Source organism: Rhinopithecus roxellana, chromosome 10, assembly GCF_007565055.1.
Source record: "Rhinopithecus roxellana isolate Shanxi Qingling chromosome 10, ASM756505v1, whole genome shotgun sequence".
Classification (NCBI taxonomy): Eukaryota; Metazoa; Chordata; class Mammalia; order Primates; family Cercopithecidae; genus Rhinopithecus; species Rhinopithecus roxellana.
In genome coordinates, this window is record NC_044558.1 from 60,350,486 (window position 1) to 60,827,685 (window position 477,200).

The 477,200-nt window shown below is 42.6% G+C and overlaps 3 protein-coding genes, 2 non-coding genes and 3 pseudogenes across 22 annotated transcripts; 3 read left to right on the forward strand and 5 right to left on the reverse strand.

Annotated features, from left to right (window-relative positions):
• Positions 1-7,619: 7,619 nt before the first annotated feature.
• On the reverse strand, positions 7,620-269,446 carry DIP2B (disco interacting protein 2 homolog B). Of its 5 annotated transcripts, none has more exons than XM_010385341.2 (38): positions 269,191-269,446; positions 139,096-139,167; positions 123,425-123,553; positions 103,185-103,310; positions 88,542-88,754; positions 84,701-84,856; positions 83,866-83,985; positions 80,248-80,445; positions 78,343-78,434; positions 75,551-75,661; positions 72,517-72,640; positions 71,792-71,901; positions 67,593-67,695; positions 65,714-65,778; positions 63,531-63,624; positions 62,915-63,034; positions 61,699-61,813; positions 60,386-60,525; positions 59,651-59,787; positions 54,978-55,058; positions 51,946-52,073; positions 50,059-50,173; positions 43,693-43,894; positions 39,315-39,424; positions 39,093-39,173; positions 36,767-36,890; positions 34,878-34,999; positions 32,996-33,107; positions 30,050-30,159; positions 29,180-29,310; positions 25,999-26,167; positions 25,006-25,176; positions 23,030-23,091; positions 22,093-22,150; positions 20,141-20,215; positions 17,361-17,538; positions 15,411-15,534; positions 7,620-11,710 (listed from the first exon to the last, which is right to left on the reverse strand). In XM_010385341.2, the coding sequence occupies exons 1-38, from the start codon at positions 269,288-269,290 to the stop codon at positions 11,458-11,460; spliced, it is 4,731 nt and encodes a 1,576-aa protein (XP_010383643.1). In that variant the 5' UTR covers positions 269,291-269,446; the 3' UTR covers positions 7,620-11,457. The 5 variants fall into 5 exon arrangements, with proteins under 5 accessions (XP_010383643.1, XP_030795720.1, XP_030795724.1 ...); XM_030939860.1 differs by having other exon boundaries at positions 83,863-83,985; XM_030939864.1 differs by lacking the exon at positions 88,542-88,754.
• LOC115900128 lies at positions 106,439-106,545 on the reverse strand. Its single transcript, XR_004059808.1, has one exon. It is a non-coding gene; the product is annotated as a U6 spliceosomal RNA (small nuclear RNA).
• Positions 132,514-132,620, reverse strand: LOC115900109. The gene has a single exon (XR_004059789.1). It is a non-coding gene; the product is annotated as a U6 spliceosomal RNA (small nuclear RNA).
• Positions 269,447-269,517: 71 nt separating the features above from the next.
• LOC104679737 lies at positions 269,518-277,981 on the forward strand (annotated as a pseudogene). The gene is made up of 2 exons (XR_004059728.1): positions 269,518-269,703; positions 276,315-277,981. The product of XR_004059728.1 is annotated as a heterogeneous nuclear ribonucleoprotein A1-like (transcript).
• A 2,856-nt stretch (positions 277,982-280,837) lies between these two features.
• On the forward strand, positions 280,838-280,913 carry LOC115900242 (annotated as a pseudogene).
• A 3,566-nt stretch (positions 280,914-284,479) lies between these two features.
• Positions 284,480-369,068, reverse strand: LARP4 (La ribonucleoprotein 4). 13 transcript variants are annotated; one of them, XM_010385345.2, is made up of 17 exons: positions 368,851-369,068; positions 355,989-356,037; positions 339,675-339,822; positions 338,365-338,520; positions 336,563-336,638; positions 331,173-331,309; positions 328,756-328,859; positions 325,414-325,524; positions 324,630-324,683; positions 312,344-312,556; positions 311,596-311,699; positions 304,679-304,891; positions 303,376-303,424; positions 298,874-299,035; positions 291,199-291,320; positions 290,607-290,775; positions 284,480-288,949 (listed from the first exon to the last, which is right to left on the reverse strand). In XM_010385345.2, exons 4-17 carry the CDS (start codon positions 338,474-338,476, stop codon positions 288,611-288,613), a joined length of 1,965 nt encoding a protein of 654 aa, XP_010383647.1. In that variant the 5' UTR covers positions 338,477-338,520; positions 339,675-339,822; positions 355,989-356,037; positions 368,851-369,068; the 3' UTR covers positions 284,480-288,610. The 13 variants fall into 13 exon arrangements, with proteins under 13 accessions (XP_010383647.1, XP_030795731.1, XP_030795729.1 ...); XM_030939871.1 differs by lacking the exon at positions 312,344-312,556 and having other exon boundaries at positions 290,667-290,775; XM_030939869.1 differs by lacking the exon at positions 312,344-312,556.
• A 4,071-nt stretch (positions 369,069-373,139) lies between these two features.
• Positions 373,140-448,386, forward strand: FAM186A (family with sequence similarity 186 member A). Its single transcript, XM_030939436.1, has 12 exons — positions 373,140-373,469; positions 410,763-410,982; positions 413,163-413,333; positions 417,825-421,231; positions 421,412-421,663; positions 422,384-422,923; positions 423,464-424,169; positions 424,275-425,262; positions 440,740-440,932; positions 443,269-443,420; positions 444,670-444,861; positions 448,365-448,386. The coding sequence occupies exons 1-12, from the start codon at positions 373,278-373,280 to the stop codon at positions 448,384-448,386; spliced, it is 7,035 nt and encodes a 2,344-aa protein (XP_030795296.1). The 5' UTR covers positions 373,140-373,277.
• Positions 407,843-408,280, reverse strand: LOC115900004 (annotated as a pseudogene).
• Positions 448,387-477,200: the final 28,814 nt, after the last annotated feature.

Sequence of the window (477,200 nt, forward strand, 5' to 3'; positions counted from 1 at the left end):
AAGCTGCTGCTCATCCACGCCAAAAGTCATGCACATCATTTCGGCCACATTCTATTGATCAGACCATATTTGAGGGGAAAGGACTGTACTTCTTGATGAGGGAATGTCAGGATAACATTGCAAAGAGCACATGGGATGGAGTATAATGTGTGAAGATATATTGGAAAATGCAGTCTCCACATTAGCAAAGCAAACCCAATGGTGTATAAGAAATAAAGATGATCAAAAGGGGTCAAATCAAGGATGGTTCAATATTAGAAAAATCTCTGGCTGCTACAGATGTGTAAAGAAATTAGTAAAATCTATTTATATAATACATCTTAACCAGCTTAAAGGAAAAAACTATGTGATCATCTCATAGATCCAGGGGGAGGAAAAAGATAAACTTCAACACTCATGCAAAAAATCCAGCAAGCACGGAATAAACTTTTTTTTGAGATGTAATCTGCCTCCGTCACCCAGGCTGGAGCGCAGTGGTGCAATCTCAGCTGACTGCAACCTCTGCCTCCGGGTTCAAGCAATTCTCCTGCCTCAGCCTCCTGAGTAGCTGGGATTACAGGCGCCCGCTACCACACCTGGCTAATTTTTGTAATTTTTAGTAGAGACTTCACCATGTTGGCCAGGCTGGTCTCCAACTCCTGGCTGCAAGTGATCCACCTGCCTCAGCTTCCCAAAGTGCTGGGATTACAGGTGTGAGCCGCCGTGCCTAGCCAGAATAGTTTTTTTTTTTAATTTTTTTAAGATGGGTTCTCGCTCTCGTCACCCAGGCTGGAGTGCAGTGGCGCAATCTCAGTTCATTGCAACCTCCGCCTCCTGGGTTCAAGTGATTCTCCTGCCTTAGCCTCCCAAGTAGCTGGGATCACAGGTGCCTGCTACCATGCTCAGCTGGTTTTTTTTTTTTTTTTTTTTTTTTTGTATTTTTAGTAGAGATGGGGTTTTATTGTGTTGGCCAGGCTGGTCTCAAACTCCTGACCTCAGGTGATCCGCCCCACCCCCGCCTCCCAAAGTGTTGGGATTACAGGCATGAGCCACTGCATGTGGCCTAGACTTCTTTAACTGATAAAGCATATCTATCAACAATATACAGTAAAAAGAATACACAATGGTGATACTTCAGAAGCACTACTAGAACAGTCAAGACTATGAGGAGGATATTCACTTTATATCACTTTCTACTCAGTTGTGGTTTATGCCACTAAGTTGGGGTGGTTTGTTACACAGCAATAAATAACTGAAACACTGAGATTTTTATTTTTATGAGACAGGATCTCACTTGCTGCCCAAGCTGAGTACAGTTGCACAATCATGGCTCACTGCAGCCTCAAACTCCTGGGCTCAAGTGATCGTCCACCTTAGTCTCCTGAGTAGCTGGGACCACAAACGCGTGCTATCATGTCCAGCTATTTATTTATTTTTCTTAGACATAGGGTCCCATTAAGTTGCCCAGCCTTGTCTCCAACTCCTGGCATCAAGCCATCCTCCTACCTTGGCCTCCTGAAGATTACAGGTGTAAGCCACGATGCCTGGCCTAGATTTTATCATTTTGTATCTTTTCTCAAGGGAGATTGATTTAGAATTTTTAAAAACTGCCTTAGTGTGACTTTGGTATCTGACTTATACTAACTTGGTAAGATTAGTTGGATGGCTTTTTCTTTTATATATGAAAAGAGGATTATTTTTTGCTTTGTGAGCTGAGTGTGGTAAAATTCAGATTTTCTATTTCTTGAGTGAATTTTCAAAGTTACATAATTTTTAGAAAATTATCGATTTCATTTAAAACAGAAATTTACTGAAAAAATAATCCCTTGAAATAGAAGCACAAGTGCTGTATCTGTAGTTAGTTATGTTCCCTTTTGTGTTTCCTACTTTTTGTGTACATGTGTGCATGCCTTTTGTTAAATGGGTTTTACTGTGATTAGAATTATTTGTAAGAAACCAGTTTCTGGTTCTGTTGAAACTTTTTTCTGTTTTCTTCCTTTTTAATTAATGTCTGCTTTTGTCTTTGTTATTTTCTTCTTTCATCTTTCTTAGTGGGTCTTTTTATTCTTTTCCTAGATTCTGAAACTGAATACAACTAATTCATTTTGTTTGTTCTTCAGTGCTTGCCCTGTGAGCTCCCACTTACCTGCTTCTTTAGGAACCACCATCATTTCCAAAGTCTATGTTCTGCTTTGTCAGGTCTGTCTGACCATGGGAGTTATTTATAGAAATGATCTCAGAAATGAGTGTTCATCTTTGGAGACTGAGAATGGAGATTTCAGAGAAGTGAATGAGGTCATCAGGTAGACTTTTATTAATAGCAACTTCTATTAGGATCTTGCTTGTACTCAGTTTTATTTGAAAAAGTGTGCTTCCTCCCTTGCTGCCAATCCTTCCACCTGTTCACTGGAGTCCGTCCGCTCCAGCTTCCTCAGTGACAGTGACCTCGCTTTGTCAGTTGTCCCTTATTGCTCTATTTAGAAACTTTCCCTCTATTCCAGCTTTTTCTCCTGACACGTTTATTTCTTCCATCTTTAAAACAGTCCCCCGGCCGGGCGCGGTGGCCCAAGCCTGTAATCCCAGCACTTTGGGAGGCCGAGACGGGTGGATCACGAGGTCAGGAGATCGAGACTATCCTGGCTAACACGGTGAAACCCCGTCTCTACTAAAAAATACAAAAAACTAGCCGGGCGAGGTGGCGGCGCCTGTAGTCCCAGCTGCTCGGGAGGCTGAGGCAGGAGAATGGCGTGAACCTGGGAGGCGGAGCTTGCAGTGAGCCGAGATCCGGCCACTGCACTCCAGCCTGGGCAACAGAGCGAGACTCCGTCTCAAAAAAAAAAAAAACCAGCCCCCCCTTGATTTTACATCCCCCTTCTAACTACTGTCCTCTCTTTCTCCTTCCTACTTGCAGTTACAGATAAAGCCTCTGGAGAGAGGCCTCTGTTCAGTCTCACCTCCCAGCACTTCTCTCCTGAACCAGTTTTTAGGTTTCTGCCCATACAGTTGCACTAAAACTCTCTCATCAAGGCCACCAGGGACTCCCTTGTTGCCAGGTCCAGCAGATGCCATCCAATCTCTGTTCTACTCAGCTTTGTTGTGGCCGTTGGGTTGTTGAGCACTCCCTCCTCTTTGATTTTGTTTTGGAGATGGAGTCTCGCTCTGTCGTCCAGGCTGGAGTGCAGTGGTGCGATCTCGGCTCACTGCAACCTCCGCCTCCTGGGTTGAAGCGATTCTCGTGCCTCAGCCTCCCGAGTAGCTGAGACTACAGGTGCCTACCACCATGCCCAGCTGAATTAGTATTTTCAGTAGAGACCAGGTTTCACTATGTTGGCCAGGCTGGTCTTGAACGCCTGACCTCAGGTGATCTGACCGCCTCAGCCTCTCAAAGTGCTGGGATTACAGGCATGAGCCACTGTGCCCGGCCCTCACGAACCTTTAAATGCTCTTGTTCGCCATGACTCTGATCCTTTTCTCACTCTACATGTTCTTCCTTGGCAATATCATCCACTTTGAAATGTTGTCTCCTAAATCTACAGTTTTAGGCCAGAGCTCTCCTGAGGCAAAGACCTCAGTATTCAGCTGTCTGTTGAACCTCTTCACCTGCATGTTCCACAGCACCTCAAAGGAACAGGACCAATATGGAACACAGTGTCTTCTTTCCCAAATCTATTCCTCCTGTTTTCTCCCCTGCCTTGGTAAATGGCCCCACATCCACCTAACCCCCAAGCCAGAAATCTAGGCGTTATTTTGAATTCCTTCTTCCTTACCCTGAATATTCAGCAGTTGTAATCTTTTTTTTTTTTTTTTGAGACAGAGTCTCACTCTTATTGCTCAGGCTGGAGTGCAGTGGCACAATCTCGGCTCACTGCAATCTCTGCCTCCTGGGTTCAAGCGATTGTCCTGCCTCAGCCGCCCCAGTAGCCGGGATTACAGGTATGTGCCACCACCACACCTGACTAATTTTTGGATTTTTTTTTTTTTTTTTTTTGAGACGGAGTCTCACTCTGTCGCCCAGGCTGGAGTGCAGTGGCACAATCTCGGCTCACTGCAAGCTCCGCCTCCCGGGTTCACGCCATTCTTCTGCCTCAGCCTCCCATGTAGCTGGGACTACAGGTGCCCACCTCCACACCCAGCTAATTTTTTGTATTTTTAGTAGAGACGGGGTTTTACCATGTTAGCCAGGATGGTCTTGATCTCCTGACCTCGTGATCCGCCCGTCTCGGCCTCCCAACTAATTTTTGTATTTTTAGTACAGATGGGGTTTCATCACGTTGATCAGGCTGGTCTTGAACACCTGACCTCAGGTGATCCACCCGCCTCAGCCTCCCAAGGTGCTGGGATTACAGGTGTGAGCCACTGTGCCCAGCCAGCAATTGGAATCTTAATGCCACCAAAGTTTTTATGCATGGCCTCTCTTCTCCATTCTTACTGCCTTGGTTGAAGTACCTTGCTCTATGTCTTAGTCTGTTTTGTGCTGCTAAAACAAGATACCTGAACCTGGGTAGTTTATAAAGAACAGACATGTATTTCTCACACTCCTGGAGGCCAGGAAGTTCAACATCAAGACACTGGCAGGTTGGCTTGTATGGTGAGGGCTGCTCTCTTTCCAAGACAGTGCTGTGTTGGTGAAGGGCAGAAGGCAAGCGAGTCAAGTGCTGCTGCATGAAGCCTTTCATAAAGCTCTAACTCCATTTGTGAGGGAGAAGCCATCATGACCTAATGACCTCTTAAAACCATCACCTTGGCCATTAAGTTTCAACAGAAGAATCTGGAGGGAACACATTCAAATCATAGCACTCTATCACTGTGGTCAATGCAAAGGTCTCCCAACTAGTCTTTCCAGTTTTATCTCCTTTTCGCTATCCATTACAATCTCTGGTTTTATTTCCCTTTCCCTATCCATTCCTATCTTATTGTTTTTTCTTAGAGACAGGGTCTTGCTCTGTCACCCAGGCTGGAGTGCAGTGGTGCAATTATAACTCATTGTAGCCCTGAACTCCTGGGCTCAAGAGATCTTCTGCCTTGGCTTCCCAAAGTACTGGGATCACAGGCGCGAGCCACCATGCCCAGCCCCAGTCTATTTTCTATGTGACTGCCAGAATAATATTCTACGTTGCAAATCTGAGCATGTTATCCCCCTGCTTAAAATCCCTCATTAACTCCCCTTAACAAAGTCCAAAATTCTTTTTTTTTTTTTTTTTGAGACGGAGTCTGGAGTCCAGGCTGGAGTGCAGAGTGCAGTGGCTGGATCTCAGCTCACTGCAAGCTCCGCCTCCTGGGTTCATGCCATTCTCCTGCCTCAGCCTCCTGAGTAGCTGGGACTACAGGCGCCCGCCACCTCGCCCGGCTAGTTTTTTTTATTTTTAGTAGAGACGGGGTTTCACTGTGTTAGCCAGGATGGTCTCGATCTCCTGACCTCGTGATCCACCTGTCTCGGCCTCCCAAAGTGCTGGGATTACAGGCTTGAGCCACTGCGCCTGGCTCTAGTACTTTTAAAAGGGCAGTAATCCCTTCACCAGGGCACAGCTTTCGTAACTTAATCACTTCCCAAAAGGCTCCACCTCTTAATACTATCACATTGGCTCTTAAGTTCTTTTTTTTTTTTTTTTGACACCGAGTCTCGCTCTGTTGCCCAGGCTGGAGCACAGTGATCACGGCTCACTGCAAGCTCCACCTGCTGGGTTCATGCCATTCTCCCGCCTCAGCCTCCCGACTAGCTGGGACTACAGGTGCCCGCCACCATGACCGGCTAATTTTTTTGTATTTTCAGTAGAGATGGGGTTTCACTGTGTTAGCCAGGATGGTCTCTATCTCCTGACCTTGTGATCCACCTGCCTCGCCTCCCAAAGTGCTGGGATTACAGGCGTGAATCACCACGCCCGGCCTTAAGTTCTAACGTATGAATTTTGGGCAGACACATACATTCAAACCACAGCAATCCCAATAATGAATTCTAGTTCCCAGAATATGTGACTCTGCCTTCCTGCTATTTTTTTTTTTTTTTTTTTTTTTTGAGACGGAGTCTTGCTCTGTCGCCTAGGCTGGAGCGCAGTGGCCGGATCTCAGTTCACTGCAAGCTCCGCCTCCCGGGTTTATGCCATTCTCCTGCCTCAGCCTCCCGAGCAGCTGGGACCACAGACGCCTGCCACCTCGCCTGGCTAGTTTTTTTGTATTTTGTTTTTTTTAGTAGAGATGGTGAATTGTTAGCCAGGATGGTCTCGATCTCCTGACCTCGTGATCCGCCCATCTCGGCCTCCCAAAGTGCTGGGATTACAGGCTTGAGCCACCACGCCCAGCCCCTGCTCACTATCTTATCTGGCTGTCTCATCCTCTGAAACCCGGGTCAGAGGTTTCCTACTCCTCACTATCCTCCCTTACCATCAGACTATGTGCCTCACCTGTCTGCTCTCACAATGCATGTCTGTTCTTAACCCTTGTATTGTATTGTGATTGTTATCCTATATCTCCTTGAGGGCAGTGACTTGGTATTTTTTTTCTCTCTGGCTTCAGCTCTTATCACAGTGCTTAGTGGGTAGGCATAAATGTCTATGACATGAAAAAATGTTCTCAGCTGCCAGAGTAGTCTGGAGCAATGAAATAATTCAAGGACCATTTTCGGTGTTTGAATACATGCACAATTTGATGGGCTCCCACCAAGTTTCTTGAAACCAGGAATTAGAAAAGCAAATGAAATATCATTTTAGGAAAGCTAAAATCCAGCCTAATTATAGATTAGAAACAATTCAAGTTTAGGCCAGGCGTGGTGGGTCACGCCTGTAATTCCAGCACTTTGGGAGGCTGAGAAGGGCAGATCACTTGAGTTCAGGAGTTTAAGACCAGTCTGGCCAACATGATGAAACCCGGTCTCTACTAAAAATACAAAAATTAACTAGGCATGTTGGCACATGCCTGTAATCTCAGCTACTAGGGATTACTTTGGGAGAATCACTTGAACCCAGGAGGCGGAGGCTGCAGTGAGCTGAGATCAAGCCACTGCACTTCAGCCTAGGTGACAGAGCGAGACTCTGTCTCAAAAAATTAAAAAATAAAACACAACTACCAAATACTACATGGGTGGGAGGAAGACTAAACTATAATTATTACCTTGAAAAGTCCTGACAACAGGCTCCTTAGTTTTCAAAGCGACACCCTGATTCCCTGACCTAGTATCCTTTAATAATTAAGCGCTGACTCTGGATCTCTGTGCTCACTTTCCTTAGACCACCCCAGCTATCAATGGGTCTCACCATCTAAAGTTAAATTTATTTTTTTTTTATTTTTTTATTTTTTTTGAGACGGAGTCTGGCTCTGTCGCCCAGGCTGGAGTGCGGTGGCCAGATCTCAGCTCACTGCAAGCTCCGCCTCCCAGGTTCATGCCATTCTCCTGCCTCAGCCTCCCGAGTAGCTGGGACTACAGGCGCCCGCCTCGTCGCCCGGCTAGTTTTTTTGTATTCTTTAGTAGAGACGGGGTTTCACCGTATTAGCCAGGGTGGTCTCGATCTCCTGACCTTGTGATCCGCCCGTCTCGGCCTCCCAAAGTGCTAGGATTACAGGCTTGAGCCACCACGCCCGGCCTAAAGTTAAATTTAAAATCTATCAATTCCTTAGCCTCCACCCAATGTGTGAAGGATTAAACAGAATCAGGCATCAATATTTATTAACACAAGACAAAGGAAACACATTCAATGAGTTAATAGAACACTGTCCAGCCAGATGTTAAATTTAAAAATGTATATCTAGTCTAACTTCAAATAAATAAAAAAAACTTTATACATAATTACACAGTACTGTAGTTTGAATTTGACACGGGTAAATATCTTGACAGAAAGTAAACAAAACAGCATTTAGGACTAAAAAATTATTCTTGTATCTTTACAGTCTCTTTCTCTGGACAAGTAACATAGCCCATCTACATACACCTAAACCAGAAATGTTGTATGAATGATAAAGAAAAGGCCTATTGTGTATTTGGAGTACTGCAGCTTCTTGCTCCAAATACTGTTGCTTTTAAATCAAAGCAGACAACAAAAACAACACTAAGGCATAGATCTTGTTGGAGTTTGAGGATGAGGTGATAACTCCTCATTGCTTTAGTCTAAAAGATTCCTGGATATTCAAGGAAAGTAATTTATTTGGCCAAGATATAGAGCACCATGCCTGGGGCAGAGGCCTTAATAGAAAACCTAAGGCCTCCGGCCCTTGTTGAGTCAACAAAAGCATTAAGCAAGCATTGCCCAGGGACTCAAGTAAGGAGACAGACGCCAAGTGACCAAGACAGGCAATGGTCCCTAAACAGCCTGAGGCAACACAACTTCATAAGGAAAGGACCTGGCACTGGGGAGACCTGGCCCTTTGTGAGGCAGGAAGTAAAGACTGTGGATTCACTGATGCTGATTAGCATGCTGGTCCTTCCCAGGGTGTCAGTGAACTCCTAGGGCCTAGGAATTTTCCTGAGGCAGCCCCTTCCTGATCTGCTTCAGTTACTTCCGCTGAGAACTAGAAAGAGGTTCAGAAACCTTCAGACCAAGAGATTTCTCTTAACTGAGACAGGGGCTTGTTTAGTTTTTTTCCACAGACATTAAAAACCCAGACAGAATATGTTCCAGAGGACTGGAAAGGCCGTGTTTCTATTAGTAATGGTCTTTCAGGCCTGCCTTAAGAATCAGCTCCACCACAAAGGTGCTACTTAATGTGGATAGAGTAGGAGGAGCACTGTGTCATCAAGAGAATATTTTCTTACTCGAGTCTGTGGCACAGCAGATTTTAAATCTGCAGGTGATCCCACAAACATCATCTAAGCAAATGACTGGGCTCTCCTCTCCCTCCACAGGATGCTTTCCCAGAGTTACTGATGAAGTTCCTCAAGGACAGTTCTTAGCCTTCCTTCCTCCATGAGCAGATTCTGGCTTTGGGGGACATGCAAAAGATCAATAAAGCAGAAAGCAAAAAAAATAATAATAATAAATTAGAGGCCTGAGGAACTACAAAACTAGATAATCAGCCTCTAAGTAACTGGGAGTTGGCCACACTTTGAGATTAACGGAGTAATGTATTTGAAGGAATGAGTATACATCTGCACTGTCTAACATGGTAGCCACTAGTCACATTTGGCTACAAAGACTTGAAATATGGCGATGGTTTGGACTGAGATGTGTTTAATGCACACTGAATTTCAAAGGCCTAATATGAAAAAAAGTAAAATACCTCATTAATAATTTTTATATTGATCCTATGTTGAAATGATAGTGTTTTCAAGCTATTGGGTTAAATAAAATATATTTAAATCAATACCATGGGTTTCTTTTTACTTTTAAAAAATGTGGTTACTAGAAAAATTTAATTACAGATGTGGCTCTCATTATAGTATTTACAGTGGACCATGCATCTCTAGATGCCTATACCCTAATCTGTGTTAGTAAGAATTATCAAAGCAACCCACAGAATAGCATCTAACCATAACTTTTAGAACTTGGGGATTATAGAGCTAGACTTATTTATATTAGCTTCAGGATCCCCTGCTTTGTTTAGTGAATCATTAAAAATGGTTTTAAGAAAATTACTTTCCAAGTATCAGGCTGTGTTCTCTGCAAACCAAACCATCTCTAGACACTGGGATTTCCTGTGTGCCCCAATGTAAGTGCTTTTTTTCCTGTCCATCCTAGGACTTCCCTCATCATGTGTAAATTAATTCCATCGAAATGCTGAAAAAGAGATCTGGAACTGGCAAATGTCCTGAGCTCTGCCCTCTGTGGAGAAGTGGGGAGGAAAAGAGGATTACGTGAAGGGAGTCACAAAGTGGCTTTTAGTCAGAAGGCCGTGTAATGGCAGCCCCAGAGCACTGCCACCGCAAAGGAGCTGGTCTTTGCATTATAAACCTTATTTTCAGGGTAATTACAAGTCTTAAAAATTGTTTAAAAACATACTTAGTTTACATGATGTTACAGTGGGGTAAATAATATGTATTATTAAAATAGTCTAAATATTTACACAATAGACCAGAGTGGGTCAAAGAGAACCATTCTGCTTTAACAAGTTAACTCTTTTCACTTTTGAGTACTTTTTCATTTTTAAAAATATTTCTGTTAAGAAAAAAATAATAAGATTTAACTATATTCAAATACATGAAGTATCAGACCAAAGAAAGGAAACCGAGTCAGAGGCCAAACTCAGTCCTGTCTCATTCTGCTTGGCCTGGGCACCACAGTTATTTCAAAAGAATTTCCTGCATACGTCAGACCTCCCCGGTTTCAGCATAAGCCTGGCTGCTTTGGCAACCCAGATTGGTCAGTTTTGTGTAGTTATATGGCCTTACAGTTCCATGTGACGGTGGATCCCCACTGCCTTCCTGGCCTATCATTCTTGTTTTAAACCCCCTGCCCTCATGAACTGGAAGAACAGAGGACACTCCTCAGTTTTCAGAAAAGAGAAGTTCTGTGGATAAACTGTAGACACAGTTTACAATGGGCCTGGAAAAGAGGAAATCCTAAATTCTTACATAGTCACTCTAAATCTGAAAGATCGTTTTAAAACTGGGGCCAGAGTAAGTTATCGTGGTTCCTTAGAATAGGGTGGGCTCTGATGAATCTTAGCTTTGTGTTAACATTTTGATTTTTAAACTGAGATTTTCAGCTTTTAGAAACAAGCTGAATTCATAGAAGCCTAAGCTGATTCCGGGAATGCGAGCTTTAAAAACAAACATAGGCAGCTCTAGTTTATAAAATATACCAGCCAACAAAGACAAAGAACAATGTGCAGCAAAACCTGCCAACAATTTGCACTTTTTAGTTACCTAATCAATTACACAACATTAAGAGAATATTGAAATTCTCTCAAAGTAGAAATGTTTCTACTGTGGTTGTTATAACTATACAAGCCAATTCTTCAAATCTCTAGCTGAATTATGTGTATTCTTATGTACATGTTGTAAGACACTGGTCAAAATGTTTTATAGTCAATAATTATCTATATAAAGTAATTCTCATAGTCAGTGGGTTATCTGATTTGCTTACGGGTTGACTGAAAGAAAGCTGAGTAGTTCCATGTTAACAAACCCCACAGAACATCTAGCTACGGCAGAATGGCAAAATACAGTACGGAGTGGGGAACTGTGTCACTCAGACTACCCCTTTCATGTGAATTCATTAAATTCTCTTAGAAAATTCTAAAACGGCATTAGATAAAAATACAAGTATATACAACAGATGAAAAAAATGCAACATGCATGTAATTGCTTTAGTAACGTGCTGCTCACGCTGTATCAAAGCACATGTCTACCAAATGTTAACATTTTTTTCATTTGCCCGCACAGAATTCCCCTTTCCTGTGTGTTTTATGATTGCAGAATCCCACAGGATGAGATGAAGAATATCATGTAGCCATCGCAGCTTATTTCACATCGTTTGAAAGCCTGCTCCTAGCCAGAGGTCTTCTGTCTTTGTGATTCTTCCGAATGGCCCCCTGCAGTCCCCACAAAGCTGGTTACATGTTATAAGCCACGTAGATGGGGTCTAACTGGTCAGCTAGGAAGCTATCACGGAGGTGCATCCTCTGCTTCTCTCCTCTGGAGTTGATCGGGATGACACCTGGGTCCACCACAACCACGACGCCAACGATGAGGTAATGCTCTTCCAGGACCACGTTGGTCACTAACGGGACCAGATCTAGGGCTTCCTGTTCAGAGCCGCACAGTTCCACAACCACCACAAGCAAGTTGGTCCACGTGAACACGGCACTGAAATTTCAATGACAGTTCGTTAACTTCTCACTACATTTTTCAGTTATGTTTTATAGCATCTGTCCCAGACTTAGCCCATTTCCCCGCCTTCTCCCCTCAATCCCAACCAGAAGGTCAGCAGTCATGTCTACAATATATGACACCTTTTAACTTCACCTGATAAGACCGAGGGAAAAATTATATAATGAATATATATATAGATATATGCGAGACATCCTGCCCCTGTGAACACAGCTGAGTCGTCCAGAATCTCCTGGGAGTTTGAAAGTGTAATTTAAAGTCGTCAGGCCAGGCATGGTGGCTCACGTCTATAATCCCAGCACTTTGGGAGGCCGAGATGGGCAGATCACCTGAGGTCAGGAGTTTGAGACCAGCCTGGCCAACATGGCGAAATCCCATCTCTACTAAAATACAAACATTAGCCAGGTGTGGTGGCGGGCACCTCTAGTCCCAGCTACTCAGGAGGCTGCGGGAGGAGAATAATTTGAACCCAGGAGGTGGAGGTTGCAGTGAGCCAAGTGTGAGCCACTGTACTCCAGCCTGGGCAACAGAATGAGACTCCGTCTCAAAAAAAGAAAAAAAAAAGTTGTTAGCTGGTCATTTGAACCAATGACATGGATTTGAATATTCTGGGGTAGCCAGGAGCATGGAGCAGAGAGAATCCCTCTTCAGGGAGGCAAAAAAGAAAGAAGGGAATGCCCATATGGCTCTAGAAAGTAAGGGGACAGTGGTTCCTGACAGCCTTACCATTTCCTTGTTTCTACCTTTCCTGAGACCCAGAGTTAGTTTTTTTTGGCACTTCTGAGATAGCCAGGTATTCTTTCACTTAAGCTTTTTTGAAGGGAGCCTGTTATTTGCCCCATAAGAGCTTTGACTAATATAATATTCTTCTGTTCTTTTTAGACTAGTGTGCAGTAGTGAGAAAGAGGAAAAGAGTAGAACGAAAGAGTTTGATTGGTTTGTAATTGACTATGAACAATCAATTGAATTAACTCACTACCTTCAGAACACCCTAAGCAGTATTCTTTTTTTTTTTTTTTTTTTTTGAGACGGAGTCTCGCTCTGTCGCCCGGGCTGGAGTGCAGTGGCCAGATCTCAGCTCACTGCAAGCTCCGCCTCCCGGGTTCCCGCCATTCTCCTGCCTCAGCCTCCGGAGTAGCTGGGACTACAGGTGCCCGCCACCGCGCCCGGCTAGTTTTTTGTATTTTTTTAGTAGAGACGGGGTTTCACCGTGTTAGCCAGGATGGTCTCGATCTCCTGACCTCGTGATCCGCCCGTCTCGGCCTCCCAAAGTGCTGGGATTACAGGCTTGAGCCACCGCGCCCGGCCCCTAAGCAGTATTCTTAAACCCAACAGGAATACAGTCTGTCTGACTCACATGAGTTATTAGTGCCCCATGTGCAAGTGTCTTCTATTGTGTAAAAGGACCATAAGCCACTTTCCACCGGGTGGAGTTACTGGGTTAGAAGGTAGGGCCTGACTTGATATGCAGGCCTAAACTGCTTTAAAAACAGATTCCAGCTGGGCGCGGTGGCTCACGCCTGTAATCACAGCACTTTGGGAGGCCGAGGTGGGTGGATCATGAGGTCAGGAGTTTGAGACCAGCCTGGCCAATATGGTGAAACCCCATCTCTACTAAAAATACAAAAATTAGCCGGGCATGATGGTGTGCGCCTGTAGTCCCAGCTACCTGGGAGGCTGAGGCAGAAGAATCGCTTGAACCCGGGAGGCAGAGGTTGTAGTGAGCCGGGATCGCACCACTGCACTCCAGCCTGGGTGACAGAGTGAGACTCTGTCTCACAAAAAAACAAACAAACAAAACAAATTCCAATAATTAAAAAAGTACACAATATCGGCCAGGCGCGGTGACTCACGCCTGTAATCCCAGCACTTTGGGAGGCCGAGGTGGGCGGATCACTGGAGGTCAGGAGTTCAAGACCAGCCTGACCAACATGGAGAAACTCCCTCTCTACTAAAAATACAAAATTAGCTGGGCGTGGTGGCACACACCCGTAATCCCAGCTACTAGGGAAGCTGAGGCAGGAGAATCCCTTGAACCTGGGAGGCGGAGGATGCAGTGAGCCAAGATCGCGCCATTGTACTCCAGCCTAGGCAACAAGAGCAAAATTCTGTCTCAAAAAACAAAACAAAACAAACAAACAAAAACCCCACAAAAGTACACAATTACACAATATCTGGTTCTATTAAGAGTCAAATGTCTAAAATGACAAAGTAACCACGGCACCCAGCTTCTCTGGATGCTTTCCAGATGTCTAAAGATGTTCTTGTCTTGGTCAGAATCTTGTTCAGGTCTAGGGAGAGACTCCGATGAAGACAAGAGCATCTTTTTTTTTTTTGAGACAGAGTTTCGCTCTGTTGCCCAGGCTGGAGTGTAGTGGTACAATCTTGGCCCACTGCAACCTCCACCTCCTAGGTTCAAGCAATTCTCCTGCCTCAACCTCCCGAGCAGCTAGGATTACAGGCGCCTGCCACTGCACCCAGCTAATTTTTGTATTTTTAGTAGAGATGGGGTTTTGCCATGTTGGTCAGGCTGGTCTTGAACTCCTGACCTCAGGTGATCCACCCACCTCAGCCTCCCAAAGTGCTGGGATTATAGGCGTGAGCCACCACTTCCGGCCAACAAGAGCATCTTTAGACAAAGAAGTATCTGGAAAGCATGAGCAACCATCGAAAGAACTGTGGCTGTTTAGCATGGGGAAAAGTGGGGACACATTCACTAAAATACGCAGAAAACAAACCAAACAGATTCTGTATTGGTTAAGAACCCAGAATGAAAGCCAGTAGGTAAACACTACAGAGATGTTTTTTTTGTTGTTATTTTTTTGAGACAGTCTCAGTCTGTCACCAGGGCTGGAACGCAGTGGCACAATCTTGGCTCACTGTAGCTTCAACCTCCCAGGCTAAAGTGATCCTCCCACCTCAGCCTCCTGGGTAGCTGGGACTACAGGCATGCCACCACACCTGGCTAATTAAAAAATTTTTTTTGTAGAGATGGGGTTTTACCATGTTGCCCACGATGGTCTTGAATTCCTGGGCTTAAGTGATCCACCCGCCTTGGTCTCCCAAAGTTCTGGGATTACAGATGTGAGCCACTGTGCCCGGCCAAACCACAGTTTTAATTTTACAGATTTTAAGTCAATACATTGTTGGATGATCCTTTATCAGGTAAAATGTAAAATTCCTACAAAGAGCAGGAAACTGGATGAGATAATATCAACTACCCTTTTCATCTGCTTACCACTTAATAGTTTACAAAGCACATTCTCATTTGATGCTTCTGATAATTAGGAAGTAGCAGAGGGAGTGTTTTACAGATGAGAAGAGTCTTTAAGCTGGTTCTTTCCACCATATTACGCTGACTTCCAAGAGATCAACGATCTTTTAGTCCCTTCCCATTATGAGAGTCTATCACTAAAAAAGGGCTCAGTTCCAGCATTCCACAGAAGGTATCACAGTATTCCCTAGGGGCCTCATGGCCTCATCTGGCTCCTGTGGATAGGCCTTGTTGGCCACAGCAGATTGCACACCCAAGACAAGAATCAGTCTATCTCCTTACTCCTCCTGTGGAGCTCTATGTTTCAAGGTAGGTATGTGGTCCCAATGACCAATTAATTAGATGAGTTGAGATTATGACTAAAGCTGAAGTGGGAAGCACAGTGTATGCTGGGGGAGTTACCATTCAGCAATGCTTCTGTGGATCCGGGACACCGAGGTCTCAATATCAATCGGGTGGTATCGTAATCCTCTCAGCTCCAGTGTTTCATCCAGTGCTCCCACCACATACAATGCATCATGACGCTCTGACAGAAAGAAAAAGAGAGAAATGTGGCTCGGACATATACTGAGTGTAACATAACACTGGAGTCCAGAGCACAGGGGTCAGACTGCCTGTCACCTGGCTCTGCCTCTACCAGCTGTGCAACTCTGGGCAAATTCCTTAAGGCTCTGAATCCTACTGCCCCTCTGTGAGATGGGAATAATAATCAATGGCTGCTGTGAGGATTTGTGAGTCAATTCATGCACAGTAGTTAATATGATATGTGGTATATTGTAAATGATACCAGAAATTAGCTATTATTATTATTACTACATGTTAGGAACTGTGTTATGTGCTGGGGAGACAAAGCTGACAACACCCAATTCCTGCGCTGAAGATCCTTACAGTTGAGGCAGGGGAAAAGATACACAAAGAGGCATTCCATTGTAATGTAGCAAGCCCAGCGACAGGAGTGTGCATGAGTTTCGGAGGGGCAGAGGACATCACTGAGTCCAGCTCAAAGGGTCAAGGAAGGCTCCTGGAAAAGCTGAGGGCAGAGCTGAGCTTTTAAGGACAAACAGGACTCAGCCAGAGGGGAGGGGAGGAGGAAAGAGAGGAGTTGAGAGGGAGAGGAGATGAACGAGTGTCATTCTTTCTAGGTAGCTTCATGGAATACAGATATAAAGATGAGGGTTGTAGAACATAGGGGAAACTAGTCCTCGTTTCTAACAGGCTTGTAATCCAGCTAGGATACAGAAGGAAGATGACTTTGCAGTAATTTCTGGAAAAAGGCAGATTTCTGAAAAATTCAGCAAAACAAAGTGATTTAAGCTGTTGGAGTGAAAAGGATCAGGAGGTCCAGCAGAGGCTCCCATCACCTGGTGAGCTCATGAAGACTGATGACAAAAACAGAAACACAGCAGTGAATGACTAATGGGTGCTTCCTGTGTGCCAGGCACCGTTTTTGGCATCTAAATGCATCACGTCCTTTAATCTCACATCATTTCCATGAGGCAAGAAACATAGTCATCCCCATTTTCTAAGTAGGAAACAGAGGCTAAGTGATTGCTCAAGGTCACCCAGCAAACGCAGAGGTGGGCTCAAAACCAGGGCACCAGGCAGGGATGCCACCCTCTGCTCCACTGGGTTGCCCCTGCCTCTCCATGAAATCTGGGGAACTATGGACGCTGGTCAGTATGGAACTATGGAGAATTTAGGCCTTTAAAATCCAGCAGGTTATATATATATCACTTCAAGTGCAGGATATAGTCAGTGTTGGGTATTTTTAAATGGCTGTGAGTGCCAGTCTGGAAGAAAGGGTGATGGCAGGCAGCAGTGAAGCCGTGACAATCAACTGGGCAGAGGGTGACGGGAGGGAATCCTTATACCGGAGGCTTGGCCAGGAAGCAGGCTGTGTCCAATGCAAGACACCGAGGCACTGCGATACCTCAGCAAGATGGCTCCTTGGAACTGACGCCCTTCTCAGGGAATAGGGCCGTTCCTCCTGCTTCCCAAGTGGTGTGCAGGGTAGAAGAGATACAAGATGTAATGCTTGTCCTGGGTGGGGAATCAGCCCCGCAGGGACTGAAAGTCTGTGTTTAGCTAGGGACGCTCACTCGCCATCAGGCACATCTCTCTGACTCACAGCTCGGGATGCTCCTGGGCTCGCCCCAAGCGCTCACCTCTTAGACACTCTTCGTGGGGCAAAGCATGACTCCAAATGAAGAGAGAGTCACTTATGGGTTTAAGAGTCACAGAAGGGAGTAACTAGATACACACACTCCACAATCCAAGGGAGGCTGAAGGAGGTCAGCTAGTGCTACAGAAACACAAAGCAGGGTCAGTGGGGAGGAGTTGTTGCACAAGTACCTCCAGTGGCCGCTGTGAGCTCGGTCCGGCGGACAAAACCAAGGTATCCTGTCCGAGCCCAGAGTGTTTGAGCCGCATCTCCAAAGCTGAGGCGAGTGTTGAAATGATCAGCTTGAAGAGTCTCACTATCGTAGATGGTGTAGTAGCCGCTGGCTGTATGGGGACTGTTCACCCAAATCTACAAGAAAAGTGCTTTGGTCACAACTCACTGGGGACACACAACCGTATTAATTCTCTTGGATCAGGTTATTTGATTTTTTAAATCTCATTTTTATATTAACAACAACACAACTGCATCAATAAAGGCAGCTGACATTTACCAGGTGCTCATCATGTACCTAACCTCCATCCATCCAGATATATACGACATGACAACACAGTTCACACAAGGTTGTTCCCATTTTACGGATGAAAAAACAAGGAGTTAACAAATTCACCTAACATGCAGAAATGAGGAGACTGGCACCCATGCTCTTGTGGCTCCTGAGGCTGTGCTCTCACCCGCAAGGCTACCCTGCCTCCCTGGCTCACCCTCCTCCAGAGTCCCACGAACACATCAGGGATCATTTCTGTGCTTCTGGGGTAACTGTGGAAGCCCACAGGGAAACACCAGGGGGTGTCTGAGTTTATAATATAAACAGCAATAGCTAACAATAATGTTACTGAGAATCATTATGTGACAAACACTGTTCCATGTACATTACAGATACAGGCGTTAATACATTTAATTGTATAATGATTCTACTCAGGAGGTGAGGTAGGTGCTACTATTAACATTTAAAACTTTTTAAAATAGGCTGGGCGTGGTGGCTCACGCTTGTAAACCCAGCACTTTGGGAGGCCAAGGTGGGTGGATCACTTGAGGTCAGGAGTTCAAGACCAGCCTGGCCAACATGGTGAAACCCCATCTCTACTAAAAATACAAAATTAGCCAGGCATGGTGGTGTACGCCTGTAATCCCAGCTACACAGGAGGCTGAGGCAGGAGAATTACTTGAACCAGGGAGACGGAGGTTGCAGGGAGCCAAGATGGCACCACTGCATTACAGCCTGGGTGACAGAGCAATACCCTGTCTCAGAAAAAAAAAAATTTTTTTTTTTTTTTTTGAGACGGAGTCTCGCTCTGTCGCCCAGGCTGGAGTGCAGTGGCATGATCTCGGCTCACTGCAAGCTCCGCCTCCCGGGTTTACGCCATTCTCCTGCCTCAGCCTCCCGAGTAGCTGGGACTACAGGTGCCCGCCACCTCGCCTGGCTAGTTTTTTTTTTTTGTATTTTTTAGTAGAGATGGGGTTTCACCGTGTTAGCCAGGATGGTCTCGATCTTCTGACCTCATGATCCGCCCGTCTCAGCCCCACAAAGTGCTGGGATTACAGGCTTGAGCCACCAGGCCCGGCCAAAAAAATTTTTTTGAAGTAGAGACAGGGTCTTTGCTATGCTGCCCAGCTGGCCTCAAACTCCTGGCCTCAAAGTAGAGTGGCCTCAAACTTCTGCTTTAGCCTCCCAAAGTGTTGGGATTACAGGCATGAGCCACTGCACGCTGGACGGTGCTATTATTATTACTATTATTATTATTTTTGAGAGTCTTGCTCTGTTGCCAGGCTGGAGTGCAGTGGTGCAGTCTCGACTCACTGCAACCTCCGCTTCCCAGGTTCAAGCCTCAGCCTCCTGAGTAGCTGGGACTATGGGCACACGCCACCACACCCAGCTAATTTTTGTATTTTTAGTAGAGACTGGGTTTCCTCATGTTGGCCAGGATGGTCTTGATTTCTTGACCTCGTGGTCTGCCCGCCTCGGCTTCCCAAAGTGCTGGGATCACAGGCGTGAGCCACTGTGCCTGGCCACCAGTGCTATTATTATTTATGGATGAGGAAACTGAGGCCCCGAGAGATTAACCTGTCCAATACTGAGAAGCTTGTAAGTGGCAGAGCCCAGGTCATCTGGCTCCTGCACTTACAGTACTCCTCTCATTCAGCTACGTAATGAAATATCAGCATCCTTCAAAGATTTGGGGAGGCTGGGCATGGGGGCTCATGCCTGTAATCCTAGTATTTTGGGAGACTGAGGTGGGCGGATCACCTGAGCTCATGAGTTCAAAACCAGCCTGGACAACATAGTAAAACCCTATCTACTAAAAATACAAAAAGTTAGCCAGACATGGTGGCACGTGCCTGCAGTCCCAGCTACTTGGAAGGATGAGGCACAAGAATCACTCCTCCCAGGAGGCGGAGGTTGCAGTGAGCCCAGCCTGGGCGACAGAGTGAGACTCTGTCTCAAAAAAACAAAAACAAAGATTTGGGGGAAGAAAAATTAACTATTTTATATAGTTAATTTTTATATACTTATATATAAGTAATATCTATTTATATGTAAATATTTTTTGTTAAAGGGCTGGGCCTATATTTTTTTTTAATGCAAACATGGATACATTTTAGAATACAATATAACATCTGACTGACCTTAAAAATTTGTAAATATGTGACTCCTTTCAGTTTCATACCTTAATAGATGGGAACATGTAGGATTTGCTCACTTTCCTTTCTAGCTAAGGGCATGTCAGTGGACAAATCTGGCACTATTTCCAGTTTGGGTGCCTAAATCTTCCCTGGATCCCAGTTTCAATCTCCCTCTTCTGTCAGTTTCAGTCTCATGCCTTACAGAAAAAAATTAACTCCATTCACAACAGGGGAAAGCTAAAGCCACAGTTTTACTGATTTCTAAAATGTGAACCCTAGAGATTTTTACTGCTGACTTTTCAGAGTAAAAATGAAAATTATTACAAACCTCTCCAAGGTGAGAGTCTCCAACCGGCCCTTTGGTCTCAGGATTAACAATAACCACTTTCACTCCAGGTAAAATCTAAGAATCAAAGGGAAAATACAAAGATTGGGTTCAGTGAAATCTAATGACCTCCAGGAAACACACAGTTAGTTACCTGCCGGAGAGGTGGGCGAGGCACACAGGGTGGGAGCCAGCTGCAACGGTATCACAGCAGCTACCCTGAGGGGACCATGGCAGAGACCTTGTGTTTTGCTCTCACTGAACCTTCCTAGTTCACTGAAGACCAAAGGTCTAATAAAACTCAGCCTCAAAAATAAAATGGGAGCCAGTTTGCCATCTCTTCAAAGGGATGAGAAACTGCAGATCGGGACCTTCACAGTGGAATTTGTAGAATAACCTTTCCTTTCTCATGCTCTTTCTCATTCACTGGAATGATGGCAGTGAAACCCTTTAAAACAGAAAAGGCAGCAGGCAGGGACAGCCTGAGTGACTCTACTCCAGACTCCAGCTGGTGCTAGAGTTGGAGGAACGTGAAGAGTGAGAGAGGGCAGCAGCAGCTTTGCAGGACAGAAGGCTATCCATGACCCCAGGATCTTCCTCAGGAAGGAAAAGGAAGACACATATACTGGCTGAGGGAATGGCTCAGCCATTCTAACAAAAGAAGGGCCTCTCTGGTTACCCATATTCTGCTCCCTTCGAACTCCCTTTTTATCTTGGGTTTCTAAAGTATGAGGTTACTCAAGAAGCCCTCAATCATTATCTGGGTGCAAACATCTAAAACCTCAAGGAAGAGACGAGACAGTTCCCTTAGTCCAGGGCGGGCACAGGCTAATGCTCATGAGGCGTGCTTGGCTGCTGAGGCGAGTGAAGACGTGACAAGGCAGTGACAAAATCAGCCAAAACCCCACCCCGGCAGATGCAAACGGAGGGTGAGACTGGAGTAAGCGCCCCATGGGGAGATACACCACCAAGTAGGTTTGGCAGGGATTCTTTTTTCCCCGTCACGATTTTTTCTCTGCCCTTCAGAATTACTAGACAGGATTCTGAGGTATCATCATTATCTCGTCAAAGGGCAGAGAAATTCCCACTTGTCTTGACAATGCATGTGGGTTTCCTATCATTCTTAGTAAACTGCTTCTCACTAAATCTCTTTTGACGTTTTATAGCCTCATTCTAATCTAAGAAATCTTACTCCCACAGATGTTAACTCTCTCAAATATCTTTAATCTCATCCTCATTTTTATTTTCAACTTTAAATGCATGTGTGTCTTCCCTGACTTTAAACCACACTCCCATGTCGGCCTCTCCTAGCTTTCTCCTTGTGACATTTGTAAGACAGAACCAGGACGGGCACAGTGGCTCATGCCTGTAATCCCAGCACTTCGGGAGGCTGAGGCAGGTGATCACCTGAGGTCAGGAGTTCAAGACCAGCCTGGCCAACATGGTGAAACCCCTTCTTTACTAAAAACACAAAAATTAGCTGGACCTGGGGGCAGGTGCCTGTAATCCCAGCTACTTGGAGGCTGAGGCAAGTTCTCCTTGAACCTGGGAGGCAGAGGTTGCAGTGAGCTGAGATCACGCCCACTGCACTCTAGCCGAGTGAGACTGGTGGCAGAGTGAGACTCCATCTCCAAAAAAAAAAAAAAAACATAGAACCAGCTCTTCTATCCACCTTTCATACAATATAATGAGCACTGCATTTTGCTGGTCTGTCAACACGAATAACATATCAGTTGGACTTTTAAAAATCGATGGAAATTAAGAGAGTTCAAATTTACTATCCTTCTTATCTATGTACCCATATGAATTTGAAAGTATTAGCTAAGCTGAAATTATCTCCAGATTTCAATTAAAGCTTGCCCTGGACACTAATATATCATATGGCTTCTGGTTTCTTTAAACTGAACCACTTCTCCACACAGCCCACCTTCCCCATGGTCAACAGAACAAATTACCTTTCCAGACTCCGAGAGAAGCAAACTCTGAGGGGCGCCACGTTCCACAAGACGAACTCTGCAGAAGAACGGTATTTACTGTATATAGGGCTTTTAAGAAGAGAGGTCGCCATGTTCCTGCAGCTCAGTGCTGCCTTCCCACGACCTTTAACTTGTCTGTCTTCCTCACACTACAGCAGGGTTTCTCAAACTCAGCACTACTAACATTTTGGTCAGATAATTTTTTGTTGAAAGGGGCTATTCTGTGCATTGTAGAGTGTTTAGCAACACCTCTGGCCTCTGCCCACTAGATGTCAGTAGCAAGTCCCCCTTTTATGACAACCCAAAATGTTTCCAGACATTGTCAAATCTCCAGTGGGGTGGCAAAATCTTCCCAGGTTTCAAACTGCTGCATGAGAGAGATGCTTTACCTCTGCGGGCTAGGTCAGTGCAGTGGGGCACTCCAGATAACACACCCAGGGGAGTGGGGCTTGGGAAGAGAGGTCTTGGGGCCCTGGGCCAGTGCTCACCTTGGGACACAGCTATAATTCCCTTCTGGGCTAAGGAGGCAGGCTTTTACCCATGAGGCTCAGATAAGGTATTGTTTCAAAAACCCTACTCTGACTCATTTATCTTATCTGTCCTATTATTTTTAAACTCTTAGAGGAAAGAGACTATCCATTTTAGTTTAATTTATATCAAATGTCACAAAATACTTTTATATGGGCAATAACTATTATACGTTAATATTAAAGAACAGTGGAGCAACTGAGAGAATTAAAGCCTTCTTATAAATGTAAATCTTATGTATTAATGATAAAAACAAATCCCTTCCCTCTTCCCATTCCCCTCCTGGAAGATATGAACAAAAGGAATGAGGGAAAATGCTGGCTCTGAGGTTCCGAATTTGTTACGGTTAGGAACCAGCAGGAAAGGAGCATTCATCGATCTGTTGTACCTGTCATGTCTTAGTGATTTCAGATCCACATACACAGTAGTCGGATCAGGCCCTGAGGTTCCCTAAAGAAAGACAAATCAATGCATTGTTTAGAATTTCAATAAACTGTATGTCACATTTTCAAACGAAAACAATTTAGCCATATACATGAAAAATCCACACTCTTTTTGCCTCTCTTCCCTTGGAGAGTGGCCTCCTAGGCCCACTGCTCTCACTCTTATCATGGGGACTGTGGCAGCACTGAAATGTTTCCATGCTGAGGAGGGCTTTCATCCCTGGATTCAAAGCAGAGGTGAGACAGGTCGGCAATCCAGGGACTTGCAAAACCAATACTGGCCACAGTGACAGCAAGAGGGCTATTATGATGGGGCTCAAGGTGAAACCACCAAGACCCTTCTGAAAGAAGAAGGTCACAGAAGACCTGAAATAATCCACGCATGTGTGCTATCTTCTTTCACTCACTTTTGTCCGTGCCTATATTTGCCTTATCAAAGAGACAGGGTCTCAATCTGCCACCCAGGCTGCTGGAGTGCAGCAGTACAATCACAGCTCACTGCAGCCTCAACTTCCCGGGCTCAAGCAATCCCCCTGCCTCAGACTTCCAGGTAGCTGGGACTAGAGGCATGCACCACCAAGCCCAGCTATTTTTTTTTGCGGGTGGGTGGTGGGGGTAGGGGAGAGATGAGGTCTCAACTATGTTGCCCAGGCTGGTCTCAAACCTAAGGGCTCAAGCAATCCTCCTGCCTTGGCCTCACAAAGTACTGGGATTACAGGCATGAACACACTTGGCCCTATATTTGCTTTATTAGCTATTAATACATAAAATTAAGTCTCAGTTCTAGTCCCTTTTCTGTTATTTACCTGTCAAGAATAACATGACAAAGTTGCCATCTGGATGGAGAAGAGAATACAAGGTTATTGTTTGAAAAAAATAAAAATAAAGAGGCCGGGTGCGGTGGCTCAAGCCTGTAATCCCAGCACTTTGGGAGGCCGAGACGGGCGGATCACGAGGTCAGGAGATCGAGACCATCCTGGCTAACACGGTGAAACCCCGTCTCTACTAAAAAATACAAAAAACTAGCCGGGCGAGGTGGCGGGCGCCTGTAGTCCCAGCTACTTGGGAGGCTGAGGCAGGAGAATGGCGTAAACCCGGAGGCGGAATTTGCAGTGAGCTGAGATCCGGCCACTGCACTCCAGCCTGGGCGACAGAGCGAGACTCTGTCTCAAAAAAAAAAAAAAAAAAAAAAAAGAAAAGAAGGAAACAGAAAGAAAAAAATGGTATAGAATATAGAAACAGAAAAACAGAAGGTCAGACCGGGCACGGTGGCTCACGTCCGTAATCCCAGCACTTTGGGAGGCTGAGGTGGCTGGATCACTTGAGGTCAGGAGTTTGAGACCAGCCTGGCCAACAGGGTGAAACCCTGTCTCTACTAAAAATACAAAAAATAGCCAGGCGTGGTGGTGCACGCCTGTAACCCCAGCTACTCGGGAGGCTGAGGTGAGAGAACCGCTTGAACCCAGGAGGCGAAGGTTGCAGTGAACTGAGATTGCGCCACTGCACTCCAGCTGGGTGACAGAGCAAGGCTCCATCTCAAATAAAAAAAAAAAAGAAAAAGGAAAAACAGGTCAGATACAAGTGAAATCCAAATAGGACTCAAATCTTTGTAACTCATCATCATGACCACACGACAGTGACTCAAATAAACACGAACACTGCACTGGCTGCTAGCACTGTTCCAAGAGCTCTGAGCTGGTAGCTCAGTGATTGTGCAGAGCTGCCTGGGGAAGCACAGTACTGCTACCTTCACTTTACAGGTGAGCAAAATGAGACACAAAGAAATCGAGATTAAAAAGCCCAAAGTTCTAAAACAAGTAAGCGTGGCGAGGCTCAAGCCCAGGCAGCCTGGCTCCAAAGCCCATGCTCTGGGATACTCCACATTCCTCTCCTGTTTTTGAGCAGATTTCATGAGGGTCACCTGTAAACATATTGCTACATTGACTCTTGATCCAAAAGTGGTGCTGACAGCCCGCGGGGACAGCCCGATGTCTTTGAAGAGCTTGGAGAAGGACTGCTGGAGTGCAACGCGGGGCCGCTCCTCCGCCACCACCACACAGGTCCGGACACAGGAGAGGTTGATCCCTCTGGTCTGCAAGACACCATTATATGGGAGTCAAGTCAGTAGGATCATAAAATAACTGAACAGGTAAGGCCACTGTTCTAGCTCCTTGGTCAGGAAAAGCCAAGCAATTGTGTATTCTCACCTCAGGCATACACAGGAAAGCAGCTTTCAGAAAAGAAGAAACGGCCAAGGCATCGCATTAAAATCACTGTCTGCTGGTAAATTCACTCATTCTCTAGTTCTTCCCTCTTTCTTCTAAAAATCTAAGGCTCTTCAGCAGTACGTTTTTATCCCTCCTCATTTCTGTACCTTAGATGTCCCCATATTTGATGGGACTGAGAGAAAAATTAATCTAGAACTCTGGCGATCTAATCTCTTGTCTCTATGCATTCCAAAGATCATATTTTTCTATCAAAGAAAATTCAGTATTTTCTGACTTTCTCATATGCCAGTCAGACAGATCATCATTCGACACACACATGAATGAATCAGTTACCCTTATCTTTGGGGATATTCTGAATTAATATTTTGAGGTTTCAAATTCTATTAGGAAAAGTATTGGAAGCCACAGTTCCCTTTTATGTTTACATAGTCTTTCCAGTTAGCCTCCCAACCAGTTCCCCCTTCTTGTCCACAAAGTAAGAATCATATTAAACTGTGAAAGAGTGCACTAAATTAGGAAGGTGGAAGAGATAAACTTGCCAAGGTTTACAATACACCCTTTTTAAACTGAGTGACTTGAAAAAGGCAAGCAAACATGTCTATTAGGCCCTGCTCTGGCCCTGTTACGTCTTGGCTCGTTTCTTCAAAACCTTTTGGGACTGGCCACCTGCTGGAGCTGCTTCTTACCTTTAGCACTTCCACTTGGTTGCCAAGTCCTTTGGTGCAGAGCTCCATCACTGAATAGGAGCAGAAAGTGTCCCTTATTTTGTACTGGTTGACCGTGGCGAGCCAGAGGAAAAGGTTGTTCTCTAACTCCATAGGAGGAATTAAGACAGACTGGTGGCCTGAATAGACGCTGCAGTGAAATAGACAACAGCTGGAATCATCAGTTCATCCTTGACACCTGATACTTCAGAACCCCACCAATTCCACAGATATTTACCGAGTGTAAAGGACAGTATAGGGACATATGAGATGTAAAGCTCTAAGAATCAGTCTTGTTCCTATACAACTCGCAAGCGGAGCAACTATGAAATAAAGCAGACTGTGGTAGGTTGCTTCAGTCTACATAACATTCTTACAACTGCCCTCAAGCTAATTAATATGGTCAAGATGATACTAAATATTCTGGAAAGGTAATTCCTAATAACTAATCTTTAAAACCCCGATGGAGTAGCATTTTTTCCTCTTTTTCTTCAGAAACCTTACGTGTGGACTGGATTTTATTCCTATGGTTTCTTTTAAAGATGTTAATAACCATTTTATTGATGCTCTGAATATGAGATGTGAATCAAGAACATTGAGATCACAGAATAAACAGCAATTCATTCAAGCTCGATAAACCAGAGTGGGGGAGTGGTAGTGCTTCACTGAGCTGGTGACACTTGAGCTGGAGCTTGAAGAATGAATGTGAATTTGACAGTGGCCAGAAGAAGTGGGGACAGTAGTGAGGGTGTTCTAGGCAGAGGAACAACATATACAAAGGCTGATAAGTACAGCATATTTGAAGCCATCAAAAATATTATTAGTATTCAAGTGGCCAGGCACAGTGGCTTATGCCTGTAATCCCAGTACTCTGGGAGGCCATGATGGGAGGATCGCTGGAGCCCAGAAGTTGAAGACCAGCCTGGGTAATAAAGCAAAACTCATGCCTCTACAAAACAGTTTTTTTAACAATTAGCCAGGCGTGGTGGCACACAACTATAGTCCCAGCTACTTGGGAGGCTGAGGTGGGAGGATCACTTGAGCCCGAGAGGCTGCAGTGAGCTGTGACTGTGCCACTGCACTTCAGACTGGGCGACAGATTGAGACCCTGTCTCCTAAAAAAAAAAAAAAGAGAGAGTATTCAACTGAAATCCTAGCACACAGGGTGCACGGAGGAGTAAGGCCAGAAGGGCTAAGGCCAAACTGTGACAGGGCTTAACCATTATATGAAGGAGTTTAGACTTCACCTAGCAGGCAGTCATTGCAACTTTAAGTTGGGGCAACACTGACAATATGGACATATGGAGTAGGGATTGGTGATACGAGCCACTGAAAGTTGAGAGACAGGAGAGGCTGCAATAGTTCAGGTGAGAGGTGATACAGGCTTGAACCCAACAGTGTAGCCCAGGATGAAAAAGAAGGAATGAGGCTGGGCGTGGTGGCTCACTTTGGGAGGTCAAGGTAGGTGGACTGCCTGAGTCCAGGAGTTCGAGACCAGCCTGGGCAACATGGCAAAATGCTGTCTCTACTAAAAAATGGTGTGCACCTGTACTCCCAGCTACTCAGGAGGCTGAGGTGGAAGGATCGCTTGAGCTTGGGAGGTGGAGGTTGCAGTGAGCTGAGACTGCACCACTGCACTCCAGCCTGGGCAACAGAGCAAGACACTGACTCAAAAAAAAAAAAAAAAACAAAACAGTGGCTGTTTTGACCACACGACAGTGTGGTCAAACAAAATAAAACAAAACAAAAATAAAACAAAACAAAAAACAGAAAAAAAAAAAAGAAAGAAAAAGAAAGAAAGAGAAAAAAGGACAGAAAGGAAATATGGATCCTCATATCCATATTCAGTCCATCAATAGGAAGAACTATCAACACAATAGTTTTTTTTTTTTTTTAGAAAAAAAAAAAAAAGGAAGGAACAGGGTTCCTATCATGTCTCTTCTATAGCCACAAAGCTTAAACTCTTGGCTCATACAAAATGGCAGTGATTTTATGCCTAAACCTGTTTACAGATCAGAATCACTAGAAGCTCAGGAATCCTATATTTCAAAATACTGGTGGTGTGGTCACCACCTCTGGAGATGAAGATTAATAAGTCTTGGGGAGTCCCATTAATTTTTGTTAAAAGACCCCCAGGTGATTCTTTTTTTTTTTTTTTTTTTTTTTTTTGAGGCGGAGTCTCGCTCTGTCGCCCGGACTGGAGTGCAGTGGCCAGATCTCAGCTCACTGCAAGCTCTGCCTCCCGGGTTTATGCCATTCTTCTGCCTCAGCCTCCCGAGTAGCTGGGACTACAGGCGCCCGCCACCTCGCCCAGCTAGTTTTTGTATTTTTAGTAGAGACGGGGTTTCACCGTGTTAGCCAGGATGGTCTCGATCTCCTGACCTCGTGATCCACCCGTCTCGGCCTCCCAAAGTGCTGGGATTACAGGCTTGAGCCACCGCGCCCGGCCACCCCCAGGTGATTCTTATATACATATAGGTGTAGAACAACCAAGCCAAAGGACATACATTTGATTAGACACAAGACATGAAGATAAATAATCTGAAGATAAGACCCATGTTTCTAGTGTGGGCCCCTACATGGATGACCCTACCCTAACAAAGAAAGAACAGGAGGAGAACGTTGAGCTGCAGGCATCTATGAAGCATTCATGATGTACACCAAGGAGATGAAAATGCAGGTCTGAGATGAGGTTCTCTGGGGGAGTGGTGAGAGGAGCTGGGATCTGTATTCTGCAAGGAGCAACTTGGCCAGGGCAAATGTGCTACTTTCCATCCACATGCTGTCATCCCATCCCACTGTGCTCCTTCCTGCCAAGCCTAGGGGGTACATGCTGGCTGTCAAAGCATGACATATTTCACCTGAGAATCATCGTTCTACTTGGCTTTGCTTCTAAAGCAAAGCTTACATGGTGGAGAAGAGAGCAAGTAACAGGATCACTGCCATTTTGTACGAAGAATAAAATTAACAGAAAATAACAAAGGGAATACAGACAAAACTGTTTGTAAACAAACTTCACAGACACAGTAGATCCATAAATTCTGAAAACACTAGCATTTTACTGAAACTTTACCAAATTAAGGGAGCAAAGGAAAGGATGAGATGGTCATGGCCATAAAGTATACCCCCACACATTCTGTCTCCTTGGCTTTTCCATCCCTACCTGCAGAGACACCAGAGCGCGAAGCCAAGTCCACAGTAAGGGTCAAGGCAGATGGCGATCTGCCGAGAAGAGTACAACTCGCACTGGAGCTTGATGGCTCGACACAGAGCGTTCACTGCAGAGTGGGACATCTGCAAAGTATGGAAAATGGAACAGGCTGGAACTGTCTTCCCACAGGCAGCAGAACAGCTCTGACGACAGCTTTGAGGAGTTTCAATTCCCTAAACTCCTCAAAACAATGTATAATTTTTAGTGCTTCAAAGCCTAACCTAAGTCTCCATTAAGGGAACATATTTCTGTTCATTAGTTAATAATAATTTCTTTTTTTTTTTAAAGATGGAGTTTCGCTCCTGTTGTCCAGGTTGTGGTGCAATGGCACGATCTCAGCTCACCGCAACCTCAGCCTCCCAAGTAGCTGGGATTACAGACATGCACCACCATGCCCAGCTAATTTTCTATTTTTAGTAGAGAAGAGGTTTTCCATGTTGTTCAGGCTGGTCTCGAACTCCAGACTTCATGTGATCTGCCCGCCTTGGCCTCCGAAGGAGCTGGGATAACAGGCGTGAGCCACTGTGCCCAATCTAATACTGAATTTTATGATATCTAAATATCAGATTTCATACATATTTTAACAAACTCTTTTTATCTCTCAGCTTCAATGCTAGGTACAGACACTTAATAATACAAATTCCTTGTGATAACTCATTCCAGAGGAGCCAATGCCTTTATTTAAATAGAGCAGCGACCCTTGATCCTCACTCTGCCTACCGGTCTCTGGTACAACCACTTAGCCTCTGTGTCTAAAGTTTCTGGGGCAGTGGTCATCTCTGTTTTTTGGCAGACGTGGCATTTTTCTAGCATGCAGCTTACCTTCACTCCTGTAAGCATGCCAGTTGTGGAGACACTAAAATCAAGATATGCCAACATCTCAGGAGTGGGTGGTTTGTACAGCTGAGGTAACCTTTTCCTGGGTAAATCATCTGCCATGAAAAGAAAAAAACCTGATGTCAATCCAACATGGGGGAACATGAAAATTATTGCTCTTCAACTGGTTTTCTGTGGGTTTGCTGTGGCCAAATTTAGCTTCGGGGATTTGCTAAAGCTTAGGCTTCTCATATTTAACCAAGTAGCTCACATATGTCATTCTTAGAGGTGGGCTGGGGTTGAGGACAACACTAGACAACACAGGCAAGCAAATCTACATCAGGTAAATGTATCTGCTAGCAGCTTAGTAAGGGGAAATAGAACACAGTAGGAAGCAGACTGCTGTTCAAATGCCAGCTCTACTATCAGCTATGTGACCCTGGAGTTATTTCACCTCTTTGTGGCTGTTTTCTTCTTCTCTAAAACGAATCTCTAAAATAATACCTACCCTCATAGAACTGTTGGGAATTTAATTCACATAAAGCACTTTTAAAGCAACTGACTGAAGAAATGCTTAAAAAGCATTAGCTGTTATACTGGTTTCAAGTTAAAGTTCATTATTTATACTTTAGTATGTGTTATATTAATCATGTATGGATTTAAAAGTTGGAAAGTATTTCTCTAAGTTAACTTAGCAGATTTTTTTTTTTCTAAAGACAAGAGTCTTGCTCTATTGCCCAGGTGGGAATACAGTGGCTTGATCTTGGGTCACTACAACCTCCATCTGCTGGGCTCAAATGATCCTCCCACCTCAGCCTCCTGAGTAGCTGGGACTACAGGTCTATGCCACCATGCCTAGCTAAATTAAAAAAAATTTTTGTTTTTCATAGCGGTGAGGTCTCACTATATTGCCCAGGCTAGTCTCCAACTCCTGAGCTCATATGATCCTCCTGCCTCAGCCTCCCAAAGTGCTGGCATTACAAGCATGAGCCATGGCGCCTGGTTAAGTTGGCAGAATTTTAAGAATAGTAATCTATCTGGGTGCAGTGACTCAGGCCTATAGTCCCAGCTATTTGGGAGGCTGAGGCAGGAGGATTGTGTGAACCCAGGAGTTTGAGACTAACCTGGGCAACATATCAAGATCATGTCTCTTTAAAAAATAAAAATAAAAATAAAAATGGTGGCTAGGCACAGTGGCTCACACTTGTAATCCTAGCACTTTGGGAGGCTGAGGCAGGTGGATCACTTTGAGGACGGGGGTTCGAGACCAGCCTGGCCAACATGGCGACCCCTGTCTCTACTAAAAATACAAAAATTAGCCAGGCATGGTGGTTCATACCTGTAATCCCAGCTACTCGGGAGGCTGAGGCAGGAGAATCCCTTGAACTTGGGAGGTGGAGGTTGCAGTGAGCCGAGATCGCGTCCCTACACTGCAGCCTGGGTGACAGAGTGAGGGCTCTGTCTCCAAAAGAGAATGGTAGCCAAGAACTGGTAATTCGCTGCTTTCACTCATTTATGATACCTCCTCTACTTCCCCCCATGTGCTTTATAAGTATGCTAAAACCAGGGATGTCAAAGATGTCCTCCAGCCATACCTCTTCAATGGCTCCAGCCATACCTCTTCAATGGCTCCTTTGGCTTTCTGGATCAAGAAGGACGTCTCTGTGAGTTTTAAATCACCAAATCACAGGGCACCCATTTCTGGTCAAATGAAAGACTATCACCTTTGACCTCCCTTTGTGCAGGGAAGGGTCACTCATATGACCACTCAAGTGCCTAAGGAAACCTTCCTGTTGTGATTCAGCCCATTAACCATAGATCTACCAGCATCATTAACACCAACACAATCCATTTGTGATACATATATGTATACAACGTGCTTCTATCCTTCAGTAATAAATATTTTAAAAACCCAGTTCGGCATCTGGTACACAATAACCACAAATACATGTCATTCCTGCATTTGAATCCAGAGGTTTTTTTTTTAAAAAAAAGGGTAGGGAGGACATTAATGGTTAAGAGGCTGGGAATGGAGCCAAACTGGCTGGATTTGAATTTCAGTTCTGCTGCTTATTTAACTTCCCTCAGTTTTCTAATCTGCAAAATGAGGATAAAAATAACAACTTATAGGGTAAGGATAAAAGTATATAACACATTAAATGACTGACATAAGGGCTCAATGAAAGTTAGATGTTATCATTATGATTACATGCTAGGAACTTTGCATTACATCATTTAATCTTTACAACTCCCACTTTATAGACAGGTTAGTAAGGATACTCAGAGAGTAGCAGATATAGCAGGACTTAAACCCTACCTGCCTGACTCCAAAACCCACATTCTTTCTATACCACAGCTTTTTCAGCTATTCCCGTATCTTACCCCCTTCTTTAATATGAATACTATCTAAAAATTTTGCACTTTATGGCTTTCAAAGTTTAGTATTTTCATATTACACTGCATTTTATCTTCTCAATAAATATACAAGTCAGGCAGGGGTAGGCAGTAGCTTAGGAAAGGGTAATTTCAGTCAGGATTACACAGGCAGTAGGTAATGAAGCTTGAGCCAGAACCCAAATCACCTGACTCCCAGTCCAGTATTATTTCAACAATATCACATCTCCAACAAAAGGATCAGATTGTCTCAATATTTTACTTGGCCCTACATATACATAGTTACATGTAGCATAAAAACCTAACCACCTTTTGATGATGCCAAGAGTAACAGCAAAACACTTTTGTTTGGAGAACTCTTAGCAGATTGTGATCTTGCCCTTTGCATCTGCTGTCAGTGTCTAGTCCTGCACAAGCTTACTGATGCTAGGTTTTGCCTCTGTCTTAGCAGGCAGAAGACATAAAGGAAGGGTAAACAAGTCTGGCATGAGAATAGAAAAGATCTCAGGTATTGTGAGCTCTCACTGCCTCCACCCTCAGGAGAAGTCTCCCTTTCACCTGTGTCAATGATGGTTGGCCAGGTTTTCACATCCACTGCTGCTGCCGCCTCTCGGGACCTCAGTAGCCGCATTAGGGTCTGACCGGTGAGAATACAGGCTGCTTTGCTGACCTAGAAAACAAATGGACAACAATAAGCATCAGGAGGCTCAGCCCCAACATGGCACCACAGGTCCTGGCTGCTGCTAAAAGCCACTCATGTACCACACTGGACAGGACGGTTTCAAAGAACACATGTGGGACAGATGAGGTCAGTTTACTCCCTTGCATGTTTCCTTCTGGAAATGTGTGACATTTAACTCTCTCAGGATGATGGACCTATTCACAATACACTGTATTGTTTATAACAGTGATTCTCAAAATATTTTGTAATTATAATCTCAGTATGGATCCCACAATCCCATGATTTCATTAAGACCACAATTAAACAAAGATGTGGATTTTGTAGTGCTCAGGAAATGAGAAGAATCAGACAACCATGTTTGAAGGACACTGCCCCAGTCCCTAGTGAATAATGAGACTTACTACACCTAGACCATATGCTGAACCTAAGGAACCCCGATGCTGATATAAGCTCTCATAGAAACTAGGTTCTCTTGCCCAGCTATACACAGAAATGCAAAGTGACCTACTTTGCCCACAAACTGCATCAACAGCAACTCCCCTCCCTGCTTTTCTGGCCCACTTTGTAGAATATAACAAGGGCATTTCGCTGAATTACACTTTGTAATAAAATCATCCATGGTGATCATGGCTTTTATACCGTGGGCTCCTTTTTTGCTGACAGAGCAGCAGTTCTCAGAGAAGCAAATGCTACATGAACTGGAATTTTGTAATCTATCGGCACTGGCCAAGGCTTCCCCTTGCTGTAAACACTAGGATCTGATGCAATACACATTTACCTTATTTTCTTTAACTCTCATATCCTATAAAGACTTCTTTTTTTTTTTTTTTTTTTTTTTTTTTTTTTGAGACGGAGTCTCGCTCTGTCGCCCAGGCTGGAGTGCAGTGGCCGGATCTCAGCTCACTGCAAGCTCCGCCTCCCGGGTTCACGCCATTCTCCTGCCTCAGCCTCCCAAGTAGCTGGGACTACAGGCGCCCGCCAGGTCGCCCGGCTAGTTTTTTGTATTTTTAGTAGAGACGGGGTTTCACCATGTTAGCCAGGATGGTCTCGATCTCCTGACCTCGTGATCCGCCCGTCTCGGCCTCCCAAAGTGCTGGGATTACAGGCTTGAGCCACCGCGCCCGGCCTCCTATAAAGACTTCTATCATCTCCAGAGTAAGGTCTGGACACCTTTTAATGCTACACCAAGTAAATTCACAAAAGTAACTAAAATAGAAGTGACCTGACACTGCGGTTAATTCAGTTTGGCACTTAAAATCACCCAGATAATTTAGCAGGAAAAATATCAGACATCACATTTTAGACAGAAGGGGAGGGGGAAACTTTTTTTTTTTTTTTTGAGACAGGGTCTGCTCAGGCTGGAGTGCGGTGGTGTAATCTCAGCTCACGTCTAACCTCCACCTCCCAGACTCAAGGGATCCTCCTGCCTCAGCCTCCTGAGTAGCTGGGACTACAAGCATGTGCCACAATGCCTGGCTACTTTTTGTGTTTTTCTTGGAGAAATACTAATGGCTGTTTCACCTCCTTAATGTTCATGATAACTGCATACAATTCTGTATCTCACCAATAACCACTTTCCCCCAGTTCCTTCGCTGAATAATGATGGTTGTTTTGGCTTGATTAACAAAAAGGAGGTAGTTTCCAGGAGACAAATTTGATTTCCTGACTTAACAAAATTGGAAAATTAGTAAGGATCCTTAGCTGTCTGAATCTGGATTTTAGGAGATGAGGACAAGGCAAGATACAGCTGGTACTTACATCAACAATCATTCGGACAGTGGGCAGCGTGGCCGTGAGGTTCTGAGCATGTGGAGGTCTGACGGTCACAGGTATACAGCCCGCATACAGGCAGCCATAGAAGGCAGCGATTAACTCAATGCCTGCAAGACAAAAGACCCTGTCAGGAGAGGCACTGAACTGCCTAAGAGCACTGAGAAACTAAAAGGCAAATTTTCCAAAACGATTAAATCATGTGCAAGACAGGTTCTGTAGACCATAATTTAACAGAGACTCTAGCAGAAGATATTGAAAGTGAAAGAAGGAAGCATATAAAACTTTAGAAAATATAGAGAAAACAATTAACAAAAAAGGAAGGAAATCAGAAGTAAACTCCTGAAATATTTGTGAAGAAGGTATATTGATATTATTACTTTATATTTCTCAGGAGAAGTAACTGGAGAAACCAGGAATGGTTAACTAGGAAAATAAAGGAATGGAGAAAGGAGAGGTGAGGAAGCCCTGAGCTTTTTAAAAATATTTAGAAGGCTGCTCTAAAAAGAGCAATCAGGCTTCTTAGATGTTGTTGAAGGGGTGTGAGTTTTAGGGAGCAAAGTATGACTCAGTCTGAGGAAGACTCTGGGCAGAGGCCTCCTTAGGAAGAGCTCAGGTCCTTCCCCGTGGCCTCTGGCCAACTGACAGGTGCAAGACCATCTCCTGGGCATACAATGGCGGGGACTGCTCTATCACGTGATCTTCTATGAAATCTCAGTATCTAGGTAAATAAGGCAGTGCATAAGAATCACAGAATGAGCCAGGCCTTGTGGCGCACACCTATAACCCCAGCACTTTGGAAGGTTGGGGCAGGTGGATCACCTGAGGTCAGGAGTTTGAGACGAGCCTGGCCAACATGGTGAAACCCCATCTCTACTAAAAATACAAAAATTAGCTGGGCATGGTGGCGGGTGCCTGTAATCCCAGCTACCCAGGAGGTTGAGGCAGGATAATCACTGGAACCAGGGAGGCAGAGGTTGCAGTGGGCTGGGATCACGCCACTGCACTCCAGCCTGAGTGGCAGAGCGAGACTCCGTCTCAAAAATAAAATAAAATAAACAAAAAAATCACAGAACAATATGAAGTATGGGGGGGATAACAGGCCAAAAAAAGCTGGATGTATGAGTGGATTAGGTGACAGAAATAACGAAGGGAAGACTCAAATATTTCACCCAGAATTTTGAATCTTTACATCAAATAATTCTGAAACCCTCTTACTATGAAGACAAGGTTGTTGAATTAAATCAGAACGTGAAAGTAGCAATAACAGAAGAAGACTAAATCATAATATGAAAACTCACACCCCTTCAACAACATCTAAGAAGTCTGACTGCTCTTCACAGAGCAGCCTTCTAAATATTTTTAAAAGCTCAGGGCTTGCTCACCTCTCCTTTCTCCATTCTTTTATTTTCCTAGTTAACCATTCCTGGTTTCTCCAGTTATTCCTCCTGAGTAACATCAATCATCATAATATGAAAAATGTTCACAGAATTCACGTACAACATTTCTTTGGGGACTGGGTGAAATTGCCCCATTCCTGAACATTCACAGAAACAAAGCATCTGTTTTGAGAGTTTCCAAAAGCCAAGCAGCTGAAGACTTCATTCATTCATTATTTATTGAGTGACTTTTATGTGCCAGGCACTAATAGAAATATAAGGGTGCAAAAACAGACATGGTCCCAGGAGAGCCACTGTACTGCACAACTTGGGGGGTGAGGCTTGGTTCCCACTTCGGCCTGTATGCATGGTCTTCTAAGTGTTGGGAAGTACACTGTCTGCAAGTCATAGAGAGCGGCCCTGAGTGCCTATCCTCTTACAATTTGTAGTCAGTCTAGTACTGGAGCTTAAGGTCTAGTCTACCAATCCAATGCTTACCAGGTGGATAGAGCAACACCACATTATCTCCTGCATTTAGATGTCCCTTATCACCAAGAACGGCCGCAATCCTCTCTGCTCGTTTATGAAGCTGAAGGCAGCTGGCTGTGCATACAGTGGTTCCCTTTAAACAACAGAAAGGATAAGCAGGTCAAAGCTCAGAAAGCAAATAAACTGTAATAAGCACAGCCAATTCAACACCATACCTGAAAGGCTTGTGTCTTTGTAGATTATCCTTAGCAAATTATCAATTCTAGTGAAAATTCCCCTAAAATCAAAGACGTGTGGAGCTGGAGAGCGTGGCTCACACCTGTAACCCTAGCACTTTGGGAGGATGAGGTGGGGGTACTGCTTGAGCTCAGGAGTTCAAGACAAGCCTTGGCAACATAGCAAAATCTCCTCTCCACTAAAAATACAAAAAAAAATCAGTCAGGTATGGTGGTGGCACGTGCCTGTAGTCCCAGCTACTCAAGAGGCAGAAGTGGGAGGATCACTTGAGCCAATGCCTGGGCGACAAAGTGAGATTCTGTCTCCAAAAACAAACAAACAGACAGACAGATATGTATGGGATCCTTTTTTGTTCTTTTTTTTGTTCTGACATGGTCTTGCTGTTGCCCAAGCTGCAGTGCAGTGATGTAACCACAGCTTACTGCAGCTTGCAGCCTCCAACTCCAGGTTCAAGACATCCTCCTGCCTCATCCTTCGAAGAAGCTGGGATTATAGGCATGAGCCACCATGCCTGGCTGACATTTTTAAAAGAAATATGAGAACCTTAATGAATCTGTGGGCTTGAAAAGAAGCTCACTTCATGTACAGGTAGAGCAAGAAAGTTCCCAAATTTTCTGTCATAAAAGTAATGGTTCTTAAGATTTTTAATGATTTTTCAATAAGAAGCACAATATATTCTCCTCATTAAGTTCTATTATTGCATACATTCCTCAAAAAAAAAAAAAAATTCAGATTCCAGGAGAATGGGGGAGATGGGTATACTTTGGATAAGTCCCCTAAGAGCTCCAATAGGCACTTCTAGTCTTCCCCCTGCTGAGGAGAAATACTGCTATCCACATGGTCACAGACTTTGAGCCTGTGACTCAGCCATCAACACAAAAACTCAGCTGACTCCTACAGAATGCATAATTTTAAAATACAATATATAGGCCGGGCGTGGTGGCTCACGCCTATAATCCTAGCACTTTGGGAGGCCGAGGAAGGTGGATCCTGAGGTCAGGAGTTCGAGACCAGCCTGACCAACATGTGAAACCCCGTCTCTATCAAAAATATAAAAATCAGCTGGGCCTGGTGGTGGGCGCCTGTAATCCCAGCTACTCGGGAGGCTGAGGCAGAAGAATTGCTTGAACCTGGGAGGCAGAGGCTGCAGTGAGCCGAGATCATGCCACTGCACTCCAGTCCAGGCGACAGAGCAAGACTCCATCTCAAAAAATATATGTGTATTTTTTCTTTCTTTTTATATATATTTATATATCATATAATATATATATATATATTTTTTCTCTTTTTATTTTTGGGACAGGGTCTTGCTCCGTCACACGGGCTGGAATGCAGTGGCACAATCTCGGCTCACTGCAACCTCCGCCTCCCGGGTTCAAGCGATTCTTCTGCTTCAGCCTCCCGAGTAGCTGGGATTACAGGCGCCCACCACCAGGCCCAGCTGATTTTTATATTTTTGGTAGAGACGGGGTTTCACATATTGGTCAGGCTGGTCTCGAACTCCTGACCTCATGTGATCCACCCGCCTCGGCCTCCCAAAGCTTTGGGATTACAGGTGTGAGCCACCGTGCCCAGTCCTAAAATACAATATTATAATGAACCATCCATCAGAAACCAGTAGTTAAATGTGCTCTGAGTAAATTTCAATTTGCTTTTTATCTGTTAGCAATAAATCATTTAATTATGTACCAGAAATAACTTAGGTTTTTAAAATGCTGGTCTGAGGTCATTTTCTTCCTGGCAGAAATCAAATAATTAAAAGTCCAACTGGGTAAAAAAACTGTATGACATAACACATTTTGAACATCTGTGTATCTATGTAATTGCATTGTTGGCTCCATTTCTCCTATCATAATTGAATAAAGAAGACGTGCTTGTACCATAAGAAAAGAAAGTATTACATAGCACTCCAGGAGGTCTCATTCCAATCCTAAAGTGATTGTACAGTTTACCCTCATATGTCAAAGCAAGGAGAAAGCCATTAACTCCTTCTTCAGAGATGGCAACACAAATTTTCTGATGAAAGAAAGAGAGCAAGAGTGCTTAAGATAGTCCTATAGTAGTCAGCTGATTAGATATACCATTGAATTTTTAATACCTTGGCATTTAACAGCATGAAGAGTACATGGTCAGGAGTTGCCTGGGCTCGCCACTGTAGGATCTCTGCCAGAAACTGGTGCTGAAGTCATAAACCAGAAAAAGGACTCAGGGTCAGCAACTTATAACAAGTCATATAATGCATCCCTCAGCTGCTACCTGCAGTACACGTTCTGTCCTTGACTTGATTTCAGTAAGAAGGCAACATTTCAGGAACACTTACCTTCCTCACCAAATCATTCTCTTCTATTTGTCCCAGATCCCTTCCAGCAGCTTGTGCTATACGTTTTCCAGCAACCAGATTCCCAACCATCATGGAAGCAGGGCCTACACCTGTAAATAAATGCAAAACCCAACTCACTGGAGATGGCAATTCCAACTAAGTATCCAGAGCATTTCCAGACTGACCAAAACTGGTTCAAATATTCATCCAACAATACTGACTGAACACTCTTCTAGGCACTGGGAACCCAGGAGAAATAGGGCAAGGAGCTTGCACTCTGGAGAAGGATAACCAAGAAATACATACACAAATAAATAAACACAAATAGTGCAAAGTACTGGAAAAACAACAAACAAACAGGAACACAGGAGGGATAGGGACTGGGGTGGAGGGAAGCAGGCAGCTATTATAGTTTGGGGTATACAGAAAGTTTTCACACTGAGGAGGTGACAGCTGGTTGCACAAGCTCCTACTAATACTTTAATCTTCTCCAATCATAATAGAACCCTAAAAGAGGGCTTAACAATAAAGAATATCTGGCTTGGAAAGAAATTTGTCATCTATGAGGCCTGAGGGAGTTTATCTAGAATATTAAATTTGTTCAATTAAAAGTGAGTAATGGCCGGGAATGGTGGCTTACGCCTGTAATCACAGCACTTTGGGAGGCTCAGGCGGACAGATCACTTGAGCCCAGGAGTTCGAGACCAGCCTGGGCAACATGGCAAAACCCTGTCTCTACAAATACAAAAATATTAGCCTGGTATGGTGGCAGACATCTTTAGTCCAGGCTACTCGGGAGGCTGAGGTGGGAGGATCGTTTGTGCCAGAGTTCAAAGCCGCAGTGAGCTGAGATCGTGCCACTGCACTCCAGCCTGGGCAACAGTGTTAAGACCCTGTCTCAAAAAAAAACAAAAACAAGAACAAAAAAACTCAGGGAAAAAAATGTCAGCAATGCCAGGCATGGTGGCTTGCTCCTGTAATCCTACCAATTTGGGAGGCAGAGACGGCAGACCATGTGAGGCCAGGAGTTTGAGACTATCCTGGCCAACACGGCAAAACCCCATCTCTACTAAAAATACAAAAATTAGCTGGGCGTGGTAGTTCACGCCTGTAATCCCAGGTACTCAGGTGGATGGATCCTGGATGGCAGAGGTTGCAGTGAGCCAGATCACGCCACTGCACTCCAGCCTGGGCAACGGAGCGAACTCTATCTCCAAAAAAAAAAAAAAAAAAAAAAAAAGGCAGCAATTGGTAAATCTAGGGTAGGTTACATGGGTGCTCCTCACTGTACTAGTCTTCTAACTTTTCCATAGGTTCGACACTTCAAAATAAACAGGGGAGCCCACTCCCTCTCTAGAAAAAAGTGCTAGGGCACTGTGTCCCTCTCTTCATGGTCACGGCCTTATGGAACTAAGAAGATGGCAAAAAGATGATTAAAAAAAGCTTATTGCCAGCTAGGTTTCAAATAAGGCTGATGCTATATGGGATTAATATTAAAAATCTTTTATTTGACCGGGCGCGGTGGCTCATGCCTATAATCCCAGCACTTTGGGAGGCCAAGGCGGGCAGATCACGAGGTCAGGAGATCGAGACCATCCTGGCTAACACAGTGAAACCCTGTCTCTACTAAAAATACAAAAAAAAAAAAATTAGCCACGCGTGGTGGCGGGCGCCTGTAGTCCCAGCTATTCGGGAGGCTGAGGCAGGAGAATGGCGTGAACCCAGGAGGCAGAGGTTGCAGTGAGTCTAGATGGCGCCACTGCACTCCAGCCTGGGCCACAGAGCAAGAGTCCATCTCAAAAAAAAATCTTTTATTCTATCAAAATCTGCTGATCCTCAATATACTGAAACAAATGAAAGAAAAATCACTTAAATCATATAATCAATTTTCAAAGGGTAAATATTTGGGGAAGCTGGGTAAAGGATGTAAGGGAAAATCTTTGCACCATGTGGCAACTTTTGTGTGTGAAATTATTTAAAATGGAAAGTTTAAAAAACTTAAAAATAAAACAAAAAACTCAAAAAAGATAAAGTATTCCAATTGGTGGACAGTTTTAGTCTACAAAGTCTCTACTACAATTTTAAGTAAATATGCAATATTACTCCCTAAGAAACTTCATGACAAATTATAGATACATCATGTTGGAGACAGCCTTTTTTTTTTTTTTTTTTTTTTGAGACGGAGTCTTGCTGTGCCGCCCGGGCTGGAGTGCAGTGGCCGGATCTCAGCTCACTGCAAGCTCCGCCTCCCGGGTTCCCGCCATTCTCCTGTCTCAGCCTCCCGAGTAGTTGGGACTACAGGCACCCGCCTCGTCGCCCGGCTAGTTTTTTGTATTTTTTAGTAGAGACGGGGTTTCACCGTATTAGCCAGGATGGTCTCGATCTCCTGACCTCATGATCCGCCCGTCTCGGCCTCCCAAAGTGCTGGGATTACAGGCTTGAGCCACCGCGCCCGGCCTGGAGACAGCCTTTTAATACAGGCAGGGACTCAGTGTATTTCTGTAAACTGTGCAATCCAGGATTCACATTATAAAATTAATAAAGGCATGACATTTTAAAAGTGAATTTTGCAGTAGTTTAAAACAATAAAACGAATTCAGCAGCAGTTCCTTGATGTTATTCTGTGTGCATTTCGTGAGTCTATGGGTCTATGGGTCACAGAGAATGAAAGATACTGAAAGCAGTAACTCCAGGAAGCTAATTGCAGACACTGCTGTGCCTATAAATATGCCTTCTGATTTTCCCATAAAATTCTGTAAACATCTTATGCCAAAAACTGCTAGTTATCAATTCCGTATCTATTCTATTCTTCTTCCTTAATAACAGAACCCCCAGTTTTTAGCTGGACACACACCTGGAATAAAGACTATATTCTTTAGTGTGGGAGGATAATACGTAAGAGGAAGTAATATGTGCAATTTCTAGAAAATATGTTAAAGGGAAGAGTATCTTTTCTTTATCTTTTCCTCCTACCTGCTGGCTGGGATATAGAGGTTGAGGAGCCTAATGAGCCCTGGGGCAGTTGCTAATGATGGCTGTGGCAGATTATTTTATTTTCTCACAAGCTTCCTTTCTTTCCTGTCCTAGTTATGTCTGGATGGGAGAAGTATACTTCATGGTCTGACTTGTTTAGGACAATGAAATGTTAGGACATTTGACACAAACAGAAGCTTTAAATATGCTCGTGTGGCTTGGCTTGATTTCTTGCTTCTGCCATCTGCCTTAAAAAACATACAGCCCAGGTAGCTGCTGGTCCCATGATGAGGAGACACATGGAACAGCTCTGAACCTTACCTAAGCCTGGAGCCAAGTCAAGTCCAGTGGATTCCAGCCAAGCCAACCAGATCTACATTTCATGAGTAAAAAGTAAATGCTTGCTACTTCAAGGCACTGAGTTTTAGGGTTATTTGTTCTGTAGCGTATCTATGACAAGAGTTGACTGACAAAACACCAGAGCAAAAAGATGGGAAGCTAGAAGAACATGATCGAGGAGTGACTATCCTAGCCTTTGGACTACCTAGCTCTGAACTTTTTTTTTTTGAGATGGAGTCTCGCTCTGCCGCCTGGGCTGGAGTGCAGTGGCCGGATCTCAGCTCACTTCAGCTCACTGCAAGCTCCGCCTCCCGGGTTCACGCCATTCTCCTGCCTCAGCCTCCCCAGTAGCTGAGACTACAGGCGCCCACCACCACGCCCGGCTAGTTTTTTGTATTTTTTAGTAGAGACGGGGTTTCACCGTGTTAGCCAGGATAGTCTCGATCTCCTGACCTCGTGATCCACCCATCTCGGCCTCCCAAAGTGCTGGGATTACAGGCTTGAGCCACCATGCCTGGTCTCTGAACTTTTTTTACCTGACAAAAATATAAGCTTGTTTCTTGCCTGAGCTGCTATGTTTTTCCATAACTTACAGCCAAGACTAGTCCTAACAAACACATTCTTTCTTTCTACAATAACTCCAAAGGCATCTCAAGGATATCTTTGCCTCCGGGCTGCCTTAACACCTTTTCCATCTTCACTTTCCTCTCCTTTCTTTTTTGTTGAGACAGGGTCTGGTTCTGTCGCCCAGACTGGAGTGCAATGGCGCAATCTCGGTTTACTGCAACTTCCTAGGCTCAAGCCATCCTCTGTCAGACTCTGAAGTAGCTGAGACTACAGGTGTGCACCACCAGGCCTGGCTAATTTTTTGCTTTTTTTTTTTTTTGTAGAGACCGGATTTTACCATGTTGCCCAGGTTGTTTTCGAACTCCTGGACTCACGCGATCCTCCCACCTTGGCCTCCCAAAGTCTTTGTAAACTAATTCTAGAGAAAGAATCACACTGAGAGAACCCAGCTTCTTGAAGTTGGAATTTTAGTGCCAGGTCTTGGAAGCCAGCATATTACCTGGTTGTTTTTGCCGGGGCTTTGGCAAGTTTGTCACACATGTATGTGGGCACATGAGGATATTGCAAGGATGCAGCGATCCCTCCAGAAAGAGTTGTTTCGTCTGAGATATATGAATTCCTCCTAGTGGAGTTTTTGGCAATGTATTGGCCGGCACCAGAGCAAGACAATAAACCCCCACTTGATGAATGCTATCGATCGCCTAGAAAAATACAAACAATAATACTCAATGAGATCACTTCTATTACATTTGACATATTCCTGGTATAATCCATTATTTTACTCTACAATTTTTCTTGCTCTACCCATTCTACATCTAGAATCTGGTAGATCATTAAGATTCCATATATCTAGAGATTTAAATATAATCATTAAGATAATACACATCTTTCAGCTGTGGCAGAGATTACAAGAAGAGAGGTAAGATACAATCTAAATGGACAAAGGTGGATACTGACTTGTAACTCTCAGTATGTTCTCTTTTTAAGTTTTTATTCTTTTTAGAGACAGGGTCTCACTCATCAGCTAGGATGGAATGCAATGCCATAAGCCATGACAGCCCCAAACTCCTAAGCTCAAGTGATCCTCCTGCCTCAGCCTCCCAAGCAGCTGGGACTACAGAGATGCACCACTGCACCTGGCTAATTTAAAATACATTTTTTTCTTTTCTTCTTCTTCTTTTTTTTTTTAATTTTAAGGTTTTTGGAGAGATGGGGTCTCACTGTGCTGCCTAGGCTAGTCTTGAACTCCTGGTGTCAAGTGATGCTCCCACCTTGGCCTCCCAAAGTGCTGAGATTACTGTCATAAGCCACCATGCCCAGCCAATATGTTCTCTCTTAAGTGATAATGTCAAAAACTTAGAAATTTGTTTTGGTTCTTTTAATCTTTTAGCTATCAGCCAACAAAGCCTAATAAAACAGAGGTAAGGTATTTTTATTATGAACACAACAGCACTCTCTAAAGGAGCCCCCACTTAAGTGATTCACCATGTCACCATGCATCTCCTCTGAAAACCATCTGGGGTGAGGCCCACAGCACACTGAGCATTGGAGGCCACAAGCTACCCTGAGCGTACCTGTGCTCGCAGCCATGTAACTGCATGTTTGCTTAAAGTCAGCTGTGTTTCTACACTGTTTAACAGCTGTTCTTGTTTTCACATAATGTAATTAAATATTATGTCAACTGACAAAATACAAATGCAAAAACACAGAAGGAGCTATGCTTTGGAAAGATACACTAAAAGGGAGCTCCTGAAAAACCACTGATCATAGGTCAGGCGAGTTAATCCTAAAGTGAAGACATCCACTCAATCATTTTTCAAATACCCACATTCTGGTGCTAACTTTACAGAAAATAAAACCAGGCTGGGTATAGTGGCTCACACCTGTCATCTCGGCACTTTGAGAGGCCAAGGTGAGAAGACAGTTTGAGTTCAGGAGTTTGAGATCAGCCTGGGCAACATGGCAAAACCCCATCTCTATATTTTAATTAAAAAAAAAAAATTAAAAAGAAAAACGAGAAACTGAAGACAATGCATTTTGATATAGTTTATGGACATAAGTGGACCTGGACCTCAAGTTGGTATATTCGTAATCACACTTCTCTACATCCAAGGAATACACACGTAGATATTTTCTATTAAAATTTAATACTTGAAGAATTTCTCATTATTATGAAACCCATCAACTTTTTTTTTTTTTTTTTTTTGAGACAGAGTCTTGCATTGTTGCCCAGGCTGGAGTGCAATGGCACGATCTTGGCTCACTGCAACCTCCGCCTTCCGGGTTAAGCAATTCTCCTGCCTCAGCCTCCAGAGTAACTGGGATTACAGGCGCCTGCCACCCTGCCCAGCTAATTTTTTGTATTTTTATTAGAGACAGGGTTTCACTATGTTGGCCAGGCTGGTCTCGAACTCCTGACTTTGTGATCCACCTGCCTCCGTCTCCCAAAGTGCTGGGATTACAGGCATGAGCCACTGTGCCCAGCCTTTTTTTTTTTTGAGATGGAATCTCATTTTTTCTCCCAGGCTGAAGTGCAGTGGCACAATCTCGGGTCACCACAAGCTCCACCTCCTGGGTTCAAACAATTTTCCTGCCTCAGCCTCTCCAGTATCTGGGATTACAGACATTTGCCACCACATCGGGCTAATTTTTGTATTTTTAGTAGAGACAAGGTTTTAACACGTTGGCCAGGCTGGTCTTGAACTCCTGACCTCAAGTGATCCGCCCGCCTCGGCCTCCCAAAGTGCTGGGATTACAGACGTGAGCCATCCTGCCTGGCTAAAACTGACCAACTGTTAATACTAGTTAGGAGGTTTCTACCATATTACCCATAGGTCTTACTGAACAAGAGATACAATCTTAGAAGTAGAGTGGACTCACAGTTATGCATGTATGTATGTATGTATGAATGACAGGGTCTTGCTCTGTCATCCAGGCTGGAGTGCAATGGTATGACCATAGCTCACTGCAACCTCAAATTGCTGGGCTCAAGTGATCCTCCCGCCCCAACCTCTCAAGTAACTGGGACCACAAGCAGTGCATCCAGCTAATTTATTTATTCATTTGTTTATTCTTTGCAGAGACAGGGTCTCACTCTATTGTCCCAGGTTGGTCTCAAACTCAAGTGACCCTCTACTTCAGCTTCCCAAATTGTTAGGACTAGAAGCGTGAGCCACCATGTGTGGCCAAGGCCTTTTATTAAAACAATTTAAGGGGCCAAGCACAGTGACTCACACCTGTAATACCAGCACTTTGGGAGGCCGAGGTGGGTGGATCTCCTGAGATCAGGAGTTTGAGACCAGCCCGGCCAGCGTGCCGAAACCCCGTCTCTACTAAAAATACAAAAACTAGCTAGGTGTGGCAGCGGGTGCCTGTAATCCCAGCTACTTGGGAGGCTGAGGCAGGAGAATTGCTTGAAACTGGGAGGCAGAGGTTGCAGTGAGCCGAGATCGTGCCACTGTACTCCAGCCTGGGAGACAAGAGTGAAACTCCATCTCAAAAACAAAACACACCAAAAGAAACAAACAAACAAAAAACAATTTAAAAGGGCAAAAGAATAAACCTGAAAATCACAATCCTCAGACTATCTTACCAACCAACACAGATGACTGGGAAATGGATAGTCTGGCAGAGTTCCTAAGTTTCTGTTTTTTTTAGAATACATGGAAAGTTAGCAAGTGTGCTACATGTAGCCTGAATTCCTCATTAAAAACACATCTGATAAGTCATCTACTAACTGCCTTTCCTTTTTTTTTGTTTTTTCAGACAGAGTCTCGCTCTGTCGCCTAGGCTGGAGTGCAGTGGCCGGATCTCAGCTCACTGCAAGCTCCGCCTCCCGGGTTTATGCCATTCTCCTGCCTCAGCCTCCCGAGTAGCTGGGACTACAGGCGCCCGCCACCTCGCCCAGCTAGTTTTTTGTATTTTTTAAGTAGAGACGGGGTTTCACCGTGTTAGCCAGGATGGTCTCGATCTCCTGACCTCATGATCCACCCGTCTCGGCCTCCCAAAGTGCTGGGATTACAGGCTTGAGCCACTGCGCCCGGCACTGCCTTTCCTTAGAAGGTGCTGAGTTAGGTATTTAGTTTATATTATACACAGACCTGGAATTCAACCACCTCTGGCCTTTAATCTATTGGAATACATGGTGCCATTTACTGTTCTACCATGGACTCAAATGCTCCAAGCTGGTAAGTTACAAAGACTGTGAAAAGAACGGCCTGTTATCTCATGCCCAAATCGGAACCCAAATGACTTTCACAAGAGTTTGGATTAGTAAATTGGCACTGTAGTTAATTCCTATAGTTGCTTTCCAGGGAAAAGTAACAAATATCTTGGGAAATGTCAGGTATACTCACTTTTCTATAATAGAAGAAAACGTGTAATTCACCAAAGGTTCTACCATTATATGCCCCAAAGTTCATTCTGAACAAAATAAGGTTTCTGTCTGAAAATACAATTGGTATGAAAAATATTCTCTTTGCACATCTGCCCCTTAGCCATCTTTCAGAGATCTGCCCCATTCTACCTTCTTCATAGTCTTTCCTGACTAGTCTATCTTCAGTATATTTTCTTTTCTGATTTTCTACTACAAATAGCCTACGCCGTATCAGCTGATAATTCAGAATCACAGACACTGAGATAGAAAGAAATACTAAAAGTCATCTAGCAGCCAGGTGAGGTGGCTCATGCCTGTAATCCCAGCCCCTTGGGAGGGTGAGGTGGGTGGATCACCTGAGGTCAGGAGTTCGAGACCAGCCTGGCCAACATGGTGAAAACCCATCTCTACTAAAAATACAAAAAAATTAGCTGGGCATGGTGGTGGGTGCCTGTAATTCCAGCTACTCAGGAAGCTGAGACAGGAGAATCGCTTGAACCCAGGAGGCGGAGGTTGCAGTGAGTCAAGACTGTGCCATTGCACTCTACCCTGGGCAACAAGAGAGAAACTCTGGCTCAAAAAAAAAAAAAACAAAATAAAAGTAATCTAGCAATACCACCATCTCATGCTTGCATTATTTCTACAACATTGCTATTAACTAGCAGTTAATAAATTCAAGTTCCCCAAGTAGAGAAGTTACAGACCTCGGGAACACTTCCACTGATACCTAAGTATAGCAAGGACAGGCCACACTTTCTTTGGACCGTCCACTTAGCCAACAAATATTTACTGAGCCTACTACAACGTCTGCTAGCATAGCTATCGGGCTCTGGGGATTGAGCCCTGAACAAGAGAGACAAAAAAGTCTTAACCTTACCTTATATTATACTGGATGTAGAAAACAATACATATAAACATACAAGATGTTAAGTGCTAAGTAGAAAAATAAAGAAGAGTGAAGGGACAGAGAATGAAAGGGAATATTAATTGAGAGGAAGTGGCCCTCTCTAATTGGAGACTATTCTTATAATTTTTTATTTTTCGAGAGATGGGTTTTTGCTGTGTTGCACAGGTTGAAGTACAGTAGCTATTCACAGGTGCAACCATAGTGCACTACAGCCTCCACCTCCTGGCTCAAGCGATCCTCCCACCTCAGCTTTCTGAGTAGCTGGGGCTACTGGTGCCTGTCACAGCACCTGGCTCATTATTACTATCATTATTATTATTATTACTATATTATTTTGAGCCAGGGTCTTCCTCTGTCACCCAGGCTGAACTGTAGTGGCATGATCATAGCTCACTGCAGTGCTGACCTACTGGGTTCAAGTGATCCTCCTACCTCAGCCTTCCAAGTAGCTGGGATCACAGGTGTACACAACTACGCCTGGATAATTTTTCTTTTTCTTTTTTTTTTTGAGACAGAGTCTTGCTCTGTTGCCCAGGCTGGAGTGCAGTGGTGCGATCTTGGCTCACTGCAAGCTCCGCTTCCCGGGTTCATGCCATTCTCCTGCCTCAGCCTCTCCAGTAGCTGGGACTACAGGCGCCTGCCACCATGCCCAGCTAATTATTATTATTTTTTTTTTTTTGTATTTTTAGTAGAGAGGGGGTTTCACTGTGTTAGCCAGGATGGTCTCGATCTCCTGAACTCATGATCCACCCAACTAGGCCTCCCAAAGTGCTGGGATTACAGGCATGAGCCACCACCTGGATAATTTTTTTAAAAATTTTGGTAGAGATGGATAACAACAATCACCATCATTATTTACTGACTGCAGGTACTATATACTTCAATTAATTACCTCATTTAATCCTTCCAAATAGCTCTATAAAACAGATAATTTTATCCCACTTTGCAGGTTAGGAAACAAACTCAGTGAGGTTAAATGACTTGCCCAAGGGCCCATACCTGGTAAGAAATGGAGCTGGGATTCCAAGTCTATGATTCTAAGCGAAGACTAAGCTCTTGTCATCACTCTAGCCTGCTCCCCACCACAGACATATTGCTTAGACTGAGCCCAAAGCATTCTCCTTCCCTCATGGTTTATCTCACCTAGCATCTCTAGCCCCACAGGAAAGCTCCTTCAGAGTAAGGCTAATAGCTGTATTTTCTTGGATCCCTTACACCGTCGGCACCACTTATGACAAACAGTAAAACTGTGGCTGACTGTTGACAAGTGAATTGATTACTGCCAGAGATGTGTTCCACATACAACAGTTAAAACTTTCACAAGTAGTAAACACTCAGGCACGAAAGAATTTGCTGAGGCAAGTCAATTCCACTGTTGTTGGCAACCTGAGCAGAAAAATACTATGTGGTCCACAAGGAGAAATGGTATTAATTATCTGATTTTGCTAACAGTACCCAGAATATGTGAGCAATGATTGGCAAGAAAAAATAAGGTGGCATTACTGGCTGATTGAAGAAAATGAAATGCTTAGGCAGTGGTTGCTGCCACTGCTGACCTGACACAGACCCCAAGGTGTGCTCACCTGCAGCACGCGGCTCATCCACTGGAAACTATCTTCCTCGGAAGCATCAGGTCTTTGTTCCGCAACCACCACAATGCGCTCATCATAAAATACAGACACAGAAAACACAGCAATTCTAAGAGAGACAGATCAAACACATCAGGACTCCCTTCACAACCAGTCCTATTTGCTTTGTTTAACTGGAATTACAGAGAGGAGACAACCCCACCATGCTACCCGAAATGAGTAGCTTAGAAAAGAAAATGTCATAATCATTACTCTGAAAATGAGCATTCATTCATTTAAATAGTATGTATTAAGCACAACTGTCATGAATGTTGGGACATAGTGGTAAATAAGACAACGTTCTTGTCTTTGTGGCACTTATTTGTTAGAGACAGAACAAACACATAAATACAGAATAATGCCATGTTGCAATATACAAGGGGTGGAGTGGTGTGTAGGGTGGCGTATTACTGAGGGCAGGGTGGCTGGGGGGTGCCTCCCTGAGGAGCGGACATTGGAGCAGAGACCTGAATGAGGTGAGGACGCGAGCCACGCGAAGATCTGGAGGAAGAGGTTTCCGGGCAGAAGGAACGGAAAGCGAAAAGGTTCTGAGGTAGGGACGAGCTTGGCAGGTTTGAGGAACAGCAAGAAGGCCAGTGTGCCTGGAGCAAAGTGGTGAAGCAGAGACCGGGAGGGAGAGAGGTCAGACCCAGGCCAGGGCAGATCACAGTGGACCTGAGAGGCCATGGGAGAGAGGATGAAGTTGGTTCTGAGGGAGGTCTCCGCTCAAATGTCCCCTTACTAGTGAGGCACTCTCAGGCCACCTCATAGAAACTGGCAGGCCACCCCCACCCCCATGTGTTTTTCTCCACAGCACTTGTCACTGTCTCACACGTTATCTATTGCCCTGTTTATGTGGTTCCTGTCTGTTTCCCACAGCAAGCATGTGAGCTTCACAAGGACAGAGACTTGGCCTGTTTTGTTCACTGCCACAGCCGGAGCCTCCAGGACAGCGGCACAGTGTTGGCACCTAGTGAATGTTTGTTGAATGAATGCATAAAAGAATGGGAAGGCACCGGAGAGCAGAGTCTGCCGGCATGCCTGCCTGACACCCTCCTTCGTTCCTTCCACACACATTCACCCAACACCTACCAGGTGTCCGGCACTACCGACTGCTGGGATATGACTGTGACCAAAGGCAGGTATAGCGCCCCATGGACTTTACATCTCATAGGAAGCCACACCACTACAAAAAAACTATACATTTCAGAAACTGTTTCATTAATTTTTCTTTTTAAAGGGACACCAAGTTTGCCTTAAAGAGAGACATCCATGATTGCTGAATAGGACATCAACTATTCAAATATGTAGTAAATATCTTTCCTTACATTAATAAGCAAAGAAAAAAGATATCTAATTGACTTTGTCCATGGAATCTGAAATTATGTACTATCTCAATCCCCACATTAAAATTGTATAATTTAATTAGAAACAAGAGAAACAATTCTTAGATGTAAATGCCTAAAGAGTAGCATCTATCTCAATTAGTCTGAATGGCACTACTTTTGCATTGAAGAAATGTAGGAAGTTAATGTTTTAGAATTCTCCTCAGTCCTCAGGATTCAACAAATGGTAATACTTTAAATCTGAAGTAGAGGATATAGTTGCATCTTAATCCTCTTAGTTACAGCTCAAGAACCAGATGTTGTGAAATATATATCAAAAGCCAGGCTAAGAAGAAGAAGAAAAAGAAGAAAAAAAAAAGCCAGGCTTATGCAATGCTTAACAAAAACAATGTGATCACTTGGAAAGAGAACCGACAAAATACAACTGAAATCACCATGTGAAGATCTATTTAGATTCCATTAAAAGGTGCTAACATCTGAATTTTGTACTACTCACCTTCCTCTATAAACAGTCTTTATTGCCTCTACAGCCAATCCAGTAGCAACAATGTCATCAGCATTATGTCTCCGACCACTAACCATCAGTAAGCCATCCATTTTCCCAACCACGAACACCAAACTACCCTGAAAGGTAATGATGATTTGCCTTGATTTCCATGATTTAAACAGTGAAACAGACATCTTTAACTTCCCGCCTTTAAATAAATCTCATTTAAAAAGTATTAAAAAGACAACTGCCATATTTTACGGATTCTAGAGAAACTGTTTCACACCCTGAGATCTCTGAAATCAGCTGGGAAAAGAGTGGCATCTTAGAGCCAATGAGTTCTCACAGGATACCTAAGAAGGGAATTTACTCATATTTATTTTAGGGAGGAACTTTATAAGAAAGCAACTAGGATTTCACCCAAGCATAGTTGATTTTCCCAGCCATGATTTATGTGTTAGTTTGCTTATGTTTCTATTCAGAGGATACAGAGGAAGAAAAATGTATTCATTTACTATTGGAATTTGGAGGAGATTAGAACAGTTTAAATAGGAGAATGACTGCTTCAGGTTGGTAAGGGTAATGCTGTTTCCATCTGGCAAGATTAGAACTAGGCTAATAGGCCGGGCGCGGTGGCTCAAGCCTGTAATCCCAGCACTTTGGGAGGCCGAGACGGGCGGATCACGAGGTCAGGAGATTGAGACCATCCTGGCTAATACGGTGAAACCCTGTCTCTACTAAAAAATACAAAAAACTAGCTGGGCGATGAGGCGGGCACCTGTAGTCCCAGCTACTTGGGAGGCCGAGGCAGGAGAATGGCGTAAACCCGGGAGGCGGAGCTTGCAGTGAGCTGAGATCCGGCCACTGCACTCCAGCCTGGGTGGCAGAGCAAGACTCCGTCTCAAAAAAAAAAAAAAAAAAAAAAAAAAAAAAAAAAAAAAAAAGAACTAGGCTAATAAAGAAAGGTCTAAGGAACACTGTAGGTGCCTTTCTTTTCCAATAAGAAAACAGAGCAGCAGGGAACTACTATCAAATCCCCAAAAGCATCACTGTATAATCTTCCCAGATTCATTTGCAGCAAATTAACTTTTCTCATTCATTACAGAATTCCTAAATTTCTTAGTCCATTTACATTATTCACCTACCTAGTAGTTATCTCCATGTGAATGTCACTCACTGATTTACTGAGCACAATGTAGTGCCCTACACAGTGACTGGGCCATGTAAGACATAACCCATATCCTCAACAAGCTACTGGTTCAACCTGTGTTGGTAAGAGAATGAGACAGTCGCTGCCATTCCTTCAATGTCCATTTCTCCATTTTGTTCACAGTAGGATAATTTTCACCTGGGCATGGCTGACCAAAATAAAGACTACATTCCAGTCTCCCTTGCAGCTAGGTGTGGCTGCAGGACTAGTTCAGACCAATAAGTGAAAGTGTTGCACAGCAGCTTCAGGGAATCTTCCTTTAAAGAAGAGGACTGCACCTTTCCCTGTTTCTTGGAATGCAGATGAGAGGCTTGGAGCTCCATCTTGGACCTCAATCATGGAGCTGTAAGCTAAAAAGAGGCGGGTCTCTGAGAATTTCCTGGTGCTAAGTGAAAAAGTCAAGAGAAGGCTGGGCGGGGTGGCTCAAGCCTATAATCCCAGCACTTTGGGAGGCCGAGACGGGCGGATCACGAGGTCAGGAGATCGAGACCATCCTGGCTAACACGGTGAAACCCCGTCTCTACTAAAAAATACAAAACACTAGCCAGGCGAGGTGGTGGGCGCCTGTAGTCCCAGCTATTCGGGAGGCTGAGGCAGGAGAATGGCGTAAAACCCGGGAGGCGGAGCTTGCAGTGAGCTGAGATCCGGCCACTGCACTCCAGCCTCGGTGGCAGAGCGAGACTCCGTCTCAAAAAAAAAAAAAAAAAAAAGAAAAAGTCAAGAGTGATTCTCCTAGATCTATGTCCTCACCCACCCTGCCCCTCCATAAATGGCAAGGAAGAAATAAAATAAAATTAGATCTCTTATATGACTGAAGATGTTAAGTGGAAAAGAAAAGAGGGTAGGAGGTAATTAGAGATGAATGGAGGGATATGGGCTTAGTTAGGAATAATGACTATTACTTACAAAATAAAATCCTACTTCCCATGATGTCATGCAAAGCCCCTCCATGACCTAGATCTCTGCCATCCTTGGGCTCATCAAGTTCACTGTGAGCTCTTTGAGAACAGGCTTTTCATGTCCTGATTGTCTCTCATCTTGTACCTATAAATACTGTGTTCTGAATAACAAACTGGTTTTTTTTGTTTTGTTTTGTTTTTGTTTTTTGAAATGAAGTCTTGCTCTGTTGCCCAGGTTGGAGCATAGTGGTGTGATCTCCACGTCCCAGGGTTCAAGCGATTTTCTTACCTCAGCCTCCCAAGTAACTGGAATTACAGTCACACGCCACCACACACAGCTAATTTTTGTATTTTTAGTAGAGACAGGGTTTTGCCATGTTGGCCAGGCTGGTCTCGATCTCCTGACCTCAGGTGATCCACCCACCTCGGCCTCCCAAACTGCTGGGATTACAGGCATGAGCCACCACGCCCAGCCCAAACTGTTTTCACTCAAAGGATGTACTATTACATATCACATAGTGCCAATCGTTTACATGAAAATGCTCTGTACACTATGTATTACAGTTTGTCTTTGCTACTGAAGATAACTTTTTCCAGCACTCTCTAACTTATTGCAACATGTTAATCAAATCAGATAGTGAGAATAAGTGAAAAGAGTTCTGAAAATAAAAAGATGTCTCATCATGTCTTCTGACCTCAGTGGGGAAAAAAAGAAAATAAAAAATGTCTTAGTTTGAAGGAGTCAAATGAATCTGGGTAGTGGAAATGATAAACACTAACTCATTTTATGACATCCTTACAAGAACTGCTCTAAATATAAGTGAAGTGGTTCTGTAACACTCTTGGACTAATCAGAATTTGTTCTGTTCTGTGAATTAAAGTCCAAATATTTGGATCAAATGTAACAAAATCAACATGAGAGCATCACTTACCGGCCCTACAAACCCCAGCAATCCTGATCGGATGAATGGCACATCCCCAACAGGAGAGCCTGCAGAATTCACTGGAATTACCTAACAGACAAAATGAAGTGAAAAACTTTGCTTTTTCTTAGAAAATATATGTAATTTTTAAAAAGTGTTATTAAAATACATGCTCAGTGAAAAAATAATATAATAGTGAATCCAGTAATTCTATCCCTTTTAAAGAGATAACAAATAATTACAATTTATTGTTTATCTCTCTGGACCTTTAAGAAGATATAAACATGTATACATAAATATATAAATATATGTATATATAAATAAATGTACTGAGTTATTTTTTTTCAAACAGATATTATACTTTTTGCAACTTGTTTTTCTACAAAGTATATCTCAGATACCCTTCCAAGTTAGTAAGAGTTGACTTAGCCCACTTTGTAAAATAGCTCTGTAATATGCCATTTCATGGGGGACAGGACAGCATAGTCATTGGCGTCAATTCAATTTCTGGCTCTGCCACTTACTAGTAACATAGACTTTGGGAAAGTGCCTGGATTTTTCTGAACCTCTGTTTTGCAGCCATTTAATGGAGTACTCTGTGCCTCTCACAGGCTTGGAGTAAAGATTAAGGAATGCAAACAGATTTGCAGAAACAAGTATGGTATCTGACCCAGAGTCAGTATTCAGGAAATGGTAGCTATTAGAATGTAACCAGTCTTTTATTACAGCTGGATAGACCATTCTAATGTTTCACTATTATAAAGGTGCTTTAATGAATAGTGCTGTATTCATTTACGCATCTGCACAAAAGACATGAGTCTTTTCAATTTTAATTTGCTGGCCTCTAAAACTGTTGTATCCATTTACACTCATTAATACCATATTAGAATGTCTGGTTTTTCCCATGTCCTGCCTAATACTGTGTGTGATCCATTTTTCCAAACTTTGCCAATCAAGTACCAAAAAATATATCCCATTGTTAATTCATTTAAAAAAAATCTTTTTTTTAAAAATGAGATTAGTCTCACTTTGTTGCCCAGGCTGGAGTGCAATGGTGCAATCATAACTCACCGCAGCCTCAAACTCCTAGGCTCAAACAATCCTCCCACCTCAGCCTCCCAAGTAGCTGGGACTACAGGTGTGCGTTACCACGCCTGGCTAAGTTTTAATTTGTTTGTAGAGATGGGTCTCGCTATGTTGTCCAGACTAGTATTGAACTCCTAGTCTCAAGCAATCCTCCTGCCTTGGCTTCCCAAAGGGTTGGGATTACAGGAGTGAGCCACCATACTCAGACTTAAAAAAAAGTCTTTAAATTCAAGACAGGAGACATTAATCTCATTATTGCTTTAATTGCATTTTATAAGTAATATGTCTGAATTTCTTCTCCTTTGTTTTCTGGGCATTTGTATTTCTTTTGTGAGTAGCCTATTCATGTCTCTTACCTATTTTTTCTACCTGATAGCTGCCCCCTACCCCTTCTTTTTTTTTTCCTTTCCTTTTTTTTTTTTTTTTTAAGAGATGAGGTCTCACTATGTTGCCCAGGCTGGAATGCAGTGGCTAGTCACAGGCGCAATAATGGTGCAGTACAGCCTTAACCTCCTGGGCCCATGTGATCCCATCTCACACTCCGGAATAGCTGGGACTACAGGTGTGAAGCACAGCACCCAGATAATTTTTTTTTTAAGACAGAGTTTTTTGCTCTGTTACCCAGGCTGTAGTGCAGAGGCACAGTCTCGACTCACTGCAAACTCTGCCTCCTGGGTTCCAGCGATTCTCCTGCCTCAGCCTCCTGAGTAGCTGGGATTACAGGCGTCCACCAGCAACACCCAGCTAAGTTTTGTATTTTTAGTAGACGAGGTTTCACCATGTTGGCCAGGCTGATCTTGAACTCTTTTTTTTTTTTTTTTTTTGAGACGGAGTCTTGCTCTGTCGCCCAGACTGGAGTGCGGTGGCACAGTCTTGGCTCACTGCAAGTTCCGCCTCCTGGGTTCAAGCCATTCTCCTGCCTCAGCCTCCCAAGTAGCCGGGGATACAGGCACCCGCCACCACACCCGGCTAATTTTTTGAATTTTTAGTAGAGATGGGGTTTCACCACGTTAGCCAGGATGGTCTTGATCTCCTGACCTCGTGACCCGCCCGCCCCGGCTTCCCAAAGTGCTGGGATTACAGGCATGAGCCACCACACCCGGCCGGTCTTGAACTCTTCACCTCAGGTGATCCACCCACCTCAGACTCTCAAAGTGCTAGGATCACAGGTATGAGCAACTGCTCCCAGCCTCATCTGGATAATTTTTAAGATTTATTTTTTATAGAAAATAATAATTATAACAACACGAAATACTTATCAGTACCAGGCACGGTTTACTTGCTTTACAGTTAATCCTCAAATTAATCCTATAGAAACAGCATTAGTATTTCCATTTTACAGATGAAGAAGTGAGTTTCACTTGCCTCAAATAGCTAGCACGTGGGAGTGATGGAAAATCAACTCTCTGTTATCATACACGTCACAAAAGTTTTTCTCCCTGGTAGCATTATTTATAAAATATTTTTATTTTCTGACTAGTCGATACTAGATCTTGGCCCGGTGTGGTGGCTCATGCCTGTAACCCCAGCACTTTGGGAGGCCGAGGAGGGTGGAACACCTGAGGTCAGGAGTTCAAGACCAGCCTGGCCAAGACAGTGAAACCCCCATCTCTACTTAAGATACAAAAAAACTAGCCAGGGGTGGTGGCAGGCACCTGTAATTCCAGCTACTCGGGAGGCTGAGGCAGAAGAATTGCTTGAACCCAGGAGGCAGAGGTGGCAGTGAGCCGAGATCACGCCATTGCACTCCGCCTGGGTGATAGAGTGAGACTCCACCTAAAAAAAACCCCCCAAAACCACAACACAAATTCAAAACCAAGATCTTTTCTCCAGCAAAATGTTAACTACATTGGTAAACTCTCTCAGGATTTAAATGTAAGAAACCAGGAAGAAAAATACTGGGAACTTTAATTTGGAAAACCCAGATACTAGCTTTGTCCTTTTCTGGTAGGATTTTTATTCTACTTCACTATCACTAAATTTACACTGCAGATTTCAAATTTTCTTCATCACTATAGGCCTAGCAGTTTGGTATTAAGTCTGAGAATTCTGGCTAGGGAACTGCCTCATAGGAAAGGTAATGAAATAAAATATTATCAGTATCTTCAAACACTGCTTGAGGCTCTTGTTTATAGTAAGGAAAAGTCCATGAAGAAAAATTACAGACACAATGGCTCATGCCTGTAATTCTTGCACTTTGGGAGGTCAAGATGAGAGGATCATCTGAGGCCAGGAGTTGAAGGCTGCAGTGAGCTATGATTGAGCCACTGTATTCCAGCCTGGGTGACAGAGATAAATAGGGTGAGATTTAAATTAGTTAAATGTATATACATGTTCAAGGGAGGTAAATCAATCACCTAGGAAAGTAAAGCAAGAGACCGGCAGTAAACACATGCTTGAAGAGCTTATGAATGCCCACGCCTGGCATGGTGAATTTCTCTGGTCCCTAAAGTGTATCCTGAGACAGGTTACTTCCAATTATTAAATGTAGACAATTAACCGCCCCTGTTCTGACTTCCAGGTTCACTAGGCAAAGTTTCCATTACACCCTGGCTTCGCATGCAGAAATGCCTGCAGGAAAACCATGTGCTAGTTTAGCTAGAATGTGCTGGTCCCACAAGAACATGAGCTCCACAAGGAGCTTTGTTTTGTTTTCTGATGAACCCCAAGCATCTGGAACATTACCAGACACATAAAAGGTGCTCAAAAAATATTTGTCTGACTGAAAGACTGAATAATATGAGTAACCTGACTCCTGTGAAAGGACAGTCTTCATTTTTAATTAGTAACTGAGCATAATTGGAGTTTACTCTTGAAATTAAATTTGAATTTACAAAGCTCAAACCATGGTAAATTCACCAGACTGAATTTTTGTGAGGCCTCTCATCGTTTTGTTTTTTTTTTTTTTTTTTTTTTTTTTCTTTGTGTGTGTGTGTGTGTGCATGCGCGTGTTTTTGAGACAGGGTCTTGCTCTGTCCCCTAAGCTGGAATGCAGTGGCATGATCATAGCTCACTGCAGCCTTGAATTCCTGGGCTCAAGGGATCCTCCTGTATCAGCCTTTTGAGTAGCTGGGACCACAGCCATGCACCACCATGCCTGGCTAATTTTTTAAATTTTTTGGTAGAGATGGGATCTTGCTACATTGCCTAGGCTGGTTTCAAACTCCTGGCCTCAGCAATCCTTCTGCTTCAGCCTCCAAAGGTGTTGGGATTACAGGCATGAGTTACCATGCCCAGCTCATCTTACCCTTTTAAAAAATCTAACAGATACACAACAGCACTTCCTATATGCCAGATGCTCTTTCTAAGCACTTTATAAAACATTAACTCAACTAGTGCTCACAACAATCCTATGACATAGATACAATTATTACTCATATTTTAAAGATAAGGAAATTGGGGCACAGAGAGGTTAACCAACTCACCCAAAGTCACCTAGTGACTGGCAGAGTCAGAATTTGAACTTAGGCAAGTCTAGCTCTAGAGTACACACTCTCAACCACATGTTATGCTATGTCCCATCAACCAGGGGATCTGCCCTCATAACATTCTGACCTCACCAAACATTTTCCCTGTGAAATGTTAATATCATGTACCTCAAATGTATTTTTTGTCACACCGGCAAGCCCAAAGTACATCATGCCTCCAGTTCTGGAGCTAACACAGATTTCTCCAATTTCATCTGTTTTGCAGAGCTGGGGAGGTCCGTCTGGTTTCACAATGCACATCATCCCTAACGTACAGAAAATACAGGTTAAGGGACAAAGATTCTAGAAAACCTTTGTAAAATAACAACTCCATCCTGTGAACCCAAGAAAGTCTTGCCTTTACTGAGTGGCATTAAGTAAAAATACCAAACAGGAATGCTAAACATAAACCTGAAACTACATAAGTATATTTGAAATGTAAAGCTTGTATAGACAGTGACATATTAAAGATAAATGCAAAGCCCAAATAAACAGGTTAGATGAATGAGGTGTTAACCTTAGGCACGTCAAACTCAAAACACTCATGGAAGCAGTATGCTCTTATTTTCTGTCAGTCCCAATGGCTTGGCAATCACAGTGAAAACCAGGTAACTTTACCATTTCTAGTATTTGGCCTTCCAGGTAAAGAAGTGGACCTGAAGCATTCACAATTGGTAAGTCATACAATACTGCAGGAAGGTCGGCATAATTATGATGACTTAACTATTAGAGAGGCTCTGAGAAATTAAATGAGTTAAGTACTGAATTAAGGAATCCTGGTTTGAGATTCTGTATTTTATCAGGCTCTATTATCTCTGATGACAAATCTTTATGAAAAACCAAATGGTGCTCCTCACAACTCACCACCAGGCATTACATGCCCCACATCCTGGACTGTCAGTGCTGAATTTTTATCTTCAGTATTGACCCGTATTACCCCATAGCTCAATCCATTCATTGAGAGAATGGCTCTTCCTGGCAAAGGGGCTCCTGGAACTCCAGGCCTGAAAAGAAAAACCCATCAAGTTTGGTGAATGAAATAACATCAAGAGAAAAATACAAATACGTAGGAAGACAAATTTCCTCTGGCTGCAATACCAAAAAAATTCTCCATTTTCTCCCCCGAAAATATGCCAAATTAGAGCTGGGTGTGGTGTCTCACACCTACGATCCCAGCAACCACTGAGGCAGGAGGATTGCTTGAGGCCAGGAGTTCAAGACCAGCTTGGGCAACATAGTGGGACCCCATTTCTACAAAAAGTACAAAACTTAGCTGGGTATGATGGCACATGCCTGTAGTCCCAGCTACTTGGGAGGCTAAGGTGGGAGAACCATCTGAGTCTGGGAGGTTGAGGCTACAATGAATCATTCTATGATCATGTCACTGTGCTCCAGCCTGGATAACAGAGGAAGACCCCATTTCTAAAAAATTAAATTTAAAAAAAGTGCAGTGTAGTAAACACATAAACCAGCAACACGGTCATTTATTATCATCATCATCAAGTATTGCGTACTGGGCCAGGCTCGGTGGCTCATGCTTGCAACCCCAGCACTTTGGAAGGCCAAGGAAGGAGGACTGCTCAAAGCCAGTAATTTGAGACCAGCCTGGGCAACATAACAAGAACCTATCTCTACAAAAACATTTAAAAATTAGCCAGGCTTGGTGGTACATGCCTGTAGTCCTAGCTACTCAGGAAGTTGAGGCAGGAGGACTGTTTGAGCCCAAGAGGTCGAGGCTGCAGTGAGCCATCATTATGCCACTGCACTTCCAGCCTGGGTGACAAAGAGAGACCCTATCTAAAAAAAAAAAAAAAAAAAAAAAAAAAAAAAGTCTATATACACACACACACATATTCACTGATACTTACATAATGGTCTTGAGTATACTATAGATACACTACCCACACTTAAGCTACAACAAGAACAGTCTATTTCTAATCTAAGGTGCTATGGATTCCGAAGAGCAAAATGGCACAGAAAAAGAGCTAATTCACAAATACAAAATTATACTAAAGTTTTCAGTTTACTACATACACTTTAAGCAAGAGTGGGAAAAATGAGATGCTTGAAACTACTCAGAAAATTAGTTAACACCCCTTTGTCATCTCCTGGTAAATACTGTACATTTCATCCAAGTTGTAACATACATCAAGAGCATCTGACATCCTGAACAGTACCTGCGGATTGCTACAGTCATGGCTTCAGCAGACGTGGCGCACGGACAGATGGCCTCAGGCTTCAGTCCATGGCTTTGGAACAGACTCAGGAAGGCATCACAGGATGACACGGACCCTAAGGAGTTGGAACAGATCAACCTGAAGCTGAAATTGTGATTTTCATTACTGCAGGAAAATAGTAAAGAATAGAAAGCTGAGAAAGCTGACATACTTATTTCTCATGAGAACCCATATTATATATTGTTAATTCCACACAAATATTTTACTGTCCCTGTGAGATGGTTTGATATATGTCAAGGACAAATTAATGCTCATCCAGTCCATAAAAGGTTACTGACACTATTTAAAGTTACACCTTGGAATAAGGGTGCTCCTATGAAACTGACAAATCAGTATCAGAGATAACACTGCAGGCAATATGCAGCCAGTTTATAATTTAGCAACTCTTCCTGAGGAACTGTCATAGGCAGTGCAATTTAATATTGGCTTAGCTCCACCTTCTATATGATATTAAGGTCAAGCCTATGTTTGTGTTTTAGACTATGAGGATCAATGTGACTACGGACAAAAGTCCATTATGGCAAACAGTGTAGTGCTCTACCTGATTCTACTGTGTGAAGGATCAGGATTTGCGGGCTTGTAGAGGAAAGCAGGTAACACAGGAATACCCAGTTACATGACAGAAAGAGGTTATACATGAATGAGCCAAAAAAAATGGTTTAAAAGCTTATAGATCCATCAAAAGATGAATGAGTAAATACAATGTGGTATAACTATACAATGGACGATTTCTTGGTAGTAACAAGGAATGCAGAAGTACTGACAGATTCTACAACATGGATGAACGCTGAAAAACATGCTAAAAGAAGCCCATCACAAAGACCACATACTGTATGACTGCATTTACAAGAAATGTTCAGAAGAGGCAAATCCAGGGAGACAGGCAATCGATTAGCAGTCATCTAGGGCTGGGGGCAGGGGGAAAAATGGGGAGTGACTGATAATGGGTATGTGGTTTCTTTTTGGGTGATGAAAATGTTCTAAACTTAGACTGTAATGATGGTTGCACAACTCGTGAATATACCAAAACCACTGAATTACACACCTTAAATGAGTTGAGTTTTTCAGTATGTGAATTACATCTTAGTACAGGGCAAAAAACCCTAATCTATCAAAACACAGAATATTCCCAGACCCACAATGCAGAAATACTCACAGGGGTTAGCTCCATCAGTCACAATTAACATTCGGAGGGAACTCAAGCTCACATCTCTTTGGTCCCGATGTGCCATCATAGCCCAGTGCAAGTCCCGACATTTTACTAAAGCTACCTTGGCTATAAATTCAAAAGGGATAAAGTTAACATACAAAATAAATTTGGTACATATGTAATATACCATAATAAAGACATTTTTACTTATTTGGGGAATCACGATATTTGCTTGGAGAAAATAAAAAAGGTTTCAAAGAGATTGTGCCAATAGCTCAGAGGCAGAAATTATCACATTTAGACAATTGACTGGAGCTACAATTGTTTGTTCACTGAGACCCTCTAGGCAGGGCACAGTATCCCAGCCAAGGAAATTGTGAACACCAAGACACTCAAATCTAATTCAAAGCTCGCATTTGGAAAAAATTCATCTCAATGCTTAAGACAGGAAAACAGTGAGATGAACGGGCAAGGTACCTAATTCTGTAGTAACTGAGCTCTACAGTTAAGGCACAGGGGCATAGAAATGTTTCTAACAAGGGCAATTTGAAATTCTCTGAAATCCCTGAAATCTTAATTCAAACAGTCACATAATTAAAGCTCAGATGCTGTGGGTGACTACCTTTGTGAGCATGTACTCTTTGGACCCAAGAGAGAGGACAGGTTTTCATAACAGAGTAGGGTACGCTAATTGTGTGCATCTTATTCATTACATTCTGAAAAACAAAGAAAGAAGAAAAGTAATCAATACAAAATACATACTTAGTATTTTAAAATTGAGCTGATATTTTGTTAGCAATTTTAATTATACAAGTAATACTCAAATACATGCTCTTTGAAAACAATCTTAAATATTAAATATAAGATTGAAGTTCCTTTAACACCTACCCTCCAACCTGGTTCCCTCCTCTCCTCGTCAGAGATAATCAGTTACAAATTTGACAGATACCCTTCCAATCTTTTTTCAATGCATTTTCATAGACATTTGTTCCCATAGAAACACACAAGTATTTTTAAGCATAAAAGGCATCATATTATATATATATATAAAACTTGCTTTTTTCATTTAAATTGTTTTAGAGCTAAATCTATGCATATCAGTACAAGAGATCTATATAATTCTTTCTCTGGGCTTATGCAAGTATTTCCCTATACGGATATGTAGGGGAGAGAGAGAGAGAGAGAGAGAGAGAGAGAGAGAGGGCTTTCACTATGTCGCCCAGGTTGGCCTCCAATTCCTGAACTCAAGTGATTCTCTTGCCTCAGCCTCCAGGGTAGCTGGGACTGGTGTGTGCATGTACGTATGTATGTATGTATGTATGTATGTATGTATTTATTTATTTGAGACAGAGTCTTGCTCTGTTGCCCAGGCTGGAGTATAGTGGTGCGATCTCGGCTCACTGCAACCTTCACCTCCTGGGTTCAAACAATTCTCCTGCACAGCCTCCCGAGTAGCAGGGATTACAGTCATGCACCACCACATCCAGTTACTTTTTGTATTGTTAGTATAGTCGGGATTTCACCATGTTGGCCAGGCTGGTCTTGAACTGCTGACCTCAGGTAATTCGCCTGCCTAAGACTCCCAAAGTGCTGGGATTACAGGCCTGAGTCACAGTGCCCAGCTGTAGTATATGCTTTTAAAATGTTAACAGACTCTGCCAAACTGCCCTCCAACCCACTTAATGCTTTTATCATGTTCGTACTTGCCACATGCCACAAAGGGGTAGGTGGGCATCACAAAGCAAGAAATCAAAATGTCCCTGTTTCTTACGGGATGTCCTGCCTACACCTGTTAATTTTTTTTTGCTAGCTAAAGCTGAAGGTGTTGAGGGGTCATGCCATTTAGGGGCTCTCCTGCCACTCCAATCAAGCATACCTGACACCCTGTCCCCAAAGAGACCCAGCCTGGTAGAATAACCAAGCCTTCATATTTAGATTAGCCATTTTGCTCACTCTCTAATTTGCCCAAAGAAACCAAGATACCACTGCAAGACACTATTTTCTCTCTCCAAGTTTCTAGCTCTGGTGAGAAACTTTTGGTTTCGGGAAAAGACTGGTGTTTATAACTAATTCTTCACACATGTCCCTATCTTGCACTTGGTATCACAGAGAAGAGATTCTTCTTAACTCCTCAAAAGGATTTTTAACTTCTGATAAAGAAGAAAATGGGAAAGCTTTCAGAAAACAGCTAGAAAGTAAACATAACAAAGATTCTGAGGGTTCTGGGTGAAAAGGGATCCACCTCCTCTTCCCTCACGATTCATTTCCCATGCTTTTCCAGCTCCTGCAGTATCAAGTAAGTGGGACTAGATGCTCTCTGAGGTCCTTTACAATTCAGGTAACCCCGTATTTTTTTTCTCTCTCCACCTATATGGCATGTTACATACGGTAGTTTTGCCACTTGAAGTGTCCCCTCTCTCTACCTCTATATCCCCTTACAAAAATTTCTGTATGTCCAAAGCTTACCTATTTTTCAAAGTCCAACTCAGCTGTCACTTCTTCCATAAAAACTGCCTTGAAGCCCAGACCTGGAAGGAAGTCACCTTTTTTGTCTAACACCCATAGTATGCTACCTGTTCCTCTCTGATGGGAAGAATCCCCATCTACCTTGTTACTCTTCTTCAGTTAAAGCATGCAGCTTATGCATGGCAGTCATTCAAAACATTCTATAGCCTCTGGAAAATATTATTGACCTTTAGGGGACTTAAATTTCAAACAAGCACTGAGAGATGCTCCAGTTACACAGCATGCTGGCCTTATCTCAAGCACAATTTATACTAAGGGCCTTAAATATGAGTAGCTTACCGCAAACATGCCGTGCCACAGCCCAGCATCCTTCTTAAAGTCTAAGACATTTACTATTATTTCCCCTAAAATAGAAAAAACAGGAAGACAAAGAAATCATGTTTAGTGTTAAGTAGCAAAATCATGTCACTTGCCTCTCATAAACTGATGTGATGTTTGTCTGTTTGTTTTTTCTTTTAGATGGAGTCTTGCCTCTGTCACCCAGGCTGGAGTGCAGTGACGCGATCTCAGCTCACTGCAACCTCTGTCTCCCAGGTTCGAGCAATTCTCCTGCCTTAGCCTCCTAAATAGCTGGGATTACAGGCATACACCAGCATGCATGGCTAATTTTGTATTTTTAGTAGAGAGAGAGTTTCACCATGTTGGTCAGGCTGGTCTTGAACTCCTGACCTCAAGTGATCCTCCTGCTTCGGCCTCCCAATGTGCTGGGATTACAGGCGTGAGCCACAGCGGCCAGCCTGATTTCATGTTTTTAGAGAAATGACTAAATTCTCAGGGGCTTTTGAGGGTCTCCTGAAAACGGGTAGAGGACTACTCATAGGGTAATGTGGTTACAACAGAGACAAGGAGTTAGAAACGTCTTGTGACTTAGGCATTTCTTCCAAGAGGTATTTTTTTCCTAATTATGTAGAGAATACATGCTTATTTTAGAAACTCTGGAAGTTTGACAAATATAATTTAAATTTCCTAAAAGATACTTCCTAAAAAAAAAAGTTGGTGTATATACATATATATCTCTAAACATTCTATCTATACACACACATATACTTCTAGGCATATTTACATATAGATAGATATGTTAGATATCTATCTATATGTAATCTATATGTATGCAAAACTTGGTATCTAACTTGTTCCTACTTAATGATATATTGAAACAATTTCTCCATATCTTTAATATTCAAAAATAAATGCCCCAGCCATTATATGAATGTATTATTACCTTTTTTTTTTTTTTTTTTTTTTTTTTTTTGAGACAGAGTCTTGCTCTGTCACCCAGGCTAGAGTACAGAGGCATGATTTCGGCACACTGCAACCTCTGCCTCCAGGGTGCAAGTGACTCTCCTGCCTCAGCCTCCCAAGTAGCTGGGATTACAGGCACAAGCTACCACACCTGGCTCAATTTTGTTCTTTTTAGTAGAGATGGAGTTTCACCATGTTGGCCAGGCTGGTCTTGAACTCTTGACCTCAAGTGATCCATCCGCCTCAGCCTCCTGAAGTGTTGGGATTACAGGCGTGAGCCACGATGCCTGGCCTGGATGGATTATAACCTAATCAATCCTTATTTAAGGGCTTTTTGATTGCTTCCATTATATATATACATATATAATTTCATGATAGAACAACATTGTTGTCTGGCTAAAAAATACATCATGACCATTTACTGTTTCATTTTACAAAGGGAAAACACTAAAAAAATTAATATTGCAAAGAACATTCTGAGGCAAATAGTGGTTTCTGCAATATATATTAACCTATCTAAAGTTCAAAAATATTGAATACATTTTTGTGTTTTAATTTATGCTTTTTGGTAGCTGAATTTCTTTGACTCCAAATATATAGCTGGTAGCCCACTACATAGGCAGGGGAAGACGGAGATACCTGACATTCCACAGCTACTAAAAACATGAATTTAATTAGGGTTTTCTATTGCTGTACTCTAGAAATTATGCTTTACATTTTGGTTTGCCAGAATTTTGGTTCCTTTAAACTACAGCATATTTTTGAGAAAGAAGAAAACAAAAGCAAGCCAAGACTGTGTCTTGGGACACTTCACTCTGAATTTGGTCATTAAATGAGGTCCAGTCACTGAGCATTGTGCTCACAGTCACACATCTCTGAAGGTAACAATGAAGGCAGTCATGGGATGAGGTCTGACCTTCAGAATAATTGCAGGCCTGCGACAGAGCTTGGCAGTGAGACAACATTGCAAGCCGGGACACTGTAACTCCCATTACACTCCCTTCTTTGCTTGTTTTGTACTAGAAAACAAAAACAGAAACATAAGAAACACAATAAAACGGGTTATTTCAAATGACAAAACTAGAATCCAAAAACGAAAGCCAGAAAAACCATCATAATGGGCTGAATTTAACATGTTTAATATGAATATTTAAGGCAATGTACTTGGGTCTCAAACTCAAATCACACAAAGATAGGATTGGAGGATGACAAAGCTCAACAAAAGTACGTGTGTAAAAGACTTCAAAGTTTAACAGTCATCAGTGTGAAGTGGTTGCTCAAAAGCTAAAACAAACAAATGATTGGAGCTAAATTAATAGAAACACAGTATCAAATAAATACAAGTCAAGCACAGCACTGAAGAGTGAAAGGTATGTAAGATGCGGTTTCTGTGTATTAGAAGCACCCAATTTTGTAAGGAAGAACTAGAAACGAATGGCCTACTTGCTCCTCCAAATCGTTCAACTATAATTTTGCTTTTACCCTTAATGTTCCATTCAAGTTGCTTTTTACCAGGACTATCAACTTTCCTTTCTTTCTTTCTTTTAAGAGATGGAGTCTCACCATGTTGCCCAGGCTGGATTGGAACTCCTGGGCTCAAGCAATCCTCCCAGTTCAGCCTCCTAAGTAGCTGGAACTATAGGTGTATGTCACTGTGCCCAGTTCAACTTTAAAAAAAAGTTAAGTCTTGCCAAGGGCAATAGTGAGAAGGGGAAAAAGAGTAGAACAGGAGTTTGATCTGTACCTGACTGTGAACAATCAACGGAGATAATTCACTACCTTGGGACCAGCCCCAATTTTTTAATGGTTAAATGGAAAGGACATTTTGCATACCTTATCAAACCTTTCTGCAAAATTTGACTACTCTCCTTCTTGATGTTTTCTCCTTCCTTGGCTTTTTTGATACTCCTCTTTTCTAGTCTGTCTTTGTGTGTCTGTCTCTCTGCCATTGCTCCTCCACGTTTTCCGCCCATCTCTTCAATGTGCTGTTCCCTGAGAGTTCTGCTCTCCTTCCTCATCTCTTTTCACTTTATTCCAGTAGGTTACTGCATTCCTAGTAACTGCGAGTTCTCTATCTTCAACGCAGGCCTCTCCTCCAGAGAGATCCAGACTGACAGAGTCAACTAATCCCCTGGAATGTCTAATAATCCTGGGAAACCCATATATCCATCACTGCTGTCTTTACCCCAGTCCCTGCCCATGGAAACTCTTCCTGTTGTATTTTCTATCTTAGGGAAGGATGCTGCCATCAATCCAAGTTGCCTAAGTGAGAAACCTGAGTCTGTCTTGCCTTCTCCCTCTCCAGCATCAGCAACTAAGCCCTGCCTGCTCTATTTCCTTACTGTCTGAAGCTCAATCTACTTTGCTCTCTGCTCTCTACCATAAGCTTGAGCTCACCTGAATAACTAAAGCTGGTCTCCTTTTTTTTCTTTTTGAGACAGAGTCTCACTCAGGCTGGAATGCAGTGATAAGATCATGGCTCACTGCAGCCTTGAGCTCCCAGGCTCAGCCTCCCAAGTAGCTGGGACTACAGGCATGTGCCACCACACCTGGCTAATTTTTGCATTTTTTTGTAGAGACAGAGTTTCACCATGTTGCCCAGGCTGGTCTCGAACTCCTGAGCACAAGTGATCCGCCTGCCTAAGCCTCCCAAAGTGTTAGGATAATAGGGATGAGCCACTGCGCCCAGCCCTTATTTCATTTCTTAACCCAACCAATCCAGATATAACTTCTTATAATAAATTCATTGTTGTCACTCTCCTGTTGACAATCCTTTAATAACTCCCTATTACCCAGAGATGCTTTAAACTCACTAGTAGAGTACTGTGGGCAATAGGAGGATCCCAAGTAAGAACTGCAAGTTAATTCAAAATAACAGGCACCTAGAAAGACAGAGGGTAGTAGTTCTATTAAGGCCAGAGAGCTAAGCAAGAGCCATACAATGAAGGACCCTCCACCTTTAGGAAGAACCAATAAAGATGACTGAAGGAATGGCTAACGAGGCAGAGGAACTGAGAGAGGAGTCCAAGAAGCCAGTGACCGGAGTTTTGAAGAGGACCGAGTGATGAACCATGTCATCACTGAGACATAACATAGATTGAGAGTTGATCACTAAATTTGGTATTTTTAATTGCTTGTCTTTTTTTCTGTGAGACAGAATCATGCTGTGTCATCCAGGATAGGGTGCAGTGGCATGAACACAGCTCACTGTCGTCTCAACCTCCTGGGCTCAAGTGATCCTCCCATCTTAGACTCTGAGTAGCTGGGACTACAGGTGCATATCACCAGGCCCAGTTAATTTTTTACTTTTTGTAGAGACAGGGTCTTACTATGTTACTCAGGCTAGTCTTGAACTCCTGAGCTCAAGCAATCCACCTGCCTCAGGCTCCCAAAGTACTGGGATTAAAGGCATGACCCATCTTACCTGGCCTATCTGTCTGTCTTTTAAAGATACTCAGATCTCTTCCATCTTTAAAAACAATCATCCTTGCATCCAATAATACCCCATCACCTCTCAGAGCTACTGGTCACTCTATTCCTTTTCTTTGCAGTCCTCTTATTTAGCCTTCCAAAGTGCTGGGATTATAGACAGATGTGAACCATTGCATCCAGTCTCTCTAGTTCAGTGGTGTGACCTCAGCTCACTGCAACCTCCACATCCTGGGTTCAAGTGATCCTCCCGCCTCAGTCTCCCAAGCAGCTGGGACTACAGACTTGCGCCATCATGCCCAGCTAATTTTTTTTATTTTTAGTAGAGACGGAGTTTCACTATGTTGGCCAGTATGGTCTCGAACTCCCGACCTCAGGAGCACCCACCTCAGCCTCCAAAAGTGCCAGGATTACAGGTGTGAACCACTGTGTCTTGTCCCAGCCTCTCTTTTCTACTTTTTTATTTTTTTTTAATTTTAAGTTCTGGGATACATGTGCAGAACGTGCAGGTAAGTTACATAGTTATGGGTGCTATGGTGGTTTGCTGCACCTATCAACTCGTTGTCTAGGTTTTAAGACCCGCATGCATTAGGTATTTGTCCTAATAATCTCCCTCCCTTTGCCCCCAACCCCTTGACAAGCCCCAGTGTGTGATGTTCCCCTCCCTGTGTCCATGTGTTCCTATTGTTCAACTCCCACTTATGAGTGAGAACATGCGGTGTTTGGTTTTCTGTTCCTGTGTTAGTTTGCTGAGAATGATGGCTTCCAGCTTCATCTATGTCTCTGCAAATGACATGAACTCATTCTCCCAGCCTCTCTTTTCTATAGCCAAAATTATTTAAGTTCTCTCTACTTGTTATCATCACAGTGTTCAATGTTAGATGATTTTCCCCCAAATCTTGAAAAAAATTTTTATTGATTTGCCTGTTCATTAACTTAACAATTAGTGAGCATATGTCTCAGGCAGGATGCAGAGTGGTGAAGGCTATAGCTTTTCGAGTTAGACCTGACTCTGAGTCTACCTCTGCCATTTTTGAGTCATGTGGCCTTTGGTCAGTTACTGAAGTTCTTTTAAGTCTTAATCTCCTCATCTATAAAGCAAGTTTAATAATAATCCAAACCTCACAGGGTACTTGTGAGGACTAAATGAGAAAATGCACTTAAAGCATTCAGCCTGGTGCCTGGTGTGCACTTGGATTTGCTTAATCCTTCAATGGGATCATGTTGCCAACTGCATTCCTACACCAACCTCAATATCAAACCTTCCAGCCATTTGTTTCTTCTTGCTCTTTATCTTTCATCTACTAATCTGTTTTTTTAAGCAGAGCTATTTTCCCTTCTCATTTCTCCATTCTCTTATCCCCAACCTCTCTAAATAAGCAGCAGAGAAATTTCTCTGCCAGTACATCATTTCCTAAACGTTTGTACTTCCCTAAAGTCTTCTGTAACTTTCTTACATGAAGAATCATTTTTTTTGCTGTCATTTTCTTGGATGTATATTTATGATCAAAATAATTAAGATAGAAGATCTACTACAAGGCACTTTACAAGCCAAAAGATGGAAATGTCACACAGCAGGAGGATCTTCTAACATTAACATTGCAAAAATTTAGTTTTATATTTTGAAAGGCAGCAAGCGAAGCCAAAGGAAAAGCCTGAAAGCGTATTTTACATCTTAGGACTTACCTCAATGTACGCCGGTTCTGTCCCAGCAGGTGAGATGTGTGGCTGCCAGTCTTTTGGGGGCTTTGAAAGGTACTTGGAATCTGTTACAACCCATTTGAGCCGGGGCCAACCTAAATCAAACCCAAAGTGAAAACTGAATTACCTAAGCCATCAGGGAAGGAATTCACACTGAACTGGTCATTTTTAATATCAAGAGACCAAATTAAGATCATGTTATAATCAATAAGATACTTAGTTTTTATTAGTTTTTAGTGGGAAATCACCAGACAATTATACCTTCTTTCAAAAGTACAATCGTTCCACATGCTAATTCCAGGCCTTGACATTACCTCAACAACTGGGAGGTCCATTTGGCAGTGGAAGTCCACTGAGGTTAGTGGTCTATCCTCTGTCTCTACATGTAGCATTTAGCTTTAATGTACAGAGTGGTAGCTTTTTCCAACCATCGGCATAAAGGTTAAGGGTGTGGGCTGTGGAATCAGACAGATTTGGGTTCAAATTGCTGCTCGGCCATTCATTAGCTGTGACTTTGGGCAAGTTATTTAACCTCTCTGTTTCTCAGTTTCCTACTTGTAAAATGGGGATAATAGTGGTACCTACTTCATAAGAATATGAGAACTAAATAGAACCTATATGTAAAGTACCTAGCTATTACTGAATTAAAAAGCTAATTAAAGCACTCAGTTTTAACTTTTAACTGATAATTCAGGTACAATATTACTAACCTTTAAACTGTACAATTTCTCCATTCTGGGTTTTTGGCAGTCCTTTTAGACAAACTTCACTGGTAAGAGCTAAGGCAATACCACAGCTTCCTAGCAAGAAGCCAATCTGCTGACCTCCAGCATCCTGTGGAGAAATGATAATGAACATAGGTAGGGGAGCAAATGTGAGTACACTCATGCCCACATCTGACACTTAGTAATGCTCTGGCACTTTGTGTGTGTGATAACATTCATGGAGCCCCACCAATATCTGGCAATTGTCAAAATCCAATGACAATGTGTTCTTCCAAATAATTTCTACAAAACAAACATTTCCTGAGCACAAATCAAGTATTAACCAGACATTACTAATGGTACATCTTATCAGACAAATGTAACCATTTTATTAAAGAATCAGCAACGATCCTCTTTTAGTTTCCAGCAAATTAAATAAATGCTAACATGGCTATCTTCCCCTAGCCTCACCCCAAAATTCAAGAGAAAAGCCGTCAGGTATGAACAAAATAAATAATGTAAATGGATACTAAATGTCCAAGCTGAAAATGAAAGTTAATGGATGGATATACCAAATCCGTATACTCCTTTTATTTTTCTGTTTTAAAAGGGATAGATTTAAGTCTTACACAACAACAGCAGCAAAAAGAACAAAAGATATAGTCTAAAGTATTTCCATTAAAATATCGTCTTACAAGTATCATTATGAAACCACACAAATTCTGCCAACTTAATAATTTAAGAACAACCATATGATTTCCTGATCAAATTAAGGATACTACATCCCAACAACTAGAGTTCTGGGGATGTTATCAATTTGTTTTTTTTTTTTTTTTTTTTTTTTTTGAGACGGAGTCTCGCTCTGTCACCCAGGCTGGAGTGCTGTGGCCGGATCTCAGCTCACTGCAAGCTCCGCCTCCCGGGTTCACGCCATTCTCCTGTCTCAGCCTCCCGGGTTGCTGGGACTACAGGCGCCGCCACTGTCGCCCGGCTAGTTTTTTATAGTTTTTAGTAGAGACGGGGTTTCACCGTGTTAGCCAGGATGGTCTCGATCTCCTGACCTCGTGATCCGCCCGTCTCGGCCTCCCAAAGTGCTGGGATTACAGGCTTGAGCCACCGCGCCTGGCTCAATTTGTTTTTTATTCCTTTCAGAAATGCTTTTTCTTTTCTTTCTTTCTTTTTTTTTTTTTTTTGAGATGGAGCCCCTCTCTATCACCCAAGAAGCTGGAGTGCAGTGGCATGATCTCGGCTCACTACAACCTCCACCTCCCGGGTTCAGGCTATTATCCTGTTTCAACCTCCCAAGTAGCTGGGACTATAGGAGTGCACCACCATGTCCGGCTAATCCTTGTATTTTTAGTAGAGATGGGGTTTCGTCATGTTGGCCAGGCTGGTTTTGAACTCCTGACCTCAAGTGATCCACCCGCCTCGGCCACCCAAAGTGCTAGGATTACAGGCACAAGCTACCGCGGCCTGGCTGATTTCTTTTTTTATTTTTTTGAGACAAGATCTCGCTTTGTCAGGCTGGTGTACAGTGGCACAATCTCGACTCACTGCAAACACCGCCTCCCAGGTTCAAGCAATTCTCCAGCCTCAGCCTCCTGAGTAGCTGGGATTACAGGTTTGTGCCATCACAGCTGGCTAATTTCTGTATTTTTAGTAGAGATGGGGTTCCACCATGTTGGCCAGGCTGGTGTCAAACTCCTGACCTCAGGTGATCCACCCACTTCGGCCTCCCAAAGTGTTGGGATTACAGGTGTGAGCCACCGCACCTGGCCAATTTCTATTTATAAATCCACATCCTCCACCATATTCATCTTTGACATCAGCCCTCAGAAATAAACTGCATGACAAAATTAGCATCAAGTGGCTCATGGAGAAATCACTCAAACATGGAAATCTGTTACATATGCTTCATTTTAGTTGGGCTGATGTATTGTTAAAGTAAAATCTTACAATCCAGAGAAGTAACCTGTCATCACGCCATCACTTTCCACCTAATGGAAATCCTAGGTCATATGATACAGTTAGAGGAAATCTCTTTACAAAAAGGTCTCAACTACTATAAATGTGGATTATCTATAGCCTCTGAAGCAAGAGTGGGATTCTTTATAAATGATCAGTGTTGAAAGTCAAGTATGCCCCCATGATATTTTATTTTATATCTGAAACACAGTCTTGCTTGCCCTGTTGCCTGGGCTAGGGTACAGTGGCGTGATCACAGGTCACTGCAGCCTCAATCTCCTGGGTTCAATCAATCCTCCCACCTCAGCTTCTCAAATAGCTGGGTCTACAGGTGCACACCGCCATGCCTGGCTATTTTTTTATTATTTGTAGAGATGGGGTCTCCCTATGTTGCCCAGGCTGGTCTCAACCTCCTGGGCTCAAGCAACCTGCACACCTCAACCTCCCAAAGTGCTAGGATTACAGGTGTGAGTCACCATGTCTAGTTGCCCCAGTGATATTTATTTATTTATTTTATTTGTTTGTTTGTTTGTTTGTTATTTAGACAGAGTCTTGCTCTTGTCGCCCAGGCTGGAGTGCAATGGCGTGATCTCAGCTCACTGCAAGCTCCACCTCCTGGGTTCACGCCATTCTCCTGCCTCAGCCTCCCGAGTAGCTGGGACCACAGACGCCTGCCACCACACCCAACTAATTTTTTTGTATTTTTTAGTAGAGACGGGGTTTCACTATGTTAGCAGGATGGTCTCGATCTCCTGACCCCGTGATTCACCCGCCACAGCCTCCCAAAATGCTGGGATTACAAGCATAAGCCACTGTGCCTGGCCTCGCCCCAGTGGTATTTTAAATGATATACAATACTATACAAATTCTATCTTAATTGAAAATATGTTATTTGCATAAAACTTGTAAATATTTAACAAATACTTTTTCTACAAATTTCATGTTTTTAGAAAGTGAAGCTGAGTACTTCCAAAAATGGTTGAACAGTTTTTAATGTTGTGACTGCACCTATCCAAGAACTCAATGCCTGCCATGTCACATCAGGCTACATTCCTCTTAAATTTAGCAATGTTACCTTTCTGGTAAGAGGTACCTCTATAGGCACTGGAATCACTTCTGCCAGGAGGCATCCATAAAAAGCCACCATAAACATGACTGGATCATTGTTGGGGTAAACCAGGGCTACCTAAAATTCATAATGACATTCAGTTTAACAGAGGAATAAAACCATACTAATGCTTTCAATGTCACTGTCTAAGTATATAATATTTATCACGAACACAATAAATCAAACTATTTAACAGCCATCTGCTCAAAAGGAAATTAAGTTACTGAGATAGAGACACACATCTAAAAAGATCTCCGACATGCCCATGATTATACTACACATTTTGTGTACTATACTATAATGCATTCATCCTCATCCTCATCACAATTTTTCACTTAATCCTTTTGGTGATTTAGCAAAAAACAAACCATCTTAAGCATTAAGTTAATTACTTAGGAAACCCAAGGCAATTTACTTTAGTTTAGGGCTAAGGCAATAAAATAAATGTAATGGATCTCTCCAGATAGAACAGCATATTAAAGAATAAACCTTACATCTCTGGAGAGAGCCTACAACTGTGGATTGACTTGATCACCATGTTAGGGCCAACAGAAGTTTTCTTACTCTTTTTTTTTTCTTAGACGGAGTTTCACTCTGTCGCCCAGGCTGGAGTGCAGTGACGCGATCCTGGCTCACTGCAAGCTCCGCCTCCCGGTTTCACATCATTCTCCTGCCTCAGTCTCCCGAGTAGCCGAGACTACAGGTGCTGCCACCATATCTGGCTATTTTTAAATATTTTTAGTAGAGATGGGGTTTCACTATGTTAGCCAGGATGGTCTCAACTGATCTCCTGACTTCGTGATCTGCCCACCTCGGCCTCCCAAAGTGCTGGTATTACAGGTGTGAGCCATCGTGCCCGACCAGTTTTCTTACTCTCTAATTCATTGTATTAATCCTTGTTCCCTTACCCAACAATGCAAATGTTTCTAGTAGGAGGGCATTTGGTAATAGGTGTAAGCAATACTGGCAGAAACCGTATGGATATACAGTTAATTCATTAATAGAACATAAACCGTGAAACCTCTATAATAAGTTCAAACCTGTGATCTCACCTGTAACACATCACAGAGATAAGTGACTTTTCCTAATTCACTCCAGGAATGCAAAAAAAACCAAAAGTCACTACCACTGCGGAGTTTGTTACTTGGCTTGGATACTCACAGATTAACATTTGAAACTTAATTACATCATGAGACTTGTTTCCCCTTCTTTTGCTTTCAAATACTCTTAACTCACTCCCAAGAGAAGTTCGCTTTTGAACTTTTGAATTTTCCTAGGGTTCTGGAAAATTAATTCCACAAGACATTTAAACAACCCATTTCCTTCCTGCACAGTGTCCATGTTGCTAGGGAGACACAAAATCATCCGCTTAGGGTTCAGGAGGACAAGGAAACACTCGTGTGTCACATTTATAAGTAAAAGTCATGCTTTATGTGCCCTTTGTCACAATGCAAAAGTATTTTCAACAGGCTTAGTTTAGGAGATTCCACAATCATAAGCCAATCAAAATAAGTCTATTGTGTAGTTGGTGTTTCATTCTACGAATTCCAAATGAAAAGTAATGGTAAAAAGTGATCGTATTTGGAAAGTCATTAATAGGAAAAATATCTTCAAAAATTAAAAAAACAGTTTAATGTCCCCTCAAATTAAAGGAGAAATAAAACTATGTCAATTAGTTTTTTCTTTTCTTTCTTTTTTTTCTTTTCGAGACAGAGACTCACTCTGCCGCCCAGGCTGGAGTGCAGTGGCGCAATCTTGGCTCACTGCAAGCTCCGCCTCCCGGGTTCACGCCATTCTCCTGCCTCAGCCTCCCGAGTAGCTGGGACTACAGGCGCCCGCCACCACGGCCGGCTAATTTTTTGTATTTTTAGTAGAGACGGGGTTTCACCGTGTTAGCCAGGATGGTCTCGATCTCCTGACCCGGTGATCCACCCGCCTTGGCCTCCCAAAGTGCTAGGATTACAGGCGTGAGCCACCGTGCCCAGCCCAATTAGTTTTTTCTTAAAAGTAACATGAATCTTCCTCTCTTTTTACATAAAACCACAGAAAAATGTTTTAAAAGATGTATGAGGCTTTGTTGTTGTTGTTGTTGTTGTTAGGGTCTCACTCTGTTGCCCACACAAATGCAGTGGCAAGATCATGGCTCACTGCTGCCTTGAACTCCTGGGCTCAAGCAATCCTCCCACCTGAACCTCCCGAGCAGCTGGGACTACAGGTGCGTGCCACCACGCCCAGCTAATTTTTTAAAAAATTTGTTTGTAGAGATGGGGTCTCACTATGTTGCCCAGGCTAGTCTAAAACTCCTGGCTTCAAGTGATCGTCCCACCTCATGTCCCAAAGTGCTGGGATTACAGGTGTGAACCACTGCACCCAGTCTGTGTTTGAGGCATTTTGTAAAGAGGAGGAAAAATAAAAATAAAAAAAATCAAAGAGCAAATTTTGTTGCTGTTTTCTTGTTGTCTAAAGATTCAAATATTTATTTCTGGAAAGACTAAGGTTTCTCTTTCTTTTTATTAGCACCTAAAGAGATTAATGACTGGCAGCTACAGGAAAGGACATGTGAATTTCCTTCAACCCAGGAATATGAGAATTATCATCTGGCATTGGGCTAACCTGGGTTTGAACCAAACCACTTTTATTTTTCCAAAAATAAGAGTTATATAAATTTTCCTGTTGTATATTGAAACTCCAGAATATTAGAATATTAGCATATTAGAAAACAATAAACACCACCTCCCTAAAACCAAAATGCCAATTACCCTGTCTCCAGGTTTTAACACAGGTTCATTTTTGGTCCCCAGTTTATTAAGAAGTGTGTAGGCCAACTTTAAACTTCTGCTCCACAACTTTCCTGAAAAAAAAGAAACAAAGAAGTCTTACAGAAAAAAAAAACAAAAAACAGGTCTACCTCAATGAAACAATATTCAGATCATCAGCATAGTCAATGAGACAATGGTCACTACCAAATGATGGGTTAGATGAGTATCATTCACCTCCCAACACACAGTAGGCCTCCCCACAAAAGCTTTATATTCATTCTAGTTTACAAAAGCCAGTCATGCCTTGAAACAGAAATAAAACATCACCAGATGCTCATCCTGGTTTACATAATATTTCAAATTCTTTTCTGAAATAATCTGCATATCTTTAGAAATAATTTGATGTAAACTGATCACACTGAAAGGGAGGAAAACAATATTTTTAATTACAAGACTGAAAATCAGAAGGATACTTCTGTTCTAAGCTTTTTTTTTTTTTTTTAACCAAAAAAAAAGACAGAGTCTCGCTCTGTTGCCCAGGCTGGAGTGCAGTGGTGTGATCTCGGCTCACTGCAACCTCTGTCTCCCAGGTTAGAGTAATTCTCGTTTCAGCCTCCCAAGCAGCTGGGACTACAGGTTCGTGTCACCACATTTGGCTAATTTTTGTATTTTTAATAGAGACGGGATTTTGCCATGTTGTCTGGGCTGGTCTCAAATTCCTGGCCTCAGGTGATCCACCTGTCTCAGCCTCCCAAAGTGTTGGGATTACAGGCATGAGCCACCGTGCCCGGCCAGCTTTTTAAAAAATTTACGAATATCTTCAGAAATGTTCTAAGCTTTTTCTGAAAAACCACTCACATAGGTGGTATCACACACTTGAGGAAACTGCAAAGCAAAAGCATGACTCAAATGACTGAACATTCCATACTGCTGTAATTTAGTGAAAACAAACACTAAAATGGAATTATCTGTATGAATATGTGGATGTATTCATAGATGTTAAATAAACATGCAAAGACTTGGCCAGCTAAATGCTTTCTTTAAGGGTTATATGAATGAAATGTATATATAGCTTCTGAGGTGAATGTTAAAACAATTTTAGCAAAAACAAACAAAAAATGCTTTTCTTTTCCTATTCCCTCCCCTCCAACACCCTTAGAAATTCTTATTTTAGATTATGAGATAAGCAAAAGGGAAATTATGTTATTTTAAATAGCTATGTTATTTTATATACAATTTATTCAGAGGGGCATCCAAAGTTTAAACTATGTCAACCTGTGTAATTCTTTAAATAAAACCTTGTTTTTCCTCAAAGATTATTTTCTATCTAGGTCTATGGACACTGTGCTCCACTTGCAAAGGAGAAAAGGAATCTGTTTGAATAAACTAGTACAAAATCTCACAGCCCAGGGTTGACCCCATTTTTCCTTGAAGTTATTTTAAAAAGAAAAATTTTAGCTGGTATGCAAAATTAAATGGAAAAGTACTCATTCTTCGTTCATTACAGAATTTTGTGCCTATTATAATCAAGAAGCAGGATGGAATAAAGATTCAACAAGTAATCAGTTTCAATTGTTAGATAAAACCATCTGATTTTCACCATACATCATTAATACTGACCAAATGTTTTTCTAAAATTCTCTTGTAATGTTAAAACATCTACGGATGTGCAAAGTCTCTCTTCTTTTTGCTGCCTTTTAAATATTAGCTGGCTTGCAAATACCGCTTTAGCAAATGAAAATATTTGGCAATAGCTTTACTTATAACTTAGGATCCTTTTAAATTATTGAAAAAAATCTACTGAAACATAATGGCCAGCAACTGCTAAGTATCTAGATTAAAAACGCTACCCATGATATTCTGAAGAACTCTCGGAGAGAAGGATCTGGAATCTTGCAGACTCACCATATGTAAGAGTGTAAACTGGTTTCCCTGTCATGTCCAGTGCAGTCAGACAGGAGCATTTTGCTTGAGTGGTACCCCAGCGCTGCAGGGCAGATTCAAGAGCAGGAGGCCAGTTACAGATGACTCCTAAAGGCTCTCCTTTCACAGGGGTCATCTGCCGTCCCTCCGGCTTGGGCTGGTTGGGGTCTGGCTGAGGTACTGCACCAGGAAAAGACCAGTGGGTGAAATGAGTACAAATACCAATGAACACAACTTAGGTCTCTAATCTCAACTGCATCTTCCTTTTCATTTCATATTTATCTGGTTTAAACTCACTTTGAGAAAGGACATGGTTAGAAATTGTGGTCCACAAACTGGGCCTTAATTCAACTTTCCAATTAAATGTGAAATCATATTCAATATATTCTATGCAATGAACAAATCCTGACCCTGACAAAGGAAATCACTGCATATATAGAATAGCACAAAATACACATTTTTTGTAGCAATTTCACAATTTTTGGCAAATTTGTTTTTAAATCTTTACAGTTTGTGTCCAGTGTGAGAGAGCCAGGTTCTACTATACCAGATTATGTTTAATGAGAAAGCATTACACTGTGAGTCAGAAAGTCCAAGTTTACACTGACTTTTTACTAGCATTACCCTAGGCAAATTGATTTACCTGAGCTTGGCTTTCCTCATCTGTAAAATGGGGATAGTAACAGTTATACCTCAGGGTCATTACTTCACTCCAATAGATAATGGGCATAAACCACAATATCCCATGTCTCCACACCTCTGCACTCATCTCGTATGGCCAATCCCTTTGCCTCCTGGTGAACTCTTCCTCATCCTTTTCAGGACTCTTCCTCATCCTTTTCAGGACTGAAACAGCACATTCTCTGGGAACAATTCCCAACTACTCCCTGAGGAGACTATTGCTTCCTTAGTGCTCCCACGTTGCCCTTAGGAAAGCATTGAGGATCCTCAAGGACTCCTTTTACTGTACAAGTTTTCCCCCACAAAGGCTGATGGCTTCTTGAGGAAAGGGGTGGCTCTTACTCCCCTTACTGCCTATAGTGTCTAATACTTCAAGGCTGTTCAATAATGTCAGCTGAATTGAATTTGGGTGTGTGTTTAGGGGGGAGCTAATTATTAACATGCTTATTCCAGAGATTGGGGGTGAATATTTCATATCCTTTTACAGATAAAACAAAAATCCTCTTAATTTTTCTAAAATGAACAAGCATTATTCAAACAATAAAAATCAAAAAAAGAATCCCACATTTTGTTTTCTCCCTGAGACGGAGTCTTGCTCTGTCGCCCACGCTGGAGTGCAGTGGAGCAATCTCGGCTCACTGCAACCTCTGCCTCCCGGGTTCAAGCAATTCTCCTGCCTCAGTCTCCCAAGTAGCTGGGATTATAGGTGCCCGCCACCACGTCTGGCTAATTTTTGTATTTTTAGCAGACGGGGTTTCACCATGTTGGCCAGGCTGGTCTTGAACTCCTGACCTTAGGTGATCCACTTGCCTCAGCCTCCCAGAGTGCTGGGATTACAGGCGTGAGTCACTGTGCCCGGTCAAAGCCTGCATTTTTGTAGCAGGAAAGATAATTTACACGTGCAACAAAAAGTCAAGTATTTACTGAGTGTCAATTATGTTCACAGGATATGATAAACATTGAGAAAATAAATGCTGCACACATTATTCTTTGAACAAACATTATGCCTAGTAAGTGCCTGGTATAAGGAATATGGAATCTGAGCTCTTAAGGAGTATCTAGAGTGCACCAGGGGACACAAACACACACAGACTCAGCGCTAAGGCTAGGAAAACATGAGCAGTGCGTGACAGACGCATGGACAAGGAGGGCAGAAGTGGGGCACGTCTCCACCTGGAGGAGGAAATGTCTGAGCTGAGTCTTAAAGGATGAGCAGGAATTAGCCAGGTGAACAAGAGACGAGAAAAGAGGCACGAAAGGGAGAAGGGACAGAATGAGCAACAAATCTTAGATGGGCAAATGAAATATGAAATAAATGGTATTTTATATAGCTCAATGACAAATCTGGGGATTGTACTTAAGATGCCATGATTCATTTTTCTACTAACATAAAATTCATGAAATAGTTTCACTCCCCAATTTGCTGCCTTAGGTTAAATAATAAATGTTTCAACTGTCCTTCTGCTTTGTATATTCCCAGACCCTAAACCACCAGATTAACTAAAAAAAAAAAAAATAAACACGGGTGTTTCTAAATAAGTATTTTATTTGTTTGGACAGACTATGTATAGAGTAGGCATTGTTTCTGGCCATGAAAGCTGACATTATCACCATTGTCCATTAGGCTTCAATGCAGATTCTGGGGCACGTTCTTTCAGATTTCCAAAGACATACAGGTATTTTTCTTTTCCAAATGTAACAATTACTCAAACAAGCAACTACTGCCTATTTATATTGGTAATTAATGGAAAGTTGTTAGTTCTATTCTGCCAATGCAATTTTTTCAGGTAAGATTCCTATTAAACCCTGACCTTCATGTGCCTGGTCAGTACCCAATGCTAGAAACACTGGAGAGGCTATTGCTGGCATGGGCATCTTGAACATCAGTACATCATGAAAGACATCCACCATTCAATGAGTTTAGTGATTCCTAAAGAAACAGATACTCATCTTAACCTCATATGTCAGGTTGCTTTCTGTGGCATAAATTGGGCTAAGACCAGATCTAGTCTACCAATGTACCTAATTCTATTAACAAGCTGATGTGATCAAAACCTATTACTATTAGTCTCAGGACATAAAAACAGACTACAAAGCTACCAAGGCTTAGCTCTTTCAACAAAAGCTTTTCTTAGGTAGATCTATTTGTCTAGATCTACTGTCATCATTCTATACTTATCAAATGGCCATTCTCATTTTATCCATACTCACACCCATTCCCCTTCCCTATTAAATCCTAGATATATGATTTCATCCATAATTTAAAAATTACTGAATGAATAAATCACTGTTACACTTCCTCTGTGAAGCCTTTCCTAACCCAGATGGAACTGATTTCTTCCCTTCTCAGAAGTGCTTATATTGGCTGATAGATACTTAATACTTAGCTATTCACATGGATATATTTTAGCACCTGTCTAAACCGTAAACATGAAGGAAATAACTGTATTTTTATAAATCTTTGAAACTTTTCACCATCAAACACGCTGTCTTGTAGAAAGCAGAAATATATGTAGCGATTGGTTGATTCATAAAAGGACTACATTATATGAAAAAAAGAGTAGGCAAACTTTTGAGGTTGAATTTGATATCCACATCCAAGAAAATGCCAAATATAAATAACTCATAAAATCATGTATTTGGGATAGTTCCTAATTTCAAAGAGTTTATTTCCAAAGACAGTTCTATGCTTCACGGTTATCTCTTTGCCTTTCTTCCCTCTTCCTCCCTCCCTCCTTAATTTTCATCTAAGATCTAAAATGCAGATGATCATTAGGGAAAAAAGAGCAGAGAATGATGAACTCTTTGAACCAAGAACTGTGTCTTGTTCATTCTTTAATCCTACAGTACTTGACACATAGTAACTGCTTAAGATAAATTTATTTAATGAATGCATGTTTTTGGTATTTTTACTACTACCTTCCACAATTTCTTCAGAGTCATCCACAAAAAATTCCTTTAAGGGAGGCCTTTTGGGTCGTTTCAGAGTGTTCAGAAGCTGCTGGATTTTTGTAGATACTCTGCTACTGACAGGAACACCTGTAAGGGAAAAAATGGTAAGTTAAAATTCATTGACTGTAAGGATATTTTAGTTCCTCAGTTCCCTCAGGAGCTTTTATTTCTAAGGCCATTTGGCCTTTGTCCACAGTTTCCTTCTCTTTTGAGGAGACCAAATATGCACACAATAAGTTTTATGACAACAGAGAACAAATATGGTACTATTATTAATACATGGCTTAAGGATTTCACCTAATCTTCCTTTTCTGTTATTCTTTTTTTTTTTTTTTTTTTTTTGAGATGGAGTCTCACTCTGTCTCCCCGGGCTGGAGTGCAGTGGCACGATCTCCGCTCACTGCAAGCTCCACCTAATTTTTTGTATTTTTAGTAGAGATGCGGTTTCAACACGTTAGCCAGGATGGTCTCGATCTCCTGACCTCACGATCCACCTGCCTCGGCCTCCCAAAGTGCTGGGATTACAGGTGTGAGCCATTGCGCCCAGCCCTCTGTTATTCTTTTCTTTTTCCACATTCAGGTTTTTGTTCAAAGTATCTTCTGGAAGTATCCACTAAGTTCGATTAAGTGGCAATACTGCCACTGTGCAGATGATGGAAACAAGGTACCCAGGATTAGTTATTAGTGGGCCAAGTACAGTGTAGTTCTGCAACTGCTGGGCTAGTTAGGAGCTATTGTTCATAATTTGAATTTTTCTAGTTTAGTTTACACTACAATTGAGCTACCAAAAACAACTCCTTACCGTCAGCTGTATCCATAAGGCTGGACCTGTTGGATCCTTTGTGCATGCCTTTAACTATCCCCGAGGGGGGCAGGTCAATGTTTGCTGGGCGAATTGAGGAAGATGATGAGGAGGAAGAGGTAGTTGTAGTGACATCAGGAGGAGCAGAGAAATTCTCTGAGAGGAGAAAACAAAATTTAGACTTATATTAGCAGCAAAACTAAGAAACTTTAAATCTTTGGGGTTTTGTTTTTTAACAAGGAAGAAAAGTACATAAATGGGGGTACTGGCGATTGTAAAACAACCTTTAAAAATCAGATTCTACTAGCAAGACACAAAGGGAGAACAATAAGTAAAGTCAGGGTATATCAGCTTTACAAAATTATTATTATTATTATTATTTTTGAGATGGAGTCTTGCTCTGCCGCCCAGGCTGGAGTGCAGTGGCCGGATCTCAGCTCACTGCAAGCTCCGCCTCCCGGGTTTATGCCATTCTCCTGCCTCAGCCTCCCGAGTAGCTGGGACTACAGACGCCCGCCTTGTCGCCCGGCTAGTTTTTTGTATTTTTTAGTAGAGACGGGATTTCACCGTATTAGCCAGGATGGTCTCGATCTCCTGACCTCGTGATCCACCCGTCTCGGCCTCCCAAAGTGCTGGGATTACAGGCTTGAGCCACCGCGCCCGGCCACAAAATTATTATTTTGTAAGACTTGAGTAGCCTTAGTAAGATCAAATCACACATTCAATGTTTCTCAAAACATCATTTTCTACACAGAAAGGCTGGTAGAAATCCAGTGTTATAGAATAATCATAATAAAACTTGCAGTGACCTCAAAATGGAACCAAATAAGATCATAACTGGCTACTAATATTGTAGTCTCTCGAACATTTCTTGATGATGGTTTATCTAGAATGTTTCCCCTTCTACCAAAGACCAAACTCATATCTTGAAAGTGGGTCAGACTGCACAAGTTTCCAGATGAAAAAAAAAAAAAAAAAACTAGATAAAGTCCACTTTTAACTTTTATACAATAATCCATAGGTAATTTGGATCTCCTTGACAGACAAGGTTCTTCCCTTGCTCCAAGTAGAGACTAAATAGTGTTGTTCTACTCTACTGCACATAGGGATTCTTTTTATTTTTCAGACAGGGTCTCTGGCTGTTGCCCAGCCAGGAATGCAGTGGTGCAATCACAGCTCACTACAGCCTCAACCTCCTGGGCTCAAGTGAGCCTCCCACCTCAGCCTCCCAAGTATGGGGACCATAGGTTCACACCACCACACCCAGCTAATACTTGTATTTTTAGTAGAGATGGAGTCTTGCCATGCTGCCCAGGCTGGTCTCGAACTCCTGGGCTCAAGCGATCCTCCCACCAATGCCTCCCAAAGTGCTGGGATTACAGGCATGTGCCACCACACCAGGTCTCAAGATTCTTAACATGGAGAAACTGAATGAGTAAACTGGAAAAGATCCCTGTGCAACAGGGGCATGTAACGACAACAAAAAACACCACATAGTTTTTAGTGGCTTTTTGTGATTCTTGTAAGTCATATATTTTCCTCCCTCTAATCTCCTTCTTCTTACTTCTCCAGATGTTTTCTGTTTGTTTTTTTTTTTTTTTTTTTTTTTTTTTTTTTTTTTGAGACGGAGTCTTGCTCTGTCACCCAGGCTGGAGTGCAGTGTGCAGTGGCCGGATCTCAGCTCACTGCAAGCTCCGCTTCCCGGGTTCACGCCATTCTCCTGCCTCAGCCTCCCGAGTAGCTGGGACTACAGGCGCCCACCACATCGCCCGGCTAGTTTTTTTGTATTTTTAGTAGAGATGGGGTTTCACCGTGTTAGCCAGGATGGTCTCGATCTCCTGACCTCGTGATCCACCCGTCTCGGCCTCCCAAAGTGCTGGGATTACAGGCTTGAGCCACCGCGCCCGGCCCAGATGTTTTCTTCTAAGTTTTTTGTAAAACTTAAGGAAAAAAGCATAATACAAACAATTTCTAAAATAGATTTGGGGGTAAGGTCTCTATGCCCCTTAAGTCTATAATTACTAGTCGAACAGTCTTTAAAGTTTTAAGTATACTAACATGAGTATATTCCAGTATACCTTTCTGTAGGATAATGTGGTAACAAAAAGCATTAAAACAGACTTTTTTTTGTGGTCCAGCAATTCAAACTTATAGGAATACAACCTAAGGAAATAATCAGACAAATGCACAAAGCTGTGTGTTCCAGCATGTTCAATCCAACAGTTTTTATAATAGCAAAAAATTGGATACTATTTAATAGAGGAACAGCCAAATAAACCAGGGCAGAGAGTCACACAATAGTGTATATTGAAACCATAAAAATAATAGTGTAATGGTAATGATATAAAAGATGTTCATCACATACTGCTAAGAAAAGCAGGCTATTAACATTATGTTTAGGACAGTTCATTTTTGTAAAGTCAAAACCAAAATCTTACATATGTAAGTAAAATCTAGAAGAATATACACTACAGTAACAACACTAAAGTATTATCCATGGGAGGTAGGATTATAGTTATTTTAATTTTCTTTTACTTATATTTTGGAATTTTTCTATTAGGAACATTAATTACTACTGTTAAGACAAACATCCAAAAAGCAATAATGTGGATAAAATGGTTTCTGTAACTGAACCAATAACTTTTCACAGAGTAGTAGAAGCAATTAAAAATATACGGTTGGATGAAACATCTTGTTAACAAAAATTCAGGTAAAATTTAACTGGGTATTAGGATAATATATTTAACAAGTAATAATGGTCTTTTTTAGACAGATGTGGAAATAAAACCTCAGCAACCATGGCTCTGTTGCTCCACGACTGGAGAGATGGTGAATACGCAAATCTTTGTAGCTGCTTCAGGAAGCTCAGGAAATGGCAGGGCAGGGCAGAGCTAAGCGTGCAGGACAAGTCATCAGCTGTTGGCATGTGGGTTTCTAAGAAGGGCAATCATACCCTCAAGGTAGATATTTCTTTAAAAATTATAGTCTTGAATTGAAAATTTTCCAAGTTTTTCTTTTTTTAGAAATCAGTTAACAGAATAAAGATATATTAGGTGATACAGACAGGTCACTAAGATGAAATTTAAGACACCAAACTGCACTGATTGTCGAGAAAAAAAGGGAAAGATATTACAGACACATAATGTTAACACATATTACTTGATGTAATTTGTAACAACCAATTAACCAAAAACAGAGATCTGAGCTGTACCTTTATCTGCAGATGTCACAACCCTTTAAAAAACACACACACACATAACATAAAGCAGGGGCAAGCAAAAGCTACACTCTATATAGTAGCATCTGCAGTGTATCGATAGCAGCTCACAGGGTACCAATATCCTCAGCCTGCACACTTCAGTGTAGCAATATCACAGCAGCAAGGACAACAAATCCAGTCAAGACAAAAGGCCTCACTGATATTGGTTCAGCATAGATTTTGCTCAGGTTTAGTGTTTTTGGTTTAACAGAATATAGGTAACAATCCTGGGAAAAATCTAAGATGTTACATATTTTAACCTTTGAATAGATCGAATGTTGTTCAGCTGGGATAATTCCACACTGAGACTGGTGTTATATCTTGCAGCTTGAGTATTGCTTATGGAAATAGCTATGGCTTCAGGTGGGCAAAACTACGCACCAATAATGCAGGTGATACCTATTATTCCTGTGACAAATGTATTGCTGGTGTTTCCTTCTTTGCCTCATTAACTGTCATGTTCTCTCTAATTCTTTTTTTTAGGCCATACTGAAAAACCTAACACAAACCATAAACTATTTCCTGGATACTGGGAGCCAAATGGAATGTAATTTAGACTTCTTGGGTAGATCCAGCTCCTACCTATTCGAGTATTGGCAAATACATCAGCTAGAGACCCACTGGTTCCTTTGACCTCTCCGTGGGACAGCGTAGAAGATGCGGATGAAGAAGTGGACGATCCCTGAATTGAACGGTTGATCCAGGACTCAGCATTCTGTAAGCTCTGTTGCAAGGCAGCAGAGAGCGCAGCTTGGCGTCTCAGAGAGCCCTCATCCTCAGAGGCCGAAGATGTGTCTGTGTGGAATTAGAAAAAAAGAAGTTCTCGATCCTACCTAGAACAGAGACTTTTCAGTTCTTGCTCATTGGTCACACATTCAGTTTCAACACCAGCAAAACATTCTCATTCTTAAGGTAGATTAATATGTAAAGTTTCTCAAGAATCTCAAGGAAAAGTCTATGGACCAAAGCCTACAAAAATAAAATAGCCTAACCCCACAGGTAATTTTTAATTGTTTTCTTTTAAACTCTTTCAAAATATTTAAACTTCATTCCTGGCTTTTCTGTTGTAAGCTTAATCAGTAAGCTTAAATTGTAAGCTTAAATTTTTCTAGTCTATCTACTTACGTTCAAATAATACTGAAGTACTTATATTTCCTGAATCTCTACTTGTGATATGATGCTACATTGATTTTGACAAAGTATTTATTCGTCTCTAAGGAAATGATCTTGACAGGGAGACATAAAAACTTAATTCTTGCTAAAAATGTATGTCTCAGGTCGGGCATGGTGGCTCAGGCCTGTAATCCCAGCACTTTGGGAGGCTGAGGCAGGCAGATCACCTGAGGTCAGGAGTTCGAGACCAGCCTGGCCAACAAGGTGAAACCCCATCTCTACTAAAAATACAAAAAATTAGCCAGGCACGGTGGTGAGTGCCTGTAATCCCAGCTACTTGGGAGGCTGAAGCAGGAGAATCGTTTGAACCTCGGAGGCAGAGGTTTCAGTGAGCCATGATTGCATCACTGCACTCTAGCCTGGGCAACAGAGCAAGACTCCATCTCAAAAACAAAAAACAAAAAACATATCTGCCAAACAGTGAGCTAGGTGCTGGGGAATTAAGTGGTGTAAACAATCCTTAGCCTGGAGGTATTCATGGCCTTAGTAGGAAAGGCAGCCAGTCGGGGGCATAGGTAAGCTTTCCAAGCATGACAGGAAAAGGCACAGCATCAGGATTTCTTTCCTTAATTTTCAGCTGGAGAAGAATTGTGAGAAATCCACTGATGTCTGTATTCAGTTTGGCTCTGACTTCAGGAAAATAGGCCTAAATTAGAAAAGCGTGCAAGGCGGTGGAAAAAAAACTCAACCAAATACAGGGAAGCAAAATCCAGGGAAAACAGAAGTCAGGAATTTATTCCAGGGTTGTAAGCTTAAGAAGCACACAGTTAAAGAGGGCATTTGGTCTCATGTGAGATAAATCTTTCTAAATGATTTCTGGGTGTTATGATTTACAATTTGTGGATTGAATTTCATTCAGTTTTTAAAAATTAAACATTCTTCCTGGCTAACACGGTGAAACCCCGTCTCTACTAAAAAAAATACAAAAAAATAGCCGGGCGAGGTGGCGGGTGCCTGTAGTCCCAGCTACTTGGGAGGCTGAGGCAGGAGAATGGCGTGAACCCGGGAGGTGTAGCTTGCAGCGAGCCGAGATCCCGCCACTGCACTCCAGCCTGGGTGACAGAGCGAGACTCCGTCTCAAAAAAAAAAAAAAAAAAAAATTAAACACTCTGTGGTTAGTACTGCAGAATCCTTTCCTCTAACTCAGGTGACACCGTAGGTTCATGTTCTCCTTTGGTTCAAAGAGCCAAACACATAACTAATGGGGCTGGAAAACTGCTGGCACCTCACAATAGGAACCTGAACCACAAAAAACTCATCTAATCCAGAAGTCAAATTCTGCAGGCCCAGAGCAAGAGAGAAAGTTAAAATAATGGGCTGGATGCAGTGGCTCAGGCCTGTAATCCCAGTACTTTGGGAGGCCGAGGTGGATGGATCACTTCAGGTCAGGAGTTCAAGACCAGCCTGAACAACATGGTGAAACCCTGTCTTTACTAAAAATACAAAAATTAGCCAGGCATGGTGGTGTGCACCTGTAATCCCAGCTACTCGGGAGGCTGAAGCACACGAGAATCACTTGAGCCCAGGAGGCAGAGGTGCAGTGAGTAGAGATAGCACCACTGCCCTACAGCCTGGGAGGCAGAGTGAGACTCCATCTCAAAAACAAAAAAACCCAGAGAGTTATATAATGACTATGCCCTTGCTTCTTGTTCTGTACTACCTCCAACTTATTATTTCACATTGAGGGAGGTCTGAGGCCTGAGACGGATTGTTTTTGCTTTTTGAAAAGTACTAATCACAATATGTGCCAGGAACTATGTCAAGTCCTGGGGGTTTGAAGTGTATGAGTGCTTATGACACAGTAAGTGCCCTAAAAAGGCTTACAGGAGACACAGAAGCCCACAGATAATTTCAAAAGATAAAACAGATGCTAAGAAATGGGAGTTATCAAAGCATTTCACAGGATGGGGACCAACCTCAGTCAGGGATTTCAAGTACTTCTTTGTACATAGACCAAAGATTTTAAAGAGTAAGGCAAAAAAATGAGAGTGGAGAGATAAATAGTGACCAGACCCCAAAGAGATAAAGTGATGAGGTCCATAAAGAAGAATGAGATCTAACATGTAAAAGGGGGGTGATTAAAAGAAAATTTCAAGAAAAAAAGAAATAATCATATCTGTAACCCTTTAAGGAAAAGCATTTTGTGTAATTTTCAGAAATATTCTAACATTTCAACTGTACGCCGGGAGGCAAATGTTCCTGTCTCAGCAAACATGTTAAAAAAAAAAAGGGAGGAAGTCGGGATAGGGCCCATAGGACAGGTGAATCTGACCTTAAGAATAAAGTATTTTCAAGGTAACTTATCTCAAGATTCCACAATCTCCATTGGATTTGTAGGCTGCTTTTACTATATCATGTATTTTAATTTGTTTAAGTTTAAAATCAGAATAACCCAATTTTCAAAAGACAGTAAAACCAGTATTTTCATGATTAGGTTTATGTAAAATTGGTTTCATTATTTTTTTTTTTTAATTTTTTAATTTTTTTGAGAGGGAGTCTTACTCTGTTGCCCAGGCTGGAGTGCAGTGGTGCGATCTTGGCTCACTGCAAGCTCTGCCTCCCAGGTTCACATCATTCTCCTGCCTCAGCCTCCCAAGTAGCTGGGGCTACAGGTGCCCGCCACCACACCTGGCTAATTTTTTGTATTTTTAGTAGAGATGGGGTTTCACTGTGTTAGCCAGGATGGTCTCGATCTCCTGACCCTGTGACTTGCCCGCCTCGGCCTCCCAAAGTGCTGGGATTACAGGCATGAGCCACCGCGCCCGGCCTTCATTATGTTTCTATATTGGATCAATTATGCAATTAGGTGTATTGTTTCAATTCAATTACCTTGTTTGTCTGCCAGTCCTCAGTGTTTAATGACTTACAACTATGGGGCAGCTTAGCATAGTGGAAAAAACATGGCTGTAGTGTCTTCCATTCAAACTCTGGGATGCACCTCTTACTAGCTATGTGACTTGGGGATAAAATTACCCATCTGAGAAGACTGTTTGCTTATTTGTCCATTTGACAAACACACTAAGCACTACATCAGTTGGTAGGAATAAAAAATTGGGCAAGAAGACATAGTCCCTACTCTTATGGGACTGAGATGAGTTAGAGGAATCAAGGCAGCCAACCAAGGAAGTAAGACCTAACCCAAGGCCTAATGGGTAAGTAGGAATTAATTATGAAAGGTAGGGAAAGTACAGCGTCAGGTAGAGGGGGCTGCACGTGAGAAAGCTTAGAAGGGACAGAAAACTTTTTGAAGATATTAAAGAAACAGAGACTAGCCAGAGCACAGGATGCAAGACTGATAGTCATGGTGATGAGACCGGACAAGTAAGGTAGCACTGGGCCACCAAGGGCCTTGTAAGACAAGCTAAGGAAACTTGCCTTTTTCCTAACCATAGGTGGGAGACCATGAACAAAGACACTGTACAGAAAGCACACATAGTAGTGCCAGCCCATAGCACCTGGCCAATAAACATTAATGCCCCTTCTAATCCCCAGGAGAATGGTTAAAAGGAGTATGTATTTCTTTTTGATTTGGAACAACCTGAAATTCTTCCTAAGAGTAATTTAAATGGCTAATTTCTTCCTATAAGCATGAAAGGAAAGATGGCAGAAACTGACTAACGGTTGGTAGAAGACAATAATACCAAATCATGCCACCTGAGAAATGAGGTGCTTACTATGACTAAGTCACCCTATGGCCACAGATAAGAAACTAGATGGGTAAAGTTAAAAGATGATCATGTGGTGAAGCCTACATAAAACGTAGCACTGCTCTGGGATTGTATCTTTTTACAAATCAAAACAAGGTCCCTTAAATATTACTATTTTAAAATCAATTTGTCACCCAGGAAATTGTTATGAATTTGTAGAAATTTGGGCAAAATTAAATTAATAGGAATTTATCATTTTCTTATTGATTCTGCTCTGATTAAAAATAAACTCATGACTGATATCACTTATAAATAAAACATCTCCCCTAAGCTCTTATATATAACAAATACACAATAGAAAACACTTCTGAAAACATAGTTTGCCTTTCAGTTTATAATCTGCTGTGATTTTAACAAGGCACCATTGAATACTGGTCACCAGAAGCCTACAATCCATTTATAACCAATTAGTAAACATATAAACAATTAGCATGTTGGCCAGGCGCACTGGCTCACGCCTGTAATCCCAAGCACTTTGGGAGGTTGAGGCGGATGATTCCTTGAGCTCAGAAGTTTGAGACTAGCCTGGGCAACGCGACAAAACCCTGTCTCTACAAAAAATACAGAACTTAGCTAAGTGTGGTGGCATGTGCCTGTAGTCTCAGCTACTTGAGAGGATGGCCTGAGCCCAGGAAGCAGGAGTTGTACTGAGCCACAATCGTGCTACTGCACTCCAGTCTGGGCAACAGAGCCAGACCCTGTCTCAATCAATCAATCAGTCAATAAACAAAAACATGTAGCTTGTTGATTTTAAGGGAAGAAAAGTGCTAAATTTTCTAATTACTTTTTTTTTTTTTTTTTTGAGACAAGGTCTTGCTCTGGTCCTCAGGCTGGAATGCAGTGGTGCAATCCCAGCTCACTGCAGCCTTGCCCTCCCAGACTCAAGTGATCCTCTTACCCCAGCCTCCTGAGTAGCTGGGACTACAGGCGTGCAATACCATGCCCAGCTAATGTTTTGTATTTTTTTGTAGAGAGAACATTACGCCATGTTGCCCAGGCTGTTCTTGAACTCCTGGGCTCAAGGGATTCTCCCAACTCAGCTTCCCAAAGTGCTGGGATTATAGGCATGAACCACCATGCCCAGCCTACTAACTTCTTAGCTGCTGTAGCACTCTTCTTCCTCAGCCATGTGTTCTTTGAACAAAGAACAGGAAATGGCTCTGTTCTTTTAGAAAATATATTATCTAAAAATGTTTATTTAAAAAAATTTAAACACTATACTGTTTATCCATTCCACTCCTGTGTATATACTCAAGAGAAATGAAAGCACATATCTATACAAAGACTTGTACATGAATGTTCATAGGGACTTCATTTGTAATAGCTACAAATGAGAAACAACCCAAATGTCCATCAACAAAGGATTATATAAACAAACTACAGTATATCCTACAGCAATAATAAGGAATGATCCACTCTTGTCATCTACACAACAACATGAATGACTCTCAAAATAATTATACAGAGTGAAGGAAACCAGGCATCCACATCCCCTGCAAAGTAAGTAAGACTGTATGGTTCTATTTGTATAAAGTTCAAGAATATGCAAACTAATGTACAGTGGCAGGAAACAGATCAATGTTTACCTGGGGATGGAAAAAGGTGGGGGAGAGATTATGAGGAAATCTAGGAGGAAGAGGATAATAGGGGAGAGGAATGATGGAATTTTTTTTTTTTTTTTTTGAAAACAGGGTCTTGCTCTGTCGCTCAGGCTGAAGTACAGTGCTGCGATTACGGTTCACTGAAGTCTTGACATCCTGGGCTCAGGCGATCCTCCCGCCTCAGCCTCCCAAGTATCTAGGCCTACAGGTGGCATGTGCCTGTAGGCCCAGCTACTCGGGAGGCTGAGACGGGAGGATCGCCTGAGCCCAGAAAATCTAGGCTGCGATAATCTATGATTGTGTCACTGCACTCCAGTCTGAGCAACAGAGCGAGATCCCATCTCAAAAACAAAAAGATTCATGAGGGTGAAAATATGCCTTTGTGACAGGACAGTAACATCTAAGAGTCAGTCCACCTGAGGGATATTATGTAAATTGGACAAGCTCCTAGAAAGACAGTACCTGCTACTAAGTTCCTACAACTGGGTTCATATATCAAGATTAGGCCCACACTATAGCTTAGAATGGCAGGTAAGTTAAGACTCACTGAAATGAAGAACTCATTCTAATAACCACTACAATATTTGTCACCTGAAGTAGGCCAGGAAATGGGAGGTGACTGCCAAGTAGGAACTTCAAAGAATAAACAAATAAAACCACCACCAGGACAATAATATATGATCTAGAACCCATGGAAAGAAGTGTGCATGTGTGTTTCGGTGGGATGAGGTACTGTCAGGCAGAAGAGTGTCATTTTATCTCGCCTTGGTGGATTAGGGGAGTTTAGGACTTCCAGAAATACCTTAAAGAAAGGCAAAGGAAGTTTCTATGTAGACAAGGGAAAAATTTGAAGCTAAAGAAGGAAAATCTTTAGAGACCCAAGAAGGCAGTCTAGGAATAAAAGCACATAAAGATTGCAGAACACTTCCCAAAATATGACAACAAAAAAAGAACATATAGAAAAGATGATCAAAAAGTTAGTTCTGGAAGCAGGGCCAACCAGAACCTAACCTGAGCTACAAATTCTGAGCAGCTTAATCAAACACTATACCTAACTGGAGCAGGTAACTGATTCAGCAGACAAGGGTTAGGGGGACTTTCAGAACTACCCCAGATATTTTTGGCATTCCATAACAATCTGTCTGTGTGTACAGACAGCTGGCTAGGGACTGAAAAATTGGTCTGAGAGCTAAGTGGCAAGAGGTCCATGAGTTACCTGACTAGCTGAGATACTTTTGAGAGAAGGGCCACTCACTATTAGTAACTACTCCAGGGCACTCTACCCACAATGAATCTCCAAACACTGGTTCTCTAGGTATCTTCCCATATCTATGAAAAAAAATAGTTTACAAAACTAGTTATTATTGAAAATATTGAGGTAAAAAGAAACTTGTTTTCATTTACTGCCTATTTGAAAGCTAAATCAAATATGCAGCAATTGTTAGAGCTCCACAATTAACCAGAAAATCTTTACTTGAGGACAGGACAGAACGAGAGGCAATATGCCAAGTGACCTAGGAAATGGGCTTTCAAAGTCAGGCTGCTCCACACTGTAATCTCAGCTCTGCCACTGATAGGTGTTGAGCAAATCAGAGCTCAGGGTCTTAATTGTGGTGTTTGGTGCTTTCTTTCCACTCTCACTCATGGTAGATTATTTCTACAGTGGTTTTATTTATTAGCTCACATTCAGTGGATCTTTCTCTGTGGAAACCCTAAGCCCCACCCCCCACGGAGTCTGTATCCTTTCAGAGACAATTTGTGCCCAGGGTTATCATCAGCCTAAAGCCACATTTTAATTTTAGTTCTTACCAGGCAGGTAGTACCATTCAAACTCTGTACCCACCGACCAGAAATTCTCAGGGAAGGGCAGGCCCTGCCCCTGTTATTCCGAGGCCAGGCATCGGGCAAGCCTTTTTTTTTTTTTTTTCTTTTTTGAGACGGAGTCTCACTCTGTCACCCAGGCTGCAGTGCAGTGGCGTGATCTCAGATCACCGCAAGCTCCGCCTCCTGGGTTCACGCCATTCTCCTGACTCAGCCTCTCGAGTAGCTGGGACTACAGGCGCCTGCCACCATGCGTGGCTAATTTTTTGTATTATTTAGTAGAGACGAGGTTTCAGCGTGTTAGCCAGGATGGTCTTGATCTCCTGACCTCGTGATCCACCTGCCTCAGCCTCCCAAAGTGCTGGGATTACAGGTGTGAGCCACCGCGCCCGGCCTCAGGCAGGCTTTTTTGACAGGTTCCTTTTTTCTAATTCACCCAACAGCTAAAGATGCAAGTCCCTACAGGGATCTTAATTCCAGCTGGCAACCTTAGACGGGCCCAAGATTCTATTATTATTATAGTTAAAATTAAGGTCCCTAGTTTACTGATTCTCCTCCCCACAGCCCAGCAGAAGTAAGCACTACCTCATCATTCTGATTTTCAGTGTTCATCACTCTCCCTTGCTCCTGTATACATTTACAAAAAGATGGTTACCTTTTATCCAGCATTTCTAAAAGAACATTTTCTTTCCCCTATCCTTCTAGGAGAGAATTTTCAGGTTATCTAATTGACTATGTGTCTAAAAACAGAAGTCTGGGCAAGTTATTGAGTCTCTCTAAACCTGTTTTCTCATCTATAAAATGGGGTAGAAGACTATTAACTAAAAATGAAAAAAATATATGTTAAGCACCTAGCCCTTTGACTGGTAGACTGAGGGCATGCAATGAATGGTAACCATAACATTACCCTTATCAGCAAACCTTAAATTTTACAGTCAGGCACTGAAACAAATTCAGCCGGATACAGTGGGTTTTTACTGTACTTTGGCTTAAAGAACATTGGATATTCACTAGTCTCCCAAGCGATTGTGGACCACTGGTCATACCCCACACCAATCATAAAATACACTATTAAAATGATCTGACTGTATTAATTAGAGCACATTTATTATGGAGGTCTGATTTGCCAACTTTGTTTACTCTGTGGTTTAGGTTAAAATTAGAATATTTAGGGAAGACTCCCCAACCTGGTAAATCAGCAGGTATTCTAAGTTCAAATTAACTGACTGACATATATTAGGACTATAAGCATTCAGAAGGCAATAGTTATTTAATTTGGTTATAAAAATACTCATTCCAGTACCATGCATATACATGAGTATCTTTTAGGGAAAGAGGATATCTTTTTTTTTTTTTAGTTGAGGACTCACTCTGTCACCCAGGCTGGAGTACAGTGCTGTGATTACGGTTCACTGTAGCCTTGACTCAAGTGATTCTCCCACCTCAGCCTCCTGAGTGGCTAGAACCACAGGCACATACAATCATGCCCTGCTAACTTTTTAAAATTTTATTTTATTTAGTACTATGAAGGAATTTTAAAAAATTATTTGTAGAGATGAGATCTCTTGCTATGTTGCCCAGGCTGGTCTCAAACTCCTGGGCTGAAAGGATCCTTGGGCCTCAGCCTCCCAAAGTGTTGGGATTATAGGCTATAAAGTAAAAAGAATTTTCTAAATAAACGTGACACTTTAGTGGAAAAATGAACACAACCAAGAAGATTTTGAGTCTGACACTCAATTGCTATCTGACCTGGGGCAAATTACTTAGCAACTATGAACCTGCTTATTTCCTTATCGCTAAATCTGCCCTTCCTACTTTACAGAGTATTTATGAGAAACAAATGACACAGGGCAGTCATTAGTATGTGAAAGTCCTTTGCATACCATAATGTACTATAATTCCATGAAGCATTATTAAAGTAGGTTAAAAGGATAATATTCCAGTATGTTCCTGGGTATCATTTTCACATATAGAAATACAGAGCAGGGTGTGGTGGCTCATGCCTATAATCCAACACTTTGGGAGGCTGATGTGGGAGATCTTTTGAGCCCAGGAGTTTGAGGCCATCCTGAGCAACATAGTGAGATCCCACCTCCATCTCTACAAAAAATAAAAATATTAGCCAGGTGTGGCAATATGCACATGCAGTTCCAGCTACTAGAAAGGCTAAGGTGGGAGGACTGCTTGAGCCTAGGAGGTTGAGACTGCAGTGAATTGTGATTGAACCACTATACTGCAGCCTGGGTGACAGAGACTGTGTCAAAAAAAAAAAAGGGCGGGGGGGGAAGGAAATTCTCTTTGTCTTCTGGCCCTATGAATTACTCTAGCTACTCTCAAGCGGAGCCCTGTGTGAGACAGACTTCTAAATTTAAGCCAGTTGAAATAGCTTACTGTGGTTTAGGGTCATTATGTGGTCTATTTGGTCATCTGTGCACTCTCAGAATGCAGCAAAGGGTAAGTCCACAAGGGTGCAGAAAAAGCTTAGAGGGAAAAAATATATGCTGTAGTTTTTGCATTGTGCTTTTTTATATGAATGAGTAATAGCATTACACAAAGAACCCCTACAAAGAAAGACCTGAGGTAATTGCCTCATGACATTAGTAAATGATTTCAGCACATAAAGGGAACTGGATGGCAGTAATTCAAGCAGTCTAAAAGACTCTGAAAAAGGCCACAAGCACTAAAAGAACCATAGATTGCTACCAATTTAGAGAAATCAAATTTTCTAATCCACAAGATAGAAATTAATCAATAAGCAAATTTTAGGGTGACTGACATCTTATCATTTGAGAGTGATTTGTGAACAAAAGACAAATTATTTCCTATGCCAACTATTTACCATATTTTCCAGACTATATGATACTATAAATAAAGCCAAAATTTCTAACATATTTTTCGCCTTAATCCTTTTTATTAAATCCTTCAAAGAGAGCAGCTCTAAATTTTCATCAATTCGGTAATTCAAACAGTTATGTGTTGAGTGCCTCCCAAAGAAGCTGACTGGCTGGTGCACTCTAGAAGTTATCCCAGAAACCAGGTGCATACAGGACAGCAAGTGCAGAGTGAGAGCCTTGACCCAAGATGTGCTTTATGATGTACGCTGTAACATCTCAGGCAGTGTACAAAGAAAGATGCAACTAACTCCTGTAAAATGTTAGGCTAATTTTTCCCTGCAAGACTGGCACAACTTTTTGTTTGTTTGTTTGTTTTAAGAGATGGGGTCTCACTCTATCTCCCAGATTGGAGTATGGTGGATTGATCTCAGCTCACTGCAGCCTCGACCTCTGGGGATCAAGCGACCCTCCCACCTCAGCCTCTCAAGTAGCTGGAACCACAGACAGGCATTACCACAGCTGGCTAACTTTTTAATTTTTTGTAGAGATGGGGTCTCACTGCACTGCACAGGTTGGTCTCATCCTAGGCTCAAGCAATCCTCCCACCTCGGCCTCCCAAAGTGTGGAGATTACAGGTATGAGCCAACACACCTGGCCACAACTGTTTTATTTATTTATTTATGAGACGGACTCTGGCTCTGTCGCCCAGGTTGGAGTGCAGTGGCACGGTCTCGGCTCACTGCAAGCTCTGTCTCCTGGGTTCACACCATTCTCCTGCCATAGCCTCCCGAGTAGCTAGGACTACAGGTGCCGCCACCTCGCCCAGCTAATTTTTTGTATTTTCAGTAGAGATGTCTTTTCACAGTATTAGCCAGGATGGTCTCGATCTCCTGACCTCGTAATCCACCCACCTTGGCCTCCCAAAGTGCTGGGACTGCAGGCATGAGCCATCGTGCCTGGCACCACACTGTTTTTAGGTCACTTTTGTTTGAGATGGAGTCTCGCTCTGTCACCTAGGCTGGAGTGCAACGGCACGATCTCAGCTCACTGCGACCTCTGCCTCCCGGGTTCAAGAGATTCCCCTGCCTCAGCCTCCTGAGTAGCTGGGACTACAGGAACGCACCACCACACCCAGCTAATTTTTGTATTTTTAGCAGAGACGGGGTTTCACCATGTTGGTCAGGCTGATCTCGAACTCCTGACCTCCTGATCTGCCCACCTCAGCCTCCTAAAGTGCTGGGATTATAGGCAAGAGCCACCACACCTGGCTTTAGGTCACTTTGGTAGCTGGCCAGAAGCTGATTTTTTTTTAAAGCCTTTAATGGCAATGATTAATGTAAATTTTCTTCCTCCTCCCTTCCCTTGAACACAGCCTCAGCATTCTTCTAAGCTTCAGTGTTTCTGTGGCTATCAGAGTACATATGCGAGATAAAACCTATTCCACATCGCTGGGTTAGGCTGTAACAAGTTCTGGGAGATACTGATGTAGGATTAAACTACAATAGGCATTGAAAACAGCCAACTGGTAGCTCCTAAGATCTTGGAGAGAATGGAGTCGATCCCTAATTGTGGGAACAGCAAATTCTACTCCCTAAAATGAAAGGGGCTAATGGAAAACTTATGATAAGATTTCTTCCCACATTTCCTCACTAGAGCAAAGTATTTGTCTTAGGCATGTGTGTAATTGTTGCATGACAGCATCAAGATACCCCATGTGGGGGCTGTGTGAGAAATCACTATGCAGGGTGCACTCAATGTTTCCCCGTGTTGTGAGACAATTCCTCTTCTATTTGACAACACAGATGTCCCTCACAGCACATGAAGGCTTCTCAGATACTATCCAGAGATCCCCAGAACAGGAGATAAATGGGTACAGAACCTTTTTATTACTCTGTTCTGCTGAATACAAGTCTTAGGAGAAAGGACTGTATCTTTGGAATCATGAAATTATTATGTATAAAACACGTAATATGATCGAGAACATTAGGCCACAACTTCAAGGCTGCAGATAGAGGAGAACATTAGTATCTAGAAACACAGAGGCCTACAGTGAATTTGAAAGGACTACAGTCTCATTCAGCAATGAACAGCTGCGGTTTGTTTCTAGAGCTGGTGAATTCCCCTCAGGCAGTGACTTTTGTAAAAGGGGACAAAAAAGGTTTCCACTCCTGAACACTCTCAAGGTCCTTTGCTGCACTCTCACATTTCACCCAAAGCCATAAGGGCAGCCTATTTACTCTGAAACTGCGTATCTTTGATACAGCTTTGGAGGGGATTATTTCCAAGAACTACATGTCATGCTGCTCCCTACCCTTTGCCATTTACTGCAACTGAACCCTCAGCCACATTGCAGTGTAATCTGCCAAAAAGGAATAGCTACTAAACTGAGAGCCCCCTTTGTCCACGAGGACCCAACTTGTGCTGTACTAATGTGGAAGGGAAACCATCCAAGATTTTCAACGAGTAGGTTTGAGGTATGCACCATTATAGACACAAACTGTCTTACGGTGATAGCCGGCTAGAGGTATCCTGTGCTACATTTTGAGAAACACTTGAAGCCACAGAGCTATTTCTCTTTCAAACATATTGACACCACAGATGTGAAGAAAAAAAGCACACACAGTTAATGAGCCCACAGCATACCCAAATGCTCTGAGAAGTTAGCCAAAACCAAGAAGAAAATTATTAATACTAATCTGGATCAGGGAATAGGATCAGTATGAACAGCTCAACAACTGGACAGCTGTAAATCAAAGTCAACCACAAGGCAACCTAGGAATCTCCCCAAAGACGTAGTAAGTAGTTTAGGCCAAAAAAGTATGGGGAAATTTGTTCTCAAAGATTTCATTACCAGTAACATGAAAGTAGAAAGAGAGACACTATATTGAGGCTCTGAAATAGATTTACTATGTTTAGTCTCAAAGGCCTGTATCAAAGATCTTGTCTGGGATTTGATTTAAAAAAAAATTCTGTTTTGGCCGGGCGCGGTGGCTCAAGCCTGTAATCCCAGCACTTTGGGAGGCCGAGACAGGCGGATCACGAGGTCAGGAGATCGAGACCATCCTGGCTAACACGGTGAAACCCCGTTTCTACTAAAAAAAAAAACTACAAAAAACTAGCCGGGCGACGTGGCGGCGCCTGTAGTCCCAGCTACTCGGGAAGGCTGAGACAGGAGAATGGCGTGAACCCGGGAGGCGGAGCTTGCAGTGAGCTGAGATCCGGCCACAGCACTCCAGCCTGGGTGACAGAGCGAGACTCCGTCTCAAAAAAAAAAAAAAAAAAAAAAAAATTAGTTTTGAGCTTCCACTAGAGAGGTATAAAAAAAATTTTTTTAAAGGTTTTAAAAAACTCTGGGAAAGATTATAAACAGACAAGACAACTTAGATTGTTTCCAGTTATTCCTCAAATATGAAGTTATACCTCTTAAATTTACCTTAGGGAGCATAAGGATTCAAGTCTGGTGAACAGGGATGGGATGAAGATACCTAGTTCCCACTGATCTCATGACCCCGTTATAAAAAGTATATTCTTAAAAAATATATAAATGTGTACAAAATACATTAACACACACACATAAACACACTTATATACATTTTGCAGGTCCATTACAACTTTGCATGATTGCTCTTCCATAATCGTTAATGACATAAAAATTTTTGTCCCAAGTCCAACTATTCTCATGCCTGCTGCAGAGATGAAGCATTTGGTTTAGGAGTATGAATGAATTAAATATATGACTACAGGTAGTATTTTTGGTGACAATGAAAGTGGCTATTTAACACAGCAGGATTTTGGCCTAAGCTTTGGCCTGTATTTATGACTACATAAGTTTGGGGATTACAGCCAAAAAAAAGACTGGAAATTCAGAAGGAAAGTTTTTTTGTTTTGTTTTGAATAGTTTTACTCTTAAGGCATCTTTTTGTGTGTTATGAGATGACAAGCAAAATCTGCCACCTCAGAATGTTCTCTTATATTTCTCTAATGGTGGGGAGAAGATTCTGGTTCTTACCTCAGAAAAGAAAAAGCAGAACTTATTTCAGGAACATCAAGGTAGTAACTGTCAGAGAGAAAAGGCTCTGATAAACCTACCAGGAGGCGTGCAGGCATCTGCAGGAGACTGAACAAATGTGGATCGCCTTTTGGTTGGCATGGGCAAAGCCATCTTCTGTTCTTTATGCTTTGCCAGTGCAGCCTGAACTGCTTCTGTGTGGATATCTGAAAAATTAAACATTTGCATTTATTAGCTTCCGGCTCTTAAATGTGTTTACCACTGTGAGCTGAACTATCACTGCCTCAACTGTTTAAAAAAAAAAAAAAAAGGGTAAAGGGAATGTTCAGGTGATTTTTATTTATAATTTGATTAAGATCAATTAGAAATAAAAATCAAAAACAAAAATAAAAGAAGCCAAGGATAATTTTATGGAGGAGGAAAATGAAGTCCAGGATGATGTGCGACTGCTTAACATACCAGACAAAGAGTTGACAGAGATGTGGGGAGGTGGGTAGGGACAGAATACTGAGTCTAACATGCATCTGTGCCAGGCAGGAAATCCTGCCTCAAATGGAATGAGTGCTGTGCAGGTGCCTGGAGAACACTCATTATTTTTCAAGTAAAGAAGCTTAGGATTTTCTTAACTGTCTGAAAGAAAACTTTGTTGAGACCCCTCAGTTCCATGTCACAGGAAGAGAAGGATTGATTTTGATCTAGAAAAACACAAGGGCAGATGTTACTTGTTTGCCACTTTGGGCACAAAAAATTTCAGCTCTCTACTTGAATGTTTAATAGGAATCTCAAAATTAACACATCCAAACAAAACTCTTCATTTTCTACCCCCACCCCAAAGCTCACTCTATAGTTCCACAAAATTAAATCATACTGTGTATAGTATTGTATTCTGCTTTAAAAAACAAACAAACAAACAAAACCTCTTACAAAATCTTACTGAGGTAGATAACAGCTGAGGTAGCTTCCGAAGTCACAAAAAAGTTTCCTTTTGTCTAGGAATGGGCCTAATCCACACACAAACTATCCTTCCATACCTCTCTGTAAAGTAAATATACCCCTTACAAGAGCTAGACAATGAGATCTTTTTGCTTTTTTTTTTTTTTTTGGAATTTAAACTCTGAATCAGGAAACTGCAGGTCCTAAAATGGAATCACTTTAATGACAATGCGACAATGCCCTAGAAAGAAGGAAGGTTTTAAAAAGGTTGAGATTTCCAGAGTTATCTCTCCTTTCTAGGAGTTTCTCAAATGTTGATTTGTTTCTATGACCTACCTCAGCTATTTAAGGTAGCCTATGTAAGTTGGCCTATTTCTTTTTTTTGAGACGGAGTGTCGCTCTGTTGCCCAGGCTGGAGTGCAGTGGCGCAACCTCAGCTCACTGCAACCTCCGCCTCTTGGGTTCAAGCCATTCTTCTGCCTCAGCCACCCAAGTAGCTGGGACTACAGGTATGCGCCACCGTGCCTCGCTAATTTTTGTATTTTTAGAGAGACAGGGTTTCACCATGTTGGTCAGGCTGATCTCGAACTCCTGACCTTGTGATCCACCCGTCTCGGCCTCCTAAAGTGCTGGGATTATAGGTGTGAGCCACTGCACCCGGCCAGACTCTGTTTCTTGCAACCAAAAAACCTCCACTAATACAACTAGAAACATCTCACTGTGTAAATACAGACCAACGACAAAACTTTTAAGGGCTGCATAGTATTTCACTGCATGAATGTGCCATGATTTACTTACACAACTCCTTGTTATCAGATACTAGGTTATTTCCAATTTTTTGTAACTATTCATAGAAAGAATAATTCAGTATTTTCACCTTAGAACATGTCTAATTATTTTCTTGGAATTAATTCCAATAACTGCTGAGATCAAAGTACATATACTTATTTTTCCAGAAATGTTTCAAACTTATTTCCTAAAAATAAGGAACTTTCTCTTATAAAACCCCAGGACATTATTCAAAATCCAGAAAAATTGGCCTGGTGCAATGGTTCACACCTGTAATCCCAGCACTTTGGGAGGCCTAAGTGGGCAGATAACTTGAAGTCAGGAATTCGAGACCAGCCTGGCTAACATGGTAAAACCCTGTCTCTCCTAAAAATACAGAAATTAGCCAGGCATGGTGGCATGCACCTGTAATCCCAGCTACTCAGGAGGCTGAGGCAGAAGAATCACTTGAACCCAGGAGGTGGAGCTTGCAGTGAGCCAAGATCACACCACTGCACTCCAGCCTGGATGACAGAGCAAGACTCTGTCTCAAAAAAACAAAACAAGAAACCCCAGAAATTCTTTTTTTTTGTTGTTGTTGTTGTTTTGTTTTGTTTTCTTGACATAAGGTATTGCTACGTATGTGGCCCAGGGTTCGTTTTGAACTGGGCTCCAACGATCCACCTGCCTCAGCCTCCTAAAGTGCTGGGATTACAGGTTTGAGCCAATGAGCCCAGCCAAAATACAGAAATTCAACACTGATACAAACTATTATCTAACCCACAAATCATACTCCAAAACAGTCTATTGTCCCAATAATGTCCTCTTTAGGTTTTCCTCCCACCATTTTTCCTGATCTGGGATCTACTGGAGGAAATCCTACTTACTTGTCCTATCTGTTGATTCTCTTATAATCCAGGACTGTTTCTCAGCCTTACTTTTTCTTGTATTATCTTGATATTTTTGTACAGACTAGTTATTTTGTAAAATGTTCTTTAATTTTGGCTTGATATTTCCTTATAATTAGTTTCAGGTTATACATTTTGGCAGAAACACCATAGAAATAATTTGTTGTCTTCTTCTTCTTCTTTTTTTGGTAAAGGTGGGGTCTCACTACATTGCCCAGGCTGGTCTCCAACTACCGGTCTCAAGGAATCCTCCTGCTTCAGCCCCCAAAATGCTGCACTGGGATTACAGGCATGAGTCACCATGCCCAGCCAGAAATAATGTCTTTCTCAAAACACGATGTCAGGAGGTGTCTCGCTCCATTATGGTAATATAACTTTAATTGCAAAGTTGGTTAGTGTGGTGAATATGGTATCTGCCAAATAAACTCATTGTAAACTTACCATTCTTCCCTTCGCAATTAGTAAGTAATTCATGGGAGGATACTTTTGAGACTACGTAAATGTTACATACTTTGTCAACCTTTCAACTCACTAGTTTTAGCACCCATTGATAATTCTTGCTGGAATCAATTTTTTTTTTTTTAATAGAGATGGGGTCTCCCTATGTTGCCCAGGCTGGTCTCAAACTCCTGGGCTCAAGGGATTCTCCTGCCTTGGCATCCAAAAGTGAATAGGATTACAGGTGTGAGCCACTATGCCCACCATTTTTTAAAAAATATTTTTTATTTTTAATGGAACATTTCATGAGTCTGTGTGTCATCCCTGCTCAGGGGTCATGTTAATCTTCCCTGTATCATTCCAATTCTAGTATATGTGCTGCTGAAGTGTGCACGGAATCAACTACTATATTACAATACGATAATTTAATAGCTCCACCATTTCTTCTATATTTATTAGTTGGTATGTATTATAAGAAAAAGCTTTCCAGGCCAGCACGGTGACTCATGCCTGTAATCCCAGCACTTTGGGAGGCTGAGGAGGGTAGATCACCTGAGGACAGGAGTTCAAAACCAGCCTGGCCAACATGGCAAAACCCCATCTCCACTGAAAATACAAAAATTAGCTGAGCATGGTGGCACATGCCTGTAGTCCCAGCTACTTGGGAGGCTGAGGCACAAGAATTGCTTCAACCTGGGAAGCAGAGGTTACAGTGAGCCAAGATTGTACCACTGCACTCCAACCTGGGTGAAAGAGTGAGACTCCACCTCAAAAAAAAAAAGAAAAAAAAAAAAAAGAAAAAAGAAAAAAGAAAGAAAGAAAAGAAAGAAAAAAGGCTTTCCTTTCTCCCCTAGTTATTTATATCAAAATAAGCCCACTGATTCTCATTTTATTCCATGACTATTCTGTTAGTATCATTATTTTGATGCTCATATTTTTGCAGATTTGGCCAACAGGAGTCCCTTCATGCTGGTTCTTATGTCCTTTGGACACAGTTCCATCATTTTGAGCAGTTGTTTTATGACATAAGATACTTCATGCTCATGAGGTACTTTTCCTGCTCCAGACCTAGAATTATACCTTTCTTCAAGGAAACGTGGCTCCTTTTAGTGAAGAATGAATGGTATTTAAAAACCAAGATCTTAGAAGCAGGGGTACTCAGTGCTATTGGGGAATCTTTTGGTTTTTTTTTTTGAGACGGAGTCTCGCTCTGTCGCCCAGGCTGGAGTGCAGTGACCGGATCTCAGCTCACTGCAAGCTCCGCTTCCCGGGTTTATGCCATTCTCCTGCCTCAGCCTCCCGAGTAGCTGGGACTACAGGCACCCGCCACCTCGCCCGGCTAGTTTTTTTGTATTTTTTTAGTAGAGACGGGGTTTCACCGTGTTAGCCAGGATGGTCTCGATCTACTGACCTCGTGATCCGCCCGCCTCGGCCTCCCAAAGTGCTGGGATTACAGGCTTGAGCCACCGCGCCCGGCCCGGGGAATCTTTTCTAAGCCCTTTTGGTGGATCAAGAAATTCATACACATGCCGGGCACAGTGGCTCAAGCCTGTAATCTCAGCACTTTGGGAGGCCAAGACGGGCGGATCACAAGGTCAGGAGATCGAGACCATCCTGGCCAACACGGTGAAACCCCGTCTCTACTAAAAAAAATACAAAAAAACCAGCCGGGCGAGGTGGCGGCGCCTGTAGTCCCAGCTACTCGGGAGGCTGAGGCAGGAGAATGGCGTAAACCCGGAGAGGCGGAGCTTGTCGTGAGCTGAGATCCGGCCACTGCACTCCAGCCTGGGCGACAGAGCGAGACTCCGTCTCAAAAAAAAAAAAAAAAAAAGAAAGAAAAAAAAAAGAAATTCATACACATAAAACTACATCTGTTACTAACTATATTTAAAATGATGAGTTCATATTAATATCTCCATTTCCAATTCAACATCATTCTAATTTTCCCTCTTTCCACTTATAATTCCCTTCTCTAATAGGATGAAACCTGGTTCACAATATTATCAATATATTTTACTCATTTCTCAATCCTACCATACACAGGAAGTACATTTTAAAAACTGTTTATTTTTTATTTTTGAGACAGGGTCTCACTCTGTCACCCAGGCTGGAGTGCAGCGACATGATCTCAACTCCCTGCAACCTCCACATCCCGGGCTCAAGCAATCCTCTCACCTCAAACTCGTGTGAGTAGCTGGGACCACAGGTGCACACCCAGCTAATTTTTTGTATTTTTGGTAGAGATGGAGTTTTACTATGTTGCCCAGGTTGCTCTCAAATTCCTGGGCTCAAGCAATCCACCCGCCTGAGTCTCCCAAAGTGCTGGGATTACAGGCGTGAGCCATTGCACCCAGCCAAAAATTGCTATCTTATGTCAATATGAAAAATAAATCTTCTAACTAGTGTTCAGTATTTATTTGTAGTCCTTTTGGTCTTCAGACTGAGGACATATAGTTAAAGTATCATGGTCAAAAACTGTTTGAGTTAGTTCTCATCCTTTCCTGCTTTGATGTGGTTACACAGTTCACATAATTAGGTTCATTTTTTTGTTTATATTCTATAAGTCTTTCCCAATCTTGCTGATTAAAATTTAACATGTTCTAAAAGTCAAAACTATACCAAAAAGTTAGCTTAAAGAAGTATTACTACCCGAACAATCACTTCTGCCCCAATCCCACCCACCTTTGTTATAGGTAGTAGATACATACATATTTACTATTTTTTACAAAAATAAGCAGACATGTATATCTTTTCATTTTCCTGTCTTTCATACACAAAAGTAAGCATATTGTATTTTTTTGCACTTTTATACCCTGGAAATCATTCTCTATCAGCTATCAGCTTTCTTCATTCTTTTTTACAGCTGTATAGCACTCTACTGTACACAGTTTATTCAACTATTATCCTATGTCTGGGCATGTAGATGTTTCTAATATTTTGCAGTTAAAATAATGCAATAAATAGCCTTCTGCAAATATATTTTTACACTAATCAGGGCTTACCTTCAGAGTAAATTCTGACAAGAGAGAATTCTAAATAAAAAAGCAAATATGTGTTAAATTTTGTCGCAGCTTGAAAAATTCCTCTCCCAAAACAGTTTTTACCACACTGCATTACTACTAGCAATGTACAGGTATACCTACTTCCTCACTGCCTAACCTTCGGAGTGTGTTGTCTAGCTTTTTGATTGCTGCCAACTTGACAGCTAAGAATTCATATCCTAGTATAGTTTTAATTTATGCTTCCTTGATCATTAATGAGATTAAACATTTTTATAGAGGACTTAAGGGCCATTTTACGTTTTCTGTTTTTAAGTGAAGTAAATGTTCATGTCACTTGGCCATTTTTTCTATCAGCCTTCTCTGTTTATTTTTCCTTATATTATATTTTCGGGCCACGTGTGATGACTCACACCTGTAATCCAAGCATTTGGGGAGGCCAAAATGGGAGGAATGCATGAGCCCAAGAGTACGAGACCAGCCTGGGCAAGATAATAAAACACTACCTCTACAAAAAATAAAAAATTAGCCATGTGGTGGCATGTGCCTATAGGCCCAGCTACTCAGGAGGCTGAGGCAGGAGGACCACTTGAGCACAGGAGGTCAAGGCTGCCTGAGCCATGATTGCAGTACCCGCACTCCAGCCTGGGCAACAGAGTGACACGAAAGAAAGGACAGGACAGGACAGGACAGGAAAGGAAACGAAAGGAAAGGAAGAAAAGAAAGAAGGGAGGGAGGGAGGGAGGGAGGGAGGGAGGGAGGGAGGGAAGGAAGGAAGGAAGGAAGGAAGGAAGGAAGGAAGGAAGGAAGGAAGGAAGGAAGGAAGGAAGGAAGGAAGGAGAGAAAATATTTTCTTCCAGTATGGCATCTGTTTTTTTGACATTGTTTATGGCTTTTTTCAAACCATGCAAAAGATGGGTTTTTAAAAATTATTATAGAATTAAGTTCTCAAATCAACAACCAAACTACACCATAAGGAACTAAAAAAAGAACAAACTAAATCCAAAATTAGCAGAAGGTGCTGGGCGTGGTGGCTCACGCCTGTAATCCCAGCACTTTGGGAGGCCAAGGCAGGTGGATCATCTGAGGCCAGGAGTTCCAGACGAGCCTGGTCAACAACAGGGTAAAACCCCTCTCCACTAAAAATATAAAAATTAGCCAGGTGTGGTGGTGCACACCTGTAATCCCAGCTACTCAGGAGGCTGAAGCAGGAGAATTGCTTGAACCCAGGAGACGCAGGTTGTAGTGAGCTGATATCGTGCCACTGCACTCCAGCCTGGGCAACAGAGTAAGGCTCCATCTCAAAAAAAAAAAAAAAAAAAAAGCAAAAGAAAAGAAATAATAAAGATTAGAGTAGAATTAAATGAAATAGAGAACAGAGAAATGGGGGCAAAATCAACAAATGAGTTGCTTTTTTGAAAAGATCAACAAAATTGACAAATCCTTAGCTTTCTTGAGAAAAAAAAGGAAGAAGATTTAAATAACTAAAATAAGAAATGAGAGACATTACAACTGGATGCCTCAGAAATAAAAGGAATTATAACAGACTATGGGCTGGGTACAGAGGCTCACGCCTGTAATCTCAGCACTTTGGGAGGCCAAGGTGGGCAGATCACTTGAGCCCAGGAGGTCAAGACCAGCCTGGGCAACATGGCAACACCTCGTCTCTACAAAAAACACAAAAATTAGCTGGTCATGGGGGTGTCTGTTCGTGTAGTACCAGATACCCAGGGCTGGGGGTCGGGGGGTTGAGGTGGGAGAATTGAAGCTGTAGTGAGCCACAATCGTGCCACTGTACTCTAGCCTAGGTGACAGAGACCTTTCTCAAAAAAAAAAAAAAAAGAAAAGAAAAAAGAAAAAGACTAGTAGGAATCATACCTGCCAACAAATTGGATAATCTACAAAAAATTGGATAAATTCCTAGAAACATAAACCTACCAAGACTGAATCATGAAAAAATAGAAAATCTCAACAGATCTGTAACTAGTAAGGAGATTGAATCAGTAACTGAAAACTCTCCAACAAAGAAAAGCCCAGGACCTGACAGCCTCACTGGAGAATTCTATCAAACATTTAAATAAGAATTAATGTAAATCTTTCTCAAACTCTTTCAGAAAAATTGAAGAGGAGGATCACTTGAGCCCGGGAGGTCGAGGCTGCAGTGAGCTATGATCACACTGCTGCACTCCAGCCTGGGCAACAGAGGGAGACCCTGTTTCTTTAAAACAAACAAACAAACAAACAAACAAAAAGTTGTGTTTCTATACACTAACAATGAATTACCTGAAAAGAAAATTAAGAAAATAATGCCATTTATAATAACATCAAAAAGAACAAAATACTTAGGAATAGACTTAACAGAGGAGGTGAAAAACTTGTACATTAAAAACTGTAAAACATCTCTGAAAGAAATTAAAGAAGACATAGGAAAGAGATCCTGTGTTCATGGACTAGAAGACTTTATATTGTTAAAATGTTGTTACTGTTCAAAGCATTTTAAAGATTCAATGGAATCCCTATCAAAATCCCAATGGCATTTTTTTCCAGAGATAGAAAAAACAATTCTAAACTTTTTACATGGAATCTCAAAAGATTCCAAATAGCCAAAATAATCTTTAAAAAGAAGCACAAAGCTGAAGTCTTTATATTTCTTTTTTTTGAAATGGAGTCTCGGTCTGTCGCCCAGGCTAGAGCGCAATGGCGCGGTCTTGGCTCACTGCAACCTCTGCCTCCTGGTTCAAGTGATCCTCCTGCCTCAGCCTCCCAAGTAGCTAGGACTATGGGCATGTGCCACCACGCCTGGCTAATTTTTTGTATTTTTAGTAGAGAGAGGGTTTCACCATGTTGGTCAGGCTGGTCTTGAAGTCCTGACCTAAAGTGATCCACCTGTCTTGGCCTCCCAAAGTGCTGTGATTACAGGCGTGAGCCACCACGCCCGGCCTATATTTCCTTATTTCGAAACTATTACAGGATGGGCATGGTGGCTCACACAAGTAATCCCAACACTTTGGGAGGCTGAGTGGGGAGGATCGCTTGAGCCCAGGAGTTCAAGACCAGCCTGGGAAACACAGTGAGATTCTGTCCCTATTTAAAAAAAATATAATTACAAAGCTCCAGTATTCAAAATAGTTTGGTACTGGCATAAAGACCGACATAAAGACCAACAGAACAATAGAGAGCCCAGGAATACATCCTCACATAGAAGGTCAAATGATTTTCAACAAAGGTGGCAAAACTACACAATGGGAAAAGGATAGTCTCTTCAACAAATGTATTAGGAAAACTGAATAACCACATGCAAAAGAATGAAAAATGGGCCCTTATTTAACATGATATACAAAAACTGACTCAAAATAGATTAAAGACCTAACCAGTAAGGCCATAAACTAAAACTCCTAGAAGAAAATAGAGGGGAAAAGCTTCATGACACTGGATTTGACAACAATTTATTGAATGTGACACCAAAAACACAGGCAATAAGAGCAAAAATAGGCAAATAAGACGACATTAAACTTAAAAATTTCTGCACATCAGAGAAACAATCAACAGAATAAAAAGATAACCTGCAAAATGGGAGAAAGTATTTACAAACCATATATTGGGTAGGGTGTTAATATCCAAAATAAAGACCTCCTATAACCTAGTAACAAAAAAAATTAACCCAATTTTTTAAATGGGCAAAGGACTTGAATAGACATTTCTCCAGAGAAGATAAACAACCAACAATCATATGAAAAGATGCTCAACATCACTTTCTTCAAGGAAATGAAAATCAAAACCACAATGAGGTACTACTTCACAGCCACTAGAATGGCCATACCTTACTTACATCCATTAGAATTTTTTCTATATCAAAAAATCAGAAAATACGTGTTGAAGAGGTTTGGAGAAATTGGAATGCTTGTGCACCACTGGTGGGACTGTAAAACAATATAGCTTCTATGGAAAATAGTATGGAGTTTCCTCAAAGATTAAAAAAATAGATTTACCATACGATCGAGCAATTCCACTTCTGGATATATCTCCAAATGAACCGAATACAGGATCTCAAAGAAATATTTGTAGTCATATTCACTGCAGCATTATTCACAATAACTAAGATGTGGAAGCAACCAAATCCCCACTGTGGTGGAAGAGATAAGTAAAACATAGTATATACATACAAAGAAATATTATTCAGCCTTAAAAAAATAAGGAAATCCCATCATCTGCCACAACATGGATGAACCCTGAGGACACTGTGTAGAGTAAAACAAGCCAATCACAAAAAGACAAATACTGCATGATTTCAGTTATATGACGTACTCAAATTCACAGAAGCAGGAAGTAGAATGGTGGTTGCTGGAGGCTGAGAGGAGGGGAAAATGAATTGTTGTTCAACAGGTATGGAATTTCAGTCACACAAGATGAAGAAGTTCTAGAGATCTGCTGTACAATAACATGCATACAGTTACCAATACTGTAATGTATACTTAAAAACTGTCAAAAAGATACATTTATATGTTTTTTAACCACAAAAAAAAATTTTATGTAGTTTTTAAAATTATATCTGCATTCTGAGCCTTTCCATAAGGCTTTCTATAGGCTGGATTATAGCAAAGTTTTGTGATGTTTTCATTTGGTACTTTATTTTTTGAGACAGAGTTTCACTCTTGTTGCCCAGGCTGAAGTGCAGTGGCATTATCTCCGCTCACTGCGACCTCTGCCTCCTGGGTTCAAGAGATTCCCCTGCCTCAGCCTCCTGAGTAGCTGGGATTACAGGCACCCACCACCACCCCTGGCTAATTTTTTGTATTTTTAGTAGAGATGGGGTTTCATAATGTTGGTCAGACTGGTCTCAAACTCCTGACTTCTGATGATCCACCCACCTTCGCTTTCCAAAGCGCTGGGATTAGAGGCGTGAGCCACGGTGCCTGGGGCTCGTTTGGCACTTAATATAGCTTCTTTTTTACATATAGATCTCTGATTTTTGAAGCTTATACTCTTTTTGAGACAAAGTCTCTTTCGCCCAGGCCGGATAGCAGTGGCACAATCTCGGCTCACAGCAGCCTCTGCCTCCTGGGTTCAAGTGATTCTCATGTCTCAGCATCCTGAGTAGCTGGGACTACAGGCACTTACCACCATACCCAGCTAATTTTTTTGTATTTTTAGTAGAGATGGGGTTTCACCATGTTGGCCAGCCTGGCCTCAAACTCCTGACCTCGCGTGATTTGCCCACTTCAGCCTCCCAACGTGCTGGGATTACAGGTGTGAGCCACCACATCTGACCTGAAGTTTATGCTTATACATGGTGTGAGATATGGATCTAATTAATCTTTTTCCAGCTGTCCTAGTGTCATTTATTTAGAAGTACATTTTTGTCCTAGTGATTTGTAATGTAATCTTTATTGTATACTAAATTCCCAGATATATACCTGTCTACCTCTGAACTTGTTATTCCAATGGTCTGCCTGCTAATCTGTGTGCCATACTAAACTGTTTTAATTACAGTCTCTATAGGATGTTTTAATACCTGGTACGTGTAGTCACTCCTTGTAGCTTTTCTTTCTCAGTGTTCTCTTAGCTATTCTTATATGTTTATTTTCCCAAATGAACTTCAAAAATGAGTCTTCTAACTTTATAAATAAATTTGATACTGCTTTTACTGGCATTAGATTAGATTTGTAAAGTAATTTAGACAGACTTGGCATCTTCGTGGCGTTACACTGCCCTAAGAACAATGGATGTCTTTCCGTTTACTAGGTCTACTTTTTTGTCTTTCAGGGTTTTAAAGTTTTTTTCATAAAGGTTTTAGACATTTCTTAAGTTTATCCCTAAATATATTTTACCTTTAGTGCTTTTGTAAATGAAGTTTGCTGTACTATTGTATCTTTTAACTGCTTATTATTTGCATATGTGAAGGTTGTTGACTTCTGTACTAATGTTGTATCTTGCTGACCAAATTGTTTTAATTCTGTCATTGATTCTCTTGAGTTTTCTAGATAAATATCTTATAAACTGTAAATACAGTTTTACTTCTTTTCTAAGTCTTACACTTCTCACTGATTTTTCTCGTCCATCTGCATTGGCAAATACCTATGGTACAATTAAAATGTTAGTATCTTTAGGATTAAAAAAAAAAGGCCCTTGCAAGTAAGGTGGGGTTGCGGGAGGAAGAACAACCCAACATAAAAAAAAATAGAGGCTGGGCGCGGTGGCTCACGCCTGTAATCCCAGCACTTTGGGAGGCAGAGACAGGCGGATCACGAGGTCAGGAGATCGAGACCATCCTGGCTAACACGGTGAAACCTCATCTCTACTAAAAAATACAAAAAATTAGCTGGGCGAGGTGGCAGGCGCCTGTAGTCCCAGCTACTCAGGAGGCTGAGGCAGGAGAATGGCGTGAACCCAGGAGGTGGAGCTTGCAGTGAGTCAAGATTGCACCACTGCACTCCAGCCTGGGCAACAGAGCGAGACTCCATCTCGAAAAAAATAAATAAATAAAATAAAATAAAATAAAATAAAATAAAAATAGGCTTAGGCAATGGACAGGTAGTTTACAGAAGAAGCACAAATGGCCAGTAAACATATCTCCAAATGTCCAATCTCATTCGTAACAAAAGAAATAATAATACCTTTACCTACCACCAAGATAAGAGAGTAGCCACTTCCTCCCACATCTATGGATAACACTGAAACATTTCTTTTCTCATCTTTCCCAAAAAGATAAGTGGAATCTGTTATTTTTAGTCTCAAAGTAACTGCTCCCATTCTTTTTATTTTTTAAGAGGGAGTGTCGAAATGTTGCCCAGGCTGGAGTGCAGTGGCATGATGTCGGCTCACTGCAAGCTCCGCCTCCTGGGTTCAAGCAATTCTGCCTCAGTCTCTCGTGTAGCTGGGACTACAGGCGCACGCCACCATGCCTGGCTAATTTTTGTATTTTTAGTAGAAACGGGTTTTGGTCAGGCTGGTCTCCAACTCCTGACCTCAAGTGATCCACCTGCCTCGGCCTCCCAAAATGCTGGGATTACAGGCGTGAGCCACCATGCCCGGCCAGCTGCTCCTATTCTTGGCTTATTTTTACAAAGTGGTTAGCATATGATCCATGAGTGGCACAGCTGGGCTTTAAGGACCAGGGCGAGAACTGAGACCAAGTGCCCTTACCTGTTAGGATTCTTCCATAGACAGACAGATAGGGATAGAGGGAAAGGCAGATGTGTAGGTGGGTTGAGTCATAAAGCAGAGAGGTATAGTTCAAGGAATTCCTTGCAAGCCAACAAGCAGTCATGCCATTTTTCCTTAATTTCTAAGGTACTGACCTCTTGCAGAAGCAGCAATGACTAATTTCTTAAATAGGATATCACAACACTAATTAGGGCACTACTCAGTGCAGGGTGGAGAGGAAGAGGAGGGGATATTTTAATTTTCCATTTCACATTCCCCTGCTTTGATAAATTATGTTTCTTCTGCCTGGAATATCCAAATAACTATCCATCCTTCAAAATGGATCAGACATCACCACCTCCATTCTGAAGCCCATTCTTGACACCGCATGCCTTCCCATCTCCCTCTTCTGTGTCACCTCTGTACCTTGTATTGAGGTGGGGGAAGAAAAAAAAAACCCTCCACCTTAGGCAACATGGTGAAACCCTGCCTCCACAAAAAATACAAAAATTATCCAGGCATGGCAGGGTTTGTCTGTAGTCCCAGCTACTAGAGCTAAGGAGGGACGATAGTTTGAGCCCAGGAGGCGGAGGTTGGAGTGAGCTGACTGTGTCACTCCACTGCAACCTAGACAACAGAGCCGGACCCTGTCCCCCACCCCACCCCCCAAAAAAAGAGATGGACAAGAAAAACAGAAGAAACACTCCTGTGTTTTCATCTAGGTTTCTCTAGCAATCTAACATTTTTCTCAAATTATAGGAAGTCTACAATAAATGCTTGCTGAACTGAATTCAACTTACCTTCTACAGCATGAGGAATGTATCAGAAATAAAATGATCTTGGTGTGCCAGTGCCAGTCATCACCAGATCAGAGATTAGATTTGGACAGAGACAGAAAAGTTCACAATTAGGGTGGCAAAGCGAGTTAGTACTGCATTTAGCTCCCAGCATTAAATCAGAAGAATCCATACTTAGAGTAAAAGTCATTAAGAACAATAACTAGGCCCGGCATGGTGGCTCACACCTGTAATCCCAGCACACTGAGAGGCCAGGGTGGGTGGATCACTTGAGGCCAGGAGTTTGAGACCAGCCTGGCCAACATAGGGAAACCTCATCTTTATTAAAAATACAAAAATTAGCTGGGTGTGGTGGCATGTGCCTGTAATCCTAGCTACTCGGGAGACTGAGGCATGAGAATTACTTTAACCCAGGAGGCGGAGGTTGCAATGAGCCAAGATAGCACCACTGCATTCCAGCCTGGGCAACAGAGTGAGACTCTTGTCTTAAAAGTAATAATAATAATAGATAAGGCGCGGTGGCTCACGCCTGTAATTCCAGCACTTTGGGAGGCCAAGGCAGGTGGATCACGAGGTCAGGAGTTCGAGACCAGCCTGGCCAATATGGTGAAACCCCGTCTCTACTAAAAATACAAAAATTAGTTGGGTGTGGTGGCACGCACCTGTAGTCCCAGCTACTTGGGAGGCTGAGGCAGAAGAATCACTTGAATCCAGGAGGCAGAGGTTGCAGTGAGCTGAGATCGTGCCACTGCACTCCAGCCTGGGCAACAGAACGAGACTCTATCTCAAAATAAATAAATAAAATAATTAAGATCTTAAAATCTATCTTTAAAATTTACAATATGCATAAATTTTATGTTATTTTACCATAATAAAAGATTGAAAAAAATACACATTGCAAAAATATCTAAACATATATAATGCTAAAGTAAAAATTCTCCCTAGACCCACCACTTCCCAAAAATAATCCTGCCTCAATAGTTTGGTATATATTTTTCCAGGTCTCCATGTCTATAAACATAGTAGCATATGTTTATATTATTATAACATAATAATGTTATAAATATTACAAGTATAAACTATTATTTATAAAAATCAGATTATATGCTACATACTGTCTTGCCTTTACTATTTAAAAAGTGTATTCTGGGCTAGGCAAGATGGTTCACCACTGTAATCCCAGCACCTGGGGGAGGCCAAGGCAGGAGAATTGCTTAAAATCAGGAGTTCGAGACCAGCGTGGGCAACAAAGTGAGATCCATCTCAACAAAAAATAAAGTAAGTTGGCCAGGCACAGTGGCTCACGCCTGTAATCCTAGCACTTTGGGAGGCCGAGGCGGGCGGATTACGAGGTCAGGAGATCGAGACCACCCTGGCTAACATGGTGAAACCCCGCCTCTACTGAAAACACAAAAAATTAGCCGGGCGTGGTGGTGGGTGCCTGTATTCCCAGCTACTCGGGAGGCTGAGGCAGGAGAATGGCGTGAACCCAAGAGGCAGAGCCTGCAGCGAGCCAAAATCGTGCCACTGCACTCCAGCCTAGGCGACAGAACAAAACTCTATCTCAAAAAAATTAAAATAAAATAAGTTAACCTGGCACAGTAGCGTGTGCCTGTAGTTCCAGCTACTTGAGAGGCTGAGGCAGGAAGACTGCTTGCACCCAGGAGTTAGACACTGCACTGAGCCATGATTGTGCCATTGTATTCCAGCCTGAGTGACAGAGTGAGACCCTGTCTCAAAAAAAAAAAAAAAAAAAAAAAGGATGTTGTACATCCTTCCATATTTGCACAAATACATCTACCTCAAGTTAACTTTCATAAAATTTTATTGTGTGAACATTCTATGACTTATTTAACCATTGGACTATACATAACACCACAACAAACAGCTTTGTATATGTATGTATATATCTTTATGCACACGAGTTGTTTATATAAAATGAATTCTTAGAAGCAAAATTTCTGGATAAAGAGCATGACTATTTAAAATTTTAAAGATACTGCCAAACTGTTGGGCTATTACTTTTAAGACATTACCAACTTATTTTTAGCTCTGAAATGAAATAATTTTATACTGCATTTATACTGATTATACAATTGTAGCGTCCTTGGAATTTACTTAGTTGAATCACGATTGCATATTTAATTGAATCTATGATGTCATCTTGTATAAAACATTCTGATTTTAGGTATGTTAAAAGTGAGAAAAATGTCCTCCTTATATTAGAAGGAAAAATGATTCCTAGCTGTCTTACAAAATGATTAATCACTTCTACTGAGAAAGTAACAGACAACAGCAAATCAAATTTTTAAATTTACTAATTAAAAAGAGTACATTTCCAAAGTATTTTTATATGTGATATGAAACATGCAATGGCAAACTGGACAAAGCTAGGGAATTATTCACATTAACAAAGCTTTAGAAGGCCTGTAACATCTGGATAATTAGTAATTACAGAGCATGTTTTTCCCTGTCACAGGCATTCACAGCAACAGATCACAAAACAAATCAAGCCACCCAACTATTTTCTAACATGATAAACCTTGACCCATACACCAGTGTCAAAAAGAGATGGTCAGTTATCTATTAGCAACGACTCCTATTGATAACAACAGGCAGCTCTCTTAACTGAATTTGACTCATTCAACACCACACAATTCATCTTGATCTTTGATAAAGAAGTCACTTCCAGAGTTCAGTCCCCAGACACAAGTGACTTTGGACATTTCTCCCAGAAGCATGTGGAAGCTGGGTATCATTTTCCAGTACTCATGTTTGAGCTGAATAAGGTAATACAAATACTCCCCTAACGTCCTGTTTTATTTTTGTTGTTTTGTTTGAAGTACCTAACTTCTCAAGAGATTAACATCAAGAGAGTCAGAATGACTTAAAATAAGATCACTTTCCATCTCAGGCATTAATTTGTGTTTTCTACATTTGAGACCATACTACGCGTATGGAGGTGCATCATGCCTGGATGTGCAGAAAAAAGAAATATACTAATAAGGTAGTATACTTGAAATGTAAGCTCCCTCTTGGCTAAAGCACAAAGAATGGAATCAGGTCAGATAATCTAAACTCTGAATAAAGGTAAGTTCTTTATACTGTGTCTGAAATGTGAACACTAAGTCTATTTAGATTTAATTATGATTGGTTGAAATGTTATAGGTGTTAATAAGCCTCCATCAAATAAGAAAGGGTTTTATAATTACACTTACCAGCATTAATATAAAATCCTTCTTATGTAGCCATCACTTTATTCCGAATTGTTGCAATTTTTATTAAACATACCCTACATTCTTCAGCTATTTTTGCACGTGATATGTAAATGTAACCCTTTCTATGACTGGAGTAGCAAACAGATATAAGTTCAGCTCCCATCAATCTCCACTACTTATCTGCCCCACCTCTGCAGCTGCTGCTGGTCTCTTCTCAAATGATCCTCCTGCCTCGGCCTCCCTGAGTGCTGGGATTACAGGTACGAGCCACCCCTGCTGATTTCTTCTTATTAGGAGAAGCCTGAATTCTCAGAGACTCAATTTCTTTCACATTCTGAGCTTTCTTTTGCTATTTAGTTGAGCAATTCCTAATACACTGAAAAATTTGATTTTCACCCAAAGTCTATGCTTGCATCCTCTTTTCACATTCCCCTCCTGATAGGATTGTAGGACCCTCATAGCTTTCAATATCTTCAAGGTTTTTAAATCACTTTTTCTCCCCTACTTCACCTCATTCTGGCCTACTTCTTGCTACTATCCTTTAAACACACACACACACGCACACAAACAGAAAAACTCCCAGTGAGATGAACATACAACTGTTAAAAACTCTCCAGTACACCAGCACCTAGCCAACAATCTCCACAGTCAGCTGACTATCTCCTAGCTGACAATCTCCACAGTCAGCTGATCCACAGCATACGCTTTCTAATACTTGGGATAATCAAAAAGCAATGGTGCAAAAGGGCAGGGACTACAGATTACAGCTGGGTTTTAACAGGTGAAGCTCAAAATTTTATAGTACTAAATAAGCTCACAAAAAACTTTTTCACATTTGATTGGCTTGGATATAGAATGTTGAAAATCACCCTTCTGGATCCTTAATAATCCTTTATTACATGCTGTAAAAACAAAGAAAAAGGAAGGTAAAACACACACACACTCCCAGAAGGCCAGGGATGAAAGCTGTGAAGGCTAAAAACCCTTCTGGACAGGTTGGAGCATGCTGCTGCTGAACCTGGGCTCCAGCCTCAAAAGGCAACACTAGGTGGCTGGAAAATCAGGCTTAGGTGATTGGCAACAAAGGGCAGCACCTGAATGCTTTGCTACTTCCAGCCCTCCCTTTCTCTAATCCATTCCTTAACTAGTAACTACTACGTGTTTTTTTTTTTTTTTTTGAGACAGAGTCTCACTCTGTCGCCCAGACTGGAGTGCAGTGGCGCGATCTCGGCTCACTGCAAGCTCCACCTCCCGGGTTCACGCCATTCTCCTGCCTCAGCCTCCCGAGCAGATGAGAGTACGGACGCCCGTCACCATGCCTGGCTAATTTTTTTGTATTTTTAGTAGAGATGGGGTTTCACTGTGTTAGCCAGCATGGTCTCGAACTCCTGACCTCAAGTGATCCACCCACCTTGGCCTCCCAAAGTGCTAGGATTACAGGCGTGAGCCACCGCACCTGGCCTACTAGTAAATACTTCTATTCTCTTCTTTCTGCAAAATATCTGTTTAACTCTTATACATGGAAGGCCCTGTGCCAAGGCACTCCAGTCTATAGCTGGAGTGAGCTACTGAAACAAATACAAATCTGATGATGTTACTGCTCTGCTGCAAATCCTTCAGTGACATTCAAGATCCCACAAGATCTGGTCTCTGGTAATCCTTCTAGCCTCATCTCCCACCTCTTTCTGGCCCTTGCATTCCAAGTTCTGAACACTATTTCCCTGGCTAACTCTTGTTTGTCTGCCATGGCTCAGCTTAGATGTCTTGTTCTCTGAGCAAGCCTCTCTTGATCACTCAAGACCAGTTTAGCTATAAAATTACCACCTCTATTTTTTTTCCCCTGACTGGACACTTCTCATCCTTTTCTCCTTCTGTGTGTGAAAATATCTATCTAGTAAAACCAGCTCACAAAATAGCTGATGCAGCTCTTCAACTGTGCATCCTTTCCTCATTTTCTCTAAAGCAGTTTTTGAGAGGATGTGATACAGACTGTGTTTTTCAGTTCAAGAAAATGTTAAGGCAACCTTGGTCAGTACAAAGAAGACAAAAATCTGAAGAAAATAAATAATATCTCCATTAGTCTTTTTGCTTAATTCTGCCACTTCTTAAAACAAGAAATGTGCCGCAGAGACTACTCTTGGTGCAGTGGACAGGAAGTGGGCATCGGAAGGGCCTGCTGCACCACGTGCTCTAGGGATCTACCAGTCGCTCCTCTGCTTATCAAAGCTGCACACCTGGTACTGGCCACCAGGTGGTCCTGAGCACAGTGCAAGCAGGAGTATGCTCCTGCTGCCACAGGCACACCTTGCTCCTTCCCTTCCTGTAGGTACTTTTTGGGTTAGAAGAAATAACTAATTTGAAATTTCATTGAGAGTTTTCTTTCAGCTCCATCAATTAAGAGAGACCAGTTACGCAATAGCTCTAGCTCTGGCAAACACAGAAGGGCCTGCCTCTTCCAATAGAATCCACTGAGCTCTCCCAGTACCACCCACGAGACCCAGCCCTCCACTTTCTTATTTATTTATTTATTCACATGGCCTTTGTGCTTGTATGCTTGTCTGGTCTCTTCTTAAACTGTTAAATTCCTTGAGGGCAGAAACAGTCTTTATTTTTTTTGAGACGGAGTCTCACTCTGTCGCCCAGGCTGGAATACAGTGGTGGGATCTCAGCTCACTGCAAGCTCCACCTCCCGGGTTCAAGTGATTCTCCTGCCTCAGCCTCCTGAGTAGCTGGGATTACAGGCGCCCACCACCATGCCCCACTAATTTTTGTATTTTTAGTACAGACGAGGTTTCACCATGTTGGCCAGGTTGGTCTCAAACTCCTGACCTCAAGTGATCTGCCCACCTCAGTCTCCCAAAGTGCTGGGGTTACAAGCGTGAGCCATGTCGCCTAGCTGGAAACAGTCTTAGGTACTCTTCCCTTTCCAGCAAATTACTGAGTACCTACTATACCTGACACATAGTCGGGTACAAAATAAATAACTGGTGAATGAGTTAATATAGACTTGTTGCCTCATGGGGGGGAAAAAACAAGTATTGGAAGCTCTCAGGATACACAGTTCATACTATTGTTAGGAAAACAATTCAGCTGGTCATTCTGCAGCTTCTCCTCACCTGATCGATATCGTTCATCCCTGGCTCCCCCAGATCGAGTTCGGTGGTACTTAGAGGGAGCAGAAGTTTGAGCTGCAGATGGAGCAGGTGTCTGGTTTCTAAGTTCTTTCTGTACTGCTGAATCAGTTTCTAAAAAAGGAAGTTTAAAAGATGGTTATCCAGTAACAGTAATAGCTAACATTTTCTAAAGCCCTTTAAGCATTCCCACAACACTCTGAGCTAGGTACTATTACCCCATTCACAGCAAAGGGCTAGAGAGTTTTAATATAAATACATAAATATGATGCAAAGACATCCAAACTAAAAAATACCATCGTAGAGCCTTAAATGTCAACAGGCTGATAAGAGAGGAATAGCCAGAAGACAAATGTAAATTAAAAAGCCATTCTAGAGACTCCAAAGAGAGGCAGTAGTGATGGGGAGCTGACTGCATATGACCCCCAATCCTAAACAGTGAGACAATGAATAGCTTGGGGAGCCTTAGCTACCATACCATCAGTCACTCCAGATAAACATAATTCAAGCAAAAACAGGGTGATTATGCAAGCACAGCTTCAAGTCTATTAGCCCTTCTTCCAACTGAACTCATCACTGACCCTGCCCTGTCCCCATACTCTGCCCTCTCAAAATATACTGTCTTATCAAGAATATAGGGATGGGGTAAATAAACAGAAAAACACTAAGTTCTGATGTTTTCCTGCCTTTTTATCTCAAATGATTAATTCCAAATTTGTTTCTTAAAAAAATTACAACAAGAAAATTTAACATGAGATGTACGCTTTTAACAAAATTTTGAGTGTAAAATACAGTAGTATTAATATCTTATTAGTATTAATAAGGCACGATGTTATAAAGCAGAACTTACTAATCTTGGATAACTGAAACTTTATACCTGCAGAACAGCAATGTCTCATTTCCCGCTCCCTATATCCCCCGGCAACCACCATTCTACTCTCTGCTTTTATGAGCTTGACTCTCTTAGATATCCCATATAAGTGGAATCATGCAGTATTTGTTCTTCTGTTACTGCTTTATTTCCCTCAGCATAATGTCCTCCAGGTTCACCCATGTTGTCACATATTGCAGGATTTCCTTCTTTAAGGCTTATTTTAAGTTTCTGAAATAGCACCTAGTTATGCCCAGCAAGGCAGCTTCCACACAGCAAATTAAGTGCCCAATATATTAAGATGTCATCTATACAGCAAATGTACTGCTCCAGACCCCAGCTCAGAATCAGCCTATAAAGCCAAAAAATTAAGGCGGGGGGAAGAAAAAGACTCAAAGCAGTGGTCTGGGGAGTACAAGCAACAGTGCTACACACCCCAGTACACTGATGGCATCAAAGTATTACAGGAACTGAGGTTCCTCATAATGACAATGTTTTATCGTTTAAAAAGAAAAAAAAAAGCAGGTAGCATGCTGGAAAGGTCATGTGTTGGGGCTCTAGTCAATAGTCCTGGCTGAGCCCAGCCCTCCACCTGCCCTGTCAAGGCAGCAAACATTTGAATGAGCCATCTTAGACTGTCCAGAGCAGCCCATCTACTACGTGAGGGGGAAGACAACCACTGAATGACCCCAGCTGGCAACCATATAGAGCAAAATAATCACTGAAATTAGCCCTGCCCAAATTCCTGGCCCACAAAACCATTATTTCTTTAAATGGCTCATAAACACACACACACACACACACACACACACACACACACACACACGGAAGAGTATATTTTAGGGTCTTCTCCACTAATGTGCTTTTATGGATCTGGAAATGCTGTTTTCGATGGTTCCTCTTAGCTGAGCTTTTCATTAGAAAATATATTAACCGAGCAGAAAATGTTTCAGAAACAGATTTTATAAAGCCTGGGATTATAACTGAAGTTTTTATCAACCTAAATTCTCTTCAGAATCTATTTCACAGAATAGCTATACTAAATTCTTAATATTTTCCATACCTTGTTACATTTTCTAGTTTTACCAATCAAAAGTAAGAAAGACTGTCTCAAAAAAAAAAAAATTGTGGAGATTTATTCCCACCTTGGCTCACTTGCAAGGGCAATGATTTATCAAGAATGGAGGCAGAAAATGAGCAGCCTGGGCAACATAGCAAGACCCTGTCTCTTAAAAAAATAATTAGCTGGGCATGGTAGTGCACATCTGTGGTCCCAGCTTCCTGGGAGGCTAAGACAGGAGAATCACTTGAGTCTGGGAGGTCGAGGTTGCAGTGAGCCATGATCACACCATTGCCCTCCAGCTTGGGGAACAGAGCAAGACCCTGCCTCAAGAAAAAAAGAAAATGCTGAAAGCAAATGCAGTAAAATATTAACAGACATTATCCTGGGTGATGAGAGTTTGGATAATTTACATATTTTCCCACAGGTTTTACAAGTTTTCTGTAATTTAGAAAAGCTCTTTTTCTGAATGTAAAATTGATGTTTACCACAGGATATCAAGAAAATAGTTAAGTATAAAGAATAAAATTTAAATTGTATCAGATTTTCTTAATTATAAGGTCATAACCATGTACAACAGATCCCTACCCAAAATCAGTTAAAACAATATTTACTTGTCAGCTTCCTAAATTATGACACTGAGTAGGCTTTTCCAACTTCCCATTTTTATTTATTTATTTATTTTTTGAGACAAAGTCTTGTTCTGACGCCCAGGCTAGAGTGCAGTGGCACAACCTCTGCCTACTGTAACCTTCACCTCCTGGGCTCAAGCGATTCTCCTGCCTCAGCCTCCCGAGTAGCTGGGATTATAGTGCCCACCACCATGCCCAACTAATTTCCTTTTGTATTTTTAGTAGAGATGGGGGTCTCACCATGTTGGCCAGGCTGGTCTTGAACTCCCAACCTCCAGTAATTTGCCCGCCTCGCTCAGCCTCCCAAAGTGTTGGGATTACAGGCGTGAGCCACCACTCCTGGCCAGCTTTTCCAACTTTCTAAAAATCAATGACTTCCTTGTCCTTTCCCTGAAAGCAACTGACAAATCCATGCATATTTGGGAGTAAGAGGGAGAAATGTACGTCCTGGTTAGATTTTAAAAACTGTGTTGACTAGGTCAGGTGCAGTGGCTCACACCTGTAATCCCAGCAATTCGGCCCGAAAGCCGAAGTGGGCACATCACCTGAAGTCAGGAGTTCAAGACCAGCCTGGCCAATATGGCAAAACCCCGTCTCTACTAAAAATATAAAAATTAGCGGGCGTGGTGGCATGCACCTGTAGTCTCAGCTACTTGGGGAGGCTGAGGCAGGAGAATCACTTGAACCCAGAGGCAGAGGTTGCAGTGAGCCGAGATTATGCCACTGCACTCCAGCCTGGGTGACAGAGCAAGACTCTGTCTCAAAAAAAAAAAAAAAAAAAAAAAAAAAGTGGAGATTTATTCCCATCTTGGCTCACTTGGAAGGGCAATGATTTATCATGAATGGAGGCAGAAAACAACATACAGGTTGAACACCCCAAACACCCAAATCCAAAACTTTTTGAGCTCCTGTCTAATGCTCACAGGAAACGTTCCTTGAAACATTTCTAATTTCCAATTTTCGGATTTCAGATGTTCAACTGGTACATAAGGTAAATATTCCAAAAATTTTTTTTAAAAATCTGAAATCTGAAACACTTCTAGTCCCAAGCATTTCAGATAAGGGCTACTCAACCTATATCTCAGGCCTCATCAAAAAGTGGAGGGAAGGAGTATGGGGGCATGGGAGGACAGCAGGGCATTATTTAACAGCATATGTAATATCAGCTGGGCAGGCAAGATGTTGCCTCAAGGTAAATCATTCCCTGACCACGGTTTCACACTCCAACTAGATCTCAGAAATTACCTGGAGTGCTAAAATACAGATTACTGTGTTTTGAATAAGATATACACAGTTTAACTGCCATGGTAAGGAAAAGCTAAAAGCAAAGATGAAACTTAACTACATGTATCAACATAATGAGATACTATATGCCATTAAAAATGAAAAATATGTAGACTATGCAGATACTTCATTTCAAATAAAGTAATGCCAAGTGATAAAAGAACACAAAATATTATGTACACAATATAATTATAACTGTATGTAAAAACTATTTATATACAATTATAAGGGTCAGATGGGACAAAAAAAATCCCTAACGTTATTTGGATTGAGGTACTCTCTATTTCTTTACAATTTCGTTGTTCTGCTTATAGAATGAATTATGCATAAAACCAAAGACAAATACAAATACGTGCTGGAATGGAAGCTGCCAGACTCACAAATTAAGTCTTCTTCATGACATCTAAATTCTAGCATAAAATAAAATAGAGATCCAAAGAAAAAGACAACTTGATTATTACAAAGCAAGAGCTTCATTCAGGTAGGGGGTTTCTGATCTTTCAGTCTGTTATGCAGAACATCCACTAGGGGTCACCATTATGTTTAAATAGTGATGATGTTAAAAGGTTTAGTAACAATAAAAAGTACACCTTTTAGGTTCAAAAACACAAAGCCTTCCTTCTCAATGACCAACATGTATATAATTTACTGTTCCTTGGCAGAAAAATACATCAGAGTCTAATATGTTTCTATTGTTTGAATATGGTAAGGATGATAATCTGAAAAAAATGGTATTTAGTAGCACAAAACTGCACAACATTTCCACTCAGGAAGATGGAAGGAAGCCACCAGCCTCCACGTTATCTTTTAACTCTGCTTATGATTTAACAGATATTTTCACCTGCAAGAGCAACAGAGTGAAACAGGATGGGCTCTGAGAACAAGGAACCTAATAGTTCAACTTCCGGGAGTTGAAGAGAGCAGACATGCCTGGACACATGCCTTGGTGCTAGTGTCCAGAGAAGAAACACATTAAACAAGTGGTCACCATGTGTATACCTTTGACCTTGTGATACGTGCTAAGAAGGAAAAGAACAAGGGTCTCTTAATCCACATAATGGGGATTTAACTTGTATTAGAATTTCAGTGAAGATGAATGTCTGTTAAAAGGAGACAGTGATGCAAAACTCAACTAGGCAGAGAGAAGGAAAAGCCACTTTATTCAAAAGCATGGTGTTTGTAGAAGCCCAGTGAAGGAGAAAAGCCTTAAAGTTTAAGACCAGTGGGGCTAAAGATACAGCAAAAGGGTAGAGTGTTACAAAATGAGACTGGACTATAAAAGTGGCATCAGGTCACTTGCCCTAAGCCGAGGGGGCAGCCTTTGAAGAGATTTACAGGGAATGACAGAATATCAATAATACTTCCATGGCTCTTGCCTATTACCATCTCATTACATCTTCACAACAGCACCATGTGATAGATACTATTAACGAAGCAGGATGCCCGTCACAGATTTTTCCACAGTGAGAGTGAGTCAATAATCACCTTGAATCATTATAGGGCCCTCACTCCCACACCATTCAAGAAGGATGGTAAATGTACCTTGATTGAGAGGCTAGAGCAGCTGTGAGTAATTGAGGACAGTCTTCCTTTGAAGGGTAGGTGATTAACCTCACCGCCTAGAGAAGGCAAGAGAGGAATGAGAGTGCTGGTGTCTGGAATCTGGAAAAGGGGTCACCTGCCTGTTTTCCAGGGGCAGACTCTGTAAGGAATGTGGGTTGGGAGTTGCGGGTCTGTTAAGCGGTAGGTGTCAACAGATCCTGACCCAGAGCTTCCTTGGCCACCTGACATGAGGAAAATGGTAGTGCATGAGGCTAAAAGAGCCAACACTAGGAGCTCTGCTCCACGAGTCCAAGTAGAGTACCTGGCTCCTCCTCCATAATGCATCAGAGTAGCTGATGCAGAGAACAGGCTCAGCATTACTGGCTAGTCACACAGTGAGGACCAGTTTTCAGCAGCACCCTGTGAGATGATAGAAAGCAAACAGCAGACTGTGGGGATCTTTCCCCTTTGGGTGTGAAAGTTGGATCTACCACCTCCTATCCTTTTGCACTGCCTACATAATCCCTGAGGGTTCTCAGACAATTTGGGAGGAAAAAGAAGCCCCAAGAGGAAAATACTGGACTTCCTTCTGATGAGACATATGGGGGCAGATATAATTGCAATGTGTAATCCAATTCATAGGGATTCTAATACTATCCAAACCAAACAAATGAAAGCAGAACGGGGACTGGAAAAAAGATTCTATGTTCTTTCCATTATGCTATGAGCCTCATTTGGGAAGGAACTTTTAAATCAAAATGAGATAGATAAAACAAAATAGATTCCACTCCTCAAACCCTATGCATACATACACACACAGAGGCACATTGCTTACTGAGTATTTATAATTGGAAATATTCTGTGGCATTCCAAAATGCTATTCCTGATTTCAATAACTGGCTTTAAGTTCACGTCCCTTTGAATTTCCACAGTACTTTGTTTAGAGCTCTCTTACAGTACTTATTCTACTCTCTTTTGTGGTCCTCATTTGTGTAACTGTCATCTCTCCTGCTACAGTGTAAATAACTTGAAGTCAGAGGCTGGTCTTAATCATCTTGTATCTCCTGTAGTAACTGGTCCTTGGTCTTTCATATTGCAAGCATTTAGTATTTGAATTAAAATAAATAATTAAGATCTTATCTGTCTCCTCACCTCCACCAATAATAGTAGTTGGCTGGGAAAAAGAAACAAAAATGTTGAGATAGCCATTTAAAGTTTACCTAAAAATCCTGCTTATTTCTGCATCTCCAATTCATATAAGTTGTATGCAAAAATGTGTGCCTCTCACTATCTTCATATACTTACACAACGACATTAAGGAAAATAGGGTTACAGACTATTCCAGGAGGCATTATTAGAGGCTTGATAGAGAGAATAAAACACAAGGGTTTTCCTTTGTTTCATTTTAACTTGGTCACACCCGCACCCTTGAACAACTTCAAAGGCAGGACTGAACCTAGAAGAACTGTAATGAAAGGGGCACGGAGCAGCTGCCAAGTGCAGTGCACGTATAGGAACTGCAACACCGGGGACTGCCACTCAGCACAGTAAGCAGCAATCACAAAAGGAATCCATGTTTGGGAAAAACCTTTGGGTCACCAGAACTTCTTATCAAGACAAGCTAAAGAACATCAACAAATATTAATAACCATCTTCATAAACTTATGATTTATCCCTAAAAAATAAGTAGGCAGGAGTCTGGGGGAAAAAACAATACAGAAACATACAGGCCAACAAAGAAAACATAAAAGGTAAGATCTTATTCTGAAGCAGGAGATAAACATGATTCACTTCAAAAATGAAGTGAAAGACAGAAGCAAGTTACAGGATGAAGGAAGAAAATCAAATACACAAAGGTCACAAATAATCTCAAATACATTAAGACAAAACAGAATGAGCAGTACCCTGCCTCTCCTTTTCTTTCTGCTCATTTCTGTTGTTACAAATCTTGTAGTATTATTTAAAACAGATGCACCAACTTCATTTAAAAATTAAAGAAATGCTAGAATATCATTTGAGAATTGATATACTCTGCACAGCCTCTTGAGGTTTTAGTAGGTCTAAATTAAAAGACCTATTGAGGGTAGAGACAAATTGCCATTATCAATCTACAAGAAGAGACCACTCTACAATCTGTACATTGCCCTGCTTCTTGTATTACCTAACACTTTTATCTTCATAGATGTTTACTCAAGAAAATGCCAGAAAATCTAAATGCTCTTTTTAGTTCTGCAGACATTTATAGGACGCTATATATCAGGCACTAACGATAGAAACTGGGGACATGAAGAATAAAAACAATAAAAAATAATGTTCCTCCAGTAGGCGAATAAGACACACAAACAGACCATAATCTGTGGGATGGCCAAGACAGCTCTTTTAAAATGCAACTCAGATAATGGAAGTGGGGACTATTTATAGGGCTGGTCAAGGAGGGCCTCTCCATGCCTTCCCTAACTGAACAAACCCCTAAGTAGAGTGACGGAGCAAACCAGGTAGGTTCTGGCCAGTGTCTTGTCCCATGCTGTCTCTTTAGTGTCAAAACAGTATTTGGAACACAGCAGGCATTCAGTAAATATGTACTGTCCTTAGATTTTGTCAGTAACCCCTGTAACTTTGGAACGAACTCTTTTTCTATTAAAGCTAGCTGGAATTATCAGTTACTTGTATCCAAAGTATCTTAAAGATTAGACCACAGGATCAGCACAGGGAAATTGCCTTTCTCCACAAAATCTTCCATTTTCCTGCAACTCGAAGAGTGGCTAAGAGTGACTAATTTACAGAGAAGTTAGAATGCGTGTGGTTTGAAACTTCAATTCTTTGGGCCATGCCAAAAGAGAGAGTTAATTTCCTGGCCGCTTCTCCCTGGAAGTCTGCTAATCGAGGCGTGTGGGAAGCTTTATACTTGGCCACAGGAGCTTCCAACTACTGAAAGATGTTCTGTGGGCCATTCCTTTCAAAGAGCAGACAGCTCAGAATGAGCAGGAGATGGGAGGTGTGAATCTGCCGTATCTTCATTTCTTCCATGCCTCTCAAAGTGGGAGCGTTTTGAGGCCCTGAATTTTTCATCTTTAATCTTATAAATTTTAATCTATTGTTAAAAGACAGCATGGCCCTTAAATACCAGATAAGCCTTGGCTCTTGTTTAACTAAAGAAACAACTGTCAGTTCCAATGCTGGGAGGTTTCAGTGATTTTTTAGGGTAATTTTGAAGCAGCTTTTTGCCATACAGTGACTTTAGAACCTAATCCCTATGATGCTACTGAATTAAGTTAGCTTTTCTCATTTTTGGAGACAGGGTCTTGCTCTGTCAACCAGGTTGGCATGCAGTGGCACAATCATGGCTGACTGCAACCTCAACCTCCCAGGCTCAAGCAATCCTCCCACCTCAGCCTCCTGAGTAGCTGGGATCCCAGGTGTGCACCACCACACGTGGCAAATTTTTTGATTTTTTTGTAGAGATGAGGTCTCACTATGTTGCCCAGGCTGGTCTCAAGTGATCATCCTGCCTCAGCCTACCAAAGTGCTGGGATTACAGGCATGAGCCACTGAGCCCAGCCATCCATGCTTAATATTAACCAAACTTGTCCGCACTAAATTTCTACCACTTTCTTTTTCGGTTTACTTTATTTTTTGTATGTTATTTTTCCTTACACAATGACATATTACTTGGGCCTAATGTTCTAAAAAGATGAAACGCTTCATGAATTTGCATGTCATCATTGTACAGGGGCCATACTAATCTTCTCTATATTGTTCTAGTTTTAGTATATGTACTGTCAAAGCAAGCGCTCCATTACTGTTTAAATATTTTCTTCAAACTTGCGTTATCTTCCATATTTCCTGTTACACTGTTAATTTTTTTCTGAAGCCCTGTTTTAAAGATTTATGTAACATTTGAGAAAAGAAATATATACATAAATACGCAACCCAAGATAACTACAAATCAATTCCACACACAAAAAAATCATTCACAAGGCAGGGAGAGGTGGCTCACACCTGTAATCCCAGATCTTGAGGAGGCTGAGACAGGAGGATTGCTTGAGCCCAGGAGTTTGAGATCAGCCTGGGCAACATAGCAAGACCCTGTCTCTAATTCCTCTTTTTTTTTTTTTTTTTTTCCAGACGGAGTCTCGCTCTGTCACCCAGGCTGGAGTGCAGTGGCGCGATCTTGGCTTACTGCAAGCTCTGCCTCCCGAGTTCACGCCATTCTCCTGTCTCAGCCTCCTGAGCAGCCGGGACTACAGGTGCCTGCCACCACGCTGGCTACTTTTTGTATTCTTAGTAGAGATGGGGTTTCACCATGTTGGCCAGGATGGTCTCAATCTCTTGACCTCATGATCTACCCGCCTCGGCCTCCCAAAGTGCTGTGATTACAGGTGTGAGCCACCGTGCCTGGTTTTACTTTTTTTTTTTTTTTTTTTTAAGAAAAAAAATCACTAAATTTTTAGGTAAGGAGCATGTGCACGTAATAATCCCAGTAATAAAATGTTGCAGTATTAACTTTTTATTTAAAAAGACACTAGTGATTAGGCCAGGTGCAGTGGCTCGTGCCTGTAATCTCAGCACTTTGGGAGGCCAAGGGAGGCAGATTACTTGAGGTCAGGAGTTCGAGACCAGCCTGGCCAACATGGTGAAACCTTGTCTCTACTGAAAATACAAAAATTAGCTGGGTATGGTAGCACGTGCCTGTAATCCTGGCTACTCAGGAGGCTGAGGCAGGAGAAACACGTGATCCTGGGAGGTGGAGGTTGCGGTGAGCCGAGATCACGCCACTGCACTCCAGCCGGGGCAACAGAGCAAGACTCCATCTCAAAAATAATAATAATAAATAAATAAAAAGATAGTAGTGAGAATGTTACTTTTTTTTTTTTTGAGACAGAGTCTCGCTCTGTCACCCTGGCTGGCGTGCAGTGGCATAATCTTGGCTCACTGCAATCTCCACCTCCCAGATTCAAACGATTCTCATGCTTCAGCCTCCCAAGTAGCTGGGATTACAGGCATGTGCCACCATACCTGGCTAATTTTGTATTTTTAGTAGAGATGGGGTTTCTCCATGTTGGTCAGGCTGGTCTTGAACTCCTGACCTCAGGTGATCTGGCCGCCTGGGCCTCCCAAAGTGCCAGGATTACAGGCGTGAGCCACTGCACCCAGCCGGACTCTACTAAACTTTAATAAAGTTTAAATTTGCATCCAATGCCATTTAAAAAGTCAAACTAGGGAGATGTGGTAGCTCACACCTATAATCCTAGCACTTCTGGAAGGTGGAGGCAGGAGGATTACTTGAGCTCAGGAGTTCAAGATCAGCCTGGGCAACACAGTGAGACCTTCTCTCTATTTGGAGGGGGGAAAAAGTCAAATTAAATGGCTTCCTTCAACATTTACAAAGACATATAGGGTAAATATGCCAAAGGGTAATCTCTTATTTTGACATGGAATCTATATAACATAAATTACCCAACCCTACAACCCACCCCTTTTTGGGAAGGACATTGTTAATGAACAAAATGGTCAAATAAAGTGAAAAACACAAAATGAAAGAATTTACCACTGAGAGACCCTCACTAAAGTATTTGGCTACTAAAAAATGTGCTTTAAGAAGAAGAAAATTGAGCCAGGCATAGTGGCTCATGCTTGTAATTCCAGCAATTTGGGAGGCTGAGGCGGGCAAATCACTTGAGGTCAAGAGTTCGAGATTAACCTAGGCAAAATGGTGAAACCCCGTCTCTCCTAAAAATACAAAAATTAGCTGGGCGTGGTGGCAACACCTGTAATCCCAGCTACTGGGGAAGGTGAGGCACAAGAATCACTTGAACTAGAGCCAGGCGCGGTGGCTCATGCCTGTAATCCCAGCTCTTTGGGAGGCCGAGGCGGGTGGATCATGAGGTCAAGAGATTGAGACCATCCTGGCCAACATGGTGAAACCCTATCTCTACTAAAAATACAAAAATTAGCCGTGTGGTGGCAGTCGCCTGTAATCTCAGCTACTTGGGAGGCTGAGGCAGGAGAATCACTTGAACCCAGGAGGCAGAGGTTGCAGTGAGCCGAGACTGTGCCACTGCACTCCAGCCTGGGTGACACAGCAAGACTCCATCTCAAAAAAAAAAAAAAAAAAAAAAAAAAATTGAGTTTACCAAAACTGGCTCAAGAAGAAACAGAAAACTGATAGGACTTGGTAACCAAGGAAGGGAAGGAAGACAGGGACTTTAAGGATGACTTTTAAGCCTGTAACTTGCTGAGTTGTATTCACTCAGAAGGGAAAACTAGAAGCACAGGAGCAGGTTGCAGTTGGTTTTCTGGGGAATGTGTGTAGGGAGGGGTTAGTAATGGTGGTAGAGGTAGGGTGGAGAAGTCATAAATTTAAATTTTGGATATGTTGAAATGGTGATGCCTTTAAGGTATATAAGTGGAGATGTTAAGTATACAGTTGGATCTATGGATCAGGGGCTCGGAAGAGATCTGGGTTGAAGATACATATTTAGGAGTTATCTGAATTCGAATGATAATTAAAGTCACAGGTGTGGCTGAAATAATTTAGAGAGATACAGCACTGGTTCTCAAAGTGTGGTCCCTGGACCACCAAGCTCAACATTAACTGGGAAATTAACAAAAATGCTAATTCTCAGGCCTCATCCTGGACCAGATGAATGAGAAACCCTGAAAATGGGGCCCTGCAGTCTGTGTACTAACAAGCCCTCCAGTGATTCTGAGGGCTTGCTACAATTTGAGAACCACTGATACAGAGTGAGAAGGCAAGAGGTCTTGGTCCTTAACTTGAGAAATCTAACATTTAACAGACAAAAATGAGCCTGTAAGAAAGACTAGGAGCAGGAGGAAGGGAAGGATAAGAAAATAAGAAGAGTGGGTAGGGCATGGTGGCTTATGCCTGTAATCTCAGCATTTTGGGAGGCCAAGACGGATGGATTGCTTAAGCTCAGTAGTTCAATACCAGCCTGGACAACATGGCAAAACCCTGTCTCTACAAAAAAATACAAAAATTAGCTGGGTGTGGGAGCTCACGCCTGTAGTCCCAGCTACTTGGGAGGGTGAGGCGGGAGGATCGTTTGAGCCTGGGAGGCAGAGGTTGCAATCAACCCAGATCACACCACTGCACTCCAGCCTGGGCAACACAGCCAGACCCTGTCTCAAAACAAAAACAAGAATGAAAGAAAAGAAGAGAGATTCAAAAGAAGAGTTTTGAGAGACAGGGTGCTGAATACTACTGAGATTAGATGGCAGTAGCTCCAGAAGGAACTAAAACGGGCTGAGAAGTGAGCATTTGAGAAAATAGTGTAAGTATAGACAGTTTTGAGCAGTTTGATTAGAAAGGGGCAACAAACAGGGTGAAATGGAGGATTTTTTTTTTTTAATAGACAGTAACAAGCATGATGAACTGCTGAGGGATGAATATGGCTGAGAAAGAGTGACTGTATGAGAGAGAGAGAATGACTGTACGAGAGAGATGAGGACCTGACAGCAATGGCATACTAAGGGGACAATGCAGCTGTCTGCCTCAGCAGGAGAGGTCTTTATTACAGTGTTTAGAATTGCTGCACACAGTGATACTTTTTAGTAAAAAGCAGACCAATTGTTTGTCGTTTTCATCATTGCTATTTATTTATTTATTTGTTGAGATGGAGCCTTGCTCTGTGGCCCAGGTTGGAGTGCAGTGACACGATCTTGCTTCACTGCAACCTCTGCCTCCTGTGTTCAAGCGATTCTCCTGCCTCAGCGTCCCCAGTAGCTGAGATTACAGGTGTGCAGCACCACACCCGGCTAATTCTTGTATTTTTAGTAGAGATGGGGTTTCACCATGTTGGCCAGGCTGGTCTTGAACTCTTGACCTCAGGTGATCCATCCACCTTGGCCTACCGAAGTGCTGGAATTACAGGCGTGAGCCTCCACGCCCGGCCCATCACTGTTTTTTAAGTTCTCTACAGACACTGTGTGCCTTACTGACTGCACCCAGGTAGACTGCTCTCACTGCCCTATCTTTGGTGCCATTGGATAGTATAAGGTTTGTGGAAAAGGAGGAGGGGTTGGGATCCAAAGCATAGGTAGAAGGACTGTCTTTGGCCTGGAGGGACAGATAATCTTTTTAACCAGAAGGAAGGAAGTAATCATGGAAGGGCACAGATGTGGGAGTGTGGCATCAGGAAGTTGAAGGAGATGTCATCGTATGCCTTCTATTTCCCCTGTGAGGTCACCTGCAAGGCCATCCCTACTGGGGGAGGGATATGCCATACTCCTTGGCCTACTGCAATTAAACAACTGATTCATCAAATCCATGCTCACTAAGCAAATGATTTCGTTCCCCTTATAGGCTTGCTCATGGGGCAAGAATGTGCTGACCATACAGATTTCTCATAGTAGGCCAGGCGTGATGGCTCACATCTATAACCCCAATACTCTGGGAGGCTGAGGTGGCAGTACTGCTTGAGCTCAGGAGTTCAAGATCAGCCTGGGCAATAAAGTGAGACCCCAACTCTACAAAAAATAATTAACTGGGTGTGGTGGCACACACCTGTAGTTCCAGCTACTCAGAAGGCTGAGGCAGGAGGATCACTTGAACCCAGCAGATTGAGGCTCTAGTGAACCATGATCGCACCACTGCACTTCAGCCTGGGTGACACAGCAAGACTCTGCCTAAAATAAAAATTTCTCATAGTAAATTCATAAATTGATTTTTGAACATGATTTGGTTTCTGCGTAGCCTGACTATGGATAAAATATTGTGGTCCTTTTTACAGTTATACCTCTTGCTGAGCTACTGCTTTTACACCAAAGATTTACTTGCTTTTACTCAAGTAAATCTCTGGGCCTTCAGAGGCATGGGCCAGATCCACAACAAGCAGCAACTCAGGCTAACCTCCCCAACCCCTAGGTCATGCCTTGCTCAGCAAAAGCTGGCTTTTCATTTGCTGTCGCTGGCCCAACTTCCATCTCTTCTCTCTCAATTCATTTCTACATACACCTATTCATTGAGATATCTTAAATTAGCTGTCAGTGTATTGACCTACTAGTTTCTCTATGAAGGTATTTCCAAGAACAATACAGGAAATAAAACAAGCACGTCAGTGAAATATATGGGTATACCACCATTATTTATTTATTTATTTATTTCACTGTTCATTCAACAAATATTTATAGACCATAAACCCTGTGCAAAGCTTACTATGAGAACTGCGGGAGATACAAAGTCCTCATGGTATTTATAATTCAGCAAAAAAAAAAAAAAAAGCCATTCGTTCCACAAAGAACAGGCTTGCAGAAACACGCTCTGGTTGAAGGGGGGAGAAAATCAGAAATAAACACAAAACACTCTATAGTAAAAGTGATTAAAGCAGAAATAGGCTATCAAAGGAAATCCCACAATCTGAGTAACTTTAAATATATGACGATTTTTTTTCTTTTTGAGACAGAGTCTTGCTCTGTCGCCCAAGTTGGAGTGCAGTGGCGCAATCTACAGCTTACTGCAAGCTCTGCCTCCCGGGTTCACTCCATTCTCCTGCCTGAGCCTCCCAAGTAGCTGGGACTTGTACCTGCCACCGCGCCAGGCTAATTTTTTGTATTCATAGTAGAGACAAGGTTTCACCGTGGTCTCGATCTCCTGACTTCATGATCCGCCTGCCTCGGCCTCCCAAAGTGCTGGGATTACAGGCGTTGAGCCACAGCACCCGGCCAAAAAAATATGACGATTGTTTAGAGACAGCCTTGCTTAGAGGCAAAGGTTATAGCAACCCCTTTGGAATTAAGCATGAAATTAACTCAGGACTTTCTGATACATAAACAATGTGCTAGTCTCTCTACAGAAGCAGTGGGTCTGGCTTTGAATTAATCTGTAAGTTCATTTAGGGTTCTGCCCCCTAATCCTCCAGTATTGCCATTCGATACTGGATCTGTCCTTCCTTCCTCCCTCTTGCTCTTCTTCATCACGGTTTGTGCACCATCACAAATACGATGTGGTGTTTCCATGGCTTGGAATTTTCTGCCACAGAATCATCTCAGTTATGCATCGTCTTTCACACACTACCACCCAAGTTCTGTGTAAATTATTTGATGACCTTAGGTATTTTTAAAAGTGCCTAGCACACAGCAGATGCTCAATTAAGATTCATTTCCTCCTTTCTTTCCTTCCGTTTTTTTCCTCTCCCCTGGTGAGGAAGGGAGGGAAAAACAGGAACAAAAAAATGATAGAGGTCTTGTAAGACAGCATCTTTTTGGTGTAAAAATACTGAAAAAGTTGAAACCATTTTTTATTGCCTACCTTGTGTCTGCGGGCTGTAAGGAGATAGGAGTTTGGACCTTTTCTTTTCATAGCCCTTCTGGGTGATGTCCCCTAAAATAGCAAGAAACAGAAATAGGTTATGCATTATTCTTACTCGGTGGTTTTCCACCATAAAAATAAAATTAATTACAGAGTTATAGAACTACCCCATATAGAGGCAGGGGGTTGAGGTGGGGAGATGTATGGTTCTTTGCCAAGGATTTTGCTATGTATGATTTCCCACAGGCTTGGAGCTAACTTCCTGTAGAATACTGTAGAGCTTGTCCCAAAACCAATCTTGCAAAGCAATATGCTGTATACCATGACAGAGATCCCCAAGTTTCCAGGCATCCCCAGCTTCCTTGGTATTTGAGATATCCCGAAATGGAATGCAGCAAGGCTGACAATGATTTCCCTCTGGAGTTTCACTTTATCAAATGAATACAACTGGTTTCTGAGGTATTCACTTACATTGCTATACAGAACCACACAGAAGTAAGAGAAGACAAAGTTCAGGCTCTGGATGGGATAATTAAAAGGCCTTTCTGTACCCTAACACCTGTGCTGGAACCTGGGACTAAAATTCTCACATCCTCTCCCCTTAGTTTAATGCTTTGTCTTTTTTTTTTTTTTGAGACGGAGTCTTGCTCTGTCGCCCAGGCTGGAGTGCAGTGGCCGGATCTCAGCTCACTGCAAGCTCCGCCTCCCGGGTTCACGCTATTCTCCTGCCTCAGCCTCCGGCGTAGCTGGGACTACAGGCGCCCACCACCTCGCCCGGCTAGTTTTTTTGTATTTTTTAGTAGAGACGGGGTTTCACCGTGTTAGCCAGGATGGTCTCGATCTCCTGACCTCGTGATCCACCCGTCTCGGCCTCCCAAAGTGCTGGGATTACAGGCTTGAGCCACCGCGCCCGGCATTGCTTTGTCTTATTTATTCACGTGGCTCTCTTTTCCACAAGGTTAAATTTAAAAGTATGTAAGATGTACACACAAATTAGTGCATATACCAACAAATGCAATAAGGATAAACTGATAAATACAGGAGAAAATCTGTAGTTGAAGTGGCAAGAAATGGACTAGATACTAAGGAAACGGGAATAGATGGATGAGTAGAGAGCAGGGTTAAAAGGAACAGGAAATGCAGAAAAACAAGAGGAAGTTAAGGGAGAATGAGTGATTTAAAGCTGAGGGATGAAAGATATGTCGGGAGGTGACATGACAGAGCACTGCTTTCTGAAAAAGAACATTTTAAAATAAGAGATAACTTTATTTACCGTGAAGCCTTACATAGAACCTAATATGTAAAACAGGAAAAAAAGTCAAATTGTGGCATAAAAAGTACTTTAAACATTCAAAATTTTAATATTCACTTATGAGGGGAAAAAAGCATGTTTGATGGATACAAATTTGCAATCAAGGGTGATAAATGTCAGGTGCTGTTGGCCTCAGCCTCCAATGCTGCAGTGGATGGTGGAGAGGAAGCAGGGATCACTGAAAAGGGCTAGAGCAGAACACTGCACTGCAGCAAGTTCACCATTGCTAGGAGAAGGCGTTGTCAGGAACCAAGACTAAAAACCAGAAGGAGTAGATGTTGCTCCAGTGCTACCACAGAGATCTGGGTAAGAGTAAGTAGTAACTTGAATTAAAGATAGTGGTAGAAAGGATGAACGAAGTGAATGAATTAAGAGGAAGACCACAGGATTTGCTGACTGGCTGAAAGTAGGAGCTGGGTGCAGTGGCTCATGCCTGTAATCCTAGCACTTCAGTAGGTCGAGGCGGGTAGATTAGACACGGTCAGGAGTTCAAGACCAACCTGGCCAACACAGTGAAACCCCGTCTCTACTAAAAACACAAAAAATTAGCTGGGTGTGGTGGTGCATGTCTGTAATCCCAGCTACTCAGGAGACTGAGGCAGAAGAATTGCTTGAACCCGGGAGGTGGAGGTTGCAGTGAGCCGAGATCGCGCCACTGCACTCCAGCCTGGGTGACAGAGCAAGACTGTCTCAGGAAAAAAGAAAGAAAGTAGGGTGGAGCTGGTTTCTTGTTTGAGGTGTGTGTTTGGTGAGGTCGAAGAAAGGAGTTAAGCTTAGGACAGGCCTGTGGAACACACAAGAAGAGACAGCTAATCAACAGTTGGTTTTATGGATCTAGAACTCAGGAAAGAGAGATTTGGAATCATTGGGATACAGTTGAAAAATAAAATGATACAATCCTCTTAATTTGCAAGTTTCTATCAAAATTGATTCAGCAGCTGTACTCCTAAGAATTTATTCAATGATAATATTCACACACGTGCACAAAAATCAATGAGTATCCTGTGTTCTAATGTACACAGTAAAAAAGCAAACTGGCAGTAATCTACATGCTTATATTATAGACCATCTATATCAGTGGCTTTCAACTAGGAGAGTTTTGTCCCCCAGGAGACATGTGACAATGTTGGGAAACATTTTTGTCACCATGGTAGAAGAGGTGCTACTGGCATCTAGGGGATAGAGGCGAGGGATGCTGCTAACATCCTGCAATGTACCACAACAAAGATTTATCCAGCCCAAATGCCAATAGTGCTGAGAATGAAAAACCCTAATCTACGTAATAATGTGCAAGTAATCCAAATATATTGCCACGGGAGATGTAATACATTATGTGTAAAAGGCAAGCTGCAGAACACTAGGTATAACATAATATGATTCTGTAAAAAATTAAAATTTTGTTTAAAAAAAGTAAGAGCTGTGTTTGCATATATACAGAAAATAATCTGGAAGGCTATATACTAAATTGTTTATCCTTGGGTGATTTTCACGGGGGGCGTGTGTGTGTGTGTGTGTGTGTGTGTGTGTGTGTAGATATATATATTTTGGAGGCAGGGTCTCCCTCTATCACCCAGGCCGGAGGGAGTGTAGTGGTGTGATCATAGCTCATGGCAACCTCAAATTCCTGGACTCAAGGGATCTTCACCTCAGCCTCCCAAGTGGCTGGGACTATAGCCATGTGCCACCATGCCTGGCTAGTTTTTAAATTTTTTCTCAAGACAGAATCTCGCTTTGTTGTCCGGGCTGGTCTTGAACTCCTGGGTTCAAGCAATCCTCTCGCCTTGGCCTCCCAAAGTGCTAGAATTACAGGTATGAGCCACACCTGGCCTGTTTTATATACTTTAGTAGAGTTCAATTTTTTAAAAAATAAGCCTGATTTATATAAACTCAAAAGTAGACATTTTTCTAAGAATGAATGGTCCATAGGTGTATATTTGCTAACAAGATGGTTTACGCAGTACATTCAATTTTAAGAATAATATTTTTGATAGGTCATCGGATGGGGGAAAAAAAAGAAAAGAAAAATAGCTGAGTGCGGTGGCTCACGCCTGTAATCCCAGCACTTTGGGAGGCCGAGGCAGGCAGATCACCTGAGGTCAGGAGTTCAAGACCAGCCTGGCCAACATGGTGAAACCCCATCTCTGCTAAAAATACAAAAATTAGCTGGGAGTGGTGGCACATGCCTGTAGTCTCAGCTACTTGGGAGGCTGAGACAGGAGAATCGCTTGAACCCAGGAAGCAGAGGTTACTGCAGTGAGCCGAGATCATGCCATTGTACTCCAGCCTAGGTAACAAGAGTGAAACTCTGTCTCAAAAAAAAAAAAAAAAAAAAAAGGAATAATGTATTTGCATACATGTAAAATTTTTTTCTATGTATGCACTAGAAAAATGTGCATGTTTACACACCAAAATATTAACAGTGGTTAGTTATGGCTTGCAAGATTATGAAGTGGTTTTATAGTTTCTTTTCCTTCTTTCCTTTTTGCTCTTATTTTCTAATTTTTCTACAATGAACATTATTTCAAGAAACAATAAATATTTTATAACTTCAATCATGACTACTTACTACACTATACAAATTTAATTGCAATGGTCCTTCATCTGTTTCCCTAGTGAAATACAGAAACTGTGAATTTTTGTTAAAAAAAAATTAATTAAACCTTTTCAAATTAGCCAACTCAAGACTTCGGGGAATTTCAAACAGTACATACAGCTAACAGGGGTACAGAAGCCTACCAAGGAAACCGTCATTAGAAACAGGAAACCATGTCTTTTATTGTAAAAGAAATACTAGAGCATTCTCCTGTTCCATTCCCCACTCACAAGATCCCCTACCTCTACCCCCTACCCTGGCACAAAGGCCACTTCTGATGGCTCAGAACACATCTGGCAAAGCGACAAAGTGAAAGAGGCCTTTAAAAAGCTTTCTTCAGTGCTTAAGTCTCAGTCAGGCACTGTCAGTAAATGATCGTGGGACAATCTGTTAGATTTGGCATCCTGGACGTTAATCAACTACTAACCACCTCAGGTTTTGAAAGAGGTCAATCAAGAGAGTCTAGTTCAGCCAATTAGCTCCATCAGATCCACAAACCAGCAAAGAAGTTAAGGAGACCTGGAAGAAGCTGAGTTGCAGTGAGAATGTGAGGACTACAACGCTAGGCCAACAGTAACTTTAAAATGCCCTCCCCCTTTTCTGACTACAAGACCCTGCTCAAAAGTCACCCCTCTGTGGTGTCTTCCACTACTTCCTCCTAGTGCGCCTACAAATCTGCATACATGTCTGTGATAGCACTTAGCACACCACTGGTATTTTAATTATGTGTTTACACCCCATGTCTCCCTGCTAGACTGTGCACTTGAGGGCAGGGATTGTGTCTTGTTCATCGCTGTGGCCCGCCCACAGCCTGGCACAATAGACGCTTGTTGAACGAGTGACTGAATGAATAAAATGGAGGCAGTGAGAGAACAATAAATCAAAGAGACATGTGTACTTGGGTGGAAAACTAGAAATGGGAGAAAAAGAGTTCTTTAGCAAGAGCTGAAAGGCTCAAGGAACGGAATTTAGTGGACCAGAAGTTTACTGAAACTTGACAGCTAGACCTTAAAAGTGAACAAAAAAGCAATGCTTGGACTGCCTGAAGAGAGGAACAGTATATAAATCACAAGGCACTAAAAGCTAGAGAACTCCAAGCCAGATATAGATACATCCCTTAGCTAGAGGGCAAGACCAGACAGAAAGAATTCAGTGAGAATATGTTATTTCACATTTCTGTGGTTGCCACCTATAGTCCGTGCTCTTAAATCATCCTCACCACCTGTACTTACACAGATTTTGCTGCACTACAGCAATGTTTTCCAACCTTGTCCAATTTTTAAGATTCTCCCAAGGAACTTGCAAAAATGCAAATTCCCAGACCCCTCCCATGGAGACTCTGATGCACTAAGTCTGAATTAAGATCCAGAAATCTCTACTTCTAACAAGCATCTTCCAATGAGTCCTAAAGCCAGGCAAGTTTGGAAATTGCTGCAGTGAGGAATCCTGTCCGGGGTATGCTGGATGGTTCTGCAGACTGAATGTGAGGAGGGAACTGTTTGGGAGGAGGGGGAAGAATGTTGGCTGGGCTATCCAGCCTCAAGGGAGAGCATGGAACCTCTGGAGTTCAGACACTGAGTCACACCACAGGCTTTCTTACTCAGAACAGACTTTTTGCCATCTGGCATATAGAATAAGAAGGAGAATCATAATGATGCCTATATAAAATTTGCATTAAAATGGCGTATGTCTAAGGTAAACCTGTTGTTCAAGTTTTTTTGAGAAATAAACAAATACAGGGAGGATTAGCCTTCCCCTCCCACTAGAGTAACGTCTTTTGTCTAGGTGCCTGCAGCACTTGGCAGGAGTGGAGGCAGGCACAGAGCCTTGTATGAAGACACTGACCTAAACCAACAAGAGAGTGGTTGTGGCAAGTCTGGGACCCACACGCTGTGAGACTGTCCAGCTGCATCAGAATTACCACAGTCTTCAACAGCCAGCAGCAGACATACAGAAAGACACATGTGTGAGGCTGAGTATAAAGGACATATGTTTCCAACTTCTCTCCTCACCATGAAAACAGCTTGGCACAAGTGGCCCACAAATCATCTTCAAGTTGATTGAGAGAGGGCTGTGAGAAGGTGTTCGTGAGCCTGCCAGCCACCCAAGCCTCCTAAAAGCCACAAGGTGGTAAGAACAGTCGCATAAGTAGCCAGCAGTTAGGTGTGTATTTACACCAGTGAGGTGGGTGACAGCGTGCTCAAGGGTCTGACCTAGACAGAACCACATCTGAGACAAAAGGACTCTTGACAAGTTTTATTTCTTGATAAATCTGTTTCTTTCTTTTTCTAAGACAGGCTCTCACTGTCACCCAGGCTGGAGTGCAGTGGCACGATCATGGCTCACTTGTGGGCTCAAGTGACCCTCCTGCCTCAGCCTCCTAAGTGGCTGGGACCAGATGGGCGTGCTATCACAACCAGCTAATTTTTAAAAAGTTTTTTTTTTATAGAGACAAGGGTCTCACTATTGCCCAGGCTGGTCTCAAACTCCTGGGCTCAAGCAATCCTCCTGCCTTGGCTTCCCAAAGTGTTGGGATTACAGGTGTGAGCCAATGCACTCAGCAGAGCCTCAGTTTCTACATTTGTTAAATGGGGAAGAGTCTCTCCCTTGCAAAGTTTTCACTGTGATTTAAAATATAGGGTCTGGACTACAGAAAATAACAACAAACATTGACTAAAAGCCTACCCTACTGGCCAAGTGGGGGTAGGGGTAGACAATTATGTCACAGAGAAGAGGCAGAGGCAAACAAACATGACTAACACTCCATAATTAAGCGCCATGGGAGACATGCACACAAATGCAGCACCTTCTGGAACCCAGAAGGAAGCACTGCAATCTTGGCCTGAGTAGGGAAAGAAATGCTTTACAGAGCAGACATTTGGTTTGGGTCTGGCTTTTCATTCTCTTATCAGAAAGGTGATATAAATTCCTAATGATACAGTCACTTAGTCGTTTGCTAGTTTTACTCTGCTGCTGACTGGCTCTGTATAGGCAGAGCCATGTTCGGTAGTTGTTCAAGATTCCTATCTCCCAGAGAAATGGGGCAATGCTAAGTAACTTTCATTTATGACCTTGTGCAGTACCTTGAGCAATTAGGGGCTAAATAAACACAACATCTGAAAAATTCTGGAGGGTCATCAAGTCATATGATAACTTTTTCTGTTGGGAACAATCTTAATGGACAGACAGCAAGGGTTACAGCTGCAGCCATAAACTTCCTGCCCCAGTGGAAATAAAAGAGCACGTGCCATGCAACCCTGCTTCAAAGTCACAGCTATGCAATCGGGGTGATGATGGAGGGTGGGGGGGACTTTGGGAAGGAAAGAAAAGCATTTTTGAGCACTGAATGGATGCTATGCAAGTCACTAAGCAAAGACAAATAAAATAGTATCTTCGCCTTCAAGGAGTTCCCAGTCTAAACAAATACTACAATAAAAGTGCAAGTGCTACACTCAAGATTATGTGCAAAGTCCCATGGGAGCAAGGACAGAATGGTAACGAAAATTATAATACTCGATAAGAACATATAAGTAAAATAACACTTATCAAGGGCCTCCTATGTATCAGTCTCTGTTCCAAGAGCCTCACAACAGCCCTATCAGGTGATATTATCATCATTTTTCTCATTTTATACGTGAGGACAGTGAGGCACAGAAGTTTAAGCAATTTGCCTACAGTCACACCTAGTAAGTGCCATGATCAGGATCTGAAACCAGGCAGAATTGGCTCCAGAGCCCCTGCTCTTAAACACTACCATATATTCATTTTTAGAGAGACGCTCCAAATTCTACTTCAGAAAGATTGAGAAGACATCACAAAAGTTGCTCTTGGGTTAGGTCTTGAAGGATGCCCGTCAGGAGAGATAGACACTGAGGGTGAAGGCACAGTTTATCAAACCCAGAGTTTGGAAAAGAGTGGCATGCTTGGAACAACAGATATAGAAGCTGTAATTTCAATCACTGATGAACAGAGATGGACCTACTGCTGCTCCTGCAGCCTAAGCTGAGGCAGGACTTGGCCGTTTGTGCCTCACCACGAAATCCTCAGACACTTGACATTGAGGGTTGATAGTCGCCTCATGGGCCCATCAATTTACTTCACTCTTCAAAAAATGGCACTATATAACACCACCACCAATCTAACTTTTCGAAACATTTTTTTAAATTTTTTTTAATTTTTTATTCTTTAACTTTTCAAAACATTCTGACATCAATTCATTTGATTTGGCTGAAAACCTTCTTCAATAAACGGAAAAGGCATTACCTTCATGAGAACAAGAAACTGAGATGTGAAAATATACATGTCCTGCCTAAGCTAGACTAGAATCTCTGCCTTTTTCTTACTGCTCTTTATCCATTGCTATTTGTAGGTGGCCCCTAAATCAGATGCAATTTTAAAAAATAAAACCTGTTGTCCATAAATAAACAACATAAGCAATTATTATGAATCACTTCAAAATATAGATGACGTTCCAAAATGTATTAACAATTCTTCTGCTCCTCAACAGGACCCTGGCTGAACTGTCTCTTTTAATCTCTTTCATCTTTTATTTTTTTATTTTTTTGAAACGGAATCTCTCTCTGTTGCCCAGGCTGGAGTGCAGTGGTGCAGTCTTGGATCACTGCAACCTCCACCTCTGGGGTTCAAGAGTTTTCTTGCCTCAGCTCCCCAAGTAGATGGGACTACAGGCAAGTGTCACCACTCCCAGCTAATTTTTGTCTTTTTAGTAAAGACAGGGTTTCATCATGTTGGCCAGGCTGGTCTCCAACTCCTGACCTCAAGTGATCCACCTGCCTTGGCCTCCCAAAGTGCTAAGAATACAGGCATGAGCCACTGCACCCGACTCCTTTCATCTTTTAAACCAGACAGCCAACTACGGAAACTGTGTCCAATTGGTGTTTTAAAAATAGCAAAAAAATCATTATACGTCATTACTAAATATTCATTTACATAGAATATGGCCGTTCTGTTTTGTTAAGGAGTAATTAGGAGAGAAATAAATGAGAGACTAAAATAAAACTTATAAACAGTCAACATCTTCAAATCTATACCTGAATCTAATCATCCTATTCTATCCTTTATATGTAAATTTTAGACCAGGAAGGTGGTTCGTGTTGGCTATGGCTGGAGATAGGGAACAGGACTAGGGTTACCATTACTCATACAAGAGGGGTACAAGTAGACGAATAAAGAGAAAGAGATAAAAATATAGCTGAGAATGTGAATGAGGGCAACCTTAAAGCAAAGCTGAAAAAGGCAGAGGATGTGAATACTATCCAGGACATGCTGGCTAGAAGATAAAAATTTCATTATTATATTTTATCATGTTCTCCTCACAATGATAATTCCATCCAATACAATATACATAGCAGCCGCCCATCTTCAAATATCCTCTTTCCAGAGGTGATCTAGAAAGGCTCACAAACATACGAAATGAAGCTCACAGTCATACAAAACAAGGACCTTAACCCTTAAACCAGCTCCTGGCCTCCGTCTTCCCCTATTTTTCTTGCTGTATCTTATTGAAAGTGTCCAATGGGATTCCAAAGAATTTGCAACCTTGAATTATTTTAAAACCTCTCTGGAGTTTCCTTCTACACAGAGGTAGAATTAATCTTATGATGAAAACAGTAAAAAGATATAACATTTTCATAGTTTAGCCAGAAATAAAGCTCTGTTAAACTACTTCAATCTGTTGAAAGAAGATGAAAATTTTTATTTTATCTAATTTTTTTTGGAATAAAATCAGTGGTTCTCAAAAGTCTTCAATAGGCAGTCTGTAAAAGCTATAGTTTTAACTCAACCTTGCTAATCTTACACACGATTTTTCAAGGAAATTTACTTCAGGACATTCAAATTTCCATTCTCATTAGATATCCTCTCACCTCATTTAGGACAATGACTAGACATTTTCCATGTCAAGAACTAGAGAATAAGCACAGACTGCTTTCTCCTCAAACACAAACTATAGAATTGCTTTGGCTGCACAGCCCTGTTTTCTAGGTCAAACATATGTGACTTCTTACAAATGGTATTTCACCTAAGGCACCAAGCAAGTTCAAACAAAAAGCAACAAAGTAAAACACTTAAAACACTGAGAAACCGATCTGTAAGTCTCATCATCAGGTGCTGGTTAAATTAATCCATCTAATGCAAAAGGTATGTTTATTTGTCCACTTAGAAAAACCATGCCTGCAAATAAGTTTGCTATACATAATGACCTGAAGGTTTCAAAAGGACAGGTGGAATCCAGGGGATGGTTCAGTCCATAGAAAAAGCACGGGTTCTCGCATGAAACAGATCAGGGTTTGAATGCTGAGTCTGCTGTTTACTTACTTCTTGACAAGTTACTTAACAACTCTGTGCCTTAGTTTCCTAATAGGTAAAACTGGAATAACTTCTACCTTGAGTGTTTATGATGAGTCTTCAATGAGAGAATGAATGCAAAAGTCCCTGGCACACAGCACATACTCAACTTGTTTTAGTTGACAACTCCCCAGCCCCAACCCCACCCTTAAGTCCTAAGAATAACTACCTTTAAAAGGATTACCTAGAAAATTCTGGGTTGGTAAATTCTCTCTTAAAAAAATAAGACAGAATGCATCAAGTATCACTTAAGTTGCTCCACGGTGCTAGACTCAGATCATGGTACTAGACTCAGCACTAAGAGCCAACAAAGTTAGTGCCTTTGGATGTTAAGGGCCTAAAAGAAGGAAAACTGATGTCTCAAAGAGGAGTATACAAATATCTAAACCAGAAATGAGCAGAGATCAGTTAAAATGCATATATGTAAATGTATGTAAATAAACCATACCATTATGCACAAAACAGTGCTACGTGCATCTAATTACAAATGTTGCCAAACTTTCAGAAAAAAAAAATGGCGAGGGGAAGAAAAGTAATTTCATTATGGCTTCTTCTTTCCCCCTTTATCTTGGTAATTTTTCTCTGAAGATTAGAAAACCGTTTCTAGCGTTAACAGCTAGTTATTTTCCAACTATTCTGCTTTTATTCTTGCACCAATTGGAGCAATTTTTTTAAAACTAGGCAATAAGTAATACCAATCACTGAATCTGAATTAAATGGTGCATGTGCCAGGCAATCTTTATCAATAGTCTAGATAAAATTAACAGTGATCAAAATCTAAGTATGTCCTTTCGCAGGCACAAAAAAAGTGAAAACTTTTAAGGAGATGAAGAATTTTGTTGGTAGCCAATTCATACTGCTCTGGAAACCAAAGATGTATAGGGAAAAACACAAGTAAGGAGAGTACTGCCACTGCCACAGCATGGGGATCGCAAAAGCAGGTTGCCTAGGCCAGAGTGGAAGAGGGTTTTTCCAATGAGGCAATAAACATCACCATTCTGTGTTTGGCGTAAGTTTATAAATTTGTGTTCAAGTCCCAGTGTCCAAAGACTTAGGTTTTCCTCCCCATTTTGTTACAAACTATTTATCTGATACTGAGCAAGCCACTATATGTCTCTGGTCCTCAGTCTCTTCATCTGTAGGAATAAGGATCTCATGGGCTCTAAGGCTGCTTTAGCTCAATGTTGGATGAATGCCATTTGTCTGGCACTGTTACATATGGCAAGTCAAAAACAAGGGAGGATATCCAGCAGGCAACAGGAGAGAGAAACTCTAGAATGGATATATAGATTTTAGAACCATCAAGCGTAGGAGGTGGTAGCTGAAGCCTTGGGTGTGAATGATATCACCCAGAAGGAATGCAGCATGAGAGAAGAAGGCAGCCAGAAAAGGAATCCTGGGGTAAACTAACATTTAAAGAACAGGCAGAGGAAATGGAGACTATGCTGACACACAGTGGGGAGACCAGGAGGGAATGAGGAAAATGGAGGCAGAGAGAAGATGAGTGTACACTGTCACAAATATAAAATAAGGATCAAAAAATAACTACGGGATTTGGCAGGTAGATCATCAGCGGCCCAGTTAAGAACAGTTTTAAAGGAACAGTGAAGGAAGAAAACAGATTATTTAGGACACTGAAGAATGAGTAAGAGGTGAAACGACAGCAATAGATTTCCTTCTTTCAATGTTTTGTTAAAAAGGGAATGAGATATGGGGTAGTATTACAGAAGGCTAGAGTCAAAGCAGGTGAGTTTTCTTTTTCTTAAAGATGGACAAATATGTAAGTTACAAAGAAAGCTATTAGAAAGATACTGATTCCACCAACAAACACTAAGAACTTCCTACGTACAAGGCACCACTTTAGTGGGACATGGGTCCAACATTTATAGGCATAGTGATGAAGTTTATAGTTTCTCCCAGCATGGAGAAACATCCGAGAAGAATTCCATAATTAATGATTTAATTACAAGTTTGATAAGGGTTAGTGTTGTCAGTGGTTAGGGCCAGGGCTTCTGAACCTGTGCTAGGAATGTGGTATCTGCGCTGATGCTTTATGGGTGTGGAAATGTTAATACTCAGTCCCTTGGGGCAGTTTAGCCAAGCTTCAGGAAACTGAAAGTCTTGAGCCAGTCACCTCAAACAGGCAGTCTTTTTATCCCACTGTATTGAACAAATATTATCATTTTCTGTGTTTATCAGGATGTATCAAAGGTTTAAAGCACTGCAGGACTTTAGAGATACCTTTTCTCTAAGAAAAAGGGTAAGGATGGGTAGGCAGGTATAGGTGTTGGAGCACTGGGAGTGAGGACAGAAGATGACAGGGCTCTGGCTTAAATTTCTAAATTTCTTTCTGCACAGGAGTCAGAGTAAAGGTTTTCTTGTCTATTTTCCCCTCTACATTCATTCACTGCTTAGTTCATTCTGGGTACCATTCATCTAAGCATCCACATACATTAATCCATGTAGTCCTCAAAACAATCCGATGGAGAGTATTAAGAGTCTCAGTTTCCAGGTGGGAAAGTGAGACACAGGGAAATTAACTGACCTGCACAAGGACACAACACTGTGAGAGCCAGCTTCAAAGCAGATGGTCTGGCTCCAGCATCCAAACTCTTACCTACCTCTCAGTGCTGCCTCTCTAAGGTCTTTGCTGACAGCAATGAAGAGGTGGAAGAGAGGGTTTGGGTAAAGATATTCAGAGTAGCCACCACAGGAACGGGAGGCACATGCTCTGAAGTTAATATAGATTGTAGCTCCAACTCCACCAGTTATAGACCAGTTATGAGACTGAAAAACTTAACTTCCCTAAGCCTCAATTTCTTCAACTGTAAAACAAAGATAACAGAACCTACACATTATTATAAAGATTAAAAGAGATAATATATGCAAAGTTCTTAGCTCCTAGCATAGAGTAAGCACTCAATGACATTTGCTACTCTAATGGCAGAGGAAGTTAACTAAAGAAATTTACACTGTACCAGGCAGTGCTGAGAGTCAAGGGAGGCTGGAGAACATTATTGTTTTTAGTTATGTTCCACAGTTTAGTGACTGTCTCCAGCAGTGCCTGGGAGAAGGCTGATGGTTTGAATAACGTACAGCTGGGGTGTAACAGGAAAACAGGATGGAAGGAAGCAATGATCCAGGCTAGCAAATATTTATTAATCAGTAATCAACCAATCAGCAATAAATACTGTTGCATAAATAATCTGCAGTATATCAGCCTAATAACTTTTCAAAGTTACTATGGGAAAGGCTGGCTGTGGAGGCTCATGCCTGTAATCTCAAGACTTTGGTGGGCTGAGGCAGGAAGATCACTTGAGGCCAGGAGTTCAAGAAAACCCTGGTCAAGGCCGGGCGCGGTGGCTCAAGCCTGTAATCCCAGCACTTTGGGAGGCCGAGATGGGCGGATCACGAGGTCAGGAGATCAAGACCATCCTGGCTAATACGGTGAAACCCTGTCTCTACTAAAAAATAAAAAAAACTAGCCGGGCGACGAGGCGGGCGCCTGTAGTCCCAGCTACTTGGGAGGCTGAGACAGGAGAATGGCGTAAACCCGGGAGGCGGAGCTTGCAGTGAGCTGAGATCCGGCCACTGCACTCCAGCCTGGGTGGCAGAGCAAGACTCCATCTCAAAAAAAAAAAAAAAAAAAAGAAAACCCTGGTCAAAGTGGTGAAACCCCATCTCTAATAAAAACACAAAAATTAGCCGGGCGTGGTGGTACACACCTGTAATCTCAGCTACTCGGGAGGCTGAGGCAGGAGAATCACTTGAGCCCAGGAGACAGAGATTGCAGTAAGCCAACATGGCACCACTGCACTCCAGCCTGGGGGGACAGAGCGAGACTGTCCCCCCTACAAAAAAAAAAAAGTTATTATGAAAAATATACTCAGAATTCATCTTGGGATGGCAGAAGATGTCACCCTCAAGAAGAAATAACAGGATTCCAAAAGGAAAGAATGCTGAAAGAAATCACGAAAGGGCCCTCAGGAGGGTGTACAGGTTCCTCCTAGGCTAATTCTCCTTGCCTATTTCCCTATCTGCTTTTCTTTTTGAGACAGGGTCTCACCCTGTGGCCCAGGCTGGAGTGCAGTCGTGCAATCACAGCTCACTGCAGCCTTGACCCATTCCCATCTCAGCCTCCCGAGGAGCTGGGACTACAGGTACATGCCACAATGCGCTGCTAATTTTTTGTAGTGACGGGGTGCCACCCACCTCAGCCTCCCAAAGTGCTGAGATCACACATGTGAGCCACCTCCCCTGGCCAAGATATCTGCTTTTCTTTTCTTTTTTTTTTTAAGAGGCGGGGTCTTGGGTTCAAGCAATTTTCCTGCCTTGGCTTCCTAAAGTCCTGGGATTATAGGCAAGAGCCACCACACCTGGCCTGTATCTGCTTTTCTTTTCTTACTTTGTACCTAGACATAAAGACAAAAGCAATGACAAGTGACCAAGAATACATAAGACTGTAAAGAAAATGCTAAAACTGAAGTTTTCTTGGGCGTTTCTTCCTAAAAGTCCAAGGAAGGGGCAGAAACTAAATAAATTATTGCTGGTCCAGGGAATGGCTTTGGAGGACATGGTGGTGGTGGAAGTTCAGGGGTGAAAGAGCAACTGAAGGGATCTAGTACTGGGGGTAGGTGAAAAGAAGAGAATAAAACCACTGGAGGCAGTGGTGGGGAGGGAAAGGGAGCTCCCAAAACCCACTGGGTCCACTCTGGATCATACAGTCAACAAAGACAGCCAGCTGCTGCTTCTGGTTCCTCTTTTCCTGGTAAAATTTTAAGTAACTAGCTGGTGGTCACTATTTTTAAAGATTAAATAAAAACAACCCACGCCCCTCAATGCAGCCTCAGCAAAAGAATAAACGTTAAATGTTAATAACACTCTTAGGAATAGAGGCTCAAGGAAGGGTGGAGAAGCAACCAAAAAGAATAAAAATGATCTTGCAGCTATAAATTTGTAACAGAAAGCTGTCCAGGGCATTTCGGTAGTACAAGAGCTGATATCCTTTAGCAGGCAAGAAAGCACTTAAAATAGAGTGAAACAAAGAACTATGATGAACTGCTTAAGGATTCTTATAAATGATTTGCAATTTTATAAACACCTATCCACCAAAGTTTAGGAGATAAAACTTTTGGCCTGGCTGATATACAATACTTTCTCTCTTTAATCTGCGTGCCTATTGTCCCCCTAAAGATTGTCCCCCTAAAATTTACGTTGGCCAAGCGTGGTGGCTCACGCCCATAATCCCAGCACTTTAGGAGGCCAAGGAGGATGGATCACAAGGTCAGAAGTTCAAGATCAGCCTGGCCAAGATGGTGGAACCCATCTCTACTAAAAATACAAAAAAATTAGCCGGGGGTGGTGGCAGGTGCCTATAATCCCAGCTACTCAGGAGGCTGAGGCAGAGAATTGCTTGACCCTGGGAGGCGGAGGTTGCAGGGAGCCGAGATCACGCCACTGCACTCCAGCCTAGGTGACAGAGCAAGACTCCCATCTCAAAAAAAAAAAAAGATATTTACATCTCCAGTATCACTAAAGAAAATTTTACTTTCCTGCAGTTTCACTTGGGGGGGGGGGGGGGTGAAACAACACATTCCTTATCCTAAAATAGCAAAGACAACAATGCAAGGAATAATACTTCAGAGTTCTAGCAGATATTTCCTGTATTTCACTCATTGTACTAATCACAATCAAAACTAGCAATTAAAAGGAAAAAAACACTACTCCTAGTAACAAAAAAACTCTACCCACCATTCTTTGCCTGCCGTCACTCCCCAAACAAATACCACCACACATCTGAATATTATGAAAAAAATAACATACTTCCAACGCTATCAACACATGGAAGTGTGATATTAGGCAGTCTAACCATTCCTTACGGTGACAGTGATAGTAGTAATTTAAAAAATCATTATTCTAGAATAAAAACTAGAAATAATCGAATGTTGGGTTTGGTCATTTACATTTAGGTGTTATAGCTATATCTATAGAATTCTTAAAAACTTTATTAAAATTCCTGCATTAAAAATACTTTGGCATTGTGAATTTGGAATATGATTTACTTATTTCCTTTATTATTTATAACAAATTTTCTTGTAATGCAGTTTTTTCAGAATAAAGCTTTTGTTCAGTAATGAACATGGTGTTTTAACAGAACATGAAACAGGACACATCATTATAAAAGCCAAGCATAAAACAAAAAAAGACAACCACAAGCAGTTTGTATGCCAAGGGATTTGAGGAGAGGTAAGTGGTTCATCCTATCTCTTCTTTTGTTTTCCACAATAGGGTGGTTAGCTGGGCAATCAACTACTCAAAACAAAGACAACATTTCCCAGTCCCCTCATAGCTAGGTACGGTCAAATTACTAAGGTCTGGCCAATGTGATATCAACAGAAAGAATGTGTGCAACTTCCAGGTCTTGCTCTTAAATGGAATGGGTGTATCCTCCCTTCTCTTTCTCCCCTCCCGATGGGTGAAATGGGATGTGGTAATCAGCTATACTGGACTAAGGGTGAAGAGCCAGACTAGCAGATGATGAAGGAACAGGATAGAAGGGCCTGCTGCCCAGTGCCCTCATGAAGCAGAGTTGCTGTACTAGTTCAGACCATGGCATGACCTAGAAATCAACTTATATCTTGTTTTAAGTACCTGTTATTTGGGGTCTCTGCTACATGGACTTAAACCCCTTGTCCAACAAATACAAAGTAAATGAGACAACTTTCAGTCAAGTAGTAACAAATAATTGCTGCTACTTGGTGTCTCCACCAGAACCATAAACCATGGTACTAAAACTTTTAAAAGCTAATTTAACTCTTATGTAGAAGAGACAAATCCCTTATAAACTTTTCATTGTTAATCCTCTTGATAATTTTTATTATTATTATTTTTTGAGATGGAGTGTCGTTCTGTCACGCAGGCTGGAGTGCAATAGCACAATGTTGGCTCACTGCAACCTCCGCCTCCCAGGTTCAAGTGATTCTCTTGCCTCAGCCTCCTGAGTAGCTGGAATTACAGGAGCCCATCAGCACGCCTGGCTAATTTTTGTATTTTTAGTAGAGATGGGGTTTCACCATATTGGCCAGGTTGGTCTCAAACTCCTGACCTCAGGTGATCCACCCATCTTGGCCTTCCAAAGTGCTGGCCTCCCAAAGTGCTGGGATTACAGACGTGAGCCACCGTGCCCGGTTAATATTTTTTGCACTGTTTCTGCTTACATAAATGACATTTTGTTCTAGGCTAGATTCTTACAAAAGTATATATGGTTTACTTCTTTGAAATCAGAGTATTGCAAAGAAACTTTAAAACTAATGTAAAATTATCTAGGAACACGCATTAAGAGAGTTGAACTAGTTGATCAATAGAGTGTGCTAATGTTACTATTTGTTTCTCTTTTTTTTTTTTTTTTTGAGACTGCTTGCTGTATCACCCAGGGTGGAGTACAGTGGCACGAACTCGGCTCATTATAACCTCCACCTCCCAAGTTCAAGCAATTCTCCTGCCTCAGCCTCCAGAGTAGCTGGGACTACAGGCATGCACCACCATGCCCAGCTAAGTTTTGTATTTTCAGTAGAAACGGGGTTTCACCATGTTGGCCAGGCTGTTCTCGAACTCCTGGCCTTATGTGATCCAACTACCTCAGCCTCCCAAAGTGCTGGAATTACAGGTGTGACCCACCTCACCTGGCCACTAGTGTTACTATTTCTGATAGATGCTGTTTCCATGAAAGATTTCAGCATAATCAAAATGGCTTTTCTAAATTATGCTTGTGTTTCTTTTTATTCTTGCAGTTAAAACAGCAACCATGTGATATCCTAAGACTTCCCCATCAAGATATTATCTAAATAAACTATTAGTTAAAAATAACTGGTGGACACGAATTCCAAATACTAACTTGCTAATTGTTGAAAGACTACAGCTTATTTGAAAATAAGCAAATTGTGGCCCGAAGCGGTGGCTCATACCTGTAATCCCAACATTTTGGGAGGCCAAGGTGGGCAAATCACTGGAGGTCAGGAGTTTGAGACTAGCCTGGCCAACATGGTAAAACCCATCTCTATGAAAAATACAAAATTAGCTGGGCGTAGTGGCGCACACCTGTAGCCCCAGCTACTCAGAAGGCTAAGGCAGGAGAATCACTTGAACCCGGGAGGCAGAGGTTGCAGTGAGTCGGAATTGCGCCACTGCACTCCGGCCTGGGCAACAGAGCAAGACTCCGTCTCAAAACAAAACGAACAGAAAACCCAGAAAATAAGCAAATTATGTGAAGAATGATGTGTTTCCTCTGTTTTCAGACTAAGAGTTTGCAGTACTACAGCTATTAGTAATTTTAGGAAATTCTCCAAGCTTCAACCACTCTGCTTTTACTGATTATATTTGATTACACTTCAGAACAAGACTGTGTTTGAACAAAAACCCTCACCTTAGCCGAAAGACCTTAAAACCACTGAATATAGCTGATACAGCACTGGCCTTCTTTTCAGTAGTAGAAAGGGGATGCTGCCAAGAAAAGGAAAGGAAGAAAAATCATAGGAAAGACTTGATTTGATAAAAAAGAAGTAATGAGATTGTCTTCAAAATTTGTCTTAATGTTTAAAAATGTCTGGATCTTCCATTCCATATCTGTGTAATGCTGTGGAAGTCAGAAACATCTAGATTCCAAACCCAGCTTATCATTTACTAGCTGTCTCTTTGGATATGTTAGTTAAGTTTCCTGGGTCCTTGTTTTTTTCTATCTGTAAAATAGGGAAATCTGCACTTTTCTCATGGGACTGTTAACAGGATTAAGGAAGATAATCTATGCAAAGCTCCCAACAGAGTACTTGGTCCAAAGCAGACAATAAATAAATGTTGGCCGGGCACGGTGGCTCACGCCTGGCACTTTGGGAGGCCGAGGCAGGTGGATCACGAGGTCAGATTGAGATCATCCTGGCTAACACAGTGAAACCCTGTCTCTACCAAAGAATACAAAAAATTAGCCAGGCGTAGTGGCGAGCGCCTACAGTCCCAGCTACTCAGGAGGCTGAGGCAGGAGAATGGCGTGAACCCAGGAGGCGGAGGTTGCAGTGAGCCGAGATTGCGCCAATGCACTCCAGCCTGGGCGACAGAGTGAGACTCTGTCTCAAAAATAAATAAATAAATAAATAAATAAATAAATAAATGTTAGTTTCCCTCTCCACCGACTCCACCAACAACCATCAAAATCTCAAAAAAAAAAAAAAAAAAAAAAAAAAGAGGCCAGGCATGATGGGTCATGCCTTGTAGTCCCAGCACTTTGGGAGGCAGAGGCAGGCAGATTGCTTGAGCCCAGGAGTTCTAGACTACCACCCTGGGCAACATAGTGAGATCCCATCTCTACAAAAAAATTTGAAAATTAGCAGGGCGTGATGACACACACTTGTCCCAGTTATTCCAGAGGCTGAGGTGACAGAATCATTTGAGCCCAGAAAGTCAAAGCTAAAGTGAGCCAAGATCGCGCCACTGAACTTTAGCCCAAGTGACAGAGTGAGACCTTGTCTCAAGAGGGAGAAAAAAAAAAAAAAAAAGAACCACACAGAAAAAGAAGCCAGGCATTGTGGCATGAGCCTATAGTCCCAGTTACTCAAGAGGCTGAAGTGGGAGGACTGCTTGAATGCAAGAGTTGGAGAACAGCCTGGGCAAGACCATAAAAAAGATTAAATTAAAATCTCAGAAAAAAATTACAAATCAAAGGGTCATGATATGGGTTATATGCCTTTTTGGAATGGGTGAAATTTATGAAGATCAGCTAAAATCCACCTCCTCTGAAGGTGAAAAAAATTTGCACATCCATGTTCATAGCATCATTATAACTAAAAAGTAAAAACAACCCAAATGCCCATCAACTGATGAATGGATAAATAAAACATGGAATATCCTTACAATATTATCCAGCAATAAAAATGAATGAAGAGCTAAGAGTGGTGGCTCATGCTGCTAATCCTAGCACTTTGGGAAGTCAAGGTGGGAGGACTACTTGAGGTCCAGGAGTTCCAGACCAGCTTGGGCAACATTGTGAGACCACATCTCTACAAAAACTAAAAAAATTAGCTAGGCATGGTGGCACACACCTGTAGCCATAGCTATTCAAAAGGCTGAGGTGGGAAGATCGCTTGTGCCCAGAACTTGGTGGCTGCAAGGGAGCTATGATGATATCACTGCACTTCAGCCTAAGTGACAGAGCAAGATCCTGTCTCAAAAGAAAGAAAAGAAAGGCCAAGTGTGGTGGCTCATGACTGTAATCCTAGCACTTTGGGAGGCTGAGACAGGTGAATTGCTTGAGGCCAGGAGTTCAAAACCAGCCTGGCCAAAATGGTGAAACAACGTCTCTACTAAAAATACAAAAAATTAGCCGGGCATGGTGGCATGCACCTGTAATCCCAGCTCCTCTGGAGGCTGAGTTAGGAGAATCGCTTGAACCTGGGAGGTGAAGTGTTGCAGTGAGCAGACATCGTGCCACTGCACTCCAGCCTGGGCAACAGAGAAAGACTCCATCTCAAAAGAAAGAAAGAAATGAAAAGGCAGAGCAGGAAAGAAATAAATCAAGAGAAAAAGGAATGAAGTACTGATACATGCTGCAATATGAATGAACCTTGAAAACATGGTAAGCGAAAGAAGCCATTCATAAAAGACCATACTTTCTATGACTCCATTTATATCAAATATCCAAAATAGGCAAATGCATAGACAAAGAAACAGATTCAGGTTTGCCAGGGGATGAGTAGGGGGAAAGGAAATTGACTGCTAATTAATATGGGATTTCTTTTTATTTTGGAGACAGGGTCTCACTGTGTTGTCCAGGCTGCAGTGCAGTGGTGTGATCTCAGCTCACTGCAGTCTCGATCTTCTGGGCTCAAGTGATCCTCCCAGCTCAGCCTCCTCAGTAGCTGGGACTACAGACACACACCAGCCTGCATGGCTAATTTTTTTATTTTGCCATGTTGCCCAGGCTGGTCTCAAACTTCTGGCCTCACATGATCCACCCACCTTAGCCTCTCAAAATACTGGGACTACAGGCATGAGCCACCTTACCTGGCCGAGGTTTCTTTTGGAGTTCTAAAAACATTCTAAAATCAGATTACAGTGATGGTTGCATAACACTATGAACCTACTAAAAAACATTCAATTGTATATATTAAATTGGTATAGTGTATGATATGTGAATTATACCTCAATAAAGTTGGGGTTTTTTTAAACCTTATTGCATGTAAAGTTTAGTAAATCAAATCAGGGCTGTTCAAAAGATACTGTCATCTAGAAAACAGGCTACATTAGTGAATATGTGTATATAAACTTCTAAGTCATTTATAAGAATCTTTAAGCAATTCATCATGTTTCTTTTTACTCATTACATAAAATGAGTATCTTATCTCCTGTGCATCTGAAGTGATACCAGCTATGTACTATCCCTGGCAGAACTGAAGAGGGTCACTCAATTTTCTGTAGAGCTTATCTGTGGAACTCTTATTGACATATATTCTTTTTAAATAGAACATTTATAGAAATTGACTACATACCAGATCATAAAGCGAGTTATAAAAATTCAAAGAACTAGTATCAGGCGTATCACTTCATCTGTCAACAATGCAATCGAGCTGGGTGTACTGGCTCATGCCTATAATCCCAGCACTCTGGGAAACTGAAGTAGAAGGATGACTAGAGCCCAGCCTGGGCAACAAAGCAAGAACCTGACTCTACAAAAAACTTAAAAATTAGCCAGGCATGGCAGCATGCACCTGCAGTCCCAGCCACTCAGGAGGCTGAGACAGGAGGACCACTTAAGCCTGGGAGGTCAAGGCCGTAGTGAGCCATGAATGTGCCACTGCACAAAAGCCTGGGTGTCAAAGACTCTGTCTCAAAAAAAAAAAAAAAAATGCAATCAAGTTATAAATCAATAAAAGATAACTTTTGTAAAGGTCAGCCATAAAAAAGTCTACTACCATGCTATTTACTTATAATGTACACAGTGCATGTAATGCATATATATACATAGTCACTTGACAATGTTAGCTCACAAGAAAATGAAATGAGCTTGGATATATGCTTGCATGTTGCCAAGAAATTTCCTTATTAAATGTAATACATTAGTTTCTCAAAAACTGTATATAATCAATCATATTTAAGAACATTAAAGAGTCTGCTATTTAAAGGATTCAGAGTAAATCTTTGTGTACTACAATTATTGCCTAACTTGTCTGCTCTCAGTTCTTTCAAAAGCTTATTCTGTATATAGCACAGTGTTCAATTCACTATCACGATCTAGGAGCGTACAATCCATCAGAAGCTTGCATGATGCAAAACAATGCAAGAAAGGAATTTGGTACTCTGGTCAATGCCAAGGTCAGCATTTCCCCAAAGTGTTCTTCTAATTCAGCAAGCCAAGGCCTGGAACCAGGCCATGGCTTTCTCATCATTGTGAATTTATCCTTGAGCAGTTCCTGAAAAAGAACTTCAGCAGAAAAATGAGCTTTAATCACCCAAGGCGAATAAGTAGCTTAAAAACCTGAAAGACAACCAATAATCTTCCTAACTACGAAAATGGTGGGCCAAGTCATACCTCTCCCTTCTCTTCTCCACACCAAATACCACAAAATGACTGCGTCTTTTATTTTTTTATTTTTTTTTTAAGGCAAGGTCTCATTCTGTTGCCCAGGCTGGAGTGCAGTGGTATGATCATGGCTCGCTGCAGCCTTGACCTCCTGGGCTCAAATGATCCTCCCACCTCAGCCTCCCGAGTAGCTAGAGCATGTCACCAGGCCCAGCTAATTTTCTGGAGATGGGAGATTTCGCCACGTTGCCCGGGCTGGTCTGAAACTCCTGGGCTCAAGCAATCGGCCCGCCTTGGCCTCCCAAAGCACTAAGATTACAGGCATGAACCCCTGCACCGGCCAAGATGTTTTTCAAATACCTTACTTGTGCAGCCTAGGCAGTAAGATTAAGACTAAACCAAGTGTCCATTTCTTATGCTGTGATATTTTTTCTTCTCAGTTCCTCCCCCTGAGGAGGAACTAGTCTTCTTTTCACACCTGAACATAGTACAGGCAACGCTATATTCTTTGCTTATTTGTAAAAAGGGAATGACCTTGCCTACTTTTAACTGTCACCACTCATTTGCTTGAGAAAAAATAGTTATGTGTGAATATTAAATAAAAAAATTTTTTTTTGAGACAGAGTCTTGCTCTGTTGTCAGGCTGAGTGCAGTGATGTGATCTCGGCTCACTGCAACCTCCGCCTATGGGGTTCAAGTGATTCTCCTGCCTCAGCCTCCCGAGTAGCTAAGACTACAGGTGTGCACCACCACACCCAGCTAATTTTTGTATTTTTAGTAGAGACGTGGTTTTACCATGTTGGCAAGCATAGTCTCAATCTCTTGACCTCATGATCTGCCCACCTCAGCCTCCCAAAGTGCTGGCATTAGGCGTGAGCCACTGCACCTGGCCCCCTAAATATTAAATTTTAATTTAGGCTGGACTCAGTGGCTCATATCTGTAATCTCAGCACTTTGGGAGGCCAACATGGGAGGATCACTTGAGCTCAGGAGTTGGAGACTACCTGGGCAACGTCTCTACAAAAAATACAAAAATTAGCCAGCCACAGTGGTGTGTGCCTGTATTCCTAGCTACTAGGGATGCCGAGGTGGGAGGATGGCTTGTGTCCCAGGGGCAGAGATTACAGTGAGCCAAGATCACATCACTGCACTCCAGCCTGGGCAACAGAGCCAGACACTGTCTCAAAAAAAAAAAAATTTAAATTAGATATTGATTATATTGCCAAGAGATATGTATGTATTAAGTTATACATAAGTATCTTTGGTACAACTATACCATTTGTGAGTGTGCAAGGCCCTGCTACATCTCGTTCCATTAATAGATTCATAAGGGAAGAGGTAGGAATTACTTCAGTACATTAATACACAGGCTTGAGGTTTGAATTATATGAACCTGACCAAAGCTGACAAGCGGAACTTCCAAAACCCCAAGAGCTCCTTTGTAATTCAACCGTGAGTGGCTAGTAACATGAGAAAGAATTTTTGCTCTCTGATCACAAAATGAGAATGTTGAATTACACAACTGGAGCAATAACTATGGACACCAGGACTGGATGGAGCACAGAACAAAGGGGTGAAGACGGTGCCTAGCACCAAACTCCCATGCAAACAGACTGGGATCATTGGAAGCTGGGCATGAGATAGGGTAAGATTTAACAGCTAAAATAAAAATAACAGGTTAAATACAAAGCCAGATATAGTTAAGAAGGTACAGAAACATTATGAAGGCCAACAAAAACAGCCTATAGAAGGAAGAGGAGTGTTCACTGAACTGGCAAAAGTATAAAAACCAAATACAAAAAAAAAAAAAGTAAAATATTTTACATAAAATATAAAAAGCAAACACCCTTTAAATGAAAAGACTTTCTCTGGTCATCCTGTTCCACACACTTTGTACTATACACATAAACACACATTACTACTAATCCCTCATTTGGCCAATGCTGAGTGCCTGCTAGGAAAGTCAGGCACTGGTCTAGGCACTTGGGATGTGCCAAAGCAGACAAGGTCCTCTTGTGGAGCTTAGATTGGAGGAACAAGAAAAATTATACCATAATAGATAAACAGATTATACGGAATGTTAGAAGGTAGAAAGCACTAAGGAAAAGTTAGAAAAAGGAGAGCAGGGATGGGGGCTTCAGATGGGTAAGGCAGGCAATCCAGCAGACCCAGTTGAGAATGAGATGTGAACTACACCTGGTGGTGGTGGTGGTGGTAGTGGTGGTGGTGGTGGTGGTGGTGGTGGTGGTGGTAGTGGTGGTGGTGGTGGTGGTGGTGGTGGTGGTGGTGGTGGTGGTAACAGGAGGAGGAGTAGTCATCCCTACAGATATCTTTGGAAGAGTTTTCCAGGGGGAGCCCTCCAGGAAGAGGAAATAGCTACGCAAATCAATGAACTGAGAAACACAAACATGTTCTAGGCTTTACTACTCAAGCAAATATCAGGCTTCTCCCACTAACTCACTCATCTTTAAAAGGTAATTTTTGGAGGGGGAAAAAAATAAGTAGCAACACCCAGATTTTACAGAAACCATTCTAAAAACAAGCCACTGATATAAAAACTTATCTATTAAAATGGTTATCTAAAGAAGTAGGTAAGTGAATGTTTTCCTGAGCTGTCCAACAGGGGGAAAGATGATCTCGCAGGCAGTAATCCCAGGCCAGGTGCACCCCACCCAGCCTCCAGTGAACAGACTTTCACTCCCAACAACACCTGAAGTGCCTCTAGTTTATGAATAATAGGGAGATTTGTCTTTCTCATTTGCAAAGTATTATTGATACCCACATTTATGCACCCTACAACAAGGACATTTCTGTAGAGAACAGGAATCAATTTATTCTAGTATCAATACAGTTAAATAATTTTAAAAGTGAATTCACAGAAAATATTCTGTCCTCATCCAACACTAGCTGGTAGGGGCCAGGGATGGTTTTGGAAATCACTTGAGATGTCAAAAGATGTCTCAATCAACTGTCCTGATTCTATCTATAAAAACTGAGGGGGCAGAGATATAATTCAAACATACATGATGCTTGAATTTACTTGTCTTCTACTCTGAATGAGTAAAAGTTAATTACTTACCATCATGAAAATAGCTCTTTCTGATTCTATAAAGTTGACACCATCTCTGACATTTGAGGTAGCTTACTAATTAAAAACAAAGGTTCTCAATATTTCAATTTTTTTTCCTGCTCTCAGTTGAGCTGCAGGAAATGGAAGCAGTTGAATGTGAATATAAATACAGACGTCCTTAGAGAACTGCTGTCATAAATTACATGATCAGGAAAAGAGCAAAACAATACAAAAGATCATAATCTCAAAAATCTCCCATTGCCATCACAGAAAACAGGTAATTTTTATAGAAATGGTGTTGATGATAGCTGTTACACTAATAAATAACAGTGACTCCAAGTTCCCTGGACAAAGGCTATGATTACACCCTGTCAAGCTTTCTGTTATATTACATGAATACCTGGTTAACATGAAGAAATAATGAAATCAGACCATCCCTTCAGGGGAAACAATTGGGCAGTGTTCAAGAGTTGTTTTTTTGTTTTGTTTTGTTTTGTTTTGAGACTGAGTCTTGCTCTGTTGCCCAGGCTGGAGGGCAATGGCGCAATCTCGGCTCACTCAACCTCCGCCTCCCAGGTTCAAATGATTCTGCTGCCTCAGTCTTCCAAGAAGCTGGGATAACAGACATGCGCCACCACACCTGCCTAATTTTTTGTATTTTCAATAGAGACAGGGTTTCAGCATGTTGGTAAAGCTGGTCTCACACTCCTGACCTCAGGAGATCCACCCACCTCGGTCTCCCAAAGTGCTGGGATTACAGGTGTGAGCCACCGTGCTCAGCCTGTTGAAGAGTTTTTAAATTTTATTTAATTTTTTTTTCTTTTTTTGAGACAGGGTCTCACTCTGTGGCCCAGGCTGAAGTGCAGTGGTGTCATCTTGGTTCACTGCAACCTTCTTCACCTCCAGGGCTTACGCAATTCTCCCGCCTCAGCCTCCTGAGTAGCTGGGACTACAGGTGCAGGCCACCATGCCCTGCTAATTTCTGTATTTTTTTTGGTAGATATGGAGTTTTGCCACGTCACCCAGGCTGGTCTTGAACTCCTGGACTCAAGCAATCTGCCCACCTCAGACTCCCAGAGTGCTGGCATTACAGACCTGAGCCACTGTGCCCAGCCAAGAGTTTTTTTTTTAATGTTTATATGTGTTGACCCAATACTTCTTCTAGGAATCTACCCAAGAGAAAGACAAAAATTTGTCCACTCAGTGGGAGAGGATAGGAGAGCAGAGAGGAGGGGAGGGGAGGGGAGGAGAAAGGAGGGGGAGGGGAGGAGATCTGAAGACATCTTGGAAGATGTTGGTAAAGGATTATCATCAAAGCTGCACCTGAAAGAAAGAATAAAAAAGGGAAAGGAGATGTTCTATATTCTCATTAGAGAAAAGAGAGCAGGCTGCTTTGTAAAAGCACCCATTTACAGATGACCAGAGGGACGAAGCAGTGGCAGTCATGAGGAATCTGGTGTTGCAAAAGGATACATTTTAGAGCAATGTGAGAAGCAGTGGAAAAGCCAGGTAAAATAATATGTTCCAGAAGTCTCTAAGAAGAGGAGGATGGAATCAGGGGGTTGAGGGAGGGAAAAGGAGGGTAGTGTGAGGGAGGAACAGAAGGCAGGCCAACAAAAGGACTTGTTTTAAGAGTCTCCCTAAGGCTATAAGTCTAGAATTAAAACTACTTAACTTTATATATATATATATATATATATTTTTTTCAAGAAGGCCACATCTTGTGATGCAGGTTGAATCCAATGTTTCCAAGACAGTATCATCTTTATTACCTTAATCAGGTGGCTTACCCAGTTTTTATAAATGATCAGGATTCCTGGTCTCTCCTTCCTTTAGAGGAAAGAGGAAAAGTCCTTTGCTCAGAAATGCAAAAGTGGGGTAGGTACAAATGACTTGACAGCATTAAAGAAAATAAATGAAAGTCATATTTAGAAATTACTTGAGTTATTTCTGAAACTTACATCACTCAGTCACATGGCTGCTCTGGACCCAACCTGAAGGAATTAAGTGTGACCCCGTTCAGTTCAGCAAGAGTGCTCACTTTATCTCATTGACAAGTTTGCATAAAGAAAAGGAAATCTGAAAAGACTGAAAACAGCTCAGCCAATGAGTAATACTATCAAAAGAACCTGACTGTTCAGTTTTCATCCTTCTCCTTAATTGTGAGAATTCACTTTAATGCATTCTTTATGTTCACAAAGACTGAATATGTAAATTACCAAAAAAGCAGCTCTAAAAGAGTATTAAAGCACTCTGTTGTTTTGGCTAAACAGGAGTTGGCATTGATCACACACTTGCCAGTCTGTATGGCCTGTGACTCAGTAAAGGACTGAACATGAAATGTGCATGAGCCACCCTCACTGACTCCCATGTGCTGTGTTCTCATCCCTCCTCTCAAACTCCCTCAGCTCCACTGGACAACACGCATCCCACCCTCTGATTCAAAGAAGTGATGCTCATTTGTATTAATACTCCTCCACGTATGGAAGGGCTCAGCACCACCTAATAGTGCTATACTAAGGTAACCCTCTTATTTTTAACCTTTTCCCTGTTTAGAAGAATCCAAAAAGTGAAATAGCTGCTGTCTGCATACTCCAGTTATTTGCACAATGGATAAACTAAGAAAATTATTTAGAAGAAGTACTATGAAACTGACAAAGATCCAAAGATTTCAATATAAGATGCCAGGTTTTCAAATGCCTTTTCTTAAAATAATTTTTAAATGATTTAAGTATTATGTTGTCAAATAATTGATAATTTCCCCATTCCAACATGTGCTACTGAGCCCTTAAAAAGAATGAAGTAAATCTACATACGCTGATATGGAAATTTCTTTAGATAATTATGTGAAAAACAAGGTGCAGAAGAGTTTGTGTAGTGGAGTGCCTTGGTATAAATGATGTCTCTGTGTATATATTCTTGTTCTGCCTAAAAGGCGGTAAGAGAATTCACAAAAGACTGGGGAAATGGGTAGGTTTCCCTACCTACATGACAAAAGACTAACTTAAATTTCTAAAAGAAGTTAGTGGAAATATTTACTCATTTTATATAAATATCTGACTACATTTAAAGCAAATACTAATGATTCTTTCATAAAAAGTAATAACCACCAAGTTTTTTTGTTTTTTTTTAGGCAGAGTCTCGCTCTGTCACCCAGGCTGGAGAGCAATGGCGGACTGCAACCTCTGCCTCCCAGGTTCACACCATTCTCCTGCCTCAGCCTCCCGAGTAGCTGGGATTACAGGTGCCTGCCACCACGCCCGGCTAATTTTTTGTATTTTTAGTACAGACGGGGTTTCGCTGTGTTAGCCAGGATGGTCTCGATCTCCCGACCTTGTGATCTGCCCGCCTCGGCCTCCCAAAGTGCTGGGATTACAGGCGTGAGCCACCATGCCCGGCCGATAACCACCAAGTTTTAAGGAAATATAACTAACCAAGATAAGTGACAGCTATTTTTAAAAACATGTAAATCAGATTTATCTAAGTATCTTGGGTTATCCAACTCCTTAGTTATTGAATTCTCAGTCTATTTTTTTCATCGGTTTATTCATTTATTTAGAGACCAGGTTATGAGACTGGCTAATTTCTGAATTTTTGGTAGAGATGGGGTTTCGCCATGTTGTCCAGGCTGGTCTCAAACTCCTGGGCTCAAGTGATCCACTGCCTCAGTCTCCCAAAGTGCTGGGATTACAAGTGTCAGTGTCGGCACCTGGCCATGAATTCTCAGTCTATTTTAATTCCACTTGAAAACTGTCTCTTTTAGGATCATCCAAACCAGGTCAACCTTCTGAGAGGCTCCCAATCCTGGAGACATGTCAAAAGTGAAGCCCAGACTGGTCTGGCACTTATACAGCCTTTAGGAAGAGATGAGCAGAAAAGCTCTAAGATTCCACACCCCCAGACTGGCTATGGATATTAATGACCTGCCTCTAACCATCCATACCTGTTCTTTTGTTAATCTGTTTTTACCACCATACAAAAGAGACAACCAAACTCATACAGTCAAAACTGAGTCGTTTTAAGACCCGCTCCCAATTTTTTATTTTTTGTTTCTACTTATAATTTTTTTTTTTTTTTTTTTTTTTTTGAGACGGAGTCTCGCTCTGTCGCCCAGGCTGGAGTGCAGTGGCCGGATTTCAGCTCACTGCAAGCTCCGCCTCCCGGGTTTACGCCATTCTCCTGCCTCAGCCTCCAGAGTAGCTGGGACTACAGGCGCCCGCCACCTCGCCCGGCTAGTTTTTTTGCATTTTTTTAGTAGAGACGGGGTTTCACCGTGTTAGCCAGGATGGTCTCGATCTACTGACCTCGTGATCCGCCCGTCTCGGCCTCCCAAAGTGCTGGGATTACAGGCTTGAGCCACCGCGCCCGGCATAATTCTTACTTTTATACTTCTATTCTTGTCAAAGACTCCTTTCGATATACAAAGCTTACTTACAAGTAAATTCGGAAACATGGAACTTCAAATACAAACCACTAATAAATGATTTTGAATTCTTCTTATATGAACCAAAGTCTTACAATCACGGACTTCTCAGACTAGAATACTACATGAAGATGGGAGCACCTTTTGGCAAAGTATGATCAAATTATTCTGCTTTACTGAACATTATAAATTCCCTAAATACAGCAAAAAGATATGTCCCAGGAACTACTGAAGATCACAAAGGTACAAAGAAATCCTACTCCTTGAGGGTGATGAGGCAAGACTGGTGACTGGAGGAGGAGAAGGTGTGAGCACTTCAATATATTCCCAGGAGGTCACGTGCCAGAGGCTATTTAATTATTTTCTCATACATTTTTACTTGAGTCCACGGGAGATTTTACTTCTATGAATAAATGGCTTATTTTATAATGTAAATCAATACACGGAATTGTTGCTGAATACTGTCAACTGTCACAAAGTAAGAAAACTGTTCTAGAGGAACATATATGTAGTATTCTCCTCAATGGCCACATTAAATATAATCTTGATGTACCCGACGCTTTTTGTTAATTAAAAAAACTGGTTGGACTCGGTGGCTCACACCTGTAATCCTAGCACTTCGGGAAGCCAAGGCAGACAGATTGCTTGAGCCTAGGAGTTCAAGACCAACCTGGGCAACATGGTGAAACCTCACCTCTACAAAAAAGACAAAGCCCAGGTGTGGTGGTGCATGCCTGTAGTCCCAGCTACCCAGAAAGGCTGAAGTGGGAGGCTCACCTGAGCCCGAGAAGTTGAGGCTGCAGTTGAGCCAAGTTGTGGTCAGGAGCCACTGCTCTCTAGCCCTGGTGACAGAGTAAGACCCTGTCTCAAAATAAATACAAAAATAAATAATTTTTTAAAAATGAAAAACCTTAAAAGTTTACTCTCCTAGCTAAGCAGATTCACCACCACACAAAGGGTCAGAGAATGTACGACTGTGTGCACCACTAGCTTGCAAACACGCATCACCAGAGTCAGCATGGTTTTACTCTCATTACAGCCAATCGCTGCCAATGTGTTTATTCCTTTTAAAATGCAAGCTTGAGATTAATTTATATGGCCAATTTAACTTAACAGTAGTATGAAAATCATTTTTAAAACATATCATGTTATTCAAAGTAGAGCTCCTCCCTTTCAATAAAAAGAAAATATCAAAGCAAATAGAACTACATTACAGTTAAATGCAAAAAGGTGATTCCTGGAATCTGCAGGACAAGCCCATTAAGACTTGTCATTTAAACCTGACAATTATTTTACATTGTTAAAATAAGCCAGATAACATTACCTAAAAACTAGTCACGTGAAATAAAAACAGCAAAACATATAAACTGATATAATACCAAGACAGACTAGCAGTGCACATTTTATTATCTATAAAACCATAAACACCTTTTAATATGTTATATTTGAGCTGGGTTAAACTTTTTAAATATATTTTGATATTTTCTATGACTTTTTCCTATCTGACAATGTTGAGCTCTCAGTAATCTGATCATTTAAGCTGCTTCACACTTACATAAATGCAGTATACTGTTAAGTATGTAAGTCCTAAACTATATCATATGAGGTAACACACATACCAAGTTTAACACTAATATGTATTGACTTTACAAAATTAAAGAAAATTCTGCTGAATTCTAAACTGAACCGAAACATCAGCCAAATACAAGAGAGAAGAGTTTACTTTCTTGTAAAGCCCTCATCAATAACATTAAACCTAAAATAATTCTCATAAAATCCCTTGAGGTAAACACTATTCTTATAGGTATGGGAATTCAGATCAAAGAGAAAATAGCTGAAGATGTCATGGTTCATATTCAAACTCAGGACATCTGTTTCTGTGCTCTAATTATTGAGGCAGTGGAGAAGGGTTGGTTGGGCTTTGATACCTCACATTTAAAAAGAAACAAAGGAGGCCTGGTGCAGTGGCTCACGTCTGTAATGCCAGCACTTTGGGAGGCTGAGGTAGGTGGATCACCTGAGCTCGGAAGTTCGAGACCAGCCCAGTCAACAGGGTGAAACCCTGTCTCTACTAAAAATAAAAAAAAATTAGCCAGGTGTGGTGGCGCACACCTGTAATCCCAGCTACTCAGGAGGCTGCTCAGGCAGGAGTATCGCTTGAATCTGGGAGGCAGAGGTTGCAGTGAGCCGAGATGGCGCCATTGCACTCCAGCCTGGGATACAAGAGTGAAACCCCGTCTCAAGAAGGAAACAGAAAGAAAAGAAAGAAAGAGAGAAAGAGAGTGTGTATTCCTAGTAGGAACTACTGATTTCCCAATAATGCCCATGCCTCATCTCCACTTGTGGCCTTCGGTGATTCAGTAATCTCTGATGGGCTCTTTCTCATCTGCAAAATGGGTGGAATAATTTGTTAGGTTGGGACATATCCTTAATGCACTACTTTGTGTTTCTTTTTTTTTGAGACACAGTCTCGCTCTGTCGCCAGACTGGAGTGCAGTGGCACGATCTCGGCTCACTGCAACCTCCGCCTCCCGGGTTCAAGTGACTCTCCTGCCTCAGCCTCCCGAGAAGCTGGGACTACAGGTGCGTGTCACCACGCCTAGCTAATTTTTGTATTTTCAGTAGAGACGGGGTTTCACCATGTTGGCCAGGATGGTCTCGATCTCTTGACCTCGTGATCCACCCATCTCGGCCTCCCAAAGTGCTGGGATTACAGGCATGAGCCACTGCGCCCTGCCAACAAGGTCTACATTTTAAAAAACTGAATAGTGCCTGGCCAACAAGTTCTACATTTTTAAAAGACCAAACTCTGCTCTGGTCTTACACTAGGACATTAAGTCTACTGCTATACACAAGTTCTATTTAGTGAATGGGTTTTAATTCCAGCCAAGTATATAAAACAATGAGAAAGGCTGTAGAAGCATAAAGTTAAGTTTAGCTCAAACTGAAATTTGGTTGCCTTGTGTGCAAACTCAGGAAGTATGCAGAATAGGTCTAACGGCAAGTATTAACACTGACAACTTGTCATACTTAAATTCTCCAGTGAACAGATCAGACATCAGTGCCTAAAGAATATGACAATGCCCAAATACTTTGGAGTTCAAAGAAAGGAAGAAAACCAACATTTAGAAGCACCTATTATTGACAGGCTAGAAGCTTTCAGTTGCATTATCTTATATAAAAGCATCAATACTATTAGTTATGAACCACTAAAGAAAATAAATAATCTGGCCGGGCATGGTGGCTCATGTCTGTAATCCCAGTATTTTAGGAGGTCAAGGCGGGTGGATCACGAGGTCAGGAGTTTGAGACCAGCCTGACCAACATGGTGAAACCCCATCTCTACTAAAAATACAAAAATTAGCTAGGCGTGGTGGCGTGCGCCTGTAATCCCAGCTACTCAGGAGGCTGAGGTAGGGGAATCTCTTGAACCCAGGAGGCGGAGGTTGCAGTGAGCTGAGATCGTGCCACTGTACTCCAGCCTGGGTGACAGAGCAAAACTCGGTCTCAAAAAAATAAAAACAAAAATAATAAAAATCTAAAAGTACGGCCAGGCGCAGTGGCTGATAACTGTAATGCCAGCACTGTAGGAGGCCAAGGCAGGACGACTGCTTGACTCCAGGAGTTCACGACCAACCTAGGTAACAATGTGAAACCTCGTCACAACAAAAAAATTAAAAATTAGCCAGGCATGGTGGCACTTGTCTGTAGTTCCAGCTACTCACGAGGCTGAGGCAAGAGGATTGCCTGAGCCCAGGAGTTCAAGGCTGCAGTGAGCTATGATGGTGCCACTACACTCCAGCCTGGACAACAGGCTGTCTCCAAAAAAAAAAAAAAAAAAAAAAAAAGATCCGCTGGGCGCAGTGGCTCATGCCTGTAATCCCAGCACTTTAGGAGGCCGCGGCAGGTATATCACTTGAGGTCAGGAGTTCGAGGCCAGCCTGGTCAACATGGTGAAACCCCGTCTCTACTAAAAACACAAAATTAGCTGGGCTTGGTGGCACATGCCTGTAATCCCAGCTACTCGGGAGGGTGAGGCAGGAGAATCACTTGAACCTGGGAGGCAGAGGTTGCAGTGAGCCAAGATCATGCCACTGCACTCCAGCCTGCATTAGAGAGCAAGACTCTGTCTCAAAAAAAAAAAAAAGAAAAATGAAAATAAAAATAAAGAAATAAAAGTTAATAAATAATATCGTTTTAGTCCCCGATATGTAAAATAGCAGCCAGAATGCAAAAACTCTCGTTTATACAATGTAGTATAAGAATTTTATCATATGGCTGGGCACGGTGGCTCACGCCTGTTATTCCAGCACATTGGGAGGCCCAGGTGGGCCCTGCTTTACTCTAGGAGTTGGAGACTAGCCTGGGCAACATGGCAAAACCATGTTTCTATTAAAAAAGAAAAAGAAAAAGAAAAATTAGCCAGTGTGGTGGCAAGTGCTTACAGTCCCAGCTACTCAGGTGGCTGAGGTGGGAGAATCACCTGAGCCCAGGAGGCAAAGGATACAGTGAGCTGAGATCATGCCACTGTACTCCAGCCGGGGAGACAGAGACAATGTCTCAAATAAATTTAAAAAAAAGAATTATCATGCATAATTTGGATCTCACCCCCAATAATTTTAAAAAAGGAACACAATGGGAAAAAGATTAGGATTTTAAAAAAACATATCAGATGGGTAAACAAAAAGAAAAATCAGTACAATAAAAGGCTAGAATAACTTCAGGTTCAAGAATTGGGCATTAAATTTAGCTTCTAGTTTCTTGGCTTTCAAAGTCCATGGAGAACTAAAACAGATTATTGAATTCCTGCTCTCTGAAAAGACTGTCTTAGCCTATTTTGTGTTGCTATAACAGAAATCAGAGACAGCACAATTCATAAAGAACAGAAATTTATTATTCACAGTCATGGAGGCTGAGAAGTCCAACAGCAAGGCAACACATCTGGTGTCTGGTGAGGGCCCTCTTGCTGAATTTTCAAAGGGCAGAAGGCAGAAGTGCAAGCTAGTTGAACCTGTGTGAAGTCTCTTTTATAAAGGCCTTAATCCCATTCCCAAGAGAGAAGCCCTCATGGTCCATTCACCTCTTAAAATTCCATCTCTTAAAATTATCACATCGGCAACACCTGAATTTTGGAGGTGACACATTTAAACCATAGCAGACAGCATACCTAACTTGTAAGTGGAGTTTCCTAGATGGGTTCTGGTCTCTAAATATGCTAAAATTTCATAACATCAAATTTTGATCAATCTACACATTTTATATTAAAGTCTAAATTCTTGTTTGTTTTAAACATGCTTTCACTGGAAATGATCATAATAATGATCCTCTAGTAGCAGACGCTGTGACAATTAAAACAACATTCATGCCAGGCATGGTGGCTCTCAGCTGTTAATTCCCAGCACTTTGAGAGGCTGAGGTGGGCAGATCATGAGGTCAAGAGTTTGAGACCAGCCTGGCCAACATGGTGAAACCCCATCTCTACTAAGAAGACAAAAATTAGCTGGGCATGGTGGCATGTGCCTGTAATCCCAGCTACTCAGGAGGCCGAGGCAGGATAATTGCTTGAACCCCGGAGGCGGAGGTTGCAGTGAGCCGAGATGGCGCCACTGTGCTCCAACCTGGGCAACAGAGCAAGACTCTGTGTCAGGAAAAAGAAAAAAAAATCACTCCTTGGGCCACAACTATCCTCAATTACTTCTCCAGTGGGGGCCACAAATGGCATCTTCATAAACAGAGAGAAAGCAGAAACACAAGTATAATCTGAAAACTTTGGGAAGCCAAGGCAGAGGGCTCACTTGAGCCCAGGAGATCGAGAGCAGCCTGGGCAACATAGTGGGATTCCACCTCTACATAAAATTTAAAAAAAAAAAAATTATCCAGGAATGGTAACATGATCCTGTAGCTTCTACTCAGGAAGCTGAGGCAGGATTGCCCGAGCCCAGGAGTTCACGGTCTCAGTGAGCCATGGTGGCGCCACTGCACTTCAGCCTGACAGAGTAATATACTATGAGAGAGAGAGAGAGAGAGAGGAGAGAGAGAGAGAGAGAGAGAGAGAGAGAGAGAGAGAGAGAGAGAGAGAGAGAGAGAGAGAGAGAGAGAGAGAGAGAGAGAGGAGAGAGAGGAAATGCCTATCTCCTCTGCCCCCTTACTTTCACCAGTTAAAAGGCAGAGAAGAGATAAAAGAGAGAAAGCAGTAAGAGGATCTTAGAAGGTAATTAATCCCCGATTAGCATCTATTTCCACTGGAATATTCAAATGTGTCCTCTTAACCTCTCTTAATTTTTCTTCCTGATGGTCCTAAATTACTCAGTTGTTAAAGATTTAAGTAATACAGAGGATGCACCCTCTGGCCCCCAAGAGCAAACGTTATCTGGCCCTGCTTGCGTGTGTTAATGCCTCCCCATCTCCCACCACTCTCCTAACTCACTGGACTCACAATTCTTGCAGTTCCTCATATATACCAAGCTTTTTAAGATCCTTGCAGCAATCATTTCCCGTGCCTAAAAAACAATTTCCCTGGATTTTTTTATAAATTGGCTCCCTCTCCTCATTCATGTCTCAGCTCAAATGTCACCTCTTCAGAAAGGCTACTCCTGAAGGATGACCACAAATTTTAAATTAACGGCTGAGCATGGTGGCTCATGCCTGAAACCCCAGCACTTTGGGAGGCCGAGGTGGGTGGATCACTTGAGGTCAAGAGTTTGAGACCAGCCTGGCCAACATGGTGAAATCCCCTCTCTACTAAAAACAGAAAACAATTAGCTGGGCATGGTGGTATGCACCTATAATCCCAGTTACTTGAGAGGCTGAGGCAGGAGAATCACGCCACTGCACTCCAGCCTGGGCAACAGAGTGAGACTCCATCTCAAAAAACAAACACAGACAAACAAATTTTAACTTAACGAGACACACTGCGTCTCATTCAATCAACTGATTTTAAAGGTGAGCAAATGTAAATTCTGGAAATTAAGAGATTTTTTTCTCTTACATGTCACTTCATCAAACCCCACCTCTATCCTCCAAATTTATAATGTTCTACAGAAACAGGCATAAATCCAGCTAGAGAGTAGGGGCTGTAAATATAGAATCCAGCAGCTGGGTTAAGACGGAATTCTAGCTAACATGGTCTTATTATGGGCATCTGTTCTCCACCCACCAGAGTGACCCAAACAAAGGGGAGAGAAAGGTATCTCATTCAGACAGCATTCCTTAAAAAAAGATCCTCTTGATCTTGAGTGAAGTGACTATTAAGGAAATTACTAATACACATCAATTTTTAAAATGTACCGGGGAACCCCCAGTCTCGTGTTCAGTACAGTATGTTAGAAGTACTGATGAATCACGCCGGGCACGGTGGCTCACGTCTGTAATCCCAGCACTTTGGGAGGCCAAGGTGGGGGGATCACCTGAGATGAAGAGTTCAAGACCAGCCTGGCCAACAAAGTAAAACCCCATCTCTCTAAAAATACAAAGAATTAGCTGGGCTTGGTGGCACACACCTGAAATCCCGGCTACTCAGCAGGCTGAGGCTCAAGAATCACTTGAACCTGGGAGGCGGACGTTGCAGTGAGCCGAGATCGCACTACTGCACTCCAGCCTGAGCAACAGAGCGAGACTGTCTCCAGAAAGAAGAAGAAAAAAAAGAAAAAGAAGTACCAAGAAACCAATTTCTAACACTGTTTCATCGAAGTGTGATTTCAAGGTTGGAGTTCAGGGAAAGAAGTAACAGCATTTAAGTTTAGCTTTGCTTTCACCCATTAGTATTCTATAGATACCAAAACAAATCCTAAGTCTATATATTTTTATAGAAGCAAATTATCTCAAGATAATTTTCTTGAAATTTCCTTGCTATACCTAGTTTTCAAACATGACTAGGTCAGAGTTTAAATAAATTTTGTCCTTTTATTCTCTGGGACAGACTCCAAAACAGAAATGTACACGGAACCCCTGCAATACTTGATGAGTAAGTGATAAACTCAAAAGAACCAGTGGGAAGAGTGGAAGAGAGAAGCATGAGTGGCAAACAACATGCAGGTTAATTTTCAGCTTTCAAAAATAAATTGTAAAAGGTTAAAATACTTTTAGGGTTGTTGCTTCCATATAAGATCTGAAAACATAGGAGACACTGAAGGAGGAAGAAAAAAATTGAAAATGGCGAAAGTAAGACTGAAATACTGAGAGAGTATTGACAAATTCCTGGACTGCCACAATCTGGCCTTAGGCATTTCTATACACCTCTATGATTTAAAATATCAAGTTAGTTTTATTTGGGACAGAATTTAACAAGCTGCCTAATGAAAACTGATCCCTCCCCCTCATGTAACCTCTAGTAAGGGCAGGTGTCCAAAAACAAGGAATGGCAAAAAGGTCGCTTTGCATTAATTAGCCATCAAGTAAATATCTCAATAATGTCCATATAGCAAGTGAAGGACAAAACAAGAGGTGGGGGCGTCTAAAGGCTGCATGGAATCAGTAACAGAGTAGCCACAGAATGTAAAAGGACCATGGAAAGGTTCACAGAAGAGACAAGGGGACCTGGACTTTGTGGCAAGCTCTGATTTTATCTAGAAGCTTCCTATACACTTCAAACTGCAGTTAAGAAAGATCCTGCTTACCTACCTAAAGTGTAGAGGCATAACAACAAAGTGACTGTGTCTGGAAGTGAGAGGAACCTAAGAGCAGACCAATTTAAGTTTTAATTGCAATAGAGTAATTATTTTTATAATACACTCACCCGTGGTTCAAAATCTAAAGGTACAAAAGAGACACATGCAGTGAAAATATCATTCCCTCTTCTGTTTAACAGTCAGGTGATGTCCTGAGAACCCGCCCAAAGAAGCATATGCAAGCAAACACCATGTTTTCATATGGGCAAATTTTGATTAAAACGTTTATAATAGCTTTTTATTTAAAAAATTTTTTGCCAGGCACAGTGGCTCACACCTGTAATCGCAGCACTTTGGGAGGCCAAGGTGGATGGATCGCCTGAGGTCAGGAGTTCAAGACCAGCCTGGCCAACATGGCAAAACTCCATCTCTACTAAAAATACAAAAATTAGCTGGGCGTGGTGGCGTACACCCATAGTCCCAGCTACTCAGGAGGCTGAGGCAGGAGAATCACTTGAACCCAGGAGGCGGAGGCTGCAGTGAGCTGAGATTGCACCATTGCACTACAGCTTAGGCAACAGACCAAGACTCCGTCTCAAACAAAAATAATTTTTTTTGTTTTGTTTTACGTAAAATCACTGCCATTATACATATGCATGCATTACAGCAACTTTTCTAAGAAACTCACTTCTTCAAGACATTTTTTAAAGTAGCAGAGTAAAAGTGCTGAACTAGGAACTAGGAGTATAGGTTTTAGCCTCAACTCTGTACAAGTCTGGGAAAGTCCCATCACTTCTTTGGCATTCTCCTTTATCTCTCTGACTGCCACCTGAGTCCAGGCCACATGTCATCTGCCCAGACTTGCCCTCTCTACATCCTCCAAATAACCCAGGGTCTTGTCTCCTCCAAGCCATTCTACTCAGGACTTTAGCTGAAATAACTTTTTACATGCAAATCTTATATTTGTTTGAATGCTCATCTCCTTTGTAATTTTCTTTTTACCGTTTTGGTAAAACCAGGAATAGCTATATTGTTGTCCACAGTGAGGCCGGCAGAATCTTCAGAGATTGCCTCCTGAGTCCAATCCCCTTGTATTAATAAAACACATGAAAAGACTAGTGTCCTGAGACAAAGTAAACGGGCCACACCTAGGACGCATAAGTTCTCAGAATGCCATGCTTATGTGGGAACCTCCAGGTCATTCACCCAATTGAAAGTATTCACTAAAAGTGGCACTATGCTAGGTATAAAAACTCCAGTGAACAGACAGATAAGATCCTTGATTTTATAGAGCTTATAGTGATAGATACATTTTTAGAAAAGAAGTAAATATCCAAGATAATGACGAAAGTGTTATCCTCTTAGATGATTGCAAGTCACCTTCTGGGGAGTCTCTGTGTGTCTTCTCTTGGCCTCTGCATTAATTGCACATAACAGAGTGATCCTTTTAAATGTAAATTAGATCACATCTATACCTTGCTCAAAACTTTCCACACTCTGAATAAAAACTAAACTCCTTACCACGGTCTGGGAAGCCTTAAGTGATGTGACTCCTGTCTATTTCTCAGTCAGTTCTCTCTGCTCTTCCTCAAGCCACTCTGGCCACATACCTACTGACCTAGTCTTCTAAGGCACCTAGCTTCTTCCTCCTTGGGGCATCACCTGCTGTTCCCTTTGCCAGAAAACTCTTCCCGGCAACATTCACATGATGCTCTCTCTTCATTGGAGTCCTTGCCAAAATGCCTCCTCCTCTGGCCATTCTGTCTAGAAGAGCAGCTATCCCTCAATTCCCTCCATCCCCTTAGCCTGCGCTTCATCTGTCTGTAAGGCACAGGTCACAGTCAGCATACGATTTATCTGTGGTTTGTCTCCCAACTATATATAAGCTTCCTGAGTGTGTCTACCTTGCCCACTGCTCTATTTCCAATGCCTGGAACAGTGCTGGGCACAGAATAGGTACTCAATCAATATTTGCTGGAAAAAATAGATAATGTGACAAAAGAACAGACTGAGGTGGGTAAGTGACTACTTTTGGGAAGGGTGAGCAGAAAAAGGCTCTCAGAAGAAGTGTCATTTAAGTTGCATCTCGAAGAATAAGGACGAGAGCCAGAAACAGAAGAGTCCATGTAGAAGGAACAGCAAGTGTCAAGGCCCTGGAGCATGAAAGATCCTGCTGTGAAAGAGGGCAAGTATAGTCACAGCATAATGAGGGATAGGAAAAGTGGTAGAAATAAGGCAGGAGAAGCAGGCAGGATCCTGAAGGAGTCATAATTGATTCTACATGTAATGCAGCCATTACGGACTAAGGAAAGCGTTAGATGATATGGTTAAACATTTTTGGCCAGGCGCAGTGGTTCACACCTGTAATTCCAACACTTTGGGAGGCAGAGGTGGATGGATCACTTGAGGTTGGGAGTTCGAGACTAGCCTGGCCAACATGATGAAACCCCATCTCTACTAAAAATACAAAAATTAGCCGGGTGTGGCAGCACACATCTGTAATCCCTGCTACTTAGGAGGCTGAGGCAGGAGAATCACTTGAACCCGGGAGGTGGAGGTTGTAGCAAGGTGAGATTGCGCCACTGCACTCCGGCCTGGGCCACACGGTGAGATTCTGTCTCCAAAAAATATATAAAAATAAAAATATAAAAAACACATTTTTAATAGAAGACTCTGCCTGCTGTGAAGAGAACAGCATACAGGAGACAAAAACGAAGCACAGAAACCAATTAGGAAATTAGTAGTTTTCTAGTTGAGAAATGATGGTGATTAGTGGTGGAAGTGCAGACGGAGAGAAGTGAATGCATCTGAGATATGTACTGAGGTGAAACTGATAAAACTGATGAAGGGCTGGACAGGGGCAGGGAAGGATTTAAGATGGCTCCCATGTTTCAGGCACGAGCAACTGGGTGTATTAGAGTTCATTTGCTAAAATGAAAAAGGAGTAGGGGGGAAAAGTCAGAACTTTCCTCTCTACCTGTGAGGTCTGGGTCACAGGTTACTGATATCAAGGTGGAAGTTGGAGGATGAGCCTTGGCTGTGGATATAGATTTAGAAGTCATCCACATAAAGATGGCATTTAAAGCTATGGAAGTGGGTGAAATCACATGGGAGAGAGTGTAAATAAAGAGAAGCGAAGCCCAAGACTGAGCTCCGGGGGATTCCAGCATTCAGAGGTTAGGCAATGGAAGGAAAGGGAATGAGAATAGGTCTGTGAGGCAGACAGAAAATGACTGGATGCCCTCACCGGGGACCCTGGTGCTTCCAACAAGGATGGTTTCAGTGAAGCAGTGAGGATGGCAGCCACGACTGAGTGGTGAGAAGAAACAGAAGAAAGAGTAGACAACTCTTCGAAGAGTTGTGCTGTCATGGGGAGAAAAAAGTGGCTCACTGAATAGAGAGAGAGGTTGATGTAATAAAGGATTATTTCTCAAGATGGGGGTACACCAGAGTGTTATCTGCACAGATGCTCTTTGATTTATGATGGGATACGTGCGGATAAACCCATCGTAAATAGAAAATATCATGGACTGTGTGTTTTCAACTTACAATATTTTCAACTTAGGATGGGTTTATTGGTATGTTATCCCCATTGTAAGTAAAGCACCGTACTGAATTTGTATCACTTTCACACCTTCGTAAAGTCAAAAAATCCTACATCGGGACATCTGTCTGTGATCAATAGGGATGCTCCGGGAGACAAGCAGCACCTGCAGATGGGGAAGGAAAGCAGACCACAGAAGCAGCAAGGGCCTTGTGAAGGTAGGGGTGCTCAGCACCAATGGAGGGACTGAAACATGAGTGAGGGTTCAGATGAAACAAGTACTCGCCACCACTATAACCAACTGGAGGGACACAAGAGAAGAGGGGTCTGGCTGCCAAAAAAGAAGTGTAGATGTGGTGGAGGGAAGATGAGGGTATCACTCTGGAAAGATTTCTATTTTATCAGAGAAGCATGAAACAAAGCCATTGGCTAAGAGAATAAAGGACGTGTGTGTGGGTTTGAGGAAAAGATATGTAATAGTCCTCTCAGAACATGAGGAAACGAATTTACCAGTAGGGCTTCCAGGCAATGATGAAGCTCATTTGTGGCCTGTGGTTATGTCTACATGGAATCCTACTAACACTTTGTATATATGGTAAACATTTCCTTCAATCAGTTTTATATACCAATAATTAGATTTGTAACATCATCTTTGTAATTCTAATCTAGGTGAATGCCAACCCCTCACAAAAAGCAGAATGTTATAGACCCCACACATCCCCTAAATTTGATTAAATCATCTGATTATCAGCCACCTTTTAAAAAGAAACCAGACAACTAACTAAAGAAAAAAAATGTGCATACCATCAGGGGAAACGCAACCGCTGACTAGCTTACGTACTTGTAAGTGAAATTATACGTTAATGCTTGAAATATGTTTTAAAACAACTGGAGGCTGGAGAGGGTGCAGGAGAAGAAAAGTGGATGAGGCACAGATGAAAGTAGATGAGTCATGTGTTTTCACTGTTGATGTTGGGTGATGGGTACATGGAGATTCACCATATAGTTCTATTCTGGTATATGTTTGAAAATCTCCATTAAAAAGAGTAAAAATAATAATAAAAGAAATCCAGAGGGCTAAGATGGAGCCAGTATTTATTTATACTTCCAATATAAATTAATATTACAATGTTTCATAGAATTCTAGTCTGCTTCCTTAATAACTAATCAGAAAAAAAAGCTATTAGGCCAGGCGTGGCAGTTCACGCCTGCAATCCCAACACTTTGGGAGGCCAAGGCAGGCGAATCACCTGAGGTCAGGAGTTCGAGACCAGCCAACACGGTAAAACCCCGTCTCCACTAAAAATACAAAATTAGTCGGGCGTGGTGGTACGTGCCTGTAGTCCCAGCTACTCAGAGGCTGAGGCAGGAGAATCACTTGAACCCAGGGGGCAGAGGTTGCAGTGAGCTGAGATTGTGCCACTGCACTCCAACCTGGGCAAAAAGAACAAAACTCCATTTAAAAAAAAAGAAAAAGAAGCTATTATTCTTCCAAACAAAATTCACTTCATCTAAAAAGTTACTGCCCTTCTGTTTTTTAGAGATCAAGCATGCTCCACCATGCCCTGTGTCCTACTCTGTGGGAGGCCTGCCCAGGTCCAGAGCTGCCTAACAGAAGGGAGCCTAACTCAAGGATTCAGTGCAGGCTCGCACAGCTCTCACACTGAGCTCTGCCTCAATCAGTATTAAAGGCTACATTCTGGATGCAAAAAAGAAAAAGAAAAAAGTAAAAGATATTTATCTTTTCTTCCCTTCCTCAACAAATTTCTAACTGTATACTTCATGAAACTGCTGCAACAAATGAGCTCATCTTCATTAACTTTCCTTTTGGCCAAGACTAAGTATGGATGGGGCAAGTAAAGCATGCCTGAGTCAGCAGGAGTCAAGTGGATATCCCTTGTGCTGCCCAGTGACTCCACTGTCTTGAGCGGGATAATGTACACCACAGGTAGTGTTTAAGGTCACCTACCACTGTAGTGAATGTGGGTAGCAAGTAGATGCTATGGAGGAGAAATCAACACTGAGTAATGCCCCTCCTAAGGTACAAGGTAAATCGTATTTTATTCTACTAGCAATCTCCTCTATCCCCTCCCACATTTCTTTTCACTCTCCCTCTTTGAAAACCTAATTTGTGGCAAACAAGGTGAACTGTACAGTATACAGCCGGAAAGAATCAAACTGCTATTGGGTGCCCCCAGCCTTACCAACCTGAGGGTTACCTGACTGGTTTTACTGACAGAACTGGTTGCCCGGGAGGGTGGATATTACTTCTGAGACCCACAAAGGTCATTTTCTTTATGCAGTAGCAGTCTTAAAAGCCTGCCTATTTTTTAGCTTATGAATAAATTCCTGTTTCAATGATTCCCAAATCTGGCTAATTATAGGCATTTCCAGAAGAGTTCTTTTTAAGTCCCAATTGGGCCAGAAATCTGTGTTTTTGAAAGTCATCGAGTAGTTGTGCTCATTCATGTGTAGAAAATAATGATGTGGTATGACCTATAGCACAACTGTAAGTCAGAATTCCAAAGAGTGAGCAACCTCTAAAATGTATTTAGTTATTCCGAACACAAAATAGTCTCTCCAAAATAAAACCACAATTCTAGTTAATATACAAAGTAAAACTGAATTCATAATGCAGCAAAAAACATTAAGAAAGAGCTACCAAATTACAAGGAAGGACTAAAGCAGGGTCGGTCCTTCAAGGCTGGCATTGTTGACATTTTGGGCTAGATAATTCTTTGTTGATGGAAGGTGCTGTGTGTGCTGTAGGATATTTCCATCATTTGAACATAAAGTGTGTAAAAGTATTACTGTAACAACACAATTAGTAATTTTGCTGACCTCTACCCATTAGATGCCGGTAGCAATTCCATCCCCCAAACCAGAGCTCTGACAACCAAAAATGTCTCTAGACCTTGCCAAATGTACCCTGGCAGTTGAGGTGTACAAAACTGCCTCAGTTCAGAACAACTGAACTGAAGGAACTGGGTTAAAAATAGAAGAAAGTTGCAGTTAGCCGAGATCGTGCCACTGCACTCTAGCCTTGGCAACAGTGAGACTCCGTCTCAAAAAAAAAAAAGGAAAAAGAAAAGAAAGGATAAAGTAGACTGGAGTAAAGATACAGAAAATAAAATTTCCGCAAAATATAAAGAAAAAGCATAAGAAGCACCACTGTTGACTATTTTTATTTTAAAAAATAACACTAAAGGAAATTAGCTTAAATTATGAAAGAGGGCATCTAGAGTACTCATAAGGAAAAATCTCTTAACTCCAAAGGCTTATTAAAGCCAGGAAACTGGAGACCTTTACCTGGATATAATTAGAATGAATTAGAAAGAAATGACCATGACATAACTCAGAAGGTTTGGGGCAACAGTGTGTAGTGCTGAGACCTCTGAAGGGCCCTTTTCAGCCTAAGAGTCTCTCCCGTCCTGGAGCCCTAAAGACTTCTTCAGAAGGAAAGTACTTGACTCACAGTTAATGACTCACTGTGGACTCAGGTCCATGTGATGTGACCAATTTCTAAATGTACACACAAGCAAGCCAACAAAGTTAGCAAGGTTGGCCCTTCCCTGTTGTTTTTGCCCCGCAAGGTCTAGGTGAAGCTGTGAACTGGTCTTCTCCTTTGTGCCCGTGGTTATTTCCAGCATTTGTCCAGTGCCTGTGCCAAGACTGCCAGGAATCCTATTCATACCAGGTCAGCACACCTACCAGGCCAATCCAATCTCAGGAAAAGTAAAGGCAAAGAGAAGAAATAAGAGAAGTGAGAAGGAAATACAGTCGAGTCAGAAATGACTTTACTGTCAATCTGCAGTTCTCCAGAAATGTGGTTCACAGTTTCTGGGGGTCTCTCCAAAATTACAGGGATCCGTGAAGCAAAAAATACATACGTATTTTTGAGATGGAGTCTCACTCTATCACCCAGGCTGGAGTGCAGTGGCACGATCTTGGCTCATTGCAACTTCCACCTCCCAGGTTGAAGTGATTTTCCTGCCTCAGCCTCCTGACTAGCTGGGGTTACAGGAACCTGCCACCACGCCTGGCTAATTTTTGTATTTTTGTAGAGATGGGGTTTCACCATGTTGCCCAGGCTGGTCTCAAACTCCTGGGCTCAAGTGATCTGCCCTCTTTGGCTGTCCAAAGTGTTGGGATTACAGGTGTGAGCCATTGTGCCTGACCTAGATTCAGGTTTTCTAAAATTTTTATTTTTGCTTAAAATCACTATCAGCTAACTGTAACTTGTTATTGTCAACAAATGCTGCGAGCAACAGGCTCATTTCATTCATTTTTGAGAAAATACCTGGCTGACATCCAAGTCTAAATATATAACCATAGTTTATCTCTCATTTATTCTTTCAAGTAGAAATGATGTTTTAAAAAGTCAGCTCACAACTCTCAAACAATTGTACAAATGTTTTTCCTTGACACAACACAGAATTTTACAAAAATGTGGACTCACGCATTAAGATGTAATAAAATCAGTATCTTTTGCCGTGAGTGCATGGACTAAGTTGCCATTGCCTTGATTTGTGCTGTTTCCAGCAATTTTACTCACTATTGCTTTTGTACCATTAGTATAAATAATTTAAGAGTGTAAAGTTTGAGATCTATTGTTGTACATAAAGAACAAGAAATAAAATTTTCCGCACCCGGCCAAAACAAAATTTTCGAATAGCCTTTAACACCATATAAAAGAGCATATAACATCTTAATATCATTATTGAAATATTTTTTACGGCCGGATGTGGTTTTTTGATTCTATATAGGGAAATGTGTCAAAATTTAGAAGGTACATATAATTATTTTCCAAATAACTAACACATAATCTTAAAAAAAAAAAAAAAAGATGTATGGTTAACACATCCATTCAAAGTATAAAACCAAGCTGGCTGCAGTGGCTCACGCCTATAATCCCAGCACTTTGGGAGGCTGAGGCAGGTGATACCTTGAGGTCAGGAGTTTGAGACGACCCTGGCCAACATGGTAAAACCCCATCTCTACTAAAATACAAAAATTGGCTGACTGTGGTGGTGCATGTCTGTGGTCCCAGCTACCTGGGAGGCTGAGGCACCAGAATCACTTGAACCTGGGAGATGGAGGTTACAGTGAGCCACGATTGTGCCATTGCAGCCTGGCAGAGCCAGACCCTGTCTCAAAAGAAAAACACAGTATAAAACAGATTAATGAATCTAAATGTAACACAGTATGAAAAGTTAACTGACATAGTTACATAATCTACATTGTAACTAACCTTTAAGAAGTTATTATTTGTGGACTTTTGATGTAGTATCACAGAAGAATATCCACAGTTATCTGATAAGACTATTAAAATGCTGTACTCCTGACTCTTCCAACTACAAAGCTGCATGAGGCCAGGGATACATGTGAGGACAGATTTTCTTTATCATAACAGATTAATGAAAAGACATTTATAAGAATCCAGACACTAAAGAGACTCACAGAAAGGTAAAACTGCTTTTCTACCTATTACTTTTGGTTTTAGAAAATAGTTATTTCTCATATAAAAGTATATATAAATATAATAATTTATTATTGTTATTTAGGATAAATTAAATATTTTAACATTTCAGCTTTACTTTTTTTTTTTTTTGAGATGGAGTCTTGTGCTGTCGCCCAGGTTGGAGTGCAGTGGCGCGATTTCGGCTCACTGCAAGCTCCACCTCCCGGGTTCACACCATTCTCCAGCCTCAGCCTCCCAAGTAGCTGGGACTTCAGCTACTGATACACAGAACAACTTACATGACTTATATGAATCTTTGTTTTGTTTTGTTTTGAGATGGAGTCTCGCTCTGTTGCCCAGGCAGGAGTGCAGTGGCACGATCTTGGCTCACTCCAATCTCCATCTCCCAGGTTCAAGCAATTCTCCTGCTTCAGGCTCCCAAGTAGCTGGGAGCCACCCAGCATGCACCACCACGCCCAATTAATTTTTGTATTTTTAGTAGAGACATGGTTTCACCCTGTTGGCCAGGCTGGTCACAAACTCCTGACCTCAAGTGATCCGTTCGCCTCAGTCTCCCAAACTGCTGGGATTATAGGCGTGAACCACCGCGCCAGGCCAACTTGTATGAATCTTTAGAGAATTTTGCTGAGTAAAAAAATCCAGCCCCAAAAGGTTATATACTTTGTGATTCCATTTACATAATATTCTCAAACTGACAAAATCATAGAAATGAAGAACAGGTTAGTGATGGAGAACAGATTAGTGGTTGCCAGGGACTAAGGAGGCAGTGGAGGTGATGTGGCTATAAAGGGCAACAGAAGAGATCCTTGTGGTGATGGACATGTACTGTATACTGACTGTATCAATATCAATATATTGGTTGTGATACTGTACTCTATGTTGCCACTGGGAGAACCAGGTAAAAGAAAACTAAGATCTCCCTCATTTAAGTCCATGTGAATCTACAATCATCTCAAAATTAAAAAGTTTAATTTTTAAAAAGTTATGAAATAGAAATCAAGACAATAAACCACGACTTTATAAAAATTCCTGCCTAGCAACTTAAACTGATAATATCTTTAGACTTCTAATATTTTTCATGCCTCAGAAATAAAAACTGTTCCTCAAAGCACCCATTATAATTATTAATTCATTAGATTGCTACATCATGCCAGACACCATGCTAGGCAATGGGAGTATGAAAATAAACAGGACATGGAACCTGCCCTCAAGGTGTATACAGCATAGACTGGAAGACTGAATGGCAAATGAGTTCTCGGAATGCAGTGTGGCATATGCAATAGTGGAAGTACAGAAAAGGTGGAGTGGGGGCATGACTCCAGAAGAAACAGGTGAGCTTAATGGAAAAGGTGATAACTGAGCAGAGTCCTAAAGGGAGAAGAGAGAAGAGGTGGCTCCCAGCAGAAAATCTAGAAAACGATGAAGTACACTACAGTGTTCTAAACAGAGAATCCATGAATCCATTTGTGTTTTATGAAGAAATCTGACAACAATGTGGAGGAAGAGACAAGTTAGGAGGCTACCATGTTAATCCAAGGAAAAAACAGAGCAGGCAAGATGGGGGCAGTGGAGACAGAGAGAACGAAACAATTAAAAGTGACATTTGCAGGGGCCAGGCACAGTGGCTCATGCCTGCAATCCCAGCACTTTGGGAGGCTGAGGCAGGCGGATCACCTGAGGTAAGGAGTTCGAGACCAGCCTGGCCAACATGGTGAAAGCCCCTCTCTACTAAAAATACAAAAATGAGGCATGGTAACCCCAGCTACTCAGGAGGCTGAGGCAGGAGAATCACTTGAACCTAGGTGGTGGATGTTACACTGAGCCGAGATTGTGCCACTGCACTCCAGCATGAGCAACAAGACCGAAACTCCATATCAAAAAACAATAATAATAATAAGGGATGCTTGCAGGGAGAGAATTAATAGGACTTGACCTAGAAAAGATGCAGCCTCTGTAAAGGGTCAGACCAGCCGGGTGCGGTGGCTCATGCTTGTAATCCCAGCACTTTGGGAGGCCAAGGCAGGCGGATCACGAGGTCAGGAGATCGAGACCATCCTGGCTAACATGGTGAAACCCCGACTCTACTAAAAAAAATACAAAAAATTAGCCGGGCGTGGTGACGGGCGCCTATAGTCCCAGCTACTAGGGAGGCTGAGGCAGGAGAATGGCATGAACCTGGGAGGTGGAGTCTGCAGTGAGCTGAGATCACTCCACTGTACTCCAGGCTAGAGACAGAGAGAGACTCTGTCTCAAAAAAAAAAAAAAAAAAAAAAAAAAAAAAAAAAAGGTCAGACCGTAAATACGTACTTAGGCTTTGCAGACCACATGTGGTCTCTCTTTCACAGATATATTTGTTTGTTTTAAACAAGCATTTTAAAATGCTTTTAAAAAAAAAAAAAAAAAAAAAAAACAAGCACGATGGCTCACATCTGTAATCCCAGCACTTTGGGAGGCCGAGGCGGGTGGATCACCTGAGGTCGGGAGTTCGAGATCAATCTGACCAACATGGAGAAACCCTGTCTCTACTAAAAGTACAAAAATAGCCAGACATGGCAGCACATGCCTGTAATCATAGGTACTCAGGAGGCTGAGGCAGGAAAATCACTTGAACCCAGGAGGCGGAGGTTGCAGTGAGCCGAGGTCGCGTCATTGCACTCCAGTCTGGGCAACAAGAACAAAACTTCGCCTCAAAAAAAAATAATAATAATAATACTGGGGCCGGGCGCAGTTGCTCACACCTGTAATCCCAGCACTTTGGGAGGCCGAGCCGGGCAGATCACCTAAGGTCAGGAGTTTTAGATCAGCCTGGCCAACATGACAAAACCCTGTCTCTACTAAAAATACAGAAATTAGCTGGGCATGGTGGTGTGTGCCTGTAACCCTGCTAACCAGGAGACTGAGGCAGGAGAATCACTGGAACCTGGTGGGCAGAGGCTGCAGTGAGGCGAGATTGTGCCACTGCACTCCAGCCTGGGCGACAGAGCAAGACTCCATCTCAAAAAAAAAAAAAAAAAAAAAAAAAAAGACTTGGCTCCCTCCCAGGTCCCTGTCTGGATTTGACCCAGTAGACACAGTTTGCTGACCCCTGACCTAGGAGATAATAAAGGACGGCCTGGTTGGGCACAGGCACTGTAATCCCAGGTCTTTGGGAGGCTGAGGCAGGTGGATCACTTGAGCCTAGGAATTCAAGACTAGCCTGGGCAAAAATAGCAAAACTCTGTCTCTATAAGAAATTAGCCAGGCCTGGTGGCCTGTGCCTGTAGTCTCAGCTACTGGGCACCGGAGTTTGAGAGCTGAGGTGGGAGGATGGCTTCGGCCTGGGAAGTCGAGGCTGTAGTGAGCCATGATCACATCACTGCACTCCAGCCTGGGTGACAGAGCGAGACCCTGTCTCAAAAGAAAAAAGAAAAAGAAAAAAAAGCCTGTGGTGACCCCCAGCTTTCACTTTCTGGCTTAAACTAATGAAAAGGCTGTGGTATCACTCAGATTGTGAACACAAAATAAAAGGCAAGGGTTTCTGAGTTGTTGTGGGGGTGGCAAGAGAGTTTAGTTTTAGACAGCCCAGGTGGAACTGCTAGAGTGCTGGATACAAATATGGAGCTCAGAACAGAGGTCAGGGTTCCAGACAGAGGTCTGGTAACCATCAAGATATGGAACAGTTAAAACTGTGTCCAAGGGGAGAATGTCAAAAGAAGAGAAAGTTAGCTATAATGATGCAAAACACCGGAGAGGGAGGTAAACAAAAGGGGTCTCTGAAGAAAACTAAAAATGAGAGAGATGTAGGCATATTTTAAAACGTTAAAGGACAATAGAAAACTAAGTTGTGGACCTTGACTTATTGCCCAGAAATAATACTAAATCACAGATGTTTCAGAAAAGCAGAAAGGACTGCCTAAGGACAAATTCCCATCATTCTGATAAACAAACCTTGGCTACAGTTTCCGAGAGGCCAACTGTTACAAGGTCTCTTCCCTAAAACAAAGGTTTGCTCATTGGCCTAGTCAGGCTAAGTCTCCTACTACCCTGGCCCCAACCCATTCTTCATAAAAGCCATGCATGGAAGAAGGAACGAAGTGCCAGATGGGAACGTTCATTCCTCACTTCTGAGGGTTCCTTGCATAAATCGAGGTCCACCAGTTGTAACATCTTTAGCATTTCTTTGCCACTTAGATGATTCTGTCCTGGAGAGGGAAGCAACTGACTGACTGGTAAATTTGGGAAAAATAAACAGTCTGTTCACGCTCTTCTTCCTCACATGCATAAGCTGTCTGCTGAAGCTGGGATGAGTGGAGGGTCTGCTTACTGCATATGCCCTCTCCAATTCAGCACCACTGTGCCCACAGGGTAGGTCTGAACACTGATGGAATTCACTTAGCAAGTCAATTGGGCTCTAACCTTAAGCTGCTTCCTTTACCATCACCTTTATCAGTAATAAAAGCAGTATTATGGCCCTCATCTGCTAATACTTTGGTTTTTTGCCATTTATCCAGAATCCGTGTGGAGAAGAGAGGTGCTATTTATTGGCCTTTCTAAATCATAAAATCAGGTTTAACTAAACAACAATCTAATTTTAGATTAATCAAATTAATCTATTGTAATCTTAATAAGGTAATTCAAGATTTTTTTAAAGGTTACATTAGTTTCCTGTCTTACTTTTATATGGAAGTTTCTTATGTATTTTGATGGAGAAAACATTGTCCTTCACATTTGTCTGTAAAATGAAACAGGCAAGACCAACCAACAATAAAGACACAATTGTGACTACAGTTAATTCTGAATGTCCCATTCACTTTCAGATTGCAAGATTTTGGAAAAGATTTCTCAGAACTCTTAATATCATCAAACATAGTCAAGGAAATTATCTTAAGTATACTTACCTTGAAATGCCCTCCAAATACTTAAATATGATTCATAAACATTTATCTCTGGTCACTTTTAAAAAGTCTAAGACAAATTATTTGAATAAATGAATTTAGTGATTTTATGCAAAATACTTCCACAGTAGCATACATCACACTGTGCCACCTTTTTTTTTTTTTTTGAGACGGAGTCTTCCTCTGTCCCCCAGGCTGGAGTGCAGTGGCGCAATCTCGGCTCACTGCAAGCTCCGCCTCCTGCGTTTACACCATTCTCCTGCCTCAGCCTCCCAAGTAGCTGGGACTACAGGCTCCCGCCACCACACCTGGCTAATTTTTTTGTATTTTTAGTAGAGACGGGGTTTCACCATGTTAGCCAGGATGGTCTCGATCTCCTGACCTCGTGATCCGCCCATCTCAGCCTCCCAAAGTGCTGGGATTACAGGCGTGAGCCACCGCGCCCGGCCACTGCGCTACTTTTAGTCTGAGGAAGGGAAATACATTCTGCAAAGAGAAGGAATGTAAACAAAATTGAACTAACCATTTTTGAAGACTGCCTCCTGTCTGGGTTCTGTCTGTTTGAACTATGGCAATCATTGGATTCCATTAGAAAAATAAAATTGCCCTGAAACAGTACCTCAAGTGATTAATGCTACAATGGGCTTTTCTACAAATCACTGCAGACACTTTCCAGGGCTCAAGGCACATCTCCTCTACTGCTTCCAACATCTATTGTACATTAAAGATAAGGTTATAAGACTGAGTTATAATAAACACACTGAAGGGGTCTGTATCTACACTGAGTTGTAGGTGGCTACAGGCCAGGGTAGGCCAGGAAGAAACGGAATTTAGAAAGGCAAGGCAGGTGGAACAAGGAGAGCAGGGTGCACTACTAAACTGTAAGCAACTTGATCGATACTCAGTCTTATTTGCCTCTTTACAACCTGAAGCACCAGCACAGAGCTTTACACAGTAGATGTTCTACACAGTTCTGTTTAATGGAATTGAGTGCTATGGCTGATGAAGCCAGAACTCTGGCTTCTGGATATGTGGCTGTATTTGGGGATTTTATGGTACTTACCTCTTCTGGATTATGACCTGATAGTCTGTGGTAGATTTAAGGGGAAGCCTAAAAAGGATACTTTACCATTTAGTTCAGCAGGAATGGAAACAGAGAACACCCTCTGCGGCTTTATTCATTAGAGCTCACATGCAGAATGGCACATGCCTATTCAGTTTTTGAGTGCCAAGAGTGTTCTTTGTTTTAACAGCACACCCTAGCCAAGATGCTGACACTGGGCATATTCTCCAACTTTTAACTGTCTCCTAGAGCTGCTCAGATCTGATTTAATACTGTCCATGGCGAATCACAGCTTGAGAGGGGCTGGATCATAATGCTCCATGAAAAGCATCTACTTAAGTAAATGTTAATTTATGGAAGGAGGCACTGAGACACCAAAATGTTTTCTGTTATTCTAAATTCTGTCAGCACAAAGCAGAACCTGTAACCAACATTTTAAGGAAACTAATTTAGACTTTTCAGCTTACAAAATTGATAACTTAGAGCTCTAATTTTCATTATCTGGGATATGGCAAACGTGGAGAATGGAAGAGAAGAGATTCAGAAACAGTCAATGCAGTAACCTGGAAGGCCCTTCAACACAACAGAGCCTGTGTTTTGTTCATTTTCTCATACATCAAAGCATCTAGCAGGAGCCTTTTGCCAAAAGGAATTCAGTAAATGTTTTCTGAATCAAGTTGTTGCGAAAGCATTCTCAGCACACCACCAATCCAGCATGCCACAAGTTCAGCAACCCTTAACTCTCTCCTTAGCAAATGCTTTCAGTTCCCCTTATTGTGAAATATTTTTCTTCTAGGAAATATATTTTAACTTCACAATATATAAATGAGAAATGCCAGAATCTCCTACAAGATGTAATTTTAAAAGGGAGGAGGGTATATACTCAACAAAGGTTGAGGAAACTGTGGTCTTAGTCTGGGTTAATATTTTTATATCAACACATAACAGACATTTTAGCTTTAAAGAAAAATGGAACACACATAAGGATAAAGTAAAACTCCCACATTTGTGACTTTAAGTTGTGCTTCATTTTTACAAAATGAATGAAGACAAATATAAATATTTTATGTTAAAAAGCAAAGAACAACCTAAGCAAAGCAAGGTAACTGGAGCTGTGTTGTAATAAACTCTAAAGAGAAGCCTTCGGCAATGCTGTCACACAGCTGCATCCATAAACGTATTTTCCTAAAGGAATAGTAAAACTAAAAGTTGAACTGGAAAGACAGATGCATCTTTTAAATAAAATTCCAGGCCTGGCTGTATGTTAAAGTTACACAAATAATTAAAATGCCTAGGTTTTAGGCCGGGCGCAGTGGCTCACACCTGTAATACCTGCACTTTGGGAGGCCGAGGCGGGCAGATCATGAGGTCAGGAGATCAAGACCATCCTGGTTAACATGGTGAAACCTCGTTTCTACTAAAAATACAAAAAATTAGCCTGGCGTGGTGGAACACGTCTGTAGTCCCAGCTACTCGGGAGGCTGAAACAGAAGAATCACTTGAACCCAGGAGGTAGAGGTTGCAGTGAGCTGAGATGGCGCCATTGCACTCCAGCCTAGGTGACAGAGTGAGACTCCGTCTCAAAAAAAAAAAGCCTAGGTTTCAAAGGTCACAGATAATTCGACTCCCATCTACCTATAGCCAAAGCCATTCAAGAGGCTGCCAATAGGCTGGGGGTGGTGGCTCACGCCTGTAATCACAACACTTTGGGAGGCCAAGGCAGGGTGGATCACCTGAGGTCAGAGGTTTGAGACCAGCTTGGCCTACACAGCAAAACCCCATCTCTACTAAAAATATAAATTTTAGCTAGGCGTGGTGGTGCACACCCATACTCATAGCTACTCAGGAGGCTGAGGCAGGAGAATCTCTTGAACCTAGGAGGTGGAGGTTGCAGTGAACGGAGATCGTGCCACAGCACTCCAGCCTGGGTGACAGAGTAAGACTTGGTCTCAAAAAAAAAAAAAAAAGAGGCTGCCAATAATAACAAATTCTCTTTGAGACCTTCCCTGCCACCCCATCCTTCCCCAAACTCTCCACTATGTTGCCATGGCATTTTCTTTTCGTAACTCTATTATCACTTACCTCAACATACAATCATATTTTAATTTCATTGTTATTACAAATTGGTTCTTGATTAGACTGTAAGCTCCTTGTGGACAAGAGGTGGGTCATAGTCATTTTGCTACATTTAATATCTGCTAAATAAACAGTCCATAAAAGTTTTGTTGAAAAAATGAAGCCAAAATTTCTGAGAGAATAAAACCAAAACTTCTGAAAACCGTGTTTCACAAACTTAAATCTAGTCACTCAAAAAAAGGCTTCAAGTAACCTGAAGTATTGTAAAAAACTTATTTGTTTATGCACCATATATTCATATATTTAATGCCTATATCTTTATTTTATTGTTTGTTGTTCTTTCTTTTTTTTTTTTTTGAGAGGGAGTTTCACTCTTGTTGCCCATCCCATTGCAGTGGCGCAATCTTGGCTCATTGTAACTTCTGTCTCCCAGGTTCAAGCGATTCTCCCGCCTCAGCCTTCCAAGTAGCTGGGATTACAGGCATGTGTCACCACGCCGGCTAATTTTGTATTTTTAGTAGAAACAGGGTTTTACCATATTGGTCAGGCTGGTCTTGAACTCCCTGACCTCAAGTGATCCGCCTATCTCAGCCTCCCAAAGTGCTGGGATTACAGGTGTGAGCCACCACACCCAGCCCATTTACTGCCTGTATCTTTTTTTTTTTTTTGAGACGGAGTCTAGCTCTGTCGCCCAGGCTGGAGTGCAGTGGCACGATCTCGGCTCACTGCAAGCTCCGCCTCCCGGGTTTACGCCACTCTCCTGCCTCAGCCTCCCGAGTAGCTGGGACTACAGGCGCCCGCCATCTCGCCCGGCTAGTTTTTTGTATTTTTTAGTAGAGACGGGGTTTCACCGTGTAGACCAGGATGGTCTCGATCTCCTGACCTCGTGATCCACCCGTCTCGGCCTCCCAAAGTGCTGGGATTACAGGCTTGAGCCACCGCGCCTGGCCTGCCTGTATCTTTATACACCAAAATGTCAGCAACTGGCTCACGTAGAACAGTGTTCGCACTTAGTAGGTGCTCAAATATTTACTGATCCAATTAATATTGCTAGAACACTCTGTGTATTCAAATATACATATATACGCACATACATATATAGAATATATACACTATACACTACAGAATGTAAAAGACAAATTTAGATATCAAGATTTCAAGATACCAAAATTTAAAATAACATCTAAAGGAAAAATCAGAGATCTCTTCATTTTAAATTAGGGCATGGAAAATGTTCCAGAGTTGATTTTCAGGAGTGATAAAGCAAACATGACACAGCAAAACCCAGTCAAACAAGTGAATCTCTCATAAAGGAATCAGAGAACTTCATTCACTGAAGAGCCAAGTTTCTATAACCAAACTGCAAAAGATTTCTGAGTTTAACAACTTGCAACAGATGTCAACACAGAAGTTCAGCTGTTACTTCTTGGAAGTTAGATGGGTTTTAAACTTATTAGTTTTACAATAAATATAAAAATGAGTAAAGCTAAAATATTTTAAAAGACCAGCATGTATCTGCTCTCTATATACCTCTTAAAATAGTAATTATAAAAATAAGTGCAAAAGCAAAATCTGTAAAGAGGTCAATATTTACACCTGATATTTATACAATTACTCTTACGATAATCATTACAGTTTATTTAAAGGTGGAGTATAGTTTAGTAAAACACAGCAGAATCTCAAGCCACAATTGGTAAAAGGTAACACCGAGAAGTCAAAAGAAAACAGTCTGGTGGCCATCAGTAAGCCTAAACAATCTCTAACTGCACCTAGAAAGGAGTTAAGAGTGCCAGCCATCCCTTAGAACCTCCCTGCCAACTCACTGGAATTAGCTGTGACAAGGCAGCAGGCCAAAGGAAGGAGCCCAGCGAACAATTCAGGATGGTGGAATTAACATGCACATTTCCTCCCACCTGCAAATGTTTGGTAGACGAAAAAGATATCACCAGTCACATAATATGCCCTTGGATTTTCAGTAACAAAAAGTCATTAATATGTCACAGTGAAACAACCTAATATGTTTGGTCTAGAGAAAGGTGCATGCTCTCAAATCTCCCCGCAAGATTGAACACATTGATGGGTAACGGCCAAATGCTCTCCCCAGACTGAGAGGCAATTCCATGGAAAACACATACTGAGGACCAGATAGTTCTCTGCTTCCACAAATCCATGCTGTTAACTAGTTTCTCTGTTATTTGATACTTTATTTGCCCTGAAATTAACAATTTTACTCTATCAAAACAAATTCCCATGCATTAAAAAGAGCTGTGGTGGAAAAAAAAAAAAAAAAAAGACAAAAGAAATTCCACTGGAAAAGCAGAGATTGTGATTAGGAAAAAAAAATTCACCAGGCAAATCAGGAACTATTTCAAATTAGTTGAGAGGGGAGGGAAGCACAACTAGGGAAGAGAATTCTTATGGACAAAAAAAAAAAAAAAACTGACGAATAAAGCACTTGAAAACAAAGCTTATCAGTACTTTATTCTAATTTGGAAGAAGCAGGAAATGTCCTCTGACATCATTTATACAAAGCTTGATTCCTGCAACTTTTGTGGAATAATTTTTTATCAAAATTTTATTGTTTTAAAAAATGATGCAAAGACTTCTGGTGTCAGCCAAGGAGTAAGCTCCCCTCAGCCTCTCTCCTTCCCAGATTACAACACTCTCAACTAAATAAAGTAAGCCACTCGCTGAGGACGAAGAAGAGTAAATAAACAGCAGGCAAATAGAAGAGGTAAGTCAAAACTGAAAGCTTACAATTCCACTGAGTTTCCTGCCTATTTTCTTTTTTACTCCTTCACCTCCTGGCTTTGACCCAAGGATGGGCCTGGTCCTGGTGGCCCAATTTACAAAATAGCACAGGGAACACACACACTAAAAATGCTGACAAAAATTCCCGTATCCTGCTCAGAGGACTGAAAGAGCCAGATGAGCCAAAAAGTACAGGTTAAATACCCTTTTCTTCTTTTTTTTTACCTTTGTTTCCCTCTGCTGGCCCTATCTTGAGGTCTGGACCAGTCACAGGACTATGCTGGGAAAAGGAGCCCAAGAATGAGGAGATACACCAAACAGGAGAAAGCTGGAAAAGGGGATCCCCAATTCTACATAATTAACAAACATGCATCTCAGGCTGACCTCCAAGCTTGCATATGTACAACAGTTTCAAAGAAGCACAGTAAAGGCTTTGAGACCTGAGCTATAGGACACCCCCAAGTCCCAGACCTGATTAGTGCTTAGGCAAGGTCAAACAGCAGAGCAAACACTGAGAACTGAAGTGACATTGGAATCTATAGGTGAGAACAAACTCGAGATCTGAACTTAACCAAGTTGACTCCATGCTTAAAAAAACAAACAAATCAACATTCTCCAGGGGATTGTAACAGGACCCAAAGTCTCACAATGTAATATTCAATATGAACCACACATAATCCGAAATTACTCAACATACAAAGGACCAAGAAAATATGACCAATTATTGGGAGAAAGACAATCAACAGATACCAAAACTGAAATTAAACAGATAATAGAATTATCAAAGAATTTTAGGCCAGGCGCAGTGGCTCATGCCTGTAGTCCCAACACTTTGAGAGGCCAAGGCGGACAGATCACCTGAGGTCAGGAGTTCAAGACCAGTGTGGCCAACATCGCGAAAACCCATCTCTACTAGAACTACAAAAATCAGCCGAGCCCATATGGTGGCAGGCGCCTGTAATCCCAGCTACTTGGGAGGCTGAGGCAGGAGAATTGCTTGAACCAGGGTGGTAAAGGTTGCAGTGAGGCAAGATGACACTACTGCACTCCAGCCTAGGCAACAGAGCAAGACTCCGTCTCAAAAAAAAAAAAAGGATTTTAAAGCGGTTATTATATAGCCATGCTCCATGAGGTAAAGGTAAACACTCTGAAAAATAGATGTTTTCAGCAAAGAAATAGAAAACTATGAAAAAGGTATAAATGGATGATGGCACATTTCTGTAGTTTGTGGTATGAAGCTACACATGTGCTAAAATAGCAGAAAACTATACACACACACGTGCAGGTATAAATGGAAAAATCTCAATAAAATCTACGGATTGCACCAATGTCAATTTCTTTGTATTAATAATTACTATAGTTATGCAACATTGGGAGAGGCTGGGAAAAGGGTTCACGGGATCTTTCTGTACATATCTTTGCAACTTCCTATAAATCTATAATTATTTCAAAATAAAAGTGTTTTTTTAAAGAACCAAATGAAAATTTTACAACAGAAAAGTGCATCAAATAAAAATATCACAATACAAGCTAAATCAAATAATTATAATAGCAAAAAACAAACAAACAAAAAAGGTCAATGCACATACAGATCAATACAATGATTCAATTTCAAGAACAGAAAAAGAAATAAAAAAAACTGGCCGGGCGCGGTGGCTCAAGCCTGTAATCCCAGCACTTTGGGAGGCTGAGACGGGCGGATCACGAGGTCAAGAGATCAAGACCATCCTGGCTAACATGGTGAAACCCCGTCTCTACTAAAAAAACACAAAAAAACTAGCCGGGCGAGGTAGCGGGCACCTGTAGTCCCAGCTACTCGGGAGGCTGAGGCAGGAGAATGGCGTAAACCCGGGAGGTGGAGCTTGCAGTGAGCCGAGATCTGGCCACTGCACTCCAGCCTGGGCGACAGAGCGAGACTCCGTCTCCAAAAAAAAAAAAAAAAAGAAAAGAAAAAGAAATCAAAAAAACTTAAGAGCCTCAGAGACCTGTGAGACACTATCAAAAGACCTAACATTCATGTCAGTGGAACCACAGAAGGAAAGAAAACAAATTATTGGTGTAGAAAGAGTAATTGAAAAAATAATGGCTGCAAACTTCTCAAACTTATTGGAAAGCATAAATTCACAGATTGAAGGAGAATCTCAAACAAGATAAACCCAAAGAAAACCACACCCTGATACATCATAATCAATCTGCTGAAAACTAAAAATTAGGTGAAAAAAATCTTAAAAGCAGCCACAAAAATAAGACATTATATGTAATGAAACCAGAATTAAAATAAATGGGCTTTCTTGTCAGAAACCATGGAAGCCAAAAGACAGTGCAACAATATTTTTAAATGCCAAGAGAAAAGTACTATTGGCTGGGCATGTACTCTCAGCAGTTTGGGAGGCCAAGGCAGGTGGACTGCTTGAGCCCAGGAGTTTGAGGCCAGCTTGGGCAACATGGCGAAATTCCAACTCTACCAAAAAAAAAAAAATTAGCCGGGCCTGGTGGCATGCACCTGCAGTCTCAGCTACTCGGGAAGCTAAGGTGGAAGGATCACTTGAGTCCAGGAGATTGAGGCTGCAATGAGCCATAATCATGCCACCACACTCCAACCTGCATGACAGAGAAAGACCCTGTCTCAGAAAAAAAGAAAAGAAAAAGTACTGTCAATCCAGAATTCTAAATTCAGTGAAGATTTTTCTGTAAACCTAAAATTTTTCTAAAATAAAAATTTCATTGTTTAAAAAAAAGATGAAACGGATAAATTTCTTGAAACATATAAAATGCCCAAATACGCACACACACAAAAACTGTGAACTACTTAGATTAAGCAGTAACAGGACCACAAAGAGGTAAATCAATTTTGAAAATGACTTTAATCTTTCCATTCAAATTTTAGAATGTCTGCCAAATTCCTTAAGAAAATAGATGAAATTTAATTGGGACTACATTGACTTTTTAGATTAATTTGAGGGTGAAATGATGCCTTTTTAATTGATGTATCCTACTAGATAGGAAGACAGCACAAAACAGAGTAATGAAAACAATTGGCACTGATGTAACAAACAATAACTACAGTTATTTATATCCAGTAAAACAGACCAGAACTCTTAGAATGCCATGGAAATATGGGAACATGATATATAAGAGTAGTGGCACAGATCACAAGGTCAAGAGATCGAGACCATCCTGGCTAACATGGTGAAACCCCGTCTCTACTGAAAATACAAAAAAATCAGCCGGGCGTGGTGGCAGGCGCCTGTAGTCCCAGCTATGCGGGAGGCTAAGGCAGAAGAATGGCGTGAACCCAGGAGGCGGAGCTTGCAGTGAGCCAAGATTGCGCCACTGCACTCCAGCCTGGGTGACAGAGCAACCCATCTTAAAAAAAAAAAAAAAAAAAAAAAGAGTAGTGGCACCAGCTGGACATGGTGGCTCATGCCTGTAATCCCAGCACTTTGGGAGGCTGAGGCAGGCAGATCGTTTGAGCCCAGGAGTTCAAGACAAGTCTGACCAACATGACAAGATCTCATCACCACAAAAAAATAAAAGCCAGGTGTGGCAGTGCATGTCTTTAGTCCCAGCTACTAGGGGGGCTGAGCTGGGAGGATCACTTGAGTCGGGAGGTCAAGGGTATAGTGAGCTGTGAGTGCACCACTGCACTCTAGCCTGGGCAAAAGAATAAGCTCTGTCTCCAAAAAAAAAAAAAAAAGTAGTGCCACAAACTAGTTCATGTGGTTAGGAAAATGGCCTCAATACATGGAGAAAAATAAAACTGGATTACTATTCTATGTCATATATAATGATGGACTCAGGTGGAAGATCTCATGGGAAAGGCTGACTTATGAAATACATAATTTAAAATGCAGAATATCATTATATTTCCAGAAGACCATAAAGTAAGATTATGGACTTCCTATATCAAAGTTAAGCACTACTCAGCAAAAGGTACCAATGACAAAATTAACATACTATGACAGATGAAGAAAAGGCAAATACCAGGTTAATATTCTAAACTCTACAAGAACACTTCTGTAAATCAAACAGGAAAAGACAGAAACTCTAATTAAAGAAATGGGCCAGGGATATGAACAGGTAATTCACAGAGGGGGCGTTCCATATGGTCTTAATGGTATATAAAGAAATGCTGTCATTCAGTAGAGAATAAAAACATTAAGATACCACTTTACCCCCATCAGATAGACAACAATTAGAAAGCTGGATAAACAGCTTTCTGTTTCCTATTTCTGAAGAAATAGGAAATGTTGCATAATCTGAAAAAGAGTCCAAATTTGGCAGTGCTTATCAAATTAAGTACAGCAATCTACTCTTATGCACACATCGAAAGAAATTCTCCCACCATAACAGAACAAGCACAACGATGTTCATCCCGTCGTCTGTAGCAGTGGGAAGTTGAAAATAATCTGGTGTCCATCACCGAGAGAACAAATCATTTAAGGAAAGGCAGATAGTGGTTAGAAACAAAGAACTAGGTATATACACAGCAACACAGTCCATAAATAGTACCAAGAGGGTACAGTACCATTTAGGCAAGTTTAACAACACACACACACACACACACACACACACACACACACACACAAACATAGCACTACATTATTTACAAAATTGCATATAAATATAAGGATACTTACCAAATACATCAGAACAGTTTAACTATGGGGAAATGGGAACAGAAGTGGAAAGTGGAGGTAAAAAATAATTAATTAATCTGAAGAGCTGAGAGAGAGAGGACTTGCACAGACCAATACTGATGCTATGTTGTGAAATGTGATGTCATTCACTCAATCCTTACCACCTGAGGACTAAAAAATAAATTCAGCAAATATCCTGTTAAAATTTCAAGAATAAAGGATCAAAGAAGTTAAGGTACACAGAATGAACTTCAAAAAAAAAAATGAGGCTGGGCAAGGTGGCTTATGCTTGTATACTCAACACTTTGGGAGGGCAAGGTGGGAAGCTTGCTTGAGGCTAGGAGTTTGAGACCAGCCTGGGCAACATAATGACAACCATCCCCATAAAAAGTTTAAAAATTAGCTGGGTATGGTGGCCCATACCAGTAGTCCAGCTACTTGGGAGGCTAAGGCAAGAGGAGAGGATCACTTGAGCCCAGGAATTGGAGGCTAGAGAGAGCTATAATCACATTGCCTCACTCAGTCCGTGCAACTCTGTCTCAAAAAAAAAAAAAAAAAAAGGCCGGGTGCAGTGGCTCATATCTGTAATCCCAGCACTTTGGGAGGCCAAAGGTGGATTGCTTGAGTCCATGAGTTCAAGACCAGCCTGGGCAATATGGCAAAATCCAGCCTCTACAAAATATACAAAAATTAGTCAGGAGTGGTGGCATGCACCTATAGATCTAGTCACTCAAGAGGCTGAGGTGGAAGAATTGTTTGAGCCCAGGAGAGGCAGGCTGCAGTGAGCCAAGATCACTCCACTGCACTCCAGCCTGGGCAACAGAGACAGACCCTATCTCAGAAGAAAAAAAGAAAGAAAAGAAACAAAGTGGAAGAAAATACACCTCAACAAAATTTAAGCATATGTTGGAAATGGATAACCAGCAGCTCCCAAATGACTCAAAAAGATGAAAACTGATGAACAGGCCTTCTGTTGGTTCCATGAGTAAGTCAAGCTGTGGTTAAAAATCTTCAAATTTTTAGCAATTGTTCTACAGCTAATTTTATTAGAGTATTATAGGTTTTTTGTGGCAGCTAAGCCAACTGAGATTAGTTTTACAAGGTAGTTAAAATATATTTAGTGGTACATGAGAGTTAAAATTATTCTTTTGGCACTGACACAGCTAAATTATTTGGCTTATAGTATTGTATTACAATCAATCAGTCTCTCTTTCACACACAAACACTTCACAGTCACAAAGTCATATGTACTGTATTTAGGTGACAATTCAGTCTGACCATAGAAAAGCCTGAGACTTTTTTTTTTCTGAGTCAGGGTCACTCTGTCGCCCAGTCTGGAGTGCAGTGGCACGATCTCGGCTCACTGCAGCCTTGACAACCTCCCCAGGCTTAGATGATCCTCCCATCTTAGCCTCTCGATTAGCTGAGACCACAGGAGCACACACCATGCCTGGCTAATTTTTTTTTTTTTTTTGTATAGAGGGGTTTTGCTGTTGCCCAGGCTGGTCTCGAACTCCTGGGCTCAAGCAATCCACCGGCCTCGGCTTCCCAAAGTGCTAGGAATGCAGGCATGAGCCACGGTGCCCAGCCAGAATTTTTTTTTTAAAGAAAATGAACTCTGTAACTTTCAAATATATAAACGGCATTGCTGAAATAAGATAGGAAAGCCCTGTTCTACGCTTTTAAGCATTTGCTCCAACCCTATATACAGAAGAGACCTAATAACTTCCTTTCTTATTCTTATTACCATGCACACTCCCTTACTATGTTATATAACCTTCTGTATTCTAGAATCAGGTATTACCATTATCTAAGACTTGCTAGGAAATCTGGAAGAACAGCTTGTGACCCTTTCTCTACTGTCCTTCTCCTCCACCTCTTTGTATTCCAAAGCCTGCTCTGGCGGTCAAGGTCAGGGAGAGAACTAAAACAATTTACATGTCACTTTAAGAACTGATTTCAAATATCTGAATTATGATACCTTATTTATTCTCTTTTAATTCAATCAACAGGCACTTATAAGCCTGACAATACAGAGATAAAAAATATGATCTTATTCTATCTTATTCTACTAGTAGCATAAGAACGCTTCAGAGAGAAGCAGACCAGTATTTATAAAAGGGATGGTAGAACAGGTGAGGCATGGTGGCTCATGCCTGTAATCCCAACTCTTTAGGAGGACGACATGGATGGATCACTTGAGGCCAGAAGCTCGAGACCAGCCTGGCCATCAAGGTGAAATCCCATCTCTACTAAAAATACAAAAATTAGCCAAGCGTGGTTGCACATGCCTGTTAATCCCAGCTACTCGGGAGGCTGAGGCACAAGAATCACTTGAACCGAGAAGGCAGAGATTGCAGTGAGCAGAGATCACACCACTGCAGTCTAGCCTAGGCAACAGAGCAACTCTGTCTCAGTCAATTAATCAATCAACCAATCAATAATACAGTGAATTTATATATGCAAAAATTACTTTATAGACAGCCTCTTTGGGAGTATAGTTTCCACAAATTAAGGTAGTCTGTTATCTGAGATGCAATGTGTTTATGGATGTGCTACTTTAACTTACAGTACTCTGAATAGTTTCACAGAAGCCCTAAGACAGATTTGTAGCTCTCGCTTAAAAAAAAAAAATTAAGGGCCGGGCGCGGTGGCTCAAGCCTGTAATCCCAGCACTTTGGGAGGCCAAGACGGGCGGATCACGAGGTCAGGAGATCGAGACCATCCTGGCTAACACGGTGAAACCCCGTCTCTACTAAAAAATACAAAAAAAAAAACTAGCCGGGCGAGGTGGCGGGCGCCTGTAGTCCCAGCTACTCGGGAGGCTGAGGCAGGAGAATGGCGTAAACCCGGGAGGCGGAGCTTGCAGTGAGCTGAGATCCGGCCACTGCACTCCAGACTGGGCGACAGAGCAAGACTCCGCCTCAAAAAAAAAAAAAAAAAATTAAGGCTGGGTGTAGTGGTTCATGCCTATAATCCTAGCACTTTGGGAGGCTGAGGCGGGCGGATCACAAGGTCAGGAGATCAAGCCCATCCTGGCTAACACGGTGAAACCCCGTCTCTACTAAAAATACAAAAAAAAAATTAGCCAGGCATGGTGGCGGGCGCCTGAAGTCCCAGCTACTTGGGAGGCTGAGGCAGGAGAATGGCGTGAACCCAGGAAGCGGAGCTTGCAGTGAGCCGAGATCACACCACTGCACTCCAGCCTGGGCGACACAGCGAGACTGTCTCAAAAAAAAAAAAAAAATTACTAGGTGAAAACCATCACCTAAGATGGAGGTAGTGAATAAAGGTCTGCATTCAGAAGCATTAGAAAACATCAAAAGATTTCTGTACCTTTTAATAACTGGAAATGTTATGACAAATGTAGAATACATAGTACATAAATATACTCTAGCTTTAAGAACCTGGAAATATCTCCCATTCTAAATGATAGCCTCTAGCACAGTTAATGAAGAATGATCCATAGAAATAAAACCTAAAATATTCACCCTTGGCTGCATGGAGGAAAGGCAAGAATAGGGGAGTTGTCTAGCTTTCCCTAAACAATTGATACTGAGTTAACAGAAGGGAAAAGCCTGTGATTCAGATAAAATTTACTGCCAATCTAATGTGCATAGGGGTTAGAGGAATGCACTCTTATACAGGTTATTTCGTTAAGTTTTATTCTATTGAATAAATTTAAGAAATATTAAGTTGTAAAAACATGAAAACAGTTTATTTGCCAGACACTTGCCCAAGTCTTTAACATGCTAAAGATGACTGTCAAAGAGATGAAATTAAACCACTAAATTTTATAAATGAAACATCTCACTGAGATTCGTGATCATCAGGCTATAATTTGAGAAAGATCATTCTCTCTGATACAGAATATAATTTGAAAAAGATCATTCTTTTTTTTGTTTTGTTTTGGAGACAAGGTCTCACTCTGTTGCCCAGGCTGGAGCGCAATGGCACAACCTCAGCTCACTGCAACCTCTGCCTCCCAGCTTCAAGCAGCTCTTGTGCCTCAGCCTCCCAAGTAGCTGGGATTACAGGCGTGTGCCACCACATTTGGCTAATTTTTGAATTTTTATTTATTTTATTTGTTCATTTTAGACAGAGTTTCGCTCCTTGTTGCCCAGGCTGGAGTGAACTCAGCTCACTGTAACCTCCGCCTCCCGAATTCAAGTGATTCTCCTGCTTCAGCCTCCTGAGTAGCTGGGATTATAGGTACATGCCACCACGTCCAGCTAATTCTTTTTTTTTTTTTTTTTTTTTTGAGACAGAGTCTCACTCTGTTACCCAGGCTGGAGTCCAGTGGCTGCGATCTCAGCTCACTGCAAGCTCCGCTTTCTGGGTTCACGCCATTCTCCTGCCTCAGCCTCCCAAGTAGCTGGGATTTCAGGTGCCCGCCACCACGCCTAGCTAATTTTTTTGTATTTTTGGTAGAGACAGGGTTTCACCATATTAGCCAGGATGGTCTCGATCTCCTGACCTCGTGATTCGCCCGCCTCGGCCTCCCAAAGTGCTGGGATTAAAGGGCTAATTTTTTGTATTTTTAATAGAGATGGGGTTTCACCATGTTGGCCAGGTTGATCTCGAACTCCTGACCTCAAGTGATCCACCCGCCTTGGCCTCCCAAAGTGCTGGCCTCCCATGAGCCACCACGCCTGGCTGAGAAAGATCATTCATGACTGTAAACTCTATGAGGGTAGGAAACAAGATATATATTTTTTAAGATCTTTACACGGCTTATACTTGTACATGGGCACACAAGGAACAATGGTTGTATTAAACTTGGTGTGCTACATTTCACCCCTCTACAAGGGCAAAGACTACATTTTATCTATCTTTGTATTCCATCCCCACTCCCAAGGCCAAAACATCTACGATACCTTGTAAGTGTTAAAGACCTCTGATACTAGAAATTGTGTGTGTCTGTGTGTGTGTGTGTGGTTTCTGTCACTGAGGCTACAGTGCAGTGGCACACTACAGCCTCAACTTCCTGGGCTCAAGTGATCCTCCCACCTCAGCCTCCCAAGTAGCTGGGACTATAGGGATGCACCACGACACCTGACTAATTTTTTTGTAGAGATGAGATCTTGCTATGTTGCCCCAGCTGGTCTTAAACTCCTACGCTCAAGCAATCCTCCCACATTAGCCTCCCAAAATGTTGGGATTACAGGCATGAGACACTATGCCCAGCCTAATATTTTAAGGACCAATTGTTGGTTAGTCAAACTATTGAGATAAAATTTGTATAACACCTAAGAAAACATCTACCTTTGATTCTTTTAAACATCATTATTTTGTTATGCAGCCCAGTTTTTAAAAAAAAAAGACTAATCATTACACCATCTTCCTCTTTTCTGTGAAGATTAACTACTAAATTACAGGAGAAGAAAGAAAAGGAAAAATAAAATGCTACCCAAAGGCCTTAGTGATGTACTCAGTGGAGAGGAGTTAATAAGAAGTCTGTCCCTTGGGGAAGTATTGGGGTGATCACCTAATCACCCATGTTCTGAGTTTAGAACTGAATCCACCTTGAAACATACTACTGGGTATGAGAAGAATTATATACAAATTGGAAGAGTCTGACGGCAGGCTCTCCTTGCCCTCAACCGTACCTGGTGTTCCCCATTCTGGAGACTCTCTATTTTCCTCTTCTAGAAAATAAATCTCCAGTCTTCTGCTATGGTAAAGAAAGAACATTCTCCTGGCTTCATAGAAAAGCGAAGATCTGAAGTCTTTTCTTAAACTTTCAATGAATCCTTCTCTTTGCAACCTACTTTTGCCCCCATTTCGAGAGGGAACTGATGCACCCACTCCTGAGCCTTTTGGTTTTTCGAAGTGTAAACGGCCTTGTTCCCCCATTGCCACTAAGTCAGCGATCGTTCATCTACCCGCTTTCCAGTTTCAAAATTGTGTTGCTGTTCTCTCTTCTGCAGTTCTGTTTTGTTCTTCTGAGTTAATGCCTTTCTTTTTCTTACTGTCATTTAATGAGGTATGAGAAAAAACAGAGGCTATTAGAGATATTCATTCCACCATCTCTGACTGACAGCTCCCTCAACTGTTCATTTCCATTTTTTGCTACTTGAGATGTTGGTAGAATACAAGTTCAGAAATACAGTGCTGCCGACGATGTGGCCTCAAGCAAACTAAGTCACCTCTCAGTACCTCCATTTCCACATCTGTAAACAGTGTTAAAGGGTTCCTAAGGTTCCCTTATATATGACTCTCAATTATTACCCCCGGCAGGAACACAGAAACTTAAATCATCCAGACATCTTCAACCAGCACTGCTGCATCTAGACCTATTTTGTTTTTCCTATTACTTGTGCTACCCCTAAGGGTACAGGAGACCGATCAAAACAATGTCATATCTAAAAAGCTTCTGAACTAGATTAATTCATATAATAAAACTCCATAAATCTTGAAATTTGTGAATTTTTTTTTAGAAATGGGGTCTCACTATGTTGCCCAAGCTGGTCTCGAACTCCTGGGCTCCAGTGGTCCTCCTACCTTGGCCTCCCAAAGTGCTGGGATCACAGGCTTAAGCTACTGTGCTCAGCCGAAACTTGTGATAATGTATATTGCATTGTGCTGATGTTTGTTCACCTTTTACCATCTGTAACACTAACATTTATGTACCTATTTTCCTTGTTTTTTGTTTTTTATAGAGATGAGGTCTCTCTGTTACGTAGGCTAATCTCAAACTCCTGGGCTCAAGCGATTCTCTCACCTAAGCCTCCCAAAGTGCTGAGATTACAGGCGGGAGCCACCACACCTGGCATTTTTCCTTGTTCTGGAAGAAATGATACAACAATCAGTAGTGCCAATCATATGGCAGAAAGGCAAGTTCAATCTGGGAGAAACAACAAGAACTATAGAATCCATTTACTAAGCCACCATAAAGCTTATGTAACCAAAATTCCTCTACAGTTAAGTGGTTCATGCATACAGATGTAGTCACAATAACAGTAATAAATTTTTGTTGGCTTCTGCCTGCCATGGGCTCCAGCGGACCCCTCAGGCAATATCCCCCCACCCAGCAGCCCATTAGCCACAGTTCAGGAGGTGGCAGCCACCATCACCCACCCCTTGTAGATGTCCTCTGCCTAGGAAGGCCCTGCCACTGTTGTGAGAACATTAGTGTGTAAAGTAAGAACGTACAGCCAATGCTTTATATCTGCCAAGCTAAGAAGACAGGGAGGGGATGGTGCCCACCCCAAAGTGGAGAGATCATCCAAGCCATAGTAGGTCCTCTAGGAATCTACTCACTCCTGCCTGGGTCCATGCACCACACACAGGAGAGCAGCTCCCAGACCACAGCCTGGACCATCTATGGAAGGCAAGATGGGTGAGGCACACAACTTAAAAATCATTTCAGCGTTTCCTACTTTCATTCACCCTCTCCCATTTGCTTCTTCAAGTCCTATAAACTAGAAAGAGCTTATTATATCCATTTTATAGATAAAGGATCAAGGCGCAGTGATTTAGAAAGTCTCACAATACCAACCAGGTGGCTCAAGCCTGTAATCCCAGCACTTTGAGAAGCGGAGGTAGGCAGATCATTTGAGGTCAGGAGTTCAAGACCAGCCTGGACAATATGGTGAAATCCTGTCTCCATTAAAAACACAAAAAAATGGGCCAGGCGGTGGCTTGTGCCTGTAATCCCAGCACTTTGGGAGGCCGAGATAGGTGGATCACCTGAGGTCAGGAGTTCAAGACCAGCCTGACCAACATGGAGAAACCCTGTCTCTACTAAAAATACAAAAATTCGTTGGGCGTGGTGACACATGCCTGTAATCCCAGCTACTCAGGAGGCTGAGGCAGGAGAATCACTTGAACCTGGGAGGTGGAGGTGGTGGTGAGCCAAGATCGTGCCACTGTACTCCAGCATGGACAACAAGAGCAAAACTCCATCTCAAAAAAAAAAAAAAATTAGCCAGGCATGGTGGCATGTGCCTGCAGTCCCAGCTACTGGAGAGGCTGAGGCAGGAGAATCGCTTGAACCCAGGAGGCAGAGACTGCAGTGAGCCACTGCACTCCAGCCTGGGCGATAGGGCTAGACCCCATCTCAAAAAAAAAAAAAGGCTCATAATACATAGTGTCATTTAAGCCAATAAATTCAGCCCTTCTAACTCCCAGTATAATGACTGTTTTACTATTAGTAATATTTATTTTACTTAAAAAGTAAATACCTGTCTTCATAGTGGCAAAACACTACAAGGAATACGATGTATCAATAGATGAATAGTTAGTAAAAAGATGAGGAGTTGGGAGGGCTAGATGGCTCACGCCTGTAATCCCAGCACTTTGGGAAGCCAAGGTGGGCGGATCACGAGGTCAGGAGTTGGAGACCAGCCTGGCCAACATGGTAAAACTCCGTCTCTACTAAAAATACAAAAATTAGCCGGGTGTGGTGGCAGGCACCTGTAATCCCAGGTGGCTGGGAGGCTGAGGCAAGAGAATTGCTTGAACCTGGAAGGTGGAGGTTACAGTGAGCCGAGATTGCGCCACTGCACTCCAGCCTGGGTGACAGAGAAAGACTCCGTCTTGGGGGAAAAAAAAAAACAATGAAGAGTCAGTCAGACATATGACACAGGAAAATGCGTAGCAAGAAGAAGAGAAGCAGTCAAGACATGCTAATTCAACAAAGATTTAATTTCTAAAGATTGGTGTGTGGTTTTTGCTGCTGTTCAGAATAGTTTCTTGAGCTGCTACACAAACATGGCCAGGCTATCCTTTGATATGTGTGTTTCGTATTATCAGTGGAGCAGAGAAGCACAGGAGAGAAGGGAAACTGACAAGAAGCAAAGGGAAAGAAAGGCTGCTCTGCTCAGGGAGGCCCCTAGAAGTAAGAGGAGGACATGAGGTGCCAAATGAGTGTGGGGTGAAAGGAAACAAGAGGTGAGAGGCCCAATGAGATGGAAAAAGTAAGTATCAAAGATGACTGGGCTTGGAACAAGATGAGGGTAAAAGTCACAAGTCAGAGGCGACAAATAGATAAAAGGCAGATAAAAAGTGACTAAAAGACAGCATGGGAGAAGAGAGGAGATAAAGGGCAGCTTGGGCAACTTCCAGTCAGAGATAGCAGAATGAGTGCACAGCCTCTGTTCTTTCTCATACCTCACTGAATGAGTAGGGAGGAAAACATAAGCATTAACCGTAAGGACAAAAAAGAACCAAAGTGACAGCAGCAACAAAATTTGAAATTTGGAAAGCAGGTAGATAAGCAATAAATGCCTCGGCAGAACTAAGAAAGTTGAATCCTAAGTGGCAAACACAGGGTAGGGGTGGGAAGGTGGGGAGGAGACTTACACTATGAAAATACATAGGAAGGGGAGAACCAATTCCCTCTGGAAATGAGGGCAAAACATTATAAACAGGAAGATTAAAAGTTTAAGAAAAGTTAGACTCCTAAATCCTCTTTCCTCTTCCAGGTAGCCAAGAGAATGTCTTTTCCTCACCCTACAGAAGACTGCAGTTATTTTCTAGAAGGGCAAAACAGATAGTCTCTAGAATGGAGGACACCAGGCAGAATTGAGGGCAAGAATATAATATTCAAAAACAAAAAAAACATTAAAAATAGGAGATGTCAGTCGGGCGCAGTGGCTCACGCCTGTAATCTCAGCACTTTGGGAAGTTGAGGCAGGTAGATCACGAGGTCAGGAGATAGAGACCATCCTGGCCAACACAGTGAAGTCCCCGTCTCTACTAAAATACAAAAAATTAGCCAGGCGTGCTGGTGCACGCCTGTAGTCCCAGCTACTCAGGAGCCTGAGGCAAGGGAATCGCTTGAACCTGGGAGGCAGAGGTTGCAGTGAGTCTAGATGGCGCCACTGCATTCCAGCCTGGTGACAGAGCAAGACTCCATCTCAAAAAAAAAAAAAAAAAAAAGGGGGAGATGTCTTTTAGAGATGTACTCAACCAAAGTGAAGAAGCTCAAAAAGGTAAAGACATGAGACCCAGAATATACAGGATGCAATACACAAAGTAAAGGAAATCCCTAAGAAACTAGAGAGGGTTGATCCATTCTACTGCCATGCCATGCACCCAATGACCAATCCATCTAAACCAAGGCATTTCAGAAGATTCCAGGAAGGACTTATTCAAGATGAAACTGACAGAATACCTGATGTGACCGACCATACAGAGGGAGATTCATGCAACTTACAGAGACATACCCGTGACAAATACATAGAAAATAAGCAAATAAAACATCTTGCAATTACAGAGAAAACAAAATTTAAGCAGTAAAGAAAAAAATAAAAGTATACCACATGATTTAGCTATCAACAGCATTTACTTAGTCATAACATAAAAAATATCAATCTAATATTTAATCAAAATTTTGCTATAACTATATGGAGGGGAAAGTGGTATGGACGTTTGGGTGGGTAGCTAAGGTGGGAAGTCAGTATATGATGCAAAAGTACTGAAAATCAAGAAGAAATGTAAGCACGTTGCTTAAAGGTATGAAGGTAAATCCAGATGGAATCAGTCAAGGAAGTAAAAGAGGTTATCTTTGGGGAAGAGGAAATTGGGTAGAAGAGGTAAGCAGAAGACTGCTATCTGTGGTGACGGCTTATAAAATTACTTGCCTCTTTAAAATACGTGTGTGTAAAACTTTAATAGAAATAAAATTCTATTACATAAAATTTCAGTAAAAAATTAAGAAAAAAGGAAAACAGCCCAAGCACACAGGCTCACACCTGTAATCCCAACACTTCGGGAGGCCAGAGTGGAAGGATCAAATGAGCCCAGGAGTTCAAGACCAGCCTGGGCAACATAACAAGACCTCATTTCCACAAAAAATTTAAAAAATTAGCCAGGCATGATGGCACATGCTATAGTCCCAGCTACTTGAAAGGCTAAGGTGAAAGGATCACCTGAGCCCGGGAGATCGAGGCTGCAGTGAGCTGAGATCACGCCACTGCACTCCAGCCTGGGCGACAGAGCGAGACTCTGTCTCAAAAAAAAAAAAGAAAAAGAAAACCAACTCAGGCCAGGTGCAGTGGCTCACACCTGTAATCCCAGCACTTTGGGAGGACGAGGTGAGCAGATCACCTGAGGTCAGGAGCTCATGCCAAAACCCCGTCTCTACTAAAAATATAAAATTAGCCGGGCATGGTGGCACGCACCTGTAGTCCCAGCTACTCGGGAAGCTGAGGCAGGAGAATGGCTTGAACCTGGGAGGCAGAGGCTGCAGTGAGCCAAGATTGCACCACTGAAGACTCCGGGAAAATAAATAAATAAGTAAAATAACTCAAAATAGATTAAAGACCTAAATGTAAGAAGTGTATTTTTAAAAATTTTAAACGTTTTTTAAAAAGAACTTTATCAACTCCTAGAAAACAACATGGAGGAAAAGCTTAATAATACTGGATTTGGCAAGTATTTCTTGGATATGACACCAAAAGGAAAGGAAACAAAAGCAAAATAAGATAAATGGGACTATATCAAACTTAAGAACTTTTGTGCATCCAAAGACACAATCAACAGAGAGAAAAGTTAACTTACAGAATGAGAGAAAACATTTGCAAATAATGTATCTGATAAAGGGTTAATATCCAGAATATAAAAAGAATTCCTGTAACTCAACAATTAAAAAAAAAAATCAACCCAATTAAAAAACGGGCAAAGTATCTGAACAGACCTTTCTCCCAAGATGGCCAATGAGCATATGAAATGATGCTCAACATCATTCATCATCGGAGAAATGCAAATCAAAACCACAATGAGACATCGCCTCACACCATTAGGATATCCATTTAAAAAAACAACAAATAACAAGCGTTGGTGAGGATATGGAGAGCCTTTGTGCATGCTCGTGGGATTGTAAAATGGTGCGGCCACTATAAAAAACAGTAGGGAACTTCCTCAAAAAATGAAAAATAGAGCTACCATATTTTCCAACAATGCCACTTCTCGGTATACATCCAAAAGAACTGAAAGGGTCTTGAGGAAATACCTGCACACCCATGTTTATAGCAGTACTATTCCAATCACCAAGACGCTGAAGCAACTCAAATGTCCATCTACAGATGAATAAACAAAATATGAAATATACATACAATGGAGTATTCTTCAGCCTTAAAAAGGCAGGACATTGGGCAAGGCATGGGGGCTCACGCATGTAATCCCAAGACTGGGAGGCCAAGACGGACAGATCACTTGAGCTCAGGAGTTCGAGACCAGCTGGGGCAACATGGCAAAACCTTATTTCCCCAAAATATTCAAAAACTAGCTGGGCGTGGTGGCATGTACCTGTAGTCCCAGATACTTGTGAGGGTGAGGTTGGAGGATGGCTTAAGCCTGGGAGGCACAGGTTGCAGTGCACCAAGATCATGCCGCTGCACACCAGCCCAGGCAACGAAGTGAGACTCTGTCTCAAAAAAAAAACACATACACACACAAAAAAACAATCCCCGCCCCCCCCCGAGATGGAGTCTAGCTCTGTTGTCCAGGCTGGAGTACAGTGGCATGATCTTGGCTCACCTCAACCTCCGCCTCCCAGGTTCAAGCGATCCTCCTGCCTCAGCCCCCCCAGTAGCTGGGATTACCGGTACGTGCCACTATGCCTGGCTAATTTTTGTATTTTTAGTAGTGACGGGGTTTCGCCATGTTGGCCAGGCTGGTCTCAAACTCCTGACCTCAAGTGATCTACCCTCACTGGCCTCCCAAAGTGCTGGAATTACAGACATGAGCCACCACGCCCGGCCTAGAATCTGGTCTTTAAAATACTTCATTTCCTTCCTTCCTTCCTCTTTCCCTCCCTCCTTCCTTCCTTTCTTTTTTTTTTTCCTTAAAGACAGGGTCTCACTGTGATTGCCCAGGCTGGAGTGCAGTTGCGCAATTTCAGCACACTGCAGCCCTGACCTCCCCGGGCTCAGGTGATTCTTCCACCTCAGCCTCTCAAGTAGCTGGGGGTACTATAGGCAAAGACAGGGTTTTGCCATGTTGCCCAGGCTGGTCTTGAACTCCCGGACTCAAGCAATTCACCCATTTCCACCTCCCAAAGTGCTGGGATTATAGACGTGAGCCACTGTGCTGGACCATCTCTCTGGAAATACTACTGATAAACCTTAAATCTGTAGCTGAACGGAATTCCTAGAAGAGCAACACGTTACTAGCTCTTTAAGATTTATGTTGGCAGCATCTGCCACTGGGCTATAGTACTGTTGACTAACTTCAGAGAAGCAGGCTGCCTTTGGAGTAACAGCCTCCACAAGCACTGACTAACAAACCACTCCCTTCCCACTGAAGCAACACTGTTTAGAATCTGGTTCTAACAGGCCTATTCATTTCCTTCTGTTTAAGATAATTTTCAATAGGGTAAAATGAATCATGAGGGATGGAAAAGCCTGTTAGGTTATCCAGACCATTCCCCTCAGGACCCTAGAATATGGAAAACCTTTATAGAGCTATTAATAAACTAATGGTTATGAATATCTTAGAGTCTAATCATTCTTTTGGACTGGTTGTCTCTCAAACATTCATAGTTAGATTCTGAGTAGTTCAATTTCTCAATTCACTTGTGAATGTCCTAGCCTCATGAAAAAGATGAATGAAAAAAAAAATCAGTGAAGAAAATATTCAGCAAAACTGCAGGAAGCTTCAATTTTCAAAATTCCAGCTGGCCCCACGAGTACACTGCTAAGTAAGCCCTGAATTTAAAACCCAATAAATCACATGGGAATTTTAAAAACTTAACGTTATCCATCACATACAAAACTAATCAGGTCCAAAAAGCAAAGTTCACAATTTCTAGGCGTTTCATTTTCCTTCACTGGACAAGGCAATAACGCAGGGCAAAATGGCTGCCATCCCACTGGCTAAAGAAGGAACACTCAAGGCTCAGAGAACTTGCAAAGCCCAGAGTTCCTAGAAAACTTAAAAGTGTCAATGACACAGAAGAGAGGGTTAAGAAAATTTCCAAATTCCATACAACTAAGTATCTTGATTGTTAAATTTGGAATTGGACTTTTCCTTAGTTATATAAGGAACTTAAATCTCTATACCTAAAAAAGAAAAAAAAACATAAAATTTAACAGAATGAAACATAATTTTGTGCACACAGACTTAAGCTATTTATAAGTGGCGATGATAAAATGAAGTTAAACAGGCTACCAATGTCATATTAACCATAAAATTCAGAAATTGTGAGCAATCGGCCGGGCGCGGTGGCTCAAGCCTGTAATCCCAGCACTTTGGGAGGCCGAGACGGGCGGATCACGAGGTCAGGAGATCGAGACCATCCTGGCTAACACGGTGAAACCCCGTCTCTACTAAAAATACAAAAACTAGCCGGGCGAGGTGGCAGGCACCTGTAGTTCCAGCTACTCGGGAGGCTGAGGCAGGAGAATGGCGTAAACCCGGGAGGCGGAGCTTGCAGTGAGCTGAGATCTGGCCACTGCACTCCAGTCCGGGCGACAGAGCGAGACTCCGCCTCAAAAAAAAAAAAAAAAAAAAAGAAATTGTGAGCAACCACATGGCTTTTTTTTTTTTTTTTTTTTTTTAGATGGAGTCTTGCTCTGTCACCAGGCTGGAGTACAGTGGCACGATCTGGACTCACTGCAACCTCTGCCTCCGGGGTTGAAGCAATTCTCCTGCCTCAGCCTCCCGAGTAGCTGGGACTACAGGCGCATGCCACCACGCCCGGCTAATTTTTGTATTTTTAGTAGAGACGGGGTTTCACCATATTGGCCGGCCAGGATGGTCTTGATCTCTTGACCTTGTGATCCACCTGTCTCGGCCTCCCAAAGTGCTGGGATTACAGGCGTGAGCCACCAGGCCTGGCTCTTTTTTTTTTTTTAACCAGCCCCCACTTTCATCCCTGACTCTTGCTCAGTAGAAGAATTCCAATTGACAGTCCAAAACCGAAGCAGCTGTACTCAGAGTTTCACTACTCCAGAATACTTTCTTCACTTAGTTTCAAAGGTCACAGGGGTGTCTCATTACATAAAATATAAACTTTAACTCAGAGTTAGGAATAAGCTACAACCTGTGTTAAGGAAACCTGAACACACATTACTGCAACACTAGAAAACTGCACATTTTCTGAACAAATCCTGTCACTTCTTAAAGAACTTAAGAACTGTACCTTGTGATGTGCAGAAAAACACTTCTTAGTGTCTTATACTTTAAAAATGCATGCCAGGCCGGGCGCAGTGGCTCAAGTCTGTAATCCCAGCACTTTGGGAGGCCAAGACGGGCAGATCACAAGGTCAGGAGATCGAGACCATCCTGACTAACATGGTGAAACCCCGTCTCTACTAAAAAAAAAATACAAAAAACTAGCCGGGCGAGGTGGCGGGCGCCTGTAGTCCCAGCTACTCAGGAGGCTGAGGCAGGAGAATGGAGTAAACCCGGGAGGCGGAGCTTGCAGTGAACTGAGATCCGGCCACTGCACTCCAGCCTGGGCGACAGAGCCAGACTACGTCTCAAAAAAAAAAAAAAAAAAATGCATGCCAAGGCCAGGGGCAGTGGCTCATGCCTGTAATCCTAGCACTTTGGGAGGCTGAGGCGGGGAATTACCTGAGATCAGGAGTTCAAAACCAGCCTGGCCAACATGCCGAAACGAAACCTACTAAAAATACAAAAATTAGCCGGTCACGATGGCAGGTGCCTGTAGTCCCAGCTACTCGGGAGGCTGAGGCAGGAGAATCCCTTGAACCCAGGAGGCAGAGGCTGCAGTGACCCGAGATTGTGCCATTGCACTCCAGCCTAGGCAACAGAGCAAGACTTAGTCTCAAAAAAAAAAAAAAATTAATTAAAAAATAAATAAATAAATAAAATAAAAATGCATGCCAATACCATGCATTCTGTAGCTTAACTGACTGCAAGTTACTCTGCATTTTGTGTGTGTGTGTGTATATATACACATATACACAACATACAAGAGTATGTATACAAATACAAACATTTTTAAAGGACATCGTTGTTAAAAGTTAAAGTAGCTAGCTGGATCCTTAACTCCCTTTTCCTGCTCTCCATTATTTTTAGTTTTTTTCTTAAGATCATTTTATTTGAAAAATATCAGAAAAGCATACACAAAAAAGTATCACTCATAATTATCACTTTTTTTGGAAGTATACCGAGTAAGAAGTAAAAGCTCCTTACTCTAACCCCTCTAAACCCAATTCTAGATGAAATTGCCACTAAAATCGATGCATTTTTCCTATTTATAAAAACATATACACATTTCATTTATTTTTACTATTTAAAAGGCAGGGTCTTGCTCTGTTGCCCAGGCTGGAGTGCAGGAGTGCTGTCCTAACCCACAGCAGCCTTGGACTACTGGGCTCAAACAATCCTCCCATTGCAGCCTCCCAAGTAGCTAGGACTACAGGCATGCACAACCACCCCTGGCTAATTTTTGTATTTTTTGTAAAGATGGGGTCTCACTACATTGCCTAAGCTGGTCTTGAACTCCTGTCCTCAAGCAATCCTCCTGCCTCGGCCTTCCAAAGTGCTGCAATTACAGGCATAAGCCACTACACCCAGCTCACACCCTTTTTTAGAAAAGAAATGAAATCATGCTATACATAGTGTCACAGCCTATTTTCACTTAATATATTACAGATTTTTTTTAGCTCAGTACATTTATAGCTCTAGCTCCTTTAGTAGACTTATTTTTTTTTAGCAGTTTTAGGTTTACAGCAAAACTGAACAGAAGGTACAGAGATTTCTCTTATACACTCTGCCCCCACACATTCTAGCTCACTTTTTAAACGGATGAATAGTAAGAATAAATCATAATTTCACTATTTTTCTATTGACAAGTGTTTAAGTTGTTTCCATTTTTTGTTCTTACAAATAATGCTTTGATTAACATCTCTCTACGTATGTTTTTACCATTCATCCTATTGTTTTGAGGGACAGATTCCTAGACATACAATTGTTGGGTGCCAGGTTACACAAAATTAACCCTGCTTTGAGTTACTGTTAAATTCGCTTCCAGAAAAAGATGGTATCAATGAATATTTCCACTAAGTATTTTCAAAGTACTCTAGTGTTGTCCAGTAATCAGTTACTTCCCAGAAATATTTCACTGTTTTAAGACAAACTTTAATTTGTATTACCAACTGAATCAATAATCAATCATCAAAGTTAAACATACAAGTTTATTGCCTCTATAAAAAGGGTCCCTGCCCAGCAGAAAAGGAAATGCATTGTTTAGAAAGTGATGTTTTCACTGAAGCCAAGGAAAGAAAGGATTTCACCAAAGTTGGTGGTTAATAGTACCATAAAGGTCAAAAAAGCAGGGAGGCCGAGGCGGGTGGATTACCTGAGGTCAGGAGTTCAAGACCAGCCTGACCAACATGGAGATACTCTGTCTCTACTAAAAATACAAAAATTAGCTAGTGTGGTGGCACACACCTGTAATCCCAGCTACTCGGGAGGCTGAGGCAGAAGGATCGCTTGAATCCAGGAGGTGGAAGTTGTGGTGAGCCAAGATTGCGCCACTGCACTCCAGCCTGGGCAAAAAGAGCGAAACTCTATCTCAAAAAAAAAAAAAAAAAAAAAAAAAAAACAAGAAGGGAATAAAAATAAGGAGGTAAGTTGGACCAAACCTCCAAGTAAGCAGTTTCAGAAAAGTAGTAAATACAGCCAAATAGAGAGTGGTATATTTTTTAATTGTTTTGTATTATAAGTAATGTGTTTCTAAATTATTTATACATAAAATCACTTATAACTTCACAAGAGATTTGGCCCTGAAAAGTGAGACATGGGGCTGTGATATGTTCATAATAAGTTTTAAAAATATTCCTATTTAAGAACAGCCCACTCCCTCTTCGTCCCTCCTCTCCCATACAAAAAAAAAAAAGAGGCCGGGCGCAGTGGCTCAAGCCTGTAATCCCAGCACTTTGGGAGGCCGAGACGGGCGGATCACGAGGTCAGGAGATCGAGACCATCCTGGGTAACACGGTGAAACCCCGTCTCTACTAAAAATACAAAAAACTAGCCGGGCGAGGTGGCGGCGCCTGTAGTCCCAGCTACTCGGGAGGCTGAGGCAGGAGAATGGCGTGAACCTGGGAGGCGGAGCTTGCAGTGAGCTGAGATCTGGCCACTGCACTCCAGTCTGGGTGACAGAGCGAGACTCCGTCTCAAAAAAAAAAAAAAAAAAAAAAAAAGAGAGAGAGAGAGAGAACTAACATTTATTGGGCACCTATTATCTGCAAGGCAATCAGGAAATACTTTGCATGCATTAATGTATTTAATCCTAGCAAGAACGTGACCTCCTATTTTACAGATAAGGACACTGAGAGGCCCAGAGAACAAAATAACTTGCCCAAAAATAAGTGCTAGAAAAAGTACATTGGTCAGGTTCTTCACTCCACCTCACTGACAGAAGGTAAATATGTGGGACATATGTCACTCCTGCAACAATTAGTATTCAGTGACAGGACTTCTGAATCACTGATCTCAGGTTTGCCTCAGAATTCTTCACAACTCATGTAACAAACATTTACATGTACCCCCTGAACCTAAAATAAAAGTTGAAATTTTTTTAAAAAAGAATTTTTCACAACACGGAACTCCCACCAACAGGGAGGAATAAGCAACTAAAACTATATGCTGTACCTGAAGTAAACCATGCTGCCTTTCACTTGATACTAATATTTCTGAAAAGCAGGAGCACCTCTTGCTATACTTTTGCATATTTGCACATGTGTGCATATACAATAAGATGTCTCCATCTTATGTGAAGAAGGAAGTACGTCTGGTTGGCAGGGATTAGAACAAGATAATGCAATCAGTGCTGAGTGGAAACAAAGTTGACAGAAACTGCCACCTGCTATATTCAGTTGTACTCATTTCCACGGAAAGAACTGTAAACTCAAGAGAAGGAATTCTGGCCAGGTGCAGTGGCTCACGCCTGTAATCCCAACACTTTGGGAGGCCGAGGCGGGCAGATCATGAGGTCAGGAGATGGAGACCATCCTGGCTAACACGGTGAAACCCCGTCTCTACTAAAAAAAAAATGCAAAAAAAAAAAAATTAGCCGGGCGTGGTAGCAGGCGCCTGTTACCAGCTACTCGGGAGGCTGAGGCAGGAGAATGGCCTGAACCCAGAAGGCAGAGCTTGCAGTGAGCCAAGATCGTGCCACTGCATTCCAGCCTGGGCAACAGAGCGAGACTCAGTCTCCCAAAAAAAAAGAGAGAGAGAAGGAATTCTGCTTTTATTTCTACCATGCTATACACAAGTCCTCAATAAATCTTATTTTAGGCCAGGCACGGTGACTCACATGTATAATCCCAGAACTTTGGGAGGCCAAGGCAGGTGGATTACTTGAGGTCAGCAGTTCGAGACCAGCCTAGCCAACACGGTGAAACCCCACCTCTACTAAAAATACAAAAACCTAGCTGGGCATGGTGGCACATGCCTGTAATCCCAGCTACTTGGGAGTCAGAGGCAGGAGGTGAGCTCAGATAGTGTCATTAAAAAAAAAAAGTACGCCTCCAAAAAATAAAAAATCTGATTTTATCTGCACTGTTGATTTTTCTGTTAAAAAGGCATTCCATAAGTACATTCTATAAGTCTATTTCACTGAATAAAAGAGTCTCAAATCTACATAATTCTTACTTATAAATATAACAGAACTCATGATATAAAGCAAAAACGCAGAAAGTATTACAAAAGTAATTTAACTATAATTTTAAAATACCACTGAGTCACATCATTCATTCAAAACCCATTCATTAAATTACTACCACATACTGAATATTCACCTAGACAATAGGAACAGTCATATAAGTAAGATTCAGTCCTTGTCCATAAAAAGCTCAGTCTAGAGCCAGGGACAGTAGTTCATGTCTGTAATCCCAGCACTTGAGTCCAGAAGTACAAGACCCCCAGCTCTAAAAATATTTTTAAAATTAGCCAGCCAAGAAGGCATGTGCCTGTAGTCCCAGTTACGCGGGGAGGGTTGCTCGAGCCCAGGATTACGAGGCTGCAATAAGCTATGACTGCACCAGTGAACTCCAGCCTGGGGAAGATCCTGTCTCTAAAAAAAATAATAATTAAAGATAAATAAAAAACTCAGTCTGAGAGACATATAGAAGATTACATACACTTGTATGGTAAGTACAGGGATCAACAACACTTTTTTTCAGTGCCAGATATGAAACATTTTAGGTTTTACTGGCCTAAAATCAAGGCTGTAATGTAGGCATTTCTATAATCATTTAAAATGTAACAATTTTTATAAAGTAAAAACCATTCTTAGTCATAAAATATAACTATCACAGTTAGTGTTCGCAGCACCTCTTTGATGTCAACAACTCCAAAAGATTAGAAATAAATTCATTACTGACTCAAAAAAAGTATTATTTTTGCCGGGCTCGGTGGCTCCCACCTATAATCCCAGCACTTTGGGAAGCTGAGGGGAGTGGATCATCTGAGATCAGGAGTTCCAGACCAGCCTGGCCAACACGGTGAAACCCTGTCTCTATTAAAAATCCAAGAAAATTAGCCAGACATGGTGGTGGGCGCCTGTAATCTCAGCTACTCAGGAGGCTGAGACAGGAGAATCGCTTGAACCTGGGAGATGAAGGTTGCAGTGAGCCGAGATTGCGCCACTGCTCTCCAGCCTGGGCGACAGAGCAAGACTCTTACCTCAAAAAAGAAAACTGAGTATTTACTATGTGTCTAGCACTGTGCATGGACCTGAGAACATTAATTAGGCATTCTTGGTTCTGGGCCCTTCTGTTCAGTCTGGTGTTTCACTTGAGAAACCACCCCCAGCAGAGCAAGACACATCAAACTGTGCTTCAAGGGAAACTTGCTAGAGGAACTCTGTGAGATCTGACTCAAACCAGTTTGTAACATGCTGTACCTTGTCCCCTTTCTGGTCTCTATCTTTGCCTCTCCTGCCTCCTATCTACTCCAGTCCTTCCAGTCTGATGTCTAACTTAGCAGCTTTTCCGGCTATGACCCTCCCAATTTACTTCCTGGTCTACTTCCTATCTCCCTTGCTCCTTCATAGAAACTGTTTTCATACAGTATCCTGATAACTGACCTCTGACTCGGTCCTGTTTATTCTTCTTGAATACTAACTCAGGAGGCAAAGGCAGTGTCCTGGGGTTTCATATCAATCCCTTAGGAGGGGTGGTTAATGGAAAGAGCACTGGCTTAAAACGCATGAAGAAGTATGGCCTTAAGAAAACTTTAACCTAAAAAAAAAAAAAAAGAAAGAAAGAAAGAAAAAGAAAACTTTACAGGTTGGGTGCAGTGGCTCACGCCTGTTATCCCAGCACTTTGGGAGGCTGAGGCGGTTTGATCACCTGAGGTCAGGAGCTTCAGACCACACTGGCCAACATGGTGAAACCCCATCTCTACTAAAAATACAAAAAAAATCAGCTAGGCCTAGTGGCGGGCACCTGTAATCCCAGCTACTTGGGAGGCTGAGGCATGAGAATCACTTGAACCCGGGACGCAGAGGTTGCAGTGAGCCAAGATTACGCCACTGCACTCCAGCCTCAACGACAGAGCAAGACTCCATCTAAAAAAAAAAAACAAGCTGCTTTCTCAAAAACATATGTAAATTCTGCTTGTTCTTACAAATAAATACATGTTTTTTATAAAATTAGCTGGGCATGGTGGTGCGTGCATGCAGCACCATGGTACAGCCTTGGGAGGCTCAGGCAGGAGGATCGCTTGAGCCTGGGAGGTCAAGGCTGCAGTGAGCCGTGATCATGCCACTGTACTCAGCCTGGGTGAGAGACCCTGCCTCAAACAAATAATAGTAATTGTTTTTCATCTAACTTTTTTATCCTTTACTTCTCAATAACAGTAAACACTTAGTGAGCTCTAATTATGGGCCAGCCACCATGAATTATCTCATTTAATCCTCACAAAAACCTTATGAAGTGGGTTCACTATTATCCAAATTTCAAAGATGAGGAAACTAAAGCTTAACGAGACTAAATAACATACCCAAATTGCTAAACTTGCAAATAAAAGAGCTAGAATTTCAACTTAACTCTAGAGCCCAAGCTCTTAACCACTGACTGATACTACTTTTCTATCCTTTGCCCTTAGTATCTTTATTTTTGACTTTTGGCTTGCAGCTCTCTTAAATTTTATTCTACCTCTGTAGAAAATGGAAGTCAATTTAATTTGTTTAAATAATCCCTACTTTTTAAATGGATAGATTAAAACATATTGAGATCCTAAACCAGTACACAATTTAAGCATTAACTTGTATGTTCTATACTGTGTACACAAACATGACTCTAGTAAGTCAATATCTTCAGGGATTGTGCTTTTAGTAGTCTCCAGGGTTAGAGATGAATTTATCTCCAGAGATGAATTATGGGAATTGATCCACCCATACACTCAGCTTGTTCCCCAAGCAATTAGGGCCCATATTTATTTTTAAGACAGCTGGCACTGCTGGGGAGGCAAAACTAACTACAACAGAACGTCTGCTCTTATTATCTGGCCTCCAAGTAAGCAACCCATAGGGAGATATGATGTGTGCCCATTTTTACCAAAATAGCATCGTCAACTCCTAAACATTTACTATGTGATCAAGAGACCCCATTGAAAGTAAAATTTCAAGACACAGAGAGAAGACATCTGCAATGCATACAACCAAAGAACTCATATCTAGAATATATAAAGAACATCTATGAATCAATAAGAAAAAGACAAACACAACTTTAAAACTGCCAAAACACTGGAACAGATACTTCACAAAAGGGAATATCCCAAAGCCAGTAAACATATGGAAAGGTGCTCAATATCATTAGGCATCAAGGAAATGCAAGTTAAAACCACTAAGAAACACTATGTATCTGCCACAATGGTTAAAAGTAAGAAAACTGGCTGGGCACAGTGGCTCACGCCTGTAATCCCAACACTCTGAGAGGCCAAGGCAGGAACTCAAAATGTTTTGTTGTTGTTGTTTGTTGGTTTGTTTTGTTTAGAGACGGAGTCTTGCTCTGTCGCCCAGGCTGGAGTACAGTGGCGCGATCTTGGCTCACTGCAACCTCCACCTCCTGGGTTCAAGTGATTCTCCTGCCTCAGCCTCCCAAGTAGCTGGGACTACAGGCGTGAGTCACCACACCCAGCTACTTTTTTGTATTTTTAGTAGAGACAGGGTTCCACCATGTTAGCCAGGATGGTCTCGGTCTCCTGACCTGTGATCCACCCACCCTGGCCTCCCAAAGTGCTGGGATTACAGGCATGAGTGACCATGCCTGGCCCAAAATGTTATCTTGAGCACAGGAGTTCAAGACCAGCCTGGCCAACATCTGTTAAAAAAAAAAATTTTTTTTTTTTAATTAGCCAGGCATGGTGGCACAAGCCTGTAGTCCTAGCTACTCGGAATGCTGGGGTGAGATGATCACTTGAGCCCAAGAAGTCAAGGCTGTAGTGAGCTGTGAGGGAAGGGGAAGGGAAGGAAGGGAAGAAAGGAAAGGAGGGAGGGAGGGAGAGAGGGAGCAAGCAAGCAAGTATTGGTAAGCAGAGGAAGAAATGGAACTCATACATTGCCAAAAGGCTGTAAATTGGTATAAACACTTTGGAAAACTGGTAATACTACTGAAGTTGAACATACGCATACCCTAAGACAAAACAATTCCACTACTGGTAATGGCAACTAAAATATGGGCACCACAAAACACATACAAAACATTCACAAAAGCCAAAACTGGAAACAAATCAAATGCTCACCAACAATAGAATAAATACATGTGGTACAGTCATACAATTAAATACTGTGCAAAATGAAAAAGAATTAGCTATTGTTATAAGTAACAACACAGATGAAACTCATAGCTACAATGTTAAACAACAGAAGCCAGACAAGAAAGAGAACACACATATGACTCCATTTACATGGAATTCAAAAACAGGCAAATCAATCAACGATGATGGAAGTGAGAATTGCAGTTAACTTTGAGGGAGATAATAATTAGGAATGAGCATGATTTCTGGATGTTGACAACGTTCTCTTTCTTAAACCGGATGGTAGTTTCACAGGTGTGTTCACTTTGTAAAAATTCACTATAAATTCACTAAGCTAGACATTTCTTTAGACTTTTGTAAGTTATACTTAAAATGTTTATTATAGAGAAACTGAAAGCCATCTTTCAGTTGGTGAACATTCAACCAACCATAGGTGAGCATTCAAATATTATGGTATATCCAATGGAACATTAGTCATGTTTTTAAATGATGAAATAGCAAGTGTTCAAAACAGATTTTTTAAGTTGATAGAAATTATTTTAGTGATAATCTTTTTTTTAACAGAAATTAATTTAGTGATAATCAGGGTGTTTTTTGGAGGGCGGACAAGGTCTCACTCTGTCACCAAAGCTGGAGTGCTATGGTGAGATCACAGCTCACCACAGCCTCAACCTCCTAGGTTCAAGCGATCTTCCTACCTCAGCCTCCCAGGTGGGTGAGACTACAGGCATGTGCCAATACACCTGGTTAACTTTTTTAAAAAATGTTTCGTAGAGGCAACATCTCGCCATGTTGCCCAGGCTGGTCTTGAACTCCTGGGCTCAAGTGATCCTCCATCTTGGCCTCCCAAAGTGCTAATGCTACAGTCATGAGAAACCACACCTGGCACTAATCCAGCTTTTAAGAAAGTTATCCAGTCAGGAGCGGTGGCTCACGCCTGTAATCCCAGCACTTTGGGAAGGCCAATGCGGGCGGATCATGAGGTCAGGAGTTCAGATCAGCCTGGCTAACACGGTAGAACCCCTTCTCTACTAACAATACAAAAAATTAGCCAGGTGTGGTGGCACGCGCCTGTAGTCCCAACTACTCAGGAGGCTGAGGCAGGAGAATTGCTTGAAACAGGGAGGCAGAGGCTGCAGTAAGCTGAGAGCACGCCACTGCACTCCAGCCTGGGTAACAGACTCCGTCTCCAAAAAAAAAAAGAAAAAGAACGTTATCTGAGGCCAGGCGCGGTGGCTCACGCCTGTAATCCCAACACTTTGGGAGGCCAAGGCAGGTGAATCACAAGGTCAGGAGTTTGAGACCAGCCTGGCCACCATGGTGAAACCCTGTCTGTACTAAAACTACAAAAAATTAGTTGGCCGTAGTGGCGGGCACCTGTAATCCCAGCTATTCAGGAGGCTGACGCAGAAGAATCACTTGAACCCAGGAGGTAGAGGTTGCAGTGAGCTGAGATAGTAGTGCCACCGCACTCCAGCCCTAGTGACTGAATATCTGAATAGAAAAGTGACTGGAAGGGAATTTACTTAACTACTATTAGTGTTTATACTTTGGTGTTGGGATTAAGGAAATAGTCATTTTCTTCTTTAATTTCCTTTTTTTTTTTTTTTTTGAGACGGAGTCTCACTCTGTCGCCAGGCTGGAGTGCAGTGGTGTGATCTCACTGCAATCTCTGCCTCCCAGGTTCAAGCGATTCTCCTGCCTCAGCCTCCTGAGCTGCTGGGACTACAGGCACAAAAAACACCACGCCTGGCTAATTTTTTGTATTTTCATAGAGACGGGGTACCATGTCGGCCAGGATGGTATCGATCTGCTGACCTCGTAATCCGCCAGCCTCCTCCTCCCAAAGCGCTGGGATTACAAACATGAGCCACCACGCCCAGCCTTCTTTTTTTTTTTTTTGAGTCTGAGTCTCACTCTGTCGCCCAGGGTGGAGTTCACTGGCATGATCTCAGCTCACTGCAACCTCTGCCTCCCAGGCTCAAGCGATTCTCCTGCCTCAGCCTCCTGAGTAGCTAGGACTACAGACATGTGCCACTACACCCAACTAATGTTTGTATTTTCAGTAGAGATAGAGTTTCATCCATATTGGCCAGGCTGTCTTGAACTCCTGGCCTCACATGATCCTCCCAAAGTGCTGGGATTACAGGTGTGAGCCATCATGACTGGTCCAACATGTGCTATTTTTATAATGAGGGAAAAGCTATTTTTGAAACATTAACAGGTTGAGAGTGGTGGCTCACACTTGTAATCTCAGCACTTTGAGAGGCCGAGGCGGGGGGATCACCTAAGGTCAGGAGTTCGAGAACAGCCTGGCCAATATGACAAAACCCCATCTCTACCAAAACTACAAAAATTAGCTGGCGTGATGGCAGGTGGCTGTAATCCCAGCTACTTGGGAGGCTGAGGCAGGAGAATCACTTCAACCTGGGGGGCAGAGGTTGCCATGAGCCAAGAATGCACCACTGCACTCCAGCCTAGGTGACAGAGCGAGACTCTGTCTTAAAAATAAATAAAAAAGGGGCCAGGCATAGTGGCTCAAGCCTGTAATCCCAGCACTTTGGGAGGCCGAGGCGGGCAGATCACGAGGTCAGGAGATCGAGACCATCCTGGCTAACACGGTGAAACCCCGTCTCTACTAAAAAAATACAAAAAAATTAGCCAGGCGTGGTGGCGGGCACCTGTAGTCCCAGCTACTTGGGAGTCTGAGGCAGGAGAATGGCATGAACCCGGCAGGCAGAGCTCGCAGTGAGCCAAGATTGCGCCACTGCACTCCAGCTTGGGCAACACCGTGAGACCCTGTCTAAGAAATAAAAATGAAAAAGAAAGGAAACCTCTGAACAGAATAAACAACACAAGAAACAACTAAAAATTTGTTTTAGTTATTGTGTCATATTCTTTGTATGGCCAAAACGAGAAACAGTTTAATCATAACGAGAAACTGTGTAATCATAAGTCCGATTAAAGCTTTGCAATTGTTCTAGCACCTGTTCAATTTTGCTGATGAACACATATATGACATACAAAATCCAGACAGGATCTAACAAGTGAGGTATATCAAACACAGGCCCTGTTGTTGTCAAGGTTTCTAGGTGTGGTTGCAGCTCAAGTATAATGTCATTTACATCTGAGTCAGTCACCCACTCTCCTGTCTGTGTCTCTCCCTCTACATCAGACATGGGCATGAATATAATACTCTATATAGCACAGGTCTGAGTAAAACTGAGTAGATTTCAGGAGAGTGATGACTCAGGAATATCAAATCTTCTCCTTTTATGAGAGAAAATTAGGAGAGGAAAAACTATTACAGAAATATGCATCAACAAAGATGAAAAAAAATTGAATACATTTATGAATTCCAAGACAACTGTAGCCTTTTCCCATCTATTTATGAGATTTTGAGATTTTCTTTCTTTTTTTTTTTTTTTTTTTTTTTGAGACAGAGCCTCTGTCACCCAGGCTGGAGTGCAGTGGTGCAATCTCAGCTCACTGCAACTTTCACCTCCCGGGTTCAAGCAATTCTTGTGCCTCAGCCTCCCAAATAGCTGGGACTTCAGGCATACATCATGACACATGGCTAATTTTTGTATTTTTAGTATAGAGTGGGTTTTGCCATGTTTGCCAGACTGGTCTCCAATTCCTGGCCTCAAGTGATCCACCCACCTCGGCCACCCAAAGTGCTGGGATTACAGGCATGAGCCACTGCCTCCAGCCTCTTTAGGATATTTTCTAGTTTGTCTTAATAATGTGTGTGTTACTTTCTTTCATATATTACGGGTTAGCAGAAGAAATCAGATTCCAGAAAGTTCCAAATCTAGAAAAGTGTCAGACGTCTGGCAATCATATATATCCCCAAGTTTACAGAATTTTGGAGGAAATCTAGTCTAAAATTTAAGGGAATATGAAGTGCTACAGTTAAGCCACAAAACAGGATTAAACATTTTCTATCTCTGTTTCTCTTTATCTATCTCTGTTCTCCCAACAGAAGTTGTTGGTGACCATAGATTAAAACAAAAAAAAAAGAATGTTATTTGTCCTTGGATTCCAAAAGTTTTTGATGGGTCTCCTTTGTCTTATGTAATGCTGACAAAGGAAATTTGAGTGACTGATATTAGATTTAAAAAACAATAAATAAAAGAAGTTTAAAAAGTTATCAACTTGACAGGAACACTATAATTCAAGACTGGAAGAACTTACAAATAGGCTTATTTGATACATATGGCCTTGTCAATGATTCTACAAAATCATTAAGCTTCCAAACATTGTAGTTAACATATGCAAGTTACACTGATTCTTTCTACATGAATGCAAATCTCTCATGTAACCCTTACCTTTTTCTATATTCTCCAAAGGAAAAGAGTGTTAATATAAGTTGATTTTTTAAATTCTAAAATATAAAACTAAGTGCACTGAGAAACCATGGAAAACACAAAGAAGTCTACAAAATAATTTTTTAATCATAATCCAGAGATTTTTTAATCCTATCCAGAGATTCTGTTCTACCTCATTTGAGACTGCTATATAGGCATCTGAAAAGCTATGACTAAAGGTGTAAATATATTTTTAATATGAAAAACCATATAAAAATGTTCATAGCTGGCTGGGCGCGGTGGCTCACGCCTGTAATCCCAGCACTTTGGGAGGCTGAGGTAGGTGGATCATGAGGTCAGGAGTTCAAGATCAGCCTGGCCAAGATGGTGAAATCCCATCTCTACTAAAAATACATAAAAAATTAGCCGGGCGTGGTGGTGGGCACCTGTAATCCCAGCTACTCGGGAGAGTGAGGCAGAGAATTGCTTAAACCTGGGAGGTGGAGGATGCAGTGAGCTGAGATCATCCCACTGCACTCCAGCCTAGGTGATAGAGCAAAACTCCATCTCAAAAAACAAACAAAAAATGTTCATAGCTATGATATTTGCAATAGCAAAAAAACAAAAAACAAAAACAGAAACAACTAAACTACCTGCCAGCTGCTGAATGGATTAGTAAATTGAGATGGATTCATGTAATGGGATGCCATAGAAGCTGAGGGAAGAAATAACTACAGTAACTTGCATCAGCAAGAATGAATTTCATAAACAATGCAGAAAAGACAAATCAGAAGAATTCATACAGCATGATTCCACTCAGAAAATTCAGAAACTTGTAAAACTAAACAACACATTATTTAGGATTACACAAACTACAAAGCAAAACTAGAGAATTAACAAAATTCAGGATGATAGTTACATCTAAGGGTGAGGGAAGACTAATAGGAGAGGCCCACAGGGCCTTCAGAGGTGTTTTAAGCTTTTAGCTCTCAAGCTAGATCATGGACCTACCAGTGTTCAATCTATTACTCTTCTTTAAACTGTGGATACATTTTATTTATTTATTTATTTATTTATTTATTTATTTATTTATTTATTTATTTATTGAGACAGAGTATTTCACTCTTGTCACCCAGGCTGGAGTGCAGTGGCATGATCTTGGCTCACTGCAACCTCCGCCTCCCAGGTTCAAGTGATTCTCCTGCCTCAGTCTCCTGAGTAGCTGGGATTACAGGCACCTGCCACCACGCCCAGCTAATTTTTGTATTTTTAGTAGAGACGAGATTTCACCATGTTGGCCAGGCTGGTTTCAAACTCCTGACCTCAGGTGATCCACCCGCCTAGGTTCTCAAAGTGCTGGGATTACACCACACCCGGCCTGTGCATGCACTTTATATATACTCTTTTGTATATGATATTCCATAAGAGATAGTGCCACTGCACTCCAGCCTAGGTGACAGAGCGAGACTCCATGAAAAGAAAAGAAAAGAAAAGAAAAGAAAAGAAAAGAAAAGAAAAGAAAAGAAAAGAAAAGAGAAAAGAAAAGAAGTGAGTCTACCTAGAGCCAAAGGGATGAAAGAGAAAAGACACGTGCCTAGACACATCCTAGTGAAATTTCGGAACTCCAAAGACAAAAAGCAAACCCTAAAAGCTTCCAAAGTATTAAAATAGGCTATATTCAAATGACAATCAAATGAGAGACAAAGACATTTTTGAAAGGCAAGAACTTCAAGCTCAACATGCATGCATCCCATATTAAAAATAGTAACTATTCCAAGTTTTTAAAAAATACAAGAAAAATGACAACTTAAAGTATGAGAAACAACAGCAGTTGAGTAAGACCTAAAAGGAGCACAGAAAGCTGAAATTAAAAGAGGATTCACTAGATCTTGATGTTTGGGCCATTCTATTTGAAGCAGTTTGGTGATAAAATACTATATTTGCTTTTCCCAGTATTCAACAGCACCTCTAGATTCCAAAGTAAATAATATTGCAAAAACTGTATTTGTGGAATATATTTAGGCTTAATTTGTACATACAGAATGAAGACTAATTTTTGTTATACAAAAGAGAATATAAACATTATTTACTTTGATAACAGAAAAACAGTAATATTACTACAAAAAAAAAAAAAAAACTCCAGAAAAAAAGAGTACAAGAAATGGGTTAATTTCTCATGGTACACAGAAGGGAATCAAGAGACACTGTTGACTGCCAACGTATTACTGAAAATTACACTATTAACTACCAGAACTACAAAACTGACTTTAAAAAGTGGTTACATTTTGGGAAGTGGGACTGGGCATGGAGGTGGGGTGGAGCTATTTTCCATTTCATACTTCTGTGTCCACTCCAAATTCACGCTGACTGTTGGCAGTGCTTTTAATGTTTCATTAATTCTTCTCACACTCCCCGATGGCTGATGCTCCTGTTCTCTTCATATTTCTCAAACCCTTATGCTTCCACCTTTCTGAATCTTTTCCCTTTATCCCCACACCAACCTCCCTCTGAGGTGTAATTTTTCACTCATCCTCTTCTTCCTATTAGAGAAGGAGAGAACAACAGCCCTGCCCTCCTGTTCTCAAGCAGCTCACCTCTTCCACACATTCAGAGATCTAACCTATGCCCAGCTCTCCCACACCAACACAAGCTTTTCTTCCCTCTATCTCTTTCCCTAAGCCCTATGAAGACTCTTCAGTATCTATTAAGAAGCAATAGTAAAGCTAAATAATTAAGTACTATTTTGAATCCACCCTTGTTCTTTCATTCCTTTTCCCCAACTTCAAAATAAGAAGCCTACACTCATCATTTCTGCGTCCTCATCCCCGTTTTCAATCTAGCCTCTGACTCAGCCACAGGACTGAAACTGACAAATCCAATCCTTTGTATTCTCTCACTGAATTCTCCTAAGCTCTCTACAGGTTTAGCATTACTATTTGTCTCCACAGAAGCACCACACTACCCATCCCAGTCCACCTCCTACTTCTGTGAGTGATCACCCCTGTCATTTTGGATGACTCTTCTTTCTCCTCTAGCTTCCTAAACAGAGGCATTCCTCATTAGCTTCATTTTTTACTTTCCTTTTCAAAGATCTGACTCACCTGATGAATCACATGAAGATGATGCCCAAATCCTTCAACAGCTCCAGGATATAAATCACCACTTCTAACTGCCTATTGAACAGCCACTCGAATATCCTGCCAATGCCATTTGTTGACTGGGATGGTCCTCCCATATTGTCATAGACTTCAACATGTCCAAAATTAAATTCTTCGCCCCAAACCAGCATCTCAGGTGTTTGCATATATAACACACTATCTATCACTTGCCTGGTCACTCAAACACAAAATCTGGGCCATCTTTGACTCAATCCCTACCTATTCCCTCACATCCTACCGATTTCCTTCCCTCAATGTTTTGCAACAGGGAAGGTAAAAATGAATAAGACATGGTTTCTAGCCTCTAGGAAGAATAAAGAGAAGTGTAAGCAAACAATTATAAAGCAATCTGGCAGGTGCAGTGGCTCTAGCCTATAATCCCAGCACTTTGGGAGGCCAAGGCAGGTGGATGGCTTGAGCTCAGGAATTCAAGACCAGCCTGGGAAACAAAGTGAGACCCTGTCTCCACAAAAAAAATATTTTATAGAATAACAAATAAGCAATCTGGTAAGTGCTGCAAAGAAAAGGAAGGAAGGAAGGAAAGGAAGGAAGGAAGGGAAGGAAGGAAGGGAAGGAAGGAAGGAAGGAAGGAGGAAGGAAGTGAAGGAAGGAAGGAAGGAAGGAAGGGAAAGGAAGGAAGGTCCATGGTAAGGCTCCTCCCCTGGACGTCCTTCCTTCCTGACTTCTGTCCCTTCCTGCCTGTCCTGTCCTGAAGGAAGGAAGGAAGGGGAGGAAGGGGAAGGAAGGAAGGAAGGAAGGAAGGAAGGAAGGAAGGAAGGAAGGAAGGAAGGAAGGAAGGAGGAAGGAAGGAAGGAAGGAAGGAAGGAAGGAAGGAAGGAAGGAAGGAAGGAAGGAAGGAAGGAAGGAAGGAAGGAAGGAAGGAAGGAAGGAAGGAAGGAAGGAAGGAAGGAAGGAAGGAAGGAAGGAAGGAAGGAAGGAAGGAAGGAAGGAAGGAAGGAAGGAAGGAAGGAAGGAAGGAAGGAAGGAAGGAAGGAAGGAAGGAAGGAAGGAAGGAAGGAAGGGAAGGAAGAGCACAGGATAATGAAGTGGGGGTAGGAGAGAAAGGAGACTAGGAGAAAGATTCAACAGGTTGCAAGGTGTCACAGTCAGAACTAAAATCCTGTCCCTTAACCCTCACTAGGCCAAAACAACAGCACACACTCTGAATAATTAAGCATATGCCTTCCATTAAGACAGTTCAGCATTAAAAAAAATACAATTATTGTGGCTCACACCTGTAATCCCAACACTTTGGGAGGCCGAGGTGGGCAGATCACTTGAGGTCAGGAGTTCGAGACCAGCCTGGTCAACTTGGGGAAACCCCCATCTCCACCCAAAAAATACAAAAATTAGCTGGGCATGGTGGCATGCACCTGTAGTCCCAGCTACTCGAGAGGCTGAGGTGGGAGAATTGCTTGAACCCAGGAGGCAGAGGTTGCAGTGAGCCAAGATCATGCCACTGCACTCCAGCCTGGGTGATAGTGAGACTGTCTCAAAAAAAAAAAAAAAAAAAAATTATTTGTCAATAAAATTTTAAAAAGAAAACTCAAATGTAACTTTTGACTGAGTATAAATTAGAGAATGATGGTTCTCACTATATATGAATTGATTTTTTTCTTCTTTCTTAAAGAGACAGAATCTCACTCTATTGCCCAGGCTGTGGCACGATCATAGCTCATTGCTATGACCACTGCAACCTTCCCTTACAGGCTTAAGCAATCCTCCTGAGTAGCTGGAACTACAGGCTTGCGCCACCATGCCGCCTGGTGTATGTATGTATGTATGTATGTATGTATGCATGTATGTATGTATTTAGTAGAAACAAGGTCTCACTTTGTTGCCTGGGATGGTCTCAAATTCCTGGGCTCAGCCAGGCGTGGTGTCTCACATCTATAATCCCAGCACTTTGGGAGACCGAGGCAGGAGGATCACTTGAGGTCAGGAGTTTGAGACCAGCCTGGCCAATATGGTAAAACCCCATCTCTACTAAAACAAAATACAAAAATCAGCCGGGCATGGTGGTGGGAGCCTGTAATGCCAGCTACTTGGCAGGCTGAGGGAGGAGAATTGCTTGAACCTGGGAGGCAGAGGTTACAGTAAGCCTAGATTGTGCCACTGCACTCCACCCTGGGTGACAGCAAGACTCTGTCTCAAAAAAAAAAAAAAAAAAAAAAAAAAATTTCCTGATTCCTGGACTCAAGCAATCGTCCTACCTCCCAAAGTGCTAGGATTACAGCTATAAGCTACCAGGCCTGACCTGGATTTTCTTTAAAAAATAACTGCCCAGTTAATTTATTTTTTCTCCTTTTTGAGACAGGCTCACACTCTGTCTGACAGGCTGGAGTGCAGTGGCATAATCACTGCTCACTGCAGCCTTGACCCCCTGGGCTCAGGTGAATCTCCCACCTCAGCATCCCGGGTAGCTGGGACTACAGTCATGCACCATCATACCCAGCTAATTTTTTAGTATTTTTTTGTACAGACGGGGCTTCACCATCTTGCCCAAGCTGATCTCAAACTCCTGGGCTCAACTGAGCCACCCAACTCGGCCTCCCAAAGTCCTAAGATTATAGGAGTGAGCTATCACGCCAGGCCCTGTTCCAGTGAATTTAAAATAGGATCTCCTTTTCATATATTTTCATAAACAGATCCAATCATAGGTCATCTCAGGAACTAACAGCTAGGAAGAACTAGATTCTCTCATCTAGCCACTTCATCTCCCAAAGGATAGGAGAGGTTAAATGACTTGCCCAAGGTCACAAAGCTTGTAGACAGAAGTAGAACTCAAACCCGCAATCTTTTCCATGTTACCGCACTGTCTCTGACATGCCCCTAATATGAGAATGCTGTCCAGTTGATTCCTCTAAAAACCAACTGAAATGAGAAAGTATAAAAAGAGTCCAGACATTTGGTTTCAAAAGTCTTGAAAGTGTTTTTTTAGACACACACACATAATATAAAGTCCCAGAAAATAAGGATCTGGCTATAACTTGGTTGTCCATGAAAATGAGAAATGAGTCCTTAGCTTGTTGATGCCAACTTGACCAGATGAATCTCTTTTCCCTGAGTTCTCCCCAAAATGCTGATAAAGTCATTATTTTATTCCCCAGAATACATGCCTAACTGGAGTTTAACTAGTTGACTAATGGCTAAATTTAGAATCATGGGGAATGAGTTAGAGCAAGGAGATGGCTCAGAAAAAAATGAATTCTAAGTATTGATGAACTCTAATTATGATAATACCAAGTTCCAACTACCATCCCTTAATCTCTGATTTCATCTTCTGTCAGAGGGGGGAAAAAAGTTACTCCCATCTTCAAAAAGTAACAGGTACTTTTTATAATATAAAGTTAGGCCCAGCTCAGTGGCTCACTCCTATAATCCCAGCCCTTTGGGTGGCTGGAAGGCAGGCAGATCACTTGAGCCCAGGAGTTCAAGACCAGCCTATGCAAGGTAGTGAGAATCTGTGTCTAAAAAATTTTTAAATTAGCCAGTATGGTGGCCACTTGGGAGTCTGAGGTGGGAGGACTGCTTGAGCCCAAGAGGTAGAGGTTGCAGTGAGCTGTGATCACACCACTGCACTCCAGCCTGGGCAACAGAGCAAGATTCTGTCTCAAAAAAAAAAAAGGAAAAAAGTTGTCTTCCTTGGTAGGGCAGTTAAAAAACGGTTAGAATCTGCAACTTCCTATAAGTGAAATCCCTTCTTACCCTTGGAATCTGCTCCCTTTCTGAAGAATCCTCTGCTCACTTTAAAGAGAATACATGCAAACACACACAAAATGCAAAACAACAGCCAGAACTCTAGTTCGATGCTACCCTCACCCTGCACAACTCGTCAGGGGCTGACCTGCAATAATGGCTGATAAGGCTGACAGCAAAAGAAAAACAACCATCTTGGTTGGGTTATTTAATTTCAACTGAAGACTAGAAGACTGCAAGATCCATCCTCACTACTCTCCTTTCCCTTTCAGAAAGGTCATGAGAAATACGTACTCTTGAATTTGATGAGACTGAAAACAGAGAATTCCAAAGCACGAGAACTTATTACTAAACAACTGCTAATTAAAACAAAATGGACACTTTAATATTCTTTAAATTAATTCTATGTAAAACCTGATGAGGTAAACAAATACGGTCATGTCTTGCTCTTTATGACTCACTTGTGACTCTGTCACATCCTCTTTCTCACTACTACCTTTGCTGTTATAAGCACACAAACCATTTTAGATAACAACTTGTAGAAGTTGGGAAAGCAGTTTCCTGTCAAATGAATCAGAAATAGATCACTGAAAAACCAGCCCAGTGAGGGCCAGAGGAGTCGCTGACAAAGAGTTACTCTACTTCATTCAAGGCTCGAGTTTCTTTTTTTTCTCACACAGGAAAGAGTAAGACTTATGCACTGCCCTTTCTTCTCCCACTTGCCTGAGAGCCCAAGGACAGCGTCCTGCTCCTTCTGGAGGAAAGGGGGTTCACACAGGTACCCACACTCCCTTCTCTCAGGTCAAACCACACCCTACATTCCCAGCTGAGACTAGAGATCTCTCGTCTCACCTACTCTTACTCATCTTCTCTGGCACATCCTCACCTCACCTACCTTTCATGTCACTGACCATAGTGACTTTCCACAGAAGCACAGCTGCTTAAATGCTGGTGGGTTTTTTTGTATGTCTTCACAGAGCATTTTGCAAGGATACATACATGACACTCCTATTTTTTTTTTATTTTTTGAGACGGAGTCTGGCTCCGCCGCCCAGGCTGGAGTGCAGTGGTGCAGTCTAGCTCACTGCAGCCTTCACCTCCCAGGTTCAAGTGATTCTCCCACCTCAGACTCCCAAGTAGCTGGGATTACAGGCGCACAACACCACACCCAGCTAATTTTTGTATTTTTAGTAGAGACAGGGTTTCACTATGCTGGCCAGACTGGTCTGGAACTCCTGACCTTAAATGATCTGCCCGCCTCAGCCTCCCAAAGTGCTGGGATTACAGGCAAGAGCCACCGCACCTGGCCAACACTCTTATTTTTAACTGACAGAATACTCATAAGGCCATTAGACAAGACCTCCCTGAACTTCCTTATCCACCTACCTATGAGTATCTGCCTCTGCTCCCATCCTTTCCTTCTTTCCTTCTGTTTCAGCAGAAAAGGAGTCATTCCTGGTATCCTGAATGATCACTCCAGCAGCACTTAGGATTTCAAACTTTGCTGACTCAGGGAGACTTTGTTCCATCACATCTTTCTACTCTAGACTTTGAATTCCTCCTCCCCAAGACCTCTTACCTCCCCACCCAACAAATGAACACACTCAAGTCTCTACCTTCTTAACATAATTCATTCGTTTGGCCATCAAATATATGTTGAGTGCCTACTACAGGCCAGGAGCAATTTTTGACTCTGGAGATAAAGCAGTGAATAAAACTAAGTTCCTGCCCTCAGGCAACTTATTTTCTAATGAGGAGACAAACAAAGAACAGACGAATGTATAAACATCCTAGCTGCTTCCTTTCTCTCCACCTCAAATGGCCAGGCTTGAAACAGCAGGGTACCCTGCCTGCTTCTACGGCAGGGTACCCTGCCGCTTCCTCAGGTCTGCTTTGCATTCCTTACCCACTTTCAACAGGCTACAGTACCCCTTCCTTGCCCCAACCCTGTCCCTAAACCCTACTAAAACAGCTTAGGCAAAGGTCACCACCAATGACCTCTGCTTGTAATCTCAATTGCATTTTCTCAGTCCTAGTCTCAAACTCTGTGCAACGACAGACACTTAATACTCCTTGTTGTTTTGCTCTTCTCCCTCTTTGGTCACTCATACCTCGACCTCTTTTTCAGGTTCTTTTTTTCAGCTTCCCCCTTAAATGGTGGTGCTTTCCAGTTCTGTGTTTAGCCTCTATTCACTCAATATGCTCTCCTTGGCTGGTCACAGTGGCTCACGCCTGTAATCCCAGCACTTTGGGAGGCCAAGACGGGCAGATCACGAGGTCAGGAGATCAAGACCATCCTGGCTAACACGGTGAAACCCCGTCTCTACTAAAAATACAAAAAAAAAAGAAATTACCTGGGCCTGGTGGCGGGCACCTGTAGTCCCAGCTACTGAGGAGGCTGAGGCAGGAGAATGGTGTGAACCCAGAAGGCAGAACTTTCAGTGAGCTGAGATCGCGCCACCACACTCCAGCCTGGGCGACAGAGCGAGACTCCATCTCAAAAAATATATATATATATATATATATATACACACACACACACACACACACACATACACATACATCTATGTATGTATGTATGTATGTATGTATGTATATGCTCTCCTTGGACAACCTCAATCATGCCCACCGCTTCCACTATCAGCGATACATGCTGAGGAATACTGAATGTGTATCTTCAGGATAGGCCTTTTAACAGAACTCCAAATCCACACACCCAACTGCTGCTACAGATCTCAATTTGCATGTCCCCAAAACCTCTCAAATTCAATAAAACTGAATTTTTTCTCTCCCTACACCTTCAACTGTTCTTCTGCCTCTATTCCCCGTTTTAGGAAATGATGCCATCTTTCTCTCAAGATGCCTAAGGAAGAAACTTACGAGTCCGCCTTTCTCCCATCACACCTACTCATCTATGTGCACACCTCCTCCTCCTCTATACTAGTCTCGTAAATTCTCCCTCCTTAAATACTTCTTTTCATTCCCTATTCCCTAATCCTACTGCAGAGACAGCTCATTTCAGTAGCCTCCTGTAAGTCTTCTGCCCTGTCTTGCCCTGCTCTTATCTATTTAAGGCTATTTTGCATTTTATCTATGTAAATTGTATCTCTTGGTTGTGTGACACAGGAACCTGAAACGATCATCCTCTAAGGTGATCTCCACCAAACACAGATGTCATCCACTCCTGCTTACAATTATTCAGTGGCTTCCCATGAATGCTCTTCCCAAGGATGCTATATGGATGCTCTTTCCCCTGAAGAAAGTGACAGAGGCAGGGTGCGGTGGTTCACGGCTGTAATCCCAGCACTTTGGGAGACAGAGGCAGGCAGATCATGAGGTCAGGAGATCGAGACCATCCTGGCTAGCACGGTGAAACCCCGTCCCTACTAAAAATACAAAAACAAAATTAGCCGGGCGTGGTGGCGGGTGCCTGTAGTCCCAGCTACTCAGGAGGCTGAAGCAGGAGAATGGCATGAACCCGGGAGGCGGAGCTTGCAGTGAGCCGAGATTGCACCACAGCACTCCAGCCTGGGCGACAGAGCGAGACTCTGTCTCAAAAAAAAAGAAAGTGATGGAGCAATGGAGGGCCCACAAGAGGCACAGCCTGAAGAAGCCGGCCACTAGAGAACAATGCATTATTTTTTAATGTTAAAATTTAAGATTATGTTTGATCTTAATGTTCAATTCATGCTTTACTATAGCAATAATTTCCCGTGAAATGCAATTCAATGGATATTCCAAGAAAATATGCTATGTTTACCCCCTGTAGCTTTTTTGTTTTTGTTTTTGTTTTTGAGACAGAGGCTCACTCTGTCGCCCAGGCCGGAGTGCAATGGCACGATCTCGGCTCACTGCAATCTCTGTCTCCCGGGTTCAAGTGAGTCTCCTACCTCGGCCTCCTGAGTAGCTGGGATTACAGGCACAAGCCACCACGCCCAGCTGATTTCTGTGTTGTAGCTTTGAGTACCCCTGGCACATCAATACAAATCCTCACTGGGAAGCAAATACCAACAGCATAAAATTTAAGATTCTATGGGTGTGGCCACAGGGCACACCCCGCCCCTGCCATGCTCTCAGCCCTAACCACTATCCTGGCTCACTGGACTTCCTGAGCTTACACTCCATGTTCTAGCAATGACTAAATCATAGTTCCTCAAATACGCTTCAATGATTCACAAATCCAAAGTAGCCTCCTCCCCTCGTCTGTCAGCCCACCAAACTCCTTTGGTCCATTGGACAGTCCTTCCCAGAATACTAAATGTACACTAATGCCCTGCACCTAAGCACCTTCAAGTACTTGAATGTGTCTCCTTTATGACATTTATTATGCAACAAAGATATTGTTTACAGGTTTTTTTTTGTTTTGTTTTGTTTTTTTGAGACAGGGTCTCACTCTGTCGCCCAGGCAAGAGTTCCAATGGTGCCATCACAGCTCCTGGGAGCTTCGATCTCCCTGGGTTCAGGTATCTTCCCACCTCAGCCTCTTGAGTAACTGGGACTATTTTGGGACTACAGGCGCATGCTACCACACCTGACTAGTTGTTTACAGTATCCTAACTTCCCCTAAAATAACTATAAGAAAGTACTGCCATGTCCTGCCCCTCCTAACCACAGTCAAACCCACTAAAAGTTGTTTTGTTTTTGAAACTTACCCATTTCCTCCCAATAACTTCTTAACCCATTATAATCTCTGGCTTCTGATCCTCACACCACAGCATCAAAACCACACTCACCAAGTTCACAATCATAAATCATTTTGTGGCTAAATCTAACAAATCCACCTTAATGCTTAACCATTCTTTTGTTTGCAGCAATATTTGATCATTCTCTCTCTTGTCTTCCTGGCCCCCAACTCTCTTGACTTCCCTTCTCTAGATTTCTTGCTAAACCTCCAGCCATGTCTTCGCAGTCGCCTCTGCAAGCTTTCTTTTCCTCTGTTCATGTTAGCATTTCTTAGGATTCTATCTGAAATACTCTTCTCTGTTTACTCTAAGCCCTCTTTTCCTCTTTTCCTGGGTGAACTCATCTATTCTCATGGCTTTAACTATCATACTGCTTTAGATAAAGCTGGAAAAAAAATTTGGGTCCATATGCCCAGTTAAGATACTCTGTTCACTAATCACAACTTCTGCATGGATGGACGTTTGGAAATATAAAATAACACAGCAGCATAATAGACTCATACTGCTTCCTGTGTGCCAGACACTATACTAATCACTATACTTTTCCTTTTTTTTTTTTTGAAAGCAGGTCTCATTATGTTGCCCAGGCTGGTCTCGAACTCCTGGCCTTAAGAAATCCTGCCACCTCAGCCTCCCAAAGTATACTTTTGTATAGTAACTGATTCAGTGCTCACATCAATGCTACAATGTAGATACTATTATCATCCTCATTTTATGGATGAGGACACTGAGACACTAAATCTGACTACCAAAAAAAAAAAAAAAAGAGCCAGGCACAGTGACTCATGCCTATAATCCCAACACTTTGGAAGGCTGAGGTGGGCAGACTGCTTGAGTCCAAGAGTTTGAGACCAGCCTGGACAACATGGCAAAAGTCCATCACTACAAAAAATTTAAATCTAGCTGGGCATGGTGGTGTATGCTTTTAGTCTCAGCTACCTGGGAGGCTGAGGTAGATGGATCACCTGAGCCCGGGAGGTCAACGCTGCAGTGAGCCGTGATTCCACTACTGTACTCCAGCCTGGGCAACAGACCAAGACTCTGTCTCCAAAAAAAAACAAACAAAAAAAAAAAAAACACAGAAGGAATTTCCATCTCTAATGGAAAGCACTTTTTTCCACAACTGCAATTGCAAGAAAAAGAAAATAAATCAAATTCAGGATTCTGAGCAAATATGCTTCTGACAATGGTGATTTTCTATTAACTAACATTTTAATCATGTTTTCACATTTAATAATCATTTTAATCATGTTTCTTCCAATCTGTACTGAAACAGGATAATCTTTTTTTTAAGACGTGGTCTTGCTCTGTCACCCAGCCTGGAGTGTAGTGGCACGATCATAGCTCACCGCAGCCTCAACTCCAAAGTAGATGAGACTACAGGTGCACACCACCATACCCAGCTAGAGACAGGGTCTCACTATCTTGAACTCCTGGCCTGAAGCAATCCTACTGACTCGGCCTCCCAAAGTGCTGTCGGCCAAGGATAATCTTAGTTATTAAGATGTTTCACAAGTTTTATCTCTCAGCCATAAAGATAAACCTGAAGTTCACGATATAAGTAAATAAGATTTTAGTTATTTTCCCATGTGCAAAATTACAATTAATTTAGTATTTGAACTGCACCTTAGATATAGGTAGTCAAAGAGACCTGAGAGAAAGTGGGTAGGACCTAAGAGACAAATATTCTGTGTGTACAGTTGGACATGTTATGCACAGCCCATGAATGTCCTTGGTAGTTGGCCACACTGTTTGCATAAACTAGAATAAATTGACCAAAGGTCTGACTTGGTTCAACAACCAATATTTACCATATGGCTAATTATTTCACTTCCATGGTTTTCCAACATTTTGCCAAAGATGGAATGTAGCCAAGAAAAGACGTTGAAAAACCAGGCATGTGAAATATTCAGTTTTTTTCTAACCAGGACCAGTTAAACCAAAACAAAACTGATTTTGGTTTCTTACAATGTCTGATCTACAGAAAAACCCACCTAATCAACTTATGCTTTAGATCAGGTCCTATGAATATTATATTTGGTTAAGACAGAGGAAAAAAGGCCAGGAGCGGTGGCTCACACCTGTAATCCCAGCACTCTGGGGAGCCAAGGCAGTTGGATCACCTGAGGCCAGGAGTTCGGAACCAACCTGGTCAACATGGTGAAACCCTGTCTCTACTAAAAATACAAGAAGTAGCCAAGCGTGGTGGTGAGCACCTATAATCCCATCTACTCATGAGGCTGAGGCAGGAGAATCTCTTGAACCCAGGAGGCGGAGGCTGCAGTGAGCCGAGATCGTGCCATTGCACTTCAGCCTGGGCAAGAGTGAAACTCCGTCTCAAAAAAAAAAAAAGAGGAAAAAGGGAATCAATGCATACGCAAAGTACACAAAAAAAATGAGAAGTGTCTGCCTCCTGTTCAGGGAGCAAAGGCACTAGGTGGCGTGGTTCCAGCTCTCACCCAAGCACTGTCCCAGGCTTGGAGCTGTGTATTCTGAAAGTATTTGCATAATAAATGCCAAATGAATTGGATAAGCAAAGTAATCTGGCAGACTGAAGAAATGGAAAGTTGTCACATATCACCCAACTGTAAAAGTCAAGTGCAAAAATCAGAGGGCATATAGTGAGGAAAATAAGGGAAAAACAAACAAGCAAACATTAAAAACTAACCAAATGCCAGGAAACACATATGCCCCCGAGCTGCAGCTCTCACCAGCTTCCACAAGGGTCCCCTGTCCTTCCTGGCAGAGACCCTGGGGATAGAGCCTACACTTCTTTAAAGTGTAGACTTTAAAGTGTACACTTTAGTTTAAAGCTGCCACCATCTAAAGAATTCCACTGGAATCTTCTCCCTGCAAAGTCCATTTGTTCACTGAACAAGTGTCTATTGAGTCTTTTAGGCACTAGAGAGACAGGAGGGCACAAGACAGTGAAGTCTCTGCACTCAAAAAACAAACATTTGGCCGGGCGCGGTGGCTCAAGCCTGTAATCCCAGCACTTTGGGAGGCCGAGACGGGCGGATCACGAGGTCAGGAGATCGAGACCATCCTGGCTAACATGGTGAAACCCCGTCTCTACTAAAAATAGAAAAAACTAGCCGGGCGAGGTGGCGGGCGCCTGTAGTCCCAGCTACTCAGGAGGCTGAGGCAGGAGAATGGCGTGAACCCGGGAGGCGGAGCTTGCAGTGAGCCGAGATTGCGCCACTGCACTCCAGTCTGGGCGACAGAGCGAGACTCCGCCTCAAAAAAAAAAAAAAAAAAAAAAAAAAAAAAAAAAAAAAAAAAAAAAAAAAAACAAACATTTTACTGGGGAAGAATGCAATCATATTAATAAATATATGAACAAGATCATTTCAAATGTTGGTATTAATTAGAAAATTTTAAACAGGAAAAAAAGAAGGTAAAAGAGAGTGGTGAGATGAAGAATGATGGGAGGGGCTGCTAATTTAACCTTGGAGGTTCTCTATGGAGGTTAACTTTGAACTGAGACAAAGTTGGAGCAGAACATTCCAGGTGGAAGAAAAGTAAGGAATAAGACATAGAGGTGGCCAGGAATGGTGAACCACAAAGTGCCTGTAACCCCAGCACTTTGGGAGGCCAAGGTGGAAGGATGGCTTGAGCCCAGGAGTTCAAGACAAGTCTGGGCAACAGAGTGAGATCCTGTAGCTACAAAATATTAAAAAATTAGCAAGGTGTGACAGTGCAAACCTACAGTCTCAGCTACTAGAGAGGCTGAGGTGGGAAGATCTCTTGAGCCTGGGAGGTCAAGGCTGCAGTGAGCTCCGTGTACACCACTGCACTCCAGCCTGGGTGAGAGAGTGAAACCCTATCTCAAAAAAAAAAAAAGGAACCTAGAGGCAGCAACATGTATGGTGAGTTCAAGGAAGAAAAGAAAATGCCTATTTTGTTGAAAGTACCATCTCATGATGACCTCCCTCTTTTAAACTGTGCCCACTAATACTCTACCAGTATTCTCTGTCCCTCTTATTTTTGAGATGGAGTCTCACTCTGTCACGCAGGCTGGAGTGCAGTGGCCCAATCTCGGCTCACTGCAAGCTCCGCCTCCCAGGTTCACGCCATTCTCCTGCCTCAGCCTCCTGAGTAGCTGGAATTACAGGTGCTTGCCACTACGCCCAGCTTTTTTGTACTAAAAAGTAGAGACGGGGTTTCCCTGTGTTGGCCAGGATGGTCTCGATCTCCTGACCTCATGATCTGCCCACCTCAGCCTCCCGAAGTGCTGGGATTACAGGTGTGAGCCACCGCGCCCGGCCTTCTCTGTCCCTCTTGATGCTTTTTCTCCATTGAAATTTTTACCATATGGCCAGGCTCACACCTGTAATCCCAACACTTTGCAGGGCACCAAAGCAAGAGGATTGCTCAAGCCCAAGAGTTTGAGGCTAGCCTGGGAAACATGGCAAGATCCTGTATTTACAAAAAATAAAAATTAGGCGGGCATGGTGGCACAGGCCTGGAGTCCTAGCTACTCAGGAGGCTGAGTGGGAGGATCTCTTGAGCCCAGGAAAAGGAAGCTGCAGTTAAGCCATGATTGTACCAATACACTCCAACTTGGGTGACAGAGTGAGACCCCATCTCAAAAAAAATAATAATAATTTTTACCATCTAATAAGCCATAAATATTACTTCTTATTCTTTGTCTACAGCTACAGATGTAAGCCCCCTAAGGGGAGGGGTGTTTGTCATGTTAATCAGTGCTGTATCACCTACACCTATGTGGCACACAGTAGGCACTCAATAAACACCAGATAAATAAAAAAAGGAAGAAGGAAGGGAGAATGGGGAGGATGGAGGGAGGCAGGGAGACAGGAGGAGAGGAGAGGGAAGAATAGGGAAGAAGAGAAGGGAGGAAGGAAAAGAGAAAGAAGAGTCAGTCAATGTGGCTGAAGCACAGTGGGTGAGGGGAAAAGATGAGGGGTCAGGGCAGTGTAGGTCTTGCAGGCCATGGAAAGGTATTTGAATTATATTTTAAAGACAAACTGAATTCATGGAAGAGCTATAAAGCAGGGAAGTAATATGACCTAATTTGCAGTTTAAAAAGCTCTCTACCTTCTAAGTAGAAAATGGGTTAGAAAAGAAAGCTGGGACACCACCAGGTAAGGAGCTAAAGAAGCAAGATATATGATGACATGGGCATGATTAGCAGTGACTTGGGATGGAAAGAAGTAGATTTAAAATATATTCTCAAGGTAGTACCAAAAAGGCTCACTGATGGACTTGATACAGAGAGGTGGACTGAAGGAAAGAGGAATCAAGGATGTGTTATCACTTTATGGCCTTTCAGCTCTAAATATACCCTCACTGCTCTGTGAAAACTGAGATGGGCCCTTTAAATATTTTTCCTTTGACAAGTGCCATGATGTTAAGCTTTGCCTGTCTGTAGAGGGCACTGGAAAGACATTGCAGGAAGGGGCTTTTCTTTATGGCTCCAGTGTACTCCTCTTAGCAGGATAAACAGAATATCAACAAGTTCAATATTCTGATGTCCTATGGAGTCCTAGTAAATGGAATTTAAAACCTTTTCTAATTTGAGGAAATTGGGAAGACAACTGAATTGAGCTGTATGTTTTCACACATAATAGTTTTTCCTATATATATATAAGAATTTGGGCATAGTATCCTGTTCATTCATCCTATTTTAAAGCTAATACCACACTGCTTTGAATACAGTAACTTTAGAATCTGTTCTAATATGTGGTAAGGCAAGTGTCACCTCACTATTCTGTTTCTAAATTTTCTTGGCTATTCTGTTTATTCTTCCATGTGAACACTAAGATCATTTTATCTAATTCTCCATTCCCTAAAGAATCTTCCATTGGAGCTGTAATTGGACTCCCATTAAATTTATATATAACAGTCTTCTCATTCAGGAACACAGTACAGCTGGTCCTTCCATATCTTTGGGTTGCACATCCATGGATTAAACCAACCTCGGACTGAAAATAGTTGGAAGAAACAAAGGTATCTGCACTGAACATGTACAGATTTTTTTTCCTGTCATCATTCTCTAAATTATACAGCATAACACCTATTGACATAGTATTTTCACTGTATTAGGTACTATACAAGTATATAAGTAATCTAGAGATGATTTAAAGTATACAGGAGGATGTGCTTACGTTACATGCAAATACCAAGGCATTTTTTTAGCAGACTTGAGCACTCTTGGATTTTGGTAACCGAGGAGAGTCCAAGTATATAAGTAATCTAGAGATGATTTAAAGTATACAGGAGGATGTGCTTACGTTACATGCAAATACCAAGGCATTTTTTTAGCAGACTTGAGCACTCTTGGATTTTGGTAACCGAGGAGAGTCCTGGAACCAGTCCCCCATGAAGAGAGGAACAACTGTATATATTTCGATTTTTCAGATGCTGCTTTTATATCTTTCAAGTTTTACAATTTTCTTCAAAGGACAGCTCCTATGCTTTTCTTGCAATATTTAAGTATTGTATAATTTTTCTCTTTTTCCAAATATATTCTAGGAAGTAATTTATAATTTTTAACACTTTTATAAATAAAATATTTTTCTCCTCACCAATGCAGTTAACTCCCATTCTTCCCCTGCCAATATCCCAGTGACATCAAATAATGCTTTTACTTCCCACCTATCCCCTACATTACCCTGTCCAACATCTGAGTTCTGCTGAAATCACTGGGAATGTTTCATTCAGACAACTAGTTTTTCTCTTGCAATATGTCTCTTCTAGTTCAAGGATCCTTACTTAGCATTTATATTACACATTCCTTGTCATTCTCAATATATACTATGTATATACAAGCAGGACCTCAAGTAACATTATTTTACTCAATGTTATGTTATAAAGAGGCTGAAAAAAAAAAAAATCAACTCCCAGCCAGGGCCACTATCCGTGTGGCGTTTCCATTTTCTCCCCATGTCTGTGTAGGTTTTCTCCAGACACTCCAGTTTCCCCCACACCCCAAAGATGTGTCCATTAGGTGAACTGGCACATTTAATTGCCCCAGTCTAAGTGAGTGTGTGTATGTATGTGTGCACCCTGCAATGGAAAGTCCTTTCCAGGGCTGGTTCCTGCCTTGTACCCTGAGCTGCTGGGATAGGTTCCTGCCTTCCCAGACCCTGAACTGGAATAACCAGATAATAATTACCTGGTTAAAAAATGTGGCCGGGTGCGGTGGCTCACACCTGTAATTCCAGCATTTCAGGAGGCCAAGGCGTGCAGATCACTTGAGGTCAGGAGTTCGAGACCAGCCTGATCAATATGGTAAAACCCTATCTCTACCAAAAATACAAAAGTTAGCCGGGTGTGGTGGCACATACCTGTAATCCCAGCTACTTGGGAGGCTGAGGCAGGAGAATCGCTTGAACCCAGGATGCGGAGGTTGCAGTGAGCCAAGACTGTGCCACTCACTGCACTCCAGTCTGGGTGACAGAGCAAGACTCCATCTTAAAAAAAAATAAATTAATTAAATTAAATTTAAAATGTTTGGGGGCTAGGCGTGGTGGCTCACGCTTGTAATCTCAACACTTTGGGAGGCCGAGGCAGGTGAATTTCTTGAGCCCAGTAGTTCAAGAAGCCTGGGCAACATAGCAAAACCCTATCTCTACAGAAAATACAAAAACTAAGCCAGGTGCAGTGGCTTACACCTGTAATCCCAACACTTTGGGAGGCCAAGCGGGGGCAGATGACTTGAGGTCAGGAGTTCAAGACCAACCTGGCTAACATGGAGAAATCCCGTCTCTACTAAAAACACAAAAATTAGCAGGGTGTGGGGGCGCACGCCTGTAATCTCAGCTACTCGGAAGGCTGAGGCACAAGAATCACTTGAAGCTGGGAGATGGAGGTTGCAGTGACCTGACATCATGCCACTGCACTCCAGCCTGGGCAACACAGCGAGACTCTGTCTCAAAAAACAAAAACACTGTTGCTGAATATAACAATAGTCTAAAAATAAAAGAGATTAATATGTACTAAAGCAGTCAGCAGGTTTCATGACGAGAGGAACATCAGCCAGGCCTTGAAACAAAGGTTGGATTTTCTTTTCTTTTTTTTTTTTTGAGACGGAGTCTCGCTTTGTCACCCAGGCTGGAGTGCAGTGGCCGGATCTCAGCTCACTGCAAGCTCCGCCTCCCGGGTTTACGCCATTCTCCTGCCTCAGCCTCCCAAGTAGCTGGGACTACAGGCGCCCGCCACCTCACCCGGCTAGTTTTTTGTATTTTTTAGTAGAGACGGGGTTTCACCGTGTTAGCCAGGATGGTCTCGATCTCCTGACCTCGTGATCCGCCCGTCTCGGCCTCCCAAAGTGCTGGGATTACAGGCTTGAGCCACCGCACCCGGCCGGGTTGGATTTTCATAGTAGAAAAAGCAGTCCTGGGCCGGGCGCGGTGGCTCAAGCCTGTAATCCCAGCACTTCGGGAGGCCGAGACGGGCGGATCACAAGGTCAGGAGATCGAGACCACCCTGGCTAATACGGTGAAACCCCGTCTCTACTAAAGAATACAAAAAACTAGCCGGGCGACGAGGCGGGCGCCTGTAGTCCCAGCTACTTGGGAGGCTGAGGCAGGAGAATGGCATAAACCCGGGAGGCGGAGCTTGCAGTGAGCTGAGATCCGGCCACCGCACTCCAGGCTGGGCGACAGAGCCAGACTCTGTCTCAAAAAAAAAAAAAAAAGAAAAGAAAAAGCAGTCCTGACAGGGAAAATACTCGCTACAAATGCAGAGGCAGGAATGAGCTTGTCAAGAAAGAGCGAGGAAACCCATATGAAGAGTGTCAGACACTAGCAAGAAAAAAGGTAGATAGGGAGGCTGATGGCAGAATCCCCTCGTTCACTAGCTGAACCGAAAAGCATTTTCACTAAAAGACACTGTGTGCTGTCCTCAAGCAGCTTACTTAGGGGAGATGAGAATACTTATGCAAATGATAATTTCCTAACTTTAAGATAATTTTAAAAATAGCTATGATATAGGGGTAACATTAGAAATCAGAGCTCAGAAAACCGACAAATGGAGAAGTTGTTTTTTAAACAGGATGTTCATTTTCTAGTACTTCTCTTGGTCTTCTTGAAGAAAAACAAGCAAAGAACTATGGAAGGAAAACTCATACCACTGCTTTTTCTACATGTTCAACTTAAAAATGAAAGTTTCTCCAAACCAGAGAGGAAGTCAAATAAATCAAGAATGACTCTTTAAAATTTTAAGACAGTGTCTTTGCCTTTGTCACAGATTTACTAAACAAGAACTATCAGAAGCTTCTACCTAACAATTCCTTGCTGGGTTGATTTTTTTAAAAGGAGATTTAGGCCAGGTGCGGTGGCTCATGCCTGTAGTCCCAGCACTTTGGGAGGCCGAGGTGTGTGGATTACGAGGTAACGAGTTCGAGACAAGCCTGACCAACATGATGAAACCCTGTCTCCACTAAAAATACAAAAATTAGCTGGGCATGGTGGTGCGCACCTGTAATCTCAGCTACTGGGGAGGCTGAGGCAGGACAATGGCTTGAACCTAGGAGGCGGAGGCTGCAGTGAGCCGAGATTGTGTCACTGCACTCCAGCCTGGGTGACAAGCAAGACTTTGTCTCAAAAAAAAAAAAAGGAGATTCATTGACAAGACTGGTCAGCACTATAAAATTTATTCATGCCTGAACTGAATTAAAAGCCACAAGTTCTGGCCTATGATTAACTTACGACAATATGATCTTACATCCTCAGAAAGAAAAACAAAAAAAAAAATCCTGCAGATGCCAACAGTCCTCCAAAAATAAAGGGTATTATTAGAGCACTATTCCTTCACCAAAAAAAAAAAACAAAACTCCAAGAAAAACCAGTTAAAGTACATGTCATTCACAAAAACATCTACATTCATTTATATGCTAATTTTTACATTAAACATTAAATATACTGGAGGAAAAAAGACTAAAAACTCTTTCTGCACCACAATGTAAGTATAACTCTTTATCAATAGCCCAGAAGCCCGAGACCTGTTCACAACAGACCTTTCCAAGATGCTAGGCTAGACCTGTGGATTTTCATTTAGGGCTGTCCCATGTAGCATCCAAAATATTATCATCCTGGGTTTCCCCTTTCAGCTTCTCATCATTTCCATCTCAATCCAAGGAAGAAAAAGTAACTTCACAACAAAAGACAAGTACATAAAATTACTTTCACTTTATAGATGATCTTCATATTTTTCATTTTCTTAAGAAATAAAAGAGGCCCAGCATAGTGGCTTATGCCTGTAATCCCAACACTTTGGGAGGCTAAGGTGGGAGGATCGCTTGAACCCAGGAGTTCAAGACGAGGCTGGGCAATACAGTGAGACACCATCTCTACAAAAATTTTAAGAAATAAAAAGAAGAAATAAAAGTCACATTTTGGCCGGGCGCGGTGGCTCAAGCCTGTAATCCCAGCACTTTGGGAGGCTGAGACGGGCGGATCACAAGGTCAGGAGATTGAGACCATCCTGGCTAACACGGTGAAACCCCGTCTCTACTAAAAAAAAAAATACAAAAAACTAGCCGGACAAGGTAGCGGGCGCCTATAGTCCCAGCTACTCGGGAGGCTGAGGCAGAAGAATGGCGTGAACCCGAAAGGCGGAGCTTGCAGTGAGCTGAGATCCAGCCACTGCACTCCAGTTTGGGCAACAGAGCAAGACTCAGTCTAAAAAAAAAAAAAAAAAAAAAGTCACATTTTGCCAGTAGTTACACCGGTCTGAAGGAAACCCTCCAAATATAATCTACAGGGTGTTAACCCCTCTGCTTCCTGCAAAGCACAGTGAGAAATTACACCCCTATACCTTTTTCTCTGAGAATAAGATAGAATAGTCCCATTCTTCTCCCAAGGGAGCCCTACCCCCAAAAGAATAAAGGCAGAAGCTGTGGCCAGGTGCAGTGGTTCAGGCCTGTAATCCCAGAATTTTGGGCAGCCAAGAAAGGAGGACTGCTTGAGCCCAGGAGTTCAGGACCAGCCTGGGCAACAAAGTGAGACCCCTGTCTCTGCAAAAAATAAAAAATTAGCCAGGCATGGTGACAGGGACCTGTAATCCCAGTTACTTGGAGGATCGCTTGTGTGTAGGAGTTTGAGGTTGCATTGAGCTAAGATCATGCCACTGCACTCCAGCTTGGGGGACAGACCAAGACCCTGTCTCAAAAAACAAACAAAAAAGACAGAAGTTGTATCCTAAGGAAAATGAGACAAATGGTTTAGATCGAAGAGAATTCTGCTGAAACTACTTGAAACAAGATTCAGGGAGATGGAGAACAAAACGGCTGTGTGGAAACACCACAGGGCTTAGAACCAAAAAGACTTGGTTTCCAATCCCAGCACACTGTACAGAAATTGCATACCTATCTCCAGGAGTTGTTAAGATTAGAAACACATTTCAAAGACTTTCCCAAGGGCCGGGTGCAGTGGCTCACGCCTGTAATCCCAGTACTTTGGGAGGCCGAGGTGGGCAATCACTTGAGGTCAGCCTGGCCAACATGGTGAAAGCCCACCTCCACTAAAATACAAAACTTAGCCAGCCATGGTAGCGGGTGCCTGTAATCCCAGCTACTCGGGAGGCTGAGGCAGGAGAATCGCTTGAACCCAGGAAGCAGAGGGTTGCAGTGAGCCAAGGTCGCACTATTGCACTCCAGCCTGGGCAACAAGAGAGAGATTCCATCTCAAAAAAACAAACAAACAAACAAAAAATTGCCCAAGACCATACAGGATGTGAACCCAATTCAGCATGACTCCTAAATTCAGTGCTCCTTCCCAGTGTGCATCCAGAATGCTACCTTATGGGGAAATGTGTAACCACAGATGGGAAGATACATTGTATGCAATGTTCAGGTGCTTTTTGCTACCTCAGTTCCCTCATCATCATTATGACAATAGAAGTTATGTATTCAGCACCTACTTACCAGGCAGGCAAGGTATATGAAGTGCTAAGCACAGGACCTATTACATCATAAGTTCTCAATAACTGATGATTACTTATACAGAGATTTAACTTCTTAAAAGAGCTTAGAGAAGGAAACTGGAATGAAACAGAAGTTAAATGGAAACTCACAGGAAACTGAAACAGAAGTTAACTGGGCAAAAAAAGGGGAAGAACATGCCAGAGTAGAGGTTTTAGAGAATGGCAATGTATACAAAAGCATACAAGTGAAAAAAAGCACAGTGTATTCAGGGAAGTGCAAGTCATCTGGCATGGCTAGAGAGCAGAGAACAAATATAGACAGCGGAGGAAATGAGGTTAAAAAGGCAGGCAGGTCTTCATATTCAAAGAAAGATGCTTAGAGTTTATCCTGTGGCTGGGAGAAGCCAAGCAAAAGTTTTAAAGAGGGAAAATAACACAATTAGCTTTGTGTTTCAGAATGATCAATCAATGACAGGGTAGAGAAGGACATACTGAAGGGAGAAGAGACTGAGACAGGCAGATGAGTTAGGAGACTACCTCATTAGTCCAAGCAAGAAATAAGTGCCTGAACTAACACTGGAATGGTATGGAGAACAGGAATTAGAAACAACAAGACTCTGTGATTCATTAGAATATGGATCACTGGGCAAGGTGGCTCACACTTGTAATCTCGGCACTTTGGGAGGTCAAGACGGGTGAATCACCTTAGCCCAGGAGTGAGACCAGCCTGGGAAACACTGCAAAACCCCATCTCTATTTAAAAATAAATAAATAAATAAATTTCAATTAAAAAATTTTTTTGGCCAGGTGCAGTGGCTCACGCCTATAATCCCAGCACTTTGGGAGGCCAAGGTGGGTGGATCACGAGGTCCGGAGATCGAGACCATCCTGGGTAACCTGGTGAAACCCTATCTCTACTAAAAAAAATTCCAAAAAATTAGCCTGGCGTGCTGGCAGGCGCCTGCAGTCCCAGCTACTTGGGAGGCTGAGGCAGGAGAATGGTGTGAATCCGGGAGGTGGAGCTTGCAGTAAGCCGAGATCATGCCACTGTACTCCAGTCTGGGTGACAGAGCGAGACTCCGTCTATAAAAAAAAAAAAAATTTTTTTTGCGCACTGCAAGCTCCGTCTCCTGGGTTCAAGCAATTCTCCTAACTCAGCCTCCCAAGTAGCTGGGATTACAGGCACCCGCCACCACACCCAGCTAATTTTTGCATTTTTAGTAGAGATGGAGTTTCACCACGTTGGCCAGCCTAGTCTCGAACTCCTGACCTCAGGTGATCCTCCCACCTCGGCCTCCCAAAGGGCTGGGATTATAGGCATGAGCCACCACGTTCAGCCAAAACAAAATTTTTTTAGAATGTAAGAGTGACTCAGCCGGGTGCAGTGGCTCACGCCTGTAATCCCAGCACTTTGGGAGGCCAAGGTGGGCAGATCACGAGGTCAGGAGATCGAGACCATCCTGGCTAACACAGTGAAACCCCATCTCTACTAAAAATACAAAAAATTAGCCGGGCATGGTGGCAGGCGCCTGTAGTCCCAGCTACTCAGGAGGCTGAGGCAGGAGAATGGCATGAACCCAGGAGGCGCAGTTTGCAGTGAGCCAAGATTGTGCCACTGCACTCCAGCCTGGGTGACAGAGCGAGACTCCATCTCAAAAAAAAAATTTTTTTTTGCCGGGCGCGGTGGCTCAAGCCTGTAATCCCAGCACTTCGGGAGGCCGAGACGGGCGGATCACGAGGTCAGGAGATCGAGACCATCCTGGCTAACACGGTGAAACCCGTCTCTACTAAAAAATACAAAAAACCAGCCGGGCGACGAGGCGGGCGCCTGTAGTCCCAGCTACTCGGGAGGCTGAGACAGGAGAATGGCGTCAACCCGGGAGGCGGAGCTTGCAGTGAGCTGAGATCCGGCCACTGCACTCCAGCCTGGGCGGCAGAGCAAGACTCCATCTCAACAAAAAAAAAAAAAAAAAAAAATTTTAAATAAATAAATAAAGAATATAAGGATGACTCTCCATATTTTGACTTTGGTAAGTCACTATGGTCTGAATGTCAGTGTCCCCCAAAAATTCCTATGTTGGAACTTAATCCCCAATGTGATAGTATTAAGAGATGGGGTCCAGGCACAGTGGCTCACAGTGATAATCTCTGCACTTTGGGAGGCCAAGGTGGGAGTATCATTCATGGCCAGGGGTTTGAGACCAGCCTGGGAAACGTAACAAGACCCCATCTCTACAAAAAATAAAAAATTAGCCAGGTGTGGTGGCACACGCCTGTAATCCCAGCTACTTGGGAGGCTGAGGTGGGAGGATCACTTAAGCCCAGGAATCCAAGGCTACTGTGAGCTATGATCTCGCCACTGCACTCCAGCCTTGGTGATGAGCAAGACTATCAGAAAGAAGAAAGAAGAAGAAAGAAGGAGAGAGAGAGAGAAAGAGGGAAAGAGAAAGAAAGAGGGAAAGACAGAAAGAGAGAGAAAGAGACAGAGAAAGAGAGAAAGAAAGAGAGAAAGATAGAAAGACAGAGAGAGACGGTGCCTCTAGGAGGTGATTAGGTCATGAAAGAGGAGTGCTCATGAGCAGGCTTAGTGCCCTTATAAAACAAGCTTGAGGGAGCCTGTTTGCCCCTCCCACCATGTGAGGATGCAACAAGAAGGTGCCTTCTTTGAAGCAGACAGCAGGCTCTCATCAGACAATAAATCTTCTGACTTCTTGATCTTTGACTTCCTAGCTTCCAAACTGTGAGCAATAAATTTCTATCATTTATAATTTACCAAGTCTAAGGTATGTTGTCATAGCAGCAGAAATAGATGGAGATAGTAAGTGGACATTCTGAAATACAGATACCTGTGAAGCAGGGAGGTGGGAGCAGGGGTGGAGGAAGAAGTTGAAATAGCGTGGTTTTAGACTTACCATGTTAGCATGGGGGGAACCAATGGAATGTCTAGAGTAGACGAAAGTCAGGGCTACAGATACAGACTAGGGAACCATGTGCACAGCCATGACAGCTGAAGTCCTGGGCACAGATGAGATTACTCATCTGTGTATGTAAAGTGATTTGAAGAACAGACACAAATCTGAGGAATACCCTCATTAGGAGAAAGAAAGAGAAGAAGAAACCCCAGAGAGAACAAGAGGAAGGTTAGGAAGCCAGAAGGAAACTATGACACAAAGGTTAGGAAGGGAAGAGTTTATGAAGACACTGGTAATGGCTCACGCCTGCAATCCCAGCATTCTGGAGGCCGAGGCGGGCGGATCACGAGGTCAGGAGTTTGAGACCAGCTTGGCCAACATGGTGAAACCCCATCTCTAACAAAATACAAAAATTAGCTGGGTGTGGTGGCAGGTGCCTATAATCCCAGCTACTTGGGAGGCTGAGGCAGGAGAATTATTTTAACCCGGGAGGCGGGGGTTGCAGTGAGCAGAGACTGCACCATTGCACCCCAGCCTGGGCAACAGGGTGAGATTCCATCTCAAAAAAAACAAAAGTCCACAGTGTACAATGCCGCAGAGAGAGATGCCATATCCAGTAGGTTCTCTGCAGTCTGAAATTGGAAGTCAGTGGTAGCCTTGGAGACAGTTGTTTCACAGACTTAATAAGGCAGGGGAAATGGACTGAGCAGTGAGCAAAGGTAAGAAATAAGAGGAAGGAAATACAGGCCACACCTTTTAGGCTTGAGAGAGGGAGAGTGCCAGCACATGAAAGCAAGCATATTCTCATGCAAGACTGTGGCAAAGTTTTGTGTGTGTTTTTTTTTAAAGCTGGGAGTCTGGGCGTGGTGGTTCATGCCTGTAATCCCAACATTCTGGGAGGCTGAGGTGGGAAGATTATTTGAGCCCAGGAGTTCAAGACCAGCCTGCGCAACAAAGCAAGACCTTGTTGCTACAAAAAAATTTAAAAATTAGCTGGGCATGGTGGAATGTACCTGGGGTCCCAGCTACCTGAGAGGTTGAGGTGGGAGGATCACTTGAGCCCAGGAAGTCAAGGCTGCAGTGAGCACCCCACTACACTGCAGCCAGAGTGAGACCCTGTTTCAAAAACATAAAATAAAGATGGGAGAAGTTGGAATAAATGTACAGGCTGAAGGCAAAGAGTCAAGGGCCAAGTGTTAAGTAAGAAGCTGAAGATGAAAGAAACAAAGAGAGACTGTAAATGAATAGATCAATCAATAAAGTGAGATCCCAAGATCTCAAAAGAGAAGGGATGAGAGTGAGAACATGGAGGGACAGACCTTAGAACAGGAAGAGGACAATTCTTCCTCTGAGAAAAGAAAGGGGATACGGGTGGAACTGATATAGATGAGTCTGCCAAGTGTTGGGGAGGGAAGCTGAGGGAGTCTGGTCTTCCTTATAAACTAGTGAGAATGAAAGGTGATAATGCATAGTCTTGGTTAACTTTGCTTCATAGCTCTCTTTAAGAAACTGATGAAAGTTGTAGACCCAGATCCCAAAAAAGACACATAAGCACTCACACTCAAAATCCTGCATACAGCCAGGTGTCGTGGCTCATGCCTGTAATCCCACCACTTTGGGAGGCCGAGGTGGGAGGACTGCTTGAGCACAGAGTTTAAGACCAGCCTGGGCAACATGGCAAGAGTCCATCTCTACAAAAGATAAAAAAATTAGCTGGGCATGGTGGTGCATACCTGTGGCCCCAGCTACTTGGGAGGCTGGGGTGGAAGGATCACTTGATCCCAGGAGTTCAAGGCTGCAGTGAGCCATGTTCACATCACTGCACTCCAGCCTTGGTGACAGAACAAGATCCTGTCTCAACCAAAAAAAAAAAAAAAAAAAAAATCCTGCATGTAATTTTAGAGTTTTCAGGTCCAACGAATCCAACCCATGTATCCAAAGATTCAGACGGCTGTGACACTATGGAATTTCCAAAGAAATGGCCTCTCAGAACCTGTCTTACTCATAAAAGAGCATCCACACCAGAAAGCATCTTACGCACTATAAACACAGATATGAAAAACTCTCAATCCTCTGTGATATAAACAATCAACAAAAAGAGATGGACCGCCAGGCGCAGTGGCTCAAGCCTGTAATCCCAGCACTTTGGGAGGCCGAGACGGGCGGATCACGAGGTTAGGAGATCGAGACCATCCTGGCTAACACAATGAGACCCCGTCTCTACTAAAAAATACAAAAAACTAGCCAGGCGAGGTGGCGGGTGCCTGTATTCCCAGCTACTTGGGAGGCTGAGGCAGGAGAATGGCGTAAACCTGGGAGGCGGAGCTTGCAGTGAGCTGAGATCCGGCCACTGCACTCCAGCCTGGGCGACAGAGCGAGACTCCACCTCAAAAAAAAAAAAAAAAAAAAAGAGATGGACCATTTGATGTGTACAAAGGTACTAACTTAGACCCTAAGGGTAAAGAATATAGGAAATCATCTCCACTTTTAGGAAACTTAGAATTCAAAGATAATTGAGGCCTAACACAATTGCTCATGTCTATAATCCCAGTGCTTTAGGAGGCTGAGGCAGGAGGATTTCTTGAGACCAGAAGATCAAGATCGGCCTGGGCAACATAGGGAGACCCCATCTCTACCAAAAAAGTCAAATAAAATATTAGCCAGGCATTGGCCACTATGGCAAAACCCTGTATCTACTAAAAATACAAAAATTAGCGGGGTGTGGTGGCGCATGCTTGTAATCCCAGCTACTTGGGAGGCTGAGGCACGAGAATCACTTCAACCTGGGAGGAGGGTGTTTTTGAGCCAAGATGGCACCACTGCACTCCAGCCTGGGCAACTCTGTCTCAAAAGAAAAAAGAAAAAGAAAAAAGAAAAGAAAAGAAAAAAATTAGCCAGGCATCGTGGCACACACCTGTAGTCAGAGTCAGGAGGATCATTTGAGCCCAGGAATTAGAGGCTGCAGTGAGCTACAATGTCACCACTGGACTCTAGCCTCGATGACAGAGCAAGACTATCTTTAAGAAAAGGAAAAAAAAAAAAAAAAGGCCAGGCACGGTGGCTCACACCTGTAATCCCAGCACTTTGGGAAGCAGAGGTGGCAGATCACCTGAGGTTGGGAGTTTGTGACCAGGCTGACCAACATAGGGAAACCTCGTCTTTACTAAAAATACAAAATTAGCGGGGCGTGGTGGTGCATGACTGCAATCCCAGCTACTCGGGAGGCTGAGGCAGGAGAATCGCTTGAACCCAGGAGGCAGAGGTTATGGTGAGCGGAGATCGTGCCATTGCACTCCAGCCTGGGAAACAAGAGTGAAACTCCATTTCAAAAAAAAAAAAAGAAAGAAAAAGAAAAAAAAAGAACTGAATGACAGAGCCTTAGATTTAACAATGGCTTTAAATAAAAGTAGTATTTTTAAAAGATGAAAGATCAATCTAGAGCTAAAAAGAGACTACAATCAGACCAATTAAGTCTGAGAGGACTCACGAAGGCTGGTGGTAAATACTCTAAGGAAAATAAGATCAAGAAAACTTCTTTTTTTTTTTTTTGAGACTGAGTCTCACTCTGTCTCCCAGGCTGGAGTGCAGAGGCATGATCTCAGCTTACTGCAACCTCCATCTCCCAGGTTCAAGCAATTCTCCTGCCTCAGCTTCCAGAGTAGCTGGGATTACATGCACCTGCCACCATGCCCGGCTAGTTTTTGTATTTTTAGTACAGACGGGGTTTCGCCATGCTGGCCAGGCTGGTCCCGAACTCCTGACCTCAGGTGATCCGCCCACCTCAGCCTCCCAAAGTAATGGGATTGCAGGCGTGAGCCACCGCATCCAGCCAGAAAACTTTTGAAAGAGGAACTAAAAGGATGTGTTCACTGAGGACAAGTGGGGGATAAGAAACGGAAGAGTAAAAACCATAGTTTCTGAAGATTCTAAACATCCATATGTCCCTTTTCATAGCTTGTAGATGCTAAGTCTCAGAAACTAAGCTTACATGTCACAGGCACTTGCCTGAACCTGTAGATTCAGAAATGTACATATGTGAGATGTCTGTATGAAACAGACCAGCAAGTCTTCTGCTCTAATCAACTGCTTGCAGTGACCCAACAGGTGCCGGACTAAGGGTATAGGTGCCAACAGGAACAACCGATGATGGAGTGAAGCCTTACTTTTAAAAAATGTATCACAAATTGATTCCATTCATCACTTCATATATAACCTTATTATACTAAGTAACACAAGATATTAAAAACTGCCAAGTCTCCATGCATCCATTCACTATCAGCAGCAATAAAGATTACATGTGCTGAGTACTCACTGCATGCCACACTACACTCAGCTTTTCTATTTCTTACTTTAAACCTCCTTACAACTCTAAGGAGGGTGTCGTTCCTTTTTGTTGTTGTTGACGTGGTGTCTCACTCTGTCGCCCAGGCTGGAGTGCAGTGGTGCAATCCCAGCTCACTGCAAGCTCCGCCTCCCAGGTTCAAGCAATTCAAGCCTCCCGAGTAGCTGGGACTATAGGTGCACGCCGCCACGCCCAGTTAATTTTTTTGTATTTTAGTAGAGACGGAGTTTCACCATGTTGCCCAGGCTGGTCTTGAACTCCTGAGCTCAGGCAATCCACCTGGCTCGGCCTCCCAAAGTGCTGGGATTACAGGAGGGAGCCACCGCACCCCACCGTCATTCCTTTTTTAAGTGTTGAAAACTCATACCTGGGAGGTTAGACAGTTTGTCCAAGGTCACAGAGCTAATAAATGATACAGCCAGAACTTCAACCCAGGCCCACCAGATGTCAAAATATGTGCTTCTTGCGGCCGGGCGCGGTGGCTCAAGCCTGTAATCCCAGCACTTTGGGAGGCCGAGACGGTCGGATCACGAGGTCAGGAGTTCAAGACCATCCTGGCTAACACGGTGAAACCCCGTCTCTACTAAAAAATACAAAAAGCTAGCCGGGCAAGGTGGCTGGCGCCTGTAGTCCCAGCTACTCGGGAGGCTGAGGCAGGAGAATGGCGTAAACCCGGGAGGCGGAGCTTGCAGTGAGCTGAGATCCGGCCACTGCACTCCAGTCCGGGTGACAGAGCGAGACTCCGTCTCAAAAAAAAAAAAATGTGCTTCTCAAATGATTACACAACAATACCTTATGCCAAGATCAAGTTCCCAAGACAGAGACTTTATTTTTCAATTCAAATTGAAATGACCAAAAATTTATCATATTCCTAAAACAACATAAGAAATAAATAGTTGCAAGTTATTTAAAATACATTTCAGATATGAAGGACCTCTCTATAAGAGCTTACATTGAGGCCTGGTGCGGTGGTGACTCAAGCCTGTAATCCCGGGACTTTGGGAGGCCGATGAGGGAGGATCACCTGAGCTCAGGAGTTTGAGACCAACCTGGCCAACATGGCAAAACCCTGTCTCTACTAAAAATACAAAAATTAGCCAGGCGTGGTGGCACGAGCCTGTAATCCCAGCTGCTCAGGAGGCTGAGGCAGGAGAATCACTTGAAACCAGGAGGTGGAGGTTGCAGTGAGCAGAGATCATGCCTTGCACTCCAGCCCGGGGGACAGAGCAAGACTCTGTCTCAAAAAAAAGAAAAAAAAAACAAAAAAAGAGCTTACATTGAGCTAAGGCCAGACTCGGTGGCTCACACCTATAATCTCAGCACTTTGGGGGAACCAAGGCAAAAGGAGCTCTCAGCTGCCCGAGTAGCTGGGACGACAGGCACAAACTACCATGCTGAGCTAATTTTTGTAATTTTAGTAGAGACGAGATTTCACCATGTTGGCCAGGATGGTCTTGATCTCTTAACCTCGTGATCTGCCCTCCTCAGCCTCCCAAAGTGCTGGGATTACAGGCATGAGCCACTGTACCCAGCCTCGTCTCTACTTTAAAAAAAATTTTTTTAAGAGATAAAATGAAAAGCAATTTAAATACTTAGAAAATACATGATTGGCCTGGTGCCATGGCTCATGCCTGTAATCCCAGCACTTTGGGATGTCAAGGCAGAGGGATCATTTGAGGTCAGGAGTTCAAGACCAGCCTGGCCAATATAGTGAAACCCCAACTCTACTAAAAACATAAAAATTAGTCAGACGGTAGTGGCATTTGCCTGTAGTTCCAGCTACTGGGGAAGCTGAGGCAGGAGAATCGCTTGAGCCTGGAAGGTGGGGGTTGTGGTGAGCCGGGATCGCGCCACTGCAGTCTGAGCGAGAGTCGAGACCCTGTCTCAAAAAAAAAAAAAAAAAAAGAAATCACACTGGTCAGGGATAGGTTTACAAAAAGGTGGTACTTGAGCCTGGTGTGGTGGCTCACACCTGTAATCCCGGCACTTTGGGAGGCCAAGGCAGGCAGATCACAAGGTCAAGAGTTCGAGACTAGCCTGGACAACTGGTGAAACCCCATCTCTACTAAAGACACAAAAAATTAGCCGGGCATGGTGGAGGGCACCTATAATCCCAGCTACTCAGGAGGCTGAGGCTAGAGAATTGCTTGAACCCAGGGGGCAGAGGTGGCGGTGAGCCGAGATTGCACCATTGCACTTCAGCACAGGCAACAGGGAAAGACTCCATCTCAAAAAAAAGAAAAAAAGCCAGGTGCGGTGGCTCATGCCTATAATCCCAGCACTTTGGGAGGCCAAGGTGGGCAGATCACCTGAGGTTGGGAGTTCGAGACCAGCCTGATCAACATAGAGAAACCCCATCTCTACTAAAAATACAAAATTAGCCAGAAGTGGTAGTACATGCCTGTAATCCCAGCTACTCGGGAGGCTGAGGCAGAAGAATTGCTTGAACCCAGGAGGCAGAGGTTGCGGTGGGCTGAGATCGCACCATTACATTCCAGCCTGGGCAACAAACGTGAAACTCTGTCTCAAAAAAAAAAAAAAAAAAAAAAAAAAAAAGATGGTACTTTAGCTGAACCCTTAAAGATTTATGAGAAACTGTGCATATAAGCAAGAAGGAGCATTTCAGAGAATATCCCTGAATTAGTCACATGAGAGAGAACCATGGAGAACTCTAGTAATTAGAATACAAATATAGTATGAAGGCCCTTTTTAGCCAGTCACATGAACTTTCAACCTTAAAGTGCTAAGTCTTACACAGCTAGGACAGAAAGTTGCAATCAAGGGCTGAGCTAAGCATGACATGTTAATGATTTATCTTATTCAAAAATCGAGCTCAATGCTGTGGGCTGTCAAACAAGATTAATTTTTCAAAATACACACCAGAACAAGGATATCCAAACAAGCCACTCTTTTCAATAAGGTGAATCATTCTTCCAGTGAATTTGTCTGTAACTTCTCTTCTGGAACTGCCCTCAAAACCAGTTTATAATCACTCTGATTTTTTGACAATCACAACTAAAATCAGTTTATAATCACTCTAATTTTTTCAGTCACAACTAGTTTGGGCTGTAAAAGAATATTAACCAGCTTTTCTCTACTTGACTCCAAGTGACCTATAAATGAAACTCTACCCTCAAAGAACTGAAATCTGCCATGATGAGGATTTTCAAAGGAATGTGTCACAGGCTCTGACAGTAATTCTGAAGATGAGCTCCTGCCCACCAAAAACACACACGCAAGTTCCGGAGGTAGATCGCTTAGATAATGCCCATTCTTGGTTATTTATAAATCTACATTCCTGCTTTCCTTAATACTCCTAGCGTCAGGTGTCACAACTGCTTAGACAGAACTTTGATAAAGGTGTAGCCTATGAATCTATGACTAAGCTATGTATTTTGGGAGAAGTGGCCCCATTTCCCATGACAGGTAATGCAGGAGGGATTCACCAGTTTTATGGTGGCTTAAGTCTACCTGCCCCCTTCTGAGACTGTAAAATCTTTATCCAACATCTTCTCCTTTTCCTCTTCAACTCTCCCACCTCTTCCCCATTCCTAAAGAAAAGTCACTGCAATTCTAGGAAGTCAGCCTTCTCTTATCCCTTTGCCTTCATGGTAGACCCTGTGCCATGCTTTAAGGACCACAAAGCTACATGATGAAACAGGCAGGAGAAAGGGAGGATGGGACTATGTTTACTGTTTGTGCTCAGAGAAGTGTTCAAACAAGAAAAGGGAGGATCCCTTCCTGTGAGTGTTATTTTATCTTAAATACCTTTCCAGTTGTCATCTTTGGACTATTCTCAGACACTGAAAGACTTGAGCTCCTTCCTGCATGCCACAGAAGTATGGGAACATTCTTCTTTGCATTGTGCTTATGACTGATCTGCATGGGCTAAATTACAGCCCTCTCTACTAGCCACACAATCCAATCTTGTCTTTATAATTCTCTTCTGCCTCTCACAACAACGATAAAGCAGATAGCTTCCTCTTTTCTTAGAAGGCAGTCTGTGTACATAACTCCACCATGGTCATGGACTGTTTTATTGGCATTTTTCAATAATTTCCCTGCCAGACTCAGAGCTTCTTGAAAGCTACCATGGTATCCTGCTCACTTGCACACAGTAGGCACAAAATACACATCTGCTGAACTGAATGCATAAGTGATGGATTTGAAAGAGATTTCAGAGAGAGAATCAACACTGTGGTATAGAACAGTTTAGGGCCAGGCACCGTGGCTCACGCCTGTAATCCCAGCACTTCAGGAGGCCAAGGCGGGTGGATCATCTGAGGTAGGGAGTTCGAGACCAGCCTGACCAACATGGAGAAAATCCATCTCTACTAAAAATACAAAATTAGCCGGGCATGGTGGTGCGTGCCTGTAAAGTCAGCTACTCAGAAAGGCTGAGGCAGGAGAATCACCTGAATCCGGGAGGCAGAGGTTGCAGTGAGCTGAGATCGCTCCATTTCACTCCAGACTGGGCAACAAGAGCAAAACTGCATCTCAAAAAAAAAAAAAACTGTTTGGTAGCATTTCCTTAGAGTAAAATTTAGTTAACAAGTTGTGCAATGACAGCACAGATATTTAAATCATTACACTATCATCATCACATGACAGCTTAGGATAATGACACTTATTAGGTATGCAGCTTTAGACAAAACAATCGTTTCAAGTACAAGTTTTCCCTTCTGTTAAGCCAAAAAAAAGAAAGTGGGGGTGGGTGGTAACAATACCTATTCTATCTATTGACGTTTAGTGAAGCTCAAATGACAATGTACAAAAAGATCATTACACAAATATAATGTATTATTAGACAGATTTAAGCAAACTAATTCTCCTCATTAGTGCTATTTTATGTGCATACACTTGACTAGACCATATACATAAGTCCAAACAACAGAGCTTACTGTCAAGATATAATAATAAAATATGTGGATCATTAAAAATTTCAGTCACAGAAATACTTGCAGAAACCTTCCACCTATTCAACTCATCTATAGAAAAGCTCACCCTTACATGAAAATTCAATTTTTAAATGATTTCCAGGCAGTTTCAGCCTGTTCTTTTTGTGGTAGAAGCAGGTTTTAACCAGGAAAATGCCTGGTGACCTGCCTGAAGCACCAGACACATCACAGGGCTCTGCAACATGCTCTGCGGCAGAGCCTAAAGCAGGCACAAACCTGCATTTCAGCACAGAGTTGGCTGATCTATTACCAAAGCCTGCAGCTGAAAATACAGGCAAACACAAAGAAAATTCTTTAACAGCAAACAGCTCAGATTATTGCTATGATTAGGACCAATGACAGCCTGAACCTAAAAAAAAAAAAAAGAAAAGAAAATAGAGAAATGAGTGCACCAATGTCAGCAAGGCATGATAAACACACAGTTAAAAGCATCTTTAGTGGTGGCTCACGTCTGTAATCCCAACACTTTGGGAGGCTGAGGCAGGTGGATCATTTGAGGTCAGGCGTTTAAGATGAAGCCTGGTAAACATGGTGAAACCCCCTGTCTACTAAAAATACAAAAAAATTAGCCCGGCAGTAGTGGCGCTTGCCTGTAATCCCTGTTACTGGGGAGGCTGAGGCAGGAAAACTGCTTGAGCCTGGGAGGCGGAGGTTGCAGTAAGCTGAGCTCGGACAACAGTGTGAGACTCCATCTCAAAAAAAAACAAATAAGCAAACAAAAGAAAAGCATCTAAAACAAAAAAAGCAAAGTACTTATGTTAGAGCAGAGTAACTGTACAGAAAATGCAAAACAAACAAAACTTACCTCTAAATTTGCTACAGACATCACAAATAACACCATACTACACAGATATTGGGACTATTGGATTATTTTAACTTCACTTGAATTCCTAATGTCTATCTACTCCAGCCAACTGTCCCCTGTACTTTAAGCAAGAAAGATGACCAATATGCTGACACTGCAGGCCCAAGTTTTTCAACTGTATTTTTTTCCAGAGTCATCCATTGCTAAAATAGATGAAATATGAGAAGTGTAGTATAAATCTATAAGAAACAAATTCAAACCAAGTCAGATGCCAACCAAAATAATCCTTCATTGGAAAGCAAACCACGCACTTGTCCTTAAAATGTTTAAGCCTTGGCATTCACAATTTGAAGAAGTTTCACACCTTTCTGAAGGAGAGAGAGGTGAGCTAATCAGTGGAGGTCCTAGAAATAGTTCCTCAGAATATTTCTAGACATTCTAGAGATGTCTAGAAACACCCAGAGATGTAAACAACAATCAGCTGGAAGCAGATATACCCAGAATAAGGAGCTTCCAGGATTTCCCTCTCCGTGTGAAAGCAATCAACTCCTATTTTTAATCTCCCTCTGACGCAAGCATCCAGGCAAACCTCTCTCTTTCTGACTAATCAAAGCTAGCTGATTTGTTACTTTCAAATAGCAGTTTTAAAAGTCAGATTTTAACGCAAGTCAACACAGATTTAATGTCAACGCTTTAGGAGAAGAATGAGTTATCTTGAGAGACAGAAATGATGGTAAGCCCCTCGATTTTCGAAGCGGGGGAAACTTAAAGAAATTTACATTTAAACAAACTAAACCTCAGCCATTCAAGTCTATGGCAAATGGATTCACCTGGTGAATATTTCAAACAGGTATAACTGGGCAGACAAACCCAAAGGATTCCTATCTTCTTAAACACCTTACAGAAACAAATTAATCTAGCACCAGTGATTCCCGGGGCTGGCCAAAGAATAACTTGAAAATTGAATTAATTGAAAAATAACACGTTGATAGTTAAGTACAGGTAAAAACAGCACTTCCCTACACATTAGGTTATTAAAAGGGTTATTAAAAATGATTATTTCCTTCAATGCCCAACAGGATTTATAACATTCAACTCTACTTTTGGTTTTTCATTGTAAAGGATTCTTGGAGGGGAGAGAACCATAATACCTTAATAAGTAAACAATAAATAATGTTTAATAAGATCCTGGTTGATCACATTCTGCTTTTCCAATCAAGAGTTTTTGATCCACTTGAAAAATGCTAGTGAAGAGGGCCTTCCACAAGGAATTCAAGAATATGCAACTCTGGAGACACAATCAAAGTACTGGTATCAAGCTTGGAGAAAATGCTGCTTTTGTCTCAGGGGCAGCCAGTGATAAAAACAGGAACTTTACAGAGAACTGATCACAACTGCCCAACAAGCCTGATCACATGCCCACAACGGAGCACTGTGTTTCGCTCATTGTTGTACAAGGAGTTCTCTAATAACAGTGGCTTGATTTATCCCATTTTTTTAAATTCTGAAAAATCGAACCCTCCCTGTCCCAATCCATTGTCAAAAGAAAGAATGCCGGCAAGTAACCGGTAGCCTCCTCTCTCTCCCTCTTCAAAGACTCCAAAAGGTGACCACATGCGGAAAATTCAGCCCAAATAACAGGCACCAGAAAAAAAACCTCTTATGACAAAGGTGGTCTAAAAGCAGCACTGAGTGTCTCTCTGGGTTAATGCCACTGCTTCTCATCTCCCTAGGACCCTCAATGGCTCACCCGCTGCTGTCTCACTCCTGTCACTGGGGAGGCATCGCGCATTGTTAAAGGAAAGAGAAGAAATAGATACTGCTGTGGATTTCCCATGTGTCTTTCTCTTTTTGAAAGGGGGAAAGGGGCTGGAACAAGGCGTGGAGCCCTCTACGAAAAGGGGAGAGGAAAGGAGAAAGCTGTCAGCCACCCTCCTCGCAGCCCTCCCCCTCATCCCACCTGGCCCAGACGCCTGGGCAGAAGCGGGAGGGCGCAGCTTTGTCTCGGGTTTTGGGGGGCAGGAAAAGCAGAAGCAGTGTGGGCCCGGGAGGACCTCTCCCACAAGCCCTTACTTAGTCCCCTTCATGGGAAAACAATGAAAGCCACAGGAAACCACTTAGTGGGGTGGGAGAGGAGGGAAGACGGTCGTGGAGTGCCAGGCCAGGTTCTCTGCACCCTCGTCCCCCTTGCCGCACGGCCGCCAGGGCGCGCGGCGGGGACTGGTCTCCCGAGTCGCAGCGATCCGCAGGGCCCCGGGCGCCCTCTCCCCCGCCCGGCTCCTACCCTCCGAGAGCTCCAGCTCCAGCTCCGCCAGCTGCGCCCGCACTTCAGGCGGCAGCGCAGCCACCGCGGCCGGCGACGGCTCCAGGCCTCGTTCCGCCATCCCGGCTCCGCCAGCCACACTCCGGAAGACAACAGAGGGGGCCGAAGGAGGGAAGGACCGACGCGGGCCCACACCCGGCTACAGGATCCGGCTCCGGCCGCCGAGCGCCACCAGCACCTCCGCCACCACCGCCGCCGCCATCAGCAAAGGTCACGTGAGCGCGACGGCCCCGCCCCCGGGCCAGGAGGACGCACCGCCTCCACAGCTCAGTCAGGCTGAGGACGCACATGCTTATGGCGCCCTCTACTGGGGAGTTACCAGAACGACGGGCCCAAGCCCACCACCCGAATTTCCCTGCTGCGAAATGGGCTCCTGGTATGGACCGTCGGCTTTACCACAGTAGTGTGGACACACAGCATTTACCTTTACTCTCGAGCAAGTTTTTAGGGGCCCCAGGCCTTACTTTTTCCCATGTATGTCTGTCGTGTCCTTTACTCCATTTCCCCTGATTAATACCTGCCCATTTATAAAAACCTAATCACAGGCCACCTCCTTCACTGTGGCTCCTGGTCCTATCTGCCAGGAGCTCTCTGTTTCTGTTTCAGTTTTAAAAAGACAATGGCAGGCCGGGAGCGGCGGCTCATGCCTGTAATCCTAGCACTTTGGGAGGCCGAGGCAGGTGGATCACCTGAGGTTAAGAATGCTAGGCCAGCCTGGCCAACATGGTGAAACCCTGTCTCTACTAAAAATACAAAAATTAGCCGGGCGTGGTGGCGGACACCTGTAATCCCAGCTACTCAGGAGGCTGAGGCAGAAGAATCACTTGAACCCGGGAGGCGGAGGTTGCAGTGAGCAGAGATCGCGCCATTGCACTCCAGCCTGGGCAACAAGAGCGAAACTCCGTCTCAAAAAAAAAAAAAACGAAAAAGGAAAAAGAAAAGACGATGGAGAGGAGCTCCACTTCTTTCTTTCTATAATTCTAACGACTTACAAGGAGGGAACTTACTTGATCTCATCCTCCTCAGTATATGGCCAAATAGGTGTTCCAAAAACATTAATTTTAATTTAATATGAAGAGGGTCCAAAGCTGGGTGCAGTGGCTTACACCTATGATCCCAGCACTTTGGGAGGCCAAGGTGGACGGATCACCTGAGGTCAAGAGTTCAAGACCAGCCTGGCCAACATGGCGAAACCCCGTCTCTACTAAAAACACAAAAATTAGCCGGGAGTAGTGGCACATGCCTGTAATCCCGGCTACTTGGGGGAGCTGAGGTAGGAAAATAGCTTGAACCTAGGAGGCGAAGGTTGCAGTGAGCTGAGATCACGGCCACTGCACTCCAGCCTGGGCAACACAGTGAAACTGTCTCAAAAAAAAAAAAAAAAAAAAGTGAAGGTAGGGCGGTGGAGGCTCACATCTGTAATCCCAGCACTTTGGGAGGCAGAGGCAGGCAGAACACCGGAGGTTAGGAGTTCGAGATCAGCCTGACCTATATGGTGAAACCCCCTCTCTACTAAAAATGCAAAAATTAGTTGGACGTGGTGGCATGTGCCTGTAATCCCAGCTACTCAGGAGGCTGAAACGGGAGAATCGCTTGAACCCCAGGAGATGGAGGTTGGAGTGAACCTAGATGGTGTCATTGCACTCCAGCCTGGGCAACAAGAGCGAAACTCCGTCTCAAAAAAAAAAAAAAAAAAAAAATGAAGTAAAAACTGGATGAAGCATACACAGGAATTCTCTGTACTATCTTTGCAACTTTTCAGTGAATTTAAAACCATTCTAAAGTACAACGTTTGTTTAAAATTAAAGAAGCTTAGAACAAACTTGAGAGTTCCTCCTACCTCAGCCTCCCAAAGTGCTGGGATTACAGGCATAAGCCTCATCCAGCCTTTACTGCATTCTTCCACCAAATTATGCTACCTTTTTGCTAGATTATTCCTTATATATTGTCTTTATTTCTAATGGTTTATTCTTTACCTTAATCTTTTTGTCTAGATATTATTGTTGTACCAGCCTTTTTAATTACTACTTGCTGACTTTTTTTATTCTTTTATTGTCAACTTTTGTCTGTGACTCTGTGTGTAACAAATTAATTAAATCCATTTATGATCATTTAACATAATTATTGATATATTAGGACTTATTTCTTCGTTCTTGTTAAATGTTTTCTGTTTATCAATCTCTGTCTTTGCTTTTTTTCCTATTGTTGAATTAGTAAAGTGTTAGATAGTACTTCTTTATTCTTCTGGTTTAGAAGGTACAGATTATACTGCTATTCTTTCTGTGGCTATTTTAAAAGTTTAACATTAAATTTTTCTCCTAGGCCAGGTGTGGTGCCTCATGCTTTTGGAGAAAAAATTTTAAAAATTAACAAACAAAAATATACTATGTTTGTACTGTGTTACTTTTTTTTTTTTTTTTTTTTTTTTAAACAGAGTCTCACTCTGTCACCCGGACTAGAGTGCAGTGACTTGATCTCAGCTTACTACAACCTCTGCCTCCCAGGTTCAAGCGATTTTCCTGCCTCAGCAGTAGCTGTGATTACAGGCACCCACCACCATGCCCGGCTAATTTTTATATTTTTAGTATTTTTAGTAGAGATTTGGTTTCGCCATGTTGGCCAGGCTAGTCTCGAACTCCTGACCTCAAGTGATCCACTGGCCTCAGCCTCCCAAATTTTTGGGATTACAGGCGTGAGCCACCACACCAGCACCTTTACCAATGCTGTTTATTTCTTTGCATGAACTCAAGTTATTGTCTAATAATCTTTCATTTTGAATGGCTCACATTGCAGGGCAAGTGACAAATTCAATTATTGTTTATCTGGGAATGTCTGCATTCTCCATCATTTTCTTTTTTTTTTTGAGACAGAGTCTGGCTCCGTCACTCAGGCTGGGGTGCAGTGGTGCCATGTTGGCTTGTTGCAACTTCAGTCTCCTGGGCTCAAGTAATCCTCTCACCTCAGCCTCCCAAGTATCTGGGATTATAAGTGCATGCCTCTACGTTTGGCTGATTTTTTACTTTTTTGTAGAGATGAGGTCTCACTATGTTGCCCAAGTTAGTCTCAAACTCTTGGGCTCAAGTGATCCTCTCCTCGGCCTCTCAAAGTGCTGAGATTACAGGCATGAGCCACCACACCTGGCCTTTCCTTCATTTTTGAGGTATAGTTTTGTGGATATGGAATTGTTGGTTGACAATATTTTTTTAGCACTTTGAATGTCTTTCCACTGCCTTCTGAGCGTCATGGTTTCTTTTTATTATTATTATTATTATTTTTGAGACAGAGTTTCACTCCTGTTGCCCAGGCTAGAGTGCAATGGCAAGATCTCAGCTCACTGCAACCTCCGCCTCCCAGGTTCAAGCAATTCTCCTGCCTCAGACTCCCAAGCAGCTGGAATTACAGGCGTGCCCCACCACGCCCAGCTAATCTTGTATTTTTAGTACAGATGGGGTTTCTCCATGTTGGTCAGGCTGGTCTCGAACTCCTGACCTCAGGTGATCCGCCCGCCTCAGCCTCCCAAAGTGCTGGGATTATAGGCGTGAGCCACCGCGCCCAGCTGACCTCCATGGTTTCTGATGAGAAGTCAGTTATTAATTTTGTTACAGATCCCTTATACATGATGAGTTGCTTTTTTTTTTTTTTTTTTTTTTTGTTGCATTCAATATTCTGTCTTTGTTTTTGTCTTTTGGCAGTTTGACCATAATGTTCCTAGGTGTGGATCTCTTTGAGTTTATTCTTCTTGGAGTTAATTGACCTTGAATGTGCACATTAATATTCTTTATCAAATTTGAAAAGTTTTCAGGGATTATTTCTCCAAATAAGCATTTTTTTTTCCTTTAGAGACAGAGTCTTAACTGTCAGCCAGTCTTCAGTGCAGTGGCACGATCATAGTTCACTGCAGCCTTAAACTCCCAGACTCAAGCCTGGCTAATTTTTTTACTTTTTGTGGAGACAGGGGTCTCCCTATGTTGCCCAGGCTGTTCTCAAACTCTTGGGCTCAAGCAATCCTCCCATCTTGGCCTCTCAAAGTGCTGAGATTACAAACACAAACCACCCTACTCAGCCTCTAAACACTGTTTTAAGTACAAAGAAATAGTTCTTGTTTCTGCATGTCATAGCTGTGTAACTTTACCTTTTTCTGTTTTATCTAATATTGATGTATACATAGAAGAAAGGGTACTTCAGAACATGAATTTCAGAGCAATCTCTACCAAGTCTCATGATTACAATAGTTGAAAAATTGGAAAAATTGTCTATCCAGAAAATGCAACAGAATCAACTAAAATGCCATCATTCATTCATTAAAATATATATTAGTGGCCGGGCTCGGTGGCTCACACCTGTAATCCCAGCACTTTGGGAGGCCAAGGTGGGCAGATCACAAGGTCAGGAGTTCAAGACCAGCCTGGCCAACATGGTAAAAACCCTGTCTCTACTAAAAATACAAAAGTTAGCTGGGCATGGTGGTGGGCGCCTGTAATCCCAGCTACTTGGGAGGCTGGGACAGAGAATTGCTTGAACCCCAGAGGCTGAGGTTGCAGTGAGCCAAGATCGCACTACTACACTCCAGCCTGGGTGACAGAGCGAGAGTCTGTCTCAAAAAAAATTAATAAATAAAATATGTCTTAAGTTAAAGTAACATGTTAGGCATTGCCTAGGTGCTAGGGATACAGTGTTTGAATAAGGTCCACATTCATATAGAGTTTAAATTCTAGTTCTACAGAATATTAATGAGAGTTGTATAAGGTAGCTTAAAATTAGGTCAACATATAAAAATAAGTAACTTTCTTGTCTTTTTTTTTTCTGAGATGGAGTCTCGCTTTGTCGCCCAGGCTGGAGTGCAGTGGCACGATTTCGGCTCACTGCAAGCTCCGCCCCCCAGGTTCACGCCATTCTCCTGCCTCAGCCTCCCAAGTAGCTGGGACTACAGGCGCCCCCCACAGCACCCGGCTAATTTTTTTGTATTTTTAGTAGAGACGGGGTTTCACCATGTTAGCCAGGATGGTCTCTATCTCCTGACCTCGTGATCTGACTGCCTCGGCCTCCCAAAGTGCTGGGATTACAGGCGTGAGCCACCGCACCTGGGCCCAAAAATAAGTAACTTTCTTGTCTTATAGTAATTGCCATTGAAAGGCAAAATGCATTCATAGTTATAACAAAATATAACATAAATAGAAATATCCCTAGCAAGAAATGTATAGACCTATATGAAAAAACTAATCTATTACCAACTAATCTAAAAGAAGACCTAGCTGAAAAACAAACAGAAAAAGAATACCTAAATGAATAACTACCCATTTCTAGAAGACTCAACAATCATGAAGGTATCAGTACTTTAAAACTTAAAGAGTAAAAATCAATGCAATATTTATCAAATCTCTTTTTTTTTTTTTTTTTTTTTTGAGACAAGGCCTCAGTTAGGCTGGAGTGCAGTGGCGTGATCTCGGCTCAGTGCAACCTCTGCCTCCCAGGTTAGGTTCAAGCGATTCTCCTGCCTCAGCCTCCCTAGTAGCTGGGACTGCAGGCACCACCACTGCACCAGCTAATTTTTTTTTTTTTTTTTTTTGAGACACAGCCTTGCTCTGTCACCCAGGCTGGAGTGCAGTGGTGCAATCTCAGCTCACTGCAACCTCTGCGTCCCAGGTTCAAGTAATTCTCCCGCCTCAGCCTCCCAAGTAGCTGGGACTACAGACTTGCACCACCATTCCCGGCTAATTTCTGTGATTTTAGTAGAGATGGGGTTTCACTATGTTGGCCAGACTGATCTTGAACTCCTGACCTCAGGTGATCCACGAGCCTCGGCCTCCCAAAGTGCTGGGATTACAGATATGAGCCTGGCCTCATTGCAATTTTTAAAAATCGTAACTTGACAAGCTGATTCTAAAGTTCAAAGAGAAGATGAAATGTTCAAAGAAAGTCAAAAAATAAGAGATAGAAAAGGGGGCTTTGCCTGACCTGATATCAAGATATACTAAAAAGCTACAAGTCTAAAAACCAAGAAATCAGAAGGGAAGGCTGATTAGTGTACACAAAAAATAAGTCTGAATGATGAATGGTAATCTAAACGTGCATTTTTTTTTTTTTTTTGAGACGGAGTCTCCCTTTGTCGCCCAGGCTGGAGTGCAGTGGCCGGATCTCAGCTCACTGCAAGCTCCGCCTCCCGGGTTTACTGGGACTACAGGCACCCACCACCTCGCCCGGCTAGTTTTTTGTATTTTTTAGTAGAGACGGGGTTTCACCATGTTAGCCAGGGTGGTCTTGATCTCCTGACCTCGTGATCCGCCCGTCTCAGCCTCCCAAAGTGCTAGGATTACAGGCTTGAGCCACCGCGCCTGGCCTCGTGCATGTTTTTTAGTGGCAAGGCTCAATATTTTATCAAGTCAGTTGTCCTAAAATTTCCATGGCCAGGCACAGTGGGAAGCCGAGGCTGGTGGATCACCTGAGGTTGGGAGTTCCAGACCAGCCTGACCAACATGGAGAAACTCTGTCTCTACTAAAAATACAAAATTAGCCAGGCGTGGTGGCACATGCCTGAAATTCCAGCTACTCAGGAGTACTCAGGAGGCTGAGACAGAAGAATCACTTGAACTCGGGAGGCAGAGGTTGCGGTGAGCCAAGATAATGCCATTGCACTCCAGCCTGGGCAACAAGCATGAAACTTTGTCTCAAAAGGAAAAAAAAAAAAAACTTTCTGTAAGTGCAATGCAGGTTGGGCACAGTGGCTCACGCCTGTAATCCCAGCACTTTGGGAGGCTGAGGTAGATGGATCACCTGAGGTCAGGAGTTCAAGATCAGCCTGGCCAACATGACAAAACCCTATCTCTACTAAAAATACAAAAATTAGCCAGGTATAGTGATGCACACCTGTGATCTCAGCTACTCTGGAGGCTGAGGCAGGAGAATAGCTGGAACCTGAGATGCGGAGGTTGCAGTCAGCTGAGATCGCGCCACTGTACTCCAGCCTGGGTGAGAGAGTGAGACTCCATCTCAAAAAAAAAAAAAAAAAAAAAAAAAAAAAAACAGTGACTTTCTGCCCGTGGACACCGCCGAAGAAGCATCATTAAAGTCTGTCTTCTCCCTGCCAGTCATGTCTAAATCAGTCTCCTAAAGAGCCCGAACAGCTGAGGAAGCTCTTCCTTGGAGGTCTGAGCTTTGAAACAACCGATGAGAGCCTGAGGAGCCATTTTGAGCAATGGGGAACGCTCACAGACTGTGTGTTAATGAGAGATCCAAGCACCAAGCATTCCAGGGGCTTTGGGTTTGTCACATATGCCACTATGGAGGAGGTGGATGCAGCTATGAATGCAAGGCCACATAACATGGATGGAAGAGTTGTGGAACCGAAGAGAGCTGTCTCAAGAGAAGATTCTCAAAGACCAGGTGCCCACTTAACTGTGAAAAAGATATTTGTTGGTGACATTAAAGAAGACACTGAAGAACATCACCTAAGAAATTATTTTGAACAGTATGGGAAAATTGAAGTGATTGAAATCATGACTGACCGAGGCAGTGGCAAGAAAAGAGGCTTTGCCTTTGTCACCTTTGATGATCATGACTCCGTGGGTAAGATTGTCATTCAGAAATACCATCCTGTGAATGGCCACAGGTGTGAAGTCAGGAAAGCCCCGTCAAAGCAAGAGACGGCGAGTGCTTCATCCAGCCAAGAGGTCGAAGTGCTTCTGGAAACTTTGGTGGTGGTCGTGGAGGTGGTTTCGGTGGGAAGGACAACTTCGGTTGTGGAGGAAACTTCGGCGGTCGTGGTGGCTTTGGTGGCAGCCGTGGTGGTGGTGGATATGGTGGCAGTGGGGATGGCTATAATGGATTTGGTAATGATGGAAGCAATTTTGGAGGTGGTGGAAGCTACAATGATTTTGGCAATGACAACAATCAGTCTTCAAATTTGGACCCATGAAGGGAGGAAATTTTGGAGGCAGAAGCTCTGGCCCCTATAGCGGTGGAGGCCAATACTTTGCAAAACCATGAAACCAAGGTGGCTATGGTGGTTCCAGGAGCAGCAGTAGCTATGGCAGTGGCAGAAGATTTCAATTAGGAAACAAATCTTAGCAGGAGAGGAGAGCCAGAGAAGTGACAGGGAAGCTACAGATTACAACAGATTTGTGAACTCAGCCAAGCACAGCGGTGGCAGGGCCTAACTGCTACAAAGAACACATGTTTTAGACAAATACTCATGTGTATGGGCAAAAAACTCGAGGACTGTATTTGTGACTAATTGTATAACAGGTTATTTTAGTTTCTGTTCTGTGGAAAGTGTAAAGCATTCCAACAAAGGGTTTTAATGTAGATTTTTTTTTTTGCACCCATGCTGTTGATTGCTAAATGTAATAGTCTGATCGTGACGCTGAATAAATGTCTTTTTTTTAATGTGCTGTGTAAAGTTAGTCTACTCTGAAGCCATCTTGGTAAATTTCCCCAACAGTGTGAAGTTAGAATTCCTTCAGGGTGATGCCAGGTTCTATTTGGAATTTATATACAACCTGCTTGGGTTGAGAAGCCATTGTCTTCGGAAACCTTGGTGTAGTTGAACTGATAGTTACTGTTGTGACCTGAAGTTCACCATTAAAAGGGATTGCCCAAGCAAAATCATGGAATTACTGGTTATAAAAGTGATTGTTGGCACATCCTATGCAATATATCTAAATTGAATAATGGTACCAGATAAAAATATAGATGGGAATGAAGCTTGTGTATCATCCATTATCATGTATAATCAATAAATGATTTAATTCTCTTTAAAAAAAGTGTAATGCAATATTCATAAAAATCCTAACAGAATACTTTTTAACAAAATTCTAAAATCCACATTGAATAAAATAATTCACAGGAGTGGCCAGGCATGCTAAACAAGAATAGTCATAATCCCAGCACTTTGGGAGGCCGAGACGGGTGGATCACGAGGTCAGGAGATCGAGACCATCCTGGCTAACACGGTGAAACCCCGTCTCTACTAAAAAATACAAAAAACTAGCCGGGCGACGTGGCGGCGCCTGTAGTCCCAGCTACCCGGGAGGCTGAGACAGGAGAATGGCGTGAACCCGGGAGGCGGAGCTTGCAGTGAGCTGAGATCCGGCCATAGCACTCCAGCCTGGGTGACAGAGCGAGACTCCGTCTCAAAAAAAAAAAAAAAAAAAAAAAAAAGAATAGTCATAGGAGCAACTTGCTTGTTTAAACATCAAAATCCACACACAAAAAGATGTAGAATTTAAGGCAGAAAGCTATTAGGATAGACATAGAATTGATAAAGAATTGGGTAAACAGTAAAGAAACAATAATGCAGGAATAACTGGGAGTTTCCTTTGTGATAAAGGTGGCACCTCAAATCAGAGAGAAAGGATAGAATTTTCAATAATGGTTTTGGAACAAATGACTATTCAGAAAAAAATAATGCACCAAAATAAACTCTGAATATATTTAAAAGCTAAAATTCAGGCTAGGCATGGTGAATCAAGCCTATAATCCCAGCACTCTGTGAGGTGGAGGCGGGCTGATTACTTGAGGTCAGGAGTTCGAGACCAGCCTGACCAGCATGGCAAAACCTCATCTCTACTAAAAGTACAAAAATTAGCCAGGCACAGTGGCAGGCACCTGTAATCCCAGTTGCTCAGGAGACTGAGGCAGGAGAACCACTTGAACCCAGGAGGCAGAGGTTGTAGTGAGCCGAGATCATACCACTGCACTCTAGCCTGAGCAACAGAGTAAGACACCATCTCAAAAAAAAAAAGCTAAAATTTAAAAACCAAAATTATTATAGTATTAGAAGAAAATACAAGACCCAGCCGGGCGCGGTGGCTCAAGCCTGTAATCCCAGCACTTTGGGAGGCCGAGGCGGGCGGATCACAAGGCCAGGAGATCGAGACCATACTGGCTAACACGGTGAAACCCCATCTCTACTAAAAAAAAAAAATACAAAAAACTAGCCGGGCGAGGTAGCAGGCGCCTGTAGTCCCAGCTACTCGGGAGGCTGAGGCAGGAGAATGGCGTGAACCCGGGAGGCAGAGCTTGCAGTGAGCTGAGATCTGGCCACTGCACTCCAGCTTGGGCAACAGAGTGAGACTCCGTCTCAAAAAAAAAAAAAAAAAAAAAAAAAAAGAAAATACAAGACCCTATATACAAGTTAAAGTAAAAACATTACAGGCAATAATATTTTAGTATATTTAACAGATGGCAAAATATTCAGAATATATAGAGGCTTGCCAATAAACAAAAACTGACAACCTCATGGAAAAATAAGTAAATAATACATGGCTAACAAACATATATAAAAAGATTTAAAAACTCATCAGAGGCCTGGCGTGGTGGCTCATGCCTGTAATCCCAGCACTGTGGGAGGCCGAGGCAGGTGGATCACAAAGTCAGGAGTTCGAGACCAGCCTGGTCAACATAATGAAAACTCGTCTCTACTAAAAAATACAAAGAAAAATTAGACAGGCGTGGCGGCAGGCGCCTGTAGTCCCAGCTACTTGGGAGGCCGAGGCAGGAGAATTGTTTGAATCCAGGAGGCGAAGGTTGTAGTGAGTCAAGATTGCGCCAATGCACTCCAGCCTGGGTGACAGAGCGAAACTGTCTCAAAAATAAATAAATAAAGTAAAAAAAAAAAAAACAAACAAAAAACAAAAAACAGGCCAGGCGCGGTGGCTCAAGCTTGTAATCCCAGCACTTTGGGAGGCTGAGGTAGGCAGATCACGATGTCAGGAGATCGAGATCATCCTGGCTAACACGGTGAAACCCCGTCTGTACTAAAAAAATACAAAAAGTTAGCCAGGCACAGTGGCAGGCGCCTGTAATCCCAGCTACTCCGGAGGCCCAGGCAGGAGAATGGTGTGAACCTGGGAGGTGGAGGTTGCAGTGAGCCGAGATCCTGCCACTGCACTCCAGCCTGGGTGACAGAGTGAGACTCTGTCTCAAAAAAAAAAGCCTCATCAGAAATCAAGGAAATATGATTTTACCAATAACAGGTACAGGATCCCTAAATTTTGATATATAGATGCTAGGAGTATCATGTCTCTTAATCTCTGGGGCTCGCAGCTATGATCATCATGAAAGCCTGAAACGGCTGAAGATAATCTGTCCCGTGAAGAGATTTGCTATATGGACACTGGGGAAGAGAATTATTTCCTTATCTGGAAGTGTCTGCAAGGACTGTGTAAACATATAACTGCTACTGGCCAGTCTTTCCTGTCACATGGAGAGATCCCACTTAAGGAACAAGCCAACACACAGCTAACAGACTGGGCATAAGAGTGGTAAGTTGGAGAGAAGAGAGATGGAGAGATGGGGTTAGTAGGGTAAGAAGATGGATTACAAAGACTGTGCTTTCAGTCAGGTGCGGTGGCTCATGTCTGTAATCCCAGCACTTTGGGAGGCTGAGGCTGGTGGATCACTTGAGCCCACGAGTTTCAGACCAGCCTGGCCAACATGGCTAAACCCCGACTCTAAAAAAATGCAGGTTGAGGCGGGAGGATCACCTGAGCCCAAGCGAGGAGGTTCAGGCTACAGTGAGTCGTGATAGCACCACTGCACTGCAGTCTGGGTGAGAGTGAGACCCTATCTCAAAAAAAAAAAGAAAGAAAGAAAGAAAGAAAAGCACAAAAAGACTATACTTTCAGGGATCATTTCCATAGTTTGTTAATAGAGAAATTTCTCTGAGCACGTGGAGCACTGAAATAACACTTGAAAAAAAAAAAAAGAAAAAACGAAAAACGAAAATTGGCCGGGCGCGGTGGCTCAACCCTGTAATCCCAGCACTTTGGGAGGCCGAGACAGGCGGATCACGAGGTCAGGATATCGAGACCATCCTGGCTAAAATGGTGAAACCCCGTCTCTACTAAAAAAATACAAAAAACTAGCCGGGCGAGGTGGTGGGCGCCTGTAGTCCCAGCTACTCGGGAGGCTGAGGCAGGAGAATGGCGGGAACCCAGGAGGCGGAGCTTGCAGTGAGCTGAGATCCGGCCACTGCACTCCAGCCTGGGCGACAGAACGAGACTCCGTCTCAAAAAAAAAAAAAAAGAAAGAAAAAAGAAAAAAAAGAAAAACGAAAATTGATTACACACTTGAATCCAGCTCCAGCTCTATCACTGAACTTTTAAAGTAGGCCTCTGGCTTCCTTCTGCTTATTTTCTAACCTCTTTTCAACCCTTTATAATCAGGCTTCCACTCACACTCTAGTGAATCAGTTTGGTAATGGTTACCAGTAACCACCTAATTGTGAAATTCAGTGGACCTATAAGACATCTCACCTATGTGACATTTCTCTTGAACATCCCCCAGCAGCAGAGTGGTACATTTGTTACAAATGATGGACCTACTTTTCTTTTCTTTTTTTTTTTTTTTTGAGACGGAATCTTGCTCAGTCCCCCAGGCTGGAGTGTGGTGGCGCGATCTCAGCTCACTGCAAGCTCCGCCTCCTGGGTTCACGCCATTCTCCTGCCTCAGCCTCCTGAGTAGCTGGGACTACAGGCGCCCGCCACTACGCACGGCTAATTTTTTTGTATTTTTAGTAGAGACGGGGTTTCACCGTGTTAGCCAGGATGGTCTTGATCTGCTGACCTCGTGGTCCGCCCATCTTGGCCTCCCAAAGTGCTGGGATTACAGGCTTGAGCCACCGCGCCCGGCCAATCACTCACTTTAAATACAACACGAGAGCCTACCTATCTGAGTTTACCAGTTTAGTTTTGGGTCCACTATAAAGAATACTGTGCTCTTTATATAAAAATTAAGTTATGCACCCCTCATATCTTGGCCAAATAAACATATTAAAACACTGACATCAGCCCCCTAAGGCTTTGTTAGCACTTATCCCCGTAAACCTGTCATTACCAGCACCACTTTGCTCACTGACATTAGCCATCTGTTAAGATAAATAATTGCTCATTTGCAAATTAAAGGTTTAGCTAAAGGCAATGCTAAAGAGCTAAGTAATTATTAAACTGAATGCTCATATTACATCTGTTACCTTAAGGTGTATCTACGTACATATCCAAACTACATAACTTGGCAGAATAGTAAATATTTCTGAGAATATAATTTGAAATTAGGCCACATTCATAGACTTAAAAGAGCTCTATCACTGGCCAGGCATAGTGGCTCACGCCAGTAATCCCAGCACTTTGGGAGGCCGAGGCAGGTGAATCACTTGAGGGCAGGAGTTGAGACCAGCCTGGACAACATGGCCAAATCCCGTCTCTACTAAAAAGACAAAAATCAGCCAGGCGTAGTGGCAGGTGCCTGTAATCCCAGCTACTTGGGAGGCTGAGGCAAGGGAATCGCTTGCACCTGGGAGGCAGAGGTTGCAGCGAGCTGGGATCCCACCTCTGTACTCCAGACTGGGCAAGAGTGACTCTATCTAAAAAAAAAAAAAAAAAAAAAAAACCCACAAAAAAAGTTCTACCATTAAAAAAAAATTCACTTATTTCAAGAATAAACTGTGGCATAGTAGCCATGAAACACCCCTCCCTTTTTTTTTTTTTTTTTTTTTTGAGACAGTCACTCTGTCGCCCAGGCTGGAGTGCAGTGGCACGATCTCTGCTCACTGCAACCTCCACCTCCTGGCGATTCTCGTGCCTGAGACTTCAGAGTAGCTGGGATTACAGACGTGAGCCACCATGCTGGGCTCATTTTTGTATTTTTACTAGAGACGGGATTTCACCATGTTGGTCAGGCTGGTCTCGAACTCCTGACCTCAGTTGATCCACCCGTCTCGGCTTCCCAAGGTGCTGGGATTACAGGCATGAGCCACTGCGCCTGGCCACTCCACTATTTTTTAGCAATATATGTTCAGTAAAAGGTGTCACAATAATTTACAGATACCTGTTAAAAAGCCAGAGATTGACTCAGCTTTTCCATTTTGCTTTAAAATGAAGCATTTTTAAAAAACCAAAACTCGGGCCACAAAGCTGAGGTTGCACCGAGCCGAGATCGCGCCATTGCACTCCAGCCTGGGCAACAAGAGCAAGACTCGGTCTCAAAAACAAAACAAAACAAACAAACAAAAAAAACCCTCATTTAAATTTCCTGGTCAATTTTCCCTCTGAAAAGCCCCAAATAACCTCTAGCTGGGCTTGACATGCACATACTCCAATCAAGCCACAACCTGTTCCATGAAGGCACAGTTTTTTTTTTTTTTTTGAGAAGGAGTCTCGCTCTGTCACCCAGGCTGGAGTGCAGTGGCCAGATGTCAGCTCACTGCAAACTCCGCCTCCCGGGTTTACGCCATTCTCCTGCCTCAGCCTCCCGAGTAGCTGGGACTACAGGCGCCCGTCACCTCGCCCGGCTAGTTTTTTGTATTTTTTTAGTAGAGACGGGGTTTCACCGTGTTAGCCAGGATGGTCTCAATCTCCTGACCTCGTGATCCGCCCGCCTCGGCCTCCCAAAGTGCTGGGATTACAGGCTTGAGCCACCGCGCCCGGCCGAAGGTACAGTTTTTAAGCTACACATTACCGTGATTCCTGTCCCCCAACCACCATATATATATATACACACATCTATGTTTTTGGATATGGAGTCTTACTCTTTTTCCCAGGGTTCAGTGCACTGACACAATCATAGCTCACTGCAGCCTTGAACTCCTGGACTTGGGCAATCCTCCTGCCTCACCCTCTAGGTTGTTATATTGCCCAGGCTGGTCTTGAACTCAGTCTCTGGCGATCCATGCACATCGGCCCCCGAAATGCCCTGGGATTACACGGCCGCTGCACCCAGTCTTTTTTCCCCTTTGAGACGGACTTTCATTAGTCACCCAGGATAGAGTGCAATGGCATGATCTTGGCTCACCGCAAAGTCCACCTTCCAGGTTCAAGCGATTCTCCTGCCTAAGCTTCCCGAGTAGCTGGGATTACAGGTGCCCACCACCACCTCCAGCTAATTTTTGTATGTTTAATAAAGACGGGATTTCACCATGTTGGCCAGTCTGGTCTTGAACTCCTGGCCCCAGGTGATCCGCCCACTTTGGCCTCCCAAAGTGCTGGGATTTCAGGCAAGAGCCACCGTGCCCAGCGTTTTTTCCCCCTTTAATCACTGCTTCTGATACTAAAAGAAAACTCCAGGATCATAAAGCTGTATCTTGTCTCTCTGCCCTTGTTTTACCTGAAACATCATTACTTCCCACTGTCCTCATCATCCAAAAAACAGCTTAGACAGTAATAATAATAGCATTAGTGAGGGCAACATATAATACTGAAAGGCAGACAGAAGTAGTCATTAGACATACACCACCTAGAGAAAGGGAAACCAGTCCTGCTTTTTAATAACTTTATTTATTTTTTCTAATTTTGTTACTTTAATTTCCCATAGCACCTTGGCGATGTTGAAAACAAATACAAATACATTTTAACATTTTATGCATGAGCATGTGTCACACCAATTTTGGGGGCGACAGTTTTGACAACAGGAACAAATCTAAGCAATCGACAAAACAGAAGCCGGGTAACTGGCTCTGACCCCCACCCCCAACATTTAAGAGATGTCAAAGACACCCGAATTAGGTTAAAAAAACCAAGTTGACATGGATATTTCAACAGTGTTCTATGCTGCAAAACTGAAAATAAAACCATTTAATACACAGCCCATTAATATCTGAATTACGCTTTTAGGAACTGTTAGCTCAAAGATTCATAAAAAGTTGTCAGCTTTTAAAAATAAACTTTAAGTTATTTAATAATCAGGTGAATTTCAAAAGAGAATTTACTCACAACTTGAAAATAAATTCTCTTTCAACTTCTTAAAATACCCTCATTCAGCTAATGAAAAGTGAAACATGTATGTATCTTTTTGGAAGCTCAGACTAGCATATGACCAAAAGCCTAAAGTTAAATTAATGGCCACCAAAATTATAAGGAAATATAAAAAATTAGGAAAAAATCCATCATATATTATAGTTAATAATTTATAAAAGCCCCTCAAAAGGAATCCACTGTTCTCTTTTGAGTTTTATCTTTTCTGTAAAAAAAAAAAAAAAAAAAAAAAAAAATTGGTACTTTTAAAATATGGTTAATATATTGCCAGCCTAAATACCAGAGACTTAACCCCAGTGTTGTTCAACTGCGTCAAAGTAAAACCAGTGGACATTTAAGCCAAGAGACTAATTATTAAGGCCATAACTAATAAAACTAGAAGTGTTCATTAACTTTTAAATACTATTTTATGTTCCAGCAACATTCTTTTTGTTCTCCTTTACCATAGTGAAGATGCTAACATTCCATCATTAAGCCTTTCCAAAGCAAACCTATTTATTTAAAAAAGAAAAAGGAATGTGAAATAATATTCAAGCTATCTTAATTTCAGGAAACAAAAATAAATCATAATTCTGCATAGCATTTGATCATCTGCAAATTCAGCACGTAAGACAACTATCACAACAAACCCTTATTATCAAAAGCTCTTACCTTCCTCAAAATCCAGTTGAAAAACATTTAGATGGATCACTATTTTAAATGTCAGTGTATTTGGCAAAATTAAAGTTACTCAGAGACAGGCCCTAGGTATTATGAAAACCTTAATTATCAGGATAGCAAATGGAGATAGGTTTTGCAATGTCTCTATGTACCTTCTCTATGAAGTGCAAGGTGGTGAACTTTTGTGACTCTTGTTCTCTTCATGCAGTAAGAACTATAGCAGAGTATCACTATACCAAACATTCAGTATCATTTATACCTATTTTTAGCCTCCAGCAGACCTAGGAAATGTCAAGTCATAAGGGTGAAGAGAAAAATTTGATTATTTAAATTCCTCCATCTAAAGAACCAAATAAACTACAATGAAAATCCACCCTCATTAGTTACAAAATAATGTTGGAAAAAAGCCAACAGCTTCACACAACTCACAGGCATTATTTAGATACAAACTTTAAATCTGCTGTAATAAAATAAATGCTAAATACATACTGTGAATATATATAAATATTACACACACATACATACACACTCACTCTCTCTCTCTTCCCTATACATCCCATCAAATGGGAACTACTAGATGTAATGAGGCAAATTAAATTAAAAACATTGTCTTAATAAGAAAATTTTAAAGGTTATATCTTCAAATTAAATTTCTACTTTCAATAACGTTAAGAAAAAGCAAAAATATACCTGCTTTCTTCTAAAAGAAGGCTCTTTTCTTGTATTTCAATTACAGCCTTTAAATTTTTAGAAGTTGGTGGACTAACAGTAAGTCACACAAGCATACAAGTAATACAGGCCTACATTTGTGACACATTGTTTAAAAAAAGTAATGTTTCATTTTAAGTGCAGTAATTAAGTTTATAATCCTTGCCAAGTGATTTTTACAAAATGTTTATTCTCTGAAATCCAATGCAGTTAAAGGATGTTAACACTTAAAATGTTTATCATTTCCACCAACTGCATTATCTTAGTAAACCAAAATAAGCACTTTTATCATAGATGTAGTCAATGATTAATATATTTTTTTAAAGGACCTAAACTTCCCCCAAATTTCAGCACAGGTAGTTATATTGTTATGTTTCACCTAGTAGGCAATTTTTAAAAATAGTGTGTAGAAATGAATAGTTTCAAACTGAGTAAATACAGTATACCATGTCATAAAACAACCAAATCAAAAGCAACTGCCAAGCTAACAATAAGTCAAAGAAATAGTAATTCTGGCTTGTACAGATATGTGCAGTGTTTTCAAAGCTCTTAACAGTTAACCACTAATATATATCTCCAAAGCTTAACTTAGAGTTGGAAGATGAATTTCACAGTAATGTAATTTTAACCACCATTTACATTCACTTTAATATATTACTAAGATGTTTACTCTACGTCACAATGGTGCTTTCCAGTGTTCACAATTTACAGTTTCAATTTGTACATATGCAATTTACTAACATATGGGACAGTTCTTACTATTACAAACTATCCTTAAAAGAAAAATAAAACCCACCTTACATAGAACTCTGAACATGGTATGACTTAAAACAGATGAACACAACACAGTTTTTAATATTTTAGCCATTTTCTAAATAACACCATGTAAACTTGTCTATTTAGTATATGAGAGCTACAACTTTATTCACTGAGAAATTACGCATTAATTTTCTTCAACCATCTTTCTCATCTTTACTAAAAAATCTCATGACTTGTTGGTATTGTTTCAGTGAATTCCAAACTATACTTTTTGGGTGTGGGGGGAGAATAGGAGGAAAGGAAGGTGATAAATACATTGTAAACAGAAATAAGTACCCCTCTAAATTAAGCCTTTTTTAAAAAAATATTTTACTTCTACATTATTTAACACTTAAGAGTCAGTTACTATGTTTCATCTTTAACATTAACAACAAATAAATTACTGTAGGGTCAGTCTGCCCTACCATCTTGGGAGCTAAAATTCTAAATGTGTGAACAGAAGAGTAAATACTTCAACGTTCAATTCTGAAATTTAGAACAATTTATATGATTTGACTAGACTGGTCAAAGCAATTACATACATACACTTTAGTAGGTAGTTGGTTATTCTGCTTTTGTGAGTGGGCAGTCAAAGAACAGAGAGTAACATATGGAGTAAGAAAAAAATGTGTTTCTCATTTTGGGGGTGTTGGGGGGAATCACAGGGAAGTTTAAACCTCTGAAATCCATGTGGCCTATGCACTGAGGTCCAAGTCGAAATTTTCAATTTTTTTAAGAACCCCCTTTCCTTGAGTGTCAAACTGACTGGCAGTCACATCTCCAGGTGCAATCATTTTACAGCTTGTTGAATGAAGTATTAGTAAGGTCAAAAAGACAGAGACTAAATTTCAAACTAGAAAAACAACCTACTCAAGTATTACATTCAGTTTTCAAATCATTTACTAACATGACAACAGATTTGGCTTCAATCGCTCTTGTACACACTCACACCCACAACAGGCACCCCAGCCACTGATCTGCTTTGCAATACAAGGCCATATAGTCAGAAATGGCATTCTTCAAGCCAAACTTTAAATAGATTAAAAAAAGTAATTTCTAATTTTACAGAAATGCTTCTTCAAAAAATATTTTCTCTCATTCCCTCATCTCCTATACTGAAGGATGTATTAATTTTTTTTTCCTCCAAGCTAAATCTGAACCCTCAAAATTGATTCCTGGCAGCAAATCTCTGCAAATTAAAACCAAAAACAAAAATAGAAAAATTATATTTTATATATGTGTGTATATATATATATTTATATTGATTGGAATCCTCCAGCATTTAAAAATCACATTAGAGATGAATTTTGGGTTCCTATCACTCACAACTCCAAAATCCATAATGATTTAAGGATGTACTTTCTCCTGTTTCCTTCCTGGCTACCCCCTCCCCTCCAAAACAGTTCAATATAGCCACAGCTCAAGTTTAATGGGAAGAGAGAGAAGTTTTTGAATAGTTTTGTTGTTTTTTACTTTGGTGATCTGGGTGGCACATATTGCTCTTTGCCATTACGTCGAGTCACTCCCTGAGGTATAGCCCTATGGCTAAACTGGCGTCTCTGTTCCCTGATTTTTCCAGCTGCTCCCCTGGGGATTGTATTGCCTCGGAAGCCAGAATAATCCTTACTAGCCCTTGCTTCTGGCTTCTCATGTGGTTTCTCAACGGAGTTCTCAGGAGCTCCACTGTCTTCATTTTTGGTGGGAGACACCACATTAGAGCGAAGTTCCCGTAGTGGCTGCACAAGAACTGAAGATGGCTCTTTAGGGGGCTTCTGGCACACTTCAGCATAACTTAACTTTCGGGGTTCCTTTGAAGTGATGATAAAAAAAGAACATTTATGGTACACATTCTCTAAATTATAAAGTACAAAAATGATTGTATTAACCACAAGAAAACCACAAATTATCTTCCAGAAAAAGGCAACAAGCACTCTCATATATACTGCCTAGAGTACACTGGTACAATCTTTATTTATTATACAATAATTTCGCTTGAGGAATTTAACTGAGGGATGTTCATGTCAGCATTGTTGATAACGATGGAAATGACCTAAATGCCTAACAGGAAAGGACAGATTAGATTAATATGGCACAGCCATATGATGAAATAAAACGGTTCTTTCTGTTCCTTTCGCTTGCTACAAAGAACTCCAAGAAAGATTCCAAAAGAATCCCAGCAGAGTAGTTAGAAACCAATGGTATAAAAAGACTCATTAAATGTCTTAATTACCTCAACTGAAAAAGGTGGAATAGAGGTATTGTGAGAACAGAATAAAGCATGTAAAGTCTTCAGCACTAGTCCTAATAATATACAGTAAGCATTCAAATGGTAGCTACCATTTTAGTATTATTGCTATCATTAAATAAGACAGTCTTGTAAATCTACTTTTTAAAGTGCTGTACTAAAATGCTAGGGATTATAGGTAAATTTTGTTTTATTCTGCTTTTCTGTATTTTCCCAATTATTTAACTATAAAACAATCCTGGAACTTGAATAAGTGGGAGTGGTCTCTCAATGGCCACTTATAGACTGTTAAGTATCACATATACAACCAAAAGAATATCAAGAGGCACAAGGCCGCTTTATGTTAGCCCCCAAATGATAAATTCATCCTAATGTGGGTAAGGAAGAAGATTCACTTAACCATATGAACAGAAAAAAAGCAATCAAAAGAAACAGAATTGGCCAGGCGCAGTCGCTCACGCCTGTAATCCCAGCACTTTGGGAGGCTGAGGCAGGTGGATCACGAGGGCAGGAGATTGAGACCATCCTGGCTAACAATGTGAAACCCCATCTCTACTAAAAATACAAAAAATTAGCCAGGCATGGTGGTGGGTGCCTGTAGTCCCAGCTACTTGGAAGGCTGAGGCAGGAGAATGGCATGAATCCAGGAGGTGGAGCCTGCAGTGAGCCGAGATGCTGGCACTGCACTCCAGTCTGAGCGACAGAGCGCAGACTCCGTCTCAAAAAAAAAAAAAAAACCACCTAAAACTTTCCATCTCTTTGCAGTGACCTTAAAACTCCTTAAGCTTCTTTCTGATAGTCAGCCCCAACTTGGGCTACTTCCAAATGACTCTATTCCAACAAAGTGTTAGGTGAAAAAAAAATTATCTCATCTATTGTATTTTTTTTTTTTGAGACGGAGTCTCGCTCTGTCACCCGGGCTGGAGTGCAGTGGCCGGTTCTCAGCTCACTGCAAACTCTGCCTCCCGGGTTTATGCCATTCTCCTACCTCAGCCTCCGAGTAGCTGGGACTACAGGCGCCCGCCACCTCGCCCGGCTAGTTTTTTGTATTTTTTAGTAGAGACGGGGTTTCACCGTGTTAGCCAGGATGGTCTCGATCTCCTGACCTCGTGATCCGCCCGTCTCGGACTCCCAAAGTGCTGGGATTACAGGCTTGAGCCACAGCGCCCAGCCTATTGTATTTTTTTTTTTTTTAACATAAACTAAAATCTTCAAGTTACCTGTAGAGCCACAGCTATAGCTGCATTTATGTTATTATTACATGGTGAAGCAGTACTTGCCCTCGATGGCTTTGTAGTACTTGGAGGAGAAACTGGCATAGTTGTCTGGTTGAGACCATCCTTCTGAACAGAGGAATCCTCTATTAGATCCTTTTCTTGCTGAGTTGTGCTAAGGAAAAAAGAGCTTGCAATTAGACTCAGAATAGCTATGGAACAGTTTAGCAACTAATCAGAAGAAAAAGTAATGTTTTTTTTTTTTTTTTGAGACGGAGTCTCACTCTGTCACCCAGGCTGGAGTGCAGTGGCATGCTCTTGGCTTACTGCAACCTCTGCCTCCCGGGTTCAAGCAATTCTCCTGCCTCAGCCTCCCGAGTAGCTGGGATTACAAGCGCCCGCCACCACGCCCAGCTAATTTTTGTTTTTTAAGTAGAGACGGGGTTTCACCATGTTGGCCAAACTGGTCTTGAACTCCTGACCTCAGGTGATCCACCTGCCTCGGCCTCCCAAAGTGCTGGGATTACAGGCGAGAGCCACCGCGCCCGACCAGAAAAAGTAATTTAATGTTGAAGATCTTCTATACTATAAATTGTACCTTAATGCAGTAAGCTCAGCAGCACATGGAGAACTGGAACTCATATTGAGTTGTTGGGCAGAAGTGCATTCTGTCTGCTCATCTGCAGGCACTGGGCAACTAACTCTCAACTCTTCATTATCCTTAAAGTAAAAAGATTTTTCAAAATTACACTTAGACCTTTTTCCAAAGAAGATATACACATGGCTAATAAGCACAAGAGAAGATGGTCAACATCATTAGTCATCATAAAATGCAAAGCTAAACGACGGTGAAAAATCACTTCATACCCACAAGGATGGTTATAATAAAAAAAAAAGACAAACATTAATAAATGTTGGTGATGATATGGAGACATTAAAACTCAAACATAGAGGATGGCAATGTAAAATGATGTACTGCTTTAGAAAGCAATGTGGCAGATCCTTAAAAAGTTAAATAGGCCAGGCGCAGTGGCTCACGCCTGTAATCCCAGCACTTTGGGAGGCTGAGGCGGGTGGATCACAAGGTCAGGAGTTCAAGACCAGCCTGGCCAACATGGTGAAACCCTGTCTCTACTAAAAATACAAAAATTAGCTGGGCATGGTGGTGCATGCCTGTAATCCCAGCTACTTGGGAGGCTGAGGCAAGAGAATTGCTTGAACTGGGACCTGGGAGGCGGAGGTTGCAGTGAGCAGAGATTGCACCACTGCACTCCAGCCTGGGCTACAGAGCGAGACTCCGTCCCCCGACAAAAAAAAAGTTAAATATAGGGGTGGGTGCAGGGGCTCATGACTGTAATCCCAGCACTTTGGGAGTCCAGGAGTTCAAGACCAATCTTGGGCAACATAGCAAGATCCTGTCTCTACAAAATAAAGTAAAATATTTAGCTAGGGTAGGGGGGGTGTCCACCTGTTGTCCCTCCCACTTGAGAAGATTACGTGAGTCTGGGAGGTTGAAGCTGCTACAGTGAACCATGATAGTGCCACTGCACTCCCTCCTGGGAAAAGAGCAAGACCATGTCTCAAAAAAAAAAAAAAAAAAAAAAAAAAAAAGTGTTTGTAGGCTGCATTTAAAAAAAGAAATTAATGAAATCTTGACTCATGCTCAACATGAATGAACGTTGAGGATGCTAATAAACCAGTCATAGAAAGACAAATACTGTATGATTCTATTTATATGAATTTCTAAGAGTAGTCAATTTAGAGACAGAAAGTAGAAAAGTGGCTGCTGAAGGATAAGAGAAGGGAGGAAGAGGGAATGGTTTAATAGGTATAGAGTTTTAGTTTTGAAAGATAGTAAGTTCTGGAGCTTAGCTGCACAACCATGTGAAGGTACTTAACACTACAAAACTGTACACATTTAATATGGTTAAGATGGTAAACACTGTTATCTGTATTTATACCACTGGCATAGAATTTAGAAAAGAGCCCTAGAAATTAAAACTGAAGGCCGGGCGCGGTGGCTCAAGCCTGTAATCCCAGCACTTTGGGAGGCCGAGACGGGCGGATCACGAGGTCAGGAGATCGAGACCATCCTGGCTAACACGGTGAAACCCCGTCTCTACTAAAAAATACAAAAAACTAGCCGGGCGACGAGGCGGGCGCCTGTAGTCCCAGCTACTCGGGAGGCTGAGACAGGAGAATGGCTTGAACCCGGGAGGCGGAGCTTGCAGTGAGCTGAGATCCGGCCACAGCACTCCAGCCTGGGCGGCAGAGGAAGACTCCGTCTCAAAAAAAAAAAAAAAAAAAAAAAAACTGATGCGTGAAATAAAATTTTCAATAGGTTTAGAAAGTAACATTCAGAAAAACTTGGTAGAAAACATAATAATAACAAAGATAAAAAACGAGGTTTAGTCCAGACACGGTGGCTCAGGCCTGTAATCCCAGTACTTTGTGAAACCAAGGCAGGCAGATCACTTGAGGAAAGGAGTTTGACACCTGCCTGGCCAAAACGGTAAAACCCCGTCTCTACTAAAAACACAAAAAAATTAGTTGGGTGTGTGCCGCCACGCCTATAGTCAAAGGTCCTCGGGAGGTTGAGGCAAGAGAATCGTTTGAACCCAGGAGGCCGAGGTTGCAGTAAGCCGAGATCGTGCCACTGCACTCTAGCCTGGGTGACAGAGCAAGGCTTTAAAAAAAAAAAAAAAAAGAGGTTTAAAGGCCAGGTACAGTGGCTGGCCCCTGTAATCCTAGCACTTTGGGAGGCCAAGGTGGGCAGAGCACTTGAGCCCAGGAGTTCAAGAGCAGCCTCTGCAACATGGCAAAGCCCTATCTCTACAAAAACTAGCCAAGCATGGCGGCCTGCAACTGTAACCTAAGCTACTTGGGGGTGCTGAGGCAGAAGGACTGCTTGAACATTGAGAGGTGAAGCCTGCAATAAGCCAAGATCACGGCACTGTCCTCTACCCTGGGTGATAAAGAGACCCTGTCTCAAAAAGAGGTTTAAGTAAAGGCTGGTAGCAGTGGCTCACACCTGTAATCCCAACAGTTTGGGAGGCCGAGGTGGGCTGATCACCTGAGGTCCGGAGTTCGAGACCAGCCTCACCAACATGGAACAACATGGTCTCTACTAAAAATACAAAACTTAGCCGGGCATGGTGGTGCATGCCTGTAATCCCAGCTTCTAGGGAGGTTGAGGCAAGAGAATCAACTGAACCCAGGAGGTGGAAGCTGCAGTAGGCCAAGATCACGCCACTGTACTCCAGCTTAAGCAACGGAGGCAGACTCTATCTCCACAAAAAACAAACAAAAAGAATTGTGACCAAAAAAAGAACCATACCAAAGCGCATCAGGAAATTTCGCAGAATACCAAGTATCAATAAAAGACCCTAAAAACCTCCAGATAAGGGGAAAAAATCATGTTAGAGATCAGGAATCAGCACCCTTAGGGTTCTCAAAAGAACCTCTGGAAGCTAGATCATTTCCTAAGCATGAAATAAAAACAGCAAATTATAAAGAAAAGACTAATAGGACCATATTAAAATTAAGAACTTGTTTTGGCCGGGCGCGGTGGCTCAAGCCTGTAATCCCCAGCACTGTGGGAGGCCGAGACGGGCGGATCACGAGGTCAGGAGATCGAGACCATCCTGGCTAACACGGTGAAACCCCGTCTCTACTAAAAATACAAAAAACTAGCCGGGCGAGGTGGCAAGCGCCTGTAGTCCCAGCTACTCGGGAGGCTGAGGCAGGAGAATGGCGTGAACCCGGGAGGCGGAGCTTGCAGTGAGCTGAGATCTGGCCACTGCACTCCAGCCTGGGTGACAGAGCAAGACTCCGTCTCAAAAAAAAAAAAAAAAAAAAAAAAAAAAGAACTTGTTTCAACCTACAGGCACTGAAGATGGAAAAGAAACCACAGAAGTGAAAGATTATTTGTACTACATGTAACTGACAAAGGATTAGTATGCAGAATATGTAAAAAAATATATGAATCTGTTTCTTAAAAACCTGAAAGACTGACCATGCGCTGTGGCTCACGCCTGTAAACCCAGCACATTGGGAGGACGAGGTGGGTGGATCATCTGAGGTCAGAAGTTCGAGACCAGCCTGGCCAACAAGGCAGAAACCCCATCTCTACTGAAAATACAAAAATCAGCCGGGCATGGTGGCGCATGCCTGTATTCACCACTCGGGAGGCTGAGGCACAAGAATCGCTTGAACCCTGGCAGTGGAGGTTGCATAAGCCGAGATCATGCCACTATACTCCAGCCTGGGTGACAGAGAAAGACTCCATCTCAAAAAAACACTTGAAAGACTTTAAAATTTTAAAAGAACACAAGCTGATGTATAAATCCTAGAAAAGTTCTTGCTCACATGAAGATGTATAACGGCAAAGTGTCCATTAACAGTACAATGAATAAATATTTTACTTCCTACAATAGAATATCACATAATAGTTCAAAATGAACAACAGTCATCTGTATTAACAGTGATCAATCTCAAACCATTTAGAATGAAAGAAAAGAAGAATATATACTGTGCAATTCCTTTTATAACCTCTTCAAAAACAGGCACCCCGTTTTATCACCTAGGGCAGGGGTTGGTAAACTAAGATCTGCAAGGCCAAACCCACCCTATAACTTGTTTTGGTATGGCTTACAAGCTAAGAATGGTTTGTAAATTATAATTATGATTTTTATACTATTATTATTCTTTTTTAGAGATGGGGGTCTCCCTATGTTGACTAAGCTGGTCTCAAACTCTTGGCCTCAAGTGATCCTCCTGAAGTGCTGGGATTATAGGCATGAGCCACCATGCCTGGTTTGGTTTTTAAGTTATTAAAGGGTTGTAAAAACAAAGAATATGTGACAATACATGGCCCACAAAGCCTAAAGTATTTACTGTGAGTATCTGGCCCTTCACAGAAAAATTCTGTCAATGCAGAATGACAAAACTATGAAGGCAAGAAAATTGCTATCACAAAGTCAGAATAATGTTTATATCTAAAGGGGAAGAGTGGGGCAGAATGACTATAAATAGGGAGGAGACACATATGTCACTGCTAAGATACTAGGGATGTTTATCGGCTACAATTGTGTGTTGGGGTTATAAGGAGACGTACACTTCATGATTATTCTTTAAAAATGTATATATGGCCGGGCGCAGTGGCTCACCTGAGGTCAGGAGTTTAAGACCAGCCTGGCCAACATGGTGAAACCCCATCTCTATTAAAAACACAAAAATTAGCTGGGCACGGTGGCAAGTGCCTGTAATCCCAGCTACTTGGGAGGCTGAAGCAGGAGAATTGCTTGAACCCAGGAGGTGGAGGTTGCAGTGAGCCGAGATTGCGCCATTGCACTCCAGGCTGGGCAACAAGAGTGAAACTCCGTCTCAAAAAAAAAAAAAGTATATATGTATGTTTGTGTATCATCTTCTGAAATCTGAGACGCCATTATTGGTAAACTACACCATTATTTTATGTACCAATAAGAAAAAATAAAAATAAAAATAAAACCACTGGATAGAAGCAGACCTTTAAGATGAGAAGAAAATAAAAATACTGCACTTAAGCTCCTCATAGCTTTGATCTCCTGGGCTGAAGCAATCCTCTTGTCTCAGCTTCCCAAGTAGCAAGGACTACAGGCATGCGTCACCATGCCCAGCTATTTTATTTTTTTACACTTTATGTACAGATGGGACCTCTCTATGTTGCTCAGGTTGGTCCTAAACTCCTGGGCTCAAGCAATCCATTCACCTTGGACGGACCCCCAAAGTGCTGGAATTACAGGTATAAGCCAATGTGACTGGATATTTAATTTTTTTTCTTTTTTTTAGACAGAGTTTTGCTCTTGTCGCCCAGGCTAGAGTGCAACGGTGCAATCTTGGCTCACTGCAACCTCCAGCCTTCAAGTGATTCTCCTGCTTCAGCCTCCCGAGTAGCTGGGACTACAGGTGCGTGCCACCACGCCCAGCTACTTTTTCTAATTTTAGTAGAGATGGGGTTTCACCATGTTGGCCAGGTTGGTTTCAAACTCCTGACCTCGTGATCCGCTTGCATCGGCCTCCCAAAGTGCGGGGATTACAGGCGTGAGACACTGTGCCCAGCCTTTACATTTTTAAAAAAATAATATTTAGTCTGATTTTGGAAGGTGATAAAACATGGGGGGAAAAAGGTGTATCTTAGTTATTATGAAATAACTACTACATGTCACAATTTTTTTTTAAAGAAACAAGACAGTGGAATAATACCTTCAAAATTCCAAGGGAAAATGATTTCTAATAGAGAATCCAATATAGAAATAATCTACTGATCAATTTGAGAGCAGAAAAACATTTTCAGAATGCAAGAAATTTATACTTCATGACCATGGAAGATATGAACCACCCTAACATGAAAGAGTGAAAAAAGAGTGAGGAAAAAAAGGGGATTGATAAAGGAGAGTAAGGAAAATTGCCAGGGTGATGGCAAAGAGAAGGCCCAAGAACACAGCTATGCAGTAGGACAGAGAGTGCACACAAAAGGAGAAACAATCATAGTATATTATGTTTGAGTCTCAGCCATGAAAAAAATATGTAATACTTACAAAGGATGGGTGTTCTAGCATAACTAGCAACATTTTTTACTTTCTTAGAGATACTAAAATAATGGGTGCCTTATAATTGATGATATCTTACATATAATGAAGTACAATGTATCAGGAGGATAAGAAAAGTGTGAGTACTGTTGGTTTAAGAGACCTAAATCTTTAGCTTCAGAATGTGAAGCTAACAGACACTGCTGAAAATGGAAAAGCCAAGAGGTTACAATAAAAAGATGTTAATTAGGCAGGGCGCAGTGACTCACGCCTGTAATCCCAGCACTCTGGGAGGCCGAGATGGGTGGATCACAAGTTCAGGAGATCAAGACCATCCTGGCTAACACTGTGAAACCCCATCTCTACTAAAAATACAAAAACAAAATTAGCCGGGTGTGACGGCAGGCGCCTGTAGTCCCAGCTACTTGGGAGGCTGAGGCGAGAGAATGGCGTGAACCCAGGAGGTGGAGCTTGCAGTGAGCAGATATCATACCACTGTACTCCAACCTGGGCTACAGAGCAAGACTCGTCTCAAAAAAAAAAAAAAAAAAAAAAAGATGTTAATTAGAAATACAGGGCTGGGTACAGTGGCTCATGCTTGTAATCCCAGCACTTTAGGAGACCGAGGAGGGCAGGCTGCGAGGTCAGGAGTTTGAGACCAGCCTGGCCAAGATGGAGAAACCCCGTCTCTACTAAAAATACAAAAATTAGCTGGGTGTGGTGTCTCATGCCTATAATCCCAGCTACTAAGGAGGCTGAGGCAGGAGAATCGCTTGAACCCGGGAGGCAGAGGTTGTAGTGAGTAGAGATCCGCCACTGCATTCCAGCCTAGGTTACAGAGCAAAACTCCGCTCAAAAGGAAAAAAAAAATACAGAAAAAGCTAAGGAGCTGAAAGTAGTTGCAGGCTTTTCATTAAAAGCCTAGATATACTACAGACATGTACTGTTATAATAAAAAAAAAAATTGAATTAGAATAAAGGTAGAAAATGAGAAAAACTCGTGAGACATGAGGATTTCTGATATGGAGAGGTCTACACACCAAATAATCATAGGATGAGGTATCTCAGCCTCTAGACATCTACTTTCCATTATTTGAAAGAATTCATTTACATCACTAGTGAATTATAGGCACACAAATGGAAATGATACCTTCCATTTATCTTGCATTAATCAGTTATCAGTTCTACCAGGCTGAGTTGACTGATAGAAAGACATGCAAGGCTGGGCATGGTGGCTCACGCTTATAATCCCAGCACTTTGGGAGGCCAAGATGGGCAGATGCTTGAGGTCAGGAGTTGGAGACCAGTCTGGCCAACGTGGCGAAACCCTATCTCTACTTAAAAAAAAATACGAAAGTTAGCTAGGCGTGGCTGCACACACTGTACTCCCAGCTACTTGGGAGGTTGAGGCAGGAGAATCACTTGAATCTAGGAGGTAGAGGCTGCAGTCAGCTGAGATCATGTCTTTAAAAAAAAAAAAAAAAAAAAAAAAGACATGCAAAAGCCAAGCAACATTTTATTGCCTTTGTGCAGCTTTATCATGAATCTTTTAAAAAACACTCTAAGTATGCTGAAAACTCCATAAATAAAAACTATGACAGAAATGTATACTAAGTGCAAGTAAAACTTTAAATAATAACACTGCAAATAAAGCCTAAATATAGTCTCATAAGGTGAGACTCATATGAGATGCTGGGTGTTTACCTTTTCTTTGTAGACACCTTTAACAACATCAGACATCCTATTCTCCAAAATGAGTTCACCCGGCATTCTTGATGAACTTCCAGGTAAAGGTGGAAAATTTGAGGCTAACAAGTCAAACTTTGGTGTTGGAGCCTTTGATTCAGCTGTTGAAGGATGAGGTCTCTAAAATGAACAAATAACAAAATAGGTCACATGGCTATCTCATTCTCTAATCCTGTGTCACTGAAGCTGAAAGCTGCGAGAAAAGAAAAAGAAGTAAATAAAACCTCTATAATGCACAGAACTGTATCCCTACATAAATTCTTGGTTTGACATCTCACTTGAGCTCTCATCAGTCTTTATCAATTCTACTTTGGTTTAGTCAGTTCTCTCACCTGTTTCTTTTGTAAACTTTGCCATACTCCTTAAGCCTTCTAACTAGTCTCCACTATTCATTTCATAATTTACTATGCCTTCTCAACAAAAACACCCACTTTACCTAAATTTGCTATTAACTATTTTTTTTTTTTTTTGAGACAGGGTCTTGGTCTGTCACCAAGGCTGAAATGCAGTAACAACAATCATAGCTCACTACAACCATGACTTCCTGGACTCAAGTAATCCTCCTGCCTTTTTTGCCTCTAGAGTAGCTGTGCACACCACCACACCGGGCTAAATTTTTATTTTTTGTTTTTTAGCAGTGACAAGGTTGATCACTTGAGCTTAAGTGATCCTCTCCCCTTGGCCTCTCAAAGTGCTGGGATTACAGGCTTAAGCAATTGTGCCCGACCATCACCATCTTTCTCCATCTATCTATCTCAAGAGAGAACAATATCCCTCCTCTATATAACGTATATGAAAAATCTCATGCTTCCCTCCTAATACCCTATATATCCTCTGACAAGCCTCTTACCTCTTACTTATCTCCTCCACTTTGTCATCACTCTACTAAAATTATTTTAGATGTCACCAATGCCTTCAACAATGCAAAACCTGACAGACCCTTTTTCCTGACCTCACATTTCCTGACCGACAGCATTTGGTGTGTTAACCATCCTTTCCTTGGGAACGCATTTTTCTCTTAGCTTCTGTGATACCTTTTTTGTTTTTTAGATTTGACAGACATGTGCTCTTTTTCCCCTGACCACCTCTAAAATTTTGATGGTTTCCATTTGGTTACTACTCTTTACTTCTCATATTCTCCTTGAGTGATGTCCACTATCCATGGCTTCAGCTACTACCTTTATGCAAGCAACTGTTAAAACAATCTTTTTCACTTTTTGATGGCTGTATATCTCTGTAAATTTACCAAAATATCATTGAATTGTAGGTTTTAAATATTTTCAGACTAGGCCTTTGCCTACAACCCAGATAACACTTGTCCATTAGCCATGTCCATTCAGATTTTGCTTGAATACTTTAAACAGTATGCTGAAAAATCTCATTTTTCAACCCAACACTGCTGCTTTATTCCCCTAAGTTCCATATTAGACCACTTTCATCACTCTATGGAGAGTACTCTGCATGAGCTTATCACTCCAATTACTATGTGAAGGCTTACAAATCCAAAATCTTATTCCCAGCTAAGATCTCCCTCCTGCGTAAGAACTCCTCTACCAAGACCTACCTACTGGAAGTCATGCCTGTTTCTTTTACTCCAACGTTTAAGTCCTCCATCGTAACATTTACAACATACTGAATAAACCCCAAATCTAATTTCTCTCTATTTTTTTTTTTTGAGACGGAGTCTTGCTCTGTCGCCCAGGCTGGAGTGCAGTGGCACAATCTCAGCTCATTGCAACCTCTGCCTCCTGGATTCAAGTGATTCTCCTGCCTCAGCCTCCTGAGTAGCAAGGACTACAGGCACCCACCACCACACCCGGCTAATTTTTGTATTTTTAGTAGAGACGGGGTTTCGCCATGTTGGCCAGGATGGTCTTGAAATCCTACCCTCAGGGAATCCACCCACCTGAGCCTCCCAAAGTACTGGGATTACAGGCGCGAGACACCATGCCTGGCCTGAGCCACCATGCAGGGTCTAATCTCTTATTCCAAATTGTTGAGGGCCACATGAGAAGTCATGTGGACTGCTGCAATGGAATGCCAAAAAAGAACTGTTGGGCTGGGTGTAGTGGTTCATGCCTATAATCCCAGCACTTTGGGAGGCCGAGGCAGGTGGATCACCTGAGGTCAAGAGTTCAAGACCAGCCTGACCAACATGGTGAAACACTGTCTCTACTAAAATATAAAAATCAGCCAGGCATGGTGGCGAGTGCCTGTAATTCCAGCTACTTGGGAGACTGAGGCAGGAGAATCACTTGAATCCAGGAGGCAGAGGTTGCAGTGAATCGAGATCACACCACTGTACTCTAGCCTGGGCAACAAGAGCAAAACTCTGTCTCAAAAAAAAAAAAAAAAAAGAATTGTTGGTCAGGCACGGTGGCTCACTCCTGTAATCCCAGCACTTTGGGAGGCCAAGGCAGGTGGATCACCTGAGGTCAGGAGTTTGAGACCAGCCTGGCCAACATGGTGAAACTCCGTCTCTGCTAAAAATACAAAAAATTAGCCAGACGTAGTGGCAGGTGACTGTAGTCGCAGCTACTTGGGAGGCTGAGGCAGGAGAACTGCTTGAACCCGGGAGTCAGTGGTTGCAGTGAGCTGAGATCGTGCCATGTGTACTCCAGCCTGGGTAACAAAAGTGAAACTTGGTCTCCTCCCAAAAAAAAAAAAAAAAAAAAGTTGCCTGAAGTTTCATGGTTGTGTATAATAAAGTTACAACACTGATTTAAGAGGTTCAGTATGGCCTAAAAACAATTCTAAGTTATAATGGAACATATTTTCTTCTTTGAAAATGGTTTTCTTCTCTCTTCCTCCTGCCATGTATTCACTGCGTGGTCCCCATTTGCCTTCAGCCATGATTGTAAGTTTACCAAGGCCTCCCCAGAAGCTGGGCAGATGCCTGCATCATGCTTCCTGTACAGCCTGCAGAACTGTGAGCCAATTAAACCTCTTTTCTTTATGAATTATCCAGTCTCAAGTATTTCTTTCTAGCAATGTGAGACTGGCTTAAAGAAAATTGGTATTGAAGAGTGGAGCACTGCTAAAAGATAACTGAAAATGTGGAAGCAGTACTGGAACTGGGTAACAGGTAGAGGGTGGAAGAGTCTGGAGGGCTCAAAGGATAGAAGATGAGGAACTTCCTAGACTGGCTTGGGAGCCTCTGACTCGATTTCAGAGGATGTACGGCATCCTCTGAAAAGAAACTTATACCAGTCTGGTATAAGTCCAGGCAGAAACCTGCTCCAGGGGCACAGTGCAGAGGGGAAATATGGGGCTGAGGCCCTCACAACACGCCTCCACTAGGGCACTGTATAGTGGCAGAAGAAGGCCACCGTCTTCCAGACTCCAAAACAGGCATGGAAAAGCCACAGGCATTCAAGTGGGCCTATAAGAGCAGCCTCCAGGGTTGATCCCTGCAAAGTCAGAGGGGTGGAGCTGCCTAAGGCCTTGGGAGCCCAACCCTTGTATCAGTGCAACCTAGGAGTGGCCATAGAGTCAAAGGATATTATTTTATTATTTTTTGAGACAAAGTCTCACTTGGTTGCTCAGGCTGGAGTGCAGTGGCACAATCTTGGCTCACTGCAACCTCCATCTCCTGGGCTCAAGGGATCACCCTGCTTCAGCCTCCCAAGTAGCTGGGACCGCAGGCGTGTACCGTGGTGCCTGGTTTTTTTTTTTAATTTTGTAGAGATGGGGTTTCACCATGCTGCCCAGGCTGGTATCCAACTCCTGAGCTCAAGTGATCTGTACATCTCAGCCTCACAAAGTGCTGACATTACAGACTTGAGTCGCCATGCCTTGCCAAAGGCAAGTATTTTGGCGCTTTAAGATGTCCTGACCATTCTGCTTGGTTTTGCACTTGCATGGGGCCTGTAGCCTCAAGTAATCCAACTGACTCAGCCTCCCAAAGAGCTGGGAAAACAGGCATGAGCCACGGTGTCCAACCCCACCTCTAAAGGAGGATCACTTAAGCCTGGGATGTCAAGGTTGCAGTGAGCCATGACTGTACCACTGCACTTCAGCCTGGGCAACATAGCAAGACCCTTTCTCCTCTGCCTCTCCCTAGAAATCCTTAATCTTGCATCAAGCATGGTGGCTCAGGCCTGTAATTCCAGTGCCCTGGGAAACAGTAACATCCCGTGTCTTAGAAAAGAAAGAAGAAAGAAAAGGTAAGGAAAGTTAGAAAGACTTCGTGATTTTATTTAAAAATCACGTAAACACATTAATCTTCAAATAATTTTTTTAAGCAAGCAACACAAGTGAAACTCCATACTACATGTATGCTAGAGGGTGGGTATGTGGGTAGTGGTGGTAAAAATTTCAGGGTTAAATTTAGGCTCTATTTACCTTTGCTGAAGGGTACAATCAATAAAACAAAAACCCAGAAAGGAAAGACCAAAAGTCAATGCCATAGTAAATCACAGAAGAGAAAAAAGTCTGAATAAAAGTTTTAAAAAACTTACTGAGATCCTGTCATCTTCTCGTCGTCTTCGACCTCTGAAGAGAGTTCTCCTTTTAATAAGAAAAAGGTTGGGGTGGGGGGAGGAGAAGGGACAAGTCATAAGTTTCTTCAGATAGATACATTCTATCAAAGTCGTATACTTTTTTTTTTTTTTTTTTTTTTTTTTTTTTTTTGAGACAGAGTCTCACTCTGTTGCCAGGCTGGAGTGCAGTGGTGCTATCTCGGCTCACTACAAACTCTGCCTCCCAGGTTCAAGCAATTCTCCTGCTCAGACTCCTGAGTAGCTGGAATTACACACACACGCCACCATGCCCAGCTAATTTTTGTATTTGTAGTAGAGACAGGGTTTCACCATGTTGGCCAGGATGGTCTCGATCTCCTGACCTCATGATCCGCCTGCCCCACGTCCCAAAGTGCTGGGATTACAGGCGTGAGCCACCATGCCCGGTCAGCTGTATAAATTTCAATTTAAACATCTTTCTACGTTTCGGGCTAGTTTTCTCTATTACTAAAAGATAATATATTATTCTGAGGTATCTTGAGCCAATTTACCAAAAACTTTACCTACTACCACACCATAAAGTAAGATGAGCCCATTTGTTAGTAGCAATCCCTTCAAACCAGAACCATACTATTATTTAATTAGGCAAGTTGGCAATATATAACCTCACCCCTATAGTTTATTTATATTTTTGAGACAGAGTCTTACTCTGTCACCCAGGCTGGAACGCAGTGGCGCAAACTTGCCCCACTGCAACCTCTGTCTCCTGAGTTCGGGTTCAAGTGATTCTCCTGCCTCAGCCTCCCGAGTAGCTGGGATTACAGGTGCCTGCCACCATGCCCACCTAATTTTTGTATTTCTTCATAGAGACAGGGTTTCACTATGTTGGCCAGGCTGGTCTTGAACTCCTGACCTCAGATGATCCTCCCACCTCAGCCTCCCAAAGTGTTGGGATTACAGGCATGAGGCACCGCACCCAGCCACTTCTATAGTTTAAAAGCTGGAAGACATTAAAACCATAAGGCAGATGGATATGTTAATTTTCTAAGCTATTCTTTCCTATATGAACTATAAGTAACTTCAGAATAACTTTATAAACCTCTGATTCAGAGATATATTCTACATGAGTATTTCTTTATAAAAAGCAACCAACTCATGTTCTGAAAATAACATATTTATTTAATATAACCATATACTAATAATTAAATTAAAACCAAACCAAACCAACCACCAGATCATGTTCTTCAATTATTCAGAATGACCACACTATTATCAAAGATTTTCAGGTACCTTATTTCCTTACCTGCCCCTACCATAGTCCCCGTTCTGTTCCATCTGCAAAGTGGAAGTCTCCTTTGGCAGGTAAGTTTGCTCCTGATGCCCAGTTACTGTAGGGTTATGCCGTTCAGTTGGAAGGTTTCTTGAACTACATCTGTTCAACTGTCCATCCCCCAAGGATACAGAGCCCTCTGTTGAGTGTTCTGAACCACTGGATGACCTAAAATGAGGCTTCACACTACAGGAAATATAAAATAATATACATAAAGCAGTAAATCAAGACAGAAAAACAACTTTCCTCAGGTAAAAAATTGGCTCCTGTTGTACTGGGGTTTTCAAAAAATTTAACTTGAAAAGCATTATATTGTAAAAGTGTAGCCCCTTCTACATCCCAGACATTATTTTAAAAAGTGAAGTAAAATTTTTTTTTTTTTTGAGACAGAGTTTTGCTCTGTCACCCACGCTGGAGTGCAGTGGCGCATCTCAGCTTACTGCAAGCTCCGCCTCCTGGGTTCATGCCATTCTCCTGCCTCAGCCTCCCGAGTAGATGGGACTACAGGTGCTGGCCACCACATCCAGCTAATTTTTTTTGTATTTTGTTTAGTATAGATGGGGATTCACCATGTTAGCCAGGATGGTCTCGATCTCCCGACCTTGTAATACGTCCGCCTCAGCCTCCCAAAGTGCTGGGATTACAGGCGTGAGCCACCATGCCAGGCCAAAGTGAAGTAAATTTTACATTAAAAAATGTTGTGGGCTGGATGCAGTGGCTCACGCCTGTAATCTCAGCACTCTGGGAGGCTGAGGCAGGAGGACTGCTTGGACTCTGGGGTTCAACACCAGCTGGGACAACACAGCAAGACCCTATCACTGCAAAAAAAATTAAAATGTGCAGCGGTATGTACCTATACTACTCCCAGCTACTTGGAAGGCTGAGGCAGAAGACTGCTTGGGCCCAGGAGTTTTGAGGCTGCAACAACCTATGATTGCACAACTGAATTCATGCACAGGCATCAGAGAAAACCTTATCTCTAAGATAATAATATATACATTTTTAAAGTTGTGTTTGGAGAGACGGGGAAAATCCAAAGTTCTTTGAAAGAAACTTACTTTTACTTCAATACTCAGAATTAGGATTTTAGCTAATGTCACTGGATGCACTCTTGACATGTTTAAATTAGCCAGGTTTAAGCTTATGAGTATATGCAATACATTCTTCTTTTTTTTTTTTTTTTGGTGAGATGGAGTCTGTCTGTTGCCTGGGATGGAGTGCAGTGGTGCAATATCAGCTCACTGCAACCTCCGCCTTCCAGGTGCAAGCTATTCTCTTGCCTCAGCCTCCCAAGCAGCTGGACTATAGGCATGCGCCACCACACCCGGCTAATTTTGTATTTTCAGTAGAGACAGGGTTTTGCCACCTTGGCCAGGCTGGTCTTGAACTCCTGACCTCGTGATCCACCCACCATGGCTTCCCAAAGTGTCGGGATTACAGGCGTGAACCATCACATCTGGCCTATAACAGGCATTTTTTTTTTTTTTTTTTTGAGACGGAGTCTCGCTCTGTCGCCAGGCTGGAGTGTAGTGGTGCAATCTCAGGTCACTGCTAGCTCTGCCTCCCGGGTTCACGCCATTCTTCTGCCTCAGCCTCCCAAGTAGCTGGTACTACAGGCATGCGTCTCCACACCTAGATAATTTTTGTATTTTTAGTAGAGATGGGGTTTCACCATGTTGGCCAGAATGGTCTCCATCTCCTGACCTCATGATCCACCCACCTCAGCCTCCCACAGTGCTGGGATTACAGGTGTGAGCCATCACACCCAGCCCGCTATGCATTCTTAATGGAAGCAAAACCATGCTAAATGGGAGTAAAAATGGGGGGTGAGGGAAGGGCAAAAAGTAATGATTTTATGTATAAAGCACAGATACATATATTACATACATACAGATTTACAATCATCTGTAGTATTAAATTTTCACAGGAGGAAAATGTCTAAAAAGGTTGTTTAGGGGAGTAATAATGAAGAGAGTAAGAAATACTGGAATATAATTAAAAAATCCTAGCCTCAGCCGGGCACGGTGGCTCACACCTATAATCCTAGAACTTTGGGAGGTGGAAGCGGGTGGATCACCTGAGGTCAGGAGTTTGAGACCAGCCTGGCTAACATGGTGAAAACCCATCTCTACTAAAAATACAAAAATTAGCCACGCGTGGTGGCACACACCTGAAATCCCAGCTACTCAGGAGGCTGAGGCAGGAGAATCTTTTGAACCCAGAAGGCGGAGGTTGCAGTGTGCCAAGATCACACCATTGCACTCCAGCCTGGGAAATAAGAGCAAAACTGTCTCAAAAAACAAAACAAAACAAACAAACAAACAAAACCTAGCATCTTACTAAGCATGCATCACCAAATGAGATTTGTTGAAAGATCCATATGTAGGACAGCAAACTAGGAAAATACAGCAATGCACCCAATAGCATGGCATGACTGCATGAATTAAGGTATGCAATGTGGTTAAACAAACCAACCTGCTTCTAACAAAGGGAGTTTTTATCTTGGATGATGGGTATAAGCACCTAACTTCCTAAAAGCTTACAAGCAGATGAAGCTAAGGTCGACTAATAGAAAAATAATGCAATTTAATCAGTAGCAAGAACATCTATAGCAGCAAAAACACCTAAAAACTCAAGCAACTGAGTATCTTGGCTCTACAGATTAAGAAGAGTGAGATTTATGTTTGGCCCATTATTTGCAATTTATATATCCCAGTTTTTATAATCTATTTTCATAGTTATAAACCAACAATATTAATCACATGTTGCCAATTCCTGACTCTAGGAATAGGGATTGAAAACTTCTTGAATAATTATAACCCCACCAAGTAAATGTAAATTCCCACAGCATCTCTAGCTATCCTTCTTTATTCTTGACGGACCATAAAAAATTAACACTATTAACACTTAAAGTAGTTGGGTGTGGTGGCTCATGCCTGTAATCCCAGCACTTTGGGGGCCAAGGTGGGTGGATCATGAGGTTAAGAGATCGAGACCATCCTGGCCAACATGGTGAAACCCTGTCTCTAACTAAAAATACAAAAACAAACAAAAACAAAAACAAACAAAGATAAAATTATCAGGCTGGGCGCAGTGGGCTCAGTGGCTCGTATCTGTAACCACAGCACTTGAAGAGGCTGAGGTGAGAGGATCATTTGAGCCTAGGAGTTTGAGACGAGTCTGTGCAACATGGCAAAATCCTATCTCTACAAAAAAAAATATAAAACTTAGCTAGGCATGGTGGTATGCACCTGTAGTCCCAGCTACTAGGAAGGCTGAGGTGGAGAATTGATTGAGCCTGGGAGGTCAAAACTATAGTGAGCCATGATCATGTTACTGTACTACAGCCTGGGTGACAGGGCAAAACACTGTCTTAAAAAAAAAAAAAAGAAGTTGGGTTGAGTTTCACATAAAGTGACACTTTTCCATAAAATTACTTTATATTACAAACTAGATTTCTTAAATAGCAATAAAAATAGTATGTCACCTAAAAAAAAATATATTTTTTTTCTTGAAAAAGGTCTAGCTGTGTCACCCAGGCTGGAGCGAGGTGGTGCGATCTTGGCTCATTACAACCTCTACCTCCTGGGCTGAAGCTATCCTCCTACCTCAGTCTCCTGAGTAGCAGGGACTACAGGTGCACACCAGTATGCTTGGCTAATTTTTATATTGTCAGTAGAGACGGGGTTTCACTCTGTTGCCTAAGTTGGTCTCCAACTCATGAGCTCAAGTGATCTGCCTGTCTTGGCTTCTCAATGTGTGGGGAATATAGGCATGTGCCACCCCACTGGCCACAAAAAGTAATTTTAAAAATACTTAGGCCGGGTGCGGTGGCTCACGCCTATAATGCCAGCACTCTGGGAGACCAAGGTGAGTGGATCACCTGAGGTCAGGAGTTCAAGACCAGCCTGGCTAACATGGTGAAACCCAGTTTTTATTAAAATACAAAAAATTAGCTGGGTGTAGTGGCATGTGCCTGTAATCCCAGCTACTTGGAAGGCTAAGGCAGAAGCATCGCTTGAACACAGGATGCGGAGGTTAGTGAGCCGAGATCGCACCATTGCACTTCAACCTGGACAAAGACAGCAAAACTCCGTCTTATTTATAAAAAACAACAACAACAACAACAACAACAACAACAAAAACGCCGAGTTTGCTGGCTCATGCCTGTACAGCACTTTGGGAGGCCAAGGTGGGTGGATCACAAGGTCAAGAGATTGAGACCATCCTGGCCAACATGATGAAACCCCATCTTTACTAAAAATACAAAAATTAGCTGGCACATGCCTGTAGTCCCAGCTACTCGGAAGGCTGAGGCCGGAGAATCGCCTGAACTCAGGAAGCAGAGGTTGCAGTGAGCCGAGATCTCACCACTACGCTACAGCCTGGTGACAGAGCGAGACTCTGTCTCCAAAAAAAAAAAAAAAAAAAGTATATTACCCATTACATCTGAAAATGAACTGACATGATAGATATGCTATTTGCATGTATTTAGAAAATGTCCTTCATCCAACTTTCACACATTTCAATATGCTTAAGGAACAACTTACTACATTTATATAGCCCTCAGATCTCATAATCTTACCCTTCACTGAGAGGGACTTACAATCTCAATCCAGGCAAAAGAGAGAAAGAATGAAGAAAGAAAGAAGTGATAAAAGACAGAAAAGAGGGGTAAAGTGAAAGAAAGATAAAGCATGAAAGGTAGAAAAATGCCTGGATTTCTGAAAGTTAGTCCTACTCTCTCTAAGAAGGAATAGTGATCATCACTGGGCTGTCACGAGTTAATACAAAAATTGCAAAAGGCTCTCTAAAAATGACTTTGTCCTTGGCTGTTAATACTATAAAGGTCCGGCAGTGGTCACTTTTTAGAAGCAAGAAGGAAACAAGGATTCGGGCTGCTGGTCCAGAAGGTCTTTATTTGCATTTTTACAAAAAGTGTTCACTTATTATTTCTGTAATTAAAAATTACTAACCTGTATTGGTCAAATATATGGAAAAGAACTGTACACAAGTAGTTTTAAGTAACATGCAAAAATGTACCAAACACACCGTGTATTTTCAAAACCATAGGTATACTTCCTTATAAGTAAAGATAACTTGACTGTCATTCCTGGTTTTCTTACTATAATTTCATCCCTGTCACCAAAAAGGTACAACAGATAAAAGGTAACAATAAAGAAATCATCATGGAGCTATCTAAAGTATTTTAGAGTTAAGCAACTGCAAATATCAGTACCTTTATTTTTCAGACGGGGGGAGCAGGGAAGGGTGAGAGCAGGTGGTGGCAGGGAATACAGAGTCTCGCTGTCGCCCAGGCTGGAGTGCAGTGGTGTAATCTCAGTTCACTGCAACCTCTGCTTCTCAGGCTCAAGCAATTCTCATTCCTCAGCCTCCTGAGTAGTTGGGACTTCAGGCGTGCACTATACCACCACGTCCAGCTAATTTTTGTATTTTTGGTAGAGATGGTGTTTTATCATGTTGCCTAGGTTGCTCTTGAACTCCTGAGCTCAGGTGATCCACGCACCTCAGCCTGTGTTTATCCTTACTACTAAAATTTTTCTAACACTTGAAAATGATCTTCAATTGCTTTAACCAATTGTGTCTGTCAAGAGTAGTCCAAAAACTCTGACTATTAAAGTGTAGTACATAATGTTTCCAGTGAGAAGAATATTTTTTCATTCTGTTGGGGCTCATTTCTCCAGTAAAACAAGTTTCAGAAAAGCCTGTCAAAAAAGGACTAAGTTCCTAGACGTCATCTTGGAAAAACATACTCCAGATGATCTCCTTTCCAAAAAGAAATAATTAGGAGAATCGAGTCTGGCAAAAGACTGAGTGTCACTGAATATAAACTATTAGGAAAAACCCTCAAAAACCAAGAGTCTCACAAAACAGCAAATGAGAAATAACAAATGTGAAACTATTAAATAAATCAAAATGACTATATATCAGTCCTTTATTCTTTGGTTACTTATACTCTGTTAAAAAACATAGTATCATGCCTGTAATCCTAGCAATTTGGGAGGTCAAGGTGGGAGGACGGCTTTGAGCCCAAGAGTTCAAGACCAGTCCCAGGCAACATAAGCAGACCCCGTCTCTACCCCCAAAACAACAACAACAAGAAGCCATAACATACACCAAATATTGAGATGATCTGTTGATGTTTACATAAAGTAAAATACGTCAGACGTACATGTCAATCTTTGTTATGATAGCATATAGTTTCTATGATTCTTAATAATTTATCCTGAACATAGTGTTTAAGTGCGGGCTTTGGAGTTGAACTGCCTAGGTTCAAATCTTAGCTCTACCAATTACGAGCTGTGTGTTCTCAGACACGATATTTTATATCTCAATTTCCTTATCTGTAAAGCAGACATAAGCACACCTACAAAGGGTTCTGAAAAAAGTAACTGATAAAATATGTAAAATCCTTAGGAACAGAGTTTGTGATATTAAATGTGCAATAAATGTTAGCTGCTGTCTGCTATGCACTATAGTTCTTGGATGTCATTTCAAAAATCCTTTAAAAACCTAAATAACATACATCCCAACATCTATTCTTCAAAGAATTCTCTAAAACGCTACCCATTTAACATACTAAATGGAAATTAGTCACCAGATTTGTCAGAGACTGCTGTCATGAAATAAGTTTTCTATTCTCTTTATTAAAAAAAAAATCTGAGTCCCAAGTCTGTTAGTAGCATTACCAACTCTAAGGTCAAAGTGTTTTTATGAATTCTAGATTAAACTGTTCACATACATTTAGTAAAAACAAAACAAAAAACAAAAAACCTTTTTACTGAGCCTGACAATAAGCATTGCTATTAATGCCTTAAGATCCATTAGGAATTGTTTAAAATACATTACAGCTATGGTTTTTATCTTACCGATTTTTTTGGAATGGTCGACCCATATTCATAGCAGCAGCATTTGTTTTATAAGATCCTGGCGAATTAAAGCCATTCACAAAACTACCATTGGGAAAGGGAGCCTAGAAGAAAATGTATGTTTAAACAATATTAATGGTAAAGGTAAAACCTGGTGTGAGGGTCACAAGAACCTTAATGAGCTTATGAATTTATCTTTTGCAAGCCAAAAATATCTTAAAATATTTTACTGATTCACTTCTGCAATATTCACTTCAAATGCCACTGGATTTATGAATAATAATTCATAACTTAATAAAGAATGTTCTGGTCTGACATTTTGCAACATTAAAATGCATTTAAAACCACGCAAACCTTGTCCAGTCTCTTCTTTCAATTCACTCAGCAAATTTTATGGGATAAAATTATGCACTCTAATAGCTCAACTCTTAGTCATATGCATTTATTTGGTATGGAAAATCAGATATCCATATCACTGTTTAAAAGCCAAAAAGTGGCCGGGCATAGTGGCTCACGCTTGTAATCCTAGCATTCTGGGAGGCCAAGGCGGGTGGACTGCCTGAGCACAGGAGTTCAAGACCAGCCTGAGCAACACAGCAAAACTCCATCTCTACAAAAAATATAAAAATAAAATAAAAGCCAAAAAGTCATCAATTCAACATAAATGAGTCCCCACTCCAACTGATTTCTTCAAATTTCAGCTCAAATTAAAAATATTATTATATTTTATTATAAGGATCTCACTTACCAGTGGTGTTTCAAAGTAAGGTGTAGGATTTGGAGACCAAGACTGAGGCACAATACTATAGACCGAGTACTGTTGGTGAGGATTATATACAGGCTGCATAAAGACTGGGGAGGCATACTGTGCTTGAGTTTGAATGGGCTGACTATAGATACTAGAATCCATTAATCGATAACCATTCTTAGCAAAAAATGTATTGATGGCTTTTATCCTTGCCTAGAAGAGGAACACATTATAGCAACAAAGAATTAAGTGTATATTTTAAAAAATACATTTAATTTACATTTTAACATATATTTTACATGACTATACTATTTCTGCCTAAGGTAGAATCAGTAGAACAAAAGAAAAGAAAATGACAGCTTTAATTAATCATTAATAAAAATGTTTTCATGGTATAAAAACCATGGTAAACAAGGTAAAACCCCCCACCACGAACACATGTCAAAATAACCAGGTGTGCTGCCTCACACCTGTAACCCGAGCACTTTCAGAGGCCAAGAGGGTAGGATTGCATGAGCCCAGGAGTTCAACGCCATCCTGGGTACCACAGCGAGATCCATCTCTTACAAGAAAAAAAAAAAAAAAAAAGCTGGGCATGGTGGTGTGCAACCTGTAGTCCTAGCTGCTTGGGAGGCAGAGTGGGGAGGACTGCTTGAGCCAAGGAGTTGGAAGTTGCAGTGAGCTACAATCGCACCACCACACTCCAGCCTGGGCAACAGAATGAGACCCTGTCTCTAAACAACAACAAGCAGAGTAAAAACCTCCCAAAAAACTAAGTCAAAATAGTAAATTGGAGCTCATCACAGGCAAGGGCACTAGTATCTCTAATATACGAATTGTAAAAACAGACATGAAAAGGCCCAACAATGCTATAGAAAAAAGGGTTAGAGAAATGAAAAGTGTTCACAAAACAAAAAAGGCAAATGGCTCTTAAACATATGAAAGAGATGCTAAACTCACTCATAAAAGAAATGCAGGCATATGTAAAAATGTTCAAAATCACTAATCATCAAAGAAATGTAAGCTGAACTCACAAGATAGCATCTCACATCTATTAAAATGGGTGTAACCAAAAAAATAAGTGTTAGAGAAGATGTGGAGAAAGGGAACCTTTGTACACTGTTGCTGGGAAGGTAAATTCATATAGCCATTATGGAAACTAGTATGGAGGTTCCTCAAAAAGTTAAAAATAGGCCAGGCACAGTGGCTTGCGCCTGTAATCCCAGCACTTTTGAGAGGCCGAGGCAGGCGAAGCACTTGAGGTTGGGAGTTCCAGACCAGCCTGGCCAACATGGTGAAACCCTGTCTCTACTAAAAACACAAAAATCAGCTGGGCATGGTGGCACACGCCTGTAATCCCAGCTACTTGGGAGGATGAGATTGCAGTGAGCTGAAATTGTGCCACTGCACTCCAGCCTGGGCAACAGAGCGAGACTCTGGGTCAAAAAAAGTTAAAAATAGAAGTACCATATGATCCAACAATCCTATGTATATCCAAAGGAAGTGAAATTAGTATGCTGAAGGGTGTTTGCACTACTGTCTGTGTTGCAGCATTACTTATAGTGGCTAACATATGGAAACAACCCAGTGTCCAGAGCAAATGAATGGAGAAAACGTGCTGTACACACCCACTGGAATACCATTCAGTTTTTTTTTTTTTTGAGACAGAGTCTTACTCTGTCACCCAGGCTGGAGTGCAGTGATGTGATCTTGGCTCATTGCAACCTCCGCCTCCCAGGTTCTAGCAATTCTCCTGCCTCAGCCTCCTGAGTAGCTGGGATTACAGGTGCATGCGGCCATGCCCGGCAAATTTTTTTGTATTGTTAGTAGAGACAGGGTTTCGTCGTGTTGCCCAGGCTGGTCTGGAACTCCTGAGCTCAGGCAATCCACCTGCCTCAGCCTCCCAAAGTGCTAGGATTATAGGCATGAGCCACTGCGCCCAGCCTCGATTTTCATATTTTTACTAGAGATGGGGTTTCACCATGTTGGCCAGGCTGGTCTTGAATTCCTGACCTCGGGTGATCTGCCTGCCTCGGCCTCCCTTGGCCTCCCAAAGTGCTGGGATTACAGGCATCAGCCACTGTGCCCAGACGCATTCAGTCTTAAAGAAGGAAATCCTGTCATTTGTCACAACCTGAATGAACCTAGAAGACATTATGCTAAGCGAAATAGGGCAGGCACATAAAGACAAACACTGCATGATCTCACTTGTATTTGAAATCTAACAAGGTGGAACTCATACAGACAGTATAATAGTGGTTACCATAAGCCAGGGATGGGGGAAGGGAGGGACTGGGGAAATGTTTCACAGGGTATAAAGTTTCTGTTAGTAGAAGTAAGTTCTGGAGAGCAGGGTGATGACAGTTAATAATAATGTATTATATAATTCAAAATTGCTTACTTTAAATGTTCACAATACCCAAAAAGCATGTATACAATTTTGTTTGCCAATTATACAATAACTTAATAAAGCTATGGGAAAAAAATATACCCACATGACTACTCACTAATTGTAAAAGGTGAGGAAACCTATGGGCCCCAGAAGCAACTCAACAGTCCATCAACGGTTGAATACAACATGTACATCCAAACAACTGAGTATCATAAACATAAAAAAAAAATGAAAGAATGATCTAGACACCATTATGAAGTGACTTCCAGAATACACTATTAAGTCAAAAAAAAAAAAAAAAAAAAAAAAAAGGCAGCCAGGCGCACTGCCTCATGCCTGTAATCCTAGCACTTTGGGAGGCCAAGACAGGAGGATTACCTGAGGTCAGGAGTCGAGACCAACCTGGCCAACATGGTGAAATCCCATCTCTACTAAAAAAATACAAAAAATTAGCTGGGTGTGGTGGTGTGCACCTGTAATCCCAGCTACTCATGAGGTTGAAGCAGGAGAGTTGCTTGAACCCAGGAGGCAGATTTTTTTCCAGAGATTTTCATATGGGAAAAAGGAGAAACAGACAGAAGGCAGAAGAAAGGAAAATCATACAGCCTGAATTTAAATTGTAAGCATCAGTACAAACCTATATTTTGTCTTAAAACATAAAAACTAAACAGCTCTGTCTAAAAAAGCTTAGAAACAATGACAAAACCAGTCAACACAAATACTACTTGTGTCTAGGTAGTGGTCCACAAAATACCATTTCCCCATAAAGTAGCCTAAGGACTTAAAAGAACTGGTTGACTCCAGGCCTTTGGCATGAAATGTGCAAGAGCCTGGAACATCTTGACAAACTACACAGCAAGGTAACCTACAAGACTGCTATGGCTGGCTGGGCGCAGCATCTCACACCTGTAATCCTAGCACTTTGGGAGGCTGAGGCGGGCTGATCACATGGTCAGATCAAGACCATCCTGGCCAACATGGTGAAACCACTTCTCTAGTAAAAATACAAAAAATTAGCTGGGTATGGTGGCGTGCACCTGTAGTCCCAGCTACTCAGGAGGCTGAGGCAGGGGAATCACTTGTGCCCGGGAGACGGAGGTTGCAGTGAGCTGAGATCATGCCACTGCACTTCAGTCTGGCAAGAGAGCGAAACTCCATCTCAAAAAAAAAAAAAAAAGATTGCTATGGCTGCGTAGCAAAAGGTCTCAGGAGTCAATTCAGAGGCCAAAATCAACATGAACAGTAAATACCCTAAATATATTTAAATATTCAAAACCAAAAACAGTTAAAAATCGGCTAAAAAATCAACACTTTTAAAAACTGGTAATAAAAGCTAGAATCAAGCATGTAACATGGATTTCACATAGAACCTGTAACTCAGGGTAATGAAGACGAGTATGAGTTTCTAATAAACGAAAAATAGATAAATACCACAATTTCAGCAATCTCTAATGAATTAACAGACCAATGAGCATACCAGCTAGCTTTTGTATCCTCCCTGTTGCCCCAAAAATCAAACCCAGTTCTGATCATGCCTCTTGCTACCAAAATGCATGAAATATAGGAGACAGATCACTATCTATCTACTTTCCATGATAGCCATGTCTTTAAAAAACAGAAAAAGAAAAAAAGATCTAGCTACCAGTTTGCATGAAAAACAGGAGAGGGGAGAGAGAATCATGTTAAACTGCACTCAAGAACAAAGGCAGCAAAATGTATATTCCAAGAAACTCTGCAAGACAGATAATGAATATCTTACCCATAAACTTCCAAAAGAAAAAAATACGAAGTTATAGGGAAAAACTACAGATTTTTTTAATTTAATTTTTTTTTTTTTTTTTGAGCCAGTCTCGCTCTGCCACCGAAGATGGGGTGCAGTGGTGTGATCTTGGCTCACTGAAACCTCCTTCTCCAAGGATCAAGTGATTCTCGGGCCTCAGACTCCTGAGTAGCTAGGACTACAGGCCTAAGTCACAAAGCCTGGCTAAATATTTTTGTATTTTCAGTAGAGACAGGGTTTCACCATGTTGGCCATGCTGGTCTGGAACTCCTGGCCTCATGTGATCTGCCTGCATCATCCCAGCCAAAGTGCTGGAATTACAGGCATGAGCCACAGTGCCCAGCCCAGATTTTTAAAGAGGAAAAAAGAGAAAGAAAGAAGGGGAATCAGGAAAATATGAAAAGTGACTAGGTATTTGATGATGTTCAAGATATTGTTCATTTTTTAAAGTCTAATGATGATATTGTCACCAGGTATTAAGAAAGAATCCCAGCCGGGTGCAGTGGCTCACGCCTGTAATCCTAGCACTTTGGGAGGCCGAGGCAGGCAGATCTCCTGAGGTTAGGAGTTTGAGACCAGCTGGCCACCATGGTGAAACCCCGTCTCTACTAAAAATACAAAAATTAGCCAGGCGTGGTGGTGGGTGCCTGTAATCCCAGCTACTCAGGAGGCTGAAGCAGGAGAATTGCTTGAACCCGGTGGGACAGAGGTTGCAGTGAGCTGAGACCACATCACTTCACTCCAGCCTGGGTGAAAGAGCAAGACTCTGTCTCAAAAAAAGGGAAAGAATCCCTCTTGTTAGAGATACATTTATTTATGGATGAAATCTGAAATTAAGGTTGAAATTTGCTTCAAGATGACTGGGGTTGTGGAGAAATGAGTGGGAATATACAGGAAATAAGAATGGCCATTTTCCACTAACTGTTAAAATTGGGTAACATCTATAGAGTTTCAGTCTTTTTTTTTTGAGACGGAGTCTTGCTCTGTCACCCAGGCTGGAGTGCAGTGGCCGGATCTCAGCTCACTGCAAGCTCCGCCTCCTGGGTTCACGCCATTCTCCTGCCTCAGCCTCCCGAGTAGCTGGGACTACAGGCGCCCGCCACCTCGCCCGGCTAGTTTTTTGTATTTTTAGTAGAGACGGGGTTTCACCGTGTTAGCCAGGATGGTCTCATTCTCCTGACCTCGTGATCCACCCGTCACGGCCTCCCAAAGTGCTGGGATTACAGGCTTGAGCCACCGCGCCCGGCTCAGTCTTATAAGAAGAGTTCTGGAGATAGATGGCAGTGATGGCTGCAAATCGTTGTGAATGTATTTAATAGCACTAAACTGTACACTCAAAAACGGTTAAGATGTGGGGAAAAAGAAAAGAAAACAAACAAAAATAAGAACAGTTAAGATAGTAAATTTTATGTGTATTTTTCCGAAATTTAAAAACTGGAGGCTGGGGCCGGGCATGGTGGCTCACGCCTGTAATCTCAGCATTTTGGGAGGCCAAGGCAGGTGGATCATGAGGTCAAGAATTCAAGACCAACCTGTCCAAGATGGTGAAACCCCATCTCTACTAAAAATACAAAAATTAGCCGGGTATGGTGGCGGGTGCCTGTAATCCCAGCTACTAGGGAGGCTGAGGCAGAGAACTGCTTGACCCTGGAAGGCAGAGGTTGTAGTGCACTGAGATTGTGCCACTGCACTCCAGACGGGGCGACAGAGCAGCACTCCGTCTCAAATAAAAAAAAAAAAGGAAGAAAAGGGTGCGGGGGTGCAGAGCTGGGCACAGTAGCTCACGCCTGTAATCACAACACCTTGGGGAAGCCAACGTGGGAAATCACTTGAGTCAGATAGTAAGACCCTGTCTCCACAAAAACAAACAAACAAACAATAATCAGCTACTCTGAAGGCAGAAGGTGAGCCCAAGGTGGCAGTGTGCTATGATCACGCACACTGTACTCCAGCTTGTGCAACAAAGTGAGACCCTGTCTCTTTACAAAATAAAATAAAATAAATAAAACTGGGAGAAAAAATTGGATAATGGGTAAACAGTAACTAACTATACCATTTTATCTTCATATGCTTCAAATTCTTATATTAAGATTAAAAAGGACAAAAATGCTTTAATACTTGGTAAATTTATAAAGCAGACCATTTTATGCATTGCTTGTGGCTGCTTTTACCCTACAAGTTGCTGCAACAGGAATTACATGCTCATCAACATCTATAATAGTCACTGTTTGGCTCTTTAAAGAAAATGTTTGCTGACCCTTAATAAAACCACAGGCTGAGTATGCCTTACCTAAAATGCTTGGTACTACCTTTTTTTTTTTTGTATTTAGGAATATTCGCATTGTATTTTCCAGTTGAGCACCCCAAACCCAAAAATCCAAAAGGCTCTATGAGCATTTCCATTGAGCAGCATGTTAGTACTCAAAACCTTTTTGATTTTGGAGCAATTCAAATTTAGGGTTTGGGATGCTCAAGCTATATAATATGAAGATGTAGGAAGGTTAGATTAGAAACCACAGGCACACCAAGTTACTGGGAATATCAAATGAAATAACACATGTGAAAGCATAAAATTACCACTTCAATGAATGTATGAAAGATACATTCTATGATTCTTACAATCATAGGCCAGGAACCCTCCTCCACTCCTAAAATTGCAACCAAACAATAAGAAATCAATTATAGCCAATCTTGACAAACTGACTTTAACAAGACCTAAATAATAACTATGGCTATTGCTTTTACCTAAGTAATGTCATACATTATAGTACACTTTAATGTTAAAAGGTCCCCTAAGGAACTAAAATCAAGTAAACAGCATTATTTTAAAAATATACTCCACTAGACCGGGTGTGATGGCTCACGCCTCCAATCCCAGTACTTTGGGGAGGCCGAGGCGGGCGGATCACAAAGTCAGGAGTTCAAGACCAGCCTGGCCAACATAGTGAAACCCCGTCTCTACTAAAAATACAAAAATTAGCCGAGCTGAGGCAGGAGAATTGCTTGAAACCCAGGAGGCAGAGGTTGTGGTGAGCCGAGAGCACGCCACTGCACTCCAGCCTGGACAACAAAGCGAGACTCCATCTAAAAACACACACACACACACATATAGTCCACTAGTCAAGAAAACAGCAATTGGCCGAGCACAGTGCCTCATGCCTGTAATCCCAGCACTTTGGGAGGCCGAGGGCGGATCATGAGGTCAGGAGATCGAGACCATCCTGGCTAACATGGTGAACCCTCGTGTCTACTAAAAAATAAAAAAAAAAAACTTAGCCGAGCGTGATGGCGGGCACCTGTAGTCCCAGCTACTCAGGAGGCTGAGGCAGGAGAATGGCGTGAACATGGGAGGTGGAGCTTGCAGTGAGACGAGTTCGTGCCACTGCACTCCAGCCTGGGTGATAGAGCCAGACTCCGTCTCAAAAAAAAAAAAAAAAAAAAAAGAAAACAACAATGAAAGAAATATTTCAGGGCACAGAACTGCAAGTGAAAAAGAATCAAAAAATGGGAGTGAAAATAAGGACTCCAAGATGACCCAGATGTTAAACTGCAGACAAAGATTTTAATACAGCTCTTACAAGTACATGTATTCATGGAAAACATTTACGTTTCTAATAAATTGAAATTAAGGGGAAATCACAACAGAGAGAGAAGAAATGTTTTTTAAAATGGAAACTCTAGAATACAGCATCTAAAATATTCACTGGACAGTCCTATCACATTGGGGACAGCAAAAGAAAAGTTCAGTGAACTTAAAGATGAACCGAAATCCACAGAAATTATCCTATCCGGAGAACAACAGCAACAAAAATAGGTTGAAGAAAAATGAACAGAATCTCAGTGACATCAATCAGTCCAACATACGAAATTGGAATATCAAAAAAAGAAAGGAGAAGAGAGGGCAGAAAAAAATTTTGGCAAGCATCTGGAAATTCCCCAAATGCAGCGAAGAATATCAACATACAGAGCCAAGAAGTTTAGTATTTTCCATGTATGATAAGTAAAACCATACTAGACACACCATAGCCAACCTACTGGAAACCAAAAATAAAACATCTTGACAGCAGGCAAAGAAAAAGGGCACATATATAGGAGAACAACCATATGAATGATGGTGAACATCTCATCAGAAACAAGAGTCCAGAACGTATCTTAAAAGAATGGAAAATAATTTTAGCTGTCATCCCTGCGTTCTGTATCCATGGAAAATACCCATCACAAATGCCGGGCAGAGTGGCTCATGTCTGTAGTCCCAACACTTTGAGAGGCCTTAGTGGGGGGATCTCTTGCCCTCAGGAGTTAGAGACCAACCTGGATGACACAGCAAAACTCCTTCTCTACCGAAAAATAGAAAAATTAGCTGGGTGTGGTGGCATGCACCTATAGTTGCAGCTAACTGGGGCAGGGGGTGGGCGCTGAGGCGGAGGAGGCTGCAGTGAATTGAGACTGCACCACTGCACTCCAGCCTTGGTGATACAGCAAGACCTTGTCTCAAACAAACAAACAAAAAAGAGTGTGAAATATCAGACATTTTTAGTTAAGGAAAAACTAAGAGAATTCTTTGCTGGTTGGCAGTGTAACAAACACTAATGGAAGTTCCTTAGGCTGAAGGGAACTGATACCAGTTATTGTCAGGCATAGAAATCACAATTGAAACAGAATGAATCACTGCCTCTTAATGAAATCATCAATAAATTAGGAAACAGGTGGATAAATATTATCCACTTAAGGCCCCTTTCCTGCAACGTAATCACTTCTAAGTTACAGAACTTTAGAAATGAAGAGCATGGACACTACAAAGAAACAAACCAGAACCTTACAGGTTGGCCTGACATACTTAAGATACAACAGCTGGTGGCAGAAAGCACCACCAGGATTGGAGTATAGCATTCCTTGCTTCCGCACCTGTCTTTCCAGGTGTTAGGTCATTTGATTTTAATAAATGGTATAAAAGTTAATGTGAATTTTCTTGCAACTTATGTTGCTATGGGATGGCACATCAAAAGAAGCATAAAGAAAAACTAAAATGGCAGAGAAAAACATTACTTAAAATAAAATATTTGTGTTTTTACTACTATACCTGAGACCCCCAGCACAAGCAACAGAAATAAGAAATGGAAGGTATAAGGAATAATCAAAATAGTGATTACCTGCAGACATTAAAACATTAAAAAAGGCCGGACGCGGTGGCTCAAGCCTATAATCCCAGCACTTTGGGAGGCTGAGACGGGCGGATCACGAGGTCAGGAGATCGAGACCATCCTGGCTAACACGGTGAAACCCCGTCTCTACTAAGAAATACAAAAAACTAGCTGGGCGAGGTGGCGGGCGCCTGTGGTCCCAGCTGCTCGGGAGGCTGAGGCAGGAGAATGGCGTAAACCCGGGAGGTGGAGCTTGCAGTGAGCTGAGATCCGGCCACTGCACTCCAGCCTGGGCGACAGAGTGGGACTCCGTCTCAAAAAAATAAAAAAAATAAAAAATAAAAAAATTTTAAAAAATCAGTAAGATATCAAGAAAAAGAAAAAGCAACCAACATGATTTTAAAGCAGTAAAAATGACTTAACACTGAAATACATAATAGTTACCATAATCATGAACAATGCAGGCTAAAACAGCCAATTGTCCCCAATTTAACCAATAAATTGAATAGAATTCCATTAATTCCATTATAGATTTTGTTTGGTTGTTTGTTGGAACTAGACAAATATTCTAAAGTTGTGTGAAAATGTAATGATCTAAGAAGAGCCAAGACAATCCTGAAAAATAAGGTCAAGGACAAAGAACTAGCAGAAGTAAATAAGGATACTGTAAAATGATGACAATTAAAACAGTGATATTTGGCCAGGCAAGGTGGCTCACACCTGTAATCCCAGCACTTTGGGAGGCCGAGGTGGGTGGATCACCTGAGGTCAGGAGTTTGAGAGCAGCTTGGTAAACATGGCGAAACCCTGTCTCTATTTCTATCCTCTAAAAATACAAAAAATTAGCTGGGGTGGTATCAGGCGCCTGTAATCCCAGCTACGCCAGAGGGTGAGGCAGGAGAATCACTTGAACCCAGGAGGCGGAGGTTGCAGTGAGCTGAGAGATCGTGCCACTGCACTCCAGCCTGGGCGGTAAGAGCGAAATGCCATCTCAAAAACAAATAAAGAAAATAAAAATAAATAACATAGAACAGTGATATCCAGGAATGCAATCACAGTGTGGTGGCTCACATCTGTAATCCCAGCACTTTGGGAGGCTGAGATGGAAGGATTGTTCAGTTTGAGACCAGCCTGGGCAACATAGTGAGACCCCAGCTCTATCAAAAATTTAAAACTTAGCCAGGCATGATGGTGTGGCACCTGTGGTCCCAGCTACTTGGGAGGCTGAGGTGGGATGATCACTTGAGCCTGAGAGGTTGAGGCAGCAGTGAGCTGTGATCATATGCCACTGCACTTGAGCCTAGGTGACAGAAAGAAAGAAACCCCAGTCTCAAAAACAAAACAAAACAGCCATATTGGTTCAGGGAAGCAGAACTCAAAGAAAACAGAGAATCTGAAACAAATCTCATAGCTGTGGCATTACACACAAGTTGCAGAAGACTAGAAATGACAAAAAATTAAGTGTTGAGATAAATGTCTGCCCATATATGGGAAAAAGATAGAACTAGATTCCTATCTTATCTTATACTATATTCCAGATATACCAAAGACCCACTTCTGAAATACTTTAAAACTTTAAAGCTATTAAGAAGACTCAAGAGTATCTTTATAAAAGCCTCAAAGCAGGGAAAGATAAAAGGGAGAAGAACATCATAGACAGAGGAAGTAGAATGACAACTAGAAAATAGCCTCATCTGTAATATGGAAGCTAGTAATCCCACCTATTTCACAGCAATAATGAGATTTAAATATAGTCAAGTTCTTAGAACCTCTTAATAAATCTAAGTCACCGTTATCCTAGTTCTTTCATTTACTAGTTACGTGAAACTGGGGAGGTTACCCTCGTGTCTTATTATCCTCACTAGTAAACTGAAGAAAACATTAGGTTTTCTTCATTAGGTTCTTGTAAGGATTAAATGAATCAATACGTGTAAAGTGCTTAAAACAGAAAGTGACACACAGTAAGAGTTCAACACAGAGGAATTAGTAAGAATAATGTATTACATTTACAAATAAGAATAACTACAGCACACAGGGAATGAGGATCAAGTCAAACTAAGTGTACGTTACTGGATTATAGTTTAGAACACTAGCTCTGGTAGCAATGTGAAGAACAGATTGTTAAGGGGGGGAAAAGTTGTTAACACAGCAGTTAAGAGGCTACTCCAAGTGTTCAAGCCTAAACAATGGGAGATTTTTGGAAAGTATTTACACAGGACCTGAGAACAGACCAGACATGTAAAGACAGTGATCAAGTGTCATCAATGACAATGCCTAGGTTCCCAAATGGTTGTATGTTAACGTAGTGATGCAGTTAATTGAGATACGGTTGAAAGTACTGTGAATATTTTTCATCTGTTACTAAAATTACTCCTATTGCTCATTTTGAGATCTGGAATTATCTCATATGTTGTAAATCAGCATCTAATTAAAATTCACGCTATTTGAAGTTACCCCTTTGTAAAGAATTGCTGTAGACAAAGTATTTTTAAGACTCATCATTTTCTGAAGTAGCACATAATACAAGCCAGAAATTTGTTTCTGTTGTTGCTGCTGTTGTTTTTGAGACAAGGTCTTGCTTGTGTCGCCCAGGCTGGACTGCAGTGGTGCGATCTCTGCTCACTGCAACCTATGCCTCCCGGGTTGAAGCAATTCTCCTGCCTCAGCCTCTCAAGTAGCTGGAATTACAGGCGTGCCACCACACCCAGCTATTTTTTTCTATTTTTAGTAGAGACAAGGTTTCATCATACTGGCAAGGCTGGTCTCAAACTCCTGGCATCAAGCAATCTGCCTGCCTTGGACTGACAAAGTGCTGGGATTACAGGCGTGAGCCACCATGCCCAGCCCAAGTCAGATACTTTTTAAAAGTCACTATGGGTTTTTATAAAACATTATCTGTCTGTATTTTTAAAATTCTCATACAGAGAACCCAAAATCTGTTCTGGTTTCACACTGATCTCCTCTATTTCTTACCATAATTGGCTTGCCCTGAAATGTTTTAACTTCTTCTCTTAAGTATTTAAAAGCCTGTTAACAAAGCACAAGAAAACTTTAATTAGCATTCAAACATTTCAGTAAAGTCATCTTTATTATGTTGAGAGTGTAGTATTAAACTATAAAAACAAAATTATGTAGGCGATTCCACTATGCAAGTGGACAGGGAATGAAAAAGTAAAAATATAAGGCCTTCTCAATCACAGTTCATATTTATTGTAGAAAAGCCACCATGGATTACTGCAGAAAAAATGCCTTAAGATTGAAAACAGACCCAAAATATCCCCAGAAACCAATTTAAAAATGATCAGACAACTTTCTACTAAATTGTTTTAAAAAACAAAAATCTGTGATTTTTAAACACTCTTATCATAGATATATTTGTGTTTTAAAGGATTATTTCTCTTTAAGACATGTTAACAATTAAGAATAAAATCATCAAGTCAAAATTCCAAGAATTTTATTTATTGCAGACCTATTATGTACTAAAAATACCACTAGGTATATAGTTCTCAATCCCTATGTTAATTTTAAAACTGTTATGTTAATATTCTTATCGACCAGAAAACTTCCTAAATCAAAACTGAAAAACTTTAGGAAGATGCTCAAAAAGGACATCAATTGAGCAAAAGCAAAAAGGTGATCAAGGTACTCACTAATCTTGATAAACATCAGTGTAAACACACATTTTCTCAATTAAAATATACCACTACTTATTTTGCCACTAGGATGGACCTGTATCAGAAAACTGTTTTCTTCTTACCTGTTGCGCATCTGTGTCTGACTGGAAAGTGATATACCAGTTGCTATTGTGTGCAAATTCACAGCTTATCACTTTGGGGCAGTTTTCACTTTTGAACAAAGCTTTCACTTCCTAAAAAGAAAAAGAAAATTAGTTAACTCTAAAAAAATACATCAATGAATGGCATTTTTTGCTTATTTGTTTACTAGTAATGTTAAGCATATCTTCACGTTTTTGGTCCTTTCTATCACTTCACTTGTTAACTTTTGCCCATTTTTCTACTGAGGATAGGCTGTGTTCCAAAACAAATAGAGTTAATAGGAGATATATTTGAGTCTGGTCTCAAACTCCTGGATGCAAGCGATCCTTCCGCCTGAGCACCCCAAAGTGGTGAGATTATAGGCACGAGCCACTTCACTTGGCCAGGAGATGTATTTTGTACATGATTTTAGGATGATTTATTTTACGATCAGCAAAGCATAAGTATTTCACTTCCATTGGCAAGCTAAATGTTCCTTATAGTGAAATCTCCCCTGTCCTTTTCCTGTCTGGCCTGACACAGGACAAGTGATACCCTTCATTAACATTTTCTAGGCAATAAAAATTTTCATGCATTCTCATTTAATCCAGATGCTTTGCTTACAACATACATGTGAGTTAATGTGCAAACATATCTTCTTTTTTCCATAATTAGTATAAATGTAAACAAACTCTGACAGCTACATGGATTCAGAAAAAGGGTGACTACAAAACTTAAAATGGTAAAACTGTTAATGGATTGAAAGAAGATTAAAAAAAAAAGTTAAGTGAACATTAAGTATACTTAAGAAGTAACAGGCCAGACGCGATGGCTCAAGCCTGTAATCCCAGCACTTTGGGAGGCCGAGACGGGTGGATCACGAGGTCAGGAGATCGAGACCATCCTGGCTAAGACGGTGAAACCCCGTCTCCACTAAAAATACAAAAACTTAGCCAGGCGTGGTGGCAGGCGCCTGTAGACCCAGCTACTCGGGAGGCTGAGACAGGAGAATGGTGTGAACCCGGGAGGCAGAGCTTGCAGTGAGCCAAGATCACTCCACTGCACTCCAGCCTGGGAGACAGAGCTAGACTCTGTCTACATTTACAAAAAAAAAAAAATGTAACAGAAGGAAAGAAAATATCTACTGAAATAGCAAAGGTCAAATGCAGCCCGAGCGCTCAGTGGCTCACTTCTATAATCTCAGCACTTTGGGAGACCGAGGCAGGAGAATTGCTTGAGTTCAGGACGAGCCTGGACAACATAGCCAGACACTGTCTTTACCAAAAAAAAAAGTGAAAATTGGCTGGGCATGGTGGCTGGCTCCTGTAGTCACAGCTACTTGGGAGGCTGAGGTAGGAGGACTGGTTGAGCCAAGGAGTTTGAGGCTGCAATTAACTATGATCGTACCACTTATACTACACCCTTAGTGACACAGCAAGACCCTGTCACAGAAAACCATTGATTGAGGAAAAACTTCTTTTTTAACATGAAAAAAAAATTTAAAAGCAAAAAACAAAAAACTCGAAAACCCAACAAAACATTTGGTGCCTTGTTTTACTTACTGTTTTTCATGTGTATGAACTCCTTATGTATTCAGAATATGAATTATAATAACTGTAAAAAGGATAATGAAATAGGACACAATGGCTCACAGTTGTAATCCCAACACTTTGGGAGGCCAAGGTGCATAGACTGCTTGAGTCCAGGGGCTTGAGAACAGCCTGGGTAACATGGCAAAACCCTATCTCTACAAAAAAGTACAAAAATTAGCCAGCAATGGTGGCATGCACCAGTAGTCCCAACCACTCAGGAGGCTGAGGTGGGAGGATCGCTTGAGCCCATGAGGTCAAGGCTACAGTAAGCTGTGACTGTGCCACTGCACTTCACCCTGGGTGACAGACTGAAACCCTGTCTCAAAAAATAAAATAAAAAAAATTCTATTCTAAATAGCTAATCAATTACAATGTCAGTTACTAACTAATCCTCATCTTCTTTAATGTATATCACCTTATCATGGCAACTTAACATGAAGCTCTGTGACACAGTGATTACGAAACATGGACTTTAGAATCAGAGAGATTATGTTCAAACCCAAACTCCTGTCATTTAAGAGCCCTTATGTCCTTGAGCAAACTATGTAACCACCCTAACTATCAGTTACTTCATCAGTAAAACAGATAATAAAACTTTTGGCTTTAAATAACTGCAAAGTAATAACTGGTAGAATCTAACTGTCAAATTGATTACAATATTTCATTCAAATATTATTTTATTCTGGTATGTGTACCATACCATCTTTATGACTGCAACTTTGCGTTATATAACATTTTGCTGAACAATAGGGTTAGTCCTGCTGCCTTAATTCCCCCCCGCCTTTTTTTTTGAGACAGAGTCTCGTTCTGTAGCCCAGGCTGGAGTGCAGTGGCGCGATCTCAGCTCACTACAAGCTCTCAGGTTCACACCATTCTCCAGCCTCGGCCTCCCAAGTAGCTGGGACTACTAATTTTTTAAATTAGCCCGGCTAATTTTTTGATTTTTAGTAGAGATGGGGTTTCACCAGGTTAGCCAGGATGGTCTCGATCTCCCAACCTCGTGATCCACCCGCTTCAGCCTCCCAAAGTGCTGGGATTACAGGTGTGAGCCACTGCACCTGGCCTTGCCTCCTGAATCCTTAATCAAAATCTAGTTATTCATTCTTACAGATGAATTCTCAAGTTCCCAAAATAGCCTATTTATATATTAGTTGCCACTGAATCAATCTAGTAAATTCAGAATGTTTCACTGCAATACTTTGTCTACCCTTCTAAGAAAACAGAATTATATCTTTTCCTTCCCCTATACCACCCTAGTACTTCAGAATTAATGAAACAAATTAATATTTAACCTTTTCACAGTAACTGATGAAGGCACTCGCTTACACTTTGCTTGTACCTCTTTCAATTTCTTTTCTTTGCCACGGAAAGCAGAAGAAACCTCTTTTTTTTTTTTTTTTTTTTTTTTTTTTTGAGAAGGAGTCTCGCTCTGTCACCCAGGCTGGAGTGCAGTGGCCAGATCTCAGCTCACTGCAAACTCCGCCTCCCGGGTTTACGCCATTCTCCTGCCTCAGCCTCCCGAGTAGCTATACAGGCGCCCACCACCTTGCCCGGCTAGTTTTTTGTATTTTTTTAGTAGAGACGGGGTTTCACCGTGTTAGCCAGGATGGTCTCGATCTGCTGACCTCGTGATCCGCCCGTCTCGGCCTCCCAAAGTGCTGGGATTACAGGCTTGAGCCACTGTGCCCGGCCAAGAAACCTCTTTCAATTTAAACAGAGAACATTTAGCGTTAACAATTATTAATAATTTACCTCTATTGGTGTTGTTTCAGGAATCTCTCTAAGAATTACAATACAACGCTTATGACTTGGTCTCACTTTCTCACCCTTCTCATCAACTTGCACCATGGGAGAAGCTGAAATTTAAAAAAAAGGGTATCATTCAAAAGTGACAAATAATGATATTACTAATGCCATTAAAAAACTATTCATTTTAATTTCCAGCTGAGTAAATTTGCAGAGGCTGGGTTAATATCCTAAAGAAACTAAGTTGTAGAATCAAAGATTATAGGTATGACAATTTTTTTGGAGATTTATATGTAAAGACCACTGTCAAATCTCATTCACTGAAAAAAAAATTCAGAGTACTTACTCTAACTTTGGCACCGCCTTCAGAAAGCATACAACATATATCTAGTAAGGCAAATTTCTTGTATATAATAACCAAATTCTTCATTGAGGAGATAACAAATGGATGTTAACAGAAATTAGTGTACTTTCATTGGCAAAGCACTATGCTGAGGAATGTAATGCAATCTCATATGTGAAGAAATTCTTCCTAAGATTAAAGTTCAAGAAGCCCTTAAACCAAGAACTATATGCAAATTATAAGCTATGCAGGATTTCAACTTACTTAATCTTGCATACTACTACTAGAGTCCCAAAAGCCATCTTTTAAACGCTGATTAGGAGGAAATATTATACTAAATATAGTAGCAAGTAGCCAAAACTTTTATTTCTAGTCCCTTCATGGAGTTAATATACCAGATCTCCATAAGCAGGCAAGTAGACAGAAAAAAACAAGCAGTTAAGGGTGATGGCATGCCAAGTTCCAACCTAAAGAGGTGGGAGATTCTGCCTCTCTTTGCCAACTTTTAATGTAGACAAGACTGGGTCATTTTAAGAAACGATGTACCTACAAACCAATGAGAGATTCCATAAATGTTTGTAATCCTCTGGAATGTTCCATAAATGTTTGTAATCCTCTGGAAATGGAAATCTATTCGAATATAAGTCTATTATCAGACTTGCTATATTTAACTTTTAAACATTTTCAACACATCTCTCATAAAAGTGAAGATCTGCCTTATTCAGTCAAATAGTTAACAAAACCCACTCTTAAGAGGTTACCAAATACTGAACCAAGAAATACATACAAGACACAAAATCCAGCAAAAATTCTTAAAGCTTCAATCAAGAAATAAAAATTCATTACCAAATTTCAGAGCAGTATTTGTCAAACTGCCCATAGCAACTCATTAGTAGGTTGTAAAATTAGAAACAAGTTTGCTACAAATATTTCAGTCGGGTGGAGGTACATGGTGTGTACTGAACTGTGATGAAAAATGTACTTCTTATTTGGGTTCAAAAACTTGAGAGAGATGTTTTAAAGGTTGTGTGATAATGATACATATTTACCTAACACTCCAGAAAAATGAGACTTAATTGCTTATACTTCTTAAGTGGGCATGATGTTAAACAACCAATTTGAAGAATTGTTACAGAAGCTGTACATAGGCTGGGCGTGGTGGCTCACGCCTGTAATCCCAACATTTTGGGAGGCTGAGCGCGGTATATATGTATATACATACATACACACACACACACACACACACACACACACACACACCCACCCACCCACCCCAGTCAGTAAAAATAAAGGTAAAACTGAGGTGGGGTGGTAGCTTATAGACACACCAGTCAGGAAAAACAAAGATAAGGCTTGGGAGGCCAAGGTGGGAGGACTGACTCAGCCAATGAACTTAAGACCAGCCTAGTCGGCCGGGCGCAGTGGCTCAAGCCTGTAATCCTAGCACTTTGGGAGGCCGAGACGGGCGGATCACGAGGTCAGGAGATCGAGACCATCCTGGCTAACATGGTGAAACCCCGTCTCTACTAAAAAATACAAAAAACTAGCTGGGCGAGGTGGCGGGCGCCTGTAGTCCCAGCTACTCGGGAGACTGAGGCAGGAGAATGGCGTGAACGCGGGAGGTGGAGCTTGCAGTGAGCTGAGATCCGGCCACTGCACTCCCGCCCAGGCCACAGAGCAAGACTCCGTCTCAAAAAAAAAAAAAAAAGACCAGCCTGGGGAACATACCAAGACCCCACCTCTATAAAAAAATTTAACGATTAGCCGGATGTGGTGGCATGTGCCTGGGGTCCCAGTAACTTGGAGGGCTAAGAGGTAGAACGATGGCTTGAGCCCAGGAGTTTGAAGTTGCAGTGAGCTGCGATTTGCAACACCACACTCCCGCTTGAGTGACAGAGTGAGACCCTGTCCTTCACCACTACCCCTGAAAACAAAAAACAAAGAGAGATAATTTGGAACAAAACAACAAAATAAGGTGGTGGTGGGGGCAGTAAAAAATAATTCTCTATATGATCAGAAGTCAAAATAACATTTAACGTTTAAAATTTAAAAAAAAAAGCTAAAAGGTATTTTTACATACATCTTAACACTTCAAGAATTAGATCAGGGTCTGTAGTCAACTTTTTTATTTCTTCCATGTTGGCAACTGTCCAAATTGGGATGAACTGATCACTATCCATTTGAGATATCAAGTAAAGATCCTTTGACAAATTTTCTCTGAAAAGAATAAACAAAATAGTCCTATAAAACAAGCAATTATTAAAAAGCACCTAACGAGAAGAGGTATCTTACTCATTTTCTCTACTTTTTAAATGCATGGAAATAAGATTATTTTATCAGAAATAACACTAAACTTTTCAATGAACTCTAAAAAGTTGCTAAAAGTTCAATTCAAAAGATATTAATGTAATATATATACACATTAGTTAATATAACTTTTACGGTATCTCAATTCCCAAACATATCCAGCACAATATTGGACAATTATACTGATATATAAAGAGGTTTAATATTACAAGTAGCATTTTAACAAAACATTACATATAGCAGAGTTCCATCTTATAAATACTTCAGTGATATTAGAATATGCATGATAAAAACTGTAGCTGAACTGTGAATTGACTCAAGAAGGATTTTCCTTTTCTTTTTTTTTTTTTTTCTGAGACACAGTTTCACTCTGTCGCCCAGGCTGGAGTGCGGTGGCGTGATCTCGGCTCACTGCAAGCTCCGCCTCCTGGGTTCATGCCATTCTCCTGCCTCAGCCTCCCGAGTAGCTGGGACTAAAGGCGCCCGTCATCTTGCCTGGTTAATTTTTTGTATTTTTAGTAGAGACAGGGTTTCACTGTATTAGCCGGGATGGTCTCGATCTCTGACCTCGTGATCCGTCTGCCTCAGCCTCCCAAAGTGCTGGGATTACAGGCGAGAGCCACCGCGCCCGGCCAGATTTTCCATTTCTTAATGTGTGCATTTTGTTGTTGTTGTTGTTGAGGCGGAGTTTTGTTCTTGTTGCCCAGGCTGGAGTGCAATGGCACGATCTCGGCACGCTGCAATCTCTGCCTCCTGGGGTCAAGCGATTTTCCCGCCTCGGCCTCGCAAATAGCTGGGATTACAAGAATAAACCACCATGCCCAGCTAATTTTTTGTATTTAGTAGAGACGGTGTTTCCCATGTTGGCCAGGCTGGTCTCAAACTTCTAACCTCAGGTGATCCACCCGCCTCGGCCTCCCGAAGTGCTGGGATTACAGGCGTGAGCCACTGCACCCTGGCCAAAATATATATTTTAAATTATGCAAGTCAAACATGCTTATATAAATGCACACCTTGGCTGGGCGTGGTGGCTCGTGCCTGTAATCCTAGCACTTTGGGATGCCGAGGCGGGTGGATGATTAGAGGTCAAGAGCTCAAGACCAACCTGGCCAACATGGTGAAACTCCGTCTCCGCTAAAAATACAAAAAATTAGCTGCGCTTGGTGGTGGGTGCTACTCGGAGGGCTGGGACAGGAGAATCACTTGAACCTGGGAGGCAGAGGTTGCAGTGAGCCGAGAACGCACCACTGCACTTCAGTCGGGTCAACAAGAGCGAAACTCCATCTCAAAACATAAACAAACAAAATGAAAAAGATGCAAACACTTGCATCTTACACATAAAATCTTGTTTAATAAACTTAGGTAAAATCAAATTCACACTTTGCTATTCACATCAAATATTCTTTGAAGCAGTCTGGCTATAAATAGTTGGAAGTTTTTGCTTATAAGCCCTCTTCTCAAAAAGTACTATACTGATCACCCTATTTAAAACTGCAACCACCCCAGCATTCCTGATTCCTCTCCTTGCATTCAATTTTCTTCCCATAGCACTTATCTCCTAACATACTTCTGAGTTGCTTATTTATTATGTTTATTTTGTGTTCTTGCAGTCAGAATACAGGTTCCGTTAAGGATCTTTATTGTTCAATCAATAATGTATTTCAACTGCCTAGTGCCTGGCAATGAGCAGGCTCAAAGGCGCTTACATTCAAATTCTATTAAAATAAAGGCCAGGGGCGGTGGCTCACGCCTGTAAACTTAGCACTTTGGGAGGCCAAGGTGGGTGGATCACCTGATTATCAGTTTGAGACTAGCCTGGCCAACATGATAAAACCCCATTTTGTATTTAATAAAATACAAAACGTAGCCAGGTACAGTGGTGCGTGCCTGTATTCCCAGATATTTGGGAGGCTGAGACAGAAAAATCACTTGAACCTGGGAGGTAGAGGTTGCAGTGAGCTGAGATCGTGCCACTGCACTCCAGCCTGGGCAACAGAGTGAGACTCCATCTCCAAAAAAAAAAACAAAAAAAAAAAACAACAAAAAAAATTCCTTAAGAATCTGAAAATAAGACAACCATAAACATGATTTTTACAAAACTAAAAAGCTGTAGCCTAAATGAACTCTGAAATTTAGCAGGTCTATTCTTAAACAGTGACTCAAAACTCTTAAACTGTACCTTGTCAGAAGTAAATGGATATAATATCTAAGATTTGATTATTCATGAGTAACACCTGATATGTATTAACGGCAATTGTGCTGAGCCACAAATGTCAATTACCCAGCTGGCTGGAACTATATCACAGTCCTAAGTAGGATGTGATGGAGCATGACAAGTAGGAGCTCCCACTGCAAAAGTTAGTCCCACTGCAAAAGCTCCCACTTTTTAAAACTTTTTTAGTTAAAAAAGCTGGGATAAACTACAAAAGAAAAAGATCATGTTTTTGGAGATCTGGGAAAATTGTAGAAGCTTCAAGCACAAAATGACTAAAATGCCCCAAAGAAGATCTTTCCTTCCTGAGAGCATTTGCAGATCTTGACTCAGACTCTACTGGACAATAGAGAAACCAGCAGATCTCTAGGCAGCTGTGTATGTATGTGGTATGTGTAATGTGTAATGGGTATGTGGTATGTGTAATGGGCACAGAACTAGAATTATGAATGGAAATTATGGGAGCCACCAATACAGCTGATTTTCCCCATAAGATGGTTCCTGAGTTTTAAGGAGGAAGACGGGAGATTGGAAGTCAGGCTGAAAAGAGAGTAAAATCTATGTGTCTCGTGAGTAAGTCTGAGTGCAAGCAAAAATGCTGAAAACGCAGGTCGCCCCCATAAGACACTGCCAGATTTTCTTTTTTTTTTTTGAGACAAAGTCTTGCTCTTGTCCCCCAGTCTGGAGTGCAATGGCGTGATCTTGGCTCACTGCAACCTCCACCTCCTGGGTTCAAGCGATTCTCCTGCCTCAGCCTCCTCAGTAGCTGGGATTATAGGTGCATACCAACACGCCCAGCTAATTTTTTGTATTTTAAGTATGGATGGAGTTTCATCTTGTTGGCCAGGCTGATCCTGAACTCCTGACCTCAGGTGATCCGCCCGCCGTGGCCTCCCAAAGTGCTGGGATTACAGGCGTGCACTACCGTGCCCAGCCAAGACACTGCCAGATTTTCAAGCACTATGGGGTAGGAAGTTAAAGAGCTAAATCTCAAACCTCTGCATTAGAGATCTAAATCTCCTTGGTTTTGTAAGATTAGGGTGACACAAAACTGTCAAGCTCTGAATCAAAAGCCTGAAAGGGCCATGTAGAAGGAATAGAGCTAAATCAAAGGTGAACTGAGTCTAATTAAAATTGTTGCTCAGCCCTGACCTAGCTCAATTCCTGATTGGATTGAAGCAATCAACATTTCACTCTCTGCCTAACAGAAGAAAAGCTCAAACTCTGTCTAACTTGTATCACCTGCATCTTCTATGGCTCTGTTGTATGTAATGTATAGCATAAAATCAACATTTACAAGACATACAAAAAGGCAGTAAATTATGACAGATAATTCAAGAGTAGAAACCCAGACAATAGAAGCAGACCCATAAATGATCTAGTTAGTAGGTAAAATTCACCCAGGCTGAAGTGCAGTGGTGCAATCTCGGCTTACTGCAAACTCCACCTCCTGGGTTCAAGCAATTCTCCTGCCTCAGCCTCCAGTAGCTGGGACTACAGGGGCATGCTACCACACTCCGCTAATTTTTGTATTTTCAGTAGAGACGGGGTTTTGCCATATTAGCCAGGCTGGTCTTGAACTCCTGACCTCAGGTGATCCACCTACTTCGGCATCCCAAAGTGCAGGCCAAAGTAAATATTACGTGAATGTTTTTGTTTCTTTGTTTTTGAGGTGGAGTCTCACTCTTGTTGCCCAGGATGGAGCCCAGGAATAATTTCAGCTCACTGTAACCTCCACCGCCCAGGTTCAAGCAATTCTCCTGCTGCCGCCTCCCAAGTTACAGGCGCCCACCACCACACCCGGCTAATTTTTTATTTTTTATTAGAGACAGGGTTTCTCCATGTTGGCCAGGCTGGTCTCAAACCCCTGACCTCGTGATCCACGCACCTTGGCCTCCCAAAGTGCTGGGATTACAGGCATGAGCCACTGCGCATAGGCCATAATTCTTATCTGTAAATAAGACTTCTTGAAATGTTTGCCTGAAAGGATTCCTTATTTAATAGAAGACATTGGCAATATAAATTATGTGTCCAACTCCTTACTATTTTGCCAAAAATGACTCTATGATTAACATTGTAAGAATCAACTATTAAAACATGCATTAAGAAATAACTCTTTACGTCATTTCCAAAACTGAGTATGTTCATAGAAAATATATCCAATGGAAACCTCGTTATCTTTATATTAAGAATAGATCTTTTGCATATCAGATTGGAGACTACACTTTTTTTTTTTTCTTTTTTCCCTGAGATGGAGTTTCGCTCTTGTTATCTGGGCTGGAGTGCAATGGTGCGATCTCGGCTCACTGCAACCTTTGCCTCTGGGGTTCAGGTGATTCTCCTGCCTCAGCATCCTGAGTAGCTGGGATTACAGGCATGTGCCACCATATCTGGCTAATTTTTGCATTTTTAGTAGAGACAGGGTTTCTCCATGTTGGTCAGGCAGGTCTCTTAACTCCTGGCTTCAGGTGATCCAGCCACCGCAGTCTCCCAAAGTGCTGGGATTACAGGTGTGAGCCACGGCGCCCGGCCCTACACTTTTAAATCTAGATAAAGGGCCGAGTGTGGTACCACACGCCTGTAATCCCAACACTTTGGGAGGCAGAGGAGGGCGAGTCACATGAGGTTGCAAGTTTGAGACCAGCCTGGCCAAGATGGTGAAACCCCGTCTCTACTAAAACTACAAATATTAGCTGGGCGTGATGGACACACGTCCGTAATTCCAGCTACTCTGGAGGCTGACGCACAAGAATCTCTTGAACCCGGGAGGTGGAGGCTGCGGTGAGCCAAGATCACACCACTGCACTCCAGTCCAGCGACAGCATGAGACTCTGTCTCAAGAAAATAAAAAATAAAAAAAACTAGTTAAATAATAATCACCATCCTCGTACTCTATTTCACACATATTTTATATCTACTAATCAAATTCAATAAAGGGGAAATAGCAATACCGTGAAAAACAGAATTCTAATTGTTTCTTCAGACATTCTTTTAGGTCTTCTGTAGAAATTGCTGAATTGCTTTCTCCTGATGGTAGAAAAGGAGGGGAAAAAAGTTAATAGCATGTTAGCAGACGTGATAAATCTGACATTCTGTTGTACTCAGAAGCCACAAAGTATCTACAATCAAAATTCACCACAAAGCTATTGTTTGAGAGAACCAGGGTCTCCCTTTGTTGCCCAGGCTAGAGTACAGTGGTGCGATCACAGCTCAGTACAGCCTCAACCTCCTGGGCTCAAATGATCCTCCCACTACAGCTTCTCGAGTAGCTAGGACCACAAACTTGTGCCACGATACCCAGCTAATTTTTTATTTTTATTTTTTTGTAGAGACAGGCTCTCATTATGTTGCCCAGACTGTTCTCAAACTCCTGGGCTCAAGCAATCCTCCTACCATGGGCACAGGCGTAAGCCACTGTGCCTGGCCCAAACTGTATTTTTTACTATTTTTATAACTTGGATAGTTCAAAGTCTAATTTCTCTCAACTTAGATATTCTTTCATCAGATACATTTCATATTAGTTTAAGAGTTATTTTTATCAAAAAATTAACAAAGCACAATACTAAAAGCACTTAAAGGCCGGGCATGGTGGCTCACGCCTGTAATCCCAGCACTTTGGAAGGCCAAGGAAGGTGGATTACTTGAGGTCAGGAGATTGAGACTAGCCTGGCCAACGTGGTGAAACCCCACCCTTACTAAAAATACAAAACTAGCCAGGTGTGGTGGTGCGTGCCTGTAATCCCAGCTGCTCAGGAGGCTGAGACAGGAGAATCACTTGAACCCAGGAGGCAGAGGTTGCAGTGAGCCGAGATCACGCCACTGCACTCCAGCCTGGGCGACAGAGCGAGACTCCCTCTCAATAACAACAAAAAAAAACACCACCACGGCTGGGCGCGGTGGCTCACGCCTGTAATCCCAGCACTTTGGGAGGCCAAGGTGGGTGGATCACGAGGTCAGGAGATCGAGACCACCCTGGCTAACATGGTGAAAACCCGTCTCTACTAAAAAAAAAAAAAAAATACAAAAAATCAGCCGGGCACAGCGGTGGGTGTCTGTAGTTCCAGCTACTCAGGAGGCTGAGGCAGGAGAATGGCATGAACCTGGGAGGCGGAGCTTGCAGTGAGCCCAGATAGCGCCACTGTACTCCAGCCTGGGTGACACAGCGCGACTCCGTCTCAAAAAAAAAAAAACAACAGCAACAAAAACACCAACTGCTTGCCATATCACTTTAACTCTATGTTCAAAGTCGGCAGTTGTTTCTATATAGATACGTAAAAATTCTTTTCAGACACAGTTTCACTCTGTCACCCAGGCTGGAGTGCAGTGGCATGATCTTGAGATTACAGGTGCATGCCACCACGCCCAGCTAATTTTTGTGGTTTTTTTTTTTTCCAGTATAAGACAGTGTTTCACCATGTTGGCCAGGCTAGTTTCGAACCCCTGACCCCAAGAGATCTGCCCACCTCGGCCTCCTAAAGTGCTGGGATTACAGGTGTGAGCCACCCTGCCTTTTTTCCTGTTATCTTTAATTTCACGCTTTCCTTTAATAGAACCCTCATAAACAATCATTTAACTTACAAATGTCACGTTATCTGAAAACAGTGTAACAATCAACTAACATTTCATTAACATAACCTTCTTTTCAAATAGGAAAATAATGCCAAAGGTTTATCAGAACAAGGATAAAGAGACCATGGGTGGGGGGGTGTCCTGTACTGAATTCCCATTTTAACAATAAAACCATAAACTTTACCGGAAACATCATATATTTGGTAACTCAGATCTTCTGGTCCTAAAATCATCCCATCAGTTGATTCTTCAATGCCTGTAGTATTTCTTGTGGTTTCATAAGACGAAGAATACATTACTTCATATTCTTTACATGTATCTTCTGAGAGCTCTGCATTACCTGTATTAAAGACAGACACTGAAAGTAAATGGGAATTCTTTAAATTCTATTTTCAGGAACCCTGTTCATTATGTCACCTATAAAAAGATTTTAAGGTATTCTACCAGTTCGGAGTATATCCGCGTGGTTTTAAGCAAGAGTTATCATTCCAAGGGAGAAAGTTTTTACAATTACGGATAAACTAAAATGATCAACAATTGCTAAAACGTATATAGCATTATCCATGTATCAGACTACTCCATGTACTTTATTCATTTAATTATCAGAAAATCCTGTGCTGTAATTAAGATTGCTTCTGTTTTACAGATGGAGGAAAAAAGCATAGAGAAATTAAGTTATTTGCCCAAGGTCGAACAGTGAGTAAACAGGAGAGTCAATGATGGTAGATAAAAACTAACTTATAAGTATCATTATTATAGACGGGTTGCATGATGGACCCAAAGACATAGCTACTACTTGAAATCAGTGGCAATCTATTCATGTTAGGTATAAATGAAAATTATACACAAACTACCTGTTAACATAAATCCTGGATGCAGTATGTTTAAAAGAAAAACAAATTGATAAATATACTTAATCAAATAATCAAAGGATATATCCTGGCCAGGCATGGTGGCCCACACCTGTAATCCCAGCACTTTGGGAGGCCGAGGTGGGTGGATCACTTGAGGTCAGGAGTTCAAGACCAGCCTGGCCAACATGGTGAAACTCCATCTCTACTAAAAATACAAAAGTTCAGCCGGGCACGGTGGCTCACGCCTTTAATCCCAGCACTTTGGGAGGCGGAGGTAGGCGGATCACCTGAGGTCAGGAGTTCGAGACCGGCCTGGACAACATGATAAAACTCCGTCTCTACTAAAAATACAAAAATTAGCCGGGTGTGGTAACCAGATGTGGGATCACAGGCATGAGATAAAACCGGGCGCCTGTAATCCCAGCTACTCGGGAGGCTGAGGCAGGAGAATTGCTTGAACCTGGGGAGGCGGAGGTTGCAGTGAGCAAAGATCGCGCCACTGTACTCCAGCCTGCGTGACAGAGCGAGACTCTGTCTCAGAAAAAAAAGAGGGGGGGTGATGTATCTCAAGTTCAGTAAACTTGCTTGGCCATACATTTAACCAAACTGTGATTTTTATGACCAAATATTTAAGACTTACCCTCAGGATGAGCACCTGATGTAGCTGCTGTTTCATGCCAAGAGCTTTCAGTTCCATGAGTTACTGGGGTGGCATCAGTATTTCCAGGAGCAATTTCTTGCCATACTTTGGCATTAGGATTTAAACCAGTTCCTTTAGATGTTACCTGCTAAATAATCGAAGGATCTATTTGTAAATTTTTGAAATCAGAGCATGAAAATTACAGATTTAGATAAAATCGCTTTTCCATTACTTTAAAGTGGGAGAGAAACCCAATAATTATATTTAACAAATAATAATACTAAAGTTTTTGATCAACTTGAAAATTTGAAATATCTATATAAAATTTAGCTTCCTATATAATAAAAAATAGGTCTCTCTAAATATTAAAACAGAAATACTGCCCAGGTGCAATGGGTCACGCCTGTAATCCCAGCACTTTGGGAGGCTGAGGCAGGAGAATCACATGAGTCCAGGAAGTTCGAGGCTACAGTGAGCTGTAAACACACCATCACACTCCAGCCTAGGTGACAGAGGAGACCCTGTCTCAGAAAAATAAATAAAACAGAAATATTGCGCCGGGCGCGGTGGCTCAAGCCAGTAATCCCAGCACTTTGGGAGGCCGAGATGGGCGGATCACGAGGTCAGGAGATCGAGACCATCCTGGCTAACACGGTGAAACCCCGTCTCTACTAAAAAAATACAAAAATCTAGCTGGGCAAGGTGGCGGGCACCTGTAGTCCGAGCTACTCGGGAGGCTGAGGCAGGAGAATGGCGTAAACCCAGGAGGCGTAGCTTGCAGTGAGCTGAGATCCGGCCACTGCACTCCAGCCTGGGCAACAGAGCGAGACTCTGTCTCAAAAAAAAAAAAAAAAAAAAAAACAGAACTATTGCTTTACCCCAACCTACTTGCAAATGTCACAAAATTTAAAATATTTACATAACTTTTGAGACACTTGTGTATTTTTGCATCTACAGCAAATTTCTTAGTTATCTCATTTTCCAGATTATATATATTTATAATATTATAAAATATAAATATTTTATTGCCATCTAAGCTGTGACAGAGACTTTAGAGTCTGAACAATTCTATAACTAGAAATTTTATCCTGAGTTAAAAGCAGTGATATGCTTTATATTGGAATTTTTTTTCCATCTGTCCTGCAAGTGTATGTTCTTAATGTCTACAGTATGACTATTTTAAACAGTGCCATTTAAGGAAGGTTATCTCTTGAGGCAGGGCACGATGGCTCATTCCTATAATCCCAGCACTTTGGGAGGCCAAGGTGGGCAGATTGCTTGAGCTCATGAGTTCGAGACCAGTCTGGGCAACAAACACGGAGAAATGCTATCTCTACAAAAAATACAAAATTAGCCGGGCGTGTTGGTGGGCACCTGCAGTCCCAGCTACTCGGGATGCTGAGGTGGGAGAATGGCTTGAGCCTGGGAGAGAGGTTGCAGTGAGCTGAGTAGCTGAGTTTGCACCATTGCACTTCAGCTTGGGAGACAGAGTGAGACTCGTCTCAAAAAGAACACACACACACACACACACACTCACTCACACACACATACCAAACATAATGCCCTGTTCCATGCCTAGGTTCACTCATATCTTGAGAGCAGGGTCTGCGCCTTGAAATGGTGGTAGTAGTAAGAAGTATTTTATCACTTATACGCTTTAGAATTTCCAAGTGTAGGACAACAAGCGTATACCTTTCAGTCATTTTTATTATTGTTTCAAAATTCTCTACAGAAAATACACCTGTTGTGTACCCACAGGAGAGCAGTACTCTCCCACTGCTCTGCCTTTGGTAGCCACTGATGTGAAGCTGAGTTGATTGGTGAATGTGATGTGGGCATTTAGGTATTGCATAATTTCTGTGTTGGGGAGGGGGATAGTCTATTTTAACAAAACTTGCTATTCATGTGTATGCCCTAACAAACAAACATTACAGCATAATAAAAGGTACAACTAAGCACTGTGGACTGGAGGTGAGATGCCTACCCAGCAGCAAGTCCACCCTAATGTGCCAACTGAGGACCTGCAGAAAGGACAGTGGGAAGGAGACAGCAGCCTCAGCCCAGAGATCTCCCTATCCTCCTCCCTCAGGGGAGGGGGATCCTGACATTTGATCCCGACATTCAACTGTTCATGTCCTCCTTGGTCCGGAAGATGGTTGGGTACAGTGGGTGGAGGTGAGGAGAAGGAGGTACAGAAGGGGACGCAATATGCGAGTAGAGAGATTCTAGAGAAGGGCAAACGAGGGTGGGTAACAATGGAATTAAACAGAAGAAAGAAGCCTCTATTTGTAACCCTGGAATCCGGCAGGGGAAGGAGGAGGAAACGGGCAAGGGAAGGTGGTAAAGAGAAGCTGAGGAGAAGGCAACTCACTTATTTCTCCCTGCCTCTGCTGAACAGTTCCACTCCTTTATGTTAATCCCATTCTGAGACAGGCCCAGAGAGGTTCCAGTGACAAATTAGTAGCTTGTGTCCCAGGGCACAAATGATCTAGGAAGTAAATTGCAGAGCTGGCAGGCAAAGCTAGGGTCCACCTCAGTAAGACCCAGCTCCTGGCTCCTAGAGAGCTTTGGCATTGATGCTGTAGTTGACAATAAGAGAGATGATGAAGATGCCGAAGCCCAACCCTAAGGGTGATAAACTCAAGCTTTTTGGGTACGGCATAATTTCTGACTGATAACAGAATAGAACTCTGAGTAGCTTGTGATAGCCAAGCTCTCCCGCCATGTCAACAGTATTTGACATTAAGCATTTTTCAATAGGAGAAAATGCATGTATTTACACACTTATTCTCTCCCTCTCTCCTCCATTCTGAGAATACCAGATACATGCCTACCCAAGAGGATGGCAAATGTTAAAGGTACAGCTCTCAGAAACAAGAGATCAAACATTAAATCCCAATAAATACAAGGAGTACAACATTCATTTACTTACTTGAAAAGGATACAGTGAAAGGGCCATATACCCATTAGAAATACCCCTTACTCAAAGAGTTGCTATGTAGAGTAGTTATGTGACAAAATCATCATTTCAAGGTAGCTTTTTTTTTTTTTTTTTGAGACAAGAGTCTCGCTCTGTTGCCCAGGCTGGAGTGCAGTGGTGCAATCTTGGCTCACTGCAACCTCCCTGTCCTGGGTTCAAGCTATTATCCTGCCTCAGCCTCCTGAGTAGCTGGGATTACAAGGGCCCGGCACCACGCTGGGCAAATTTTTGTGTTTTTAGTAGAGACAGGGTTTCACCATGTTAGTCAAGTTGGCCTCAAACCCCTGACCTCAGGTGATCCACCCTCCTCGGCCTCCCAAAGTGCTGGGATTACAGGCGGGAGCCACCGCACCCGGCCTCAAGGTAGTTTAATAATCTTCATCTAAACACACAATGATTGAGATGCTGGGGTCACTCCTGAATCCAAAAACAGCTCTAATATGAACTTTTTATTATTGTGCGATCTTGGCAAAATTTCTTAACTCTTCTGAGCCTCAATTTTGTTAACTGTAAACTGAGGTAAAACATTTTTATTTTTACTATCTTTATAGACAGGGTCTACTCTGTCATCCAGGCTGGAGTACAGTGGTGTGCTCATAGCTCAATGTAGCCTCAAACTCCGGGGTTCAAATGATGCTCTTGCCTCAACCTCCTAAGTAGCTAGGACTACAGGCCTGGAACACCATGCCCCACTAATTAAAAAAAATTTTTGGCAGAACTGGGTTTTCATTATGCTGCCCAGGCTAGTCTCAAAACTCCTGGCCTCAACAGATCCTCTCAAACTCAGCCTCCCAAATCACTGGGATTACAGGCATGAGCCACTGCACTGGGTCAAGAAGTCCTTATTTTAAAAATTACATGGCTGGGTGCAGTGGCTCACGCCTGTAATTCCAGAACTTTGGGAGGCCAAGGCAGGTGGATCACCTGAGGTCAGGAGTTCAAGATGAGCCTGACCAACATGGTGAAACCCTGTCTCTGCTAAACAATACAAAAATTAGCTGGGTGTGGTGGCGGGCACCTGTAATCCCAGCTACTACTCAGGAGGCTGAGGCAGGAGAATCGTTTGAACCCAGGAGCTGAAGGTTGCAGTGAGCCAAAATCGCGCCATTGCATCCCAGCCTGGGTGACAAGAACAAGACTCCGTCTTAAAAAACAAAAAATATTATAGGCCAGGGACACTGGCTCACACCTGTTAACTCCAGCACTTTGGGAGGCTGAGGCAGGTGGATCATGAGGTCAGGAGATGGATATCAGCCTGACCAATATGGTAAAAATCCCATCTCTACCAAAAATACAAACATTAGCCAGGCGTGGTGGTGTGCACCTATAATCTCAGCTACTCTGGAGGCTGAGGCAGGAGAATCGCCTGAACCTTGCAGGCGGAGGTTGTGGTGAGCCGAGATTATGCCACTGCACTCCAGCCTGGGTGACAGAGCAAGACTCCATTTCAAAAAAGAAAACACTGCATATACTTTTTTATAAAGCACGTCAGTTTTGAATGGAAGGCAATTCTGCTGTCTCACCCTCAAAAGTATACTACACAAACACCGATGCATTCTATCAAAATCACTGCATAAGTGAAGTTAAATGTAAACTATTATGTCATAGCAAATTAGCTTTGAAGAAACATAAAATTACAAAAGATGAGTATAGCATGCTATAAAACTGAAACCTAAAAAACCTAAAAAGACTAAGAAAATAAAAAGTTTAAAAAAGTATAAATGCATGGACATAAATAGGAAAATAAAGTACTATTTATATTTACTAGTTTGGCAAAGCCCTTAAGGATAATTTCCCAGCCGGGTGTCGTGGCTCACGCCTGTAATCCCAATACTTTGGGAGGCTGAGGCGGGCGGATGACCTGATGTCAGGAGTTCAAGACCAGCCTGGCCAACATGACGAAACCCCATCACTACTAAACATATAAAAAAAATTAGCCAAGCATTGTGGCGGGCATCTGTAATCCCAGCTCCTCGGGAGGCTGAGGCAAGAGAATTGCTTGAACTCAGAAGTCAGAGGTTGCAGTGAGCCAAGACTGCCCCATGGCACTCCAGCCTGGGTGACAGAGGGGGACTCCATCTCAAAAAAATAATAATGATGATGATAATATAATAATTTCCCAACTGGCATAGAGTTGGCGAAAATCCTTTTATAGAGACTATATAAAGTGATTCAACTCATATTTCTACGTATATTAGCATTATTTTTGAATGCTAAGAAATGCAAATAACCCTGTTTAAACAGATGAGGAATACAAGAAACGATATACTTACTAAGTATTACACAGCAATCCAAAATTATAAAGATACCACATGAACGCATTTTAAAATCGGATGGGATACTAATATCACAAAGAAAAAGCTGCTGTTTATTCAGCTATCACACACCAAATATTTTAAGGTGTATCCCAATTTTCAAAGTTAAAATGTGCAAAAATATGCATCTTAGGGTTGATTAAATATGGAAATGTACGAAAACTGGAAAATGCTTTCACACAATAGAGTGGAAAAAACAGCTGTAACTGCCATAATAACAAAAGCAAAAGTGTTAAAACAATTCTGTGGGCTAGGCACTGTACAGAATGCTTTTTATGTGTCATCTCCCCTACTTTTTAAAACAATGTAGGCCGGGTGCGGTGGCTCAAGCCTGTAATCCTAGCACTTTGGGAGGCCAAGGCAGGCAGATCACTTGAGGTCAGGAGTGTGAGACCAACCTGTCCAACATGATGAAACCCTGTCTCTACCAAAACCAAAAAATTTAGCCAGTCGTGGTGGCGGGTGCCTGTAGTCCCAGCTACTCAAGAGGCTGAGGCAGGAGAATCACTTGAACCCGGGAGGAGGAGGTTGCAGTAAGCGGCGGTCATGCCACTGCACTCCAACCTGGGTGACAAAACAAGACTCCGTCTCAAAAACAAAACAAAACAAAACAACTAATGTAAGTATTAGTATCTCTCTTTTATAGATTATCCCATTATGAGAGGTACGGAGTAATAACAAACCCAATTAAAGACATAGAAAGATGAAATATGAAGGAAGGATTCAAACCCAAGGCAGCCTGACTCCAGAAACAAAGGATTAACCACACAATGATTACAACTGCAAGAAGTACCTAAGCATGTGGTTATAGGCTGGAAGAAAACATGATCTGCCACAGTAACTAGACCAGATTGGTTTTCCCCCCAACTTACAAAGCATTCTTTTTTTTTTTTTTTTTTTTTTGTGATGGAGTCTTGCTCTGTTGCCCAGGCTGGAGTGCAGTGGCAAGATCTTGGCTCACTGCAACCTCAAGCGATTCTCCTGCCTCAGCCTTCCGAGAAACTGGGATTATAGGTGTATGCCACTACGCCCAGGTAATTTTTGTATTTTTAGTAGAGACAGGATTTCACCATATTGTCAACACTGGTCTTGAACTCCTGACTTCTTGATCCTACTGCCCCAGCCTCCCAAAGTGCTGGGATTACAGGTGTGAGCCACCACACCCAGCCTAAAGCATTCTATTAAAATGCTGCTTTGAGTCATAAAAAAATACGAAATTTAAGATTATTGTTTCTATTACTGATTTTTTCAAAACAGAGCATATTAAAGTACATTAAAAGCAGGCTGGGTATGGTGGCTCACGCCTGTAATCAAAGTACTTTGAGAGGCCGAGGCAGGCAGATCATGAGGTCAGGAGTTCGAGACCAGCTTGGCCAACATACAGTGAAACCCCGTCTCTACTAAAAAAAATACAAAAATTAGCTGGACGTGGTGGTGTGCACCTGTAGTCCCAATCACTTGGGAAGCTGAGGCAGTAGAATCACTTGAACCTGGGAGGTGGAGGTTGCAGTGAGCCGAGATCACACCACTGCACTCCAGCCTGGGTGACAGAGAAAGACTCCATCTCTCCAAAAAAAAAAAAAAAAAAAAAAAGGCAAAGATTATTCTGTACCTTCAAATATATTAAATACATACTATTATTTTACTTTTATACCAGTCAACATTTACTTAAATTTACACAAATGTTGACCATTTTCTTTGTTCATCATTCTTTCTTGCATCTCGGAGTTTTCTTTGAAATCATTTACCATCTACCCAAAGGATATCATTCAGAACTTCTTAGTAAATTCTCTCAAGTTGTGCTTTCTCTGAAAATACATTTTTAATCATCCTTGCCATATACAGAATTCTCAATAGGCATATAACCCCTGTCAGGCACCTTAAAGACATCCTGTACTTTCTGGTTTATACTATGCCTAACAAGCAATCGGCCATCAGGTTAACTGCCATTCTTAATCTCTCTCTACTCTCTGATTTGTTAATGAGGCTTTACATTCATTAAAAGTCTAAGTGTGAAATTGTTTTTTATTTGATATAACTGGGATTCGCAGAACTCCCTGAAATATTTCATCAATTCTGTAAAATTCTCAGCCATTCTCTTAAAATATTCACTCTTCACCAACTGCTCTATTATTTCCTTCTGAAACTCCAATAAAATATATGCTACCTTGTCATCATGTTCCATGTATCAAGTTCTTTCCTATTTTCCATTTTGTTGTCTCTCTAGTTGTATTCTGAACAATTTCTTACGATCTTTCTTCCAGTTCGCCAATTTTCTCAAGTTTCTAACTTGCTGTTCAACTTGTCTAGTGAAGTTTCTAAGCTCCCTTTTTATATTTTTCATTTCTTAAAGTTCCTTTTAGCTCTTTCCTCAAATCTATCTGATCAACTTTTTTGTTTCTGGCCCATCTTTTTTCTTCTTTTAAGCATATCAAACATTTTAATTGTGTAGTCTACACTTGATGATAATTCCAATATTTGTAATTTTGAGGGCTTAATTTTGTGACTTGTTTTTTCTGCTAAATCATGATCCTAATGACTTACATGCTTCATAATTTTACACTGTAAGGCCATTTTTCTTAGAACTTTGTAATAATTTTATCAAAGATTACGTTTACATGGGCTTTTTTTTTTTTTTTTTTTTTTTGAGATGGAGTCTCGCTCTGTCGCCCAGACTGGAGTGCAGTGGCGCGATCTCGGCTCACTGCAAGCTCCGCCTCCCGGGTTCACGCCATTCTCCTGCCTCAGCCTCCCGAGTAGCTGGGACTACAGGCGCCTGCCACCGCGCCTGGCTAGTTTTTTGTATTTTTAGTAGAGACGGGGTTTCACCATGTTAGCCAGGGAAGTCTCGATCTCCTGACCTCACGATCCGCCCGCCTCAGCCTCCTGAAGTGCCAGGATTACAGGCGTGAGCCAGCGCGCCCGGCCTACATGGGCTTTTTTTAGACAGGGTCTGACTCTGTTGCCCAGGCTGGAGCGCAGGGGCATGATCACAGCTCACTGCAGTCTCAAACTCCTGGATTCAAGCAATCATCCCACCTCAGCCTGGTGACCAGCTAGGACTACAGGTTTGAGCCACCACGTGGATAGGTTGTTTTTGTTTTTGTTGAGATGGGGTGTGGCTATGTTGTCTAGCCAGTCTTGAACTCCTGGTCTCAAAGGATCATCTCACCGTGGCCTCCGAAAGTGCTGGGATTATAGGTATGACCCAACACAACAGGCCTAAACTGGCTCTAAAGGAGATGATTTTACTTCTGCTAGACGTCTGCTAGGAAGACTACCAATCCGGACTAGATCTAAATTTTTAACTGGAGTTTTTTGGAAATAATAGGTAGTGCAAAATCTAGCAATACTCTGGTATCAAAGAGGATCTGTGGTTAGAATCATCAAAGACTTCTCCTGCACCAACCCAGAGCCAAGGCTAAAACTGTCAAGTGTGCTTTTCTCTGGGAAAGTTTGTTTTTTTTTTCCTACCTTTTTTAAGACAGGGTCTCACTCTGTTGCCCAGGCTAGAGTACAGTGGCACCATCAAGGCTCACTGCAGCCTCAACCTCCAAGCTGAAGCAATCCTCCAACTTCTCAACCTCCCAAGTACCTGGGATTACAGGTGCATGACACCATGCCCAGCTAATTTTTTTGTATTTTTTACAGAGACGGGGTTTTGCCATGTTGCCTAGGCTGGTCTTGAATGCCTAGGCTACAGTGATCCTCATGCATCAGCCTCCCAAAGTGCTGGGGCTACAGGCATAAACCACCATGTCCAGCCTCATTTGCTTTTTTACCAGCTTAAATCTCTGCTTTAAAAAAACTTTATATGTGTTGAATTAGCAATGGCTGACACTTGTCATCCCAGCACTTTCAGGGGCCAAGACGGGAGGATTGCTTGAAACCAGAAGTTCAAGTCCAGTTTAGCGACATAGGAAGACTCCATCTCTACAAAAAAGATTAAAAACTTAGCCGGTCATGGTATACATCTATAGTTCCAGTTACTTGGGAGGCTAAGGCTGGAGGATTGTTTGAGTTTGGGAGACTGAGGCTATAGTGAGCTAAGATCACACCATTGTACCACAGCCTGGATGACAAAGTGGGACTGTCTCAAAAAACAAAACAAAAAGGGCCAGGCATGGTGACTCATGCCTTTAATCCCAGCACTATGGGAGGCTGAGGCAGGCAAATTGCTTGAGCTCAGGAGTTCGAGACCAGCCTGGGCAACATGGCAAAATCCTGTCTCTACAAAATACTTAAAAAATTAGCCAGGCGTGGTGGCACATGCCTACAGTCCCAGCTATTTGAGAGCCTGAGGCAAGAGGATCACTTGAGTCCAGGAGGTAAAGACTGAAAAGAGCCATGAGGTATTCTCAGAATAGCTTGCTCATTATATTTCAAGAAAATAATACCGGTGTTTTTTCTTAAAGCTAAATTAAAGAGTAATTCCAAAAACTGAGACAATTATGGTATAACAGAAAAAAAAATTAACTTCATTCTGCCACCCAATCATTACGTAATCATTCTGCTTCTCTATCTTTAAGAATATAACGCCTAGGCCAGGCACAGTGACTCACGCCTGTAATCTCAGCACTCTGGGAGGCGAAGGTTGATGGACCCACTTGAGGTCAGGAGTTCGAGACCAGCCTGGCCAACGTGGTGAAACACTGACACTCTTCAATAAAAATACAAAAATTAGGTCGGGCACGGTGGCTCACACCTGTAATCCCCAACACTTTGGGAGACCAAGGCAGGTGGATCATCTGAGGTCAGGAGTTCAAGCCAGCCTGGCCAGTGTGGTGAAACCCCGTCTCTACTAAAAATACAAAAATTAGGCCAGGCACGGTGGCTCAAGCTTGTAATCCCAGCACTTTGGGAGGCCGAGACGGGCAGATCACAAGGTCAGGAGATCGAGACCATCCTGGCTAACGTGGTGAAACCGTGTCTCTACTAAAAAATACAAAAAAAAAAAAAAAAAAAAAAAAAAAACTAGCAGGGCGAGGTGGCGGGCGCCTGTAAGTCCCAGCTACTCGGGAGGCTGAGGCAGGAGAATGGCGTGAACCCGGGAGGCGGAGCTTGCAGTGAGCTGAGATCTGGCCACTGCACTCCAGCCTGGGCGACAGAGCGAGACTCCGTCTCAAAAAAAAAAATAGAATAAATAAAAATACAAAAATTAGCCAGGCGTGGTGGTGGGTGCCTGTAATCCCAGCTACTTGGGAGGCTGAGGCAGGCGAATCGCTTGAATCCAGGAGGCGGAGGTTGCAGTGAACCAAGATCACACCATTACACTCCAGCCTAGGCAACACGATTGAAACTCCGTCTCAAAAAGAGAAGAAAAAAATGAGCCAGGCATGTTAGCGTGTGGCTGTAGTCCCAGCCACTTGGGAGGCTGAGGCAGAAGAATCACTTAAACCTGGAGGCAGAGGCTACACTGACCCAAGACTGTGCCACTGCACTCCAGCCTGGGTAACAGAGTGAGACTCCATCTCAAAATATAAATTAATTAATTAATTAATTAAAACAGAAGTCTTTTGCTACGTAGTGCTTCCTGGCTTTCAGTTTCATGGCTGCTAGAAGCTTTTACAATAGCAAAACCAGTAACAAGATAACAACCCTTACGTGGGGAGCTAAAGCATCTTTGAAGTAGCACCATGAATAACTATAGCAACATCTTGGATTAGAGATGTTAATTCACAACTTCCTCACATCCTAAGCAGCTCAGGGAGGAAACCAACTGGTTTTCAAACAGCCCTACCAGGAGAAGTATCAAAGTACTACTTAAGAACTTATAAGTAGCAATTTTCTTTTTTCTTTCTTTTTTTTTTTTTCAGACAAGAGTTTTGCTGTGCCGCCCAGGCTGGAGTGCAGTGACGCAATCTCAGCTCACTGTATCCTCCACCTCCTGGATTCAAGCAATTCTCTGCCTCAGCCTCCCAAGTAGCTGCGATTACAAGCGCCCACCACCATACCCAGCTAATTTTTTGTATTTTTAGTAGAGATGGAGTTTCACCATCTTGGCCAGGCTGATCTTGAACTCCTGACCTCGTGATCCACCCACCTCAGCCTCCCAAAGTGCTGGGATTATAGGTGTGAGACACCACACCCAGCATAACTAGCAATTTTCAAAAGCAAGACACTTTCATATTTGCCACTATAAATACATGCAAAAAGTGCTTGCTGTACCAAAAGTACCTCATCAAAGTTTTTAAACAATCAATCATTATTCACATCCACTCTGGCTAAATTAAGCAGAAGGGTTTTGTTTTATTTTTGAAACAGGGTCTCACTCTTTTGCCCAGGCTGGAATACAGTGGCACTTCAGCTCACTGCAGCTTCAACCTCCCAGGATCAACCGATACTTCCACCTCAGCCTCCCAAGCTACAGCCACATGCCACCACATCTGGTAAATTTTTGTACTTTTTGTAGACAGGATTTCACCATGTTGTGCAGGCTGGCCTTGAATTCCTGATTTCAATCTCTCAGCCTGCCTCGGCCTCCCAAAGTGCTGGGATTACAGGCATGTACCACCATGCCCAGACTGAAAGGTAGTTATTTTTTGAGATGGGGTCTCACTCTGGGGCCTAGGCTAGAGTGCAGTGGTATGATCTTGGCCCACTGCAGCCTCTGCCTCCCAGGTTCTAGTGATCCTCCAACCTCAGCCTATTGAGTAGCTAGGACCACAGGCACGTGCCACCATGCCCAGCTAATTTCTTTGTTGTTGTTGTTGTTGTTAGTAGAGATGGGATTTCACCATGTTGCCCAGGCTGGTCTCAATCTCACAAGCTTAAGTGATTGACCCACCTTAGCCTCCAAACCAAAGTGCTGGGATTACAGGTGTTGACCCACTGCACTCGGTCATCTGAAAGGTGCAGTGGACACTCTCCTTATTAAAGGACACTCTCCTTTAAAAAGGAGAGTGTCAGTACTCCAATTGTCACTAGGAGGGGTGAAAAAACAGATGCAAAGATAATAGCACCCAAAATAATGTTGCACAAGATCTGGTGAGGAAACCACTATCCCTGTCACCACCAGGCATTAAATAACAAGATTCAAATCCATTATAACCTTTACTACTGCCAGCACCAAAGCCACATCTCTATTAGGAACTCAATCTGCAACTATTACCTCCACTTAAAGCTGACCAATCCTGCTGCCATTCCTAACTGCAAAATGGAAGTTATAAATAGAACCTTCACTTCCTTACATTGTGTACTTTCAAAGAGAAGTCATCCGAGTGTGTCTGCAGATCACATGCCTGCATCCAAGAAAACATGGAGGGTGGGGGCGGTGGCTCACACCTATAATCCTAACACTTTGGGAGTCCAAGGCGAGTGGATCACTTGAGCTTAGTTTGAGACCACCATGGGCCATATGGCAAAACCCCATTACTACAAAAAAAAAAAAATACAAGAATTAGCTGGGCATGGTGGCACACACCTGTAGTCCCAGCCAGTTGGAGAGCTGAGACAGGAGGATCGCTTGCACCTGGGAGGTGGAGATTACAGTGAGCCAAGATCGTGACACTGTACTCCAGCCGGGGTGACAAAGTGAGCCCGTCTCAAAAAAAAAAAAAAAAAAAAAGGGAGAAGCTGGGAATTGAAGTTTTCACTAGTACACATACTGAGGAGGCCTGACCCATAACATGGGCAATTTTGCAAATGTAGACATATAACCAAAAATTGTAAGGCTTCTGACATGACAAATATTCACAATAAGAGACTAAAGCTAATATTTTACAAAGTATGTCATATATAATTAATTTATAAATATCCAAATATTGGAGGACTATGCTCAAAAACATTTTCTCCTGATGGGGTACACTATTTCATTAAATATTTAATAACTGATCAAAATAATTAATAAATATATTCCATTCAGCAGTACGCTACCCCAAAATCTGATGTCTCCCTGATAATTAATGGTGCCAAGAATACTCAAAGTGTAAGGTCTATGGCATAAAGACAAGCAGTACTTCCGGGCATATTTACATCTTTCACCAGCCTAGTTAAGACTACACATTTTATTTTATTCATTTATTTTTTTTTTTTTGAGACAGATCTCTCGCTCTGTTGCCCAGGTTGGTGTGCAATGGCGCGATCTTGGCTCACTGCAACCTCCGCCTCAGCCTCAGCGATTCTCCTGCCTCAGCCTCCTGAGTAGCTCGGATTACAGGTATGCGCCACCACGCTCGGCTAATATTTTACTTTTAGTAGACACAGGGTTTCACAACATTGGTCAGACTGGTCTTGAACTCCTGACCCCGTGATCTGCCTGCTTCAGCCTCCCGAAGTGCTGGGATTACAGGCATGAGCCATTGTACCCGGCCAACACTATACATTTTAAAAGCCACTGATGCACACAAGAAGACATATAAAAGGTTGTATAGTGCAGTATTGAACCCACAAGTGAAAAACTGAACACCACCTAAATGTCCACCTATAGGTGAATAGTTAAATATGGTCTATCTCTTAATGTGGAATGCTATAAAAGTTTAAGAAAACCAAAATAGGACACATTCACCAACATGGAAATTGTTCCAATGCATATTGTTCAGTGAAAAAAGTAAAGCTGCAAAAAAATAAGCACTTTATGTTACCATTTGTATTAACAAACAAAATCACTGTAGAGATGGTGAAACCCTGTCTTTACAAAATCACAAGAATTAGCCAGGCATGGCAGCATACACCTCTAGTTCCAGGTACCCAGAAAGCTGAGACAAGAGGATGGCTTGAGAATGGGAGGAGGTTGCAATAAGCCAAGATCATGCCACTGCACTCCAGCCTGAATGACAGAGCAAGACACTGTCTCAACAGAACAACACAACAACAACAGCAACAACAACAAAACCAGAAAAGACCTGAAAGGTTACCACACCGTTAAACAACAGAATTACAAATTACCAAGATTATTTGCCGAACAGGGAAAATGTGCAAAGGACAGACTGGAACAGATTATCATAAAATATCATTTTTACCCTATACAATGGCCCAGATTCAATACTATTTTGATAAGCATGAAAAGGAAAAATCAGTTCATTGCTATAATTTGTATAACTCTTCTGAAGAATTGGCAATGTTTATTAAAACCCTTAAATACACAATTTTGATCCAAAAATTGTACTTGTCAGATTTACTCGCAAGAAACTGAGATATACAAAAACATGTTAAGTGCAAGGATGTTTACCACACTAATTTTACACACATCCAACCATAGAGGTGAACTGTAGTTCATCCATAAAATAGAATATACCAGATCCTTAAAACCAGATTGTACGGAAAACTGTTAAAATCTGAGTAAGTTCTGTGGACTGTATCAATGTTAATTTGCTGCTCATTATACCATATTATAGTTATGGAAGGTACTACTACAATGAGAAACCGAGCAACGACTTCACAGGACCACATTGTACACTGTTTTGCAACTTCATGAATCTATAATTACAGTCATGTGCTGCATTAATGACATCTTGATCAAGCACAAACTGCATGTGCAACAGTGGTCCCACAAGATTATAATGGCCATACCATATAGCCTAGGTGTGTAGTAGGCTATACCATCTAGATTTGTATAAATATTTTCTGATGTTCACATAATGAAATCCATGACACATCCCTCAAGACATATCCCTGAACAAGGCAAGATTGAATTATCTTTAAAAAGTTTTGAAAAATGGAGAAAAATGTTTAGAAAGTATGGGAAATATTCACTATCTGTGATACTGTAAAATAAATATTTTACAGTATATTTTAGTTGTGTATGATAGCATCCATACACAACTTAAATTCTTACAATCTCCAAAGTGATGTCTTTTTGCATGCTAATAAGTTCACCGATGGCTGGCAGCCCCTAAGTCAGTTTAGCTAGAATAAAATCTATCTTTTCATTTAGATTCTAGATAGCCATTAAATTTTTTTTTTTTTTTTTGGGACGGAGTCTCACTCTGTCGACCAGGCTGGAGTGCAGTGGCATGATCTCAGCTCATTGCAACCTCCGCCTCGTGGGGTCAAGCGAGTCTCCGCCTCAGCCTCCTGAGTAGCTGGGATCACAGGCGCCCACCACCACGTCCGGCTAATTTTTGTATTTTCAGTAGAGACGCGGTTTCACCATGTTGGTCACGCTGGTCTCAAACTCCTGACATTGTGATCCACCCGCCTCGGCCTCCAAAGTGCTGGGATTACAGGCGTGAGCCACTACATCCAGCCAATAGCCAAGTTTTATTCATCTTCTCACCACAGTTTAGACTGCCATCAAAATCTTGCTCACTTCCACAGGATTAGAAGCCCTTGAGATTACACAGTTGTATAAATATCTACTAAACGATGTAAATTGTCCAAATGCATGCTAAACTATCTGCCAACATATACATAATATGCCAGCACATAGATATTCAACAAAAAGATCTAAACTATCTGTAGGCTAGGCATGGTGGCTCACGCCTCTAATCCCAGCACTTTGGGAGGCTGAGGCAGGCAGATCAACTGAGGTCAGGAGTTCGAGACCAGCGTAACCAACAAGGAGAAACCACGTCTCTACTAATAATACAAAATTAGCTGGGTGTGGTGGCACATGCCTATAATCCCAGTTACTTGGGAGGCCGAGGCAGAATTGCTTGAACCTGGGAGGCAGAGGTTGCAGTAAGACAAGATTGCACTCCAGCCTGGGCAACAAGAACAAAACTCTGTCTCAAAAACAAAATAAATAAATAAATAAATAAATAAATAAATAAATAAATAAATAAAAATAAACTATCTGTAAAACTGATGGTTCAATCACCACCCTCATTTCTAAGCAATATGTCATACCCAAATAAGCCAAAGGCAGTCCTGATTATTGTCCCATTTAATGCTAAATTCTACCTTCAGAGAGAGAAAAATGAAAGGAAAAAAGAGAACCATTAACTTCTTGTGAAAATGCTATCTTCCTGTCCTAAGAAATTACAGACTAAGGTAACAGAACCAAGAGTTAGGAAGAAAATCACCATAAATATGGTAAAACCATCCCTTTGGACATACATAACCTTTTGTTTTACTTACCTATTTACTATCAGAAACAGAAATCCCATGCCACTTAACCCCATAAATGCTGTAAAACAGAAATAAAATGTATAAATTGATTAAATGTATTTTGCCCCATGACAGATCAATCATCCAGGTTCAATTTTTACATCTCCAATACTGAGAGGGCTACTACTAAGTTACAAGTAATAAAACAAAAAAAACACCTGTAATTTCTTCCAAAGTAACTTCAGAATCCTACCAGAAAATGCTTAGGGCTATTTTACAAAAAGTAAAAATGAAAATTAAAGTGGGAATTCTTCACTCATTCAGAGAATAGTAATAACATTTATGGAACATTTAATTCATCTTCATAACAATTTCAGTTAAGTCCTATTATCATCCACATTTTACAGATAAGGAAAAAGTTACTTTACTTCAAGGTAAAGTAATGTGCCCTAAAGTTACACAGCTATTAAGATAAAACCAGGATTTAAACCTAAGGAGTCTAAGGGCTGGGCACGGTAGCTCATGCCTGTAATCCCTGTACTTTGGAAGGCCAAGGCGGGTGGATCACCTGAGGTCGTCAGGAGTTCAAGACCAGTCTGGCCAACATGGTGAAACCCCGTCTCTACTAAAAATATAATAATTAGGTGGGCATGATGGCATGCGCCTGTAGCCCCAGCTACTTGGGACACTGAGGCAGGAGAATCACTTGAACCCAGGGAGCAGAGGCTGCAGTGAGCCAAGATCACGCCACTGCACTCCAGCTTGGGCAACAGAGTGAGACTCCCGTCTCAAAAATTAAAAAGAAAAGAAAGAAATGAACATAGAAAACAGCCACCGGATGACAACTAGGGTCCCCAGGCTGGGCTCAGTGGTTTACATCTGTAATGCCAGCACTCAGCAGGCGAATCACCCGAGTTTAGGAGTTCAAGACCAGCCAGGCCAACATGGTAAAACCCCATCTCTACTAGATGGGGTTGGTGGTGCACGTCTGTAATCACAGCTACTCGGGAGGCATGAAAATCACTTGAACCCGGGAAGCAGGGGTTGCAGTGAGCTGAGATTGTGCCACTGCACTCCAGCCTAGGCAACAGAGCAAAAATCCATCTCAAAAAATAAATAAAAAAGGCCGGGCGCGGTGGCTCAAGCCTGTAATCCCAGCACTTTGGGAGGCCGAGATGGGCGGATCACGAGGTCAGGAGATCGAGACCATCCTGGCTAACACGATGAAACTCCGTCTCTACTGAAAAAAAAAAAATACAAAAATCTAGCCGGGCGAGGTGGCGGACGCCTGTAGTCCCAGCTACCCGGGAGGCTGAGGCAGGAGAATGGCGTAAACCCGGGTGGAGCTTGCAGTGAGCTGAGATCCGGCCACTGCACTCCAGCCTGGGCGACAGAGTGAGACTCCGTCTCAAAAAAAAAAAATAAATAAATAAATAAATAAATAAATAAATAAAAAATTTTAAAAATACAAAAATTAGCCAGGTGTGGTGGTGGGTGCCTGTAATCCCAGCTACTCAGGAGGCAGAGGATGAGAATCACTTGAACCCGGGAGGCAGAGGTTGCAGTAAGCCAAGATCACGCCACTGCACTTCAGCCTGAAGGAGAGAACAAGTTACTACCTTCAAAAAAAAAGAATCAACTAGGGATCCTGATAAAACGCAGACTGATTCAGTAATTCAGGGGTAGAGTTTCTACTGTAACAAACCAGCTTTTATTCTAACAAATTCCTGGGTTAAAGGAGCTTGCTGCTATCTACAGATAACACTTTGAACAGCAAGGAAACTGGACCACCCTAAGTTGTTTCCACCAACCTCTCCAAGTTGTCAAAAATCAGAATTCACTTGCCCTCTATTGTGAAAGAAAATCTGAAGTTTATTCATCAATATTATCATCAGTATTATTACTGGTACTCTAGTACCAGCGGAAAAGACAAGATTTATATCCTAAAATTCCCACTATCTCAATCATATGGCATCTGTCATTCATCAAAAGAAGCTGATGCCACCATAGATTAGTGACACTTAACCTTTTGGGGGTCACGAATTGCTCTGAAAATATAATCAAAGTTACAAATTTCTCCCTAGAAAGTTCAACATGAGATTCATGAATCTTTTCATTAAAGATTAAGAATTCTAGGACAGGTACGGTGGCTCACCCCTGTAATCCCAGCACTCTGGGAGGCTGAGGCGGGTGGATCACAAGGTCAGGAGATCGAGACCATCTGGCTAACATGGTGAAACCCCCGTCTCTACTAAAAATACAAAAAATAACCAGGTGTGGTGGTGGGTGCCTGTAATGCCAGCTACTTAGGAAGCTGAGGCAGGAGAATGTCGTGAACCCAGGAGGGGGAGGTTGCAGTGAGCCGACATCGCACCACTGCACTCTACCCTGGGCGACAGAGCGAGACTGTCTCAAAAAAAAAAAAAAAAAAAAGATAAAGAATTATCCATTAAAAGATGTCTAACAGACTGGGTGTTGTTGTGGCTCACACCTGTAATCCCAGCACTTTGGAAGGCCAAAATGGGAGGATCGTTTGAGGCCAGGAGTTCGAAACCAGCCTAGCCATCATAGCAAGACCCTGTCTCCAATAAAAAAAGGTACCGGCCCGGCACGGTGGCTCACACCTGTAATCCCAGCACTTTGGGAGGCCGAGGCAGGCGGATCACGAGGTCAGGAGATTGAGACCATCCTGGCAAGCATGGTGAAACCCCGTCTCTACTGAAAATACAAAAAAATTACCCGGGTGTGGTGGCGGGCGCCTGTAGTCCCAGCTCCTACGGAGGCTGAGGCAGGAGAATGGCGTTAACCTGGGAGGCGGCGGAGCTTGCAGTGAGCGGAGATTACGCCACTGCACCCCAGCCTGGGCGACACAGCGAGACTCCGTCTCAAAAAAAAAACAAAACAAAACAAACAAAAAAAAGGTACCTAACATTTACTATTTAATCCTGAAAATACTGAGCCATAACTTCAATTAGTCAGCTGATAAAGCTAATGGCTAACTACACAAACGAACTTAAATATACCTCAACCTCAAACATCAATATTAAATATCAAAATAGTTCTTTTTTTTTTCTTTGCTGGGCATGGTGGCTCACACCTGTAATCCCAGCAGTTTGGGAGGCTGAGGTAGGCAGATGACCTGAGGTCGGGAATTCAAGACCAGCCTGACCAACGGGGAGAAACCCCGTCTCTACTAAAAATACAAAATTAGCCAGGTATGGTGGTGCATGTCTGTAATCCCAGCTACTCGGGAGGCTGAGGCAAGAGAATCGTTTGAACCCGGGAGGCGGAGGTTGTGGTGAGCCAAGATCGCGCCATTGCACTCCAGCCTGGCCAACAAGAGCGAAACGCCATCTCAAAAAACAATAATTTTTTTTCTTTGTTTGTTTTTTTCTTTTTTGAGACAGAGTCTTGCTATGTCGTCCAGGTGGGAGTGCAGCGCACAATGTCGGCTCACGGTAACCTCCACCTCCTGGCCATTCTCAAGGAAACAGAAGGAAGGTAGGTAAACAAAAAGTGGCTCAGTCTCAGCAGAGATTTAGACCCAGGCAGGCTGGTCCCAGAGTCCATGTTTCTAGACATTGTTTTCTTCTTGCCTGCTGGTCAAAGAAAAATAAAAAAAATCTTTTATGCAACCTTGTATATAAATGTATCTTAATTTTACTCAGTCACTGCCCTACTATTTTTTTTCTTCCTCCAACTCAAAAGGCAAAAATAATCCTATTTTCATTATCATGCTCAACTGCAACTTTCTGCCCTATAAATTTACATTTCCCACAGCCAATATATATTTTTTTTAATTTTTAAGACATGGGATGTCACTATGTTGCCCAGACTGGTCTTGAACTCCTGGACTCAAGCTATCCTTCCACCTCAGCCTCCCAAAGTGCTGGGATTACAGGTATAAGCCACCCTGCCCAGCCTGCCATACCCAATATGACAAATATATCAGCACCCACTTATGTGCGTTATATTACTTTATTAGTATAGAAGGAAAGGCTTGCCAATGAGCACACAGTAAACCTCTAATCTCTTCTGAAAATATACAAGTTATTATACAAACCAGAATACTTTTGAGAAGGAAAAAAGGTAAAACATCTGTCCCAGAAAATAGGCATATGCTGTGACCTTCCAGGGCAAAATGGCCGGTAAGATCATCTTACCTGCTAGTTAGTAGTATGAAACACTACCGAACTATTTGTTACACAAACCCTGCATTACTGCAGACTTTTCTACCCTGACGAGAAAATCCTTTTCTCGCCAGGTGCGGTGGCTCACGCCTGTAATCCCAGCACTTTGGAAGGCTGTTGAGGAGGGCAGATCACCTGAGGTCGGGACTTCGAGACCAGCCTGACCAACATGGAGAATCCCCATCTCCACTAAAAATACAAAATTAGCCGGGCATGGTGGCACATGCCTGTAATGCCCATCTACTCAGGAAGGCTCAGGAAGGCTGAGGCAGGAGAATCGCTTGAACCCGGGAGGCAGAGTTTGTGGTGAGCCACTGCACTCCAGCCTGGGCAACAAGAGAGAAACTCCATCTAAAAAAAAAAAAAAAAAAAAAGTAGAAAATCCTTTTCTCTTCTCTCAATAACATACAAACCCAATAGAACTTAACTCACCCCTGGAGTTTGGCATTTATGAATGCAGTTCACATCCTACCCCTAATAATATTCATCTAAAGTACTCTTCTGTCTTCGGTTTAGAGCCCGTCATTTAGAAACAGTAGACATATTCTGTGAACCAAAGATTGGTTCAAGTGATGGGACAATGACACAGGTAAGACAGGAAAGATGAGTACATATTTAGATGTTTCTTATTCTTACATTTACTTACACTTTTACATTAGAATTTTTTTCAAAAGAGTAAATGTAAAGTACCTATTTGCATTTTAACATTTGTATTCCTTTAATTTTCAGTTTTTTGAGACAGTCTCACTGTCACTCAGGCTGGAGTGCAGTGACATGATCTCGGCTCACTGCAACCTCTGCTTCAGGGTGTGCCTCAGCCTCCCGAGTACCTAGGACTACAGACACATGCCCAGATAATTTTTGTACTTTTAGTAGACATGGGGTTTCACCATGTTGGCCAGGCTGGTCTCAAACTCCTGGCCTCAAGTGATCCACTTGCGTCGGTCTCCCAAAGTTCTGGGATTACAGGTGCGAGCCAGCCCACCCAGCTGTATTCCTTTAAATCCTGCATGTAAATGTGTATTTTAACATACTGCCATCTTCATTCCTCTTTTAAAACTTATATTTGCCCAACCAAAAGTATACTCTCCAACTATAAAAAAAACTTTAAATAATTAAATTGTTTGGCTTGCCCTAAATCAGAGTAAGTTAGTAACAAGGCTGAGACGAAAACTTAGAAGTTATACTTCTCTTAAATTAGTGCTATCTCACAGTAATTTTTGCAATCATCAGTGCTACTATCATGTCGTTCAATAAGCTCTCCAAAAATATTTACTATATAAAGCACAAATTTTGGAGGTGTTTGGAAGCCACCAATAATTTATATCACAATATAGTTGGTTTTGAGGATTAAATCATGGCATGATTTAACACAACATAACTATCAGAAGTTAACACAACCTAACTATCAGAAGACATCAGTATTCTCAAATTATACATAAGAACTTGAGGTTCAGAGAAGCTATGTCACCTGCCTCAGGTCATACATTTGAACTCAAGATTCTAAAACCATTACAGAAAATCATGGTTTATAATACAGAACATTTACAATATTTTAAAGATTGGAAACCTATACCTCAAATATTAAACATTAAAGAAAACAAAGCTTCGGCCAGACGCAGTGGCTCACGCCTGCAATCCCAGTACTTTGGGAGGCCGAGGAGGACACATCACAAGGTCAGGAGTTCGAGACCAGCCTGGCCAATATGGTGGAACTCCTTCTCTACTAAAAATACAAAAAATAGCTGGGCATGGTGGTATGCTCCTGTAGTCTCAGCTACTCCAGAGGCTGAGGCAGAAGAATCGCTTGAATCAAGGAGGCGGAGGTTGCAGTGAGCCGAGATCACGCCACTGCATTCCAGCCTGGGCAACAGAGCAAGACTCCGTCTCAAAAAACAAACAAAAAAACTGTTAAGAAGGGCCGAGCGCAGTGGCTCAAGCCTGTAATCCCAGCACTTTGGGAGGCTGAGGCGGGTGGATCAACTAGGAGTTTGAGACCAGCCTGGCCAAAATGGCGAAACCTTGTCTCTACTAAAAATACAAAAATGAGTTGGTATGGTGGCGCACGTCCGTAGTCCCAGCTACTGGGGAGGCTGAGGTTAGAGAATCATTTGAACCCAGGAGGCAGACATTGCAGTGAGTCAAAATCGTGCAACTGCACTCCAGCCTGGGGCAACACAGCAAGACTCCCTCTCAAAAAACAAAAACAAACAAAACCAAAAAACTGGCCGGGCGCGGTGGCTCAAGCCTGTAATCCCAGCACTTTGGGAGGCCGAGACGGGCGGATCACGAGGTCAGGAGTTCAAGACCATCCTGGCAAACACGGTGAAACCCCGTCTCTACTAAAAAATACAAAAACTAGCCAGGTGAGGTGGTGGCGCCTGTAGTCCCAGCTACTCGGAAGGCTGAGGCAGGAGAATGGCGTAAACCCGGGAGGCGGAGCTTGCAGTGAGCTGAGATCCGGCCACTGCACTCCAGCCTGGGCGACAGAGCAAGACTCCATCTCAAAAAAAAAAAAAAAAAAAAAAAAAAAAAACAACCAAAAAACTGTTAGATGATACTTTTTATGTAATATGTATTTCACAATTAAAAATACTTTTACCTGGTGGCATGAGCCTGTAGTCCCAGCTACTCAGGAGGCTGAGACCAGATTGCTTGAGCCCAGGAATTTGAGGCTATGGTATGCCATGACTATACCTGTGAATAGCCACTGTACTCCAGCCTGGACAACACAGTGAGACCCTGTCTCTAAAAAAATAAAATAAAATAATAATTTAAAAAAATTTTTTGAGACAGGGTCTCCCTCTGTCACCCAGATTGGAGTGCAGTGGCACGAACATGGCTCACTGCGACCTCAATCTCCTGGCTCAAGTGATCCTCCCATCTCAAGTGTAGCTGGGACCACAACACATGCCACCAGGCCTGGCTAATTTTTTAAATTTGTTTGTAGAGGTTGGGGGTGGGGGGGGTCTCACTTTGTTGCCCAGGCTGGTCTTGAACTACTGGGCTCAAGCTATCCTCCCACCTCAGCCTGCCAAATTGTTGAGATTACAGGCATGAGCCACATTACCCAACCTAAAAAAGTTTTAATTATTTAAAAGTTATTAAAGCATCCGAGGGTGTATGAAACTTAACTGCTACCTAAGTAAGTAAGTATAAGTACAGTTGGCCCTCCATATCCATGGGTTCCATATCCATCAGTGGAGAAATCAATCACAGATCAAAAATACTCAGGAAAAAAAATCGCTGCATTTCTACTGACCATGTAGAGACTTTTTTCTTATCACTCTATAAATGATACAATATAGCAACTATTTACAAAGCATTTACATTGTAACAGATATTATAAATAATCGAGATGATTGAACATACACAGGAAGATGTGCATAGGTTATATGCAAATACTACGCCTTTTTATGTAAGACTTGAGCATCCAAGGTTTTTGGCATCTAAAGAGGGTCCTGGAACCAATTTCCCACAGATACTGAGGGACAACTGTCTTCATTTTCAGGGGAAAACTCAAACAGAGACAGAAACACAATTTTAGTAGTCACTGCATACCCACCCTTCCCAGCCTCTAGTTTTAATTTTTTAAATTTAAACAAAAATTTCAGCCTGAGCAAAAAAACAAAACCCTGTCTCTCCAAAAAAATACCAAAAAAGAAAAAAATTAGCCAGGCATGGTGGTACATGCCTATGGTCCCAGCTACTTTGGAGGCTGAAGTGGAAGGATCACTTGTGCCAGGGAGGTGGAGGCTGCAGCAAACGAGACTCTGTCTCAAAAAAGAAAAAATTAAAAATTAAAAAAAACTTTAAAAGAGAGAAATGAAAAAAAAATTTTAATTACAATCTGCCTCCTTAGGGCTCAAAAGTTTTAAGTAACTTGATAGTATTCAGATGAAGGTAGTACACTGCAGTTTCAAACTTACAAAAAATTTGTTGTAAAAGAATTTAACGCAAGTCGTGTCTGATGACTGTGAATCATCCAAACTTCTACCTCTTTCCAGAGAGGGACATTGTTTGTTTCTCCTTCAGAACAGAGATGATTAAAAAAAAAACAAAAAACAAACAACAAAAAAACAATAATCGGCCGGGTGCTGTAGCTCACGGCTGTAATCCCAGCACTCTAGGAGGCCGAGGAGGGCGGATCACTTGAGGTCAGCTGTTCGAGACCAGCCCTGCCAACATGGCAAAACCCATGTCTACTAAAAATAAAAAATAAAAAATTAGCCAGGCATGGTAGCGCATGCCTGAAGACCCAGCTACTAGGGAGGCTGAGGCAGAAGAACTGCTTGAACCCGCCAGGCACGGTCGCTCACGCCTGTAATCCCAGCACTTGGGGAGGCCGAGGTAGGCAAATCATGAGGTCAAGAGAGACCATCCTGGCCAACATGGTGAAACCCTATCTCTACTAAAAATACAAAAATTAGTTGGGCATGGTGGCACGCGCCTATAGTACCAGCTACTCGGGAGGCTGAAGCAGGAGGATCACTTGAACCCAGGAGGTGGCGGTTGCAGTGAGCCCAGATTGCGCCACTGCACTCCAGCCTGGCAACAGAGCAAGACTCAGTCTCAAAAAAAAAAAAAAAAACTGTTTGATCCCAGGACACAGAGGTTTCTGAGATTGCGCCACTCTCTAGCCTGGGTGACAGAGACAGACTCAGTCTCAAGCGGAAAAAAAATAAAACAAACCAATAATCTACTGAAGTCAACAGAGTGGGTCTTGCTCTGTCACCTGGCCTGGAATGCCGTGGCAGAGTCACAACTCATTCCAGCTTTCACCTCCCATACTCAACCGAAACTCCTGCCTCAGCCTCCCGAGTAGCTGGGACTACAGGCGCATGCCACCACATTGGGCCCAAGGCCAGGTTTTAAAAAGTTGCATCTAAGTATTATTTACATAGGATTCCTTGTCTGCAATATATTCTACTCCAATATAAGTAGGTGGTTGATGAGTTCAAGCTTCCATGTTCACTAGCTGTGTAAACTCAGGCAAGTTTGAATTCTCTGTGCCTTAGTTTCTTTTTTTTGAGACAGTCTCACTCTGTTGTCCAGGCTGGAATACAGTGGCACCATCTCAGCTCACTGCAACCTCTGCCTCCCAGGTTCAAGCGATTCTCCTACCTTAGCCTCCCGAGTAGCTGGGATTACAGGCGTGTGCCACCACATCTGGCTACTTTTTGTATTTTTAGTAGAGATGGGGTTTCACCATGTTGGCCAGGCTGGTCTCAAACTCCTGACCTCAGGTGATCCGCCGCCCACCTTGGTCTTCCAAAGTGCTGGGATTACAGGCATGAGCCACTGCGCCTGGCTGCCTTAGTTTCCTTATCACTAAAATGGGGATAGTAACACCTCATAGAGCTATTGAGATTTAAGATGTACAAATATCTATATACAGAAAAACATCAAACATTCCTGACACAAAGTACGATACAAGTACGTACTACTACTGTTATTATTGTTATATTGCTATTATCTATTCTACTGCTTCTAGTGGGATAGCTAAGCTGGAATCGCTCCAGAAAAATACACATTAGTAAAAGGTATTGAACACAACTGCAGAGGACCCAGGGATCCCAGATTAATCCTGCCAAAGATGATCCATAAGCACCTTGGTTTAGTAAAGCAGTTCTTAACCTCTTTTGTGACACAGACCTCTTTAGTAGTCCAATTAATCTATGGATCCCTTCTCAGAGTTTTTTTAAATTTCTAAAATATATAGGATCACAAAGTAAACCAATTATCTTGAAACGCAGTTGTCAAAATATTTTAAAATGTCTAATATAGCAATATGTTAAATAACAATATTTTTGACATATAGCAAGTAATGAGCATAAATATTTCAAGATATCTGCAAAAACTGTAATATATGTTAAAAAGTGATTTGTCGGCCGGGCGCGGTGGCTCAAGCCTGTAATCCCAGCACTTTGGGAGGCCGAGACGGGAGGATCACGAGGTCAGGAGATAGAGACCATCCTGGCTAACACAGTGAAACCCCGTCTCTACTAAAAAATACAAAAAACTAGCCGGGCAAGGTGGCGGGCGCTTGTAGTCCCAGCTACTCGGGAGGCTGAGGCAGGAGAATGGTGTAAACCCGGGAGGCGGAGCTTGCAGTGAGCTGAGATCCGGCCACTGCACTCCAGCCTGGAAAAAAAAAAAAAAAAAAAAGTGATTTGTCTTGGTGACAAGGTCACAGACACTGTTGCTGCCATTAACATTTAAAGAATTTTCACTTCTTTTCCATTTAGATTTCAGTTAGAAACTAGTGAAAATAAACAAATTTTTTTCCCCAACCAAGCTCAGGTACTTACTTCCTCAATTCCATCCAAAAACCTAGATTCAGAACCTTTGACTTATGGGAAAGTGCAAAAATAATTTTGGAGCCAGAAATTTATGTTCTAGAAGCCAGACTTCAGACTTTAACCCCCACATTATTTACACGTGAATGACCTTAGATATCTAACTTCTGAGCTTTGGTTCTCTCACTGAGAATAATTCCTCTATCATGAGGTTACTGGGATCAAACACTAGTTAACAAAACGTCAAATGACCAACATGTTGTTTTTCACTGATTTTAAAACCACACATTCAGCCCCAAATATTTAAAGACAGCTAATTTTCAGTAAAACTCATATGAGAATATGAAGAACGACATAGTGATTCACAAAGAAAATGATTAGTGGAGATACAACTTTTAAATAATAGTTTGGCGAGAGATATGGTAGAATTTGTCTAACGTGGGGAGTCGCACAGGCCTGAACTGCTAACATCCCGTCCATGATTTGACATCAGCAACACCTGGATCTAAATCCCAGTTACACTACTTTACTTTTACTAAGTAAAGTTACTTTAACTTCTGGGGCTTGGTTTTGTCATCTGTAGAATATTTTAAGTATTGCTTTAGAGGCAGGAGAGGACCTAGTTTAAACAATAAATGGGGCTGTTATTAAAACTTACATTTTAATAAAGCCAAAGGAATCAATTTGGAAGTCAAATATTGTGGAGCTCCCGTCAATATAAACTCCACAATCTTTCTTCCGCTCAGCAAAACACATACTTAAAACCTGTGGTATTTACATAGCATAACATTCCTAAAACAAAGTGGCCGGCAATGTCTTAAAATCCTATCTGATTTCTTATTCTGCCTAAGGAAAACAACAATGAGGATAGACAACAGTAAACAGAATGAGTTCAGTAATTTTAAATCTTTTCATGATTTCCCCGGATGTTCCAATGGATGTTTATTATTAATATTAGATATACTCTAATGTAGCAGTCTTTTAAAAAACTAATTTAAAGATGTCAAGCTTATCGGCGACACAATGTCAGTTAAACAGAAAAAAAAACGTAAAATCATTTATTTACTTTATGCTGGAACATTACGGATTAAGATTTTCCCACGGGGGGAGGGAGGAGGGATAGCATTAGGAGATATACCTAATGTAAATGACGAGTTAATGGGTGCAGCACACCAACATGGCACGTGTATACACATGTAACAAACCTGCACGTTGTGCACATGTAACCTAGAACTTAAAGTATAAAAAAAAAAAAAAAAAAAAGGTCGAAAAATAAATAAATAAATAAAGATTTTCCCACAACCCCGAAAAAAAAAAATCTGCCATAGGCTGGCCCCGGCTCCTAGACCCATTATACAACCTGTAAATTCCTTCCCTCATTGAAAAGATTCTTTTTATGGGCATAGCTAACAAATGCCAAGTTGCGAAGTTGCAGCTTTGCTGGTTTGACGTTTTCACAATGTAAGAACAATATGATCTGGAATCTACTCAAAGCACTAGCCAGGCAGTCAGCTGACGCTTACTGCATACAAGAGGACAGAATGAAGGGAAATTAAATTTTGTATTTCTGTAAGGCAGGTCTCCAACTCTATCTTGAAAACTAAAACAGGCCAACAGCAGATGTTCTAGTTTAAGTAATAAAAGTATCTCATTGTTCAAATAACATTACAAAAACCGGCTTTTCCCGGAATAAGTTTCTCTCATTCTTGGAATTTTCCTTGTAAAGGGCTTTTAATCGGTTCATAGAACCAACCCTTCATCACGCAGTTGCTGCTTGAGTAACTTTTACAAAAGGTCAAAGCGGTGCCTTTCAAGGCTTCCAAACCCTACTGGCTTCTCGATTCAAAGTAACTCGCTTTCACCCACAGAACGTTCCAGAGACCTAGGGACGGGGCCCGGGCAGAATTTGGTGGAGGTTGCTCAAAGAACTTTTTCAATTTGCTTTTCAGAACACTTACCGCATTTCACCTTCCTCCATCCGTGGCCCCACATGTTGCTCGCCTCCCTCCCAGAGGGCCCCGCGAGGCCGCGCTCGGCCCCCGGAACGCGCCCACCTGATTACCTCTCCTCTCAGACTCCGCCCCCTAATCCCCCAATGCCGTCTCCTTTAGGAGGTCCATATGGGACACTTTACCCTTCCTCTGAACCTCACGCCACACCAGACCAGCCCTCCGTTCTTCTCCTTCAATTCTTCTCCACTAAGGGCATCACCTCCCATAGCTTCCTAGAGTGTTGTGAGCGCGCAGAGGGAAGCTGCAAGCCTGCTCGGCCCAGGTGCTGTGTCAGCCTATCTGCCGGTTCCGCGGCGTGTACGGCCCGGAAAGTCACATGGCGGTGGGACCGGCCGGCGCCTCTACACTCCTGCTCTCCTAAAAGCAGGACGAAACTAGCAAATCCACTCACCTCCACGAAAAGCAACATGTCGTCCTCTGCTCGGCCCAATCGTTCCCGCCGCCGCAACTCCAACTGGCTCACAGGCCCGCGCCCCAATTGCTAGGATAAGGACACACTCGCCTTGCCCCTCCACCCGGCAGTGGACCCGGCTCCTCCCCCGCCGTCAGCCGCTGCGGCCTGACCCGCCCAGTCCCACCTCCCTTGAAACAACAACTGCTTCCGGGTCTAGAGAAAAATTGTTTCCGGCAGAAAAGAGCCGTCGACGCGCTCAACTTTTGCACCATCTTTTCTAGCAACAGTGTGGGATGTACTATCATCTGTCGCGGGGGGGACGATTAGCAGGAGACGCCATTCTGTGGCACGGGGATGTGTAAAAATCTTAATGACACATTTTATCACTTGTCAGATAGCTACACGGCACTGATAATTCCGCAGTTTTCATAGTTCACAGTCTAGATTTGATTTTTAAAGCCGACCTTGGCGACGTGTGCTGAACAAACGTCCAACCCTGCCGAAAAGTGGTGGCTCGCAGAAGAAAAGTAGGCAAGAAAAAAAAAAAGCTATAAAAAGCTGTGATAGTAGTAAGTACGTTAATAGCAGCTACTGTATTTTAAATGCTTACATTGTGCTTGGCACTATACTGAGCATTTTATGTTAATTGATCTTAAAACAATTCTATGCAATAAATACTATTATTATCATCCCCATTTTACAGTTGAAGGAGCCCTCTAGGAGGTTGGGTTTTCCTTAGACACACCTTTAAAGAACTTTGCCCTGGGCTCATTTGAATTAGTTACCCATATCTCCACTTAATATACTAGTAACAACACTTAATCTGTATAGTCTCTTCTTTGATATTCTGCCATTAATTCAAACGAAATACAATAAAAACAAATTTTTAAAATTATCTATAATATTTGTTAGATGGTCCAAATTCCTTATTATCTTTAGCAATATGTCTCTCCCTTACCAGTCCTACTTCTACGTCCTAGTTCAAACACTCATCTTTTGAAATAATCATGTATTGGCTGGGAGGGGTGGCTCACACCTACAATCCCAGCACTTTGGAAGGCTGAGGTGGGCGGATCACTTGAGGTCAGGAGTTCAAGACCAGCCTGGCTAACATGGTAAAACCCCACCTCTACTAAAAATACAAAAATTAGCCAGGTGTGGTGGTGCACACCTATAATCCCAGCTACTCAGGAGGCTGAGGCAGAATTGCTTGAACCCAGAAGGCAGAGATAACAGTGAACCGACACTGCGCCACTGCACTCCAGCCTGGGCGACTGAGTGAGACTCTGTCTCGAAAATAATAATCATAATGGTAATGAATAAAAATTGGCCCGGTGCCGTGGCTCATGCCTGTAATCCTAGCACTTTGGGAGGCCGAGGCGGGTGGATTGCCTTAGGTCAGGAGTTTGAGACCAGCCTGGGCAACACGGTGAAACCCCATCTCTAGTAAAATACAAAAAATCAGCCAGGCATGGCAGTGTGTGCCTGTAGTCCCAGCTATGTGGGAGGCTGAAGCAGGAGAATTGCTAGAACCCAGGAGGCAGAGGTTGCAGTGACCCAAGATCACGGCACTGCACTCAAGCCTGGGTGACAGAGTGCGACTCTGTCTCTAAAAAATAATAATAATTAATAAATAAATATGAAATAATCATGTCTTGATCTTTTCCAATGGATTTTTCCATTATATTATTTTAAAAATCTTCCTAAAGTAAAGGTTTCATTTTCACCAAACTACTGTTAACTTGATTTCAAGACTTTGCCATTCTGATCTCATGAAATCTTCCTTGCTTTGCCGAAAATGGAATCTCCTCAGATACCACATTAATTCCACCACCAAATTGCTGATAGCTGTTCTCTCAGACCCACCCTAATCTGGTTCTCGGTAAACTCCCATTAGGTTATCTCAGTGATTAAACCAATCTCCTTACTTTCCCCCTGAGATGCAAACTCAGCACTCACCTCCAAAGCCATGGCTCAAGGTGTAGTCCCTATCTGGATTGCCTCCATTTGTCAATCAATCTTCTCTCTCCATAAGGTTTTCTCAAAGACTCTGCTCCTACAGATCTCTTCCTCGTGTCCCTTATTAGCACTTGATTATTATATTCTATATTAAATCTTTACTTTTTCTTTTTGGTTTTAGTTTCTTCACAGGAACTCTATCATATATTCTTCAGTGTAGGATAATGTAAGCTGCATAGTGTTTCACCAAATGCTTGTCGATTTGAAAGGGAAGCAGGATTTAAAAATTGACTTTAAGAAGCCTTCATGGTCGGGCGTGGTGGCTCATACCTGTAATCCCAGCACTTTGGGAGGCTGAAGAGGGTAGATCACGAGGTCAGGAGATCAAGACGAGCCTGGCTAACACGGTGAAACCCGTCTCTACTAAAAATCCAAAAAGTAGCCGGGCACCTGTAATCCCAGATACGCGGGAGGCTGAGGCAGGAGAATGGCGTGAACCAGGGAGGCAGAGCTTGCAGTGAGCCTGGATCGTGACACTGCACTCCAGCCTGGGCAAGAGTGAGATTCTGTCTCAAAGAAAAGGCTTCATGTCTAGTTGCTGACTGATGAATTCCATGCTGCATAAAAGATGCAAGTGAGAGAGAAAGCAATAATGCAAAATTAGTTTAGCTGACAACTAAACTTTGGGAGACTGAGGTGAGTGGATCACTTGAGGAGTTTGAGACCAGCCTGGCAACACAGTGAAACCCCATCTCTACCAAAAATATAAAAAATTAGCCAGGTATAGGCTGAGCACAGTGGTTCATGCCTGTAGTCCCAGCACTTTGGGAGGCCGAGGCGGGTGGATCACAAGGTCAGGAGATCGAGACCATCCTGACTAACACGGTGAAACCCCATCTCTACTAAAAAATACAAAAAAAAATTAGCTGGGCATGGTGGTGGGCACCTGTAGTCCCAGCTACTCGGGAGGCTGAGGCAGGAGAATGGCGTGAACCCAGGAGGCAGAGCTTGCAGTGAGCCGAGATTGTGCCGCTGCACTCCAGCCTGGGCCACAGGAGAGACTCCATCTCACATTAAAAAAAAAAAAAATTAGCCAGGTGTGGTGGTGCACGCCTGTAATCCCAGCTACACAGGAGGCTGAGGTAGGAGAATCGCTTGGCTGGGAGGCAGAGGTTGCAGTGAGCTGAGAAGATTGCGCTACTACATTCCAGCCTAGACAACAGAGTGAGACTCTGTCTCAAAAAAAAAAAAAAAAAAGAAAGAAAAAAAAATACATACACTTGTAGTAAAACTATGTAAAAATAGACTCAAATATGTAAAATTCATGATTGTCATTTCATCTGGAATGGGACAGTGGGGAAGGAAGGAACCGGGGGTTGGGAGACATCAAAGACGACTTCGACCTTCTCTAATGCTTTTTTAATTTAAAAAATATCTAAAGCAAATATTAAACAAAAATTAGCCAGGTGTGGTGGCACGTGCCTGTAATTCCAGCTGAGGAATCTGAGAATCTGGGAGGCTGAGGCGCAAGAATCTCTTGAACCTGGGAGGCAGAGGTTGCAGTGAACTGAGATCACGCCACTGTACTCCAGCCTGGGTAATAAAGTGAGACTCTGTCTCGAAAAAAAAGAGAAAAGAATAAAGAGTAAGCAGTGCAAAGAGTGTGATCCTCATCCAAATAATATCATCCAAGTTACCTCATCCAAATGATATCATCCAAGTTACTACATGTTTAGGAAAAGTTAAGGGGCAGCTGAGGAAGTAGTTGTAACCCTTATTCCATTACAGTTATATTTGACGCACCTAGATCTGAGACAGTTTCACTCTTGTTGCCCAGGCTGGAGTGCAATGGCACGACCTCGGCTCACCACAACCTCTGCCTCCCAGGTTCAAGTGATTCTCCTGCCTCAGCCTCCTGAGTAGCTGGGACTACAGGCATGTGCCACCACGCCTGGCTGATTTTGTATTTTGTTTTTTAGTAGAGACAGGAGTTTCTCCATGTTGGTCAGGCTGGTCTCAAACTCCGATCTCTGGTGATCCACCTGCCTCGGCCTCCCAAAGTGCTGGGATTACAGGTGTGAGCCACTGTGCCCAGCCAACATATCTAGATTTTAAGGTTATTTAAGCAGGGCTATATCTTCTATTTATTTTAGCATTCCTATTGTCTATTATTTCCTACCCTCCTTCCCCCCTTCACCCTTCTACCATGGCAGCATATAGAATGACCAGTTCTCTACACATAGTAAGCACTCCTTACATGTTTGATCAATGATAATGTCACAATGGGTCTATTGTGACATCAACAGGACTGCAATATCATGGTAGCCACCAATTAGCAGCAGAATATGCCACAACTTCTGGGAGCAGGAAAGACCTCTCCTAGCTTCCTACTGGATATCTTTATTAGCACTTCCGTAGATTCTGTGAAAAAGAAGAAATAAAAGGAAATCACCCACATCTTCGAAATGTTTTTCAAAATGAAAAATGAGATAGACGATGACCCCGAATCAGAAAAATACATCAAGGATTCCATCATCATGAGAAGAGAGCCCCAAAATGTCCTTAGTCCTTTGGTGCTCCCTAACCTTGAGATCCCATTCTCAGTAAAGGATATCATCTCTAGGATTGAGCGTGCACAGCTCCATCGAGCAAGAGAGGTAGGTAGTGAATCTGAAGTTTACAGACTGCAATTTTCTTTTTAAACTTTCTGTGACCGAGTACATTTTTGTTTATTTTAGAAATCACTTGCATGATATTTGACTGTATTTAGGGTTGCTTTGACTTCAAATGACAATTTCACCTGACACCGACTGTGAATATAACAAGCTCCAATTTGACATTAATCTCTTTATATCAGGTTTAATAAAGCCATTTAAGAAATAAATCAAGCCAGGCATGGTGGCTCATGCCTGTAATCCCAGCACTTTGGGAGGCCAAGGCGGGCGGATTGCCTGAGGTCAGGAGTTCGAGATCAGCCTGACCAACATGGAGAAACCCGTCTCTACTAAAAACACAAAAAGTTAGCTGAGCGTGATTGCACATGCCTGTAATCCCAGGTACTCGGGAGGCTGAGGTAGGAGAATTGCTTGAACCCAGGAGGTGGAGGTTGTGGTGAGCTGAGAATGCACCATTGCACTCAAGTCTGGGCAACAAGAGCGAAACTCCGTCTCAAAAAAAAAAAAAAAAAAAGTTTTCATTTGTTCCCTGTGGAGGTTTTATCAAACAGCTATTAACCAGACAGAATTTCGATTGCTTTGAATTCTAGCTTCTTTTATTTTCCCTGTACACTTCAAGGAGAAATTAGGAGACATTCAAGGACAATAAGAAGAGTGTTTAAATAATGTCAGCCGGGTGCGGTGGCTTATGCCTGTAATCCCAACACTTCGGGAGGCTGAGATGGGAGGATCCCTTGAGGTCAGGAGTTAAGAAACCAGCCTGATCAATATAGAGAGACCCAATCTATATTTTTAGAAAAATAAATAAATAACATAGGAATCGAATAGACCCCCAAACAATTAAGGTTATGCTGTGTTTTATTCTCTTGAAGCATAACAAAGTCAGGCCAGGCACAGCGACTCATGCCTGTAATCCCAACTCTTTGGGAGGCCAAGGCAGGAGGATCTCTTGAGCCCAGGAGTTCTAGAACAGCTTGGCCAACATAAGAAGACCTCCTGTCTACTAAAAATTAAAAAATTAGCCAGGCATGGTGGCTCCAGTCTGTAGTCCCAGCTCCTTGGGAGGCTGAGGCCAGAGGATTCCCTGAACCCAGGAGACTGCACTGAGCACCATGCTTGCATTACTGCACCCCACTCAGCACGGGTGACAGAGCGAGACCCTGTCTCAAAAACAAACAAACAAAAATCAGTCATGTTTGATGAAATTGATTAAGGGGGAGTTCTTTCCTATGTTTAAGGAAAGCTAAAGTGGTCACAATGGCTCATGCCTGTAAAATCCCAGTACTTTAGGAGGTCAAGGTGAGAGGCTCACTTGAGCCCAGGAGTTTGAGACCATCCCAGGCAACAAAGCAAGACCCTGTCTCTACAAAGAATTTAAAAATTAGCCAGAAGGTGGTGGTATGCACTTGCAGTCCCAGCTACTCGGGAGGGTCCCTTGAGACCAGAAATTCGAGGTTACAGTGAGCTATGGATTGTGCCACTACTTTCCAGCCTGGTGACAGAGGGAGACTCTATCTCAAAAAAAAAAAAAAAAAAATGGAGTGTTAGCCAGGCACAGTGGCTCACTCCTGTAATCCCAGCATTTTGGAGGCCAAGACAGGAGGATTGCTTGGGCCTTGGAGTTCAAGACCAGTCTGGGCAACACAGTGAGACCCCTGTCTCTCTCTCTCCATAGATAGATGATAGATAGATGATTGATTGATTGATTGATTGATAGACAGATAGATAGATTGATTTTTTTTTTTGAGACAGGCTCTCATGCTGTTGTTCAGGCTGAGTGCAGTGGCGCAATCTCGGCTCACTGCAACCTCCATCTCCTGGGTTAAAATGATTCTCCTGCCTCGGCCTCCCAAGTAGCTGAGATTACAGGCATGCACCACCCCACCCAACTAATATATATATATATATATATTTTTTTTTTTTTTTTTTCTTTGAGACCGAGTCTTGCTCTGTCCCCCAGGCTGGAGTGCAATGTCACCATCTCGGCTTACTACAACCTCCACCTCCTGGGTTCAAGCGATTCTCCTGCCTCAGCCTCCCAAGTAACTGGGACTACAGGCAACGGCTACCACGCCTGGCTAATTGTTTTTGTATTTTTAGTAGAGACAGGGTTTTACCATGTTAGCCAGGATGGTCTTGATCTCCTGACCTCGTGATCCGCCCCCCTCCCAAAGTGGTGAGATTACAGGTGTGTGCCACCATGCCTGGCCCATTTTATATATTCTTTAAAAAACAAAAAACAAAACAAAACAAAAAAACACAGAGAGCTTGGCCAGGTGCGGTAGCTCACGCCTGTAATCCTAGCATCTTGGGAGGCAGAGGCAGCGGATCACTTGAGCTCAGGATTTCAAAACAAACCTGGCCAATATCGTGCAACCCTGTCTCTACTAAAAATACAAAAGATTAGCTTGGTATGGTGGCTCCTTCCTGTAGTCCCAGCTACTCCGGAGGCTGAGGCAAGAGAATCATTTGAGCCAGAAAGGTGGAGGTTGCCGTGAGCTGAGATCGTGCCAATGCACTCCAGCCTGGGTGACAGAGCAAGACTCCGCCTCACAGAAAAAAAGAGTGCTAAATATCGATAAGTTCCCGCTCTCCACACACTCCCCACTCTCTCCTGTTTCAACTTCTGGCAACTAGCAACAACAACACAGTGTTTTAACAGCTTTATTGAGGTACAGTTAGCATATAATAAAATGTATGCAACTTCTACCTTCAGGGCTCAAGCCACCCTCCCACTTCAGGCACACACATCACCACGCCCGGCTAATTTTTGTATTTTTTGTAGAAATGGGGTTTCACCATAGTGCCCAGGCTGGTCTTGGACTCTTGAGCTAAAGCAATCTGCCTGCCTCAGCCTCCCAGAGTGCTAAGATTACAGGATTGAGCCACCATGCCTGGCCTGAAATATACATTTGTTTTTGTTTTTGTTTTTGAGATAAGAGTCTGGCTCTGTCGCCCAGGCTGGAGTGCAATGGCGCCACCTCAGCTCACTGGGACTTCGGGAGCTGCATGCTCCCGAATGCTCAAGCAATTCTCCTGCCTCAGCCTCCCGAGTAGTTGAGACTACAGGCACCCGCCATCATGCCTGACTAAGTTTTGTATTTTAGTAGAGAGGGGGTTTCACCATGTTGAAGGTGAAGGTTTTACCATGTTGGCCAGGCTAGTCTTGAACTCCTGACCTCAGGTGATCTGCCCACCTCGGCCTCGCAAAGTGCTAGGATTACAGATGTGAGCCACGCACCCAGCCAAAATGTACATTTTAAAAGTATGCAAGTATTTAGCCGGGCGCGGTGGCTCACGGATATAATCCTAGCACTTTGGGAGGCCGAGGCGGCCGGATCACGAGGTCGGGAGATCGAGACCATCTTGGATAACACGGTGAAACCCCGTCTCTACTAAAAAATACAAAAAAATTAGCCAGGCATGGTGGTGGGCACCTGTAGTCCCAGCTACTCGGGAGGCTGAGGTAGGAGAATGGTGTGAACCCGGGAGGCGGAGCTTGCAGTGAGCCAAGATTGTGCCACTGCACTCCAGCCTGGGCGAAAGGGCGAGACTCTGTCTCAAAAAAAAAAAAAAAAAAAAAAAAAACGTATGCAAGTATTGATACAGGCTGGGCGCGGTGGCTCACGCCTGTAATCCTAGAATTTTGGGAGGCTGAGGCAGGTGGATTATGAGCTCAGGAGATCGAGACCATTTTGGCTAACATGGTGAAACCCCGTCTCTACTAAAACTACCAAAAACAAAATTAGCCGGGCGTGGTGACAGGCGCCTGTAGTCCCAGCTACTCGGGAGGCTGAGGTAGGAGAATTGCTTGAACCCAGGAGGCGGAGGTTGCAGTGAGCCAAGACCGCGCCATTGCTCTCCAGCTGGGAGCAGAGCGAGATTCCGTCTAAAAAAAAAAAAAAAAAGGACTGATATACATAAATACCTGTGAAACCGGCCGGGCGCGGTGGCTCACGCCTGTAATCCCAGCACTCTGGGAGGCTGAGGCGGGTGGATCACGAGGTCAGGAGATCGAGACCATCCTGCTAACACAGTGAACACCCCCGTATCTACTAAAAATACAAAAAATTAGCGGTGCGTAGTGGCGGGCGCCTGTAGTCCCAGCTACTCGGGAGGCTGAGGCAGGAGAATGGCGTGAACCCGGGAAGGTGGAGCTTGCAGGGAACCTAGATCGTGCCACTGCACTGCAGCCTGGGTAACAGAGCAAGACTCCATCTCAAAAAAAAAAAAAAAAAACAACGACAACCCTGTGAAACCTTCACCACATCAACGTAATGAATTTACCCATTTCCCCCAAAAGTTTCCTCATGCCGCTTCCTCATGCTGTTCCCCGCCCTCCACTTCAATCCCCAACTAACCACCAATGTGCTCCTGTCACTGTATATTAATTTACATATTTTAGATTTTATTTAAGTGGAGCCATACAGTATCTACTTTCTTCTGCCTCACGTCTTTCACTTAGCATTACTTTGAGATTCATCCACACTTTTGCATATATGAATAGTTGATTCCGTTTTATTATTGAGTGTTTTTCCATGGCATGGCATGGTATGGCATGGGCTGTTTCTGGTTTTGGTTTATTACAAATAAGCTGCTATAAACATTCATGTACAAGGCATTATACAGATATATGCTTTCATTTCTCTGGAATAAATACCTAGGCTTGGAATGGCTAAGTCTAAAGGTAGTAAATGTTCAATTTTAAAAATAAACTACCAGGCCAGGTGCGGTGGCCCAGGCCTGTAATCCCAGCTACTTGGGAGGCTGAGGCATGAGAATCTGCCTAGGAGACAGAGGCTGCAGTGAGCCAAGATCGCGCCACTGCACTCCAGCCTAGGTGACTGAAGAGTGAGACTGCCTCAAAAAAATAAAATAGGCCAGGTGTGGTGGCTCACGCCTGTAATCTCAGCACTTTGGGAGGCTGAGGCAGGCGGATCACAAGGTCAGGAGTTCGAGACCAGCCTGGCCAACATGGTAAAACCCTGTATCTACTAAAAACACAAAAATTAGCCAGGCATGGTGGCGGGTGCCTGTAGTCCTAGCTACTTGGGAGGCTGAGGCAGGAGAATTGCTTGAACCCAGGAGACAGAGGTTTCAGTGAGCCAAGATCGCACCACTACACTCCATCCTGGGTGACAGAGCAAGACTCTGTATCAAAAAATATGTATAAAAATAAATAATAAAATACAAAAATAAAATAAGGCCAGGCGTGGTGGCTCATGCCTGTAATCCCAGCACTTTGGGAGGCTGACAATGGTGGATCAGACCACCTGAGGTCAGGAGTTTGAGACCAGCCTGGCCAACATGGTGAAATCCCATCTCTACTAAAAATACAAAAATCTACCAGGTGTGGTTACAGCTCCCAAGTAGCTGTACAAAATGCCAGGCGTGGCCGGGCGTGGTGGCTCACACCTGTAATCCCAGCACTTTGGGAGGCCGAGGCGGGCAGATCACGAGGTCAGGAGATCGAGACCATCTTGGCTAACACGGTGAGATCCCGTCTCTACCAAAAATACAAAAAATGAGCCAGGTATGGTGGCGGGTACCTGTAGTCCCAGCTACTCGGGAGGCTGAGGCAGGAGAATGGCATGAACTCAGGAGGCAGAGCTTGCAGTGAGCTGAGATCGCACCACTGCATTCCAGCCTGGGTGGCAGAGGGAACACTCCATCTCCAAAAAAAAAAAAAAAGTCTGCCAGGTGTGATTACAGCTCCCAAGTAGCTGTAATCCCAGCTACTTGGGAGGCTGAGGCAGGAAAATTGCTTGAACCTGGGAGGCGGAGCTTGCAGTGAGCCGCAATTGCACCACTACACTCCAACCGGGGTGAGGGAGCAAGACTCTATCTCAAAAAAAAAAAAAAAAAAAAAGGAGGCAGGGCATGGTAGCTCATGGCCGTAATCCTCGCACTTTGGGAGTCCAAAGTGGGAGGATTGCTTGAGCTAAGGAGTTTGAGACCAGCCTGGGCAACATAGCGAGACCCTGTTTCTACAAAACATACAACAATTAGCCAGGTGTGGTGGCTGCCTCAGCCTCCCAAAATGCTGGGATTATAGACATGAGCCACTGTGCTGGCTTTCACCAATAGTATGAGAAAAAAAAATACAGTGAAGGAAGCCCCGGCATCCTTGAAGAGCTCTGTGATCACTCTTCTCTACAGTTCAGACCTTAATAGTGGGAATTATAGTCACTGAATTTGTAAACCTAACTGGGACCCAGTGGTGGCACCCAACCACCAAAGGCAAGGTGGATATGATTCCTGTAATGGACAGCAGCATCAAAGCAGCAATCAAAATAGTCTGACTCATACTGACCTATGGCATTGGCTAGTTGATCATAGTGTTCCCAGAAATGGATAGGAAGCCTACTAAATTCTTACTTAATCTAAACAAGTAGAAAATTCCTAGATTGAATGAACATAAATATCTGAATCATGAAAACAGAGTGGCAGTCCATCAGTCAATTTCCAGATTTGAGCCAGTTGACAGACTCAGAGCTCCTTGGGTGAACAGGACCTCAAGTTCCTTGAAGAAGGGCCCTACCTTTATACTATTACTTTTTCTCCTGACCTTCCCCAAGGGGACCTATGACCTTGTATCAGAGTGTGCATTGGGAAAAAGGAAATAATCAGACCTTTTGGGGGACTGCTGGACACTGGCTCTGAGCTGACATTAATTCCAGGAGATCCAAAATGTTATTGTGGTCTACCCATTAATCAAAAGAGCTTTAGCTCAGGCCCATCTCCCAGTGAACCCAGTGTGTGAGTCATCCCACACACTCATCCTGTGGTTATTTCACAAGTTCCAAAATGTATAATTGGAATATACATACTCAGTAGATGGCAGAATCCCCGCACTGGCTCCCTTACCTGTGGAATGAGGGCTACTATGGTGGGAAAGGCCAGATAGGAGCCACTAGTGCCTCTACCTAGAAAAACAGTGAAAACAAAACAAATATCCCATTCCTGGAGGAATTAGTGCCATCACTAAGGACTTCAAAGATGCCTTAGTGATGATTCCAACCATATCCTCATTCAGCTTTCCTGTTTGGCCTGTAAAGAATACAGATGGATTTTGGAGAACGACAGTGGATTATTGTAAGCTTAACTAGGTACTAACTCCAGTCATAGCTTCTGTACCAGATGTGGTTTCATTGCTTGAACAAATTAACACATCCCCTGGTTCCTGGTATGCCGCTATGATCTGGCAAATGATTATTTCTTCGAATCTGTCTATAAGGCCCACCAAAAGTAGTTTGCTTTCATCTGGGAAGGCCAGCAATACAGCTTCACTCTTCTATCTCAGGAGTATATTAACTCGCCAGTTGGGTAGAATTTACCTGCAAAACCATCTGGCCCAAGGAAATTTCTTTTTTTGAGATGGAGTTTCACTCTTTTTGCCCAGACTGGAGTTCAATGGCGCAATCTCGGCTCACTGCAACCTCTGCCTCCCGGGTTCAAGTGATTCTCCTACCTCAGCCTCCCGAGTAGCTGGGATTACAGGCATGCGCCACGACCCCAGCTAATTTTTGTATTTTTAGTAGAGACGGGGTTTCTCCATGTGGGTCAGGCTGGTCTTGAACTCCTGACCTCAGATGATCCACCCACCTCGGCTTCCCAAAGTACTGGGATTACAGGAGTGAGCCACAGTGTCCAGCCTATTTTTTTATTTTTAGTAGAGATAAGGTCTTGTTATTTTGCTCAAGCTAGTCTTAAACTCTTGAACTCAAGCATTCCTCCCACCTCAGCCTCCCAAAGTGCTGAGATCACAGGCATGAGCCATCACACCTGAATTTTTTTTTTTTTTTTTTTTTTTTTTTTTTTTTAAATGACAGAGTCTCCCTCTGCCATTGCCCAGGCTGGAGTGTAGTGGCGCAATCTTGGGTCACGGCAACCTGCGCCTTCCAGGCCGGAGTGATCCTCCCACCTCAGCCTTCCAAGTAGCTGCGACCTCAGGCATGCGCCACTCCCAGCTAATTTTTGTATTTTTGGTAGAAATGGGGTTTCTCCATGTTGGCCGGGCTGGTCTCAAACTCCTGATCTCAAGTGATCTGCTCGCTTCGACCTCCCAAAGTGCTAGGATTACAGGCGTGAGCCACTGTGCCCAGGCACTGAATTTTAAGAAATTAATTTTTTCTAGGGAGAAACTATTGCCCCTCCCTACGTGAGGTCTGTGAATTGTTCTCATTAATCCTTTTAGGTAACTCTCAACTGTCACTTAGTTGTTTTGGATGAGAAGATACATCTTTTTTTTTTTTGAGACGGAGTTTCGCTCTTGTTGCCCACGCTGGAGTGCAATGGCGCAATCTCAGCTCACCGCAACCTGCACCTCCCAGGTTCAAGCGATTCTCCTGCCTCAGTCTCCCAAGTAGCTGAGATTACGGGTGCGTGCCACCCACCTGGCTAAATTTTGTATTTTTAATAGAGACAGTGTTTGACTGTGTTGCCCAGGCTAGTCTCGAACTCCTGACTTCAGGCGATCCACCCACCTCTGCCTCCCAAAGTACTGGGCTTACAGGTGTGAGCCACTGCTACCGGCTGAGAGGATAAATCTTGACCCTGTTATTCCATTGGGATGTTGTGAAATATAGCAATTCTTAAAATCTTTGGAATCTCTAAAGTTATGTCTTTTTGTATGCTAATGATTGACAAGATAGCTTCAGGATGGGACTGGTCATTAGAAAGTCAAAGGCCTGATTAGAGGATTGGGACTTTCTTTTTTTTTTTTTTTTTTTTTTTTGAGACGGAGTCTCGCTCTGTCGCCCAGGCTGGAGTGCAGTGGCCGGATCTCAGCTCACTGCAAGCTCCGCCTCCCGGGTTTACGCCATTCTCCTGCCTCAGCCTCCGGAGTAGCTGGGACTACAGGCGCCCGCCACCTCGCCCAGCTAGATTTTTGTATTTTTTTTTTAGTAGAGACGGGGTTTCACTGTGTTAGCCAGGATGGTCTCGATCTCCTGACCTCGTGATCCACCCGTCTCGGCCTCCCAAATTGCTGGGATTACAGGCTTGAGCCACCGCGCCCGGCCAAGGATTGGGACTTTCAAATCCACCCCCCAACCTTCAGGGTTGGGGAAAGCCACTGAAGGTCAAGCTGCTTATCTATGGCCAATGGTTTAATCAACTTTGCCTATGTAATCAAACCTCCATACAAAGCCAAAAGGACAGGGTTTGGAGAGCTTACAGAGAGTTGAACACATGGAGGTTCCTGAATAGTGGTGTGCCCAGGGAGAATATGAAAGTGATATACGAGTTAAGAAGAAATCACTTGGGCAGATAGTAAGGGTATGGGAGTCCTTGGTCAGGTTTTTCTTTTTAATGAAAAGCAGCCCCAAATCATTTTCTAACAAAGAGCAGCCTGTGAAGTCGAGCTGCAGACACAGACCAGCAAGCTGGGAGCTTGCAGGGGTGAATACCGGCAGAAACTAGGGACTAGACATGTTCAAGAGGGCGGTTCCATCTTTGCTTCTCTCCCAGCCTGGTGTACAGTAAGGAGCAGACAAGGTGGTGCTGGCTAAGGAGAGTTCACTTGCATAGTAATATTAGGGTGGAGCAACCAGCCTTCCATATGCGCTATGTAAATGTCATATCTGATTGAACCAATCTGTGAGCCCCATACACCAGCTCCTCAAGCCAGACTGTAAAATCTAGCACATCCACCACCAGCCAGTCTTTTCCTCTGGGAAGACCTCCCTCTCTTTATTGAGAATGCTGTTTTTCTTTCTCTTCTGCCTATTAAACGTCCACTCCTAAACTCCTAGTGTGTATTCGTGTCCTAAATTTTCCTGGCACGAGACGATGAACCCCAGGTATATACCGGAGACAATGTAGCTGCTTCAGAAGCTCCATTCCTCTTCCACAATACCTTGCTCTATGCATCTCTTCAATAAACCAGTTCTGTGAGCTGCTCCAGCAAATTAATCCAACCAAAAGAAGGGGTCTTAGGAACCCCAACTTGAAATTGATTGATCAGAAGTTCTGGAGGCCCGGACTTGTGACTGGTGTCTGAGTGGGGGGCAATTCTGGGGACTGAGGCTTCGACCTATGGGATCTGACACTATATCTAGGTAGATAGTGTCCGAATTGAAATAAAGGACACCCACCTGATGTCCATTGCAGAAATGGTTCCCTGCTTGGTGGTGGGGAGAATCTGCTCCTCCGACCCCACATTTGTTCTGATCATGGAAGTCTTCTGTGTTGATGAGTTGATAATCGTTTTGCTGAATAGAAAAAAATAGAATAGAACACAAACTGAAAGTTTTTTCCAATATCCATCTGGGCTGAAATCATAAGTTGAATTTATTTTTTTGAGGCGGAGTCTCATTCTGCTGCCCAGGCTGGAGTGCAGTGGTGCAATCTCGGTTCACGGCAACCTCCCCCCACCCCCAGCCCCACCTCCGCTCCCCCACTGGGTTCAAGCTATTCTCCTGCCTCAGCCTCCCAAGTAGCTGGGATTACAGGCACGCACCACCATGCCTGGCTAATTTTTGTATTTTTAGCAAAGAAGGTTTTACAATGTCGGCCAAGCTGGTCTCAAACTCCCAAACTCAGGTGACCTGCCCACCTCAGCCTTCCAAAGTGCTGGGATTACAGGCGTGAGCCACTACATGGGCCTAGTTGAATTCTTTTTGTTAACTTAAAAAAAAATTAGAATATATAGAATGAAAATTCAAAGTGAAAAGCTCAAAGAATTATCTCAAAGAATCACAGAAGCCTCTAGTTCGTCACAAAACAACCACTATTGTGACGTTTAACACTGTAGGTCAGCTTTGCCTGATAAATTGAATCATATGATATGTATTCATTAATGTCTGGCTTCTTTTGCTTCATTCTAAGTTCATGTGATTGACACACACTGTTGTACACTGCAACCTCTACCTCCCAGGTTCAAGCGATTATCCTGCCTCCCTAGTAGCTGGGATTACAGGTGGGTGCCACCACGCCTGGCTAATTGTTGTATTTTTAGTAGAGACAGGGTTTCACCATGTTGGTGAGGCTGATCTCGATCTCCTGACCTCAGGTGATCCACCCACCTTGGCCTCCCAAAGTGCTGGGTAACTATAGTTATCATGATGTGTAATAATCTTTTGAACTTATTTCTCCTGTCTAACTGAAAAAAAATGTGTCCTTTGACTAACATCTCCACAATCTGCCCATCCCCAGCCTCTGCTAACCACCACTCTACACTTCCTGCTTTTATGAGTTTGACTTCTTTTTTTTTTTTTTTTGAGATGGAGTCTCATTCTGTTGCCCAGACTGGAGTGCAGTGGTGTGATCTCGGCTCACTGCAGGCTCCACCTCCCGGGTTCACACCATTCTCCTGCCTCAGCCTCCTGAGTAGCTGGGGCTACAGGCGCCCACCACCATGCCCGGCTAATTTTTTGTATTTTTGGTAGAGACGGGGTTTCACCATGTTAGTCAGGATGGTCTCAATCTCCTGACCTTGTGATCCGCCCGCCTCAGCCTCCAAAGTGCTGGGATTACAGGCGTGAGCCACTGCGCCTGGCAAGTTTGACTTCTTTAGATTCCACATATGAGTGAAATCATGAAGAAGCCTTTTAGTTTGATGTAACACCATTTGCCTATTTTTGCTTTTGTTGCCTGTACTTTTGGAACCATATACAAAAATCATTGTTTAGAAAAATGTCATAGAACTTTTCCCCTGTTTCCTTCTAATAGTTTTATAATTTCACCTTTTTTTTTTTTTTTTTTTTTTTTTTTTTTTTTTTTGAGACAGAGTCTTACTCTGTCGCCCAGGCTGGAGTGCTGTGGCGCAATCTCAGCTCACTGCAACCTCTGCCTCCCAGGTTCAAGCAATTCTCCTGCCTCAGTCTCCTGAGTAGCTGAGACTACAGGTGCGCACAACCATGCCCGGCTAATTTTTGTATTTTTAGTAGAGATGAGGTTTCACCATGTTGGCCAGACTGGTCTTGAATTGCTGACCTCGTGATCCCCCACCTCGGCCTCCCAAAGTGCTGGGATTACAGGTGTGAGCCACCTTGCCTGGCCATAATTTCACATTTTATGTTTAAATCTAATCCAGGCCGGTCATGGTGGCTCATGCCTGTAATCCCAGCACTTTGGGAGGCCAAGGTGGGTGGATCACCTGAGGTCAGGAGGTCGAGACCAGCCTAGCCAACATGGTGAAACCCCGTCTCTACTAAAAATACAAAAATTAACTGGACATAGTGGCAGGCACTTGTAATCCCAGTTACCTGGGAAGCTGAGGCAGGAGAATCACTTGAACCTGGGAGGCAGAGGTTGTAGTGAGCCAAGATTGTACTAATGCACTCCGGCCTGGGCAATAGAGCAAGACTCAGTGTCAAAAAAAAAAAAAAAAATCTAATCCATTTTAAGTAGATTTTTGTGTATGGTGTAAGTTGAGGGTCTAATTTCTGTGGATATCCAATTTTCCTAACACCATTTATTGAAGAGACTCTCCTTTCCACATTTTTGGCATCTTTGCTGAAAATCAATTGACTGAAATGTGTGGATTTATTTCTGGGCCCTCCACTCTGTTCCGTTGGTCTAATGTATCTGTTTTTATGCTAGTACCATGCTGTTTTGATTATTATGGCTTTGTATTGGATTTTGAAATCAGGTACGGTGATGCCTCCTGCTTTGTTCTTTTTACTCAAGATTGCTTTGGATATTCAGGGTCTGTTGTGGCTCCATACATGTTTTAGTTTATTTATTTATTTTTGTTTAGAGATATGGTCTGGCTCTGTCACCCAGGCTACAGTGCAGTGGTGCAATAATAGCTCAATGAAACCTTGGACTCCCGGGCTCAAGGGATCCTCCAGCCTCAGCTTTCCAAGCATCTAGGACTACCACACCCAGTTAATTTTTTATTTAATTTTTGTAGAGATAGGGTCTCCTATGTTGCCCAGGCTGGTCTAGAACTCTTGGCCTCAAGTAACCTTTTCACCTCAGCTTCTCAAAATGCTGGGATTCCAGATGTGAGCCCCCACACCTGGCCTCTATACATATCTTAGGATTTCTTTCCTTCTTTCTTTCCTTCCTTCCCTTCCTTCCTTCCTTCCTTCCTTCCTTCCTTCCTTCCTTTCTTTCTTTCTTTCTTTTTTCTTTCTTTCTTTTTTTGAGACAGTCTCACTTGTTGCCCAGGCTGGAATGCAGTGGCGTGATCTCGACTCACTGCAACCTCTGCATCCTGGGTTCAAGCAATTCTCTTGCCTAAGCCTCCTGAGTAGCTGGGAATACAGGTGCACGCCGCCACACCTGGCTAATTTTTTGTATTTTAGTAGAGACGAGGTTTCACCATGTTGCCCAGGCTGGTCTCGAACTCCTGAGCTCAGGCAATCCACCTGCCTCGGCCTCCCAAAGTGCTAGGATTACAAGCGTGAGCCACCGTGCCTGGCCTATTTCTTTCTTTTTTACATTAGGCTGGTTTATAAGTGCTGCTCTGGGCAGTTACATAGTTTGCTTACAATGAGGAGTTACCTGACTTTGAACATACTGTACATGGCAATTAGAAGTTTTCATGGCAAGAGAAAAACCACAGCCAGCCTGCTACAGCCAACATAAAAACAACCACAGACCAGTAGGGGGAATGTAGGGATAAAGGTGGAATTTGTTTGTTTGTTTCTTTTCTTTTCTTTTTTTTTTTTTTGAGACAAAGTCTCACTCTGTTGCCCAGGCTGGAGTGCAGTGGCGCCATCTTGGCTCACTGCAACTTCTGCCTCCCGGGTTCCAGCGATTCTTCTGCCTCAGCCTCATGAGTTGCTGGGACTATAGGTGCGCGCCACCACGCCCAGCTAATTTTTGTATTTTTAGTAGAGACGGGGTTTCGCCATGCTGGCCAGGTTGGTCTCAGACTCCTGACCTCATGATCCACCCGCTTCGGCCTCCCAAAGTGCTGGGATTACAGGTTACAGGCATGAGCCACCGCTCCCAGCCATTTCTTTTCTTTCTCTCTTTTCTTTCTTTCTTTCTTTTTTTTGTTTTTTTGAGATGGAGTCTTGCTCTGTCACCCAAGCTGGTGTGCAGTGGCTGCAATCTCAGGTCACTGCAGCCATCACCTCCCAGGATCAAGTGATCTTCCCACCTTAGCCTCCAGAGTAGCGAGTAGCTGGGATCACAGGCACACGCCACCACACTGGGGGCGATTGTTTTTTGTTTCATTGTTGTCATTGTTTTCCTTTTTGTATTTTTGGTAGAGACAAGGTTTGTCCATGTCGTCCAGGCTGGTCTTGAGTTCCACCAGCCTTGGCCGTTCAGAGTTCTGGGATTACAGGCATGAGCCACCATGCCCAGCCTTCTTTCTTACTATAAAAGAAAAAAAATAACTCCTCAGCAAAAGAAAGGGATCAAAGAGAGATCAGGATACAAAATTACAAGTATTTTAAATCCAGGCCTGTCCTCATCTCCTTCAAGAGCCGAGGTAGAAGGAGACAGTTGAAGCAAACAAGTAAATTCTGTAAAAATTAATTGGAAACCCTACAAATTTTATTAAAATCTAAACTTCTATTTTGCTATTTACTTATTTATTTATTTTGAGACAGAGTCTCACTCTGTTGCCCAGGCTGGAGTGCAGTGGTACAATCTCAGCTCACTGCAACCTCTGCCTCCCGGGTTCAAGCGATTCTCCTGCCTCAGCCTCCTGCATAGCTGGGATTACAGGTGTGCGCCACCACACTCGGCTAATTTTTGTATTTTTAGTAGAGAAAGGGCTCCACCATGTGGGCCAGGCTGGTCTTGAACTCCTGGCCTCAAGTGATCTGCTCACTTCAGCCTCCCAAAGTGCTGGGATTACAGGTGTGAGCCACTGTGCCTGGCCGTATTTGCTTTAAAAAAAAAAAAATTAATATATTAAAAGGCATACTAAAGTGACATGCTATTCCCCCTAGAAAACAACCCCAATGCCCCCTCTGCCAGTAACATGCTTAAGTTGACCAGCCCACTCGTATCTCTAAGCACGTGTGGACAAGCGTATGTGTCTTTTTTTTTTGAGATGGAGTTTTGCTCTTGTTGCCCAGGCTGGAGTGCAGTGGCACAATATGTGTATGTGTCTTTAAAACCAAAGCCATGGGCATCAAGTGACTGCTCATCAAGGAACATGTCATCTGTTAACTGACCAGTGTCCACCTTCTCCAGAGGGTGGGCAGAGCAGAGAAACCCTAAAGTGTTTTTTAGGGACTAACCCCAAATCACCAACTTTCCAAGCACTTCTTCCCTCACTCGTTACTCAGAAGGGGATACTTGATTTCTGTTTGCCTCAAATTTGGTGCCCTTTGACCTGGATGGTTTTCTCCTTGTCAGCCACGCTGGAGTGCAGTAGCATGATCATGGCTCATCAGGAGCCTCAACTTCCTGGGCTCAAGTGATTCTCCCATCTCAGCCCCTTCAGTAGCTCGGACTACAGGTGCAAGCCACCATGCTGGCTAATTTTTTGTAGAGACAGGGTCTTGCATTATTGCCCAAGCTGGTCTCAAACTCCTGTCCTCAAGTGATCTTCCCACCTTGGCCTCCCAAAGTTCCAAGATTACAAGCATGTAATCCTGCCTGGCTCTATTAGTTTTTGACTTAAAGTTTATGTTCTGGTTTTTGTTTGTTTGTTTGTTTTTTTGAGACGGAGTCTCGCTCTGTCCCCCAGGCTGGAGTGCAGTGGCACGATCTCGGCTCACTGCAAGCTCCGCCTCCCAGGATCACGCCATTCTCCTGCCTCAGCCTCCTGAGTAGCTGGGACTACAGGCACCCGCCACCGCGCCCGGCTAATTTTTTTTGTATTTTTAGTAGAGACGAGGTTTCACCGTGGTCTCGATCTCCTGACCTTGTGATCCGCCCGCCTCGGCCTCCCAAAGTGCTGGGATTACAGGTGTGAGCCACCGCGCCTGGCCTATGTTCTGTTATATAAGTATAGCTGCTCCTGTTCTTTTTTGGTTTCCATTTACATAGGATATCTTTCCATCTCTTCATTACATTTAATTAATTAACTAATCAATTTATTTATTTATTTTTTTGCAACGGGATCTCTCTCTGTTGCCCAGGCTGGAGTGCAGTGGTGCAACCTTGGCCCACTGCTAGCCACTGTGGGTCTCCTCTCTGTAGAGAGCCGGACATTCATTGGGATGAGCAACCTGTGGAGAGGAGCTACCCACTGAGAGTCTCCTCTGAGCTGTTCTGTCACTCAATAAAGCACCTCTTCGCCTTGCTCACCCTCCACTTGTCTGTATAGCTCATTCTTTCTGAATGCAAGACAAGAACTTGGGACCTGCCAAATGGTGGGACTGAAAGAGCTATAATACAAACAGGGCTGAAACACGCCCCTTGCTCACCATGTTGCAGGTAATGAGAAGGAGAGTAGAGAGAAGGAAAGAAGAGAGAAGGAAAGAAGAGAGAAAGAGAGAAGAGCTGTGGCCCTTCAGGGAGCCCAGACCTAGGAACTCCCTAAGTCAGGGCTGTGACTCCCTCTTTGGGGCTCTGTGGTTCCTGGTGTCTCCAAGCTTCTGGGTGCCACCACATTGCCCAGTGCTAGCTGTGGAAGCTGCTTGCAGTATGCCTGGTCCAGCTGCAGCCTCACAGGGAGCCGGCGCCCATGGCTGTGCCTGGAGATGCCCACTCTGTTGCGGATAGCATGCCTGGCTGTGCACAGTGGCCGGGCTCCATGCTCACTTGCTCACATACCCCTCACCACTTCACACCTGGCTCACCCTTGGCAGGCATGGGATCCAAGCCAGTAGCATGAGCTGAGTGCAGCCTGCATTGCTGAGTGGGCGAAATGAGCCCAGTGGGCCTGAGTAAAACTTGGGCAAAAGTTGGCCACAGAGGTTTCTGGCCAGAAAAGCGACACCCCAAAGATCCCATGACACCAGTTCTTTTGTTTCTTAGATGGAGTCTTACTCTGTCGCCTAGGGTGGAGTGCAGTGGCATGATCTCAGCTCACTGCAACCTCCACCTCCCAGGTTCAAGCAATCCTCCTGCCTCAGCCTCCTGAGTAGCTGGGATTACAGGTGTGCACCAGCATGCCCAGCTAATTTTTTTTTTTTTTTGTATTTTTAGTAGAGGCAGGGTTTCATCATGTTGGCCAGGCCGGTCTTGAACTCCTGACCTCAGGTGATCCACCAGCCTCAGCCTCCTAAAGTGCAGGGATTACAGACGTGAGCCACCACACCCGGCCAACACCAGTTCTTATTATATACAATATATTTATTAGTTGATTTCCAGTACACACATAATGTAATTTCAGAATTACTAATACATAAGCATATAAGAAGCACATTTACTAAGTAGTACTGCATTTATGTCCTATTATTTTATATTTAACCTTACATTGTCCACTCAATATACTGTTTTCAAAGTTGCCACCTATTTATTTTCTTCTAAGTGAAGTAATGTTATTCATTTGTATACAATTAATTTCAGTTGTTAGTATTCGTATTCCATTTTGGGTCAGCCCAAATACAGGTTGGTTTTAACAGTTTATTATTGAGTATATGAAAGGTATGTGAAACATTACTGTCCTGCTAAAAGTCAGAGCTATATGCAGAAAAACGTCACTCCTTTCTTATCTTTGCTACCCTATTCTCATTCCTCTTTTCTTTCCACCTTTTCCCCACATACACCCTATATGTAAACAATCTCTCTAGCCTCCGGCTTATCTTTCTTGTATTTATTTTGCACAAATGAGTAGATTCGTGCAGAGTTTTTCATATTTCATTTTTTCTTACATGAAGGGTAACATACAATAGATATATTCTTTTGTGCTTTACTTTTTTTTTTTTTTTTTTTTGAGATGCAGTTTTGCTCTCGTTGCCCAGACTGGAGTGCAATGGCGTGATCTTGGCTCACTGCAACCTCCACCTCCCAGGTTCAAGCGATTCTCCTGCCTCAGCCTCCCAAGCAGCTGGGATGACAGGCGTGCTCCACTATGCCCGGCTAATTTTCTTTTCTTTTCTTTTCTTTTTTTTTTGAGATGGAGTCTCGCTCTGTCACCCAGGCTGGGCTGCAGTGGCGCGATCTCAGCTCACTGCAAGCTCTGCCTCCTGGTTTCACACCATTCTCCTGCCTCAGTCTCCCGAGTAGCTGGGACTACAGGCGCCCGCCACCACACCCGGCTAATTTTTTGTATTTTTAGTACAGACAGGGTTTCATCGTGTTAGCCAGGATGGTCTTGATCTCCTGACCTTGTGATCTGCCCACCTCGGCCTCCCAAAGTGCTGGGATTACAGGTGTGAGCCACTGCGCCCGGCCAATTTTGTATTTTTAATAGAGACAGGGTTTCTCCATGTTGATCAGGCTGGTCTCTAACTCCCGACCTCAAGTGATCCACTCCCCTCGGCCTCCCAAAGTGCTGGGATTACAGGCGTGAGCCACCGCACCTGGCTGTGCTTTACTTTTTTTTTTTTTTTTTTTTTACTTACTGTGTGTCTTGGAGATTATTTTATATCAGTTCACAGAGATCTTTATACTTTTTGTTTTGTTTTGTTTTTTTGAGATGGAATCCCGGTCTGTTACCCAGGCTGGAGTGCAGTGGCGCGATCTCTGCTCACTGCAACCTCTGCCTCCCAGGTTCAAGCGATTCTTATGTCTCAGCTTCCCAAGCAGCTGGGATTACAGGCATGCGCTACTATGCCCAGCTAATTTTTGTATTTTTAGTAGAAATGGGGTTTCATCATGTTGGCCAGGCTGGTCTCAAACTCGTAACCTCAGGTGATCTGCCTGCCTCGGCCTCTCAAAGTGCTGGGATTACAGGCGTGAGCCACTGCACCCAGCCTTCATTATTCTTTTAAATAATCCACTGTGCAGTTGTACCATAGTTAATTCAACCACGTTTCTATGTATGGACATTTAAGTTATTTCCAATACTTCATAATTACAAACAATGCTGCAGTAAGTAACCTTATACGTAGGCATTTTCATATGGTTGAAGGTGTACCTCTAGGGTATATTCCTAGAAATGCGATTGCTGGGTTAAAATGTAAGCGTACCTGAAGTTCTTTTAAGCACTGACACATTTTCTTCCAGATAGTTGTGCCAATTTGTATTCCCATTAGCGATATGATTTGTAAATTTTTACTCCCAGACTGTGACTTGACTTTTCATTTTTTTAATTTAATTTTTTGTATATATATATTTTTGAGATGGAGTCTCACTCTGTCACCCAGGCTGGAGTGCAGTGGCGCAATCTCGGCTCACTGTATCCTCACCCCTGGGGTTCAAACAATTCTCCTCCCTCAGCCTCCCGAGTAGCTGGGATTACAGGCGCCTGCCACTGCATCCGGCTAATTTTTGTAGTTTTGAGTAGAGGCAGGGTTTCACCATCTTGGCCAGGCTAGTCTTCTGACCTTGTGATCTACCCACCTCGGCCTCCCAAAGTGTTGGGATTACAGGCGTGACCTTGCTCACCTGACTTTTCATTTTCCTTTTTTTGTTTTGAGACAGAGTTTGCCTTTTGTTGCCCAGGCTGGAGTGCAATGTTGCAATCTCGGCTCACTGCAACCTCTGCCCCCCGGTTTATGCGATTCTCCTACCTCAGCCTCCAGAGTAGCTGGGATTACAGGCATGTGCCACCATGCTGGCTAATTTTGTATTTTTGGTATGTTGGTTTGGTATTTTTGGTTTGTAGGTTGGTCAGCCTGGTCTCAAACTCCTGACCTCAGGTGATCTACCCGCCTTGGCCTCCCAAAGTGCTGGGATTACAGGCGTGAGCCACTGTGCCTGGCCCACTTTTCATTTTCTTAACAGTATCTTTCATATTGCAGAAGTCTTATATTTTTGTGAAATCTAATATATCATGTTGTACTTTCTTTTCTTTTTCTTTCTTTTTTTTTTTTTTTGAGACGGAGTTTTGTTCTTTTGCCCAGGCAAAAGAAGTGGTGTGATCTTGGCTCACTGCAACCTCTGCCCCCACCGGCTTCAAGCAATTCTCTTGCCTCAGCCTCCCGAGTAGCTGGGATTATAGGTACCTGCCACCATGCCCAGCTAATTTTTGTATTTTTAGTAGAGATGGGGTTTTGCCATGTTGGCTAGGCTGGTCTCCAACTCTTGACCTCAGGTGATTCACCTGCCTTGGCCTCCCAAAGTGCTAGGATTACAGGCGTGAGCCACCACACCTGGCCTTATGTTGTGTTTTCATTGGTTGTGCCTTTGTTATCATATCAAATAAATCACTGCCTTAACCCGAGGTTATAAGTATTTTCTCCTATGTTTTCTTCTAGAAGGTTTACAGTGTTAAATTTTATATTTAGCTCGTAGAATCATTTGACTAAATTTTTGAAATATTGTGCAAGACGTTAATAAAAGCTTGTTTTTCTCTTCTGGCTTGTGGATATTCAATTATTTGAATACCACTTGTTAAAAAGACTGTCCTTTCTCTACTGAGTTGCATTTGCACCTCTGTCAAAAATCAATTGACCACATATATGTGAGTCCTTTTCTAGGCACTCTAGTCTATTCCACTCATGTATTTGTCTGTCATTACACTAATAACGTACTGTCCTGATGATTGTAGCTCTCTTTTTTCCCCCTTTTTACTATCTAATTGCCAAATGGTGTTTCTTCCTGTCTGTGTTTCTTCCACTGCCAGAAGATTGCCCCTTTAAATTGTGCATCTTTAGACAGAGTTCTGCTGGGTGCAGGGGCTCAAGCTCTCAGGAGCCTGAGGTGGGGGGATCATTTGAGCCCAGGAGTTTCAGACCAGCTTGAGCAACATAGTGAGATCCCATCTCTAAAAAAAAAATAAAAATAAATAGCAAAATAATTAGCTGACCATGGTAGCACTTGTCTGTAGTCCCAGCTACTTGGGAGGTGAAGGTGGAAGGATCTCTTGAGCCCAGGAGTCCTAGGCTGCAGTAAGCTATGACTGCATCACTGAACTCCAGCCTGGACAACAGGATAAGACCTTGTCTAAAAAGAGAGAGAGAGAGAGAGAGAGAGAGAGAGAGAGAGAGAGAGATTGAGAGAGACAGAAGTAAAAGGAGGTTCAACCCACAATGCCAGTTTAGGGTGGGGTCCAGGACCAGAGTGAAAGCTTCCTTGATGCGTTTCGGCCAATCAGATGGTACTTTTTCCAGGCCCACCAGGGCTGCCCATGGACCAATCAGCATGCACTTCCTCCCTTTTGAGCCCATAAAAACTCCAAACTTAGCCAGACTCAGAGCCTCCTAGGGACTACCTGCCTGAAGACAGGAGCTATCCACTTGAAGTGGCCTACACTCATCAGGCCTACCTGCCTTCGGATAGCAGCTACCCACTTCAAGTCTCCTCTACACTTGTTGGGATGACTTGACTGCAGATAGGAGCTACTCACTTCAGGTATCCTCTCTGCTGAGAGCTGTTCTGTTGCTCAGTAAGGCTCCTCTCCACCTTGCTCACCCTTCAGTTGCCCATGTAACCTCATTCTTCCTAGACATGGGGTAGGAACTTGGGACTAAACGGCGGGAACTAAAGGAGCTGTAACACATCCCCAGCTGGCTCACTGAGCTACGGGTTGTGACATGCCCCCGGACCATGTGGTGATCCTTCTCACTGAGCTACGGGTTGTGACATGCCCCCGGACCATGTGGTGATCCTTCTGAGGGCCCAGACCTCTGAGCTTTTGGGCACCACTGAGTTTTCCTCATCCGGACACTGGTGCCTGCAGCAGAACCCGCTTGTGGTATGTCTGGTCCAGCCACATCCTCTCCCAGAGCCAGTGCTTGTGCCAGCACCTGAAGATGCCTGCCGGGCTGCTACAGCGGGGGTGCACAGTGGCCAAACCCTGCACTTGTTTGCTCACGCACCCCTCTCTGCTCCATGCCTGGCTCACCCTTGGCAGGCATGGGATTCGGGCCAGTATCATGATCTGAGGGCAGCCTGCTGGGCCTAGTAGGTAGAATGAGCCCAGCAGGCATGAGCAAAACTCAAGCAGAGGCTTTGCTGGCCACAGAGGTTTCTGGCTGGCAAAGTGACACCCTTGGCTCCTGTGACACTGTTTTATTAAATTTCAATTTCTTTTTCTTTTTTTTTTTGAGACAGTCTCTCTCTGTCGCCCAGGCTGGAGTACAGTAGCACAATCTTGGCTCACTGCAATCTCTGCCTCTCAGGTTCAGGCGATTCTCCTACCTCAGCCTCCTGAGTAGCTGAGGTTACAGGTATGCACCACCACACCTGGCTACTTTTTTTTTTGTAACAGAGTTTTGCTCTTGTTGCCCAGCCTGGAGTGCAATGGTGTAATCTCAGCTCGCTGTAACCTCCACTTCCCAGGTTCAATTGATTCTTTTGCCTCAGTCTCCTGAGTAGCTGGGATTACAGGTGTGCATCAATATGTCCAGCTAATTTTTTGTGTTTTTAGTAGAGACAGGGTTTCACCATGTTGGCCAGGCTGGTCTCAAACCCCTGACCTTAGGTGAGGGGTTTGAGACCGCCTCGGCCTCCCAAAGTGCTGGGATTACAGGCATGAGCCACCATGCTCGGCCAAATTTCAATTTCTAATTGTATATTGCTAGTGTAAATAAATGGTTTTTGGTTTGTTTTATTTTATTTGTATCTTTTTTTTTTTTTTTTGAGATGGAGTGTCGCTCTGTGGCGCAGGCTGGAGTACAGTGGAGTGATCTTGGCTCACTGCAATCTCTGCCTCCCTGGTTCAAGCGATTCTCCTGCGTCAGCCTCCCAAGTAGGTGGGACTACAGGCACGTGCCACCACGCCCGGCTAATTTTTGTATTTTTGGTAGGGAGAGAGTTTCATCATATTGGCCAGTCTGGTCCTGAACATCTGGACTCAAGTGACCTGCCAGCCTTGGCCTCCCAAAGTGCTGGGTTTACAGGTGTGAGACGCTGCTCCTGGCCTCTTTGGTAAATTCTTTGGAAGTTTTTACATGGACAAACTTTTTGTTGTAAATAGAAACCATGTTGCTTCTTTCTTTCCAATCCATTTTCTTGTATTTCTTTTTTTGACCTTATTGAATTGGTTAGGACATTTATCCAATGTTGAGTACAAGTGATTAGAAGAGAACCTTTAGAGCACTTAAGACTTTCACCATTAAGTATGATGCTAGCTGTAAATGTTTTGTAAATGGTCTTTATCAGGTTGAGGAAATTACCCTCTAGTCCTCGTTTATTATCGAGCTTCTTTTAGAAATCATGAATGAATGTTGAATTTTGTCAACTACTTTTTATGTGTATACCGAGGCAATAAATTGTTCTTCTTTAATCCGTAGACCTAGTGAATTACGTTTAGAAATTATCAAATTTTGAATCAGCCTTGCATACCACGGTAAATCCCACTTGTTCACGATACTATTTTTTAAGGATGTTGTTTGTTTCTATTTTCTGTTTTATTTTATTGGTCACCTATCTGTCCCAGAATTTTTGAAAATCTTGTGAAGCATTTTTTGTGACTGTTTCCTTTTTTTTTTTTTTTTTTTTTTTGAGGCAGAGTCTCGCTCTGTCGCCCAGGCTGGAGTGCAGTGGCCGGATCTCAGCTCACTGCAAGCTCCGCCTCCCAGGTTTAAGCCATTCTCCTGCCTCAGCCTCCCGAGTAGCTGGGACTACAGGCACCCGCCACCTCGCCCGGCTAGTTTTTTGTATTTTTTAGTAGAGACGAGATTTCACCGTGTTAGCCAGGAGGGTCTCGATCTCCTGACCTCGTGATCCTCCTGTCTCGGCCTCCCAAAGTGCTGGGATTACAGGCTTGAGCCACCGCGCCCGGCCTTTTGTGACTGTTTTCATGAGGTGAGGGATATTGGTTTGTAGTTTTCTTCTTTTACATCTGTCTGATTTTAATATCAGGGTAATGCTGACATCAAAGAATGAATTAGGAATTGCTCCTTTCTCTTCAACTTTTTGGAAAAGTTTGTGAGCAATTAGTATTATTTCTTTTTTTGTTTTGTTTTACTTTTTTGAGATGGAGCCTCACTCTGTCACCCAGGCTAGAGTGCAATGGTGTGGTCTCAGCTCACTGCAACCTCTGCCTCCCAGGTTTGAGCAATTCTCCTGCCTCAGCCTACCGAGTAGCTGGGACTGCAGGTGCGCACTACCACACCCAGCTAATTTTTGTATTTTTAGTAGAGACAGGGTTTCACTATGTTGACCAGGCTGGTCTTGAATTCCTGACCTCGTGATACGCCCGCCTCGGCCTCCCAAAGTGCTGCAATGACAGGTGTGAGCCACCACTGCCCAGCCTAGTATTATTTCTTTCTTTCCTTTTTTCTTTTCTTTTTTTTTTTTAGACAGAGTCTTGCTCTGTCACCCAGGAGGCTGGAGTGCAGTGGCACCACCATGCCCGGCTAATTTTTGTATTTTTAGTAGAAACGGGGTTTCTCTATGTTGCCCAGGCTTGTCTCAAACGCCTGACCTCATGATCCACTTGCCTCAGCCTCCCAAAGTGCTGGGATTATGGGCTTGAGCCACTTCACCCAGCATATTTATTTTTTAACCACCATACTATGCGTTAGTTATGATGTTATTCTTTATCACTCGGCTTGGCCAACTTTATCTCCCGTCTCCTGTGTTCTTAAGTTAGATTTGCTACAACTGCATCACCTCTCTTTCCGATTCCAATATTTCCATCACTTAACATTTGATTACTCCTCTTTAAATTAAAAAAAATTAATTGGGCCAGGTGTGATGGCTCATGCCTGTAATCCCAACACTTTGGGAGGCCGAGGCAGGCAGATCACTTGAGGTCAGGAGTTTGAGACCAGCCTGACCAACATGGTGAAATCCCGTCTCTACTAAAAATACAAAATTAACTGGGTGTGGTGGCGCACGCCTGTAATCCCAGCTACTTGGGAGGCTGCAGCAGGATAATCGCTTGAACCTGGGAGGTTGATGTTGCAGTGAGCCAAGATCATGCCATTGTGCTCCAACCTGGGCAACAAGAGCAAAACTCCATCTCAGAAAAAAAAAAAAAAAATTGTGGTAAAATATACATAAAATTTACTGTCTTAATTATTTTTAAGTATATAGTACAATAGTTTTAAGTGTGAATATATATTGCTACACATTATTTTGCAACCAAAGTCAGCAATATTTCACCTTTGAAAACTGAAGTTCTGTATCCATTAAACAACAGCATCCATTTCCCTTTCTCCTTATCCCCTGAAAACCACAACTGTACTTAGTTTCTATGAATTCAACTATTCTAGATGCTTCATTTAAGTGGAATCATAAAGTATTTGTCATTTTATGACTGGCTTATTCACTTAGCATAGTATGTTCAAGGCTCGTCTATATTGTAGTGCATGTCAAAATATCCTTCAGTTTTAAGGCTGAATAACATTCTATTATATATATTTTAAAATTAAATTAAGTTGGCTGGGCATGGTGATTCACACCTGTAATCCCAGCATTTTGGGAGGCAGAGGCAGGTGGATCATGAGGTCAGGAGTTCAAGACCAGCCTGGCCAAGATGGCGAAACCCTGTCTGTACCAAAAAATGCAAAAATTAGCTGGGCGTGGTGGTGGGCACCTGTAATCCCAGCTACTCGTGAGGCTAAGGCAGGAGAATCACTTGAACCCAGAAGGCGGAGTTTGCAGTGAGCTGAGATCACGCCACTGCACTCTAGCCTGGGTGAAAGAGTAAGACTCTGCCTCAAAAAAAAAAAAAAAAAAATTACATTACATTAAATTTTATTTTTTTGAGACAAAATCTCCCTCTGTTGCTCAGGCTGGAGTGCTGTGGCACAATCTTGGCTCACTGTAACCTACATCTCCCAGGTTCAAGCGATTCTCCTGCCTCAGCCTCCCAAGTAGCTGGGATTACAGGCACCCGCCACTATGCCCGGTTAATTTTTGAGTTTTTTAGTGCAACACGAGGTTTTACCATGTTGGCCAGGGTGGCCTCAAACTCCTGACCTCAAGTGACCCGCCCACCTCAGCCTCCCAAAGTGCCGGGATTACAGGCATGAGCCACCGTGCCCAGCCTCCATTGTGTATATATATAATTATATACCACATTTTGTTTATCCATTTATCTGTTAATGGACACTTGGGTTACTTCTACCTCTTGGTTATTGTGAATAATGACATTATGAGCATGAGTGTACAAATATTTCTTAGGGACCCTGCTTATAATTCTTTTGGATGTATACACAGAGAACAATTGCTAGATCATATGGTGATTCTATTTTTAATATCTGGAGGAATTGTCATCCTTTTCTCCACAGCAGGTGCACAATATTACATTCCTACCAGCAATGCACAGGGTTCCAATTTTGCACAGCCTCACCCACACTTGTTATTTTCTGTTTTTTTCATAGTAGCCATCTTAATGGGTATGAAGTAGTATATCATTGTGGTTTTGATTTACGTTTTCCTAATGACTAGTTATGTTGAACACATTTTCATATATTTTTGGGCCATTTATATATCTTTTTTGGATCCCTTGCCCATTTTAAAATTGGTTTATTTGGGTTTTTGTTTTTGTTTTTTTGGGGGTATGGAGTGTCTCTCTGTCGCCTAGGCTGAAGTGCACTGGCATAATCTCAGCTCACTGCAACCTCTACCTCCCAGGCTCAAGTGATTCCTGTGCCTCAGACGCCTGAGTAGGTGGGATTACAGGAGTGTGCCACCATGCCTGGCTAATTTTTGCATTTTGTAGGGAAAGGGTTTCACCATGTTGGCCAGGCTGGTCTCAAACTCCTGACTTCAACTGATCTGCCCACCTCAGCTTCCCAAAGTCCCGGGATTACAGGGGTGAGCCACCAGTGTGCAGCCTATTTGATTTTTTTTTTTTGACATTGATTTTGTACACATTATTTATATATTGTGGATTTTAACCCCTACTGGATATACAATTTGCAAATATTTTCTCCCATTTCCTAGGTTGACTTTTCAATCTGTTGATTTTGTCCTTTGACAAACAAATGTTTTTAACTTTGATACAGTCCATTTATTTTATTTTATTTTATTTTGAGATAGAGTCTCGCTCTGTTGCCCAGGCTGGCATGCAGTGGCGGGATCTCAGCTCACTGCAACCTCTGCCTCCCAAGTTCAAGTAATTCTCCTGCCTCAGCCTCCCAAGTAGCTGGGTCTACAGGCACCTGCCACCGTGCCTGGCTAAATTTTTTTGTATTTTTAGTAGAGATGGGGTTTCACCATGTTAGCCAGGATGGTCTCGATCTCCTGACCTCGTGATCCACCTGCCTCAGCTTCCCAAAGTGCTGAGATTACAGGCGTGAGCCACTGTGCCCAGCCCATTTATCTATTTTTACTTTTATTGCATGTGATTTTGTGTCATGTCCAAGAAATCATTGCCAAATCCAATGCCATGAAGCCTTTCTCCTATGTTTTCTTCTAAGTGTTTTATAAGTATTAGGTCTTTAATCTATTTTGAGTTAAATTTTTTTAAATTATACTTTAAGTTCTAGGGTACATGTGCACAATGTACAGGTTTGTTACGTATGTATACTTGTGCCATTTGGTGTGCTGCACCCATCAACTTGTCAGCACCAATCAACTCGTCATTTACATCAGGTATAACTCCCAATGCCATCCCTCTCCCCACCCCTCTCCCCATAATGGGCCCCGGTGTGTGATGTTCCCCTTCCAGAGTCCAAGTGATCTCATTGTTCAATTCCCACCTATGAGTGAGAACATGCGGTGTTTGGTTTTCTGTTCTTGCGATAGTTTGCTGAGAATGATGGTTTCCAGCTGCATCCATGTCCCTGCAAAGGACATGAACTCATCCTTTTTTATGGCTGCATAGTATTCCATGGTGTATATGTGCCACATTTTCTTAATCCAGTCTATCACTGATGGACATTTGGGTTGATTCCAAGACTTTGCTATTGTGAATAGTGATGCAATAAACATACATGTGCATGTGTCTTTATAGCAGCATGATTTATAATCCTTTGGGTACAGACCCAGTAATGGAATGGCTGGGTCATATAGTATTTCTAGTTCTAGATCCTTGAGGAATCGCCATACTGTTTTCTACAATGGTTGAACCAGTTTACAATCCCACCAACAGTGTAAAAGTGTTCCTATTTCTCCACATCCTCTCCAGCACCTGTTGTTTCCCGACTTTTTAATGATTGCCATTCTAACTGGTATGAGATGGTATTTCACTGTGGTTTTGATTTGCATTTCTCCGATGGCCAGCGATGACGAGCGTTTTTTCATGTGTCTGTGGGCTGTAGGCATGTCTTCTTTTAAGAAATGTCTGTTCATATCCTTTGCCCACTTTTTGATGGGGTTGTTTGTTTTTTTCTCGTAAATTTGTTTGAGTTCTTTGTAGGTTCTGGATATTAGCCCTTTGTCAGATGAGTAGATTGCAAAAATTTTCTCCCATTCTGTAGGTTGCCTGTTCACTCTGATGATAGTTTCTTTTGCTGTGCAGAAGCTCTTTAGTTTAATTAGATCCCATTTGTCAATTTTGGCTTTTGTTGCCATTGCTTTTGGTATTTTAGACATGAAGTCCTTGCCCATGCCTATGTCCTGAATGGTATTACCTAGGTTTTCTTCTAGGGTTTTTATGGTTTTAGGTCTAACATTTAAGTCTCTAATCCATCTTGAATTAATTTTCGTATAAGGAATAAGGAAAGGATCCAGTTTCAGCTTTCTACTTATGGCTAGCCAATTTTCCCAGCACCATTTATTAAATAGGGAATCCTTTCCCCATTTCTTGTTTTTGTCATGTTTGTCAAAGATCAGATGGCTGTAGATGTGTGGTATTATTTCTGAGGGCTCTGTTCTGTTCCATTGGTCTATATCTCTGTTTTGGTACCAGTACCATGCTGTTTTGGTTACTGTAGCCTTGTAGTATAGTTTGAAGTCAGGTAGCATGATGCCTCCAGCTTTGTTCTTTTGGCTTAGGATTGTCTTGGCAATGTGGGGTCTTTTTTGGTTCCATATGAACTTTAAAGCAGTTTTTTCCAATTCTGTGAAGAAAGTCATTGGTAGCTTGATGGGAATGGCATTGAATCTATAAATTACCTTGGGCAGTATGGCCATTTTCACGATATCGATTCTTCCTATCCATGAGCATGGTATGTTCTTCCATTTGTTTGTGTCCTCATGTCCTCTTTTATTTCACTGAGCAGTGGTTTGTAGTTCTCCTTGAAGAGGTCCTTTACATCCTTTGTAATTTGGATTCCTAGGTATTTTATTCTCTTTGAAGCAATTATGAATGGAAGTTCATTCATAATTTGGCTCTCTGTTTGTCTGTTACTGGTGTATAAGAATGCTTGTGATTTTTGCACATCAATTTTGTATCCTGAGACTTTGCTGAAGTTGCTTATCAGCTTAAGGAGATTTTGGGCTGAGATGATGGGATTTTCTAAATATACAATCATGTCATCTGCGAACAGGGACAATTTGACTTCTTCTTTCCTAACTGAATATCCTTGATTTTTTTCTCTTGCCTGATTGCCCTAGCCAGAACTTCCAACACTATGTTGAATAGGAGTGGTGAGAGAGGGCATCCCTGTCTTGTGCCAGTTTTCAAAGAGAATGCTTCCAGTTTTTGCCCATTCAGTATGATATTGGCTGTGGGTTTGTCATAAATAGCTCTTATTATTTTGAGATACTTTCCATCAATACCGAATTTATTGAGAGTTTTTAGCATGAAGGGCTGTTGAATTTTGTCAAAGGCCTTTTCTGCATCTATTGAGATAATCATGTGGTTTTTGTCTTTGGTTCTGTTTATATGCTGGTTTACGTTTATCGATTTTCGTATGTTGAGCCAGCCTTGCATCCCAGGGATGAGGCCCACTTGATCATGGTGGATAAGCTTTTTGATGTGCTGCTGGATTCAGTTTGCCAGTATTTTATTGAGGATTTCTACATCAATGTTCATCAGGGATATTGGTCTAAAATTCTCTTTTTTTGTTGTGTCTCTGACAGGCTTTGGCATCAGGATGATGTTGGCCTCATAAAATGAGTTAGGGAGGATTCCCTTTTTCTATTGATTGGAATAGTTTCAGAAGGAATGGTCCCAGCTCCTCCTTGTACCTCCGGTAGAATTCGGCTGTGAATCTGTCTGGTCCTGGACTTTTTTTGGTTGGTAGGCTATTAATGATTGCCTCAATTTCAGAGCCTGCTATCGGTCTATTCAGGGATTCAACTTCTTCCTGGTTTAGTCTTGGGAGAGTGTAAGTGTCCAGGAAATTATCCATTTCTTCTAGATTTTCTAGTTGATTTGCGTAGAGGTGTTTATAGTATTCTCTGATGGTAGTTTGTATTTCTGTGGGGTTGGTGGTGATATCCCCTTTATCATTTTTTATTGCATCTATTTGATTCTTCTCTCTTTTCTTCTTCATTAGTCTTGCTAGCGATCTATCAATTTTGTTGATCTTTTCAAAAAACTAGCTCCTGGATTCACTGATTTTTTGGAGGGTTTTTTGTGTCTCTATCTCCTTCAGTTCTGCTCTGACCTTAGTTATTTCTTGCCTTCTGCTAGCTTTTGAATGTGTTTGCTCTTGCTTCTCTAGTTCTTTTAATTGTGATGTTAGGGTGTCAATTTTAGATCTTTCCAGCTTTCTCTTGTGGGCATTTAGTGCTATAAATTTCCCTCTACACACTGCTTTAAATGTGTCCCAGAGATTCTGGTATGTTGTATCTTTGTTCTCATTGGTTTCAAAGAACATCTTTATTTCTGCCTTCATTTCGTTATGCACCCAGTAGTCATTCAGGAGCAGGTTGTTCAGTTTCCATGTAGTTGAGCGGTTTTGACTGAGTTTCTTAGTCCTGAGTTCTAGTTTGATTGCACTGTGGTCTGAGAGACAGTTTGTTGTAATTTCTGTTCTTTTACATTTGCTGAGGAGTGCTTTACTTCCAACTATGTGGTCAATTTTGGAATAAGTGCAATGTGGTGCTGAGAAGAATGTATATTCTGTTGATTTGGGGTGGAGAGTTCTGTAGATGTCTATTAGGTCCCCTTGGTGCAGAGTTGAGTTCAATTCCTGGATATCCTTGTTAACTTTCTGTCTCGTTGATCTGTCTAATGTTGACAGTGGAGTGTTGAAGTCTCCCATTATTATTGTATGGGAATCTAAGTCTCTTTGTAAGTCTCTAAGGACTTGCTTTATGAATCTGGGTGCTCCTGTATTGGGTGCATATATATTTAGGATAGTTAGCTCTTCCTGTTGAATTGATCCCTTTACCATTATGTAATGGCCTTCCTTGTCTCCTTTGATCTTTGATGGTTTAAAGTCTGTTTTATCAGAGACTAGGATTGTAACCCATGCTTTTTTTTGTTCTCCATTTGCTTGGTAGATCTTCCTCCATCCCTTTATTTTGAGCCTATGTGTGTCTCTGCATGTGAGATGGGTCTCCTGAATACAGCAAACTGATGGGCCTTCAACTAACGAGCAAAATAACCAGCTGATATCACAATGACAGGATCAAGTTCACACATAACAATATTAACCTTAAATGTATTTGGACTAAATGGTCCAATTAAAATACACAGACTGGCAAATTGGAGTTAAATTTTTTATATGATATAAGGATCCAACTTCATTCTTTCATATGTAGATATTCAGTTTTCCCACCAACATTTGTGTGTTTTTTTTTCTTTAAAAGACTGTCCTTTCCTCATTGGATGGCCTTAGCAACCTTCTGGAAAATAATTTGACCTTATGCTATGAATACACTATACTATACACATACTGTTAACTTGGAGTTTATTTATGCGCTCTCTATTCTATTCTATGAGGTTACATGTCTGTCTTTATGCCTGTACCACATTATTTTGCTTAATATAGCTTTGGAATAAGTCTGAAATCAGAAAATGGGGATCTCCAACTTCATTTTTCTTTTTCAAGATTGTTTCAGCCATTCAGGGTCCCTTCAGAGTCCATGTAAATTTTAGGATGAATTTTTCTATTGCTGCAAAAACAAAACAAAACAAAAGCCATTGGGATTTTGATAGGGATTGTATTAATCTGTAGATTGGTTTGGGTAGTATTGACATCTTAACAGCATTAAATATTCCAATCCATAAACATGGGATATCTTTCAATTTACTTGTGTTTTCTTTAATTTCTCTCAGTAACATTTTGTAGTGAAAACAACAAGTATACAAGTCTTTTACCTCCTTGGATAAGTTTATTTCTAAATTTATTATTATTATTATTTTACATTTTTATTTATTTATTTATTTTTGAGATAGAGTCTTGCTCTGTTGCCCTGGCTGGAGTGCGGTGGTGTGATCGTAGCTCTCTGCAAGCTCCGCCTCCTGGGTGCAAGCATTTCTCCTGCCTCAGCCTCCTGAGTAGCTGGGATTACAGGTGCCTGCCACCGTGCTGGCTAATTTTTGTATTTTTAGTAAAGACGGGGTTTCACCATGTTGGCCAGGCTGGTCCCAAACTTCTGACCTCAAGTGATCCACCTGTCTTGGCCTCTCAGTATTATTATTTTTGAGACAGAGTCTCTCTCTGTTACCCAGGCTGGAGTGCAGTGGTGCAATCTCAGCTCACTGCAACCTCTGCCTCCCAGGTTCAAGCGATTCTCCCACCTCAGCCTCCCAAGTAGCTGGGACTACAAGCACCCACCATCATACCTGAGTAATTTTTGTATTTTTGTAGAGACAGGGTTTCACCATGTTGGCCAGACTGGTCTTGAACTCCCAGCCTCAGGTGATCCACCTGTCTTGGCCTTCCAAAGTGCTGGGATTGCAGGTGGGAGCTGCAATTTCTAAATACATTATTATTTTTGATGCTATTATAAATGGCATTGTTTTCTTAATTTATTTTTCATATTGCTCAGTGTTAGTGTAGTTAGCAATGTGACTGATCTGTATTTTTTACCCTACAACTTTGCTGAATTTATTGTTCTAGTAGTGTGTTTGTGTGTGTGTGTGCGTGTGTGTGCGCGCACGCATGAGCACAGGGGGATAAGCCTTAGGGCTTTCTATGTATATAGAGCTTTCTACATATGTAGGGTTTCTACAATTTAAGATCATGTTATCTGTGAACAGAGATATTTTACTTTTCCCTTTCTAAATTGTGTGCCTTTTATTTCTCTCTCTTGCCTAATTGTGGTGTCTAGGACTTCCAATACTAGGTTAGATAGATGGTGAAAGTGGGCCTCCTTGCCTTGTTCCTAATCATGGAGAAAAACTTGCAGTCTTTCACTGTTGAGTATATTATAATCTGCGGGCTTTTCGTATATGGCCTTTATTATGTTGAAGAAGTTTTCTTCTATTTCTAGTTTCTTTAGTGTGTGTTTTTGTTCGTGTTAAGACAGGGGCTCACTCTGTCACCAAGGCTGGAGTGCAGTGGCACAATCATGGCTCACTGCAGCCTTGACTTCCCAGGTTCAAGCAATCCTCCTACCTCAGCCTCCTGACTAGCTGTAACTATAAGCACACGCCACCATACCTGGCTGATATTTTTTATTTTTTGTAGAGCCAGGGTTTCACCATATTGCTCAGGCTGGTCTTGAACTCCTGGACTAAAGTGAAACTTCTGCCTTGGCCTCTCAAAGTGCTGGGATTACAGGCATGAGCTACTGTGCCCAGCCTCTTTTGTATTTTTTTTTTTTTTAATCATGCAAGGGTGTTAAATTTTGTCAAATGCTTTTTCTAAATCAATTGTGATGATCATATGTGTTTTTTTTTTTTCTGTCATTCTGTTAATTTGGCACATTGCATTGATTGATTTACGTATATTTAACCATCCTTGCATTCTAGAAGTAAATCTCACTTGATCATGGTGTATAATCCTTTTAATGTGCTGTTGAATTCTGTTTGCTAGTATTTTTGGTAAGGTTTTCTGTATCAATATTCATCAGGCATGTTTGTATTTAGTTTTCTTTTTTTTTTTTTTTTTTGAGACGGAGTCTCGCTCTGCCGCCCAGGCTGGAGTGCAGTGGCCGGGTCTCAGCTCACTGCAAGCTCCGCCTCCCGGGTTTACGCCATTCTCCTGCCTCAGCCTCCCAAGCAGCTGGGACTACAGGCACCCGCCACGTCGCCCGGCTAGTTTTTTGTATTTTTTAGTAGAGAAGGGGTTTCACCATGTTAGCCAGGATGGTCTCGATCTCCTGACCTCGTGATCCACCCGTCTCGGCCTCCCAAAGTGCTGGGATTACAGGCTTGAGCCACCGCGCCCGGCCTTGTATTTAGTTTTCTTATTTTGTAGTGCCTTTGTCTGTCTTCAGTATACATTGGTCTCAAAGGATGAGTTTGGAAGTATTTTTTCCTCTTCATTTTTCTGGGAGAATTTATGAGGAGTTGTTAGTATTTTTTCCTTGATTACTGTGCTGTGTGTTAGCTTGTAATGTTATTCTTCATCATTTGGCTTAGCAAACTTTGCCTTGGCTCTCCTATGTTCCTGACTTAAATTATTATTGGCTGTAACAGCAGATACACCTAACATCAGAATACTCATTTTGCATGATGATTTGGTTGGCAAAATCCAAATCTTACTCTTTTTTTTGGTTTTAAGTTTTAATCAAAGCTCGTATATAAGATTACTTTATTCCTGCATCTTCTCAATTGTTTCTTCCTTGTATTTGCTCTTTTCCTTTCCTAGTTGGCGAGATTTGGCTTTTTGTTCAAGGATCATTTTGCGGTCTTTGTCCAGTTTTAGCCTAGTGAGAACCACCTTGCTTTGGCGAGTACCCACATGGACAGTTGTGCCATTAGCCTTTTCCTGCTGCACCCGTTCAGTGCAGATAACATATTTCTTCCTGTAAACCTGGACTACTTTGCCCATTTGCTGACCTTTATAGTGTCCTCATACAACCTGAACTTCATCATCCTTTCGGATGGGCGTAGATCGCACGTTGTACTTCTGTCTCAGCTCTTTGGAAAGAGGGGAAGACATAATCTTCCTGCGAATGTGAGAAGGTGCGTTGAAATGCCTTTTGTGATTCTTGCTTTGGTCAGAAGTCACAAAGGGATTGAACTTCATTTCGGCCACTCTGGCTTCGGTGATGGCCACAAAAGGGAAGAGAACTACACACTCGTCTTACTCTTATTATAAGGAGCGTAGAGAGAGTTCAGTTTGTCTGAAGCCAAAATGAAAGAATAATGAAGTTGGAAGGGCTGAACCAGTGTCTTAACTGTCAGATTTACGACACCTTTAAAAAATATTTTTAACATTCTTTTTATTGCTATAAAATGATATTCATAAACTACTTATACTTTAAAAATTAATATGTGTGAGAATAAGTAAAAGGAAAACAATTTATAATAACATGCATTTCAGTGTGTAAATCCTAGGTCAGACTTCACTAGAAGTAGACAGAGGCTTGCATCTGTATGTAAAATTAAAATAAATATGAAAGATACAAATGGAGGCTGATACAAATTCAGCTTTTTTTTTTTTTTTTTTTTTTTTTTTTTTTTTTTTTTGAGACGGAGTCTCGCTCTGTCGCCCGGCCTGGAGTGCAGTGGCCGGATCTCAGCTCACGGCAAACTCCGCCTCCCGGGTTTACGCCATTCTCCTGCCTCAGCCTCCCAAGTAGCTGGGACTACAGGCGCCCGCCACCTCGCCCGGCTAGCTTTTTGTATTTTTTTTTTTTTTTTTTTTTTTTTTTTTTTTTTTTGAGACGGAGTCTCGCTCTGTCGCCCGGGCTGGAGTGCAGTGGCCGGATCTCAGCTCACTGCAAGCTCCGCCTCCCGGGTTCACGCCATTCTCCTGCCTCAGCCTCCAGAGTAGCTGGGACTACAGGCGCCCGCCACCTCGCCCGGCTAGTTTTTTGTATTTTTTAGTAGAGACGGGGTTTCACCGTGTTAGCCAGGATGGTCTTGATCTCCTGACCTTGTGATCCGCCCGTCTCGGCCTCCCAAAGTGCTGGGATTACAGGCTTGAGCCACCGCGCCCGGCCAAATTCAGCTTTATTGTACTGGCACTAAATATTCTTATCAATAGTGCATTGCTGTTGGTACTGTGGTGTTCCAGAATGGTGAAAATTTCTTGGAGAAATTTTAAATAACTTTTTAAATTGATTTACATAATATTTATATTTCTGGAAATTGCAGTGTATCATTAAATTGGACAAAAAACACTTTGTGTTAAATTTTTTTTTTTTTTTTTTTTTTGAGATGGAGTTTCACTCTTGTTGCCCAGGCTGGAGTGCAGCAGTGCAGCGATCTTGGCTCACTGCAACCTTCACCTCCTGGGTTCAAGACATTCTCCTGCCTCAGCTTCCCAAGTAGCTGGAATTACAGGCATCCTCCACAATGCCCGGCTAATTTATTGTATTTTTAGGACAGACGGGGTTTCACCATGTTGGCCAGGCTGGTCTTGAACTCCTGACCACAAGTGATCCACCCACCTCAGCCTCCCAGAGTGCTGGGATTACAGGCGTGAGCCACCATGACTGGTCAAAAAAAATTTTTTTTTCAGAGGCAGGATCTCACTTTGTCACCGAGGCTGGTTTTGAATGCATGGCCTCCAGAGATCCTCCCACTTTGGTCTCCCAAAGCACACGGATTACAGGTGTGAGACACTGATCTTCGTCTGTGTTTAGATTTTGAAAGGAATTTGGTTTTAGGCTTGGATAATTATAAATAGATTTTCTTTTCCTACATGAATGTCCTGTGAGACATTCAAAAGACACACAGGATTTGAGACAGTTCTTCATTGTGTGGTACTGTCCGTTGAACTGTAGGATGGGCTAGCATTCCTTAGTACCCTCTCTACTAAATGCCAGTAGTCCACCCTCACAATTATTATGATAACCAAAAATGATTTCACAAATTTCCAAATGCCATATATGAGGTAGTAATTACATCCATAAAAAATTTCTAGGATAGAGTGATGAAGAAAAGAGATTTGCTGATAAAATTCTTTTTCTTCCCCATATACTTAATGTACTAAGCTAATTAGTGATAAGATTCTTGAGCAAAGGAGATAATGAAAGAACAGTATGTTTGAGGCATATTCTGATAACTGTTTTCCAGGTAAGAAAGGAAAAAAGAAGCAACTTGCATTTTTTTCTGTTTTCTTTTACTTTCTTTCTTTTCTTTTCTTTTTCTTTTTCTTTTTTTTTTTAGCAGCTACAGTTTATAAAGCATTTTCACAAATTTTATACACTTCACATCAATTGTGTATTTAGTATCTCCATTATTTTACAGAGGTTGCAGAGGAAGCTCAGAAATGCTGTGATTTATTAAAAGTCATTTTAATGAAAGACCTAGAGTTAAGATCCAGATATGGCTTCAAACCCAGTGCTCTTTCCATTATATCATAGCATTGCTAGGATGATGAGGGCAGAAAAAGGATTTTTTTTTAAGAGGGAAAATTTGAGACTCACAATAAAGCTAGAATTAGCAAGACTATAACTGGATAGCTTTAAATTAACTGTCACTGACATTCTGAGAAGAAAGGTGACCAAAGCTTCTTTTCAAACTGAGGATTAATACATACCCCCTTCTTATTCTTACAGGACATTGATATGCAGCTGAGTGAAATAATGAACAATGTGCATCGGATAATGACTCGCTATACTCTTGTTTTTAACTCGTCCTCTGAAAGGAATGTCTCCCTTACAGAACAAAAGAAAAAACAGAGAACCAATTTTCTTGAGAAAATGGCTACTTATGCTAAGACTGTTGAAATTAGAGAAAAGACTCTTGCCAACATTCTGGTCTGGTTGGAAGAATGGAGTAAGTTTACAGAAGCAGTTCAGAGTAAAACCATAAAGTTAATGAAAAAGATAGAGAAGAGAATATATAAGTAAATTTTGAAGGATTAATCAGACTAAAGAAGAAAAGACTAACGAGGTTATTCAGAGAATGGTTATCCTCTATTCCAGTAGGAATAAAATAGGAAAAATATAGACTTGTTCACTAAGCGCCAGCTATGCTGGCCTCCTTGTTTTTTTTTAAAGCATGCTAGCAGTGTCTTTATGCATACTATTCCCTTATCTGGAGCATCTTCCACCAGATGGACGCATGGCTCATTCCCTGCTTAAATTCCACTTTAAAATGAGATGTTCTCTTACCATCCCCATTCCCTACCACCTGGCACTTTTTCTTACACTTTACCTTTTTTTTTTTCCCAAGACAGGGTCTCACTCTGTCACCCAGACTGGAGTGCAATGGCGCGATCCCGGCTCACTGCAACTCCCGCCTCCCAGGCTCAAGCGATTCTCCTGCCTCAACCTCCTTAGTAGCTGGGACCAGAGGCATGCACCACCATGCCCAGCTAATTTTTGTATTTTTAGTAGAGACAGGGTTTCACCATGTTGGCCAGGCTGGTCTTGAACTCTTACCTCAAATGATCCACCTGCCTTGGCCTCCCAACGTGCTGGGATTACAGGCATGAACCACTGCGCCCGGCCTACATTTCTTTATTTTTGTCTATAGCATTAGTATCTATATAATTAACTTTTCTCTGTCTCCTTTCACCAGAAGGTAAGCAGTATGAAGTCAAGGAACTTGTTTTACTTAATGTTGTATCTACAGCATCTAGAATAGCACACGTCAGAGTAGACACCGGTTGAATGAAACAATGAATAAACTGGTCAGGTGCGGTGGCTCACGCCTGTAATCCTAGCACTCTGGGAGGCTGAGGCAGGCGGATTGCCTGAGCTCAGGAGTTCGAGACCAGCCTGGGTAACACAGTGAAACCACGTCTCTACTAAAATACAAAAAATTAGCTGGGTGTGGCGGCATGTGCCTGTATTCCCAGCTACTATGGAGGTTGAGGCAGGAGAATTGTTTGGACCTGGGAGGTCGAGGTTGCAGTGAGCCAAGCTCGCGCCACTGCACTCCAGCCTGGGTGACAGAGTGAGACTCCATTTCAAAAAAAAAAAAAAGAATGAGTAAACTAAGAATACCAAACAAGGGAATTAATTTTATTTTGTTGCTAGAAATTTCATGTAATGAGGGTTATAAATACTGGATAATTGCTGGGTGTGGTGGCTCATGCTGGTAATCCCAGCACTTTGGGAGGCTGGCAGATCACCCCAGGTCAGGAGTTTGAGATCAGCCTGGCCAACATGGTGAAACCCCATCTCTACTAAAAATTCAAAAATTAGCTGGGCGTGGTGGCTCATGCCTCTGGTCCCAGCTAATAGGGAGGTTGAGGCAGGAGAATCACTTGAACCTGGGAGGTAGAGGTTGTACTGAGCTGAGATTGTGCCACTGCACTCCAACCTGGGTGAGAGTGAGACTCAGTCTTCAAAAAAAAAACACACACAAAAAAACTGGATAACTTGCCAAATGAGTTAATTAGGGCTTAGATCTCCAATATTGAAACACACACACATAGGCCGGGTGTGGGGGCTCATGCCTGTAATCCCAGCACTTTGGGAGGCTGAGGTGGGTGGATCACCTGAGGTCAGGAGTTCAAGACCAGCCTGGCCAACATGGTGAAAGCCCATCTTTACTAAAAATACAAAAATTAGCTGGGCATGGTGGCACATGCAGGTAATCCCAGCTACTCGGGAGGCTGAGACAGGAGAATCGCTTGAACCCGGGAGGCGGAGGTTGCAGTGAGTTGAGACAGTGCCACTGCACTCCAGCCTGGACAGAGCAAGACTCTGTCTCAAAACAACACACACACACACACACACACACACACACAATTTTAGGTACCAAACCAAACAGACACTTTTTAACCTGATTAATGTATTTATGTCTAAGACTTACTGTTTAGCCCTTCTAGTCCAAGTTTCTTCCTTTTTAATTTCTTCATAGAGAAAAACCTCAGAATGAAAGTAAGTGTGAGATACCCATATTTCCCAATTTACTATATAGTAGTTACCCAATATTATAAGCCTATGTAGCTATAGATATTTATTTTTCTGCATAAAAACGATATTTTTTTTACTCTCTTCAAGATGCCGTTTTGTCTGAGATGACTCTAATGGATGTTGATGAACACCACCACTGGATAGCACAAATGGAGATGTTACCAGACATGTTAAAAGCTATTGAGAAAAATGTCAAGATACTAAGCAGATTTAGTACATCTTTCCTTGATGAAAAGAAGAAACAAAAGAAAAAAATATGTAAGCATGCTTTATGATTTTGGAGTTGGAGTAGATGGAGTTTTATTTTTTTTTTTCCAGACAGTCTCGCTCTATCACTCAGGCTGGAGTGCAGTGGCCTGATCTCAGCTCAGTGCAACCTCTGCCTCCAGATTTCAAGTGATTCTCCTGCCTCCACCTCCAGAGTAGCTGGAACTACAGACATGTACCACCACGCCTGGCTAATTTTTGAATTTTAATAGAGACAGGGTTTCACCATGTTGGCCAGGCTAGTGTCAAACTCCTGACCTCAAGTTATCCACCTGACTCGGCCTTCCACAATGCTGGGATTACAGGCATGAGCCACTGCACCTGGCCAAAAAAAAAAAAACAGCTTTATTAAGGCATAATTTGCATGCATGTTAAGTATACAATTAAATGATTTTCTGTATATTTACAGAGTTATGCAGTTATCACCACAATCTAATTTTATTTTTATTTATTTTAAATTTATTTATTAATTTTAATTTTCTTTTTTTTTGAGACAGGGTCTCACTCTGTCACCCAGGCTGGAGTGCAGTGGTGAGATCTTGGCTCACTGCCACCTCCGCCTCTTGGGTTCAAGCGATTCTCGTACCTCAGCCCCTGCACTAGCTGGGATTACAGGCACCTGCCACCATGCCTAGCTAATTTTTTTGTATTTTTAGTAGAGACAGGGGTTTTACCATGTTGGCCAGACTGATTTCAAACTCCTGACCTCAAATAATCCACCAGCCTTGGCCTCCCAAAGTGCTGGGATTACAGGTGTGAGTCACCGCACCCAGCCAACAATCTAATTTTAGAACATTTCCATTATCCCAAAAAGATCCCTCATACTAATTTATAGTCAATCCTTATACCCATCAGCAGCACCAGACAGTCACTGATGTATTTTCTTTCATACTACATTTGTTTTATCTGGATATTTCACACAAACAGAATCATATTATATGTGGTATTTTCTGTTTATTTTCTTTCAACTAGTATAATGTTTTCGAAATTCAGTCATGTTATAGGACACGTTGGTAATTTCTTTTGATTGTTAGTTTACACATGTTTGGATATACCACATTTTGTTTACCCATTCACCAGTTGATGTACATTTGAATTGTTTCCACTTTGGGGCTTTTATGAATAATGCCATTATTTACCCACTTATTTTGGGTAGATAGCTAGGAATCAAATTGCTAGGATATATGGTAAGTTTATGTTTAACCTTTAAAGAAACTCATAACTATTTACCAAAGCGACTGTACCATTTTACACTCTTATCAGCAATGTATGCAGGTTCCAATTTCTCCATTTCCTCAACAACACTTGTTATTGTCTTTTTTTTTTTTTTTTTTGACGGAGTTGCACTCTTGTTGCCCAAGCTGGAGTGCAATCGCGCAATCTCAGCTCACTGTAACTTCCGCCTCCTGGGTTCAAGCGATTCTCCTGCCTCAGCCTTCTGAGTAGCTGGGATTACAAGCATGTGCCACCATGCCCTGCTAATTTTGTATATTTAGTGGAGATGGGGTTTCTCCATGTTGGTCAGGCTGGTCTCAAACTCCTGACCTCAGGTGATCCACCCACCTCTGCCTCCCAAAGTGCTGAGATTACAGGTACCCGGCCTCTGTCTGTCTGTTTTTTTATTATGGCCATCCTAGTACATGTGAAGTGGTATCTCACTGTGGTTTTAGTTTGCATTTTCCTAATGGCAAATGATGCTGAGCGTGTTTCACATACTTATTAAGACATTTCCATATATTTTTTGGTGAAATATCTATTCAAATACTTGCCCATTTTTAAAATTGAGTTTTAACATTTCTTTTTGTTTTTGAGATGGAGTCTCACTCTGTCGCCCAGGCTGGAGTGCAGTGGCGTGATCTCAGCTCACTACAACCTCCACCTCCCCGGTTCAAGTGATTCTCCTGCCTCAGCCTCCCAAGAGCTGGGATTACAGGCGCATGCCACCACACCTGGCTGATTTTTGTATTTTTAGAAGAGATGGAGTTTCACCATCTTGGCCAGGCTGGTCTTGAACTCCTGACCTTGTGATCCACCCTCCTCGGCCTCCCAAAGTGCTGGGATTACAGGCATGAGCCACCATGCCCAGTGGAGTTTTAACGTTTCTTTGTAGCTTCTGGATATAGGTTTTTTTTTTTTTCTTTTTGACAGGGTCTTGCTCTGTTGCCCAAGCTGGGGTGCATTGGTACAATAATAGTACATTGCCGCCTGGAGTTCCTGGGCTCAAGGGATCCTCCTGCCTCAGTCTCCTGAGTAGCTGGGACTACAGGTGTGTGCTACCACACCCAGCCAATTTTCAGAAACTTTTTGTAGAGACAGAGTCTCATCGTATTGTCCAGGCTAGTCTCAAACTCCTGAGCTCAAATGATCCTCCTGCCTCAGCCTCCCCAAGTTCTGGGATTATAGGCATGAGTCACCACACCTGGCTGGATATAAGTCCTTTATCAGAAAAGTGATTTGCAAATATTTTCTCCCTGCCTATGACTTGTCTTTTCATTTTCTTATGGTGTTTTTGAAGCCTAAAAATGTTTAATTTTGATGAAATCCAATAAATGTATCAATTTTTTTTTATGAATCATGATTTTAGTATTGTACTAAGAACTCGTATCACTCAGGGTTCAATAAGAGAACTAGTATGACATTGTATATAATCCTTACATATATGTAGATTCCATTGCAATTGGGAAGCATACTTTGTACGATTTTTATTTATTTATTTATTTATTTATTTATTTATTTATTTATTTATTTTTGAGACAGTCTCACTCTGTCACCCAGGCTGGATGCAGTGGCGTGATCTCAGCTCACTGCAACGTCTGCCTCTTTGGTTCAAGCGATTCTTCTGCCTCAGCCGACGATGCCACTAGGCATGGGTTTTTCCAGGCTTTGCTCAAGTCAAATCATCCCCGTAGGCAGTAGAGTTGTCAGTCCTCACAGCCTGCCTCACTCTGGTAGAAGTTCCAGGCCATGGATCTGGTGGTTGAGGATGGACGCAACTCCAAGTTTGCAAACTTTCACTGTTTGTTACTGAGGTTCAGTAGCTTTTCGTGAATAAATGCTTCTCAATGTGTTGTATACCTTTGGTCAATTTCAAAGTCTTAAAATGGTTGTTTTGGCAGTTTTGCCTGGTTTTATCTTTGCTTTTGGGAAAAAAAAGATTGCTGATTTTCTCACTCAGCCATTCCACAAATCTTTTCAAATGTGTGTCTTTTTCTTTTTTTTTTTTTTTTTTTTTTTTTTTTTTTTTTTCAGACAGAGTCTCACTCTGTTGCCCAGGCTGAAGTGCAGTGGTATGATCTCGGCTCACCACAACCTCTGCTTCCCAGGTTCAAGCGATTCTCCTGCCTCAGCCTCCCAAGTAGCTGAGACTACAGGCACCTGCCACCACGCCTGGCTAATTTTTGTATTTTTAGTAGAGACAGGCTTTCACCACGTTGGCCAGGCTGATCACGAACTCCTGGCCTCAAGTGATCCGCCTGCCTTGGCCTCCCAAAGTGCTTGGATTATAGGCATGAGCCATTGCGCCTGGCCAAATGTGTGTCTTTTTTATCTGTTGATTTATGACAACTTTTGAAAGAACCAAGGCTAGCTTTGATTCAGAAAAAAGAGAAAAGAGAGACACGAATCTGAGAAAAATGGAAAGCACTAGAATAACCAAAGCCAGAGAAAAGTTTTGTCTTGAAGTACATCTTTTATTTTATATACGTACATACATATGTATGTATGTATGTATTTTGAGACGGAGTCTCACTCTCTCACCCAGGCTTGAGTGCAGTGGCGCAATCTTGGCTCACTGCAACCTCTGCCTCCTGGGTTCAAGCGATTCTCCTGCCTCAGCCTCTTGAGTGGCTGGGATTGCAGGCACGCACCACCACGCCTGGCTAATATTTGTATTTTTAGTAGAGACAGGGTTTCACCATGTTGGCCAGGCTGGTCTTGAACTTCTGACCTCAGGTGATCTGCCTGCCCCGGCCTCCCAAAGTGCTGGGATTACGGGTGTGAACCACCAAGCCCTGGCCTTGTCTTAGATACATTATATCTAACCCCAAACTTGTAACTAAAATTAAGTAGAGGTCACAGCTGAATTCATGTCCTAAACTCTGGAGGTAGAAGTTCTAGGTGATTGCCAGGTGCTGTGGCTTGCACCTGTAACACCAGCAACTCAGTCAGGGAGGCTGAGGTGGGAGGATTGTTTGAGCCCAGGAAGTTGAGCCTGCAGTAATCATGCCACTGCACTCCAGCCTGAGAAATAAGGAGATCCCCTCTCAACAAAAAAGAAAGAAAAAGTTCTAGGTGATTGTGTGAAAAGAGTCATTCCTTTAGAAATAATACGTTTATTTTAGAGCTAAAGTTTTCAAATTAATCTTTATCTTATATTTAATTAGTTATAGTTAATCTAGGCTAAATTCCTTAGGTTTAAACATAGATAGAATACAATGCAAAAGAAAAAAATGCAATCTCATTGTTTTATGTTTTTTTCTTCAGTATCTAGAGGTACTCTATGGAAATCTTGGAAAGAAAAAGTTATAAAACGACCTTCAACAGCCCATGCTTTAAGACCAGATCAGATGATTAGTGATCAATTTGCAACAAATACAAAGGTTTCAGAAATCCAAGGTATGCTACAGGAACTCATAGGCACCACAATGTTCAGTACGTTGGAAAACAATGCTATTAAATATATATCATCAACAATAGTAAATCTTTCTAAAGCTTTGAGTATGCTAAATGATGAATTAAAAGGTGTTACCTTCCAAAGTTCCACTGTGTGTGTACATGAGACAAGTGAAGCAGAAAAGGAGCTCTCTCTGAAGGTAATACAAGATCTCAGTAACGAAAATGAAATGCTTCAGCAGAAACTTCATGATGCAGAAGAAAAATGTGAACAACTTATTCGATCCAAAATTGTTACAGAACAAGTATATGCAATATTGTCCACATCATCAACCTTGAAAGTGTTACCTGGACCTTCTCCACAGTCATCCAGGGCCATTATCAAAGTTGGTGATACTGAGGACAATATGGACAATATTTTAGACAAGGAACTTGAAAATATTGTAGATGAAGTCCAAAGAAAAGAGACCAAGGACTCTGGGATAAAATGGGAGTCCAGCATTTCATATACAGCCCAAGCTGAAAGAACTCCAGATTTAACTGAACTGCAACAGCAACCTGTTGCTTCTGAAGATATTTCTGAAGATAGCACTAAAGATAACGTATCACTGAAGGAAGGTGATGTCTATCAGGAAGATGAGACTGACGAGTATCAGTCATGGAAAAGAAAGCACACAAAAGGCACACATGTATCTGAGACCTCTGGACCAAATCTGTGGGATAATAAAGGTGGACAGAAAGTCTCAGAGGCCAAACCTAGTCAATACTATGAGTTACAAGCACTGAAAAAGAAAAGAAAAGAAATGAAATCCTTTCCTGAAGACAAATCAAAGTCACCCACTGAAGCAAAAAGAAAACATCTCTTTTTAACTGAAACAAAGAGTCAAGGTGGCAAAAGTGGAACAAGTATGATGTTGGAGCAATTTAGGAAGGTCAAACGTGAATCTCCATTTGACAAACGCCCGACTGCAGCAGAGTTTAAAGTGGAACCCACCACTGAGTCGTTGGACAAAGAGCGCGAAGGTGAAATTAGCAGCCTAGTGGAGCCACTCAATATGATCCAATTTGATGATACCGCTGAGCCACAGAAAGTAAAAATAAAAGGAAAGAAACACCATATCTCTTCAGGAACTACCACAAGCAAAGAAGAAACAACCGAAGAGAATGAAGTGTTGACCAAACAAGTCAAGTCTCATCAACCTGTTAAATCACTCTCAAGAGTGGCTAAAGAGACTTCAGAATCTACTAGAGTTCTAGAAAGTCCAGATGGCGAAAGTGAACAGAGTAACCTTGAAGAATTTCAGAAAGCCATAATGGCTTTCCTAAAACAGAAAATTGATAACACGGGAAAGCCTTTTGACAAAAAGACTGTTCCGAAAGAAGAGGCGTTATTAAAAAGAGCAGAAGCTGAAAAACTAGGAATTGTAAAGGCAAAAATGGAGGAATATTTCCAAAAAGTGGCTGAAACTGTGACTAAAATCTTGAGAAAATACAAAGAGATAAAAAAGGAAGAACGAGTTGGACAGAAACCTATAAAACAAAAAAAGGTAGTCTCATTTATGCCAGGATTGCATTTTCAGAAGTCACCAATTAGTGCAAAGTCTGAAAGCAGTACCTTCCTCTCACATGAGAGCACAGATCCAGTAATTAACAATTTAATGCAAACGATCTTGGCTGAAATAGAAAGTGAAAGAGATATTCCAACAGTCTCAGCAGTACAGAAAGACCACAGGGAGATGGAAAAACAAAGGTGGGAGCAATATTTGCAAGAGGGTCAAGAACAAATGTCTGGCATGAGTCTCAAACAGCAGTTCCTGGAAGAAAGAAATCTTTTGAAGGAGCACTATGAGAAGATAAGTGAGAATTGGGAAGAGAAAAAGGCACAGCTCCAGATGAAGGAGGGAAAGCAAGAACAACAGAAACAGAAACAGTGGCAGAAAGAAGAGATGTGGAAGAAAGAGCAAAAACAGACAACTCCAAAGCAGGCTGAGCAAGAGGAGAAGCAAAAGCAAAGAGGACAGGAGGAAGAAGAGCTTCCAAAGTCAGGTCTGCAGCGACTGGAAGAAGGGACCCAAAAAATGAAAGCACAAGGGTTGTTCTTGGAAAAGGAGAATGGACAGATGAGGCAGATTGAGAAGGAAGTGAAACATCTGGGGCCAAACATGAGAAGGGAGAAAGGGAAGGAAAAGCAGAAGCCAGAGAGAGGGCTGGAGGACCTCGAAAGGCAGACCAAAACAAAGGATCAGATGCAGATGAAGGAAACACAACCTAAAGAGCTAGAAAAACTGGTCATCCAAACTCCAGTGACATTATCTCCCAGGTGGAAGAGTGTATTGAAAGATGTACAGTGGTTATATGAAGGAAAAGAGTTTCATGGGAATCTGAAGACATTAGAGAATCTTCCTGATGAAAAGGAGCCCATATCAATCACACCTCCCCACTCCCCACAGCCCTCCTCGCCTGGAGCTCTTCCTACTTCTGGACAGCCTCTCACTAAATGCATTCATCTCACACCTCAGCAGGCCCAGGAAGTGGGGATCCCTCTCACCCCTCAGCAGGCCCAGGCTCAGGGAATCACTCTCACCCCTCAGCAGGCTCAGGCCCTGGGGATCCCTCTCACCCCTCAGCAGGCTCAGGAATTGGGAATCCCTCTCACCCCTCAGCAGGCTCAGGAATTGGGGATCCCTCTCACCCCTCAGCAGACCCAGGCTCAGGGGATCCCTCTCACCCCTCAGCAGGCTCAGGAATTGGGAATCCCTCTCACCCCTCAGCAGGCTCAGGAATTGGGAATCCCTCTCACCCCTCAGCAGGCTCAGGCCCTGGGGATCCCTTTCACCCCTCAGCAGGTGCAGGCTCAGGGGATCCCTCTCACCCCTCAGCAGGCTCAGGAATTGGGGATCCTTCTCACCCCTCAGCAGGCCCAGGCTCAGGGGATAACTCCCACCCCTCAGCAGGCCCAGGAATTGGGGATCCCTCTCACCCCTCAGCAGGCCCAGGCTCAGGGAATCACTCTCACCCCTCAGCAGGCTCAGGCCCTGGGGATCCCTCTCACCCCTCAGCAGGCTCAGGAATTGGGAATCCCTCTCACCCCTCAGCAGACCCAGGCTCAGGGGATCCCTCTCACCCCTCAGCAGGCTCAGGAATTGGGAATCCCTCTCACCCCTCAGCAGGCTCAGGAATTGGGAATCCCTCTCACCCCTCAGCAGGCTCAGGCCCTGGGGATCCCTTTCACCCCTCAGCAGGTGCAGGCTCAGGGGATCCCTCTCACCCCTCAGCAGGTTCAGGAATTGGGGATCCTTCTCACCCCTCAGCAGGCCCAGGCTCAGGGGATCACTCCCACCCCTCAGCAGGCCCAGGAATTGGGGATCCCTCTCACCCCTCAGCAGGTGCAGTCTCAGGGGATCCCTCTCAGCCCTCAGCAGGCTCAGGAATTGGGGATCCTTCTCACCCCTCAGCAGGCCCAGGCTCAGGGAATCACTCTCACCCCTCAGCAGGCCCAGGCTCAGGGAATCACTCTCACCCCTCAGCAGGCCCAGGAATTGGGGATCCCTCTCACCCCTCAGCAGGTGCAGGCTCAGGGGATCCCTCTCACCCCTCAGCAGGCTCAGGAATTGGGAATCCCTCTCACCCCTCAGCAGGCTCAGGAATTGGGAATCCCTCTCACCCCTCAGCAGGCTCAGGCCCTGGGGATCCCTCTCACCCCTCAGCAGGTGCAGGCTCAGGGGATCCCTCTCACCCCTCAGCAGGCTCAGGAATTGGGGATCCTTCTCACCCCTCAGCAGGCCCAGGCTCAGGGGATCACTCCCACCCCTCAGCAGGCTCAGGAATTGGGAATCCCTCTCACCCCTCAGCAGGCTCAGGCCCTGGGGATCCCTCTCACCCCTCAGCAGGTGCAGGCTCAGGGGATCCCTCTCACCCCTCAGCAGGCTCAGGAATTGGGGATCCTTCTCACCCCTCAGCAGGCCCAGGCTCAGGGAATCACTCTCACCCCTCAGCAGGCCCAGGAATTGGGGATCCTTCTCACCCCTCAGCAGGCCCAGGCTCAGGGAATCACTCTCACCCCTCAGCAGGCCCAGGAATTGGGGATCCCTCTCACCCCTCAGCAGGTGCAGGCTCAGGGAATCACTCTCACCCCTCAGCAGGCTCAGGAATTGGGGATCCCTCTTACCCGTCAGCAGGCTCAGGCCCTGGGGATCCCTCTCACCCCTCAGCAGGCTCAGGAATTGGGGATCCCTCTCACCCCTCAGCAGGCTCAGGAATTGGGGATCCCTCTCACCCCTCAGCAGGCTCAGGAATTGGGGATCCTTCTCACCCCTCAGCAGGCCCAGGCTCAGGGAATCCCTCTCACCCCTCTGCAGGCCCAGGAATTGGAGATCCTTCTCACCCCTCAGCAGGCCCAGGCTCAGGGAATCACTCTCACCCCTCAGCAGGCCCAGGAATTGGGGATCCCTCTCACCCCTCAGCAGGTGCAGGCTCAGGGGATCCCTCTCACCCCTCAGCAGGCTCAGGAATTGGGAATCCCTCTTACCCGTCAGCAGGCTCAGGCCCTGGGGATCCCTCTCACCCCTCAGCAGGCCCAGGAATTGGGGATCCCTCTTACCCGTCATCAGGCTCAGGCCCTGGGGATCCCTCTCACCCCTCAGCAGGCTCAGGAATTGGGGATCCCTCTCACCCGTCAGCAGGCTCAGGCCCTGGGGATCTCTCTCACCCCTCAGCAGGCTCAGGCCCTGGGGATCCCTCTCACCCCTCAGCAGGCCCAGGCTCAGGGAATCACTGTCACCCCTCAGCAGGCTCAGGAATTGGGAATCCCTCTCACCCCTCAGCAGGTGCAGGCTCAGGGGATCCCTCTCACCCCTCAGCAGGCCCAGGAATTGGGGATCCCTCTCACCCCTCAGCAGGCTCAGGAATTGGGGATCCCTCTTACCCGTCAGCAGGCCCAGGAATTGGGGATCCCTCTCACCCCTCAGCAGGCTCAGGAATTGGGGATCCCTCTTACCCGTCAGCAGGCCCAGGAATTGGGGATCCCTCTCACCCCTCAGCAGGCTCAGGAATTGGGGATCCCTCTTACCCGTCAGCAGGCTCAGGCCCTGGGGATCCCTCTCACCCCTCAGCAGGGTCAGGAATTGGGGATCCCTCTCACCCCTCAGCAGGCTCAGGCCCTGGGGATCTCTCGCACCCCTCAGCAGGCTCAGGCCCTGGGGATCCCTCTCACCCCTCAGCAGGCCCAGGCTCAGGGAATCACTGTCACCCCTCAGCAGGCTCAGGAATTGGGAATCCCTCTCACCCCTCAGCAGGCTCAGGCCCTGGGGATCCCTCTCACCCCTCAGCAGGTGCAGGCTCAGGGGATCCCTCTCACCCCTCAGCAGGCTCAGGAATTGGGGATCCTTCTCACCCCTCAGCAGGCCCAGGCTCAGGGAATCACTCTCACCCCTCAGCAGGCCCAGGAATTGGGGATCCTTCTCACCCCTCAGCAGGTGCAGGCTCAGGGGATCCCTCTCACCCCTCAGCAGGCTCAGGAATTGGGGATCCCTCTCACCCCTCAGCAGGCCCAGGAATTGGGGATCCCTCTCACCCCTCAGCAGGCTCAGGAATTGGGGATCCTTCTCACCCCTCAGCAGGCCCAGGCTCAGGGGATCCCTCTCACCCCTCAGCAGGCCCAGGCACTGGGAATCCCCATCACCCCAGTAAATGCCTGGGTGTCAGCTGTCACTCTTACTCCTGAGCAAACCCAGGTTTTGGAGTCCCCTATCAACTTAGAACAGGCTCAAGAACAGTTATCGAAGTTAGGGGTTCCTCTCACCTTAGATAAAGCCCATACCTTGGGATCGCCCCTCACCCTTAAGGAAGTCCAGTGGTCCCATAAACCATTTCAGAAACCGAAGGCTTCTCTCCCCACTGGGCAATCCATCATATCAAGATTGTCTCCAAGCCTTAGGCTGTCCCTGGCATCATCAGTTCCTACTGCTGAGAAGTCCTCTATATTGCAGATATCAACGGTTCCCCTCAACCAAGGCCCCTTTGCCCCTGGGAAGCCCCTAGAAATGGGGATTCTTTCTGAGCCTGGGAAGCTTGGGGCACCACAGACTCTTCATTCCTCTGGACAGACCCTGGTATATGGAGGTCAATCCACTTCTGCGCAGTTCCCGGCACCACAGGCCCCTCCCACCCCTGGGCAGCTGCGAATATCTGGGGCCCCTCCCACTCCAGGGCAGCCCTTTGAACTGGAGGCCTTTAGCTCTAGGGAGCTTTTCGTAACTAGGGCCTCTCTGACTCCTCCGCCACCTCAGATGTCAAACGCCCCTCTTGCCCCCAGGCAGCGTCTTGTAGCTGGAGTCCCACCCGCTTCTGGACAGATTCCAAGTCTCTGGGCTCCTCTTTCTCCTGGGCAGCACTTAGTTCCTGAAGCCTCTGCCATCCCTGGGGACCTCCTGGAATCTGGACCCTTAACCTTCTCTGAGCAGCTCCAGGAATTCCAGCCTCCTGCCACTGCTGAACAATCTCCCTGTCTGCAGGCTCCTTCTACCTCTGGGCAGCATCTGGCACCATGGACCCTTCCTGGGCGAGCTTCTTCATTATGGATCCCTCCCACCTCTAGACATCCTCCCACACTCTGGCCTCCCCCAACCCCTGGAAAGCCCCAGAAAGGTTGGTCCCCTTCTGTTGCTAAGCAAAGATTGGCAATTATTTCTTCTCTGACATCTAAATCAGCACTGATCCATCCTCGTGCTCCAGCTTTCAAGGTAGCTCAAGTTCCTTTCACCACTAAGAAGTTCCAAATGCCGGAGGCCTCTGACACTTCCGAAGAAACCCAGATACTTCGAGATCCTTTTGCTATGGAATCATTTAGAACATTTCAGTCCCATCTCACCAAATACAGGACCCCAGTATCCCAAACCCCTTACACTGGTGAAGGGGCCCTTCCCACTCTCATGAAGCCTACATCACTATCTTCTCTCACTACTCTACTCAAAACATCACAGATTTCACCTTTGGAATGGTACCAGAAATCCCGATTCCCTCCTATAGACAAGCCCTGGATACTGAGTTCAGTTTCAGGTACCAAGAAACCCAAAATAATGGTGCCCCCTTCCTCTCCTCAAGAACTTGAAGAAAAGAGGTATTTTGTTGATGTGGAAGCTCAGAAGAAGAACCTGATACTATTAAATCAGGCTATAAAAACTTGTGGACTCCCTTCACAGCTGCACACAATGGCTAGGACTCTCATAATTGAGATACTTCATACGGACTCGGTTCAGTTGGGATACCTATTCCGCAAGTACATTGCCTACAGGCTGATCCAGTATGCCAGGTAGATACAATTATTATATGTCTAGTTTTCTGGTTTAGTTCTGATTGCAAATATTTTCTGTCATTGTCCCAGAAGTATATTCATATTTGTCAGACCATATGTTCTAAAAGACTGTCTTATATAAGGTCTATGAGAAGGAAGCCTGTTTAAGATAGCAAAAAGAGATATATTTTTTGGAAAATAAGAAATGACATATAACATGATCCATTTCATCTATATATATCTCCAGTAGAGAAGCCAAGTATATTTTGTGGATCATGGTTGGTCTCCAAAATACCAGCTTCAAAAGTTTAGAGATGCTTTCCACTTATTCTGAATTTCTTTCATCATTTTTGGTTCACCAGAAATGTATGATTTTTAAAATGGGAGATGGCATAAAAAAGAGTGAGACCAGGGATGGTGGCTCATGCCTGTAATCCCAGCATTTTGGGAGGCTGAGGCAGGTGGATCATTTGAGGCCAGAAGTTCAAGACCAGCCTGGCCAACATGGTGAAATCCTATCTCTGCAAAAAAATACAAAAATTAGACAGGCATGGTTGCGTGCACCTGTAATCCCAGGATTACTTGGGAGGCTGGGTCAGGAGAATCACTTGAACCCAGGAGGTGGAGGTTGCAATGAGCTGATCGTGCCACTGCACTCCAGCCTGAATGAGAGAGTCAGATTCTGCCTCAAAATAAAATAATAATAATAATAAAAAGAGATCCTGCCATTTGCAACAACATGGATGGAACTAGAGGTCATTATGTTAAGTGAAATAAGCAGGGCACAGAAATACAAACTTCACATGTTCTCACTTATTTGTGGTAGCTAAAAATTAAAACAATTGAACTAATGGACATAAAGAGTAGAAGGATGGGACAGGTGCAGTGACTCACACCTGTAATCCCAGCATTTTGGAAGGCTGAGGGGAGAGGATCACTTGAGCCCAGGAGTTTGAGACTAGCCTGGACAACAAATTGACACCCTGTCTCTACAAAAAAATACAAAAAATTAGCTGGGCATGATGGTGCATGCCTGTAGTCCCAGTTACTCAGGAAGCTCAGCTTGGAGGATCACTCAAGCCCCAGGAGTTTGAGACTGCAGTAAACCAAGATCGCGCCACTGCACTCCAGCCTGGGTGACAGAGTGAGACCCAGTCTCAGGAAAAAAAAAGAGAAGGATGGTTACCAGAGGCTAGAAAGGGTAGTGGGGGTGGGGGGAAAGTAGAGATGGTTAATGGATACAAAAAAATAGAATGAATAAGATCTAGCAATTGAAAGCACAACGGGGTGACTATAGTCAATAATAATGTAATTGTACATTTAAAAATAACAAAGAATGTAATTGGATTATTGGATTGTTTGTAACACAAAGGATAAATGCTTGAGGCAATGGATACCCCATTTACCCTGATATGATTATTATACATTGCATGCCTGTATCAAAACACCTCCTGTACCCCCAAAATATATATACCTACTGTGTACCCACAAAAAATTTTTTTAATGAAAAAAAAAAGGCTCACATCTGTAATCCCAGCACTTTGGGAGGCCGAGGCAGGCAGATCACGAGACCAGGAGATCGAGACCATCCTGGCTAACACGGTGAAACCCAGTCTCTACTAAAAATACGAAAATTAGTCAGTCATGGTGATACGTGTCTGGAATCCTAGCTACTTGGGAGGCTGGGGCAAAAGAATTGCTTGAACCCAGGAGGCAGAGGTTGCAGTAAGCCATGATTGAGCCACTGAACTCCAGCCAGGGGAGCAGAGCAAGACTCCATCTCAGGAAAAAATAAAAAATAAAAAATACACAGAAAAGAAAAATAAAAAAATACAAGTAAATACAGGCAGGGTGCAGTGGCTGATGCCTATAATCCCAGCACTTTGGGAGGCCAAGGCAGGTGGGTCATTTGAGGTCAGGAGTTTGAGACCACCCTAGCCAACACAGTGAAACCTCATCTCTATTTAAAAAAACAAAACAAAACAAAAAATCAGCCTGGCTAACATGGTGAAATGCCGTCTCTACTAAAAATACAAAAATTAGCTGGACGTGGTGGTGGGTGCCTGTAATCCTAGCTACTCAGGAGGCTGAGGCAAGAGAATCGTTTGAACACAGGAGGCGGAGGTTGCAGTGAGCTGAGATCGCACCATTGCACTCCAGTCTGGGCAACGGGGCGAGACTCCATCTAAAAAAAAAAAAAGAAAAAAAGAAAATTACCAGGCATGGTGGCACACACATGTAGTCCCAGCTACTCAGGAGGCTGAGGCAGAAGAATTGCTTGAACCTGGGAGGCAGAGGTTGCAGTGAGGCAAGACTGTGCCTTCGTCTCAAAAACAAACAAACAAACAAAAACAAAATAAAAAAACCAACCAACCAAACAAACATAAAAACAAAGAGAGATGGCAGATTATGTAGGAGGTTGTTGCCATGGCAAATTTGCTGTTGGGGTGACCTGGAGGCAGCAAGCAGCAGGTCCTGGTCCTGATTTTTTATTTTTATTTATTTATTTTTTGAGACAGAGTCTTGCTCTGTTGCCCAGGCTGGAGTGCAGTGGCGCGATCTCAGCTCACTGCAAGCTCCACCTCCTGGGTTTATGCCATTGCCATTCTCCTGCCTCAGCCTCCCAAGTAGCTGGGACTATAGGCGCCCGCCACCTCGCCCGACTAATTTTTTGTATTTTTTGTAGAGACGGGGTTTCACCATGTTAGCCAGGATGGTCTCGATTTCCTGGCCTCGTGATCTGCCCGCCTCGGCCTCCCAAAGTGCTGGGATTACAGGCACGAGCCACCGCACCTGGCCGCCCGGCTATTATTTTCTATTGATCTGCCTATTGATCACTTCCATTCTTTGTTATTTTCGTTTTATTTTTTATGATGCAGTCTTTGAGGTCATTATTAGCGCTGTTTGCCAGCACTTGTCAATGAGATGTGAGCAGAATTGATGTTATTTCTGTGCTGAGCTTGTCATTGTTGGTTTGATGACCTACAGAGTTTCTTTTTCCTCTGGCATAATAACCCACAATGTTCAAGGTGATTGTTGTTCCTTTAAACATGTCCCTGAAAGAATACAGTGAAGTTCACTCCCTGCCAAGCCATGATGGATTCGTAGTATGAGCAACAAGTGAATTTTTTGTTGTTTTAAGCCACTGAGGCTTGGGAGTTTTATTAAAACAGCAAAACCTAGCTTATCTTTGCTAATATAGTCTTCCTATCCAAGAATATGGTATCTCTCTCTTTTTTCTTTTTTTTTGAGACAGAGTCTCACTCTGTCACCCAGGCCAATTATACATCTTTTTGTTGTTGTTGTTCAGGTGTGTGTGTGTGTGTGTGTGTGTGTGTGTGTGTGTGTGTGTGCATGTGTGAACACATATGCACAAAATTTTGATTTTTGTATGTTTAAATAAATGTATAAAACAGATACAGGGCTGGGCACAGTGGCTCACGCCTGTAATCTTACAGCATTTTAGGAGGCTGAGGTGGGCAGATCACCCAAGGTCAGGAGTTCAAGACCAACCTGGCCAACATGGTGAAACCCCGTCTCTAATAAAAATACAACAATTAGCTGGGCATGGTGGCGTATGCCTGTAATCCCAGATACGCGGATGGCTGAGGCAGGAGAATTGCTTGAACCCGGGAGGCAGAGGTTGCAGTGAACTGAGATGGCGCCACCACTACACTCCATTCTGTACAACAGCGCGAGACTCAGTCTCAAAAAAAAAAAAAAAAAAGAGCATCTTAAAGTTTTCATCTAGTTCTTGCATATTCTAAGTGTTTATTTTTGTTATTGTTGCTATTGTAAATGGAGACTCAATTTTGTATGCAGCCATCTTACTATATTAAAGCATTACAAACATTTTCATTGTCCGCCCTTCCTTCCTTCCTTCCTTCCTTCCTTCCTTCCTTCCTTCCTTCCTTCCTTCCTTCCTTCCTTCCTTCCTTTCTTTCTTTCTTTCTTTCTTTCTTTCTTTCTTTCTTTCTTTCTCTCTCTCTCTTTCTTTCTTTCTTCTTTTTTCTTTCTTTCTTTCTTCTTTTATTTTTTGGCAGGGTCTGGCTTTGTCACCCAGCTGGAGTGCAGTGGTGCAATCTTGGCTCACTGCAACCTCTGCCTCCCAGACTCAAGCAATCCTTCTACCTCAGCCTCCTGAGTAGCTGGGACTATAGGCACATGCCACCACACCTGGCTTTTGTAATTTTTTTTTTTTTTTTTGAGACAAAATCTCGCTCTTGTCCCCTAGGCTGGAGTGCAATGGCACGATATAATACTGTTCAAAGCGATCTACAGATTCAGTGATATTCTTATTAAACTATCAATGTCATTTTTCACTACATAAGAAAAAACTATTCTAAAATTCATATGGAACCAAAAAAGAGCCCAAATAGCCAAAGCCATCCTAAGCAAAAACAACAAAGCTGGAGGCATCACATTATCCAACTTCAAACTATGCTATGAGGCTGCAGTAACCAAAACAACATTGTACTGGTACAAAACAGACACATAGACCAATGGAACAGGATAGAGAACCCAGAAATAAAGCCCCATACCCACAACCATCTAATCATGGACAAAGTCAACAAAAATAAGCAATGAGGAAAGGACTCTCTATCCAATAAATGATGCTGGGACAGCTGGCCATATGCAGAAGAATGAAATTGCATTCCTACCTTTCACCATATACAAAAATTAACTCAAGATGGATTAAAGATTTAAATGTAACAGTTCAAACTATACAAATCCTGGAAGAAAACCTAGGAAATACCATTCTGTTTCTTTTTTCTTTTTATTTATTTATTAGAGACAGAGTTTTTGCTCTGTTGCCCAGCTTGGAGTGCAGTGGCACGATCTCACCTCACTGCAACCTCTGCCTCCTGGGTTCAAGCCATTCTCCTGCCTCAGTCTTGCTAACATCTGTTAGCAAGGCTGCAGAGAAAAGGAATGCTTATCTGCTGTTAATGGGAATGTAAATTAGCTCAGCCACTGTGGAAAGTAGTTTGAAGATTTCTTGTTTTTGTGGTGGTGGTGATGTTTCGTTTTGTTTTGTTTCTTAGACAAAGTTTTGCTCTTGTTGTCCACGCCTGGCTAATTTTTGTATTTTTAGTAGAGACAGAGTTTCATCATATTGGTCAAGCTGGTCTCGAACTCCTGACCTCAGGTGATCGGCCCGCCTTGGCCTCACACAGTGCTGGGATTACAGGTGTGAGCCACCACGCCTGGCCTTGTTTTGTGTTTTGACATGGTCTTACTCTCTTGCCCAGCGCAATGATGGCTCACTGCAGTCTATATCCCCTGGGTTCATGCAATTTTCCCATATCAGCTTCTGAGTAGCTGGGACTACAGGCCTATGCCATCATGCCTGGCTAATTTTTTACTTTTTAATTTTTTGTAGGGATAGAGTCTTACTATGTTTCCCAGGCTAGTCTTGAACTCCTGGGCTCAAGCTATCCTCCTGCCCCAGCCTCCCAAAATGTTGGGATTATAGGCATGAGACAACATGCCCAGCTGAGATTTCTCAAAGAACTTAAAATAGAACTACCACTTGACCCAGCAATCCCATTTCTGGGTATATATTCAAAGGAAAATAAATTATTTTACCAAAAAGACACATGCACTTGTCTGTTCATTGCAGCATTATTCACAAAGACATGGACTCAACCTAGGTACACATCAGTGGTGGACTGGATAAAGAAAATGTGGCATATATACAACATATGGAATACTATGCTGCCATAAACAAGAATAAAATCATGTCCTTTGCAGCAAATGGATGCGGTTTGAGGCCATTATCCTAAACAAATTAATAGAAGAACAGAAAACCAAATACCGACATTCTTGCTTATAAATGGGAGCTAAATGTTGGGTGCACAGGGATGTAAAGATGGGAAAAACAGATACTGGGGACCACTAGTAGGGGAGAGAGGAATTAGGACAAGGGTTGAAAAACTACCTATTGGGTACTATGCTCATAACCTGCATGATGGGATCATTTGTACCTCAAACCTCAGCATCACGCAATATAACCATGTAACAAACCTGCATATGTACCCTCGGAATCTAAAATAAAAGTTGAACTTACTAAACTAAAAAAGAAAAGTTGAATTAAACCAAATTCAATGTGATAAAAACAAAAAAACAAAAAAAGATTGGCTGGGTGTGGTGGCTTATCCTGTGTGGTGGCTTATCCTGTAATCCCAGCACTTCGGGAGGCCAAGGTGGGTGAATCACTTGAATCTAGGAGTTCAAGACCAGCCTGGCCAACATGGTGAAACCCCATCTCTACCAAAAAAAAAAAAAAAAAAAAAAAAAAAGGCCGGGTATGGTGGCTCACACCTGTAATCCCAGCACTTTGGGAGGCCAAGGCAGGCAGATCACAAGGTCAGGAGAACAAGACTATCCTGGCTAATACGGTGAAACCCTGTCTCTACTAAAAATAAAAAATATTAGCTGGGTGTGGTGGTGGGCGCCTGTAGTCCCAGCTACTCTGGAGGCTGAGGCAGGAGAATGGCTTGAACCTGGGAGGTGGAGGTTGCAGTGAGCCGAGATTGTACCACTGCACTCCAGCCTGGGTGATGGAGTGAGACTCCATCTCAAAAAAAAAAAAAAAAAAAAAGAGAGAACACAAAAACCCACGGATTAGCTGGGTTCGCTGTAGTCCCAGCTACTCAGGAGGCTGAGGCATGATAATTGTTTGAGCCTGGGAGACAGAGGTTGCAATGAGCCAAGATTGCACCACTGCACCACTGCACTCCAGCCTGGGCAACAGAGCGAGACTCTGTCTCAAAAAAACAAACAAACAAACAAAAAAAACAACAAAAAACAAACAAACAAACAAAAAAACCCTGAATGTTCAATTTTGTTAAATAATGTGATTTGAGCACTTTATTTTCACATGTATTAAAGAAAATGTGGGCTGGGAAGGTGGCTTATGCTTGTAATCATAGCACTTTGGGAAGCTGAGGCGAGAGGATTGCTTGAGGCCAGGAGTTTCAAGACCAGCCTGAGCAACATATGGGGGCCCCGTCTTTTTCCTCCTGAGATAGGGTCTCGCTATGTTGCCCATGCTGGAGTGCAGTGGCATAATCAGAGTTCACTGCAGTCTCAACTTCCCAGGTTTAAGCTATCCTCCCACTTCAACCTCCCCAGTAGCTGGGACAATAGGCACATACCACTATACCTGGCTAATTTTAAAATTTTTTAAGATAGGGTCTCCTGTTGCCCAGGCTGGTCTTGAATTCCTAGGTTCAAATGATTCTGCCACCTTGGCATCCCGAAGTGCTGGGATTACAGTTGTCAGCCACTGTACCCAGCCTGACTCCATCATTAAAAAAAAAAATTATCTAGTCTTGGTGGTGTGCACCTGTAGTCCCAGCTACTTGGGAGACTGAGACAGGAGGGCTGCTTGAGCCCAGGAGTTCAAGGTTATGGTGAGTTATGCTCATGTCGTGCCACTGCACTCCACCCTGGGTGACAGAGCGAGACCTTGTCTCAAAAAAAAAAAAAAAAGAAAAGAAAAAAAGGCTGGAAGCAGTGGCTCACGCCTGTAATCCCAGTACTTTAGGAGGCTGAGGCAGGCGGATCACGATCTCAGGAGATCGAGACCATCCTGGCTAACATGGTGAAACCCCATCTCTACTAAAAATACAAAAACAAAACAAAACAGAACAAAACAAAAATTAGCCGGATGTGGTAGCAGCACCTATAGTAGAGCTGAGGCTGGAGAATTGCTTGAACCCAGGAGGCAGAGGTTGCAATGAGCCGAGATCATGCCCCTGCACTCCAGCCTGGACAACAGAGCGAGATTCTGTCTCCAAAAAAAAAAAGGAGATTTTTTTTCCCCTTAGTTCTATGAATATAATTATATTAAACCATCATTGTATTCCTGATATAAATCCTATTTGTTCTACATGTAACCTTCTTTGTTTTTTTTGTTTTTGTTTTTTTTAAGACAGAGTCTCGCTCTGTTGCCCAAGCTGGAGTGCAGTGGCATGATCTCAGCTTACTGCAACCTCTGTCTCCCAGGTTCAAGCAATTCTCTTGCATCAGCCTGTTTCAGCCTCCAGAGTAGCTGGGATTACAGGCACACCGCCACAATGCCTGGCTATTTTTTTTTCCTTCTTTGAATATATTGTGGAATCAGTATATTTTATTAAGGATTTTTCTCATTCGTATTCATTAGTTAAGTTTGGCAGGCAGTTTACTTCTTATGGTATTATCTTTGTCAAGTTTTGGTATAATTTTAAGCTTGCATCATTAAAAAATGTGGAAGTTTATCTTTTGTGCTCTGAAACAATTTAATAGTAAAATCAGCTGTTCTTATAAGGTTTGGCAAATTTCCCCTATGATATTATACTGGCTTAGTACTTTTTGAAGGGAATTCTTCGACAACTTTCTCTCAAATTTTTTTTTCGAGACGAAGTCTTGCTATGTTGCCCAGGTTAGAGTGCAGTGGCACAATCTCAGCTCACTGCAACCTCCACCTCCTGGGTTCAGGGAATTCTCCTGCATCAGCCTCCTGAGTAGCTGGGATTACAGACGCACATCACTATGCCCGGCTAATTTTTGTATTTTTAGTGGAGACAGGGTTTCACCATGTTGGCCAGGCTGGTCTCGAACTCCTGACCTCATGATCTGCCCACTTCGGCCTCCCAAAGTGCTGGGATTACAGGTGTGAGCCACTGTGCCACGTCACTTTCTCAATTTTTATGATTCGTTTAGATTTATTGAAGACTTTGAGAACCTAAGTGGCATAATCTGACCTGTCTCAGTAAAATCATTTAAAAATATGACTTTATACAATCATAACCTTAATCCCATTGAGGATCAATTCATTTTTTCAGAAACCTTTCTCTAATATTTAATGTTATAATAAAAAAATCACAGACAGATGCAACAACAAATAAAATACTGACAGATTAAAACTTTTATGACAAGGATGGCTAGGTCAAGAAGATTCTAATATTACATGTGAGAGAAAAATATTACAGTAATATAAACTGTTTTTGAATAAAGATTTCTGTAGAACCTCTGTAAGTGAAGAATTCTACAGTTAAGTGCTAAAATATGGTTTTAGAATTGTATTCCCACATGATCGGTGAAATATATCTGAGAAGAGACAACAGGAAAGATGTAGAATTAGAAAAGATGAGCTGGGCGCGGTGGCTCACGCCTGTAATCCCAGCATTTTGGGAGGCCAAGACAGGCGGATCACCTGAGGTAATACGTTTGAGACCAGCCTGGCCAATATGGTGAAACTCTGTCTCTGCTAAAAATAAAAAAATTAGCCAGGCACGGTGGCGGGTGCCTGTAACCCTAGCTACTTGGGAGGCTGAGGCAGGAGACTTGAACCCAGGAGGCGGTGGTTGCAGTGAACTGAGATCGCACCACTGCACTCCAGCCTGGTGACAGAGTAAGACTGTCTCAAAAAAAGAAAAAGTCAGTAAAACAGAGAAGTCAGAGAGTGTAGCAGAGTAAAGAAAAGCAGCAGGAAGAAGCTGTGTGTGTGTGTGTGTGCGCGCGCGCGTGTGTGTGTGTGTGTGTGTGTAAAGTACTTTGTTGCTGGTACTTGGAACACAAAGAATAAGCAAAATGTAGTAAGAGATGAGACTGGAAAGATAAAAGAGAGGCAAGATAAAAAAGAATCCTAAATCATATGCTAAGGAACTTGTATTTCATTCTGTACCTAATAGAGGATAACTAAAGAATTATTAGCAAGGGAAGTAAAATACCAGTAATGTGGAAGACAGATTTAAGAAGAGTAAAGCTCATACAGAGGCATAAATTAGGACTAGGTGGCATCCATCTAAATGTTTTGAAAGAATTTAAGGGTAAGAGTAGAATTACTAGGAAAATATTCACAGTTGTTTTAAAAGGATTCTATGCTAAGGTGATATATCAACAGTGTAACTCCTACTAAACAAAGGCATCCATGCCAGGCAAGCTGGTGGAGTCTAAATAAAAAGTAAAATCAGCCCAGTCTGGTGGCGTACACCTGTAATCCCAGCACTTTGGGAGGCCAAGGTGGAGGAACTGCTTGAGCCTTGGAGTTCGAGACCAGCCTGGGCAACATAGTGAGACCCTGTCTCTACAAAAATTATAAACATTAGCCAGGCGTGGTGGTATGTATGCCTGTGGTCCCAGCTACTTGATAGGCTGAAGTGAGAGGATCATATGAGCCTGAGAGGTTCAGGTTGCAGTGAGCCGTGGATGCACCACTACACTCCAGCCTGGGCAACACAGTGAGACCCTGTCTCAAAAAAAAAAAAAAAATTACTACAGTCTTGAAACAGTAAAAACAGATAGACTAAAGGAAATATACATTTTGTAGGAGAATCATGCTAATCTAATCTGGAATTGTTTGAGGAAACATTGTATGGACAAGGAGAAACTAAATGAAAATAAATTATGTAAATTTAGTTATGTGCATACAGGGGCTTATAATGCATCTACCACAAACAGGAACTTCAGATATGTTATTGCATTTAACTGGAATAATGGGAATCAGGTTCAGAAAGTTCATCCTATTTGCCCAAATCACACAGCTAGTAAATGGTAGAAGTGAATTTTTAAAAATCCATTTCCAAAGTCGATAGTATACTGTACTACCTATTGTACTACATTGTCTTAAAGTAATAACTGTCACGGTTTTTATATTCAAATCCTAATCATGCTTTCTCTTAAACATAGGCTTTGAAGTCAGGCAGATCTTAGTTCAAATTTCCAGAACTTCTCTGAGACTTAAATGTGCTGCATGTAAAATGGATATAATAATATTTTCTTCAAATTATGGTTGAGGCCAGGCATGGTCTTTAATATATTTTAAAAGTTATGCCAGGTGAAGTAGCTCAAGCCTGTAATCCCAGCACTTTGGGAGGCTGAGGTGGGTGGATCACCTGAGGTCAGGAGTTCGAGACCAGCCTGGCCAACATGGTGAAACACCGTCTCTGCTAAAAATACAAAAATTAGCTGGGCGTGGTGGTACAGCCTGTAATGTCAGCTACTCAGGAGGCTGAGGCAGAAGAATTGCTTGAACCTGGGAGGCGGAGGTTACAGTGAGTTGGGATTACACCATTGTACTCCAGCATGGGCAACAAGAGAGAAACTCTGTCTCAAAATAAAATAAAATAAATTAAAACAAATAAAAGGTTGAAAGGGTTAAATAAAATAACATACATAGTACAGTTGTAGTATTACCATAGTAGATACTCAGTAAATGTAAAGAATCTCCATCTAAAAATCAGCGTTCCTTAGGACAGGGCAATGTTTTATCAACATAAGTGGGATGGGCTAAGAGAGTGGAAACAAAATGTAAGGAGGATGAACAGCCATGATTCTAGATATAGGCTTTTAAATAGTAAGATACCTTCATGGTTGCTACTGGATTGAATATTCAGATTTTTTTTTTTTTTTAGACGGAGTTTTGCTCTGTTGCCAGGCTGGAGTGCAGTGTCGCCATCTCGGCTCACTGCAACCTCCGCCTCCCAGGGTCAAGGAATTCTCCTGCCTCAGCCTCCCGAGTAGCTGGGACTACAGGCACTCGCCACCACGCCCAGCTAAATTTTGTATTTTTAGTAGAAACGGGGTTTCATCATGTTGGCCAGGATGGTCTTGATCTCTTGACCTTGTTATTCACCCGCCTCAGCCTCCCAAAGTGCTAGGATGACAGACATGAGCCACCGCGCCCAGCCTTCAGATTATTAAAAAAGAATTATCTCACCAGGCTCATGCGTATGATCCCAGCACTTTGGGAACCAAGGTGGGCAGATCACTTGGTCCCAGGAGTTAAAGACCAGCCTGGGCAACATGGTGAAACCCCATCTCTATCAAAAAAAAAAAAAAAAAAAAAATTGGCAGACCTGATGGTGTGCCTGTAGTCCCAGCTACTTAGGGGGCTGAGGCAGGAGGATGACTTGAGCTCACAAAGTCAAGGCTGCAGTGAGCCAAGATCATGCCACTGCAACCTGGGTGACAAAGAGAGACCCTGTCAGAAAAAAAAAAAAAAAAAAAAGAATTATCTCTAAAACTACATCCAACAATGAAGTCCCTAAGTTTGAAGTTAAACTAAACTTTTCCAAGCAGTGAAATATGATTTCAGTAAGAAAAAATGTAAAGAAATTTCAGTAAGAAAAAATGTAAGGAAATCTCAAAAGCCTGTGTAATTAGACAGAAAAATGTCAGGAAATATTTGGTGTGAAGAGGCTTATTGGAAAATTAAAAAATCTAATACATTTAAATATTAAATACAAAGATAATAATTTAAGTATTAAATGATCCATATACAGTAGGTTCTAAAGTATTCATTATATAGTAGTATTATAGTATTTATATATACTATATATAAAATACATATATTCAGAAAAATATCTTTGATGAATCCCCATCATCTACCAAAAAAAAAAAAAAAGAGAAGATCCAAACTCCTTAACATATCTTTTAAAGCCTTTCATAATCCAACCATTCCAGTCTCATCCCCCACTATATCCTTTCACATATCTGTGGTCAAAAACCCCAGACTACTCATCACTCTCAAAATATAACTTTCGTTTTCTTACCTTTATTTATAGGATTTCTCCACCTGGACTTCCTCATCCCCTTCTTCCCTATTCTGTTCATAAGCACAATGGTTTTCAAACTTTAGTAAAGTAAGAGTTACCTGAGATTTTAAAATGCAGATTCCTGAAGCCTACCACTAATATTTTGATTCAAAAGATATGGAGAAGTACCTTGGAACCTGCATTTTCAACAAGCACCCCACCCGTCTCCCCCATATGATTCAGTCTAGGTGATCAGAGTCCGCACCTTGAGAAATATTGGCATTATGGAAGAAAGAAGATCTGGGCTTGCTTCCCAAATCTACCATTTATCATTTATGGGACATTAGAAAAAATATTTAACTTTGCTGAGATTTCTTTTCCTCTCCTGTAGAATGAGGATGGCAAAACTCTGTTTAGGACCACCAAAATGTGGTGGAATACATTATAGGAGGGCAGTGGGGAGAGAGAGAGAAAGGGAGACTCTTTTTATGACTGTCCCTCAAAATTCTGCTTGACATCTTCCTATAAAAGTTTCTTTATTACTCTTTTTTTTTTTTTTTTTTTTTGAGACAGAGTCTCACTCTGTCACCCAGGCTGGAGTGCAATGATGCGATCTCTGTTCAATGCAACCTCCATCTCCCAGGTTCATATGATTCTCCTGACTCAGCCTCCCGAGTAGCTGTGACTATAGACACCCGCCACCACACCCGGCTAATTTTTGTATGTTTTAGTAGAGACAGGGTTTCACCATGTTCGCCAGGCTGGTCTCAAGCCCCTGTCCTTACGATCTGCCCACCTCGGCCTCCCAACGTGCTGGGATTACAGGCATGAGCCACTGCGCCTGGCCTTATTACTCTTACTAGAATTAATTATGCTTTCCTTTTTGCTCCTGCAGCCTGTTTATATTTCTATTTAGCATTTATTCTATTTCTTTTTTTTTACAAGTAACTTAGTCTCCTATTCTGGATTATAAGTGCTTTTGAAGGCAAGGACGCTGTCTTTTCCCTAATTGTATTAAGTACTTTCTTTTTTTTTTTTTTTTTTTTTTGAGACGGAGTCTTGCTCTGCCACCCAGGCTGGAGTGCAGTGGCCGGATCTCAGCTCACTGCAAGCTCCGCCTCCCGGGTTCACGCCATTCTCCTGTCTCAGCCTCCCGAGTAGCTGGGACTACAGGCGCCCGCCTCATCGCCCGGCTAGTTTTTTGTATTTTTTAGTAGAGACGGGGTTTCACCGTATTAGCCAGGATGGTCTCGATCTCCTGACCTCATGATCCGCCCGTCTCGGCCTCCCAAAGTGCTGGGATTACAGGCTTGAGCCACCGCGCCCGGCCTGTATTAAGTACTTTCTATGTGTCATTTTTTTTTTTTTTTTTTTTTGAGACGGGATCTCACTCTGTTGCTCAGGCTGGAGTGCAATGGCACGATCTCCGCTCACTGCAACCTCTGTTGCCCAGGTTCAAGCGATTCTCCTGCCTTGGCCTCCCGAGTAGCTGGGATTACAGTCGCCTGCCACTGCGCCTGGCTAATTTTTGTGTTTTTAGTAGAGATGGGATTTCACCATGTTGGCCAGGCTGGTCTTGAACTCCTTACCTTATGATCCACCTGCCTTGGCCTCCCAAACTGCTGGAATTACAGGCGTGAGACACCACCCCTGGCCTTACCTTCTATGTGTCTTACACATATCTATACCTATGAAAAAATGATCTATCTTATTCCCTAAGGTAATTTTTATTACAAATAGTCACGTTTAACTATTTTTTAAGAGCTGGAGTCTTGCCCTTAACAAAAAGGCAAATATAGTGGCGTGATCATAACTCACTGCAGGCTCGAACTCCCTAGGTTCAAGCAAGCCTCTCACCTCAGCCTCCTGAGTGGCTGTGTCTACAGGTCTGTGCCACCATGTCCAGCTATTTTTATTTTGTAGAGATGGAGTCTTACTATATTGTCCAGGCTGGTTGCAGACTCCTGGCCTCAAGTGATCCTCCCACCTCAGCCTCCCAAAGTGCTGGGATTACAGGCGTGAGCTACTTCACCTGGCATAACTTTTAAAATATATTAAAATAATGGTAAGCAACACTGGAAACTTGGTAAAGACTTAATGAAAATTTTGATATCATACAGATTTTTGAAGGTTCATTCATAGGAACTGGATTAAAGTCTTATTAAGCAAGCTTCCCATCCTTCTCTGCTTACTGGGGATGATGAGAGAATTGAAAGAAACTGAGGACAGGTCGGGCATAGTGGCTCACTCCTGTAATCTCAACATTTCGAGAGGCTGTGGCAGGAGGATCGCTTGAGGTCAGGAGTTCAAGACCAGCCTGGACAACATGGCAAAACCCCATCTCTACTAAAAATACTAAAATTAGCTGGGCATGGTGGTGCACACCTGTATTCCCAGCTACTTGGGAGGCTGAGGCATGAGAATCACTTGAACCCGTGAGGCACAGGTTGCAGTGAGTCAAGATCATGCCACTGCACTCCAGCCTGGGCAACAGAGTTAGACTCTGTCTCAGAAAAATAAAATAAAATAAAATAAAATAAAATAAAATAAAATAAAATAAAATAAAATAAAATAAAATAAAATAAAATAAAATAAAATAAAATAAAATAGACCATGCTCAGCGGCTCATGACTATAATCCCAGCACTTTAGGAGGCCAAGGCAGATGGATCATGAGGTCAGAAGTTTGAGACCAGCCTGACCAACATGGAGAAAACCCATCTCTACTAAAAATACAAAAATTAGCCGGGTGTGGTGGTGCATGCCTGTAGTCCCAGCTACTCGGGAGGTTGAGGCAGGATAATTTCTTGAATCCAGGAGGCGAAGGTTGCAGTGAGCCAAGATCGCGCCATGGTACCTCCAGTCTGGGCAACAAGATCGAAACTCTGTTTCAAAAAAAAGAAACTGAGGACAAGTTTGCTGAAGTAGGGTCTGCAACTATTATCATTCTAATTCTTATTAATCTTTTCAAGGAACAACATAGTGAAACGACTAAAAGCCATCCAAAATACTGGGAAAGGCTATGAGGCCAGGAACCTCCACGTGATGCTGAGCAGACTTGATGATTATGGGAAAAAGGTGATGCGGGTCTGGACCGAGAAGCAGAAGTCTCTAGGGCAGAAACGGAATCAGTGCCTGAAGAAAATGATACATGTATTCAACCAGGTAACTTGCTTTCCACTCCCTCTCTCCAGCATGTTGTAAAAACATGAAAGTGGTAAGCTTTGTAAATGACATTTACCTGGAGACACCATGTTATATTACTTTCCTGGGCCAGAAGTTAGTGAAATCAGGGTGTCTGCCGGGTTGGTTCCTTCTAGAAGCTCTGAGAGGGCATTCTGTTGCATGCTTCTCTCCTAGATTGTGGTGGCTCTGGGCAATCCTTAGCATTCCTCAGTTTGTAGCCACATAATTCCAATCTCTGCCTCCATCTTTCAAATGGCGTGTTTTTTTTTTTTTTTTTTTGAGACAGTCTTGCTCTGTCTCCCAGGGAGTGCAGTGGCACTATTTCGACTTGCTGCAACCTCCACCTCCTGGGTTCAAGCGATTCTCCTGATTCAGCCTCCTGACTAGATGGGATTACAGGTGCCCACCACCACACCCAGCTACATTTTATATTTTTAGTAGAGATGGTGTTTTACCATGTTGGCCAGGCTGGTTTCGAATTCCTGACCTCAGGTGATCCACCCACCTCGACCTCCCAAAGTGTTGGGATTATAGGTGTAAGCCACCATGCCTGGCCTGAGTTCTAATAATAAATATTACAAGCTGTGGTTCTAGAAACATTCTATATCTGTATATCCTTCTCTCTCAACGTCGATTAGTTTATAAGATTAGTTTACTTGCTACTTTGGAAGGTACAGAGAGGCTTCTCATCAGATTCTAATCCAAATTCTCATCCAAGTCAAACATATATTGTAAATTTTCCAGAACTGTTTTATTTTATTTTATTTTATTTTATTTTATTATTTAGTTATTTATTTTTGAGACAAGTTCTCACTGTGTCGCCCAGGCTGGAGTGCAGTGGTGTGATCTGCAACCTCTGCCTCCTGGGTTCAAGTGATTCTCCTGCCTCACCCTCCTGAGTAGTTGGGATTACAGGTGTCCGCCACCATGCCTGGTTAATTTTTGTATTTTTAGTAGTGACGGGGTTTCACCATGTTGGCCAGGCTGGTCTTGGACTCCTGACCTCAAGTGATCCGCCCACGGCAGCCTCCCAAAGTGCTGGGATTACAGGCGTGAGCCACTGCGCCCGGCCCAGAACAGTTATATTTTAAATATTACAGCTCTTTGTAAAAAAAAATGAATATGCTCCTTTTTTTGATTTGGCAAATATGGCCAATGTACATAGAGTAAAGCAACATGGGTTGGCAGCAACATGCGTTGTCTAACAGGAATCACAATGCCTAGGGCATTTCAGAGGAGGAATAAGGGTCTGGGGCCAGGGAAGCCAGAATCCAGAGGATGAGATATGGGTATCAAGGCTTGGAGAAAGGAGACAAAAAAAGCAAAAGGAATAAGAGGTTAGATATGAATGAATACTTTGCACTGAATCAGCGTGGTGGTCAAGATGGCTAGCTCTGCTACCAGACTGTCTGGGTTCAAATCAGCCTAGCTACATACTAGCTAAGTGACTTTATGCAAGCTGCTTACATTTTCTGAGCCTCAGATTCTCCTGCTGTAAGACAAGGGTAATAATAATACATACCGCATAAGGTCATTACAAATACCAAATCAGCTAATATATGGAAAGGGCTTAATTCAGTGTCTGACATTCAGTAAGTATTTAGTAAATGCTGGCTATCATTACAGTTGCATATTGATTCACAATTTATAAAGTGCTTCCATATTATACTGTGTTTTACAATTCTCACAACAACTCTGTGTTATTATCCCTGTTTTAGAAATGAGGAGAAAGAAGTGTAGATAAGCAACTATCCCAAAGTCTCACAGCAAGAAGATAAGAGGACCAGGATTTGAGCTTAAGTAGGACCAAAGTGGGCTGGGCGCGGTGGCTCAAGCCTGTAATCCCAGCACTTTGGGAGGCTGAGATGGGCGGATCACGAGGTCAGGAGATCGAGACCATCCTGGCTAACACGGTGAAACCCCATCTCTACTAAAAAATACAAAAAACTAGCCGGGCGAGGTGGCGGACGCCTGTAGTCCCAGCTACTCGGGAGGCTGAGGCAGGAGAATGGCATAAACCCGGGAGGCGGAGCTTGCAGTGAGCTGAGATCCAGCCACTGCACTCCAGCCTGGGCGACAAAGCGAGACTCCGTCTCAAAAAAAAAAAAAAAAAAAAAAAGTAGGACCAAAGTTTTTATGTAGCAGAGCTGCCACCTCTTGAAATGAAGCATGTTGGAGGTGGGTGGAGTAGGGAAAGGATTTGCAAATCCATGGAAAAGGAGAAGTGACAGTTTAGTGTAGGGCCAGCTCTGAAGACCCTTCTAAAGATTCTGTCTCTTTTCATGGTTTCCTTTTTCTGATCTATTTTTTTATAGCTCAAAAAGATATATGAATTGAATCTTAGTCAACCTATCCCCTTAATCATCGAAGAAAAGCAGATACCTGCCTCTACCACATTTGTTCAAAAGCCATTCTTAAAATTACTAGTGGAAGAGGACAGAACCTCTGACATATTCAAGAAATTTAGGTATGTGCTAGAAAGACTGATATTAAACTTTGTTTGGACGATATGTGGGACCTAATTTTTTTTCCCTGCCCAAGAACTTCCCTTTCTCCACAATTATCAAATGGTGCAATGGAGAGTCTAAAGGAGTATTAGGCTGGGCACGGTGGCTCACGCCTGTAATCCCAGCACTTTGGGAGGCCGAGGCAGGTGGATCATCTGAGGTTGGGAGTTCAAGACCAGCCTGACTAACATGGAGAAACCCGTCTCTACTAAAAAAAGTGCAAAATTAGCCTGGCGTGGTGGCGCATGCCTGTAATCCCAGCTAGTTGGGAGGCTGAGGCAGGAGAATCACTTGAATCTGGGTGGCCAAGGTTGCGGTGAGCCGAGATCGTGCCATTGCACTCCAGCCTGGGCAACAAAAACGAAACTGTCTCAAAAAAAAAAAAAAAAAGGAGTATTAATTCCCTTAGCTAAGTTGGCAAGAGGTTAATTTACATATATTTCTACTTAAATATTTAACATTGGATTTTGAGTTCCTCTAAAAATAGAGTCTTTCTTTTTTTTTTTTTTTTTTTTTTTTTGAGACAGAGTCTCGCTCTGTCACTCAGGCTGGAGTGCAGTGGCTGGATCTCAGCTCACTGCAAGCTCCGCCTCCCGGGTTCACGCCATTCTCCTGCCTCAGCCTCCCGAGTAGCTGGGACTACAGGCGCCGCCACCTCGCCCGGCTAGTTTTTTGTATTTTTAGTAGAGACGGGGTTTCACCGTGTTAGCCAGGATGGTCTCAATCTCCTGACCTCGTGATCCGCCCGTCTTGGCCTCCCAAAGTGCTGGGATTACAGGCTTGAGCCACCGCGCCCGGCCAAAAAATAGAGTCTTTCTTACTAAAATCCAATTCTTTTAAGAATAGTTAATAAAGAAACTTAGAAGCATTATCTTCTTTTTTTTTCTATTTTTTTTTTTTTTTTAAAGGAGGCAGGAGCTTTGGGAAGGAAGGGGGAAAGTTATGTGGTCTCTCTACACCATGAAGCTAAAATGGTAGTTGTAAAATGGATTACTAGGTGAAGTCATGAAAATGCAGCTTTGGTAACTCAGCAAATTCTGCTTTTTCATTCATCTCTCTGTCAAAGTGGGCATAGCTAATGCTGGTTAGTGCAAGGGGAGGGCATTACAGGATGAGGTGGTAGTGAAGAAGGGAGAAAGGATATATTTTGATGGGCTATGGAGCTCAGGAGAATTTGGCATTCCCAACTTACGCTCTCTGATTCTGTAGACAACCAGAGGACCAGACAGAGGCCATCTGGAATGTTGATCTGTCCACTTCAAGCTACCCAATAGCAGAGAAGACATCTATGCATATGCATTCACTCTGGGCCCAGCTGGGTGGGTACCCAGATATTCCCAGGCTGCTTCAGTTAGAAGTGCAGTCTACCTTCCGAAAATCTCTTGCATCCCTCCAATCACAGTAAGTTATGGACTGGAAGCACTCTGGTAGTTGGGCCTTTGATCATATACCTTTTGGTTCCCTAACTTGACTTTCTCCTGTAGCACCAAGTACAGGAGAAATTGGTACTACATCAACCAAAAGTAATGTTTGGTATGAGGTTAGACTGACACCAGTCATAAAATAGTACAGGTAAATTCAGCATTAGTCTGTTAGTGTTTCTCATCATAGGCCTGTAGATGTCATCACTGAATAATACAAAATAAACAAAAAACCAATTATAATACCATGAACCTAATCTAACACTAGATAGGTCCACTTTTAATTCTATCCTTAGGGATTTGCTAATAGAAATACCAGAAAGACCATTGTAGAATGTTTTTCTCCATATTATGATTCAGTGACATGACCTTAAGTGCAATTATCATATCTAGACCCAAATTGAGTAAATTAGGTGTTTATTTCCTAGGATATATTGAAGAGATGACTCCACATTTCCAAAATCTGTTGAACCAGATTCTCACTTACACCATTGGAAATTATTCCAGAGGAAATAAGGGCTTTGGAGACTGCATTAACTCTTTCAGGACAGATAATTATTTAATATTCAAAATCAGGAATTTAGAAAATTGAACTTTTGTTAATCTTAAAGAGTTCACAGGAGCAGTCTGATTTACTTCGGTGAAATCTAAGTCCTGAAGTAAGAAGTAGTGTTAGGCTAGGTGTGGTGGCTCATGCCTGTAAATCCAGCACTTTGGGAGGCCAAGGCGGGTGGATCACCTGAGGTCGGGAGTTTCAGACCAGCCTGGCCAACATGGTGAAACCCTGTCTCTACTAAAATACAAGATTAGCTGGGCATGGTGGTGTACGTCTGTAATCCCAGCTACTCAGAGGCTGAGACAGGATAATTGCTGGAACCCAAGAGGCGGAGGTTGCAGTGAGCCCAGATTGTGCCACTGCACTCCAGCCTGGGCAATAGAGTGAGACTCTGTCTCAAAAAAAAAAAGTAGTGTTAATTCACAAATTTGTCCAGGTGGCAGACACCATAAGACATTTAAAATTCTATAATACAGCAAAACATTAGGAAAAATATTACTATTTGATGTATACAGCATAAAGACATATATCATGAGTTTATGGAAAAAAAGTTATTAAACCAAATGTAACAATTAAGTTGAATAAGCATGATTCAGGTTACAATCAGAAAGCAACATCTTTTCTGGTCTCCCATTTTCCCTTTTATAGTGATTAAACTAATTAATTTAGGTTATTTTGAGGGATAATATTGCTAATTTAATGATTATAGGGGCTTGGGATGAAATACATAAATTTTTAAGTTTCACTTTCCTTACATTCCATTACTAGCTTCAAGTGTCAGATATCCTTCTGACCTAACCACTTCTTACTCATGCTAAATCTCTGCAGACTCTTATTTCCAGTTTACTATTTTATTTTTATTTATTTATTTATTTATTTATTTTATTTATTTTTTTTTTTTTGAGACGGAGTCTCGCTCTGTCGCCCAGGCTGGAGTGCAGTGGCCGGATCTCAGCTCACTGCAAGCTCCGCCTCCCGGGTTTACGCCATTCTCCTGCCTCAGCCTCCGGAGTAGCTGGGACTACAGGCACCCACCACCTCGCCCGGCTAGTTTTTTTTTTTTGTATCTTTTAGTAGAGACGGGGTTTCACCGTGTTAGCCAGGATGGTCTTGATCTCCTGACCTTGTGATCCGCCCGTCTCGGCCTCCCAAAGTGCTGGGATTACAGGCTTGAGCCACCGCGCCCGGCCTATTTATTTATTTTCAAGACAGAGTCTCCCTCTGTCATCCATGCTAGAGTGCAGTAGTGCAATCTCGGCTCACTGAAACCTCTGCCTCCCGGGTTCAAGCGATTCTCCTCAGCCTCCCCAGGTAGCTGAGACTACAGGTGCATGCCACCACACCCAGCTAATTTTGTTTGTATTTTTAGTAGAGACAAGGTTTCACCATGTTGGCCAGGCTGGTCCTGAACTCTTGACTTCAGGTGATCCACCTGCCTTGGCCTCCCAAAGGGCTGGGATTACAGGCATGAGCCACCGTGCCTGGCCTGGATATGTTTTAAAACCTACTTTGAGGCCAGGAGTGGTGGCTCACGCCTGTAATCCTGCACTTTGAGAGACTGAGGCAGGTGGATCACTTGAAGCCAGGAGTTCGAGACCAGCCTGGCCAACTTGGTGAAACCCTGTATCTACTAAAAATATAAAAAATTAGCTGGGCATGGTAGCACATACCTGTAGTCCCAGCTACTCAGGAGGCTGAGGCATGAGAATGGCTTGAGTCTGGGAGGCAGAGGTTTCAGTGAGCCGAGATCACGCCACTGCACTTCAGCCTGGGCAACAAAGACTGTGTCTCAAAATAAAAAATCAAATCAAATAAAAAAAACTTACTATATGTTTCATTAAACAGTACATCTTTGAAATTTTTCTATGCTAATAAATATAGAGCTACATCATCATTTTGTTGGTTGCGTGATATTCATTGTATATCTGTAGTTTTTGTTTGTTTTTAAAGACGTGGTCTTGCTCTGTCACTCAGGCTACAGTGCAGTGACACAATCATAGCTCAGTGTAACCTCGAACTTCTGGGGTCAAGTGATTCTCCTGCTTTAGTCTCCCAAGTAGCTGGGATTACAGGCACACCTGGCCCATTGTATAGATATATCGTAATTTATTGAATTGTTCTCCTACTGATAGAAATTTGGATATTTTCCTACATTGCAAACAATGCTACACCAAATATCTTTGCAGTACTTTGTATATTTATGTAATTATTTTCCTATGAAAATTCCATTAAAATAATATTCAGGTTTTTCCAATTACATAAGTAATGCATGTTCACTGAAAATTTAAAAAATACAGACAGGTCTATCCTTGGAAATAACCATCATTAATTATCAATATTTAAGCCATGTTCTAACTTTAGGTATAAGAATACTGTCTAATAAGTAATAAGGTATTGCCAAGTCCTTTTCTTCCTGATTTTGGGTCTTCGAGGCATTCTGTCACCTTTATGGTAACTTTATGTATATGGATTACAGGCCAGTCACAGTGGCTCACACCTGTAATCCCAGCACTTTGGGAGGCCAAGGAACTCCTGAACTTAGATTGCTTGAGTTCAGGAGTTCAAGACCAGCCTGGGCAACATGGCAAGACCCCAGTCTGCACCAAAAGTACAAAAAACCAGCCAGGTACAGTGGTGTGCACCTGTGGTCTTAGCTACTTGGGAGGCTGAGGTGGGAGGATTGCTTGAGCCCGGGGAGCAGAGGTTGCAGTGAGCTGAGATGGCACCACTGTACTACAGCCTGTGTGACAGTAGGAGACCCTGTCTCAAAAACAAACAAACAAACAAACAAAAGGATTACATATAGATTTTACTAGTTTAACTTTGTGAGTTCTGGAGGCACTTATTTTCCCTATGACTCACCTATATTCCCACAAATGTGTTTAAAACAATTTATAATGAGGCTAATTTTCTTGTCTCATTTCCAGGGTTAAGAAGATTCCCAAATGACTGTAAAATTAAATACAAGCATGTTCAAAGTACATTTCAATATCTTTCAGTAAAATGCCTATTTTGTTCTCTTTTGTGCATATATATTGCTTTGTGTTTCCTTTGCTTTTATATTCTGCCTGTAGTTCTTCAGGTTGAACATCTTCATTTCTGGACTACTACTATGAAGAAAGAGTATCTTCTGCTCTAGATAACTGGAAACACAAATCTTCAACAACCCTGAGGTAGGCTGAGTCATGAAAGGGACATAATTATGGTCCCCTAACATGATGGCAAAGTGGCACAGTCTGCTTCCCCCAGTCTAAACCGGAAGACACCTCAGAATGAAGAAATAAACTAGTGTAATGAAGGAAACTAAAAACCAGCAAAAACCCCAGAAGAATTAGAAGGTGGTTATGACTGGTAATGAAGGGAAATAATAATGTTACCACCAGAGGGTTGTGACTACAAGTTGTCCAGGTTCTTGGCATTTTGAACAAAGAATTGGGCAAAATGCCCAGCAAAGCAAAGAAAGAATGAAGCAACAGAGGAAGTACACTCCACAGCGCAGGAGTGGCCCAAGCAGCTGCTCAAGGGCCCAGATACAGAATCTTCTTGGGTCCAAATACCCTCTAGAAGTTTCCTATTGATCACTTCATGCTCATCTCATGTAAATAAAGGGGCAGCTCGCAATCAGTCTGATTGGTTGCAGCAAAAAGCACCCATCAGAGGCTAGGGTAAAGTTACAAACTTATACTTCTTCTTTTTTTATTTTATTTTTTTATTTGAGACGGAGTTTCGCTCTTCTTGCCCAGGCTGGAGTGCAATGGAGCAATCTCAGTTCTTGAACCTCAAGCAATTCTCCTGCCTCAGCCTCCCGAGTAGCTGGGTTTACAGGCATGCATCACCACGCCTGGCTAATTTTGTATTTTTAGTAGAGACAGTGTTTCTCTATGTTGGTCAGGCAGTCTCGAACTCCCGGCCTGAGGTGATCCACCTGCCTTGGCCTCCCAAAGTGCTGGGATTACAGACGTGAGCCACCACGCCTGGTCTCAAAGTTATACTTTAATGCAAACAAAGACTGGCCTGCAATCAGTCTGATTCATTGAGGACAGCCAATTTCCCATCTGCCTCACAGAAAAAGGTCAAAGGAAGTAGCCTCTGGTCCTTTTGTTTCTTAGGTGTGTGGTAAGTTAGGGGTTTCCTTTCCAATTAGTTCTAGGAAGTTGGCGTGCAGCCTTTAGGTTTGCTGCCTCCAGACCCTATTCTCCTTCCTCAATAATTCTGTACAGCGGAGGCCCAGGCTTCCAACATGGGGATTGTATTAGTCAGGCTTCTCTTACAGGGACAGAACTAATAGGATATATATAAAGGGGAGTTTATTAAGTATTAACTTACACAATCAGAAGGTTGCACAATAGGCTGTCTACAAGCTGAGGAGCAAGGAGAGCCAGTCCAAGTCCCAAAACTGAAGAACTTGGAGTCTGATGTTCCAGGGCAGGAAGCATCTGGCATGGGAGAAAGGTGGGAGAAAGGGCTGGGAGGCTAGGCCCGTCTCTCATCTCTCTCCTTTTCACATTTTTCTGCCTGCTTTATATTCACTGCAAGTTGATAAGATTGTGCCCACCCAGTTAAGGGTGGGTGGGCCTTCCCCAGCCCACTGACTCAAATGTTAATCTCCTTTGCAACACCCTCACAGACACATGCAGGATCAGTACTTTGCATCCTTCAATCCAATCAAGTTGATACTCAGTATTAACCATCACAAGTCCACTCCTTGTCAACTTGAACACATCTCCTGAGAGCATACATAATCTTCAAATAAAAACAATAATGTCATAATTACACTTAACATAATACGAGTATCCCTTGTACAACCGGAAAGGCACTGATCCCCAACCCAAATCCTATTACATAAAGTTAACAATACTTAAATGCTGATATGAAGTCAATAAATCTTATGTCACATGATAAAGGAAAAGGAAATAAAATGAAAATAGTTTCTTAGTACAAGTATATACACACACAAACATGTTTTTAACAAAAGAAGGAGGAAATACTCATGACAGTTACAGCCCTCATTTCTGCAGCTGGTCACATGGTTGTAGCTGGTATTGATGACTACCTTCTTTTACTACCCATTCTGTATTCCCTTTGCCTTCAGCAAACACCTCAGCAGGTCATGGCTTTTTTCCTGATGGAGTAACCTAAACCTTTATTCTTGAAGGATCTGGACCATCTGTAGTCCTGCCTGGATTGGACTATTGTAGTTTCCCATTGACCTTAATCACAGGTCATGGAAATATGAAGAGATGCCCTAATGGATCTCCTATATCCATGCATACTCTTCCTTATCTGCATTGTGGAGTAGTAGACTGATTTCAGATTTCATCTTGATAGTCTGGGTGAGTCATCCCAGCCAACACTGTAACTCCCTGTTGACTTAAAGGTAGGAGGAGCCCAAAGTGTCCAGGTGGCAATCTTAACTTCCAGTTTAATGGAATCGTTCTGTCTCCTGATGGCAGCATTCCTCCCTCTGGAACTAAGACTTCTAGGCCCAGCAGAACATAATGTTGTGGGAAGAAGAGGCAAAAATTTTGCTAGTGTATCACTAGGGGTGATGGTGAGTGGTGCCACTTCCACTTCCACCTTGATTCCTGGACCTGTGAATCTTAACTATGGGAGAATCAATCCCATATATTGGACACTGATTCAGAGCATACATGGCCTTTTGGAGAATTTTGCCCCAGCCCTGCAAAGTATTGTCACCTAGTTGGCATTATAATTGTGACTTCAAAAGGCCATTCCACCATGCTCTCAACCCAGCTGCTTCAGGATGATGAGGAACACGGTAACACCAGTGATTTCCATGAGCATGAGCCCAGTTGCACTTCTTTAGCTGTAAAGTGAGTGCCTTGGTCAGAGGCAATGCTGTGTGGGATACCATGATGGTAGATAATGCGTTCTGTGAGTTCACAGATGGTAGTCTTGGCAGAAGCACTGCATGCAGGATAGGCAAACCCATATCTGAAGTAAGTGTCTATTCCAGTAAGGACAAACCTCTGCCCTTTCTATGATGGAAGCGGTCCAATATAATCAACCTGACACCAGGTGGCTGGCTGATCACCCCGAGGAATGGTGCCATATAGAGGGCTCAGTATTGGCCTCTGCTGCTGGCAAATTGGGCACTCAGCAGTGGCCGTAGCCAGATCAGCCTTGGTGAGTGGGAGCTCATGCATAACCTCCAGCCCTGCCACCATGGCCACTTTGTTCATGGGCCCACTGGGGGATAAGAGGGGTGGCTGGGGAAAGAGGCTGAGTGGTGTCCACAGAACGGGTCATCCTATCCACTTGATTATTTAATTCCTCCTCTGCTAAGGTCACCCATTGGTGAGCACTCACATGGGATACAAATATCTTCACAGTTTGTGACCACTCAGAGAGGTCCATCCACATATCTCTTCCCCAAATTTCTTTGTCACCAATTTTCCAATCATTCTTCTCCCAAGTCCCTGACCATCCAGTCATTGGCTACAGCCCATGAATCAGTATACAATCACACACCTGGCCATTTCTCATTCTATGCAAAGTGCACAACCAGGTGCACTGCTCGAAGTTCTGCCTGCTGGGAACATTTCCCTTCACTGCTGTCCTTCAGGGATGTCCTAGAAAGGGGCTGTAGTGATGCAGCTGTCCACTTTCAGGTGGTGCCTGCATATTGTACAGAACCATCTGGAACCAGGCCCTAGTCTTCTCTTCCTCTGTCAACTGACCATAGAGCACTCCCCATGAGTCCACCAGTGCAGGCTGGGGGAGAGAAGGCAGGGTGGCAGGAGTGGAGACCATGGGCATTTGAGCCACTTCCTCATGTAACTTACTTGTGCCTTCAGGACTTGCTCGAGCCCGATCATGTATATACCACTTCCATTTGATGATGAAATGCTGCTGTGCATGACCCATTTTAAAGCTAGATGGGTCAGAAAGCACCCAGTTCATGATAGGCAGCTCAGGTCACATGGTGACTTGATGACCCATAGTCAAATGCTCAGTTTTCACCAAAGCCCAGTAACAGGCCAAGAGCTGTCTCTCAAAATGAAAGTAGTTATCTAGGCCGGGCGTGGTGGCTCAAGCCTGTAATCCCAGCACTCTGGGAGGCCAAGACGGGTGGATCACGAGGTCAGGAGATCGAGACCATCCTGGCTAACACGGTGAAACCCCGTCTCTACTAAAAAATACAAAAAACTAGCCAGGCGTGGTGGCGGCCCCCTGTAGTCCCAGCTACTCAGGAGGCTGAAGCAGGAGAATGACGTAAACCCAGGAGGCAGAGCTTGCAGTGAGCTGAGATCCAGCCACTGCACTCCAGCCTGGGCGACAAAGCGAGACTCGGTCTCAGAAAAAAAAAAAAGAAAGTAGTTATCTACAGAAGATGGCAGGACCTTGCTCCAAAATCCTAGAGACCTCTGCTGTGATTCACCCATGGGGCCTGCCAAAGGCTCCAAACAGCATCCCTATCTGCCATGGACACCTCAAGCACCATTGGATCTGCTGGGTCATATGGCCCAAGTGGCAGAGTAGCTTGCACAGCAGAATGGACCTGTTGCAGAGCCTTCTACTGTTCTGGAACCCATTCAAAACTGGCAGCCTTTTGGGTCACTCAATAAATGGACCACAGTAACATACCCAAATGAGGAATGTGTTGCCCCCAAAATCCAAATAGGCCCACTAGGCATTGTGACTCTTTCTTGGTTGTAGGAGGGGCCAAATGCAACAACTTATCCTTCACCTTAGAAGGAATATCTCAACAGGACCCACACCACTGGATCCCTAGAAATTTTACTGAGGTATAAGGTCCCCGAGTTTTACTCAGATTTATTTCCCATCCTCTGGCACGCAAATGTCTCACCAGTAAGTTCAATGTGTTTGCTACTTCTCGCTCACCAGATCCAATCAGCATAATGTCATCAATGTAATTGACCAGTGTGATATTTTGCAGCAGTGAAAAGCGATCAAGGTCTCTATGAATAAGAGTATGACACAAAGTCAGCGAGTTGATGTACCCCTGAGGTAGGACAGTAAAGCTGAAGGCAAATTGCTTCTGGTGGGCTTTATGGACAGTCAATGGCTGCATACCAGGTACCAGGAGATGTGTTAATTTGCTCAAACAGTGAAACCACATCTGGTACAGCAGCTGCAATTGGAGTCATCACTTTGTTAAGCTTATGATAATCCACTGTCACTCTCCATGATCCATCTGTCTTCTGCCTGTGCAAATTAACACATCTCCTAGTACCTGGTATGCAGCCATTGACTTAGCAAATGCCTTTTTCTCCATCCCTGTCTATAAAGCCCACCAGAAGCAATTTGCCTTCAGCTGGCAAGGCCAGTAATGATCATCTGCCCACCTCGGCCTCCCAAAGTGCTGGGATTACAGGCATGAGCCACCACACCTGGCCAATTGTCTGTTTTTGTAATTCAAATTAGTCATTTGTCCATTTGACCTAGAAGTTTTCTGTTTGTATAAGAGGAATGCAGTAGACTTCCTATCAATTTCACTTCTAGGAACACTGTGATTAATTAGCTAATGCCAGAGCTCTACATGAGTCAGACTATTCTGATTGCCACTTTTTCTCTGCTGTCCATCACAGTAGCTACGCCCACCTTGCCTTTGATGGTTGAGTGCTACCACTTGGCCCCTACCACCTTAGGATTCAATTACTCCCATCGTATTTTAAATTTTGTAGTTGAGTGACTGTGGTTCCCACCATTAGATCTCACATACAGAGAAGACAATTACATGCCTCTTCAAAAATGCAGGTGCTGCCCTCACAAATTTATTTCGCAAGGCATTGGTCAAGGGTATATCTTCTGGACCCTCCCAGCTGGGATGAGTAGGTCTAAAGTGACTAATCTACTCCACCATCCCTATCTCCCTAAGCTTTTGGATCCCTTCCTCTCCATTAAACCAAGGGAGATCAGGTATTTCCATCTCACTCACAGTGGGCCATCTTTTAATCCACATTTCAGCTAACCAAGCAAATAAACTAATAGAACCTTTTTAAACTCCCTGAGCTGCAACATTAAAAGCAGAGCCCTACTTAGTGGGCCCACATCAATAAATTCAGCTTGATCCAACTCTATGTTCCTTCCACCATTATCCTATACCCTTAATATCCATTCCCATGCCTGTTCTCCAGATTTCTTTTTATATAAATTAGAGAAGTCAAACAGTTCTTTTCGAGTGTAGTGCACCTCCTTGTGGGTCACACTCTCAACCTCACCTCCAGGGGCCTGCTGGGACTTTAGTCTAGTTATAGGTCTAGAAGCTTCTGAGGAGAATCAACATTACCTTGCTTGGGGATGGCTTCTGAGGAGAATCAACATTACCTTGCTTGGCAACTTCCTCAGGGGAGGCCATCACTGTTGTCTCAGGCAGTGCAGGGTTTATTTCCTCAGACAGAGGTGGAAAAGCTGATGACAGCATGGGTCAGGGAGGGTATGTTGCCACTACTGGGAATGGGGAAGTTTTTCCTTCTGGCAAAAAAGGTTCATCAGAGTTTACAAACTCATTGTCCCCAGCTTCATTAGGGTCCTCCCACATGTCCCTAGTCCAAGTTGCAGGGTCCCATTTTTTTCCAATCAATGCCCTCACTTTAACAGTAGATACCTGGCGAGGCTGTGCGTGCACCTTTTGTTGCAGGTCAGTCACTAGCATGATAAGAACTTGTGTCTGTTTTTCCACAATTTCGGCTCTTTCTCTACAGAAGATAAGACTCTCACTAAGGGCAATCTTAGCAGATTTGAAGCTCAGTACCTCCTTCTGAAGCCAGGAGACAGAATCCCTGAGTTCATCATTTTCTTTCATCACTTTGTCCACTGAACTTAGGAGCAACCAACCAGCTTCATTATATTCCTTGGTTCTCCACACATGGTCAAATGTATTATATATAGACTCACCAAACTCCTTGCCTCTCATGAGTGGTGAATCAGGAGTGTTAAATGCATTTATTTTTAATAACTCTCTAAACAATTCATCCCAAGAACTATCAGAGTTCTCCATACTATTAGAAATACAGTCCTTAGCATTTTGGGGTCTAATCATATTAAGCAGCTAACTCCAGAAACACCAAAACCAATTAAAGAATTCCATCCGAGCTGGGTGCAGTGGTGGACGCCTGTAATCCCAGCACTTTGGGAGGCCAAGGTGGGCGGATCATGAGGTCAAGAGTTCGAGACCAGCTTGGCCAACATGGTGAAACCCCATCTCTACTAAGAATACAAAAATTATCCAGGCATGGTGGCATATGCCTGTAATCCCAGCTACTCAGGAGGCTGAGGGAGGAGAACTACTTGAACCTGGGAGGCAGAGGTTGCAGTGAGCTGAGATCACACCACTGCACTCCAGCCTGGGTGACAGAGAATTAAAAAAAAGAAGAAAGAATTCCATCCTTAATACTCTGTTCCTCTAGAACCATGTCTGGTACCAAAATCTGTATTAATCAGGGTTCCCTTACAGGGACAGAATTAATAGGATATATAGATCTCCTATTATTATATATAATAATCATATTATTATAATTATTACATATAATTGTTATATTTAATTATTATATGATTATAATTATAATTATATTTATTATATTATTTATACTTATTATATTATATATAATAATTATATTATATATTATAATTATATATAATTATTATAGTTGGTTATTATATAATTATAATTATAGATTAGTTATATTTAAATTTATTATAATTTATATTATATTTAAATTTATTATAATTATTATATTTATTATAATTATTACATATAATAATAGGAGATCTATCTATCTATCTATATATATCTATATATATGAAGGGGACTGTATTAAGTATTAACATACACGATCACAAGGTCCCACAGTAGGTTGTCTGCAAGCTGAGGAGCAAGGAGAGCCAGTCTAAGTCCCAAAACTGAAGAACGTGGAGTCCAATGTTCAAAGGTAGGAAGCATCCAGCACAGGAGAAAGATATAGGCTTGGAGGCTAGGCCCGTCTCTCTTCTTTTTACGTTTTTCTGCCCGCTTTATATTTGCTGGCAGCTGATTAGATTGTGCCCACCCGATTAAGTGTGGATCTGCCTTTCCCAGCCCACTGACTCAGATGTTAATCTCCTTTGGCAGCACCCTCACAGACACACCCAGGATCAATATTGCATCCTTCAATCCAATCAAATTGACACTCAGTATTAACCACCACAGGGATAGATATGGGGAGAAGTTTTGACTCTTTTCTATCCACCACATTGCCCAGTGTAGATCACTGCCTTCTCCATCAGCCCTGCTGCAAAACCAAAATGCAGGAATACCAAGAGGCTCATAGAAAAACACTCTTGGCCGGGCGCGGTGGCTCAAGCCTGTAATCCCAGCACTTTGGGAGGCCGAGACGGGCGGATCACGAGGTCAGGAGATCGAGACCATCCTGGCTAACATGGTGAAACCCCGTCTCTACTAAAAATACAAAAAACTAGCCGGGCGACCTGGCGGGCGCCTGTAGTCCCAGCTACTCGGGAGGCTGAGCCAGGAGAATGGCGTGAACCCGGGAGGCGGAGCTTGCAGTGAGCTGAGATCCGGCCACTGCACTCCAGCCTGGGCGACAGAGCAAGACTCCGTCTCAAAAAAAAAAAAAAAAAAAAAAAAAAAAACACTCTTAGGATGTAGAATGAAAAAAAACAAAAAACAAAAAAAACAAAAAAACCCAAAAACAAAACATAAAAAAACAATAAAAATGCCCAAGCAACAAGCAGCTAAAGGTATCATTCTATCTTTCCTTCTAGGCCTCCTTTTCAGCCAGAGGTCTAGACAAATACATTCTTAGAAAGGAACAAAGCCTAGGGTAAGGTATAGGAAGGGGCATAGCCCCCCCGATGAGAACAACACAAATGACGATATTCAAAGTTGGACTGCAACTCACCAGGGGTGGCACAAGCTAAGGCCTAGGCTTTGATGCCTCCCACCACTTTCTCCATTCATTACCCACCAAGGTAGCTGATACCTATGGGGGAAAATGACCTCACAGGTCAAAATAACTAGACAACTAGAAAGGCGATAAAGTGAATAACCTATTTTAGATGACAAAGTTAGTAAACACAAGCAAAACTAACGTCCCCAAAGAAATAAAAGAGGATATTGATACTAAAGCAGACACAGTTATAACAAATCAAGTACGGGCTGGGTGAGGTGGCTCACGCCTGTAATCCCAGCACTTTGGGAGGCCAAAGTGGGTGGATCACCTGAGGTGGGGAGTTCGAGATCAGCCTGACCGACATGGAGAAACCCCGTCTCTACTAAAAATACAAAAAAATTAGCCGGGCATGGTGGTGCATGCCTGTAATCCCAGCTGCTTGGGAGGCTGAGGTAGGATAATTGCTTGAACCTGGGAAGTAGAGGTTGCAGTGAGCCAAGATCGCACAATTGCACTCCAGCAAGGCAATAAGAGCAAAACTCCATCTTCCAAAAAACAACAAAAAAAGAAAAGAATCAAGTACGATTATTGTATATTCAAAATATAGATGAAATAAACTAATTAGATGAGATCTACAGCAAAATGCAAATGATCCAAGATCAGGTCAAGGAACTTTTCCAAAAGACTTTGGGAAGGAATAAAAGATGAAAAATATAAAATTAAGAAAAATGATAAAATTAGCTGGTTGTGGTGGTGGGCACCTATAATCCCAGCTACCTGGGAGGCTGAGGCGGAAGAATCGCTTGAACCTGGGAGGCGGAGGTTGCAGTGAGCCGAGATTGTGCCATTGTACTCCAGCCTGTGTGACAGAGCAAGACTCTGTCTAAAAAAATAAAAGAAAGAAATATGGTAGATGGGCATAGATATTACAACATTCATATAATAGGAGTTCTAACAGGAGAGAAAAAAGTGAATGGAGGGAAGCCGATATTTTTAAAAAAGCGTGAACTTCCAAAGAAATGTTGATACTGAATGGCTTATGAAGTGATACATAGGGTTGATAGGAAAAAATGTGGCTAACACGGTGAAACCCCGTCTCTACTAAAAATACAAAAACTAGCCGGGCGAGGTGGCGGGCGCCTGTAGTCCCAGCTACTCGGGAGGCTGAGGCAGGAGAATGGCGTAAACCCGGGAGGCGGAGCTTGCAGTGAGCTGAGATCCGGCCACTGCACTCCAGTCCGGGCCACAGAGCGAGACTCTGCCTCAAAAAAAAAAAAAAAAAAAAAAGAAAAAGAAAAGAAAAAATGAATACTTAGTGATAAATGTATATATACACATATATATTCATTGAGACAGAGTCTCATTCTGTCCCCCAGGCTGGAGTGCAGTGGCATGATCACTCCAGCAATCCAGTGCAATCACAATTGCAGCCTTGACTTCCTGGGCTCAATTCCAGGACTCAAGTGATCTCCCACCTCAGCCTCCCAAGTAGCTAAGACTATAGGCATGAGCCACCATGCCAAGCTAATTTTTGTATTTTTGGTAGAGTTGGGGTCTCAATATGTCGCCCAGGCTGTTTTTGAACTCCTAGATTCAAGTAATCCTCCCTCCTTGGCCTCCAAAGTGTGGGGATTACAGGCATAAGCCACTGTGCCTGGCCTCTGAACGCAAGAAATTTAATGCAGAAGTACACCAGAAGCACATCATAGGCCAGAATGTTGCAGATTACATGCGCTACTTAATGGAACAAGATGAAGATGCTTACAAGAAATGGTTCTCTCAATACATAAAGAATAGCATGACAGAACATGATAGAGGAGATGGATAAGAAAGCTCGGCCTAGCGTGGTGGTTCATGCCTGTAATCTCAGAGTTTCACTCTTGTTGTCCAGGATGGAGTGCAATGGCACAATCTCAGCTCACTGCAACCTCTGCCTCCCGGGTTCAAGCTATTCTCCTGCCTCAGCCTCCCAAATAGCTGGGATTATAGCCATGCAGCACCATGCCCGGCTAATTTTTCGGATTTTTAGTAGAGATGGGGTTTCTCCATGTTGGTCAAGCTGGTCTGGAACTCCTGACCTCAGGTCATCCTCCCACCTTGGCCTCCCAAAGTGCTGAGATTACAGGTGTGAGCCACTGTGCCCGGCAAATTTTTTAAATGACAAGGTCAAGGATATGACCAAAATGGCTAGAGGTCTAAATCACCGCAGGAGAACAGATAAAAAACTGGAAGTCAGGTGTTGGAAAGGTCTACATGAATATTGAAATTGCTAGGGATTATTACAGAAGTACTGGCTAGAATGATGGTGAGCAAGAAGGAGTTAGATGCCTGTAACAGGGAGGGGAGTGAGTGGTATGTAGTTCAGGAGATTAAAAAAGAAAAATTTGCAACTCTTCCATAGTCTATGTTTCAAATATTTCATTCTCCAAACATCATCTCTTTTTTTTTTTTTGAACAGACTCGTGCCCTGTCGCCCAGGCTGCAGTGCAATGGCATGATCTTGGCTCACTGCAACTTCTGCCTCCTGGGTTCAAGCAATTCTCCTGCTTCAGCCTCCTGAGTAGCTGGGATTACAGGTGCCTGCCGCCATGCCTGGCTAATTTTTGTATTTTTAGTAAAGACAGGGTTTCACCATATTGGCCAGGCTGCTCTCAAACTCCTGACCTCGTGATCTGCCTGCCTCGGCCTCCCAAAGTGCTGGGATTACAAGCATGAGCCACTCCTAGTACCCCAATCCAACAATTTTTTCATCTTTACAAGAACGTTTACATTGATTGTATCACCTTCTTATTGTCCTTCACTGCCTCCTGTCCTCACTTCCTTTGTTACCCAGCTTAAACTCCATGGTCAATAATTTAAGTCCCTTGCATATACTCTCAACTCCAACTCACTTGATTCTCTCTTGCTTTGCTCCTTCGCTGACCAAAGCCCAGCTGAAATCCAGTTTTCTCTGCCTACTCCACACCTGCACCCTGACTGCTGAATGAGGCTGGAGGAAAACTTTCAAATTTGCTGACTCATCTTACTTTAAGTAATCATAAACTGCAAGTGGTCCCATAATTCTGCCTGGCAAACATACTATATTTTCCTAATCCACTTACTCTGACTTTCCTAAACAATTTTTTATTTTCTCCTGTCTCCTCAAATCTCAGAGACCTTTTCTTCCATCCTGATTGTTGGCTACTGATTTAGCTCCTTATTACACTGGAAGCAATCATTACTGACTCCACATACTTCCACCATATCTCCTTAACTTGTCTGCATCTGTACCCACATATTCTTTCTCTCTTGTTACATGTGGATGAATTGTCTGATTCCTATCTAATGTCAGCCCCTCCATATGTACACTAGGTCCCATCTCCTCTTTCCTAGTCAAGGACATTGCTTCAGTAATTCTCCTATCTCTCTTTTGTACCATCAGCTTTTTTCTAATATGTCTGTGTTTTTTTATTGCTATTATTTTTTTGAGAAAGGGTTTCACTCTGTCGCCCAGGCTGGAGTGCAGTGGTGTGATCATGGCTCAAGGCAGCCTCCACCTCCCAGGCTTAAGTGATCCTCCCACCTCAGCCTCCCAAGTAGCTGGGACTACAGTAGTGGTGGTGGTGCACGCCACCGCAGCCAGCTAATACTTTTGTGTTTTTAGTAGAGATGGGGTTTCACCATGTTGACCAGGCTGGTCTCAAACTCCTGACCTCAAGTGATCCACCCGCCTCAGCCTCCCAAAGTGCTGGGATTATAGGTGTGAGCCACCACGCCCAGCCAGTCATTTTTTTTGAAATAATTTTCAAATGGCTTCCAGAATATCATGCTCTCCTGGTTTGTCTTCTACCTTGCTGGCCACTTCCACATCTTTTTGATGGTTCCTCCTCATCTCCTTGACCTCAAAATATTGAAGTGGACCAGAGTTTACTCCTTGGACTTCTTTTACATCCACAATCCTTTGATGGTCTCACCTAGTCTTTTTTTTTCCCCCCGGAGAGTCAGGGTTTTTCCATGTTGCCCAGGCTGGTCTTGAACTCCTGAGCTCAGGCAATCTGCCCATCTCAGCCTCCCAAAGTGCTGGGTGTGAGTCACCACACCTAGCATCTCACCCAGTTTTATGGCTTTAAGTACCATATACGTGCTGATGACTCCAAATGTATATCTCAGCTTTGACTTTGCCTCTGAGCTTTGCCCCTGAATTCTAGTCCTATATATCCAACTATCTACTTGATACCTCCACTTGGCTGAGTTCCTGATAGTCAGCACCAAGCCTATTTCTTATGCTTTGTTCCTGGTATACTTTTTGCCTTGATTTCTAGTTTGAATTTGTCTGATAGGAAATAGCTACCTGGTTTGTTCCTGGTATGTGAGTGTGTGTTCATATTAGGATGAAATGTCTATTTACATCTTTTTTTTTTTTTTTGAGACGGAGTCTCGCTCTGTCACCCAGGCTGGAGTGTAGTGACACAATCTCGGCTCACTGCAACCTCTACCTCCCGGGTTCAAGTGATTCTTCTGCCTCAGCCTCCTGAGTAGCTGCGATTACAGGCACCTGCTACCATGCTTGGCTAATTTTTGTATTTTTAGTAGAGACGGGGTTTCACCATGTTGGTCAGGCTGGTCTCGAACTCCTGACTTCGTGATCCGCCCGCCTTGGCCTCCCAAAGTGCTGGGATTATTTACATCTTTTTACTTACAACTTGCCCATATACTTTCATTTTAAGGGTATCTCATAGTATAGAGATAGTGTATTGCTAGACCTCAATTTTTGAATCCAGTCTGAGATCCAACCTGAGTTTCTGCTTTCTTATTGATCAACACAATTGATTAATATTTATCATAATTTCAGTTATATTGGGACTTATTTTTGTTATTTATAAAGATTAGTAAGATTTAAAAATCTCTTAAGATTTCTTAAGAAAGAAAGATGATGGCCGGGCGCGGTGGCTCACGCCTGTAATCCCAGCACTTGGGGAGGCCGAGGCAGGAGGATCACCTGAGGTCGGGAGTTTGAGGCCAGCCTGACCAACATGGAGAAACCCCATCTCTACTAAAAATACAAAATTAGCCGGGTGTGGTTGTGCACGCCTGTAATCCCAGCTATTCGGGAGGCTGAGGCAGGAGAATCACTTGAACTCAGGAGGCAGAGGTTGCAGTGAGCCAAGATTGCGCCATTGCACTCCAGCCTGGGCAACAAGAGTGAAACTCCATCTCAAAAAAAAAAAAAAGAAAAAGAAAAAAAGGAAAAGAAGAAGAAGAAAAATAATCAAATTACATAATGAAATTAAGAGAACTACTACAGATACAACAGAAATAGAAACCCATAGGATGGTCAATTATAGACTAATACATTTAACAATAATAGATGAATTAGATGGTTTTTGGTAAGAAGAATAAGAAGAAAAAATAAAAAATAAACATAAATAGATGGTTTTAGAAAATATAAAATGTCAAAATTGGGAAAATAAATTAAGTATGAGGAGATAAATATCTATAAATAAATTGGTAATTAAAGACCTTATCCAAAACAACAACAGCTTTGGGTGTATCAGGTTTTACAGTGAGTTTTACCAAGACTTCAAAGAACAAATAATCCTTTTAACAAATAAATTGTTCTAGAAAAGAGGAAAAGCTGCTTTACTCTTTATTTCAAAATCAGATAAAGACCATATAAGAAAAGAGAATCATAAACTCAAGTTACTGGCTGGGAGCGGTGGCTCACGCCTGTTATCCCAGTACTTTGGGAGGCCCAGGCGGGTGGATCACTTGAGGCCAAAAGTTCAAGACCAGCCTGGCCAACATTGTGAAACTCCATCTCTATGAAAAATACAAAACAAAATGAGCTGCTCAGAAGGCTGAAGCACAAAAATTGCTTGAACATGGTAGGTGGAGGTTGCAATGAGCCAAAATCACGCCACTGCACTCCAACCTGGGCGACACAGCGAGACTCTATCTAAAACAATAAATAAATAAATAAACTGAAGATACTGATGAAAATAGATTTTTTAAAAAGATGCACATAAATATCCAACTGAACTCAACAATTAAGGTTTTCTTCCAGTAATACAAGAATGGCTTAACATGAGAAAACTATCCAATTAACTGTATCTATGAATTAAAGGAGGAAAATCACATGATCATCCCAAGAGGTACAGAATAAAACATCTAATAAACATTTATGTTTTACAATTCTTTATAAATGGCCAACACGGTGAAATCCCATCTCTACTAAAAATACAAAAAATTAGCCAGGCATAGTGGTGGGCACCTGTAATTCTAGCTATTCGGGAGGCTGAGGCAGGAGAATCACTTGAACCTGAGAGGAGGAGGTTGCAGTGAGCCGAGATCATGCAATTGCACTCCAGTCAGGGCAACAAGAGTGAAACTCTGTCTCAAAAAAAAAAAAAAAAAAGATAGAAAAATCTTTAGAAAAACAGAAATATTACTATATACAACACAATATCTTTATCCTGAAAAATTTTTAACTTTGTGAAATGACACAAAGAAAACCTGAAAAAAAAAAAAAAAACAACTACAGGCCGGGCATGGTGGCTCACACCTGTAATCCTAGAACTTTGGGAAGCCGAGGCGGGTGGATCACCTGAGGTCAGGAGTTTGAGACCAGCCTGACCAATATGATGAAATCTCGTCTCTACTAAAAATACAAAAATTAGCCAGGTGTGGTGGCATGCGCCTGTAATCCCAGCTACTTGGGAGGCTGAGACAGGAGAATCACTTGAACCCGGGAGGCAGAGGTTGCAGTGAGCCGAGATCGCACCATTGCACTCCAGCCTGGGCAACAGAGCGAAACTCCATCTCAAAAATACACACACACACACACACACACACACACACACACACACACACACACACAAAACTACATTCTTAGATAAGACACCTTATCTTAGTAAAGATATCGATTCTCCCCAAATTAATCTATAAATTCAAATATATTAAATATATAGAAAATGTACTTTTTTAAAATCTTTTTTTCAGACAGACTGTCACTCTGTCACCCAGGCTGGAGTGCAGTGGTGTGATCTCGTCTCACTGCAACCTCTGCTTCCCAGGTTCAAGTGATTCTCCAGCCTTAGGCTCCTGAATAGCTGGGATTAGCGTATATTTAGTAGAGATGGGGTTTCATCATGTTGGCCAGGCCGGTCTCCAACTCCTGGCCTCCAGTGGTCAGCCCGCCTCAAAATCCCAAAGCGCTGGGATTACAGGTGTGAGCCAGAAAATGTTTTTAAATGTTAAAAATATTAGCTGGAACTTTTTCTAGCTCTGACAACCTCTTTCTAAAATGATTATGGAAAAGTAGTCAGTGAAAAGATAGTCAATTTTGAAAAAGGAGGTTAAAAGGGGGGTAAATAGGCCGGGTGTGGTGGCTCACGCCTGTAATCCCAGCACTTTGGGAGGCTGAGACAGGCGGATCATGAGGTCAGGAGTTCGAGACCAGCCTGGCCAACATGGTGACTCTACTGAAAATACAAAAATTAGCCGGGCATGGTGGTGTGTGCCTGTAATCCCAGCTACTCAGGAGGCTGAGGTTGCAGTGAACAGAGATCATGCCATTGCACTCCAGCCTGGGCAATAGAGTGAGGCTCTGTCTCAAAAACAACAACAGCAACAAAAATACAGGGGGGTAATAATAACAACTATTAAGACCTAACACACTATAGAAATTTGAAAAAACCCAGTGAGACAGACACAAGGACAAATAAACCAATGGAACAGATAGAAAGCTCTGGATAGATCCATGATACATAGAACTTCACATGAAAAAGGTGGCATCATAAAGGTGGCAAAGGCATGTTTATGACGAAAAGTCAGATTGTTTAGAAATTATGTTTATAGGCCGGGCACAGTGGCTCATGCCTGTAATCCCAGCACTTTGGGAGGCCAAGGCAGGTGGATCACCTGAGGTCAGGAGTTCAAAACCAGCCTGGCCAACATGGTAAAACCCCATATCTACTAAAAATACGAAAATTAGCTGGGTATGGCGGCTCACGCCTGTAATCCCAGCTACATGAGAGGCTGAGGCTGGAGGATCTGGGAGGCAGAGGTTGCAGTGAGCCAAGATCGTGCCACTGCACTCTAGCCTGGGTGATAGAGCATGATTCTGTTGCAAAAAAAAGAAAAAAAAAAAAAAGGAAAAGAAATTATGTTGATAAAACTGGTTCATAATATGAAGAAAATTAAGTTAGAGCCTTACCTCACACTAAAGGTGAACTTCAGATGGATTAAAGATATAAAGAACACAGGCAGGCATGGTGGCTCACACCTGTAATCCCAGCAATTTGGGAGGCCGAGGCGGACAGATCACATGAGGTCAGGAATTGGAGACCAGCCTGGCCAACATGATGAAACCCTGTCTGTACTAAAAATACAAAAAATTAGCGGTGGCAGGTGCCTGTAATCCCAGCTACTCGGGAGGCTGAATCAGGAGAATCACTCGAACCCAGGAGGCAGAGGTTGCAGTGAGCTGACATCGCGCCATTGCACTCCAGCCTGGGCAACATGAGTGAAACTCCATCTCAAAAAAAAAAAAAAAGATATAAAGAAACAGGGTGGGCACAGTGGCGTGAGCCTGTAATCCCAGCACTTTGGGAGGCTGAAAGGGGAGGATCACTTGAACCCAGGAGTTTGAGACCAGTCTGGTAAATATGGTGAGACCCCATCTCCATTAAAAAGAAAAAAATTAAATAAAAAAAAAACATATAAAAGAAAAACCACAAAGCTAATGGAAGATAATGAATTCTTATCCATGGGTAAAAAAGTATAATATGTTTATGACTTAGCATGAGGAAAGGTTTCTTAAACAAGGTACCAAAATACAAAATTTAAGGCTGAAAGTTAATGAATTATTTACCAGCATGGCAAATTTAAGAGGTGGTTAATACCAAATCTTAGCATGAATTTGGGAGGAGACTGACCTCTTGTGCACTGCAGAGGGAACTGTAAACTATCTTAATTGTTCTGGGAAATACTCTGGATATGCTCGGTAAAATTAAGAGTGTGTGTGTGCGTGTGAGTGTGTGTGTGCTCTGTCACCCCAAGATCCCATCTCCTGGGTATATGTCCTAGAAAAATTGTCATGTGGCTTACCACAGTAACACATACAAGTGTTTATCCAGCTCTCCCAAGATAGCAGGGAAGTGGAAACAACCCAGGTGTTTTTTTTGTTTGTTTGTTTGTTTTTTGAAACAGGGTCTTGCTCTGTCTCCCAGGCTGGAGTGCAGTGGCATAATTTCGGCTCACTGCAGCCTTGACCTCCTGGCGATCCTCCCACCTCAGCCTCTTGAATAGCTGGGACTACAGGCACGCATAAGCACACTCGGCTAATTTTTAAATTTTTTTTGTGGAGACAGTATTTCACCATGTTGCCCAGGCTAGTCTCAAAGTCCTGGGATCAAGTGATCCACCCACCTCGGCCTCCCAAAGTGCTGGGATTACAGGTGTGAGCCACCACATCTAGCCAGCCCAAGTGTTTTAACCACAGGAATGGGTACCTAAAATAGGTGGATGTAAACTGTGAGATAAATGTAACAACTAAAAGCAACAAACTAGATGTACATATGGAGCACAGACGTAAACATAAATGCTAAATGAAAACAGGCTAGGCGCGGTAGTTCATGCCTATAATCCCGGCACTTTGGGAGGCCGCTTGAGTCCAGGAGTTTGAGACCAGCCTGGATAACGTGGCGAGATCCTGTCTTTACCAAAAATAAAAAAATAAGCCGGACATGGTGGCACTCACCTGAAATCCCAGCTACTCGGCAGCCTGAGGTGAAAGGATCACTTGAGCCTGGGAGGAGGGGATTGCAGTCAGCCATGATTGTACCAATGCACTCCAGCCTGGGTGACAGAACAAAGCCCTGTCTTAAAAAAAAAAAAAAAAGAAGCTGCGTATGGTGGCTCATGCCTGTAATTCCAGCACTTTGGGAGGCCAAGGCGCGTGGATCACATGAGGTCAGGAGTTCAAGACCAGCCTGGCCAACGTGGTGAAACCCTGTCTCTACTAAAAATACAAACGTTAGCTGGGCGTGGTGGTGGGCGCCTGTAGTCCCAGCTACTCAGGAGGCTGAGGCAGGAGAATTGCTTGAACCTGGGAGGGTGAGGTTGCAGTGAGTCGAGACCACTCCACTCCACTCCAGCCTGGGTGGGAGAGAGAGACTCCATCTCAAAAAAAAAAAAAAAAAAAAAAAGAAAAGAAAGGATATTTAAAGCACAATATTATTTATACTTATACATATTAAATAGAAAGGCTGGGTGTGGTGACTCACGCCTGTAATCCCACCACTTTGGGAAGCCAAGGCGGGCAGATCACCTGAGATCAGGAGTTCCTGGCCAACATGACGAAAACCCATCTCTACTAAAAACACAAAATTAGCTGGGCATGGTGGAGCACGCCTATAATCCCAGCTACTTGGGAGGCTGAGGCAGGAGAATGACTTGAATCTGGGAGGGGGAGGTAGCAGTGAGCCGAGATTGCGCCACTGCACTCCAGCCTGGGCAACAGAGTGAGACGACTCAGTTTAAAAAAAAAAAAAAGGAAATACACCTTCTGGGTTCCAGTGACTCTTCCCAATCCCCTCCTAAAAACTATACAGAGCAAAAAGGACAGCAAATAAAAATTCCTACAGCAGATATCGAATACAGCAGAAAAAAAAAAAAAAAGCTACAATCCCCAATATACATACAAGTTGAAAAAAATACCCTGGAAACCAGCCTGAATCCCCACAAGTGTGTAGACATCACTGGAGCTGCTTGAAAGAGCAGGGAATATGGAGGGTTTTAAACATTAATGGAACCTGATAACATCAACAAGTTTCACTCCCAGAAAAAAGGTGCCCAACCCTTAGTGGGAACAGCCGAGAACTGGTCTGACACCTGGCATATCAGCACTGGCAACAGGAGTCATAAGGCTTGGAGAATTCATAGGAACAATAGTGCAGTCTTGCAAAAGTGTGTCGTTGGGGATAAAGAGGCACTTTGAAAAATAAAATAAATGTTCCTGCTAATAAGTATCCCACTGAAAAAAACACTAGGAAAATCAGAGGAAGTTGGGCTACAAGAAAGGCACACTATGATAACAGGAGAGGGAGCTCTTGAGTTAAAAAAAAAAAAAACACAACAACAACAACAACAACCAGGAAATACCCTCAAAACACAGTCTCTTCAAAAGATCCATCTGTTAAAAGCTGTTCCAGGCCAGGTGCGGTAGCTCAAGCCTGTAATCCCAGCACTTTGGGAGGCACAGGTTGGGAGGATCACCTGAGGATGGGAGTTCTAAACTAGCCTGACCAACATGGAGAAACCCCATCTCTACTAAAAATACAAAATTAGCTGGGCATGATGGCACAAGCCTGTAATCCCAACTACTCTGGAGGCTGAGGCAGGAGAATCCCTTGAACCCGGGAGGCGGAGGTTGCAGTGAGTCAAGATCACGCCATTGCACTCCAGCCTGGGCAACAAGAGTGAAAGTCTGTCTCAAAAAAAAAAAAAAAAAAGCTGGTCCAGAAAAATCCAGCATATTCAAATATGAGACCAGGCATGGTGGCATACACCTGTAATCCTAGCACTTTGGGAGGCCCAGGCAGGAGGATCACTTGGGAGGCCCAGGTGGGAGGATCACTTGAGGCCAGGAGTTTCAGACCAGCCTGGCCAACATGGTGAAACCCTGTCTCCACTAAAAATACAAAATTAGCCGAGAGTGGTGGCGGGTGCCTGTAATCCCAGCTACTTGGGAGGCTGAGGCAGGAGAATTGCCTGAACCCAAGAGATGGAGGTTGCAGTGAGCCAAGATTGCCACCACTGCACTCCAGCCTGGGCAACAGAACAAGACTGTCTCACAAATAAATAAATAATAAATAAACTCAAACATGAATAATAATCACAACCAAAATTCAGTATCCTGGCTGGGTGTGGTGGCTCATGCCTCTAATCCCAGTGCTTTGGGAGGCCGAGGCCAGTGGATCACCTGAGGTCAGGAGTTCGAGACCAGCCTGGCCAACATGTTGAAACTCCATCTCTACAAAAAAATACAAAGAAATCACCCTGGTGTGGCAGTGCACACCTGTAATCCCAGCTACTCAGGAGGCTGAGGCAGGAGAATCACTTGAACCTGGGAGGCGGAGGTTGCAGTGAGCCGAGATTGTGCCACTGCACTCCAGCCTGAGTGACAGAGCAAGACTCTGTCTCAAAAAAACAAACAAGCAAGACAAACAAAAACATTCAGTATCCATACAAAGTTACTATAAGAACAAAACCCCACAGAAACAAGAATCACAAGTTATGACAGATGAAACTGTACCATAAAAAAATACTATCCCAAAGCAGAAACCAAAACTAAACTACAGGATACATAAGTGTAGTGAATGCTATGGTATGTTCCCTAAATACCCACTTCAGGACTGGAGCACTCATACTTCAAGTTGCCAGTAATGGTGGCTAAATCCTTGTCTGTGACTCCAAGAGAATCCCTTCACCCAAGGCAACACCCTCTCACGAAGATCCACCTGCATGTAGTGACAGGTCCATGCCAAGATATAGAAGCCCTTGCCTCAGGGTGAGACAACTCTGAAGGGCGATTCTGACTTGAAAGCTCCCCATGGATTGGCTGAGACCTTTGTTGCAACTGCGTCATGGTCAGTGGTGTGCTGGAACTGGCTCCTACTGGCCTGTGAGAGCCAATTGTTACAGTTTTAGGAATTCTGCAAGCAGGTTGTTAAACACAGCCACTATTAAAACTTCAATTACATATATTTAAAACTAAATAATATTAAAAACCAAGGTAATAAACACTCAATATGCATTGCTTTCTGATTATTTTACTACATGTACTATTATCTATTCTTTAGAGATTATCTATAATATATCTGAATGGGTGCTACTATGCATTTTAATTTTATTTATTTATTTATTTATTCTGCTTCATTGCCCAGGATGGAGTGCAGTGGCACAATCATGGCTCGCTGCAATCCCCTCCACCCAGGCTCAAGCGATCCTCCCACCTCAGGCTCCCAGGTAGCTGGGACTACAGGCAGGCACTACCTTGCCCGGCTAATTATTTTATTTTATTTTTTAAATTTTATTTATTTATTTTTTGAGATGGAGTCTTACTCTGATGCCCAGGCTGGAATGCAGTGGCGCAATCTAGGCTCACTGCAACCTCTGCCTCCCAGGTTCAAGTGATTCTCCTGTCTCAGCCTCCCAAGTAGCTAGGATTACAGACTTGCACCATCATGCCCAGGTAATGTTTGTATTTTTAGTAGAGAAGGGGTTTCACCATGTTGGCCAGGCTGGTCTCAAACTCCTGACCTCAAGTGATCTGCCTGCCTCGGCCTCCCAAAATGCTGGGATTACAGGCACAAGCCAGGCCAAATTTTTTTATTTTTTGTAGAGAGAGAGGGTCTCGCCATGTTGCTCAGGCAGGTCTGAAACTCCTGAGCTCAACTGATCCACCTGCCTTGGCCTCCCAAAGTGCTGGGATTAGCTACTATGCATTTCTTTCCAGCTCCATGTTCAGTAACATCATGTTGCCAACTTTCAGTTAGCCATGATAGAAATATTTACACACTGACTGGGCGAGGTCGCTCATGCCTGTAATCCCAGCCCTTTGGGAGGCCGAGGTGTGTGGAGGTCCTGAGGTCAGGAGTTCGAGATCAGCCTGGTCAACATGGTAAAACCCTGTCTCTACTAAAAATACAAAAAAATTAGCTGGGCGTGGTGGCAGGCGCCTGTATGGAGGCAGAGGCAGGAGAATCGCTTGAACCCGGGGGGCAGAGGTTGCAGTGAGCCAAGATCGTGCCACTTCACTCTAGCCTGGGCAAAAGAGTGAAATGCTGTCTCAAAAAAAAAAAAAAAAAAAAAAGACAGACATATTTACACACTGGAAATTGTCAGATGTTACAAATCAAAGCTTTCCTCTCCCAAGAGCCAGTTGTTAACTATTTACTAGCACATCACTGATTATGGTTCAGCTGTTCCTCTTGTCCAATCCTCCTTCTTTCACTTTGTCACAACTGTCGATTCCAAGGGTGCTCACCAATATTCATGTGTACACATCTCTGTCTTAGAGTCTGCGTCTCAGAGAATGTGACCTAAATCAACAAAAAGAATAGTAAGGGCCAAATATATAATTTGAGATATAGAGTTTGGGAATAAGAAAGGCCAAGAAAAATTAGAGAGATTAAAAAAATTTAAAACAAAATAAAATGATCAAACCAGATCCAACATACATATTTCTGGATGCCATGAAGAAGAAAACAAAAGTAATGGAATACAATTAATATTTACAACTATAATCCAATTAACACTTTGGGTGGAAGTGTGAGAAGACATGAATCTACATATTGGAAGAGGAAACCATGTACCAAATTAAATAAACCCAAATCGGTTAACTTTAAGATATATCCTATAAAATTATTATTCTTTAGTCCTTTATTTTTTTAAAGACAGGGTCTTGCTCTGTTGCCCAGGTTACAGTGCAGTGGCACAATCACGGCTCACTGCTGCCTCAACCTTCCAGGCTGAAGCGATTCTCCTACCTCAGCCTCCTAAGTAGCTGGGACCACAGGTGCATGCCACCGTGCCTGGCTAATTTTTTTTTTGAGATAGAGTCTTGCTCTGTCACCCAGGCTGCAGTGCAGTGGTGCAATCTCACCTCACTTCAATCTCTGCCTCCCGGTTCAAGCAATTCTCTACCTCAGCCTCCTGAGTACCTGGGACTACAGGCACCTGCCACCACACCTGACTAATTTTTGTATTTTTAGGAGAGATAGGGTTTCACCATTATTGGCCAGGCTGGTCTTGAACTCCTGACCTCAAGTGATCCACCCACCTCAGCCTCCCAAAGTGCTGGGATTACAGGCATGAGCCACTGCACCCAGCCTGGCTAATTTTTTTTTTTTTTTTTTTTTAAGTCAGGGTCTCACTCTGTTGCTCAGGCTGGAGTGCAGTGGTTGATCAGAGCTCACTGCAACCTCAAACTCCTGGGCTCAAGCCATCCTTCTGCCTCAGCCTCCCAACTAACTGGGACTACAGGCACAGGCCACCACACCCGGCTAATATTTTTTATTTTTACTCTTGCTATGTTGCCGAGGTTAGTCTTGAACTCCTGGGCTAAAGCAATCCTCCCACTTCAGTCTCTCAATGCTGGAATTACGGGCATGAGCCACAGCACTTGGCCTAATTTTTAAATTTTCTGTAGAAACAGGGTCTTCTTATGTTGCCCAGGCTGGTCTCAACCTGGGCTCAAGCGATCCTCCTGCTCCAGCTTCCCAAAGTGCTGTGATGATAGGCATGAGCCACCACACCTGGCCAACTATTACACTTTAATACAAAGAAAAAAATTACCTGTGCTTCCTGGCAAAAAGATCAAGTTACTTTTAAGGATATCAAACCAGTTTGTCATCAGAGCTCTCAATAATATTCAAAGCCAGAAAATAGTAAAGCAACATCTACAATTGAATCAAGGGAAAATGTGCTCCAGGGATTCTAAATGCCAACAAACTGTCCTACAAGTAGCAAGGCTATAGAAAAAAGTCTTCAGTATGCTAAACAGCAGGGACTATTATACTCATTAGTCCTTCATGCAAACAAACTACACCCAACTAAGAAAGGACTGAGAAAACTTCAGCAAAGAGACTGATGGCGAGTGTTGCATATATTTAGCTGAATATCCAAGACTAAAACACAAGTGGAGGTATGAATAGTGATGGAGTTCAGAACACTCCACCTCTTGGCATTTGAGAAAATAGTAGAAACAAGATCACTCTCACTTTTCTCTCACCCTTCTCCCCAGAAGCAGGTCACAAAACGCTCATGCGAGAGGTACCCTCCCTCCCTCCCTACGCCCAGAGGAAGGGAACATCCTTATTTCTGAGGACAGAGGGACATAGGAGAGAATCTGAACAAACTGACCTTGCTGAGTTCCTCTGAGTTTTTTCCCATTAGTTCATACCCCTTTCTCCTCCAATCATATTTCCCCTTGACTGTTCATATTTCATCATACTAAGCATAAAACTTACAACTTGGCCTGTTTCTTTGGGTCTTCATTTCTGAAGCCTCCTGTGTCATGTAAAAACTTGCGAGATAAATTTCCTTGCCTTTCTCTTGTTAATCTGGCTTTTGTTATAGGGATCTCAGCCACATACCCAGTGACAGGTGAGAAAATAAATCTTTCTTCCCCTGCAATTGTATATAAATTTTATATGCTCTGACAATTTAGTAATTAAACAAAACAAAACAAAAAAAGAGAGAGAGAGAGAGAAAAGGGTATAGGCTCGATGCGGTGGCTCACACCTGTAATCCCAGCACTTTGGGAGCCTGAGGCGGGTGGATCACCTGAAGTCAGGAAGTCAAGACCAGCCTGATCAACAAGGTGAAACCCCGCCTCTACTAAAAATACAAAAATAATTGGCTGGGCATGGTGGCAGGCGCCTGTAATCCCAGCTACTCTGGAGGCTGAGGCGGAGAATTGCTTGAACCCGGGAGGCAGAGGTTGCAGTGAGCTGAGATAGCGTTGTTGCACTCCAGCCTGGGCAACAAGAGTGAAGCTCCATCTCAAAAAAAAAAAAAGAAAAAGAAAAAAAAGTAAGTCCATAAACCCCACCCATGTTCGAGGGGAGTGACATCTCACATTTTATAGGGAGAAGTATCAAAAAATTTGTGGGCTTTTTTTTTTTTTTTTGGTATACAGGCGCCTGCCAGCACGCCCAGCTAATTTTTGTATTTTTAGTAGAGATGGGGTTTTGCCATGTTGGCCAGGCTGGTCTCAAACTCTTGACCTCAGGTGATGTTCCCACCTCAGCCTCCCAAAGTACTGGGATTACAGGCATGAGCCACTGTGTCCGGCAACACTAGTTTGTTAAATCACTGAAATACTTTTATACCAGTGCCTGTTAACTTTTTGAGTCTTGTTTCCACAGTAGTCACTCAACAAATGTAGAAAGGGAAGGAAGGGAATATTAAAAAGTTGTAGCAAGAAATACACAAAAACTACATTTGGTCCGCATGACTCATTAATGGGAATGCTCCAAAATTATTTGACTCATTTGGAAGGTAAAGTTCCAAATGAGGATAGTGTAGTTTTCAGATTTGGACCTCATCCTGCGTCGGCTCAAAAGGGCTTTGCCTTTATCAAAAGCCTCAGGCAGAAGACAGAACAAGAGGATAAGTATAAAGTCTTTCTTGCAAGTATGTGGTGATTATCTCCAACTAGGATGAAAGCTACTTAGAGAAGACAATATCGGGGCCAGGCACGGTGGCTCACACCTGTAATCCCAGCAGTCTGGGAGGCCAAGGTGGCTCGATCACGAGGTCAGGAGATCGAGACCATCCTGGCTAACACGGTAAAACCCCGTCTCCACTAAAAAATACAAAAAAATTAGCCGGTGTGGTGGCGGGCACCTGTAGTCCCAGTTACTCAAGAGGCTGAGGCAGGAGAATGGCGTGAACCCAGGAGGCAGAGCTTGCAGTGAGCTGAGATCGCACCACTGCACTCCAGCCTGGGCGCACCACTGCACTCCAGCCCGGGCGACAGAGCAAAACTCTGTTTCAAAAAAAAAGGAAGACGATAGTTTTTCTTCTTTTATCTACTTTAGCTACTCAATAAATGAACTGCCTGGCCGGGCGTGGTGGCTCATGCCTGTAATCCCAACACTTTGGGAGGCCAAGGTAGGTGAATCACTTGAAGTCAAGAGTTCGAGACCAGCCTGGCCAACACAGTGAAACCATCTCTACTAAAGATACAAAAATCAGCTTGGTGTGGTGGTACATGCCTGTAATCCCAGCTACTCAGGAAGCTGAGGCAGGAGAATTGCTTGAATCTGGGAGACGGAGGTTGCAGTGAGCCGAGATCACACCACTCTGTCTCAAAAAAAAAAAAAAAAAAAGAACTGCCTAACAGAAAGATTTTTAAAATATGGTCAGCCTTTATTTCAATTTATAATTACAAGAGTGCTAAAACCAAAGCGTTGGCTTCCAATTCTGCTATGTAAATGAACTAATTAGAGTTCATAGTTTTAATTCTTTTTCCAGACAGGGTCTGACGGTCACCAGGCCAGACTGCAATGGTGGCGTGACTTCAGCTCACTGCAACCTCCATATTCTAGTCTCAAATGATCCTTCTGCCTCAGCTTCCTAAGTAGCTGGGACTACAGGTATGTGCCACCATGCCTGGATACTTTTTGCATTTTTTTGTAGAGTGGGGGTTTTGCTATGTGCCCACGCTGGTCTCAAACTCCTGGATTCAAGCAATCCACCTGCCTCAAGCTCCCAACGTGCTGGGATTACAGGTGTAAGCCACCACGCCCGGCCATGGTTCTAATTCTATTCACCTGCCATACAAAAACCCAGGTTTAGCAGCTCCTGACATTGTCCAATAATTATAAAAACAAAACAATCAAGCAACCCTAAAGCACAATACTGTATTTCCCTAATAAATCTAATGAAAAAAACCTCCCAATGAAAGGAGATAAACTGAACACATCTGGGACTTCTTTCAGGATAAAGAATCTGTGGACGACTCTTGTAGAACCAGTTCCCAGAGCTCAATTATCATGAACTTCCATCACATTTAAACGATTGGAATAAACAGTTTACTTTCCAGATGAGGTCAGTTCCCACAAGGATGCGGCCTGGATGAGACTGCTGATCTTTTCTCATTCCTTGGGAAGGCATTGTACATATTCATTCCAAAGCAGCCTTTTTCTTTGGGAGGGAAGGGGGGAAGGAGGGGAAGGAGGAATCTGGAAGGAAGGAAGAAGGAAGGAAGGAAGGACAAGGAGGGAGGGAGGGAGGGAGGAGGAAGGATGTATTCCCACTACTAGGAGGCTGAGGCAGGAGAATCCCTTGAACCCGGGAGGTGGAGGTTGCAGTGAGCTGAGATTGCGCTATTGCGCCAGCCTGAGCAACAAGAGTGAAACTCCATCTGAAAAAAAGAAAGAAAGAAAGAAAAATTAAGAAATAAGCTCCAGGCCGGGCGCAGTGGCTCAAGCCTGTAATCCCAGCACTTTGGGAGGCCGAGACGGGTGGATCACGAGGTCAGAGATGAGACCATCCTGGCTAACACAGTGAAACCCCGTCTCTACTAAAAAAACAAAAAAAAAAACTAGCCAGGTGAGGTGGCAGGCGCCTGTAGTCCCGCTACTCGGGAGGCTGAGGCAGGAGAATGGTGTAAACCCGGGAGCGGAGCTTGCATTGAGCTGAGATCTGCCACTGCACTCCAGCCTGGGCGACAGAGCGAGACTCCGTCTCAAAAAAAAAAAAAGAAATAAGCTCTAGACTGGGAGAAAACACTTTCAAAGCATGTATCTGATAAAAGATTTGTATCCAGATTATATGGACAATATTTACAACTCTATAATAAGACAAATAACCCAATTAATAAATGGGCAAAAAATTGAACAAAAACTCCACTAAATAAAATATAGAAAAAGCAAATAAGCATATGAAAGGATGTACATCATTGGTTATTTGTGAAATGCAAATTAACCACAATGAGATATCATGGCACCCAATAGAATGGCTGAAACTTAAAAGACCAGCAATATCATGTACAGTGGAGGATGGGGAACAACTAGAACTCTCATGCATTGCTGGCAGGAATGCAACATAGTACACCACCTTTGAAAAAATTTGGTAGTATTTTAAAAAGTTAAATGTACATTACTATACAACCCAGCAAATCCCACTCCTAAGTAGTTATCCAAGAGAAATAAAAACACACGTCCATATGAAGACTGTTATGTAAATGTTCACAGCAGCTTTATTAATAAATAGCATAAAACTAGAAACAACACAAATGTCCATTAACTGGTGAATCGGTAAATTGCGATATGTACCTATAATGGAATATATTATTTGGCATTAAAAAGGGATGGGCCGGGCGCGGTGGCTCAA

Bases quoted from the DNA above. Each gene is read 5' to 3' on its own strand.
- DIP2B (XM_030939860.1), bottom strand. From the start codon at position 269,290: ATGGCGGAACGAGGCCTGGAGCCGTCGCCGGCCGCGGTGGCTGCGCTG. The intron at 67,696-71,791 runs GTAAGTCCTAAG...TTTGTTTTCTAG, and splicing joins CAGAACCGGCGTACATTGAG to TACAAAACAAGCAAAGAAGG. The intron at 39,425-43,692 runs GTAATATGCTGG...ATTTATTTACAG, and splicing joins GCCCCGGCAAAAACAACCAG to GTGTAGGCCCTGCTTCCATG.
- LARP4 (XM_010385344.2), bottom strand. The intron at 336,639-338,364 runs GTAAAGTTTATG...TTCTACCATCAG, and splicing joins CCAAATATATGATGTTTCCG to GAGAAAGCAATTCAGCAATT. The intron at 288,950-290,606 runs GTAACTTGAAGA...ATCACTTCAAAG, and splicing joins CTATAGCTGTGGCTCTACAG to GAACCCCGAAAGTTAAGTTA.
- FAM186A (XM_030939436.1), top strand. From the start codon at position 373,278: ATGTTTTTCAAAATGAAAAATGAGATAGACGATGACCCCGAATCAGAA. The intron at 443,421-444,669 runs GTATGTGCTAGA...CTGATTCTGTAG, and splicing joins GACATATTCAAGAAATTTAG to ACAACCAGAGGACCAGACAG. The intron at 444,862-448,364 runs GTAAGTTATGGA...TCTCATTTCCAG, and splicing joins CTTGCATCCCTCCAATCACA to GGTTAAGAAGATTCCCAAAT.